Source organism: Syngnathoides biaculeatus, chromosome 20 (genome assembly GCF_019802595.1).
Source record: "Syngnathoides biaculeatus isolate LvHL_M chromosome 20, ASM1980259v1, whole genome shotgun sequence".
In the NCBI taxonomy this organism is placed as follows: Eukaryota; Metazoa; Chordata; class Actinopteri; order Syngnathiformes; family Syngnathidae; genus Syngnathoides; species Syngnathoides biaculeatus.
Window position 1 is genome coordinate 12723534 of NC_084659.1, and position 431164 is coordinate 13154697.

General features: G+C 44.0%; 24 protein-coding genes, 1 long non-coding RNA gene, 2 other non-coding genes and 1 pseudogene across 70 annotated transcripts; 12 read left to right on the forward strand and 16 right to left on the reverse strand.

Moving 5' to 3' along the window:
* Nucleotides 1-1531: 1531 nt before the first annotated feature.
* Nucleotides 1532-21282, reverse strand: LOC133493856 (protein bicaudal D homolog 1-like). Of its 2 annotated transcripts, none has more exons than XM_061807765.1 (11): nt 21058-21282; nt 16130-16342; nt 14085-14237; nt 13179-13483; nt 11700-11874; nt 9893-10387; nt 8234-8412; nt 7410-7803; nt 7088-7282; nt 5597-5748; nt 1532-3579 (listed from the first exon to the last, which is right to left on the reverse strand). In XM_061807765.1, exons 1-11 carry the CDS (start codon nt 21280-21282, stop codon nt 2679-2681), a joined length of 3387 nt encoding a protein of 1128 aa, XP_061663749.1. In that variant the 3' UTR covers nt 1532-2678. The 2 variants fall into 2 exon arrangements, with proteins under 2 accessions (XP_061663749.1, XP_061663748.1); XM_061807764.1 differs by having other exon boundaries at nt 14085-14240.
* Nucleotides 21283-23278: 1996 nt separating this feature from the next.
* On the forward strand, nt 23279-32365 carry strap (serine/threonine kinase receptor associated protein). Its single transcript, XM_061807767.1, has 9 exons — nt 23279-23744; nt 23917-24052; nt 25312-25393; nt 25478-25550; nt 25803-25902; nt 26389-26526; nt 27579-27715; nt 29575-29724; nt 31588-32365. Exons 1-9 carry the CDS (start codon nt 23633-23635, stop codon nt 31647-31649), a joined length of 990 nt encoding a protein of 329 aa, XP_061663751.1. The 5' UTR covers nt 23279-23632; the 3' UTR covers nt 31650-32365.
* Nucleotides 32366-33889: 1524 nt separating this feature from the next.
* On the forward strand, nt 33890-37599 carry spx (spexin hormone). The gene is made up of 5 exons (XM_061806707.1): nt 33890-34406; nt 34500-34557; nt 34630-34692; nt 36624-36710; nt 37399-37599. Exons 2-5 carry the CDS (start codon nt 34536-34538, stop codon nt 37461-37463), a joined length of 237 nt encoding a protein of 78 aa, XP_061662691.1. The 5' UTR covers nt 33890-34406; nt 34500-34535; the 3' UTR covers nt 37464-37599.
* Nucleotides 37471-52281, reverse strand: gys2 (glycogen synthase 2). Its single transcript, XM_061806705.1, has 17 exons — nt 52143-52281; nt 51260-51441; nt 50827-51018; nt 49355-49540; nt 48570-48714; nt 46349-46466; nt 44568-44688; nt 44372-44478; nt 43186-43245; nt 43023-43101; nt 42244-42357; nt 41438-41564; nt 41120-41215; nt 40860-41023; nt 40543-40623; nt 39874-40119; nt 37471-37502 (listed from the first exon to the last, which is right to left on the reverse strand). Exons 1-16 carry the CDS (start codon nt 52264-52266, stop codon nt 39901-39903), a joined length of 2115 nt encoding a protein of 704 aa, XP_061662689.1. The 5' UTR covers nt 52267-52281; the 3' UTR covers nt 37471-37502; nt 39874-39900.
* Nucleotides 52282-54149: 1868 nt separating this feature from the next.
* Nucleotides 54150-56621, forward strand: kiss2 (kisspeptin 2). The gene is made up of 2 exons (XM_061806706.1): nt 54150-54261; nt 56362-56621. The coding sequence occupies exons 1-2, from the start codon at nt 54150-54152 to the stop codon at nt 56619-56621; spliced, it is 372 nt and encodes a 123-aa protein (XP_061662690.1).
* A 1095-nt stretch (nt 56622-57716) lies between these two features.
* Nucleotides 57717-71406, reverse strand: ldhba (lactate dehydrogenase Ba). 7 transcript variants are annotated; one of them, XM_061807138.1, is made up of 9 exons: nt 71273-71406; nt 70077-70233; nt 67258-67393; nt 65754-65871; nt 65515-65688; nt 63036-63209; nt 62508-62625; nt 60535-60658; nt 57717-58866 (listed from the first exon to the last, which is right to left on the reverse strand). In XM_061807138.1, the coding sequence occupies exons 3-9, from the start codon at nt 67384-67386 to the stop codon at nt 58699-58701; spliced, it is 1005 nt and encodes a 334-aa protein (XP_061663122.1). In that variant the 5' UTR covers nt 67387-67393; nt 70077-70233; nt 71273-71406; the 3' UTR covers nt 57717-58698. The 7 variants fall into 7 exon arrangements, with proteins under 7 accessions (XP_061663122.1, XP_061663123.1, XP_061663121.1 ...); XM_061807139.1 differs by lacking the exon at nt 71273-71406 and adding an exon at nt 70885-70987; XM_061807137.1 differs by lacking the exon at nt 71273-71406 and adding an exon at nt 70795-70886.
* A 5070-nt stretch (nt 71407-76476) lies between these two features.
* Nucleotides 76477-87672, reverse strand: slc25a3a (solute carrier family 25 member 3a). 2 transcript variants are annotated; one of them, XM_061806650.1, is made up of 8 exons: nt 87539-87672; nt 86991-87169; nt 84543-84667; nt 81427-81606; nt 81166-81347; nt 80692-80864; nt 78380-78490; nt 76477-77168 (listed from the first exon to the last, which is right to left on the reverse strand). In XM_061806650.1, the coding sequence occupies exons 2-8, from the start codon at nt 87130-87132 to the stop codon at nt 77011-77013; spliced, it is 1071 nt and encodes a 356-aa protein (XP_061662634.1). In that variant the 5' UTR covers nt 87133-87169; nt 87539-87672; the 3' UTR covers nt 76477-77010. The 2 variants fall into 2 exon arrangements, with proteins under 2 accessions (XP_061662634.1, XP_061662635.1); XM_061806651.1 differs by having other exon boundaries at nt 86991-87166; nt 87539-87668.
* Nucleotides 78143-78347, reverse strand: LOC133494031 (small nucleolar RNA SNORA53). The gene has a single exon (XR_009793258.1). It is a non-coding gene; the product is annotated as a small nucleolar RNA SNORA53 (small nucleolar RNA).
* LOC133494030 (small nucleolar RNA SNORA53) lies at nt 80928-81132 on the reverse strand. The gene has a single exon (XR_009793257.1). It is a non-coding gene; the product is annotated as a small nucleolar RNA SNORA53 (small nucleolar RNA).
* A 182-nt stretch (nt 87673-87854) lies between the features above and the next one.
* tmpoa (thymopoietin a) lies at nt 87855-107281 on the reverse strand. 3 transcript variants are annotated; one of them, XM_061806646.1, is made up of 9 exons: nt 107122-107281; nt 106680-106964; nt 97881-97998; nt 97546-97695; nt 95980-96119; nt 94300-94353; nt 92096-92230; nt 91736-91836; nt 87855-88738 (listed from the first exon to the last, which is right to left on the reverse strand). In XM_061806646.1, the coding sequence occupies exons 2-9, from the start codon at nt 106920-106922 to the stop codon at nt 88333-88335; spliced, it is 1347 nt and encodes a 448-aa protein (XP_061662630.1). In that variant the 5' UTR covers nt 106923-106964; nt 107122-107281; the 3' UTR covers nt 87855-88332. The 3 variants fall into 3 exon arrangements, with proteins under 3 accessions (XP_061662630.1, XP_061662631.1, XP_061662632.1); XM_061806647.1 differs by lacking the exon at nt 92096-92230; XM_061806648.1 differs by lacking the exons at nt 92096-92230; nt 94300-94353.
* Nucleotides 107282-109227: 1946 nt separating this feature from the next.
* golt1ba (golgi transport 1Ba) lies at nt 109228-117643 on the reverse strand. The gene is made up of 5 exons (XM_061806723.1): nt 117477-117643; nt 116049-116140; nt 115730-115908; nt 114530-114611; nt 109228-111575 (listed from the first exon to the last, which is right to left on the reverse strand). The coding sequence occupies exons 1-5, from the start codon at nt 117499-117501 to the stop codon at nt 111537-111539; spliced, it is 417 nt and encodes a 138-aa protein (XP_061662707.1). The 5' UTR covers nt 117502-117643; the 3' UTR covers nt 109228-111536.
* Nucleotide 117644: 1 nt separating this feature from the next.
* recql (RecQ helicase-like) lies at nt 117645-139427 on the forward strand. 7 transcript variants are annotated; one of them, XR_009792973.1, is made up of 17 exons: nt 117861-118131; nt 118523-118586; nt 119128-119343; nt 120733-120912; nt 121003-121109; nt 121919-122002; nt 123372-123570; nt 123640-123806; nt 124962-125040; nt 125115-125263; nt 127811-127928; nt 129650-129788; nt 129867-129958; nt 130398-130614; nt 133152-133272; nt 136251-136405; nt 136771-136909. XR_009792973.1 is itself a non-coding variant. In XM_061806719.1 (16 exons), exons 2-16 carry the CDS (start codon nt 118562-118564, stop codon nt 137365-137367), a joined length of 2490 nt encoding a protein of 829 aa, XP_061662703.1. In that variant the 5' UTR covers nt 117645-117753; nt 118523-118561; the 3' UTR covers nt 137368-139427. The 7 variants fall into 7 exon arrangements, 6 of the variants coding, with proteins under 6 accessions (XP_061662703.1, XP_061662700.1, XP_061662706.1 ...); XM_061806719.1 differs by lacking the exons at nt 117861-118131; nt 136251-136405 and adding an exon at nt 117645-117753 and having other exon boundaries at nt 136771-139427; XM_061806716.1 differs by lacking the exon at nt 136251-136405 and having other exon boundaries at nt 117855-118131; nt 136771-139426.
* Nucleotides 139428-141416: 1989 nt separating this feature from the next.
* On the reverse strand, nt 141417-151532 carry tm7sf3 (transmembrane 7 superfamily member 3). Its single transcript, XM_061806767.1, has 12 exons — nt 151282-151532; nt 148847-149001; nt 146736-146886; nt 146345-146465; nt 144490-144661; nt 144239-144416; nt 144077-144163; nt 142986-143066; nt 142753-142905; nt 141981-142081; nt 141744-141906; nt 141417-141670 (listed from the first exon to the last, which is right to left on the reverse strand). Exons 1-12 carry the CDS (start codon nt 151349-151351, stop codon nt 141417-141419), a joined length of 1686 nt encoding a protein of 561 aa, XP_061662751.1. The 5' UTR covers nt 151352-151532.
* A 725-nt stretch (nt 151533-152257) lies between these two features.
* fgfr1op2 (FGFR1 oncogene partner 2) lies at nt 152258-158012 on the reverse strand. Of its 4 annotated transcripts, none has more exons than XM_061806769.1 (6): nt 157676-158012; nt 155677-155813; nt 155481-155598; nt 155272-155414; nt 153703-153816; nt 152258-153635 (listed from the first exon to the last, which is right to left on the reverse strand). In XM_061806769.1, exons 1-6 carry the CDS (start codon nt 157752-157754, stop codon nt 153498-153500), a joined length of 729 nt encoding a protein of 242 aa, XP_061662753.1. In that variant the 5' UTR covers nt 157755-158012; the 3' UTR covers nt 152258-153497. The 4 variants fall into 4 exon arrangements, with proteins under 4 accessions (XP_061662753.1, XP_061662754.1, XP_061662755.1 ...); XM_061806770.1 differs by lacking the exon at nt 157676-158012 and adding an exon at nt 156862-156996; XM_061806771.1 differs by lacking the exon at nt 157676-158012 and adding an exon at nt 156615-156746.
* On the forward strand, nt 155307-159068 carry med21 (mediator complex subunit 21). Of its 2 annotated transcripts, none has more exons than XM_061806773.1 (5): nt 155307-155435; nt 156823-156928; nt 157006-157120; nt 158040-158140; nt 158556-159068. In XM_061806773.1, the coding sequence occupies exons 2-5, from the start codon at nt 156887-156889 to the stop codon at nt 158733-158735; spliced, it is 438 nt and encodes a 145-aa protein (XP_061662757.1). In that variant the 5' UTR covers nt 155307-155435; nt 156823-156886; the 3' UTR covers nt 158736-159068. The 2 variants fall into 2 exon arrangements, with proteins under 2 accessions (XP_061662757.1, XP_061662756.1); XM_061806772.1 differs by lacking the exon at nt 155307-155435 and adding an exon at nt 155446-155576.
* Nucleotides 159069-161001: 1933 nt separating this feature from the next.
* Nucleotides 161002-172484, forward strand: LOC133493709 (serine/threonine-protein kinase 38-like). The gene is made up of 14 exons (XM_061807395.1): nt 161002-161370; nt 163127-163270; nt 164299-164346; nt 164661-164783; nt 164873-164956; nt 165018-165141; nt 165763-165917; nt 166057-166159; nt 166276-166337; nt 166974-167091; nt 167154-167277; nt 167367-167462; nt 167554-167645; nt 169337-172484. The coding sequence occupies exons 2-14, from the start codon at nt 163133-163135 to the stop codon at nt 169459-169461; spliced, it is 1392 nt and encodes a 463-aa protein (XP_061663379.1). The 5' UTR covers nt 161002-161370; nt 163127-163132; the 3' UTR covers nt 169462-172484.
* A 1668-nt stretch (nt 172485-174152) lies between these two features.
* On the forward strand, nt 174153-193223 carry LOC133493597 (basic helix-loop-helix ARNT-like protein 2). 4 transcript variants are annotated; one of them, XM_061807119.1, is made up of 17 exons: nt 174153-175806; nt 180371-180482; nt 180566-180604; nt 181615-181653; nt 182740-182897; nt 182996-183078; nt 183187-183279; nt 183738-183855; nt 183948-184097; nt 186611-186845; nt 187291-187397; nt 188658-188808; nt 188880-188935; nt 189034-189145; nt 189792-189876; nt 189960-190038; nt 191592-193223. In XM_061807119.1, exons 1-17 carry the CDS (start codon nt 175764-175766, stop codon nt 191750-191752), a joined length of 1821 nt encoding a protein of 606 aa, XP_061663103.1. In that variant the 5' UTR covers nt 174153-175763; the 3' UTR covers nt 191753-193223. The 4 variants fall into 4 exon arrangements, with proteins under 4 accessions (XP_061663103.1, XP_061663104.1, XP_061663101.1 ...); XM_061807120.1 differs by having other exon boundaries at nt 186611-186820; nt 187291-187392; nt 188877-188935; XM_061807117.1 differs by having other exon boundaries at nt 174155-175806; nt 188877-188935.
* A 667-nt stretch (nt 193224-193890) lies between these two features.
* Nucleotides 193891-244721, forward strand: slc13a4 (solute carrier family 13 member 4). 12 transcript variants are annotated; one of them, XM_061806536.1, is made up of 22 exons: nt 193891-194181; nt 194838-194993; nt 199197-199295; nt 200697-200863; nt 218246-218344; nt 230161-230270; nt 230571-230741; nt 235698-235826; nt 236450-236586; nt 236710-236870; nt 236995-237049; nt 238279-238318; nt 238386-238472; nt 238550-238734; nt 238826-238945; nt 239014-239115; nt 239206-239307; nt 239386-239495; nt 241630-241739; nt 241812-241973; nt 242088-242225; nt 244099-244721. In XM_061806536.1, coding segments are annotated over exons 5-22 (2058 nt in total). In that variant the 5' UTR covers nt 193891-194181; nt 194838-194993; nt 199197-199295; nt 200697-200863; nt 218246-218343; the 3' UTR covers nt 244237-244721. The 12 variants fall into 12 exon arrangements, with proteins under 12 accessions (XP_061662520.1, XP_061662521.1, XP_061662524.1 ...); XM_061806537.1 differs by lacking the exon at nt 199197-199295; XM_061806540.1 differs by lacking the exons at nt 193891-194181; nt 194838-194993 and adding an exon at nt 198604-199043 and having other exon boundaries at nt 230350-230741.
* zgc:162331 (uncharacterized protein LOC793007 homolog) lies at nt 204806-208428 on the reverse strand. Its single transcript, XM_061807994.1, has 6 exons — nt 208392-208428; nt 208021-208212; nt 207807-207949; nt 207247-207269; nt 206486-206665; nt 204806-205139 (listed from the first exon to the last, which is right to left on the reverse strand). The coding sequence occupies exons 1-6, from the start codon at nt 208426-208428 to the stop codon at nt 204806-204808; spliced, it is 909 nt and encodes a 302-aa protein (XP_061663978.1).
* A 145-nt stretch (nt 244722-244866) lies between the features above and the next one.
* On the reverse strand, nt 244867-245917 carry LOC133493303 (cytochrome c oxidase assembly factor 6 homolog). Of its 2 annotated transcripts, none has more exons than XM_061806547.1 (3): nt 245762-245917; nt 245429-245598; nt 244867-245315 (listed from the first exon to the last, which is right to left on the reverse strand). In XM_061806547.1, the coding sequence occupies exons 2-3, from the start codon at nt 245570-245572 to the stop codon at nt 245217-245219; spliced, it is 243 nt and encodes an 80-aa protein (XP_061662531.1). In that variant the 5' UTR covers nt 245573-245598; nt 245762-245917; the 3' UTR covers nt 244867-245216. The 2 variants fall into 2 exon arrangements, with proteins under 2 accessions (XP_061662531.1, XP_061662532.1); XM_061806548.1 differs by having other exon boundaries at nt 245668-245912.
* A 123-nt stretch (nt 245918-246040) lies between these two features.
* On the forward strand, nt 246041-295807 carry ptprz1b (protein tyrosine phosphatase receptor type Z1b). Of its 3 annotated transcripts, XM_061806531.1 has the most exons (33): nt 246041-246156; nt 247743-247885; nt 267605-267675; nt 278815-278994; nt 281302-281453; nt 281531-281626; nt 282775-282841; nt 282913-283070; nt 283853-284000; nt 285202-285386; nt 285461-285587; nt 285658-285707; nt 285770-286243; nt 286342-286510; nt 286601-286795; nt 286939-287083; nt 287177-287268; nt 287351-287436; nt 288081-288101; nt 289222-289318; nt 289401-289483; nt 290539-290673; nt 290769-290900; nt 290986-291143; nt 291237-291372; nt 291756-291902; nt 291987-292080; nt 292188-292261; nt 292363-292491; nt 293517-293669; nt 293778-293920; nt 294026-294161; nt 294310-295807. In XM_061806531.1, the coding sequence occupies exons 2-33, from the start codon at nt 247776-247778 to the stop codon at nt 294451-294453; spliced, it is 4287 nt and encodes a 1428-aa protein (XP_061662515.1). In that variant the 5' UTR covers nt 246041-246156; nt 247743-247775; the 3' UTR covers nt 294454-295807. The 3 variants fall into 3 exon arrangements, with proteins under 3 accessions (XP_061662515.1, XP_061662517.1, XP_061662516.1); XM_061806533.1 differs by lacking the exon at nt 246041-246156 and having other exon boundaries at nt 247754-247891; nt 267607-267675; XM_061806532.1 differs by lacking the exons at nt 246041-246156; nt 247743-247885 and adding an exon at nt 253401-253473 and having other exon boundaries at nt 267607-267675.
* Nucleotides 295808-295944: 137 nt separating this feature from the next.
* On the reverse strand, nt 295945-302409 carry LOC133493473 (HMG box-containing protein 1-like). 2 transcript variants are annotated; one of them, XM_061806843.1, is made up of 13 exons: nt 302046-302409; nt 301246-301343; nt 299951-300028; nt 299698-299887; nt 299516-299603; nt 299324-299435; nt 298958-299052; nt 298707-298863; nt 297739-297883; nt 297552-297670; nt 297278-297458; nt 297037-297178; nt 295945-296956 (listed from the first exon to the last, which is right to left on the reverse strand). In XM_061806843.1, exons 1-13 carry the CDS (start codon nt 302105-302107, stop codon nt 296936-296938), a joined length of 1488 nt encoding a protein of 495 aa, XP_061662827.1. In that variant the 5' UTR covers nt 302108-302409; the 3' UTR covers nt 295945-296935. The 2 variants fall into 2 exon arrangements, with proteins under 2 accessions (XP_061662827.1, XP_061662828.1); XM_061806844.1 differs by having other exon boundaries at nt 301860-302409.
* Nucleotides 302410-302564: 155 nt separating this feature from the next.
* On the forward strand, nt 302565-312470 carry pik3cg (phosphatidylinositol-4,5-bisphosphate 3-kinase, catalytic subunit gamma). Of its 2 annotated transcripts, none has more exons than XM_061806841.1 (24): nt 302565-302722; nt 303344-303563; nt 303639-303810; nt 304788-305050; nt 305486-305572; nt 305655-305755; nt 305827-305996; nt 306062-306249; nt 306358-306465; nt 306620-306704; nt 306778-307210; nt 307318-307416; nt 307490-307625; nt 307776-307841; nt 307967-308110; nt 308182-308263; nt 308792-308895; nt 308983-309129; nt 309332-309422; nt 309495-309625; nt 309910-310021; nt 310097-310254; nt 310335-310416; nt 311666-312470. In XM_061806841.1, the coding sequence occupies exons 2-24, from the start codon at nt 303351-303353 to the stop codon at nt 311863-311865; spliced, it is 3372 nt and encodes a 1123-aa protein (XP_061662825.1). In that variant the 5' UTR covers nt 302565-302722; nt 303344-303350; the 3' UTR covers nt 311866-312470. The 2 variants fall into 2 exon arrangements, with proteins under 2 accessions (XP_061662825.1, XP_061662826.1); XM_061806842.1 differs by lacking the exon at nt 302565-302722 and adding an exon at nt 302803-302881.
* Nucleotides 312471-314162: 1692 nt separating this feature from the next.
* Nucleotides 314163-355914, forward strand: ano2b (anoctamin 2b). 4 transcript variants are annotated; one of them, XM_061807392.1, is made up of 27 exons: nt 314163-314573; nt 315966-316202; nt 319051-319232; nt 322818-323183; nt 331264-331362; nt 331478-331629; nt 332211-332265; nt 332335-332386; nt 333078-333133; nt 333204-333251; nt 333448-333512; nt 334818-334952; nt 335042-335202; nt 336037-336119; nt 336186-336272; nt 337804-337887; nt 340759-340833; nt 340928-341129; nt 342427-342538; nt 342615-342672; nt 342747-342847; nt 342966-343108; nt 344024-344176; nt 347132-347184; nt 348320-348498; nt 351876-351981; nt 354325-355914. In XM_061807392.1, the coding sequence occupies exons 2-27, from the start codon at nt 316166-316168 to the stop codon at nt 354706-354708; spliced, it is 3228 nt and encodes a 1075-aa protein (XP_061663376.1). In that variant the 5' UTR covers nt 314163-314573; nt 315966-316165; the 3' UTR covers nt 354709-355914. The 4 variants fall into 4 exon arrangements, with proteins under 4 accessions (XP_061663376.1, XP_061663374.1, XP_061663378.1 ...); XM_061807390.1 differs by lacking the exon at nt 314163-314573 and having other exon boundaries at nt 315584-316202; XM_061807394.1 differs by lacking the exons at nt 314163-314573; nt 344024-344176 and having other exon boundaries at nt 315584-316202.
* On the reverse strand, nt 328315-328433 carry LOC133494034 (5S ribosomal RNA; annotated as a pseudogene).
* A 651-nt stretch (nt 355915-356565) lies between the features above and the next one.
* LOC133493612 (uncharacterized) lies at nt 356566-425563 on the forward strand. The gene is made up of 8 exons (XR_009793060.1): nt 356566-356681; nt 357610-357670; nt 363182-363223; nt 378554-378643; nt 424767-424885; nt 424952-425170; nt 425267-425360; nt 425462-425563. It is a non-coding gene; the product is annotated as an uncharacterized LOC133493612 (long non-coding RNA).
* ntf3 (neurotrophin 3) lies at nt 370624-390026 on the reverse strand. Its single transcript, XM_061807149.1, has 2 exons — nt 389892-390026; nt 370624-372384 (listed from the first exon to the last, which is right to left on the reverse strand). Exons 1-2 carry the CDS (start codon nt 389907-389909, stop codon nt 371497-371499), a joined length of 906 nt encoding a protein of 301 aa, XP_061663133.1. The 5' UTR covers nt 389910-390026; the 3' UTR covers nt 370624-371496.
* Nucleotides 422250-429840, reverse strand: pfkfb3 (6-phosphofructo-2-kinase/fructose-2,6-biphosphatase 3). Of its 2 annotated transcripts, XM_061807147.1 has the most exons (15): nt 429481-429840; nt 427979-428107; nt 427799-427895; nt 427645-427711; nt 427487-427561; nt 427350-427406; nt 427151-427275; nt 426709-426916; nt 426485-426631; nt 426306-426410; nt 425446-425575; nt 425247-425374; nt 424980-425168; nt 424786-424808; nt 422250-423366 (listed from the first exon to the last, which is right to left on the reverse strand). In XM_061807147.1, exons 1-15 carry the CDS (start codon nt 429557-429559, stop codon nt 423360-423362), a joined length of 1566 nt encoding a protein of 521 aa, XP_061663131.1. In that variant the 5' UTR covers nt 429560-429840; the 3' UTR covers nt 422250-423359. The 2 variants fall into 2 exon arrangements, with proteins under 2 accessions (XP_061663131.1, XP_061663132.1); XM_061807148.1 differs by lacking the exon at nt 424786-424808 and having other exon boundaries at nt 429481-429790.
* Between the last annotated feature and the right edge of the window lie 1324 nt (nt 429841-431164).

Sequence of the window (431164 nt, forward strand, 5' to 3'; positions counted from 1 at the left end):
GTACTGTGCTACCGTGTTGCTACTGTGTAGCTGCCACGGCTGTTTTTTTTTTTTTTTTTTTTTTTTTATTACCGGTAGGTTTTCTTTTAACCCGCCCTGTTAGCATTGTGCTGGCTTTACCGCTTTGCTAGTGTGTAGCTGGGGTGTTAAGGCCGTGTCTCTGTGATTTTTACCGGTATGTTTTTTTTAACCGCCCCTGTTAGCGCCGTGCTAGCTTTAGCACCGCACTAGCATGTTTCTCATTAGGTGTGTTTTTTTTTTTTTTAACCGACTCTTTTAGTGCTGTGCTACCGTGTTGCTACTGTGTAGCTGCCACGGCTGTTTTATTTCTTTTTTTTTTTTACCAGTATGTTTTCTTTTAACCAGCCCTGTTAGCGCCGCCCTAGTGTTACTGCTCTGCTAGGGTGTAGCTGCTGTGTTAATACCGTGTCCCCGTGATTTTTACCGGTATGTTTTTTTTAACCGCCCCTGTTAGCGCCGCGCTAGCATTAGCATTTCTGCTGTGTTACTGCTACATCTCAGTGATTTAGATATGTTTTGTTTTTTTTTAACCGGCACTGTTAGTGCTACCGTGTTGTTGCTATGTTAAGCTAAGCTAAGGCACCAAAACTATGAAAACTCTTTCTGTGTACCCTCTTTCTTTGCAAATATCTCATGTTTCAATGTGGGCACATGCGGCTTTTACACAAGTGCGGCTTATGTAGGTACTAAATGGTATTTCCTTTACAAATGTACCGGGTGAGGTTTATAATCCGGTGCGCTCTGGAGGCCGGAAATTACGGTAATTTGATTTTTATCCACATCCGCTCAAGTCTTGATTCCGATCCACGACATAGTATAGAAGCTGGGTCACATAAACCATTTAATGGAGATTCAACTCAATTTTAAAAAAGCATTTTTTTTTTTTTACTGCCATTATCGAACAGTTTTCAAGTGTGCGCAGTGGCTTGTTTTAAAAACCCCCACCATATTTGAAAAATTGCATTTTGAAAAAAAAGACACATTCACCAGAAGCCACATTCAAGTGTGTTTTTCAAACGCGGACACAAGCGGCATATTTCGCTCGTCCATCGGCAAAATATGGTCGGATTGACCGACTGTGAGTCATTTACAGCACACTCGGTACGTCAAAGTGTAAAAAAGAAGAAAGCAGTGCGTGTTGCTATAGAATGTGAGCCTCAAAACCACATCAAATTCAGTGGATGATCCGCTAAGTAAAAAGTCTGACTATCAAGTCTACGTCACGTGTCTTGCGAACACCGGAATGTTCTTTGTTTTTTTAGCAAATCTTGCACGTGAGGTGAAAACACAAAATGCTAAAAACGGGCACGAAAAAAACGTCATCTTCTGAACTAGTCAGCCATCACAGAATAAACGGAAGGCGGGGCCGTTTGTGCTCCTGGTATCAGCTCCCTGAGAATGGTCACCAAAGACTTAAAATCCATTGGCCAAAGCGTAGGCACAGGAAGATTAAAAAAAAAAAAAAAAAAAAAAAAAGGGAGGGGGATGGGGTTGGAGCTGGGGGGGGACACCGTCCTCCTCTCTGTGAACTCGCACTCTCAGGTAACTGAAAGGGAGAACTTGTACCTGGATCAGACTACAAGACAAACGTGGTCCCTTACGGTGCCGCTATGCCATTACGCCGCACACGGCGCAATACTGCAGAAGGTGTCAAACTCAAGGCTCGGGGGCCAAATCCGGCCCGCCCCATGATGTTATGTGGCCCGCGAAGGCAAATCACGTGTGTGAACTTTCACGATTCTTCCTGAAATCTGTACTCAAAATTTCAAATTATGAGATCATAAATGAGGCGGCACGGTGGAAAAGCTGGAAGGCGATGGCCTCACAACAGCAACATTGATTGGACACTCTAAATTGCCCCTAGGTGTGATCGTGAGTGCGGCTGTTTGTCTCCATGTGCCCTGCGATTGGCTGGCAACCAGTTTAGGGTGTACCCCAGCTCCTGCCCGTTGACAGCTGCGATCGCCTCCAGCACGCCCGCGACCCTTGTGAGGATAAGCGGCTAAGAAAATCGGCCCTCTGAGGTAGACCATAACTACAATCTGGCCCACGACAAAAATGAGTTTGACAACCCTGGTGTACTGGATTAGAAAATCATGGGATCACGTCTTTGAAGACGATTGGCCTAATTTTTTTTAAACCAAGCTGTCAAGGGAGGCAGAACCAGAATATAACCTTACACTACCAGATAAAACCGGATCAGCAACAACAACACGAGATTTGATTGTGGCAATGTTTCGGCTGTTCTGGAGGGAATGGTTTGGGTTTTCCATTCTTCAAGGAGTTCTTGAGGTCATCCGCACACACTTTTAATACCGCTGGCAAGCTAGCTAGGACTTTGACGAACATTTGTACGTTGACATTGCGCTGGTAGTCCGAGACGCAATTCTATTGATCGATGTAAATCTGCTGAGTCAGAGGGTTCTCGGTTACATGTCATATGACATCAAAGGGATCTAAAAACCAAACATAGACTTTTCATATTGCTGTGGTAGAACTATCATAGTGTCAAATTGTTATTATCTCACTCTACAAGGCGCCCGATCTGGAAAATCGTTCGTGATAGCAAATTAAGCCAACAATGGGGCTAAATCTAGTAATCTGATCCAGGCGTTAAACAGATTTTAGTCTAGAGAAAGAGCAAGGAAAGTTTGGAGTCAGTGTCGGGGTCGGTAGGAACTGTAGTATCTGGGGTACAGAGGTGTGTAGTGGCTGGAGTGGCTGTATGATGTCGTGCCAGAAGGGCTGTAGTAGGTCGGTGAATAACTGTGGGAGGGGGGCGACGAGTGGGACGAAGAGTAGTGAGAGGACTGGGAGGGAATGTGATGTACGGAGGTTCCGGTCAGCCTGGACAAGGGACGAGTTCGGGGTGAGGGGCTCCACAAAGAGCGCTTGAGCCCCAGCAATGGGGATCGATAAGGAGAGGAACCTGTTTGACTAGGTCTAGTTGTTGTCACAGTAGTGGTTTGAGTATCTGGGGGGACGTGTCTTGTAGTAGCCGAGCTACGGGAAAAAGGAGACGTTATTCTGAAACTATGGGAGTCGACGACAAAGGTTCGCATCCCGATGGTCCACCGGGACTGAGCCGGCCTCTGAGGCGTTGACACCTCCAGGGATGGAGGTCTTTCTACCGCCAGAGATTCAGGCGGCAAAGCAATCTCCGGTGACGACGGACTGCGATTGGGTACGTGCGACACGGGCGACACCAGAGCCGCGGAGAGGTCCGTAGCAGCAGAAACAACCGGCGTCGGACTACTAAGGCGGGAAGGGGAGGAACAACTGGGGACCAAAGCCGCACCGGAGCCTTGTGCCAGGTCCGAGGCCGAAGCTGAGGTTGGGAGACTTACTTTGGGAGTGCTGGTCTTCCTGCGGGTCAGCCGGCTCCCACGGTTCCGGTGTGTTTGCTCTTGATCGAATGCCAAGTCCTCGAGGCGCTGGGTGAGGGCCAGTTTCTGTTGAATGGCCATTCGCAGGAGGGAGTTCAGCGTCTTCTTTTCATCCTCGGCCGCGGCCAACTGTCTTTGCATCTCATCCAACTGGGTCACATACTCATCGCACCTGAATTGAGAAAAGGTACCAGATCCAACTATGTAATTCCCAAGAAACGGGACACAATTGACTTAAATCCAAAATGTCACATAGATTATGCACAGACCGATGCGTCAAAATGTGCCCCCTATCCAGTTCTGTTCAGTTCCCCTAACTGTTACATTTTCTAAGAACTTTATTATAATTTTACTGAATTAACACCAGTGACTCTCACTTCCTAAATTCTGTCAAATTAAAAAAATTTACATTTTCTTCACAGAAAATTTACAGATCACGTGTCGAACTCAAGGCCCGGGGGGCCAGATCCGGCCCGCCGCACGATTTTACGTGGCCCGCGAAGCGCAAATCACCTTCCATGATTTTTGTTAATCTGGACCAAAATTACAAATTGTCATATCATAAATAACGTTGAGATATTGCAAGCATTTTTTTGTGTTCGCCAAACATCAATAATACTTGAAAAAAAAACATTAGCCTTGATTTCTGATTCCAAAACTCGTTCGTAAATTTCATGTGAAAATATAATGATCAGTGTCAGGGCGGAACAACAAGGCTATATGTTTCTAGCAAGTTGTGAACTTATAAATCTTAAAGGTCCACTGTCATGAAACGCATAATTTTTAGTATGTTATTAATGGAAAAACGGCAGCCGACATGGACCCATGCGTTTTTTTTCACCACAAAACATGATTTTGACGTGTTCAGCTTTTTGTAACTCCCGCCAAGAAAATCCTCTCGAGGGATTTGTTTTCGAGAAGAAGCAGGAATTGACGTGCATGGGGGGACCGCCCTCAAGTGGACATGTTTGTTTCTATTATTTTTACCTCCGGGAACGTAGCTCGTTGTTCCTTCGCGTTAGCCAAAATGCCGGCTCGTTGCATTGCTGGATATTGTCCGAACACTCGGGAGGATGGATTTACCCTTCATAAGTTTGCAAGAGACCCGGTTCGTCGTGAAAAATGGATTGCACGGGTGCAGAGGACGAGAGGTTCGCTTGTTCCAAATGACAGGTAGGTGTGTATACAGCTACTAAAAAAAAATAACAGTTTGGGGCGGACCACGTAATCGGTCTCTCGTAACGTAACAAAAGATCCGCTTATGTATGACAGGCGTGCTAAATGTGTCGATGTGCGCATCGGACGGCGTCGGGCTCGCCAGCGAAGGAAGAACGCTGCCGACAAGGCCACACCCAGCTGCGTGCGACGACAACGCCGTAAAGCGCCCTGGCTCGATGGTGTTGTTCATCACGTACGGCGGCGGCTTAGAACAACGCCCTAAAGCAGCCCGACTCGGCTCAATGATAAGCCACCTCTCCGCCGAAAATGAGCCACACCGGCCGAGGCGCCCCGTCCACCGGTCACGGCTCCGGCGAAGGCAGCGCGTCGGGCTCGCAGACGGCGGCGGCTCTGAAGAACGCTGCCAACAATGGCGCACTCGGCTGCGTGCGACGACAACGCCGTAAAGCGCCCAGCTCGACAGTGTTGTTCATCGCGGACGGCGGCGGCTTAGAACAACGCCCTTAAGCAGGCCGGCTCGGCTCCGAAAATGAGCCATACCGGCCAGCTGCGATGAGCCCCGATGACTCATGTCCGCCGCGGAAATGGATCGGACGGGGAGGCGGTTTGGCCGTGATCGCATATCATCTGAATATGGATCGAAACAATAGTATAATATTGCCCCGGTAACTTCACTGGGTTGTATTCGAAAAGAGCTTCCGTGTCAGAGGGGGTGTGTAGGGTCCACTGCGTGTTTTCATTGGCGAATGTCCGGGGTGATGTCACGGACAGATGATGCAGCCAATATGGCGACCACTTGGATGTCGTCAAATGATACTTCTGCAAATTTGCGCATGGATGACACACTCTCTGTTTATTTTTCGTATAGACATTGAAGTGAATAATGTTATATATGTATTTTTCATGAAAATATCGATTTTAGAATGTTGACACTTGACCTTTGAATCACGATCAGAAGAGATCAGTTTTGTAAAACGAAAAATAAATCCAGCTCGGATCTGCTCACTGACCTGGTGGCGAACATCGCCCGCACAGACGAGAACGTGGCCGCGTCCTCTTTTACGGCCTTCAGCTCGTTCCTGAGCTTCGTCATTGTGTCAGTCACCATCGACTTCTCGGCTTCGTACTTGCCTTTCAGGTTGGTGAGAGCCACCTCTGCCGTCTGGGAGAAGACACAAGACGCCTTTTACATCGCCTGAAACATCAGCAAGTCTTGAAAAGTCTTCTGATTGTATTTCCCACACATGGACTCCAAGGGATTTTCGGGTTTGGTCCATGAATTAAGCGATTCATTTTCACAGGCGTCCACTTCTCTAAGCTCAGAAGATCCTGATTCCGGACTCGCACTGGCGAGGTACTCGTCGAGCAATTGTTTGGTGCCGTCTTGGGATCAGGACTGCTTGGACACCAATTCTAGTTGGACCAGGAAATGCATTGTCAATGTTTTGGTCGATTCCCGAATCAAACACCTGTTGTGAATTTGCCACTCAGGTCTTTGTTCGAGAAGAACAAGTTTTGCAAAAAATTGTGTAACATTATATCATGGGTGCCAAACTCAAGGCTAGTCGCCCAGATCCGGGCCGTCACATGATTTTATGTGGCCCGCGAAAAGCAAATCTTGTGTCTACTTCCATGATTATTGAGGGAATCTGTACCAAAATTTCAAGTTGTCTCGCTGGTGTTCTGGAGAACCACCCTTATCATCCAACTGGCAACCAAGGCTGTTTATTCAGGAGAACCAAACCAGCCGGACCAACAAGCCACCTGACAGCGGACAGCTGGGCAGTGCACGACACTGGAAGCTGCTGGTAGACCTGGACAAGAAGCTCTGCTTTTCATCTGGGATTGCAACGACCACCCTACGACCAGATCTGGTGCTTTGGTCTGCCTCTCTCAAGCTCGCCTATATTATCAAGCTCACAGTGCCAGGTAAGGGGGCAAATTCCATGATTACTGTGGGAATCTGTACCAAAATTTCAAGTTGTCTCGCTGGTGTTCTGGAGAGCCAGCGAATGAGGGTGAACCCCCTTCCACCCTTGTCAGCCAACTGGCAACCAAGGCTGTTTGTCCGGGAGAGGGAGAATCAAACCAGCCACACCAACAAGCCACCAGACACCGGACAGCTGGGCGGTGCACAAGACTGGAAGCTGCTGGTAGACCTGGACAAGAAGCTCTGCTTTCCATCTGATATTGCAACTACCACCTTACGACCAGATCTGGTCCTTTGGTCTGCCTCTCTCAACCTCGTCTACATTATCAAGTGCCCGGGGAGGGCGACTAGATGTATTGTGGTGGACTAGATTCCAGTAAATGGTCAATTTGAGTCAATAGTTGGAAATGTACAGTTGAAGGTTTGGAGAATGTCAATTTAAGTTAATTATGACAGCAAATTTTGATTTTTTTTTTTTTTTTGGAACGAAAACATATTTTTCTTCTGACCCACTGGAGGAAAATCGATGGGGGGATATGAACATTAGCGGCCAATAATTCTGCCATCCCACCTGTTTGTTCGCTTTGAGCACCAGCCGGAGGGTGGCTATCTGCTCTCTCTTGGTGCTGAGCAGGGACTTGAGCTTCAGGATTTCCTCCAAGCAGCGTTCCTTGTCCCTGTCAAGCAAAGGAGCCAGTTCCCTGGCTGCAGCTCTCTGCCTGGACAGCTGGAGAGCCCTGTCCACCGCCCTCTGCAGGTGCTTCACCTGAGAATCGGGAGTGGAATTTTCCAAGGTACCATTTTGTAAACAAATCAAAATTGAAGACTGGGAAAGGAAAACGTGCGATGCAGCAGAGATGAAATTGAAAAAGTGCAAGAGATTATGAGTCTACCTGGTCTCTGATGATGGCGTTGAGGTTGTAGATGTTCATAGGTTCTCTGCGTAGCTCACCGGCCGGCTCCAGGGCGGGCGATGAAGACGACGAGGATGAAGATGAGGCACTGATGCTGGGCGATCCGGTCGGAGGACTGCGAGGGGTCTCGCTTTGCTCGGACTGACTCCGCGAGAGCTCCTCGTCCCCCTCCTTGCTGTCTCTCCCTCTACCGCCGCCAGATAGAGGCTCTTTGGACGGAGACTCAGAGGGGCTCCGTGACTCCCCGGACGTTGAGGTTGTGGAGGCGGCGGTGGCCAGTCTCCTGGCAAGGCGCGGCGTGAGGAGAACTTTACTGCTGTCGGCAGACATGGCTTTGAGACTGGCGCAAAGGCCCCTGAGCCCCCTGCCCTGTCTAGAAAGGAAAACAATAAAGATACTCAGAACTGCCAAGTGGATTTTCTTTAGATTCTTTACTCGGTATGCTTCACTTAGTCCCGTCTTTGTATGAAGTGGTTGTCTCCTAAGTACCTCACCAGAGGATCTTTTCAGAGCAGTTCAGATTCTGTCTGTCACGTTTGAATTCACCTAGGACGAAAACTACAAAGCTCTCTCATTTTTTTTTGAAGTGGAACAACTTCGACAATCTTTGCCCGTCCAAAAAACTCGTACATTCGTTTCCTGTCTTGTGGCTTGCGTTTCTGTTTTAAATCTCGCCGCTCCCACCCAACTTGAATGACAACAATTTCTCATCTGTTTGTTGAAGCGTACACTACAACGCCGACGCCGGGTACAATTTTTAAGACAAGTCTTGCGAAATCCTTGGAAATAAATGACAGTCAGACCTGTAATACTCCAGCATGACCCGGTTGGGCGTCTCATTGTTGCAGAGACAGACGTGATGGTAGAGCTGGGCAAGCTCCTCGCTCAGCATCACCAGTTCATCCTGAGCGGCGTTCAAAGCCCCCTGGCTCTCCCCGGTGGCAGACTGAGCTGCCTGCAGCTCGGCCTCCAAACTAGAAATCTAAAAAAAAAAAATCATAAAATTGTGCCCAGCTGATGATGATTTCCTCCCCTTCAAGACATGCTGCATAAAACACAAAAGACAGTGTACACATTGAGTATTTCTGCAGTCCCTTTGTTCCAGTCTCCTTCCATAGGACTCTGGCAGAATGCGGCAGGATCGCCCTCCGGCGGACGCGTTTGTTTCTATTAGTTTTACCTGCAGGAAGCTAGCTCGTTGTTCCTTCGTGTTAGCCAAAATGCCGGCTTGTTGCATTGCTGTATATTGCTCGAACACACGGGAGGATGGCTTTACCCTTCATAAGTTTGCAAGAGACCCGATTTGTCCTGAAAAATGGATTGCACGGGTGCAAAGGACGAGAGCTTTGTGGGTTCCAAATGACAGGCAGGTGTATACACCTGCTAAAAAAAAATAATAGTTTGGGGCGGACCACGTAGTCGGTCTCTCATAACGTAACAAAAGATCCGCGTACGTATGACAGGCGTGCTAAATGTGTCGATGTGCGCGTCGGACGGCTTCGTGTCGGGCTTGCCGGCGAAGGCTGCCGCGTTGGCTCGCGGACGGCAGCGGCTATGAACAAGGCTCCCAACAATGGCGCACTCAGCCGCGTGCGACGACAACGCCGTAAAACAGCCCGGCTCGGCTCTGTGATAATCCACCTCGGCGCCGAAAATGAGCCACCCCGGCCGAGGCGCCGCGTCCGCAGGTCACGGCTTCGGCGAAGGCTGCCCCGTTTGGCTCGCGGACGGTGGCGGATCTGAGCAATGCTGTCGACAATGGCGCACTCAGCTGCGTGCGATAACAACGCCGTACAGCGCCCCGACTCGGCGGTGTTGTTCATCATGGACGGCGGTGGCTATGAACAACGCTAGAAAACGTCCCGGCTCGGCGCCATGATAAGCCACCTCAGCACCAAAAATGACCCACCCCAGCTGACAAGGCCGGCGGCTGGCTTGGCCTTCCCAGCCTTGTCGACAAGGCCGAGCCGGCTGAGTACCGGGCAGCCTTGCCGGCCGGGGTGACTCATCTCCGTCGCGGAAATGGATCGGACAGGGATGCGGTTTGGCCGTGATTGCATCCCATCTAAATATGGCTCGAAACAATCGGGTAATATTGCCCCGGTAACTTCACTCGGTTGTTTTCGAAAAGAGCTTCCGTGTCAGAAGGGGCGTGTTCGTCTCCCGTAGTAGGGTGCACAGCGTGTTTTCATTGGCTTGGTGACGTCACGGGCAGGAGGTGCAGCCAATATGGCGACCGCTTGGATGTCGTCGAATGACACTTTCGCAACTTTGCGCATGGATGACGCCCTCTCCGCTCATATTTATTTTTTCATAGACATTGAAGTGAATGATGTTATATGTATTTTTCATTACAAGATCTATTTCAGAATGTTTATAGGGATGACACTTGACCTTTAACCTTCTGTTAAATGCCATGGCCATTCAAAATGAGCGAGTATCAGAGAAGGTCAAACAATTACCTTCTCTTTGCCCTCCTGGCAGCTCTTTTCCAACGAGGTCACCTTCCTCTCTAATCTCTGTTGCAGAGTGTGTCCGCTCGGTTTTTCGTGTGCTACGCCGTCCCCACGCCGGGCCAACCTGTCCCGCAGGGCTTTCACTTCCGACTTGAGCTCCACCACCTCGGTCACGGCCACCTGATATTTGCACTGCAGGATCTCCAAACCCGGCGACTGGTAAGGCAATATCGGACTTGTGTTGGTCGCGCCGTGCTTATCGTCCTCGATTCCGTCGTTATCTCCGGTCTCCTTGTCTGCGTCAAGTCCCTTGAGATCTTCGGGGTGGAGGAGGGAGTCGGAAGGGGTGCGGGACCCTTGCCGCCCGCGGCGCAGGGCGGTGACCTTTTGGCTAAGGCGGAGGGTCTTCTCGTGCTGTTCGGACAAAGCCCCCTGGGTATGCTGCAGCTGGGTCTGGGATTCCTGCAAACTGGTCATCAGTGCTACTTTCTCGCGTTCCACCTGAACGGGGCAGAAACGACACAGTATACATGAAAAGTAATACACTACCTAATTGTCCATCCATCCATTTTCTAAGCCGCTTATCCTCACGAGGGTCGTGGGAGTACCGGAGCCTATCCCAGCTGTCAACGGGCAGGAGGCGGGGTACACCCTGAACTGGTTTCCAGCCAATCGCAGACTACTTAATCATGTATCTGTAAACCTGGAAAGTACACGTCATTGAGTTTTTATATGATACATCAGAGCTGAACCACTCAACGGTAAATAAGAAAAACGAGGATGTGTCCAACTCAAGGCCCGGGGGCCCGATCCGGCCCGCCACGTGATTTTATGCGGCCCGCAAAGGCAAATCCTGCGTGTCAACTTCCAGGATTCCTGTGAAAATCTGTACTAAAATAAAGCACAATTTCTAGGAATGTCTGTGATGAAAACAACAAATCAATATATACTAAATAATATAATAATAATTAATAATAATAATAATATTGTAACCCTAACATCTGGGGATTACTAGACAGTAAATCGCAGTATATTTGAAGGATTTTTGAGGCATCACTAGCATAATATTTGATCTATGCGCTTCCATTGTGCAGATTATAAAAAAATTAAAAATTAAAACGCCATTCACTGTTACTGGTGTGATGGCAATTATGGAGCTAACCCCCACCCCCACCCCACCAAAAAAATCCACTGGGTGTAAAGAAAGAGAAATCCAATTAAATATGATTTAAAAAAAATAAAAAAATAAAACGCAATTCACTGTTACTGGTATGACGTCAATAAGGGAACGCCCCCCCCCCAAAAAAAATCTGCTGGGTGTAAAAAAAGAGAAATCCAATTAAATATATATAAATATATATATATATTTTTAAATAAAAAAATAAAACACGCTTCACTGTTGCGTCTGCGTGGGTTTTCTCTGGGTACTCCAGTTTCCTCCCACATTCCAAAAACATAAAACATTAATTGGACTCTCTAAATTGCCCCTAGGTGTGATTGTGAGTGCGACTGCTGTGTGTCTCTATGTGCCCTCCGATTGGTTGGCAACCAGTTCCCGCTGGGATATGCTCCAGCTTTCCCGTGACCCTTGTGAGGATGAGCAGCTTGGATAACAAATAAAAAATAAAGTTTTGAAAACTGAACTAAAATCAAAAATGTTTTCAACTCGATACTTATATTTCTGGAATCCAACCAGTTCAGGGTATAATCCGCCTTTCACCTGAAGTTAGCTGGGATAGCCTCCAGGACTCCCCCGTCCCTCGTGAGGATAAGCAGCTAAGAAGATGGAATTTCGGGTTTTCGGGAAACTCACGGTCAACAGTTGCTGCTTCAGCTTCTGCACCTCCGTCAGGTTCATCTCGCTGAAGAGGTCCGACGCGGCCGCGCCTTCGTTTTTCCGACCCGGGCCTCGGCATTCTCCGTTAACGGCGGCCACCGACGCCGAAGCCGTCGCCGTTCGCGTCGCAGCTTGGGCGTGGCCGTTACACCTTGTTATCCCAAACAAAACAAAACAAAAAAAAAAAAAACGAAACACATTTTTAATTTCACGAATATACATCATAAGGAGACTTTTTAAAAATAGTTTTTTCTTGCTTCAGAAAATTTTCCAAAACTTGAAAAATGTGAACGAGCGACGAGCCGTTGAACATGTCGACAAAAACATGTTGCAGACTTTTCAAAATAATACAAATCTAGATGCCAAAACAGTTTTTTAGATCTACATTTTCTGATGTTATTAATGTTACTTCTTGGAAAAAGTGATTGGCAGTATATTGCCTTTAAGACATGAATTAAATGACTCTAATTTTTAATCAATTAAATTAAATTACTAGAGTAATTTAAACCCTGCTCCTAAACTTCGAGCCTTACTACCTTTCCACCTGCTCTCTTGGATGCACAGAATATCAACCTTTCTCCGAATCATCATGTCAACCAACTCCTGAGCTTTTCCCGTCATAGTCCCAACATTCAAAGTCCCTACACTCAGCTGTAGGCTCTGCGCATTCCTCTTTTTCTCTGACGAATCCGGTTTCCTCCTCTTCTTTGTCTTCAACCCGCAGTAGCTGAATTTCCACCGACGCCCTGCAGGTTTACCGGTGCCGGGGGCGGGCGTTAACCCGGACCACAACCGACCCGGTATGAGATTCTTAAGATGAACGCTCATATTGGTTTGGTACTCTTTTTACGCCGGACGCCCTTCCTGACGCAACCCTCTGCATTTATCCGGCCTTGGGACCGGCCTACAGATTGCACTGGTTTGTGCTAGCTAAATATACATACCCCAGATTTGCTAATGAAGTATTTGTACTTGGTTACTTGACACCTGTGCTGTTTATTTCTCTTTCTCTGTTCGAAAAATACTAGCGCGGTAAGAAAAGTCACTAAATATAGCAACCAAACCTCTAATTTGGCGACAAGATTGTGCTTTTATAAACTGGATCCTCTTTGTTGGTAGCCTGAAGTCGTACAATAATATTTCAAATAAAATGTGATAGTAATAATTGCCATTGAATATCCGAATAACAGAACTTCTGTTTAATTGGTGTTAGAATTATGATGTTCACAGTTTTTCCACTGATAGTGGTCCCTTGACCCAAAAACATTTGAGAACCCAAAGGTTGAGATAATAAGTGAGGACCTTTATGCTTTATACATGTAATTCCATCTTTGTGACACTCTTTTTAACTCCAGGTTGTAGAAAAACAACCTGAACGTTGCTCTTTACTTGTATTTGTTCCACATTGCTGTGGAGTGTCTGCGTGGGCTCAGTTGGTTTTTATGAATGTTCTACCTCATTTGGTCTTCTGCGGTCGGCGAGAGCAAAGTCGTCGGAGTAGCCGCGCCGCTGGGGGGGGCGGACGTGAAGGTCAGGTGGGCGCTGCCGGTGTACGCCACGTCGCACATTCTCAGGTGGTCAACCAGCTCCCTGCGCAAGTGATTCTTCTGCTCGCGCTCGTTCTTCAGAGACTCCAGGGCCTCCTCCAGCTGGGAGTCCGAGATGTCCTTCAAACGCAGCGCGTCCCGCAGCTGCCCGTCCAGAACCTCGGTCTCCTCTTCCAAAACCTTAATTTCATGCTTCAAGCCTTCATATTCCACCTGAAACCAGAGACACGTACAGTTTGTCGCCGAGGTGGACGCGACACGACTTGGAGACGTAGCGTGTCACGATGTCACAGTCCTCAAAATCCTTACTAACCAGAAACATTTCCCATAATTTTTAAAAATGTCTAATTTTCCATTTCCAAGCAAAAATGGATTGTGGTGTCAAACCAAAGGCCCCGGGGGCCAGATCCGGCCCACCACATGCCATTATGTGGCCATGATTTTTGTTCAAATCTGCACCAAAATTTCAAATCGTCACATCATAAATGATTTTGTGTTACCACACCCATTTGTGATTCCAAAATTAGTCCATAAATTTCTAAAAGATTAAAAGATTTTTATGGTTTCACACTCATAACGGCCTTCTGACCGAAACCGTAACTACAATTTTGACACCCCTGAGTTTGAAGAAGAAAAGTGGAGTTTAAAGAAAAATAAAGCCATTTCAAAATGATCAGTGTCGCCATTTTTTCTTTATGAACTCAAAAACACATAGATTTTGCTTTCCTAGACTTGAGAAAATTCAACCAGGTGTGAATTAGGAGTTGAACCAACGTGTTCCACTTTGAGCCACTTTTACCCGAAGAATCCATACCTGATTCTGTTTGAGAGTCGAAACCAGTTTCTGCAGAGAGATGTTCTCCTCTTCCAGCTCCGTGTAGTCCTGAATCAGCCGTGACTCTCGAAACTTGTACTCCCCGATCTCTTCCCGCATGCGGCCACGCTGCAGCTCCAACATCTCATTACTCTGCTGAGACGCAGGTGTGGTGAAAAACAAAACAAAACATTGAAATCCTACAATCCGAATCTAAAATTCTTTTTGTCCCGATTTGAGTCAATCCCATTTATTTCTGTTAGTTTATGAACCTGTCATGAGCAAGGCTTGGAATAAACCACATTAAACATTATGCCCCTGCCTCGAAGTCCTGCATTTGGGTCCCGGTTCGTGACAGAAGTATTTTCTTGAACCGGCAAAGAGTTTTTCATATTAGATACTGTCAACTTCCTTGCAGACTTTTTTCAATTCAGCAACACTTTGGAGCATCAATGGTTCTTTTAAGTTCATGGATTCAAGTCCAGACTTGGACCAGGACATGCCCAAACGTTCATTTTTCATTCAGAAGTCGACATGGTGGTGTGTTTTAAATCATTTGTCCTGCTACAGAACCCAAGTCCCCTTCATCTTGGGTTCACGAATGATCAATCCATCCAATTTCTTTGCCGCTTATCCTCACAAGGGTCGCGGGGAGCGCTGGAGCCTATCCCAGCTTTCAACAGCCAGGACCCTGAACTGGTTGCCAGCCAATCGCAGGGCATATGGAGACAAACAGCCGCACTCACGATCACACCTAGGGGCAATTTAGAGTGTCCAATCAATGTTGCATGTTTTTTTAGGATGTGGGCTGGGATTGAACCCGGGTCCTCACAACTGTGAGGCCATCGCCTTCCAGCTTTTCCACCGTGCCGCCTCATTTATGATCTCATAATTTGAAATTTTGAGTACAGATTTCAGGAAGAATCATGAAAGTTGACACACGTGATTTGCCTTCGCGGGCCACATAACATCATGGGGCGGGCCGGATCTGGCCCCCGAGCCTTGAGTTTGACACCTTCTGCAGTATTGCGCCGTGTGCGGCGTAATGGCATAGCGGCACCGTAAGGGACCACGTTTGTCTTGTAGTCTGATCCAGGTACAAGTTCTCCCTTTCAGTTACCTGAGAGTGCGAGTTCACAGAGAGGAGGACGGTGTCCCCCCCCCCAGCTCCAACCCCATCTATTTTTTTTTTTTAATCTTCCTGTGCCTTCGCTTTGGCCAATGGATTTTAAGTCTTTGGTGACCATTCTCAGGGAGCTGATACCAGGAGCACAAACGGCCCCGCCTTCCGTTTATTCTGTGATGGCTGACTAGTTCAGAAGATGACGTTTTTTTCGTGCCCGTTTTTAGCATTTTGTGTTTTCACCTCACGTGCAAGATTTGCTAAAAAACAAAGAACATTCCGGTGTTCGCAAGACACGTCTCTTCATTTAATGTTAGTTTTTTTCTGAAATGCTGTAATACATTTCATTGAACATTATGCGCCTGCCTCAAAGTCCTGCATTTGGTTTGTGGCAGAACCTCAGGTTATGCTATTGATAATTTGCCAATTGTTCAATTAATACACACATTTTTGTGCATTCTTACATAACTGTGGGTCTCAAATAAATGTCCTGACTACATTAAGGACCGGATAAACGGTTGCGTACGTTTTGGGTCAAGAGAGCAGTTCTTGGCTGATGACATAAGCGGATGATTTATACTGTACATTTCGGCACTTTAGGTTGAGATAAACTGGTTGGAGCGTTGGCCTCACAGTTCTGACATCCGGGATTCACCTGTGTGTTGTTTGTATGTTCTCCCCGTGCCGGTGTCGGTTTTCTCCTGGCAGTCCGGTTTCGTCCCACATCCCCAAAACATTGAAGACTCTAAATTCCACTTAGCTGTGATTATGAGTGTGAATGGTTGTGAGTGCGACTCTATGTGCCCTGCGATTGGCTGGAAACTAGTTCAGGGCGTGAAGATAGCTGGGATTGGCTCCAAGCACTCCCGCGTCCCTTGTGAGGATAAGCGGCTCAGCAAACGGACGGATTTCTGCACTATACCTCCCGCAGCTCCTGCAGCAGGCAGCTCAGGTGGTCGTTGTCGGCCTGCGCGTTGGCCGCCGTGGCCCTGCTGTGCTTGACCTCGGCCTGGAGCTCCAGGAGCCGGCCCACGTAGTAGGCTTCCTTGGTGGCCGACTCCTGCAGCAGAGTCTCCTCGTTGGTCTCGCCGTCCTCGGCCACCTTGCGCTGGGTGGAGTAGGCCTGGCCAAACGCCTGGATGGGGCAAGCGAGTACAAAGCAATCCCAAAAAATCTCAAGCTTACGTCGCCGTTCATATAGCACACAGGTGTCAAACTCGAGGCCCGGGGGCCAGATACGGCCCGCCACGTTAATTTTAGTGGCCCGCCAAGGCAAATCATGTGCCAACTTCCATGATTTTTGTTCAAATCTGTACCAAAATTTCAAATTGTCACATCATAAATGATCATGTTGAGCTATTGGAAGCATTTTTTGTGTTACCAAACGTCAGGAACACTTTAAAAACACATTTCAGATTGCAAAACTAGTCCGTAGAGTTCATGTGTAATTATGATGAGGCAATTCAAGATTTTGATGGTTTCACAGTCATAAAGGCTCTGTGAGGGAAGTGTGGCCTGCAGCAAAAATGAGTTTGACACCCGTGTTATAACATGATTATAACATGATTCAATTACATCATTTGTTAAATACTGTATGACAACGTGCGAAGCTAAGACAGAACACTAAATACTGAATGGAAAAATCAAAGACCACCGAGCTAGAGACAAATGAAACCAGGAGAAGACAAAGGGCATCCGGGGAAATACAGTTTATTGATCCGGGATCATAAAACTCGAGATCTGCAGACCACCATCTGCAACGGAGCCGTTTCATCTAGATGCCACAAGCATAGAATTCATATCGACAGTTTGGTTCATAATTTGCTATTATTCGAATTCTCGTCCCAATCACAAACTCGGTATTCCTCACACGCGTATAGGAGGCAAAATGAAAATATGTAACACGTTTAACGTTTATAATTTATGTTTTTTGAGCAGATATGATTTTTGTGGAGGATCGGCTAAATTAATCTTAACACAGCGCATGACAGGCTAATCGGTCATAGATTTTTTTTTTTTTTTTTTTTAGAGCTATCGGGAAAAATTGGGCCTTTGCTGACTCACTGGATGACACAGCATTTTCTCCCTTATCTCAAACGAAAAAAGGAAATTGCGTCCATCCATTTTCTTTGCCGCTTATCCTCACTAGGATCGCGGGGCGTGCTGGAGCCTATCCCAGCTGTCAACGGGCAGGAGGCGGAGCACACGCTGAACTGGTTGCCAGCCAATCGCAGGACACATGGAGACAAACAGCCGCACTCACAATCACACCTACGGGCAATTTAGAGTGTCCAATTAATGTCGTATGTTTTTGGGATGTGGTAGGAAACCGGAGTACCCGGAGAAAACCCACACAGGCACAGGGGGAACATCCAAACTCCACACAGGCAGGTCCGGGATCGAACCAGGGACCTCAGAACTATGAATCCAACGCTTTCCAGCTGCTCCACCGTGCCGCCCAGGAAACTCCACAGTACTTTTAATTTTTTTAATGATTTTATTTATACTTGTTAGCCAGCACAGTGGCCCCCCCAAAAAATGCTGCAATGTCAAAGTACAGTTGTTAAGAATTAAAATTATTAATTAAACTAAAATTAAATTAAAAGGTTCCCGATTTTGGCACAAAAAGACACGATAATGTCAGCATTTCTTAATTTATACCACACGACACCACTTGAGTCACACTCAACGGTAGGGCGGCGATGAATTCACACCTGAAATAATAACTATCGTCAAATTGCTCGCACATAACGTCAAACAATAACCCAGTCGCCCATAGCACTTCCTGTGCCGGCTCTTATTTTGAAACGCAACATGCACAGCTTCCTGCTGCACATTTCTAATCAAATGCTAATGGCTTAAGCGAACAAGCCACGCATGTAATTGAACAAAAAAATGGAGTCACCGCACGCACAATTTTTACTTTAAAAATTGTTTCACTTCTTCTTACACTTGACACGACTCCAAAGTCGCACAGCTGACAACTTCCTGCTTCCTTCCCTTCCTATCAAGGTATTGAAAAGGGAAATAAGAGCGATGGTGGCGACGTCATGGAAAAGATGGATAAAACGAGGAGGGATAATCAGATTTCAAAATACTTCATTCCGCTCCCCTCGTCCTTTGTTGTCCTGTCCTCGTCCGGTCGTCAGCTCGACCCCAGACCCGCTTTGGCTGACAGTTTCCTTTCAAGACTCAAAAAAAAAAAAGGGAAAATACCGGTCGCGGCCGGCCGTTTCTTGATTCGTACCATCCGGGTGTCAAACTCGAGGCCCGGGGGCCAGATCCGGCCCGCCGCAGGATGTTTTGTGGAGGCAAATCACGTGTGTCAACTTGCATGATTGTTGTTGAAATATCTAAAAAAAAAATAATCGAATTCTTATATCATAAATGATAACATTGAGAGATTGAAAGGATTTTTGTGTTGTCAAACATCAACAGTAGTTGGGAAAACTTACTTGATTTCTGATTTCAAAATTAGTTCATAAATTTCATGTGTAATGATCATGAGCCAATTAAAGATTTTTATGTTTTCAGTAATAACGGCCCTCTGAGCGAAACTATAACCACAATGTGGACCACGACAAAATTGAGTTTGAATCCTCTGATGTAAAGTTAGCGGTACGGTGGATCAGCTGGTAAAGCGTTGGCCTCACAGTTCTGAGGTCCCAGGTTCAATCCCGGACCTGGCTGTGTGGACTTTGCATGTTCTCCACGTGCCTGTGTGGGTTTTCTCTGGGTGGGCACTCCGGTTTCCTCCCACATTTCAAAAACATGCAACATGAATTGGACACTCTAAATTGCCCGTAGGTGTGATTGTGAGTCCGATTGGTTGTTCGTTTTCTACGTGCCCTGCGATTGGCTGGCAACCAGTTCAGGGTGTACCCCGCCTCCTGCCCTGTTGACAGCTGGGATCGGCTCCAGCATTCCCGTGGACCTCGTGAGGATAAGCGGAAGAGAAAATGGATGGATGGATGATATAAGTACACCTCCAGGAACCGGAGGCATTCTACCACATCCGCACCCGACAACAATTCTGACGATACCTCTGATACGCCTTCGTTTAAAATGCCCCCTCCCACATCGTTTAAACGACGACACTGGATGCCGTCATGACCTCACCGCCGTCAATTATTCACGACGCCACTTCCGCTCTACGTGCGCATCTGTGTTTGCGTGTGGGTCCTGATCCACATGTGCATTTTTCAGACAGCTCGTCTGCTCTTGAGAGCTTCTGGTCTGCGGTCCTGCGTTATTCATAAGCGAGACGGGTAGAGACCAGGAAGCTACTACTTCCAAAAAATTAAAAAAAAATTAAAAAAAATAAAAAACAAGGCAAATGATGCCAGAGCTATTGTTCCCGTACTGATCGACGGTATCCGATTACAACATAGTGACATCACAAAATCGCATCACGAGCCAAGTGCCACTAATCTGTTTTTAGCAAATGACTAAGTACAAATACGACACAAAATAGGGAGAAGAAAAAAACACTTCAAGCCCCCTTTCATCGCGTTCTCCCTGTAATGGGACACCTTCAAGATCGAGTTGACTGAAGAGCTGCAAAACAAAACACTCGTTACATTGCAACAGTCAGACCCTCTATCGACTAGGCCCTAAATCCTCCTTTGTGCCTGCTTGTGCTTCCAGAAGTGCATCCGACAACAGCACTTTTACATATCCTCTAATTAATTTAGCAGTACTCATACGAATGATATTGCTACTCATGGTCGAATTTGTAATAGCAGGATATATCAGCTATTTATTTTAGATTTTATATTATACAGTAGTAACAATGTAGTTACTATGTAGTTACTATGTATTATTAGATTAGATTAGATTTAGAATTTATACTATATAGTATTAATTAATTATTAGTTACGATGTAGTTACTAAGTAGTTTTATTTTATTTTCTTTTATTTTGTTTTATTTGGCCTGCTTTCTTGTCATTTGCAATCAGCATGATCATATTTGTTGTCTGGTATTTTCAGCTAGTAGGGCAAATTAAACTTGTACCTCGTCCGAATAGTAGTTGGTTAAAATTACAAGTTTTACATATGCTTTAATTAATTTAGTCAAATTTGTAATAGCAGGATATAACATCAATTTATTGTATATTTAGATATTATATTATATATATTATATTATATTATATTATATTATATTATATTATATTATATATATTATATTATATTATATTATATTAAGATTTATTTGGCTTGCTTTCTTGTAATTTGGAATAAGCATGATCCTATTTGTAGTCTGGTATTTTCAGTTAGTGAGGCAAATAAACTTTTACCTACTGCAAAATGTAGTTGATTAAAATTCTAAGTGGCCGTGTTGAAAATGTAGTAGTAGTGTAACTATTTCAAGTACTTCCTCAAAGTACTTTGGATTACAATCTGGTCACTTTTCTTGACTAGATGCATAAACTGTTCAAACGTCAATGTTCTTTTTTTTTTTTAGTTTAAAAGTGGAACTACAAAACCAACTTCTTCAAAACATCAGACGAATAAATTCCATATTTGTGAAAACATGTCACGTTTAAGACAACGCAAAATGGCACATGGCCAGAGAGAGCCAATCACAAGCGAGGGTTTTGGAGGGTGGACGTGAGATGAAAAAAAAAAAATCATATTTTGTAATGCATAACTAAAAATGTAAACTACGACAGACATTTGGTGATTAAATTATGGAGTAAAGTTACATGTACTGCATCACCAACACTGAAAAATATTTCATCAAATTTAGTAACTGCATTCTGAGCAGCATGACATCTCAAAACAAGACACAACTACTGTAGTACTTTTTGTTTTCGCCAAGTAACAAAGCCATACCGCTGCCGAGCCCACCTCCTGCAGCTGTTCCAGCTCCGCCCTCAGAGCCTCCTGCTCGGCCTCCAGCTCGGCGTACTGCTGCTTCAAGCTCTGGTTCTCCTCCAGCACCGCAAGCCCGCACTCCGCCGCCCGGATCTTCTCCCGGTTGGCCTCCGCCAGCTCCCGGGACAGACGCTCCACCTCCGCCCGGCACTGCTCCACCGTGTCCCCGCATCCTCCCGCCGCTCCCCCGGCGGCCATCGCCCCTCGGTCTCCTCCCTCCCTCCCCGCCCGCCGCGTCGGACGAGCGCGACTACGCGCCCGCAGGAGGGAGAAACGGCAGACTGCAAATCCACACCGCCGCGCTCCGTGGACTCGATCCGCTTCAAATCGCAAACAAAAACGCAACAAACACCCGCAAATACCCACGAAGCACCCCCCCACATTGAGTCATCTTCACCCGCATGACGCCTATAAGTGCCGCAGCTCCTCATGCGAGCATCCTCTGTTTTTTGCTTATTCACCAGCTTCAAGCCGCCATCTGTGCCCGCAGCCCAGAAGCAAGGCACACCCCACCCACCTCCCGCGTGCCTTTGTGTGGGATCCAGCTGCACACGTATTTTAAAGGACTACAGCACAGCCTAGTGACACACTCCATAACGACGCATCCGCGCATAATACTACATTATTATATACTGTATTATACTGTAGTATTAATTGTGTGGATTATGTACTAGTAATAATAGTAGTAACTATTTTTATTTCATTGAAAAAAAATACACACTAAAAAGTTACCCCGCCCTCTTAAAAAAACAAACAAACAAATGAAAACAAATATATATATTTTTTATTGTAAGCCCTCAAACTTATGGCCTGCGGGCCAAAACCGGCCCCTCTGTCGAATACAATTGTGACAATGATATAATGTAGCCCAGAATTTTGAAAGTTAATAGAAAAAAGATAATTGTGAAAATTATTATGATCCGGCATGAGATGGAATGGTGTTCATTCCAATTGTTGAGTCAATTATTAAAATGAATGCTATATTTTACAGTTGCAAATACCTGTGACTTGAAGTTTGGTGCCTTGTTTTTATGTTTTTAATCGATGACAAATTGAAATAAAATATTCCCCAGAAATTCGGAGGGGTTTTTTTTCACGATTTTAGATTTCTTCACCGCTTATCCTCACAGGGGTCGCAGGAGCCTAACTCAGCTGTCAACGGGCAGGACACGCTGAACTGGTTGCCAGCCAGCCACGGGGAGAACATGCAAACTCCAAACAGGTGGGCCCAGGTTTGAACCCGGGACCTGAGAACTGCGAGGCCAACGCTTTACCAGCTGATTTTATATTTAATTTCTTGAAATATAAAGATTTGACTAATGTATTTGATTTGTTTTGGCATTCATTCATCTTATAATTTGTTATTATCTTGGCCCATTTGATATCAAATTGGGCTTTATGTGACGCTCCCGATCACGTGTTGTATGATCATTATGGTGTCCTGCAGGGGTCAGAATACACCAATCGATAGAGTGGGAGCGCACTCGTTCTCTCGCATCAGCGCCTTCAAAATAAAAACAACTCTCTTGGCTGTTGAAATACCGCTATGTTGAATTCAAATATATCTATCCATCCATTTTGTTTGCCGCTTATCCTCACCAGGGTCGCGGGGAGTGCTGGAGCCTATCCCAGCTGTCAGCGGGCAGGAAACGGTGTACACCCTGAAGTGGTTGCCAGCCAATCGCAGGGCACATAGACAACAGTCGCATTTACAATCACACCGAGGGGCAATTTAGAGTGTCCAATTAATGTTGCATATTTTTTGATGTGGGAGGAAACCGGAGTGCCCGGAGAAAACCCACGCAAGAACATGCAAACTCCACACTGGAGGGTCCGGGATTGAACCGGGTACCTCAGAACTGTGAGGCCAACGCTTTACCAGCGGATCCACCGTGCCGCCTCAAATATATCCATATTAGAAAAAAGAACACACACAAAACATTAAATTGTGCTCCAGGATTCTAATAAATGTATTGTAATTTCAATATTTGTTGCGATTTTTTGGGGGGAAGTTAGTATACAAAACATCCCAAAATACTTGACTTTTTAATAATAATAACTTTTGTTGAGGCGGTAGGATCGTAATTGAGAAGATCCACAACGCTCACTGTGCTAAAATGTCACTATTCCCAACAAACAGATCATTTTATTTTGAAAATGTTTCCCCGGAAGTGTAATCCTAGCTGCGGCTAGCGGCACGCCGGTATATCAACGCCGCAATCATTCCAACGCATTGCAAGTTGCTAGTTAGTTGCTATGTTGTAGCTATTAGCACGCTAGCCATTCCTTCGCTGGGTGGGAGGCCCGCCGTTTAAGTTGGGATAAAAGACGAATTTCCATTTATTTATAATACCTAAAACAGCACCGAATTGTTACTCAACGGATATCTCATTGGAAAGTTGGAGGGTTTTTCCCCATTTCCCACCCTCTTTATCCATTAGCTTCGCCAGCTAGCTAGCTAGCTAGTTAGCAGCTAACGCCCTAGCCTTCGGTTCTTGCCCCCACCGCCCTCTCAGCGCGAACCGTCAACCTGCCCGGCTGGAGCGCCATGGCCATGAGACAGACTCCCCTCACCTGTTCTGGTCATACCCGACCTGTGGTGGACTTGGCCTTCAGCGGGATCACTCCCTATGGCTACTTTCTCATAAGCGCCTGCAAAGGTGAGACTGGAATAGCATTTAAAAAAAATATATTTTTATTGTTGTTGATACCATCTGTCGACCCAACCCCCCAAAAACAAAATTCTCACTTCTTCCTACTTGCTTAGTTAATTTTCTGGTATCATTTGAAATATGAATTCCTTATGAAATCATTTTACATCTTGTGTTTTAGATGGCAAGCCCATGTTGCGCCAGGGGGACACAGGAGACTGGATCGGAACGTTTCTGGGTCACAAAGGTGCTGTCTGGGGAGCCACTCTGAACACCGATGCCACCAAGGCGGCCACTGCCGCGGCGGACTTCACGGCGTGAGTGGACGCACGGACTGGTTTCGAAATGTCAACCAGTTCTTTGGGGCCTTCGGAAACCAAAAGTCAAGAAATTTTGCCAAAATTGTGTTTGCTGAACCAATGATGAGTATGCAAGGCTTGGTTCTCGAACGTCCTCGTTTTCGAATGAAAATTATTATTTTTTAATTTTTTTTTTTGCTTCTGTTACCGAATGAAAATCAGTACTCGAACGCCCCCAACAAAATCCGAAATAACATATTGCGCACGGCCAGACCAGCTGACCCACGGCACTATGTTGTGAATTCTCACGCCGCTGAAAAAAAAAAACGGACATAACATAATGCGCTTGGCGCAAGCAGTTGACCCTCATACCATGCATTTTGTTATAAATATATTTCTTAAATTATTTTATTATAATAATAATGTAATCTATACATGTATTTCTACTATGCAGTTTATTGGCAGCAAATGCTAAAAAAAATGCTTTAAAAAGCCTTTTTTTTTTTAGGCTTGGAACGCATTACTTCTTTTTCCATTCATTGTAATGGGAAACATTAATTCGGTTTTCGAACAAACCACTTCTTGAATCGTTTTCTGGAACGTATTGTGGTCGAGAACCGAGGCATCACTGTTTATGTATGTATATTTTTATGAGCAATTTTCCTAATCGGTGACTATCTGTGGGGCACCTTTTTTTTTTTTTTTTAAAGGACAATTTTTTTGCACTTTAATTATAATGCTATACTCGCTGACCACCTATAAGGTGATTATAATAAGTTTTGGACACTTAAAGAGGAAACAAATATTTATTTTTACTTCAACTCAACCCTGTTTGTGTACGTCAGTGCTCGCTCGGTTTCACTATTTTCCATATTTTTTTTAATATTACATTTTCTTTCCTATTTATCATTGCCATTCCCACACATGTGTAAGCGCGTTACGCCACATTAACGCTCGTCCAGCCCAGTGAAACTTTTATGTACAGTCCCCGTGGTTCAGTTATCAAGAAAAAAAAATCTATTATTCATAGTTTTATTTATATATATATATATATATATATATTTTTTTTTTTTTTTTTCTTAAACATAAAATGTGAATTTTGGTATTCCAGGAAAGTGACTTTTACAAACAAAGCATAGCATATGCGTGAGAACAATAAAATCATCATCCGATTTAAATCGTCTGGCCATTTAATTGCTTGGGCCTGACTGTTAATAACTTGTAATAATAAATCATTGTCTTATGTTTTGTTATGACTATATAATGTGTTTTTCCAGAAAAGTGTGGGACGCAGTGAGTGGCGACGAAGTCCTCACGTTGGCGCACAAACATATTGTCAAGACTGTCACCTTTACTCAGGTGGGAGTTTTTATCCATCATTTCTCCTCTTTTATCATTTTTAGTCAATATTTATGTAACTACATCATATTTCTGCCATTTTAGGACAGTAACTGTTTATTGACTGGGGGAAATGATAAGCTTCTGCGCATCTATGATCTCAGTAGCCCAGATGCAGGTGAGTACTTAAGAGCAAGTGAAATTACATTATTCTTCCTTTTTTGTTACCCGCTTATCCTCACGGGGGTCGCGGGAGTGCTGGAGCCTATCCCAGCTGTCAACGTTTTTTATAGTTCTCAATCCTTGCGGTAGACCACTGCCCCCTGCTGGAGATGTATTTTTACAGCTTGTATTGACTGATATTTTTCCATTTTGTCCATCTGTCAAATGCATATTTTGCATCTATATTTTATTTCATTAATATTTGCAGCACCACAGGAGATCGCCGGTCATACCTCACCCATCAAGAAGGCCCTGTGGTGTAATGACGACAAGCAGATTCTGTCGGCAGCAGAGGATAAAACCATAAGGTCCGTGAAATAGACTGCTCATGACTTGCCGTTAGAATCCATCGATCTATCTGTTTTCTGAGCCGCTTATCCTCACGAGGGTCGCGGGAGTGGTGGAGCCTATCCCAGCTGTCATGAGGCAGGAGGCGGCTTACACCCCGAACTGGTTGCCAGCCAATCGCAGGGGACATCCAGACAAACAGCCGCGCTCACAATCACACCTATGGGCAATTTAGAGTCTCCAATTAATGTTGCATGTTTTTGGGATGTGGCATTAATAACACATATGTAACATTGAATAGCTCTTAGTTGACATGGCCTCATTCTGTTCCCCCATTGATTTAAATGTGGGGGACCTCCACATTACTGTGGCATCTATAATTACGTATTTAACACAGCTGTAATGTACCATATTTAGCGCATACTAAATTACCCACGGTTTCGCTGCAATTGAGATTTTATGAATTCGGTGTATGTTTTTTTTTTTTTTTTTTAATACTTCAACAGATTGTGGGATAGGACCTCCATGGAGGTGGTGAAGACACTGACTTTTGACACGTCAGTGAGCAGCATGGAATATGTGCCTGACGGGGAAATTCTCGTGATCACCTACGGAAAGACGGTCGCGTTCTACAACGCTCTGAGGTACGTACGGCACCGCGATGGGCACGGGGTCGATTACAGATTCTTCAATGTCATATGGGAGAATTAAAAATAAAGAAAAATTAAAGCATTAGCAATCAAGACAGCAGTGTCTCAAGCATGATACAATCAACCCCCGCAATAAATGAGATCTGTGAAGTAGCGGGCAATTATATTATTATATAAATGTATAAGTTACGGGGCGGCACGGTGGAGCAGCTGGTAAAGCGTTGGCCTCACAGTTCCGAGGTCCCGGTTTCAATCCCGGACCCGCCTGTGTGGAGTTTGCGTGTTCTCCCCGTGCTTGCGTGGGTTTTCTCCGGGCACTCCGGTTTCCTCCCACGTCCCAAAAACATGCGATATTAATTGGACACTCTAAATTGCCCCTAGGGGTGATTGTGAGTGTGGCTGTTTGTCTCCATGTGCCCTGCGATTGGCTGGCGACCAGTTCAGGGTGTACCCCGCGTCCTGCCTGTTGACAGCAGGGATAGGCTCCAGCACACCCACGACCCCCATGAGGATAAGCGGCTAAGAAAATGGATGGATATACAGTATACAATAAAGAGTATCAGCAATCAAGACAGAGCAGTGTCTTAAGCATGGTCCAGTAAACCCCCGCAATAAATGAGATCTATCAATTAGTGACCAATTATGTTATGATATAAATGTATAAATTTCACATGTGCCACTATTTGATACTTTGGATTAGAGATATGTAAATATTTAATTTGGCCACTTGAGGTCACCGTCCACACACTTTATGTAAGTGCGCCGCATTTCATGGCACCCATTTGGAAACCACTGGCCTCAGGTTGGATTCTGCGACTGGGACGACCTTGGTTTTGGCGGCAGTCAGGAGGACTTGTGATCATAGTCCTTGGACAGGTTAAATAAACAACTGCGTAGGGGACAGTACCCGATTTAAGTAAAGCAACTAGAGGTAGATTAGCAATGGTGGTATGTTTGTTGTCCTTATTTAAAACCGCAAAACTTAAATATTCAACCTAAAGATGTAAAATAACAACAATCTATAAGATGGCATTTATTTATTTCAGCCTGGACCCGATCAAGTCTGTGGATGCCCCAGCGACCATCAACTCGGCATCCCTCCACCCAGAAAAGGATTTCTTTGTTGCTGGCGGAGAGGACTTCAAGCTCTATAAATTCGACTACAGCACCAAGGAAGAGCTTGGTAAGAAGTTTAGCCATAATTGACAGCGTATGTTAAAAAATAATAATTTTACACGCTAATGTTATCCCATAATCCGGCAGTCCCCAACCATTTGACCTAAAGCAGGGGGTGTCCAACACATTTTTGTCGCGGGCCACATTGTAGCTACGGTTTTACTCAGACGGCCGCTATGACTGAAACCATAAAGATCTTTAATTGCCTCATCATATTTAAAAACAATTTATGAACTACAGAGAGGAAAATAAGTATTTGAACACCCTGCTATATTGCAAGTTCTCCCAATTAGAAATCATGGAGGGGTCAGAAATTTTCATCGCAGGTGCATGTCCACTGTGAGGGAGATCATCTAAAAAGAAAAATCTAGAAATCACAATATATGATTTTTTTTTTTATGATTTATTTGTGTGATACAGCTGCAAATAAGTATTTGAACACCTGTCTGTCAGATAAATCCTGACCTTCAAAGACCTGTTACGGGAGAAATTTTTGTGGTCAGATGAGACCAAAATTGAACTTTTTGGTCATAATTCCACAAACCGTGTTCAGAGGAAGACTAATGATGAGTTCCATCCCGAGAACACCATCCCTACTGTGAAGCATGGGGGTGGTAGCAACATGCTTTGGGGGTGTTTTTCCTGTACATGGGACAGGACGACTGCACCATATTAAGAAGAGGATGACCGCGGCCATGTATTGTGAGATTTTGGGGAACAACCTCTTTCCCTCGGTCAGCGCATTGAAGATGAGTCGTGGCCGGGTCTTTCGACATGACAATGACCCGAATCACACAGCCAGGAAAACCAAGGAGTGGTTCCGTAAGAAGCATATCAAGGTTCTGGCGTGGCCTAGTCAGTCTCCAGACCTAAACCCAATGGAAAATCTTTGGAGGGAGCTGAAACTCTGTGCTAAACCTCTCTGATCTAGAGAATATCTGTGTGGAGGAGTGGGCCAAAATCCCTCCTGCAGTGTGTGCAAACCTGGTGAACAACTACAGGAAACGTTTGACCTCTAATTGCAAACAAAAGCTACTATACCAAATATTGTAAAAGGTCTTTTAGGGTCAGAATTCCAGCTGATAGGTGTTCAAATACTTATTTGCAGCGGGGTGGACAGGTGTCTTTATGCCGCTAACGACCCAACACAGGTGCATCAAATTTAGGATCATACATAGAGTGGAGGTGGACTTTTAAAACAGGTTTCTGAGGGTCAGAATTCTTGCTGATAGACAGGTGTTCAAATACTTATTTTCAGCTGTATCAAACAAATCATGAAAAAAATCATATATTGTGATTTCTGTATTTATTTTTTTTTTAGATGATCTCTCTCACAATGGAGATGCACCTCCGATAAAAATTTCAGACCCCTCCATGATTTCTAATTGGGAGGACTTGCAATATAGCAGGGTGTTTAAATACTTATTTTCTTCACTGTAGTTTTGCAATCAAAAGTCAGGGGTGATGTGTTTTTCAACTGTTGTTCATGTTTGGAAATCCAAAAATGATTGTAATATCTCAACGTTATAATTTATGTTATAACAATTTCAAGTTTGAGTCCAGATTTTCACAAGAATCGTGGAAGTTGATTTGCCTTCGCGGGCCACGTAAAATCATGCGACGGGGCGGATCTGGCCCACGGGCCTTAAGTTTGACACCTCTGACTCGAAACAAATTATGAAAAGTGCTACTCGGTGTGCCCCGGAACCAAATGTCCCACCCTGAATCGGGACCCGTGGCATACACGACCTCAGGGGCTTTGCTGAGCCTGCGCAATATTTGTGTAACCGTATGAAATTGCAGTTGTCCAAATTCTGAACATTTTGTCCCTATGACAAACGCCATTTTTGTCTCGTCTCTCAACAGAATCCTATAAAGGTCATTTTGGCCCCGTCCACTGTGTCCGCTTCAGTCCGGATGGCGAGCTGTACGCTAGCGGTTCCGAGGATGGCACACTTCGTCTGTGGCAGACGGCAGTGGGGAAAACCTATGGCCTCTGGAAATGTGTTCTTCCCGGTAACCTTTGTGCTTCAGTGCCTTTGATGAATATGAATCAATGCAGATCATGTACAGGGATATGATATAATGCTTAGTTTAATCCGGTAGTCGTTAAAATCTGTCTTGCCTCAAATACGTTAGGTAAATATTAATTAAGGTACAACTCAGACCGGGCCGGTTGGCCCTACTATGTGAAGCAGATCTGAGGAATCGGCGCAGGAAACGCCATACTACAGTGCTGCTCAAAGGTTTTTGATCCCTCCTTGACATGGTCACTCTTTTTGTGGAAAAACAAACATCCTCACAAGGGTCGCGAAAGTGCTGGACCTTATCCCAGCTGTCATCGGGAAGGAGGCAAGGTACACCCTGAACTGGTTCCCAGACAATCGCAGGGCACAAAGAGACGGAGACAACAATCGCACCTCGGGGCAATTTAGAGTGTTCATTGCATGTTTTTGGGATGTGGGAGGAAACCGGAGTGCCCGGAGAAAACCCACGCAGGCACGGGGAGAACATGCAAACTCCACACAGCGAAGGTCGGGATTGAACCCGGGTCCTCAGAACTCTGAGGCCAACGCTTTGTAGCTGAGTCACCGTGCCTCCCTGTTTGAAGTCCATTCCCTGAATTATTTGATCACCCTCAAAACCACTGGTTGGAGAAAAGCCAGCACGTCACATGAAGTACAGAACCTTCTCCCAACCAAGAACCACGGTGGTGGAAATGCGACCGTCTGGGGCTGCCTTTTCGCTTCAGGACCCGGACAACTCCATTGTATCTAATGAGTTTAAATACAGATCCTACTCCCATTGTATCTTAAGAGCTGAAATACAGAACCTTCTCCCGCTTATTCGCTTCAGGACCTGGACAACTCCATTGTATCTTAAAAGTCAAAATACAGAACCTTCTCCCAAGGAAGAACCACGGTGGTGGAAATGTGACTGTCTGGGGCTGCTTATTCACTTCAGGACCTGGACAAGTCCGTTGAATCTTAAGAGCCGAAATACAGAACCTTCTCCCAACGAAGAACCACGGTGATGAAAATGTGACTGTCTGGGGGTGCTTTTTCGCATCAGGACCTGGACATCTCCATTGTATCTTAAAAGCCGAAATACAGAACCTTCTCACATGGAAGAACCATGGTGGTGAGAATGTGACTGACTGGGGCTGCTTAATCGCTTCAGGACCTGGACAACTCCATTGTATCTTATGAGCTTAAATACAGAGCCTACTCCCGACAAAGAACCACAGTGGTGAAAATGTGACTGACTGGGGCTGCTTAATCGCTTCAGGACCTGGACAACTCCATTGTATCTTACGAGCTTAAATACAGAGCCTACTCCCGACGAAGAACCACAGTGGTGAAAATGTGACTGTCTGGGGCTGCTTATTCGCATCAGGACCTGGAGAACTACAATGTATCTTAAGAGCTGAAATACAGAACCTTCTCCCGCTTATTCGCTTCAGGACCTGGACAACTCCATTGTATCTTAAAAGCCAAAATACAGAACCTTCTCCCAAGGAAGATCCACGGTGGTGGAAATGTGACTGTCTGGGGCTGCTTATTCACTTCAGGACCTGGACAAGTCCGTTGTATCTTAAGAGCCGAAATACAGAACCTTCTCCCAAGGAAGAACCACGGTGGTGGAAATGTGACTGTCTGGGGCTGCTTTTTCGCTTCAGGACCTGGACAACTTCATTGTAGCTTAAGAAGGGTTTACAAAACCTCAAGCAGCACTAAAAATACTCACCTGATACCTTTTCACCATACAGCGGTCTCAAACTGATCCCCTTGTAGTCGGTCCCAGTGCTGGATCGTCTTGTGTTCCTTCCCGTCATGAACGTGTCGTCATTTAATTTTTTTGTTTTCTGTAACTCTTCAGAGGACCTCGCGGCGGACAACTCGGAGCAGATCTACACTTCGCCTCCTGAAATAAAAGCCTAACCGAGAGAAGCCGGCTGCCGATTGTGGGGGCGGGAAACGAGACGCAAGGGAGGTCGGCTCACACGGCGGTCCAGGTTTTAGCGCTATCAGGCACCACCCCAGCAAGGAACAGAGTCAAGAGCGTCTCCAGCCGTCAAGAACCGATGCGGACGACACGGCCGAGTTATCCGTCATAAAAACATACTCATATTCACACAAAAACACGGGTTTATGCAGCCATGTAGATAATAAGGGCTACAGAAAAAAGCAGTAGAGCTACGATTCGTTAGCTGCCTGCTTTCTCTTGTCCTGTGTCTGCTTAAACATTTAACGCGCGACGCGTCGCTTAAGTTGGCTTTTGGTTGTATTTCATGAGCTGGACCCTGCCTTTCGTTTTCAGTTCGGTCCCGGTACCGAACCCTGTTGTGCTAAGTTGAAGAGCTTTCGTTTCATCGCCGCTGTTGAACTAGTTAAGAAAAGGAAGAAAAGATGAATTGTGGATGTCAGATGAGTTTTTTTTTTTGGTTGTTTTTTTTTTTTTTGGGGACAAGTTGAAAGGGAAGAAATGTCACCTTTTTCCTTTTTTTTCGGTTGTTTGTCATCATTATTCAGTGGTTGAATAAAGAAATGTGTTGCTTATTTTATTTCAATAATCCACACAAAGCCAGTTAGGACTCGAGTTAACAGGGGTACGGAAAGTAGTTGGATCCTCATAAACTTTTCACTCGTTACAGTGAGTGAAAATGTACAAAGCCACACCATATTGACAGAAAAGAAAATGGAATTTTTGGGTTAAATATCAAACTAGCACAAGTGTTCACACCCTTTGGTCAGTATTTAGTATTTCAGCCTAATGCAGTCATGAGTCGTTTTTGAAATGATGCAATATTTTTCACACCTGGATTTGGGAATGGCGGCACAGTGGTTCAGCTGGTAGAGTGTTGGGCTCACAGTTCTGAGGACCTGGGTTCGATCCCGGCCCCGCCTGCGTGGAAGTTTCTAGGCACTCTGGTTTCCTCCCACATCCCAAAAACATGCGACGTGAATTGGACACTCTAAAGTGCCACTAGGTGTGATAGTGAGTGTGAATGGTTGTTTGTCTCAATGTGCCCTGCAATTGGCTGGCAACCAGTTCAGGGTGTAACCCCGCCTCCTGCCCCTTGACAGCTGGGATAGGCTCCAGCACTCCCCGCGACCCTCGTGAGGATAAGCGGCTAAGAAAATGGATGGATGGAAGTAAAAGTACTGTTGCCAGGCAGTCACAGAATATCCAACTTTGCAAAAATAGTTACTAAATACAGAAAATGGGGATGAATTTTTAATGATGTACAGGTGCTCCACTATGAATTCAAATATTTATGAAAGCAATCAGTGCAGTTAAAAAAGTAAAATATGAAATTCCAGCATGACCATTCAGTTAAAGCTCCACTGTCATGCCAATAAGCATTCTAAAACAGATATTGTAATGAAAAATACATCTAACATTTTTCATTTCAATGTCTATAGGAAAAAATAAATATGAGCGGAGAGCGCGTCATGCGCGCAACTTGCTATGGAACACGGAAGCTCTTTTCGAAGTCGAATCGAGCGAAATGACCTGGGCAATGTTACCCTATCGTTTCAAGCCATGTTTTGATGATACGCGGATCACTACTTCTAACTAACACCGGACTCCCCGACAGTATGTAGCATACTGAGGAGGACCCATCCTAAAAATCATCCATTTCATGACAGTGGACCTTTAAGTGTTTGTTCAGGTAATTGTAACTTGAAATAACAGTGTTCTGGAAAGTATATTTTTCTGGGCAGTAGTATGTACTTGTTTGGACGTCCTTTTGTAGTATGACAATAACTGAACTGTAATGTACTATGAGAAAATATGGTATCTGAATCACTACTTTCTGAAAAAATACAATCACCAAAGTGTACTAGATACTGCAATACAAACCAATAAGTCCAAACCCAAACATGAGCTGCTACATTTTCACACACCCCCAAGCCTACAATATCATCATTTTGAAAAATTACCCTCTCGGCGGCGCCACAACCGCTTACAGCAGCATTTTTAATTCAGAAATATTTACAGCGTACTGCACCCAGTCAATGAAAACGTTGAATTGACGGCGGTCTCCATTCATTAACGCTCACATGCCCGCCCCTCGTATATCAAACCCGCCGTGACCTATTGGTGCTGGCATCGTGAGGATGGGGGGCCTTACTGGCGGGTGGGGGGGGCTTTCCCGTCTTGAGGATATAAATACAAGAAGGGGGAAGAGCCGCAAAAGTGATCCAGGACCTTTTCACCCTCCTCCGCTTGGCTTCACCAAATCGGCGCGATCGCTCTCACCATGAAAGTAAGTCGGCTCAGATTTACTTCCAATTTTTCATTTTCAAACATATCATGTCAAAATAATATTTTGTTGTCACTCACATCTCCAGTGTGTATTTTTTTTTTCTTAATCGTGACTTTCCAGTGGTCTTATCGGATCACCGAGAGCTGTTTTTAATATTTTTGAGTCTCATTACACGGAACACTATTGAGAAACTATATTCTCTTAAGAGTGATTGTTCAAGTAATTGTAACTTGAAATAACAGTGGTCTGGATGTTATGTTATGTTGTATTGTTCCTCCCAAAAAAATACATGTAATACTATAATTTGAGTACTAAAAATGGTTTTACTTCTCTTCAACTCCCACAGGGTTTGAAGACCATCACTTTGACTTATATTTGTCTCTTTCTGGCTGCGTTTGTCACGCAAACCTGGAGTGCACCGAAAGTGAGTTTTTTTTAATATACTGCATTTTATTTATAATACATTTAAATATCAAATTTCATAAAAACACACAGTATTATATTTCTCACTTTAAAGGGCTCTTTCCAACGGAGAAACTGGTCACCGCAGGCTATGCTGTATCTTAAAGGCACTCGTACGTACAACTCACATACTCGATACCTCATAAGTTTTATTTCGAGTTTGACGGTTCTGTGCAATTTCTCAGAAGGACGCAGGTTCATCTCAGAGGACCGGAAAGAGGGAGATGTGTACGACACTTTACACTTAGGTACGACTATGTTATTACATGGTTGTAACACTTCACAAATTGAAATGTTTTTTTATCATTCCAAAAACATACATATTCGCTTAACCAATTGGTTCCAATTACCAAGAAGTGTAATAAATGAAATATTGTCTATATATATTTTTAAATACTTTTACAACTGGGCAATTAATGTATTAAATTTAGATTTTGATTCAATTTTGAGGGCATTCTATGAGATTGTTTTACTAAGAAAAAAAAAACCCAAAAAATAAAAATGGACCAGAAAGAGCGAGATGTGTACAACACTTTAAACTTAGGTACGACTATGTTATTACGTGATTATAACACTTCGCAAATCGAAATATTTTTGCTCATTCCAAAAATATATAATCGCCTAATCGACTCTAAATCGTTCCCTGGTCTGAAGGGTTGTTTTGTGTGTACACTGAATTATTGATTTAATATGAACGTGTACATCAATTGCATAGTTAAATTGTGTTTAAATATTTTGGATCATTTGCAAATTACATCAATTTACCACATTTTAATCATGCCCAACAACCGAAACTGAAAACTTTTTTTTTTTTTTTGACTGGTGAACCCAATTGGCTCCAATTACCAAGAAATATATTAGATGAAATATTGTGTGTATGTATATTTATATTTCTAAATACATTAATTTCCCAGTTGTAAAAGTATTAAATTTAGATTTGATTCAATTTTGAGGGCATTCAATGAGATAGTTTTGTAAAAAAAAAAAACACAAAAAAACAAATAAAATATACAAAAATTTGGACCGGAAAGAGGGAGGTGTGTAGGACACTTTACACTTAGGTACGACTATGGTATTACATGATTATAACACTTCACAAATTGAAATATTTTTGCTCATTCCAAAAACTCACTTCATTAATTAATTAGAGTCGATCTAAATTGTTCCCTGGTGTGAACGATTTTGTGTGTACAATGAATTATTGATTTAATATGATCATGTAGCATGTTTTAAATGTGTTCAACTCACAAATATTTTTGGGATAATTTGCAAATGATGTCAATTTACCACATTTTAATCATACCTAACAACCGAAAATGAAAAATTTATTTTTTTGACTGGTGAACCCAATTGGCTCCAATTACCGAGAAGTGTAGTAGATGAAATATTGTGTGTGTGTAAATATTATATCATTAATTGCCTAGTTGTGAAAGTATTAAATTTAGATTTTGATTCAATTTTGAGGGCATTCAATGAGATAGTTTTTGATAAAAAATAAAAAAATACAAATAAAATACACAAAAATATGGACCGGAAAGAGGGAGACGTGTACGCCACTTTACACTAGGTACAACTATGTTATTACATGATTATAACATAAATACAATATATATAATATTGTATGTGTGTTTGTGTATGAATATATATATATTAATTAATTTTGACGGCATTCAATCAGATTGTTTTGTAAAATAGAAAAACATATATATATATATATAAGATCCCAAAAAATTGACCTTAGGAATTTTCCACTCAAGTAATTACATTTTTTAATCATATTTTTTTATAAACAAGTGTATTGTGTTATAGGGGAGGAGTGAAAGGATGACTTTTTTTGCTGTAAACTAAAAAAAAAAAGGCAAACATTTATGAATGAGAATACTTTTGATATGGTACAAGTAGCCATCATCATCAGTTAATAAAACATTACAATAAAAAATATTGGTTACAATTATTTTTTCATGAGTACTTCTAATGTGAGTTATGATAAGTGTAATGAAAACAAATTTAAGTGATCCACAAGCATTCATTATTCATACACACCTAGCAACTAATATTGTGTATCCACATTTATTTTTCGCATTTTCCTACATTTGTGGGCCAAGTTCTATTTGACTTTTTACACCACAGTGCAATGTCGACGGTTTTAAGGGTCCTTGCGGTTTATTTTTCCGACCAGAGACCCGCAGTCAGAACACCGAGAAGCTGAGTGTGGACCAGGCTGCCACCATTTTGCTCAACTTTTTGCAGCAAGCCAGGGACGGCGGTGAGGAAATCAAATATCAAATCCTTTATCTACTCTACACGTTCATCATAATCATTATTTAAAATGATCTGCGTGCTTGCAAAACGCTCAGAACACCAATAAATTGTATTTTTTCCCCCATATTTATTATAAGGGGTCGGGGGGGGGGGGGGTTACAGATAGTTACGACTATATTATTACATGATTATAACACTTTGCAAATTGAAATATTTTTGCTCATTCCAAATTTTTAATGTGCCAGTCAGGGTGTATTACAAATACAAATTTGCAGTCGTAAAAAGAAAACTGAAACGCAGGTCTCTTAAAAAATGTCCTGTAGAAGAAAATTCGTTTTTTGCCGCCGGATACAAAACGCCACAACAGAACTAAACTAACTTAAAAAAATAATAATAAAAATTAAGCTGTGGGGTGTTGATGGCCATTTTCTTGTCATTTGATCCATGACAAATAAAAACATGGCCAACTGAATTTCATAATTTTAATAATTAATTTTACCGTCACGCCCAATTTGAAATCCTCAAGGACCTTTTTGCAAACACGACTGTTGCAGCGAGGCAGATATCGAAATAGCTAAAAAACAAAAAAAAAAATTAAAACTAAAATACGAATATGAACCAAATATGAAAATAACCGCTCCAATTGAAATGTGATCGCCTCGGTGTCTTTTTTTTTTTTTTCTTCCTCGTAGCTGATGAAAACCCAGATGAAGTGTACTTCCAGGAGATCCCGGTCTGGAAGAGGGAATACTTCTGAAAGCGGTCCTCGTTCCCGATGGATGCCCGTCGCCCGTTTCTGCGCGGCGGGGGAGCAGAAGAGATATTTTGTACGACGACGTTAGCAGCACATCTGAAGATTGCATATTTGAAATGTGATTGTTTTAATAAACTGGATTCGGACTGACCGCACGATCTGAAGTTGCATTACTGAGTTGAAATGAACGTTGTAGCGTCGCAATACAGCTCAAGAATTTGATTTACTTGCATTCTGAGAAATATTTTACTCGTGTAAAAAGTAACCAAAACTACAAATATATAATACTGGTATTTACAGTGAAGAAAATAAGTATTTGAACACTCTGCTATATTGCAAGTTCTCCCACTTAGAAATCATGGAAGGGTCTGAAATTTTTATCGTAGGTGCATGTCCACTCTGAGAGAGAGAATCTAAAAAGAAAAATCCAGAAATCACAATGTATGATTTGCAAATAAGTATTTGAACACCTGTCTATCGGCTAGAATTCTGAATCTCAAAGACCTGTTAGTCCGCTTCTAAAAGTCCACCTCCGCTCCGTGTATTATCCTGAATCAGATGCACTTGTGTGAGGTCGTCAGCTGCATAAAGACACCTGTCCACCCCATACAAACAGTAAGACTCGAACTTGTAACATGGCCAAGAACAAAGAGCTGTCCAAAGACACCAGCGACAAAATTGTACAACTCCACAGGGAGAAATTGCCAAGAAGCCTGGTGAAAAAAGGTCCACCGTTGGAGCAATCATTAGAAAATGGAAGAAGCTAAACATGATGGTCAATGACAATGGGAGTGGAGCCCCATGCAAGATATCACCTCGTGGGGTCTCAATGATCCTTAGAAAGTTGAGGAAGCAGCCCAGGACTACACGACAGGACTTGGTCAATGACCTGGAATGAGCTGGGACCACCGGTTCCAAGGTGACAGTTGGTAATACACCAAGACGTCATGGTTTGAAGTCACGCATGGCACGGAAGGTTCCTTCCCCTGCTTAAACCAGAACATGTCAAGGCCCATCTTAAGTTTGCCAATGATCATTTGGATGATACAGAGGAGTCATAGGAGAAAGTTTTGTGGTCAGATAAGACCAAAATGGAACTTTTTGGTCATAATTTCACTATCTGTGTTTGGAGGAAGACGAATGACGAGTTCCATCCCAAGAACACCATCCCTACTGTGAAGCACGGGGGTGGTAGCAACATACTTTGGGGGTGTTTTTCTGCAGATGGGACTGGACGACTGCACTGTATTGAGGGGAGGCTGACCACGGCCATGCCGAGCATTGAAGATGGGTCGTGGCTGGGTCTTTCGACATGACGATGACCCAAAGCACATAGCCAGGAAGACCAAGGAGTGGCTCCGTAAGAAGCATATCACGGTTCTAGTGTGGCCTAGCCAGTCTCCAGACCTAAACCAAATTGAAAATCTTTGAAGGGAGCTGAAATCCGGTGTTTCGCAGCGACAGCCCAGAAATCTGTCTAACCTAGAGAAGATCTGTGTGGAGGAGTGGGCCAAAATCCCTCCTGCAGTGTGTGCAAACCTGGTGAACAACTACAGGAAACGTTTGACCTCTGTAATTGCAAACAAACGCTACTGTACCAAATATTGACATTGCTTTTCTCAGATGTTGAAATACTTCTTTGCAGCTGTATCACGCAAGTAAATCGTTAAAAAAAAAATCATACATTGTGATTTCTGGATTTTTCTTTTTCAGATGATCTCTCTCACAGTGGACATGCACCTACGATGAAAATTTCAGACCCCTCCATGATTTCTCTGTGGGAGACCTTGCAATATAGCAGGGTGTTCAAATACTTATTTTCTTTCCTGTAGTTCATAAATTTCATTTGTAAATATGATGAGGCGATTAAAGATTTTTAACTTTTGACTTGATTTTGACTTATTGAAACTTATATGAATTTAAATTTAATTTGGTGTAGTATATAGTGCACAGGTGTCAAACTCAAGGTCCGGGGGCCAGATCTGGCCCGCCGAAGCCACATCTAGTGTCAATTTCCATGATTCTTGTAAAAATCTGGACACAAAATTTCAAATTGTCATGTAACAGAAATGATAAAGTTGAGATATTACAAGTATGTTTGTGTCACCAAACGTGAAAAGTTGAACAACACATGACCCTTGACCCCATAACTAGTTTATAAATTGATGACATAAATATGATGAAATGATTAAATATTTTTTGTTCCAGAGTCATAACGGCCCTCTGAGGGAAACCGGAACAACAATGTGACCCGCGAGAAAAATGAGTTTGACACCCCTGATGTCGTGTAAACAGATTTCGCCTATTGCGGTGATCAACGAGGGATTCATGTACACGTAAACAATTTACTGCTTATCCTCAGACTTTTTCAATCATCCCCAGCCGACCGTTAAAAGATGAAATTCGATCTCACGCGCTTCGGTTTTCCCCCGGTGAGGTTTCAGTTCCCCGACTCCCCCGGCTGCTTCTTTTTGCCCTCTCTCGCGGCACCGAGGACGAAGGGGGCCTTGATGTTCCGGCGGTCCTTTTCGGCCTCCTCGTCTTCATCGTACGGCTCGTCGTCGTCGTCCTCAACGTCACTGTGGTGCGGGGTGGAGTGGACCGACACCGAGGGGGACGGGGGCACGGAGTACGGTCGGGGATAGCGGAAACCCTCCGTCTTTGGGAAGGAAAGACTGATTACGCATGGGTTCATTTCACGATCACCTCCTGGAGGATTCAACGAGCTCTAAAATTGTCCAAATACGAACAGGATTGGTATTATTTTTTTACTGTATCTCTGGAAACGGATCAAAATCAAGTCCTGTTGTGTACTGATTCTGTTGTCTAGTGATGCAACGTAACAACTCCCAACGTGATGGCTTGTCAATCACCCAAATGCTAAGATGCCAATTAAGAACTGGAAAAATGTGGTCCGGGTACACCCCCACCCACCTGTGGTTCAGGTACCCCCCATCCCCGCCTCCCCTCTAAGAATTAATTGGTGACTTAGTCCTTTTCTCACAAAATCTGTACAGCGATGCTAATGCTAACCAGCACACAAGACCGTTAAACGTTTTTCATTCGGGGTTTTGGTTCTGACCTTCAGCGGCGCCATGGGGTCCACTTTAAATTTGTCAGGGAACGCTCTGCTGAGCGCAAGGAGGCGTGTGTGAATGTAGAACTGCCAACGAGAAGTCCAGAAAAAAAATGTGATCAGCGTCAAATTTTACAGTTTGCCGGCACTGAAAATTCTTGAGCATCATTAGACGACTTTCACGTCTACTAATCAGTCAAACTAAATAATTGCGGAGCTCAGAGAAGATTGAAACTATACTATTTGGTGTCATCGAGACCGCCGCCGCCGAAATTCCAATTCGCGCTTCTCGTCGTCGTTAAATCGGATTCGGACTGACAAACCCGTCCTAGGTATCTCCAGTCCAACAGGTCGGACAACCTCTCGGCTCTGTTGCGCTGGATGATGCGCTGACGCCGCGACTGTTGGCAGAAATTGAACATGAACTGAGTCAGCTGGTTACAGGACTCGTCGGCAGAACGGAACCGCCGGTCCACGATGTAAATACCTGAAAGGAGAGCGAGGGGAAAGGATGTCAGTTTATTTTTCTGGATCTATGGTTCTATTTTTTTTTTGGGGGGGGGGGGTGGATGTCTGTACACACCATAGGCGGCAGGGTCCGACACGTGATCCTCCATGAAGCACCCAAAACCAGAAAGATTAGTCGTCACACTGGGAATGCCCATTACAGTGCATTCACCTGAAGAATCAGAGGAAAAACCGAAAAGACTCGTGAAATACTGACGAGGCTTTCAGGAGAATGATTCACCCTGCCCAACTCAGTCCCAATCCATGTGGACTGGAACAGCATACCGCTGAAACCACTTGGACCTTTATTCAGTGTGTTGCAAACACGGAACTGGTAGACACACTTCCAAAAGATCCATTGATCAGGAAAATCTCCAAGGCAGGACTGCAGTACCTGGTGTGTACCCCCACGGCTCATAGTACGAAGGGAATACTCCGAGGTTACAGCCACGGACAAAGTCCTCGTAGTCCATTGGCAGGAGAGGACTTGTTGAGGATAGGAATTCAGGATGGAATATTACCTGGGAAGGGAACGGTAACCAGTAGATCAAAACTGGAGTACAGTTAAGGTCTGAATTGATGCAAAGACCAAGAGATGACTTTTTGAGTATTTTATACCGATAAGAAGACGCAGTGGACCATACTTAAGACTGACTGCTTCCTTTGCGTTTGACAGTAGTTCATTTAGTTTTTAGACGTGTCTACAGGAGAGAACGCAGACCACAGGTCTCCAGAGTCGTAGCGGCCCTCCGGGGAAAGTCCTAACTTCACTGTGGGCCGTGACTGTCATGCGCAAGTCTGGACCACGCCCAAGAACGGCGTGGCCTGGCCACCGCTCCGAAGGGTTTCATCTATTCGACCCGGTCTCAGTTGTTTCTCACGAGTGATTAGACCGTGTATTTAAGTTGTTTTGTCTCTCCCACATCCAGATTTACTCCGCCACTGCGCCATTCCAGTCCAATCACGCTTTTGTTTCGCTCTTTAGTTGACTCATAGTTTTTGGACATTGTTTCTTGTGTTCTGGATCCTGCCTTCTCGGACTGTGTTGTCGTGCACAACTTTAGTTTATAATAAAACCCATCGAACATCATGTCCTCGTCTTGGAGTCCTGCATTTGGGTCCGCCCCCCGCAACCGTTGCTTCGTGACTAACGAAAAAATGAGTTTGACACCCCTGAATTGTAGACAATGATGATTGTACCTTAACGCGGTCATTCCTGGAATTGAAGAGCCCGATCCGCCGGATGTTGGCGAGGATGGGATCTGTTGTGTCATCGAGCATGTTGTGGGTCGTCACTGGAGGGAGGGTGTGTCTCTGTAAACAAAAACCACAAAAAAGTATGTTATGGGGGGGGGGGCCATTCTGGACATGCTAAAGTCTATTTCCACAGAATCCCCGCCCCCCCTTCCCCCAGCACACCAATTTGGACAAATTCAATGCAAGTTTTTACCCAGCGGTCTACAAATTGTACTCTCCCAAACAGCCATTTTGACACATATTGATTAGCGCGCACGGAATTAACGGTGATCTAACTGGTTTTATTGCAAAGAGCGTGTGTGAGGGCAGGAGACGAGAAACCACAAACCACAACGAGTCCGGTGAGGGTACCCAGTCCATCATCACCGCTGGACTTTTTGTCGTGAATCCCATTTGCGCTCCATTCCGCGTCTCGGAAATATTGACAACGGCGTAAATTCATTTCATCGAGGAAGACCTTTTAACGCGCTTCCAACATAGATCACGCGGACACAACTAGTCTATTAAACCGCAGTCGGGGGTTGGGGAGCGGGGGTGGGGTGTAATTAAGTCTCAGTCTGCTTCGTTACTGCAAGGACTTTCATTCCGAGTTCACCACGAGATTCACTTTATAGCGCTTTCAATAATTAATTAGCAACGGGGCGCCATCACTCTCGTTGATTAGCACTTGGGGTACAAAAGTGGTGAGCAGAAAAATTCCGGAGACAGTCCAGACCAGTTACCTGAGTGGCGTAGATGGCCCGCTTCATAATAGTGAAGTCGTCTCGGTCCAGGATGGAGTTCATATCGGGGATCTTGCCGCTGATTGCGACAAACACCCAAGATTTATTGATGCGTTTTCTTCATTCACGCCCGTGTGTAATAACACATTAATTAAGCGCTTACGTCAACAGCGCGTCATACAGCCGTTTGCCAAACTTCTCCTTCACGGTGTGAGCGGTATCCCTGCGGAGTAGAAACCGCATTTACAAAATTTCTTAAAATTACTTTTTTGGAATATTGGAAGAAAAAGTTACGTGACAGGTGTCAAACTCAAGGCCCCGGGGCCAGATGCGGGCCCCCGCACGATTTTATGTGGCCCGCGAAGGAAAATCATGTGTATCGAATTCCGGGATTTTTGTTCTAATGTGTAACGACATTTCAAATTGTCATATCATAAATGATAACGTTGAGATATTTTTTGTTGTTGTTACTAAACATCAACAATAGTTGAAAAACCCATTCTATTACGTTCATAAATTTTATGTGTGAATATGATGAGGCGGCGGCACGGTGAGTTCTGAGGACCCGGGTTCGATCCCGGCCCCCGCCTGTGTGGAGTTTCCATGTTCTCCCTGTCCCTGTGTGGGTTTTCTCCGGGTACTCCGGTTTCCTCCCACATCCCAAAAACATGCAACATTGATTGGACACTAAATTGCCCGTAGGTGTGATCGTGAGTGCGGTTGTTTGTCTCCATGTGCCCTCTGATTGGCTGGCAATCAGTTCAGCGTTTACCACGCCTCCTGCCCATTGACAGCTGGGATAGGCTCCAGCACTCCCCGCGACCCTAGTGAGGATAAGCGGCAAAGAAAATAGATGGATGGATTTGAGGAGGCCAAAGATTTTCCTGGTTTCGGGGTCATAATGCCCCTCTGGGTGAAACTGTAACTACAAAGTGGCCTGTGACAAAAATAGGTTTTCCATCCTTGATCTAGATTTGGAATCAGAAATCCAGGGTAATCGGTTTGTCAACTATTGTTGACATTTGGTAATACAAAAATACTTTCAATCTCTCGTCATCGTTTATGACATGACAATTGAAGAGTTTGGTACAGATTTGAACAAAAATCACAGAATTCGATACACGTGATTTGCCTCGGCGGGCCACATAAAATCGTGCGGCGGGCCACCGGATCTGGCCCCCGGGCCTGGAGTTTGACACCCACGACCTAGATGGTCAAATTTTCCTCATGACATCTGGTCTGAGTATTGCTTTGTGATTAGAAGGGCAATTTGAACTGAAAACTGCATTTCAAAAGTAACATGGACTACTGAGTTCTGCGGTTCTGGAGCTGTAATCCCACCCGCCTACCATAGCTGTTTGCGTACAGCTTGGCCCTTTAAGGACTCCACGTTGAAGTTGTTGGTTTTCGCGGGCATGATGAAGAAAACGACCACTGTCACGTCATTTCTGTGGACCTGCAGAGGGGATCAAGGAACAAAACTGGTTTAGCAGGGAGCAGACTGGTCCGAACGGTCCGTTTGGACTTGGATGGAGGAGGACTCACTCTGAGGAGGTAGTTCAGCCGGGACAGTGACTCGAGGAAAATATCCGCTCCCTTGTTGGAGAACTCATAGCGCCCAGCTATGAAGAAGAATAGGGTTTTATCAAGGTTGAAGTCCAGATGTCTGTTAAAACGAATGAATGGATTATTTCAGTTGCAGTCACTCCAAACCAGAACCCCTCAACCCGGTCCACGATGTCCTTATGAGTTTTTGGTACCGTATTTTCTCACTTTTTATGATATTCTTTCCCAGTAATTTTGTCGTTCATATCTTTTGAGTTCCCCACCGTGCTTTTGAACTTTGAACTTTGTTTCTTGTAGTGCGAATCTAGTCGGATAACACAAATCAACATAAAATTCAATTTTTAATTGGAATTTTTTTTGTTCTTGTCGAGGAAAAAAATATATATATTCAAAGTAAACTGGCCCTGTATGACAAATGTTATGGCCCCCTAAACCTAAAAACTGGTTGGGCCACCCTCAACAGCAACAACTGAAATGAAGCGTCATGAGCGCAAGGTTTGGCCACTGCTTTTGTTTGATCCTGTCCCGCTGAGTTCTTAGTTTGCCCTACAGTCATCGAACCCTTGCCGCATGTCTTTTGGATCCCGACTTGCCTAGCGTTTATGTACCTCTGCCTAGTCGGACTGTTACACCGTTTATGACCCAGTTTTCAGAATAAACTACATTGAACATTATGCCTCTGCCTCAAAGTCCTGCATTTGGGTCCGCCCCCGTACCGGAGGTTCGTGACGGAAGTATTTTCTTGAACCAGCAAAGAGTTTTTCATATTAGATACCGTATGCATAGATCCTGTATTTTGTCCGACTCTTCCTTGCAGAGGTTTTTCCACTTCAGCAACACTGGAGGGTTTTGGAGGATCAATAGCTTTTTAATCTCATGGATTCAAGTCCAGACTCGGACTAGGACCATTTCAACAAGGTCGGCAGTTGGTTGGCCACAAAGGGCCAGGTAGCATGAATCTCCTCCCCCACTTCTCCTGTTCTGGTCATGACACTCTGAGTAAACAAAATCATTCCATTTTCCTAGCGCCTTATCCTCACAAGGGTCGCGGGAGTGCTGTGGAGCCTATCTCAGCTGTCAAGGGGCAGGAGGCGGGGTACACCCTGAACTGGTTGCCAGACAATCTCAGGGCACATGGACACAGACAACAGTCACAATCACACCTAGGGGCAATTGAGAGTGTTCAATTAATGTTTCATGTTTTTTGAGATGTGGGAGGTGCCCGGAGAAAACCCACTCAAGCATGGGGAAAACATGAAAACACCACACAGGCAGAAGTGGGATTTGAACCCTGGTCCTCCAAACTGTGAGCTTTCATCAGTCTTAAACTGTGCCACCCTGATATACATTCCACAACATGAATAATAATGGACTAGGGATTGATCCCTGGGGAACTCCACATTTGGGTCTTATTTGGGGTCACTGATGGCACCACAGTGCCGCCAGTCAGGAAAATCACAATTTTAAAGAACTGTGTACACATGAGGTATCTTTGCCTAATATTTAATTTATTTGATGATCTTTAAAAAAAGTGGGGAAACTGCCAAAATATACGAGAAAATGGGTCCGAAACTTTTTCACGACACTTATGAGCTCCTGTTAGTTATCAATTTTTGGTTCTTGGGCTGTCCCACAAAAAAAATACAAAAAAGGTCAAAGACAAAGCGAAACACTTGTCGAGGTCATCCTGTAGATTATCATTGCTTTATTACACAATTAGTACCATTACTCAAGAATATATATCAATAAAAGTCACTTACCCGTAGAAATGTCCTCTCACAAACTCCTGAATGCGAGCCTTGTTGATGGAGTGCAGGTTTTGAAACTCGTGCATGGCTGAGAACTTTTTCACATTCAGCCCATTCGGAGTCACCACATCTGTTCCACGAACACATGAAAACAAGAGAAGAGTTTCCTGAGATCGGGGCAAAATCCCGAAATTCCTCACAGTTCTACGTTCAGGAAAATTGTTCAACTGTTGGACTATTTTCTCAGTCACTTGTCAAAACCGTCCCCGCTTTTGTGATCTGGGTGAGCAAACCTTCCCCCCATCCTTGCTTCAGATTAAAAATGAGAAACATTTGAACATTAAATACAGTGAAGAAAATAAGTATTTGAACACCTCTCTATCAGCTAGAATTCAGACCCTCAAAAACCTGTTAGTCCACCTTTAAAAGTCCAACTTCATTCCATGTATTATCCTGAATCAGATGCACCTGCGTGAGGTCGTTAGCTGCATAAAGACACTTGTCTGTCACGACCCATCGGAACAAAGGTAGGACCCAAATGCAGGAGTACACGGGAGACGCAGATGTAAATCGGGAAAAACGTTTATTAATCCAAGGTCGGGTATCGGGCAGGCAGTCAGGTGCAGCGGCGGTAGTTGGGACGTCGGGCGAAGAGAGCAGGTGAGCGGGCAGGCAGGAGTCGGTACACGGGAGAACGATCAAGGAAGGCAGAAGTGTCAAAGGAGTCAGGCTTACGGGGTCGGTCGGAGAACAGGCGGAGGTCGGTACACACGGGTTGGCGATCAGGGATACGGGAGTGCTCGAGCGGGGCATGAAGCTCAACGATCTGGCGGCGGACCAGTCGTCACCGGGTCCTATAAGTACTGTGCATAATCAGCTGAAACAAGGTGCGGGGGTGTGCCGACTAATTGGCTGGCCACGCCCAGCCTGGGCAGGATGCCAGGAGCATGACACTTTCCACCCCATACAATCAGTAAGACTCAAAATTGTAACATGGCCAAGACCAAAGAGATGTCCAAAGGCACCAGAGACAAAATTGTCACCTCGTGGGGTCTCAATGATCCTTAGAAGGGTGACGAATCACCCCAGGACTACACCACAGGACTTGGTCAATGACCTGAAAAGGGCTGGCACCACCGTTTCCAAGGTGACATTTGGTAATACACTAAGACATCAAGGGTTGAAATCATGCGTGGCATGGAAGGTTCCCTTGCGAAAACCAGCATATGTCAAGACCCATTTTAAGTTTGCCAATGACCACGTGGATGATACAGAGGACTCATGGGAGGAGGTTTTGTGGTCAGATGAGACCAAAATAGAACTTTTTTGTCATAATTCCACTATCTGTGTTTGGAGGAAGACGAATGACGAGTTCCATCCCAAGAACACCATCCCTGCTGTGAAGCATGGGGGTGGTAGCATCATGCTTTGAGGGTGTTTTTCCGCACCCGGGACAGGACGACTGCACTGTATTCAGGAGAGAATGACCGCGGCCATGTATTGTGAGATTTTGGGGAACAACCTCTTTCCCTCACTCAGAGCATTGAAGTTGGGTCATAAACGGGGACAATGACCCGAAGCACGCAGCCAAGGAAAACCAACCTGTCTCCGTAAGAAGCATACCAAGGTTCTGGCGTGGCCTTGCCAGTCTCCAGACCTAAACCCAATAATAGAAAATCTCTGGAGGGAGCTGAAACTCTGTGTTTTTCAGCGACAGCCCAGAAACCCTATCTGATATCAAGAAGATCTGTGTGGAGGAGTGGGCCAAAATCCCTCCTGCAGTGTGTGCAAACCTGGTGAACAACTACAGGAAACGTTTGACCTCTGTAATTGCAAACAAAGGCTTCTGTATCAGTTTTCTTAGGTGTTCAAATACTTATTTTCAGCTGTATCACACAAATAAATTGTTAAAAAGATCATACATTGTGATTTCTGGATTTTCTTTCTAGATTATCTCTCTCAAGGTGGACACGCGCCTCCGATGAAAATTTCAGACCCGTCCATGTTTCCTAAGTGGGAGCACTTGCAATATAGCAGGGTGTTCAAATACTTATTTTCTTCACCGTATCTTGTCTTTGTCCTTGTTGGTTTATTTGTTCTGAATGTCGTACCAGTTGCATTTGTATTGTGTTCTTTACAGTTTTGCAAAGCATCTCAACTTCGCCGGAACTCCGGTTTGTACACATGCTAAGGTTTTCCCGTTCCGGTCGAGTTAAGCTAGGTAAATGTCCACCTGGCTTTCTGTGCAGAATGTGGTTCGCCTCCACCGCCGTGATCTGCGAGACGGTCGTGAAGACGTGAGCGCAGTGAACGGCGGCTCTCTCCAAGCAGTACCGATGGTAGATCTGACGTTCGCCGGCCTCCTTGTCTATGTTGAACTAGAATGCGTAGACGTGGGGACAAAAAAAGGTGACAAATGCCTCAAGCTGTTCAAAATAAGCAAGGGGGACAACGGATCATGAAGTGTAAACGGTTCCATCCGTAAAACTGACGAACAAAATATGGATTTTACTCTTCGGGTCGAACTGTGTTTGTTTGTTGTCAATTATCTACCGAGCCGGCGAGTGGCCTTTAGCTCCGCGTTGACCTTTCCGACGAGCCAATTACAAACTCCGTCTCTGACCCGTTTAAACGCGTTTCAACATCTTTAATGATATTCTAAGTGTTTGTAAAGGTCCGCCGTCTCTGTGAGGGTGCGTTACCCCGTAATGGCCGTTTCGAACAATTTGTTAACGGTAGCATCTATCAGTTTTATGCGCGGAGTGAAATAACGGCACAATCGATGATATTCTATTCATCACGCCGTTGTATTTACATTTACGGCTCGAGTCGATTTCATAAATCGCGTTTATGCCGCAGAAAATAGCCAAAATGAAGTAGCACAATTCCCATTAGGTACTTCCTGAATGCCTGCCACGAGTTTTGCTGCACGGTCGATAAATGACCTGAAAACTCGTATTGGATCCGTACAGTTCACCAAAAGTACTCTACTGGGATCTGGTCGGTATTTGCGACTACCTTATCTAAGTTGTTGTAAAAGTCGACGTTCCCCGCGCAGAGGTACCGTCCCAGAAGAGTTGCGTGGGTAGTGAAGACTGTTGCCATGGGGATCTTCCGAGACCGACAGAGGATGAGCCCCGGACCCGCTTGCCACTCGTGGAAATGAGCGATGAGGTTGGGCTTGTCTCCGAGCTGGTCTGTTAACTGGTGGTGGGGGGAGTACAAAATCAGTTTATTTACACGGAGGGGATTCAGATCCGTCGACCAAGATCTAAATGTACGTCTGTAAGAGGGAGAAACTTTCACCGGGACTGTAGTCGCTACCCAAAATTGAGACCTGGAACCAAAATCAAAAGGTTTGGATTGATCAAATCGCCCCACCAATCTGTTTTCGGGAGTACTTGAAGGCACGTTCTAATCTTGAAACCCAAAGGCCACGGTCAACCCGTTTCCAAGTGACGCTTCAAATTTTAAACTCCTTGGTTCTCATTCCGGCAGCCAACGACTGAAAAGTCATAGATCCGCCATGAAACCATCTGGACCAGGACACTAGCCCGGAGCTAAGGTGATATTCTACTTTTGATGTCTTGGTTGTCCCTGAAAAAAATCACTCCATGAAGACAATGAACCGCAGAGTTCTGACCTGAGTTAACAAAACACGTGGACTGGACTTTCTCAGTCAAGTCAGTCAAGTCTATTATCAACTATGCTGAAGCTACAGTAAGAAAGCCCCCCAAGTGCACCTCCAAAAGACTCCCTGAAACAAACCCCAGTAAGAACCTATTCAAGAACTGGTCTGGAAGACGCAGTGTGTCTGTTTTCAGCCCGGCGGCATGGTGGGCTCAGCTGGTAAAGCGTTTGCCTCACAGTTCTGAGGTCCCCGGTTCAATCCCAGACCTGCCTGTGTGGAGTTTGCGTGTTCTCGCCGTGCCTGCAGGTACACCGGTTTCCTCCCACATCCCTAAAACATGCAACATTAATTGGACACTCTAAATTGCCTCTAGGTGTGATTGTGAGTGCGGCTGTTTGTCTCCGTGCACCCTGCGATTTGCTGGCAACCAGTTCAGGATGTACCCTGCCCTCTGCCCAATGACAGCTGGGATAGGCTCCAGCATTCCGACGACCCTTGTGAGGATAAGCGGCTAACAAAATGGTTGGATTAATGGATTATGTCCCTGCCAACTAGAGGTTATGAGAATGGTGTCCACGTTCATTCCAATCTGCCACCGCCACCTAGTTTATGAAAAAGGTGTAGCCTACATTTTCATTCCAAAATGGCAGGGGTACTCTAAATTGCCCCAAGGTGTGATTGTGAGTGCGGCTGTTTGTCTCCATGCACCCTGCGATTGGCTGGCAACCAGTTCAGGGTGTACCCCGCCCTCTGCCCGTTGACAGCTGGGATAGGCTCCAGTACTCTCCCCGCGACCCTCGAGAGGATAAGCAACAAAGAAAACGGATGGATGGATGGATGGATGGATGGATGGATGGACCTCTTTGAAGAACCAGGCGATGAGGGATCCTATGATGAGGGAGTCGTTCGCTTCCCGGTCTTGGTACGGCAGGCCAACGTTGCAGGTGTCCCACAGGTCTCCCTTCCAGCGGTCCAGGTTCCAGGCGGCAGAACCAATGTCAAAAAGGATCACGTAAGGATTACCCTCGATTAGCCAGCGACCAAAATAAACCTGCGGGGAAAAAAGAACAACAAACAGTCTCGTAAAGCGTTTTAAAAGTCTTCTTTTATGATTTATGGACTATATAAACAACTATTTTAGCATAATATCTCTTTAATCCTCATATCCGTTCAGTGGTCCGTGGTGTACGATTGCCATCTAGTGGTTAAATGTGTCAGCTCATGTATAAAAAAAAATGGATTTACATTTCATATCAAAGCAGGCACATCCGCGTCTCCGTAATGTCTCCCACCTGGCAGCCATTTTGGATCAGAGCATCCATGGCCTTCCTGATGGTCGGCAGAGGCGGCTCGCAGGCCTCCACCTGCGTCTTAAAGTTGGCCTCCAAGTACGGCCCCAGCATGAAGTAGTTCTCCCCCCACTCGTCCACGGTGATCTTGGCCTTGGTCTGGATCACCGTGTAGATTCCGCCGACTGCGCCGGCGTAAACCAAGACCAATAAATACATCCGACCATTTCTTTCCAGTAATTACTTATTTACTTAATTACTAGTTAATTACTAGGTAATTACACATGGCTCATCAGTTTCATATAGTGATCTTACTGTGATTGATCAAATTATATGAAAACCTTTTCAAAAATGTGTCACCTTGACTTATTCTGTGACACTCTTGGTTTGATTTTTTTTTTAAATATATTGTGCATTAAATGCATATTACCCAACAGAGTATGAGTTAACTATTAATGTTAGTGGTGGTGGGGTTGTGCAACATATTCTAACGGAAGTGCCCCCCCAACAACATGACGATTTCGGAAAAAGAAACAACAACTTACATGTAACAGACTGAAAATACCCCCCCCCCATATTTTAATGTGTTAATAACACGGTAATTAAGGCCGCAAAATGGGACCATTTATCTCGTTTAATGTGTAACTGTTCAAAGGCGGCTTCTCTGGTTTTCAATATTTACTCTGCGAGGAGCGCCGTCGCCAAACATTTTCGTTCTTCCCCAAAAAATATTTCAATGCGTTTGCTTGTTTTGATGTAATTCCACACCGCCACCTCCACCTGGAGGAAATGTAAAGCCCTGAAATGTAATTATGCGGTCCGATGGAATGGATTATTCCAAATCTGCGCCACATAAAATAAAATAAAATAAAATAAAATATCAAACCTTTATTGGTGACTTCCCAGGCTACCTCGAAGAGGAGCAGGTCTTCCACGGGCAACTCATCCTCCTCCCAAGCTGGCAGAACGCCACTTAAAGATGTCATCGACAAAGACCGCGACAGTGGCATCTTCAAATCTTTCCACTTGATCCAAAATATTAAATGAAATTAAAAAAAAAGATACTAATAGTTGACGATAAAGCAAAGTGTAGGTGGAATATCTTCGAAACAGGTCTGCACCTGTTAGGAGACAGCAGGACAAGATAGATCTGGTCTAATGGGGGTAAAGAACTCCCACCACTCCCCCTGTTGCCAACCTTTAGCCCACATACGCGCGCGCATGCAAACACACGCGAGCGCAACGTGACGCTGAATTTGGTCCGAGTGACGTCGTTCGCAAAGTGCCCGATTGCGAAATATACACAACGGACGTCAAATGGAGGCAGAATGTTTACTTTCGAAGCGGAAATATGAAGCTGTTGTGAGATATGACGAGTTTGCTTCTGAATCTGCAAATGCCCATGCTAACCGCTAGCGTGTCCGTGGAGTTCGGCGGTTGTTTGTTAGCATTAAGGCAACCGGCAAAGATATAGGGTTGCTTTCAAATGCACGTAAGTGTAATTCTTTGTTTTACAGTGAAGAAAATAAGTATTTGAACACCCTGCTGCGTTGCAAGTTCTCCCGCTTAGAAATCATGGAGAGGTCTGAAATTGTCCACTGTGAGAGAGATCATATAAACAGACAAATCCAGAAAACGATGTACTGTATAATTTTCAAATGATTTATTTGTGTGATACAGCTGCAAATAAATATTTGAACACCTGTCTATCAGCTAGAATCTGACCCTCAAAGACTTGTTAGTCTCCCTTTAAAAGTCCACCCCGGCTCCATGTATTATCCTCAATCAGATGCACCTGTGTGAGGTCGTTAGCTAAATAAGGACACCTGTCCACCTCATTAAAATCAGTAACACTCAAAGTTGAAACACGGCCAAGACCAAAAAGCTGTCCAAAATCCCACCTGCAGTGTGTGCAAACCTGGTGAAAAACTACAGGAAACGTTTGGCCTCTGTAATTGCAAACAAAGGCTACTGTACCAAATATTAAAGCTGGGTTTTCTCAGGTGTTCAAATACTTATTTGCAGCTGTATCACGCTAATAAATCATTTTAAAAAATCATACATCTCTCGCACAGTGGACATGCACCTACGATGAAAATTTCAGCTCCATGATTTCTAAGTGGGAGAAATTGCAATATAGCAGGGTGTTCAAATACTTATTTTCTTCACTCTATGTTTAATTTGGACACTAAACCTCAACTGCGAATGCCGCTGACTGCCATTGACGGCTTTAGACGTCAAATATCCACGTTAACTGGGAAAGGCTGGCGGTGAAAACCTGAAGCGTCTTCATTATCTGCGCCGCTTATCCTCACGAGGGTCGCGGGAGTGCTGGAGCCGATCCCGGCTATCTTTGGGCAGGAGGCTGGGTAGACCCTGAACTGGTCACCAGCCAATCGCAGGGCACGTCGAGACAATCACACCTCAGGGCAATTGAGAGAAACTTGATTATTTAATATTTCCAAAACTGCGGATTATTGCGAAACAAATTGTGGTCGAAGTATGATATAAATTCTCGATCCTTGGGTCGTTTTGACTTTTTAAGTATTCTTCTGGGTTTAAAATCCGGTTTCTTGCTTTGTACGTCAATGTGGAAACCAGATCCGGAAAGACTTTACGTGGGGCTTTGAATCACTGCTCCCCTACGCAAAACCGCGTCGCGAGTATTTCTGAGAAAAACTTATGAATGATGCATTTCTGCGCCGCAATTTACGGCCCCCGGGGCGTCGAGGCGCACGATTGGCCGTCAGATGCCGGGGGGGGGGGCACGAGGTCGCCTATCCGAGTGAGATATAAAACGCGGCGGAATGGATGACGGTCGTCATAGCGCTTGAGAAAGCAAAGTATCAACAAAATACTTTTGGAACACAATAGAGGAACGTGTTGTCCAAAAATGAAGCTCACGGTTGTCGTTATGTTGTGCGGATTGGTCGTCGGTCCGAATCCCGGGTGTCTGGGCGCATCTCTGTCGGGATTTCTACCTGAGCAGGAGTTGCAGGGGACGGGTAAGACGCTGGAACCATTTAAGTAGAAAGTAGAACCAACTTTATTCATAGATATGTAATGCATAGTTCTTTAGTTAATTACTTTTCATTCATTTTGGTACAACCAACCATTTTGCCACAATTAGTGTACTACTTACTTTAACGACTCCTCCGTTAGCGAATGTAAATTGAGGGAATATGGAATCAAAAATAATGTGTGGACACATAAAATAAGGTTATGGTCAATGTTTTATTTTTCCCTATTGCAATTGAAACATAGACATTATTTATTTATGATTCAATTTTCATAAAATTAGCAGTCACCATTTATTTTATTCTTTTAGTTTTCTAAGAAAAACATAAAGATATATATGGAAATAAAATGAATGCACACAAATTATGTAAATGACGCTAATCCTACACAATTGTAGTAATCATGTAAGGACTATGTCGTAAACTGTGTATTACAACATAGCAGGGAAGTTAAAATAAATATTATGTAGCAATTATATATTTAGACATGACAACAAAAGCAACAATATTAATATTATTATTATTAACAGTAATAATAATAATAATCATCATCATAATATGATTCTGGAAATGTAATATTATTTGTTTGAATTTATAGGCTACGATTGTAATGTTCAGTTTTCTAAGAAACGAGGATAAATATATACAATATCTGGAAATAAAATGAATGCACATAACTAATGTGAATGACGATAATCCAACACAGTTGTAGTAATCATGTAAGGACTATGTAGTAAACTGTATATTACATCACAACAGGGAAGCTAAAATAGATATTATGGAGCAATTATATGTCATTAGACGTGACAACAAAAGCAACAATCTTATTAATAATATAATATGATTCTGATAATGCAATACTATATTTGTTTGAATTTATAGGCTATGATTGTAATGTCAAGTTTTCTAAGAAACACAGACAAATATATACAATATCTGGAAATAAAATGAATGCACGTAAGTAACGTAAATGACGATAATCCTACACAGTTATGGTAATCATGTAAGGACTATGTAGTAAACTGTGTATTACATCACAGCAGGGAAGTCAAAATAGATATTACGTAGCAATTATATGTCATTAGACATGACAACAAAAGCAACAATGTTAATACTAATAATAATAGTAATAATATGATTCTGATAATGTAATACTATATTTGTTTGAATTTATAGGCTATGATTGTAATGTCCAATTTTCTAAGAAACATGGATACATATATACAATATCTGGAAAAAAATGAATACACATAAGTAATGTAAATGACAATAATCCTACACAGTTGTAGTAACCATGTAAGGATTAAGTAGTAAACTGTGTATGACGTCACAGCCGGGAAGTAAGAGTAATAATCAGATTCTGATAATGTAATACTGTATTTCTTTGAATTTATAGGCTCTGACTTATAGGCTATAGGCTATGACTGTATTGTCCATTTTTCTAAGAAACATATATACATATATATATAGTATCTGGAAATGACTCCATATAGATGTAAATGACGATAATCTACACAGTTGGAGTAACCATGTAATGACTATGTAGTAAATTGTGTATGACATCGCCACAGGGAAGTTAAAATAACTACTACCTAGCAATTATGTCATGACGCATGACAATAAAAGCAACAATATCAATAATAATAATAGTAATAATGTGATTCTGATAATGTAATACTATATTCATTTGAACTTGTAGGCTATGACTGCAATGTCCAGTTAAACTACTGTCACTAGTACATGACTTTGATAGGATTATCATATTATTCTATCACACTATTACAACCACATTAAGGTGTCAAACTCAAGGCTTGGGGGCTAGATCGGGCCCGCCACATGATTTTACGTGGCCTGCGAATGCAAATGACGTGCGTCAACTTCCATGATTCTTGTTCAAAATCTGTACCAAAATTTCAGACCATCATTTCATAAATGAAAATATGGAGAAATTGTGAACATTTTTGTGTGTTGATCCAATGTAGCCCACGACGAAAATATGTTTGACACCCCGGATCCAACACATAGACATACACTGTCGCGTTTTGCCATTTTCCACTTTTGAGCTTGATTCTCTTGCGGTCCCATCAGGTTCCATCGGTCCGCGGAGAAGCACGGCGGGCGACTTTCCGGAGGACCCCGACCTGTGTTTCTCCCTGAGAGAAAACGACACCCAGCGCCAGCTCCTGTGCAACGAGCGCACCGACAAGTTCAACATCAACCCGTTCGGCCTCCGCTTCGGGAAGCGCTACAATCGCGGCTACGTCTACAGGCGGGCCGTTCAGAGGGCCACGACGAGCAGATTTTCGCCTCCGACGCTCTTTCGGCGACGACTGGAGGCGCTGACCTGAAGCGGGTGCGGTACTTGCGGGTCCCCATGTCGGACTACAAATATTAAATAATAAACTCTGTAATTGCTGAACACTCGAGTAAGAGCAATGTAAAACTATTAAAAAGCTTTACTAAACTCTGCCACTGTAATTTCTGGAGCGACTTGAGTTTGACACTAGGTGGCAGTAAAATATTTGCCAAAGTCTTCTTTTTTTTTTTTTTAAATCTTGTACTGCAGTTTTTGGTTTGTTGTGGTTATTTATTTTGCAGGCAAATCGGATTGTGTTAATTCGACATTAATATTTACATTTAAAATCATAAATAAGTTCAATGAAATGATTTCAGATAACATTTCAAAGCTTAACCAAGAAGCACTTCGATAAGCGATTTCAATTTCATTCATAGTGATTTATTTACACCTTGTACGGTGAGGAAATGACCGTCATAAAATTAGACCAATTAGCTGAGAAAAGTTGTGATAACGATATCATTGATCTAGTTTTCTATTTTCTATACAACACAAATGTCATATATGTAAATAAAATTAAATGTATGGATATAAGTGATGTAAAAGACGGTACAGTTGTAATAACCATGTAATGACAATGTAATAATCATACATGGCTGGAAAATGGCTGACGATATACACAAATGTTCAGGAAAAAAAATACAACTCTGCTTTTTGAATGTGTACAGCTGGATTGGTTTACTAGTGGTTATTTTAAATCTCACATCTGATACAGAATAACCAAAAAGAAATACACCAAAAGCTCACTGTCCAGTGTTTGAATGCGAGAAAAGTCGTGAAACAATAATATTAGTTTTCTATTTTCTAGCAAAACACAAATGTCATATATGTAAATAAAATAAAATGTATGGATATAAGTGATGTAAAAGACGGTACAGCTGTAATAACCATGGAATGACTATGTAATGACCATGTAATGACTATGTAATAATCCCATACGGCTAGAAAATGCCTGACGGTATACACTAATGTTAAGAAAAAAATACAACTCTGCTTTTTGAACACCTACAGCTGGATTGGTTTACTCATGGTTATTTTAAATCTCACATCTGATACAGAATTACTAAAAAAGAAATACACCAGAAGCTCATTGTCTAATGTTTCAATGCATTTATTCAGAACACTTGAGTGCTTCAAAGAAAATGTGGTTAAGGCCTTTCCGTGTGTTTTGTAATCATCTAAATGCGCTAAAGCATTCCTGCCGAATAACACCGAAAGACGAAAACTCCTTGTGGGGTTTCGGGCTCAGAACTGGACATCAAGTTCCGCGTCTTCGACAAGTGGGGAAGAGGAACAGAATTGTAACCCGGTTTGGTTGTGCTTCACGTACACGAATTCACTGCACATCAATCTACAACAATACTCGTGTTTACTAGTAGTTCGGGTGAAAATGTGCTTGTGTGGATTTTTTTTTTTTTTTTTAAAGGAAAGCACCAGCCTCTCCAAAAACCCGGACATTGTGCTTCAAAAGAACGGTAAGGTCGGACCGAGAGGAATGGAGCAAAATGGCGTTGTGCGCGATGACGGGCTTCTCTGGATGTCGGTGGTCTAGCTCAGCAGTCGGCAACCCGCGGCTCCGGAGCCTCATGCGGCTCTTTCATCCTTATAATGCGGCTCTGATTGGCTTGGGAAAATAAATTACTAAAAAAAAATTTTTTTGTATTTAATTGAAGTGTGTTTTATTTGTGTTAGTTTTTATATTATTTTAGTTCTAAATTTGAAGATTATTGTGATCTTGAAATATTAAAATATTAATTAAATTATTTGATATTATTTTTTTCGTCGCTCAAAATAGACGTCACACTGCGGAAGCGGGTATACCCGCTGAAACGCCGTCTATTTTGAGCGACTTTCAAGCCCGGGAAAGCCAATGGAGAAATGTAAGAAAAGAAAAATATCTCAAGAAAATAGATTCTATTTTGTATTATTTTTTATTCTATAGTTTTGTTTTGTTTTTTTTTTTTTCATTTTAGATGTGCGGCTCCCAGTGTTTTCTTTTCCGTGGCAACCGGGTTCAAATGGCTCTTTCGGTGTCAAAGGTTGCCGACCGCTGGTCTAGCTAAACGGATTTAAAGATCCTTGAGGTCCTTCTGGGTTCCCCAGAGAGTGTCGGCGCTCTTCCTCAGCTGAGCCACTTCGCCGTCCATCAGGGTCATATTGACCACGCTGCTCACGCCGCTGCTGTTCAGAACGCAGGGCAGGGACAGGAAGACCTCTTCTCCGATGCCGTACATGCCCTAAAGAGACGTACGGAGTTAGCGCTTTGGACTAGTCGACGGATTTCTTTGCGCCTTTACGCTGTGCTCATGATCAGATTCTTTTACACTATTTCACGCAAGACCCAAAAACACTACCCCGGCGAATCCCCTGGTTCAGCCGTAGCGCTTTTGTTTCCCTGTCCCTGCGGCTCTCGGGGATCCCGCTACGAAGACGGCAAAGTCAGCATCGCCCCGTCGTGCTTTCTGGGAATTGTATCTCGAAATAACAGTTTGCGGATTACGGAGCATTGCATGCACCACTTAACTTCTTAACAACTTTTTAGTCGCAGTCTCCCCAGGTGCGTAAAATGCTTTCGGCACGGTGGAGTGGGGATACACGTCGGAGGTCTGAATCGACGCATCCATCTATTTTCTGAGCGAGTTATCCTCACGAGGGTCGTGAGCGTGCCGGAGCCTATCTCAGCTGTCATCGGGCAGGAAGCAAGGCACACCCTGAACTGATTGCCAGACAATCGCAGGGCAGGGGTCCAAATCTCTATCCTGGATGTCAGTTTTGTTTTCTTCGACCGAAAGCAAATGCAAGCACCCATTGCAATTTTTTTTTCATAGTTGATAGAGGATCCCGATTAAGAAATTTTCAAACTCAAAAAAATCATCTCCCCACCCATGCTAATTGCCTCTTCCTTCCTCCCGACCCAGATGTACAGTATCTCTCTTTAAGACCTTTTTTTTTTTTTTTTTTTGCTAGTTTTATGTATTTATTTACAAAATTCAACCGGCCAAAAATCTCACTTGATTTTCAGCGTTCCAAAATTCCTAATTTTGTGACGTCAAACTATATTCATCTTTTCAGAACATCCCGCCAAAGTCACTACTGGACTCAATTTAACCCTCCATCCGTCTATGATCCAAGCCGCTTATCCTCACAAGGGTCACGGGAGAGCCGGAGCCTATCCCAGCTAGCTTCGGGCGAATGGCGGACGACACCCCTGAACTGGTCGCCGGTCAGTCGCGGGGGCAGATATCGACACCATCACGGAGCGGGAATCGATCCCACGCTGCTTGCAGCAAAGTCAGACGTGTGTCCCGCTACACCGTCGGTGACCTCTTAATTTCCCAATGTTAGCAATATAGCCATCCATTTTCTTTCACCGCTTATCCTCACGAGGGTCGCGGGGGAGCGCTGGAGCCTATCGCAGATGTCAACATGGCAGGAGGCGGGGTTACACCCTGAACTGGTTGCCGGCCAATCGCAGGGCACATTGAGACCAACAGTCTCACAATCACACCTAGGGACAATTTCCAGCGTCCGATTATTGCTGAATGTTTTTGGGATGTGGGAGGAAACCGGAGTGCCCGGAGGAAACCCACACAGACGGGTCCGGGATTGAACCCGGGACCTCAGAACTGTATTTAAGAACAACAAAACAAGTTATAGACCGCATAATACAGATAGTACTACTAATAATAGTAACGTGAATGTCATACCAAGGCGCCACCGACTACCCGAGACAAATTCCTTGTGTGTTGTTACGTACTTGGCCATTAAATCGGATTCTGAATCTGATTCTGATCCCTCTGCTGCAGATATGTGGAATATGTAGTCGCCAGCAGGCATGACTAGCCAACCAACATCAAATATGTATATGTATACAAATATCATGTGCATTTATGCATACATCTCACCTTGACCATGGTGGAAACCGGGTGGACGCGGCTCATGTTCTTGACGATACTCTCGGTCAGGTCGGCCACGCTCAAGCCGATGGCCCAGTTGGTGTAACCCTTCAGCTTGATCACCTCGTAGGCGCTGGCACACAAAAGGTCATGTTGCCGTGACAACCCCGAATCGTTCCCCGTTAGCTGTTTAGTCTATTTCCAATCGAAGCATGAAATAAAATGGCGCTGTTACCAGTGTCCGTAATTGCTTAAGTTGAGTGTAAAATGGCCAGCCCTTAATAGCCTGAGTACCGCGAGCCAGATTGCATTAAGTCCTCCACGGAACAATCCCACGAGGCCATTTGGACTAAATCCCGCCGTCACCGCTAGGCCTCAAATTACAGACGCACTCTTTATTTTGTCCGCAGACACCATAGACACAGTAGAAAAAAAAAACAAAAAAAACCAACAACAATCGATTGATGTTTTGACCCTTTTTAAGTATCAGAATCAACATGAAAGATTCACATAAATATCAATATATATATATATATATCTGGTCTTGTGTTGCATATGCAGTGAAGGAAATAAGTATTTGAACACCCTGCTATATTGCAAGTTCTCCCACTTGGAAATAATGGAGGGGGTTTGAAATTGTCCACTGTGAGAGAGATAATCAAAAAAGAAAAATCCAGAAATGACAATGTATGATTTTTTAAACAATTTATTTGCATGATACAGCTGCAAATAAGTATTTGAACACCTCTCTATCAACTACAATTCTGACCCACAAAGACCTGTTAGTCCGCCTTTAAAAGTCCACCCCGGGCTCCATGTATTATCCCGAATCGGATGCACCTGTGTGAGGTCGTTAGCTGCATAAAGACACCTGTCCGCCCCATCCAATCAGTCAGACTCAAACTTGTAACACGGCCAAGAACAAAGAGCTGTCCAAAGACATTAGAGACTAAATTGTAAAACTCCACACGACTCGAAAGGGCTACAGAGAAATTGACAAGCATCTTGGTGGAAAAAGTTCCACTGTTCCATCCCAAGAACACCATCCCTACTGTGAAGCGTGAGATTTTGGGGAACAACCTCTTTCCCCTCAGTCAGAGCATTGAAGATGGGTCGTGGCCGGGTCTTTGGGTCAGGAAAACCAAGGAGTGGCTCCGTAAGAAGCAGATCAAGGTTCTGGCGTGGCCTAGCCAGTCTCCAGACCTAAACCCAATAGAAAATCTTTGGAGGGAGCCGAAACTCTGTGTTTCTCAGCGACAGCCCAGAGACTTGTCTGATCTAGAGAAGATCTGTGTAGAGAAGTGGGCCAAAATCCCTCCTGGACAGTGCGCAAACCTGGTGAACAACTACAGGAAACGTTTGACCTCTGTAATTGCCAACAAAGGCTACTCTACCGAATATTAACATTGGTTTTCTCAGGTGTTCAAATACTTATTTACAGCAAAACATCACACTTTGTGATTTCTGGATTTTACTTTTTAGATCTCTCTCTCCCTCACAGTGGACATGCACCTACGATGAAAATTTCTGACCCCTCCATGATTTCTAATTGGGAGAGCTTGAAATATAGCAAAGTGTTCAAATACTTATTTTCTTGACTGTAAATGTTCATAGATACATTTTTCATCAGTATGTAGAAGTCATATGATCCTAATCTTTTGGCGCAGTAAACGTTAAGTGTCTCATGCATGTACAGTACGATGATATTAATAATCATCTACCGCTACAACTATATATGGAGGGATTTTGCCTGTTGTTGGTACAACACTGGCCGGTGACTCATTGGCAAACGAGAGAGAGAAGTAAAAATCTAAACTTGAATGTGTGACCATCACACAAGATGCCTTGCAACTGACTGTGGACCAGTTCACAGGGTGTAGTCTCCCTCACGAGGGTTGCGGGACTGTTTAGATTTACTCCGCAGTACGTTGGGAGTACTTGGCTAGCAAATGGGTCTCACGGTCTGAGGTTCTGCGGTTTACCTGTCCACCACGGCCTTATGCGTGGCCTTCCAGTGTTCCTTATCGCCGTCGGTGCCGATCTCGGGATTCAACTTCTGCAAGTTGACGCCGGCGACATTTGCGCCACTCCACACAGGGACTGGAACAGACGAAGCACAGGAGTTACTAAACCCCGAAGGTCCAGAAAGGCCAGTGCGGATTCTCGACTGCACAAGAGCGCAAAGATCCCGAATGCGGGTTTTCCCACATGTATTTTGCAACCTTTAGACAATTTTTTTGTGGCGGTGAGCCCTTCAAAAACAATAAATTATATCACAAGGAACAGTACACGTTAAAAAAAGACTGTGGATATTTTGACGTCTATACCCGTCAATGGCAGTGAATGTGTTTCAAGCAAGTTTTTAGACCACAAACTTTGAAAATGTCAGGAACATTTTTCGGTTAGCAGTTCCATTTAACACTCGTTGTACCTTTCATACTTGAAAACCGAGGCAAGGCTTGCGAAATAATCCTAAAACTGTTGAGCGGGGTTCACCGCGGGGCACTCACCGCTGGTGTCTCCGTGCTCGCCCAGCACCCAGCCGTTGAAGGAACTGGCGTGGATGCCGAGGCGTTCGGCCATCATGAAGCGAAAGCGGGCCGAGTCCAGGTTGGTGCCGCTGCCGATGACGCGGTGCTTGGGCAGCCCGCTCAGTTTCCAGGTCACGTAGGTGAGTATGTCCACTGCCGAGTTGCGAGTTCCGATCAAATAACGACAACGGCAATCACATTACATGCTAATATTATTCCAGACACGTCTTTCATAAATCCTAGAACAAACCTAGACGATATCGCAACGTTGAACAACGACAAATTTCAACCCACAATAATGTGATGAAAGTTTAGTCCAGGGGTATCAAAAAGTTTTTTGTCACGGGCCACATTGTAGTTACGGTTTCCCTCAGTGGGCTGTGAAACCATAAAAATATTCATAATCAGCTTTTCATATTACACAAGAAATTTATGTGCGAGTTTTGCAATCAGAAATCAAGGGTAATGGGTTTTGAACTATCCACGTTTGGTAGCACGAAAATGCTTGTAATATCTCAACGTTATCATTCTGGATAGATAACAATTTGAAATTTTGATACAAATTTTTACAACCATCATGGAAGGTGACAAGCTAGATTTGCCTTCGCGGGCCGCATAAAATCATGTGGCGGGCCAGCACTAACCCTCGGACCTTAAGTTTGACACCTGCGGTCTAATCGATGTCGACTAGTCATTGATGATGTTAAAGATATTTTTTTTCATACAAAACCTTTTTACACCTCCCCCACCACAAAAAAATCAATTAGCGATTAGTCGACGTCACATAAAATCATGTGGCGGGCCAGCGCTGGCCCTTGGACCTTAGATTTGACACCTGTGGTCTAGTCGATGCCCGACTAGTCATTTACGATGTTAAAGATATTTTTTTCATACGCAACATTTTTACCCCAGCCACCCCAAAAAATAAAAAAATGAGCGACTAGTCGACGTCACATAAAATAATGTGGCGGGCCACCTCTGGCCCTCAGGCCTTAAGTTTGACACCTGTGGTTGAATCAATGTCGACGAGTCATTGTTGATGTTAAAGATAGTTTATTTTTCATATGAAACATTTTCAATAAAAGTAAATGAGCGACTAGTCGACGTCACATAAATTAAATTTGACATCTGTGGTCTAGTCGATGCCCGACTAGTCATTGACGATGTTAAAGATATTTTTTTCATACGCAACATTTTTACCCCCCACCTATCAAAAACATAAATAAATGACCGACTCGTCAACGTCACATAAAATCATGTGGCGGGCCAGCGCTGGCCCTCGGGCCTTAAGTTTGACACCTGTGGTCTAGTCGATGCCCGACTCGATATTTTTTTCATACGCAACATTTTTACCTGTGGTTGATGATTTTAAAGACATTTTTTTCCGTATGAACTCTAGTGAATACTTGGTTCTCAAATATCCCCGTTCTCGAACAAATCAGTTTCCAAACAAACATTTCGAGATGTTTTTTTTGCTTGTTTTTGAATGAAAATTAGTCATATTTTTGTATGTTACTTTTGTAAAAATGAAAAACATATATCTTTTTTTTCCCCTCATTATTGTTGTTTAAAATTATTCTACACGTTTGTTAAAAATAAAAGTTCACATGGCTGGGGGGGCCCAGTTGCTACAGATACGGAAATGCACTCCCTGCCCAACCTACTCTACTGCTAAACTTTAGTAACTAAAGCATACATTTTAAGCAAAAAATGAATATATTTTAAAATTATTTTGTTATATAAAGTATTTAAACCATACATGTATTTCTACTATGTAGTTTATTATCAGGAAAAGCTAAAAAAACACTTTAAAAAGTCGATTTTTTAAAGGTTTGGAACGCATTACTTCTTTTTCCCATTAATTGTAATGGGAAATATTGATTCAGTTTTCAAACAAATCACTTCTCGAACCGTTTCCTAGAACAGATTATGCTCGAGAACCGAAGTTTTTTTGCTTGTGTTTTTGAACGAAAATCGGTACTTAATGTTTTTGCATGTTACTTTTTGTAAAAATGAAAAAAAAATTGGTTTTTTTTCCCCTCATTATTGTTGTTTAAAGTTATTGTACACTTTTGTTAATAAAAAAAAAAGTTCACATGGCTGGGGAGGGAGTCACTACAGATACAGAAATGCACTCCCAGCCCAACCTACTCTACCGCTAAACTTTAGTAATTAAAGCGGACATTTTAAGCAAAAAATAATTATATTTATTACATTATTTTATTATATAAATTATTTAAATTATTCATGTATTTCTACTATGTCGTTTATTATCAGGAAAAGCTAAAGAAAATGCTTTAAAAAGCCCGCTTTTTAAAAGGCTTGGAACGCATTACTTCTTTTTCTATTAACTGTAATGGGAAATGTCGATTTAGTTTTTGAACAAATCACTATTCGAAGCGCCTTCTGGATTTTTTTTTTTTTTTTTTTTTAATATTTGACTGCAACAAACGTTTACCAGGGTTGGAGACGACGATGAGCGTGCACTGCGGGCTGTGCTTCATGATCTGCGGGACGATGGACTTGAAGACGTTGACGTTCCTCTGCACCAGGTTGAGTCGGCTCTCGCCCTCCTGCTGGCGGACTCCGGCGGTCACCACCACCAAGCGAGAGTCGGCAGTCACTGCGTAGTCTGCGGAAAGGAGAATTGAGAGCTAGCGTAGCGGTCGGGACAAAAGTAGCGCCGGCGTGGCCCACCTTTGTCCGCGACGATCTTGGAGGTCTTGAGGAAAAGGCTCCCGTGCTGCAGGTCCATCGCCTCGCCCTTCAGCCGATCCTCCATCACGTCCACCAGAGCCAGCTCGTCACACAGATCCTTGCAAAAATCAACACAGGAATCATCTCCCGCATGCAAAATTACAACCAAAAAAAAGTGTCATGCAGACTCAAATGCCATTTTTTTTCAATCATAACTCATATAGCGTATTAAAATGCTTCAAATTTATGATCTAAACGAGCTGTGCTTGAAGATAATAATAGAGGATGGGGACTGTCCAAATTAAAAAAAAAAAATTAAAACGTTTCTTTTGGCTTGTCCCGTTAGGGGTCACCATAGCATATTTTAAAATAAAAATTTAACAAAAAACAGAGGAAAAAATAAAAAAAATAACCTTCGAATAGCTGAATCTGAGAGTGCTGAAAACTATATGGTGGTTTGCTGTCATAACAATAATATGCTAATTTCCATTCTGTTGCATGTTAACTTTTTCTTTATATTTATCATGAAATTAGTTTATATTTTTATATTTTATTTTTTTTAATATTTATTATATTTTGTATTTTTTACGTTTTGGATTTATGTTTATATTTATTATATTTTAGATTTTTTATATTTTGTATTTTTTATAATTTATATTCATGTTTATTCTATTTTATATTTTATTTTTATATTTTATACTTTTTATATTTCATATTTACGTTTTAATTGTTTTATTTTTATTTTTTTATACTTTATTTTTAATATATATTTTTGAAATATTTTTATTTTTTTATATTTTTGTTTTATGTATCCGTTTTACTGCAAGGGAGTAAAAAATAAACACCGTGCCGATACTTTGCGACTTATTCAGACAACCGCGCAATATTCATTTCTTCATTTCTTCAAAGTGATGTTATATGATTGTATCCCATTGGTTGAGGGAAAAAAAATAATTACAACACATTATGAAGAATAAAATGTACATGTAGTGTACATTAATACTTTGCATTATTGTATATTTAAGAGTTTAGAAGGTGTTTAAGAGTATAGAATGTGTTTATACGCGTATGGTAGGACGGTAATAGTCAAAATGACACTCAATTATTACAATTATTGATAATTGTAATAGCCAAATTCAAACAATATGGAGTTCCCCAGGGATCAATCCCTAGTCCATTATTTATTTATTATAATAATTATTATATATATTATAATTATCAATAATTACACTCATTATTACACTCAAAAGTGTAATAAGATTCTGGTTGGATTCATGCAGCTTTCAAACATGTATAAATATGAAAAAAAAATATATATATATATCATGGGTGGGTGTGAGGTTCACTGTACATACAATAATTCTTCATAAAAAAAAGAGAAAACTGTTGTAGCTGTAAAGGGGAGTCGAGATTCATATTTTCCGACATCTGAATCAGATTCAGAATCAGAATCGGATTGAATGGCCAAATATGTAACGGCTCACAAGGAGCAAAAGGGTCTTACTCGCAGTAGGATGCTGATGGCGCAGGCCATGCCCACTTGGCCCACCCCGACCACCGTCACTTTGTTCCTGGGGGGCTCTGCGGCGCTCCCGGGCACGGGGCTGATGAGTTTCTGGAGCACCGACGACATGGTGGGGCTGCAAAGGAGTGGGGTGGGGGTGAGGGGTCAAAGGGCACAACAGCGGTTGTCTTCTGCCATCTTGTCAACTTTGGCTGAAAATATTCCGTTTTGTATTAATTTACCAGTGTTAAAATTGTGATTTTTTTTTTTGCTGTTTGTTGGATCCACAGTACTATATACTTATCAAGTATTTTTTTAAAGAACTATTTTTGATTACCCATATTTCCATGATCAGATAGATAGCAGATAGAAAACAACGTTTGCAGTTAAATGAATCCGTCCATCCATTTTCCAAGCTGCTCATCCTCACAAGGGTCGCAAGAGTGCTGGAGCCTATCCCATCTTACTTCAGGCAAAACCCTGTGAACTGGTCTACAGTCAATTGCAGGGCACTATAGACGCGGTCACTGAGTGGGGAACTGAACCCCAGCTGACTACAGTCTTGCAAGTGTATCACTGCACCATCAGCGACTCCGCATCAGAGCCAAATTCAAACAATGTGGAGTTCCCCAGGGATCAATCCCTAGCCCATTATTATTTATGTTGGATACAAATAATGTATATCTCACAGGTCTGTGGACTGGGGCTCGAATCCTGGCCCTCCCTGTGTAGCGTTTGCATGTTCTCCCCGTGCCTGCGTGGGTTTTTCTCCGGGCACTCCGGTTTCCCCCCCCACATCCCAAAAACATGCGACATTAATCGGACACTCTAAATTGCCCCTAGGTGTGATTGAGAGTGCGGCTGTTTGTCTCCATGTACCCTGCGATTGGCCGGCGACCAGTTCAGGGCGTACCCCGCCACCTGCTAGTTAACATCCGGGATAGTCTCCAGCCCTCCCGTGACCCTCGTGGGGATAAACGGTGAAGAAAATGAAATTTAAGTATGTGCCTATTTATGGATGTGTCCCCCCCCCCAAAAAAAAAAAAATTACATGAAACAAACCACCGAATGATATCAAGGACAACTGCATGTGCTGGTGACAAAATGGGGACACCGTGTACATCTCAAACGGGTTTCGAAGTACCGGTGCACATATTTGCAGATACAATCCCCACTACACTGCAGTGTCCCTCTCGCAAGTTAATATTAATAATAACAAATAAATAAATGTTAGTTAACTACATTTTTCATTTTTTTTTCACAACAAAGGCAGCACGATGCCTCATTTTAGCCCCCAAACCCTGAAAAAATGGAATCAAATGTGATTTTAATCATCTCACCAAGTACACTGTACACACAATACACCCGGTCAGCACATATTGTGGGATTTTCATATTCCATATCAAATCTCTTGATTATTTTACACTAGCGTTGATTATGTAATTGCTGCGTGCGGCCATGATGCAGGCGGAATTTCAAAATAAGTGCTCCACGGTTCTAACCCCCCCCCCCCCCCGCGCCTAATTACAGGAGGGTTAAGTACGCCTCACACACTCTCGATTTTACTTCAAATGTTCTCAATCCGAATTACAATATGCTATTAATAACCAGCAAACTGCGTATTGTTGAATACATAAATTACTCTTTAGGTACCTTTTGCACACAAGGCGACGATTAAGCGACACAAACGCCTCGCCACACACGAAATTTCCCCCCCCCGGCCCCCCATCCGCACCACAGACGACCGCGATGAACATTCCGATATATATAATGAGCAGATGACTTACATTTTCCTGCGTTTTTTTTTTTTTTTTTTTGGGAATAAAGAAATATCCGGTGTTCGAACCTCGTCGGGAGCAGGTGGCGAGTCTGAGAGGCGAGGATCTTACAGCGCGGGAGGGGGGTGGGGAGGAAGAGGAGGAGGAGGAGGAGGAGGGTGGATGGACGTGAGGATTACGTGACGGCATCCAGCCAATCCCCCCCCCCTCCCCCCCAGTCCCTCCATGGCGGCATTCTCCCTCCATTTGCTGGATTCAGACCATTTCATCACCTTTAAAAAAATGCGCTTACATACTTAAAGCCGGTTCTGAATCTCATTCTGATTATAATTAGGCACACGTCCCACAATGCACCACAGCAGCTGGCCGAACAACAGTGAAATCATAAAATCACTGTCAACCTAATATGGGGACGGTAACTATGGCAACAAATTCATTTAGTAAACAAAGAAATCACGCGTGACTACCGATTTTTTCATTCTAAAAAAAAATATAAAAAATAAAATGACGGTTTTCCAATTTATTTATTTAACTTAGTTGAACTGAAGTGCAAATACCAAAATGGAAAAATTATTTCTTTCACAGTCGTTTGGTTATTCTCAATTTTCATGTTAATAACGACATACTTAAAGCTGGTTCTGAATCTGAATCTGATTCGAACTAGGTGGCGTCCCACAATGCACCACAGCAGCTGGCCGAACAACAGTGAAGTCATAAAATCAGTCAACGTAATATGGGGACGGTAACTATGGCAACAAATTCATTTAGTAAACAAGGAAATCCCGCGTCACTCCGATTTTGTCATTCTAGAAAAAAAAAATCAAATGTTTTCGACTTTATTTTCAAATGTTACTGAAATTTAACTTACTTAAAATAAAATCAAAATAACACAATATTGTAAATATTTTTTTACAGTCCCTTGGTTATTGTCAACTTTCATGTTAATAACCATGTCGTAAATCACGTGCAAAGATTTCATAGATTGAAAAATCTCATTTTAACTGGGATTGTATTTTCTGTGTCACTGATACACACGCCTACCTTTGTGTGCGTAAGGTGGGATCGATTCCCGCTCAGTGATGGCGTCGATGTCTGCCTTGCGGCTGACTGGCGACCAGTTCAGGGTGTAGTCCGCCTTTTGCCTGACGCTAGCCGGGATAGGCTCCAGCTTTCCTGTGGCCTTTGTGAGGATTAGCGGCTTGGATAATAGATGGATGGATATTTTCAGTGGTTTACATGTAGCGTAATGGTATTATTGTGACAAAAGTCAGCTTTTTAAACCTGTAATAATACATCTATTACCGTCTTACGTTACTATGCTAAATGATAATGTTTATACTTTCCCAGAAACATTAGCAAAAAATCATGGATAAAAAAAAAAGCCTCATACTTGTAGTTTTACACACTTCCACCCAAATATTTTTCTTTTACTGCGATTGGCTGGCAACCAGTTCAGGGTGTACCCGGCCTCCTGCCTGTCGACAGCTGGGATAGGCTCCACCACTCCCCGCGACCCTCGTGAGGATAAGCGACAATGAGTATTTCTTTCAGTTGTAAATTATTTAAATAAATAATTTAAGATGAACTGCGACAGGTTCACGCAACGCTAGCATGAAGATTCTTTCATTTCACAGCTAAGCGGGTCAGGCTTTGAAGATGGTGATGCTGTTTTGTATCAAAGTGATGCAATGCTACGTAACCCACAGAAATCGCTAAATACTTCGGATTTCGCTGTTTGGAGAAACGGGGCGACTCCCACCTTGCTGACCTGGTAGCAGAATCCTTCACAAGGGGGGCGGGGGGGCGGGGGTTGGCAGGAACCGGCAATACGTGATACCGCGGAACTCACCGCGTCGCGTCGTCGGGTGTCTCGCGGAACGTTCTGACACTGACCGCATCGTCTACAAGGGCTGCTATGTGATTGGCTGTCATAATGGCCGTCGAGTGGAACGTGACTGGCTGACAGTTGCAACAATTGAAGACGTACGACCCAAACAACACCCGTGGAAATACCCACTGCTAAATCAAAAAATGTGATGAGAAAATCTTGTTTTTTTTTTTTTTTTTTGTACAAAAATCGGATATTTTGCCTTTGCTTCTCCGTGTTTCCGGACTAACTACATTTTATATTTTTACCGGAACATTCTTGCGCAGGTTTTCCCGAGAAAGACGGCAGCTGCTTGACTCGGATTTATTTCGGTCTACGTTCTGACAGTTTGCATGAGATCACGTCGTACCCTCGAACCGGTGCCGACGCTGCGCACGTCATGCCGCGATGACGGCGGCGGTAGGGGCTGGCGCCCAATAGGACGCGGCGCTCGCGCGTCGCTCCCCCCGTCCAATGGAATTAGAGGGAGCTCATCTCTTAACGCCACCAAGATGAGCTTTTGTGTGGATGTTTGAGCCGTGAAGAGAGTGTGGGGTGGAGGTGGGGGGATTAGACTTGGAAGGAGGCGGGGCTGTCGTGCGATTACATAACACAAAAACCCAGCATGGGAGGCGTCACGCAAACATTTCATCCTCCAGCTTCAACTGACCTCTACATCGACATACGTTTTTTGGCGGGGAAAAACAGCCATCACTTGCATTGCCCAGACGAATACAGTCTCAAAATATGTTTTTGGACTAAATAGCCTGAAAGTTAGCTGCGAGCGGCATCCAGAACTCACGTGACCCTTGTGAGGATAAGCAGCTTCGGAAATGGATGGATGTTTGTAATACGAGACACCAACAGGTGATTTTTACTCCTCTTGTTCGACGCAGAGGCCCAAGTATCAATATTTTTTTTAAAAAAATAGTTGGGTACACATTATCGTATCGATTATCATATTTCTCAAAATAATGATCTCACCCTGCGAGCTGCGTTGAATAATTTTTGTTTCCTTCTCCTCAATCGAATGTTTACTATTTCTAAATGCAAATGCACCCCAAGTGACATGACTATTACTCCGCACGGGACCTTTTAACGACTGCAATCGGTTAATTCTGAGCGCAGCCACATCCCAGTCGTATGAGGGTGTGCCCACTTATGCAACCACGCTTAGTTCAAGTCTACATTGTGAAATTGTAATTGTAAAAGCTTGTCAACGTGATTTCTCACTTCTCTATGTATTCCTGTCTACATTTTCTGACCCCAGCCCCCCCCCCCCCACAATGCCCCTGCCCTTCACTCCCACAGAAAGGCCTCATGGTCATGTGACCTGGAACAAAATCAAGTCCGCTCGAAAGCCTCGTGGCATCCGGCTTCAAAGTCAATGAATGGACGCATGATTGCATGTGCCACTGTTGTCTTTCGGTGCCTTTTGTTCATGCTAACCCCTAACCCCAAATTTTGTGTCATGCCCCCATTGGAATTGTTTAACATCAGAATATGAAATTTCATGGTTCCAACGTACAATTTACATCCAATGAATACGTAAGTATGAATCTTGAGCCCAAATGGCCTCCTGCCTGATGACAGCCGGGATTAGCTTCTGCGACCCTCGTGGGGATAAGCGGCTAAGTAAATGGATGTACCCATAAATACATTAAATCTAAACCTCCATTAGTGGTGTGGTGACTAGTACAATGAAGAAAATAAATATTTGAACACCCTGCTATTTTGGAACTTTTTGGTCATAATTCCACCAACCGTGTTTGGAGGAAGACGAATGACGAGTTCCATCCCAAGAACACCATCCCTACTGTGAAGCATGGAGGTGGTAGCATCACGCTTTGGGGGTGTTTTTCTGCACATGGGACAGTGGAACAACTGCTTTCCCTCAGATGGGTCGTGGCTGGGTCTTTCAACATGACAATGACCCGAAGCACACAGCCAGGAAAACCAAGGACTGGCTCCGTAAGAAGCAGATCAAGGTTCTGGCGTGGCCTAGCCAGTCCCCAGATTTAAACCCAAAAGAAAATCGTTAGAGAGAGCTGAAACTGTCAAAAACCTGTCTGATCTCGAGAAGATCTGTGTGGAGGAGTGGGCCAAAATCCCTCCTGCAGTGTCTGCAAACCTGGTGAACAACTACAGGAAACATTTAACCTCTGTAATTGCAAACAAAGGCTACTGTACCGAATAAAAACATTGGTTTTCTCATATGTTCAAATACTTATTTGCAGCTGTATCACACAAATAAATCTGGATTTTTCATTTTAGATGATCTGTCCCAGTGGACATGCACCTATGATGAATATTTCAGACCCCTCCATGATTTGTAACTGGGAGAACTTGCAATATAGCAGGGTGTTCAAATACTTATTTTCTTCACCGTGTATATATAACAACACTGAAAACACGATTACGCGGACAGCGGAAAACATTTTCGAGCTTTGCTATTTCCTTCAACGGCATAGCGGCGACACTGCGGCCCCACACAAATGGGCTCCATTTGCCGTGACCCCGCCCCCTCGCCCCCCCCCGGCTCCAATAGCTAGTTGCGTCCTCTTTCCCTGCCACAGTCAGGAACAGCATACAAAATGGCTACTTTACAAGCAACCAAATGGATTCTGATGACGGTCGCGTGCGTCTTGCGCTGACCCGGGGGCCAGACGCCCGAGCATTAGATGACGATAACACCCCGAATCGCGCGAGCGTCTTTTCCACGTGTGGCGCATTAGGCTTCACGCCATCAGCCAAATGGGGGGCCTGCGGGTGGATGATATTTTTCCGGAAATTTCGCAAACATTCACACTTAGGACGATACAGGCGTGCGTCCCGATGTACCGGAAAACGCAAATCGCGCACAGCGACGCGTTTGTTTGACGTAGCAGGGATCGTAGGGCCGTTCTAGGATCGGAGGTTCAGGGGGTGTCGAAGGGAATCGTGGGGCCGTTCGAGGATCGGAGGATTCAGGGGGTGTCGACGGGGATCGTGGGGCCGTTCTAGGATCGGAGGTTCAGGGGGTGTCGACGGGAATCGTGGGGCCGTTCCAGGACCGGAGGTTCAGGGGATGTCGACGGGGATCGTGGGGCCGTTCTAGGATCGGATGTTCAGGGGGTGTCGACGGGGATCGTGGGGCCGGTTTAGGATCGGAGGCTCAGGGGGTGTCGACAGAGACCGCGGGGCCGTTCCAGGACCGGAGGTTCAGGGGGTGTCGACAGGGATCGCGGGGCCGTTCTAGGATCGGAGGTTCAGGGGGTGTCGACAGGGATCTCAGGGCCGTTCTAGGATCGGAGGTTCAGGGGGTGTCAAAGGGAATCGTGGGGCCGTTCGAGGATCGGAGGATTCAGGGGGTGTCGACGGGGATCCTGGGGCCGTTCTAGGATCCGAGGTTCAGGGGGTGTCGACGGGAATCGTGGGGCCGTTGTAGGACCGGAGGTTCAGGGGGTGTCGACGGGGATCGTGGGGCCGTTCTAGGATCGGATGTTCAGGGGGTGTCGACGGGGATCGTGGGGCCGGTTTAGGATCGGAGGCTCAGGGGGTGTCGACAGAGACCGCGGGGCCGTTCTAGGACCGGAGGTTCAGGGGGTGTCGACAGGGATCGCGGGGCCGTTCTAGGATCGGAGGTTCAGGGGGTGTCGACAGGGATCTCAGGGCCGTTCTAGGATCGGAGGTTCAGGGGGTGTCGACATGGATCTGAGGCCGTTCTAGGATCAGAGGTTCATGGGGTGCCGAGTTCCCAACCAGGCAACCGCATCCCTGAAAGAAAATCCCGACACTTTCGGCGAAAGTCTGTGACTGAACTATCAGATCCGATAAATGATATTTTCAAACCCCAATTCCAGATCACATTCTAAAAAACATCGTGTACCCTGAACAGCTTTTGACTGGAACATTTCGTAGTGGAATTGCTTAAATCGGAAAGAAGTGAAGTGGCAGGATGGGCGGGCGACTGGTCAGCACCGTCAGGTCCTGGGTTCAAATCTGCCCTCTTCTTGTGCCCGAGTGGTTTTTCTCTACTCTGGTTTCAACCCTCATCACCAAAACACGCTTGGTAGGTTGAATCTGTGTCCGATTGGCTGCCGACCGGTTAAAGGTATATCTTGCCTGGGATTGGCTCCAGCACACCCACCCACCCGAGTGAGGATATGGGGAGAACATGGATGGAAAAAGGTCATTAATGGGTATGCATAAAAGGGGCAGCCCCGAAAGGCTCAGTTGTCCGCAAGGATGGGGAGAGGCATAAAACTTCGTGACCGACATGAGCAAATCACCTCGTTAGGAACATTTCTTCACACACAATTGTAATTAATGTCTTATTAGCTTATCCAATAAGATTGATCATATGTCTGATGTGTTAATCGTGGATTTGCCCGGATTTCAGACAATCCTATAGAATGTTTTCGATGTTTACGATTTGAGTCTTCACGTGGTGGGTGAGAGCACTTTTCCAAAGTCATGACGTTGAACAGACTATAGTAAAATCCAGGAGGCAAAAACCATAAAAACAATCACGGTCCTGTTGGAAAAGGGTGGCGTGCCCTCCCCAGGTCGGGGATGAGATCCTTCCCCAAGTGGAGTTTAAGTATCTTGGGGTCTTGTTCACGACTGAGGGAAGATCAACAGACTGATCGATGCGGCATCTGCAGTGATGTGGACTTTGCATCGGTCCGTTGTGGTAAAGTGGGAGTCGAAAGGCAAAGCTCTCAATTTACCAGTCGATCTATGTTCCTATCTTCACCTATAGGGATGAGCTGTGTGTTGTGACCAAAAGAACAAGATCCTGGATTTTGAGCTTCCTCCGCTGGGTGTCTGGACTCTCCTTTAGAGATAGGGTGAGAAGTTCGGTCATCAGGGAGGGGCTCAGTGTCGAGGCGCTGCTCCACTGCATTGAGAGGAGCCAGATGAGGTGGCTGCGGCATCTGATCCGGATCCCTCCCTGGTGAGGTGTTCGGGGCATGTCTCACTGGAAAGAGACCCTGACGACGAACCAGGACACGCTGGAGAGACTATGTCTCTCGGCTGGCTTGGGAACGCCTCGGGAACCCTCGGGAAGATCTGAAAGAAGTTGGCGGGGAAAGGGAAGTCTGGGTATCCCTGCTGAAGCTACTTCCCCTGCGATCTGAGCCAGAAAAGCGGGAGATAATGGATGGATGTCTTATTGTACCTTTTTTTTGTCTAAAAGTGGGTTCCCCAGAAATCTCGATATTCCAATGCAAGTTGTTTTTTGATGCTTTTATAAGCCCCCCCCCCCAGCTGTGGAACATTGGCACATACCCGGAAGTGTTGGTTTAGTGAGATCACATGTGATCGCACGAGATTGAGATTAGCGGCGGAACAACGTTTTCTGAGTTGAGCTTATCGGAGAACACCGAACATAATAGAACCGTTAAGTAGAGTCTGCCAGATTTGGAGCGGGGGGGGGGGGGGGGGGGGGAGAATCCTTACGTATCAGGCCTAACCCAGTTCACATCTACAAATGCAGATTAAAACTCTACTATGTAATGCAAAAACCACCAACTTCTCTTTGAAGACGAACTACCTCGTCTTTTCCGTGGCGTATTAAATAGGTTGAAAAGCATTTCAAAGTTCATTTTTATTTACATTTTACACATCCCAACCTCATCGGAATTGGGGCTTGCCATCATTCCGTTATTATATTTCATAATTCAACGAGCAATATTCTACATAACATGACCGCAACTGCAATCTACAAACTAACACCTGCACCCAAGCACATTATGGGCATAACGTAATAGTTGACATTTCCGGTCGGCAAAATTTGTCCCGTTACATTTCTATAGACGTGGATGAATTTAAAAATGAGAAACTTTCCCGAGGAACTGTCTTTAATTTCCATTTTTCAAATCACAGGAACAGAAGAAAAATCAGAAGTGCTGCACACCGAGGAAATATTCTTTGCTCAGCTCGTTTATCACATGACTTTGAGTGTTGAATACATACGAGTACTTATAGCCCCCGCTCGTTGAAACAGCTGGACTGAGGCCATAAATATAGAAAAACTGATGAAAGGAATTTGGGGAAAAATAAAAATTGGATGTCACGTGATGGTTGCCACCTAGTGGGAAGGGAGTGGTGGTGATGGTGGTCTTACTCCAGACCAAGCTTCTTCTTCAGGGACTCGGGCATCTCAGGGGGAGGTGGGCGGGGCAGACGGAAGTAGACCTTCACCGAATCGTAGATGAACCACTGCAGGGCCGTCAAGGTACCGATCATGATTATACGGGCGATCAAGCCCTTCCACACACCTGCACAGACATATTTAAAATAAATAAATAAATTAAAAAAAATACTGTAGTAACGAATTAATATGCAGAAATCAAAGGTAGCATACTTTACTTAATTTCAGAGTACAAATTTGTGTCCAAATGCTGACACCCCCCCCCCAATATGACTAAAACTTGTTCTCTTTGCAAATAAAGACCGACAGCAACTAGATTAATTTCAGAAAAATATGAACACGCGGAAAACAAAGGTAGCATATTTTAATTTTCAGGAATTTACTTAATTTCAGAGTGCAAATTTGTGTCCAAATGCTGACCCCTCCCCCCAAATGTGACTAAAACTTGTTCTCTTTATAAAGACCGACAGCAACTAGATTAATTTCAGAAAAATATGAAGTTTGTTTCTAACAAGCAGGTGACTAAGACTGTCTCTTTTATATAAAAGCACAGCATCATAAAAAGGCATGAAAGCCTTAATACATATTTTTTTTTTTACTTTTCATAAACACTATACTTAACATTACATTTTAACTAAATAGCGTACAAGGAATTATGATTACATTTTTTAAAAAAGTTTCGACCACAAAACATTTTCAAAAAGAACAGAACTTAATTTTTAGGGAACAATGTAGTTTTCAAAAGATGTCGTACAGTACCTAAAATTAAACAGTCAAAAATATTACGGCCGACTCGTTCTCAAAATTAAATACTTTTGATACTCGAGTCATTTTATCAGCATCGCATCAAAAAAAGAAAATGATGGGTATGGATCAATAGCAGACAAAACGCGCCACAATTCTCATTTCAGGAATCCATAGCGGCATTTGGTCTGGAACTTTAAACTCCGCCCACAACTTCAGCTGTACAGATGCCGCGTCTGTCACAGTCAAGACGCAGGTGGTCACAGTTAAGGCAACCATCACGACCAAGTCGACCCCGTGTTTTTACATGAAAAAAAAAAAAAAAAAAAAAAAATGGTATAACCAAAGTCCTGAATAACTGTCCGTCCACCTGGCTAGCAACACTAGGTGATCCCAGTCTGTAGAGGACTGGGTTGCTAGTGCTGCGTTAAAGCCGGCAAGCAGGTAGACTGCTCTCACACGCCAATGACTCAAGTACCTCCAACGGAACAGCCAGAAAGCTGTGAGGGGGCTCCTGCTCAAGAGCACAGCACCCTCTAGAGGTGGATCTAAGGAGCGTGTACATTCAACAAAAACGCAATCCTTGATACTGACCTTTGGGTCCTAGCCTCTTGAGGACCTGGACAGCGGTGCTTCCCTTCTCCTTGTTCAGCACGGACACCACAGAATCAGCAGGGTGGGACACGATGGCGCAAAACACACCAGCTGGACACAAAAAAAGGAAACACAACCCACTTGATTAGTACAATCAAATTTGGGCAGGGGAAAAAAAAATATATATATTATATTGTAGCTTCTAAACTGACAGTTGCTGAAGGCCATAACGGCAAACTAACTACCGTGATTTCTGGCCTACAGAGCGTACCTGATTATAAGCCTCACCCAGCACATTTGTAAAGGAAATACCATTTAGTACATACACACAAGCCGCACCTGTGTAAAAGCCGCAAGGTCCCACATTGAAAAATGGGATATTTACAAAGAAAAACGGTATACAGAAAGAGTTTTCAAAGTTTTAATAGCTTAGCTTAACAAAGCAATAACAAGGTAGCACAAAAAAAAAAACAAACAAACAAAAAAAAAAAAAAATGGTAGCATAGCACTAACAGGGCCAGTTTCAAAAAACATACCTAAAATCACTGAGACGCGGCCGTAACACGCTAGCGCAGCTAATGCAGTGCTAACAGGGCCGGCCAAAAAAAAAAAAAAAAAAAAAAAGTCAAGAATCACTGAGACACGGCAGTAACAGCATCAACGCGCTAGCGGAGCGCTAACAGGGCTGTTTATTGGAAAAAAAAAAAAAAAAAAAAAAACCCCAAAAACTAAGTCACTTCCTCGGCACATATTCCACTGGTCTCACTCTAACCTTTTCTGCTTGAGTGCCCCTTGTGGCGGCTAGAAAAAATGCACAAATTAGCTGCATCACCGCATAAGCCGCAGGGTTGAAAGCGTGTGAAAAACGTCACAGCTTGTAGGCTGGAAATTACGAGATTCGCAAAAATCTTTGGTCCCAGTGGCTGACTCTCTCATCCAATCACAAGAGAATGCTAAACAAGATGGCGGCACCCTTGTCTTACAATAGTTTTGGAAACCAAAGGCTTAGTGAAACGCTGCTAATCCTAACCCAGACCGCCAGTTTCTGGGTCACTGTGCGGATCCAGTGGTTCTGGTTCAGTCAACACTGACGCCCACCCATTCTCGATTAGTTCTAATTAAGTGAGATAGAGCTGCATTTGGTCATCTATGCTAGTGATGTATAGTGACCGGCACACCAATTAAACACTCTTCCATTAGATTGGAAAAGGTACACTAAAACCATGTAGGGATGTTACAGTACACCTTTTCCCAAACCCAGTACTTGCTGGGGTATTGCATGAGGTCCCGAATATTTTGGCTTTTAAAGAACATCTTATGACATTCTTGCAATTGAACGAGTTAAATCTTTTGGGATGCGAGCAAGTAAAAACTGAAAATTCGCTTTTCACAGTTTCAGGCCTCCGGATAACGGGGCACCACTCTGTTCAATTACAGCGCAACCTCAGTTCTCGACCACAATCCGTTCTAGAAAGCGGTTCAAGAAGTTGATTTGTTCGAAAACCAAATCGCTATTTCCCATTACAATTAAAGGTTAACAGAAATAATGCGTTCCTAGCCCAAAAAATTTGGCTTTTCAAAACCATTTAAGCTTTTCCTGATAAACTAGAAATACATGTTAAGTTTAAATACTTTAAATAATATATATTTTGCTTAAAATGTATGCTTTCGTTGTAGAGTAGGCTTGGCTGGGAGCGCATTTTCGTAATTGTAGTGGCTCGGCCCTCAGCCTTGCAAACTTTTTTTTTTAAAAAACAAAAGTGCAGAATAACTTTAAACAAGCAGTAATGAGGGGATGGGGAAGGGGGTCATTTTTTTCCCATTTTTACAAAAAGTAACATACAAAAACTAATTTGTAACTCGAGTAAACGAAATCTTTGAAACAAAACAAAAATGGTAATGGGATAGAGCATTATTAAAGTTAATCAGGAAAAAAAGCAATGCAAAACTATCAACTACTATATCTGATCTCTTTGGCGGGTTGGGGGGTTGGCTCGCTCCCTGGAAGTTCTTTTTCCCAAAGAACTTACTGGAGCCATGGTGGGGGTTAATAGTCCTCAATAGGAAGAAAAAACAGTAAATGGAGCAATAAAATATGTCGTAGGTCAGCTGGTTGGGCGGCGTGTGCTATGTTATTTTCGGGCTTTGTAGGGGGCGTTTGAGTACTGATTTTCGTTTGAAAACAGAAGCAAAAAAAATCTTGAAAATTTAGTTTGAAAACTGATTTGTTCGAGAACGGGGATGTTCGAGAACTGAGTATTCACTGTATAGACTAAATCCTATTATTGATGGGGAGTGGGGGGGTTACTTACCAATATAACCAGCCACAAAGGTGACCACCAGCTGCTCAGATTTGCTGCACTCGCTGCGGGGCTTGGGGACCACATACTTGTAGAGCATCTCCACCGTGCGCTCAAAGCAGGCAAATTTCATCATGGTATAAGGAATCTGCCTCATCCACAGAGGTACCACACCCTTGTAAAATCTAAGGTCAGAGATAAAACATCAGATCGAACGGTACTTTTGTTGCAGTACCAAGCGATTAGAAAATGTCCGTTCCCCTGGCTAGCAACACTGGGCGACTTCCTGCTCGTAGAGAACCGGATTGTCAGTGTCGCAAGTAAGCCGGGAAAACAGGTAGACTGCTTTAACACGCCAATGACTCAAGCACCTCCAACTGTACAGCCAGAAAGCTGCTGAGGGCTTCTGCTCAGAGCAGAGCGCCCCCCAGAGGTGGATCTAAGGAACGTGTTACCAACCCAAAACAAATCCTGTGATTCACTTACGCCCAGAGACCTTCCTCGGCGTACATCTTGGGGACACACTCCCGAAGGGTGTTGGCGTAGCCGGGCTGGGTCTGGATGCGCACTTTGACAGCCTCCATAGGAGCCAGAGCGATGTCGGCGAAGAACTCGGCGCTGGCGGAGGCGGCAAGGTATAGCGATGTTCTCCACATGTAGGAGTTTTCCTGTTTGACAAAAAAAAATTAAGTGCTTTCCAGACAAATTTTATTTTATCTCCAATAGACATGGCGGCGTTGCACTGACCTCTCCAAGTAGGTCACTGTAAAAGATCTTAAACACTTCATAGAAGCCAAACTTGCAGAGTCCCTGCATGGAGTAGCCGATGAAGGTGGGGGCCCAGCCCTTCGCCAAGCCTCTGACCCCATCCTCCCTCACAGTCACAGAAAACCCGTTGCCGATGCTCTTGTACTTGTCTGGGTTAACCTACGAAAAAGAAAAAAAAAAATACCACAGTAAGGACCGTGTCATTGCATTTTATAGTCAACCCTTTAAGGCGCTTTCTACATATTTCTATATTTACAGAAACTACATTTGTCTTAAAGTTTGATCCAGCACAGTGAAGAAAAGTATTTGAACACCCTGCTATATTGCAAGTTCTCCCGCTTAAAAGGGGGTCTGAAATTTTAATCGCAGGTCCATGTCCACTCAGAGAAAATCTAAAGAAAAAAAACAGATTTATTTGTGTGATACAGCTGCAAATAAGTATTTGAACACCTCTCTATCAGCTAGAATTGACCCCTCCATACAGGGCACTTAACCACGCCTCTTGAAGTGACGTCACGCCACGTGCGCTGACGTCAGACAAACAATTAGGAAAAATATCGGCGCAGCAAGAAAGGAATAGAGCGAAACTGTCCGATTTACTGGCTGATTTCTCACTCGCATTCTTAGCGAAATATCGTTGAAAAGCAGACAGCAGGGCTTCAAGTATTTCAGCGAGGGGTATTTCAATGGTATTTACATGCATATCGACGGAGAAACCATTGATATTAGCGCGAGATCTTTACAGAGTCAGAGGAAGACCGAGAAGCCACATAATATAATATATTATAACCCAAAGACTAATTCGTCATTAACAGTTTCCTATTTTCGTGTTACATATACTTGTGTGCAGAATCTGTATAGCCGTTTGTGAACCGCCGTATGAAGGAAAAGAAGGCGAGGCTTGATTTACGAGTTGTTTCTTACGTTTTCTTTGCGTAACGTCATGCGCTCCCCTCAATAATTATTCTTGAATTAGTGCCGAACCTACGTAAGTCCCGACCGAGTACGACAATCACTACTTTAATGTCGTCAAACATCCTTCCTTCTGTCTTGGTGTCTCGGTACATGCCGAAGGCTTTTAGGACTGCTAGTCCGGTTTAGCTTAGCTAATTAGGAAAAGTTTGTGCAGTCAGATCATCGCAAAATATTGCTAAACACAGATCAAGTGTGACAATCATTCACACGTAGCTATATTATGCAAGCGAAGAACTGCTAATTCATTTATATGAGACATGTATTGAAAATCAAATATAGGGTTTACCTTTGTGCAAACATATCTGTTCCGGTTGATGGATTCAGTTGATCATGCGGTCTTCCTCAAAGTTTGATCCATCGAAGACATTTTTCGTACTGGGTCTTCGGTTTTGGAAAGGGTACGAATTGAACTCCACCAACTAGCCTTTCAGGATACCTGTCGTCACTATTACAAAGTCCGTGACTACACCTCTTAACCATATTTTTTGTTAAATAACCCAAATACGCGATAAAACCGCCAACAGAAGCTATACTGGACCATCCAGCCAGCGTTGTCTGAGATTTGAGTCCGAGATTATGCAGATCTCTGGCCTCTGATTGGTCAGTGACGCGGATTGCGCAACATCCACGGATGGGTCAATTCTGACCCTCAAAGAACTGTTAGTCCGCCTTTAAAAGGCCACCTCCACTCCCTATATAATCCTGAATCAGACGCACCTGTGTGAGGTCGTTAGCGGCATAAAGACACCTGTCCACCCCATTACAATCAGTCAGACTCAAACCTGTAACATGGACCAAAGACCAAGACCAAAGAGCCGCCCAAAGACAGAGACAAAATTGTACAACTCCACACAGCTGGAAAGGGCTATGGAGAAATTGCCACGCAGCTTGATGAAAAAAGGTCCACCGTTGGAGCAATCATTAGAAAATGGAAGAAGCTAAACATGACTGTCAATCTCAATCGGAGTGGAGCCCCGTGCAAGATATCACCTTGTGGGGTCTCAATGATCCTTAGAAACGTGAGGAATCAGCCCAGGACTACATGACAGGACTTGGTCAATGACCTGAAAAGAGCTGGGACCACCTTTTCCGAGGTGACTGTTTGTAATACACTCAGACGTCATGGTTTGAAATCAAACATGGCACGGAAGGTTCCCCTACTTAAACCAGCACAAGGCCCGTCTTAAGTTTTCCAATGACAATTTGGATAATACAGAGGAGTCATGGGAGAAGGTTTTGTGCTCAGGTGAGACCAAAATTGAACTTTTTGGTCATAATTCCACAAACCGTGTTCGGAGGAAGACTAATGATGAGTTCCATCCCGAGAACACCATCCCTACTGTGAATCATGGGGGTCGTAGCATCATGCTTCGAGGGTGTTTTACTGGACATAGGACAGGACAACTACACTCTATTAAGGAGAGGTTGACCACGGCCATGTATTATGAGATTTTGGGGAACAACCTCTTTCCCTCAGTCAGAGCATTGAAGATGGGTCGTGGCCGGGTCTTTCAACATGACAATGACCCGAAGCACACAGCCAGGAAAACCGAGGAGTGGTTCTGTAAGAAGCATATCAAGGTTCTGGCGTGGCCAGGCCAGTTTCCAGTCCTAAACCCAAAAGAAAATCTTTGGAGGGAGCGGAAACTCCGTGTTTCTCAGCGACAGCCCAGAAACCTGTCTGATCTAGAGAAGATCTGTTTGGAGGAGTGGGCCAAAATCCCTCCTGCAGTGTATGCAATCCTGGTGAACAACTACAGGAAACGTTTGACCTCTGTGATTGCAAACAAAGGCTACTGTACCAAATATTAACATTGGTTTTCAATACTTATTTGCAGCTGTATCACACAAATAAATCGTGAAAATCTATTATTACCTCTGTCACAATGGACATGCACCTACGATGAAAATTTCAGACCCCTCCATGATTTCTAAGTGGGAGAACTTGCCCTACAGCAAGGTGCTCAAATACTTCTTTTCTTCACTGTACGCGACTAAAACAAAATTTTTAATGCGCCTTGAATCTGGTGCACCACTATTCCTAATTATCACGGGAGCAGGATTGTGGAGTTGCTCCCGGACAATCACCGCCGATACCAAATAGAGATCTCCGTACAAACCTGCAGACGACACTTGACAAGATCGAGGGGTACTACTGCCGTGTGTGTCAGGCCGCAGCTCAGGATACCCCCAAAGCCACAGAGGGCATAGTACTTTGAGGAGCCAAACTCGCAGCTAAATTCGTCTGTGGTAGAAAGGGAGGGGGGACAACAAACATGCAACATGCAAGAGGGTCACATGCGACAAGAAAAATCAAAACGAATTCAGAGGCACATAATGGAAGAGTTCTCAATATCCGAGATCCCAAATTCTTAATACTTGATTGGCGCTTTTCCACCGCCCCAATTTATGATAGCTTTCCAATTGAAACTACAAAAATGTAACAAATCAGCTGGATGAAGAAGTGAATGGAGAGAAAAACGTGGGTGTTATTTAAGCAATACCCAATTTTTGGATTCATTCAGAGGTTGAGGGCGTGGCCTAACAAGTGCCGCTCGCAAAATTCAAAGGCTCAAAACTAAATGTGTCAAGGTTTTACGGTTCGGGTACAATTGCTACCAGACAGTGGAAAAGAAAATAGTTTCAATTCATCTTTAAAAAAAAATTACTCTTCGATTACATATGGCTGCCTCAAACATGCCACCATTATTGGAACACCCCAAAATTATGATGTACATTCACTTCAAATGGACCACAATGATGTTTTGGAGGTCGACAAGTGTATACAGACACCTCGAACCACAATTTAAGATGAATTAATTAATGCCATAAACCGCAGCATTTTTAGTGATCAGTTAATTGATTACTATGCCCTTAGATAGTTATGAATATGTACAAAACACCAGTGTGGTCCAAGGTTTGTTTTACAGATGACCAACAAAATCAACATATTATAACGATGCAGTATAATGTTCATTCATCTTCTACCGCTTATCTGAGGTCAGGAGCTTTAACAGGGACTTCCAGACTTCCCTTTCCCCAGCCCAGGGGATGGGGGGTTCCAAGGTCTTCCCAGGCCAGCTGAGAGACAGCCTGGGTCGTCCCCAGGGTCTCTTTCCGGTGGGACGTGCTCTGAACACCTCACCAAGGAGGTGCCCGGGAGGCACCCTAAACAGATGCCCCAGCCACCCCATCTGGCTCCTCTCGATGCGGAGGAGCAGCGTCTCGATCTGGAGCCCCTCCCGGATGACCGAGCTTCTCACCCTCTCGCAGTATAATGTAAACATAGTATTTAGCCACTGTACTTTTGCCTTTCAAATCAGTCTTACGCAACTGGGCAGAGGCGACGTCAACAAAACCACAAGTCAGCATCACCCTTGTGCAAATCTCATTAAAATTGATCTAGAAAATAAATTGGTAATGAACTGGCTAGTCAGTGTTGATGACTAATCCCTCACAGTCTAGTCTCCTTGACCTCTTTCTCTCTCTCCCTCCTCGGCTAGCTTAAGGATGTAAAAGGTCAAATGACATCACGGGTGCGCGGCGGGTTCAGGGAATCTATGAGGTTGGACTCATGCAGTCATGTGGTGATCGCTCCAACGTGCATGCCGGTGCGGAGGGGTGGGGACCTCACGACTGGATTATATGCAGTTTTTCCCCATGCAAAATCGAAATTAAAAAAAAAAAAAAGAATTAAAAAAAAAAAAAAAGGGGGGGGGGGGTCACGGTTAGGGTGCAATAACACAGAGCCGAAAAGACAGACCTGCATTCTGCATTTGACCAGATCGAGGGGAACAACGGCTGTGTGTGTGGTGCCACAGCTCAGAATCCCACCAAAGCCACACAGGACGAAATACTTCTGAGAGCCAAACTCACAACTGTCTCCCTCTGAAGGAACATGTTCAGATTTTAGGGAGGAAAAAAAAAAAAAATAAAAGTCCATAAATATGGAACATTAAACTACTGTCAAAAAGAAACAAGAAGTCAAGATGTTGGGCTGACAAACTTTAGTGTTCAAAATAATATAATTACAAATTAATGGTTTGGCATTTAAACGAGACCTACCAAAGCAAAGTGAAAAAAAAAAATAACTGCTGATGCTGACCACTCCAATAAATGAAAATTATAGCTGTTGCTATCAACCTCCATGCAGCATTGTCTTGATCAAATGTGGGATGCTGCAGCCTGGCCTATAAATCCAAATACCCTGACATTTTTGTCCTACAATAACCACAGTAGTCGCAAGTCTCAAGATAACCGCTACTGTGTGATTATTAAATCTAGGTTATATTTACTATTAAGCGTCCCACGCCCATTGCAGTTTGACACTGCATGAAAGGTAGATGCCCTTCCTTGTCCTACATTAGCGGCTTAGCTTTAGCAAAGGCCTGACTATAGTCTTTATTTAACTAAAAAAAAATAGTGACTGTTATGTTGATTTTCTAACTACATACAAGTAAAAAAAATGTATATGCACTATGACATCGTAGACTAAGAACGGTGCGGCAAAACGGGTTGCTAGCAGGAGTCCACGAAAGAGGCCTGCGGTACAAGGAGGGATAAATTACCGTCTGCCGTGGCGGCTGCTGCCAGTCTGCGTGTCCTCTGCCCGTGAAGACTCTGCTGTGGTTCCTCCACTTTCTGGAGCGTGAACAGGGGGGCGCTGAACGGATTGGCCCGGGCAAGCTGCGTCAAAGTCGAGGGATACATGGCGGTGGTGGGTCCTGTGTGCGTCCGCGGAGCTCTGCTGCAATGAGCGAAAACGTTAGCTAGGAAACCCGACACTAGCTAAACCGATAAATGGAATGAAAGCTTTCATTTTCCCAATTAACTCTGGGGTAAAAAAACAGAACCAGCGAGACAAGTTATATATAAGTGGTTCAAAGAGCAACACGAAATAAATAAAGCGACCTGTCCCATAAACATCCATGACGTGTTAGCTTTTATGCTAACTTGACCGCTACAAGGTGGAATAGTTGCCCTGCCCGAGAAGCACACTAAACTATAAGAGAGAAAAGATTTTCTTTAACGACGTGGACATGCATTAGGATTTCAACCGAAACGGTTATCTCATAGTTATTATTTGCTTTTTAGTTAACCGAACAATTGAACTTACTTTCCGTGCGTCTTAAGATGGCGCCTCCGCTTAGCTGCAAACCGGCCGCTCCGAGGAAGAGAGAGAGCGAACGACCTCCCGGTAGCGGTTTTGTCCTTTCGGCTTCTTCTACGGTCACATTCAGTCAACCAGCTCCCGACTCCACCCATCGGTAGGCTTAAATCATGACAGGAGTACTCATTCTATGAGTTAACTGAAACTTACATTTCAAAATAAATGTGATTCTTTTTTTTTTCTATGCATCAACAGGATCCTTGCACGTTCTCTAAAAAGGTTCCGGCAGCCTTCCACAATACTAAACGCACACGCAACAGAATGACATATCTATAGTTTATTGAGTAAATTCAATACTGTATTGCAATAATTGTGACATGAACACATCATGAGATAGAATGCAACATTATAAAGAGTTTAAGAAAACTAGAAGGTTTACATTTTATTTGGATAAGCCTTGAAAGCTGGCTCGAGTAAAAAAAAAAAATAAACAAACCCACCCATCTATTATCTACTGTGACAAGCAATGTCTCAACCACAGTAAAATTCAATCACGCCATGCAAGTTAAAAAATAAAAATAAAAAGAGATATTAGTGAGTCCATATTAGTTACAATATTTGGGGTTTTCTATAAGTGGCTGGCTTTGTTGTGCTCTCACATAATGGGCCAACATCGATTTGAGGAAACTGGTGAACAATGATCATTTCAGACCAACTATGAAAAAAAAAAAAAAAAAAAGATTCAATTCACAGATTGATTTAAATGTTATGAGCATAACAGTCCACTCCCACCGCATTCTCTACGCCCGGCCGCCACTGGCCACCTCCGAGTGATCCGTTGAAAACGGGTTGAGGGTGTTGGTTTCCATGGCTTGGTAAATAAAGAACAGGAAAGCCACCACGATCGCCAGCAAGAGCACCTTTTTCCACAGAGACATCCCCGGGGACGCCGCTTTCATCGCACCAGTAGGGGGCGGTGAAGACAGGAGTAAGGGTGTGCTGGACAAAGGTTTGGAGGAGGAAGACGAGGAGTTTGGCAAGCTGTTGACTCGGTTGATGACGCGACTCTCCGTGTACGAGGAAGAGCTGGAGTTGCTGATGGTTTTTGTAGCTTTGGGAGAGAAGTACGAGTTTTCGTCGTTCCAGAGATCGCTGGAGCGCACTGGGCGCCCGGCGGCTCCCCGGATTGGTCGTCTGCAAGTCGCTCTTAAAAAAAAAAAAAAAAAAAAAAAAGGAAAGATTTCTTGTTTATGATGTGGAGAATGTGTAAACAAGCAATGCCGTAAAGCACAGGTGTCAAACACAAGGAACGGGGGCCAGATCCGGTACGCCGCATAATTTCATGTGGCCCGCAGAGGCAAATCACATGTATCAACTTCAATGATTTTTGTTAAAATCTGTGCCAAAATTTAAAATTGTAAACGTTGAGCTATTACAAGCTTCGATTCTCGACTACAATCGGTTCTAGAAGCCGGTTCGAAAACCAATTTGTTTAAAAACCGAATAAACCACTGTGCGTGTTATGTTATTTCCGGGTTTATTTGGGGGGTTCGTTCGAATTGACAATTTCAAAGCGCGTCGTGGGTGGGTCAGCTCCTGGGTCCGCACGTGTTCTGTTATTTCCGGTTTTTTTTTTGGCGGGGTGGGAATTCACAAAGCGTGTTGTGGGTCAGCTGGTCTGGGTGCGCGCGGTCTGTTATTTCAGGGTTTTGTTTTGGGCGTTCGAGTACCGATTTCCGTTTGAAAACAGAAGCAAAAAAAATCTCAAAACTTTTGTTCGAAAACTGATTTGTTCAAGAACGAGGCTGTACTGTAGTTGGAAAACCCAATACTCTTGATGTCTGATTCCAAAACTATTTCATAAATTTCATGTGTCAATATGATGAGGCAGTTAAACATTTTTATGGTTTCACAGTCAAAATAGCCCTCTGACGGAAACCCTAAGTAATATGTGGCCCGTGAAAAAAATGTTTGACACCCCTGCTGGAAAGGCATTTAAATAGTGATGCCTTGGTTCTCGACCACAATCCGTTCAAGAAAAGGGTTCGAGAAGTGATTTCTCCGAAAACCGAATTGATGTTTCCCATCACAATGAATGGAAAAGGATATAATGTGTTCCAAGCCTAAAAAAAGTGGGTTTTTTTTTTTAAAGCTTGTTTTTTTTTTTTAGCTTTTCCTGATAAACTAGAAATACATGTATAGTTTCAATACTTTATATAATAAAATTTAAATATATTAATTTTTTTCTTAAAATGTATGCTTTAGTAGTAGAGTACGCTAGGCCTGGAGTGCATTGCTGTATCTGTAGCGACTCGGCCCCCAGTCTTGTAAACTTTTTTTTTTAATTAACAAAGAGTTATGTAATTTCAGTTTTTTTTTTTTTTGGGGGGGGGCAATCAAACAGACAATAACAAAACGCGTCATGGGTGGGTCAGCTGGTTTGGCCACACGCAATGTTATTTACCAAGTTTTGTCAGGGGCGTTTGAGTACCGATTTTCATTCGAAAACAGAAGCCAAAAAAAAAAAAAAAAAAAAAATCATTTGAAAACGGGGGTGTTCGAGAACCGAGATCTTACTGTATTGTGCTAATAGGACAGTTCAAATGTAATTGACAAACCAAACTTTTCAGATTTTTCCAGCTAAATTTTAGCCATAATTAATTTCTTGAAAACTGGATCAACTCGTGAACATTGTGCTACATTATCTGTGGTTTAACAGCTTTTTAGTAACAATATGATTCGTATCATGATTCATGTTGCTGATTTGATGCAAGTTCCTTTCGAAAGATGGGATCAAACGATTCAGTAGCTGGAAATCAATTCAATTACTTTCTTGCCATAAATTAAAGTACTTACAAAAAACAACACACATGCAAGTTGTGATGCCTCGTCAAACCACTAGGGGCACTACAAACAGTAGTGACAAGATGTGGGGCTTAGAAAAGGAAATTCAGAAAAATAGCGAAGAATGTGTGCGGTATGGACCCATCCATTTTTTTCCCCACCACAAACATGATTTTGACGTATATGGCTTTTTCTAACTCCCGCCATGAAAATCCTCTCGAGGGATTTGTTTTGGACAAGAACCAGGAAGTGACGTACAGGGCAGTAGCGCACTCAAGCGGACTCGTTTGTTTCTATTAGTTTTACCTACGGGAAGGTAATTCGTTGTTCCTTCGTGTTAGCCAAAATGTCTGCTCATTGTATTGCTGGATAGTGCTCGAACACACGGGAGGATGGCTTTACCCTTCATAAGTTTCCAAGAGACCTGGTTCGTTGTGAAAAATGGATTGCACAGGTGGAAAGGACGAGAGCTTCAGGTAGGTGTATATACAGCTACTAAAAAAAAATAATAGTTTGGGGCGGACCACGTAATCGGTCTCTCATAACGTAACAAAAGATCTGCGTACGTATGACAGGGGTGGTAAATGTGTCGACGTGTCTGTTGGCGCTGTGTTCGCTGATGCTGAGCGGAGGTAGTCTGGCAGTGATCCGTATATCATCTAAATATGGCTCGAAGCAATAGGGTAATATTGCCCTGGACACTTCACTCGATTGCGAGATATTTTCTTCGTTGAAAAGAGCTTCCGTGTCCCATAGTAGGCGGGCGGATGAGCCGGGGTGGCTCATACATACTTTCTGGGAGTCTGTTAATTTGAAGTGATCCGGATATCATCTAAATATGTCTCGAGACAAATCGGGTAATATTGCCCCGGTAACTTCACTAGGTTGTGAGATGTTCTTCGAAAAGAGCATCCGTGTCTGAGGGGGCGTGTCCCATAGTAGGGTCCACCGCGTGTTTTCAATGGCGAATCTCCGGGGTGACGTGACTGGCGACCACTTGGATGTCGACTGAGAGTTCCGCAACTTTGCGCATGGATGACGCGCTCTCCGCTCATATTTATTTTTTCGTGTAGACATTGAAGTGAAAAATATTATATGTATTTCTCATTTCAATATCTATAGGGATGACACTTGACCTTTAATGATTAACATTACAATGTATTTAAATGTATGTACATTTATGTTTCCTAATTTTGCATCATATGCACAGGGAAAGCCGCTTCACAGCAGATGGCTACAATAATGAGTTATGAATAACCATGAACCAAAATAACCAGTTTTCTGACAGCTAGGTAAGACACCTGAGATACATTTGTGGTATATAAAACACAACTGAGTACTTTGGACTCAAGTACTTACACGATCCCTGTTGGACTATTCACGTCATTGGAGAACAGCTCTTTCAGAACATCCTTCTCAACAACTTTGTGGGTTTGGTCACCAGCTGCTATCTTCTCCACCTACAGAGACACAGTCATTCATTTATGTTTGAAAAAAATGGCGGATACATCGACGAGATACATTTTTGAAATTGAATTAAAAAAAAAAAAAAAAAAAAAAAAGTGCACGTGTTATATTTGCCTGCTTAAATTCACAAATCACAAGGAAGTGAATGACTTAGTTAGAAGATGAACCCTCCCACACGCCCAAAATGATCGAATCCCTCACCGGGTGACCGCTTGGTGCTTTACAGTTACAGTAAAACGCTTATCGGCACACCTGCGACACATTGTTCTCCTTGAACGGCGACGACGTGCTCCTGCGCGCCTTCGCGGGGCTGCATTTGGACAGGAAGTTTGGGATTGTCAGTTGCCTCCTTTTAATTGGCCGGTCGGTTAGAGGTCCGAACTCTTCCTGCCGGAAAAAAATAGTGCGCGCGATTGCGAGCTTTAGCCTCCCAAGCTGTCACACAACTGCGGTTACAGAAACTCATCAACTGTATCCATAAGCATAAATTTATGTATCGCTATAACCCGGCCATATGCCATGAGAGGGTGGTTTCCCCGCCCAAAGAGACCTTTTTAGTTTTTGGTGATGTGCGGAGGAAATACTCTGGGTCCGTTCACGTTTGGTCATACAAAAATGCTTATATTGCCAAGTTCTCATTTATGATTACCGTAATTTCCGGCCTATAAGATGCAAGTTTTTTCACACGCTTTCAACCCTGTGGTTTATGCGGTGATGCGGCTTATTTGTGCATTTTTTGTTACGGCCGCAAGGGGGCACTCGAGGGGAAATGCTCAGAGTGAGACCGGTGGAATATATGTGCCGAGGAAGTGACTTTTACTGGTCCGGCCCTGTTAGCGCTGCGCTAGCGTTGTTACTGCGGTGTCTCAGTGATTTTTACCGATATGTTTTTTTTTAAGCGGCCCTGTCAGGGTGGCGCTAGTGTTAGCATAGTAGCGTTAGCGTTAAACTCTCTGTGTACCGTCTTTCTTTGTAAATATCTCGTGTTTCAATGTGGGCACATGTTGCTTCTCCACGGCTTCGGCCTATGTATGTACCAAATGGTATTTCCTTTACAAATGTACTGGGTGAGGCTTATAACCAGGTGTGCTCTGTAGGCCGGGAATTACAGTATATGACAACTTGACATTTTAGTACAGATTTTGACAAGATGTAAGGAAATTGACACACATGATTTGCCTTCGTGGGCCACGTAAGAATCATGTGGTGGGCTGGATCTGGGACCCTGGGCCTTGCGTTTGACACCTGTGATATAGAGAGACGTAACGGTGCCACCACAGTTGCCAAATTTAAAATGCACCCCTGAATTCCCAGCGCCGGCCTCGGATCCAAACGGTGACCAATGCGAGTCCTCATTCTTAACAGTTGAAATATAGCATGTAGAACTAAAAATAACGTCAATTTTTATTGAGCAAAACCTGGGGGTACGGTGGAGGAAGTGGGAAGCGTTGACCTCACAGTTCTGAGGACCCAGGTTCAATCCCGGCCCTCCCTGTGTGGAGTTTCCGTGTTTTCCCCGAGCCTGCGTGGGTTTTCTGAACCCAAGCTGGCCCCACCAAAGTCTTCCAAGTGTATCACTGAACCACAGAGCCAAATTCAAACAATGTGGAGTTCCCCAGGGATTAATCCCTAGTCCATTATTATTTATGTTTTATACAAATAATGTAGGTTGAACTGTGGTGCAGCTGGTAAAACGTTGGCCTCACAGTTCTGAGGACCCGGGTTCGATCCCGGCCCCGCATGTGTGGAGTTTGCATATTCTCCCCGTGCCTGTGTGGGTTTTCTCCGGGCACTCTGGTTTCCTCCCACACCCGAAAAACATGTAACATTATTTGGACACTCTAAATTGCCCCAAGGTGTTATTGTGAGTGTGGCTGTTTGTTTCGATGTGCCCTGCGATTGCCTGGCAACCAGTTCAGGGTGTACCCCGCCTCCTGCCCGATGATAGCTGGGATAGGCTCCAGCATTCCCGCAACCCTTGTGAGGATAAGCGGCTAAGAAAATGGATGGATGAAAAACCAAGGGGAGAGAGGCCTGGATTGTTTGGCAGAGGTCTCTGACCCTTCGGCTGGCTCTATTAAAGCACAAAACAAAATGGAAGCGCTAAAACCTGAAAAAAAAAAAAAGTACTACACCATGTGCAGAAAAGAAAAACAGTAGTATTTCCCATTGCATAATACAACCTCTTGATAGAAAAGTGGGACAGTGTGCCATGAATGAGTCAGCTGGCGTTCTACTCTGAGCTCTCGCCAAATCTGTTACGGGGAAAGTCACTACGAAGTAACTGTAGGCTCCCTATCATGGCATACAATTAAAAATGGATTTGTGGGGAGCACTGTGTTGACGAATTGGATTTTGTGCAGTGCTCAACTTATCTGTAGAGAGGAGAAATGAACTTGGGTGAATACTGAAATGTATTCCTACCAAAATAAATTATATACAAAGACAAAGCTGACCTCGAGCAGAGCTGTGTTGAGAAGAGCCTCTGTTGCCACTTGTTTATGATGGAGCTAAATGGGTTTCAAACAGAGGGTGATTGAACAAAAATGTTTTATGCTTTACATACTTTACATTATTTACTTTACTGTACATTCTTTCGTACAATGTCATTCTTAAAGTGGAACTAAACCCAAGATTTCCAATCTTTGCGTTGCACATTAAATGGGCAGCTTTATCAGCTGCTGTTTGAAAAAAAAAAAAAAACAACAACATAAGTAATAATAATAATGAATACTCTAGTACATAGTACAGTTAGACTAAGTGTCAATATACATCTGCGCTCTACTCATCAGTTTTAAATATTGAATCCATTAGAAACTGTCCAAACTATTAATCACGAAGGGGAAAAAAAACCCAAAAAACAAACATATACTAGTTTTCACATTATTTGCAGATTTTTTCATAACCCAATTTAACATTGCAGGGATATTAATAAAAAAAATTATATATATATATATATATATATATATATATATATGCACAATAGTGTCCCCAAAATTGTGTACACCCCTAAAAAAAAAGTAAATTCTTTTACATGTTAAAAATTATTCAAAATATAATAAACATCAAGTTCACAATTATTAAAATTTCAAAAAAATATGTAAACGTATTTGCTCACTTATTTGTCCATTTATTTATTTGTTCATTTATTCATAATTTTTTTCTGCCCATTTATTTATTTATTCATTAACAATATTGGGCACCCCTGGCAAGTTAAAAAGGATTAGGAAAAACAATTCAGCAAAACTGGAGTTGGTTGGTGTCGATGGAAAAAAAATTTATGAAAAAAAATGATTGAAAAAAAAAATATTCACATTATTGCTTGAATAGGTAAAACATGTTCATCTAAACAGCAGGAGGAGCTGCTCAGCCAAAACCAGTAACGCATGCAAGCAGGCAGGCCCACAAATCACACAGCAGGGTAATGTTTCTTTGCTGAAAAGAATAAAAACTAAGTGAGGAGAACGTTAAAGCAACAAAATAAAAGGCCTTTCTGCATGTTGAAATGTGGACAACAACAAAAATGGAGAGCAAACATCACGGAAATGCAGCCACCAAAAGAATGCCATGCCGTGGAAACGGGTAATCCGCATCATGTGCTCCGAGTCTGACATCCAGCATAGCTCAAAAGGAGATTTGAGACACAAAACCGCAGGCTCACTATAAACTGGGAGTGACTGCGCTATACTCATGTTGAAAAAAAAAAAAAAAAAACCAAACATGCACTTCCTTTGCAATTTGAGGACAAACCATAAAACCCAGATGTGTCCTATCCTGCCCGGACCAACGTCTATGACTTAATACTGAAAAACCCAACGTGATAATAGTGAACATCAAACCCTTTTATTAGGGATGTTGTGTTACTCTTTCAAATCAGCATGTATCATGCATATTTTGAGAATAGCAGGGCAGGCAAGCAAGTACAATAAGTAATCTTTCAATCACCATTTACAATTAAAATCTAACTCGAATCTCAAGTTTTTAGGAGAGGAACCATCGGGAATTTTATGTAGAATAAGTCAAAAAGTAACAGTACACGAGAACCTTTCCAAGTATTGACTAGAAAACAATACAAGCTGAAATGTGTTAGTTTGATGAAATAAATAAAACAATAATGCAGTTGTGGAGGTACTTACAGTCTTGTGCCCACTGCTGTGAGTGCGGGTCGTGACTGGGGTCTTCCCTCTGCTCCGAATCGGCCTGTCCACCACTGGAACTGGTTCAGGCTCAGGCTCAGGCTCAGCCACTGGCTCGGGATCCGGTTCTGCTATAACATCTAAAATAAATAAATAAATAAAAAATAAGTAATTACTGTAATTTCCGGCCTATAAACCGCGACTTTTTGCACACGCTTTCAGCCCTGCGGCTTATGCGGCAAATTTGTGCATTTTTTTCTAACGGCCAGAAGGGGGCAACCAGTGTAATATATGTGCCGAGAAAGTGGCTTTTACCGGTATGTTTTTTTTTTTTTTTTTTTTTAAACCGGCCTTATTCGTGCTACCATGTTGTTGCTATATTAAGCTAAACTAAGGTATTAAATCTTTGAAAACTCTTTCCGTCTTTCTTTGTAAATATCTTGTCTTTCAATGTGGGTTTCAATGGGACACTGGCGGCTTTTAAACTAGTCCGGCTTATGTATGTACCAAATGGTATTTCCTTTACAAATGTACTAGGTGAGGTCTATAATCCAGTGCGCTCTGTAGGCCGGAAATTACAGTACAAATAAATATTTAACCATTTTGCCACGTGAGATATCTCTATCTATCAAATAAAGCTCTAAGTACCACGCAACATCAAGAAAGGCGATTGCATTAAATTCTACAACACAGCTACAACTCTACTCTGCCTGTCAGAGCGAGCTGGCGAGTTATTATCTATCTCGCATAGCTTGCTAACCAGTTATCTATCTAGCATAGTGAGGTAGTTATTGTCGGTCTGTCATAGCTAGCTGGCTAGTTATCTATCTCGCATAGCTTGGTAACTAGTGAATATCTATCTTGCATAGCTATCTAGCTAGCTATGCTAGATATTGTCGGTCTGTCTGTCTGTTTGTCATAGCTAGCTGGCTAGTTATTCTCTATCTCACATAGCTTGCTCGCTAGTTCTATTTATCTATCCATCTATCTGTCAGCTATTAGTTCACTAATTATAATAATCTTAATAATATATTATATAATATATATAATGATAATAATCTTATTAGCTGTTAGCTATCTGTCTATCATAGCTAGCTAACTAGTTATCTGTCTAGCATATCTATCTAGCTATCCATTAGTTCGCTAATTATAATAATCTTATTCGATATATATATTATATAATAATCTTATTAGCTGTTATCTGTATGTCTGTCTATCATAGCTCGCTAACTAGTTATCTGTTTAGCATAGCTAGCTATTATCTATGAAATGCGGCTTTAAGTACCACCCAACATCAAGAAAGGCTATTGCATTAAATTCTACAACTCTACTACAATTTAGGGGTGAGCAATATGAACATAAAATAAAACAGATGGCTGATCATCAGCTTGAGTATTTGTACGCACGAAAATTTCTCTGTGCCTGCCTCAACAGCCCCCTGCATGCCACATGTGCAGCAGATTGTGTGACATATCAATAGTCTGGTTTCTACAAATCCCCTTTTGCATCAAAATTTGGTTTCAACCAATAAATGTCAGATCATACATCACGTAGTCATGTGCTTACCGTCCTCCTTGTCGCTATAGAGGTCAGATTCAGAGTTGCCATTTTGGTTCACTTGGATCTCTGTGACCACTATCTTTGTTATTGTTGCCTGTGCAGGACCGTCATCGAGTAGCTTCTTCAATTTCTTCTCGTACAGTTTGCGAGTTGATGCTGGAAAGATGAAGTGGGATGAAAAAACAAACAAATGAAAGCAAATAATAAATCAAAAAATTTGTAAACAAAAATATTCTACCAGGGTATATCAACTTATGAGCACAATTGTACACAACTGCAGTGATATAGTGGTGAAAGTCACTTTTATTACAGTTAATAATTTCCTGGAAATCTGGACTCACCCACAATTGGCCCAGCATCGACTCCATGCTTGAGCAGCTCATCCCTCAGGTATTCATCAGTCAGCGCCGCCACATCCAGCTCTTCTGTCTGAATCTTGTCAGTTTTCCTGGGTGCTTTCTGCAAAGAATATGGTAGCTTAGTTTCGCATTATTTGTATAGGACAGGGAAGATTAATCGCATTTGCAATAGCATCGTGATAGACTAAAACATGTTCTGCTAATAGCAAGGGGTGTGATTTGACAGGTTTATCGATTCAATCAATCAATTAAAAAAAACTGTGGTTGCTGAGGGTCAATGCAACCTTGTTTTATGAAACTCATGGAAGAGTGGAAATAATTGACGCACTTTATTTACATGACAAAGTGAAGGATGAAGACAGCCCATCACAAAAGGTCACAAAGCGCTGGCCTCACAGTTCTGAGGGCCTGGGTTCAATCCCAGCCCTCCCTGTGTGGAGTTTGGATGTTCTCCCGTGCCTGTGTGGGTTGTCTTCGGGCATTCCGGTTTCCTCCCACATCCCAAAAACGTGAAAAATTAATTGGACACTCTAAATTGGCCCTAGGTGTGATTGTGAGTGCAACAGTTTGTCTCTATGTGGCCTGGGATTGGCTGGCAACCAGTTTCAGCGTGTACCCAGCCTCCTGCCCGTTGACAGCAGAAACAGGCTCCGGCACCCCCTGTGACCCTTTTGAGGATAAGCGGCTAAGAAAATGTATGGATGGATAGCCGTCACTAACAAATCTCTCAATTATCCTATCAACTATTGCACAGAATATAATTGCCAAGCCCCCCAAAATTATAATTTTTAAAATGGGAAAAAAACAACCTAATAATTAATTAAAAATTATGCCTAATGAGGGATGCACGTTATAAATTCGGTGTAAAGAATTTTAAATTAAATTAGCCGCTGCTAAATAGTTAGCATTCGCGATTAGCATTAGCGCTTGTGCTTTTGGGATTAAAAAAAAAAAGAAAAGATAAAGTTTAGCCAACTAAAATGTTACGTTATATGTGAATTACACGAACAAAGTCTTAAAAATCATACATGCTAAAAACTTAAGTTTTAATCTTTGGCCTTTTCAAAAAGTTTTACACCTAGAAGATAACATCAAAACATTCACACAGAGTTGGAACAACACATGCCTTGACAGTTGTCGTCGAAAGGAATTTGACAACTACTTATTATTATACTATAATTATAGTTTTTAAAATACCCTGTTCAAGTATTCAAAAATATCATCATTGTTGTTTAAGTTCACTTTGAGACTTTTCAAGCTGCCCAAAACCTTTTGCACAAATAACACACCCAGCGTGGTTCGAGTTTGCAAGTCAAGCTGAGGAATGTCAAGTTTGCGATTCATTTCCTTAAGAATGTTGCCTCACATTTCCATTAAGTTACAGTCCTTGAACCCTTCCATTCATAATCCATTTCCAATGTTGACAAATGAGTGAAAATTTTGCTCTTACTCTTATATATATATATATATATATATATATATATATATATATAAAGACCTTAAGCCGCTTTCAAACAGTCTTCGTGGCAAATCGGTGGACAGAAGCATTACATAAGAAACATTTATTGACCTGCCCTTTCCAGCCAACTCTCGAACGGTGCACGGACAAACAGCTGTCACGCTTTTTTGCATTCCAGTAATTAGATTAGATCGGCGGCGCGTCTCGGGTGTTAAACTTTATACTCTACGGTGGCGTTCCACCGCTTGATACTATGCCAGAAATTTACAGTATAAGGCTCAACTTCAACCCGCCCACTCTACATCTGTACTTTATACACAAAGGAGGAAGCTGGGGATAAAAAAAAAATTGAGAACAAACAAACTAATGAATGAATCCAATTATCGTAATTTCCGACTTTTTTCCCCACACGCTTTCGACACTGTCATTAATGCAGTGATGCGGCTAATTTGTGCATTTTTTCCTAACGGCAGGAAGACGGCACTCGAGCGGAAAAGGTAAAAGTGAGACCGGTGGAATATATGTGCTGAAGAAGTGACTTTGATCGGTCCGCCCGGTTAGCGCTGCGCTAACGTGTTACTGACGTGTCTCTGTGATTTTTACTGGCTTTTTTTTTTTTTTTTAAACCCGTCCTGTTTGCGCAGCAGCACTATCGTTAGCGCGGCGCCGCTAACATTAGCGTGGCGGTGCTAGCGTTAAACTCTCTGTGAACAGTCTTTTCTGTTTCTTATAAATACCGTAATTTCCGGCTTACAAACCGCGACTTTTTTCCACACGCTTTCAACCCTGCTGTATATGCAGTGATGCGGCTAATTTGTGCATTTTTTCTAACGGCAGCAAGGGGGCACTCGAGCAGAAAAAGTACGAGTGAGACCAGTGGAATATATGTGGCGAGGAAGTGACTTTTACCGGCCCTGTTAGCGCTGGGCAAGCTGGCGTATCTCAGTGATATTTACCGGTAAGTTTTATCTTGACCGGCCCTGTTAGTGTTAGTGCTAGCATGGCGCTAGCCTTAGCACAGTGCTAGCATTAAACTCTTTCTGTGTAGCATCTTTCTTCGTAAATATTTTGGTAAGTTGTTTTTTTTAACCAGTCCTGTCAGCGCTGCGCTCGCATTAGTGTTATCGCTGCGCTAGCGTTAAACTCTGTGTACCCTTTTTCTTTGTAAATATCTTGTGTTTCAATGTGGGCACTTGCGGCTTTTACAAAGCTGCGGCGTATGTATGTACCAAATGGTATTTCCTTTACAAATGTACTGTGTGAGGCTTATAACCAGGTGCGCTCTGTAGGCCAAGAATTACGGTAATTGGACACTCTAAATTGCCCCTAGGTGTGATTGTGAGTGCAGTTCTTTGTCTTTATGTGCCCTGCGATTGGCAGGGTGTCCCCCGCCTCCTGGCCGTTGTCAGGTGGGATATCCTCCAGTACTTCTTGCGACCCTTGTGAGGACAAGCGGCTAAGAAAATGGATGGATGAATCCAATTTATGTGCAGATAGAGTGAATAATTGGAAGCAATTTAGGAACAGCCACAATGGTCAGGCCAACAAAAAGTGACTAATACAATTATAGTACATAACCGCAATAATGATATCACATTACAAAGAACAACATGGCTGAGATTTGCAAATTTCTGGGCAAGGTGCTCTTTCCACGAAACAGCAGTTTACATGAAAACCTTTTTTGTCATTCCGCTTAAGATAATTTTGATTGAATATATCTGGTCAACTGATTACGCGACGTGATCTATTTCGATTTGGTGTCTGAATATACGAAATTAACTTGGGCGCACTTTTTCGGGAATGTCACATCATTATCAAGATGGAGGTCCGTTGTCTATTTAGCTTAGCAGATTTTTTTTAAATGTTAATCTGAAAAACAAAAAGTGATAAAAACAACTTGATGAAAATGTACTTCTGGTCGGTTTAGCAAAAAGAATATTCCACCACAGTGAAAGTGAACTACAGAAATTTCCAGCCTACGAGCTGCGACTTTTGTCCACACGCTTTCAACCCTGCGGTTCATGCGGTGATGCGGCTAATTTGTGCATTTTTTTTCTAACGGTTGCAAGGGGGAACTCGAGCGGAAAAGGTAAGAATGAGACTGGTGTAATATATGTCCCGAGGAAGTGACTTTTACCGGGTCTGTTAGCGCTGTGCTAGCGTGTTGCTGCTGTGTTACTGGCGTCTCTCAGTGATATTTACCACTAAGTTTTATTTTAACCGGCCCTGTTAGCGTTAGTGCTCGGTTAGGGGTAGCATTACGCAGCGCTAGCGTTAGCGCTAGCCTTAAACTCTGTGCACCGTGTTTGTAATATGTTGTGTTTCAATGTGGGCAATTGCAACTTTTACACACCTGCACCGTATGCATGTACCAAATGGTATTTCCTTTAAAAATGCACTCGGTGAGGCTTGTAACTAGGTGCGCGCTGTAGGCCGGGAATCACGGTAAATGCCATTTCAGATTCGGCCTGTTTATTCGAATTGAGGTGTTTATTATTTGGAGCATTGGAATCGAAGGCTCCAAGTAAGTATTTAAACAAGTTCACATTTACCATGACAATTCACTTTAGAGCAGGTTGGGACACAGATGACAACAAAGCCTGTTATGATGGAGTCTGCAGGTCACTCGTGCGATGCTTGACGCCATTAACGTGCAATCTATATTAAAGTTACAAAGTTTCATGGTGGCGCAGCTGGAAGGCGTTGGCCTCACAGTTTTGAGGACCCGGGGTTCAATCTCAGCTCTCCCTGTGTGGAGTGTGCATGTTCTACCCGTACCTCGGTGGGTTTCCTCCCACATCCCAAAAATATGCGACATTAATTGGACACTCTAAATTGCCCCTAGGTGGGATTGTGAGTGCGACTGTTGTCTGTCTCTATGTGTCCTGCGATTGGCTGGCAACCAGGTCAGGGTGTGCCCCACCTTCTGGGATAGGCTCCAGCACTCCCGTGACCTCTGTGAGGATAAGCAGCTAAGAAAATGGATGGATGGAAGTTTCACGGTAGAGATACAAAACCACTAACAACTGTTATATTGCAGACCACAGTGAAAGTCAAGGCCCGGGGGGCCGTATCCGACCCGCCACATGATTTTATGTGGCCCACGAAGGGAAATCACGTGTGTCAACTTCTATGAGTCTTGTGAAAATCTGTACCAAAATTTCAATTTGTCATATGATAAATTATAATATTGAGATATTATAAGCATTTTTGTGTTACCAAACATGAACAATGGTTGAAAAAAAAAAAAACATTGCCCTTGACTTCTGATTCCAAAATTAATAATAAGATGCGGTGATAAATGATTATGGTTTCATTCATAACGGCCTTCTGAGGAAAACCAGAACTACAATGTGGCCCGCGACAAAAAATTAGTCTGACACCCCTGCTGCAGACTGAAGCAATCCACATCATGTAATTAACGTGGGAGCCACGCTTCAAAACGTTGTCTTACAATATTTCAGGCATTTACTCAGACAAAAACTTGGAGCTCCAAGTTTTTCGTAATCACAACGGTCTGTCTGAAGAGAGTGGGGAAAAGTGGAAGGCAGAAACCCGCCATGTTCCCTCCCCACTAAACCACACCCGAGGCTTTGAAACTTGCATAACTGAACGCTGATGTCATCGCTGGACATCAGCCCGCAAAGTCTATGGACTAAAAGTCTTTACAGTCCATCAGATTTTCCTCATTCCAACCTGGATGAGGTAACGAAGAGAAACAAATACCCAGCGTACAGTAATGTACATTTGAATTTTGTTTGAAATTGAACGCTTTGTTCAAAATTTGAATTGGGTACATATAGCATATGGCACAAGCTCAATGTTTTCATTCCTTAGCAAGTCTGCGTGGTTGGAGTTCAATTTCCCAAAACTACATTTCATAGTGTTCTCCATTGCCTGCAGTTTTCCTTCCAAAGGCAGCAATGTGCTAAATACATAAATGACATGAAACAGACATTCAGAACTGCCAGATTTTGTTCTATAGCCATTAAAAATCTCATTTTCATGATAGCTTTTCTCATTAGGTTAATGAACAGTAATAAAACATTTTTGCTATTATTCTTAATCAATGGAATCAATTAAATTAATTAATTAAAAATATTCTATCGTTAAATCACTGTAATAAACAATAGTGTAAGCATGGTTGACCCTTTTGATGTTACTATGCGTGGCTGTTATGTCTGCTAACCCCCCCAACCCCCACATGTGATGCATATGTATCAGATTTTTTTTATCATGTCTATATGAAAAGGATGATCCAGATTTTTTTCCTAAATCTGAACCAGGCCTCTTTTGTGCGCGGATATAAATCAGATATGTATCCATTGAGACTGCAGTCTGGATGCTCACGACGGGCTCATCTGACCCATGCGCCGTTAGAATGTGACAAAGGTCCCAATTAGATAAAGGACCATGCATCCATTTTCTGAGCTGCTTATCCACACTACACCTTTTTCATAAACTCTAGGTGGCTGTGGGATAATCCATCGATCCATCCATTCTCTTAGCCGCTTGTCCTCACAAGTGTCGCGGGAGTGCTGGATTTCAATCCCGACTGCCAACGGAAAGGAGGCAGGGTACGCCCTGAAATCACACTCACAATCACACCTTGGGGCAATTTAGAGTGTCCAATTAATGTTGCATGTTTTGGGGATTTGGGAGGAAACCGGAGTGCCCGGAGAAAACCCACGCAGGCACAGGGAGAACATGCAAACTCCACATTGGGAGGGCCAGGATTGAACCCTGAACTGTGAAGCCAACGTTTTACAGCTGCTCCTCCGTGCCGCCTGTCACAAGACCAATTTAAAAAAAAAAAAAAAAAGTTAGGCATGTCGCGATTTGCGGCACCGGGGTAAAAACAAAAACTAGATTTACAATGGGGGACAACTTGGAGAAGACAAGATGCTTTAGAAGTGCTAAATTTCCCAGAAACTTGACTGAGACCTACACAGTCATTACACTAAAAACAGGGGTGAGGATTAAGGACCGGGTCGGGCGCAAATAAAGAAACAAGATTCAAACAATCTTCCGAGATAAAGACTCGCCTTCTACAGCTCAACTCCACAGGTGTCTTTACGAGAGGATAAAAATCCATCACGCGACAATTCATACGTTTATATTCAGCCTTGCAGTCGGTATGTGAAAAACGTGAGGAATTCATTTTTGTGCAAAACATGCAACCCCAACGTCACAGATACCCGTGCGGCCTACAATCACACAAACGTGTGTACTAGTTGGCATAGCTAACGCCGTAAAACATCTGCAAAGGGCTTAATTATGGAGAAGCTCCACCACACAGTACTTAATTACACACATTTGGTGCAATGTGAGTATTTTATTGGACCTAAAAGACTTCCTCAATAAATCACCCATCAATTTGACATATCCTCACAAGTGTCACAGTCTGCTGGCGCCTACTTGAGCTGACTTCAAGCGAGACGGGGGACACGCCCTGAACTTGTCGGGGCACAAGTACAGAAATAAAGCATTCACGGTCAGAATGAATTTGGAGTTTTTGGGAAAGTGGATTTGTACGACTTTAAGTTAAACTGTCTCACTAAATCACAGGTGTCAAACTCAAGGCCCGGGGGCCAGATCTGGCCCGCCGCATGATACTATGTGGCCCGGGAAGGCAAATCATGTGTACCAACATTGATTTTTGCTCAAATCTGTAACAACATTTCAAATTGTCAAACAAATGCTAAAAAGTTCCCATATCGCAAGCATTTTTTGCTCCCAAACATCAATAATAGTTGAAAAACTCATCACGCTTGATTTCTGATTCCAAAACTAGGTCATAAATTTCATGAGTAAATGTGATGAAGTGAAAGCTTTTCACGGTTTCAGTCATAACGGCCCTCTGAGGGAAACAGGAACTACACATGTGGCCCGCGACAAAAATACGTTTTCCACCCCTGCTCGAAATGATTACTACCAAAATAGTTGCCCATTCATTTGATAATTAGATATTGATTCATTGATCAAATGTTGCACCTCTACTTGATTTTTTTTTTTTGATAAAAGTGACAAGAACAGTGGGGCAATTTTTCATTTACCCGATATGAAAGGAAGAGCTTCGACAAGAATGTTAAAACTGAAAAAAGGAATACACAGTTCAATAGTGTCATGTCATTATCCAAGCCGCCTATCCTCACAAGGGTTACAGGAAACCTGGAGCCTATCGGCTAGCTACGGGGGAAAGGTGGACCACACCCTGAACTGGTCGCCAGTCAGTCGCAGGGCAGATATCGACACAGTCACTGAGCGGGAATTGATCCCGCGCTGCCCGCACCAAAGGCAGGCGTACAACTACATCGTCAGTGACTCCCCGGTACAATTGGTAAATAATTTTTTACACCTTTAACGTTGACTTTTAAACCCGGGAACAAATTATCAAATTATTGTAATTAGCATTCATCTCCACGGGATTTCTTTTTTTTTCCCCTGACCAATTTGTGATTGTCTGTTTAGTTGATTTGGATTATGATTATTAAACATGTTCCCGGGTCCTCAGAACCCCCGCCTGTGTGGAGTTTGCATGTTCTTCCCGTCCCTGCGTGGGTTTTCAGGCACTCCGGTTTCCTCCCACATCCCAAAAACATGCAACATTAATCGGACACTCTAAACTGCCCCTAGGTGTGATTGTGGGCGCGGCTGTTTGTCTCTACGTGCCCTGCGATTGGCTGGCAACCAGTTCAGGGTGACCAAGCCTCCTGCCCGTTGACAGCTGGGATAGGCTCCAGCACTCTCGCGACCCTCGTGAGGATAAGCGGCTAAGAAAATGGATGGACGGATAAACATGGATTTAATAAAATCAGGTGGATGGGGGGGAGCCTCATGTGATCTAATCCGGTTTTTGGAGGTGCACTCAGTCGGCTTTAGAAGTCACACAAGTCTTTGCTTCTAGTTGTTGACTGAGGGGGATTATTACGGAGGAACGTCGACAATTTCGACTCAACACGAAATCGTGCACCGCATTTCACAAAAATCAATTTCTTGGAATGTTTTTTAACGACTATATGTCATGTCCGATATTTCGAATGAGTTAATGCATAGGTGTGAATTTTGCAAAGCGTTATCAAACCCGCACAGTGTGCAATCAAAGGAGGAGAACAGTTTAGCAGATGTGGAAATCATCAGATCAGGGCGAACACAGCTGACACGAAACTTAAGCAGATTAACAAATGGGGGCCATTTTTAGGGTAAAGTAAATTTTCATGGCAAAAAAAAATAATAATAATCTACAATTAACCAAAAAAGTCAAATGTACAGCTTGTTTGGAGTTACGAAAAATATATTTTCCCGAGAGGCTGGTAACTCACTCTCCCGGAAGAGCGACTCCTGCTGGACACCACAGGCGGCGGCAGCTCCTCGTCGCTGGAGAAGGCGTCCAAAGTCGCGGCGGCGGAGCGCTTCTTGTTCTGCGCGGTCAAGTTTTCCAGATAAAGCTGAACGTACACGTCCTTGTTGTGGTTGCCGCTCGGGAGCTCCACGTTGTGGGCCAGCAACTCGCTCTTAAGCTTGTCCTTAGTGAGCTGCGACGGGTCGTCCATGTATTCCGGCATGACGGCGGGTCGCGGCAACCGGCGTGAACTGGCTAGCTTACTCTTGAGCGGGGAAGAAGGGAAGATGGGGGGGGGGGGAAAGCAGGAGCTGCTGGTGAAAACAGAACAGCTAACTGGCGCCTCTTACTGGAATTATTCCGCAGAGCTTGTAAAACGTTCACAATGCGTCACTGGGTGATTAAAAACCGCAACTACTTACAGTTAGTCGCTTCCTTTCCAGTACTGCCCTTAAGCACGTTTTTCACCGAGTTGACCAGGTGCTTGTCGAAAAAAGTAGGAGGAGCCTGTCAGCCTGGGGCGTGACTTCCTGTCTGTGATTGGCTTCTAGGTGGACACGTGTGGCGAGAGTAGCGTTCTTATTGGTCCGTAGCAAAACAAAAAAGGGGAAATGAGCGATACATGACATGACGTCACTATACACTTTCAAAATGACTTGAACAGAACAGTATTTTCTATCATTTTACTTTATTGTACATGTCACCTGTCACACATTATTTTTTGCTATCATTTGTAAAACATACGTAAAAACAATACAAATAATGTAATTCCAAGTTAAATACAGGTATTAAGTCAGTGCTCCAACTTTTATCAATCTTTTTTTGTCAATTATTTAATTAATTTTTAACAGTTATAGAAGTTGTTCAAAACGTTGCCAAAGTACTTTTGAGTAAATGAGTAATCTTTTTTTGTCAATTATTTAATTAATTTTTAACAGTTATAGAAGTTGTTCAAAACGTTGCCAAAGTACTTTTGAGTAAATGAGTAAGTACTGGAAGTAAGTAACAGGCCATCCACTGCTTGTATATTTAGAAGAACATCATGTACTGTTCACTGCAAATGAAGCAGTCTTTAAACTTTAAGACAACCAGCAGTTTTTTATTATAATATATATATATATAATATTATAATAAAAATGTTTTATGATGGCGAGAGTTTTACCGTGGGTCAGATTAGTTCAGTTAATTCCGATCAAAATATTTGTTTTGAAATAAAGTACGTTGTGGGCTAGCTACATGGCCGTTCATTTAGTTCATTTTCATGATTCAGAACCTGCAGAACCTGTCTGAGAAAATGAAGTCGGCCAAAAGATCTCAAATCTGCAACAAAATGCCAAGATTGAGGAATAAAATGACATCTGTCAGTCTGGACAGGATTATGAAGCTATTTCCATATCTTTAGGATTCCAGTGAACCACGGTGAGAGCCATTATCTACAAACAGCCTCCAGAAGATTACCCCAAGAGCACAGGGACGAATCATATTACTCTTGCAATTAAAAATAATAGTAGTAATAATAAATTAAATTACATTTGGAATGACTTTTTGGAAGCATTCCAGAAGAATAATATCTTACCAACAGTCATACATGTTCCTCTCGCATGTCATGAACAGGTGCTTAGGTCAGTTGCTGAGATCCTAGCATTAGCCAGTAACATCAGCACCCCCCCCTCCCCCGCCCCCTCCCAGAAAAAGCTGTCGCATGTGTTTTAAAGCCGGACTGAAACACAGCGCGCAGTCAAAACCAACAACAGACGTCCTGACCGAAGCCACTGACCGCCAGCTGCAGACTAACCTGGGAAAACAGCTGAAGTTCTGAAGCGTCAAAGCACTACTAGTATCTCGCTGAAAAAATTGTGACATTGGAAGTTTGGATAAGTTTTCTGTCCTTTCACCATAACAAATTATGGCACTTTGTTTCAGTTTTTCTTAATTGACTTACCTGCTTGTGTACTAAATAAATGGACACTAAAATGATTAAACTCTTCCAATTACAGGTGAATACAGTTATGATCTACTTCCATAAATAATAAAACACATTGCTTCATTTTTTTTTTTTTTGCCATATACAAAAATCTGCCCGAAACAGCTAGTAGCTACTAATTTATTTTAACATCATTTTAAGTAAAAAAGGTTTCCTTTTTCTGTAAAACCTAAAACCCGGAACTTTTGTTTAAATAACCAAATAAAATATTTTTTGGGAATGATCATTCATCTTTTGGACATTGCATTTCTGTGGACCCGAAAGTGGAACCCCCCCGCCCAAATTTTTTTTTCCCGGAAAAATCTGCCTTAATAGTCAAATAATAGTTGGAGGTGTGACGACACCGAAGAATATTTTACTTTTTTTATGAGCTTCGTTGACAGTTTTCATTTTCATTATTTGCATTTCACAAAACACTGTAAATGAAATGTTCTAATAGAACCCATATCAGATCATTCCAGCAGTTTCTAAAAACGCCACTAGATGGCAGTATGACTCCATTAATCTTTATCAGTACCAGCGCATGGAAAAACTATTCAAACCCTTGGAACGGTTTCATTTTGCCACCTTAAAAGCCACAAATTCAATTTTTTAAATTTTTTTATTTACATTTCTATGTGATTAAATGAAAGCACAAATTATTGTAAAATTGCAAAGTGGAACATAAATGACTTCATAATTTGCAAAACTTTTATTTTTTATACATCCCCTCTATGCCAATTTGTAGTTTTCGGTCTGTTCAGGTTATCTTCTAGGATTTCCATGCGACAATATTGCTGGCTAAAAAAATACAATAAAAAAATACCTGTACAGGTAATAAAAGATGACTATGCTGACTTTATATTGGGTGTATGAAATCTATGAAAAGTAAAAAAAAAAAAGCATCATAGGATTATTTTATTTTGGAGGTTCCACTCCACCACTAAATAAAGACAACTGACAAATGTCAAATTCTTAAGTTTGCCTGTTATGCTTAAGATAAAAATTCCATCAAAAAGACATTTTATTCCCCTCCTTTAGTGACAAATATTTATACAAAATACTGTAAACACAATTTGTACAGCTCATTAATGGGGAAACATTGTACTAACAATGTAATTAGCGTGACCTTCTGTTTTAGCCACTGATACGAATGGAAGTACGTTGCCAAACATGAACACAAATGGAAAATTAAGCTTTACAATAAATGTTATTTAACCGCAAAACATGTTCCTTCTCTGGCTTCTGGCAAGTCTTGTTACTTTTAATATCCGGTGAGGAGTTAAAATGCTAAAGCGAGACAAAAGTGAGCTCTTAAAGGCATCTTTTATGGATGTGCTTAAATCTTAACTATATATATATAAAAAAACTTATGAAATCAACTGTCATGTCCAGCATTTAAATAGCCAACACGTCAAGATATATGCGACTTAAATGGACTTTACAGTAATCTAAACAGCCTAATGCAGGGGTGTCAAACTCATTTTTGTCGCGGGGCACATCGTTGTTACACTTTCCCTCAGAGGGCCGTTATGAGTGTGAAACCATGAAAATATTTACCGTAATTTCCGCCCTACAAGACTTTTTTTTCCCCCACACGGTTTCAACCCTGCAGTTTATGCGGCTAATTTGTGCATTTTTTTTCTCACGGCCGCAAGGGGGGCACTCGAGCGGAAAAGGTAAGAGTGATCGGGAATTTACGTGCCGAGGAAGTGACTTTTACCGTCCATGTTAGTGCTACGCTAGTGTTAGCGCTGCGCTAGCATGTTGATGCTGTGTTACTGAGGTGTCTCTACCGATAAATTATTTTTTTTTAACCGGTCCTGTCAGTGCTGCGCTAGCATTAGCGCCGCGCTATCATTAGTGCCTCACTAGCGTTAGTGCCGCACTAGCGTTAAACTCTTTCTGTGTACTATCTTTCTTTGTAAATATCTCGTCTTTCAATGTGGATTTCAATGTGGGTACTTGCGGCTTTTACACAGCTGCAGCTTATGTATGTACCAAATGGTATTTCCTTTACAAATGTACTGGGTGAGGCTTATAACCAGGGGCACTCTGTAGGGTGGTAATTACGGTAATACTATTGTTATATTACACACGAAATTTATTAGCTAGTGTTAGATTCGGAAATTGAGGGGAATGCGTTTTTCATCTATTCATGTTACTGCTTGTAATATCTCAAAGTTATCATTTATGATAAATGAGTTTCACAAGACTCCTGGAAGTTGACACTAGAATTGCTTCTGCGGGCAACATAAAACAACGTGGCGGGCCGGATCTGGCCCCCGGGCCTTGAGTTTGACACCCGTGCCCTAATGCATCGCCTCATGAATCTTCACCACTTAACTACACATTCCAGAGCGTAGCCAGATGTTTGATATCGCCAGGATTCGATGTACTAGCTAGTACTTGTGATAGCTCTGAGACGAAAACAAAAGTGTCTCTTAATAACAGCACAAACACGACGCTGCATTTAAAAAGCTTTTAAGAATTTAAAGCAGAGGCACAAAAAAAGGACAATCCGGCAAAAAAAAAAAAAAAAAAAATGTCCACGAATCATTCTTGCAGAAGTCATCTTGGATGTTTCGGGGATCCGTTCGATTCCCCACTTTCATATGAGATTTCATCAACTGGAAGGAAATATACTGTAGTATTGTAACTGTTTTTGAGTAACAGACTGATGACGTATTTTTGACGGGTGCTGACGACCGGTATAGCGGGCAAACGGGCAGTCTTTCGTCGTCTTCTGCCAGCAGGTGGGCGTTGTTACCCGAAAGTACACCTTAGCAACTTTGAATCATTTCAAGCGGCAGATTACCTTGTTAAACCCGCTATATTCAAACAAATCCTTCTTTGCAAAACAGGATGTCAGCGTTATACCATGGTGTTGCTCTCGCCCGCTTTGTCCACATACTGAAAACAGAAAAAAAAAAAAAAAAACAAGCATGTTGACTTTTATTTTCCACCCCAACAAGATCTTATAATATAGCTTAAAACAACAACAACAATGACAAAATTAGGCAACACACCACAGGACAAACACAATTGACACAAATGCAATTAACTCTAGATATTCAAATTTTAACTACAAATTTTTCATTTATGCACTCGAGGTAGCACAACGCTAAAATGTGGGCGTTCCCTGTCAAATCCAGTCATGGGTGCAACCACTGATCTAGAAAAAAATAGAAGACTGGATGGCTCGTTGCCCACCGAAACTGGAGTCACCATCCGCCATCTTGATACTCCCAAAACAAGCATGCCAACCTGTGCAGCGATAGCGATTCACTTAAATCGCCAGTTTCGTAGCTGTGAGAAAACATTCCACAGGTAAGTTAGAAAGATTTACTTTGACACTGTTAAAGTTCGTTTGTAAAGGTTTTTTTGTTTTTTTTTAATTTTCTGATGATCTTAATTCACTTGAACAAAGTTTTGTTTACAGTTGTTGTTGTTCACTATTCAGTCTCTGCTTCCCCTTTATAGGCCGACGGTTTATCGCGAAAAAGCGATGTCAATATTTCCCCAAACTTCATCAGTGGATGAGCAAGAAAACACGTTTTCATAATACAGAACTCTGCAAATTGAATTAGATTTTCAAATGCGAGGAAATAAATTGAAATGGGACGTCGCAGAGACAACAAATGAACGTGTTTAGCATGTATTTTCCCGTTGCGAGTCCTTTTTTCCAAAAATATATCTGATTGACTTAAAATTTTATGTTTTTATGTTATTATGATAACTCTTCACAGCGTATTTTGGGAAAAGTTAACATGTCACAAAAATCAGGCCCTAATATGCAAGATTTCTTGGTAGTCTTTCCTTGGCATTTAGCACTTTTTTGGCTTACCAAGTCAAATTAAAAATGCTTCATGTTACCAGAACTGAAAAATGTCAAGCTCACACGACCAATTTTAATTCTACAGGTCAAACTTTGAGAGAGAAAAAAAACCCGCCATAATCCAACCTGTAAACCATGTCCTCCACACGTTTTGGGAGTACCAAGATGGCGGCCAACTGGCTTCAACCAATCGACATACTGCTCGATGTGTATGCGCTATCCAGTCTTTTTTTTTTATTTATTTTTTAGATCAGTGGGTGCAACATGTGTGCAATTTACCACGGACTGAAGCACTTTTCCTTCTTCCGCACTCCGGGAGCTGTTCAAACTCTAGCGCCCCGCCAAGGTGAAACAATGCATTGCACATTTTCATACAGTTAACTCGGGGTGTACAGTATGCGACACACCGGTCCCATATCGTAATTTTATTTGAAAGTTATACTCACAATCGCAATAACTAGTCTCTGTAACGGTGCAATGATAAGAAACAGTTTGAATCTTTTTTTCTTAATGTGATCAATGTTGGCGGTAAAATACGTTTAAGTGACACGGCTCCCGTCATTTGATTTATTTCATACAGGTGCCCTGGTCAGCGGTGCTCACGTTTCGGTGCTGATAATTAATTTCCGTATCTGCTACGAAAGCTAATTTCAGATTTAAAGTGTGCTCCATTTTCTAAATATGTTTCTCTGGCGTGCAAGTCTCGGGAAAACCTCACACGCCATAATTTACAGCCTTGCGTACTAACGGGAGAATATAGCCATGACTCCGGCAACACGATATGTCGGATCTCGTTGTACTAGTTACTCTTAACACAAAATGTGTCACTGTTTTACAATTTTAACTTATTTTTACACTTGAGTTTCAAGTTATTTCAGATTTTTCCATTACTTCCACCTCAAAGACTTTACAAATGTACTCAGGGAGGCTTGTAACCAGGTGTGCTCTGTAGGCCGGGAATCACGGTAGTTGTCCTGGGGCGACTTGATTTGATGATTTGAGGTAAAGGTAACCTCCACATATTCGGCGTAAAAACCGCGCCAAACAAATATGAGCGTTGATCTGCGATGTCACGCTGTGGCGACCCCTAACGTGACAAGCCGCAAGAAACTTACTTACTTTTATTTTGCTCAGTGATCGGCATTTAAATTATGCTTTTCATGTGGCTTGTTTAGGTTTATTTGGGCATACGTGGGTGTGTCTTGTCAAATCAGCAGATATCGATATTGTGACATCAGGGGTCACCCGAGTGAGACCCTCGCATGATATAACTGCTAATAGATTTACACCGGATGCCCTTCCTGACGCAACCAACCGCCGTTGGGAATTGGCCGGGAATCGAACCCGCCCGTCTACATGCAAGGCAGCACTGAGAATGTACTACAACACCACCAGCACAAAATATACCCAAAGTGCCTCCTCATACGCCAAACGGGAAATTTGCCATAGTTTTTCTCTGAGAGCCACCAATATGCCAGACTTGTGGAAAACTTAAAAAATGCAAACATCCAAGCCATCTTAAATTTTGAAAGATTTCCGAAACGATGAATAAAAAACCTGGCATTTTAACAAAGGGTGTGCTTTCCATCAACTTCTTATTATCATTATTATTGCATTACATGCAACCAAGGAAAATTGGCAGTGACTGACCACGACCGCTGATTATCCTACGAAGGCTTTGAAAAACAAAAGAACAGAAACAGTCAAAACTGATTTCCCGACACCCCCCGCCCCCACCTCACACACCAATCCTGGGGCATCTTCATTAAATTGAGCTACATATAGCATATGCTAAAATCACACAGAGAATAAAGCATCTTATATATTTTAATGACCACAGACGAAGGCACACATTTACCCGGTTGTTGTTTCTGGTAATAAGCTTTTTTTTCATTTTTGATATATTCCTATTTACAGTCCAGTTAAAAATCATTGCTCCAAGTGTTTAACCTGGTTGATTAATCACCGAGAAGCCATAATAAATAATCATAACAGGACACCAGGATTGACGCATTTGGATAATACTCACGGCACTGATGAAGGGAAGGTTTAAGATGGAGCCGAGGACAGGTATCCTCCTGATGAAGCCTATTACGACAGGAAAGAAGCCTCTGGAGCAGTGACAGAAGAGGAAAAATTAAACACAGGGTCACGAGTGTTTGAATATGTATAATTTCAAATTTACTTCAAGTAGCATTGTGGCGAAAACGATCAACGTGTGAGAACCTGTAACATATAAACCCTAACTGAAAGGAAGTTGGGCCGCTGTGTAAAATGGTTCCGATTTTACAAATATTCTCATATTTCTCGATTACACTCTGGACAATTTATTATTATATATATATTTTTAATAATTTCATCACAGAATGGTACCGATGAGGTCATATGATCATGGTTAAAAACTGAACACCCTATTGCGACGTAGCTGGAGCCCTAGTATGAAAGTCACAATATCCATCCATCCATCCATCCATTTTCTCAGCCGCTTATCCTCACAAGGGTCACGGGAGTGCTGGAGCTTATCCCAGCTATCGACGGGGAGGAGGCAGGGTACATACATTCCGTAATTTCCGGCCTACAAGCCCCGACTTTTTTCCCCACACGCTTTCAACCCTGCAGTTTATGCGCTGATGTGGCTAATTTGTGCATTTTTTTCTAACGGCTGCAAGGGGGCACTCGAGGGGAAAAGGTAAGAATGAGACCGATGGAATGTATGTGCCGAGGAAGTGCCTTTTCCCAGACCTGTTAGCGATGCCCTAGCGTTTGAAAACTGTGCGAGCCTGTTGCTGCTGCGTTACTGGGGTGTCTCTGTGATATTTTCCGGTAAGTTTTATTTTAACCAGCCCTGTTAGCGTTCGCGCTAGCACTAGCGTTAGTGCCGCGCTAGCGTTAAACTCTTTCTGTGTACCATCTTTCTTTGTAAATATCTCGTGTTTCAATGTGGGTACTTGCGCTTGCTCTTGGATACAGCTGTGGCGTATGTATGTACCAAATGGTATTTCCTTTACAAATGTACTTGGTGAGGCTTGTAACCAGGTGCGCTCTGTAAGCCGGGAACTATGGTAAATATTTGCATAACACTACATTACAACATAGCATGATGAACACAAAGCTCCTGATAGGCTACAAAAAAGGTTCAGCAGCCCACACTAACTTAAATATTGCCACACATGAGGTGAGTTTTACTGTTTTTTTATAAAGCGTTCAAGTCAAATAGTTTACTTCTTACCTGAACAAGAGGAAAAATCCATATACTTCCAGCACAACACCGATTATAGGCCAGCCGATGAGCACCACAAACACGCCTCCTAGGAAGAAACTGGTGGCTTTCATTTTGTGCTTTTGGAAGAAGAAGCGGAAAGTCCTTTCGAGGCCAATCACAAAGGCGAGTCCGGCGACAAACAGGATCTAGTGGATGGGAGGAAAATATAAATAAGACATGGTGCAGTATGAGAAGGTGAAACAAAATTAAAATGATCTTATCATTCCTTAGTATCCACTGAAAGTAAAATGTCAAATTATGTATAGTACACACACGCAACACTCACATTCCCAATCGCCAGGAGGGCTTTGTCAAAGAACAGGATCATCCCGAAGAAAAGGAAAAACACGCCAAAGCCTGTTAATCCCATTCCAATTTCTGTTGGACAGACAGAAACACATACACACCTGTTAAGTTTTCTTGACAGAAAAAAATTAATAACTTTCATTCAATGAGGAAGTGCACAGTACTCAGCAGAAAATATCGTAACACAATATCGTATAATATTTCTTGACATGTTATACAGTAATCCCTCATTTATCACTGGGGTCAAGTTTCAGACCACCGCGGCAAAAGGTGAAATCCACGATGTATAGACCAAATATTTATTCATACATATTTTATAGCTGTGTGACCCTCCCCATACTCTTATTATTTCCCACAGACCTATTAACCTCTATTATACTCTTACATCTTTCAAATGACATGTATTTTAAGACTTAAAATGTTTTCATTTTTTTAACAATGTTTTAGGCTAGGATGTGTTTACTTTACTCCTTTTTTTTTAAAAGCATACACTCAAAATCCCGCAGTATAGCAAACATTGCGGGATGTGAATATGAAAACAACAACAACAACAAAAAACAATAGATGAGTTGAAATGTTTATGATAAACGAGAAATCCCCCAAAAAATATTCAAGGTGACCAATTATTTATCTCAGCCAAAACACTTAAGACAGCCATTTCTGGCATTTGAAATATTTGACTTATTTTGTTTTTGCAATGATACACACAAAGCAAAACAAAATTTTTACACTGCTAACAATAGTGCATATTTTCATGCCGTTTCACATGATTTACATGCAATTGAATTTATCAAGGAATTGCAGTTGGAATACGACCAAGCACACGCAGACTAAACTGGAACTCCAGCTTACTCCACTGGTACAACATTTTATAAACGTTGAAAGAATACTTAAAAAATCAAAACCTAGAAGACACAATTCTACTGTCAAATATGTAATACTTTTATGGTTGCGACGATAACATAATTTACGTATTAAGGATACAAATAGTTTGATACCCTTTTGAGATGAAGTGATGTAAAACTAATGACAAATTGCCACCTAGAAACAACAACCTAGAAAACAAATACACGTTAGGCAATTATTAAATATTACAATGAAATAGTTTGCTCTGGCTGGTGTAATTTCACATATTTGCAGAACCGCCACAACTACATTTTTTTTCTGTGCAACTGTAATTCAGTGTATGTGCAGATGCATACATATTAAAAATCTATTTCCCCGATGTTATTTTTTAAAAAAAGTAAACAAAATTCAGAAATAAAACCGTTAGTACGCAAAACAAAGTCAGGGAAGTGGAACGTCGGCATGGCTTCAAATAAATGAAAGCTAGCAGAGCGGATGCTAACAACTCAAGAAACCGGGTTCCTATACACAAAAAAAAAGCATGAGAATTGATGAGGCTTACTTTGCGAGTCCGTTAAGGAAATCATCTTGGCACTACCTTGACCAACGAGTTCAAATAAAAAAATGAAAAAATAAAAAAACTAAACGATAGCCGAGTTCATTCAACAATCATAAGGTTGACAGCTGCCACTGCAGCAACAGCCACGTCTTCCGGAAACACAACCTCGCTCGATGACAACGTCCGGAATAACCTCACGTTGCATTCAAAGAAGCAAAGTAACACTTCCTGCGTGCTTTGAAATTCAACCAAATATGAATGGGCATTTAATTACGATATGGTATTGAAGATTAAATGTATTTTAAGGAATAAAAACATGAATTGTTTTGTATTTCATGATGTTTTAACATGCTTCTTAACGTGTTTCTTGAATGTGCCGCTTCCACCCCCAAATGTGTGTCAGACAAATTTCACGTTACAAATACAATTCATATTAAGAGTACTTTATTTTATTACTATTTTTTAAGAGACACACATTTTACATCTACATTTTATCTCTAGTGTGAAGTGATATTTTCTCTGAAAACGAATGCAACCTCTGATTGGTAACCTGGGAGACAAAAACCCAGGAGAGACGTCCAAAATATGTTTAGTAGAACCATAGTAACCGTGAAGTGTTTTCAGCACCAAGGAAAACGTTCTAAACGGTGTTTGAATGGTCAGTAAAGTATTTAGTTAAGTATTCCTTAACTCGTTTCCACCATTAATCTTCTACTTTTTAGCCTAACTAGTTGCGTTCGATAAGGAGCTTTACTTCTTGTTAACGTGATGGCACCGTAGCTAGCTAGCTAGCTAGCATGTGTACGGTCTCGTGGACTTTGCGTTAGTTAGCATGATTCGATTCAACATGTAGAAAAGTACGTAAAATAATTTTTATTTTTCCACATTTGCATATGGCCTCACCGTGAAGCTCTTTTTTTTGGTATTTGTCTTCATTGATATTCAACCAACGTGATGTTGATTTGCAAGTATTTCAGAAATTATAATCGATTATATGTAAAGAATTAATAATTCCACACTGCTGAAATTTAACGTTCTTCTTTTCGCAGGTATTTTGTTTAATATTTTGACAGATAATTAGTCAAAACATGGACGGCCACGGTCAGGCAAATGGTGAGTCGACTCCAAAGTGTGTTTCTTTGCGTGGTGTTTGAAAATTTGAGGGTGACGAGAGAAATAAGTATTAAATATATTAAATTAAGAATTTTAGCACATGTACAGGCCCCAAACCACGTTGATTATTGTTAACCATGTTTAGTTAACCATAGTTGTCAAACATTTTACCCCAAGTACGACTCAAAAATTACTTGGGTCTTCAAGTACTGCACCAGCACAAAGTACAGTAGCGTAGTAGGCCTAAGTGTTCCCGAAAAAAAAAATAGTGGAAGTTACATTATGTGCTTTGAAGATCAACATAGTGGTTAAATATTGGACAATACAAAACTGTACTTAAATATTACTTTCGCTCAGATTCACAAAAATGCATGCCTTGTAAGTTGCTAAATTAATAAACGATGTATTGAGTCTTTTTTTGGAACTTTTGCGAGGTACTATAAATGTAATGAAGTGAACTTTAAACTTAGTAGGTGTATTTTCTCAAAATACTGTGCTCTATCTCCAAATGATACCACTTTTTTGTCAAATACCGTAACAGACGTCCAGGCCGAGCTGGACTCCGTGGAGGCGGAGCTGGAGCTGGTGGAGCTCCAGATCGAAGACCTCCTCGAAAAGAAAACCCAGCTGACGTCCCGCAAGGATGCGCTGCTGCGCTCACTGGAAGACGCCTGTGATGCCGCGTCGTCGTCAAGTCAGCCTTCTGGAATGGCTTCAGAAATGAGCAAAGAGGAAATGGTGCGCTATGACTGCAAAGGTACCTTCCACATTACTGCGTTTCTTCATTTTAAATATTTTTGGGGGGTTTTGATTGTGTAGTTCAGACTCCTGATGATATACAACCGTTTCAAACCAAAATGTTAGACTGCTTTTGTCGGTCTACTCAATTTTGGACAGGCATGACATTTTGGAACCTCGAGGATCATGATTACATGTGTTGTAAAGAACATGTACTGTAATTTCTCGAAAATAATGCGCAAAAATTATATTACTGCTACATGACCACGTGCGCAATGATTGAAAAAACAATACAAGTACAAATGTGACAAAATATAAATACAGATCATTCCTAATATTCTGAGCATATGGGTGGCGGGAAATTGGTGGTACGCATTGTACATAGGGAGAAGTGTTTTCCAAATTTTTGGGTCAACTTTGGGGGTGCGCATTATACATCAGGACACATTATACTAGAGGAATTACCATAGTTTTTAGTCCAACTTTAAGCAAATGAGGGTATAAATCATCTTCTTTGTTCACTAGTGATACTTTTTACATTTTTTCCACAAAACAAAACAAAACAAACAAAAAAAAAACTATTTACTTTAAGGTACTCCATACTATTGAAGTCAGTTTTTGTCAAATTGAACCAATTGAAAGGAGCTTCTGATGTAGTTCCGGACTTGGCCGCACGGGGGCAGCATAAGACAAACAGTCAGGCAGATATACTGTTCATTGAGGTCTTCCATCCATCCATTTTCTTCGCCACTTATCCTCACAAGGGTCGCAGGAGTGCTGGAGCCTATCCCGGCTGTTAACGGGCAGGAGGCAGGGTGCACCCTGAACTGGTCGCCAGCCAATCGCATGGCACATAGACAACAGTCGCACTCACAATCACACCTAGGTGCAATTTTGAGTGTCCAATTCACGTTGCATGTTTTTGGGATGTGGTGGAAACCGGAGTGCTCGGAGGAAACCCACCTAAGCACGGGGAGAACATGCAAACTCCACATAGGCAGGGCCGGGATAGAACCTTGGACCCCAGAACTTTACAGGTGCGCCACCATGCCAGCCCCATTGAGGAATGGGGGGAGAAACTGCAATTTATTTGAAGGGATTTTAGGGCGACTAAGACTTTAAAACACCCCCCCCCCAAAAAAAAAAAAAAAAAGTACCAAATAATTTTGGTGGGGCTGTAAAATCTTTTTAAGACGTGCCACAGGCCCCCCTAAAATGGTTTTAGCAATGCAATTGGTGATTTGTACTGTTGTATAACAAATGTACATGTTTTGCTGCACCATTTGTTTTCAGTCCTTTGTTTAAAGTTAGAATGGTTATTATTATTATTTTTTTTTGTTAATGCTTGCGTGACAAAGATATTAAACCTGCTCATTCTTACATAGTCTCCAATCTTTCACCTTGTCAGACTTTGCCTGGTCCGAGGACGTGACGCGGCGCCTGAAGGATTCGTTTCACCTTTCCAAGTTCCGACCCCTGCAGCTGAGGGCCATCAATCTGACGCTGTCGGGGAAAGATCTATTTTTGGTGATGCCCACCGGAAGAGGGAAAAGCCTCTGCTATCAGCTACCCGCCATCTGTTCCGAGGGTATGACCGCACCCGAGCGGCGCAGAACGTATCTCAAGTCGCCCGCGATTGACGGAATGCATATCTGCGCGTGTTGTGCGTGCGTGGTAGGTTTTACACTGGTCGTGACTCCGCTTGTATCACTGATGGAGGATCAGCTCATGTACCTCAAGTCCATCAACGTGCCTGCAGTAATGCTCAATGCCTCCAGTGGCAAGGTAATAATAACTTGGGAACATATTTTAATAATGATCATTTTGGGGTGGCACGGTGAGTCAGCTGGAAAGCGTTGGCCTCAAGGTTCTGAGGACCCGGGTTCAATCCCGGCCCCGCCTGTGTGGAGTTTGCATGTTCTCCCCGTGGCTACGTGGGTTTTCTCTGGGTACTCCGGTTTCCTCCCACATCCCAAAAACGTGCAACATTAACTGGACACTCTAAATTGTCCATAGGTGTGATTGTGAGTGCGACTGTCTTGATGTGTCCTGCGATTGGCTGGCAACCAGTTCAGGGTGTACCCCGCCTCCTGCCCGTTGACAGCTGGGACAGGCTCCAGCACTCCCAGGACCCTCGTGAGGATATATGTGTCTCACAAAAAAATGGATTAAGATAATAAAATGTCCAAATTTAACCTATTGTTACCGAAGTTAAAGGAGAAATCCAGTGCTTTGCATGAACGGTGTATCCAGTAGGTCATGTAATATGTACCCTATTTTGACAATGTGACGTTAAATCCTCTCTCAATTAAGTGTTTTGAGAAGATTTTTATCGACAATTACAGATTTTCAGGGATGCTGCCATTTCCGCAAGTCACATGATGCGGATGCGAAGTTTACCGTGCCGTAACAAAGGCTTGATTACACGGGACATCATTTATGCCCAGTGCCGATTTCTCTGATTTATCCTCATCTGATGAAGAAATAGCAATAGCAGTAGCAGTAGCGGTTGATCGGGGAGCGACACCGCAAGCCGGCTTGGGGGTGTCTGTCCCCCGCGTAACACGTGTCACTCACGCCTTTTTCCTCCGCAGCTGCTGCCGCCGCGCTGGGTCCTGGTTAATTCCGTTAACGGACGAGACTCCGGCATGCTGACTAGCGGCACCGCTCACGGCTGTGTATGGAAGTATTCCTCCGTCTTCCCGATCAACCGCTGCTGCTATTTCTTCATCAGACGAGGATAAATCCGAGAAATCGGCGCTGGGCATAAAGTGTGTCCCGTGTAATCGAGCCTTTGTTGCGGCACGGTACACGTCACATCCGCGTACGGAGGTCAAGTGACTCCCGAAAATGGCAGCGCCCCTGAAAATTCGTAATTGTCGATAAAAATCTTCTCAAAACACTTTTAAATGAGAGAGAATTTAAAGATCACATTGTCAAAACAGAGTACATATTACATGACCTATTTGATACACTGTTAATGCAAACCAGTGGATTTCCCCTTTAAGAACGACTGATTTAAACCAATAATAAGCTTCAGGTTCCAGTAAACTAAATATGTAAGACCTGGACTGAAATCACAAGAAAATTGCTGTATGGATAATCAAGTACCGTAATTCCCGGCCTGCAGTGCGCACCGGGTTACAACCCTCACTGAGTACAGTTGTAAAGGAAATATCATTTGGTACATAAATACGCCGCAACTATGTAATAGCTGCAAGTGCCCACATTGAAACACGAGATATTTACAAAGAAAGATGGTACACCGAAAGAGTTTAACGCTAATGTGGTGCTAACGCTAGCGCCGCGCTAACAGGGCCAGTTAAAAAAAAAAAAAAAAAAACATACCGGTAAATATCACTGAGACACGCCAGTAACACAGCAGCAACACGCTAGCACAGCGCTACGCTAGACGAATGAAAATACTGAGTCTGGGGTCTCAGCAATGAGCTGTCCAATCTTTGGAGTTGATCAAGTTGAGATTCTAGAGGAGCAGTGGACCAGTTCTACAACCAAAGAGGAGGTTTGGGGGTCGGCTCAACAACGAAACAGAATTTACAATCCCAGCGCAGAATCGACACAATACTAGGTTTACTGTAATTCCCGGCCTACATAGCGCACCTGGATATAAGCCTCACCCAGTACATTTGTAAAGGAAATACCATTTGGTACATACATACGCCGCAGCTGTGTAAAAGCCACAAGAGTTGAAACACAAGATATTTACAAAGAAAGACGATACACAGAGAGTTTAACGCTAGCACCGCTGCGCTAACGCTAGCGCCATGCTAATACTAATGCTAGCAAAGCGCTAACGCTAGCGCCAGCGCCGCGCTAACAGGGCCGGTTTAAAAAAAAAAAGTATACCGGTAAAAATCACTGAGATGCGGCAGTAACACGCTAGCGCAGCGCTTAACGGGGACGTACCGGTAAAAGTCACTTCCTTGGCACTTATATTCCACCAGTCTCACTCTTACCTTATCCGCTCGAGTCCCTCCTTGCGGCCGTTAGAGGGTTTCCTTGCCTGTTTTTTTCTTGTAATCACAGGAACACGCTAAGACGGTTTTAGCTGGCATGATTGACAAGAACGCCCCATTTAAGCTACTTTACGTGACTCCCGAGAAAATTGCGAAGAGCAAAATGTTCATGTCCCGTCTGGAGAAAGCCAACAACGCGAATCTCCTGAGTCGCATCGCCGTCGACGAGGTGCACTGCTGCAGCCAGTGGGGGCACGACTTCAGACCAGGTAATGACTTCATAATCGCAGATTTTGAAGATTGCAGCTTGTGGTACGCGATTGTATTGCCTTGCGCAGATTATAAACTGTTGGGGATCTTGAAGAGACAGTTTCCCAAGGTCCCGGTGATTGGGCTCACAGCCACAGCGACCAGCAACATCCTCAAGGACTGTGGAAAGATCCTTTGTGTTCAGCAGCCAATCACGCTCACAGCCCCGTTCAACCGAACCAATCTCTATTATGAGGTACGGAACCCTCGACAGTCACACATGTTCACGTGCAAAAACCGCAAACTAAAGCTTTTGTTTCAAAATCATCTGAAGTGAAAAAAGTGTTGTTTATTGAAATATTAAAGAAAAAAAGAAAGGGATTGGAGTAAAATGGATCACAATCATATCTGTAATTTATTGCGCATTGTACATTGTTACAGCATAAAATAGGAAAAAGCGTTTATTTTCTAATCGTATGCCGCCATCTAGAAGTTATGACGAAGTGGTATATTTTGATTTTGTTTTGCCACTGCCACCTAGATCTCATGAAAATGTGTTAACTTTTCATTCCAACGTGCCACCGCCACCGAGAGTTTATGAAAAATGTGTTAGCCACCAATTTCATTCCAATATGATAGGGGTTCATACTGTGTTTATGTACAATTTTGCTCGTACGTTTACATACATACCATATACCATTTTTTTTTTAAACAACTGATGACTGAAAAACAACATTATTTTATTTATGGTTATATTCTGTTTCACGATAATGCTCTTCTGAAATGGTGTTTTGTTGAATTTAAATTCTATTAAAATAAAATTAAATGCATTTTCCGTACCCATTCATGTTTACTTTTGTACACATCTGCTAAATTTTGCCTGGGTAATCAAATATTTGACAAAAACTGTGTGTTGTGGGGGTGCAAATAATACATGGGTGCAATTGGGGAAAATTACGGTACATATGTTTGCCGAGCGGCACGGTAGCTCAGCTGGAAAGCGTTAGCCACACAGTTCTGAGGTCCTGGGTTCGATCCCGGACCCGCCTGTGTGGAGTTTGCGTGTTCTCCCTGTGCCTGCGTGTTAAGGGCCACTATATGGAAACGGTAACAGGTGTGTGGTGACATTATTCACATTTAACATGTGCTTGAATGTGTATACCAATAATACGAGCGTAACGATCATATTTTTTTCAATTTATTTTTACTTCCCCTCTCAAAGATCCAAATGAAAAGATCATTTGAAACGTTCACTGCCATTGGCGGATTTATCAGTCAATTAACCATGTTGACTAGGAGGTGTGCCAGTGAAAGTTTGAAGTTGTACTTTTAGATATTTTTTATTAACTACTGCTAAAAAAAGTCTTACTCCTAATCTCTAAATGAACCACTGAACATCTTTGTCTCTTAGGTCCGTGCTAAAATGTCTGATGATGCAATAATAAATGACATCACCTCACTGATTAAGAACCGATACAAGGACCAGTCAGGTGACAGAGTGAACGAGACTAGTCCTAACTAAAAATGACTGTTTTAAAAATATGTTTTTCCTTTTGTACTACAGGGATCATATATGTGTTCTCTCAGAAGGACGCAGAGACCGTGTCCTTTGAACTCCAAAAGAGGGACATCTTGGCCAGCCCCTACCACGCGAACCTGCCCCCTGACGATAAGTCTCGCACTCATCGCAAGTGGGCTGATGGCAAAATCCAGGTATTCGGGATTCAAGACCTTCTTCCGTCATGTCAGTTTTAACACGAAGCGTAGGGACCGACAAACCCACCCCAGTGGAACCTCTTACGGTGAAGAAAACAAGTATTTGAACACCCTGCTATATTGCAAGTTCTCCCACTTAGAAATCATGGAGGTGTCTGAAATTTTCAACGTAGGTCCATGTCCACTGTGTGTCCTAATGCATTATTTTTTCATGATTTATTTGTGTGATACAGTTGCAAATATGTAGTTGAACACTTGAGAAAACCAATGTTAATATTTGGTAAAGGAGCCTTTGTTTGCAATTACAGAGGTCAAACATTTCCTGTATTGGTTCACCAGGTTTGCACGCACTGCAGGAGGGATTTTGGCCCACTCCTCCACACAGATCTTCTCTAGATCAGACAGGTTTGTGGACTTCGCTGAGAAACACGGAGTTTGAGCTCCCTCCAAAAATTTTATCTTGGGTTTAGATCTGGAGACTGGCTAAGCCACGCCAGAATATGCTTCTTACGGAGCCACTCCTTGGTTTTCCTGGCTGTGTGCTTTGGGTCATTGTCATGTCGAAAGACCTTCAATGCTCTAACTGAGGGAAAGAGCTTGTTCCCCAAAATCTCACAATACATGGCCGCTGTCATCCTCTCCTTAATACAGTGCAGTCGTCCTGTCCCGGGTGCGGAAAAACACCCTCAAAGCATGATGCTACCACCCCATGCTTCACAGTAGGGATGGTGTTCTTGGGATGGAACTCGTCATTCGTCTTCCTCCAAACACAGATTATGACCAAAAAGTTCCATTTGGGTCTTATCTGACCACAAAACGTTCTCCCATGACTCCTCTGTATCATCCAAATGGTCATTGGCAAACTTAAGATGGGCCTTGACATGTTCTGGTTTAAGCCGGGGAAGGAACCTTCCGTGCCATGCGTGATTTCAAACCATGACGTCTTGGTGTATGACCAACAGTGACCTTGGAAAAACGGTGGTCCCAGCTCTTTTCAGGTCATTGACCAAGTCCTGTCGTGTAGTCCTGGGCTGCTTCCTCACCTTTCTAAGGATCATTGAGACCCCACGAGGTGATATCTTGCATGGGGCTCCACTCCCATTGAGATTGACCATCATGTTTATTTTCTTCCATTTTCTAACGATTGCTCCAACAGTGGACCTTTTTTCACCAAGCTGCTTGGCAATTTCTCCGTTGCCCTTTCCAGCCACGTGGAGTTGTACAATTTTGTCTTTGGACAGCTCTTTGGTCTTGGTCTTTGGTCCATGTTACAAGTTTGAGTCTCACTGATTGTATGGAGTGGACAGGTGTCTTTATGCAGCTAATGACCTCACACAGGTGCATCTGATTGAGGATAATACATGGAGTGGAGGTGGACTTTTAAAGGCGGACTAACAGGTCTTTGGGGTCAGAATTCTAGCTGATAGACAGGTGTTCAAATACTTATTTGCAAATTATACATTGTGATTTCTGGATTTTTCTTTTTAGATTCTCTCTCTCAGAGTAGACATGCACCTACGATAAAAATTTCAGACCCTTCCATGATTTCTAAGTGGGAGAACTTGCAATATAGCAGGGTGTTCAAATACTTATTTTCTTCACTGTAAGTCGAAAGACCTCTGGCTTTGACATTCCACAGGCTGCATGCCACATACTGAAATACTGATGTTGTAAAGATGTTCTGTCAATTTTTTTTTTTTTTAACTCATCTTATCTGCAGTGCTGGTCTGACATTTTTTGGAGGGACCGGGGGTACATTTAGTAGTTCTGCAATCTCGAACACTTGGCCGTTGATGTGTTCAAAATAATTAGTGTGTTTAAAAATGTGAGTAGAGCTCAATAGTTTTAATTTCCGTGCACTGGGAAGACTGCACATGATGATCTCTATCATAACAAAGAAAAAAAATGTCATAACCAGAGTGAGGATAAGAGGTGTGGATAATTGCCTTTGTCACAAAATCCTCTATGGTATTAAGGTGAATTGGCTTGATTGCGCCATAAATTAAAATTTTCTTCATTTGGAATCAAGATGCTGCTTGCTAAATCTTACCTCCAAAAATGAATTCAGTCATAAGTGTTTTCTGATTGAATTACCGTGATTGGATTTATTTCATACAGAATTTAAAAAACTCGCTATCCTTCAAAGTGAAAACATCTTTTCAAATTTCAAGTCTTATGTTTCCGTTGATTACATTCACAAGTCTTGGTAAGACTCCATTGATGTAACCCCATGAGCAATTTTTTTTTCAATAATTCTCCACCAATCATCAGCCAGCCCTTCTCTCACCCAGACATGCATCCGGTGCCTTCAGGTATCCCTGGAATTTAGGAACACGCGACACCTCAATGAAATAACAGAACATTCAATTTAACTCCGAACAACTAATGTAAACATCAATCCAGCCCACTCCGTTCCAAGTATTGTTCTTAGTTTTACTGCTGAATATTCTCATAAATAAATTGGATGTTTGTCATTATCCACTGTATAAAGAAGTAACACTGGCAAAACTGCGGGTAAAGCGATTTAAGTCTATTTGTCGATAGGTGGTGGTAGCCACGGTGGCATTTGGAATGGGAATAGACAAGCCTGATGTTCGGTTTGTCATCCATCACACCATCAGCAAGTCAGTGGAAAACTACTACCAGGAGAGTGGACGGGCAGGTACAGTACAGTAATACAAAAGTACAGTGGTACCTCTACTTACAAACCTCTCTAGTAACGAAAAGTTCAGGTTATGAAACACCTCCTCGGAAAAATATGGTCTCTAGTTGAGGAAATTCAGGATAAAAATAGGCGCTGGATTCTCCAAATTCCACCAAACGCACATCCTGTAGCTTGGTGTATGTAGCGTGATTGAGCTGCTCTCCCATTGACTCTTGCCGCAGCATCTTCCTGGCATCCCATTGGCTCGGCGGGACGTCACTCTTTACCCATGATGCACTTCCTGTATCTTGGTTTGTGTGGCGCGATAGAGCTGCTCTCCCATTGGCTATCGTGGTAGCATCTTCCTGGCATCCCATTGGCTAGTAGGGACGTCAATTTTTAACTATGATGTACTTCCTGTATCTTGGTATGTCTGGCGCGATAGAGCTGCTCTCTCATTGGCTATCGCCAGAGGAGCATCTTCCTGGTTTCCCATTGGCTATAAGTGACATTAATCTTTACCCATGATGCACTTCCTGTATCTTGGTTTGAACATGGTGGGATAGAGCTGCTCTCCCACTGGCTATCGCTTTAGCATCTTCCTGGCATCCCATTGGCTAGTAGGGACGTCAATTTTTAACTATGATGTACTTCCTGTATCTTGGTATGTCTGGCGCGATAGAGCTGCTCTCTCATTGGCTATCGCCGCAGCATCTTCCTGGCATCCCATTGGCTCGGAGGGACGTCACTCTTTACCCATGATGCACTTCCTGTATCTTGGTTTGAACGTGGTGGGATACAGCTGCTCTCCCATTGGCTATCACCGCAGCATCTTTTTGGCGTACCATTGGCTAGGAAGGACGTCAATCTTTACCCATGAGCCACTTCCTGTATTTTGGTATGTCTGGCGCGATAGAGCTGCTTTCCCAATGGCTACCGCAATAGCATCTTCCTGGTTTCCCATTGGCTATGAGGGAAGTCAATCTTTACCCATGATGCACTTCCTGCATCTTGGTTTGTGTGGTGCGAGAGAGCTGTCTCCCATTGGCTACTGCCAGAGGAGCATCTTCCTGGTTTCCCATTGGCTATAAGCGACATTAATCTTTACCCATGATGCACTTCCTGTATCTTGGTTTGAACATGGTGGGATAGAGCTGCTCTCCCACTGGCTATCGCTTAAGCATCTTCCTGGCATCCCATTGGCTAGGAGGAACGTTAATCTTTACCCATGATGCACTTCCTGCATCCTGGTTTGTGTGGCCCGAGAGAGCTTCTCTCCTATTGGCTATCACCGTAGCATCTTCCGAGCATCCCATTGGCTATGAGGGATGTCAATCTTTACCCATGACGCTTGTCGATTCCATTATACACTCGACTGTCACCAAAGCACGCTAGCGCTGTCACAAGCTAATGCACATTGGAAAAGTACAACTTTTTTGGGTTTTATGCAAGTTTATTGTTTGTCACGCACCCTTCTCTTTGCATAATCTCCCAACGCCAAATGTAGATGAACATAATTTTTTTGGAGACTTCTTTACATTATTTACCTTGAATGTTTATTTTGGCGGGGACCGCTTGGAACGGATTACACTATTTACATGTAAAATGCGCTTCTACTCAAAAAATTCACGTTACGAAACGACTTCCGGAACGTATGAATTTCACAAGTAGAGGTACCACTGTATATCTAGTGGTGATAATCTACTTTTTACTCACGCGATATTTCTTTGGGTTTCCAGGCCGAGACGATCTTCCGGCCGACTGCATCGTCTACTTCGGCTTTTCCGACATCTTCCGCCTCAGCACGATGGTCGTGATGGAGAATGTCGGTCAACAGAAGCTGAACCAGATGGTGACTTACTGCCAGAGCGTCGACAGGTAAGACCTCCACGGCTTCCTAGTCCCTGACAGACCAGTTTTATCGAGACTCACGTGATCTCTCTTTGCTGCTGACAGGTGTCGCCGTGCACTCTTGGCGCTTTATTTTGACGAAGTGTGGGATGACAAACAGTGCAACCAGATGTGCGACACGTGCCGCAACGGAAAAGGTTTGCGCCTGCGCCATATTAGCATTGAGTCATCGCGTATTATTTTTTTTAATAGCGGGATAATAATGTAGAATCCGGCCCTACAGTAGGATTCCGCCGCGTATCTCCGTAAGATTTGCAACGTCTTCCTGAAATCACATCAAAGCGCTTTATCCTTAGCGGCGGTCTTCTTTAATCTTTTTTTCAAGGGATTCCCCACGTGCTCTTAGTTTGCGAATAAAATTTGCATTAAAAAGACCTGCAGGTGACATCGGTAGAAAAGAAAAAACACATTTTGGGGGTAAGATTAATATATGTACATGAATGTGCAGTTAATGTGCTGTATTATAAATCACAAGAAATCAGCCAACCAATGTGATTAAAGATTTTTTTTAAGTCTTATAACTTCAAACTATATTGCGTGTGTAAACAGTCCTGACCCTGATCCCTCCGTCTTCAGATGTCATCGTCACGGACATCACCCAACACGCCAGGCAGGTGGTTCAGATCTTAGAGCAGGCGGCGTCCATGGACGAAAGGCTGACCCCGCTCAAGCTGGTGGAGGCCTGGATGGGGAGGGGCCCCGCCAAGCACAGGAAGCTCATAGAGACCACCAGACTTTCTCGGCCACAGGCTGAGGATGTGATCGTCCACCTGCTGCTCCAAGGCTACCTCAGGTTGTTTTTTTTTTTTAGATTGCGGATTTGAAATGACTTCCATTTTTAATCATTAATTTCGCGAATACAATTGTAATCAGAGTAGTGTGTTTTCAAATTTTGGGGCGGGGTTTAGTTCTCATCTAACTATAAAGGCAAGGGTGTCAAACTCATTTTTCTCCCGGGCCACGTTGTAGTTTCGTCTTCCCTCAGAAGGCCATTATGACGACTGTAATTTCCGGCCTACGAGCCGCGACTTTTTTCACACGCTTTCGACCCTGCGGTTTATGCGGTGATGCGGCTAATTTGTGGATTTTTTTCTCACGGCTACAAAGGGGCACTCGAACGGAAAGGGTAAGAGTGAGACCGGAATATACAGAAGAAGAAAATAAGTATTTGAACACCTTGCTATATTGCAAGTTCTACCACTTAGAGATCATGGAGGGGTCTGAAATTTTCATTGTAGGTGCAGATCTACTGTGAGAGAGAGAGATCTAAAAAGTAAAATCCAGAAATCACAATGTATGCTTTTTTTGACCATTTATTTGTGTGATAAAGCGGCAAATAAGTATTTGAACACCTGTCTATAAGCTAGAATTCTGACCCTCAAAGACCCGTTAGTCCGCCTTTAAAAGTCCACCTCCGCTCCGTGTATTATCCTGAATCGGATGCACCTGTGTGAGGTCGTTAGCTGCATAAAGACACCTGTCCGCCCCATGCAATCAGTAAGACTCAAACTTGTAACATGGCCAAGACCAAAGAGCTGTCCAAAGACACCAGAGACAAAATTGTACAACTCCACATGCCTGGAAAGGGCAACGGAGAAATTGCCAAGCAGCCTGGTAAAAAAAAAGATCCACTGTTGGAGCAATCGTTAGAAAATGGAAGAAGCTAAACATGACTGTCAATCTCAATCGGAGTGGAGCCCCGTGCAAGATATCACCTTGTGGGGTCTCAATGATCCTTAGAAACGTGAGGAATCAACCCAGGACTACACCACAGGACTTGGTCAATGACCTGAAAAGAGCTGGGACCACCTTTTCCGAAGTGACTGTTGGTAATACACTCGCCCGTCTTAAGTTTTCCAATGACAATTTGGATAATACAGAGGAGTCATGGGAGAAGGTTTTGTGGTCAGGTGAGACCAAAATTGAACTTTTTGGTCATAATTCCACAAACCGTGTTCGGAGGAAGACTAATGATGAGTTGCATCCCGAGAACACCATCAATACTGTGAATCATGGGGGTCGTAGCATCATGCTTCGGGGGTGTTTTACTGGACATAGGACAGGACAACTACACTCTATTAAGGAGAGGTTGACCACGGCCATGTATTATGAGATTTTGGGGAACAACCTCTTTCCCTCAGTCAGAGCATTGAAGATGGGTCGTGGCCGGGTCTTTCAACATGACAATGACCCGAAGCACACAGCCAGGAAAACCGAGGAGTGGTTCCGTAAGAAGCATATCAAGGTTCTGGCGTGGCCAGGCCAGTTTCCAGCCCTAAACCCAAAAGAAAATCTTTGGAGGGAGCGGAAACTCCGTGTTTCTCAGCGACAGTCCAGAAACCTGTCTGATCTAGAGAAGATCTGTGTGGAGGAGTGGGCCAAAATCCCTCCTGCTGTGTGTGGAAACCTGGTGAACAACTACAGGAAACGTTTGACCTCTGTAATTGCAAACAAAGGCTACTGTACTAAATATTAACATTGATTTTCTCAGGTGTTCAAATACTTATTTGCTGCTGTATCACACAAATAAATCGTTAAAAAATCAGACATTGTGATTTCTGGATTTTTCTTTGTAGATGATCTCTCTCACAGTGGACATGCACCTACGATGAAAACTTAAGACCCCTCCATGATTTCTAAGTGGGAGAATTTACAGTATAACATGGTGTTCAAATACTTTTCTTCTTCACTGTATGTGCCGAGGAAGTGACTTTTACTGGCCATGTTTGTGCTGCGCTAGCGTTAGCACTATGCTAGCGTGTTGCTGCTGTATTACGGGCGTGTCTCAGTGATTTTTACTCGTAATTTTTTTTGGTTTTTGTTTTTTTTACCGGCCCAGTCAGTGTCGCGCTAGCGTTTAGCGCCGCACTAGCGTTAAACTGTGTACCGTCTTTCTTTGTAAATATCTCGTGTTTCAATGTTGGTTTCAATGTGGGCACATGCGGCTTTTACACAGCTGCGGCGTATGTATGTACCACATGGTATTTCCTTTACAAATGTACTGGGTGAGGCTTATAACCTTGTGCGCTCTGTCAGCCGTGAATTACCGTACATAGATGAATTATCACTTCATAAAATTACATGGACACAGCAAATTGATAGATAACTTGTTTTGAAATCAGAAAAGGGGGATTGGTTACAAAAAATACTTGCAAGTTCTTACAAGTGAAGACAATTTAGTATTTTCACATGAAACATGAAGTTCGCCGACATGATTTGCTTCCGCGGGCCGCATGAAATGATGCGGTGGGCCAGATCTGGCCCCCGGGCCACGGGTTTGAGACCCACATACTGATGATGTACTTTCCTTATTTTCCGTGTGTTCTCCAGGGAAGATTTCAGTTTCACTCCATACACCACTTACTTTTACCTCATACTTGGCCGCAAAGCTCCCCTGCTGAAGAGCCAAACTCACACGCTGAGCATGAAGATGCACACGACATTTTCATTGGTAAGTTGAAGTCTTAGTATTAAATATACATGTTAATTTTTTTTTTTTTTTTTGCAAATTCAGTCCTAGATACTCACAATATTACTTGATTGAAAACGGAATATGGCAAAACAATAAATGCAAGGTACTTTGGATTATAAAAGTATAGAGCGAATACTCTGTTCTCGAACGTCTCTGTTCTTGAGCAAATCGATTTTCAAATGAAAATTTTGAGATTTTTTTTTTTTTGCTTCTGTTTCCGGACAAAAATCAGTACTCGAATGCCTGCGAAAAAATCCGGAAATAACATGACACGCGCGACCCGACCAGCTGACCCAGGACGCGCTTTGTTCCTGTAAATTCGAACGCACCGCGAAAATATCTGGAAATAACATAACGCACGCGACTCGATCAACTGACCCGCGTGGTGTTATTGTGAATTCGAACGCACCGCGCAAAAACCCGTAAATATCATTACGCTGCGCGCGTATACGCCAACCAGCTGATGCTCAACGCGCGTTGTTATTGTGTGTATGCAGACATGGGAAATATCGATTCAGTTCTCGAACCGCCTTCTGGAACAGATTGTGGTCGAGAACCGAGGTTGTACTGTATGTATGTGTGTGTTTTAATATAAATATGTATATATATTATATATACACACACACACACACACAACCGTCACACTGGCTCGCGATCGACGCAATGAACACCCCCAGTGTAACTGAATTTCCTTTGACATGGCTCGTGACTTTCGACGTAAATGCGCTCGCAGTACGTGAAGCAGCTCTGAACATGCGCTTTCAGCCTAATTTCCGCGCATGGTCAGTACGGTTCACTTGCGTTTCCTGTTTCCGGGTGAATACTAATTGTTTTGGAGCAGGCTTGTTCACGTTTATTAAATAAACACCTAAATTAATGTCAAGACTACACAAAATAAGCGACGTCTTTCAATATGTATTTTTTCTACTCATAACAAATTTTACATGTGTGATTTTTTTTTTTCGTGCTCGACTGTGCAGAATTGCGAGCACATTTCTCACTCGTCAAATATGAGTGACTGCATAACCATGACAAAATGATCTCTAATTTTTGTCGTTTTACCTGACGTAATCAAAATCTTTAAGAGCACCCAAAAATGATGATAATATAGATTTTGTTTACCAACATCGCAGTACAGTAATTACTCATTTCATATCGTGTTAACTACACAAAATCAGTGTATACACTTTATACACTTACTATCAGGCTCTTATTTTCATGCTACTTTTTTTGTGATTATAAGTTTGTGACATTTCGTGGCTTTTTGTGCAATTTCTCTAACCACTATCTTTTTATTTTTCATGTGTATGTATGTCTTTAATCAATGTCACTTAAAAACATATTTTTTTTGCCTAAATCCAGGTAAATCACCATTCCATCCAATGCTACGTTTATGTAGTTTTTGCATGAACAAAATGTGACGTGCATCTTTTCTTTGTTCTTTAACCAGATTAATCGTACATGAGACCGTTCACGTAGATAACTATTAATCACCACGCTCTATGATTTGTTTTCTTGGTTTCATACGGCGCTCTACCAGGGGCTCATAATTATAATACTGAATTTATCAAAATGTGGGCCGCTGTGGCAAGAGATTGCTAAACTGAGCTAAGTTATTAAACAGGATTTGATAATTCTATGTAGCAATGTTTGCTTATAGCACGGGTGTCAAACTCATTTTTGTCACGGGCCACAATGTAGTTCTGGTTTTCCCTCAGAGGGCCGTTACGACAGGGGAAACCATCAAAACTTTTAATTGCCTCATCATATTCATAAAAAGACATTTCAAGGTTATCTTTTATGATATAGGACAGTTTGAAATTTTGGTACAGATTTTGCCAAGAATCATGGTGGTTGATGAAGATGATTTGCCTGTGCGGGCCACATGAAATAATTTGGCAGGCCGGATCTGGCCCCCGAGCCTTGAGTTTGACACCTGTTGCTTACATTTTATTATTTTTTTAATGATTTCTTGAACGCTAACGGTTCAAAAAAAGGTTTAAAAAAAACTAAGATATTTCTTAAGATCACCAGTTCTAAGAATTTTACCAAAGTGCTGAACCCATCCATCCATTTTTCCAAGCAGCTTATCCTCATAAGGCCGTCATCCTCAAATGGAAAGGAAATTGGTAGGTCAGATCAGCCGGCACGGTGGGTCAGCTGGTAAAGCGTTGGCCTCACAAGTTCTGAGGTCCCGGGTTCAATCCCGGACCAGTCTGTGTGGAGTTTGCATGTTCCCCCCGTGCCTGCGTGGGTTTTCCCCGGCCACTCCGGTTTGCTCCCACATCCCAAAAACATGCAACATTGATTGGACACTAAATTGCCCCGAGGTGTGATTGTGAGTGCGACTGTTGTCTTTCTCCATGTGCCCTGCGATTGGCTGGCGACCAGTTCAGGGTGCACACCGCCTCCTGGCCGTTGACAGCTGGGATTGGCTCCAGCACTCCCCGCGCCCCTCGTGAGGATAAGCATCAAAGAAAATGGATGGACGGAGGAGTCATTGTATTCTCAAATCAAGCAGCCACCGATGGTGTAGAGGCACACACGGCTGAGTTTGGTGCGGGCAGGGCGGGACCGATTCGCGCTCGGCGACGGTGTCGATATGTGCCCTGCGACAGACTCAGGTCAGGGTGTATTCTGCCTTTTGGACGAACTTAGCTGGGTTAGCTTCCGCCACTGCCCCTTGCGAGGATAAGTGGCGTTGAAAAAAAGATGGCTGGCAGACCCTCAAATGCCTCAAATGATCCTAAACACTCACTTTTTGACCTTTTGAATCACATCCTACAACCTTTTGACATTTACAATCCGTATGCTCAGTTTAGCAATTCTCCGTATATGCGAGTTACTTTGTTTTCCTTCGGGCTCGTGCTGTTGTCCACCCCCCCCTACCCCCCACTCCCCTGGGGGGGGACTTTAATCCTTCACGGGTGAAATCTGTCGTCGTTAATGGCCAACAGGTAAAAGCGCTGCGGGACCGGGGGAAAGCCAAAGTGGTAGCGGGATCCGATCAGCGTGATGAAGACGCTCCCGTGTTCAAGAAATGCAAGGAAGAACCCACATAGTGCCCCCCCCCCAATCCCCTCAACCCTTCATCCCACCCAGAGGAGACTAAGTACATACAGTCCATTATTCTTTATTTCTTGCTCATCGCATGGGAATCTCCACACACTGGAATGATTCCAATTGAACTAATAAATGACTAATCAGCAGCAAGACCGACACCCCTCCAGGCCCCCAAAGTCATCTTCCTGCTTCAGAATCCCACATGTTAACATCACTAACATTCCACTAATCACAATGGCTCTGCTTGATGGTTTTTGGTTTTCGCTAAATCGGGAATTATTGTGCCCACCGAGCTTTACACCTTGTTGCGTTTTATTTAAAAATCCGACAACATTCGAGTCCCATTTGTGTCTTTTTACTGCTGCCGTAAAATGTTGGGATCAACGATTTCTAAAGCGATTTTCATTGTAACAGGATGTGCCAGCTCCCAGTGAGGAGATCATTGATAAGGTCTTAGACTCTTTTGTAAAGGAAAACCGCTCCCCCCCCGAATCGAAGCAGAAACAATTTAAAGCACGCAAGGACCTGTCGAGAAAACCGAACCCAAACCCGAGCGGCGGGATGGACAGAATTGCCGCCGGAGGGGACAACAAGCGGCATCACGTCGTTGAGGTGAATGTCGAAATTAAGACACCGGCTAAGTCTTGCTCGAAACGGAAGTCCACCACCCCACAAAGAGCAAGGAAGAAACCCCACGCCAGAGCAACCCCGGCAGTCATTCCAACGCCGTTCCCAGTTCCCGACCCGCCGAGTTCTCCGTCCCATTCCTCCTTCATTTCCGAAACTGCGGCCGAGGAGCTGTGCGACCTGCGGGACTACTACAGGAATCAGCTCCGGAGAATAAACCGCATTTCCCACGAGCGTCTGGGGCAGCCCGACGAGTCGGGGATTCTGGCTTGCATCCGGGGACCCTTGAAGTCCCTGCGACTGCCCCGCAGGACAAGCATCGCCCGGTCGGCCCGCAACTTGTGGACTCGTGTCAGCGGTCGGCGGAAGCTGCTCCGGCGGTGACCTTGTCCTCACAAAACAACAAAAGATGCCTTCAGAACTAGCGGTTTGTCGCTATTCCACAGGTATAACACTTTCAGTTCAGGTTTAAATGGACTTTTTTGTTTTTGTTTTTTTTTTGGTGCTTCATCAGTACTTATCATGTCTTTACTCTGTAATTAAGCTTTGCAAATTCACATTTTGATTTTCTTTTGAACCGATCTTCTGTTATATGTTGTAGTAACGGTGCCGAAACTACGTTGAAGTAAGTTGAGGACCTTCATGTCGATAACTGTCTCCACTATCTTCCAAAATCGCGTTGGAAATTTATTTTGCACGTTTCCACTGTTAACACCTTTTGATGCCGTGGAAGCTCTCAGCCCACGACTTGTGCTGTAAGATGTGATGACTAAAAATGTCAGGAAAAGCCGACTGCAGCATCTGAACTTGATTTGGGTTTAATCACAGCCAATTAACATCATGGCAGTTTTAAAAGCAGTGTCACGAACCAACGGTGCGAGGGCGGACCCAAATGCAGGACTCCAAGACGAGGACATGATGTTAGATGTGGTTTTATTTCGAAAGCTGGTCGACACCAAAAATCAGTTCAAAAACAAGGCAGAGGCACAAAACCGCTAGGCTAGGCAGGATCCAAAAAGACATTCAGCAAGGTCCGATGACTATGGGGCAAACTAACAATCTTAACCTGACGGGATTAACCAAAGGGCACAGAATCGCTGTGACGAGGATAGGTCAACACTACACTTACTCTCAGTGGGGGAGAATCCAACTGGCAGTGAACGCAACACACTGACACAAGGCAACAAACTGGCAACGGCAGTGACAAAAATCCAAACTTAAAGCCCAACTGTCATGCCTATAGATATTGTAATGAAAAGTACATATAACATTAATCACTTCAATGTCTATACGAAAGAATAAAGCGCGTCGTCCATGCGCAAAGTTGCGGAAGTCTCATTCGACATTCAAGTGGTAGCCATATTGGCTGCATCTTCTGTCCGTGACGTCACCCCGGACATTCGCCATTGAAAACACGCTGTGGCCCCTACTATGGGAGACGAACACTCCCCTTCTGACACGGAAGTTGTTTTCGAAGAACATCTCGCAACCGAGTGAAGTGACCGGGGCAATATTACCCTATTGTCTCGAGCCATATTTAGATGATATGCGGATCACGGCCAAACCGCCTCCCCGTCCGATCCACCTCCGCGGCGAGAATAAAAACAATGCCCCCCGCGAGCGAGCGACTACGACAATGGCGCGACCAAACCACCTTCTCATCCGATCACCTCTGCGGCGGTGATAACGTTGCCTGGTGCCGTGATGAGGCACCGCGTCCGCGGATCACAGTTTCGGCCAGGGTAGCACTTCAACACATTTTGCACCCCTGATTTACAGATTACGTCCCCCTCTCCAACTACAGCGATGCCTCAGTTCTCGACCACAGTCCGTTCCAGAAAACGGTTCAAAAAGTGAATTGTTTGAAAACCGAATCGATTTTTAGTAGCTGTATACACACCTACCTGTCATTTGGAGCCCACGAAGCTCTCGTCCTCTGCACCCGTGCAATCCATTTTTCAAGACAAAACCGGGTCTCTTGAGAACTTATGAAGGGTAAATCCATCCTCCCGTGTGTTCGAACAATATCCAGCAATGCAACGAGCCGGGATTTGGCTAACACGAAGGAACAACCAGCTACCTTCCCGCAGGTAAAACTAATAGAAACAAACGAGTCCACTTGAGGGTGGTCCTGCCATGTACGTCACTTCCTGCTTCTTCTCGAAAACAAATCCCTCGAGAGGATCTTCATGGCGGGAGTTACAAAAAGTTGAACACGTCAAAATCATTTTTTTTTGCCTTGCTCATGACAAGGGGTGTCAAACTCATTTTTGTCGCCGGCCACAGTTAGTTGCGGTTCCCCTCAGACAGGCATCCAAGTCTTTAATTGCCTCTTCACATTCCCAAAAAAAATCATTTATAACTGCGGGACCTTGAGTTGGGTTTCCGCACGGACTGTTTTTGTTGTTGCTTTTCCGGAGTGGGCATTTCACGGAGTTCCCGCCGTTCTGCGAGTCGTGTTTTGATGTCTGCCAATAAAACAAGTTTTGTTCCTGTGTCCGACACTCCGCCTCCGACTCCTTTTCTCCGGCGCTACAATGGGACTGATCTACGATTGTGTGCATTTTTATTCTTCGTTTAATTTAAGTCTAATTCATACAAACTTCTCATACCTGCAATATGAAGTTCAATATAAAATAAAATTCACGTTTATTTTTTTTGGTTCATTTTCAAGTACTTTTCGCCATCTAGTGGCAGAAAGGCAGCATTGTCGGGGTTTTGATGATAAGGGGGCTGTACTTGAGGGGGGGGGTGATTGGTCGAATTGATGCCACGCCCTTACTTTTACACCAATCAGGAGAGCGGTGTGATGCAGCTGGGAGGAGTTCGAGTGGAACATAACAAGGTAAATGGAGACAGGTGCGATGGTATTTATTTTTGTCCGTTAAAAAAATGGCATTTATGAAACCGTGAAAATGTCAGTATAATCATTTTAATAACCTGTGGAACTTTTTTTTGTCGACAGCTGAAGGCACATCATACCCATCCTCATCAAGGTGAGCATATACTGTACTAATGAATGTTTATTCTTTTTCCCATGCTTCAAAAATAATATTTGATTCTCTCCAGTTCTTCCCAGTACCATCATTAAAATCCAGTAGTGTTCTTTTCAGTTAAATGAAAATCTATTGCAGATAAGTTACATCAAAAAAAATAATAATCTTCACCCATTCATGGGCGTGGTGGCAATTTTTTGCGGTATTGTCTCCTAACATGCCACAATCAAGGAAATAACACTTCTTTTTTGTTTATGGTCAAATTATAGGATAACTTTACTAATTTATGATCTCGTCCCAAAAATCTAACTGCTAACTTTGACCGATGAGTTATCCTCTCCTGATCCCAAATTATGGCTTCAGATTAAAACACTTAGTTTGATATACTGAAGGATATAATGCGTGAAAATCATGATGTCCCAAAAATGGGACGCTGTCCACAAATGGGTTAACCTAAATCTTTGAAAATGAACAGCTCGAAAAGATGAAAATCAAATTCAGTGAGTATCAATCACCACTAGAGGGAGCCCACGTAGTAGCAGTCGTACTACTTCCGTACGAGTAACCCAGTGAAATCAAATATTACAACTAATCGTGGGACAAAAAAATGACTGGACACATTTTGACAATTTATTAACATGAGAACAATTAGAATGAAAAAATAATATAATTTTTGAACATCATGGTACCTGGTCAATAAGGTCAGTACAAGCCAGAGGGCCCATCAGTTGTTTTCAGCGGCTCAAAAGTCTTGAAACTGACAAAAATGATGGCACAACAGTGCATAGACTATTAAGTGCTGTAATCACAACATTTTTTTAATATATAATTTCCATTCTCATATGAAGAATGAAAAATTCTGTGAGTTCAAAGGACAAACTGCTTTGGAGTGAAATTCATTTTCCCAAAGGATTTCAAGTCAAGGCACTTGAAGTCATGATGTTGCATTAGTGGAAGAGTATTTAATAATTCTGCCTGCCACTATTATAAAATAACTATCTGTAAAATAAATCATTTTTGGAGCAATTAACTAAAACTGGGAATCACTTTCTTTGGGAACAAGCGAAGACGCCAGTCAAAATAAGCTGCGGGTTCAACGTATAAAAAGAGTCTTTATTGACCATCCGTTGTCAGTTTTGTGTTCTTCACTGACCTTAATAGTGGGAGCTGAATATTAAAAACAATAATAATCTCTGGGGCATCATCACAGTTTTTAAATAGTTCAGCCAGTTTGGAAACCTTGCAAAGACTGCTGCTGGAAAACGTGTGCCATTGTGGTTTAGTGCAAACTGGAAAGTGCAGTGACAAAAGCATAAAAAGTTAACCGTCGTTATTATTAATTATAAAAAAAAATGAACTAAACAATCTCGTGTCAAGTTTCTTTCAGTTCTTGTTGGATTATTACGAGGTGGGGGGTGGGAACCAGTCCGCCGGGCTCTACAGCAGCAGCGGCGTGTGCTCTCCGGCCGGCTCCATCCGCCTGGTGAGCTGCCGGGCTCGGGCCAGGAGGCGGTTGGGCAGCGGCGGGAAGTGGTGGCTCGGGTCAAGGACGTTGGTCTTGCGCCGTTCGCGCTCCTGCAGCCACATGAGGTACGGGCTGGGCGGGAAGAAGGGCCGCGATCGCTCCCGGTACAGCTGCAGGACGATGCCCGCGGCTCCCAGCACCACCCACACTGTAATCATGACGTAGTCTGGACCGGAGACCGGGTACGGTTAAAAACCGGACGGCGGGCCTTTCGGTTTCTCTGAGATCTGTGAGCTCACCGATGGTTTGGAACGGGACGTCGGTGAAGGCGGCGTTGAAGTTGTTGTTCAGGAAGCGCTTGAGGACGTTGAGGGCGATGTAGGAAAGGCTGGTGTAGACGTAGCCGTTCACCGCCAGGACGACGGCGTACCCGCCGATGACGCCGCAGGTTGCGATGTTGCCCTGACGGGAGGACACAGAAAGCTAAGTCGCTCGAACCCCGCGGTTGGGGGGTGACGGCATCGCCGCCGAGTCACCTCTCTGGGCCAACGCATGAAGAAGATCGGGACGATGATCATGATGCTGCAGAACGTCACCCAGAAGACGGCGTCGGACCGCCTGAACACGTCCAGGTCACCTGGCGGACGACCAAACGTTGGATTCAGAAGGAAAAACCCTGAGATGATGATTTTTTTTTTCTGCTTTGACTTGCGAGCAAAATACCTCACGCACCTGGATATGAGCCTCACTCATTACATTTGTAAAGGAAATACCATTTGGTACAGACATACGCCGCAGCTGTGTAAAAGCCACAAGTGTCCAGATTGAAACAAGATATTTACAAAGAAAAACAGTACACAGAGAATTTAACGATAGCGATTTCTAACGGCCACGAGGGGGCACTCGAGCGGGACCGGTGGAATATATGTGCCGAGGAAGTGACTTTTTACCGGCCCTGTTAGCGTTGTGCTAGCGTGTTGCTGCTGTGTTACTGGCATGTCTCGGGGACATTTACTGGTAGGTTTTATTTTTACCGGCCCTGTTAGCGCTAACGTTAAATTCTTTGTGTACCGTCTTTCTTTGGGCACTTGTGGCTTTTACACAGCTGCAGCTTATGTATGTATCAAATCATATTTCCTTTACAAATGCACTTGGTTCACTGTAGGCCGGGTATTAGGGTATACATCTTTATCTTTTGCAAAGTACAACTATTATGACTGCAGCTTATGAAGAATAACTTGGGACTATCTTTTACTGTATGTTTGTATAAAGCATGAATGGTGAATATAAAAACAAAAAATTGCTCACCAAGCGGCGTAAAAAGGACCGTGGAGGCGACGAGGAAGCCGAGCATCAGGCCGACCACCACTACGCACGCCATGATCGAGCCGGAGCGCCACCAGCTCATCACCACGAGGACTCCGCCCACCACGCCGATCACCGTCGACACGGCCAGACGGACTTGGAAAAGCGGCAGGTCCGAATGTTGGCAATATGTCGACGAGAGTTTTGAAGTTTGGAAGAAGACTGAAAGGACTCACTGTCATAATCCAGTCCCGTGGTCCTGGTGACGAGCACGAAGAAGAAGAAGGCGGAAAAACTGAAGCCCATGCAAAACAACTCTGAAAGAAAAACACAAAGTCCCGAGTTGAGATCGGCGATATCCCGCGACGGACTTTTCGAAAAAGTCACACTCGAGACAAGTGGATGGATCGTCACGGGTTCGATTTGGATGCGATTCTGCATCACATGCAGCGGACCGCATGAGAGACTAACGATATTACACAGAGGAAACGACGGCGAGTCATCACCGCTTCCTGCACGTGTGGGGGAAATCACTTATCAACAAACGGCGATGGCGGTTGAAGCGGTTACCATGGTGATGCTACCACGCTGACTTGTTAAATTCCGGTGTATGTACCAGATGGAAGGCATTTTCAACAGTTGTGGCTTTATGAGTTCTTTACCGTTCATTTTTGGGGATCCGACTGGAATTTATGCAAACTGTGAGCGTGAGTGCAAACGCTATTTGTTGTGTCGGGATTATGTATCAATCCAATGTACCACCATAACCATAATAAATCCGTTTCCGACTGGGTGAAGAGTTAAGTATTTGGCGCGCGTGAAAACCTCAAGACCGCTGTGTGTATTTTGTGGGAAACGGATGTTAACTGCAGCTAATCACAGTGGAGAGGAACGCGTACAATTGTTTTTTTTTTTTTTGTGTGTCTGGGGGGGGGGGGGGTGTCATTGTAGCACGGTGGATAATCAGGTAAAGCATTGGCCTCACAGTTCTGAGGACCCGGGTTCGATCCTGGACCTGCCTGTGTGGAGTTTGCATGTTCTCCCCGTGCCTGCGTGGGTTTCCTCCGGCCGCTCCGGTTTCCTCCCACATCCCAAAAACATGCAACATTTATTTGGACGCTCTAAATTGCCCCTAGGTGTGATTGTGAATCCGACTGTGTGCCCTGCGATTGGCTGGCGACCAGTTTAGGGTGTACCCCGCCTCCTGCCCGTTGACAGCCGGGATAGGCTCCAGCACTCCCCGCGACCCTCGTGAGGATAAGCGGCGAAGAAAATGGATCGACGGCTGGGTCATTGTATTCTCAAATCAAGCAGTGAGTGTGCTCACCACATTTGAAGAATCGGTGCCCAAAGAAGCAGACGAACAGACCTGCCAAGCCGCCGATAGTGAAAAAAACCTGTGTGGTTATCTTTCCTGAAAAGACAGAAAAAAAATGTATCGTATATTTAAAAAAACCACACAAGTGGCAAAAAGGTTTTTAACTCTCACCCAGCGTTTGACAGCGGTCCAGCTTCGAGGTGAAGCTGCAGCTGTACGTGTGGACCGGGACGTAAGAGGCCGACGTGTTGAGGACGGGGTCCCGCACGATGACGGAGTAGACGACGCCCTGGCCGGGGATGGAACTGAACATCACCGTGCTCATTTCCATCGAGGACAGCGTCATAATCTGCAGCCGACAAAAAGTGGAGTTCCATATCTGCTTTTTTTTTTTTTTCCCCATTGAGCGTTGGGTTTCGCACCAGTTTGCCGTTCTCCGTCATGCCCTCGACGTCAGCCACTTCCTGGACACCCCGGAAGAGGCTGCGCTCTGATAGGTCGTTCTCAGGCAGGAAGTACTGGTAGATGTCGTACTGAAGCCGCCAGCGCGTGTCGCTCCCCGTGGACGTGTCGCAGGACGGAGGACTGCTGCCCCTGGTGGACAAGTAGGAGGTGATCTTTGAGTACTGTCATGAAATGCAAGATTTTTAGTATGTTATTAATGAAAAAAACGGCAGCTTGGTAGGCACCCATCCGTTTTTCGCCACAAAACATGATTTTGATGTATATGGCTTTTTGTAAATACCGGCATGAAAATCCTCTCAAGGGATTTGTTTTAGATTAGAAGCAGGAAGTGACGTTAGTAGCAGACGCCCACTCAGGCAGTCTCGTGTGTTGATACTAGTTTTACCACAGGGAAGGTAGCTCGTTGTTCCTTCGTGTTAGCCAAAATGCCGGCTCGTATTGCTCGAACGCTCGGGAGGATGGATTCGCTCTTCACGCTTCTCTAAAAGATCCGGTTCGTCGTGAAAAATGGATTGCATGGGTGCAAGGGACGAGAGTTTTGGGTTCCAAATGACAGGTAGGTGTGTATACAGCTACTAAAAAACACAATAGTTTGGGGGGGACGTAATCTGTAAATCAGGGGTGCTAAATGTGCCGATGTGCGCACCGGAAGGCTTCCGTGCAGCAGCCGCAGGCCTTGTGGATCACCGCCGACCTTGTCGACAAAGCCGAGTTGGCCTTGTGGATCGCTACCGGCCTTGTCAACACGTCTTTGGCCGGGGTGGCTTGTCGTGGCGTCGGGCCGCGGTGGCTCATCTCCACCGCAGAGGTGGATCGTATGGGGAGGCGGTTTGGCCGCATGCAGTATGGCCGTGATCCGCATATCATCAAAGTATGGCTCGAAACGATCGGGTAATATTGCCCCGGTCATTTCACTCGCTTGTGAGATATTCTCTTCTTTGAAAAGAGCTTCCGTGTCTGAAGGGGCGTGTCCCAAAGTAGGGGCCACAGCGTGTTTTCAATGGCAAATGTTCGGGGTGATGTCACAGGCAGTAGTTGCAGCCAATATGGCGACCACTTGGATGTTGAATGAGACTTCCGCAACTTTGCGCATGGATGACGTGCTCTCCGCTCATATTTTTTTGCATAGACATTGAAGTGAATAATATTGTAATTTTCATTACAATATCTATTTTAGAATGTTTGTCGGCATGACATATGGGCTTTAACCTCGGCGTTGGGCGCAATCGTCATAAGTCCTCACAAGTTCCAATACTTTTGACAAGTACGCGTCGGCTTAAGAGTGATAAAACGGACAAGTGTTGACAAAAGCGTATCACTAATCTTTAAAAATGCTCATCATGTGAAGAGCGTCTTGTTTTTCTTGATTATCGCCACATTTAACGTCACGTTATCGGTCCCGAGTCACGGTCGGTGACGAGCCGAAACCGCCATTTGTCGCGCGTGCTTTCTGCCATTAAAACGGCATCAGGGCGCGATGGCCGAGGAGAGAATAATTGCGAGTATTGACAGTGCGACAGAACAACCCGGCATTGTGCTCCTTGCGCCCCCGCGAGCAGCGCGCAAGCCAACGGGAGGGCGAGGAGGAAACGATTTCATAAGAGAATCAGTCGACCGTGTCTACTTGGTGACAGTTAACAGAGATTCCTGAGAAAGCGGAGCGAGTACTACCGGCTGAATCAGTTAAGGCGCTAGAGGAGGGAGGGAAGGGAGCGACTGAGCACGAGACCATTAGAGGGGGGAAAAAAATGGCATAACTGCATAACATGACGCACACGGCTGAGCCTGCTGGACAGGAAACGGCTCGTGTACCTCTCATAGCCAAGGTTGGCCGGCGCAAACTGGATGGTGGTCTCGAAGAGGTTGTAGCGCAGGTAGACGTTGGGGTCCACGTTCAGGTTGAACTCTGTGTTGCAACCGCCGGGCACCGGGTCTGAAGAGGGATTCGCACGTCAGGATGACTTGCACCAAGGGAGGCGGGCGCGTGATCGCCAAACACCCGTCGGACAACGTTTGGAGCTTCCTCCTCTCAAATAATAAAAAAAAATAAATAAATGACACATTTTGTTGACGAAAGCTCTTCGGCCTTGATTCCGCAGAAACACCAACATGCAACTTCCTCACGTCTTATGCAACTCAACTATTTATTTATTTTTTTTTAGTTTCCCGACACGACAGTGAAAAAAGAAAGTTGACGACGTACCCGTGCTGGAGAAAGGGAGGATGACTCCCGTGGCCGTGACGGCGCTTCCGTCGGCGGAGAACAGGAACAGAGTGAAGGACGTCTGTCCCGGCAGGAGAGGTAATAGGAGGCCCGGGTCCGATGCCGTCGAGGAGAGCCCGAACGCCGGGGTCTAAAAATAAAGAACACTGGATATTAGTTGGCGGCACAGCAGCCGATGTGATGTGACATCATAATTTTTTGATATTAATGCGCAATTACAGAGGGGGGAAAAAATTAAACTGTAAACAAAACAAGGTAAATGAGTTATACAAAAGGACAAAAATAACAGCACCACATCAAAGGAGTATTAATTTGTTCCATCAGAATCAGGATTTTGTGCATCCCTGCTGACAATCCAGTCATCTGATTTAAAAAAAAAAAAAAGAATGGAATATGCCACCCTATTTTTTTCTGCCCTCGCTAGAATTTTTTCACTGTTAGCTAAATCAGAGTCATGCGCCGATTGTCAAATTTGTCGGAAACGCATGTGCGGTGCATTGATCTTCTGTAATATATACATAATCTAATTACGTGAATAATCGCACTGAAGGCTTCCGCAAATGACGTGAGCCTTTTTGTCCAAGTTAACTCACCATAGCGTGAATTTTGTATAATACAAGACGAAATGTTTCACATTTTTACAATTTGCACAGAAATGTCGCCCCAAAAAAGTGCTGCTCCACCACTATCTGCACCAAAATAATCCGAATGTATAAAAAAAAGAAAAATAGGTTACCATAATTCCCGGCCTACAGAGCGCACCTGGTTACAAGCCTCACCGAGCAAATTTGTTAAGGAAATAGCATTTGTGCAGCTGTGTAAAAGCCGCAAGGGCCCACATTAAACCCCACATTGAAAAATGAGACATTTAAAAAGAAAGACGGTACAAAGAGTTTGTTAGCGTGGCGCTAACGCTAGCGAAGCACTAACGCTAGTACCACGCTAGCGCTAACAGGGCTGTTGAAAATAAAACATACCGGTAAATATCACAGAGACACGCCAGTAACACAGCAGCAACACACGCTAACGCGAGTGCAGCACTAACAGGGCCGGTAAAAATCACTTCCTCAGCACATATATTCCACCTTTTCCGCTCTAGTGCCCCTTGCGCCCGTTAGAAAAAAAATTACAAATTAGCCGCATCACCGCAGAAACCGCAGGGTTGAAAGCGTGTGAGAAAAGGAAAATTAAAATATAATATATTGTCCAAGATAAAGTGCGCTGACTGCGACTTTATGCGGCCAGCCTGGGGGCGCTTCGCTCGCCCACAATCTCGTCTTTGTGCGGATGCTGTCTTTGTTTGGGCAGCGCCGCAATGGCCGGGAAATGCCCATTCGATCCGGTTTTCGCTGAAGGTATCCGACGCGCCGCAGACGTGCTGAGTGGTTAGAAGTCACAAGAGGGGAGAAGGGAAAAAAAAAAAAAAAAAAAGTCCCGAGTGGTGTTTATTTATTTATTTATTTTTTTTAACTCTGACCAGAATTTAAATTAGTGTGGCACATAAAGAAAACAGTTGATCTTATTTAATATTAATTTGAAATAAGAATCACGGAATATATTTTAAGGAAAACGTCTTTCTTTTTGAGGTCCTTCGCGCAACCCCGACCTTCATGTGCGTCAACGCGCCCCCCCACCCCCACCCCCCGTGGCAAATTCTCATACATTTTGTTTTCCTTCTGCCTCCTAAATAAATGGGAGCAGTTCTGGGATTGACACGGGCCAGTACCCTTTCGGACCCTCCTCACGACCCCCTGCACTGTTCATCATCTGCGAGAGGATGGAAGAGTCGTGCCCAGTCATTTTTCGACGCTACAAAAATAGCCATGAACGTTGATGTGCGTTCCCACTGCTGGTTACGTAGACAGATTATGGATTATGAAAATCATACCCAGGACCCAAAGAGAGAAATGTGACATCGTAAAGAAAGGACAACAATGGAGGAAGACATGCAGCGCAGTTCTTTCTTTTTTCTCAGCATGTGAACGTTTGTTACGAGAAGAAGACGGCCTTTGTTTGACAAAAAGCCCATGTGCTCTCACAGTGGACCCAGCCGGGAGGGGAAAAACGCAAGAACCCGGTCGGCGCCTTACGGTGCTGTAGGAGAGCGTGACGTTATGCTGCTGCGTGTGGAACTGCACAGTGGCGAACGCGACCTCCGCGGGGATCCTGGTGGCCACGGCCTGCACAGTCTCATTCCCCGACACGCTGATGTTCTGGAAGGCTCCCGAGAGGAAAACCACACGGTCTGTCACAAGGGAGACGGTCCGACTCATTAGCACAAAAAATAACATTGTCCACCGTGCGCGGGTTATCCAACGACGGGCATTTTCAGAGGAACCAACATGAAGGCTTATGACTTGTAGCTGTGAGAAATGAGACTACAAAGTGTCAGTCTAGACGTGACGGTGGTAAAATAAAGGCTGCGAACGTCATGTGTCCCTGCAAGGCCAGATGACCCAAATGAGCCGATTTGTGCAGCCGGTCGTTTGGTTGACTCCACGTCTTACAATGAGTTGTTTTCACTGACGTCACAATTTATTGCTGCATTACGCATACACCACTGCGTGCCACCATTTAACCTCTCTACCTAACACCTATGAGTGTGGAAGTCTCCGGAATGCTCTCGTTACTGTTTTTGTATTCCACGGCATCTCGGGACTCGAGTACACACTTGTCGCCAATTAGCAAAAGCTTTTTCCAGAGTTGCTCATCGCTAGCTTTTCAAAGCCTCGCGATCCGGTACACAAGTCCGGCTGCGTGAGCGGGGACCTCGTCTGACGCTTCCGACAAAAGACTTTGGACGTTCTGCGGCCCTGTGCTTCACCGAGACTTAGCTTTGTGGACGACTGCCCGACGCTGCTATCACGTTGCCCGGTCTCAACCTCCATCGTGCTGATGTCGCCGAGCTAAGCTCACAAGCTTAATCGATACTCTTTTCAGAAGGCCAACATTACAGTTAAGATCCTTTTTTGTTAGTCGCTTGAAAGATTTGAGAATTTTGTGAAATACTGGATTTGTTTATTCATTTGTCTTTCTGCCATTGTCATGAAATCTTAAACAAATAAAGATTTTGCTTTGCTTGTGGTGAAATAATATACAGGTTTTACTTTTTGGGGAAAAAAAAAAAAAGTTTGCCTCTATTAAAAAAAATCTTTCGTTTTCCACGTTAGCAAGTGCTCCTCCTTCGTGATTTCTGTCACATAGAGTAAAAGATTAAGGGCACAATAGTGCGTCTTTTTGATGCAGTCCTGAGTCCCGTGATGTGTGTATGCCAGGTAGCCTAGTTGTCACTCTGGGCTTGATGTGCTGCCGGTCGCGTCATCAATAAATGCGGTTAGAAACATCATGTCGTCCACCTTGCACATGCATGAGTAACGGGAGCTCAGGGATGGAAAATAGCGGGTGACGTCACGTGAAAACAACTCATAACGTGAGAAGAAACGAGTTCCTTTGGGGTTGAATGAGGTAGAGATTGCGGTCGGCACAGTAAAATACGCCGTTAATTCCCTGTAATCACATCTCATTACATTTGCAGTTATTCTAAGGCCAGTGAGCCAGCAAAACTAAGGGAAAAGCTTTTTAATTTAGTATACACAGCAGACTTTGCTGATCACTTGAGCAGAATTGCGTCTGTTTCATCCATGTCAATTATAACCGAGCAGTAACTGTCCTTCGACCTGATCACCCCACGGCTAAACTCTGAGTTGAGTCGGTGTCAAAGTTTACGAACTTGTTTATTTGACTTGATTCTTTGACAATGACTCGAACTGTATTTTTGTTTTTGCTAGAAGTGAAAAGTAACCTTGCAAAACGATCCAAATATATGAATGTGACAGATCAAACTCTCTCTCTGCTCAACTACATTTTCCCCCCTTTTCATTGAAGTAGAAGCACGTGAGTCATAAGAGTTTGTTTGCTGGGGGGGGGGGGACCATTAACCTACATGTACACCTGTTTATACCAAGATAGGAAAACAAGTTACTGTTCAAAAGTTTGAGGTCACTTTGAACTGTTTTCAATGAAGATCATGATCACTCAATCAAAATAATTGCCAGTCGCGACGCATTTTTAAAGTTACTTTTTTTTTTCTTTCAAAAACAAGGACATGTCTAAGTGACTTTCAAACCTTTTGAACTGGAGTAAATATTTATTATTTTTTGTATGGTGACTGACTGTTAAACTTTGTGCGTGTATATACAATATATATGAACATAGATCCCAATATTTGATTATATTTACTAGCTCTTTGATGTTAACGTTCATTCCTTGTTTGCATTATTCCCGAGAGAACTGTGCATGTTCACGTATTATTATTATTATTTTAGTGACTGTAGACATTAAGAAAATCCCATTTGTTATCCATTGTAATAAGCTAAGGTTACATGCTGATACGTTTTAAGGAAGTTGCATTTCGGTTTATTGACCGCTATTAGACCGAGACCATAATATTTAATGTTTAATAGCATAAATAGCTGAAAGCTATATAATAGCTGAGTACACTTTAGTTACTGTACTGTGTACTTACTTTCCTCCTGAGCTTGAACTTCGCATATTGTTGAACCCAGCATCAACAACCAGTAGATCCACCGAGACATTTTCTCCTTTAATCTAACTATAAAGCAAACATTTGACTAATAAGTCATTTGTAACCTCGACCTCGCCTATGTTTTGCTCGCGAAAACCCCCGCGGGAGAAGAAACAACATCCTTCTCCGACACTGTCTCTTCTATTCTCTTTTGATGGCTCTCTACGTCTTCGACCGCGCGGTCTGTGAACGCACCCCCACCCATGCGCGAGATTTACGAGGTCGCGCGATACCTCGCTCAGAAACGGCCACGACTTAGGTAACAAAACGAAAAGATGGTGAAAATATTTTACGTACTTCAATATTTACGGTAATTTTGCTGCGCTATGTATCGTTAATGTGAAATAATACATTGGGCATTCACATTTAAAGTACAAATCCTAAATACTTTTTTTTGATCGTCAAAATTAATCACGTGACTTTTGTTTACCTCGCCATATTGCCGGTCTAGCACAGCATTATTCAATGCTAAGTCAGTTGGAGATGACACGAAAATATGTCTTATAGCACGACACCCAGAGTCTTATCAGATACTGTTAGACATTTAGAAGGTGAAAATAAACAAAGGTACGTGGAAAAATTAGATAAACTCTGCATAGAGGACCCGTATTTAATGCCAAAGTCGATGTTTACGCCAAGAAGGAATTGGACTGTTAATTTGCTTTCATTTCGATTTAAACCTTTTTTCCCTTCAAATTCTTTACTATCCATCTATACATTTTCCGAGGCACTTATCCTCGCAAGGGGCAAAGGAGTGCTGGAGGCAAACCCAGCAATCTCCGGGCAGGAGGTGTGGTACAGCCTGAACCAGTTGCCAGACAATCACGGCGCACATATAAACCAACAACCATTCACACCTCAGGGCAATTTAAGAGTCTAAAATTAACCTACCCTCACAGGCATGGGAAAAATATGCAAACTCCAAAACAGCGAATGCTTTATTCGATAGTCATGTATTTATTCGAACTCACATTTTCCTTGATCACACACACTTTCAAGTTATTGCAAGTGCTGCAGGCTTTGCTCGCCACACTGGCAAACATAAAAGAAGCACCCCCCAAAAACAAAAAAAAAAACAAAAAAGAGAAAATCGATTGTTCAAATGCAATTCTCGAGGAAGGTTATACAGTATCTCAGGGGTCGGGAACCTTTTTGATTAGATATATTTTAATATTTTAAAGTAAATTTCAAAAGAGCCTTACAATATTTTCAAAACTAAATCCAGGTGTATTTGCGCATTTATGTAAGACCAACACTTTTAGAGTACAGTAAGTCTCTGAATTCTTGTAAATAACATTACTTATTGTTGCTAATCAATTTTGACAAAAGTACTTCTTACTATTAATGCAACTTCTTTGCTGATGACTTTATAATCTGTTTTGTACATCATTTAGCTTCATGCACGCGTTGAGCATTCCATCCGTTAATCGTGAATGTAATTCAATTTGACATGTCTTTTATTCGTATGATTATTTTGTCTTTATGCGAACTTGTCGAAATATTTATTGGCAGCATCAAGTATGTTCCTCACCATTGCTAAATTCCATTCACCTTGTTGGCTCCAAACAAGGATTAGCCGCTGACTATCTTGGACTCTTGAAAGCAGCTCTCGACGCGCTCTCTTCCTGCTGCCCCCGCGGGATATTTTGACGCAAACGTCGTATGGCGCGTGACAAAGTGGCGCTTTTATATTCGAGTATTTCACGGTTGCAATTTTGTCATTATAATTTAGACACGCCGCGGAACCTTTTCTCTCTCCACCAAGGCAAATTCCTTTGCCCATTCTTTCCAAAAACTGCAGTACTCATCTTTTTTTCTTTGAGCGATCTTTGTCAAAAGTGTTTCCACCATTTGTTCCACCTGCTAACGTAAACTGCCATATTGGACGGGAAACTACGGCTACCCTACTAGGACAAACTGTCACTGCCGCATTTGCGTTGCCTACGCAACAGAAATGACATGTACGGTATGTTGTTATGAGGGTTCCGCGAGCTTTATGCAACCATCATAAGAGCCAGATCCGGGTTGTGGGTCATAGGTTCCCGACCCCTGCAGTAGATGCACTGGCAGTTCAGGGGGGGTGAGTCCATGGAGGAAAAACTGGTGCATCCACAACACAATGTAGCGGACGCATAATGGTCAGTCCTGTCTCTACTCTAGCTGTTTTGTAGATTGTGTTCAGTGTTGGTCAACGGCGGCGAGAGCGACGTGTTCTCCGACGCGTCCTCTCTGTTCAGGATCAGGAATGCTTCGCGGCTGATTCCGAGCAGCTCTCTCAGTCCATTGTTCTCCAGCTGCCGCACAGAAACGTGACGACAGTGCGATTTTGGCTTCAGGAATAAACGGGTCAGTGGCTTTTACCTCCAGCCGTTTAATCCTCTCCTCATCTTCACACAGGCGCCCCTCGTCCACCTCTATCGCTTTCCTCATCACCGAGGCCATCTCGTTGATCTTGTCGGCGTGCGCTTGGAGTTCCTGTGAAGTGGAAATGAGACATGAGGGCGGTGGGTTGATTTCAGCATTTCAGTGACTCGAAGTGTGGTACGAGGGTTCCTTCTGGTGGTTGTCAAAAAAATGACTGCTTAAGTACTGTTTTGTTGTAACTCTTAGACAGCCACTGTCATGAAATGCATGATTTTTAATATGTTATTAATGAAAAAACGGAGGCCTTCATAGACCCATGCGTTTTTCACCACAAAATATGATTTTGACGTGTATAGCTTTTTGTAACTCCCGCCATAAAAATCCTCTTGAGGGATTTTTTTTTTCGAGAAGAAGCAGGAAGTGAGGTACAGGGCAGTAGCGCACTCAAGCGGACTCTTTTGTTTCTTAGTTTTACCTGTGGGAAGGTAGCTCTTTTTTCCTTCGTGTTCGCAAAAATGCCGGCGTGTTGCATTGCTGGATATTGCTCCAACACTCGGGAGGATGGATTTACCCTTCATAAGTTTCCAAGCGACCCGGTTTGTCGTAAAAAATAGATTGCACGGGTGCAAAGGATGAGAGCTTCGTGGGTTCCAAATGACTGTGTGTATACAGTTACTAAAAAAAAAAACAATAGTTGGGGGGGGGGGGGGACGGAATCCTTTCAGAACGTAACAAAACAGCCGCGTCTGTAAGTCAGAGGTGCTAAATGTGTTGATGTGTCCGTGTGCGCCGATCACGGCTTCGGCCGGGGTGGCTCATCTACGCCGCGTGCAGGTGAATCGGACGGGGAGGTGGTTTGGCCGTGATCCGCATATCATCTAAATATGGCTTGAAACAATAGGGTAATATTACCCCGTTCATTTCACTCGATTGTGAGATGTTCTCTCCGTGTCCCATAATAGGTGGGCGGACGTGCACGGCTTCGGCCGGGCTAGCTCATACAAACTGTTTGGGAGTCTGTTGTTAGTTCGAAGTGATCCGCATATCATCTAAATGTGCCTCGAAACGATAGGGTAATATTGCCCCGTTCATTTCACTCGGTTGTGAGATGTTCTCTTCTTCGAAAAGAGCTTCCGTGTCAGAAGGGGAGTGTTCGTCTCCCATAAGTAGAGTGCACCGCGTGTTTTCATTGGCGAATGTCCGGGTGACGTCACGGACGGAGGATGCAGCCAATATGGCGACCACTTGGATGTCCAATGACACTTCCGCAACTTTGCGCATGGAGGACGTGCTCTCCGTTCATATTTATTTTTTTGTGTAGACATTGAAGTGAACAATGTTATGTATTTTTCATTTCAATATCTATTTTAGAATGTTTATAGGGATGACGTGAGCTTTAAATTGAAGACATTTCCAGTTAATCTTTTTCAAACATCGATGCAGATGCATTTTTTTTTTTTTATTTGTGCTGTACATTTAAATGTATCTACAGTATTAATGTTCAAAAGTGTGTATGTCTTAACCTGTATGTACTGGTGCCAATTCCAGCCTCAAGATTTTACTGACCGTCGTGTGCTGCTCCTTCAGCTGGGTCACAATGTTGGGGTCATCCCTCTTCCTGGCCATGAGCAGTCGAAACATCTGCTCCTTGTATTTGTTCATTATGAGCCCCAGCGCAGACTGGTGTTCCTCCAGCGACGTCCGGAGCTCTGCCAAACGACGACCACGGGGTTAGTCAATTACCAGTGCGGCTTTACATTTTTACTCGCGAAAACCTTTGTTTTCCATCTGGAGAGCTCGAATTTGGCGATTTTCCTGTTGGATGCCCAGGATCAGACTGGATCGAGGCCGATGACGTGCGACCTGGTTTAGTGAGTCAATCTCTACTTGATACTGGTTAAAAAAAAAAAAAAAAAAGATGATGGCTCAACCTCTTAATGGACACATGATGTCCTCACCAAAACACCGTACCTGCTTCATGGAGTCCACTCGCTTATTCAGAAATGTTGTCTGCTCGATTAACATCTCTGCTGCCCGGTCATGGTTGCGGAGCCTTTCGACCAACGATTTTGCATCGGTCAGGACTTTCTCCAAAGTACAATTCATGTCTAAAGAGATATGTCATACCATTAGGAACCATGTATGACCTTTTATTAGATTTCAAGTCATCTACTGTATATCCCATTTAAACAGTCTATGTAGCCTCAATTATCGATCAGTACAGATTGTAATGAAACTAGCAACCTTTAAACAGCCTCTTAGAAAACCACCGCCATTGTTTATTCATAACAAAATAATTTTAACGCTTAAAACTTTTGTTGCACATTCATGCGATCTTCCTTTTTCTAAAAAATAAGGGTTAAAAATTAATGTTCACTTCACAAAAAAAAAAAAAAACCTCTCAGTGGGTAAAACTTTGTGGCTGTTTTGCACAATTGGGACACAATTTCAATATTTACTTTTGTAAATATGTGACGTTATTAAAAAAAATGTTTTCAACGTATATTTTCCATGCGTTTTCTTCATTGTTCATAATAATTAAAAAAAACACAAAAGGGTCGCGAGTGCCAGTGTGACTGCAGTACACCGTCAAGATAACCTAGGAAGACCGATGTATTAACGATAATCTACTACTAGACCAAGTAGAATCCAACACTTTATAGCTAATAAACAAGGTCGACATTACCTGGAGAGCTCAAAGAGCAAGACATTAGACCTTTAGCTTGGCTGCTACTTCCTGTTGATGTTTGGTAGCTAGCATTCGCAATAGCCATAGGCTAGTCCAGATAAATGAGAAAATGTGGCTCCCCGTTTTATTACAAATCGCTGCGTTCAAAATTCAGTCTCGTAGCTGGGCCGTAATATTGATGACAGGATTTATAAAGGATAATAGTCTATCACAACTCTACCGTGGAATCTTTTTCAGACTTAAATGGCAGCACGAAGATCTCGTGAAATCTCGCGTGGTTACAAATAAGACTCACAAAGCGAGAAGTTGATGACGAAATCTAAAATTAGGCAAAATATTTCTACGGTGTTTAAAACTTTACTTTTTAAGTAATTAGTATAATAAAGTTCATTATATTTAATTTTCTTGTTGCAATATCTGAACCACAGGGTGGCACCACTGACTCGAACACGTTTTGTTTTGCTCACCATTTAATGAAGAAGAGAGGAGAAAATGGCGGATAGGCTAACACAGCTGCAAGATGCTGTCAATTCGGTATGCTATTGCTGAGGATCAAAACATTATATTGATACATAAGTCAGTTTGAAATTGTCTAATCTGTTTTTTTATAGCTTGCAGATCAGTTTTGTAACGCCATCGGGGTCCTTCAACAGTGTGCTCCGCCTGCTTCCTTCAGTAACATTCACACGTCGATTAACAGCGATCAGCCGGCAAACCAAACTGAAGGTGCTCTATTTATGATTTCTAAAAGGTCTTCTTCTATTCATAATCTCTGCATTTGTAAGTATGGGGATAACAGTGACTAACTTAAAACAACAACAACTAAAAAAGATTTAGTGCTTGTAGTGGAATTTATCACAGTGACAGGTTTCTTTGCAGGTATCAGAAGGCATTATGAACAGATGAGGGTAAACAAAAAAAAAAACTGTGGTGAAAATAAAAGTATTAAATCAACTCATTAATTGAAACATACACCAGTCCATTAATTAAAAAACGGTAAGACTTAATAATGTTAATAACCCGTTTTGATAAATTGGCAAAATTGACACATTGGAGAGAAAAAATGCACACTATCTCTAAAATCTCCATCAACTTTCATAGTGTTCGTACTGAGATTTAAAAATAAACTGCAAAACTTGTGAAATGACTAACACCAACAAAACAGCTAAATTAGCCCATAATAAACAAATTATGCGTTCATCGAAGATGACACGCTGTGGCGACCCCCCACCCCCTCCAAAGGAGAAGAAGAAGTAGAAGAATTGAAAAAATACACCTTACCTTTTTTTTTCTTCAAATTAGACAGAAATGAAGAAAAAAAACAATGCTGGTTGATTTTAGGTTGGCAGAACACATTCATGTTGCTGCCCTTTTTTCCCCATTGTCAAAAGATGTACACGGTGTTTGAAGTGGAAAAAGTACTCTTTTAAACTTAGAGATACTCTTAAAGTATCTCATTTCAAACGGAGGGAGTAGTAGAAAATACTTAGTAACAAAGTATGTCTAATTTACTTCCCACCACTGACGGTTATAAATAATGAAGTTTACTGTACTATAATGCCAGCTAGTTAATTTTAGATGTTATCTCGTTGCGTTTCCAAGTTAACGTGAATTAAACAAATCATTGTCATATTATACTTTTTAGAATACGCTCAGCTGTTTGCAGCCCTGATTGCCAGGACAGCCAAAGATGTGGATGTGCTAATCGACTCTTTGCCGAGCGAGGAGTCCACGGCAGCTCTGCAGGTCGGAGTTAATCCTTTAGTTTACCATGTGACATCACCTCATCATAAAAAGTTCCAAGGCCCTTTGTTTAAGAAGAAGGCCGTCTATAAATAGACTATCTTACATGGTAAATTTCCAACATAGAAAATTCACATTTTCACAAGCTTAGGACTAGACGTCATGTAAAATGAAGTAACTTAAATCAATGTCCGAACCCATCACATGTTCAGAGATCTGATCATTTCATGCTTAACTGAGGTTTTTTTTTTTTCTTTTTTCTTTTTTTAAATGTACTTCCTGCAATCCTCACACATGACCTCATGTTTTACTTTCTGCTCACGTTAAATTTGCCCATTTTTGCGGCACACACCCAAATCCCTGTGCACACAAACCGCCCGGAAGATTGCGACACTATTGTGCTCCTCCTCCTCATCAGGCGGCCAGCCTGCGGCAGCTGGAGGAGGAGAACCACGAGGCCGCGGCCCGTCTGAAGGAGGTGGTCACCCGCGGCGACATGCTGCTGGAGAAGATCCAGAGCGCCCTGGCCGACATTGCCCAGTCTCAGCTTCGCACCCGCAACGGTGCCGCCAGCCAGCCTTCACCCGCTGAATCCTGACCTGCCCTAAACAGCCCCGTTTCATATCATTGCTGATCTTTTTTTTTTTTTTATTTATAACACTCAGCTGTCAGCCTCGAAACCCACGCTGGATCTGTCTGTCGGGTGAACGAAAGCCATATTTTGAACCACTTCACACTGGTAGATGAACTCAAATGTTTACTTGGGGAAAACAGTATTGCCTGGCTGCAGTCCTTTTTTGTATATTTTGTATGTTGATTTTGTAAATATTTACGACCAGAGCACTGATTTATAAATAAGCTTGGTCTAATTCAATGCTCAAATGGGCGTTTTTGTCAAATACAGATTGAATAAACAATTTTGTTTACCCACAAACAATGGCAGGATATTTATTGTTGGAAGTGTGTGCTCACAGGCAATGCAAAAATAGGAAGTTAGTGGCATTTATTTAAGCACATTTCCCAATTTTTTAATGTTTCTTAAAGGGAAAATCCAGTGCTTTGCATGAATATATACAATAGGTAATGTAGTATGTACTCTATTTTGACAATGTGATGTTAAATCCTCTCTCATTTAATAGTGTTTTGAGATGATTTTTATCTACAATTACGAATTTTCAGGGGTGCTGCCATTTTCACGAGTCACATGACTTACGTGCGCGGATGTGACTTGTACCGTGCGGCAACAAAGGCTCGATTACATTGTGCCCAGTGCTGATTTCTTGGATTTATCCTCATCTGATGGAAGAAATAGCAGTATAGGTTGATCGGGAAGACGGAGGAATACTTCCATACATATTTGAACCTGTGGATGTAAATAATGTTGAATATTCAGATGGTTCTTCGGGCGGAATGACGCCGAAGTCTGACTACTTCGAGGCCTACAAGCGGGACGTAAGTGCGTAAACAAAGGCCCCGGAGCTCCATGACTGGGAGACGCCGATGGTTCTTTGGTCGTGAATGACCCAGAGTCTGACGAGCGAGCTCCGGCAGCGGGCCACGAGCCCTGCTTCGGCGGCAGCCTTTAGCCGGGCTTCAGATGCCGAAGCTCGTCAGACTTCACGTTATTCCCGTCCGAAGAACAATCCGCGTCTTTGTTTACGCACTTATGTCCCGCGTGCAGGCTTCCGGGTAGTCAGACTCGCCCGAAGAACCATCTGAATATTCAACATTAATTCCAGCCACAGGTTCATATCTGTATGGAAGTATTCCTCCGTCTTCTCGATCAACCGGTACTGCTATTTCTTCATCAGATGGGGATAAATCTGAGAAATCAGCGCTGGGCATAAATGGTGTCCCATGTAATCGAGCCTTTGTTGCTGCACGGTACATGTCACAACTGCACATGTAGGTCATGTGACTCGCGAAAATGGCAGCGCCCCTGAAAATTTGTAATTGTTGATAAAAATCTTCTCAAAACGCTATTAAATGAGGGAGGATTTAACATCACATTGTCAAAATAGGCTCCATATTACATGACCTATTGGATACATTGTTCATGCAAACCAGTGGATTTCCCCTTTAAGCAGTGCATAAATAGCACATGTCAAGATGGAAACCAGACGAGTGATGCAGATCATGTTTGGGGCACCTCAACTCCAAGGCCACCGAGTTTATTGGTCCCAAAAAAAAAAAACCCCTAAAAATAGAAACCACGTCACAGCCCAGTGGGCAATGTTGATGTGAGACTCATTTGAGGGGGAAAAAATAAAACCCTTGTGTTGAGCACCGCACCCATAAAAAAAAAAAAAAAGTGTTCAGACGTCACACCCACATCTACACTCTCAGACATGATGACTCTTTTATTAAAAAAGGAATGAAGTTGACCATATATGGAGACTTTCACAAAACTTTTCATAACTTCTCCCCAGCTACGTCAGTTGCACATTTGCCCTTTGAAGTCGTGGTAAATCTCTAAATGACCTTTTATTATCCTTAATTGACTTTTAAAAAAAACGTTTTATGTGGACCTTAAAATGTGACTATATGTAAAATAATGTAATTCAATTATGGAGTAACAAAAATTAACTACTAAAAAGTAGAAGCAGTGATTTTTTTTTTATTATCGCAAAGGGTTGTCAGTCAGAATGAAGCGGCGTCCAAGCCCACTGAACAAAGGGGCGTATCCAGCCCTCCCTGTTGGCTGACGCGCATGTCATCCTCGGAAATCCTCCTGCTCTGATTGGTCACTTATCCTTGGCGCATCATTGATTGGTCCGAGTTGTCCGTCACTCGAAAGCTACGCCATTGCGTAAGTGCGCGTCTGATGAGCCTGACGGTCTCGGGAAACAGAAGCCTCCTTTTTCATATATCTATATATTTTTTTTCACCATTTAAGACTGAACGACCGACACGCTTCAGACAGCAGAGGGGGACAAATGAAGGCCGTTGATTTTTTTTTAAAAAATATTATAATTTAATATTGCCCTTCTGTTAGCACCATGTTTTGTTTTTGATATCGGCTGTTTACTGTGTAGCTGAATAGAGGTCCCCCCCCACCCCACCCGCCCCCTCCCAGTTAAGGGTGCCGGTTAGCTAAATAACTGGAGCCTCCAACCTTTTCTGCCTACATTTTTGGGGGCAGAAAAGACGCTCGAAGTCCAAATATTCTCGTTTCCCTTGGGGTCGTGGGGCTGGCGCCTAGCCAACATTTGACTCTGGAGCCGGACACGGAGGTAGGTTGAGCCCATCATGGTATTTTAAAAAAAGTACAGCCTATTTTTACACCGCTAATGGAACCTGTTCGACTGGCGCGAGCACGAGATGGAACCTTTTAAAGAATGACTTATCTGTAAAAAATAAAATAACGGCGGCTGAGACGAAAGTAGACATGCACTTTAAAATGTTTACATTTTCTGACACGTTGTTCTCCTGAAATGTTTACCTTCCTTCAGTAATTTTTATGATTGCATCATTCCCTTGCTCAATCCTGCTTTCCTTGCTTTCTTCCTTCTTTTATTCAGACATGCATTTTCTTGGCATCTTTTCCTTCCTCACCTCCATCACTCCATCCTTCCTTTTCTTTAATCCCCTTTACCTACCTATTTTTTTTCCATTGACGCATCCTTCCTTCAAGCTCTTCCTTATATCCCGCCTTCCTTCCATCACACTTGTTTTATTTTCATGTCCCTACATCCATCCTTCCTTCACTTAAACTTTCTCTCATACCAATTTATTTTCCTTCCTTACTTCCTGTCTTTCTTCCCACAGGCCCGCTTTTTTATTCTTGTTTAAACCTTCTCTCCTTCCTTCATTCTTTCCTGCCTTCCTTCTTTCTCGGCCTTCCTTACTTTACAAAGCTGATATGCTAAATCTGAAATTAACTGCTTAGTATATTTTGGTCCCCTTTATGGACTTTAAGTGTAATAATCAAAACATTAAAAAAATGCAAACTACTTTAATAATAATAGAAAAAATATTTTTTAGGGGTCAATATTTAAATCCAAACAATCATATCATATATTATTGTGCAACTGTGATGGTGATTTGGTACCAATTTCTTGCATTGTAGTATTTTTTTTTTTTTGGTAATGATTGCCATTTTTAAAGGGGCAAGAATGATGATGTCCGTTCCTCATCCTGCTTTGTTGTTGTTAGTCATGTGCGTCTCGCCCATTCCTCTCCTTACGGTCATGACTGGACTCTTTCATTCCGGGATGGAAAGTTTCCTGGCAGGTCTCTTTACAGTCCTTTTAAGGGCGGCGCGTGTGCACGAGTCCGCCTCTCTGTCTGTACTATGTACGGTATGGATACTTGACACCAAATGGAATGCAAAACTTCTACAGGGAATGCGTAGTAATTTAGAAGCGTTTCTTCAGGTAACGCTGTACTCTAGTTTCCTTCTTCTTTTCCACTTTTTACGAACTTCCCTATTTTCTGATTTTTTTTTTTTTTTTCTTTCTCCAAAGCAAATCAGGAAGTTTCTTGTTTTTGGGAAATTGTTGTGGACAGCACTAGACATAACACAGCCTCCTATCTCTGGCCCGCAGAGCCCTTTTTTTCTTTTTCTTTTTTTTATCTTGATGATCTCATCAAGACCACACAAACATTTCTCTTGGCATCCTGTCAAAAGGTTTTGATGACGCTCCGTAAAGGCACGCGTCCATCCGCTTCCCCTTTTGCCGCCTTTTCTGTTCTTGTTAGAATGTCGTCGCTAAGGAAATAATGGGAAAAGAAATTGTGTGTTCCACCATAAACACACAGGACAAATTAAGCCCGAACAGAAATCACAATGTATGATTTTTTTTTTTTAACGATTTATCTGTGTGATACAGCTGCAAATAAGTATTAGCTAGAATTCTGACCCTCAAAGACCTGTTAGTCCGCCTTTAAAAGTCCACCTCCACTCTATGTATTCGGGTTAGGGTTGTTTTCTTCACTGTTTTGTATTCCAATTTTTGACACCTCGCCCCCTTCGTGTGTTTTCAACAGGATAGCATGGCCGTGACAGGAGGGACTGCAACCGCCCTCCCGATGAGCAACCACACCCGAGAGAGGGTGACGGTGGCCAAGCTGACGCTGGAGAACTTCTACAGCACGCTCCTCACCCAGCACGAGGAGCGCGAGATGAGGCGAGTCCGACCCTCCCGTCCCTCCGGTTCGCGACGCGCTCTCGGCTCATCACTTGCAATACCTCCCCTCCCGACGCCGTGCATGCAAAATATATCGCCGTTGTTTAAACCGTTGGAGTGTCATGCTGCCAGCCACTTGTTCGGGAGTTTGGTTTCAAACAAAGGGCGATCATGTTACCTCGGAGCTGATCTCGTGTACAAACACCACGCCAAAGTTCTTTTTTTTTTTTTTTGTTAGGATCTATTATGACTAAAAGCATAAAAATCATCATATTTACACATGATATTTATGAACTAGTTTTGGAATCAGAAATCAAGGGTAATAGGTTTTTCAACTGTTGCTAACGTCTGGAAACACAAAAATGCTTGCAATCTCTCATCATCATTTATGACATGACAATTGGAGATTTTGATACCGATTTTAACAAAAGTTCATACACATGATTTGCCTTCGCGTGCCACATAAAATCATGCGGTGGGCTGGATCTGGCCCCTGGACTTTGAGTTTGCCACCTATGCTCGAAGGTTAAAATGACGTCTTCTATCTTTTTCCCACAAATAGAATTCTGACTATGCGTCATCATATTTACACATGAAATTTATGAACTCGGTTTGGAATCAGAAATCAAGGGTGATGGGTTTTTCAACTGTTGTTGACATCTGGAAACACAAAAATGCTTGCAATCTCTCATAAGCATTTATGATATGACAATTGGAGATTTTGATACAGATTTTAACAAAAAAAAATCATGGAAGTTGATAAACATGATTTGCCTTCGCGGGCCACATGAAATCATCTGGTGGGATCCGGATCTGGCCCCCGGACCTTGAGTTTGACGCCTTTGCGTCTATCCTTTTTCCACATATATAATTCTGACTTAATCTCTCAAAATTGCATTTTTTTCTTACAATATTACAGCTGTACTCATGAAAAAGATATTCTTTCTTTTTCCCCAAGTAAAACTGACTCTATTGACAAAATCAAGATATTTTCTCTGGCGTGTTACTTTTTTTTCTTCTGTTGCCAGGCAGAAGAAGTTGGAGAAGGCCATGGATGATGAGGGTTTACCAGATGAGGAGGTACGGTTTCCAGTCCACTTCCCTCCATTAAACCAGATCACCGTGACCCGGAGAATCTCCATAAACATTATGCAGAAGCACGATCTTTATCTTTTTTTTTTTTTTTTTAATTCATAATGTGACTAAATAGAAAATGGCGGGGAAATATGCTAATGCTAAGAATTTGTGAACGTTGCTCCACACTTTATGCGTTAATGTACGTTAACATACTCGAAGTACTTCTTAAAATAGTTACCATCTACACACAAGTAGGAAGTCTTTTTTTGTTGTTAATCATTTTCCGTTAATGTATCCTCATTTTTTTTTTTGGGCAGAAAGTCATGCGACGTTCACAGCACGCTCGGAAGGAGACCGAGTTTTTGAGGTTGAAGAGGACGCGGCTCGGCTTGGACGACTTTGAGTCCCTTAAAGTCATCGGACGCGGTGCTTTTGGAGAAGTACTCTGAATAATTATCATCGTTGTATTACTTTTTTGTATTCTATTGGGAGTGTCTTTCATCCATGCTGCTCGTGCTTCTCCCGGCAGGTGCGTTTGGTGCAAAAAAAGGACACAGGCCACATTTACGCCATGAAGATTTTACGAAAAGCCGACATGCTGGAGAAAGAGCAGGTGAAGGATTTGAAACTGCGACTCCGTTTGAGTTATGGCTCATTTTTCCACTTCTGCGCAGGTCGCTCACATCCGGGCGGAGAGGGATATTCTCGTCGAGGCAGACGGCGCATGGGTGGTGAAGATGTTTTACAGTTTCCAGGACAAGAGGAACCTTTACCTCATCATGGAATTTCTGCCTGGAGGTGCGTACTTGCACTGACATGATTGAAAATCTAAAAATTTTATCTCCAAAAAGCGGAGCTGCAAAAAAAAACAAATTAGGAACCACCGTCTTAAAGCAACCATGCTATTTAGTAGCCAGTCTATGACATTTCTCATTATGTTTGTGGATAAAGCTAGTGTGACTTTAAATCCATCCATCCGTTTTCTTTGCCACTTATCCTCATGAGGGTCGCGGGGAGTGCTAGAGCCTATCCTAGCTGTCAATGGGCAGGAGGCGGGGTACACCCTGAACTGGTTGCCGGCCAGTCGCAAGCTGCATGGAGACAGACAACAGTCACACTAACAAGCACACCTAGGGGCAATTTTAGAGTGTGGAATTAATATTGCATGTTTTTGGGATGTGGGAGGAAACCGGAGCGGCCGGAGGAAACGCACGCACGCAGGCACGGGGAGAACATGCAAACTCCACACAGGCGGGGTCGGGATTTAACCGGGGTTCTCAGAACTGTGAGGGCAACGCTTTACCAGCTGAGCCACCGAGTTGCCTCGACATTAAATGTAAAGTGTAAAAATCTCAAAAAACCTCATCAGTCGGGTCACTTGTATCTCAAGGCGACGCTCGACTGTGACCTTGTTGCTAGGCGACATGATGACGCTCCTGATGAAGAAGGACACCCTGTCCGAAGAGGCCACCCAGTTCTACATCGCTGAGACGGTCCTGGCCATCGATTCCATCCACCAGCTGGGCTTCATCCACAGAGATATCAAACCGGACAACCTGCTGCTCGACTCCAGGGTGAGACAAACGTGTGCACGTTATCTTCTTCGTCTTATCTGAGATGTAAACGCAATGTCGTTCCACAAGTATTTTGCACTCAAGGACGTCACCAAAATGTTTTTTTTTTTTTTTTTTTTTTTTTTCTTCCTCCGAACAGGGACACGTGAAGCTGTCCGATTTTGGCTTGTGTACCGGACTGAAAAAAGCCCACCGCACGGAATTTTACAGAAACCTGACGCACAACCCACCCAGCGACTTTTGTCAGTATCTCACATTCCCCTCTGACGTAATATTGAACATTGATATCGAGGTGGAAGCTTTTGTGAATGGCACTTTATGGCCTTTTTTCCCCCCCCTCTTCCTTGTGTTTACGCAGCCTTTCAAAACATGAACTCCAAGCGGAAAGCAGAAACATGGAAGAAGAACCGGAGACAGCTGGTGTGGCTTCGAGTTTTTCACGATACACCCTATATTGCAGGTTTCAAACTCAAGGCCCGGGGACCAGATCTGGCCCGCCGCATGATTTTATGTGGCTCGCGTAGGGAAATCTTATGTATCAACTTCTGTGTGTGTGTTTTATTTTTTTTTGTTAGAATCTCGACCAAAACTTCAATTTGTCGTATCATAAATGATGACCTTGAGATATACTCTTGATATCTGATTCTAAAGTTAGTTCATTAATATCATGTGCAAATATGATAAGTCTTTGAAAGATTTTTATGGTTTCCCCGTCGTAACGGCCCTCTGAGGAAAACTGTGAGTACAATGTGGCCCGCGACAAAAATGAGTTTGACACCCCTGCCCTATATACACACACAACTAATAATTTGGTAATTAGGTGTTTTGGAGACTTAATTATGTACATATTTTACAGTTGCACACTGTATGTTTGAGTGCATGTGGAGACCATGAAAATGAACGAAATGGACACTTGAGTATGTTGTCTGATACTAGAGTGCCCCCTGCAGGTCACTAGTAATAGCCCAGAGGTGTCCAAACCCCTTTTTCCAAGGGCCGTTGCATACAGAAATATTCCCGTTTTCACTCTATTTTCATTTTCTGTGTGACATTCAGGCTTATTCCACGGTGGGAACGCCAGACTACATCGCCCCCGAAGTCTTCATGCAGACAGGCTACAACAAGCTGTGCGACTGGTGGTCTTTAGGGGTCATCATGTATGAGATGCTGATCGGTAAGCACGGGCAAGATGCGGAACGTGGCGAGTGTAGACTGACCGGGGCCTCCTTTTTTCAGGCTATCCGCCGTTTTGCTCCGAGACGCCGCAGGAAACGTACAGGAAAGTGATGAACTGGAAGGAGACCCTCGTGTTCCCCCCCGAAGTCCCGATCTCAGAGAGAGCCAAGGACTTGATACTGCGGTATGCGCTGTGTTTAAATTGTTAAAATTCAGGCCGAAAACAGGAGTAGCTGGAACTGTTTTTTTTTTTTTTTTTTTTTTGCGCTCCAGGTATTGCACTGATGCTGAGAACAGAGTTGGGGCCGGCAGCGTGGAGGAGATCAAAAGCCATCAGTTTTTTGAGTCTGTGGACTGGGAGCACATCAGGTACATTTTCATTGTATTTCTATTACCCCCCCCCCTCTCCCCCCCCCACCTAAATACTCCTTTTCTTAATAATAATGGGCCTCTCTTACAGAGAGCGTCCTGCGGCCATCTCCATCGAGATAAAAAGCATCGACGACACCTCCAATTTTGATGACTTCCCGGAATCCGACATACTCCAGCCAGGTACGAAACTCTTTCCGCATTTCGAATGAGAGTGCCGCCTGGAGGTACGACCTAAATTTGTTCCGAGACCAGACTCAAAACTGAAAACGCTCTCATCTCTCCGCGTTTAAATGAATGAAAATCACATTAATGTGTTCCAGCCTCCCCTCAAAAAGCAATTTTCCAAACTGCTGTTTGTTGTGAAGTGAGCTGGGTTAATTTGATTGCCCCAAAGCAGCACTTGCATATCAAATTTTTCCTGGCAAGACAAAGCAATAAAAACCAAACAACTCCAGAGAAGCTCAACTCCAGTCATTTGTATTTCAAGACGCCATTATCGGACACTCTAAATTGCCCCGAGGTGTGATTGTGAGTGCGGCTGTTTGTCTCAATGCGCCCTGTGATTGGCTGGCGACCAGTTCAGGGTGTACCCTGCCTCCTGCCCGTTGACAGCTGGGATAGACTCCAGAACTCCCTGCGACCCTCGTGGGGATAAGCGGCAGAGAAACTGGATGGATGAGATATATATATATATATAATGAGATAGCCCACGCTAGTTCTCAATACATAAGGTGGGGCAAAATTAAGCATTTTCGTATTTAAACTTACTGTGTTTACTACAATTACACAAATGCATTAAACTTACAATCTTGTGACTTTCCATCCATCTGTCCTTCCTTCTTTCTTTCTTTCCTCCCTTCCTACCTTCTTTCATTCCTCCCGACGGGAAATTGAAATGTTTTGATCCATTTACGGATCAAACACCTGTTGGGAATTTTGCCCGTTCCCACACCTTTTTGTGAAAAGTATATTTACAGTACACAAATACTTTTTTTTTTTTTTCATGCATCAATCTGGTTCGCTGTGGAGTTTGCATGTTCTCCCCATGCCTGTGTGGGTTATCTCTGGGCACTCAAATTTTCTTCCACATCCCAAAAACATGCAACATCAATTGGACACTCGAAATTGCCCCGAGGTGTGATTGTGTGTGCAGCTGTTTGTCATGATGTGCCCAGTGATTGGCTGGCAACCAGTTCAGGGTGAACCCCCCCCCCCCAAGAAGACAGCTGGGATAGGCTCCAGCTCTCCCCGCAATCCTTGTGAGGATAAGTGGCAAAAAAGAAAATGGATACCTCAAATTTTGATCTTAAAGGGGAAGTCCAGTGCCTTGCATTAACAATGTATCCAATAGGTCATGTAATATGTACTCTATTTTGACAATGTAATGTAAAATCATTTAATAGTGTTTGAGAAGATTTTTATCGACAATTATGAATTTTCAGGGGCGCTGGCATTTTTTTCCATACAGAGCCGTGAGCGGCACAGCTGTTGATGGAAGTTTTCCTCAGTCTTCCCGATCAACCGATGCTGCTATTTCTTCGTCAGATGAGGATAAATCCGAGTAATCATCGCTGGGCATAATGGTGTCCCACGTAATCGAGCCTTTGGAACCCCACGTAACACGTCACATCCGCGCACGGGGGTCACGTGACTCGCAAAAATGGCAGCGCCCCTGAAAATTCACAATTGTGGATAAAAATTTGATCAAAACACTGTTAAATGAGAGAAGATTTACCGTCACATTGTCAAAATAGTGTAGATAATACATGACCTATTGGATACATTGTTTATGCAAACCAGTGTAATTCCCCTTTAAATTCATACTTTGCCGCTGCTAATGACCTCTCCGCCTTCTTCTTTTTCCGTTGCAGCAAATGCAACGGAACCCGACTTCAAGTCCAAGGATTGGGTGTTCCTCAACTACACTTACAAACGCTTCGAGGGCCTGACTCAACGAGGGACCATCCCCACGTACATGAAGCCAGGGAAGGCGTGACGGGCTCACACAGGGAGTACAAAAAACAAAACAAAACAAAAGACATTCACGGACGTAACAGGGTCGGGGCCCCTCGTCGGCCCTCGCTGGCGCTGAAGGCCGAGCCGCCTCTCAGTCTACTTGTAAACCGCCCTCGCGCCACCAAGTTATTAAGCTCTGCTCTGCCGCCGGCAAAGAAGTTTTCACGTCACCTGTGGTCGGTTTACGTGCTATACAGTACGTGAGCCACGTGCAGCCCGCAGCTCTCAGGCCAGCTCAAGTCAACAAACCACACGCGCAGGCAGGCGTCACCTCGGAAACGGCCGCGTGCCAATCACTGCTTTGTCGCGTTAGTCGTTTGAACGTTGGTCATTTTAAACTAGCTCATATGTAAAAACAAGTACCGGCTACTGAACATAAACTGCAGTCGCACTCTGGAAGGTTTCAGCATGATTGGCAATGTTTTGCACTTCCCCGTCGGATGCTGCGCGTTTCCTCAGATTATGTTTTTCGCTTTAATCGACATGAGTCATCCCCTTGAAAATATATTTTTTTAAAAAAGTGCCCCACCTGAAGTATATGATGATCTCACGAATAAAAACAAAAGTAGTTGAATGCAGATCAAAAGTTTTTTTGGGGGGACCTATCCTCCATTTTTTTTTTTTTTCAGTTTATTCAACAGATGGCGGCACGGTGGATCAGCTGGTAAAACGTTGGCCTCACAGTTCTGAGGTCCCGTGTTCGATCCCGGCCCCGCCTGCGTGGGTTTTCCTTTTCTCCGGGCACTCCAAAAACATGTAACATTAATTGGACACTCTAAATTGCCCCAAGGTGTGATTGTGAGTGCGACTGTTGTCTGTCTCCATGTGCCCTGCAATTAGCTGGCGACCAGTTCAGGGTCTACCCCCACCTCTTGCCTGTCATCAGATAGGCTCCAGCCCTCCCCGCGACCCATTGTGAGGATAAGCGGCAAAAGAAAATGGATGGATGGATTAATTGGACACTCTAAATTGCCGCTAGGTGTGATTGTGAGTGCGACTGTTGTCTGTTTCGCTCTGCGTGCCCTGCGATTGGCTAGCAACCAGTTCACGGTGTACCCCCGCCTCCTGCCCGTCGACAGCTGGGATAGGCTCCAGCGCTTCCCGCGACCCATTGTGAGGATAAGCGGCTAAGAAAATGGATGGAGGAAAAACTGTGACTACAAAGTGGTGCTTTGCCACTATTTTGTGGCATCAGTAAATGCATCAAGGTGCTAAGCGCATCAATTACTTGTGCATTTTCACTGTTATTACTGTTTTATTATGCTTTATTGTGGTTAGTTAATGCTAACAGGTGGATACAATGGTTTGATTGTACCTTACGCCATCTAGTGGAACTGCATGTAATTGTAAGTTTTACTGGCTCACTAAAAATTCATTTTTAGACCAATTAAGTGGAATTAGACAATTATTCTGACACGTCTGACGACCTCACGTCGCACACTGGTTGCTAATAAATGTCTGCAGTTGTGCAACTAAACAACCTCGGTCACTTTTTGAGGAAATAGGGTATTTCTCACACTTGTTGAAAGTATCTCAGGAAAAAAAAAAGTGTAGTTTTTCTGTCTTTTTTTTTCTCATTTAAAATGCAACACAATCCGACTAATATGTGGTTGTCGTGTTGTTTATATGAGTTGGTGTGTTAGTTGCCTCCATGTGTAAAAAAACAAAAAAAAAAAGGGTGGATTGTAGTTGGTATTACAGGGTAAATAAAATATGGTAGCTTTCAGGAAACAGGGATGTTAAATATAGAGTGTAATTTTGACATTTCATATGCAGGTAAAGGTTTAGTTTCACCAAAAAGCAGAACAAATCATGCTGAAATCTTCCTCGTGCTCCTTCGGATGAAAGTATCGCGTGTCACTTGACGTTCACACGTTTATGATCGTTCTTAACAATATTTCTGCCCCTTGGTTTATGAATTTGAATCAAATGAGGCCTAAACACTTCCTTCTAAGAAGTGCCTTTGCGTACAGCTGGTAATTAATACTGTATCAATGTTATTCGCGATTAATCAAATGGCCTTTTTAAAAAAAAAAAAAAAAAAAGGGAAAAGTCGATTTAAAATGGTTGCGGGGGGGAAAAAAAGTGAAGAGATTTTTAGGTCAGCTTCACACACAAAACCGCTCATAAGAGTTAAAAAAGACGAGCAATAAAGTTGACGAGATGCACTGATAAGAAAGGAAGCTCATAAAATGATGTGCGGCAAAGCAAACAATAGACAAAAAAAAAAGACTATGAATCAAGATGTAGCTGATGCTTGATGCACTTAACCTCAAACTACCTTGAAGTATTAATATAATCCTACACGTGTCCAAATAGTGTTACAATTCTTGTTTAAAAAAACAAACGAAAAAAACTTCAAGACAGGAGAAAAACATTGCTGATGTTGTTCCCGTTTTGACCACACGATGGCACCATTGCCCCAGAAGGAATTGAGGCAAATATTGCCAACTCAGTCCAGTAGAAGCAAAGGATTGATTATGATGTTTATATTTTAGCGTTATTTATTATATGTACGTCTCTGAATCAAGTCTTTATTCTCCTATTTTTACCACCTTGGAATATATATTAATTTTATATTTGAACCCAGTTACATATGATTTCGTAAATACAAAATAGATCATAAAATATGGGATTTAATTTATGAGATAACACTGAAGAAATGACACTTTGCTACAATTTAAGTAATCAAAGTACAGTTTGTGTAGACGTTTTTATCTCATGAAATGATGATAATATAATTCTGAAAATGTGAGGGGAGATGAGTTGTTACTATAGAAAGTAAAGGACCAAACTAATTTATTTTTATGTGTTAGCGTCATAAAAAAAAAAAATCATCGCAATAAAGAGTCAGGACAATGTTGTTGGATTTATTTGTGCGATGACGTGTTCGTATGTCTATTGTAGCGCGGTTAAAAAGAGGTCACAGGGGAAATGCTAGTAATATATTCACATGGTAACTTTTTATGTTATGACAAAATTAAAAAAAAAAAGTCAATCACATTTTTTTGAGTGTATTGAGTTTATATCTTATCTTCAGTTCTCATCGGAAAACACACACAAAAAAAGAGCGCACGTCTCTGAGACGAAAGAGGACGTGACCCATTAAAGCAGAAAGTATGGTGGCATAAAAAAAAGAATAAAATAAAATGTGTTTGTTCTCCCCGTGCCCACGTTGGTTTTCTCAGACGTGCCCAAAACATGCGTGGAAGGTTGTTTAAATTCTCTCAATTGCCCCTAGGTGTGGTTGTGATTGCAAACGCTTGTTTGTTTACATGTACTTTGCGATTGGGTAGCAACCAGCTCAGGGTGTGCCCCGCCTCTTGCCCGGTGATAGCTGGGAGAGGCTCGAGCTCTCCCGCGACCCTTGTGAGGATAAGTGGCTCAGTATATTAATGAACAAATAGACGTATTAGTATATTGATTGGGGTACTGAGGCTCCCTCTGATGATATGGTACGCTACATGATCTATCCATCCATTTTCTTAGCCGCTTATCCTCACAAAGGTCGCGAGGATTGCTGGAGGCTATCCCAGCTGTCAACGGGCAGGAGGCGGTGTACACCCTGAACTGGTCGCCAGCCAGTCGCAGCGCACATAGCGACCAAACAGTTGAACTCACAATCACACCTAGGGGCAATTTAGAATTTTCAATTAATGTTGCATGTTTTTGGGATCTGGGTAGAAACCGGAGTGCCCGGAGGAAACGCACACAGTCAGAGGAAGAACATGTAAACTCCACACAGGCGGATCCAGGATTTGAACCCGGGACCTCAAAACTGTGAGGCCAACCTCCCTACATTTATACATTTATATTAACATTTAACATTTATATTAATGTTGAAACAGTACATGATGTTACAGTGGATTACAATAGAAAACAAGTCTCGTTTTTGAGATTAACACACGCCTGTATTTTAATGTTTGTCATTCTTGTGATATTTGGAGAGCTACGTTTTTTTTTTTTTTTTTTTTTTTAAATAAGATACTTCTCAAAAGCTTGTGAGCCACTATATTTACAATAGATATGTTGGAGCGGCACGGTGGTTCAGCTGGTAAAGTGTCGGCCACACAGTTCTGGGGTACCGGGTTCAATCCCGGACCCGCCTGTGTGGAGTTTACATGTTCACCCCGTGCCTGCATAGTTTTTCTCCATGCATCTGGTTTCCTCCCACATCCCCAAAACATGCAACATTAATTGGACACTCTAAATTGCCCCTAGGTGTGATTGTGAGTGCCTACTACACACCTGTATTTTAATGTTTGAGATTATTGTTGTATTTGGAGAGCTACGTTGTTTTTTTTTAATGAGGTACTTCTCAAAAGTTTGTGAGCCACTATGTTAACAATAGATAGGTTGGTGTGGTTGTATTTACAGTATGTACTAAAATAGGTATCTAAAATATGAAAAATACAATGCACATTCCTAAATGAAATCCTATGCGACATTGTCATTCAAAACTGATCTGTTTTTCTTTCCTGCTCTTGCACAGGATGATTAGTGTACTGGATTTTGCGTCCGGTAAATGCATGAACATGAGAGTATTTGCGTCATATGTTCCTTGGAAAGCCTTGAATTGAGCCCCCCCCCCCCCCAAAAAAAAAAAAATCATAAATCGGACTTTTTGGCGATAAAGTGACATTCTTCCGTGGTGAGTCATGGCAAAAGTATTGTTTTATTGTGTACGTTTCCGTCAGAGGGTACATCAAATCAAATTCTGCAGCGTGACCTACATCGAGGTGAACGTCACCCCACTTGCTCGACTTGCACCCCCTGCGAAACTCCATCGCAACATTTCTTTAGGAAGCTTCTCGTCAGCCACACGGGACTAAAAAACGAGAACGTGATAATGAACGGATGCGCTTTCCAATGGCGAGCGGAGCGCTGCCGTACTTTCTCCAGACGTCCTTCCCTTTAAATGGGTTAACGAGTCAAAGTTATACAAGTTATATAATATATAGGTCAACACGTGTGAGCCTGGCACGTGCAGCCCGCGATCTTATGTAAAGTCTCGTGCAAAGGTCTCAAATTACACTATGTAGGTGAGGGGCCGAGATCGTCTATACGGCACGCGACATTCGCTCTGTTATATTTATGTTTTGTTTTTTTTTTTCCTGCCTCGGCCCCTCGCCGGTTTCAAACATAAACACGATCACATGAGATATTTCGCGTCTTCCTATTTTACCTCCTGTTTATCATAATAAGTTGATCAAGCACGTTTTTATTATCATCCTGGATAAACGCGTAAATTCACATACAGTATGCATGAGGTACATTTTACTTTGTGGTTTATGTTTACAGTATAGTGACAATTATTTGATAGAAGGTAGGTCAGTAGGAGATGTAGATTTTGTAAATTAAATTTAAAGTACGACGGAATTCATGGGGGAGAGAACAAGGCTTAAATTAAAAAAGAAGGGAAGAAGGATGGGGGATGTGGTGTAAGGTGTAAGGAAGGTTCAAAAGGAAAAGGGTGGAAAGGGGTATGAATGAAGTAAAGAAGAGAAGAGGAAGGATAGAATGAAGGTAGGAAAATTGCTAGAAAGGGAAACAAGGATGATACGAAACATGATTTTTGACTGCAAACAAGGGCAAAGTGAGACCTCTTTCCGGACGCCAGGCTGATTTCTATGACGAGCTGGAGGCACGTAAACAAAGATTCGTGGCGTGTCAGGTCACACAAATGAATTTGGATAACTAAATAAACTTTATGAAACTTGGGTTATTATCATTTTCGCAAAGGGACCGGTTTGGTAAAAAACAAAAATATAAACAAAAAAAAACAGCAACAACGAAAATACGTGTATTTTTATATTTGAATTAAATACATCGAACGTTAAAAAAATACAGGAATAATGTCAACTTGGGAACAGACTATAAAACCAATTAATAAATTTAAAAGTGTTAGCATGTCAAATCGTGCTCGATGCGTGATATGGATGGTCGGTTCGTGACGTCATCACAAAGGCGGAAATAAGATGGAGAGGAAAAAAATAATAAAATGGACGCCTTGCTCGTTTCCAGGGCTGTCCCGTCACTCACGTTTCTGGCTCCGTCGACCTCACCCCACACCCACTCCGCCTCCTTTGTTCAAAAAAAAAAAAAAACAAAAAAAAAAAAAACACGCACACACGAGAGGCAGTGGGAGGGGAAGACAAAAATGAAGTCAATTATACAAGTCGCCGGCTTTTCGAGGCTCCCTCCTCTCTCGCCGGGCTCCTGCACATGCGCCGCGGTGCGCCGTAAAACCTTCACCCGGACGTCGGCTCCTCTCGCTCGGCCATGTCGGACCGAGCCTCCGGGGGGACCGCGGATTGCTTGGCAGGTAAGTGTCAACCCCCCCCCCCCCCTCAAAAAAAATATACAACTATGTATGTAACTATGCGAGCCATGATTAGCTACGAGTAATCTATAACTATCTCTATCGTCATGACTCCTTTTTAAAAAAAAAACACTTTTGATATCGGTAAGTACTCAGATTTAATACTTTTTTTTCGAATAATGTTTTGGTTATTTTGTGGAGCAATAAACTTTTAATAGTGTCCAAAGTCACGGATAACAACATCATTTTAAAATCATTAAAATAAATGTTACTTTTAGTTGCATACCGTTTTGGTAAGATGCTAAAAATAATAATAATAATATCACTAAAACCGTCTCTAAACTGCAGGTAAACTCGCCCATTCATTTTCCGTACTACGAGCTCGTCCTCGTGTAACATTCCATACGGCTCGGACGTCTGAAAACTCATCAGGATAAGCGCGTTCAGGACTGCGATTTGGGGTACACCCGCTTCCCCCGACGTCCCCGGAGATAAACACATACGACACATTTCGAATATGTACAAAATATAAATATATACATAATATAACCCCCGATTGCGTAAAATAAAGCAATAGTAAGCAATGCTAGCGATAAAAAAGATGGCGTCTTATGTACGATTCGCGTTACACGTATCAGGTGGTTAATACTGTAATTGGCGCGTTCTCTCAGTAAAACTACCAAGGACGTAGTTTTTGGAAGCTGTAATGTGGAATTTTCCGACTTCACAGCAGTCACGGAACGCACCATCAAGTTGGGAGGGGTGGCCTTGCTTGTGCGACAAACCTCTCGTCGGCACGTGAGTGTAACCATGACGACATATCGGCCTTAAAAGCTTTCTCAGTCAGATACATCTAACATTGGCTTGTATTTTGAGGGCTGTCGCACTTTTTAAAAATGTATGCATATATATATATTTTTTACTTTGATTTAACCTTTAACACGGGCTTAAGTTGGTCACGTGCGGCCACAGGAAAAGTGGGTCAGTAGATCAGTGGAGCAGCAATTGCGACTTTTGGCCAGCAGAGGTCGACAAAATAAAGAAACTTGATAACATACACTCTTAACGTTGTTTGGCTTTCAATAAAAGTATGTATCAAAACAGAATTGTGCACATGACTAATATGATATTTCCCCATCTTTATGCTCATTCCTATAAATCTCCCAGAGAAAGCCGAAATATATAATCGAAAAATGTAGATTGTAAATGGTGGTTACAATGTTGAGAACAGCACTGCGACATAATTTAATTTTCAAGCATTTAGAGCACCTGTGTGATCCAAGATGTATTTGACAGCAAAGTCCTTAAACTGTGTGATTCATCACGTACGTCATTATGTTTTTCCAAGTTTTCAAAATGCTTTACAAGGGCACTATTTACCCAATCACACAGTGTTGAACATACTCTTAAGTGATAAAAAAAAAAAAAATAGCATGACATTTGTAACATGTAGGAAGGCTTTGCCGGAGGTCGTGTCAACCAGAAATAACCTAGTACATGCTGTGCTTTGTGTGTGTCCGTGTAGGGGCTGAAAGCTGCCTTGAGTACAAGCACACGCACACACACTCACACGGTTCTATTCCTGAAAGTTAATAATGGCTGTGAGCACTGGGCGGCAATAACACGTTGAAATTAGATTGTAATTCCCTTCTAGTAATACCAGATGGCAACATTTTGATGTGCTAAAATGTGTTAGTGGTTGTGATCAGATGCAGTGGGGTGTGCGTCATGTTCCTGTGACACTGCATGTTGGGATTACTTCTTTTGGAACGTTAGAAATAATACACACAACCCTACAGAGAAAGTACAAATAAATACAACTTTCAATTATTCTGTCGTCTTATTATATATTTGTCACTTATTTCCCTTTTGGAAAACATTGTATGAAAACAAATTTTGCATACCACTGTATTTTACTGTATTATATTGTTATCATCATCTAAAGCAATGCGTCGATCGTGAGGCAGTCTTGGTCGATTGTGGGACCACATGCCAAAAAAACCAAAAAACCCCAAAACAAAACGTCAGCCAGTGTTCCCTCTAAACTGCACCGCTCTTACCAGGTATTCTGCGTTGCACGCACAGTCTCTTTTTCCTACTTTACCTTACACCCGCCCCATTTTCCCCGCTCTTAAAGATGTAGACTCATAATTACAAACGTTATAGTACTTGTGCAGCCCATCAATGTGTTTTATAACGACAGCGTCCACCACCGCTGCTTTAGTTAGCGACACAGTCTGGGCAACGGAGAACAAAGACGAGTTAAGACGTGCTGCTTATGTTTACTTTCGGTATTAATGGAGAAAGTTAAAAAAAAAATGCTTTTGTTTTAAGATTCCAATGACTGTCGAAGTATGTGAATAATTGAAAAAAAAAAAAAAAGTGGCTAAACTGGACAAGATTTTCTCTTTTCCTACTGGGAAAGGTCTGGTCTGAAGCCAAAGTATAAAGTGCAGGAAGAGATGGTGTGTAATTTTAAAACTTAATTTTGGCACAGCCTGATCCAGGATGAAAGCACAGACAATCCAGTGCACAAAAAGATACTTCTGTATCCCCCGGAGTAGCTCGCGAGAGGCTGGCTGCTTGGAAAGTAGATCTTGGGGTAAAAAAAAGTCTAGGCACCCCTGATCTAAAGTATATAAAATGGGTTATCTGGTGAAAACACTTTTTTTTTTTTTTTAATCAACCTATTCATGGAGCGACTCAAATATAATCGGGGAATATTTCCAACGCAAGCCCCATCACTGTTTTTCCTGCAAGCAAGTTGGGCGTCCATGTGAGATTTCACGTTTTGCCATCGCTAGGATTTATGTCGTTTGTGCAGTCAACAGGTCGATAGGTTTCCGCGGTCTGTGTGCAACCACGTTAGGAACATAATTCACGGTATCCTCTCACGTAACTGCTAAAAAAAATTCTCCTCACAACTGGATGTGATAGAGATGTGTTTTGCATTAGCATTAGCACCTGCCCCCAGAATGCCCATGCTTGTATGATAGCGTTGCTTCACTCCCAACACCAAATACCTTGTACTTCTTCATGTTGGGATGAGGGAATCACTTGTTCGGGAAGGTACAGCACGGCATTTAGGTCATGCTCCCGTCTAGTTTGGGCTCGGCGCTGTAATATTTGGGTCTGCACGGTGCTTTCCTCCCGCCTTGTTACAATTGCAGCACGGTGACTCACAGTATGGCAGCTCGTCCCAGTCGCACGTTCGAGCTTGGCCCGCGTGGCCTTCTCGGCTAAACGATGATGCAGCGCGAGAGAAAAAGCCGTCGCCAGAACGAACGTGCGACGTCAGCGGCGGAGGAGTGAGCGGAAAAGAGATCGCCAGCGAGCTCCCACGTTCCTCTCTTTGCGTCACTGATGACCCACTAAACTTTCCCCGGCGGGGATTAATGAGAATCATGTCAACAGTCGTGGTGAAATATGAAGGCACATTTTTGTTGCAAATATTCATCTGGGCGCAAGATGTCGAAGTTGTCATCAGAATTAATCAGTGAATATGGGTCAGTCAAGGTCAACATTTCCATCACTTGTCGGCGGTTCTTTGCCGAAAAGTACAAGAGAGAAGTAGGTCAGTGTTACAGCGTTATATCAGTTTTAGGTAAGATGATAGCTCAAAACCAATTTACCTTCACGTGCCTTCTGGATTGTTGAGGCCCGGCAAACCCTTGGCAAGTGTTCGGTAGCTTACACCTCTCCAAACACATGACAGCTGTGATGAGCTCAGCCGTGTGTGTGTGTGTGTGAGTGTGTGTCTTACTTTATTATTTTTAGATAGATTTTTTTTTTTTTTGCACCATAATGATTCACCACTTTATTTAATTTTAGGGATGCAATCCCTCTTGATAATTTTTTGATTATCGAAATCAATTTGTAGCTTTTAAATCTATTGTAATCCTGACACTTTCAAAGTGTGTACTGTATTGCCCGGAAAACACGACTTTGATATCAGTTGAACCAAGAATTTTAGAAGGAATGCAGACTTTTATAAAACATTAGATGAATATCAATTATTATGTTACTTGTCTAATTTATATTGGCTACTGGTGAGATTTTCAAAGTGTGGTATGTGGGCTCCCTCGGATGGTACATTAAAGAATCACTGCTTAAGTAAATTTTTTTTCTTTTACTTTTAAGTTGAATACATTTGCATGAATTCCTTAACAACGGTTTGTTTTTCAACATTAATTTGATGCAATTTTTTTCACATTTATGCACATAAAAACGGCTTTTCCCCCTCTCTATTTAAGCACATTGTTTCGTTTCAAACTGTGCATAATGTGACAGTGGGTTTCGATAATATTTAATATTCTGTAGGTTTTAGGACTCAAACTTGTTTGGAATGAACATTTGCTATGTTTTTATTGCACAAGTCCAGAGAATCACGGAAATATCAGCCTGGTAACAATATTTCCAATCCTGGTCATGTTGCTGGTTTTCCACCAGTTCCCATTCACCACTTTTTGCTTTCTCGCTTCCATTTGCACGTCAAAAATGCTGCGTGTTATTAATAGATGCGAGAGGTTGCCCACACGGACTCAAGGTTGGTGTGGGTGTTTTCCAGGTGCCAACGCGGAGGAGGAAGGGCTGAGCCAAGCGGGCGCTTCGCTGCCTGGCGCCGAGCTGCCAAAGAAGCGCAAGGGCGATGTGGAGGATACGATGGACGCCCCCGTGGAGTAAGACGAGACAAACACAAACGCTGTAAATAATCACAAATGTTTGGAATCCTAAAATATTGATATGATGTCTGATCAAACAGGCAGGGGCTTGACTTCCTAATGGACGAGGACCTCAGCAGGTATACTTTGATTTATTTGTGGGTCATTCCAGAATTGGACATTTTAGGCACCAACAATTTAGGAAGAAAAATATATATATATATATATATTTTTTAAATGTTTTTGGATTTAATGTATCCAGCTCAGTCATCAACGATTCAGTTTTAATCACAGATTTAATTTTTCATATTGGATATTTTGCTGTTTTGGTGCAACACTAGCAGATACTCAGGCACTTGAAAAATACACATTTCATAAATATTGCTGAATAAAGTTGTTGTAATTCAGTGAATAGTTACATTTGTTCTAAATGTTAATTTAATTGTGGTTGCAAATCAATATTAATAATCAGGGTTTTGCTCAAGCATACATGCTAGCTGTGTTAGCTTCTATACTAACAAATCTAGCTAGCTAAAAAAATAAAATAAAACATTTTTGTTGCTCTTTTTCTGATATGAGTTAAATTCAGTGACACACTGCATTATGACTGAAAAGATTGGAAAAAATATGAAAAGCTTGAAGATGTCATTTCTGTTGGGTTGTGCTATTCACTTTTGTTTCTTCATAGAGTTGCTAAGAAGGAAATCTTCAGAGAATAATTACAATTTAAAATATGTCTTTGATAATGCAGAAGTGTTTTAAGAATTCCAAAGAAAGCAAATCAAGAAAATGAAACGAAAGAAAACATTTGATGTCTTGTGGTTGTTATGAATGTTGGTCATGGGACAAGAGAAAAAATGTTTTTCGTGGTTTGCTCAAGAGCTACTTGGTATTTTAAATAATATCTAGGAGTCACTTTTACTATAGCTAGAGTTACATTTTGTCTCGGGACAACTCTCATTAGCACAAAAAAAGTTAAATTTTATCTCATGACAACTATCGTGAGCAAAAAAAAAAAAAAGTATAGTTTTTATGATTTCTACATGCATTAGAAAGCGTCCTCCAATTCTGCAATGATTCTAGTAGACACACCTCATCCTCATATTGTGATGAAGCCATTATAATTAGATTTTTTTGTTTTGTGTTCCAGATCAGAAGATGATCAGCAAGCCAAAATGAAATGCTTCAGGTATTTTTAACTTTCAATTTCCCACTCTTATGAACATCGCTTACTGTTATCTAAGCAGCACATACAATAAGCTAGATGCAAGGATAATATGCTCCCGAGGACTGTGCTACCAAAACTTTATCGAGAAAAATCTCAGGGCACCATCCAAAAATGTAAAATGTTCACAACAAGCAGCAGTTTGGTGGCTCTTGAATCAAAGAAGAGTCTTCCAGCTGCTTATTGTCACTCCCAGTTGAAGTTTACTCATTAAACATTTAAACATTAAACAGAGTGACACTTTGTGGATTTGAAACAACTCCCAGCTTTGCCTTAACAAAGTATGATTCGTTTAATGAAATAAAAAAAAAAAAAAACTGACAGAGACGGGCACACATAGGGCATCAGTGTTCCTCGAAGAAATGGCTATATGAACAGAAATGGTGTTGCAATACATGTAGACTGACAAATAAAACATCTGCTTATATACAGTATTAGGGTTAAAAAAAAAAGTTAAGGTTAATACTGCACTGCAATGGCCTACAGATGCCACAAGATGGTGACAAGACCATTTTTGTCACTCGTTGAGACTCCACGTCATTCCCGTCCGAAGAACCATCCGAAAATTCTACATTTACAGCCACAGGTTGAAATTTGTATGGACGTATTCCTTCGTCTTCCTGATCAACCGATACTGCTATTTCTTCTTCAGATGAGGATAAATCCGAGAAGTCAGTGCGGGGAATAATGGTGTCCCATCTAATCGAGCGTTTGGAACGGCACGTAACACGTCGCATCTCGCGAAAATGGCAGCGCCCCTGAAAATTCATAATTGTCGATTAAAAATATCTTCTCAAAACACCTTTAAATTAGTGGATTAACATCACATTTTCAAGATATAGTACATATTACATGACCTATTGGATATATTGTTAATCCAAACCACTGCAATTGTCCTTGAATGAAGCTTGTCACCAATTCCTTGGTGCACTTGTGTGTAAAAAGAACAAAGAAAGACGACTTATTTTGTAATATCAAAGCAAAATAAATCACACCCAAGGGTTACGTTGTCCTACGTCCGGAGCCGGAGTCAAAGCGTCTGCGTTGCAGGCAGCCTCACCGGCAGATTGAGAAGCGGCGGCGAGACAAAATGAACAACCTCATCGACGAGTTGGCCGCCATGATCCCCGCCTGTCAGCCCATGGCCCGGAAACTGGACAAACTCACCGTGCTGCGAAAAGCCGTGCAGCACCTAAAGGCCCTGAAGGGTAACGCGACTTCTCAGCCACGTTCGAGTCCCATTTCCTGGGAATTGACCTGCGGCCCTTTTTTTTTTTCTTTATTTTTTTTTTTCTCCCCCCACCAGCCGGCTCGGGCAGCGCTTTCGCCGCCGCCGCCCGGAAGCCTTCCATCCTGCCTCATGATGACCTCAAACACCTTTTGCTCAGGGTACGTACCTCAATTTAGAGTCGTCGTCTTTTTATTAGGAAAAAAAAAATCCTCGTCTCATCTCGATTTCATGTCTTTGTCAATCTTCACCTTTGTGCCCCTTTTCAGGTTGCGGACGGGTTCCTGTTAGTTGTGAGTTGCGACCGAGCAAAAATTTTGTTTATCTCCGAGTCTGTCTCCAAGATCCTCAGCTTTAGCAGGGTCTGTGCACATTTTTCCAACACTTGATAGCATTCAAGAGGGCTGAATGTTATTATTATTATTTTTTTTAAATATTGAAAAAAAAATCACAACATCCTTTAAGATATTAGGAATGCAGTAAAACATTTTCTTGAGATACGGCTAATCCTTACATAATTTGTATGCTGGCGAAATCTTCGTAGTAAACGCATATATTGCATATTTACAGTGTTGTAATTTTTATTCTTAATATTTATTTATTCGCAATATTTTGACAATCTCAAAGAAGCAAAAATGCTTGATAGATATATAAAATTCATTTTCTAATTTTATGTTTTTGGGGGATTTTTATTCACTGTGTTTTTGGAAAAAAATATTTAGATTCTATGAATTAATTCATAGTTGTTGTTGTGGTTTTTTTTTTTTTTTTTGTCCAATCAAAATGACAATAATAAATACATTTTTGTGTGTGGGGACAGGTGGAGCTGACGGGCCAAAGTCTGTTCGACTTCATCCACCCCAAAGACATCAGCAAGGTGAAGGAGCAGCTGTCGGCGTCAGAGCTGAACAACCACCAACGCCTCATCGACGCCGCCAGTGAGTCTGTCGCCACGACGACTCGTCGAGGGGGTCCACTGCGGGAGCCGCCGTGTGGAACTTTTGCGCGTGTTTGTTTGCGTTGTGCGCAGCGGGCGTCCCCGTTCAAGCGGAGCCCCCCGTCACGACGTCGCACTTGTCCACCGGAGCCCGCCGCTCCTTCTTCTGCCGCATGAAGCACAGTCGAGTGGAGGGAAAGCACAAGGACAAGCGCACGCTGCCCACTGCTTCCGTTAAGAAAGGTGCGTATCCGTACTGTAGATGGTGAAATTAAATTATAGAATACTACAGTCCCGTAGGGACATTTGAAAGATGACAGTCTGTACATGTACAGCACTGTAAGTTGCACTTCCCCTAACAACCCAGGCTAAACTTAGCTCCTTCATCAGGTACGATGAATAACTTCAACAGTTTTTCCTTCTCAACAATTTGTACTTCTTCTACATCTTGTGGCAATTTAGGGGGTTGCAGAAAGAGCACAAAACTACACGGATAGGTCAGCCCCTGCTCAATAGAGCTCGTGCACCCACGTCATAAAATCATGTGACTTTTGTTTACGTCGCCATATTGCCGGTCAAGCTAACCCAAGTCGGTTGGACACAACACGGGAAATATGTCTTGGAGCACGACGCCCAGAGTCTTGTCCGATACAGTCAGACATTTAGAAGGTGAAAATAAACAACTGTATGTGGAAAAATTAGATGAAGTTGGCATAGAGGACCTGTATTTAATGCTGAAATTGATGTTTTCGTCGATAAGAAATTGGACTGTTAATTCGCTTCCGCTTGTCTGTTCTTATCAGGAATAAATCCCACACGGTGACGGTTTTGACGGGTCGTGAACGCGGAAGTGTATTCGGCGACACATTAATCTTTGCCGGAATCCGTTGATCTTTTCCCCTAGTATTCAATACAAATACCGTTATTTAAATAAATGACCCCTGGTTTTACACAAACTCGCCTTCATTAACTATGATTCGAGGACGGAACGTACACGGAAGCGATTGCGGCCACACTTAACCTCCGTAAACCTCTCCGAGAGACAGTTTGTTTTTTTTTTTTTTTTAAATATGCATTGTTCTCAAATGAGGCAACTTGGCATTATAAATACTTTTTGGTAATATGAAATTGAGAGGAATAATTCCTACCTGAAATGAAGCGATCGCTACACAGGCGTGTGTGTATTTTGGTCGGGCAGCATCCATCACGTGTAATTGCCGAAATCCATCGATATTTTCCGTTCTTTTCAGCTGATATTCCATATAATGATCTATTAGAATATCTGTCTCGTATGTTGTGACAACCAACAGCACAACAGATTTCGGGTATTGTAAATACTCTCCACCGGTTGAACGTCTCCCACAATGTCGAGCAGCTCTCTTTGACCGGCAGTACGGCGCCGTGAAAATGGTGACGTCACATGCACGAGATCTGTCGACATATTTGGTCAGATAGGCATAGAAACGATGAAATGAAAATAAAAACATGCTTCTTTGCAGAATGGTATGAACAATTTTATTCTGTAAATGTTTTCTGAAGTGGTTTTTTTTTTTTTTTTTTTTTTTTTTTGCTGTACTGTCAAGATAACTCTTCACCCCCCCCACCCACCCCCCCCCCCCCCACACACACACACACAATTGACTAGTGCAGCCACTCACACATGAAAGTGGACTCGCCGGGAATGACGTTTCCTTTTTGCCGACTTCATACAGTGTGGGGCCTCTTTGAATGACTGGAGGGAGAAACACAGGAAGTAGGTCAGTGTTATAGCCGTTGTATAACCACAACGTGATGCTGAGAAAGAAGGCAGCTCACTAAAAGACAGCAAGGACGCAATACTGTACAACTTATCATCATGTACAAAGAGAGCCAGCGACGCTTAGTGGAAGAATGGGGATACTACAGCGAATGGTAAAAAAGGGTTATTACCCAAATCTTTCTCATTATCCATCCATCCGTCCATTTTTGTTTGCCGCTTATCCTCACAAGGGTCGCAGGGAGTCCCAGAGCCTATCCCAGCTGTCATCGGGCAGGAGGCGGGGCAGACCCTGAACTGGTCGCCAGCCAATAACACGGCACATCGAGACTGACAACAGCCGCACTCACGATCACACCTAGGGGCAATTTAGAGTGTCCGGTTAATGTTGCATGTTTTTGGGATGTGGGAGGAAACCGGAGTGCCTTGAGAAAACCCACGCAGCCAACGGGGAGAACATGCAAAACCCACACACCCGAACCCGGGTCCTCAGAACTGTGAGGCCAACGCTTTACCAGCTTGATCCACCGTGCCGCCCTTTATCATTATGTCTTGAAATATGTTTTTAAATGATTAAATAAATCCATATATTTGGGCAATCATGGATGACAAAGTGGAGATCTTATGATTTTTTTTTTTTTTTAAACCTATTAAAATAATGTTGAAAATATTTTAAAACAGCATTAAAATGCAACAATACAATAATAATGACATAAACAAACCATAATACACATTTACATTTTTTTTAAACCACCTAAATCTTCTAAAATTTAATAAATTTTCTTTTTACAGTCAAAGAATACTTGCAAGTAATTTTATTATGTACAGTTCAACACGATGTCACATCATTCTGATGCTGTGATTCTCTAAAGTGTGGTACAAGTACCACAAATGGTGCACACGCTCTTTTTAGTGGGACATGAAAGAATTTCTGAATATGATAATAGGGTATGTACTGTAATTAGAATTGACAAACTCGTGGAATGTGCGCCCCAATCAGACTCAAGCAGATACTGCACCCTCCACTGCACCGGATACATGCGCAGCTGGCCCAGGAGCGACCCGGACTCGGAAGCCGACGCCGAGAAGGACGCCTCGGGCCTCACCTGCCTGGTGACCATGTGCCGCGTGCAGGCCCACGCGTCCCACCAGCCCCCCAAAGACGTCAAAACCAAGCCCACCGAGTTTGTGACTCGCTGTGCCATCGACGGCAAGTTCACTTTTGTTGAGCAACAGTGAGTTTCCCCTCCGTTCGCTACTCAAATTCCGCCCGGCGGCCTGTTTTTTTTTTTTTTTTTTTTTAGCCTTTTGTTGTCGTTGTCGGGGGACCTGAGGTGAGAATTCCACTGAGAATGCGATGGCAGAGAGTGTCAAGTCGCTACCAGAGAAAAATAATACCTGTGTGTGTGTCTTTACCGTTGTTTCTCAGAGGGAGCATCCTGACGGCATCCCCATGAAAATATCCTCTATTCTTGGGATGTAATTTCAGCGCCCGAGTAGAGCGAATTGGCACCCCCCCCCCCACAAGCGTGACTGACGACATGTCGGATGCTAAATCAATCCATGCTCGCCCCCAAAATAGCAAACTTTTAGAGCCGAACTACCCGTTGTTGTTTTTTTCTTCTTCTTTAATTCCTCCTTTTTATTTTATTTTATTATTATTATTTTTTTTTTTTGCAGAGCGACGACCGTCATCGGTTATCTCCCGCAAGAAATTTTGGGCACGTCTTGTTACGAGTACTTCCACCAGGACGACCTGCAGCACCTGGCAGAAAAACACAGGCAAGGTGATGGAGCATGTCGTGCTACAATTTGAAGTCGCATCCAAAGTTTTGTCAGTTTGCTGCCTTGATGAAATGGAAACTAATATTTCACCGCCTTCAAATTGGACCCGCTTTTATCAACATTGTGCGTGAAGATAAACCCGCAACATTTTACTGCAGCCGAAAAGCAAATAATCGAGTTAGTTTGCGCGTTTCCAGTCGCTCATTTAGAGATTGAGAAAATGTGCATTTTTGCGTTTGTTTTAGCAGCAACAGTGTAACCCAAGTCTTGATTGAGCCAAGGGAGTGATTTTACATAAAAAAAAATCTCATGACTGGATGAAACATCCATCCATCCGTTTTCTGTGCTGCTTATCCTCACGAGGGTCGCGGGAGTGCTAGATCCTATCCCGGCCATCATCGGGCAAGAGGCGGGCTCCACCCTGAACTAATTGTCAGCCAATCGCAATGGATAAAACATCCAACCATCCATTTTCATTGCCGCTCATCCTCACGAGGGTCGCAAATATTAGCAAAATACTATTTTTTTTTTTTAATCTATATCCCAAAATACCGGTGAATGGAGAGTTACAGCTGACTTGGCTATACATAATCCCTCCATCCATTTTCTTTGCCGCTTATCCTCACGAGGGTCACGGGGAGTGCTGAAGCCTATCCCAGCTGTCAACGGGCAGGAGACGGGGTACACCCTGAACTGGTCGCCAGCCAATCACAGGGCACAGAGAGACAAACAGTCACACTCGCAATCACACCTAGGGGCAATTTAGAGAGTCCAATTATTGTTGCATGTTTTTGGGATGTGGGATGAAACCGGAGTGCCCACCCGGCGAAAACCCACGCAGGCATGGGGAGAACATGCAAACTCCACACAGGCGGGGCCGGGATTGAACCCGGGTCCTCAGAACTGTGAGGCTAACGCTTTACCAGTTTGATCCACCGTGCCACCATGTGCAGTACATTTGAATTAAATTATTTGAGTAGATTTTTTTTTAAAATGCTTTCAATTATTATGAAACATACGCTTTAGGAATTAAACTTCTATCTTGTTTTTCATGAACACTTGGGCCTGCTAGGCTACTGTATTTTTATATTTGTTATGATGTTGGTATTTGGAGTATTTTTATAGGTTGTACTTGGTGTAAAAAGTGTGATAAACGCAAAACTAACAAATGCATTACCTCCCAAAAGTACATTTAAATCCTTTGAATTGTCAGTATTTACCGGCTTGTGCACGTTTCTTTCCGCCCGCTGTTGCTTTTGCAGTTCTGCGCAGTAAAGAGAAGCTGGAAACAAAGTGTTACAAGTTCAAAACAAAATTCGGCCCGTACGTGTCACTCCAAAGTCAGTGGTTTAGTTTCACAAACCCGTGGACCAAAGAAGCCGAGTTCATCGTGTCGTCAAACCGAGTCGTATCGTAAGTATCGCAATTTATTTGTTTATTTTTAATTGCAGTGCGCAATTAGAATTTGCTCGTTTCATCAGCAGGGGGCCCAGTCACGCGAAAGACGACGAAGCTGCAGGCAGCTCCAGAGGTCCCCAGGGTAACGCAGAAATAACCTGCAATTCAAATATGAGCTTTCCATCTTTCCTTCTCTTCCTTTTTTTTTTTTTTAGTATTTTTTGAAATCTTTTTCCACAGAGGAATCCAAACAATTGCACATTATTCCAGGCCTCACAAGCGGTGTGGGCAAAATGATGTACGCGGGCAGCCTCGGGACCCAAATTGCAAATGAACTCATCGATTCCTACAGGTGCGCTTTGACGAAATAAAATTGCTCCTCTTCTTCTTTTCCTTTCGGCTTGTCCCGGATTAGGGGTCACCGCAGCGTGTCATCTTTCTCCATCCAAGCCTATCTCGTGCATTTTCCTCTCGAACCCCAACTGCCCTCATGTCTTCCCTCACCGCATCCATCAACCTTTTCTTTGGTCTTCACTTTGCTCTTTCGCCTGGCAGCTCCATCCTCAGCACCCTTCTACCAATATACTCACTCTCTCGCCTCTGAACATGTCCAAATCATGGAAGTCTGCTCTCTCTAACCTTGTCTCCAAAATATCCAAATTTGGCCGTCCTTCCAATGAGCTCATTTCTAATCCTATCCAACCTGCTCACTCCGAGCGAGAACCCCAACATCTTCATTTCTCCCACCTCAAATTCTGCTTCCTGTTGTTTCTTCAGTGCCACCGTCTCTAATCCGTACATCACGGCCGGACCTCACCACTGTTTTATAAACTTTGCCCTTCGTCCTAGCGGCGATTCTTCTGTCACATAGAACACCAGAAACGGACACAAAAAAGAAAAGAGTCAAAATTATTTCACTCGTAAAGGTTATTGTGCTTTGTAGGTTAATCTGGAGGTTTTAGAAAATACTGATACTGTTTTTACATATGTGCGAGTAGGGCAAACTCATCTCCGTCGAGTGGTGTGTCCAGCCCGTTTGGAGCGGCCCAGAGTGCACTAGAATCCCCGCAGGCCAGCAGAAGTGTGAGTGATTAATTATTCGCACGTGCCTAAAGTACAAATAGAAGCACTTCATTGTGAAAGTGTATTTAAATATTGTGTTGCAGCTGTCTCAACAAGAAGAGGAAACGGGAAGTTTGTCGGAGTCGAAGACGGAGGCGGTCCCCAGCATTTCGGAAAATGCAGGTATCCATCCATCCATCCATCCATTATCTACCGCTTTTCCGGGTCAGGTCGCGAGGGAAGTAGCTTCACCAGGGATACCCAGACTTCCCTTTCCCCAGTCACTTCTTCCAACTCTTCCGGAGGGATCCGAGGCGTTCCCAAGCCAGCCGAGAGACGTAGTCTCTCCAGCGTGTCCTGGGTCGTCCTTGGGGTCTCTTTCCCGTGGGACGTTCCCGGAAGACCTCACCAGGGTGGCGTCCAGGAGGCATCCGAACCAGATGCCCCAGCCACCTCATCTGGCTCCTCTCAGTGCGGAGAAGTAGCGGCTCGACACTGAGCCCCTGCCTGATGACCGACCTTCTCACCCTATCTCTTAAGGGAAAGCCCGGACACCCTGCGGAGGAAACTCATTTCGGCCGCTCGTATCCGGGACGTTGTTGTTTTGGTCACGATCCACAGCTCATGCCCATAAGTGGGGGTAGGAACGTAGATTGGTAAATTGAGAGCTTCACCTTTCAACTGAGCTCCATCTTCACCAAAACGGACCGATACAAAGTCCGCATCACTGCAGACGCTGCACCGATCCGTCTGCCGATCTCCCGCTTCATTCTTCCCTCACTCGCGAACAAGACCCCCAAGATACTTGAACTCCTCCACTCGGGGCAGGATCTCATCCTCGACCCGGAAAGTGCATGTACCGTGTAATAAAACGGGAAAATTTTAGCTAATGGGAAGTCAATTGAACTGGAAAAAGCAAGAATGACTCAAGCGGAAGGGAAATAAATCATAATATGCAAATAAATAAACAAGAATGCACTATAATAGGATGAGAGTGCAAATAATGATCAAACTTTTCGTCAGAGTAATTGAAAACGTATTGACGTAACATCAAACAAATCCGAATCATACTGGATTATTTTCGTGCAAAATGTGGTTGGATCATAACATGCAATGATAAATGGGGAAATTTGGGGTGGGGGGAGTCACGTCACATAAGATTGTTAATCAAGGATACATACTATATGGGGGGCACGGTGGATCAGCTGGTAAAGTGTTGGCCTCACAGTTCTGAGGTCCCGGGTTCAATCCCGGACCCGCCCGTGTGGAATTTGCATGTTCTCCCCGCGCCTCCTTCGGTTTTCTCCGGGCTCCGGTTTCCTCCCACATCCTAAAAACATCCAACAAAAATTGGAACCTCCAAATTGCCCCAAGGTGTGATTGTGAGTGCGACTGTTTGTCTTGATTTGCCCTGCGATTGGCTGTACCCTGCCTCCTGGCCATTGACAGCTGGGATAGGCTCCGGCACTCCCAGTGACCCTTGTGAGGATAAGCGGTTAGGAAAATGGATGGATGGACATACGATATGTTATTTTTTTTAATTTTTTTATCTTACTTAATTTTACGTTGCTGTGACTTGATGATCTAAAAATTTAAGGGAAATGCTACTTGGATCTCTGGAAGATTTTAAGTTTGTTTCCATTGTTTCTTCTGGCGACAGTTCAAGACAAATCTGGGGGGTACATCGTACACATGCAACACTAATCCAGACGGGTGTGTATTTTTCCGCGTCCCACCAGGCGAGCCGTCCCAGCAGGACTTGGACAGCATGCTGGTGCCGGGCCTGAGCAGCTTTAGCAGCGACGAGGCGGCCATGGCGGTCATCATGAGTTTACTGGAGACGGACGTCAACATGGGTCAGGCGGGGGACCTCGACGACTTACACTGGCCCTTCTGAGGCTCCCCCTCTCGCCTCGCTCCTCAAACCACCGCAAGGCCTCAAACACGTAGGGTTGGAGAAAAAAAATATCACGACTGTTTGACTTTTTCCTGAGGAGACGGAACTTGAAGTGAATGTGTCTTCCGGTGGGATTGAAAGACACAAAATCATTTTTTTTTTCCCCCTTTCTCTACCCTGACTTGACCATGAGACGAAATGGTGACTGATGACCCGCAGTGCTGCTAGACAAGAAACTTATGTTTAAAAAAAAAAAAAAAAAAAATATCACCAAAACATGGACTTTAAATTATTTTTGCATTCTTTGGTCGAACCGTTTGGCATCATGCAAAGATGGACTTGATGCCACAGGCCTTAATTTCTCGCCCCCACACCATCACCACCACTCTCCCCGTTAACTGCAAGTCCATATCCAATCCCGATGAATTAAAATGATGATTAGGGGAAAAAAAAAAATAATTGAAACTTTGACTGAACCTGGGGTCGCGTCAGGTTGCTATTGTCATTTCGGTTATTTCTCATTCTAACCCAAGCTAATAATTGTCATATCACCCCGTTACGGTATAGACTTTGGAGAACAAATGGGGGCCATGATAGTTAAAAAAAAAAAAGAAAAAAGATGTTCGGGATATGACTTGAATGCCCAATCTGTATTTTGGAAAAGACTATGTTTACTTTTTGCCACAGAAGTTGCGCAGAACCGCAGTTTGAAAGGCACGTTTACGATGCCTTCTGTGTTCCGGATACTACTTTCCACGTATTTAATACTGTCTTGTCTGTATGTTGCCGAATGTCCCAATACCACGACGGCCTTTTGTGAACGACAACGTCAGCCTATCTCAATATTGCTACTGAGAATATGCAACATGGTTCCGTGCACGGTTATTTTTTAGAAGAGGTCACTTGAAAACCCGCTGCAAGTCGAGAAAAGTCCAATCCAGTTCAAATCAAGTTGCGTGGAGCACGTTGTGAGACGAAAAGACATTTGGAGGGTGGGGAAGAAAAAAAAATCAACAGGGGAGATGAAAAAAAAAAATTATGTGAAATCCTCGGCCTTCTTCTCGCGCGGGTTCGATCACTGGGTCCTTTAATCTTGAGAAACATAATGTGATTGTGTTGCCTTTGTGTTTTTGAATGTGTCAAATCAACGAGGCTCTCTGTTTTTCAAATCCGTCTTGAAAAGCCGCCGTCGGCTCCGAAGCCTCGACCACAAGAGAGCGCGTCTCGTTCGTTTGTACGTGCTGATCGCTGTCGATGTGTCTGCTGCCAGGAGCGGAGGTTCAATTTGGAAGTAAAGTTCTTTCTTTTTTTGGAGGATCTGACGTCTACAGGTGCTGCTTTATTTTGTGAGGTTGCAAGTTCCCACATGGCTACCAAAAAAATGCCTCTAACACTTAATACTGATATCTAAAGTCAAGACGCGCAGTAAGGCAAGTGAAGTTTTCTCATTTTAGCCAACGCAAAACAGCAGATTTGCCCCCCCCCCACAAATAGCGTAAAATGCAAAATTAAATTAAATTAAAAAACGAGTAATTGTAAAAAGCTTGGAAATTCATCCACAAACAAAACTCCTTGATTGCCTTTCCCAAATCAGGTGCAGTTGGGATCCAATCCAAAAGCTGCAACCCCCCCCCCACAAAAAAAAACTAACAAAAAAAATATTTATTTACGTGTAATGTAATTTCCTTGAATTCCAGTCAACTGTGAATGTTTGGGGGGTGGGGGTGGGGGTAGCAAGGGGAGCATCAAGCAAACTGGCGTGTAGGTAATCACTGAAAAAAAATCAAAGCAAGCAGGAAAAAAAATTCTACATGTGAAACTGGAAAGTTGAGGGAAATATGAAAATGACTTCTTTAAATTGGGAATGCTGGAATATTCAGAACGCAATCAGTAAGTTGAAAATGTCCTTTGGTTTGGGAATTGTATGTACTGATGAGATGAATACTTTGTACAGTAGTTGGAATAGTTTGAGTCGGTCAAGAAATGTGGATGAACAAAAAAAAAAGTGAATATTTTTAATTGGTGTTAATACTCCACACCAGGAGAGGGCGCTGTTTCACTGCCTCAACCGTCCCAAGAATGGATGAGGCCAACGTAGGTGACTTGCAGGTGACGCAACATCCGTTTTGAATTTTTTCTGGCCGCCATATTGGGAGGTCTCATTTCGCTGGATACATTAGATTGCATAAGACGCTTTTTGACTTCTGGGACGATGGTGCACACGTGTTGTGTTTTTGGCTGCTATAACAAGTTCAGCAAAGAAGGGAACAGACGTTTTTTCCGATTTCCGAAAATAATTACGCACCAAGGACCCCAAACAGAAGAAATGTCGAGCAAACGGCAAGCGAAGTGGCTCAGTAATATCTCGCGTGCAGATCTCACTCGTCCCAGAGTTTCAAGTCGTGTGTGCAGCGATCACTTCATAAGTGGTAAGTATTGCACTTTGACCATATACTCCTACCGCTATTTTTACATGTATGTGTTTGCTGTGTTTTATATTACAAGTCTAACGGTGTTTGATCGGTCTACATGTACATGCGCATCGAAATCGGCCGCCAGTGAAAGGCTTTTCATCTACAGTTTAGGATACAAACGTATGAATGTGTGTTGTGCGTTTGCTGTCTGTAAACGTCAAATTATTTTTAAGAAGGAAATATACCGTATATATATTAAAAACAACACAAGTATGCATGTAGCACCTACCCACATAATAATCACGTTTTGTAGAACTGAGAACAATGGACTTTTGGGGAAATGCACTGTGCAGATTATTATGCGTAAATAGTCCGACCAAAACTGTCCGAGCCAGCCCATAAAATACTTTTTTTTTTTTTTGTTATTTTGACATTTGTTTGGTATACTCAGCTAATGTCAAAATGATAAATTAGGTATTTAGGCTTAAGGCTAGTATTTCTGTCATACTCCCTGTTGGACTACCTACCAGGGTGATATTTTAGGTACCGGTACCTTAAAATGGCAAATGTGACAAAGTAAATAGATATACTTGTGATGTAATGAAGTCGAGGCCTGAATCTGGAATATAACCCTATTCTATATATATATTTATATACTTTTTCTTTGATAGGTCAGCCTGCTCCACTGTTCCCACCTGAACACCCAGACTGGGCGCCTACATTGAAGCTTGGTCATACTAAACTCACCGTCTCAGCGGAGACTGCAACTTCAAGACATCGCCGGGTCGTTGAAAGACGGAAGCAAAAAAGGCGACAGGAAGTACATGGTACCTTTACATACTAGACAGGATCTCAAAACTGAATGAAACAACCGACTCCACTTATTTTTCTCCTCTGTACATGCACTGGGTCCATTCAGTTCAGCACCTGCTTCAAGGTAAAACGGCACAGCTCCAACATGAGAACAGCTTTCACTTAATCTGTAAAATAACATTGACACATTCGCATTTTATATTCTCACGCAATATCAATAGTCAAAATGTACCTGGAGAGAACCAAAGGCCTATGCCGAGCACTTCGGACTCTCCCACAAATGACATACATTCAATTTCACGCAATGAGAAAAAAAAAAAAGGAAATGCGCCAAGCAAGTAGGCGAATAATCTAGACAACGTGATTAGGTCGAGCCCTGCGTATGCACGCCCACCAGTGCCATCAACCACTTGACTACAAAGACCCCAGAAACAGAGCGAAAGATTCATGCACAATCTGCAAAGGAAGCTGAACTTGATCCAGAGCTTCTTAGGTCCGAACAGCTGAATGACGAGTGCCTTAAACCGCTACGCTACACGCCACACAATATTTAAAGTACATTTGTCTACATGTGTACACAATGTATGGCCTAATTCAACAAACTACAATTTCCTTCTTGTCTGCTGTTTAATCTTCCTTATTACCGTGTAGTTCATTTATTTAAAGAATGCCACAAGAAACAGCGTGTAACAGATCATAATGAAAAAACAAAAACAGAAAACTACCTTCCTGAGTGTTGATAATAATGAATGCTGGAATTCTCATTAAGTAAATGATTCATAGTTGCAAGCTGAGACAGTAATCAAGTTTTACGAGGACCCAGGCGGTCAATGGCGTGGCAGACATCCTCTGAGAATGATTAAACTGTGAACAAGATGTTGACAGGCCATCATTAACGCTAGCCCGAATTCAACAGTAGCGGCTGACATTTGAGTAAGGCAAATGTGAACAAATGGAAAGCCGCTACTGTTGTATTCGGGCGAGTATTACTATTAGGGCTACATTCAGACATTCACGCTATAGTTTGTTAGTACTTAGTCATTTACACCTTGTACCTTTTAATTATTGTCACATTACTTAATGCTCCTTCAAATAAGTTTAAAAGATGGTGTAATATTTATTTGTCATAGATCTTTTTCCCTAATCGGTCCGATTTGTCGGACCTGAAAAGGCCATAATGGCTAAGCAGAAACAACAACAACAACAACAACAGTGAGTTACGCACTCTGTTCCGGGTGATTACAAGTTACTTAGTCGGGCAACGATTAAAACCTTTTCTTCAGACAACGTTTTGCAGAGGACACTATGAATCCACCCGCTTACAAAGTAATTGTAAGCCTCCACGGACTTGTAGGCCTTCAATCTGTGGGTGACTCAGGCTGTTGGTTGTAAGCACCAAGTAGTTCACAATGTCGGGGGTATTCCACTCTCGGCCAACATTTTTCAGTCGCAAAATCAGCCTTCGATCGACTATACGGGTCCAGATCCTCACATAAACTGATTTTCTGCCTGTAGTAGGGTTTCAGATCAGCCGACAGATCCTCGAAATACTTGGAAAACGCCATAGAAAGTGCAGATACAATGAACGCGATGCTGGTATGTAGACAAACTTTAAGAACTGTTTACAACCTCCCAACATGGCTGACACACAAACATTTCTTACCCACAATGCACTTGCTCTGAAGTTGTGCAAGTTTTTTATAGGGAGACGTCCGCGACAGTGTGGTTCGTGCAGACGGAGGCTCGATTCGCCCTCCACGGGATCTTATGGAAGCGTATTACTGCCCCCCCCCCCCCAAAAAAAAAAAATGTCGCGTTTCACAGAAATATGTGAAACGTTACCCCAAAAGAGTTCCGGGTCGAGCGGGTGGAGACCTTTTACACTCTATGTATCTACCCAGATCTTCAATAGATATAGAGTATATAGAATATCAGCTTTAATTTTTTTTTATTGTGAAGTATTTTACTGGATACATGTAGAAATTTCAGAAAAAGCTTTTGTTTCAAATAAAAAAATGTGGGGGATGAGAAACAAAACTTTAGACCACATGTATATTATAATGAAAGTTTCAATGCATAATTTGTTGAAGGAGTTTTATCCTGCTGGCAGTCCGCGTAACGACGCCGGCCGCAAAGTGACGTCCTCCCCATTCAAAATGCGTTTTTCGTTGTTATGAACCAATGACGTGAAATAAAAGGTAGCCTATCAACAAGTCAAGACTTTTTAACACCCATAATTGCTGAGGGCTGTCCTTTTTTTTAATTTATGTATTTATTTACTAAACAAGAGGATGGCACAGCTGTACACTGTACAAATGGGTGAAGAACACGGGGCCGCGTCTATTTATATCCTGGCCCGCAGATGCTTTTCTGGACGGCAATAATCGAGCGCAAACAAGTTATGGCCGCCGCTCTGCCTAGTCATGCAAGAATGATGGTGGGGGGAAAAAAATGTAAATACTCATTCATTTGAATTTTTGGGAGCAGATGGGATTGGTTTAGTGGACGGGCGGCGATGTGAAAGGAGATGGGGAGCTTTCAAAAAAAAATATTCCTCTCTGGCCCACGAATCCGTTCGGGATGACGGTATGCAGATATTATCGGTCGTAACTTTTTAATTTATAACCGTTGATGTAAATGCGAGTGTGTGGGAGATCGGTGGTCCTCTGCGAAAAATAGAATAATTAAATAATAAAAAACGAATAATTAGTGGCACTGGCAATATCCATTTAATCACGTGTACTTTTTACCAAAAGTTTCACAAAGAGTTGCATGGTACAATAATAATAATATATTGTTATGATGATTATTATTACCAATGTTCTGTTTTTTACGCATGTTTACACAAACTATAATTCGAATACTTTACAATTTACATCCTGAAATGTTGCTTTTTTTTTGTCTGCTGTCGTCGTCGAGTCTAATTTGCGGAAACAGTATACTGCGCATGCGTCAAACTAAGCGGATGTCACAGGAAACGTCAATATTTGACATATCAAGATGGTACATTGAAAGACACTAGTTGTGTATCCATCCATCCAGCCATGAAAAAAATGGATGGAGTGTATATATATATATATATATATATATACATACATACATACATACACACATACACAAACACACATCTAAATGATTATTATTATTTAGTATCGTTCTCGTCAACTTCCGTCATTTCCTTAAACAAAGCCTTCTGCGCATGCGTCACTTTGAATCGGTGGCGGGGACCACAGATGACAGCTTCCTAAAGTATCAGTATTTGCGGGCAATATTGTAGGTGTTTTATTATAGCAACAATTTTTACGTGACGTCACGAGTCACATGACTTGTTTCCGAACCCATCCTGGACGCCAAAACTCCAACTCGCGTTCTTCGGTGTTATTTTTTTGTGATTAGTGACTTGTTTATAATCGCGTTAGGGCCTTTTCGTCATGGTATTTCATTGTGTGGCTTATGGTTGTAAGAACAGACAGAAAAAGGGGTCCGGAATACACTTTTATCACTTCCCAGCCAACAAAGAAAGGTGCGACAGATGGGTATCTGCCTTGAAGAGGGACAACTGGGCGCCCACCGTGTACTCTCGACTGTGCAGCAAGCATTTCATTTCTGGTAGGTGCATATTTATGGTGGTGGTGGTGGTGAGGGGACGAGCAGCCGAGGTCGGGGTAGCCGCTGGCACCGAATAGTTTTCTAAACCGGAAGCGATGTGACGTCAGACGAGCACTGTCCGTGCACTATTTTCGTCCGACGTCACACAACCTCCGGTTTGGAAACCGGTCTCCATTTTGGATGGGTCGATTCGAGTGGACGAAGCAGAAATAAGTTCAGAAAGCAGAAAGGCGTACGAATGGGGGTGCACTGCTACGTGACCGGTTGCCCGAGCGAAAGTGGGCGTTGCAAAGCGTCTTTCTTTCGACTGCCAGCCGTGCTCAAGCACCAGTGCGAGAAAACCGAGCACTTATCAAGCAGAAGGCGACAACTGTGGCTGTCTCGTATCAACAGAGCCGATCTCAAAGCCAAGTCGTTCCCTTATGTCAGGGTTTGCTCGGAGCATTTTGTTCTTGGTACGTATTGGATACCTTTTTAGAATTTCACACCTTCTTAGCAATAACAAATAACATAATGCAGGTCTCTAGGCTTTAACGATCACAAATAGAATAAATATATATCGTCATTGACGACAATGACATCCTTACTTTCTCTTTAAATTTTTACAGGTAAACCGTCCGCCTTGTTCAGAGAAGACAGCATTGATTGGGCGCCATCCTTGAAACTGACACGTACAAAAAAAGTGTCGGGCGAGGGGAAGGGAGCAGGTGTTGTAATTTAATTTATTGTAATAAGTTTGCAAAAAAAAAAAAAAAAACTACACCTCTTTCGTTGGTATAATGAAAATAATTGAACTCAATGTTGACTGTAATCACGCAAATGAGTACTTTCGACAGCATTCACTCAGAAATTAAGTAAGCCTCAGCCGACATATTTAAATTGCATTGTGCTGTACATCAACCTTAGCAGTGTGGAGGCACGGGTTGCTTAAAATGGATACCGCTGCATCACAAACCCATTGATGAAGTTGTTGTAGGCCTCCAGACCTTTGTAATTCTTTAGTTGGTCCACGGTACGAGCGATTGTCGAGAAGAGGAAATAGTTGACGATGTCTGGATAGGTTAGAGCTCATCCGCCTACGTCATAATATCACTTGATTTTTGTTTACGTTGCCATATTGCCGGTAAACGAAGGTACGTGGAAAATTGAGAGACTTGGCAAAGAGGACCCATATTTAATGCCGAAGTCGATGTTTTCGCCGATGAGAAATTTGACTGTTAATTGGCGTCCGCTTGTCTCTTAACAACTGGATCTACACACGGATCTGGTGAGTAAGTCGTTCAGATTTACACGGGAAAATTTGAAAGCGTAGAAAAGTCTGGGTGCATACAAATATGGCATTTCTGGATCTGTTCTCAATCAAGAATAAATCCCAAATTGTGATTGACCCACTCAGATTTATTTTCAATACAAATATCAATATTTCAAGAAATGACCCGTGGTTTTAGACAAACTCTCATTCATTAATTATGATTGGCAAAAAAAAAAGTAGCCTCCCTACACTGAAGCGTTTGCTGCCGCACACTTACCTCCGTAAACTTCGCTGTGACAGATGGTTTATTTTTTATTTTTTTTAAATATCCATTGTTCTAAAATGAGCCTACTTGGCATTATAAATACTTCTTGGTAATTTGAGATTGAGAAGAATAATTTTGAAATGATCAGCGTGTGTATTTCATCGGGGACTATCCATCCTGTTTAATTGCCGTCGATCTTTTCATTTTTTTTTTTTTCAAATGGTATTCTAGAGAATGATCTATTTACAGAATTGTCTCGGGCAATTTGAAAAACCTGCTCCGGTTTAGCGACGCCCGCACTGCCGAGCAGCTTGGTTTGACTGGCAATGTGGCGCCGTGTGAACTGCAGTGGCATGTGCACGAGCTCTATAGAAAACCATCCATTTTTTTTGCTGCTTATCCTCACAAGGGATGCAGGGAGTGCCGGAGCCTATCCCAGCTGTCAACAGGCAGGAGTCAGGGTACACCCTGAACTGGTTGCCAACCAATCGCAGGGCACATCAAGACAATTTTATTTCATATATATATTTTCATTTCATTTGATGAACAATGTTGTTTTCAAACTTATGTGTGTTTATTTTCACTTCACAGGGTCAAAAAGTAACCAGCCCTTGTCACCGGACTTCATCCCAAGCGTTTTCAAACACACGAAAAGTCCTCAGAAAAGAAAAGCGCCGCCAGCCTCGAAACCTTCCCAGAGGAGGAGGACAACGAAGGAGCGGCGCGCAGGGCAAGATGGCGCCGCTTCGCTTCCGAACGTGAGTGGCGGCGTCGCCGCCGGGCGCAATCCGTTCCGTGTTCCCGGCGGCAAAGAGACAGGAACTCAGACGCAGACCGATTTAACCTCTCCGTCTATCGACGCGTTGATCAGAGAACGTCAGCAGCTACAAGCTGCGAACGCTGAACTGAAATCTGCTCAACGGAAGTATTTGTTTGACGTCGAGTCTTTGAAAGGCAGCGATAAAAAAGTCAAGCAGTGTACCGGGATGTCGTCTTACGCGGTCTTAATGGAGGTCTTCAAAATAACGGAACCGTTTTTGCAAGACCGAAGCTTATCGAGGTCTCAGCAGTTCATGATGACTCTCTTGAGGTTGCGATTCAACGTCAGCTACGTTATTTTGAGCTACATCTATGGATTGCACGCGTCGAGTCTCTCCAGAATATTCCTGGACGTGATCCACGTGATGAACTGCAAGTTAGTCCCGGCGCTCGTTTTCTGGCCGGACAAAGATCAGGTTCGTTTATCGATGCCGGCGTGTTTCCGACTGGGCGATTACTCGAAGTGCGTTTCGATAATTGATTGTTTCGAGGTGTTCCTCGAAACGCCCAGCGACCTGAAAGCGAGAGCCCAGACCTACTCCAATTCGAAATCTCGTATTACGGTGAAATATTTCGTCAGTGTCGCCCCGCAGGGGTTCATCTCTTTTGTGAGTAAGGGCTGGGGTGGGAGGACACCGGACAAATACGTAACGGAACAAAGTGGGTTTCTGGATTTTCTCCTCCCCGGGGACGTCGTCCTCGCAGACCGGGGCCTCGATATCAAGGATTCCTTGGCTGTCTACGGCGCTACGCTTGAGGTTCCGCCATCCGCCAGCGGCGAAGCCCTCCTTGACCCCTCGGAAGTAGAAAAAAGCAAGGAAGCCGCCAAGGTGCGAAAACACGCCGAGCGTGTCGTCGGGATGCTGAGACGGAACTATTCCATTTTGAAATCGACCATACCCACGGAATACATGAAAAAATATGGATGTTACACAACGCTGGATCGGATAGTTCGAGTAGCGAGTGCTCTTTCTAATGTTTCGACACCCGTTGTACCAGCAGATTGAGATTTCACAATTATGAGTCAATAAAGTGCTACGAGTGTAATCACCAGCAACATTTTGTCACTGCATTATTTGACCAAGTATGAATTAAGATGAAATATTAATACAGATACTGGTTATGTGATCGGTAGGGTGAATCAGTTCGGAGGTCGCGGGTTCGATCGCGGACCGGCCTGTGTGGAGTTTGCGTGTTCTCCCCGTGCCTGGGTGGGTTTTCTCCAGGTGGGCACTCCGGTTTTCCTCCCAGATCCCAAAAACATGCAACATTAATTGGACCCTCGAAATTGCCCATAGGTGTGGTTGTGAGTGCAGCTGTTTGGCCTGTGATCGGCTGGCGACCAGTTCAGGGTGCACCCCGCCTCCTGCCCGTTGACAGCTGGGATAGGCTCCAGCACTCCCTGCGACCCTCGTGAGGATAGGCGGCGAAGAAAATGATTTCAAGAAGAGTAAGTCCGCTTATTTCTTTTCTTTCGACTGACCGGTTGTGTCAATTGCCCTCATTCGTCAGCGTCGCCCTGCACGCAAATGAAGTCGGGTCACTTCTTTCAAAAAAATAGTCCAACAAGTTCAACTTTGTGTGTATTTCCTGTTAAATACACACCACAAGAAAACTCTCTCCACTTTTATTGCACACTCACACACTATCATAAAGATGTTAAAATGAATCACTTTTAGTCCATAACAGTGCCCTGCGATTGGCTGGCGACGGGTTCAGGGTGTACCCCGCCTCCTGCCCGTTGACAGCTGGGATCGGCTCCAGCACTCCCCGCGACCCTTCTGAGGATAAGCGGCAAAGAAAATGGATGGAGGGATAGTCCATAACATCAACAGCGCCCCCCAAAAGTGCAAATTTGATCATGTGATCACTTTCGTGCTATGATTAAAAAAAAAAAAAAATCATAAATCCCCACAGTTAAAAAGACTAAATCATCACGAGCTTTTTCTTTTCATAAAATCTATGCTACAAGGACAGAAATCATGAAATAAACAAAAGGAATAAATGAAATAAACACCCATGCCTGCTTTATATCTCGTCTTCGGTGCAATTCCCGGTGCGTTCAGGAACGAGCGTCACATTTCCAGTCCGCCGTCTCAAAGCAAGTTCATCGGTTTTTACACTTTGTACATGTTCACGAAATCGCTCCTCCTCGGTTAACCCGTCACAGACGTTCTGATCTCATCATTGTGGCGTGCGGTCCAAGTAAAGCGTCAAAACACGTTTTTTTTTATTTAGAAAAAAAATAACGTAAGTATCTTATTATGTGTAGAAGCAAACAGTGTTTGAATGTCAATGTCATTAAATCCGCTCCTGCTTGCGCAGAAGATTAGCAGTTTGATTATTGAATTTCTTGTAGTAGTTATGAAGTAAAACAAATCCATATTTGGAGAATTGGTGCACTTCATTTCAGTCTCTATTGTTTCAAGATCTGATGACCTAATCCCGCAATTTGTGGCGACATCCTTAATCAACAGGGGATACAGTGAAGAAAATAAGTATTTGAACACCCTGCTAAATTGGACAATATCCCACTTAAAAATCATGGAGGAGTCTGAAATTTTCATCGTAGGTGCATCGTCCACTGTGAGAGAGATCATCTAAAAAGAAAAATCCAGAACCCACAATGTGTTTTTAAACAATTTATTTGTCTGATACAGCCGCAAATAAGTATTTGAACACCTGAGAAAATCATTGTTAATATTTGGTGCAGTAGCCTTTATTTGCAATTCCAGAGGTCAAACGTTTCCTGTAGTTATTCACCAGGTTTGCACACACTGCAGGAAGGATTTTGGCCCACTCCTCTACACAGATCTTCTCTAGATCCAACAGCTTTCTGGGCTGTCGGTGAGAAACTGAGAAATTTCAGCTCCCTCCAAAGATGAAGAACCATGATGTCACCTTGGAAACGGTGGTCTCATCTCTTCTCAGGTTATTGACCAAGACCTGTCATGTAGTCCTGGGCTGATTCCTCACCTTGCTAAGGATCACTGAGACCCCACGAGGTGATATTTTGCATCGGGCTCCACTCTGATTGAGATTGACCGTCACGTTTAGCTTCTTCCATTTTCTAACGATTGATCCAACAGTGGACCTTTTTTCAACAAGCTGCTTGGGAATTTGTCCGTAGCCCTTTCCAGCCATGTGGACTTGTACAATTTTGTCTCTGGTGTCTTTGGACAGCTCTTTGGTCTTGGCCATGTTACAAGTTTGAGTCTTACTGATTGCATGGGGCGGACAGGTGTCTTTCTGCAGCTCACTACGTCACATAGGGGGCATCTGATTCAGGATAATACGGTGGACTTTTAAGGGCGGACTAACACTTCTTTGAGGGTCAGAATTCTAGCTGATAGGCAGGTGTTCAAATACTTATTTGCAGCTGGATCACACAAATAAATCGCAAAAAAAAAGAATCTGACATAGTGGTTTCTGGATTTTTCTTCTGAGATTAATTCTCTCACAGTGGACGATGCACCTACGATGAAAATTTCAGACCCCTCCATGATTTCTAAGTGGGAGAACCTGCAATATAGCAGGGTGTTCAAATACTTATTTTCTTCACTGTATACTTGTACGTAAAGCAGGGTTAAATATCAAAACATTTCCACAGGAAGTTGCACATGAACAAATGGGAAAAAAAAATCCATGCTCCTCGGTGGAGGTTGGAAGAAACTTGAGCTGCCTACAAACTGAAGTCTGCAGTCTTGGTCCTTTTGCTTCGGGGGAACAAAACCCTGCCTGGCTTCCTGTGTCCAGCTTGCATGCACTAAAAGGAGAACTTGGGGTGTCCGCATCGGCCGTCGCTACTCGTCTGCTCACGCGTGGGGCGTTTTTTTTTTCCCCTCCTTCGACCCGGTTGACCTCGGCCTCGAGGAGCGAGCTCACTGCCAAGGCTGCTGCGGCCTCGGGTTGGGGTTGGGGTAGATGGGCGCCGGGACGGGTCGGTGGAACGGCGGCACCGACGTGTTCGGATTGGGCGGGTACGTAGGCGTGGGGTACTGCCCCATGAGGTGCGCCTGTGAGTGGGCGGTCGCGTGGGCCGGCGTGGAAGAAGAGGACGAGGTGGGGAGGTGCAGGTAGAGCGGGGCCGAGGGTGCGGATGGCGCCGAGGGGGCAGTCGGGGGCAGGACCCTCTGGAGGACCACTTGCGGGTAGAGCTGGGACTCGGAGCGGTAGAGACCAGGAGGGCCGGCCTTTAGAAGACTTTCCTGACTCCTGTGTGGGGAAGAGATGTGGAGACAGAATTTTTAAAAAAATAACTTAATATTTGCCTTTGATTAGCGTATGAAAGGTTTTGCTCAGGTGGTCAACAGGCTGTCTCTAAACCTAGCAGGAATGACACTTTAAAAGAAGGGGAAACTTAAAAATAAATAAATAGATAAAAATTATATATATATATATATATATATATAATAGTACAGGGTGCCGAAAAACCTTTTTCAATTTAAATATATATAATAGATTTTTGATCAGATTTGTATGAAGTGCTTAACAAAATTTTTCATCACCTGAAACCGTTGTTGAAATCGATGCACTTCCAGAGACTTAATGGATACTCTGTATTTATCGTCATAAAAAAAATCATTTGTAATCTTTACTGAGTCTCTGTAGGTGCCTTGGCTATGAAGGAATCTGAGAAAATTAGGAGAAACATGCTAAGTTTCATGAATAACGGAATATTAAGAGATTTTTTTTCTATAATGTCTTAAATTAGTGTGTCCAGAAAAATAATATTTTTAATAGAAAGTTTATTTTTTTAGAATAATGGCACCCTCGTATTGTAATAAAACTGACAATTTCTGTCAACACTGAAGCCATAATAAAAAATAAATGAAGAGAAAAATTTAGTTTTACACTACAGTAGTAAAATGACAAAAACAGGGAAAAAAGAAGCTATATTATATATTTTAAGTTCATAATATTTTTTTTCTAGAATAAAGTTACAATATTTTGGTAAAAATGCCTAGGAGAAAAGTTGGAAAATTACAAGAATCAAGCGGTAATATGGAAAAATTTAAAGTAATATATTTTACTTTTACACTAAAGTAGTAAAATGACAAAAACAGGGAAAGAAGAAGCTATATTATATATTTTAAGTGCATAAGATTTTTTTTTTCTCGAATAAAGTTAAAATATTGTGGTAAAAATGGCATGAAGAAAATAGTAATTGTACTTTTATATAACCCATGGAATATATTTCGGTGGTGGTATTTTGTAAAGTCTTAAACTGAAAGGTGAGGTGGCTGGGCGAGGAGTTTGACTTCATCCCTTGAGGGAAAATTGCCAAGCAATCACGCGATTATGAGTTTTGAATGGGATGGGAAAATCGTTCTGAATATTCTGAATTGAGTTGTGGATGGAAAGTTTGACCTGGGTCGCGACCTTCTTTCGACAGCAAACTAATTGCGAGTAAATCAAGCCAATTGGCGTGCTGCATTTTTCTCAGTTGTTTCAAAGCATGACCAATCAATTCCACTGATTGGAACAAATCCTCCCCCGGTTAGGTGATCGTTTCGTTCGTTCCGATCGGACCTGGTACTTTACCGTCGGGCTTTGGCTACCTCTGATATCCTCGGTTCTCGTATCCGCCGAGGCCTCCGGTCAGGTAGAGCGGGCTGTCCGGTGCCAGTCGGGGGTTCATCCTCTGGGACAGGTGGAAGATCTTGGGAGGGGGGAAGCCCTCCCACTCCCCGTCTTCTCTGTCCAACCATCGCTCGCTGCGACGGGCTGATCGCTTTCCTCTGCGTCTGCCAACGAAGAACGTTTCGACCAGATCTGTGAGCTGCTTTTACTTAGCGCGGAGCTAGAAACATTTCCACATTTTTATAGCACAAGCGAATATGGTTGGATAGAAAATAATACACATTTTATTTCCTTCTTGTTCTTTTTCTCCATCCGGCTGGTATGAACTCCACTGCCCAGTCGAGAGGCCCTCTGGGCGGATATGTGAAAGCGAGGCATGACCCCTGCCGGCTGGATGATTATTTTTATTCTTCCTCTTCCTCCTCCTCCTCTTCTTCCCCTGCATCCAGCTGTCTGAACTACTCTGGGCAACCGAGAGCCCCGCCGGGCGGGCATGGGAGAGACCGTGGTGTGACCCCAACCAGCAGGTTGATTTGATATCCCCCCCCCCCCCCCCGCTGTCATTTGTTGCCTGTTACGAACGTCTCGTGTACGGCCAGAGAACAGCGGGATGGAAGGGGCGGGGCGGTAACATCTAGTCGGCTTCGCTCGCACACGCCTGCCCAGAGGGGTTCTCGGTTGCCAAGTCAAGCCCGTGACAGCGGTATAGAGGGGGGGAAAAATGCCCTACCCGGGTGACTCTCTCATCCTCACCCACCCCTCCTCGTTCCTGCTGTTCTATGCCCTGGCCAAGATGCACCCTGAGCGGGCACTTGAAAGCGAGGCATGACCCCACGCCGGCTGGATGACCCCCTCCCCTTCCTGCTCTGATGAACTTCACTGGCCGGAAGAGACCCCCCCCTGGGGTGGCGTGGGGGGGGGGGAGCGCGGTATGACCACCCCCCTGCCGACTGGTTGATTAAATTTCTTTTTTTTTTTTTCATCATTTTTGGTCTGGTATGAAAGTCTCTCGGACAGCGGGATGACAGGGGCCGGGTGGGGGAGCACTTTCATCCCGTCTCGGGGCTATGATGAGAGGGGATGGCCTGGGGGATTCATATTACGCTGCGAGAGGTAAAATTCTTGGACCGGGGCAAGACGGGCAAGACCGAAAGCCTTTGCCAAGAATGTTTTCATTAAAGTTTTGGCTTTCCACGAAGCTAGTACTGCATTGTACTTCTTCCAGCATCAGAAGTCTCATTGACTCCTAGTCTGGGAAATGAGATGATTTCTTTTCGGTTCCACGCACCTGGTCCGAACTTCTTTTTTGGCTTTTTTCTTGCTGGATTGTTCCTGCAGGCAGCAGACCAGGAAGGAGAGCGACATGGCGAGGATGACAACGCCGCTCACCACCGACGCCAACACGGCCACTCTCAACCCGCGGTCCTCCGGCCTGGGGATTGCTGGAAGAGAGAACATTTCCCAATGCGCGAGCGCTCTTCCGTGTACTTGCGCCCTTGACGTGGTGCCTTACCCTCACAAACGGGCAGGTAGTTGCTCCACTGCGCTTTCCCGTTGCGGACGTTGCAGTCGATTTTGTCATTGCCCACCAGCTGGTAGCCTCCGCGGCACCAGAAGGCCAAGACGCTGCCCACTGACACCCCGGTGCCGCTCTCCACGTAGAAGGAGCCGCGACGTGGGGGCAGAACGGGCGTACAGGACAAACCTGAAGAAACAGGGAGGTCATGTCGGAGGATCAGTTTCGTTTTTTTAGGTGTTTCCGAACCTTTGTCAAGCCAAGGCACATATTTCAAAAAAAATCTCACAGAACACCACCAAACAAATCTCAAATCGTCTTTACCCATTGAAATGAATAGAAATACCATTAATCCGTTCCAGCCTGACTTTGAACATCAACTAAAGCTCTGTAAGCTGCGGTCATGGGTAATATTGATGCTTGCTTGTTTGCCCATTTATGGCATTTAGTATTCAGCCATAGGGCTTTCCCAGGTTGTATGGTTTGGTTAAATACGCTATGTAGAATTTTTTTTGTTTTATATTTACCGTTGAACTGGGGGTGGCTACGCAGCTATAACCTGGCCACCTTTTTGAAGAGCTGGTCGCTATTTGCTGCTGCTTCTTGCGAAGTGGGGTACCACCGTCTAGTACTCGTTCTGTAACTCATAGATTTGCTCGCAGCTCGAGACAAAATCGTCCGAGCGCTTGGAAGTCTTAGTGCCACTGAATGCCACAAATTAGTTTAAGTTGACCATTATTTGGGTTGTTGTATGGACCTTTTTTTTCTATCCTAGACTTGAACTATTGAATGATCATTGGAGTTTCCATTTTAAATATTAAATACAGAATATAGTTTCCTCAGAGGAATTAATTGGCATCAATAAAGACTGATAAAAAATTGTATTTGGCAAAATTTTTTATCCTCGTAAGGCAGCTAACAATGTGCATCAGTCAGTCAGGAAATTAGCAAATCGTTTTTCTTTTCATTCGCTTTTATTCTTTTTGTTTATTCATCCATTTCACCACCCCCCATTCTCTTTCTACCTGTCTTTTCATCTCATGTTCTATTTTCTGCGATTCCGTGTTGCGACTAGAGATTAGAGTGTCTGTTTTCTGCTCGGGCCTTGGCACTTACATGGTAGACACGGCGATAGTGTACACGGAGGGAGCGAAAGGTCCATTTATATCTTCTTGATGCTGCAATACACAAATACTGCACTTAGGGCTCATGATACGGCCGCTATTGTTAGACTCTCCCCGGGCCTTGCATGCATAGCCAAGGTGATGCAGTTCGACATTATTGATCAGTGTTGAGTTCCAGCTTTTGCACATGAAATTGTTCTTCTAAGGTTGCATAAATAGTGAAGAAAATAAGTATTTGAACACCCTGCTATATTGCAAGTTCTCCCACTTAGAAATCACAGAGGGGTCTGAAATTTTCATCGTAGGTGCATCGTCCACTGTGAGAGAATTAATCTCAAAAGAAAAATGCAGAAAACACGATTTATTTGTGTGATACAGCTGCAAATAAGTATTTGAACACCTGAGGAAAACCAATGTTAGTATTTGGTACAGGAGACTTTGTTTGCAATTACGGAGGTCAAACTTTTCCTGTAGTTGTTCACCAGGTTTGCACACACTGTAGGAGGGATTTTGGGCCACTCCTCCACACAGATCTTCTCTAGATCAGACTGATTTGTGGGCTGTCACTGAGAAATACGGAGTTTCCGCTCCCTCCAAAGATTTTCTTTTGGGTTTAGGTCTAGAAACTGGCTAGGTCACGCCAGAACCTTGATATGCTTCTTACGGAACCACTCCTTGGTTTTCCTGGCTGTGTGCTTCGGGTCATTGTCATGTCGAAAGACCCGGCCACGGCCCATCTTCAATGCTCTGATTGAGGGATAGAGCTTGTTCCCTGAAATCTCACTATACATGGCTGCAGTCATCCTCTCCTTAATACAGTGCAGTCGTCCTGTCCCATGTGCAGAAAAACACCCCCAAAGTATGATGCTACCACCCCCGTGCTTCACAGTAGGGATGGTGTTCTTGGGATGGAACTCATCATTCGTCTTCAAGCTTCTTGGCAATTTCTCCATAGCCCTTTCCAGCCGTGTGGAGTTGTACAATTTTGTCTCTGCTGTCTTTGGACGGCTCTTTGGTCTTGGCCACGTTACAAGTTTGAGTCATACTGATTGCACGAGGTGAACAGGTGTCTTTATGCAGCTCACAACTTCACACATTTGCATCTGATTCAGGATAATACATGGAGTGGAGATGGACCAGATTAACGGGTCTTTGAGGGCCAGAATTATAGCTGATAGACAGGTGTTCAAATACTTATTTGCAGCTGCCACACACAAATAAATCGTTAAAAAAAATCATACATTGTGATTTCTGGATTTTTCTTTTTAGATTATCTCCCTCACAGTGGACTTGCACCTACGATGACAATTTCAGAACCCACCATGATTTCTAAGTGGGAGAACTTGCAACATAGCAGGGTGTTCAAATACTTATTTTCCTCACTGTATATGTTGAGCAAAGCATTCCCGTCTTCCGACTGGAAGATTATCAACCATATCAACACACCTAATGATCGAGAGAGGTGGCAACTATGCGACGTTATTAGGCTAATGATAGAATATCGTATCTATTTCTGCAGCTCCTGAAACAGTAATCAGGACACTGTGTGCGTGTGTTTGATTCTCTTGACGGAAATGTTTGCCCCCGGAGTGGCTCCACTTCGCACGCAACGTTAGCGCAACCCCGCTCGCTTTGCGCATCGTGAACCGACGCCAATTAGCGCGGCGAGCGTTCGTTCAAACGCGCCGTCGACTGCGCTCATTCTGCCTCTAATGAGTAACAGCCAGCGGGGGTTGTGTGACGCTGCGGATCGCTCCGTCGGTATTAGAGTAATCCGTGTACTGCGTCTGTGCGCGTGAGCCGACGTGTTTGTAAGACCCTCTGAACGTGCGAGCCGCTCTCTGCTGATTGAGAAGGACAAATGGGAGAATTTCTGCAGCCAGAGAGATGCTGAGAGAGGGTCCCGTCATCCTGTGTGAGGATAACGGGACGTCCCCTCCCTCTTTTTCCTCTCTCTTTCTCTCTCTCGCACTCGCACACAAACACGTATGAAGTCACTCACATCTGACACGTGCAGCATGGATGGTACATTACGTAGCAACAAGGACGAGCTGGCTCAGTGTTTAGAGGACAAAACTCAGGCCCGTGTCCAAAAGAGCAGATGAAACTGGAAGTTAGATGCTGTTAAAACTGCTCATTACACAGTTCTATGTTTTTTTTTTCTAGATATGAGCCTTTCTGTCGGAGAAGATTTTCAGTTAAGCGCGTTAGCGATAGTGGCGGGGAAAGCCATGAAAAGAAAGTTTGGCAGATGATGAGCAATTCTTCGACGTTTACTGTCGTATCAGTTAAAAAGAATTCCACGTTATGTATTTAATCATATCACGTTAACTTCATCTTAAAAAAGTCCATTAGCTTAATGCTAATACACAATGCAAACCACAACAGAATAGCTGAGGAAACTACCATATTTTCTGCACTATAATGCACACCTTCAATGACTGGCCTGTTTCAAAACTTTTTTTCATATATAAGGCCTACCTGATTACAAGGCGCACCGTCACCTTTTGAGAAAATTAAAGACTCTTAGGTGCGCCTTATAGTGCGGAAAATACGGTACTATCAATGTCTATGATATTATAAACCATTAAATACAGAGTTGCACACAAGCAGGCGTACCACAGTGTATACAACAATATGAACAGGAAAATATTCTTTCCCCTCTGCAAAAAAATTACTTTCTTGAGAGGGTCTACTGAATGTGTTTTTGTCATCAAATATACGCTACGTATGTCTTATACTACCCTCTTGTGGCCATGAATAAGTCGCGCAATTGTCACCCATTGAATCATCATCATGAACAAACTATTTTTAAAGAAGTACAAAACAATTATATGATCAATACATAATAATATAAAAATGCACGAAAGAGATTCTGAATAATCAAGACGTTCTTGGCTTTGTGTACGGCACATGTAGAGAATGGCGGCGGTTGAACGCCCCATGAGCATTTTTCTTTTTTGTCTCACACACGTACACACTTGAGTTCCACCGCTGTAACGCCGCATTCATTATTAAAAGTATTACGTGACAGTGTGTGTTTTAAGACTCTGTTGCTACGCCGTCGCGGGTAAACTCATTTGCGCTCCTGTCAGCGGAGGCCGCGCGGGGTGAACGGAAAGGGGGAATTAATGCCGGAAAGATTGAAAACCTATTGGAACTGGGAAACTTTTTGTCGGGATGTTTTTGTGTTTTCCCACATTACTCGTCGACTGAATTCAATGTAAAACCTGGCAACCTCACGCCAACAGCCAAAAAATGTGCTTTACTCGCTTTGCAGACACCCAATGTCTGTTTCCCAACCTTTATTGAACCAAGGCACATACCGTATTTGAAATTGGAGTAATCTAATGGCATGATACCAAAACAAAACTGTCTTGAAAAATATTTATCGGTACAATGCTGCTGAAAGCCCCACTGACTTCCCTATGAACATTATTAACATTATTCACTTCAATGTCTATACGAAAAAATAAATCTGAGCGGAGAGCGTGTCATCCTTGCGCAAAATTGCGGAAGTCTCATTCGACATCCAAGTGGTAGCCATATTGCCTGCTTCCTTTGTTCATTACGCCAAAACCGCGACATTCGCCATTGAAAACACGTAGTGGCCGCTGCTATGGGACACGGAAGCTCTTTTCGAAGAAGAGAACATCTCACAATCGAGTGAAGTGACCGGGGCGATATTACCCTATCATTTTAAGCCATATTTAGATGATATGCGGATCACTTCTAACTAACAACAAACTGTCCGACAGTATGTATGAGCCACCCCGGCCGAAGCCGACGGGCACATCGACACAATTTGTACCCCTGACTTACATACGTGGATCTTTTGTTACGTTCTAAGAATATTACGTCCCCTTCACCCAACTATTGTTTTTTTTTTTTTTTTTTTTTTTTTTTTTAGTAGCTGTATACACACCTACCTGTCATTGGAACCCAAAGCTCTCGTCCTTTGCACCCGTGCAATCCATTTTTCACGATGAACCGTATGAAGAGTAAATCCATCCTCCCGAGTATTCGAACAATATCCAGCAATACAATGAGCAGACATTTTGGCTAACACGAAGGAACAACGAGTAACCTTCCCGGAGTTAAAACTAGTATCAACAAACGAGACCGCCTGAGTGGGCGTCTGCAAATAACATCACTTCCTGCTTCTTCTCGAAAACAAATCCCTCAAGAGGATTTTCAGGGCGGGAGTTACAAAAAGCCACTACCATCAAAATCATATTGTGTGGTGAAAAAACCGATGGGTCCATTCCGGCTGCCTTTTTTTTTAAAAAATTGAAAAACATACTAAAAATCATGCTTTTCGCATCAGTGGGGCTTTAAGGTACGAATAACCTGACTTCCTAAAATTGAGATCCGACCACGGTATAGGCAGTGAGCTCAACAAGACCGATAAAACACAAATAATAATAAAAAATGTTCAATTCGTTGCAATCTATTTGTCATTAGTGTATGATTTTCTGAAGTACAGTGTTATTCTATTTTCGCTTGTTAAAAAAAAATCCAATCCAGAATGTTTTTGTTTTTTATGGATTTACTGGAACGGATTAATGACATTGCATTAGAGATAGGATTTGAGATACGAATGAAATAGTTACAAGCGTGGCCATTTCAAGGCACCAATATACGAGTAGTTCATTGTAGCTCTTGTGCTGAAGCTTGTTAGATTGTGCGGTACCGAATGAACCGTTTTGCCGGATCACTTTTCCCTTGTTAATGGTTAAAAATAAACAGAGTCGGGCTTTAATGCCGAGAGTCAAAGTTGACGTAGATGGGAGGTGGCGTTCTTCGCTAGCACGAGGCTCCACATCACTTTTGTGTTCTGCCGTCCTCCTAAGTGATGTTTTTTGTTTTTTTTTTTCTCGGTCTCTTTGCTCCAGCTGAATTCTGATATAAGTTTTCCTCAGCATCACTGGCCGTGTCCGTTTTTTGACGTGCTGTATCGCCACCGGTGATCAAATCGAGCTCGCGTGTGCACGTGAACGCGTCAGCCTCCGCAATTCAGCGTTGGTTCACTTCGTTTGTAAATGCGCACGCTCTTGAGCTGCTTTTGGGTCAAATAATACAGATTTGCCGGATGCCGGTTCCGTCCCGTCTTGTGGGTGTCAGGTGTTTGATGGGAAACAGAGCGTGAATGAGAGGAAAAAGGCTTAAACACGCAAGTGTGTTTCGCAGGGAAGCGGCTTGTATTCAAAGTTAGCTGCGAAATGGGCCAGCTTGGGTTTTGAACATCCCGACTCACAGTCCAGAAACTTCGCTTTGCTTAACTTTAGTTCGATATGATAGCTGTTGAGGATGGGATTCTCAAACGTTTTGAAAGGGAAGCATTTTTCCTTCATTATCTTCACTCTAATTCAAAATAAATACCTGAAAAACTGTAATAATATGAGAATATTTTTTCCCCCAGCAAAATGTCTTGACAAGAGCAGAGACATATTTTGTAAAAAGTAAAAAGTCAAAGTCTGAGGCAATAAAATCCAATTTTAACAAGTGAATTTTACACTTTTTATTCTGGAAAAGACAGTTTTACTCTTAAAAGAAAAAAGGCCACACTTTAATATATATATATATATATATATATATATATATATATATATATATATATTTTTTTTTAGCTTTTGAAGTACATCAGTTTTAAGAAAAGTTCACTTTTATTCAATGTCTAATGCAATGCGGTTGAATTTAATCTTCAGCTTGTTTGAAACATGTTTCGATACACTTATTTTTGTACAATACATTTAAACACCATGTTAAAGTTCAAACTGGATAATGTAACAGTGGCTGACAATAATAAATACATCCATCCATCTTCTATGCTGCTTATCCTCACGAGGGTCACAGGGAGTGCTGGAGCCTATCCCAGCTGTCAACGGGCAGGAGGCGGGGTACACCCTGAACTGGTTGCCGGCCAATTGCAGGGCACACGAAGACAAACAGCCGCACTCACAATCACACCTAGGGGCAATTTAGAGTGTCCAACTAATGTTTCACGTTTTTGGGATGTGGGAGGAAACCGGAGTACCCGGAGAAAACTCGTGCAGGTACGGGGAGAACATGCAAACTCCACACAGGCGGGTCCGGGATTGAACCCAGTACCTCAGAACTGCGAGGCCAACGCTTTTACCAGCTTGATCCACCGTGCCGCCTAATAAATAGACTTTTTAGGAATAAAACCTCTGCTAAAGCTCCGACGCTCGTTGGTCGCGATGGTGAATCCACATAGTAATTGCCAAATATTTTGGGAGCGCAATCTGAAAACCACTGCTCTCGAGTCTAATGTGCTGCCATCCAAGCAGAAAATATAATTACTGACGCTGGGGGTAGAAAGCCCTCATCAAAGTTACATGACAAAGAGACAAGCAATCTTAAATTGCACTTTCTTCACCAATTTGTTCATGTCGGGATCTGGAAAAAGTCAAATGCATCCGGACAAGTAAGATAATCAAGGATGGAGGAAAAATGACAATTCTTCTGTATATTGCATGAATTGTAGTTCATTTCCAAGGTATTTAATGGGCTTGTGTGGCAATACGTTCTGCCCATATAGTAACGGAGGGTGGGGGATGACCTCCACACCCATCAGGGAAGATGGCGGCTTTATTTCTTCCCTTTTCTCCACGTAACCAACCCTGTATAATCTTTGGGTAGCGTTCGTAAATTGAGAAAAAGTCATTATTTCAGTGTCGAGTAGTCACGACCAGAACACGGGGTTGGACCCAAATGCACGACTCGGGAGACGTAGAGGCAGTTCGGAAAACGTATTTATTCAGTCCAGTGTTGGGAGCAGCGGTAACAAGGACGTCAGGCGTAAGAGGCACGTCAGGGAGATCAGGAACGGAATCCCATGAGTGCAGGACCGAGGCGCGAGAGGCACAACAACGCTAGGCTATAAGCAAAATCCAACTACGTTGGCACAGAATCGCTGTGACGAGGGTAGCTCACGCTACACTTTCGGTGATGGAGATTCCTGCCGGCAGTGAACGCAACTCACTAACTCAAGGCAACGAACTGGCAAAACCCCAACTTAAAGGTCTGATCACAGTTCCTCATGCGAGACAGTTGCGACCGTTGACAAGTGTCAAAGATGAGACCGCCCCAAGCGGTGGCCAGGCCACGCCCCCTTGGCCATGGTATTTTCATTAACGAGTATAATTGGTTGCGTGAAAGTAATTTCTCACGCAGCGCGTGTGCCTCGACTCAATCAACGACAGGGAAACACTGTAAGAATAAACGCTCAGAAGGGGTCTAATCAGCTAAATGGCATCCCCGGAGGGGATAAAAGTGGCAGCTAAGGTCACGGGTTGAGCTGTAACCAAAGCAACAAAAGAGATTAACGTTTGTAATGTTCCGGTAGTCTTAATGTGAACCTGTTTGTTTTCATTAAAAAAAAAAAAGATGGATGCTTGCTGGTTTAGACCGGTCAGCCAGTTTCCAGTCCCATTCATTTCCCGCCACTTATCCTGACCAGTCAATCTGTTAACCGCTTGGCTCAAGATGGCCGCCGCTCCCAGGTGGCGAAGACACATGGCGGCAGATTACGCGAGGGCGTCCTCGGAACGCAAATTGGGTAATTGGCTTCAGAACTACAACTCGCCAACGGCGGGCATGTCCGTGCGGGCACGGTGGCGCCGCGTGTCACCGGGCCATTAACAGGATTCCCCACGTCGGAAATAGCCCGGGATAGACAAAGGTAATTAGCTTGGGGGATAATCACGACGGAGCCACTGAAACATTTCACGGCGACGCTTGGCCGCCCGATTTATTTTATCAGCGGAGGATAAGCAGCTTAGCGTCACCGTGAGGTGGATTCTGTGCATCGGTTTGGATTCTGCCAATGCTGGAAAGTAACCAGGTGAATATACTTTATGGCTTAAGTTGATTCTGATGACTTGGTAGCTTCTATACTGCCTATATTGCATCACGCAAAGTTTACAGTCACCAACTTTTGACAGTACCGTCATTTTCGGCCTATATGCCGCGACTTTTTTCAAACCCTGCGGATTATGCGCCGATGCGGGTAATTTGTGCATTTTTTTTCTAACGGCTGCAAGGGGCCACTCGAGTGGAAACGGGAAGAGTGAGACCGGTGGAATGTATGTGCAGAGGAAGTGACTTTTACCGGTCTGGCCCTGTTAACGCTGCGCTAGCATGTTACTGCCGTGTCTCAGTGATTTTTACCGTTTTTTTTTTTTTTTTTTTTTAACCGGCCCTGTTAGCGCGGCGCTAGTGTTAGCATTAGCGTGGCGGTGCTAGGTTAAACTCTTTGTACGGTCTTTCTTTGTAAATATTTCGTGTTTCAATGTGGGCGCTTGGGGCTTTTACACAGCTGCGGCGTTTGTATGTACCAAATGGCATCCATCCATCTATCCATTTTCTTCTGCCGCTTATCCTCACGAGGGTCGGAGAGACAAACAGCTGCACTCCCAATCACACCCAGGGGCAATTTAGAGTTTCCAATTAATGTTGCGTGTTTTTGAGATGTGGGAGGAAATCGGAGTGCCCGGAGAAAAACCACGCAGGCACGGGGAGAATGTGCGAACTCCACGCGGGCGGGGCCGGGACCGAATCCGGGTCCTCAGAACTGTGAGGCCGACGTTTTACCATCTGAGCCATTGCGCCGCCCCCAAATGGTATTTCCTTTTGTAAATGTACTGGGTAAGGCTTATAACCAGGTGCGCTCTGTCGGCCAGGAATTACGGTAATTATTGTTATTTTTTTCTTGTGGGTTCATATCCCACTGGGGCCTCCACTCCCTGAGAAGGGTTGCGTCAGGAAGGGCATCCGGCGTAAAAAAAAAATTGTGCCAAACGTATATATGCGTTCATCTGAGATGACACGCTGTGGCGACCCCCGAAAGGGACAAGCCGAAAGAAACACACATTGTTATTTTTTTCTTTAACGAGACATGCCGAAAGTCACAGTACTTAAGTGTACGTTTCAAGGTTTGCACTTTTTTTTGCTTTTACTATCAGGAGTACTTTCACTTGTACTCAAGTATTTTTACACAACTGTGTGTCCTTCTTAAGTACTGACTGCGCTCCCCCCCCCCCCTTCTTTTCTTCTCCCCCCCTCAAACAACACAGATAAAAGAGAATCAGCGTAAAGCCGTGCTTGACCAGATTAGCAAGACGAACGTCTGCTAAGTAAGCGATAGAGGCCCCACTGAAGGATTTACACGAACAGTGAGTGTCTCACACACACACGCACACACGTAAGCTGGTGAGGTTAATGGGAGGTGCTACCCCGTTGATGTGAAGGCTTTTGCAGCTTCTCCAACCGCTGAAGTAAGCCTGGCTCAGCTGCAGTTTTTTTTGGTGACCTTAGCATTTGTGACTGTTTTGTATGGAAGACAAAAAGGGGCGAGAACGATTCTCTGGAGAGTGCAGACCTCCAACCAAGGCACAATAGCAAGTTGGAGCCATTCAATAAAATAATAAAGTAGGCGAAATGTGTGTGTGTGTGTCTGTGTGTGTGTGTGATGGGGGGGGGGGGGGCTTAATATTTTATGGAGGCTTCAGCCCACCTTAAGTAGCCCTAGCGACACCACTGTCTTACAACAAATATGGGAAAAAATAGATGCATACTGTATACTTTGTGGATCTGTTTCAATGCTAAAAAGTTGACATTTGATTTGAAATTAAAAAAAAAAAAATTGGACTGACTTTAACCGGGCATACAGTGAAGAAAATAAGTATTTGAACACCTTGCTATATTGTAATTTCTCCCACTTAGAAATCATGGGCATGACAGCCGGGATAGGCTCCAGCACTCCCGGCGACCCTTGTGAGGATAAGTGGCTAAGAAAATGGATACATGGATGGATGGATTTATTTGTGAAATTTCAGATCTCTCCCCTGATTTCTAAGTGGGAGAACTTGCAATACGGCAGGGTGTTCAAATGCTTATTTTCTTCACCGTATTTGATTCTATATGATAACGGCATCCTCTTCATAATTCCGCATACAACATCTATCTTTGCATTTCCACACAACTATTTAGTCAGTACCCGAATAACAAGTGAGACCGTTTTGCCGCTGCGGGCGGAACCCGAAGAGACGAATCCAATTGGCTTAAAATAAGATGGAAGATGGAAGGGGAGGGGGACGGGGAAAAAAAAGTCAACAAAATATGCACAGATGCTTAATTCTTATGGGAATTATGCTGCCGTGTGCGCACACACTCACACCGCAGCGTTTATCACACCTCCAGGATTTGGGACATTTTGAACGGTGAACCGGGCTTTGCCGTGGTAATTCATGCGTGTGGCAACGCCAGCTGATAACTTGTGTGTGTTATTAAAGCATAAAGTGCTTACTGTGCGAGACACAGAGCCGCCGCCGCCGCCATTATGAAACAAGCAACTGTGTTTATTCTCTAAACCTTTAAGAAGATTGGTGTTGTTTCAGTGCGTCCATTTGTAATGTGTGTGTGTGAGGCACGTGAGGTTTGCATTTTGTCTTCCGCTGACGGCGATTTTGCGTCCACGTGAGCTGAGGCTCGGCGACCGGCAGGGGAGAAACGAGTGGATGAGGAGACAAGAGGGGACAGGGGAAAAAGAGGTGAAAAAATAGGAAAGAGGCAAGACAGATGTTGGAGAAAAGGACTGAAGGGAGGGATGAAGAGTGGTGGAGGGGAGAAAGGGAGCGCTCGTGGTCCAGCAGAAGTTGAAGTCATGCTCTACTTTGGACGACGGTCTTTAAATGCATCATCTGCTTTCGACACACACCTCTTTAGTTCTGGAAGACACAAGATGTGCGGCCGTCCGGCCCTCCAGCCTAAGCACTTTCCTTATCTTCGGGAGAAAGCATGAAAAATAAATGTTTCACCTCTGTTTCAACCCCTTATCCAAAAGCACAACGCGGTGATTCAAACAAGACTTAAATCTTTGCCCCCCCCCGGGGAGGGAAGGACCATGTCAAGGAAGCTTCTCCTAATCGTCTCTCAGTAGTGAGACACCTATCAGCCTTGGCAGGGTTGGGGGTGGGGGGGGGGGGAGTAGACTTTGGTGTACTATTTTGTACTGCGAAGAAATACAGTCAGGGATCCAAAGTTCCTCCAAAAACCGGTCCCACAAAGTTGCAAATGTAGAATTTTGTACTGCAGATTAATTATGTACAAGGGCATATGAACACACATTGATGCATGCACCTCAATATCACTCAGTTGGTTCCCCCAATCGCTGCAAAAAAATGTAAAAAAAATCTAAGCCTGCGACATATAGTGACATTCATATTTTTATACTTATTGGTAATCGAATGAGTGAGGAAATCCAAATAAGTGTAAAAAGCAATTCAAGAAGTATTCGATGAGTAATTTGGTTTTAATTCAAGCGCGTTCCCTTGGTGGAAACGTGGCTGTAAATTGAGACGGGATTATTATTTCAGTACTTTTTGTGACGGTTTAGGGCCAAAACAAAAGATTGTTTTACTTGAAATGCATATCGTTCTCAAACAACCGGCGGCATGGTGGATCAAGCTGGTAATGCGTTGGCCTCACAGTTTTGAGGACCCGGGTTCGATCCCTGCCCCCACTGTGTGGAGTTTGCATGTTTTCCCCGTGCCTGGGTGGGTTTCCTCCCACATCCCCAAAAACATGCAACATTAATTGGACACTCTAAATTGTCCCTCGGTGTGATTGTGGGTGCGGCTGTTTGTCCCTGGCGACCAAAGAAAATGGATGGAAATCTTTATTAAATAAGTCTCGTGAATGATGGTCTAAATTTTTGTTATTGACAACCCCCCCCCCCCCCCCCCCGGTGTAGTGTTAAGGGTTAAATCCTGTAAAATGTTTGGGGTTGGCGGGGGTGGGTGGGGTAGGAAGTAAATATTTTTGTGAAAAATTCACAATGTTACCATGTAAACATTTATATAAACAGTATATATATTTTAGAGGTTAAAAAAAGTCATTTTTTTCAAGATAAAGTTTCCATATGATCTTAGACAAAGTTATTTTGACTCGTAAATTTATTCTCATATTATTGTTTTTTTTTTCCTGAAAACATTAATAATAATAAATGTTTCCAAACATTAGGACTATTTTCTATTGTTGTATTATATCGGGTGATATCCCCCACTCCCTTCCACACTTCTATTTGTTCTTGAAGAAATATGAAAAGTGAAAAAAATCCCAATCATATGGGCTCTTTTGGTCCAAAGCTAAATACAGTCAGGAGGAGTCATTGGTTTGCTCCAGTTACTGTACTGTACTGCGTACGAGGACCACTAGTGGTACATCAGCGCCCTCTAGTGTCACGCAAAAGAATCACCTAATTACTTTTAAAACATCCAATACAATGAAACATTGGAATAAAAGCTTGCATATAAAGTTTGAATATTAAAAAAAAAATAGAGAACCGTGCAGTCTTTAAATGCGATTCAGTTGCATTAACTTTAAAGTACAATACAATACATTTTGAATACATACTTATATACATACATATTGAAGGAGAATTTTTATTTCTCGTGCAGTACATCATTTAAATTCCTTACCTATTTTTAAGCACAGTATTAATGTTTGAGGTGGAAAATATTGGAGAAACACTTGTTTAATATATTTTGTTAGCTTTAAGTACATGCTTTATTGAAATGATCTGATCTAATCGTTTATTGTTAAGTAATTTGTGGCCCACCAAGTTACGGCTCGCAGCCCCCAGCGAGGAAAACTTGACCCGGCAGCGGACTGACCTGAGTAGTTCCTGGTTGGAGTTTGCGTCTCCAACTCCGTCTGCACCTCCACTGTTGTCGCCCGGCCCTCCGTCTGCAGGTCGGGCCGCGGGCGGAGCGTGGTGCCGGTCCACTCGTCCGGGGGCGGCGGCGTGGTCACGGCGGAGGTGGCGTTCCGCGAGTCCTCCGGGCTCAGCGCCGAGCCTGGCGTCAGAACCAGCGCGCATAGCAAAGGCTTCAGCAGCACCCAGACGCGAGGGCTTCGCCAAGCGGGTCCGGCGTTTGAAACCATGGAGACGAGTGATGAATGCGAGGGGGATGAGCGGAGGAGTTCACGGGGCCAAGGTCACATGTGTTGACTCCATCGCTTCGTGGGTCCTTTTGGACTTCAGAAAATCCCATTCATGATGCCGTCTGTAGAGCGGAGAAAGAAAGTCAGCGTTTGCCTCCCGTGACGTTCGCTACTCCCTCTTTTTCTCGCTCTCCCCAACTTGTTCTCTGATCTCCAGCTGGGCCGACTGAGCTCTTGCGTAACAGTCGCTCGCCGGCTGAGCTGCGCTGAGCTCTCACTCGTGCGGTGGCCGCCTGCATGCGAGTTCCCGCCACTGTGACCCTCTCACGTGCACCCCTGCCGCCGCTGTTGTGGCGTTGGGGGCGGTGATGGGGGGGGGGGGGGGGGCTTTCGCTGTAATCGAGGTGTCAGGGATCGGCGTGCCGGAGTTGGCGCTACTGATGTACTCTCTGCTCTTCCCATGTTATATCTCACTTCATCGTTTAAGCGATTTTTTTTTTCGTGTACTCAACAGGATGCACTGCGACCTTAACTTACAACTTGAATTCCGTCGTTCAATCATCTCCAATCGCGCATTGTAATGAATGCACGGTAAAGCCTCAGTTCTCGAACGTCCCCGTTTTCGAACGAAAATCGGGACTCGAACGCCCCCGACGAAACCCGGAAATAACATATTGCGCGCGGTCAGACCAGTTGTGTTCATAAAAAAAAGTTTACAAAGCTGGGGGCCGAGTTGCTACAGATACGTCAATGCGCTCCCAGCCTAACGTACTCTGCTGCTAAAGCTTGCATTTTAAGCAAAAAATAAATATATTTCTTAAACTATTTCATTCTATAAAATATTCAAACTAGGCATGTATTTCTACTATGCAGTTTATTATCAGGAAAAGCTTAAATGTTTTTAATAGCTCAATTTTTTTTCGGCTTGGAACGCATTATTTCTTTTTCCATTCAATCTAATAGGAAACATTGTTTCGGTTTTTGAACAAATCACTTCTCGAACCGTTTTCTGAAAGAGATTGTGGTCGAGAACCGAGGCGTCAGTGTCCCTTTAATCCAGTTCGTAGCCTTGTGTTGAATTCGCTGCATTAGGTAGAACATCGATGTCAAAAACCATTTCAGCGAAAAATATCACTATGGGGGATCTCCCCTGACCTAAACCCCATTGCGAACCTAGAAATCAATGGGTGCAAAAACGTTGTAGCTGTTGTCAAAACGGGGTTTTGTTGAAATGTAAGTTTGATTTTAAGTGGGGGGGGGGGATTAGAATAGTTTTGAATTTCAGACAGTCGGATTCTTTTGCCTCTAAAAAGGGTGTCACAGTCAGCGGTGGGAGGGGGAGCACAGAACGTTTTTTCTCACTGGAATTTGTTTACATACATGGAACTAAGTCCCACTCAGATTTGCATTCCAATTTTGCGCCACATGTGGCATGCGTGTATTAGTATTCCAGGTATAAATACTCAGGTGTACTATGAACGTGATCGCTCTTGTTGATGCGTCTCCAGACAGAACATCCGAGCGGACGCGTGAATCATTGATGCGCGTGGGACCAAAAACAGGAAGAGGCTAAAAAAGGGGTGGGGAAAAAAATAAATTGTGATCGGAAGAGTGATTAAAGTGTGAGATTGTGAGGGAGTGAGTGATGACACGAGAGTAGCGAGAGAGAGAGAGAGAGAGAGAGAGAGAGAGAGAGGAGAGATGCCTCCCGTCTGGTTGAGTGTTGATGGTTTTCTCCACGGGTTAGCATCGCGATCAGAGCTTTGTACGGTGATGATCCACCAATGTGGTGATGCACACTAATGTGACCTTCGCTGATTTGACAGCGCGCATAAAGTTGCATCTATTATTGAAAAGCCGCATTTGCGAAGAAGCCATTATTTACGGTCGATGTCGTACTGTAGCTGCGAAAAGCCCGCCGCGTCCGAAGAGGAATTTCACCCGTCACTTTGCAAACGGGCAAGGCCGTACTGAGCGATTTCTCCTTTTAAACACTAAGGAAGAATTTGCTACGGTCCAGTTGAAACCAAGGTTTTAACTTCTTGGCTGTAATTCCAAAAGCGATGTTTGACGCAAAGAAGGTGTCAAATTTTGAGGCCCAAAACTGGTCTCAGAGAGAAGGAAGAGGGTGTGCACACTTGTGCAACCCACATTATTCCAGTTATTTTCACTCGTCATCTTGAAAGATTAAAAAAAAAAAAAAAAAAAAGTACGTTGAGTTGCACAGGTCGTAGTCACGTTTGTTATAAAAGTTTAGAAATGAACTTGGTGTCATTTTTAGAATCGCAAATAAGTGCAAGTATGAACACGGGTGTGTAGACTTTTTAATCCAATAGAAATGTGACATAGCTGCCTGAAAAATGTATATACAGTGGTGCCTCGGTTCTCAAATGCAATCTGTTCCAGAAGGTCGGTTGAAAACCAAAGTGCGTTTTCCCATTACAATGAGTGGAAAATGAAATAATGCGTTCCAAGCCTAAAAAAATTGGCTTTTTAAAGCATTTTTCAAGCTTTTCCTAATAATAAATTGCATAGTAGAAATACATGTACAGCTTAAATACTTTATATAATAAAATAATTGGAGAAATATATTTATTTTTTGCTTAAAATGTGTGCTTTAGTAGTAGAGTACGACAAAATTACGTACGATTTGTCAGAGATGTTCAAAACCGAGGTGCCACTGTATTTTTGACGTGTTATTACGGTGATTTATTTTTTGAGAATATAGTCACATTTATTTCACTCCATTATGCAGTCTTCTGAAAATATGACTTTATTCTCATATGATTGCGGCTTTCCAACCCAGCAAAATAATTGAATTTAATAAACAAGCATTGAGGGTTACATATTGTGAAATGTAATTGGCTAGAGGATTATGGGGTGGGGTGCAGGTGGGTTTTTTCTTGAAAATTAAAATCTTCACTGTAAGTCACAGGTGTCACACTCAAGGCCCGGGGGCCAGATCTGGCCCGCTGCATGATTTTATGTGGGCCGCGAAGGCAAATCATGTCGATCAACTTCCATGATTTTCGTGATAACCGGCGTCGAACGCGCGCGTAGACGTTTAGAAAGTGAGCAAATCTTTAGTATGACCCGAATTCCTGATGCGGCCATCTTGGAACACATCAAACAGGGTTATGCAACGCAAAACGTACCACACACACACACACACACACACCACACACACACACACACATTCAGACCCGAATCCATTCTTTTTTGTTTGTGTGAGTGTGTTCATAAGCCGTCTGAGTCCGTCTCATCTCCTCTTGGCTCACACACATTGGAATACCCGTAAAAGTGTCTACGTACTTTCTCAAATCCACATCAGCTATTCTGCAGAGAAAAACAGACTTTCAGAGGTCACCGGACTTTTGGTCTTCCTACCGCTGCGTGGATCAAAAGTTGACTCGGGTCTTGAACTTGAGCCTTGTGAGCGTCACGCGGGGTGACAATTGCGTCTTTTACTCCACGCGGCACGGGCTGGATTTGAAGGGCAAAGAGGTCTGATCGAGCCCGGGCGGGGTGGGGGTTAGGGGGGGCTCTGGGGAGGTAATAATCCTCCAGAAGGCGTCCACTGCCTTGACCGCTTGCTGAATTGTACCGAGATCAGTGTTTGAAAACAAAAAAAGGTTTCAGACTTTGCATTGTTCTTTGTTAAATTCAGCATAACTGTATTCAATAAAATAAAAAACATGTTTTTTACAGTCTGAACATTTGATTCAGTGATCTCCTACGGCTAGAGCACAGGTGTCAAACTCGAGGCCCGGGGGCCAGATCTGGCCCGCCACATGATTTTCTGTGGCCCGCGATGCCACATCTAGAGTGTCAAGTTCCACGATTCTTGTAAAAATCTGTACCAAAATTTCAAATTGTCATAGATTAATGATAAAGTTGAGATATTAAAGGATTTTTGTGTTACCAAATGTGAAGAGTTGAAAAACACATCACCCTTGATTTCTGTTTCCAAAAACTAGTACACAAATTGATGTAAATATGATGAGATGATTAAATATTTTTGTTGCACAGTCATAGCGGCCCTCTGAGGGAAACTGGAACGACAATGCGGCCCACAAGAAAAAATAGTTTGACACCCCTGCACTAGAGGGAGCCCACGCCCCACACTTTGATAATCACTGCTCGAACTCATCGATTAGGTCTGTCAAACTAATTTTTGGCGCGTGCCACATTGTACTCAACAGTTTTCCTCAGAGGGCCGTTACGACTGTGAAACTATAAAAATCTTTAATTGACGTATCATATTTACACATGATATTAATGAACAAGTTTTGGAATCAAATCAAGGGTAATTGTTTTTTTTTAACGATTGTCGATGACTGGTGAAGAAAAAAATGCTTGCAGTATCTCAAGGTCATCATTTATGATATGACAAGTGGGAGTTTTGGTTGAGATTTTACCCCCCCCCCAAAAAAAACATAGAAGTTGATACGCAAAATTTGCCTACGTGGGCCGCATAAAAATCACACGGCGGTCCAGATCCGGCCCCCCGGGCCTCGAGTTTGACACCACCGTCATGGATCATGACCAAATGATCCCAGTCGGCATGTTTTTGGAGATGTTTGCGAATCATCCCTCTGGATTTGGGTGAGGATTGGAGCGTCAGCCAAATCCCAAATCAGCTTTGATGTTAAATTACAGCAGCCGATTTAAAAAGTCAAGACGGACGCGACCATTTGCGCTCCCCCGCAGCTCTGCTGAGCTCATGTTGGGGTGCGCACGGCGGGACCGGGACGCGCGTCATTGAGAAATTTATGTAAATGTGTTTACGTGACCTCTAATCTGAGGCCTGTTTTGCCACAAGTGTATTGATTTACAATTCGGGTCTTTCGGTCAACTCTTAATTCTGACGGGAAAACTCTTTGCGTTGGTCTAATCCTAAATGAACTGAAATGCAAATTGGAGGGGAAAATAGTAAAATGGGCCAAATAAAACTGTCCCCTCCCCCCCAAATAAAAAAATTTTAAAAAGTTGATGCTGTTTTTCAATCCCAGTGAAATATAACTACAGCTCACAGTGATGACTGAGACATGTGCACACCGCCACCTAGTGGCTGTTTGTTACTATTACAGCTATTTCTGACTTTATCCGACATCTTTCAGTGGTGGCCAAAGAGCAAAGGGTAGCGTGGTTGAGGGTTCAAGGATTCTCTGTGTGGTACAGTTCAGTTGTATTTAGCTCAAGCACATCCATTCATCCATGTATTTGCCGATTATCCTCACAAGGGTCGCGGAGCATGCTGGCGCCTATCCCAGCTGTCAACTTGCAGGAGGCGGGGTACAACCTGGACTGGTTGCCAGCCAATCGCAGGGAAAACCGAGGCAAACAGTCGCACTCACAATCACACCTATGAGCAATTTAGAGTGTCCAGTTAATTGTCACGGGCAAGGCGGGACCACTGCCAAGAGGGGCGTGGCCTGGCCACCGCTCCGAGCGGTTTCATCTCTGACGCCTGTCGCCGGTCACAGCTGTATCACGTGAGGCACTGTGATTAGACAATGTATTTAAGTTGGAGTTTTGTCACAGGTTTTTGCCAGTTTTTACTCCGCCAATGCGGCATTATATTCCAGTCACGCTTTTGATTATGCTCTTTAGTTGACTCATAGTTTTTGGACATTGTTTCTTGTGTGTTGGATCCTGCCTTCTTCGACTGTGTTGTCGTGCACAACTTTTGTTTATTATAAGACCCACTGAACATCATGTCCCCGTCTTGGAGTCCTGCATTTGGGTCCGCCCGTGCAACGTTGGTTTGTGACATTAATGTTGCATGTTTTTGGGATGTAGAAGAACTTAAGTACACTGTACCCCATTTGTATTTCATCTTTAAGAACTGAGAACTTTAAGAACTTTTTTTTTAACTTTTCAAATGTGTTTGTACGTAGACTTTAAGGATACGTTTGTATACGGTACTTCAGTCTGTCTTGGGAGGTCTTCGGGAATCTGTTGCATTGTGATTGCGAATCTGGTTTTACTTCCTTTTTTTTTCTTGTTAGACTTTGACAACCTTTCAGCTCGGAGGGATTTAGGAGATTTGTGGTTTGGGATAAATGTAGACAAACTTTTTTTGTTGGAGTTGGGGGGGCAATTTTAACCCAAGCTTCAGAATCTAAAAGGTTGTGTCATCTGGACATTCTACGTTCTGTTTTCTGAGCATGCAAGTAATCCCAAAGTTATTGGCAAGCTAAAATCCATCCATCCATCAATTTTCTTAGCCGCTTATCCTCATGAGGGTAGCAGGAGTGCTGGAGCCTATCCCAGCTGTCAACGGGCGGAAGGCGGGGTACACCCTGAACTGGTCGCCAGCCAATCGCAGGGGCACGTAGAGACAAACAGCAGCACTCACAATCTCACCTCGGGGCAATTTAGAGTGTCCAATTAATGGCAAGCTAAAATATTTGACATAAAAGTTAGTTTGGCACACAAATTTTGGGCCCTTTCGTGATTTGGCTTGCATGTACACCTACACATTAAAAAATAATAATAAAAAAAAATTATACAGTGTAAGGTTATACACAGTAGATGCACATATAAAATCCTCCTCTAGAGGGCGATGTAGGATAATTGCACGGCATGTTGGGTTGGATTACAGTATTATAGTACAGTACTGTGTATGTACGCAGTTGACCCCTCCGTGGATATTGCGCAATCCGCGTCACTGACCAATCAGAGGCCAGATATCTGCATAAACCAAAGCCCGTTTTTTTGCTCCCGCCATTTTCTCAGACAACATTGCATGGTCCAGTATAGGTTTAGTTAGCGTTTTATCGCGTATTTGGGTTATTAATAAAAAAATATGGTTAAGAGGTGTAGTCACGGACTTTGTAATAGTGACGACAGGTATCCTGAAAGGCTAGTTGGTGGAGTTCGATTCGTACCCTTCCAAAACCGAAGACCCAGTACGAAAAATGCCTTTGATGGATCAAACTTTGTGGAAGACCGCATCATCAACTAAATCCATCTAATATCAACCGGAACAGATATGTTTGCACGAAGGTATGCCCTATATTTGATTTTCAATACATGTCTCGTATAAATGAATTGAAGTTCTTCGCTAGCATGAACAGCTACGTGTGAACGATTGCACACACTTATTCTTTGTTGAGCGATATTTAGCGATGATCGGACTGCACAAACGTATTGATTTCTTGCTGGCTCGCGGCCGAAGCTTAACCAGACTGTGTTTGCACGAAGATATGCCCTAAATTAGATTTTTAATACACGTCTCGTATAAATGAATGAGACGTTCTGCGCTAGCATAACATTGCTACGTGTGAATGATTGAATGAAATCAGAAGCATGGCGTCTCTCTCAGTTAAGAATGTATTGTATTTAGAATCTATAATATATCGTTGATTTGAATGAAATCAGAAGCATAAAGTCTGTCTCAGTTCAGAATGTATTGTATTGTATTTGCCATTTTTACTGTTTGTCTTCCGTGAGCGCAAGTGGCGTGACGTCACTTCAGGGGGCGTGGTTAAGTGCCCTGTACGGAGGGGTCAATTGCACTGTTTTATAATTTTATTTTAAGAACAGTTAACATGAAACATGATTAAAATGTCCTCAGGAGTTATTTAAAAAAACATGTACTGTATGCGGAACCCCATAATATTCCATCCATCCATTTTCTTTACCGCTTATCCTCACAAAGGGTCGTGGGGAGTGCTGGAGCCTATCCCGGCTGTCATCGGGCATGAGTCGGGGCACACCCTGAACTGGTCGCTAACCAATCGCAGGGCACATGGAGACAAACAGCCGCATTCACAATCACACCTAGGGGCAATTTTAGAGTGTCTAATTAATTTTGCACGTTTTTTGGGATGTGGGAGGAAACCGGGGTGCCCGGAGAAAAGCCACGCAGGCACGGGGAAGAACATGAAAATTCCACACAGGCGGGGTCGAGATCGAACCCGGGTCCTCAGAACTGTGAGGCCAACGCTCTACCAGGTGATCCACAGTGCCGCGCTACTCTATAATATTCATTCATCAAATAATTCTATTGCCATATGCTATTCTTCCATCTTTTCAGTGTTTCGGGGGTATTTTCCACGAGCAACATCCCTTGCGGTCCCCCCCGTGGTCACGCCCACGGCCTTATGCAAACACTTCAAGTCTGATTGGCTGAGTCACAAAAAAGAGGTTGGTACAGAACAATGCTTGTTTAGCATACCTAAGCGGACCAATAAATGAGCCCCCGGGGCCTCACCTGACGCTGCAGACCAAAGCCAGGACCGGGGGGGGGGGAGCGAGACGGCGGTGTTCCGAAGCGGCTCGGACCAAACTCACCGCACCAAGTCCGCTCACGCGTAAAAGCGCACAGCCAGGCAAACTTCACGCGTCGGAAACAGAGCGGCCCCCCTTCACCGTCGCTCCCGGACCGGTTTTGTCGTGCTGCCCCTGCCTGTGGTGACCGGACACTCTCCCACCCCCACCCCTCAGCTGACATTCACGGTCGGTTCTGTCGAGTCCAGAGTTCCGGGGTCACCCATGAGGCTGGAGGCCGCGGCCAGGATGGATCTGTTCCGGAGGCTGTGGAGGGCGAGGAATCTGATCGTGGTGGTTTTCATCCCGCTCTCCCTGCTGCCGCTTCCTCTCATCCACCCCACCAGCGTAAGTCCAACGATTTCAATACTTTAACGAAAGCAAGAACGCAGATAATTGGAAATATGGCAGAAAATTCAATTCAATTAAAATAAAATTAAAATGAAATTCAATTGTGTGTCTATTTCAGAAGAGAACTTGACAAATACATTATTTTACGAAGAGCGATGCATTCAAGTCAGTAAAATACACAGTTGAAATTGTTGAATTGAAAAATGAGCAGAGGTGACAAAAGTATTTACACTCTTTATTAAAGTAGAATTATACATTAAAAGTAAATAATGGAAAATACCAGTCAGTGTTGTTGACGCTCCTTTTTCTGACCGCTGCAGTCGACTGATGGGATTTTGTCGCCCGTGAATCAATCAAAAAAGGGGGCCCATTGTCCAGATCGTCAGGCCGTCCGTGTCTGCGCGGAGACGTCGCGTCACGTTGGGGGCGCGGGTGGGGTGGGGGGGGATCAAAAGGGGTTCAAAGGCTCATAAACGTCCCATTCAGAAGAGAAGAAGCAAATCTCAGTCATGTAAAAAATTCTCCGAGGGACAAGGGGATTATCGCCGGCTCAAAATCGTTGTGCTGGGGGGGGGGGGTTGCGACTTGGCTATGAAAGTCAAAGTAAAGACTTGGGTTAAGTTATAAAACATATCAAAATGTACCAATTTGGTTCAGATTTAATTAAATTCTGGATCTTTTTCTGGTTGAGGAACTAGAAAAAGTCAAAGTGGCAACTGGTAAGAAGGGAATCCCAGTAATTAGCCAGAGAGCATAGTCACGTGTCTTTTTTTTTTAATTATTATTTTTTTTATCGGAAAATTTGAAAAAACGGAGTCACTGATGGTGTTTGTAACCATGCCCCCCCCCCACTATCGTTTTATTGAGCATCGACTGTACAGTAAAGTACAGAAACATATAAAAAACAATGCTCACATTTAGAAATTTTTACAGTGCCTTTTTGAAGAACCCGCCCCCTTTTTACCTGTTACAGCACAAAATGTGAAGGAAAAAAAAAAATCAATCACATTTTATAAATAAATAATAATAAATTGGACGCCAGAAACATGTGACTCTGGCAGTACGAGAGTGATAAGTAACTTCAATTAAATTATTATTTAAACGGAGGGAGTCACTGATGGTGTAGATGTACACACGCCCGCCTTTGGTGCAGGCAGCGTGGGGATCGATTCCCGCTCAGTGGTGGTGTCGATACCTTCCCTCCGACTGACCGGTGACCAGTCCCCAGAGCCTTTTGCCCAGAGCTCGCTTTGATGGGCTCCAGCTTTCACGCGACCCTTGTGAGGATAAGCGGCTTGGATAATGACAACAATCACAACGAAGTCCGTTTTCATCAATTCATCATTTGTGGACTATCACGGCATGATTTGGATTCTAAACAAACAGAAAATTTTGTTCAGCAATTTACCTTCAAAATGTCATGTCACGTCATTATCTGATTCGCTTATCCTCACAAGGGTTGCGAGAAGGCTAGAGCCTATCCCAGCTAGCTTTGGGTGAAAGGCGGACTGCACCCTGAGCCAGTCGCCAGTCAGTCGCAGGACAGGTATCGACACCATCCCTGAGCGAAAATCGATCCCCGCGCTGCCTGCACCAAAGGCGGGCGTGTGTACCACTACATCACAGGTGTCAAACTCAAGGCCCGGGGGCCAGATCCGGCCCGCCGCATGATTTTATGTGGCCCGCGGAGGCAAATCATACACATCAACTTCCATGATTTTTTTTTTTTTTTGCGCAAAAATTTGCCTTGCGAGTGACCCGCAGTGACAACACGAGCCAGCGAGTGCGCCCTGAGATGAAAAATATGATTTAATTAAATCTTGAAAGCATAGAAAAACACAAGGTTGCGCTTTTTAGTCGACTGGCTGATGCAATACGAATTTACTTTAGGCTTTTAAATAATTTCTAACTTGCTGAAAATGATGGACGAGGAGGAATATATAACTGTGGAAAAGAAAGTAGTCAAAAATCATCATCATGTATCAAATTGAACTCAAAAGTCAAACTGTATTGTGACGCTATTATTGTAAGTGTAATGTGGTTTTCATTGAAAGCAGTGTTCTGGTGCCTCCGAGTGCCCCCCCCCCCCCCCCACACACACACACACACCCCACCGGCCCAATCGCCGCTCTCCTTGCTGTTATGTCAGCGGCGACGCATGTTTGGCACCGTTCGCAAGCTGACCCGGGATGAGGCCGAGCCAGGGCCCGAGTGCCGGAACGTCAACACAAAGAAAGAAAGAACAAAAAAAAAAAAAAATAAAATAATCCGAGTAATGAAGTTACATAATCAATGTACCGCCACGGAGAGCACGCGGGGTCGGGCGTCCCCCCCGCCGGGTTCTTACGACACCGGGGACCACAGGCTGTTTCAGGAATGGGACGGCTGCAGTCCAACAGAACATGCAGCCAAACACTGGCCTCATTATTCCCACGTTTTCCGTGTTTGTTTGCCCGCTAGTGAGCAAAATGACACCCAAAATTAATTCCCAGTCATGGATGACATTTGGCTGTGGAGCCAGTGTTTGTCATCCATCCATCCATCCGTCCGTTTCCGTCGCCGCTCATCCTCACAAGGGTCGACGACTGAATAAAAAAAACGTGCAATGACAAAGGAAGGAGAAATGAATTAGTAGTAGTGTGAAATAATGTGCCAGCTTTTAATGGTTAATTTAGCCTCTTGCTGATTGGCTCATTTATTCCACAACGTGACCCGATTGGCCTTTCAAGTTTCTTCGTCTAAATGCCACTCATCATCATTTCCCGAGCCCACCGCTGATAACAGGAAGCCGATCAGCCGATCAATTGGCCCGGGACGAGGTGGAGATGAGGCCTGCATAAATTAAGATGGTGAAATTAATGCTTGACCAAAGTAATTATGTTGAGAGTCGAGAGACGTTGCACTCATTTAATTTTGAATATGTGCTGATGCCGAGTTAAAATTGGAAAGTCATATATATATATATATATATATATATGTATTGGTATTTAAAAAAACAAACAAAACAAAACACATGATCCCCTTTTTTTTAGTGGCTCTAAGTAAATGAGATGTGACTCATTATTGCGTCAGCAGCCGTCGCTTACTTTGCACTTTAGCTTTGACTTGCAAAAGGAGACCAACAAAGAAATCAGCAAAGGTCTCGCTGATAAACAGTCGCCAATAATCAATAATCAGTGAGTGCTGAATCAGGCCATCTTTTCTTCTATCTCCCGTTCTCGTGTTTACACATTTTATCTTTGCATGTATCCCCCTCATCGTCCCCCCCTCCAGGACCTTCCCGCCCCTGTGCATTGCTTCAACCCCTCTATCAGTCCGACGTTTCCCACCTCCATGCATGTGAATTTTCGGCGCTGATTCAGCAGGGTCCAAGCTGTTCATAAGTCAACAGGACTTGGAACTGAAACTAGACTAAAGACTACTAGACTACTAGACTTAAACTAAAAAAACAAGATTGAACAATTCAGAATTTTTTTTTTTTTGGTTAGTTGGAGCTTCAGGTTGTCATTAAAACTTTTTTTTAATGACTTATTTAAAAAAATATATATATAAATATATATATATATATATATTTTTTATACTTTTTTATAAATATAAATATAAATAAAAAATATATATATAATTGTAAAAAAATACATTATTTCTGTCCAACTATTCATGAGACACTAAAATGAAAATTGAAGAAAGTGTAGGTAGTACAGTAATCCAAGTACTATGTTTTTTTTGTAGCATAATATTACACTTTATATTTTTACATTTTTCACTATATATTTAAGTCGTCGATTTAAGTGCGATGACCATTAGACTTTGACAGTGGGTCTAACCTTGATTGATCAGTTCAAATCAATCCACTTCGACGCGTTGGAGTGCCCCAGGGATATATGTTAGGAACCCTACCTTTTGCACAATTTGATATCGCGGCCACTGTGAACATTGCACCAATGATATGTCATCCATCCATCCATTCATCGGACATTAAAATGAAAATTGAAGAAAATTTAGGCAGTACAGTAATTAAAGTACTATATATTTTTTGTCGCATAATATTACACTTTTTATTTTCCCATCATTATTGTTTTTGATCGCAACTAAAGAGAAAGTTGACCGTTGTGGATCCTTGTCCACGTTTCATTTTCAAGCGCAACTAAAATACGATTTTGCCTTATACGTGAAAATGGAGTCGTCGTCTCGCCAAATGAAATCAATACAAAGGGAAGACAGTTCACTGATTTAAACTGCGATGACCCTTAGACTTTGACAGTGGGTCTAACCTTGGTTGATCAGTTCAAATCAATCCACTTCGACGCGTTGGAGTGCCCCAGGGATATATGTTCGGAACCCTACCTTTTGCACAATTTGATATCGCCGCCACTGTGAACATTGCACCAATGGTATGACATCCATCCATCCATCCATCCATCCATCCATCCATCCATCCATCCACTTTGACGCATTGGAGTACCCCAGGGATATATGTTAGGAACCCTAGCTTTTGCACAATTTGCTATCCCGGCCTCTGTAAACATTGCACAAATGATATTCCATCCATCCACCCTCTCCCGCTTTTCCGGATCGGGTCGCGGGGGAAGTAGCTTCAGCAGGGATACCCAGACCTCCCTTTCCCAAGCCACTTCTTCCAGCTCTTCCGGAAGGATCCCGAGGCGTTGCCAAGCAAGCCGAGAGACACAGTCTCTCCAGCATCGTCCTGGGCCATCCCCGGGGTCTCTTTCCGGTGGGACATGCCCGGAACACCTCACCTGGGAGGCATCTGGATCAGATGCCCCAGCCACCTCATCTAGCTCCTCTCAATGCGGAGATACTGAGCCCTTCCCGGATGACCGAGCTTCTCCAATCCAATGATATGCAATCTCTCAAATTTAACTGTTTGATTGAAAATAAAATCATTATAATGTATGCATTCATGCTATGTTCTGTGTGTTTTCCCGTTCGCAGGAGGCATGTTGCGCATATGTGCTAATCGTGACGGCCGTCTACTGGGTCTCAGAGGCCGTCCCCTTGGGTGCTGCCGCCCTCGTCCCTGCCTTCCTCTACCCACTCTTTGGGGTACTAAAGTCAAGCGAGGTGAGTTTTTTTTTGTTTTTTTTTTAGATTATACTTTAGTATTTGGGATTAGACAAGCCGTCACATGTGACCGTAAACCTCCACTTGGGTTCGCCAAAGGAAGCTGGACACACCGCTAGCAGGTAAAGCCTGTCATACCGCAAATAAGTCACCAAGCTCGCTTTTTCTTTATTTTTCTGATCACACCATTACATAAAAAGATTGCCATGTGACCAAATTGCAAAGCTGCCTCATAACCAAACTCTAAGCCTCTTGTGATGGTGGTCCATCAGGCTTTTAGCTTTTCTCCAACATTTCCTCTCCGTTACAACGCTTTCTTCCCGGACTCCATCCGATATAGCTGCGACGGCGACGTCGAACTGAGAAAGTCGCGCCGGCTGTGGAATTGATTTGATCGTTTTGTACGAAATATGGCAAACAGCCCAGCAGGACAAAGTCCAGCAGGCGTTGGGGTGAGAGGTGACGAGACATTTGGCTTATGCAACGGCCAGATTGAAAAGAAAGAATGGAAAGTGTTGATCCGAACGGGGGAGGGGGTGAAATTGGGAAAGCGAGCGGAGGAGGGGAAAAAGCCCGCGTTCGGCCGTCACGTCACGTGAGGCCCGTTCGTGATGTGTGATCAGGTGGCGGCCGAGTACTCGAAGGACACAACGCTGCTGCTGATGGGAGTCATCTGTCTGGCGGCGTCCATAGAAAAGTGGAACCTGCACAAGCGCATCGCCCTGCGCATGGTGATGATTGCGGGGGCCAAGCCTGGCATGTGAGTCTGCGAGAGTTTATTCACACCATAACCAGAGAAAACTTTAAAAGTCCCTGAAAAATAAAAGTACTGATCGTCGGACAAACGTATCTGACAATCTTTCTCCGTGTCCTCTCGCGCCAGGTTGGTGCTGGGCTTCATGTGCTGCACAGTTTTTCTGTCCATGTGGCTCAGCAACACGTCCACTACGGCGATGGTGATGCCCATCGCCGAGGCCGTCCTGCAGCAACTCATCTGCACCGGCGTGGCCGACAACCTCGAGCCCGCCGCCGAGGACGACAGCGGTACGAGCAAACTTTGAATACGCCCGGGGCCCGTGTCAGATCCAAGATGAGGCGTCTGTCTGTCGCGTTATATTAATATACAGTCTGAAATGTACCTCGCCGAATGTTTCTTTTGACCTTTCAGACAAAGAAGAAAACTTAGACAAGAACCAGCTAGCACTGCTCTACCGTAATGACAGGTATTGTTGTTATTTTAATGTAATTTGTGACCAAATTTTTTTTCTTGGATGCGCCTCATCATTTTGTAACCCCCCCCAATACATTTTACTGAGCGTCGACTGTACAGTACAGTACAGAAACGTGAAAAACAATGCTCACATTTTGAAATTTTGACAACGCCCAAAGCTAAGCTCGATAGGCTCCAGCTTTCCCGCAACCCTTGTTAGGATAAGCGGCTTGGATAATGACATGGAATTTAAATGAAGAATTTTGAATAAATGCTGTATTTTAGTAACGTTGCTCAATTTCGGGCGGCACGGTGGGTATGGGTAATATGGAGCGATTGGTCACTTCAAGGGCTATCAAAAGTCTACACGTGCCTGTTCAAATGTGAAGTTTTTGCAATATTAAAAAAATGAAACCAAGATCAATTATTTTTTAAAAACCTTTTCCACCATAAGTGTGAACTGTAACCTTTACAACTCTAATGAAATGTATTTTTTTTTTAAAAGGCTGTTTGATTCTGGAAATGATGATGCAATTGAAATTATATGGTTGCACAATTGTGCACACCTCCTAATAACTGGGATGCAGCTTTGTTGCATGGGAGTTAGTCAACACACGCCTGCCATAATTTAACATTATTATTATTATTATTTTAGGGCAGCACTGTGGGTCAGCTGGTAAAGCGTTGGCCTCACAGTTCTGAGAACCCGGGTTCGATCCCAGCCCCGCCTATGTGGAGTGTGCATGTCCTCCCCGGGCCTGTGTTGGTTTTCTCTGGGCACTCCGATTTCCTCCCACATCTCAAAAAACATGCAACATTAATTGGACACTCTAAAATTGCCCGTAGGTGTGATTGTGAGAGTGACTGTTGTCTGTCTCCATGTGTCCTGTGATTGGCTGGCAACCAGTTCAGGGTGTACCTTGCCTCCTGCTCATTGACAGCTGGGATAGGCTCCAGCACTCCCCACGACCCTTGTGAGGATAAGCAGAAAAATGGATGGATGCTCAATTTCAACATACATTTTTTTTTAAATGTACAGTACTGCATTCCAAGGTTGACATTTTGAATACTTAAATGACAGTCTATTCAAAATAATATAATTTCTCACTCTTCTGGCACCTCTGACTTCCTTCAATTGTCTCCAAAAACATCCAAGTTTGGATTCGGAGATTAGTTTTAAAGCAATTATTTAGCAATTATTTCGATTCATGTAATTGTTGTCATTCTCTTCTCATCCTCCAGCAAAGCTTGCAATAAACATGAACTCTCCACGCTGAGTGAGGTAAGACTTGACGATGATTAAAAAAAACAAGACCAAAAAATGAAATAATTCTCTTTGAACTCTTCAGGAAGCGACGGGAGGAGCCAATGGGGTGCGTGCGAATCCAAACGCCAACCCAGAATGCATCACACATACAAACGGACACTTGCCACAGGTGAGAAACTACCGACTCCCACCCAACGTTGACGAGAAAAACTTTCGCTACTCGCGTTTTTGTTCATTGTGACGCAGGTGGCCGTGGAAATCCCAAATGTGAAGCGCGTCAAGGCCAGGCGGGACTCCCAGTACCCCACCAAGCGCGACCACATGATCTGCAAATGTCTGACGCTCAGCATCACCTACGCGGCCACCATCGGTGGTCTCATCACCATCACCGGCACCTCGACCAACCTAATATTCGCCGAGCAGTTTAACGCGTGCGTACGTCGTCTGTCAAGATGTGACCAGATCGAGCGCAAAAAGGGCAAAAAGGTAAAAATTGCAAAGGTCCATTGTTTCCGTTTCCAGGCGCTATCCAGATGCCAAGGTGATCAACTTTGGCACGTGGTTCATCTTCAGTTTCCCCATCGCCATCATCATGCTGGTCCTGACCTGGCTGTGGCTGCACTTCCTCTTCCTGGGCTGCAAGTGAGTGCCGCGCGCGGCGCTTTGTGCGCGGCGAGTGGACGAATTGCGCTTCACGATGTCATCTCCAGCTTCAGGGAAACCTGCTCCTTGAGTAAGAAGCGCAAGTCCAAAAGGGAAATGATGTCAGAGAAGAGAATCCACGAGGAGTATGAAAAACTGGGACCCATCAGGTATGAGTCGCTCCCATCAGAGTAGGACGTTAAAATTAGATTTGAATTCTATATTCCGACATTTTGCTCCTGTTTTTGTGTGTGTTGTAGCTACCCGGAGGTTGTCACTGGTGTTTTCTTCATCTTGATGACTCTCCTGTGGTTCACGAGAGAACCTGGTTTTGTGCCCGGCTGGACCTCCCTTTTTGAGAAGTACCCCCAATACCCCGCTAACTGTCAAACACACACACAAATACAATGAAATGATAATTTATGCTCTTCCTCCTTTAGAAAAGGTTATCGGACCGACGCTACTGTGTCCGTCCTCCTGGGTTTCCTGCTCTTCCTCATTCCTGCCAGGCGACCTTTCTCTTCACCCTCTTCGAGCTACAGCGACTCAGGTAGAACCTACACCGGCTTCACGGTGACAGAAAAGAAATGTCACAGGACACCAAAAATGCCGCATAAGAGATACATAATATACATATATACAGTTCCATAGCACGGAGATTCCAAAAAAATGGCAGCAAAGCACTACTTTTGTCCAATTGAAGCTGCTCAACTCACCTGAAAATAGTTCCAGAGCACAGAAATGCCAAACATGGCAGCAAAGCACAACTTTTGTCCAATTGAAGCTGCTCAACTCACTTCAATGTAGCTCCATAGCACAGAGATGCTAAAAGATCGCAGCAAAGCACTACGTTAGTCAAAATGAAGCTACTCAACTCTCTTCAAAATAGCTCCATAGCACAGAGATGCTAAAAGATGGCAGCAAAGAACTACTTTTGTCCAATTGAAGCTGCTCAACTCACTTCAATATAGCTCCATAGCACAGAGATGCTAAAAGATGGCAGCAAAGCACAACGTTTGTCAAAATGAACCTGCTCAACTCACTTCAAAATAGTTCCATTGTACAGAGATGCTAAAAGATGGCAGCAAAGCACTACTTTTATCTAATTGAAGCTGCTCAACTCACTTGAAAATAGTTCCATAGCACAGAGATGCCTAAAGATGGCAGCAAAGCACTACGTTAGTCAAAATGAAGCTGCTCAACTCTCTTCAAAATAGCTCCATAGCACAGAGATGCTAAAAGATGGCAGCAAAGCACTACTTTTGTCCAATTGAAGCTGCTCAACTCACTTCAATATAGCTCCATAGCACAGAGATGCTAAAAGATCGCAGCAAAGCACTACGTTAGTCAAAATGAAGCTACTCAACTCTCTTCAAAATAGCTCCATACACAGAGATGCTAAAAGATGGCAGCAAAGAACTACTTTTGTCCAATTGAAGCTGCTCAACTCACTTCAAATAGCTCCATAGCACAGAGATGCTAAAAGATGGCAGCAAAGCCATACTTTTGTCCAATGAAGCTGCTCAACTCACTTCAATATAGCTCCATAGCACAGAGATGCTAAAAGATGGCAGCAAAGCACTACTTTTGTCCAAACAAAGCACTACTTTTCTCCAATTAAAGCTTCTCAACTCACTTCAAAATAGTTCCATTGTACAGAGATGCTAAAAGATGGCAGCAAAGCACTACTTTTATCTAATTGAAGCAGCTCAACTCACTTGAAAATAGTTCCATAGCACAGAGATGCCAAAAGATGGCAGCAAAGCACTACTTTTGTCCAATTGAAGCTGCTCAACTCACTTCAAAATAGCTCCATAGCACAGAGATGCTAAAAGATGGCAGCAAAGCACTACTTTTGTCCAATTGAAGCTGCTCAACTCACTTCAATATAGCTCCATAGCACAGAGATGCTAAAAGATCGCAGCAAAGCACTACGTTAGTCAAAATGAAGCTACTCAACTCTCTTCAAAATAGCTCCATAGCACAGAGATGCTAAAAGATGGCAGCAAAGAACTACTTTTGTCCAATTGAAGCTGCTCAACTCACTTCAATATAGCTCCATAGCACAGAGATGCTAAAAGATGGCAGCAAAGCACAACGTTTGTCAAAATGAACCTGCTCAACACTCACTGCTCACTCACTAAAATAGTTCCATTGTACAGAGATGCTAAAAGATGGCAGCAAAGCACTACTTTTATCTAATTGAAGCTGCTCAACTCACTTGAAAATAGTTCCATAGCACAGAGATGCCTAAAGATGGCAGCAAAGCACTACGTTAGTCAAAATGAAGCTGCTCAACTCTCTTCAAAATAGCTCCATAGCACAGAGATGCTAAAAGATGGCAGCAAAGCACTACTTTTGTCCAATTGAAGCTGCTCAACTCACTTCAATATAGCTCCATAGCACAGAGATGCTAAAATATGGCAGCAAAGCACAACGTTTGTCAAAATGAAGCCGCTCAACTCACTTCAAAATAGTTGCATAGCACAGAGATGTCAAAAGATGGCAGGAAAGCACTACTTTTGCCCAATTGAAGCTGCTCAACTCACTTCAATACAGTGCCATAGCACAGAGATGCCAATGCAATACATTTTTTTTTAATAGCTTTTACAACAAAACAAAAGCATATCGGAGGATAGATGAATCGTCAGGTCACAAGATTCCTTGGCAATTTGTATTTGCAGCATCGGACCCGCTGGCTCCCATGATCACTTGGAAGGACTTCCAGCGGCTCATGCCGTGGGAGATCGTCATCCTGGTGGGCGGCGGCTACGCGCTGGCAGCCGGCTGCAAGGTACAACACAGATCAGAGAATCATCACGTTGAAGAAGAAGTGAACATCACATTGACCGATTTGGGCGCGCAGGTGTCAGGCTTGTCCGTGTGGATCGGCCGCCAGCTGGAGCCGATGAGCGGACTCCCGCCCTGGGCCGTCACCCTTCTCGCCTGCCTGCTGGTGTCGGCGGTCACCGAGTTCGCCTCCAACCCGGCGACGCTGACCGTCTTCCTGCCCATCCTCTCCGCGCTGGTAAATCACAGTTCGGTCAAAAAATGATGTATTGCAATGTGACTTGATGGAATATATACTTTTGTTTTTTCATGACCTCCACTTCCTCTTCCCGCATCCACCCCTCCCTCGTAGTCCGAGACCTTGCACATCAACCCCCTCCACACTTTAATCCCCTCCACTATGTGCGTGTCATTCGGGGTCATGCTTCCAGTGGGGAACCCCCCCAACGCCATCGTCTTCAGCTACGGACACCTGCAGATCAGCGACATGGTACGACACACACACACACACGTGTACGCTTCCCCGAATCACATGCTCGCTTGCACCTGCAGTATCAAAAAAGCTTTTGTGATTGTTTTATGTAATCGGACGGATGAAAAGTTGTATTTTGTAACTCTTGGCAAAGGCTTCACATTTTTATTGATTTAAACTCTGCTCTGGGTTGTGATCATACGTACACGATTCCCTACTCCACTTAATTAGCTCAAAAATTAATCAAGACAGATATGTATTAGGGCGGCACGGTGGATAAAGCTGGTAAAGCGTAGGCCTCACAGTTCTGAGGACCCGGGTTCGATCACGGACCCGCCTGGCACCAGGAAAAAAAAAAAGCACTACGCTAGAGAAAATATCTTGATTTTGTCAATAAAGTCAGTTTTACTTGGGGAAAAAAAAAGTTCATTAAAAAAAAATAGCATTTTTATGAGTGCAGCTGTACAAAAAAAAAATTCAATTTTGTGAGAATTAAGTCAGAATTCTATTTGTGGGAAAAAGATCAAATTTTTACCTTAGAGCACGGGTGTCAAACTCAAGGTCTGGGGGGCCAGATCCGGCCCACTGCATGATTTTATGTGGCCCGCGAAGGCAAATCATGTGTATGAACTTCCATGATTTTTTTTTTGTTAAAATCCGTATACAAATCTCCAATTGTCAGATCATAAATGATGATGAGAGATTGCAAGCATTTTTGTGTTTCCAGACGTCAACAATAGTTGAAAAACTTATTACCCTTAATTTCTGATTCCAAAACGAGTTCATGAATTTCACATGTAAATATGATGATGCATATTCAGAATTCTATTTGTGGCAAAAAGATCGAAGACGTCATTTTAACCTTAGAGCACGTGTGTCAAACTCAAGGTCCGGGGGCCAGTTTCAGCCCACTGCATGATTTTATGTGGCCCGCGAAAGCAAATCATGTGTATGAACATCCATAATTTTTTTTCTATAATTTGTTTCAAAATCTCCAATTGCCATATCATAAATGATTATGAGAGATTGCAAGCATTTTTGTGTTTCCAGACATCAACAATAGTTGAAAAACTTATTACCCTTGATTTCTGATTCCAAAACGAGTTCATGAATTTCACATGTAAATATGATGATGCATATTCAGAATTCCATTTGTGGCAAAAAGATCGAAGACGTCATTTTAACCTTAGAGCACGTGTGTCAAACTCAAGGTCCGGGGGCCAGTTTCAGCCCACTGCATGATTTTATGTGGCCTGCGAAAGCAAATCATGTGTATGAACATCCATAATTTTTTTTTCTAAAATTTGTTTCAAAATCTCCAATTTCCATATCATAAATGATTATGAGAGATTGCAAGCATTTTTGTGTTTCCAGACGTCAACAATAGTTGAAAAACCCATTACCCTTGATTTCTGATTCCAAAACGAGTTCATAAATTTCATGTGTAAATATGATGATGCATCAGTGGCACAGAGGATCAGCTGGTGAAGCGTTGGCCTCACAGTTCTGAGGACCCGGGTTTGATCCCGGACCCGCCTGTGTGGAGTTCTCATGTTTCCTCCCACACCCCAAAAAACATGCAACAATAATTGGACACTCTAAATCGTCCCGAGGTGTGATTGTGAGGACGGCTGTTTGTCTCGATGTGCCCTGCGATTGACTGGCGACCAGTTCAAGGTGTAGCCCGCCTCCTGCCCGTTGGCAGCTCGGATAGGCTCCAGCACTCCCCGCGACGCTCGTGAGGATAAGCTGCAAATGAAATTAGATGGATATGTATTTGTTCAGTGAGAGAGATGGGCAGAACAATTAAATGTTCTTCCACTAGATGGGTAAACATGCATAATTAACCTGTGTTATGACATTTTTGTCATGTTTTGTTTTTTTTTTCCAGGTGAAAGCAGGTTTCGGCGTGAACCTGATCGGCGTGGCGGTGGTGATGTTGGCCATCACCACGTGGGGGGTCCCCCTCTTTAATTTATCTGATTTCCCGGCCTGGGCAGTGGCGGCAAACGTCACCAGCAGCTTATAGCCAGCCGGGGCGGGCTGGGTCGGGGTGTTCTAGACTGGACTTATGGGAACGAGGTGGACAGAGGGAAGGAGAAGCTGCTTGAGGGATGCAATTCACAATGAAAGCTGTTAAAAAAATGTATTTTATAACCTTAAATGTAGGTAATTATTCACTTGCTGTGTCACATGACATTTAAAAGTTGACTGCCTTCTACTGTACAGTATTTAGGAAAACATCTTTTATACTGCTTTTAAATCAGCATGCAGTTCTTTTACTCAAGAGTAAAAGTACATCACGGAACCCTTCAGGAGTTTTATTTCACTTCGAGGGCTTCTGTCATCACCGTGTTGCCATAAATGAAGCGCATCGTGGAAAAAAAAAAGAAAAATCGTAAAAATGTTTTAGTTGAAAAATAAGCTGCTAAAGGATCATTTGCTGCCTTGAAAATGTGAAAAGTAATTTTTTGAACAGTAAAGGTTTAAAGGGTGTGAGCGTCTATATTTCCATTTTATGATAATCGATGTTCAATCAAATCTGGTGGTAGAAGAGAATATTAACATGTACTGTGCAAAAAAAAAACTGTAAATTGTGTTTGTTTTTACACAATGTGTGGCTTTTATCAGTTCTCAACCAATTATCGTATCACAGGCGCAATCTTTTCTATAATTTATTCAAGTTGTCATGTTGAATGTAACTCAGTGGGGTTGATGTCAAGGCCTTGATGGCAATCTTTGTAAATACATATTGTAACATAAAGAACTGGCTCCATTCCACGAGATGAGACGAGAGTTAAGGAGACAAAAACAGTGTACAAGAATAAAACCCATTCAACCAACATGTGATGTATTTTTTTTCATACAAATTTTTGCACGACCACACAATTCCATTACACAAAACTTAAAGGTTTTAAAGTTTAAAAATCAACCAGAGGAATAAAGGGATGCAAGTCCTCCAGACCTAAATGTGGCAAAATTAAAAAAAAAAAGTCAGTTTTGTGAGTTTTAGGAGGGCTGCTGGGGGCCTTCGGCGGGTGTGAACCCCTCTGTCTGCATCTTCTCTTTGTATTTCAAATAGTCTCTCCTTTTGTTGAAATACTTGACCTGCAAGCAAAGACAAAAATAGGAAAAAAAAAAACCCATATTTAAAATCTGCTTTATTAAGAGCTGCGAATGAGAATAGAAAAAAAAAAAACAATAAAAAGAGTAGAGTTTACCCACTGAGCGGGGCATTTGGTCTCAAACTCCTTTTGGAAGCTCTGGCAGGATGCAACCTTGTCATCGTTGTCATCCAAACATTTCCACAATAAGTCTCTGGCGTCCCAGCAAGCTTTTCTTTCAGCTGAGGTTGGAGCTGCCATATCCGATTGACTGTGGAGGGATGCAACTAAAAAAAGGTAAAAGTTCTAGTCAACGCATTTCTAGATTATTGTAAATAGAAATGATACGACTGCACCTTATGCTACTTGTTTTGATTGGAAAAACAAGACGTTCAGCACGATGACGCCAACAAAAATCGGATAGTGGTTTGCTCGCTACTGAATACTCACTCAATCAAATTTCGGAGGATGTTTGACCAGCTCAACCTGCTGCTTCCATTACCCACCCCCCAAAAAAATACACAATATACATTAACAACACGTACGAGGTTACAAAATAAGCATAGTGAAGGGCAATTTTCCCCGTCGCCTATTGATGACGTCGTATGTTATGCATTGCTGAAGGGGGGCGAAAACTTCTCGCTGTATAAATAAATGCTAAATGCAAATAAAAATTTTTTTTTTGTTGTTGAATTTGTTACTTTTGAATTGTTTTTACTCTCAAACGTTAGCGTGTGGGAGTTCTATGTGAAGCTTTTCGATGAAGCGTCGATGCTCAAAGTTAACAGAAGATGTCGCTGTTTTCCCAACAATCTTGATGAGCTCGACAGCACACAACACAGCAGGTATAGTACTTTTTATTTTTTTTAATTGCTAAGCGATTAGTTTGAACAATTATTAAACGGTACAGTGAGTAAAATAATCCCAAGAGTCTTGTATATTTGTGTAAAGGGTCTCCATAACCCCCTAAAACGACAACAACGTGAATACTGTTTGGACAAAATGCAACAGGTGAAAGTAAGCTAATCTAATTAATGTAATGTTTCAATTATATTTTCTTAACTGCGCAAACGGCGAATTTTAGCAACATATTATAGACTTTAGTTTTATTATCTGACGCATCCTGTGACAAATCTTACACACCCAGAAGGAAATTTAACCAGAAAAAGACAAAAATAATAATAATTAAAAAAAAAAAACAGTTGCTTCTGGAGTTATGGATATTACACGGAGGAAATAGTTATGTGTTTATATACAGTCGATATATATGAATATGTTTGAAGGAAAGTTCTCAGAGCCTTGCTCAAGTGCACCTTGGCAATACCCAAGAAGCAAACTGTTGTGGTTCAGTGCTTGTTTTCCTTCTAATGAAACTCTACAAACCCTCTTCAAGGATGTTTCGTGATACCAAAAAAAATATATATATATATTCCTTGATAAACTTTCTGTAAATGTGATCTGCACAAGTCAACTAAAAAGAAATATAGCTTTGCGAAGCGGACTAAAATGTGAAAAAAATCTGAGATAGTATGCTTGGGAATGCAGTGGACTGCACTAAAGAAATCAAAGTATTTTTTTTTTTTTTTTTATTATTTCTTACGTAGTTCCAAACTTTATGTGTGGGCAGCATCCTGCTTTTGTCAGCTCAAACTGTGGCCTTAGTCAAAGTGTATCAAATTATGAACAGTTCAAAATAGCAATCAAAGCCTTCAGAGAAGCAAATGTCAGGGAAAGCCAACTGTAAAATCAGATTTTTGATATTTATGTTTATGGTTATGAGAGACACTTCATACGGTGGGAGGTGTGTGCTAATGGCTTCTTTAACATGAGTTTGAATGTGATTGGTTGATTGTGAACACAGATGGAACCAAGTTATAGGAGAGTGTGCACACTTGTGCAACCACATGACCTCATTTGAACTTTTTTTTTTTCAATTGAGTTGTACCGACTGGCCACCAGTTCGGGGGGTAGTCTGCCTTTCCCCTGAAAATAGCCGGGATAGCCTCCAGCACTTCCCGAGACCCCTGTGAGGATAAGCGGGTTGGAAAATTGGATAGCAGTATCCAATAATTAATGATGGCAAAAGTTTCGAAATTGTTTTTTTTACCTTGGTCTTTTTTCTTTTCTTTTTTTTTTTTGTTTTAATTTTACTAAACCCTGGAAGAGGGGTGTGTAGACTTTTTATAACTGGTCTATATTTTGAAGCCAGGACATTTGTACACATCCTCTCCAACTAGCTTGGCCTCATTCAAACAAAGGTATTTTCCCATGCGGACTGTTTTTGTCACCGGGCTATTTGGATGCACAATAGCGCGTGTGAAAGCTTTGCGGCGAGTAAAGGCATAATTAATGCGCGGTGTTGATTAACTCCCTCCTTCTTTTCTGTCCCCCCCCCCACCCCTCTCTCGTTCCTTGCCTTTCCTCGCTCAAGCCACAGTGATGAAGAAAAGCCCCAGAGGTTGCCATGGTGCCCAGCAGCAATCCATCTCCGTTTTCTGCGCTCGCGTGGACCGAGCGGGAATGGAAAAACAAGCAAACCTCTGAGGAGGATGCGGCGGCGGCGGCACTACTTTTAGGAAAGTAAGCGTTTGCTGCCTTGTACGTCCTTACAGACAATCCCGAATGTACACATGTTGAGCGCCTCCCACTTCAAGTTTCTCCCCTCCCTCTTTGCTGTTTTAGTTTTCGTTGGGGTTCTCTTTCTGAGAGCATCAAAAAACACTTCCATCTTTAATTGTGTGCGTTGCCCTGGTGTCAGACAGGCGTGCACATCTAAAGAATTCGCCGCGCGACAGTGTCAACGCATCATCTCTGTTTTCAAAAAATATTCTCTTTCCCAAATGAGCTGATACGCACCGATTACCAACGAAAAACTTCCCACTCGGGTAAATCGGGGCGAACGGAGGAGGCCACAAGACAGATTTCATTCTCTTTAATCTCGTGACCTACTTAATACAGTAAGCTAGCGCCCGCCTACATGCCGCCGTTACATAATGGAGGGAGTCATTGTGATGTCGGATAAATCATTTGACCAATTTTGCTCTTGAGAATTGATGTAGGATCGCATTTTACCAGGAGGGGCTCCAAGGATGATGACTTGAAAACCCGGCGGTGGGTCGCAGCAGCAGAATGTTGCTCACCGCGGAGGGATCAATAAGAAGATCACGGCCTCGTTGTGAAAGCTAAACGTCTTGCTGTTGATCTATTCTATGACGAGGTATGCCAGGGATGAACCGAGCAATTGCGCACGTCTGGCCGGCCGTCCACGTTCATATAGAGCTCGTGCACCTGCGTCATAAAATAACGTGACATTTGTTTGCGTCGCCATATTGGCGGTCAAGCTAAACACTGCTCAATGCTAAGTCGGTTGGAGACGATACAGGAATATGTCTTGCAGCACGATGCCCAGAGTCTTGTCCGACACATCAGACATTTAGAAGGTGAAAATAAACGACGGTACTTGGAAAAATGAGATAAACTCGGCACAGAACACCCGTATTTAATGCCGAAGTCGACATTTTGGGCGATAAGAAATTGGACTGTTAACCAGCTTCTGGTTGTCTTGGACAACTGGATCTGGATCCGGTGAGTAAGTCGGCGAGATTTACACGGAAAAGTTTGAAAGCGTATAAACATCTGGACGCATATGAATACTTTGTTGTTGGATCTGTTCTCATCTGGAGTAAATCCCACACAGTAACAGTTTTGACGGCTCGTGAACACGGAAGCGTGTTCGGCCACACATTAACCTTTGCCGGAATCCGTCGATCTTTTCAGCTAGCATTCAATACAAATCCCGATATTTAAATAAAGGACCCCTGGTTTTACACAAACTCGCATTCATTAACTATGATTGAAAAAAAGACGACGGTTTACGGCTCGTGAACGCGGATTTGTGTTCGGCGACACGTTGACCTTTGCCGGAATCGATCTTTTCCGCTAGTATTCAATACAAATACCAAGATGACGGAGTCATATCTATGGAACGTACACGGAAGCGATTGCGGCCACACATAACCTCTGTTAACCTCGGCGACAGTTTTAACACGCATCGTTCTCAAATCAGCCAACTTGGCATTATAAATACTTTTTGGTAATTTGAGAGTGAGAAAAATAATTCCTACCTGAAATGAAGTGATGGTATTTTGGTCGGGCAGCATCCATCACGTTTAATTGCCGAAATCCATCGATATTTTCTGCTCTTTTCAGCTGGTATTCCAAAGAATGATCTCTTTTGAATGTCTGTCTGGTCTGTCGTGACAACCAACAGCACAACAGGTCTCGGGTATTGTAACTATTCTCCTCCGGTTCAATGCCGAGCAGCTCTGCAATATGGCGCCGTGAAAATGGTGACGTCACATGCACGAGATGTACACGGTAAATACAACCTCATTCGCAAATGACCTCAGACCACGCCATTTTTTTTTTCCCCTCCCTTTCTCCAGCTCAGGGCAATAACACCCCACTTTTGGTTACTTCCTGGCTGCCACGGGAATATTTACTGACCTAAGAGTTACAAATGCATTACTTTAAATCTCCCTTTCATCCCCCCCGCCCCCCAAAAAGAGGTTATCCGGAGGGCCAATTTCAGACATTTTCTCCTCCTCCGTCTTCTCAGACGGCGGTAATGCCCGCCTAGCGTCGGATCAGTTAGTTCAGCACAAATTCACGCTGCCGCATTACCTTGTTAAAAGAACCCCATTAAAGCCTCAGCAAGGTTTATTGACCGAGCGCCGGCGCGCTTTCACAAAGCACGTTTTGTGAAGATTCTCTCGACCTGCGCCGGCCCAGTAGAATTCACCCTCGGACCAAATTGCTTCATTTCTCTCATTTGTTGTTTACGCGGCAAATCCTACGTACAGTACTGTACAGTGAAGAAAATAAATATTTGAACAACCTGCTGTATTGGAAGTTCTCCCACTTCGAAATCATGGAGGGGTCTGAAATTTTCATCGTAGGTGCATGTCCACATGCAAATACATATTTGTAGCTGTTTCACACAAATAAATCGTTAAAAAAATCATACATTGTGATTTCTGAATTTTTCTTTTTAGATCATCTCTCTCACAGTACTCGTGCACCGACGATGAAAGTTTCAGACCCCTCCATGATTTCCAAGTGGGAGAACTCGCAATATAGCAGGGTGTTCAAATACTTATTTTCTTCACTGTAAAACAAATTGCATGCTATGACGTGGACGCTCAGTGAGATCAAGCCACATTAATTTCCACAAAACATCCCACTGGCCATATTTACACTGCATTTCAGACACCGATTGAAACTGACGCACCAGCGCTGGTCTTCACTAGATTACGTCAGATTACATTGAAGCATCTTGATCATTTCCCGGTCCGTCGTCAGGCGTGCTCCCGTGTGATCGTGAAAAAGTGCATGATGGGATGCTTTTGTTTCAGTCATTGGAGCAACGCATTTATTGCGTCACTGTGCTGAATAATGTCAACACGGCAATGGCGTTGTTTAATCTCGAGAGACGTGACTTTAATCAGAGTCCAAACCGTTTCCAAGGCAGCTCATGCGCTGCCGAGTACTACAATAATGATGATTTTTTTTTTTTTTTTTTTTTTTTTTACTACGCTTCCTGGCATTATGAATCACACTTGATATCTGCCTTGAGAAACACTTATTATATTACAATTTAGGATTTATGAAGTTCAACTGAGCATGAGCCATCATCGCATTGTAGTTTTTCCACACATTAATACTGTACAGTAATCCCTCGTTTTTCACGGTAAATTGGTAACGGACCCACCTGCAAAAAGTGAAAAACCGCGAAGTAGGGGTAAATGGTGTTTTTTGTTTTTTGTTTCTTTTGCATCATAGGTCCATATCATCGCGCTGGGGATGGTGCATAAGTATGTTTTTATTGGGGGGGGGGGGGGAATCCGCAATGCACTGAATAGGTGATCCACAAAGTAGAGAGGGATTACTGTATTACCTTAAACTTTCCATCTCTATAAAAACTATCTCTTTCCATTCTTTGATTTTTTTGTTTTTTTGCATTTTAATTTGTGACAGGCGGCACGGTGTCTCAACTGGTAAAGCGTTAGCCTCACAGTTCTGAGGACCTGGGTTCGATTCCGGCCTCGCCTGTATGGAGTTTGCATGTTCTCCCCGTGCCTGCGTGGGTTTTCTCCAGGCACTCCGGTTTCCTCCCACATCCCAAAAAACATGCAACATTAATTGGATGCTCTAAATTGCCCCTAGGTGTGATTGTGAGTTAAACTGTTGTCTGTTTCTATGTGCCCTGTGATTGGCTGGCAACCAGTTCAGGGTGTACCTGTTACCCGTGACCCTCGTGGGGATAAGGGGCAAAGAAAACAATGTGTGACATTTTCCTGAATTTTACACATGGTGAAAGTATGCGTTTATGTATTTCACGCTCACAGGCCAACCACTGCGACTCCAATATACCCCCCCCCCCCCACGGAGATGTAATAAAAGTGTGAGAGATGAGTCACGTGACTCGGAGCTCTACGGCGAAACCTTTAATGATCTCGGAAGGTAAATGTCAGATCACAGACGGACGTGCTCGTGAAACTGCCTGAAACGCGCACAGAGATCGAGTTTTCGAAGTCGCCTGGCAAATGTTAAATGGCAGAGACCTCCAACATGTCGCCATCTCGCAAGTGCACGCGGAGAGCTGCCGAGAGGCTATTGTAGCAAACGTTGGATCGTATACGTCGGGCCTACAAGTGGGACAAAAAAAAAAAAGACTCTCCTGGCAGAATTAAAGGAGGATTACGGGACTTAATTTATGCTAATGAATGCACAGGGAGTAGCGAGTGTTCTTGTGAGACTCGCATCCTCGCACACAAACACTTAAAAGCTTGCCCCTCCGCTGTGTTTTTGAACCATTGAAGCCTGTTGCATGTGAACCCCACTCCCAACTCAATTCTTGTTCCCAGAACACACACTGGGCGCTGTTCAGCCGGGTCCTTCGGGCCGCTGTTGTTCTCCGACCTCTGCCTAATCTCTTTTTACATTAAGACGCACTTTATTTCCGCCGTGGGAGAGTTTTGTCGTCGCCGGGGTCTGGTTCCGCTGCGCGGGGCTGCTCCGGTTCGGCGGACCCCGGGCCTTTCTTTTTTTAACACTAATTATTCATCAAGGCGTGCTGCGATCAGCGGGGGTCTCGGTGATTCTGCTGAATCCCGAGTTCCTCGGACGCACCCGCTGATGAAAAGCCCACCAAAAAAAAAAAAAAAAAAGACTTGAATAAATGTCTTTCTTGAGCACTTAGTAAGGACTTCATAGTCATCGGTGGGTACGGCAACCATGTTGCTATTAAGTGCTCCATAATTGTCTTTGTTGTTTTAGTCGGATCCAAAATCAGATGCTTGGATTGGAGCTAAATTTAGTCTGTGGCGGTTTCTGGCGTGTGCAATGATATGCGGCTACTTAAGTCATTTTCTACTGGCATGTAAAATCAAAGGCGTTTCTATGGAGAATCTGGGGGGAGGGGGGGGGGTGTTCGAGCGAGGACCGCCACTGTTTAGCACGCTGCAGTGCAGTTGGATAAACACAACAGTAAACACGCGAGAAATATTTCTTTGCCAAAGCTGCATGATATTGCCGACGCGCATCATTTTCACGCCACAAATGTCATTTTACTGTCAATAGCTTCACGTGCAGTTCGTGTCATGTCATGTAATGCATGCAACAGGGGAGAAAAGACACGGATTGGATGTCAAGTCCACGCACGCACGCACGCACGCACGCACACACACAGACAGAAATCCCCGTAGTCCGATCGCCAAGACGCCCCTCATTCATTTCCATTAAGGCGGTGGGTGGCGCTCACTTCAAGCCTGTGCGGGATTCGCGATCGCGCGTCCACATTCATCCGGCCAGACAGACAGACAGACAGACAGCGCGCGCGACTCACACCGGACCCGAGCCGAACCGCCCGCCGAATCTGAACGTCGACTGTCGAGCGCGATGACCCGCTAGCGCATCATTTTTTAAAATTTTATTATTATTATTTTTTTTTTTACGCGCGCTACACGCGTTTCGCCCCGCTCCACTCGAAGCGACGTTGTGCTTCTTTTGCGTGTCTTTTTTTTTTTTTTTCTCGCGGGGGACCATGGAGGCGGTCAAGGTCCGTGAAGTCTTCTCCCGGCTTCTGCTCCTCAGCCTCACCGGTGAGAAAACCGCGAATTTATTCTGGCCACGCGCGTCAATATTTCTATTATGATGCATGTGTGTACAAATGCATGAAACTTTTTTTGGGGGGTGGGGGCGTGCATCTCCTACATGACAACATTGCACATTTATACAAAACCTTGCTGTGCGTTGTTTAAGCTTGTGTTCGCAGACACATGTCTACTGTTCATATTTAGCATTGAACTGGTGGCTGCAATATGAATCACATCATTTGCATGCCACCATCTCGTTTGCGCTACCTTCCAGTTGGACGCATCTGCACTGGCCATCTTTTACGCTAATTATTTTTTCCTTTAATTTGCCACTCATTTGGAAACGGGACGCTAGGCTGTGCCGCGGACGACCGCTGGTTAACGATCCATTGGCATAACTTTATTTATCCCGAAGGATTCAAGCGCGTGGAGACCTTTCACCCCAAATGAGTTTGGGGAGAGGTTACGTCTCCCCACAAACCTGGAAAATGGATGAATGGGTATAGATTCAGTTTTCTTTTACATGGATGGCATCTATCAGTATTCACCTGTGGAATTAGTCAGTTTGGGATTCAAAAGGTGTGTAGACGAGTACGTCTTGAATGTTAAAATTTGATAAGGAGTAGTTGGAAGCGTCCTTCCCCGACTGCGCCGTTGTCCAACCATCTGTCTCACAGTATGCCAACTCGGCACTAGACACAGTTTCCGGTTGGACTCGCGCAACAAACGCGCACGCAGTCAAATCTGCGCGATCCGACGGATGCGCTTGTTGCGACCTAATCTGTTACCCGGTTTTGCCTCGCCTTCGGGGAGTTTTGTTGTTGTCCGGTCATCCAAAAGAGCATTTGGGAGGACTCGGAGTTCATTGATGTCGGGCGACATATTGATGGAGTTTTGCCCATAATCATGGCTTCACCACATTGGCCACTGAGATGTGACACTGAATATGTTTTTTAGGGTTTCTGTGAATTGGCAAAATAGTGAATGACTGGATTTGACTGACCTGTGGTTGACAGGTCTTCCCCCCCCCCCCCCCCAAAAAAAAAAGCCAGCTGCTCCTGAACAGGATAAGCCAGTGATTCTTAAAGGTCAAGCGTCATCCCTATAAACAATCTAAAATGGATATTGAAATGAAAAATACATATAACTTCAATGTCCATATGAAAAAATAAATATGAGCGGAGAGCGCGACATCCGTGCGCAAAGTTGCGGAAGTGTCATTCAACATCCACATTGGCTGTATCTTCTGTCCGTGATGTCACCCCGGACATTCGCCATTGAAAACACGCCGTGGCCCCTCCTATGGGACACGCCCCTTCAGACTTTTGTTTTCAAAGAAGAGAACATCTCACAATCGAGTGAAGTAACCGGAGCAGTATTACCGTATCGTTTCGAGCCATATTTAGATGATATCCGGATCACTTCTAACTAACAACAGACAGTACGTATGAGCCAGCCCGGGCGAAGCCGGCGTCCGCGAGGCTTGATGCGGCAGCCTTTGCCGTCGAGCCCGACACGGAAGCCGTCCGACGCGCACGTCAACACATTTAGCACCCCTGTCATATGTACGTGGATCTTTTGTTACGTTAGAGACGCTGAGAAGATATTGTAGCAAAGGTTGGATCTCTAGTCCTTTGCACCCGTGCAATCCATTTTTCACCACGAACCAGGTCTCTTGGAAACTGATGAAGGGTAAATCCATCCTCCCGAACATTCGAGCAATATCCAACAATGCAACAAGCCGGCATTTAGGCGAACACAAAGGAACAACGGGCGATCTTCCCGCAGGTAAAACAAATTGAAACAGACAAGTCCGCTTGAGCGCGCTACTGCCTCCAACATCACTTCCTGCTTCTTGTCGAAAACAAATCCCTCGAGAGGATTTTCATGGCGGCAGTTACAAAAAGCCATATACGTCAAAATCATGTTTTGTGGTGCTAAAATGGATGGGTCCATACTGGCTGCCGTTTTTTGATATATAACATACTAAAAAAATCATCCATTTCATGACACTTGACCTTTAAAATGTGTAGTGGTCGTAGATTGTCACAGGACTTTCCCACGACACGTATCACTTGGCCCTATTTGAGCCACTACCCCCCATAAATCAGTTTTACTCGAGTAGAGCGTTTGAATAGAACTTTGCTAAGCAGCGGAAAATGTTTTTGTTTAGTGACCTTATTGCTTCAAAAGAAACTTAACATAAAACCTTTCATGCTCGAACGATCCCTCCTGATTACGCCTGCCGATTGACTAGCGTAGCTCTCTCGCGCCGCCATATGCTTCGGAACCACACGTTCCCTCACACCTGCTGCGAGGAATTCCGTATGCGGGAGAAACTGAGCGCGTTTGGCTCAGATGACCAAATCGCTCTTATTCCGAACCGACATCCTTGGATTACAAATCAACCCATTACAGCGTCGTCCAGTTTATTGTAGTTCTCGCGTTTCCGGAGTTTGGCGGTTTCACCCTTTGACAGTGAATTACAGCATCGCGGTATTGATGTCCTCGTCAGAGCGTGACAATCGGCGCGATGGACTCGCACGAAAACAGCCAGCGTGTTATTGATCATTTCACAGCTCGCAAAAGTGGGGGAGGGCCTCTCTGCCAGCCGCCGCGCCGGCGGTTGGCACCTCCTGGTCGTGTCCAGACGAGATGTAAACAAATATCTAATCACGTTTATGGGAACATGCCGCCACGCTAAGTCGCCATGTTAATATAAACTCTGTGATCATATGTTGTCCCTGTGAGGTACCATCTGGCCTGCGTGCCTCCGACTGTGCGAGGCATCCGGCGGAGTCATACGACGCCTATTGGTATAATCGTAATTGCCGTCACAAAAAACTGGCACACTGACTAAGTAAAAGCATAAATAATATACAGAGCGGCGATGACGCACTCTGGATCATGAATTATCGTATGGATGAAATCACACGTGGAATTTGTGCTTTTATTTCCGCTCCACCCGTCGCACCCGATGCGATCCACGCACGGACGAAACGATCCGCCGCCGGCGGTTAATCCCGGATGATTGATCCGAGTATTGACGAATTCCCAGACAAGGTGGGGGGTGGGGTATCTGTTTCAGGTGATGTCATCTTTTGATCGAACTCGAACGCAAGGAAGATCAAGTAAAACGCATCAATAATAGATCGATTCTCACTTCACAAAGATTTCTAAGTTCTCAGCAAATCAAAAGCCGACTTTTTTTTGGCTACGGCTCGTTTTGAGATATGATTGTAATTTGCTCTCCGTCTACCTTTTAGCTCCCCGCTAAAAAGGAGATTATGGCTGCACTAACTTTTATCCCCCCCCCCCACACACACACACATCCCTCCACTGACGGAGTCGAGCTCTGCAAAACCAACTCAATTAAAAACCTTCCGCGAGGGGAAATAAATCTTGTTAGAAAGATTTCTCAAAGCCTTCTTAGCTGTCTTTTTTTTTTTTTTTTTTAGCGATTTTTGATAATTTCCTTATAACGTCGTTTCAGTCCTCCGAATGGAACGCGAGATAAGATTTTGGCGGCAGAAGTGGGTTACACTTTTATAGTAGCCAAAGATTTGGCACGGAGACAAACCGCAGATGTTATCGTGAATAATTGATTTTACTTTCTGCGGGGTTATTTTGCCTTCCCTCCTTTTTGTCCCTTCATTTTGTCGTCCCCAACATTTCATTTTATTGGAGCATTTCTTTAACCCACTTGGCGGCAGCCTCTTCTTACCCTGGCAGTGTACCGTGAGTTTATTTAAAAAAAAAAAAAAACAAGTCTGTGGCATGAGGACAGCTGCTCGTTCGTCTCTTTGATGGCGAACAGCCCGGACAGGAAACGGTTCAGGCGGCGCGCTCCAAAAGTTTTCTCAGGAGTGATGCCGGGAGTGACATTTTACTGGGAGGGGGGGTAAACGAGGCGTGATTTAAGAGGGAAAAACAATCAATGCTCCTCCTGCGGGTCAAATAAGGCATCAGAGGAGGCCGCTTTTAATTTGTTCGGCACTGCGAGATGGTAAAACGCACATTTTTACGGCAATATTTAACAGATGTCTGTGATTGGCTGGCAACCAGTTGGGGGGGTGCCCCGCCTCCTGCCCGTTGACAGCTGGGATAGGCTCCAGCGCTCCCCGCGACCCTCGTGAGGATAAGCGGCAAAAGAAAATGGATGGATGGATTTTGCAGATGTCCCAATGTGCTGTACTCGTTTTATTAGTGTTTTAAAAATTGCTCTTCTTATACAAGAGATATGTTTTCACATTTCATATTTTTTCAAGATCAAATAGAGGCGTGGGTTTTTTTGGAGGGGGTGAGGGGAGTGGGGGATATCATCCTATATAATACAACAATAGAAAACGGTCCAAAATTTTGGAAGAATTAAGATGTTTTGTTTTCAGAAAATAAATTAAAAAAAATATTATGAGAATAAATTCACAAGTCAAAATAATGACTTTGCTCCTTTGTCAAACTTTGACATTAAGATCATCATATGGAAACTTTGTCTTGAAAAATTGTGACTTTTTTAAAAAAACTTTTCTCTAAAATATACACACTATATAATTTTGACATGGTAACATTATGAATTTTTCACAAAAATATCTACTTCCCCCACAAACACCAAACATTTTACAGGATTTAACCCTAAACGCTACACCAGGGCAGTTGACAACAAAAATTTAGACCATCATTCATGATACTTGTTTAATAAAGATTTCCACCCATCCATCCATTTTCTTTGCTGCTTATGCTCACAAGGGTCACGGGGAGTACTAGAGCCTATCCCAACTGTCAACGGGAAGGAGGTGCGGTACACCCTGAACTGGTCGCCAACCAATCGCAGGGCACATGGAGACAAACAGCTGCATTTGCAATCACGCCGAGGGGCAATTTAGACTGTCCAATTAATGTCGCATAATTTTGGGACGTGGGAGGAAACCCACGCAAGCACGGGAAAAACATGCAAACTCCACACAGGCGGGGCCAGGATCGAACCCGGGTCCTCAGAACTGTCAGGCCAACGCTTTATCAGTTGATCCACCGCATTCTTCTTATACATATTTTTCAAAATTAGTCTTTTTCAGAATGGTTGTCAAAACTATTTTTCCATTCAGTTTTCCAATTCGATATTTTAAAGCTCGGGTGTCAGACCAATTTTTCTCGCGAGCCACATTGTTGTTCCGGTTTCCCTCAGAGAGCTGTTATGACTGTGGAACAAAAATATTGAATCATCTCATCATATTTACCTAATCAATTTACGAATTAGTTTTGGAATCACAAATCAAGGGGCACGTTTTTTTTTCAACTATTCACATTTGGTGACACAAAAATCTCAATGTTATCATATGTGATGTATGACAATTTGAAGTTTTGGTCCAGATTTTTTACATCATGGAAATTGACACTGCAGATTTGACTTCGCGGGCCACATCAAAATCATGTGGCGGGCCAAATCTGGGCCGCGGGCCTTGAGTTTGACACCCCTGGTTTTAAAGCATGTTAGTGTTGCCCAACAGCACTCACGCTGTCCAACTTTTGCAATTTGTTTTCCCCAAAGTTGGCCGCCATCTTGGGTTGTGCTTAAATTTGACTTTGCAAACGCTGTCGGTGAATAATTTGGCATTTACTGAGTGAATCCAAGCTAAAATGCCGTCAAAGTGAGGCGTACGTCTTCCTCCGAGAATCTTTGAAAGTTGAGCTTCACGCGCACGGTTTGACTCCTTCCTACGAGGGTTTTTGACACAATCGCAGCGTTTCTTGCGAGGGGAAACAGAAGGCCTCATTGTTTTATTTTTCAAAGTTAAGTGCAACCCAAAACCGGTGAAAGGGAAATGGCGTGTTTTGTATGGCTTCTGTTCGCGGGGAGGGTCATCTGGGAACTGTGTAAGTTGATTAACGCTCAAGCCGTCCAAGTGAAAAACACGCTTACGTTCCGATAGAACTCAGTCAGCGGCGGTCTTGGCCCATTTCCAGTCCCCTCCCCTTGGCCCCGCTCCGAGCCGTGGAGCGGCCTCGACCGGGTGGTGGCCCTTCGGTGGCAAAACAGCGAGGGGTGCATCGTTTTTACCCAGAAGCGATGCGTCTCCCGCCAACGCGACCCGACGTCGCAGGACTCCGCCGCGCTGTGCGCGGCTGTGACCCATCACGGTTCTGTAAGGCGATCCGTTTTTATCAAGGCCGAGCGCGTCGAATCGGGGACAACGTCCGTCCGCTCTATTTTGGGTTTTCGGGGGCAAACGAGTGAGGAATTGGAGGGCGCGACCCTCCGCGGGGGGAGAGTGTCGCGTCGCCATGGCGATGGACAGAGCCGGATCAGGAAGCCCGACAGGAAGTCGGTGGTGTTCCACGCGCCATCGGGGGCTCTTTCGTTGTCATGAACTGTTGTCGTGGAAACTCCCCTCATTCAGACTGAATGTTGATGGGAAAACATGTTGATGTGATTCGTCAATGAACATGTGATTTCTCAATATCAAAAAACAACAAAAAAAATGTTTTCAATGTCATATCTTCTACAGATTGCACCACTATTGGACTTTATATCCAACCTCCATAATAGAGCATGCGTCGTTTTCTGATGGCACAAAAATCAGAGAGAATTATTTTTTTCATTTTTTTTTTCCCCCATTGCCAAAGGCCCAAAGTATTAGGATGCAGGAACGCTCCACTGAACGGATGCAGGATTACTAATCGCACGCACGCACACGCGCAGCATTTTCTCAGTTTGTGCCAAGCAGATGGGATTGGTGCATCTCACCGCTCGGACTAGGGAGGCAGATTAATGCGCCGCACAAGCGAGGTTGAACACGTGCGCTCATGGGTGAACCGAAACGCACAAGAAAGCGCACGTCTATGTATGCGTCGCAACATAAAGTGAAGAAAATAATAATCACAATGTATGATTTTTCTTAACGATTTATTTGTGCGATACAGCTGCAAATAAGTATTTGAACACCTGAGAAAACCAATGTTAATATTTGGTCCTGTAGCCTTTGTTTGCAATTACAGAGGTTGAACGTTTCCTGTAGTTGTTCACCAGGTTTGCGCACACTGCAGGAGGGATTTTGGCCCGCTCCTCCACACAGATCTTCTCTAGATCAGAGAGGTTGCTGGGCTGTCGCTGAGAAACACAGAGTTTCGACTCCCTCCAAATATTTTCTATTGGGTTTAGGTCTGGAGACTGACTAGGCCACGCCAGAACCTTGATATGCTTCTTACGGAACCACTCCTTGGTTTTCCTGGCTGTGTTCTTCGGGTCATTGTCATGTTGGAAAGACTCTGCCACAACCCATCTTCAATGTTCTTCCCCAAAATCTCACAATTCATGGCCACGATCATCCTCTCCTTAATACAGTGCAGTCATCCTGTCCCATGTGCAGAAAAACACCCCCAAAGCATGATGCTACCATTCCCACGCTTCACAGCACGGATGGTGTTCTTGGGATGGAACTCATCATTCATTTTCCTCCAAACACGGTTAGTGGAATGATGACCAAAACGTTCCATTTTGGACTCATTTGACCACAAAACCTTCTCCAATGACTCCTTTGTATCATCCAAATGGTCATTGGCAAAGTTAAGATGGTCCTTGGCATGTGCTGGTTTAAGCAGGGGAACCTTCCGTGCCATGTTTCAAACCATGACGTCTTAGTGTATTAGCAACAGCTCTTTGGTCTTGGCCAAGTTACAAGTTTGAGTCTGACTGATTGTATGGGGCGCACAGGTGTCTTTATGCCGCAAACGACTTCACATAGGTGCGTCTGATTCAGGATAATCTATGGAGCGGAGGTGGACTTTTAAAAGCGGACTAACAGGTCTTTGAGGGTCAGAATTTTAGCTGATGGACAGGTGTTCAAATACTTATTTGCAGCTGCCACACACAAATAAATCGTTGAAAAAAATGATACGTTGTGATTTCTATATTTTTCTTTTGAGATGATCTCTCTCACAGTGGACATGCACCTACGATGAAAATTTCAGACCCCTCCATGATTTCAAAGTGGGAGAACTTGCAATAAAGCAGGGTGTTCAAATACTTATTTTCTTCACTGTATGCTATTATTTGGGTGATCAGATACAAACTATTCTATCCTCTTGAAGATGCGCGCTGCTCGCCCGGTTTGATTCGTAACTTGAAGATGCAATTTGTGACCAGTCAGGAAAACGGCACAGCTTCACTCCGCACTTTACAAGCCATCAAAAAAATCGCTTCGCTGCAGGGTGGAATGCGGGAAGTCGGCTTATTCATCCTTTTACACCTGACTTGAACAGCAGCCCGAGGTGAAAGGGTGTAATGCGAAATGGTTTGTGGGAAAACTCCCGTACGTTTATTTCTCTCGGCCTTTTGATGCGACTGAAAGATATTTTTTATCGAAGATTTAATTTGACCTTGTCTTGTCAGGGGAAGATTATTCAGAGATTAGTCAAGTGACATGAGATGTCAATAAAAATGTCATCGGCGCAACGATATGGATATGAGGTCCAAATTTGAGAATGCAGGGTGGAAAATGGGCCGAATATGGAGCGATTGGCCATTTAAAGGGCTATCAAAACTTGACACGCGCCTGTTCAAATGTGACGTTGTTGCGATATTAAAAAATGAAACCAAGATAGATTATTTCAAAACCTTTTACTTATGGTGGAACAACTCAAATGAAACATATATATTTTTAAAAGTCTGTTTGATTGTGGAAATGATCGGTAATTGAAATAATGTGGTTGCATAATTGTACACACCCCCTCATAACTGTGATGCTTTGTTGCATGGAAGTGAGTCCCCACACACCTGCCTTCATTTAACATGCTTGTGACTAAGACAAAATAAAGTTCAGATTTTCTAGTGGGGGGGGGGGGTCAGTGGATCAGCTTGTAAAGCGTTGGCCTCAGAGCTCTGAGTACCCGGGTTCGATCCCGGCCCCGCCTTTGTGGAGTTTGCATGTTTTCCCTGTGCCTGCGTAGGTTTTCTCCGGGCACTCCGGTTTCCTCCCACATCCCAAAAAAACATGCGACATTAATCGGACACTCTAAATCGCCCCTAGGTGTGATGGCGAGTACGCCTGCTTGTCTCTATGTGCCCTGCGATTGGCTGGCGACCAGTTCAGGGTGTAACCCGCCTCCTGCTCGTTGACAGCTGGTATAGGCTCCAGTGTTCCCTGTGACCCTTGTGAGGATAAGCAGCAAAGAAAATGCATGGATGGATTATTTTTTTTTTCCACTTTTGAGTAGAAAGCCTCAAAGCTTTTGAGCTAGCATTGACGTCCTTTCAAGGCTAATCATTTGTTTTGCATAGCTGCCTTTAATATAATTTCAGAAGGTTATTTTTTTTTGTAGTTATGTCTCGTCGTTGTCCTATTTGGCTGCAAATTCAAAGGATTAACCGCCAAATTGGTGTCGAAACAAGTGTGCCGTAAAATTGGAATATTTGTTGAATATTTCTTTGCAAGCAATGGAATGCGTGTCAATGTTCGTGTATTTCTCGAGCAGCTCCCTCTTTTTTTTTAATTCATTTTTTTTTTATTATCCCCAGCATGCAGAAAGGGCTGAACTTTAAAAGCAGCACTCACAGCGCTTCAAAAAGATGAAATTGTAGGGAAAATGTCGGCTTTCATCATGTGTCGTGTCAGGCTGTCAGCGAATTTGTTCACGTTACCCCTGCCTTTTATTAATCCCGCCGTAGAGAGTGCGCTATTGATTTTTCTCCATTCTTAGTAAGTCAAAATTACAAACAATCAACATGCCACGATTCGGGGTTCACTGTTGCGGCGTACGTATTACAGCAACAACTCCACAAGTATATTCCATGCAGGGGTGGAATATGCGTGTGTGTGGTAAAGCCATGTAAAGGTAAACGGTGAAAAAGGTTTTGGTTGGAAGGGCGACTCGTGGCACCCCAAATGTCTGCAAGTAGCGGGTGTTGCATTACACTTGGTGCCTTTGGATGTATACGAGGGTGCACACATGTACAGCTGTCCAACTGTATTACCGCCTCACGCAGGGGCCCCCAAAACTCTCACGGTGAGATCACACACACAGACACAGAGATGCCAATTATAGGCTCATTTTATCGGGGTTTAAATAGCAGCTTTTAATGCTGCCCAACATTTGTGGAACAATGCGCGGATTGTTTAAAACCTCCACTGTCCTCCACTTAACATCAAGCCTGATCCCATTAACTGGTTCCTTCTGCTGCTGGACTTGAGCACGAGAGAGAGAGAGAGAGAGAGAGAGAGAGAGAGAGACGAACAGTAAATGTCTCCAGCCGCTCCGTCAGCGGGCCGCAAATGGACCGCAGCCGTGTCCGATCCGGTTTTGTGGCTGTCCGTCGAAACACACGTGAAGTCTTCAGAGGTGCGCTGGCATTCTGAGGCAGAGAATTGTCACAGCTAGGCAGACTCGCAGGATTTCAGTACGTTTCTCGTACACCTTTGCGTTCTTTTTGTTTACATCATTCTTATTATTATGACGGTGGCATACATTCAAGCAACTGTCATGCAGCACAGCTGAATGTCTTTCAAGTTTTAGCCCCCCCCCCCCACAGAGACATGTAGACCTTGGATTAGTGTGTGAGACCCTCTGGTGAGAGGGCGTCATATGATACACGGAAGTACGGTCTTCATCTACGTTTTGTCTCTGAATGCCACTCGGTATGCGTCAATAGCCGTGGATATGTGCTAGCATACGCCAAAAACTCGTGACGAACGAAAAAACACATTTATGTATACTTCAATACCGATGAGGTACAAGTTCATTTGAGCCGTTTTATATTTATATGATGTACTTTTGTCCGTGAGGGCGACATACGGTTCATTTACGTCCCAGGTGTCAAACTCAAGGCCCGGGGGCCAAATCTGGCCCACCGCATGATTGTATGTGGCCCGTGAAGGAAAAGTATGAGAATCAATTTTCATGAAAAAAAAAAAAATCAATACTAAAATTTCAAATCGTCATACCATAAATGATAACATTTAGACATGGCATTACCCTTGATTTGTGATGACAAAACTAGCTCATAAATTTCATCTGTAAATATGATGAGGTGAAAGATTTCCATGGTTTCACATTCGTAACGGGCCTCTGAGGGAAACTGTGACTACAATGTGCCCGGCGACAAAAACGAGTTCGACACCCTTGATTTGGATGATAAGGCTCTTGGAAAACTAAATTGGATGACTTGGTATTTGGGTTTCTTTTTAATGGGACGACACTAAATCAGTTTTGCGCTGCTATAAAGGAAGCCGACGGACGGTTCCGTCGTCGGAGGGATTTGGGCTAAATCGGCCCCCAGGAGTCGGCTAATCCAGCACTGTTCTATTGGTCGGATTTCTGCTGAGACAGGCTCGATTACCCACCAAAATAATCAACGTTCCTCCTTGCGGCATCTTCGCACATCCTGGGAATCCAGTCGGATTTTTGTACAAAAAAAAAAAAAAAAAAAAATACTGCACGGCAATTAGAGGAAAGCGGGCTGATATTATTCGATTTTTATGAATTACTGCATTTATGAATTAGTTTTCAATGAAGCCCGTCCATGGAAAACGGTCAAAGATCTCAACTTCCAGCGTAATTGAACATTCAATTCACGTTTGGCTTCCCACCACTTCGTCGCAAATGACGTCATCCACAAACGACATTCTGCCACGTGCACGTATCGTCCGGGGTGTGAATTTGTCAATTCCGAGCTTTGAGGTCCACAAACTGCAGGGGGGCGACTAAGCCCCAATCTCCAATTGATTGCCAGGCCTCCATCTGTTCAGCGGTAACCTATGCACTACTTTTCCGGCTCATCCTCAAGAAAACAAAACAATCACTTTGTTATCTGCGCACTTCAGCGTTTAGTCAGCGTCAACTCTGCGATATCGGCAAATTTATTTGAAAGAAAAGGTTACCAGGGAAACATGATCCGGGCCCCGCCAGTGGAGTGTGAAACATAAAGAATGAAACATAACACCGATATATTTAAAAAATCACCAACCTAAACAGAGGGACTGGCCTTTCCTACGCGTCGTTTGAGATAACATTAAAAAAAAAAAAAATGTAGCTATTGTTTTCTCATTTCAACCATAAAACTTGGGCCGTTCAGACTTTAATGAGGAGGAATAACGGGGAGATAAGTGAATGAGGGCACAATAAAAAAGAAGAAAAGAAGTGGCTGCGGGCTTGTAGCATCAGTAATTGCCTCATTAACATCCCACAGCCGTGTTTTCATATCATGCCGCGCACACGCCGATGAGGCCAATTATTACCTGTTGGATCAGGTTTTAACCGCTAATATTTCAAGCAATAAATTAATATTGCATGATTTACTATAAATAAAATGTTCTACCTTCAATGCACACAAATGTGTTGTGTGCACGTCGTGACAACGAGGCGCTCTAAAGTGGTCACAGTACCCCAAATACCTGGTCCATATGTTGTCTATCGAGTCAAAATTTTCACGTTTTTATCTATTTTCACCCCTCTCCTGGTTCTTCTGCCTTTCTCGCCGTGACGTGCACGCACCCACCGCCAACAACGAGGCACTCCAAAGTAGGCATATCTTCATAATTGAGTCGTACATATTTCTTTACTGTTTGCATGCAGGGTGGGTGGCTTTTTAAAAACTACTAATAAGCACCTCAGAAGGGTTTTTTTGTGTCATACTGTAAGTGCACGTTGTTTATGCTATTTTCTTTCTCTCTCGCTGCGGTAAACAAGGGGATTACGCTGACTTCGTGCTGAGGATATGATGGTAGTTGCCTCTGACCTAAATTTGACTCTGCTGAGGGCTTGGAAGTCGGAAGGCAGGACTGCATCCAGTAAAAGAAAAAAAAAAGGACGTTGTTTTGTTCACCTTATTTCAGATTTCTCCGGGTTTATGCGGCACCCCGCTGCATAATTCAGCCGTCAGTTATCCGTATGCTATTCTGCTATTCTCATGATGTTGACCCCTCCCCCCCCTCCTCCATCATTTTCATGCCGCGACTTAACTAATTTGTCGACTTCCTCATGCTCTTCCCTGCAATGACATAATGAAATGGCCCCAAGTATCAAAGCGGATGTAGCAGGGGTGCATCTATTGAATTCAAAATGGAGCTCAAACATATTTTGTCTGATTATGTATGCCGCCTGCATGATGGTCTGTCTCTGACGGAAGAATATAGTAGTACCTTTGTTTTAATACCTTAGTGGCATTCTGACTAATAAAAATAAAAAGTCTTTACATTTTCTAGTTTTGTAGATACCGTAATTTCCGGCCTACATGCCGCAACTTTTTTCACACGCTTTCAACCCTGCGGTTTATGCGGTGACGTAGCTAATTTGTGCATTTTTTTTCTAATGGCCGCAACGTGGCACTCGAGCGGAAAAGGTAAGAGTAAGACCGGTGGAATACAGTGGTACCTTGCTTTTCATACAGCTCTGTTTTTGAATGAAAAGTTCGAGATTTTTTTTGCTTTGGTTTTCGAACGACAAATGGTATTCGAACACCCCGACCAGCTGACCCACGACGATTTGTTTTTGAGTTTTCCAACGCACCCCCGAAAAAGCTAGGCTAAAGCATACATTTTAAGCAAATGATTTTAATTATATTAAGAATTTAAACTATACATGTATTTCTACTATGCAGTTTATCAGGAAAAGCTAAAAAAAAATCACTTAAAGTATTTTTTAGGCTTGGAACATATTATTTCATTTTCCATTCATTGTTATGGGAAAACGGGCTTCGGTTTTCGAACGTTTTGGTTTTTAACCAGCCTTCTGGAACGGATTGTGTTGGAAAACCAAGGCACCACTGTATATGTGCCGAGGAAGTGACTTTTACCGATCTGGTCCTGTTAGCGCTGCGCAAGCATGTTACTGCCGTGTCTCAGTGATTTTTACCGGTATGTGTTTTTAACTGGACCTGTTAGAGCCGCGTTAGCGTTACCGCGGCGGCACTAGCGTTAAACTCTGTGTACCGTCTTTCTTTGTAAATATCTCGTGTTTCAATGTGTGCACTTGCGGCTTTTACACAGCTGCGGCGTATGTATGTACCAAATGGTATTTCCTTTACAGATGTACTGGGTGAGGCTTATAACCAGGTGCGCTCTGTAGGCTGGGAATTACGGTATTTGTGTGAAAGTAATGGGATGTTGGAAAAAAAACAAAAAACAACCGTCTTCTTTCTTTCTTCTGCAGTGGGAACAGCGGAACCTTTGGTCCGAAGCTTGAAGAAACTCCACGAAGATATTGACTGGTCGTACACGGGTATGTAAATAGATTGCGGGCCTTTCGTCAATAATGTCGCAGGCTTTTTTCCGCGTGAGTCGGCACCTTTGAAAACAGGTTGCGTGCCACCTTGTCCAAATTGTCAGCGTCCGCACCCTTCCTGACGTGCGAATAAACGCGTGGTGGCATTTAAGTTCGGGGGGGGGGGAAAAAATCCCTTGATCTGCTCCAACGTTTGAATACATCCAACAGTGACAAACCCGGCGTATGTCAGTCTCAGATCAGTTGATCTGCGGGAATTACCGTGTGTGTCAACCTCTCCCGTAGGAGAGCCTTGATCTGCCTCGGGCCATATGCTCAGATGACTGCAGCTAACTCAGCACGGAGCCCTGCTGCGTTAAGACGGCCAGAAACAAGAGTGGTCAGAGGCAGACCGATAATAGTGCTGGTCTCGGTGGGGGGAAGATTATGGCCTCTTATTGGTAAAGGAGAATCGGGGGGGGTTGGAGTGATCAGTCTGGAGGGGTCACCACTGGGCTAATGGAGGGCTATTAAATGTATTAACCCCTGGTGGATTTCTAGCCATGACTGCCACGTTACATGGCTGCATTCGCTTACGAAGAACACGCAATATTACACACTTTGCTTGACTTGCAATGCAAAGATAACATTTTAAAAGTGCAATATAATCCCTTCCTGAGCTGAAACTATTTTTATCCCTCCATACCCCCACACGCACACTGAATGCATATTACAGCGCTTAGAGATCAACTGATTATTATTTAGTGGTCAAAAGGTCAGTACAGCTCAATAACATACAGACTGTTTTAGGCGTACGGAAGCGTACTGCTGCCACACCCCCCAAAAAATTATTATAACGTGATATTTTTCACGTTATAATGTGGATGTTTCATCTTATAACATGATGTGTTTCACGTTATAATGTGGTTCATTTCACGTTATAACATGAAACGTTTCATGTTATAACGTGAAATGAACTACATTATAACATGTCATTTATCACGTTATAACATGAGATATATCACAGTAAAACCTAATGAGTTCTACGTTATGACCTGAAAAGTTGGCGTCAACCTGTTGCGACCCTGTAGTCACTCACATCCTTCCAAGGTGGCATGCAGGAAGACACACCGTTTCAAAGCAAGAATTTCCGGTTCCGGTCCCTGGCAGAGCCAAATCGGTGAAGCCGATAAACGTGCATCTTCTTTTTCAGTCTTAAATCATTTATTAGTACAAATGAAGGACTGTTGTAGAATATCTAGGTAGATATACAGGAATGCATATGTTTGATTATATAACTAAAAAAAACTCCACCCACCCCAACCAGAAGTAATTGCCTTTTGGGGGGTCGGGGTGAAATGTATTTATTTATTATTTTCTACGTTATAACATAGAACGGATCTGTGTTATAACATGAAACGAATCACATTATAACACAGAGCATATCGTGTTAAAACATGAAAGTTTCACATTATAACATGAAACTTTTCAGGTTATAACAGGAAATGATTCACATTATAACGTGTAATTAATCACCTTATAACGTCAAACACATCATGTTATAACATGAAAACGCCACATTATACCGTGAACCATATTACCTTATAACGTGATAGTGACATTTTTTGGGGGTGTGTGTGGCAGCAATACGCTTCCGTAGAAATGTCCTTTAAAATATAGACTCGTTTTTTGTCACGTTGACTATAAAAAAATGGATAAAAATCTCTCGTCATTCAACTTCTACTTCCCGGAAGTGATATCAGGAGAATCAAAACAAACCCAAAAGCATATACTTGACGCATGAAGTTGTTGAGATTCCCGCATGTAAATGCGGTTGATTTTCGTTGCTTGTTAGCGATCTCTTCCGCCAGACTTGTTTTCCCTCATTTTCCAGATTGTTTTCTTCCCTCCGTCAAATCTTCCCAATCAGCTCTCAGGCACACGCGGTCCATTTGTCAAGCAGCGGCAATGTTTTTGTTCCGCGGTGTGCCTTCTCTTCCTCGCTTAGTTCACTTTGTAGTCTTATTAATTTTTTTATTTATTATTATTATTATTTTTTTTTTTTTTTTGCGCTTGCTTGTTTATCACACTGCACCCGTCATTCTGTCTCACCTCCGATGTTTCATCATCACACGGGGAAGGCGGGCTGGTGCCGGTTAGTGTAGCTTCACTGAAACCGGAGACTGGAGCCGTTCCTGCCATATGCATGAGTGTTTGTGTTCCGGCCACAATCGGGTCTTTTCTGAGCAGCTCTGTTCCCCTTACCCTGCGCTGTTCACTGACCCGTGAGTAAGAACATTAACATGTGAAAGAAGCGCACTTCATTGTGAGGCAGCGCTCACTTCTGTTTTGGGAAAGGGTAGGAGGGAGGCTCATGATAAAATAAAACAAAATATTTGGAAATGGATCCAAGGGAATACTTGACAGACATGTCATGTCAAGTAGTACAGTAATTGGTCCAAGGAACTATGTTGAAGTCATCCAATCTTCATATCAGAATCCTTGTATGCTGGGGAGGATCTAAGTTTAACCAGGGTTATTGTGGAGAGTCTTTGCTGGATGTGGATATAGCCATCCATCCATCCATTATCTACCGCTTTTCCGGCTCAGGTCATGGGGGAAGTAGCTTCAGCAGGGATACGCAGACTTCCCTTTCCCCAGCCACTTCTTCCAGCTCTTCCGAAGGGATCCCGAGGCGTTCCCAAGCCAGCCGAGAGACATAGTCTCCCCAGCATCGTCCCGGGTCGTCCTCGGCGTCTCTTTCCGGTGGGACGTTCCCGGAACACCTCACCAGGGAGGCGTCCGGGAGGCATCCCAATCAAATGCCCCAGCCACCTCACCTGGCTCCTCTTTGGTATATCAGGATTAGAAGAAAAAAACAACAACCTGGAGGATTCCCAGAGGAATACGTTGTAGTCTACAAGGATTCACGGTTGTTGTGCACAGCAATGTTGTCCTTCTCATCGCTCCTTATATGACTGTTAATTAAACTTGCCTGCAAGCCGTGGAACACGACTTTTTGAGCAAACTTTCTCTTCCTTCATGTCGTACTCATCGCCGTCCCCGGTGGCCCTGGGATCCTTCCGCCTGGAGGATACCCCCGGGGGTCCCATCTGTTCTGTATGCATGCAAGTGTGCGTTCTGGTTATCCACAGCAAGGCAATGGCACACATTTTTTTTTTTTTTCGACCAAACCTCTCAAATAACAAAACTACAACTGCCCCTTCTATTTCCCCCTTTGTCATTTTTATTTCATCGACAGCCAATGAATTATAAAAGCTCTGGAAAACAAGTTGTATTGGTTTGAATCTTGATACCGAACGGCTTCAAAAAGCCCGTTTCTTTGGCTCCTCTTTCTGCTGCCGTCTCTTCTCTCGCGACGAAAGATTCATCGCCACTGGCAGCGCGAGCTTCAAATCTCCGCTCGCGCTTGATCTCGTGATCACATGGAAATGCGCGCAGATTTTGGACGCGGCTATTTCGGCGAGTTCTTGAGAGCGTTCGGGAGGAAAAAGCGGACTGCGGCAGGCGGGGTACCGCCACGGGGATCGTTCGCATATGATCGCGTTTAAAGTTGACTCGCGTTCTCTGCCGAACTGCGCTGAAGCTTTCAAGAAAACATCCTGCAGTTGCACATTTTACTAACAAGAAGCTCGAAGGGAGAAATCCCTTTTTAGATGACTAAAATGAGCTGGATGACTGGGAAGATGTCATCCATAAAATGACCATAGTAACTTATATTTTGTGGTCATATACTTTGAAGGTTCAGCAGTAGGCACCAGCAGACTTTCGAGCCAAATTATTGTGATGAAACTCTGTGCAGGGCTGCGGCACGGGCCGAGGAGGCAGCAAGCCAATTTGGGTCAGATCTGTTTAACGTAGTGAAAACAGTTTTTTTTTTTTTTCCTCCCTCCAACATCGGTCGGCGTGTGGGAGTGCTGATGTGATGTGATGTACTGACCTCAGACCAGCGTTCACAGCTGGAGCCTGCAGCGCTCCACTTTGCTCTGTTAATTTCTTTCCGAGTACAAGCTGCCGAAGCTGTTTGGAAGCCGTTCGTCTGCGTTGGCTTCAGCTCGGATGCTCTTTGAAATCGACGGACGGAGCGTCGACGCGGTGCGAGGCTCTCGTTGTGCTCGCATAAATGGGACCAATCTGTCAAATTCGTTTGACCGGAATTCGTACTGAGGCAAAGATCATTTGAAATGAATGCAAACAGTCCAAAGTCCCGTGATTTTATTCCACTGTCAGGTTCCAGTTTGAACTGAAACGATTAATCGAATGACTCGTTTAATTAATTCAGTTACAAAAACAAATCAAGGCAAAATCTCTGCCTGGAAGCTCGACACTGGTCATTTTCCCGCAATGTCCAAAGTTTGGGATCATGTCACACTTAAAGCCCAAGTGACATGCCTATCAACATTCTAAAATAGATATTGAAATGAAAAATACACATAACATTATTCACTTCAATGTCTATACGAAAAATAAAAATACGAGCGGAGAGCATCTCAGAGTTGTGGAAGTCTCACTCGACATCCCAGTGGCGGCCATATTGCCTGCAACGTCATCAACAGACACATAGCGGCACTTGCTGTGGGAGGCGAACCACAGAGATTTTCGGATTTTTCCGACGCCCCTTCTGACACGGAAGCTCTTTTCGAGTGAAGTGACCGGGGCAATATTACCCTATCGTTTCGAGCCATATTTAGATGATATGCGGATCACTTCTAACTAACAACACACTCCCCGACAGTTTGTATGACAGTATGTAATGTACTCAGCCGCAAGCGACGACAACATCGAAAGCGGCCTGGCTCGGTGCTACGATGAGCCACTCCGGCCAAAGCCGTGATTGGCGGACGCAGCGCAGACGCACACATCGATACAGTTGGCAACCCTGACTTACGTACGTGGCTCTTTTGTTACATTCTGAGAGGATTACGACCCCTCCCCCCATTATTATTTTCTTTTTAGTCGCAGTATACACACCTACCTGTCATTTTGAACCCACAAAGCTATCGTCCTTTGCACTTGTGTAATCCATTTTTCACAACGAACCGGGTCTTTTGGATATGAAGAACAAATCCATCCATCATCCCGAGTGTTCGAATCATTTCCAGCAATATAACGAGCCGGCATTTTGGCGAACACAAAAGAACAAAGAGCTACCTTCCCGCAGGTACAACCGGTATAAACACACGAGCCCGCCCGAGTGGGCGTCTGATAATAACGTCACTTCCTGATTCTTCTCCAAAACAAATCCCTCAAGAGGATTTTCATGGCGGTAGTTACAAAAAGCCATATACGTCAAAATCATGTTGTATGCTGAACAAAAACAGATGGGTCACCACCGGAAAGAGACCCCGAGAACGACCCAGGACACGCTGGAGAGACGATGTCTCTCGGCTGGCTTGGGAACGCCTCGGGATCCCTCCGGAAGAGTGGCTGGAGAAAGGGATGTCTGGCTATCCTTGCTAAAGCGACTTCTCCCGCGACCCGACCCGGAAAAGCGGTAGATTGTGGATGGATGGATGGATGGATGGATGGACGGACTAAAAATCATGCTGCATAGCAGTGGAGCTTTAAGAATGATGATAATAATAAGAACAAAATAACAAATCCAAAAGTTAGAACGCATTGCAGCGCCTTCATAAGACAGTCACAACCGCCCGTGGACTTTCAATCGTCCCGTTGATCAAACTGTGAGGAAAATAAACGCGTCATAAGCGCATTAATACGCAAGCTGCCGTGGCCAGAACCAACGCCCAAGCACCCAACACTTAGCCGGTAGAGACTAATTGATTCCCAAAATATTTGATCGGCGCACGATGAGGATTACATCCATGAAATGACTGCGCCCCCCCAATCCAATGATTGAATTTGAGAGGCGCCGCAAGGAGAGCAAGGCAAAACTGCCCAACGCTCATCATTGCTGCGCAGACTGAAAAAGCCGCGAGGCTGCAATTGCAGACGAGGTATCGCAACAAAGTATTTAGCAAAGGCTGTGAATGCCTACTTACTTTGTAGGTATGTACATGTAATCTTTCAGTGGAAAAAAAAAAACAAAAACGTAGACTCAAAGAACAATCTCCGAATGGTTTGTTATTGTTGTTTTTCTTTCCAACCCATGCAGCCTAAAAAAAACCCCTCATGTTTCTTTCCTTTTTTTCAATCAACTGGCTGATTAAAAACACACAGTAGCTTGTGCGCCGTGATTAGTCGGGAGGGAATCGAACCGATTGAAATTTGCAGCCCCGCTCAGCCCGAGAATTGTTCCGACAGAACTTATTTTGCTTATTCGGCGCTGCATTGTCACGTCATCGCCGTTTCCCCTTCTGCTGCAGTTTTTAAGGGCTTTCCTGTCTGGCGTTCGTCATGGATCCCACCGTGAATATTTTAACCAAGAAAGCCCGCGAGCTGGTTTTGGACGGCGCGTCCTCTCCCCGCCTCTGTTTGCCCGCACGCACACATGTTCACGACTCTCGGGCCGCTTTCCCAGTCACCAAATACTCGAGGCCGGCCTTCCTTCTGCTCCAGTTGTTCAGCGCCCATGTGAGGCTGCTCCTGGAGCCTTTATTATTTTTTTCCAGACGTGGGTTAATGATGGTGAGGTGTGCACATGCATGCGCCGCTTCATCCTTCTTACATCCTTCTTTTGTGCAAAGAAACGTCTCTGATCAGACTATAAGTTTTGGTGGTTCTTTTTTGCCCTCTTGAGACTTTAAAATGTGTTCATGTGGCGACAAAGCAGAGGAGAAGCACTTCCTATAGATTATCACATTGCGTCTGCGTGGGCGTGGGTCGCGACGATCTTGTCTGCTTTGGGCTCGCTCTTTTATGTCAAACAATGCGATTGTGTGTATGTCGCCCCATGCAGACAGACTTGCATTTATTTTCACGTCTAAAAAGGGTTGGAAACAGACAACGAAGCACTATCTCAAAAACATGACCCCGTGGCCACACCAAGACTAGCCTTAATTCTAAATCCTAAAATATGCTAAACATTTTCCTTCAGATTTGAAAGTCAAAAGTTGTCTTCTCTTGGATGAACCTATTCAAATTCGACATGCTTCGTTATTTCAAGGCGGCAGCGGCTAACTCGAAAAGGAAACCTGCCAGCTTGAAAAAGAGGGTAAACGTCGAAATGCTGTTCCTCCGTGAGATGACGATTCAAATTCAGAAGTTTAGCGTGGGGTTCCAGCGCTCCGAGAACGACGTTCCGGCTTTTAATATTTGATAAGTGTACGACTATTTTTTGCCGGCGCTGAAGTAAACTGAAGCAGACAGTACCCCCCCCCCCCCCCCCCCACGCCACCCCGAAAAAATTCGAGCCCTACATTATTTAACTCAATCATCTCGCGTGTATTTCTGAATTGGCTCAGCAGGGCAGAACCTTTACAAAGAGGCTGAAATGAGCACTTTTGCATACCATCCGAAGGAGCCCAATTGATTCAAGTGTGGGCACGAAGCGAGAGACGACATTTGAGTCCACGCGGTTCATTCTCCAACATTAAGTAGAAAAACACTTCGGTATGAAATGTGTACATGCAGTCATTACTGTTCTTGTTGTAGCCAAGTACTACGGTCTTTATTCCGTATCAAGGTCCAGGAAGTGGGCCACATCAGCCGGGGCACTCCAGAGGTGTTCGACCGTCAGCGTGGTCTGTTTTTGAGCGCTGCTGAACAGATGACGCGTATCGTGGGGGGGGGGGACGTCACACAATGGGCATTTATCGCCGATGTTGTTGTCGAGTCGATGCTGATAGTTGTTGAGCTTGTGACACCAGCCCGAACGGAGTTGCGATAGCGTTGATAGTGCCTTTCGGATTCGGCTACTGGACGCGGGTAGACGCCCAACACGATGTTGGGTTTGTAGCCGGCGATTCCGTCGGCTGCGGTGGATCGATTGATCGCAGAGAGGCCGCGCCTGTCGTCCTCTGCATCGACGGCCGATGAATCTACCGCTCGATCGATGGCTCGATATCTCAGACGGTTTTGCGCAATGCTCTACTGCACTCTTCTTGCCTTTATCATCTCGTGATTCGGATGTCCGGTTAGCTAGCACTGAAGCGCGTATTGTTTTGTGAGAATAACGTTGCTTGCATACTGGAAGGAGTTTTGACTCGGTGTGTTCGTGATCGATGGAAGCCCTTTTGTTGCAGCGCATGGCGGTTCGAAGGGTAGTGTTTGAGGTGCCTGGAGGGAGTCCCAGTGAGTTGGCTTCAGGTTGTTAGTCCATACTGGTGCTACGTAGCTCAGGATCGATCTTCCGATGGCCTTATACGTCGTGAAGATGATCTCCTTGGTGTGAGCCCACGTGGTGTCGGCTAGGCACTTCAAAACGTTGATTCTTTTATTGAGTTTGGAGCGCACAATTTTCACGTGTTCATGGAACGTCAGCGTATTTACTATAGATACTACTAATGTGTTTTGCTCCAAGTTGTCTTAAAGAAACCAAATAAACTGAGCTTTTGCTTCCTATTATCCAATCATAGACCAAATTCCATTCCTATGGTCCGTTGAGATACGACTGACCTGACGCACGTGTAAAACGATATTTTGCTTTGACTTGTGAACAAAAATTTGAGATAAAAATAGTTTAAGATGGCAGTGAACGCATTTCACTTCCCAACAACCAGCAGTTTGACAGATAGAATTACACATGTATTTTAAAAAAGCATATGGCAACAGATCATTGGCGTTTCCATTCTTTTCAATGGGGAAAGATGATTTGGGATGTGTACGTGTTTTGAGCTAAAAGTGGGGTCACGGAATAAATTACACTCTTGTCTCAAGGCAGCACTGTACTACATTGAAAGCAAATTGCAAAGCTGTCAAAAGCCAGAGCCTGATTGATTTTGAAAGATGACGCTAAATGGCTCGGTTCGCCGAGGTCAAAACAGAACGGCGCTCAAACGGGTTGCATTCCAACTCGCGGCTCGTCAAACTTGTAGTTATTAGTGCTGGCACAGCGACAGCAATATTGATACTGACTGATAAATCCATTATGGTTTCAAGGTCATTTTGGTTTGCACGTGTTTTCCTCACAAATCCCAGTTCGAGCTTTAATTGTGCAGGGACTGCACAGAGTCTTGCGCCACAGTCCTCCCCGTTCCTTTCTTCCCTTTCTGCTCCACGGAGCCTCATCCTCTTTTATCGTCATTTCTCCGCTCACTACAGCGGAGTGAGCAGAATGATGAGTGGGGGGCACCGGAAGGTGGGGACGGTTTCAGTCTTGACCACTTAAACTGCACGGGAGGAATCGGCCTTTCCAGTGTTATCATTTCTCAAGCCCCTGCGGATACGTCTTGCGAAAATAGACGTCGGGGTTATTGAATGTAAATTGCTTTGTCATTCATTTTAATTTCACTACCTGACCATGAGGACAATCTCAGTGCACTCTGTATTTCCTTTTTCTCATACCTAAGCTTGCCGTGCTTATTATTATTTGTTCCTTAAAGGTCCACTGTAATGAAATGCATGATTTTTAGTATGTTATGAATGAAAAAAAAAAATGGCAGCCAGTATGGACCCATCCGTTTTTTCACTACAAAACATGATTTTGACGTATGTGGGTTTTTGTAACTCCCGCCGTGAAAATCCTCCCGAGGGATTTGTTTTCGAGAAGAAGCAAGAAGTGACGTACAGGGCAGTAGTGCACTCAACCGGTCTTGTATGTTTATACTCGTTTTACCTGCTGGAAGGTAGCTCGTTGTTCCTTTGTGTTAGCCAAAATGCCGGCTCGTTGTATTGCTGGATATTGCTCAAACCCTTGGGAGGATGGATTCGCTCTTCATACTTTCCCAAAAGACCTGGTTTGTCGTGAAAAATGGATTGCACAGGTGCAAAGGACAAGAGCTTTGTGGGTTCCAAATGACAGATAGGTGTGTATACAGCTACTAAAAAGAATAGTAGTTGGGGGGGGGGGGGCGTAATCCGTAAATCAGGGGTGCTAAATTTTTTGATGTGCCACCCCGGCATGAAGCCGCGATCGGCGGACGTGGCGCCGTTGGGGTGGCTCGTCACGGCGCCGGACCGCGGTGGCGAGGTGGATCGGACGACGAGGCGGTTCGGCCGCGTCATCGTCGTCTCTTGTGGGTGGCTTTGTTTTTATCACCCCCGCGGAGGTGGATCGGATGGGGTGGCGGTTTGGCCGGTCATATTTATTTTTTCGACTAGACATTGAAGTGAATGATGTTATAATGTATTTTTCATGACAATATCTATTTTACAATGTTTATAGGGATGACACTTAGGCTTTAAACCATCATTTTTGACTTCATTTATCCAGCGGTCCACACTAGTGTGAAGCGTTTTCTAGTTCATAACCTGTCACATCAATAATAAATAAACATTGAATATATCCCAAATAGCTGGTGCTATGTGCCCCACGCGTTAAAACAGCGGGTCCACGTTAACCCGGAGTACTCCTTCAGTCATCCACTCTAGAGCGCCGTATTCCCCGCTGGGGTTCTGATGCAAGCTTTCTGAGATATTACTTTACCTCCCACACTGCTGCTTTTATTAGTCTTTGACTGACAGGAGTTCAATGTGAAGTTTGAATCTGATGTGATGTTTTATTCAGTTTTTTTGGGGAGAGTGACGTAATTTACATCACATGCATGATCACCTTACGCTCTTAAAGGTTAAACCCACAGCGAATGGATTTATGGCGAGTTTCTTTTATCTCCATTTTCTATGTGAAATGACGCGTCGTATGCATTCGACGCACGCCAGCCAGCGTAAAGGCAGATGTTTTATGAATTGATTTTCCATGAATAAATGACGTACAGTTGTGCGCTCTGAGCTTGGCTGAAATTCGCTTGTGCCCGCGTTGTTCGTTGTGTTCCGTTATTCATGAGGAAACACGTGCAACGTATCTATGATTAAATAGAATTCGTACTGTGCGCTTCAAAAGAAAAAAAAAAAAGACAATTACTTATCTGCATTTGTAGAACATGGATGTATGTCGACGGCGAACGAAACGCCTGCCGTCATGAATAAGCGATGCTGCTGCCCACGCGCATCCAAAACATAGATTAGATGCAGACTGAGGCCAAATCAGCCAAATTCAAAACCGACATTGCACGTTGGCACTCATTTAGTGGTCATCTGGGTTTTAATATTCCTCCGCCACTCCAAATGTGTACGCAGGTGCCCTGAACCAGCGTAACTGGGGTAGGAAGTACCCGTCGTGTAACAGCGCCAGGCAGTCCCCCGTGGACATCGACGAGACCTTCACGCAGGTTCGACTTCAGTACCAGAATCTGCAGCTGGAGGGCTGGGACAGGCCCATGGCAGAGGCCACGACCATCCACAACAATGGGAAAACGGGTATGAAGATGATCTACAGATATGTTGCAGCGAAATTACACGACTTCACTTCATTTGTCTGAAAATTATTATTTTTGAATTTCCTACTGTTTTTCCTACTTTGCTACTATTGATGTGGCGGCCCGGTGTATCACCTGGAAAGCGTCGGGCTCACAATTCTGAGCACCCGGGTTCAATCCCGGCCCCGCCTGTGTGGAGTTTGCATGTTCTCCCCGTGGCTACGTGGGTTTTCTCTGGGTACTCCGGTTTCCTCCTACATCCTAAAAACATGCAACATTAATTGGACACTCTAAATTGCCCCTAGGTGGGATTGTGAGGGCGGCTGTTTGTCTCCATGTGCTCTGCGATTGGCTGGCGACCAGTTCAGGGTGTCCCCCGCCTACTGCCCGTTGACAGTTGGGATAGGCTCCAGCACTCCCACGACCCTCGTGAGGATAGGTGGCAAAGAAAATGGATGGATGGATGACCTAGCCAGTGCCAATTAGATGCACTTCCCTTAGATCACAGGTGTCAAACTCAAGGCTCGGGGGCCAGATCCGGCCCGCCGCATGATTTTATGTGGCCCACGAAGGCATATCACGTGTGTCAACTTCCACGATTCTTGCTAAAATCTGTACAAAATTTCAAATTCTTATATTATAAATGATAACATTGAGATATTGCAAGCATTTTTTTCGTTACCATACATCAACAGTAGTTGAAGACCCCATTGCCCTTTGATTTCTGATTCCGAAACTAATTCATAAATTTCACGTGTAAAGATGATGAGGCGATTAAACAATTTTATGGTTTCATAACGGCCCCCTGAGAGAAACCATAACTATATTCGAAAATGAGTTTGACACCCCTGCTGTTGATGGGGAAAAGTCACACTTAACCTGTGATCCCACCTGTTGCCATTCATACGACAGATTAATAACTTTATGCTCCACTATCATCTATAAAATTCAAATCAAGTACATTTTTAAGTAAACAGAGACATCATCAATACTTCATTATCTATATTTGTGACGTTTTTGTTTCTTTGTTGCTATTTATACAACAGAATAACAACTTTATGCTCCACTAAACGGGCATAAAATTCAAATCAAGAACATTTTTAAGTAAACTGAGACATCTTTTTTTCATTGTCTATATTTGGGATATTTTTGTGTCTTTTTGTGGCGTGAGATTTTTCTTATGTAAAATATGTGCTCAATAAAACTTGGAACAGGCTACATACTTTTTTACTTTGCAAAGATCTTACCCCGAAGTTCTTTTTGCTTTTCCACTGAAAAAAGGAGTAAGTTTGATGTTCAGTTCAATCAATAGAAATGAATCTGGTATGATTCTGTTGCTGTAAAACACAACATCTTAATCCCTGGATGAGGAAAGAAGCTTAACTTTCGAGATTCAGCAAAAATATTAAAAAAAAAGGAGGCTTCACAACACGGGGGTTAACGAAGAAGAGGAGGCACGAGGAATTAAAGGAACCGAGAGAGCCAGAGAGTCATTGAAGAAGAAGCAGCCAGAGGCACAACACTACAGAGTGAGTGTGTGGAGAAGGGCAAAAAAAAAAAAAAAAACAACATAAATGTCAAGAGGCAGGGATGAAACTGAGCAAAAGAAAAGAGTCAATAAAGGAGCCGGAGGCCAGAATGTATAGGCGAGAAGCAGCGCTCGTAAAGAAACGGGGAAAGACGCGGAACGGGTGATATCTTACCTGAGAAAGACACCGATCACGTCTGCGCGAGCAAAACAATCAAGGTCCTCGGAACTAATCTCTTTCTTTTCCTCGCCTGTCTTTAAAGTCGGAGAGGGAATTGGATATCAGGGCCAGGTGTCGCGATGCAGAGCTGCCGTGATGTGATGAGGAATAATGTATGAGCTGTACAAGTCGCACTTAACTCGATTTCATATCCTGTTAGGGCTTCTTATCCTCGTGGAGCTACTTGGAATTTATGAGGCACATGTGCGCAATATAATACAAGAGGAGGTGGGGGGTAGGGGGGGGGGAGTGCAGCTATACAACCACAATTACGTGAATTAATACTTTTTTTGACACAGTGCTTTTGATACAGCGCTTGCATGTGGATCTCTTATTGTGGCGAGTATATTCAGAATCTCATAAAAGTGAATACAATGTAAAGTAGTGTACAGCAGTGTATTTTGACGGTACCCTGAAAATAATTCAAAATGCAACTATTAATGTCTCATCTGTTGGCAACCAAAGTGAGTGCAGTACGGCCCTCAGTGACTTGTTACCAGGTCTCGAGCAGGAGTTTGAAATGTGCTCCAACCTGTAAAGTACATGCGCGTGTCGTTTAGTGGCGATCAATGTGGACGGCGACTTCTGCATCAGCGGAGGTGGACTGAGCTCCAGGTTCCGCGTCGACAGCGTGGCCTTCCATTGGGGGCGCTGCAACGCGACTTCAGACGGCTCTGAGCACAGCCTCAACGGGATGAAATACCCTCTCGAGGTACTCAAAACAAACCTCCGACTGGTTTGTTTATCTTTGCCGTTGCTTTCGGCTAACTTGCCTCCCATTTATTTCAGATGCAAATCTACTCGTATGACCCAGATGCCTTCCGAAGTCTGGAGGAGGCCGTCAGGGAGGGAGGCAGGATTGCGGCATTAGCTGTGCTCTTTGAGGTAAGTCAACATGGCGACGTCTGCCTCGGTATCAGCAGCAGCAGTGAGGTTTTTCCTCCTTAAAGGGGAAATCCAGTGCTTTGCATGCACAGTTTATCCAATAGGTTATGTAATATGTACCAAATCTTGACAGTGTGACGTTAAATCCTCCCTCGTTTAACAGCATTTTGAGACGACTTTATGACAATTCTGAATTTTCAGGGGGGGCTGCCATTTTCCCGAGTCACGTGACCTACGTGCGCAGATGTGACGTGTACCGTGCCGCAACAAAGGCTCGATTTCATGGGACACTATTGATGCCCAGCGCCGATTTCTCGTATTTATCCTCATCTGATGAAGAAATAGCAGTATCGGTTGATCAGGAAGACGGAGTAATACTTCCATACAGACTTGAACCTGTGGATGTAAATACTGTTGAATATTCGGATGGTTCTTCGGGTGGAATGACGCGGAGTCTGACTACTCGGGACATACGTGCGTAAACAAAGGCCCCCCGGAGCTCTGGGCCGGCAGCCGCGGATGGTTCTTCGAACGAGAATGACGCGCAGTCTGACGAGCGAGCTCCGGTGGCGGGCCGCGAGCCGAGCTTCAGGGCGGCGGAGTCCGTTAGCCGAGCTTCGGTGACAGCAGAGGCCTTTAGCCTAGCGTCGGCGTCCGGCCTTGAGCTCCGGGGGCCTCAGTTTACGCACTTACATCCCGCGCATAGGCCTACGAGTAGCCAGACTCCGCTTCATTCCGCCTTAAGAACCATCCGAATATTCAACATTTACAGCCACAGGTTCAAATCTGTATGAAAGAATTCCTCCGACTTCCCGATTAACCCATACTGCTTTTTCTTCATCAGATGAGGATAAATTCAAGAAATCACCGCTGGTCATCATGTAATTGAGCGTTTGGAGCGACACGTAACACGTCACATCCGCGCACGTTGGTCATGTGACTTGCGAAAATGGCAGCGCCCCTGAAAATTCATAATTGTCGAGAAAAAATCTTCTCAAAACACCATTAAATGAGAGGATTTAAGATCACATTGTCAAAATAGGGTACATATGACGTGACCTATTGGATACACTGTTAATGCAAAGCACTGGATTTCCCCTTTAAGTAGAACGAATCAGTCATTTTACTAAAGGAGCGCATGTCTGCAGATCAGCTCGGACGACAACGAGAATCTCAATCCTCTCATCGACGCCGTCGACACTGTTAGTCGGTTTGGTGAGCCACCTTCAAAATAGCTTTTTTTTGGGGCGCGGTTGCGTTTCCTGCCATTTTGTGTCGTTCGGCAGGTAAGAGTGGATCAATGGAAGCCTTGGCCTTGCAGTCCTTGCTGCCAAATAACACCGCCAAATACTTCATCTACAACGGCTCGCTGACATCTCCTCCCTGCACGGAGACGGTCGAGTGGGTGGTCTTTAAAAACACGGCGGCCATATCGGAAACGCAGGCGAGTAGACGCAAACTGAGGTACAATTACATAGAATAATTCCCGGCCTACAGAGCACACCTGGTTATAAGCCTCGGTACACAGAAAGAGTCTAACGTTAGCGCGGGGCCAGCGTTAGCACGGCGCCAGCGTTACACTCTTTAAACTTTTTCTGTATACCGCCGCTTATAACCAGGTGCGCTAATGCTAGCACCGCATCACCTCATAAACTGCGAAGTTGAAAGCGTGTGACAAAAGTCGCGGCTTGTAGGCCGGAAATTACAGTAATTTAACGATGCTAAGAAATCCTGACAAGCACGCTCAGATTCGTGACGCAAGGCGATGGCTGTTTTTGGATTGGTTATTGTTCACCACTGTGCACAAAAAAAAAAAAAACAAACTGATACAACGTGACAGCTTTAGTCCAGTTTTTGAGTGGGCATTTGGCCTTGCCGTGATTCCGCATTCTGGAACTCGGCTTCGGAAGCTCTTCTGCTAATTGTCTCGATCTGATGAATATCGAAAGACACGGAGGTCATCTTCAGCGCTTGTTTGTTTACAGTACAAGCCATATTTGTCCGCATGTGTTAGCGTGGATTTGCATGACAAAAATGAGAGCGACGAGGCATGACACGGGCACATAGGCGCCGGCTAAAAATAGAGCGGCGCTCGCTATTGGCCCGGCACTAACACAAGCCTCTTACACGTCGTGTTCGCTTCGGCGTTGGCATCAAAACAAGACTGATCCGTCATTGTTTTTTTGCGGTGTTCACCGTTGCTCCCGCCCGCGCTTCTGCCAGCAGCTGGAGGTCTTCTGCGAGGTGATGACCATGGAGCAGGCGGGCTACGTGATGCTGACCGATTACCTGCAGAATAACTTCAGAGAGCAGCAGCAGTTCATGGGGCAGGTCTTCGCCTCGTATACGGGAGTTGAGGACGTGCCCACGCCGAGTACGTCAGCCTTCACCCCGAACACCTTCCAGAGGCTTTTTCTGTGACGCCGTATTATATATTCTAAAGTTGAAAAGCAGTTTAAATCATAAATTAGAATTGCATTTGTGTGTAAATTGCATTATATATTCAATTACATTTTGCCAGTTAAACATTTTGTCAATGAAATAGATACAAAAAGTGTTAAACGTTGTTTTTCAAAAGCAACAAATTCTAAAAAAAAAAAAATTAAAAATGAAGAAAGTATAGTTTCATCAAATATTCTAGTAAATGTTTTCATGTTATTATGGATGTTAAATTATTACATTTCTTGACAATAAACTAACCAAATATATAAAAGTCTATTAAAATATCAAATGCGCTGAATATGTTTTACTCATTTCTGTATTTTTAATTGCAATAAATTCATCAATCCCTCATTTTAGGTAAACGAATACAAAATAAAATGCAAATAATCCTAAATGCATTTTAGTGAACCCATTTTAGTTAAAATCACCGAAATTAATGCGACCAATATTACAGAACTCTTGATCCTTGGTGGGCCAGAAAAAGCCATAATTTGCCCAATTGTGCTTGAGCAAGATGTTCAGAACTTTTCATTCCATTCAGCCAACCAAACTCATCAGTCAGGTTTTTTTTTTTTTTTTTTTTGCGTGGGTGGACAATAAAAAATGCTCGTTTTGCGGAGGCCGCGCAGGCGGCACGAGGCAAAGGGAGCGCGGATCCCGTCGCGCTCGCAGCGCCTCCGTCCCGCTTCCTGCATTATGCTGTCTGTCCTCCAAGGTCAGTTTGCAGTCGCAGTCATCAAAAGCTACAATTCCACAATCCTCTCCATCTGCATAAATTCATACTCGGAAATATAAAGTAGGTCTTTTAGGTCGCCGGGGATCTCGACTTTGCAGCTCAGGACCCCCTTTACCCAACCCTCTCAATTTATTCCGCAGCTCTTTTTGAAATTGAAATAAAGTATTCAGTTTTTCCGAAAAGGGCCCTTCTGCCTGGAACAAATGTATGCGACGCGCACACGTCACCCACTTACTGCCGAGCGCTTTCCCATCTGTCTGTTCTTTGGAAATAAATGCAATCAACATATATTAGGATTGAACAGTCAAGCACATGTTTACTATTTTTGTTTTTTCTGTATTTTCATCTTGTTGTTTTCCGCGTTCTCACACAATCGACATGCTCTCCGCGACTCCAGCCTGCAGTTCGCCGCCAGAAAACGTCCAAGCCGACCCGCAGAACGAAACGACCATCGTCGTGACGTGGGAGCGTCCTCGCGTGGTGTATGACACCACCATCGACTGGTACACGGTCACCTATGAGAGGCTGCAAGGCCAAAACCAGAGAAAGCGGGAGTACAGGACTGATGGGGATCAGGACGTGGTACGTGTATGTTTGGGTGGAAGTCCGTCCTCGACTACTGTACAGTACTTGAATTGGTTTTGGGGTTTTTATAGGGAGCCATCATCTCCGGCCTGCTGGCCAACAGCAGCTACGTGATTCAGGTGGTGGCTGTTTGCGCCAACAGCCTCAGAGGAAGATGGAGCGATCAGATTATAGTGGACATGCCGTTAGAGGATCCTGGTACCGGCATCCGTAGAGCACAAATATGAATTTGCTCCTGCGCAATTCTATATTCATGTTTCTTTTCTAGAGAGCGATACCTTTCCCGATGTCTCCAAAGACTTTAAAAGCAGCAAAGAGGTAGGTGGCCATCTTTAAATGTTCACGACCTTTATTTAAATAAATGGCGCTCTCATTCTTAGCCGTCGCCACACGTCAGATGGCAGAAGCCGGGGAATGCCAACCCCGTAGATTTGATTCCAGTAGATCATAGTCCAGTGGAGGAGATCCCTGCAGAGCGGACCAGAGTTTACCAGAACCAACCCACACACCGCCCCCGGTTGCAATCAACCCGGGGCCCCCCAGGCCGGGTCACCGCTCAGTCCACCCCAGAGCCCCCTCCTACCAAGCCGCCCGTCCAGAAAACACAGCTCAATCCCGATGAGGAAAAGAAACCCAGCAAGTCTAAAAGTGACGATGTGAGCAAAAACCAGATCGACGACGGGAGGAGAACTCGAACGCAGCGGGTATTTACCCATGGTGGCTCGGATGGGAACGGTGCAATCTGGGTCACTGGGATAACCGATCAGCCGGGCTTCCTGTTTCCCGTTTCTGCCCCTAATACTCTGCCTACCGTCCGCCGCCAAATCACAGAAGAAGCCTCCCTGCCGCACCAGGTCGTACCGATAACAGCTGACCAAACTACTCAGAACCAGATGTTTTAGACCATTCGACTGCTGTGCTGACGATCTCTTTACGGTTTTTGCCATTGCAGACAGAAGATCTCAATCCAACAGATGCAAGCGAAAGTGAGCTCCCTTCTCCTGAGTCGGATCTCTACTCCTTCTCTGCGGATGATATCCAAGTCACAGATGTCTTCTACGAAGACGCAGTCAACAACTCCTCCACTTCCCCCTCAATGGGATCCACCGTCACACTGCCAGGTCAGCTAAGTGATTTCACACTTTAACCTGAACTCTACCGCTCTAAAAATTACATCTGCTGCTCTCTTCATCTACATTCCGTCGCAATAGGTACTGAGGTGACCCTGCAGCCCACTCAAGACAACGATTCACCTGTGAACAAACCTCCGGAAACCAGCACCTCGCTCTGGATCCCCGACGGGACAGCGACCGGCAGGAGCACCCTCGCCGATAGCGTTTACACGTCTTTCACCTCCTCGTCTCTCCTCAGGGTCCTCATGCACACCACCCAGCCAATGTTTAACGGTAATACCCGAGGACCACCCTCTCTCAGTACTGCTGGGGTTCTAACAGCGGGCTCGGACTGTGTTCTCATACTCATGCTTACCCTGGACAGTGTGTGTGTCTCAATATACAGTTTTTGACCTGACCTAATCTTTTTACATCAGATGGAAGGAACAGCAGTCACGAATCTCACGTGGGGCTGGTCAGCGTAGCGGAGAGGGAGAAGAGGACTGTCATTCCTCTGGCTGTCGTCTCCACTCTCACCATCCTGTGTTTGCTGGTGCTGGTGGGCATTCTGGTCTACTGGAGGTACACAAATGACGAAAAAAAATTGGTATCGCAATGAACAACATCACTTTTGTTCATCCCAGTTTTTTTTTTTTTAACTTGCCTGTGTCACAGAAACTGTTTCCAGACGGCTAACTTCTACCCCGAGGACACCGCGTCGCCTAAAGTCATCTCGGCTCCGTCCACGCCGCTGCTGCTCGCCACAGGTAGTCTTCGCGCGAGGCCCCCGTGACATCGCCGCTAATATCGCAAATGGGACTTCCATTCCATTGGGCCCTTGTGTGTCAGATGGTCACGAGCCACTCACGGTGAAGCAGTTTGTGAAGAACGTCATGGAGCTCCACAACACCAACACGTTCTCCAAGGAGTTCGAGGTGTGTGCGACGTCGGTGACCTTACTGTATTTTTTTATTTTTGTGTGTCTGTGGTGGAGTTATTAGAGGCAGACGTTGCACTAGCTGACAGTACCTCATCTGTCACAGCTTTTTAATAATGCACTTCCATTTTTTTTGCTAACATCATGCTCTATAGGAGAAGCTTTTAGCAATGCGTTAGTACGCGCAAGGATGATTCCCCCAAAGTTACCGGTCAGCACTAGTAAGAGTCGGTCTGAAGATGAGTTAGGATTCGTTGGATTGGTGTCAAACGGGTGCATCTGCATGGCATCAGTCCCCCTTGTGTTTCCTAGCATGAACCTTCAGTGGAACACACAGACAGGAAATTCAATAAATACTTCCATCGAGTAACGGCTATTGTCTTCCGGCCCTTTTATGACAGATAAGGAATCAAATTTGCATCTTTAAGTGAGAAAACCACAGTCGGAATGTTACATAAACGATAGACGTGAAACCATTGCTTCTGACCTCTCTGTGTGTATATGAACCCCGTGTTTCTGTACCTGCACTGACCCACTGTCTGCCTGTGTGTCACCCCCCCCCCGCTCCCCCACACCCCCTGATTCTCCTTTCACCACCGCCATCGTTGTGCTTTCTGCATCCTCACTTCCACCCTCCATTAGATTGTCAAAGAATCCTACGAGGTAAGACGCTCGCCATCCCTTTCGAGTCAACTTTTTTTTTCTTCTTATGACTGACACGGTGTAATGTGTGTGTATTGGACAAGCCCACATTTTTTTGACACATTTTTAATTTTTGGGGAATAGATACAGCCAATTTCAATGTGACTTTTTACAAAAGGAACATGAAAGAAGAGGCATTGTGACCACGCGCACTTGCCAAAATGTGTTAACATTGACTGGTGGAGGAGCTGTAAAGTGTTGACCTCAGAGTTCTAAGGTCCAGGGTTGGATCCTGGCCCCGCCTGTGTGGAGTTTGCATGTTCTCCTGGTGCCTGTGTGGGTTTTCTCCGGGTGGGCACTCCGGTTTCCTCCCACGTCCCAAAAACATGCAACATTAATTGGACGCTCTAAATTGCCCATAGGTGTGATTGTGAGTGTGGTTGTTTGGTCTCTATGCGCCTCCTGCCCTTCGACAGCTGGGATAGGCTCCAACGCTCTCCGTGACCCTTGTGAGGATAAGCGGCAAAGAAAATGTGGGCTCTTCCTGATTATTATTATTATTATTATTATTGCTTTATTTTTTGCCACTTTCAAGCAGAAAGCCTCAAAAGCTTTTGAGCTCGCACTGACGTCCTTTAGAGGCTAATGATTTTTCTGCATAGCTGCCTTTAATATGATTTCTTTTTTTATGTTATGTCGAGTCGTTGTCGTATTTGGCTGCAAATTCAAAGGATTAATCGCCAAATTGGTGTCGAAACAAGTGTGGCGTAAAACTGGTGGATTTTGTTGAATATTTTCTTTGCAAGCAAAGGAATGTGTGCCAATGCAACATAATTGGACACTTTAAATTGCCCCTAGGTGTGATTGTGAGTGCGGCTGTTTGTCTCAATGTGCCCTGCGATTGGCTGGCCACCAGTTCGCGTCGCAGCCCGCCTCCTGCGCGTTTACAGCCGGGATAGCCTCCGGAACTCCCGCGACCCTCGTGAGGATAAGCGGCTAAGAAAATGGCCGGGAGGATGGATTTATTGGTTACCTGAACTGCTATGAGAAGTGCAAATACCGTCCATCACGATTGCAGATGCAGGTACATCGACTTTGCTGATGATTTAAAAGGTGTGTGTATTTTGTGTTTGTTTTGTAGGAGGTGCAAGTGTGCACAGTGGACATGGGCATCACCGCAGACAGTTCAAGTCAACCCGAGAACAAATCAAAAAACAGATACATCAACATCCTGGCCTGTACGTCTCGACGCAACAGCGCTCTCGCGGTTTTGCTCAAACCAAACGCGGCGTAACTATGACCCGTTCCCACCCCCACCAGATGATCACAGTCGAGTGAAGCTCACCAACAGTTTGGACAGAGACGGGAAATGCGAGGACTACATAAACGCCAACTTTGTGGATGTGAGTGCGGTTTGTGCTCAGCCAATTCAAACTGAGGTTATTTCAAGGAATGCTTTGTGTAAAAGTAGGCTGCTTATACAGCGGTGCCTTGAGATATGAGTTTAATTCGTTCGGTGTCCACACTCGTAACCCATGACAATTGTATCTCAAATCACCTTTCCCCACTGAAACGAATGGAAACGCCCTTAATCCATTCCAGCATCGCTCTTCCAAATAAACAAAACCTTTTTTTGCAATGTGTTTTTAATGAGAAAAATAGCACTTTGTAATATTGTAAATGATCAAAAAACAGCAACAAATATATGCCTGTAAGTACTGTATTTGTCCACTGTTTGCGTTGATCCATTTGTGTTCAAATATTCTTTGCTTAAAACATTTAAACACCACCACATACATTTTGGATTTTTGCTAGCATTATGTTATATGGTTGTATTTAATACACATGTAATTCTCTTGCTTTGATGTTTAGTTTGACAATAAGCTTCAACTGCGACTGGCAATAAACAGCTTCAAACTTATTTTTCGAGGAACGCTTCATTATTTTCCAAACTTCTTCTGAAGTGAATTGAGTCAAAGCATCATAGTAAGAGAACGATACGTGTATTAAAAACAACCACATAAGGTAATGCTAGCAAACAATGCAAAATATATGTTGTGGTATTTAGATGTTTTGAGCAAAGGATGTTTGAGCACAAATGTTGGGTCAACACAAACATATTTGTTGTTGTTTTTTAATCACTTACAATATTACAAAGTGCTATTATCCTTGTTGAAAACACATTGCAAAAAAAGGTTTTGTTTGTTTATTTGGAAGAGCGATGCTGGAATGGATTAAGGGCATTTCCATTCATTTCAGTGGGGAAAGGTGATTTGAGATACAATTGTCACGGGTTACGAGTGCGGACACTGAACGAATTAAACTCATATCTCGAGGCACCACTGTATTCGTATGAAGAGGCCCAGCAGAGTTCTCGCTTTGTCATGAAATGCAGGATGAACGTGCGTAAGGCAGCTTTTGTAAATGTTTCCTGACCAAGTAATTTTTTCCTCCGTAGGGTTATGAGCGCACCCGGGCCTACATTGCAGCCCAGGGTCCTCTCAGAGCAGGCAGGGAAGACTTCTGGAGAATGATCTGGCAGCAGAACATCGGTGTCATCGTCATGATCACCAACCTGAAGGAGAAAGGACGAGTGAGAGCGCACGCCGCTATGCGACTAGTACTTTTCCTGATGCTGTTATTGCCCCAAATCTACATATTGAGTCATTTGTGGGTTTCACGTAACAGACCAAGTGCGATCAGTACTGGCCTGAGGATGGGCAGGAGGAATACGGTTCATACCAGGTGACCCTAAAGAGCAGCAAGACCCTCGCTTACTACACAATGCGGACATTCATCGTCAGAGATACTACGAATAAGGTCAACACAGTCGTTTGCAGCGCACTCTCCTGCTCTTTCTGAACCTGAAAACACAAAGACCACAAACACCTCTCTGGTCCTCCAGGTCTCCCAGAGGAAAGTCGAACACACCGTCCAGCATTACCACTACACCCAGTGGCCAGACATGGGAGTCCCAGAGTACACTCTCCCGGTCCTGTCCTTCATCAGAACTTCCTCTCGGGCCAGAACGCAGGAGATGGGGCCCGTCTTGGTTCATTGCAGGTGGCCCGTTCGTACTGTATGCGTGGGTTTGCACTGCTCATGGGCAGAGTGAATGATTATGCTCATTTTTTTTTTTTGGTGTTTGCGTCACAGCGCTGGTGTCGGGAGAACGGGGACCTACATCGTCATCGACAGCATGCTGCACCAGATCGAGGATCAAGGGACGGTGAACGTCCTCGGTTTCCTGAAACACGTCCGCACTCAGAGGAACTTCCTAGTTCAGACAGAGGTAAAAAAAAACAAAACCCACAACCGCTACATATTTAGTCAGTGATTCCCAACCGCTTTGCGGGAAAATTACAATTGCACTTAATTTCTGTAGCTTGAACATTATTTATTTATTATAAATCTTTACCGATTTAGTAGCGTGATGGACTTCATGATTGCCATGATGACAAGCAGGAGTTTGGCACACATGGACAAAAAAAGGCTTGAAGCTGTTTATTTTCATCCCTGTTGAAGTTTACTGTCAAACTAAACATCAAACTATAGCAGTTACATGTCCAGTATTTAAAGCAACTGCATAACTTTGTCTGAAAACCCACGAGAGCCCACTTGGTCTCGTAACCGTGATCTCAAGCTTCCGATGTCGCGGTTGTTCTTGCCTTCAAGGAGCAGTACATATTCATCCACGACGTCTTAGTGGAGGCCATCTTGAGCCGCCACACCTCCGTCGCCTGCGACCACCTCCACTCGTACGTGTCCGGCTTGTTGACGCCCGGAGCGTCGGGCCGGACGCGCATGGACAAGCAGTTCAAGGTGAATGTCGTACACCCGATCGCCGTGTATTACACAGATTATTGGTTTATTAGTATAAAAAAATGATGACGTTGGATTCCTCAGTTGATCAGTCAACGGCAAGCAAAACACGCCGACTACAGCACCGCACTCCGAGATGGCAACGCGATGAGGAACAGAGCCAGAGCGCTGATGCCTGGTGAGCCTCAACTTCACATCTACCTGCAAAACCACATAATCTACCACAAGATATGATACAATACGCTACTACACCTGTTTTGTATCCTCGTGTGTCTGCGGTTGCAGTGGAGAGATCGAGAGTTTGCCTGACTGCCACCGCAGCAAACTCCTCAGGCTACATCAACGCCTCCTACGTGCTGGTAAAACCAAACCCAAACGCATCGCCCTTAAATGAAGAAAACTGTCACAGATTCGAGTCATGTAAGCGTGAGCCCGCTGGGGTTTTGGTTTTTAATCACAGGGCCATCACCACAGTAAGGAGTTCATCGTGAGTCAGACGCCGCTCAGCAGCACCGTGGAGGATTTCTGGCGAATGATCTGGGAGCACAACACGCACACCGTCGTCCATCTGCCCGACTCGCATTGTCAGGTCAGCGCGTTATTTATGAGCTTTTTCGTTTACAACTTAAAGCCCACGTGTCATCCCTGTAAACATGCTAAAATAGATATATGAGCGGAGAGCTCGTCATCCATGCGCAAAGATGCGGAAGTCTCATTCGACGTCCAAGTGGTCGCCATATTGGCTGCATCTACTGCCCGTGACGTCACTCCGGACATTCGGCATTAAAAACACGCTGTGGCCCCGACTACGGGACACGTCCCTTCAGACACGGAAGCTCTTTTCGAAGAAGAGAACATCTCACAATCGAGTGAAGTGACCGGGGCAATATTACCCTATCGTTTTGAGCCATATTTAGATGATATGCGGATCACGGCCAAACCGCATGCGGCCAAACCACGTCCCCGTCCGATCCTCCTCCACTCGGTGTAGATGAGCCACCCCGGGCGAAGACGTGATCAGCAGACACAGGGCCGACGGGCACATCGACACATTTAGCGCCTCTGACTTATGGACGCGGATTTTTTGTTACGTTCCGAAAGGATAACGTCCTCCCCCCAACTGTTGTTTTCTTTTTTTTTTTTTTTTTTTAGTCCCTCTATACACACCTAGCTGTCATTTGGAACCCATGAAGCTCTCGTCCTTTGCACCCGTGCAATCCAATTTTCACAACAAACCAGGTCTCTTGGTAAATCCATCCTGCCGGGCGTTCGAGCAATATCCAGCAATGCGACGAGCCGACATTTTGGTTAACACGAAGGAACAACGAGCTACCTTCCCGCAGGTAAAACTAATAGAAACAAACGCGTCCGCTTGAGTGCGCTACTGCCCTGTACGTCACTTCCTGCTTCTTCTCGAAAACAAATCCCTCGGGAGGATTTTCATGGCGGGAGTTCCAAAAAAACCATACACGTCAAAGTCACGTTTTGTGGTGGGGAAAAAAAAGGACGGGTCCATACTGGCTGCCGTTTTTTTTTTCATGAATAACATGCTAAAAATCATGCATTTCATGACGGTGGCCTTTTGAAATCACCTCTTTTTGTCTCTTTTTGCAGAGCGACGACTGGGACCTGTGTGTTTATTGGCCTTCTGAAGAGCAGCTGATGAACTTTGAGGGATTCACCGTGTCGCATTCGGGGGAGAGACACGTGTGCCTGTCCAATGACGACAAAGTGCTTGTGCAAGACATCACGTTAGAATCCACGCAGGTACTTATGCGTTCAAATACATTTACAATATGTTTTAATAGGTTCAAATGTGTGAAGAGCACATTTAATAGCTAAGAGCAACTAATATAACGGCATCATCTTTTCTAGAACAATTTTGTGCTCGAGGTGCGTCTATACAGCGTCCCCTGCTGGCCGAACCCCGACAGCCCCATCAGGAATTGTTTTGACCTGATCAACGTCGTCAGCGAGCACAGCCGACGCACACACGGACCGACAGTGGTACACGACCCGTGAGTACCGAGGGAAAGAGTTCACTCGATGAAGTGCAAGTTTACATTTTATTTCTAATTTCACATTTGTCACGTTCTACTTTTGAACTTTTTGTGTGTATGTAGGCTGGGAGGGGTCACGTCGGGTCTTTTCTGCGCCCTCACGACTTTGTCCAATCAGCTGCAAGATGGGGGGCACGTCGACGTCTACCAGGTGGCACGGATGACCAATCTCATGAGGCCGGGGGTGTTTAATGACGTAGTAAGTACTCACACACACACACACACACACACACACCACACACACACACACACACAACACACACACACACACACACACACACACACATTCGCCGCTCTCAGTAATCCACGATAATTTAGAGAGCGCCCCCTACCTCCACCCCTTTTAGGAGCAGTACCAGTATCTGTACCGGGCTGTGCTGAGTCTGGTGAGCAGCCAGGAAGACCAGCGAGCACTCCAGAGTCCAGAAACCAATGGATCAGTACTGCTGGGCAAGACTAACATTACTGAAAGCCTTGAATCGCTCATGTAAATGACACGCACACACGCACACGTGCACTCATGCACAGATAATAACAGTCTTGTACTGCCCCCCCCCTGCAAAAATCCAAGAGCTGTGAGTACTTTTTATACGCTTCAAAGCAAAATGTGATCCATGATGAAATGCCAAATTCTTTGATCGCTCAGAATGCGACAAAATGTAAAAGATGCTGTAAGTGTGCTAAGTCGAGCATCCGTCCAGCAGACTAAAATGAGGGACACGGCTTAGTTTAAAATTGTAATATAAAACTCAGTCATTTTAATCTATTATACATTCATTACCCTGATATTGGTGATTTCCAACATCGAACGTTTTCCAATTTTAGTTGCATTCAAATTTGCTTCCTAAATCGGAATTTCAAGATTTTAGGAAGTACAAGTGAGTTTTTCAGATGCAGTCATGGGGAAAGTAGTTCCGCGAAGGCTGTCTCTGCCATTGGGTGTGTATGGAAGTACATGAGTGCCAGCAGGATTTGAATTTGAAATGACACATAAAACAGGATTTGAATTTGAAATGTAAAGTGATCACATTTTCAGTAGTTGTGTTTCAGTGTAACTTTTCAATGTTAACAATTCAACCGGCTACAATTCGCTGTCCGAAATTCACCATTTGTCCCACCAGGCAGGGTTACTTCAGGTCAGAACCGAGCAGCCGGCCAATCCAGTTACGCTTTCTTAGTGTGTGACGTCACGTGACTAAGAAAGCGTAACTGCGATTGGCTGGCTGTTCTGCCTGGTGGCACAGACCCTGAATTTACACCGCGAATTGTAGCAACTATTGATAATTTATATTTCAAATTCAAATCCTGGTGGCACTAATTTACTTCCATACTCTGTGGCCTTGTACTCCGAAATCTTTTTTTGCTCCTGCGACTGTTTGACTAAACCAAAATAACGATCTGTCTTTGTCTTCTTCATTTTTATCTTATTTTTTAATTAAACGTGGCTATTGTCTTGTTTGCACTTGTTCAGTCAAATATGAAACGTTACACATGCCATCCAAATTCTGCTGTGCGTGTTGAAAATTTTTGTCAGCATTTTGTCTTGGTCCCCTATCAGACACAATCGATTAATCAATCAATCAATCAATCAATCCATCAGCTTTCTTCGACAGCAACTGTATTACGGAACACTTTTTTTGTTGTGTGTAAATATCCCTTAAATACCAAAAGGCCAAATTGCTGTATGTTTTTACTCTATATTTTCTATGACATTTTTCTAGCCATTTACACATACTGTACAACTGTGTGAATTTTATTTGATAACTTCGCATACAGATCATAGATTTAACTCATTAACTTTTTTTTTTTTTTTTAAATCATTCCGGTAATTGTAGCAAGTTAACATGTCTGCAGCCACAAACGTGTGCAGTATGTAAATAGCAACAGATTGAATAAAAACTTGAATATGATTTATTGGGGAAAATGCAAGTCTCTTATTATCCACAAACGAGTGACAAAAACGCTTCCCGTTTCGAGTTTGATCATATTTTAAGTTTTATTTTCCTTGTCAACAAACAGACCAGTGAATAATTCACAAACACAAAAAAAAAGTTATGAAAATATTTGTTACTATCGCATTGCAGTCACATATGATAAAGTGTATATAGTGCTCCATAAATAAACCTTGAAAATAATACAGGCTGTATGTAAAGCATGCAATATTTCTTTGACGCCACACCTTTTAACCTCTTTTATACTATTATACAAATGTTTGATTGAGGAATTATTTACAACACGTCGCAATAGACATAAAATCCCATTTTTTTATGCTCGCTATCACCAACTAACAATACCTCAAAACGACTGAAAAACCATAATACATTAGAAATATTTCACTATGGCACATACAGTAGATTGAAAATCCTTAAAAACTTATGTGTATTGACTTTATGGGATGTTTTACTACAATAACAAATTGTAAATGAATGGGCAATTATTTTAAAAAGGCTTAAAAGGTTTACGTAACGTATATACGACGTGAAATATTAAAACATGCATATGTAGTTATCTATACTTTCTGGAAAAAAACGGGGGTGGGAAAGCGTCTGTTTTAAGCATATTTCAAGAATCTAGAATTACTGATGCAGATAAACCTGACCCCCTCCCCGTAAAAAAACAAAAAAAGTCTTGAATACAGTACATATGCACTTGGCGTTGTTGAAAAATGAGATTTTTAAAAACACTTAAGAGATTACATGTAGCACCGATTCAAAGCATAAACTGGAAAAGTGAATATTTAATAGCGAGGGTGGGCAAACGTTTGTGCTTAAGAGCCTCGCTTGATTGGAAAGATGAGGGGAAAAAATGTTTGAAGATATTCAAAATACTTTATCTGAAGAATAAAACAATTCAGTTGTGTTTAATTGTGTTATTTATGCGTCAAGTTTGTTTTAATCGCCCTTAATCACAAAAGAATGTGAATGTGTACTTTTGTGAATTATGAACGTGCACGTAGTCTGCCATTGGTTGCCTTTACTTGTCGCCTTGAAAACACTGTTGGCAAAAATAGTAATAATAATTTATTACAGTGATGTTAAATTAAAGTAACTGTAAAGATGTGTGTGTGTCCTCACATAGTCGGCGCGTTTGCGTTTCCAACAGTCTGGGTCGAGCCTCTTCCGTTCGTCGGCGAGCGCTTTGGCCTGCAAGGTAAACACACGGCGCTCCTCGCTTCGCATTTTCTTCCAGCGCTCGCCGAGGAGCACGCTGATCGCCCTGCGTGCGACAAATGCACACGTTTTACACGCGCGTGGCAAACACAGACGCAGACGCAGACGCGCCCCGCCGCCGTTGGAGGTGAAGGCGCGCACCGACCTGTTGTCCTTGCCCGGGTGCATCTGCGTGTACTGCACCCTGAACTTCTTGGCAAAAAGCATGAACGCGTTCATTGGACGCTTGCACTTGGGTGCGGTGTGGTTACTTCCTGGTTGGCTGACACTCTGGCTTTTGATTGGCTTGCGGTAAGGGCCGCGGGAGTGGCCGGGCGTGGGAGCGTCTGTCGGTTTTAGACAAGTTCAAACTGCGGTTTTTATCAATTTAACAACAACACGTCCGGGGCTCCGTAAATGTCAACGAAGGGAGATCAAACCTTGTAATAATTCTCTGTCTGGAGAAACAGTGCCCCCGCTGGACTGGGAGGCGTATCGCCGTCGGGCCATACTGCTCAGCAGGTAAACCGCGGAAGAGTCCAATGGCGTGAAATCGTAACTGAGAAAGCAAGTACACTTGTAATTATGTCAATCATACACGCGCAACGTTATGTACTTTTCCGGTACCTTTTAAACGTGTCAAAGACGAGCGAGTCGTCTGTATGTTCGGCATCTCTGTGACCTGGCGGCAGGCACACGTCGCCCAGCTCCATTTCGTACCCCGCTATCCCGTAATGCACCACAGTCAAGCTCGGGTAGAATGATGACCAACCTGAGAAAAAGGACAAATACAGGTACATGCCAAAATATTTCAATTACCGTAATTTCCGACCTCACCCGGAACATTTGTAAAGGAAATATCATTTGGTACATACATACGCCGCACCCGTGTAAAAGCCACAAGAGCCACACGAGATATTTACAAAAAAAGTTGGTACACAGAAAGCATTTTCAAAGTTTTAATACCTTATCTTAGCTTAATATTGCAACAACATGGTAGCACGAACAGGGCTGGTTAAAAAAAAAAAAAAAACATACCGGTAAAAATCACGGAGACACGGCAGTTACACAGCAGCAACACGCTAGCGCGGCGCTAACAGGGCCGGTTAAAAAAAAAAAAAACGGTAAAAATCATGGAGACACGGCAGTAACACAAGAGCAACACGCGAGCGTGGCGCTAACAGGGCTGGTTAAAAAAAAAATACCAGTACAAATCACAGAGAGACGGCAGTAACGCAGCACCAACACGCTAGCACAGCGCTAACGCTAGTGCAGCGCTAACAGGGCCCGTAAAAAAACCCCAAAAAACATACTGGTAAAAGTCACTTCCTCGGCACATATATTCCACCGGTCTCACTCATATCTTTTCCGCTTGAATGGCCCCTTTGCAGCCGTTAGAAAAAATGCACAAATTAGCCGCATCACCACATAAAAATTGAAGGGTTGAAAGCGTGTGAAAAAAAGTCGCGGCTTATAGGCCGAAAGTTATGGTATTTCAGTATTTTATTATTTAATATTCTACTGTGACATGAGCCACTTGGTGGGTCTCAGAGGAAGGTGCGACACATCCGGACGGAATGCATCCGCTCGCTCACCTTTGTTTTTGACGTAGAACGGGTGGTCCAGTTGGCAGCGCGCCGTTAACAGGCCTTGGCCAAAGGCGCCGGGGTCAAAGGTCAGCTGCAAGACGGCCTGACCGGACAGCACGTTTTCCGAATGCGCCACCAGCTGCAAACCCTCAGAGCCGTAACCCTGCAAAATCACGATGAAGCCCACCCAACAAATGATCGCACCTGAGTTGTCAAAGGATTTTTTTAAAAAATTCAATTAAATATATTTAACGTACCTTCAAAGCTTTTGACTGTTCCTTGTTGCCAGACTGAAGGTCCTCAATATTTTGCCACTGCCCGCCGGCGCCGCTATGGAAACGCAGGTGAGTACCTGCACACACACACATCAGCTACTCTGAAACTACCCTGGAACCGACAATTAATTTATTAATTGCATTTTTTTATCATTTATTATCATGTTATTACACTGACATGTCTTCATGTCGTTCTGTGAGAAGGTTTTCATTCATAAAAATGTGAAACATTTCAGGCCCTTGAAAGTTTTGTTCTACAATTGATGGGTTTTTAATTCCTGAGAGTGCTCCCCCCAAAAAAAAAAAAAATGGATGCATTCATATTCTCCTTTGGACTCGCTTGCGTACCTTTGAGAAAACAGTGCCAGGCGGTGGCGGGCCAGGAGACGCTCCAGGCCGTGTCCTCGTCATCGGACGGTGAGGATCTGGCGGACGCCTCGGCGCTACGTTCGCTGCTCGTCTGTGGGAACGCAAAGCGAACGTCAGGCGAGGGAGGGACTCCGAACCGGGTCGGCCGCTCCCAGATGAGTTTTGCCGTACCCTGCCTCTGCGGGGCGACGGCTTGCTGCCGGGGTTAGCGGGGGGAGGCCGGGCGTAGGAATGGAGGTCGCTTTGGGCGGAAGAGCAACTGAAAACGGGAAACCAAGACGGATGCTTAGTCAGAATCGACGTTGGGGTAGTCGATCACGTGATGAACAGTTAACTGGTACGCGTGATTGGACCTGCTGCGCGGAGGCTCCTGTAGGAGTGGGCTTTGAGGCCCGGTGGCAATGTGGGCCAGCTGCGTCAGCCAACGGGTGTCCCCTAGCTGCACGCGGCGCCCCCGAACGGACTCGGCCAGGCCCACCTCCACTTGATAAACCGCCGTCATCTCTTTCTCCTCCGGGACCTCCTCCAGGTTTGGAAGATCAGCTGAGGAAGAGCAATTTTGAGTCTTTACGAGCCCGATTTCTCACGACAGACGCTGGAATTTACCGTATTCCATTAAGGTATCGCTGCTCGTGCCGTGTGAGGGTTCACGCGATTGGTCCTGATCCACTTCGGCAATCTCATCTGTGGGTGCAAACCAGGGGTGTCAAACTCATTTTTGTCACGGGCCACGTATTACTTGGGGTTGTCCCCTCAGGGGGCTGTTATGACTGTGAAACCATCAAAATCTTCCACTGCCTCGTATTTACGCATGGAATTTATGAACTAGGTGGCACGGTGGGATCAGCTGGTCAAAGGTTAACCTCACAGTTCTGAGGACCCACGTTCGATCCCGGCCCCGCCTGTGTGGAGTTTGCATGCTCTCCCCGTGCCTGCGTGGGTTTCCTCCCACACCCCAAAAAACATGCAACAATAATTGGACACTCTAAATTGTCCCGAGGTGTGATTGTTTGTGTGACTGTTTGTCTCTGTGTGCCCTGCGATTGGCTGGCAACCAGTTGAGGGAGTACCTCGCCTCCTGCCCGTTGACAGCTGGGATAGGCTCCAGCACTCCCCGCTACCCTCGTGAGGATAAGCGGCAAAGAAAATGGATGGATGGATTTATGAACTACCGAACTACCGAACAACCTTGGTTCCCGACCACAATCTGTTCCAGAAGACGGTTCGAGAGCCGATTTATTCGAAAACCGAATCGATATTTCCCACGTCTGCGTACAAAGGCTGCTTTATACACCATAACAACGCGCGTCGTGGGTCAGCTGGTCGGGCCGCGCGCGTTATTTTATTTTCGGGTTTTGTCGTAGGCGTTCGAGTACCGGTTTTCATTTGAAAACAGGAGCAAAAAAATAATAATCTTGAAATTTTCGTTCGAAAACCGATTTGTTTGAGAATGGAGACTTTCAAGAACCGGGTATTCGCTGTGGTTTTGGGATCAGAAATCAAGGGTAATGGGTTTTTCAACTATTGTTGTTTGTTGACACAAAAATGCTCGTGATAGTTCAACGTTATCATTTATGATATCGCAATTTGAAATTTTGGGACAGCTTTTAGGAAAAATCATGGAGTTTATACACACGGTTTGCCTCGACGGGCCACATAAAATCGTGCGGCGGGCCGGATCTGGCCGCCCCCCCTGGCCTTGACTTTGACACCTGTGGGTGTAAACACAAATCAAGACATTTTCCGTTTGGGAGTGCCTCTTAAAGCTACGTTTACACGGCGTTGCCATGAATAAAAAGGAGACGGTTCTGCGGTTTGGAGACTGTCAGACTGCGAGGGATGGGCGTAGACGTATAGCCGAGTGGAAGAGAGAGATGCCCGACTGATGCCATGCGGAATACCTGTGCGTTCGCGACCGGGCTCGGGGTCCTTGTGCTGTTTGGGGTCACCACCGGAAAGACCTTTTGGGATCACCATCTCCCACATCATGATGCCCGAACTGAAACATTAGCATGGAATTAAAAATAGAACAAAAAAGTTCACTTTTATTTTCATGAAATAGTCCATTTTACCCCCCCCACCCTCACACTCCCTGAAAAAAAATGTTTCCTCCCCTTGTTGCACAACATGTTCATCATGTGACAGCTTCTTGTTTATAAACTTCCAGAGACTCCGCGCATGCGCGTAGGGCCCCCCATTCATTCAACGTTGTGAAAGACGGCAACAAATAAACGAGTCGCAATTCATAAAAGTAGACATAAATCAGTTATTCGGGAAATGTAATCAAAGCGTCGCGGTTAACGGACATGAGCACAGGAAGTGGCCGTTTGATCTGTCACCACATGAAAGTGCTTTAAAAATGGGGATTTCCGTCGACGAATACAAGAATTTTACATGACTAATATCTGCTCGTCATTCGGGGGAAAAAACGAATAGGTTGAGTAAAACGTAAATAAGTGTAATAAATGCGTCGAATGGGTTTGGGGAAAAGGCCGTTTCAACAAAAACAACTCACGTCAACAATGAAGCTTGAAGAGCGGAGCGGTGGAGCTCGTAATTTTGACAAGAGCAGCCGTCGTCATCTCAATATCGTCCCGTATTTTCCATCTTTAGATCATATTCGTTTCGTTGGTGCGCTCGCTCGTCGAGTTCGACGCTTTAAAACGCGAAAAAGTTTTAATGAACTTTTTTTTTTACTCACCTAAACGGTGGCCTTGTACGGGGAAAGGAGGTTGGCATAAACATCATGTTCGCCGATCCCATTGGTCGAAAGTCACGTCAATCAAAAACTACTCTCAACCTCATTGGTCGGATGTTTTTAACGTCTCTGCTTATCAGGGTTAATTCAAAACGATACCGAAACATGACATTGTATTTTATTATTTATTGTGTTTTGTGGTATTGCTACTGTATTTCGAGATTTTGTATTCATTGGAGCGCTTATACTGTAATTTGAGTACTTTTTCGATACGTTATCAATTTAACAAGTGTTACGTTTATTTCACAAAAATATCCATCCTGTATACGTTCAGTTCAATATCATTTATTCACTGCAATTTTTTTTCTCATTTTGAAAAATTAACACGCAGGTGGTTCTTTTAGCCGCTAGAGGGCAGCAAAACACGAAAGCTGAACAAGCTTCAGACCAGCTGCGGTTATAGTTCCGAGTGACACTTTTATTTTGAAGGCATCACCGGATTCTGCTCAACTGTTCAGACAAAGTTAGAAGGGCTGTTTGTCATCCGGCCAGGGAGTCAACGTTGTTGAATCCTTTTCAACGTTTTTTTTTTTTTTTTTTTACATATCCTCTCTTCGTCTCGCTTTAATGCCGAAATTCGGGTCGTTTGTTCCGGGTGTTACTGCCCTACGCGTCCGTTGGTAAGTTTTACGCTGGAGACTTTCTGGCTCGTGTACCGTTATAAGTGAGCCTTCTTGTGTGCCACTTCCGCAAAAGTTGTGATGTCCATGCTCATTCTTATCTGAATGAGTTATTTCGTGACATATTTTTTGGCGTATTAGTCGAAAAAAAATGTCAAAGTATGTATTTAACAGAAGCGGGTCAAAACAGAGCCATTTTGTGTCGTGTTTCATTTGCCCGCGTGTGCTTCCTGTTTTCGGGAAAAAAAATCGCAACAAAAAACAAAAACAACGCCAGTCATCACATCCTTTCTATAGAAATAATCATAAAATGGCAACAGATCCTCGTTGAAGTTGATATATTTCTGTACAATTTCATTTTAAGAGACTTTTTTTTGGTTGTTTTTTTTTTGTTTTTTTTTACTATTGTTGGTGCACTTTTGTGTTTGTTTTAATGGGAACGTGCTCTAAATATTTCAGATTGTGTGTGAAATCCCCATCAGGGCATCAGCCACTGGCTTTAGATTTGGATTTAGGTCTGGGCTCTGGCCACGCCTTTACGCTCTTTGACTCCTTGACAGGAAACAATGTGAAACTGATTCTCCTGAGAACCCAATATGCCCCCTTGTTTCGCTCCTGAAGCTAGGCGATGGACGAGCAGCCGATTCAGGTGAGCGACGAAGAGCTAGTGGTTTTGCGAGAAGATAGCTGGAGGCGGAGACGCAGGAAGGCCATCACGTCGTCGTCCTGCGCCTCCATGGATCACGTCATCGTGGAGTTCGTTCTCCCCACATCGTCGGGGGGCGACGACTGCCCTGACTCGCTGCAATTAGAGGTCGCGGGAAACTGGACGGTGGAGCAGGTTGCTTATTTATTTTTTTATCCAATTGTATACCCAGATCTCGCTTTGGCTGACTTTAAACATCTGTGCCTCCAGGTGAAGGCTCAGGTGTGGCTCAGCGCGGTGACGTCCAACCTCTGCCCGGAATTCTACAAGCGGTTTTCTCCTGACCACTGCATCTTGCTCTACCAGAAGAAAGGCAACACGTGCGAGATCTACGACAAGCACCAAGTCTTCCAGACGCTGGACTGCGTACACTATTGGAGAGGTTTGTTGGGGAAGGGGTTGTGATTCCCAATCTTGATTGCACCAAGGCACATATTAGACATTTCATGAATTTCTACAGTGAAGAAAATAAGTATTTCAACACCCTGCTATATTGCAAGTTCTCCCACTTAGAAATCGTGAAGGGATCTGAAATTTTCATGGTTGGTGCATGTCCACTGTGAGAGAGAATCTAAAAAGAAAAATCAAGAAATCGCAATGTATGATTTTTTTTAATGATTTATTTGTGTGATACAGCTGCAAACAAGTATTTGAACAACTATCAGCTAGAATTCTGACCCTCAAGGACCCGTTAGTCCGCCTTTAAAAGTCCACCTCCACTCCATGTATTATCCTGAATCAGATGCAACTGAGTGAGGTCCTTAGCTGCATAAAGACACCTGTCCACCCCATACAATCAGTAAGACTCAAACTTGTAACATGCCTAAGACCACAGAACTGACCAAAGACACCTCAGACAAAATTGTACAACTCCACACGACGGTCAGTCTCATTCGGAGGGGAGCCCCATGCAAGATATCACCTCGTGGGGTCTCAATGATCCTTAGATAGGTGAGGAATCAGCCCAGGACTACACGACAGGACTTGGTCAATGACCTGAAAAGAATTGGGACCAGCAGGAAAACCAAGGAGTGGCTCCGTCAGAAGCACATCAAGGTTCTGGCGTGGCCTAGCCAGTCTCCAGACCTAAACCCAATAAAAAAATCTTTGGAGGGAGCTGAAACTCCGTGTTTCTCAGCAACAGCCCAGAAAGCTGTCTGATCAAGAGAAAATTTTTCTTTTTAGATTATCTCTCTCACAGTGGACATACACCTACCATGAAAATTTCCGACCCCTCCATGATTTCTAAATGTGAGAACTTGCAATGTAGCAAGGTGTTCAAATACTCATTTTCTTCACTGTAGCTGGGATTTTTGCGATTGACACATACCGAAAGTGCTTTTTATTATTTTTTTAAAGCGCTGAAGAAGGACGTGGGGCAGATTAAGCTAGTGCCTCGTCCGCAGCCGTCGGACGAGACCCTCCGGTACCAGCGGTTCCTCAACTACCTGATCGGCTACGACGTCACGGACGTCAGTAACGTGCACGACGACGAGCTGGAGTTCACGCGCCGGAAGCTGCTGACGCCCCGGCGCATCGAGCTGTCCGATCGCGACGCAAAGTTCTACTCCATGGACCCCTGGGTGACGCGCAAGCCGCTGCCTGAGCACCTCCAGGGAAAGGTTAGATTCCGGGAGTCAGATTTGTGTTCAGGTTGAAGCCGCACAGCACACGTAATTGATAATAAAACACCATCCGTCCGCGTTCTGTAGCATTTTTCCTCATCGGTGTGAGGTGTAGTAAGAAACTAGATACCAAATGTGAGACTGTGGAAATAAATCTCAAAGTGAGATTTAAATATTTCAACAGAGGTTACCTCTGTAATTTCTGCAGGTGGGGCATTCCGAAATACTGGAGCCCAAAGACTGAATAGTCAAGAACCATTTGACTTCTTTATGACGACTTGATGAGTCTAGTGGTCACATCTCATGAGGAAGTTTGAGCTTCTGGTTTCCCTTAAAGATGATTCCTATCTTATCATGTCTGTTCAGATGCTCTAGTTCCATTTAAGATATTGAACTTTTTAATATACGTCATGCTGTTGTTCGTTCTCCCAGGTCAGTAACGGCCACGTCCTGGTGGTGATCCACATCAGCATAACAAGTCAAACCATCAAGGTGTCCATTGACGACACACCAGCGCAGGTACAAGAAAAGTGTTCCGCTTCAAGTTCTCGATCTGCTTTTTTTTTTTTTGATAGCTCACGTTTTTAACCATCCCGTTCAGGTTTTGTCCAGCTTCTTCTCCAAAACTGCAAATAAGAGAGGGTTACTGGGCATCCCCGACGAGACGTGCGAGGCAGACTTTGTACTGCGCGTGTGTGGCAGGTTTGTCGAAATCGAGTCAGCGGATTGAATTCCCGAGATCGTCGGAATTAGTTTGATTCATATTTCGACAGGGAGGAGTTTCTGTACGGGGATAAACCGCTGCGCAACTTCAACTGGATCCGTCAGTGTCTGAAAAACGGCGAGGAGATCCACTTGGCTCTGGAGACGATGCCGGATCCCGAACTGGATCTGGTCCACGAGGAGGACTGGGCCCAAGTCGACGATTGCACCGGTGTGGCAGGTAATAGACGACTCGATTTTCTGGTGACGAGCGTTCATTTGACGTTTTTGTCCTTTTTATCCCAGGGACGCATGAGCAGCTGACAATCGACGGGAAGGACCACGAGCGTGTGTTCACCATCTCCATGTGGGACTGCAACAGAAAGTTCCGGGTGAAGGTGCTGGGGATCGACATCCCGACTCTCCCCAAAATCTCAGACTTTGTCGTGTTCATCGAGGCCAGCATCTTCCACAGTCAGCAGCTCCTTGCCCAGGTAGACAAATCGTCACGATCCGTAAACGACAGATGGAGTTTATTGTTCGTTTTTGGTTTTTTTTGAGACACAAATAAAATCCGTTTTAATCCCGCTTTTGGATTTAAGGAACGGACGACCCCCAAAGCCTTCAACGAGGAGGTTTTGTGGAACTGCTGGTTGGAGTTTAACATTAAAATCAAAGACCTGCCTAAAGGCTCTCGACTCAACCTGCAGGTATTTTTTTTTTCTCATCATTTTTTGATATATTTAGCCTGGTGAACTATTGGGGTCGCCCATCTGACTGACAGTTCTTATGTCTAGACTGCATCCCCGGCAATAAACCGTGATGAATTTGTGGATACATGACAGGCTCCCATTTCCTTCCCAGGTAGTGTGCAGAAAACAGCCCCAGACTCCAAACTCCAAAGCATCCTCCTACCAGGATAACGCGTCGGGAGGCGGAAGTCACGACGGTAAGGCCGCCCGACATTGGGCCGAAGCTTCCGCAAAGCGAGCCTCACCTCGTCCGCTTCCGTTTTTACCAAGGCAAGACGAAGAACCGCCTCTTGTACTACGTCAATCTGCTGCTGATCGACCACCGCTCGCTGCTGCGCCAGGGGGAGTTCGTCCTGCACATGTGGAAAATGCCCGAGAAGAGCGAGGAGAGCAGCAGCAGCAGCATCAACGCCGACAAGCTGACGTCTGCTACGAACCCGGACAAGGCTTCGTCCATGGCCGTCGCCATCTTGCTGGATAAGTACTGCTACCCCGTGGTGCTTCCCAAGAGCCGCGACCTGAGCCGGGACGCCGGGCCCGCCGCCGAGGATGGCGACGGACGCGAGCGGGGTCAAAGGGAGATGCCAAACCACCTGAGGAAACAGTTTGGGGCCATCGTGGCCACTGACCCGCTACATCCGTTAAGTCCTGAGGACAAAGAGCTGCTCTGGCATTTCCGACACGAGTGTATGCGTGACCCCAGGTGCTTAGACATTTCAAAATCTATTGATTGATTGATTGTTGTTTTGAAATATTTGATTTCGGTGTGTACTTGCACTGTGCTTGAACATCACGAGGTCTTCCTCTCAGGGCCTACCCGAAGCTGCTGTCTTCGGTCAGGTGGGGCAAACAGGAAGACGCCCTCGCCACCCACCGGCTGTTGGAACGCTGCACCGCGTGGGACAGCAGGTAAGAACATTTCGTCTGCGATTGTTTTGCGAATGATTCTCCACTTTTTCCTGTCCCTATCGTCGCGGTTCAGCGTTTTGGACGTCGGCTTGGCCATGCAGCTGCTGGACTGCCACTACTCTGACGCCCAGGTCCGGTCCATGGCCGTGCGGAAGCTGGAGACGCTGGAGGACGACGACGTGCTGCGATATCTTCTGCAGCTTGTCCAGGTCTCTTTCGCGCCAGTAAAATTCAATCAGCCTTTTATCGTTCACCTCTTCGACCTGGCTCTCAAAAAACATTTTATAATATCTAAACAGGACCCCTTTTTTCTATATTGCCTTAAAATCATATCTTACCGCTGCATTTGTGTTTTACAGGCGGTCAAGTTTGAGCCCTACCATGACAGCGCTTTGGTCAGGTTCTTGCTCAAGAGAGCTCTGAGGGTAAGCAACAGGAAAACCTACAACACACGACCGCACTCAGTAGCTACCCCAAGCACAGATAAGAAAGAAATAATGCACCAAAGCATTTTATATTGTCTCTCTCTTTTTTTTTTTTTTAAATCCAGAGTAAGCGTATCGGCCATTTCCTCTTCTGGTTCCTGCGCAGCGAGATTGCCCAGTCCAAGCATTACCAGCAGAGGTACGCGGTCCTGCTGGAGGCCTACTTGCGGGGGTGCGGCGAGGCCATGCTGCAGGATTTTGGGAAACAGGTGAAATAATATTTTTGCACCATTCTTTAACATCATATCACTAATTAATCCCATCGACTGGTGTATTGTAGGTGGAGGTGACCGAGGCGCTGCAGAAAGTCACCCGAGAGATCAAGACTATGTCTCCAGACAAGGATGATGTCACACCACAAGGTGAGCATGGACTTTTATTGATATAAACGTATTATTACACCGTAATTCCCGGCCTATACAGAGCGCACCTGGTTATAAGCCTCACCCAGTACATTTGTAAAGGAAATACCATTTGGTACATACATACCCTGCAGCTGTGTAAAACCTGCAAGTGCCCACAAGATATTTACAAAGAAAGACTGTACACAGAGAGTTAGTGCGGCGCTAGCGTTAGCATTAGCGTTAGCGCAGCGCTAACAAGGCCGGACCAGTAAAAGTCACTTCCTCGGCCCATATATTCCACCGGTCTCACTCTTACCTATTCCGCTCGAGTGCCCCTTTGCGGCCGTTATATAAAAAAAAAATGCATAAATCAGCCGCATCACCGCATAAACCGCAGGGTTGAAAGCGTGTGGGGAAAAAAAGTTGCGTCTTATAGGCCGGAAGTAGTAGTAATTACAGTAAGTAATTATACATTTAATAACCAATTAAGATGAATCACTTTGTTGGCAAGTGTCGTAAATGAAAGCGAACACGTCTGCTTTTCAGTGGTGTGCCAGATGCGTCAGAAGCTGGACACGCTCCAGTCGTCCGGTCTTCCGGAAGGTTTCAGGGTCCCCTATGATCCCGGACTAAGAGCTGGAGCCCTGCTGGTAATGGAGGCACACGCATTCGTTACGTCCACACTGTGCGTGCGCGATTCCTTACCGAAACGCTGCCGTGTTCATTTCGGGGCTCAGATCGAGCAATGCAAAGTGATGGCGTCCAAGAAGAAGCCACTGTGGCTGCAGTTTAAAAGGGCCGACCCCACCACTCTGTCCAAGGACCCCATTGGCATCATCTTCAAGCACGGCGACGACCTCCGACAGGACATGCTCATCCTGCAGGTGGCTCACCGTCTCACGTCTTTGTCACGCTACCATTTCATACGGACTTACTGGATTGCGGGCTTACACGGGACAAGTCCAAGTCTGACTCACAGTTTTCGACCAAAATTGATTTTTATACGGCATCGGCAAATCGTGGGAATCAGTTTTTAACTCAACACGTGTCGTCTCACGATGTTTTGTTGTTCTCATTTCACATCAGATTCTGCTGATCATGCAGTCCATCTGGGAAACTGAATCTCTGGACCTGTGCCTGCTGCCTTACGGCTGCATCTCCACCGGAAACAGGATAGGTCCGTCGCCCCCACCCCTCAAAGAACTAAATATTATTTCTCGCACGTCTTTCATCTTTTTGTCGACCGCAGGTATGATCGAGATCGTGAAGGACGCCACCACCATCGCCAACATCCAGCAGAGCGTCGTCGGAAGCACCGGAGCCTTCAAAGACGAAATCCTCCATCAGTGGCTGCGGGATAAGTGCGTCAGCGAAGACAAGGTAGTCCAGGATTTGAAAATCGCTACGCCTCTACAGTGAAGTGTTTTTGTCTTCCTCTCTGTGTTAAAAGGGAGTAGCAAAAACGGCAGACAGGAAAAGGAAGTGGCATGTTTTGGTTTCCTGTCTCACACAATGCTCGTTTGCTATTTTGAGACTTGTTATTTGCGCCCACACATGCATTGACGTTTTCTGTACGTAAACGTGTTTTATGAAACTGAATTAAGATCTAAAGAGAGCGTGAGCAGCACATTAGCGGAAGCGGTTCAACGCTTGTGTCATTCCAGTTTCAGCACGCCGTAGAGAGATTTTTGTATTCGTGCGGCGGCTACTGCGTGGCCACCTACGTCCTCGGCATCGGCGATCGCCACAACGACAACATCATGATCACGGAATCGGGTAACCGCGCGCGTGCCTCGCTTCCACGCTCACAGTTTGCACCTGGTGGTGAAAAAAAGTATCCCCCCGCGCTAGGGAATCTCTTCCACATCGACTTCGGTCACATCTTGGGGAACTACAAGAGCTTCATGGGAATCAGTAAGGAGTGGGTTCCGTTTGTGCTCACGCCAGACTTTTTGTACGTCATGGGAACGTCGGGAAAGAAAAGCAGCCCGCACTTCCAGAAATTCCAGGTGCTTCAAACAGAATCAATACTTCATTTAACATATATACAGTATTCTTGCTACATACTCTTTGTGATCTCCGTTGTCAGGATGTGTGCGTGAAAGCTTACCTCGCCCTTCGCCACCACACCAACCTCCTCATCATCCTCTTCTCCATGATGCTGATGACCGGTACGCTGTTTTTCCAAACACTGCAATACGCTGAAGCGAATCTGTTTGTAAATCTATCCCCGCTGGTCCCTGAAAGGGCCACTGTCATGAAATGCATGATTTTCAGTATGTTATCAATGAAAAAACAGCAACCGGTACGAACCCAGATGTTTTTTTTTCACCACAAAACATGGTTTTGACGGACATGGCTTTTTGTAACTCCCGCCCTGAAAATCCTCTCAAGGGATTTGTTTTTGAGAAGAAGCAGGAAGTGACGTACAGGGCAGTAGCACACTCAGGCGGTCTCATCTGTTTAATTTTACCTGCTGGAAGGTAGCTCGTTGTTCCTTCGTGTATGCCAAAATGCCGGCTCGTTGCGTTGCTCGAACACTCGGGAGGGTGGATTCGCTTTTCATATTTTTCCAAAAGATCCGGTTTGTCGTGAAAAATGGAAAATGAATTGCACACGTGCAAAAGACGAGAGCTTCGTGGGTTCCAAATGGCAGCTACTAAAAATCCTTATCCAGCCTTATCCAAAAGTAGGGCTGCTAAATGTGTCGACGTGCGCACCGAAAGCCTTCCGTGCAGCAACTGCTGAAGGACGGCGTCCGCAGGCCTTGTGAATCGCCACCGGCCTTGTCGACAAGACTTCGGACGGGGTAGCACGTCGTGGCACCTGGCGGTGGCTCATCTCCGCCGCGGAAGTGGATTGGACGGGGAGGTGGTTTGGCTGCGCCGTCGTCGTTTTTATCACTGCCACGCAGAGGTGGATCGGGCAGAGAGGTGGTTTACCCGTAATCCGCATATCATCTAAATATGGCTCGAAACGATAGGGTAATATTGCCCCGGTAACTTCACCCGGTTGTGAGAGTTAGTGAGTTCTCTTCTTCGAAAGGAGCTTCCGTGTCAGAAGGGGCGTGTCCCATAGTAGGGGCCACAGCGTATTTCGAATGGCGAATGTTCGAGGTGACATCACGGGCAGGGGATGCAGCCAATATGGCGACCACTTGGATGTCGAATGACACTTCCGCAGCTTTGCGCATGGATGACGCGCTCTCTGCTCATATTTATTTTTTTGTATAGACATTGACGTGAATAATGTTATATGTATTTTTCCTTACAATATCTATTTGAGAATGTTTATACGGATGACACTTGGGCTTTTAATTATAAGTTTAATTTGCAATCCTAAACACATTTAGGGACGTCATTTACATATATTACATTGCTATATTTGTTATGGTTAAATGTAGTTCTTGGCTCGTACTAGGCATGCCCCAGCTGACCAGCAAGGAGGACATCGAGTACATCCGGGAGGCCCTCACTGTGGGCCACAGCGAGGACGAGGCGCAGCGCCACCTCTTGGACCAAATCGAGATCTGCCGCGAGAAAGGCTGGATGGTGCAGATCAACTGGTTCGTTCACCTGGTGCTCGGGATCAAGCAGGCGGTGGACAAACGGTCCACGTGAGCGTTGGTGATGTTTCAATCCCATGACTGCTTTGACCAAGTCAGTTGTAAAGTATTTTATGTCCCGGTACCCGCAAGTCTTAATATTTCACCCACCCCACAATGTAGAATTCCTTATTAGCGACTTTTCTTGTTGTATGACCTTTTTTGGACTTTTTTGGTCCACTGTACGGCACTTCACCGACCGCAGCTTCCCTATGTTGCAGATTATTTTTTTTTTTTAAGCATATCTACTGTGCATAAACCTCCACTGTATAAAACACATCTGTTTATAATAATTGAATTTTAGGGGATTTTACAGTTTTTTTACGTCATATCTTCATTTTCATTCGCTCTCAACCTAACAACCAGTTCTGGGATACATTCGGCATTACTGCCATTTAGCGGTATTCACTTATAATTGTACAGTTTTTTTTTTTTATTGTTCAAATTTGTTTATAATGTTTTAATAAGTATACATTTTTAAAGCATGTGGGAGAGGTAAAACCACTTTTTTTTTGGTAGTTTTCTCTTTATACCTCTCTTGATTAGGTCAGGCTGAGCCTCACCTGCATTGCGAAGACTTCAAAAATAAAGAAATGATTGACATATACATTTTTCTTCATTTTCGCTGGCTCCTTAACCCATCCAAACGCATCGTTTATCGTGCCCGCTCCCCGTTCCTTCCCGTGCAATGGACGACTCTGACTCTCTCTGCACGACCGTTTCCGACATTTCCACCACAGGGGGCGCAATGTGACTTAAAACAGGCCCGTTGAGCCTCCTATTTTGGTTTGGCCTCATCTTCTCTCCCCACCCCGTCATCATTCCTCCCATCTCTTCCCGTCTTAATCATTGACATTATTGTCTCGGCAGATGAGTGGGTGCAGGTGGACAATGCCGACTCCGTTTCTTGTTTTTGTTTCTCTGCGGCTTTGAACTGCAAATGGATTTGTCAGAACAGGAAAAAAAAATAGCCCCTTCGTTTCTCAGCTCTTTATGGCTCCTTAAAGCCTTTTAGTACGCCTTTGTGAATCATGTGGAGGCTGAAGTGATTCATCGAACGCACAGAAATGTGAATGGAAATATAGGGGGGGGGGGGGGGGAACAAGCTTTGTTGTTCTTCGGGATTTGTGCTCGGAGAAACGTGTCTGCTTCTATGCGTTTCACGGGAGCACCGCAAATCAGAGACTAAAATCAAATATCTTCATCTGCTCATTCGTCATAACGTTGAGTACAACTGTACATGCATTATAGCTTCAAAAATTGCCTTTTGTAGTGTTGCACTGCTTCATGTTGAATAGCAATTTTGAACCTTAATGTTTTTAATGTTTAGCCCCTTGAGTGAGCCAAAATATCCCAAACCCATTTCGGTGTAATGCAGTGCAGTTTTACTACTTAAATGGGAAATCCAGTGCTTTGCATGAACGGTGTATCCAGTAGGTCATGTAATATGTACCCTATTTTGACAATGTGATGTTCAATCCTCTCTTATTTAATCATGTTTTCAGAAGATTTTTATTGACAATTACGAATTTTCAGGGGCGCTGCCAATTTCGCCAGTCACATGACCGACATGCAGGGATGTGGCGTGTACCGTGCCGCAACAAAGGCTCGTTTACATGGGACACCATTCATGCCCGGCGGCGATTTCTCGTATTTATCCTCATCTGATGAAGAAATAGCAGTATCGGTTGATCAGGAAGACGGAAGAATACTTCCATACAGATTTGAACCTGTGGCTGTAATTAATGTTGAATATTCGGATGGTTCTTTGGGCGGAATGACGCCGAGTCTGACTACTCTGAGGCCTACGCGTGACATAAGTGTGTAAACAAAGACCCCCGGGAACTCTGGACCGGCAGCCGTGGATGGTTCTTCGGAGGGGAATAACGCGGAGTCTGACGAACGAACTCCAGCGACGTGCCGCGAGCCCAGCTTCCGGGCGACGGAGGCCGCTAGCCCCGGACACTGAAGCTAGGCTAAAGGCTTCCGCGTCTGCCGACGGTGGGCCGCGAGCCACAGGTTCAAATCTGTATGGAAGTATTCCTCCGTCTTCCCGATCAACCGATACTGCTATTTCTTCATCAGATGAGGATAAATCCGAGAAATCATCGCTGGGCATAAATGGTGTCCCATGTAATTGAGCCTTTGTCGTGGCACGGTACACCTCACATGCGCGCACGTCGGTCATGTGACTCGCCAAAATGGCAGCGCCCCTAAAAATTTGTAATTGTCGACAAAAATCTTCTCAAAACATTATTAAATGAGAGAGGATTTAACTTCACATTGTCAAAAGGGTAGATATTACCTGACCAATTGGATAAACTTCAGGCAAAGCACTGGATTACCCCAACCTGCTTTAGTTAAAAGTCGGAATAAATTTGAATAACTTTGCTGAGGTATCGCATTGAAATATGAACATGTCCAGTGGTCTTTGTGATGGATTATGGTGGACTTTCCCCCTTTTTTTTTGTGATGATGTAGTTTGACGCGAAACTCAAACACAAATCTGGCGCTACCTTTTGTGAGTTACTGCCACTTCGTGCTGTGGTTGTCAACGGCAACAACTTCGACGTCCTCATTTGCATGTATCAAAGGCTGCCGCGTAATCTTAAATTATTGACTCATTTCTCAGTTCGATCCCCTTTTAAGTGCGACACGCCTTTGAATCCCATATTCATAATCAGCTTCCCACATGAGCGATTGGTCTTCTCTCATTCTCCCAAAGTGAGAAATGTTTTTTTTCCCCAGATTATTTTGACAGAAGTAGGGGGGCTTTCCTGCTTTATGTTGCCTTGGCAACTGTCAGTCAAATCTAATTAAAACACACCCACACACTTGTCATCTAGCAGAGTTAGCCAAAAGATGTTCTTTTTTAAAAAACATTTTGGAACCATGACTTGATTGTGCTATAAATAAAACACTTGTGATCCTTTGCCAACCATATTTTGGGCAATATGTGCCATACATTCATATTTAATGTCTTGGATAATATTTGGAGAAAACGGTCCAATCTTGACCTTTTGAGAGGTGCCCTCAATTACAACATATGTATAATACTTAAAATTTAATGCCCTGAACATATCTGCAGCTGTAATTGGATACTGCACATGGAGGGCTGTGTGTGTGTGCTGGTCACAGTACTACATCAGATACCCTTACTGACAGAATGTCAAAGCGCATGCAGGTGTACCCGTGTGTACATTGGATGGTCAAAAAAAAAAACTAGGTTGGGATGAAGTGGTAAGTAAGTATTGAGCAATATAACAAGGTACCTTGAGTCACAGTTTTAGAAATAGCAATGACTGCAATTGGTATCCCCCAAGGCTCAATTCTTGATCCCTTACTTATTTCTACATATGCCTTTGGTTCAAATTGTTTTATTTAGTAGTTTCATCTCTTCTCCTATTAACTGCTCAAAGGTTTTTGCCACACAGTTTTGACCAGGGGTCATCAACCTTTTTGAGTCTGAGGGCTATTTCGTGAGAACTGCTTGTACGAAGGGCTACACGACTTGTTTGCAGCAAACCTCAGTCATAGTTCATTATACATACATAAAATATTTTCGGTTTAATTTTTTGTATTAAAAATTTAAATAACATCAGCAAGTCAGATTCAGTTTAAGTTTCTATTTGGCCTTGTCTAGTGCCGGAAGAATCTATTTTGGGGCTGACTTGGTTAATAGCTATTGACTTGTTTCTGTATTACTATTATTTATTTCTGTGTTTCAGGGCCCCCCATAGCTCACTGGTTAGAGCATTGGTTTGGTAAACCAGGGGTCATGAGTTTGTTTCCCTCTGGAGGGCGGGGGGGTCCACTCCCCAAGAGGGGTTGCGTCAGGAAGGGGGACCGGCGTAGAAATGTGTCAAACAAATATGAGCGTTAATCTGAGATGTCACGCTGTGGCGACCCCGAATGGGACAAGCCGAATGAAAGTTGTTGACTTGTTTATAGCATGTATGTATGTATGAATTTACACAGGAACACAATCTCTTCAGTCGTAATCCTTATTTAAGAAGCCCACTCAGTGGTTTTGGGCATCAACAGAAGGCCATGTAATTAAAACTTATTAGCGGGGCCAATAATTTTTGCTTGTTTCTGCATGGTTGTGATTCCAAGCACCCAATCAGCCTGGCGGTTGTCCCTCATCCCGTTCGTCCCTCAGTCCAACCACCAGGCCGGTCGGAGTCTAATCCCAGCAGAGCTAATCTTCCGCTGAGCAGGGGATTGCGCGACCGAATTGGTGGCGTTCCTCACACCCGCCGGCCGCAACATGCTCGACTGACTGGGTAGTGGAAGTCGGTCGGTGTCGACGGAAGATGGCTTTCCGCCGATCGGCGTCCTCGACGTGGAGAGGTGAGTGTCACACTAACATGTTGGCGACGTCAGGCAGGGCCTCTGTGGGGAAACAATCTGTGTGTGGGGGGGCAGCCCCCACCAGGGAAGTCTTAGCGTAAGGCTACTTTGATATCCAGACACGCGTTAAGACTCGAGTAGACGTTAGCGTGCCCTATCAGTAAGCCTAATCTGTGCAGTGTGTACTGTACCGTCAATGAGCAAAGGAAACCACTCGGGGTCAAAACCAATTTGTTTAACAACATTGGTCACAGAACCAAAAGTGAGTCCTTGGTCACTTTTTTTGATGTGGCTGACTTGGCAGAGCAAAATTGTTGTCATTTGTCAGGCAGGCAACATTTTGATCTCATCGTGTCTTATTTTGCACTCCGTGATCCGAGTAAAAGACCGGACAACTTGTGTGTACTGTGTCAAGTCACTGATGGTGTAGTGCTACACACGCCTGCCTTGTGATGGATTTCCACATCTGTGATGGTGTCGATATCTACCCTGCGACTGACTGGCGACCCAGTTCAGCGTGTAGTCTGCCTTTCGCCCGAAGCTAGCTGGGTTAGGCTCCAGCTTTCCTGCAACCCTTGTGAGGATAAGCGGCTTGGATAATGACATGACATGACAGTTCTTGATGTTCCCCAGTATTTTTTTTCCATTATCACATTTGTTTACCCTTTTTGTACAGTTTATGTTGATTTTGGCAAGTTTTGGAACACAAATTTGGCGAAACCCTTGTTTAGTGCACATGGACTAATAATACAACTATATTTATGTTCTTTAAATAATGGACCAAACCATCCAATAGTCAAATCTGATTACATAAAAGCCATAAGCATTGCATCACGCGCCTCTTTGCATAAATCTGGCTCTTGACACATATCTTGAGTCCTAAACATATGCACGAGGGATTTTCTCTCAGCCTCTCCTGCGGTATTTCAAACTGGCGACCCTCCAGTTGCCAGACCTCCTTCTGGAGTATCACCCCAGGCGACTTGCCAGTGCCAAAACGAGCCAAACACCGACTGCTGCCATGAAATGAAACAAAAAAAGAAAATGTCGACTTGACCTCCTCATTTGCATTCGTTGTACATCGAGTTCAGGAAAGGAAGGCGAAAGTGACTCGAGCTGTCCGTGGTACTGAAATGAAAACACAGTATGAAGCCTGGATTGTTACTATGACTACTGATGTTTGCATCCCTAAATAACCACACTTTGTAACCTTATTATTAAAAGAAAGGCTGTAGCAGGCCTTGACTTCAAGTATGTCAACAACTTTTTCATGCTTTGAAGTGATTTTTGGCAATGCAACAAGTCGATGTCGTCAGAATCGCTAGAGACCGTCAGTCTGCCTTTTGTGGGAGCAAAAATACATTGATGTTGCTTCTTAAATTGTCAAAATTGTGTAGTCCTCAAACGAAATAGAAATGAAATACGGCCTGTCTGTGACACAGGTTCCAAGAGAGAGAGGTTGCACTTTCGTTGGGGTTAAGAAGAAGGAACTTAAATGGTGGCAGTTGCGTATGGACTCCCATGTGATTTCGGAACACGGCCACTCCCTAAGTTATAAGAGGGGTGTGCCCACTTATGCAACCTCATCATCCCAGTTGTTTAGTTTTTTTTGCCCCCCCCCTCCCCAATTTTATTTTTCCTCTTTACCTTGGTCTCTCTCTTTTTTTTCATCACAGAAACCTCTTTTTTTTAACAGGGGTGCATAGACTTTTTGTATCCACTGCACATGTGCTAAACAAAAGTAAAACAATTGCATAAAAACTGGAGATGTGGCTGCACATTTAATACATAAATGCAAGCACAGACTTACAACTTTCCACGTACCTTTGATTAAATCATATAAAGCTCGGATGTTCTATAAGGCTTTTTATGACATTTTACATTGTTTACACGATTTGTTAAGTTGTTACTTTTACTCCCTAAAAAGTATAAACTGTATATATATATATATATATATATATATATATATTGTGCTGATTACAGGTTCATATCAATAGTGGATTTATTTATTTAAATATTTTTTAATTTTGGTCTCATTTTTTAATGTCACAAAACCTGCCATTTGAACAGGGGTGTGTGGAGTTTTCAAATTCACTTTATATTTTTCTGTCTACTGTATGGACAATATGATGCGATGATCACGTTCCGCGTATTGTCAAAATAGAAAAGCTTCATTGCCTGCTGTATATCCCAAATATCCATCCATCCATTTTCCTAGCCACCTATCCTCATAAGGGTCACGGGGAGTGCTTGGAGCCTAACCCAACTGTCAACGTGCAGGAGGCGGGGTACACCCGGAACTGGTTGCCGGCCAATCGCAGGGCACATCGAGACAAACAGCCGCGCCCACAATCACACCTAGGGGCAATTTAGAATGTCCAATTAATGTTGGATGTTTTTGGGATGTGGGAGGAAACCAGAGTACCCGGAGAAAACCCACACATGCACGGAGAGAACATGCAAACTCCACACAGGCGGGGCCGGGATCGAACCTAGGACCTCAGAACTGTACCAGCTTGATCCACCGTGCTGCCTATCCCAAATATGCTACATGAAATTAAACTGAGAATGTATTATGTAACGAGCATCCATACTGTTATTTGGCATTTCCAGGATGAAAAAGGAAAATTCTTGAGACTATCGCATACATTTGAATCGATATGGCTGAGTCATCCAAGATGCTTCGCTCTCAGTTCAGTCTTTTGTCCCAAGTGGGAAGTATTTTCAGAGTAAACGTTGTACATTGTGCACATACTGTAGACGCTGAAAACAGTACCGTAGTATTGCTGGGTGTTGCATTAGAACAATCAAGTAGTCTTCACTTCCTTGAAAATCAATGCATTTGCAGAGTCACGGGGGAACGGACGGGGCTTCAACCCGGTGGCCACGGCGCTCAGCGAGTCCTCGTCCATCCACAGCGACGCCCTGTACCACCTGACCAGGGACGCGGAGCCCCCGTCCTACAGCATCCCAGAAGCAGAATCCGACAGAGGGGATGATTGGAATCAGGAGGCTCAAAGTCTTCTCAAGGTGAGAAAAGGTGGGGTGGGGGTGGAGAAGTGGCAGTAAAACAGGTCAAAATCCAGGTGAGGGTGTAGAAACAAGTCTTATGTTGAGATTTACACATTAGGCGCTCTAATTTCTGCTGCTCGGGCATTCCGGAGTGCTGGAGGTCTAATAAAGAGAATCTGCTGACTTATTTTTACCTCTTTTTGCGACTGCCTCTAAAAATAGTCACGGGTCACTTCATTAGGTATGCCTTTCATTGCGATACTAAATATTCCCTCGATCCCGTTTTGACATCTTTCGGGTTGCGGCTTTCTCTTGGACCGGTTTGTGTTGAGTGTTGATCGAATCGGTCAACATGGGTTGTTTTCCTGAAATGGAAATTCCATTTCGAGGCCCGAAAACACACACTTTACAGATGGCCGCTTTCATTTTTTTTTTTTTTTTTTTATTTCCCTCTCTCTCGACAGCGTGGCGCGCGCACCGTGCCAAACGCGGCGGCGGCGGTGGCGCGCACGCGCGCACGCTCCCTCAGACGCTCATCACACACTCGCAGCGTGAAAGCGAGATGGACGGCTCCCCCTGCGTGCGGATCACGCCGCCGCTGCGCTCTTCCCGTTAGATCCGGCCCGAACCTCGCTTAAGGTCCGCGCGATGAAACCTGTTGCGTCGGCGCCGCGGGCGAAGCGGCCTGACCTGTAGTGTCATCTGGGGAGGTGATGGAGGAGGCGGCGGCGGAGATGAATTCCGCTGCCTTTTTGCCAACTTTTACTCATCATCTCACTCGACTTGTTTGATTGTGTTGCAAGGGTCACAGCATGCAGACTGATGACAAGATCCCAGTAAGTACTCATTTTTTTATCATTTGCAGAACTGCTCCTAGGATTTTAGTATTCCTTATTGAGTGTACTAGTAACTTGCATTTTCATGATAGCAAATGTCATTGGAAACACTGCGCATCACCCATGTAGTACAATAAGAATACACGGTGGTACTTTAAGCTACGAGTGACCCGATTTCCAGGTTTTTGGGAGATTCGAGTCCATATTTCGCTTTGATTTGTGAGCAAAATTTCGAGGCCGTGAACTGAACTCACTTCACCACAAGCTGCAATTTGGCACAGCGGACACATTTTTATGTTTTTAAAACTGGAAGGAAGGGATATTTGAACACCAATGGTAGAGCATGTCATGTAGACAGGGACTGAAACAAAGTTTACTGGCATATATTGTGAATCCTCTGAAAAATGGCTCATACTACTGTAGATTGAGTTACAACAAATATCTTCCTATTGTGAAACAAAAATCTCCACTTTAATGGCTATTTTTATAAAACATAAGAATTGTACTCATGGAAATTTCCAAATTCAGTTGCAATTGAATTATGCAAGTTCTCCCATAGGTGGCCTTTTGGATCAAGGTGGAAAGCGTTGGCCTCACCAGTTCTGAGGTCTGGGGTTGATCCTGGACCCCGCCTGTGTGGAGGTTGCATGTTCTCCCTGTGCCTGTGTGGGTTTCCTCCAGGCACTCCGGTTTCCTCCCGCATCCCCAAAACATGCAACTTTAATTGGACACTCGAAATTGCCCCTAGGTGAGATTGAGATAGTGTGGCTGTTTGCCTCCATCCACCCTGCGATTGGCTGGCGACCAATTCAGGGTGTACCTCGCCTCCTGCCCGTTGACAGCTGGGATTGGCTCCAGCACTCCCCGCGGCCCTTGTGAGGATAAGCGGCTGAGAAAATGGATGGATGGATGTTCTCCCATGAATGTTGTAATGACACCATTATCTTGTTACATGTTATTATTTCATCTGTAATATGATTCTCTACAATAGTACTTTCACAATATTTGATCAAGGCACTGATACTGCTATTTGTAGTAAACTGCAAACTTGGACTCTGCAACTATCAAAGTGTAAATTTAATATGTTTGCGTCAATATTCATTCAAAGAGGAAGGGTAGCGGGAGTTTGAAAGGTGTGGGACGACTTCGGCTTTCGAGATTATCTGTTTTAGTAGTAGACCCTTACGTGCACTCCAGTAGTTCGCCCCCCCCACCCAAAAAAAAAAAACAGTTACCTTGTCGTTCAGAGTTGACTTCGATAGTGAAGATTTCAACTCATAGAAATTGACCTAGTACCCTGATTTTTTTTTTTTCTTCAAAGTTCCTTTCTTAGTAAATCTTTACAGTTTCTTGACTTGGCTTTTTGTCTTTGTCTACACCCCATATGGACACGTAACCCTTTGATGCACCAAACTGCAAACTGCAATATTCGGAATTTCGATTGCTGATTTTCGACACCGTTGAAGGTTTTTCTCCCGTCCTAGTGGCCAGAAAGTACGGGCAGATATTTGCAAGGGTTTTGCAGCACTGCAGCAAATCCAGCAGGGAACCAAACACAGCACGTGACTGCATTTTGGTTGGTGGGGGGGGTCTTGGGGTACTAAATAATCCCTAAAAGGTTCCCCCATTCTTTTGGACATGTAACGGACATTAGCAAAAAAGGTGCATACCTCACTCGTACTTTAGAGCAGCTGCCTTGTGCAGGGAGTCTTTTTATTATTAATATTATTATTATTATTTTATTTTTTTTAATTGCCTTTCCGGTTCTCACCGTGGCCGTCGATGCGTTCCCGTCGGCCGCAGTTGTTTGTTTTTACTCTTCTGGCCACCTGGCGACTAAATCCAGCAAATATCCGCGGGGTGTGTTTTGCGTTCCCTTCTCCTCCTCCTCCTCCTCCTCCTTCTCCGAGCGTTGAAATTCGTGCGATCGCGTAGACTGCGGATGCTTTTTCATTTTAGTGCGCGGGCACAAAGGGAATACAAAAACATTTAGCATTAATTGAACGGCGATGCATAACACCAAAATCTGTGCTGTGGATTCCTTTTATTCGATAAACCGTATTTCAATGATCTTTCGATAAATAGTACTTCATCCCTGTAATATCCCCTTTGTTCATCTTTATTCACGAGCGGACGAGAGATTTATGCAATGTGTCTCAATCGTATAAGAACTTTTTAATTTGTAACTGGCTCATTATGTGCGTTGTTATTGTTGCCATGTGTATCTCTCTTCGCCTTCCATTTCTCCCATGGCAACGAGAGAAACGCAAACATTTTCGTGACGGAATCGGCGTTCGAATCTCCCAGAGAATGCCCCGGCACCCCCCGCCCCTCCTTCCCCCTCTCGCGTCCTCAATTGTTCCGTCTCCTTCCAAAGCGTCCGTCTAAATAAAGAATGAAAAGCGGTAAAGGTGAGACGCGACTGCCCACTCTCCCGCGAAAAAGGTTCTCACTTCAGTGTTTTTGAGAACCTGCCAATAGCCACTTTGTGTTCTTGTGCGCGCCGACGTAGCCCGGGCCGTGCTCAAGTCCATTCAACGCGTTACGTAAGCCCGCCGCCTTTGCTTTCCGTCCCACTTCGAAATGGGCTGTTGAAATTTTTTACCGTTGGTTGATGCAAACAAATCACTCGAGGTTTATTAATAGTGTGAAGTATTTGAATTTGTCCAACTTGACTGGTGGACCAGTCCGGGTGTGCTCCTCCTCCATTGAAACTCACGTTTTGGCGCGCTAAATAGTGACGTTGGTATTCTTTTGACTTCTCCAGGTTGTCAGTCCTTCGTCCAGCCCCCACGACCGCAACGAAGGCCTCCGCTTCTCCGACGCCCGACGGAAAGTCGACTATGTCCTGGTCTTCCACCAGCGAAGGCACGCCTCCGTCCGGACCCCCGCCAGCACGTCGGTTTCCCACGACCGGCTGTCCATCGTTTCCAACGGCAACTTCCCCCCGTCCCGGGGCTCGGACGGCAAAGGGGGAGGGGAGGCCGCCAGCATCGGCGAGGTGTTCGTGGAGCTCGACAGCGCGGGGGGGAACGACGCGGCGGAGCCCGCCGACCACGAGATGCAGCTCATCCGACAGGAGTTCGAGGCCAACCTGCTGGAGGCCGGTCTGGAGATAGAAAGAGACAGAGAGGTCAGTGTCGTGTCAACAAAACCGGCAACGAGATTTTGGAAATACTTCTTCTTCTTCTTCTAAATACAACACAGAAATACAGTATATAAAATTTATTTAGGTATTTCTTTGTGGCATTTACAAGAAAGAAAATGGCGTCACGTACTGTAATTTCCATTATAAGCCGCGACTTTATTCACATGCTTTCATCCCTGCGGTTTAAGCGGTGATGCGGCTAATTTGTGCATTTTTTGCTAACGGCCGCAAGGGGGTACTCGAGTGGAAAAGGTAAGAAAGAGACCGGTGGAATATATGTGCCGAGGAAAAGAGTTTTACCCGTCCGGCCCAGTTAGCGCTGCACTAGCGTGTTACTGACGTGTCTCAGTGATTTTTACCAGTATGTTATTTTAACCGGCCCTGTTAGTGCAGCGTAGCACTATTTTAGTGCGGTGGCACTAGCTTTGGTTTTAGCACGGCGGCGCTAGCTTTATTGTTAGCACGGCGGCACTAGCGTTACACTCTCTGTGTACCGTCTTTCTTTGCAAATATCTTGTGTCTGAATGTGGGTTTCAATGTGGGTACTTGCGGCTTTTACACAGCTGCGGCATATGTATGTACCAAATGGTATTTCCTTTACAAATGTACTCGGTGAGGCTTGTAACCAGGTGCCTGCACTCCGGTTTCCTCCCACATCCCAAAAACATGCAACATTAATTGCCCCTAGGTGTGATTGCGAGTGTGACTGTTTGTCTCCATGTGCCCTGCGATTGCCTGGCGACCAGTCCAGGGTGTACCCCGCCTCCTGCCCGTTGACAGCTGGGATAGGCTCCAGCACTCCCCCTGACCATCGTGAGGATAAGCGGCAAAGAAAATGGATGGATGGATGGAATACTTGAGGATACATGTGTACACGTTTACGAGTTTCAAACTTGTTTAGAATTTAGTACAGTATTTAATTCAGAATGTTATTATTATTTATGTGGCTTCTCTATTGATATGAAATTTTCAAAACTTATTCGCATGAAAATGAATGCTTCGATTTTGGTGGCCATCCATTTTTAAGCGGCAACGGTGAAGGGGAAATTCCTCTCTCGCTGGGAAAATGCTCGGCTGACTGGATGGCAAGAGGGAGAGTGGTTCTGTCATCCCACCCCCTCATCAGAGGGATGAGGGGGTGGGTGCGTATCATAACACTAGTAGTATGATATGCAAGAATAAGCGCTGTGAATGATGACTTCAGCCGAGGAAGGAGAGGCATCTACTATCGGGGAGAAAATCCAGACATTCCAGATGGAGGGAGGAGCCTGCACGGTGGGAAAATACCCCAGCAGCGGAGGCCCATGAGTGGGAGTCAGGACAAGCCTGATTCAGCCTTGGCAACAGGATTCATCCAAAAAAAAAAGCAAATCTGTTCTTTAGATATGATTTAACACCATCCTCAAAAATTGGATTGTACTTTCCATCGATCTGAAATGAAATTTGACCCTACTTAGAAAAAGCTGTCCCTCGCATTCGCCGCCCCCAACGCCAGCCGCCGTGACCTTTTTGCACGTCATTTGTCCGATTTAATCCGGGAAAGGGCGTTGCGACATTCGCGCATCTTTCCGCCGTGGAGGGCTCGTGTGCGCGGCGGCGGCGTGCGTAGTAGGCGCTTGGCAGAACGCCCACTCGCTGTTGTTGTTGTAGCAGGCCCGTGGGCTCCGCTCCTACAAATGTGCTTGTTGTGAAGTTCTGTCACACTTTGCCCGCTAACGCCAAAACGCAACCATTTTGGCACCTACCACGAGTGATATTTGGAAGAAAGTCGCATTGCTGGAGCCGGGCAGGAATATTTCCAGGAGGAATCGATGGAATTTGAATGCGAGTCTCCATTATCCATCCATCCATCCATTACCTACCACTTTTCCGGGTCAGGTCGCAGGGGAAGTAGCTTCAGCAGGGATACCCAGATTCCTTTTCCCCATCCACTTCCTCCAGCTCTTCCGGAGGGATCCGAGGCGCTCCCAAGCCAGCCGAGAGACGTAGTCTCTCCGGCGTGTCCTGGGTCGTCCTTGGGGTGTCCTTCCGGTGCGATGTGCCTGGAACACCTCACGAGGGTGGCGTCCAGGAGGCATCCGAACCAGATGCCCCAGCCACCTTATCTGGCTCCTCTCAATGCGGAGGAGCAGGGGCTCGACACTTGAGCCCCTCCCGAATGACCGAGCTTCTCACCTTATCTCTAAGGGGGAGCCCGGACACCCTTCGGAGGAAACTCCTTTCGGCCGCTTGTATTCGGGATCTTGTTCTTTCGGCCACGACCCACAGCTCATGCCCATAAGTGAGGGCGAGAACGTCGATCGACTGATAATTTGAGAGCTCCGCCTTTTGACTTAGCTCCCTCTTCGCCACAACGAACCGACACAAAGTCTGCATCACTGCAGACCCTGCACTAATCCATCTGTCGATCTCGCGCTCCATTCTTCCCTTGCTCCTGAACAAGACCCCAAGATACTTGAACTCCCCCACTTGGGGAAGGATCTCATCCCCGACCTGGAATGCGAGTCTCCATTATGTTTTTTGAATATTTTTTTTTATATGCACGTCCATATATACTACCTCACAAATGTGATTACATTTTGGAAATATATTTGCTTCGAAGAAGTCTCTTCATATTCGCTCAACCGCTGGCAACAAAAGTGATTTATTTCGAGCAGAGAGAAAATTAACACCGACATCCGAGCTTTACGCTAATTATTTAACACTGCAGGCAAGTGTCATTTCTTAAGTGGTGTCGCAGGAAAAGATTTAAAAACTATATATATTTAAAAAAATTGGGGGATGTTTGTCTGCAGGACTTCAATCCAGTCTGCGATTATCTCCCCGATAACGGCTCATTTTATCTCACGGATTGACGTGTTGAGATACTCGACAGATGAGAGCAGCGAAAATATGGAGATTTCCATTCCTTCGTTTGACGATATAGTACAGTGTGACTCACAAACAAAATTGCACTCCTTCATTTGAATATCGTGGTGGTAGCGGTGGTGGGGAGGGTGAGATTCTTACAGAATGACTGACAAAAAACATAATTACACCCCCTCAGGTCCAGATGAAGTTTCAGTAGGTGCTGCTACGTCGAATGAGCGATCGTCGAAATAGCACGAGTTCTTAATGCGCTGTCCTGTCCTCGTGAGCTCTAAAGGGCCGCGAACCTTTTGAAAGGGTTCAGATCGACCACAAATCTTCTTTTCCTTTCGGCTTGTCCCGATTAGGGGTCGCCACAGCATGTCATCTTTTTCTATCTAAGCCTATCTCCTGCATCTTCCTTCATGTCCTCCCTCACCACATCCATCAACCTTTTCTTTGGTCTTCCTCTCGCTCTTTTGCCTGCCAGCTCCATCCTCAGCACCCTTCCACCAATATACTCACTCTGTCGCCTCTGAACATGTCCAAACCATCCAAGTCTGCTCTCTCGAATCTTGTCTCCAAAACATCCAACTTTGGCTGTCCCTCTAATGAGCTCGTTTCTAATCCTATCCAACCTGCTCACTCCGAGCGAGAAGCTCAACATCTTCATTTCTGCCACCTCCACTTCTGCTTCCTGTTGTTTCTTCAGTGCCACGGTCTCTAATCCGTCCATCATGGCCGGCCTCACCACTGTTTTATAAACTTTGTCGTTCATCGTAGTGGAGATTCTTCTGTCACATAGAACACCAGACACCTTCCGCCAACTCTTCCACCCCGCTTGGACTCATTTCTTCACTTCCTTACCACACTCACCACTGCTCTAGATTATTAACCCCAACTATTTGAAGTCGTCCACCCTCGCCATTTCTTTTCCCTGGAGCTTCACTCTTCATCCTCTGCCTCTCTCATTCACGCCCATATATTCTCTTTTACTTCGGCGAATCTTCATTCCTCTCCTTTCCAGTGCGTGCCTCCATCTTTCTAATTGTTCCTCCGCCTGCTTCCTGCTTTTACTGCATATCATGATATTATCTGCGAACATCATACATGTCCTGTACTATTCTAACATATTTCTCCGCCACACCTGACTTGCGCGTGCAGTACCACAGTTCCTCTCTTGGTACTTGGCTTTCTCTAGGTCTACAAAGACACAATGTACGAGCTTGTAGCATCCCCAAGGCAGATAATGGATCTTTGGTCCTCTTTCTAGGCATGAAACCATAGATCAACCACAAATGAAACTTAGAAACTTAATATTTAGTTACAAGGTAGTGTGTCCTGTACCGAAGACTTCTGTCAGTGTGATTTTCAATTTTTTTTGTTTTTTATAGCAGCAGTCAATTTGTTGCGCTCGTTCTAAGTTATCCGCTTTCCGTGACGCGTTCGGTTCCTCACACCCACTTTCTATCAGTCATTTTCACCGTCGACGTTTCCTTGACTCCCGCCTCTCGCTTAGCGACATGCTGTCACCCAAACGATTAGTCTCACCTATGTATGCGCATCCCCCCTCCCCACCAAGCCCACCCCTTCTCGACGACACCCGTCCGCCCCCCCTGCCAGCTGCGTCCTAGTTACCCCCCTACTGAGATAAAGAGCTAATTGGAAATCCCTCTACTAATTAACCTTCTCTCGACTCAAATATATTTATATCCACCACTTTTTGACACAGCCATGTGGGAGGGAGAGAAAGAGGGCAGGAGAAGGTGAATGTGATGATCGTGGGATCATCAAATTAGTTATTATTAGTTTATACTTCTGTTTGTATCGAGAGGATTTGCACTGCCGCACATTTGAACGTATGTTGTTCCGTACTGCACGAGTACAAATGCCCAAACACTTATGTGACACTTATTGTTTGTACTTTTAGTCTCAACGACAACAAATCCAGTGAAAAATAGAATACTGTATTTTCCGCACTATTAGGCGCACCGCATTATAAGGCACACCTTAATTGAATGGCCTATTTTAAATATTTTTTTTTCATATATAAGGCACACCACATTATAAGGCACATAGAATAGACGCCACAGTTATGTTACGTTATGCATCCATTAGATGGCGCTGTACCTTCTTCTTTTCTTTTCGGCTTGTCCCGTTTAGGGGTTGCCACAGCGTGTTATCTTAGATGAACGCATATTTGTTGAGCACACTTTTACGCCGGATGCCCCTTCCTGACGCCACCCCTCTGCATTTAGCCGGGGAGAGAAGCTTACAGCACTTGGTATTCCCACGCGGCCTCCCATCCAAGTACTAACCAGGGCCAAACCCGCTTAGCTTCCGATATCTGACGAGGTCGGGCGTTCTCAGGGTAGCATGGCCGTAAGCTCGATGGAGCTGCACCAAAGGCTCAATATATCCATATATAAGGCGCACCGGATTATAAGGCGCACCATTGGCTTTTGAGAAAATGAAAGGCTTTTAGGTGCGCCTTATAGTGCGGAAAATACGGTATTTCATTATTGTGACTAAGTCGTCCGTCCATCCCTTTTCTTTTGCCGCTTATCCTCACGAGGCTTGCGGGGAGTGCCGGAGCCTATCCCAGCTGTCAATGGGCAGGAGGCAGGGTACACCCCGAACTGGTTGCAAGCCAATCGCAGGGCACATGGAGACAAACAGCCGCACTCACAATCGCACCTTGGGGCAATTTAGAGTGTCCAATAAATGTTGCGTGTTTTTGGGATGTGGGAGGAAACCGGAGTGCCCGGAGAAAACCCACGCAGGCACGGGGAGAACATGCAAACTCCACACAGGCGAGTCCGGGATTGAACCCGGGACCTCAGAACTGTGAGGTCAACGCTTTACCAGCTTGATCCACTGTGCCGGCATGACTTAGTATTGATGTAAATTAATTGAGATGTTTGAAGAATCAAGTTTGGACACAAATATTGTACTGTGTCTTGTTTTGTGGAGCTGGCATTTTTTTTTTCAATTGAGACAAAACGCCCATTTCCTTCAAATATTTCTCACAAATCTTGTCGAAATCCAAGTCAGTGAGCATTTCTCCTTTGCCGAGATAATCCAGCCGCCTCGAGTGCGGCAAAACCGCACCGTCAGCATGATTATTGCGCAGGTGTGCCTTTGGCTGCCCACAATAAAAGCTGCTGAAATGTTTCGAGTGGGTCAAATGAACGCTCACAGCAAGGCTGCAATGCATTTTGGGCTCATCCCGAGATTGAGCGTCTTTCGAGTAGCGTATAATGAACGTTGGTGAAGTAGCAGTTGGCTTTGAAATATAGCAGCAGCGAGGAACCCGCTGATGTGACGGGAGAGGAGATAATGAAACACAAGGACGGTGAGAGTGGCACTTCAATGAGGCGGCCTGTCAATCAAGCCGGTGAAAGCGTCGTCTGCCAGGTGCGGGAGGTACGGTCATATAGACGAGGGGTGAGCTGACGGGCGGGGGGTGTACTATCCCAGGAGCGTCGGAGTCCAAAAAGGGAATCGGGTTTCCGCCGTCGCCCCCTTTCCTCTCCATCCCCTTACAGGGTCCGACAAGTGTAACGTTACCTGCCGCGTGCTCGCTATCCATCCCTCGTTGCGCTCTCGCTGCAAACAATGTCGCCTACTTTGATATTCACAAATCGCTCACGCAGGCCGTCCTAATGCACGAAAGGTCTGCAAAAATGCTCCATAATCGCAGCGCGAGACGATGATTCATCGTCGGCGGAGCGGGACGTTATTTAGCGTACAGTATTTTCCTAGGAGGCGATGAGGATGTGCTGTCGAACAAAGCGGCGCAGCGGCGTGCCAGGAACAGGCTGCACCGTGCGAGTGGCGGAAAAGTGTTGAAAGCAGTCGCGGGCGTCGCTTCAGCACCACGCAAATTCGAGCTCGTTCGGGCCAAACTGAGAGTGTTACAATGGACATTTGAAATGGCTGAGATAAGTCACAGAAGCTTTTGAAGTGTGACACGCGGTGGTGAGCATTGCTCCCCCCCAAAAAAAAAACAAAAAAAAACTTGTAACATGGCCAAGACCAAAGAGCTGTCCAAAGACACCCGAGACAAAATTGTAAAACTCCACACGGCTGGAAAGGGCTACCAAGCAGCTTGGTGAAATAAAGGTCCACTGTTGGAGGAATCATTGGAAAATGGAAGAAACTAAACGTGACGGTCACTCTCAATCGGAGTGGAGCCCCATGCAAGATATCACATCGTGGGGTCTCAATGATGGTTAGAAAGGTGAGGAATCAGCCCGGAACTACACGACAGGACTTGGTCAATGACCTGAAAAGAGCTGGGACCATGCATGACATGGAAGGTCCCCCTGCTTAAACCAGCACATGTCAAGGGCCGTCTTAAGTTTGCCAATGACCATTTGGATGATACAGAGGAGTCATGGGAGAAAGTTTTGTGGTCAGATGAGACCAAAATGGAACTTTTTGGTCATAATTCCACTAATCGTGTTTGGAGGAAGATGAATAATGACTTCCATCCCAAGAACACCATCCCTACTGTGAAGCATGGGGAGGTAGCATCATGCTTTGGGGGTGTTTTTCTGCACATGGGACAGGACGACTGCACTGTATTAAGGAGAGGATGACCGCGGCCATGTATTGTGAGATTTTGGGGAACAACCTCCTTCCCTCAGTCAGAGCATTCAAGATGGGTCGTGGCTGGGTCTTTCGACATGACAATGACCCGAAGCAAAGCAAAGCAGGAAAACCAAGGAGTGGTTCCGTAAGAAGCATATCAAGGTTCTGGCGCGACCTAGCCAGTCTCCAGACCTAACCCAATAAAAAAATCTTTGATGGGAGTGGAAACTCCTTCTCAGCGACAGTCCAGAAACCTGTCTGATCTAGAGAAGATCTGTGTGGAGGAGTGGGCCAAAATCCCTCCTGCAATGTGTGCAAACCTGGTGAACAACGACAGGTAACGTTTGACCCCTGTAATTGCAAACAAAGGCTACTGTAGCAAATATTAACAACCGTTAAAAAAATCATACATTGTGATTTCTGGATTGTTGTTTTTAGATGATCTCTCTCACAGTGGACACGCACCTACGATGAAAATTTCAGACCCTTCCATAATTTCTTAAGTGGGAGAACTTGCAATATAGTGGGGTGTTCAAATACTCGTTTTCTTCACTGTGTTAACGTAGAAATGTGTAAGTGTAATATTCTATAATAAGAAAAAAATTTTGTGTTCTGTTTTTAGGTGAAGGCCCACGGTCTGAGCTTCACCCGCCTCCATGCACCCTGGCCGGTGCTGTGCCGGGAGGCGGAGTTTCTCAAAATCAAAGTCCCAACCAAGACCGTGAGACCTCTTTTCATCAAAATAAATTGCCAGTCACTGTTAACTGAGTTCTCTGTACCCTGTACTTCCTCATATGTAATTGTTTTCTGTCATCCGTGGTCTGATGTTCCCACAGCGCTATGAAATCAAAGAGGAAAGCGCGTTCAGTAGCAGCATGAGCGGCGTGTGGAGGAAGCTGAAGCAGCCCTTCCAGCCCAAAGTGTGCCCTCAGGACCACGGACCCACCAAGTTCCTCACACACTGCTTCTCTCGGGAAAAGCTCCACCTGTGAGACTGGAAACGCACGCTCGCAAATATACTTGCCGTAATTCCCAGCCTAGAGAGCGCACCTGGTTATAAACCTCACCCAGTACATTTGTAAAGGAAATACCATTTGGTATATACTTACGCTGCAGCTGTGTAAAAGCCGCAAGTGCCTACATTGAGATATTCACAAAGAAAGACGGTACACAGAGCGTTTGACGCTAGCGCTAGCGCCACGCTAACGTTAACGGCAGTGCTGCGCTAACATGGCCGGTTAAAAAAAACGTACTGGTAAAAATCCCTGAGACACGGCAGTAACACACTAGCGCAACGCTAACAAGGCCAGACCGGTAAGAGTCACTTCCTCGGCACATATATTCCACCGTTCTCACTCTTACCTTTTCTGCTTGCGGCCGTGAGGAAAAAAAATGCACAAATTAGCCGCATCACCGCCTAAACCGCAGTGTTGAAAGCGTGTGAAAAAAGTCGTGGCTTACAGGCCGGAAAGTGTGGTAATTGGAAGATTATTAAAATGACATAGACATGGACAAAGATTAAAAAATGTTTTCACTGGCTCATACGATTATCTGCGTCATGTCTCTCAGGTACAACATCACTTCGAAGGACACGTTTTTTGACAACGCCACGAGAGGCCGCATCGTAAGTGTTCCGCCGCAACACGTTTGCGCTGAGACTTTCCAGCGTGACGGTTGTCCGTGTTGTGTCCAGGTCTACGAGATCTTGAGGAGGACCGTTTGTGCACGGACCTGCCAGACCATCGGTGAGAACGCGACGCCATCCCTGCGCTGCACTAATGAGGCCCGGATTGCGTAGTAGTAACTGGCGTGTGCGGTTGGCTCGCCCGTCCGCAGCAGAAGGTGTCAGCCGGAGGGAAGGGCCCGAGATCTGGGAGGGGGGGCGAGAGTGGGGGGGCATTGGCAGAGAATAGAATTGCATCTCTTTAACCTAAATTTCCTCTTTTCCACTTTGTTCCCGCTCAAGACATTTTGTCACATAAATACACAGAGTTCCTCCGCCCCCCCCCACCCCCCCCTCTTCTCCGTTCGCCTCCCTCGCTACCTTGTTGCTCGGCTTCTACAAGTGGGTCATACGTCCACAGGGCGAGCTGAGCTCGAAGCCCCGCGAGTGCGTACGAGCCTGTGAGGTTCATTAATAGCCCGGCGGTCCTTTTTCGAGCCACTCCGTTGACTTTGATGAAAGAGCCTCACCCGCCCGTCCGTCCGTCCTCCGATTTGCCGCCGTCCGGAGCGGGCATCCGCGGGTCGGGTCATTTCCCCCCCCCCCTCTGGGACGAGACTAAATGCGGCGCTCCCAGTTTGCCTGACACTAAAAAGCCCGGCAAAAGTGGCGCAGGGTGGCCGCGGGCGTTCAGACGGCGGATGCCAAGCGTGAAAAGTGTCCTCGCGGAAAATGAATTCAAAGGGACGTGGATTTGTCCTCCTGTCCCACAGGCGTCACCACGTTGATCGCAAAAGGTGTCTACGACGCCGCCTTCCCGCTTCACGACGTAAGTTTTTCAAGGCCTTGTCCCTCACGACGGCAAAAAGCAGTTTGCGATGATTTTTGTTCTCCCTCAGGGGGATTACAATGCCACCGGTCACCCCGAGGAGAGGAATGACCGACAGGTAGCAACTTTCTTCCACATATCCTACCATTTACTCCTACTCTCTTTTCTTGTTTCAAAGCCTCTCTCTCTTCAAGCATATCTTTTGGTGTTTGCCCAATTTTTTGGAAGAGACTGTTTTTTATTTCATGATCATTTTTGTTTTCATAATGATAATTTCTGCCTGTGAGAATTTACGCTGACTGCTGTCTTTTTAGGTGCTACACGAAGAGTGGGCCAGATACTCGGCCTTCTACAAGTACCAGCCTGTCGATTTGGTCAGGTAATCTGATCTAACCAATCTCCATCCATCCATTTTATTTGCCGCTTATCCTCACCAGGGTCGCGGGGAGTGCTGGAGCCTATCCCAGGTGTCAACGGGCAGGAGGCGGGGTACACCCTGAACTGGCTGCCAGCCAATCACAGGGCACATAGAGACAGTCGCACTCACAATCACACCTACGGGCAATTCAGAGTGTCCAATTAATGTTGCATGTTTTGGGGATGTGGGAGGAAACTGGAGTGCCCAGAGGAAACCCACACAGGCATGGGGAGAACATAAAAACTCCACATAGGTGGCTCCGGGATTGAATACGGAACCTCAGAACTGTGAGGCTAATGCTTTACCAGCTGGCCAACCGTGCCGGCATGTCCAATCTCAAGAAAGTTCATTTTATTTTTTTATTTGAATCAATTGCATAAAAAAAAGACATTACAAGTGGATTTATACATTGTGTTAAATTGCTTACACTCCTCATGTTTATGATAGCTATTCAAAAAATGGTTACATAGTATAAATGTAATATTATTGTAGTTAACAGACATATGGAGATTGTATTGTATGTTTACTAGAAGACTTTTTATACACACTGCTTCTTGTTTTATCAGCACAAGCAATTCATATTTACCATAATTTCCGGCCTACAAGCTGCGACTTTTTTCAGACGCTTTCAACCCTCCGGTTTATGAAGTGATGCAGCGAATTTGTGTTTTTTTTTTCTAACGGCCACAAGGGGGGGGGGGGCACTCGAGCGGATAAAGTAAGAATGAGACCGGTGGAATGTATGTGCCGAGGAAGTGACTTTTTACCGGCCCTGTTAGTGCTACGCTAGCGTGTTGCTGCTGTGTTACTGGCGTGTCTCAGTAATATTTACCGGTAAGTTTTATTTTAACAGGCCCTGTTAGCGTTAGCATTAGCCCGGCGTCAGTGTTAGCGCGGCGCTAGCATTAAACTCTTTCTGTGTGTCGTCTTTCTTTGTAGATATTTTACATTTGAATGTGAGCTTCAATGTAGGCAGTTGTTGTTTTCACACAGCTGCTGCGTATGGATGTACCAAATGGTATTTCCTTTACAAATGTACTCGGTGAGGCTTATAACCAGGTGTACTCTGTAGGCCAGGAATTACAGTATTTATTTTTTCCCATTATACACAAAACCCCAAACTTTTGAATGCTCGCGTAATTGTTTACATTTTGAATGCTTTGTTTTGGCTGAGCGTTATTGTTATTAACATTTTAATATAAAGCAAGTGCAGGACTCGTGCCTTGCCCTCTATGGTATCTTTAATTTTCCTTCCTGTCCAAACAGGAAGTACTTCGGAGAGAAGATCGGCCTGTATTTTGCGTGGCTCGGCGTTTACACTCAGCTACTAGTTCCCGCCTCCATCGTGGGAATAATCGTGTTTGGCTACGGGGTCGCGACAGTGGACACAAACATACCCAGGTAAAAAAATGAATGAATATATTTTCCTTGGTAATGATGCCGATTCTAGTATTTGCTCTCTTGTCCCCTCCATCCCACCCCCCCAAAAGCCTGGAGATGTGTGACGAGCGTCTCAATTTCACCATGTGTCCTCTATGTGACGGAGCCTGCGACTTCTGGCAGCTGAGCACGGCCTGCGGCACGGCCAGAGCCTCGCACCTGTTCGACAACCCCGCCACCGTCTTCTTCGCCATCTTCATGTCCCTTTGGGGTGAGCGCGTGCTCGTGTTCAACATCTGGACTCGGCTATCCTGTCACCTTCAACGCAAAGACAAAGTTCTTTCTGGGAGAAAAATACTGAAACCTGACATACCGGAATTTCCGGCCTATAAGCCGCCACTTTTTTCACACGCTTTCAACCTTGCGGTTTATGCGGTGATGCGGCTAATTTGTGCATTTTTCTCACGGCCGCAAGGGGGTTCTCTAGCGGAAAAGTTAAGAGTGAGACCGGTGGAATATATGTGCCGAGGAAGTGACTTTTACCCGTCCGGCCCAGTTAGCGCTGCACTAGCGTGTTACTGATGTGTCTCAGTGATTTTTACCGGTATGTTTTTTTACCAATCGGCCCTGTTAGCACGGCGGCGTTAGCGTTAGCATTAGCACAGCGGCACTAGCGTTAGCGTTCAGCTCTCTGTGGACTGTTTTTCTTTGTAAATATCTTGTGTGGGCACTTGCGGCTTTTACACACCTGCGGCGTATGTACTGTATGTACCAAATGGTATTTCCTTTACAAATGTACTGGGTGAGGCTTATAACCAGATGCGCTCTGTCGGCCGGGAATTGCGGTACTTTCATTTTTTCCAATCCTTCCCATTTTTTAATGTCCTGTACACTTGCAAAATGGGATAGATAATTGTAAACAATAATCGGTTTGATCGGGACCAAATAGCTTCCTTAGAAGTAGCCTATAATTATTATTATTATATTCATAGATCATAGAGTAACAAGCAATGCAAAATTTGAATTCATGAAAGCAGTTGAGACATGCAAATTATTTCATAAATATGTATAATTCTATCACCTATTTGTGTCTCTGTGGGTGTAGCGGTGTTGTTCCTGGAGCACTGGAAGCGTCGCCAAATCAGTTTAAGCTTCAGTTGGGATTTGACCGGCATCGAGGACGACGAGGTAGACGGCGACGCACATTCGAATGCGCCTCCCGAGATGACACCGTAAACGTTGCTTTCCCTGTAGGAACACCCGAGACCAAAATACGAAACCATCCTTCTCCAGAAGAGACAGCGGAAGCAGAAAAACAAGAAGAAGAAGAAAAAGGATCCGGTAGGAAAGTGTGATTGATGAGCCAACCTTGAAGACAATCAAGTCTTTGTTTTCCTCGAGCGTTGTGATTTCTTAAGCCCCCACTGTCATGCCTATAAAAATTCTAAAATAGATGTTGTAATGAAAAATACATATAACATTATTCACTTCAATGTCTATATGAAAAAATAAATATGAGCGGAGAACGCGTCATCCATGCGCAAAATTGGGGAAGTCTCATTCGACATCCAAGTGGTGCCATATTGCCTACAACGTCATCAGCAGATGTTACACTGGGACATCCGCCCTTGAAAACACATCTTTTCGAAGAAGAGAACATCGCACAATTGAGAGAAGTGACCAGGGCAATAGTACCCTTTCGTTTCGAATCGTATTTAGATGATATGCGGATCACTCCCAGACAGTATGTATGAGCCACCCTGGCTGAAGCCGTCCGTGGTGGATAAGGTGCCGCCGCGGATGGGCAAATCAACACATTTAGCACTCCTGACTTACGTACGTGGATCTTTTGTTACCTTCTGAGAGGATTATGTCCCCCCAACTATTGTTTTTTTTTTTTTTTTTTTTTTTTTAGTAACTGTATACACACCTACCTGTCATTTGGAACCCATGAAGCTCTCGTCCTTTCCACCTGTGCAATCCATTTTTCACAACGAACCAGGTCTCTTGGAAACTTATGAAGGGTAAAGCCATCCTCCCGAGCGTACAAACAATATCCAGCAATACAAGGAGCCGGCATTTTAGCTAACACGAAGGAACAAAGATCTACCTTCCCGCAGGTAAAACTAATGGAAACAAACGAGTCCGCTTGAGTGCGCTACTGGCCTTAACGTTACTTCCTCCTTCTTCTCGAAAACAAATCCCTCAAGAGGATTTTCATGGCGGGAGTTACAAAAATCCATGTATGTCAAAATCACGTTTTGTGGTGAAAAACAGATGGATCCATTCCGGCTGCCTTTTTTTCATGAATAACATACGAAAAATCACGCATTTCATGACAGTGGGGCTTTAAAAATCAAATTTGACGGAGCCAGAAACCGCTGATTTTTTTTTTTTTTCTTCCCCCTGTTGTACTAATTTCAGGTCCCACTGACAGTTTTAACAAATATGACAAGACGTGACGGATGATTGCGATCCCCTCTTTAAATATTGCTACCCGCCTTTTATACTGGATCTCATTCTACTGTACAGATGTCACGTGGTTGCCACATTGCGTATCTGTACGCAAAGAACAACGAGGCTGAATTAACCTGGAGTTCCCTTATTTCCTCCAATCTTTCTGCTCATCTTACTAATATGATGGAATGATCTAGATTTTCTCTGAATTGGGTCAATCGCTCCCTTGCTGGCCCACATACGGCACACTGTATGTATGTCCCCCTGTCGCAGCAGCAGTGCAGACACGTGAAATTAATGTCTATGCTAATGGCCCGCCCGACACGCCAGCCCCAAAACTGGAATGGTCGCGGCCAAATAGATTCCGAGGCCGCCTGTTTATGCTTGTGTGCGTAAGCTGTCGTCTGTCCTGCAGCCGGTGAAGCGGGAGGATGGGACAGTGACAGAGAAGAACAGACGGATGAGAAAACTACTTTTGGCCATGGCTGCAGGAACACCGGTAAAACTCCCCAATCCCTCCATCCCCTTCTACCTTTCCCTTTCATTTCCTGCACACCGAGGCCTATCTGTTCTTCTCTTCCTGTTCCATCTTCTGGCTGCTGCTCTCTCAGGTATTTACGTGAGCAATTTGCATGTTCTGCCTATCCTCTCTTGTGGTGTAACACTCTCACATTAAGTTTATAGTCGCTGTATAAATGATCACGAATCGATTTTTTTTTTTCAGCAGTAATAGAGGAGCCGAAAATCAAAATGTTGCCTGGGCGCAGGGTTGGTTGTGTGCATGACAGCGTGAATGGTTGTCTTTTTGTCTCCTGTTGACTTGCATGACTTCCCCAATGGTGAACTCAACGGTGTCTTCGAGGTCCGCGCACTAATAAAAGCAAATAGAGCGTCCGCTTTATATAACGTGACCCAGTTGTGTCACTTTTCATCCGAGACGTTTTCGGATGTCATTCCAGCTGGCCGCTGGGATCTGGGGAATCACTCGAGCCCTTTACATTCCCTTTGTTGACAGTCAGATGCGATGCCGGAAGTCGCTGTCGTCTTGGTTTAACGTGGAAGTCCTCCGGCGACGTTCCGCTCAAACCGACGCCTAACGAAGGTTTTGTCCGCGAGAGCCGGTTAAGATGACATAAATCAGCAATTACGATGAAGAGAGGCAGCGGCCGTGTGTGTAAAATAAAAACCCATCAAATTCCCCAATCCAAACAAGTCCGTATTAAGCTCAAGGCCAATATGTCCAAAAAGTGTCAAATAACCACTGGCGAGGAAAACACTAAGCAAAGCAGAGCAAAGCAAATTTATTTGAATCCCGGATTTCATACACAAGGTAACTCGGTGTGCTTTACATGATTAAAGCCATTTGAAAATAAAGAGATAAAACATTTAAAATGGGATAAAAACAATAAAAATGATAAACACTATTTAAAAAAAAGACAATTAAAACCGCATACGGTGCAAGTAACATGATCAAAAAGTGGATATATTCTAAAAAGCATGAGAAAAAAGAAGTTTTCAACCTGGATTTAAAAACATTCACACTTGGGGCTGCCAACTTCTTCCATTTGTGTGCAGCATATTAGCTAAATGCTTCTTCACCATGTTTGCTTTGGACTCTGCGCTCCACTATTTGACCTGAGAAAGTCCATCTCAAAGCTCTACTGGGGTTGTATTCCATAAGCATTTCTTTCATGTGTTCAGGACCTAAATCATTTAGTGATTTGTAGACCAGTAGCAGAACTTTCAAATCTATTCTAAAGATGACTGGAAGCCAGTGCAATGACTTTAGGATTGGTGTTATATGCTCTGACCGCTTTGTTTTGGTCAGAACGCGAGCTGCAGCATTCTGAACGAGCTGCAGCTGTTTAATACTCTTTTTGGGGCGTCCAGTCAGAAGACCATTACAGTAGTCAAGTCTACCTGAGATAAAAGCATGGATGAGCTTTTCCTGGTCTGCTTGACACATACAAGACTTGACTCTCGATATGTTTTTCGGTTGGTAGAAAGCAGTTTTTGCGATTGTTTTGATATGATTGTTTAAAGTCAGGTCGGAATGAATCTGGATAGTAGTACCCAGTGCCAGAAGTGGCAAAAATACTCATACCCTTGACTTAAGAAGTGCAGATTCTTGTGTAAAGAATACTCTGGTAAAAATACAAATTACAGACTCTGAAATTGAGTTACAGTGGATAGAAAAAGTCTACACACCCTTGTTCAGATAAATCAGAAAATCAAAAAGCTTTCAAAACTTTTTTTCCATCTACAACCAACTCAACTCATAACAAATATTGTCGAGACGATAAGTAAAGATGAATAACTGGGATAACAACTGGGAAAAAAGTCACATATTATGGCAATAAATAATGCTGCTTCCATGTGATTGTTAGCCACGTTTCCTCCAGCAAGAAATTTTGCATTTTTTAAAAACCTTTCTTGCACTGAATCTCCAGGAGACTTTAGATAAAAGTAGAGCTTATGGTGCAGGCAAATTATTTGACCAAAGAATGGAAAAAATTCTGCTGTATGCCGCAGTTGGGATTCTGATGTCTACAATTTGGCAGTCATCTAAGTCATAAACATAACGTTATGTAACTATCACACAGTAATCAACCTCTGTTCCCCCCCCCCCCCAAAAAAAAAACAAACATAAAAAACAAATCATGACTGGATATTGTATAACACATACACACACACACAAAGAAAGAAAATAAGACAAAGAGAAAGATTCAAGTTTTTTAAAAAGACAGAGTCGAGGGATGGTGTGAAACAGAGGGAGGGCGGCTGAGTGGGAGTGATGCATGCTGGGCAGGAAGCCAGAGGTAAGATTAGTGACCATCACTATGGCGACACACGCACACACACACTTGATTCATTACTTGGGGTTATTAAATGTGCAGTTGGATGCCAAATAGGTGTGTTTGACCTTTGACTTCCATCAGTTTGTGTTATATTAGAATCAATTCAGAATAGAATAAATTGACCTTTTTATATCTCTTTTATCCTTTATCTGCTGTTTCATGTAAGTAGCAGACGGGAGATGTTTGTGATTCAAACTGCATTGATCCAGTTTGTCCACTAGAGAGAGCAGATGTGCTTCCAGTGACGAAAAGGAGAAGCCTTGAAACGCTTGTCCCGTCCTCGGTACTGTACCTTAGCGAATACTGTACGTGAAATTCCGCTGCGCTTATGTCTGAGCTTGTCCAAATTGAGAATGTGGTTTTAAGCGCATAGTGATGATCCTTAACATGAAAAGAGTCACATAGCAACAAGACGGGAAGGCAGTAATTATCCATTTGTTGGTATGTGACACAAGTACATCTTTTATTTTTTGGGCCTTTCCCGAAGTAATACTAGTTATCATTCTCATCAGGTTGCTATTGAGAAGTTAACTTGGAAAGACCGCCTTCCCGGATACTGCATCAATGTTTCCTCCATTCTTTTTATGGTGAGTACAACGCGGCCGGTAATTTGGATTAGTTAGTATGTGAACTCCATACGTAGTTGATAAAGTACTAACAGGTTTCAATCTTGGCCCGTAGTTCGGTCTGACCTTCTCGGCCGTTTTCGGCGTCATCGTCTACCGCATCACGGTGTCCGCGCTGATGGCCATGAGCCCCGACCCGGAGACGAAGTCCAACGTGCGTGTGACTGTGACGGCCACGGCGGTCATCATCAACCTGGTGGTTATTCTCATCCTGGACGAGATCTATGGCGCCGTGGCGGTGTGGCTGACCGAACTAGGTGCCGGTTTACAACATACGTAACGTTGCAAGAAAAGAAAATGTGAACCTTCTGGAATGAGCTGGATTTATTTATACATTTGTTGTAAAAAGGTGTTCTGATTCTTATCCATGTCACAATAGACCAAATTCTTTTGGACGAATACCACAGAATTTTTGGTTTTTACTGATCACACTGTGTAAAAACTTCCAGTACATGTTGGAAAATTAAAATTTAGTCAGTATTCACCCAACCTTGTTTCTTCAACGGATAGGGATGGGAAGGATGTGCAGCAGGTAAGGGTGATTAAGGCTAGAGAGTGGAAATTCGTAGACTGGTGCCGGTAGTGTACTGAATAGATGGAAAGAGTACTTTGAGAAGTTCATGAATGAAGAAAATGAGAGAGAAGGAAGAGTAGAAGAGGCAAGTGTGAACGACCAGGAAGTGGCAATGATTAGTAAGGGGGAAGTTCGAAAGGCACTACAAAGGATGAAAACTGGAAAGATAGTTGGTCCTGATGACATACCGGTAGCGGTATGGAAGCAATTTGGAGAGGTGGCTGTGGAGTTTTTGACAACCTATTCAACAGAATACTAGCGAGCGAGATGATGCCTGAAGAAGGGAGGAAAACTGTGCTAGTTCCCATTTTTAAGAACAAAGATGATCTTCAGAGCTGTCGGAATTATAGAGGAATAAAGTTAAGTTATGGGAAAGAGTAGACTGAGGACAGAAGTATCTGCAACAGTATGGTTTCATGCCTAGAAAGAGTACCACAGATGCATTATTTGCCTTGAGGATGCTAATTGAAAAGTACAGAGAAGGTCAGAAGGAGCTACATTCTGTCATAGTGCATCCAGAGATTTTTTTTGGACTAATACCACAGAAATGTTTGTTTTTACTAATCACAGTGTGTAAAAACATAGAGTACATGTTGGAAAACAAAAATTTAGTCAGTATTCACCCAACCTTGAGAATGGGTGTTTTTTCAAGCTGCACTACCGTCTGAAAACAAAAAGTAAAACTTTAAACAAGAATATAACGTATGTCACGAGGTGACGCCACAGATGAAGCCACAAGTGTCTACTAAAAAAATAAAACCATTGCTTCAGGTTTGAAATTCACAAAATAAGCAAGTATGATGGAGGGGGTATCAAGGTTTGGGTGTGCTTCGCTACATCAGGGCCTGGACGACTACCTATCATTGACAGGACAATGAATTTGCAAGTTTATTAAATAGAAATTAAGTCTACGTACGGTGTTCTACGGTTTTAACCCTTTCTTCCTATAATAGTAGGTTGTCTAATTTGCTGTTTTCCAGAGATTCCTAAAACGGAGACCAACTTTGAGGAGCGTCTCATCCTCAAAGCGTTTTTGCTCAAGTTCATGAACGCGTACGCGCCCATTTTTTACGTGGCTTTCTTCAAGGGACGGTATGTCGTGCGTTTTTTGGAATCCGCCACATCAACCCGCAATTCAATGAACTCCCCGTCCGCTTGTGCTGTTTAGGTTTGCAGGTCGACCGGGAAGTTACGTGTATGTCTTTAATGACTATCGAATGGAAGAGGTGAGCGTGCGTTGTTTGGAAAATCGGGCACAGCGTCGCCGGATGAAAAATACCGTTGCGTGTGTTTCCTTCAGTGTGCGCCAGGAGGCTGCCTCATTGAGCTGTGCATCCAGCTCAGCATCATCATGCTCGGCAAGCAGCTCATCCAGAACAACATCTTTGAGATCGGCATCCCGTAAGTAGGATGCGATCCTCGGGGACGTGCCCGGGAATTTTTCTCCCTTCGATCCGTCGGCTGCCCGTTCGCCGCTAGTCGGGTCGGGTGTTGTGACGCGCAGTGTCCATCCCGACAGGAAGTTGAAGAAACTGGTCCGCACGCTGAAGGATAAAGGAGGCGCCGAGAAGAAGGAGGAGGAGGAGCGACCTCCGCAGCAGTGGAACCTGGACTATGCCCTCGCTCCCTTCGAAGGCCTCACACCCGAATACATGGAAATGAGTGAGACCACTTGACACGAACAAAATATTCTTGTACTTTTACCGAGGGGCTATGTGCGACCCTCGCTGGAAAATAATACATTTGTGTGTGCAACTCACACAAACTCCCATTTCCTTTTTCCTTCCACATCATTTCCTGTTGACAAAAGTGGAGTCTTAGGATTAAACTTTTGAAAATGTTTTGGTTTAAATCAGCAAACTCGACCACCGTCACTCAGGTGGACTCGTTGGTTGATAGGCGCGTCCTGCGGGGCTCGCCTCTCCTTTGTCGCATCTCTCCGTCCCGTCGCGGGGAGTCCCGAGAAGGCAACGCGCTGGAAATCCACTTTCTCACGCGTCTTCGGTTTCACCACACAGACCAGCGTGTCTTGTCTTCGCGAGGTCATTGATAGATCATTTGCTAAAAAAAAAACAAAAAAAAAAACACTTCAGGTTCTTGGTGTGATTATGTTACTACATTCTGGGCTGAAAATGCCGCAAAATACGAGTTCAGGACGAGCGCGCCGGCGAAACCATCACAGCCCGTCGTAGAAATCCCCAAATGAGCCTCAAATAGGAGCAGTGAAGAGCAAACGGATATCGCGGCAATCTGATCGCATGCTTTTTGATCTTCAGCCAATGCTGTGACGTCGTTGCACGAGATTTCTTGTGCAGATTGCATGCGTATTTTCCCCAACCAAATTGCCTTTCTAATAATAATAATAAAAACAAAACAACAAAATGAATGAACGATTGTGTGAAGCGATAAGATAAGAGACTCTTGACCTGATGTGGTGTTTGCTTTCGTGTCACGGTGTCAGTCATGTAAGGAGTGTTACAAGACATCATAAAGAACATTCTGGTGGGCGTACAGCTAACTAAAACGTTTTTGTTTAGTTTTTTTCATGACGGGGTTCTTGCTGCCTTTATTCTGCAGTTATCCAGTTTGGATTCGTCTCGCTGTTCGTGGCCTCCTTCCCCCTCGCTCCGCTTTTCGCCCTCCTGAACAACGTGATCGAGATCCGTCTGGACGCCAAGAAGTTTGTCACCGAGCTCCGCCGGCCGGTCGCTGCCCGCGCCAAAGACATCGGTAAATCTGGAATACCGTTCAAGTGTCTTATGTTATGTTATTAGCTCAAAATTCAGAGAAAGGAGTTCATTCTGTTGTTTCTTTGTGGAGATTCTGTCAGTACGACAACCATATTACACGTGAAGTGTGACTAAGTCGCCTTGTCCCGTTTGGGGTCACCACAGCGTGTCATCTTTTTCCATTGAAGCCTATCTTGGGCATCTTCCTCTCCACTGTCACACCCACAACCACTGTCCTCATGTCTTCCCTCACAACATCCACCAACCTTTTCTTTGGTCTTCACTTTGCTCTTTTGCCTGGCAGCTCCATCCTCAGCACCCGTCTACCAATAAACTCACCCTCTCGCCTCTGGACTTGTCCAACCCATCAGAGTCTGCTCTCTCTAACCTCGTCTCCAAAACATCCCACTGTGGCTGTCCCTCGAATCAGCTCATTCCTAATCCTATCCAACCTGCTCACTCCGAGCCAGAACCTCAACATCTTCATTTCTGCTACCTCCAGTTCTGCTTCCTGTTGTCTCTTCAGTGCCACAGTCTCTAGTCCGTACAGCGTGGCCGGCCTCACCACTGTTTTAGAAACTTTGCTCTTCATCCTAGCGGAGACTCTTCTGTCACATAGAACAGCAGACACCTTCCACCAACTGTTCCAACCTTCTTGGACCCGTTTCTTCACTACCACACTCACCATTGCTCTGTATTGTTGACCCCAAGTATTTGAAGTCATCCACCCTCGCTATCTCTTCTCCCTGTAGCCTCACTCTTCCCCCTCCACTTTTCTCATTCACGCACATATATTCTGTTGTACTTCAGCTAATCTTCATTCCTCTCCTTTCCAGTGCGTGCCTCCATCTTTCTATTTCTTCCTCCGCCTGCTCCCTGCTTTCACTGCATATCACAATGTCATCTGCGACCTTCATGGTCCAAGGGGTTTCCAGTCTAACCTCGTCTGTCAGCCTATCCATTACTCCCGTAAACAGGAAGGGGCTCAGCGTGGAACCCTGATGGAGTCCCACCTCCACCTTAAATTCTTCTGACACACCTGCGGCACATCTCACCACTGTTCTGCTGCCCTCATACATGTCCAGTACTATTCTAACATATTTCTATATTTCTCCACCACACCAGACTTACACATGCAGTCCCACAGTTCCTCTCTTGGTACTCTGTCATGGGCTTTCTCTTGATCCACAAAGACACAATGTAGCTCCTTCTGACCTTCAATTAGCATCCTCAAGGCAAATAATGCATCTGTGGTACTCTTTCTAGGAATGAAACCGTACTGTTGCTCGTAGATACTGACTTCTTGAAGTGCGACTAAGCCATTGCATCAAAAGTGAATGAGTCAGAAATCAGAGTTTTGTAACTCATCCGTCAATCTGAATAAAACCTCCCAAATTGCAATTCTGCAAAATCCCCCTTTATTTTTAGTATTAGATAATATTGTCATGCGGCGCCATAAACTTGAGCAATTGAAAAATCTTTCATGTTTCGCCACGGCTCGAGGCAGGGTGTCTTTCGGGAGGAGGTCACTTTTCACACATTGGACGCCCGCGACTGCTGCTGTATTTGGTCGAAAGCCCTGCAGCTCCTTCCTCGTCCTCACTGTAACTCTATTTTGGTTCCCGCTTGACCTGAGTCCAATCCACGTTTGATCCACGGGCTTTTGAAAGGCTTTCCTTTCTTTATCTTTCTTTGACTTGATCTGAAAGTCAGCGGCAGGGTAGCATGTTCTTGTATGGCTTTTACGCGCCTTTCCAAACATGCGTTGAACCCCCACAAAAACAATGGAAATCAAGTACTCCACTGTAAATTAAAAAAGGGGGGTGGGGGGGTGGGAAACCCACCTCCTGCTGGATCAGTGCGCCTCAATTTCTCTACACCAGAAACCACCTAAAAAAAATTTTTGCTCTCGAAAACAAGACAGAGGTTTTGTTCTTACTTAATTATTAGATATCCACTGCCATGAAATGCATGATTTTTAGTATGTTATGAATGGAAAAAAGCGGCAGCCGGTATGGACCCATCCGTTTTTTCACCACAATACATGATTTTGACATGGCTTTTTGTAACTCTTGAGGGATTTGTTTTGGAGAAGAAGCAGGAAGTGACTTTCAGGGCAGTAGCGCACTCAAGCGGTCTCGTCTGTTGATACTAGTTTTAGCCAAAATCCCGGCTTCATACTTTTCCAAAAGATCCGGTTTGTCGTGAAAAATTGATTACACATGACAGGTGGGTGTGTATACAGCTACTCAAAAAAAAACAATAGTTGGGGGCGGTGCAATCTGCAAGTCAGGATTGCTAAATGTGTCCATCTGTGCATCAGTAGGCTTCCGTGCAGCAGTCGCTGAAGGGCGACCTCCGCAGGCCTTGTGGCTCGCCACCGGCCTCGTCAACACGGCTTCGGCTGCGGTGGCTCAAACGAGGAGGCGGTTTGGCCGCGGAGTCGTCGTCGTCGCTCGCGGGGCGGCGTTGTTTTTATCACGGCCATGCGGAGGTGGATCGGGCAGGGAGGTCGTTTGGTTGTGATCCGCATATCATCTAAATATGGCTCGAAACGACAGGGTAATATTTCCCAGGTCACTTCACTCGGTTGTGAGATGTTCTCTTCTTCGAAAAGAGCTTCCGTATCAGAAGGGGCGTCTCCCATAGTAGGGGCCACAGCGCGTTTTCAATGGCGAATGTCTGGGGTGACGTCACGGGGAGTAGATGCCGCCAATATGGCGACCACTTGGATGTCGAATGAGACTTCCGCAACTTTGCGCATTGATGGCTCGCTCTCCACTCATATTTATTTTTTTGTATTGACATTGAAGTGAATAATGTTCTATTTATTTTTCATGACAATATCTATTTTAGAATGTTTATAGGGTTGAAGTGCACATATATGTCTGTTTTGGGGGGTCCTTTTGTTGTTTGTTGATTTTAGTTTTACTTTATTTTTTTTTTTCTTTCGCAGGTATATGGTACAACATACTGAGTGGCATGGGCAAATTCTCAGTCATCATAAATGTAAGTAAAGCCACCTCTGAAGGCAACAATATGTATGATTTAACAATGCGTTCCGTATCATTTTCATAGAATGCCGTGAGCACAGGGACCTCAGACAGACCTATTCATTTCTTAGTTCTGCTTTAATATGTCATTTATTGATATTGCTGTCTACAGTATTTTTATCTGTTATGATATTGTCCAGACTAATAAATCAAAGTAGGAAAAGAAAAAAAAAGAAAAGACAAACAAATTGTATGTCATGCTTGGATAGAGGATAATGAGTGAATTGTATGAGAGCACAGGATTTATTATTGGCGGACAAACTGAAAGCTGCCGTGTTTTCTTTCATCCAAAGCAGATTTTTTTTTTTTTTAATTCCGGAGCGCAGGGAAAGAAAGCTGCGAGTGTTGTTGCTTATGTAGGACTGCGGGGAAACCGCAGCGTAAGCCACGCTGTGAGGATTTTGGCAAAGACAACACAGGAGCAGCGTTTCTCCCCCAACCCCCCCCCCCCCCCAACCCCCTCCCAGGCCCAAAGACAGTAGTTTGAGAAGGAGAAAAGATAAGCCCACACAAAGAGACCACGCACCGGTCAAGCCTCGAGCCGGCCCGGGGAGCGAGCTGCCACCTGATCAATGGTGATGTGAATTCCCCCATCACGAGTGGCTACCAAATCGCGGAAATCGATTCTCCTCATTCTAAATATGCCTTCCAATATTAGTGGTGCCAGAAGAAAATTGGCATTGAAACAATCAACGTGAAAGATTGTTCTTGTTTTTTTTCTATTCTAGTGCAGAAACAAAACATCCCCAATAATTGTAGCCTGTACTTATTTTTGCAACCTATTATCTGATAAAGAGCTTCAATTAGTCCCGTGCAATTTGCGGGAACACCACAAACTACATCCAGCGTAACTAACTAACGATGGTTACAAAGTTTAACTCTTGTACCTTCTGCCATTTAGCAGAAGAGCAATTTTTCTGCCTTTGGCTTTAAGTGGTTACATATTCAGAGCAAGTATTTCATCATTTTCAGACCAATCGTTTGAAATCACCGGATTGGAGTCGGGAAGTTTGCTTTGGATTGTGGATTGTAGAAGTTATTAGTTACATATTAGTGATTCCTCACTCTATTCGCTGTCCTTCTTCCCCGAGGCCTTTGTGATCTCCTTCACGTCGGATTTCATCCCTCGCCTCGTCTACCAGTACATGTACAGCCAGTCGGGGACCATGCACGGCTTCATCGACCACACGCTCTCCTACTTCAACGTCTCCAACTTCAAACCGGGCACAGCGCCGCAGAATTCCCACCATGCGGATGTCGCCGTTTGCAGGTCATTCATGAAGGTTTTTGCATTGCTTTGCTGTGTACGTGAGCGACGGGCTAAGGTAAAAAAAACGTACCCGGCGCTCTCGCAAAACAAGACTTTGGCGAAAGTAGAAAATTTCAAAATGTGCATTCACTTTATTCCCTTTTTGATAACTTAAATTAGCCTTTCCACACACAACAGTGGGCGGCACGGTGTATCAGCTGGAAAGCATTGGCCTTACAGTTCTGAGGTCCTGGGTTCAATCCCAGACCTGCCTGTGTGTAGTTTGCATGTTCTCCCCGTCCCTGGGTGGGTTTTCTCCGGGCACTTCATTTTCCTCCCACATCCCAAAAACATCCATCCATCCATCCATCCATCCATCCATCCATCCATCCATCCATCCATTTTCTTTGCCACTTATCCTCACGAGGGTCGCAGGGAGCGCCAGAACCTATCCCAGTCGTCAAAGGGGCAGGAAGCAGGGTAGAGCCTGAACTGGTTGCCAGCGAATCGCAGGGCACATTGAGACAAACAGCCACACTCACAATCACACCTAGGGGCAATTTAGAGTTTCCAATTAATGTTGCTTGTTTTTGAGATGTGGGAGGAAACCAGCGTGCCAGGAGGAAACCCACGCAGGCACGGAGAGAACATGCAAACTCCACACAGGCAAGGCTGGGATCGAACCCAGGTCCTCAGAACAGAGGCCAATGCTTTACCAGCTTGATCCACCGTGCCACCCCCAAAAACATGCAACATTAATTGCCCCTCTAAATTAAATTAAACTCTAACTCTAAATTGCCCCTAGGTGTGATTGTGAGCGCGGTTGTTTGTCTCTATGTGCCCTACGATTGGTTGGCAACCAGTTCAGACACTCCTGGCCGTTGACAGCTGGGATAGGCTCCAGCACTCCCCGGGGTCCTCGTGAGGATAAGCCGCTAAGAAGAAGAAAAAGACACATAACATTTTCCCTCTCGTTGCCTTGTTTCGTGCTCATATTGAGAAGAACATGAGAAGAATTTAGCTTGCGCGCCAAATTCCGACTTGATGACCGGGTCTGAATTGACAGCAGATCCTGCATGAGCCAAACCAAATAACAAGGCCGCGAAGACCACGGAATAGAAATATGTTGCTAATGTGAACATTGTTATTAAGCCGGGCGGCACGGTGGCTCAGCTGGTAAAGCGTCAGCCTCACAGTTCTGAGGACCCGGGTTGGATCCCGGCCCCGCCTGTCTGGAGTTTGCATGTTCTCCTCGTGCCTGCGTGGGCTTTCTCCAGGCACTTCGGTTTCCTCCCACATCCCAAAAACATGCAACATTTATTGGACACTAAATTGCTCCTAGGTGTGATTGTGAGAGCGGCTGTTTGTCTTGATGTGCCCTGCGATTGGCCGGCAACCAGTTCCGGGTGTACCCCGCTTCCTGCCTCTTTGACGACTGGGATAGGCTCCGGCGCTCCCTGCGACCCTCGTGAGGATAAGTGGCAAAGAAAATGGATGACTAAGGCACTGTGCGGCCTCACAAAAACGTCATGAACTTTTTTATAATCCCCCTCCAAAGCGAAAGGGCACGAATGCAAGTGACGACTGACCGCTGACTCTGACCTAGACTTGCATAAGATACCAAGTCGCGCGAGTACGAGAATGCCAGTCTTTGTGCCAGTGCATGTCTCAGCCATGATGTACGCCGCGAATACTTACGACCGTGAAATCGAATGTTAGGGGCTCCAATAAGGGTCCGAGTGTGAGCGGCCGTGTTGTCAGCGCCGCCTCAAGGCTCAAGGCAAACGATTCAACCCTTTGCCCCTCGATATCAAACGGCCGAGATACACTCGCTGCCTTTGTCCCGTCCGCTCGGGGGCACGGTGGACCATCCGTGGATGTTTGCGGGAAGGAAGAAACTGGGGTGTCGAAAAAATAAAATAAAATAACGTTTCGAACGCTGGTCTTGTGGATGTGAGTCGGATTTGCTGAATAGACAAAACATACAAGTGTGCAAGTTGACAGGGTCGCTACCGGAAGAAATCAAAGTTGCACGAGGATGCGACTTGCGTGAAATTAAGTGTGGTCCAACGTCGTCATGCTAAAACCGACGTCGGCAATGTTGGTGTACGACACGCAAAGCAGGAATTTTTTTTTTGTGAGTGTGTGTGTAACCGCGAGAAAAATGCACCTGCGCGGAATTTCGTTCAAAGTTTTTCTCAATATTGCAGTTTTCAACCTGTCATTGTCAAGGCAATGTATTTTTTGTTTGGTTTTTTTTGTGCTTATTTTAAGGGCAGCAAGCGATGCTATAATCTGAAACGTGTTCTTTCACGTCCCGTAAGGCGCTGGCACACGCGCGGGTCTCGGCTCCCTCGCCGTAAACGCTCAGCGGTGTCTTCTGAAATAATATTGACGCTCCAGTTTCTGCAGACCTTATCGCCAAACATGGACACGCAAAACCTTTCGCGGGGTCTGTTCCGAGGGGGGAGTGCGTGAATGTGCAAAACCGCGTTTCCCGTCAGGTTGCCTACATTCGTTTTTGGTGATAGTTGTCAGCTTTTAGTGCGTCACTAAATATTTTGTTTCATACATAAGCCTAAGGCACGATGGATCAAGCTGGTTAAGCGCTGGCCTCACAGTTCTGAGGCCCTGGGTTCGATCCCGGCCCCCCCTGTGTGGAGTTTGCATGTTCTCTCCGTGCATGTGTGGGTTTTCTCCGGGCACTCCGGTTTCCTCCCACATCCCCAAAACATGCAACATTAATTGGACACTCTAAATTGCCCCAAGGTGTGATTTTGAGTGCGGCTGTTTGTCTCCATGTGCCCTGCGATTAGCTGGCAACCAGTTCAAGGTGTACCCCGCCTCCTGCCCATTGACAACTGGGATAGGCTCCAGCACTCCCTGCGACCCTTGTGAGGATAAGCGTCAAAGAAACGTTGTAGTTTGTGAGATGCTTTTCTTCCCATGGACATTTTTTCTTTTTAATAGCGACTAATGCTAACATCAAGCTGTGTGTGTGTGTTGTCTAAAATTCCAGGATTCTTCACCTTGCTTAAACATTTTTCCAGTCATTATCAAACAGAGCAGCGCCGAATTGAACACATGTCCTCACAACATTTTTCACCCCAAAGTCAATTGTACTGACAATCTGCCTCTTCCTTAATTGTGGGTTTTGTATTTTTCCACAAGGGATGTGTTCGCCATTAGCCACACATGTGGTTGGATGTTTTGGTTTTGACCGGGTGTTGATTAAAAAGTAAGAAATGCGAAGGCATCCTCATAAAACGCATCACCTGCCAAGCCGAGCGGGGGACCGTGACGCTTTAAAGAACCGGGTCGGGGCCCAACGGAGGCAAACGGGAATCCGTTTTAATCGACCCGTCAATCAGACGACGACGGATGTGTTGTCCCGCCAGGTATAAAGACTACCGAGAACCACCCTGGTCTCCAGATGCGTACCACTTCTCCAAGCAGTACTGGTGCGTCCTCGCAGCAAGACTGGCCTTCGTCATACTCTTTCAGGTATGAGCGCTTCTCTCTTTTTTTTTTTTTTTTTTTTTTTTTTTAATGGGGTGAACGTGATGTTGATCAGCTGGTGTTTTTGCACTTCTACAAGCATTAAATGTCAAGTGATAACCACAGAGAAAACTCAAAATAAACAACCAGCGAGTTATAAATAGTCAGTCGTTCAGCAGCTGCAAAGACGCGGTGGCCGCAAGACTGGTGTGAATTTTTGCACAAATGGGTTCCTTCTTCAAATAAGTGTGCATGGAAATGTTCGGATTCTTTTCGATATTAAGATTATTGTTAATTTTTTTTAACATAACAAACATAAAAGGTAGAACACAGCACGTCCTGATCAATATTAAAATAGCAATGCAGGCTACGGCGTACAATTGACCTTGTAATTGGGAAAGAATTACACAAATCCTCCAAATGTCCTTCCACGTTTAAGTTTTTTATGATGTAAATTTAACATATCCTTAGTCCGTGCAATGGATCTCATTGCAGCGTACAGGTGTACCTCATAAAGTCCAGTACGTGTGTGTGTGTGTGTGTGTGTGAGTCAGTCGTTGCTAATTTGTTGCGTCACGGAGCATCTCGTGATTGGAAGCATTACAGATGCCCGAGTCCGTTAGGAGGAAGTTAATTTGAGAATGAGATCCTTTCCTGTCTGCGGCTGCATACCTTTGGGACACGTGCGGACCAAATGTGACGTCTGATCCGACACTGCCGCGCCCGACGATGCCACTGTTTTTTTTTTTTCAAATGTATTTTTTGTTAATATTATAACAAAAAATGGAAAGACAGTTGGACCCAACCTTGTTTCTTCAAGGGATAGGGATGGGAAGGATGTACAGCAGGTAAGGGTGATTAAGGATATGGATGGAAACGTGTTGACTAGTGCCAGTCGTGTGCTGAATACTTTGAAAAATTGATGAATGAAGAAAATGAGAGGGAAGGAAGAGTTGAAGAGGCAAGTGTGAACGACCAGGAAGTGGCAATGATTAGTAAGGGGGAAGTTCGAAAACCACTACAAAGGATGAAAAATGGAAAGGCAGTTGATCCTGATGACATACCAGTGGAAGTATGGAAGCAATTGGGTGAGCTGGCTGTGGAGTTTTTGACCAAATTTTTCAATAAAATACTAGCGGGAGAGAAGATGCCAGAAGAACGGAGGAAAAGTGCGCCAGTCCCCATTTTTAAGAACAAAGGTGACGTTCAGAACTGTGGAAACTACAGAGGAATAAAGATGATGAGCCACACAATGAAGTTATGGGAAAGAGTAGTGGAGGCTGGACTCAGGACGGAAGTATGTATCTGCCAGCAACAGTATGGTTTCATGCCTAGAAAGAGTACCACAGATACATTATTTGCCTTGAGGATGCTTGTGGAAAAGTACAGTGAAGGTCAGAAGGAGCTACATTGTGTCTTTGTGGATCTAAAGAAAGCCCATGACAGGATACCAAGAGAGGAACTGTGGTACTGCATGCGCAAGTCTGGTGTGGTGTAGAAATATGTTAGAACAGTACAGGACATGTATGAGGGCAGCAGAACAGCGGTGAGATGTGCCGTAGGTGTGTCAGAAGAATTTAAGGTGGAGGTGGGACTGCATCAGGATTCCGCGCTGAGCCCCTTCCTGTTTGAAGTAGTAATGGATAGGCTGACAGACGAGATTGGACTGGAATCCCCTTGGACCATGATGTCCACAGATGATATTGTGATATACAGTGAAAGCAGGGAAGAGGCGGAGGAACTTTTATTAAATACTGGAGGTCAACAATCCAGAGCAATGGTGAGTGTGGTAAGGAAGTGAAGAAACGGGTCCAGTCGTGGTGGAACAGTTGGCGGAATGTGTCTGGTGTTCTATGTGACAGAAGAGTCTCCGCCGGGATGAAGGGCAAAGTTTATAAAGCAGTGGTGAGCCTGGCCATGATGTACGGATAAGAGACGGTGGCACTGAAGAAACAACAGGAAGCAGAACTGGAGATGGGAGAAAAGAAGATGTTGGGGTTCTCGCTCGGAGTGAGCAGGTTGGATAGGATTAGAAATGAGCTCAGCCCAAGTTGGATGTTTTGGCGACAAGGTTCGAGAGAGTAGACTTGGATGGTTTGGACATGTTCAGAGAGCGAGAGAGTGAGTATATTGTTAGAAAGGTGCTGAGGATGGAGCTGCCAGGCAAAAGAGCGAGAGAGGAAGATCAAAGAAAAGGTTGATGGATGTGGTGAGGGAGGACATGAGGACAGTTGGGTGTTAGAGAGGACGATGCACGAGATGGGCTTCAATGGAAAAAGATGACACACTGTGGCGACCCCGTAACGAAAGAAATGTTATTAATATTACCTTTTCTTCATCATTCTGTAGAACCTGGTGATGTTCCTCAGCCTGGTGGTCGCCTGGGTGATACCGGACATTCCCAAAACCATCGTGGAGCAGCTGAAGCGGGAGAAGAAGCTGCTGGTGGACCTTTTCCTACGGGAGGAGAAGGACAAATTTCAGCTCATCCAGAGCCTCTTCGCCAAGGACGCCCCGGTGCCCCCGGGCAGCCACGTCCTGCACCCGGGTCAGGGCTTCCCCCTCCCGGGCCGCTACAGCACGCTGCCCCAGTGTCCGAACCGGGCGGCGACCGGAGACGACCGAGGAGGAGGGCCGCCCGGGGCGAGGTGCAGGGCTGCCAGTTTCAGCCTGTACACGAGAAAAGTTCCGCCGTCACCCAGAAATGAAAATTCCCGACACACAGCTGTGTGACATGTGACGCATCCCCCGGGGTGCGTGGGCCTCTCCGAGGGAACATCTCTTCCTCAAACTGCCATTTTGATGTGCCGGCGTGAAAGAGGTGTGCCGAAATGGATTCGCTCACGGACGGCTTCACTTCAAATGTGTCTTTGATGTTCCTGCTTGCGCTGACTGTTCTCCTGACCGAGTGTTTTTACTTCGAAGCGGAGCTAATGGCTTCTTTGCGTAGACAAGCAATAATACTGTGTTAGGCTGAAGAGTATTTTAAAAAAAGTTTGTAGATTAAAAAAAAAATCTTGATAGATTCAGTACTGAACACTTCAAAACTTTTAATATATGGACATTTAGTGGTACAGAATTATGTTCAAATGTATTCTTTTTGGACCCTTGGGGGCTTTACAGTCGGTACCTTTTAGTTTGACTCTTTTTGGAATGTAATACTCTTTTTTTTTTGGGGGGGGGAGCGATCAATCAATGAATGAATGGATTTTGTGTGTCAGACTTGTGCAACTTTTGGAATGTTTCTGCTTCATGTGCTTAATTATGACTGAACTCGTAGCAAACAACACAACGACCAATTCCGGTGGACCTGCGAGTGTTGTTAGTGAATGCACTTAAAAGCTTCATGGAAGTGCAAATTGTTTCCACGGCAATCTGTGTTTACATTGACTCATCTCAAGTGATGGTTTCCTTTATTTCTTTGCCACTCATTGTTTTTCCGGCCCTCTATTTTTTTTTTTTTTTTTTACATTATCCGATACATGCCCGTTTGCTAGAGTGACGTACTCAAAACTTCCCGTTTTAGAGGACAACTGATGTGTGAATATTTGTTGCAGCACTGAAATTGAGCACGGGGGACTCATTTTTAATCTTTTGCAGATCCATTGAGAAATACTCATCGTCGGTGCATTAGACTGTTTTCATAATTTCAAGTAACTGAGGTTCTTCACTGTTTTGTTCCAATGTGAAGTCATAACTGCTCTCATGATGACATGCCGCAAAATGCAATTTGTGTTTCAGAGGCCTTGTACTTGCTCTTATTTTGCCCTGACGATACACAGTATCTGTGCTCACGAGCAGCAACAGACTCTTCAATTTTTTAAAAGTATTTTAGGTTGATTTAGAACAAGCAAATTGTGACCGTGGTACATATTTAAGACGATGTAGACATACATGATTACATCATTGTTCATGTTTTACAAGATAATCTGAACATTCTTGTGTCTCCTGTTTGCTTTTTTTTTTTAATCTTATATTCTTTTTCTTTTCTGCCCTTCTTGAGTGAAAAATCCCCCACACTGTCCAGAAGAAAATCCAGAAGGATTTTTAAATGGAGGAAGATTTTAAATCGAGACAATTCAGGTGATACAAGGATGCGTGTATACTGTTATGATTAGTTGACACTTTTTTATATTAAGCTTAACTTCTCCAAAAAGAAGGTAATGCATTATTTTCCTTTCCCTCTCTTGTTCAAGACCTAATCATAAATCATCCGTCTGCATTTTGCAACCATGTGTAGATTAATATGACGTTCCAGTGATGATGACAACATGTCCACTGTAAAAGAAACCCATTAATAGGTTTAATTTTGACAAGCCCGCTTTTTATAAATATCTTCTGAAAAAAATGCAATCATCTAAATATGAAATGAAATAAGGCGCTGACAGTGTAGTGTCAGCTGAGATGTGTCAAAAAAAAATATGCAGTAGATGCGAAGTCTGGTAGTTACTGTGAGCGCAACACTGACATCACTTCCTGTTTCGCTCAGGTGACCTCTTTGAGTGGTCGCACCTGTGTACGTAATCGACTCTTACCCCCCCCCCCCCAGCTGGTACGTGACAAATCTTTTCTCTTTATTGGTAATATTACAGCGTTTTGACCCATAAAAATACTTTATTTTTTTAATCACACTCCTCGTATTTGCTGTCCTTATCACCACTTCACCAGCAGCGGGGTGTGTGTGTGTCACTTTCCTGTGAGAAATAGTAAGAACGTTATGACTATTAAAAACGGGTGAAAATGCATATTTAGACAACGTCTTCATTTTAAAAAGGGTGTGTGTGTGAGAGTTTATTTTTTACGACCTTTTTTCCCCGTTTCGTTGAGTTTCAACAAGTTTCACTTGGTGTCGATGAAAAGTTTGCAAATTACAGAAACCTACAAGATACTCAAAATATGGATAAGGTTTCCAATGACGCAATCTTGTGTGTGACAGAGGTCAGAGAACGCAGGTGATAGGTGAAGAGTGAAGTTCTTTTTCTATCGTTAATTTATCCGATTGGTCTAAGGGTGGTGGTGATGTCATTGGAAACCTATCCATAACAGAAACAAAGTATCCATTAGATTGTGTGACATGTTTTTGAAAAACCTGGTTAGTCTTGCTCCCAAACCCCCAAAAATCAAGGAAATTCGGGAAAGTTCCCTTCAACTGGTGGCAGTTGTGTGCTCGCTCCAGTTTTACACAAGTTTAAATATGATTGGTTAATTCTAAACACAGCCACATCCTCAGTTATGGGGGTGTGTACACTTGTGCTGCTTTTTTACTTCCCCTCTTTTTGGAAAAATTCAATCGATAGGTTTCCGATGACGTCACCACACTCCCAAGCATCCCCTTTTCTACGACGTCTTAACTCTTACGCCAATGGGATAAATTAATGATAGAAAAACAAAAACATCACGCTTCACCTTTCACCCGTGTTCTCTGACCTCTATGACACACAAGATGGTGGCCGTCGCAAGCCTTGACGGATAATTTTAAACCTATCAATTGATCCTAATTCAATTTTCCAATTCAATGTGTATCAATTATTATTTGTGAAATAAAATATTGGTTATCTAGGTTGCATGTGAGAAAAATGTATGGATAAGTGACTTTTTTTTCCCCTTTTTTAAAAATTTGATGCTTTCACACAGGGCGTCATGACGCAAACTTTGGACACCCAGAATTTCAACGATGTGGAAACGGACGAATCAGGTAACCTCCACTGAAACTGTTTTTTTTTTGTCACCACTAAAAGGGGAAAAATAAAGCGTGAGGGTTCCACGCCATTCAAAAAAGCCGCTGGAGCATTAATTCTGCGTGAATGCGGCGACTGTGTGCGTGGTGCCTTGAAAGGTTCGGAGAGAACACAATACGTTATTGAGAGGCCTGAAGCGCAACAAGCCGAGACAGGACGGGACAATGGTGGACTGTGGCGATCCATTTGTAGGAGCTAATGTTACAATTACCTCCTGCAATGGAAAGGAATTGGCAGGGAGACGACGAGAAAAACAAGAGGAAGTGCAAAAAGATCCCTGGGGAGTTGCGCCGAAGCCAAGTACTTGGGACGAGTTAAATTATGTGGCAGGAAAAAGACCTTTGAGTCGACTATACATGCAAATGCTTGTCCTCAATGTCGAACTGTTTCCTCAATTTCACGCCTCCATTGTTCTGCTTCTGAAATAGTTCTGTTTCTCGCACCATTGTTCGTCTATTCCCACCTTCACTTTTCTGCTTTAAGTAGGGATCAGTGCAGTGCCAACGTGTTTACCATATAAAAAAAAAAACAGTCCAGTATACAGTAATCGCAGAGTTAAAGAAAATTCATGCGTTATGATTATGTAGAGCTCGTGCACGTGATGTCACCATTTTCACCGCGCCATATTGAAAAGAGCTGCTCGAAAGTGTGGGGGACATTGAACCACCGCAGAATATTGACAATGCCTGAGACTTGTTGGGCTGTTGGTTGTTAGAACAGACAAGACGGGTATTCAAAGAGGTCATTCTATAGAATACCAGCTGAAAACACCAGAAAATATCAATAGATTTCGGCAATTAAACGCGATGGGTGGTGCTCAACCTAATACACGTGACTGTGTAGCGATCACTTCATTTCAGGGAGGAATTATTCTCCCCAATCTCAAATTACCAACAAGTATTTATAATTCCAAATTGGCTCATTTGAGAACAATGTTTTTTTTTTTTTTTTTAAAAAAAAAAAAAGGACTACAGGGAATCGTCTCCAACGTACACGGAAGCGTGTTGCAGTGACACGTTAAACTTCGGTAAACCTCTCCCCGATAGATTTTTTTTTTTTTTTTAATATGCATTGTTCTCAAATGAGTCTAATGCGTATTTACAAAAAGAAAATAAACCTTCGGTCACACAGAGGTTTACGTAGGTTACGGAGGAGCTGACACGCTGTCTTTTATCTTCTTCCAATCATAGTTAATGTATGTGAGTTTGTGTAAAACCAGGCGACCGGTCACAACAAAACTATTCATTCTTTGCAGAGGACAAAGAATATAGAACTGCTCGTTATGAAATTAGCTGTCATCATCACGAGCCCTACGAACGCAAATTTTTGCACGTGATTTTAGACCAGGGCTCAGCAACCTTTTTGAGGCTGAGGGCTACTTCGTGAGCAACGATCGTATAAAGGCCGACGTGACCCGTTTGCGGGAAATTTCACACTCAATTCATGACACGTATGTAAAATATTTTCGTTTGAATTTATTGTAGTAAATGACATTACAGGTATTTTCAAATTTTAATTCACGTAAGCAAGTCAGATTCAGAATTTAAAGCACAAATAATAAATAGTAACAATTTGTGGCCTATGGTATTTTTAGAACATACCTCGCAGGTGCCTTATATGGTCCTCGCGGGCTACCATTCACCCGCAGGCACCGCGTTGGTGACCCGTTTTAGACTTTAAAAAAAAAAAAAAAAAAAGCTTGTTTACTTAGTTTGAAACACAGGGAGTTAATTTAACAAATCTGAGATATTTGAAAAATGTGAGCACAGATGTGATCAGGACAGACTTCCATACCTCCTCGTGTGACTAAATAATCGTAATAATTGTTGTCAGCCCTATAAAAGGCCATCCAGAGTTGGGTCACACTGACTTTGTGTTTTGTGCACGTCGGGAGACCGTTGAAGTCCGGAAGGAAGAGTGAGAAGCAGCCAGTACAGTAAAATATACAGTAAAAGTCATGTAGAGAATATTTGTAGACACGCTGCAGCGGGCTTATGCAACTGTCTAGTTCCTGGCTTCCCGTTTGAGTGTAGAAGGTTAATTGTACGTAGAACGACAGTCTATCCCTGACCTCAAATTGGACCCATTAGGCCGTCGGATCCAGTTTCCTACTGTTTATGTCTGTTTCCCGGACTTTTTACACACAAATGTAGGGAAAGTGAAGGATTTTAAAGAGGGGCTTACATGGCTGATGATTGAGGCAAGCTGCCTGTTATCAATTTAGCCGGTATGTTTCACGCTGCGTTACGTGCGAGTCGGAAATCTGCGGTGATGAGTGGCGGTAATTTGATGGAGGCGATGCCGCGTGTCAGTCAGTTGAAAGAGGAAGGCGCGTCGGAGCCGGCATTGAAAGCTCGTTTGACGGCCATCACCCCGAAATGACACGCGCAGACGCTTCCACGTGAACAGTCAGGTCACTGTTTCCTAAATAGCCGTGATTGGAAAACGAGTGTTACGCCGCTGGTTCCGTTCCCTTTTGCCCACACGCGTTTGTTTTCCTTTTAAGGGCATGCTGGGGGGGGGGGGGGGTGATGAATAAAAAGATATTCAGAGACGCCACCAAGACAATCGAGTGTGCTGAAAACAATATGCAAACTGTTTCTGATCCAAAGTTAGTCAGTTTTTTTTTTTTTTTACACAATCAGTTCATCAGCTAACAATGAAAACAATATTAGATGCTTAGTTTTCCATCCTTTTTGCATGTGTGATGTCATATTGGCAGAAATAATTGATATCCTGGTCATTTACTCAACTATTTTCTGAAGAGACGAGGAAAACAAAGTCTTGGCAAGTTTGGGTTCAAACCATCACCCATAGTTATGCCAATTACGGCGAAATACACAGGAGGTTCACTCGTATCTTTTTCCAGATTCGGTCACATAACGGTCCACATATAAAATGTTTGTTTCATATTGTAAAATTATTTTAATATATTCATAAAAATACCATCACAATAAACCAAAAGGCAACATTTTTATCGTCTCTTTTGTGGTTGTTTACAAATGTCATCTATTTTCTATTTGTTAAAGGTTGGGATCATCCATCCATCCATTTTCTTAGCCGCTTATCCTCACGAGGGTCGCGGGGGAGTGCTGGAGCCTATCCCAGCTGTCAATGGGCTGGAAGCGGGGTACATCTTGAACGAGTTCCCAGCCAATCGCAGGGCACATCAAGACAAACAGTCGGACTCACGATGGGCAATTTAGAGTGTCCAATTAATGTTGCATGTTTTTTGGGATATGGGAGGAAACCGGAGTGCCTGGAGAAAACCCACGCAGGCACGGGGAGAACATGGAAAGTCCACACAGGCAGGTCCGGGATGGAACCCGGGACCTCAGAACTGTGAGGCCAATGCTTTCCAGCTGACACACCGTGCCGCCCGGAAACGTGGTCATTTTAAATTAATAAATTCCAAGGTTAAATGAGAACAGTCGGTATTATAAACATGGAACAGGAAGAAAAAAAAAAAATTAACAAACAGTATTAAGAGACATTTTTGTACTACTATACAGGACATCGTCAGGATTGGTGACGGAGCAAAAATTTTACGACCCTCCAACCCAAGTTTGCTGCTCAAGCCTTGGAGGGTTAAATGAGGTTCTAGTGCAAGACCTTCAACCAAAACCGCTGACATCTCAGAACCATTTCAGGCGCCACAATTTCATAAAGCGCATGTTTGGGGGTTGAGCCAAAAGTACCGGTCCGTCCCACGCCGAGGTGTGCGACGTGTGATTGACTCTGTGAATGGTGTGTGTGTGTGTGTGTGTGTGTGTGTGTGTGCGTGCATGTGTCCGTGTGCGTGTGTGCGCGCGCGTAAAACTTGACAACAACAGCTCACGTCCCTTGTTGACCTCACGCACTCTTATGAGGAATGTGGCCGGGAGCCAAGGAACCCACAGCTGTTCGGTGAGCGCTGCGTGCATTCCATGTGCATGAGGATGTCCATCTGCTATATCGGACTCCATCTTTGCTCGGAACGCGCGACATGAGTTTTCGTGTTCCTCGCGGACGTCATGAATGTTGGATTGAAGAGAGTGATTTTGTTTGATTTTTTTTTTTTTTAACCCCTGTGAGCGATGAAGAGAATTTTTAAAATTAACCTCATTGATCCAACATGGGGCAGCATGGTGGATCAGCTGGAAAGCGTTGGTCTCACAGTTCTGAGGTCCCGTTGTTCGATGCCGGACCCGCCTGTGTGGAGTTTGGATGTTCCCCCTGTGCCTGTGTGGGTTTTCTCCAGGCACTCCGGTTCCCTCCCACATCCCAAAAAACATGCAACATTAATTGGATGCTCTAAATTGCCCCTAGGTGTGATTGTGACTGCGGCTGTTTGTCTCGATGTGCCCTGCGATTGGCTGGCAACCAGTTCAGGATGTACCCTGCCTTTTGCCCGTTGACGGCTGGAATTGGCTCCAGGACTCCCCCTCGACCCTCGTGAGGATAAGCGGCAAAGAAAATGGATGCATGAATAGAAGTCAGCTGGGAAAGGCTATCGCTTTGTGGTTCTCGAAATTTTTAAACCAAGTACAACCTAATAACAAGATCAGCAAGTATCACCACATTAAATCACCGTGTAATGGGAGTGTTCATCAAAAACAAATTATAAAGTCGATAAAGCACATTTTATTGATGATCATTTGTATAGAATTTTATTTAAAAATAATGAAAAATAACTAAAAAGCAAACAAATGCCAATAACTAGTGGAGACAATAGCAAAATTAGTAGGGGAAATTCTGAACCTTTTTCTGGCTTCCCTGCTATGCTGCTCGGGTTCGTGTTGCAGCGTGTTTTGCGCGCTTGGCGAGTGAGCAGATGAGTCTTGCGTCAGCACGAGAGACTAAATGGAAGCTTGGCTGGGAGCTTCCGCCGAAACCAGCATCAAATTAGAAGTAGAGTCACAAAGGCGAATTTTAACATTTAAAGTGGGCGTGCAGGTAAAGTAACAGCTCGTGTCAACGGTGGGGGATTGTCAGTTTTCCCACGCTGCCCTCATCCTTCGTGCAAATGTAAAATGCGACACTATTATCACCACAATACGTATATAAACTGGTCTTAGCTGCATTTGCACCGGGTTGGCTCGAGAAGCCTGAATCTCGCCTGCTGTGTTTCCCTCATCGTGACTTCCATCCACAAATGTGCAGTATTGACAGCTAAAGCCTCGTGCAGCTGCGTTGCGCCTACCGGATCGATAAAGCTCGTTGCATCCTTTTTACGCTGATTAATGGCACTTTCAGGAGGCCTGGAGTGGAACGAATAGCGAGTACAGACGGTTAAAGATGCTTTGTGAGCAGTTCGGTGAACACTTTCATCGGGGTTAATATTCAGATTCTGACCCCCAATGAGATTTGTCTCCAAATAAAGTCTGGTGTCGACTGTTTCCTTTAAACGTGTGCGTCCATAAAATGATTGTTTGCCCCATTCAGGTGGTTGCCAATTCAGTAATTCACATTTTTGTTTTTCCATGCAGGGTGACTTTCACAGAAAGGACCGCGGTGGCTCCCGCTTGGAGGTACGTGCTGACTTCCTTCCCCTCGTTTTCTTCCCCTGACTCTCTTAGCCTCGACCCTTTTGTAAGGAGGGAAAAAGCCCAAACCCAAACGCTCGTCCGCGCGGCCCACAAGCGCATTTCGAAATGAGCACCATCGGGGTGACCTTTGGGTCCCGAAATCTCAAAGCGCTGACATCATTCATCATCCGGCTGAGCGCAGGGAAACAAGTGACCTCCGAGTGCTTTCCTCTACGAGCCGCGTAAAATAACACGGATCATATAATATTAATGTGTGAAATAGTTTGACTGTTGGTTTGCAACTAACTGTGCATGGGGATGAAATATGTGTTCACTCTATATGAAGAAGCCTCCCAGTTTGGAAAATTACTTTTTGATAAAAACAGTTTCATTGAGTTTCTTGTGCATATTCAATCAGCCACTTGACATTATTTGACAGGGAAATAAATATCTGTACCATAGATCAGGTTCAAAAGGGGTCCTAAGCCCTCTTGAGCCAAGTGTTTCGTGACATAGTCCGCACCCCGTCTGCTTGGTTTTATTGATTCTTTGCCATTCGACATGTAATTCCTTGGCCGAATGTTTAAGCTGAGGGTTCCGTGATGATCTGAACTAACACGGGCCATATCTGTCATCGACGTATCGTGTCCCCGTGCCCGACCCCTCCAAACGTCACCGTCGTATTCGGTCGCGAGAGGTTTATAACCGCAGGGAGTCGTGTTCGTATGTTTGACACTAATTCTCTTCTCAGTGTGTTATTTTGGGGTTGAGGCGTCAGTCAATCCTTGTTGTTGTAGGGGTCTTGAGTCGACCTTTTTACATTTTTGCAAATGAAAAGAAGCCCTTTTGGAACCCCTGAGTAAAAATCCCTTCAAGCTGCTATGTTGCACTTGTTTGTTTCTCAAGCTTTTAAGTTTGCTCCCTCCTTCATTAACTGAGATCATAAAAACGTGACTTTTGAAAATATTTGCAGAACTGCAGCTTCTCACATTGAACTAAATGGGATGATTTTTTTTTTTTTTGGTGCAAATGTATCGCACTGTTGAAATACGAAAAAGACAAATGTACTATGTAGTAAACAATCATTGTTCATAATTTGTAAGCATTAAGGGACTGAAAAAAAAGTTTATATTTATCCATCCATCTATCCATTTTCTTAGCCGCTTATCCTCACCAGGGTCGCGGGAGTGCTGGAGCCTATCCCAGCTGTCAACGGGGCAGGAGGCAGGGTACACCCTGAACTGGTTGCCAGCCAATCGCAGGGCACATGGAGACAGACTTCAGTCGCACTCACAATCACACCTCGGGGCAATTTAAAGTGTCCAATTAATGTTGTTTTGGGGGATGTGGGAGGAAACCGGAGTGCCCGGAGAAAACCCACGCAGGCAAGGGGAGAAGGTGCAAACTCCACACAGGCGGGGTGCACGATTGAACTCGGGACCTCAGAACTGCCGCCTATGGGAGAACATGCATGATTCAATTGCAAATGGTTTTGGAAATTTCCATGAATACAATTTTTATGTTTAAAAAAATAGCCATTAAAGTGCAGATTTGTGTTTTACGATAAGTCAACTATTGTAACACAATCTACCGTAATAATGGGCATTTTCCAAAGAGGATTAACAATATATCCCAGTAAACTTTGTTCAGGATTGAACCCGGGACCTCAGACCTGTGAGGCCAATTCCTTTCCAGCTTGATCCACCAGGCCGCCTTATAATTGTCGTTTTTACATAAACTGGGTGACTGATCAGTTATCATTATTTTATCCTGACAAATATCAGAATTAGCACGCCTCAAAAAATCCATATCACTGGAGCACTACTTACAACTATGCATTTAAAATTGGTGTCATTCAGAAAACTGAATAAACAAGGACAGACAAAAAAAAAAACTGCTTCATGATCAAGAAAATAATGTTTCGTGTAAACCAGAGAAGTTCATATTTCTCCGAGCAATCCATCTCCACGAAAGACTGTTGGCATTTTGTTTCTTGGAAGGGGTAAAGATGGCCAAATCTGGGTTGCCCAACTTGTGAGAAACTCACATGAGGTATTATTTAAACTGAGTGGGTTATGACTCCACTTCAACAAGGACAAAAATAATATTGTGATGGGAACAGTGGCAATGCAATTGCAAAGCTCTTCATATGCCCGTGTGCTGTAAATTAAAAAAAAAAATTTGACTAATACAAATGAAATGTCACCAGAGGGTGAAAAATCTCGTAAACTTAAAATATGTAGGAAAGGGCCTTGTAAAAACATACACAGAATGTTATGGGATTCCCAAGGCCGCCGCGAATAGAGACGATGAAAACAACCGTCGGAGCCAAAAGAATTTACAAAGCTCCTAAAGGTAAAAAAATTAATAAGAATAAATTACAGGCACAAGTAATTATTTTGTGATTCTGCCCTGTAGTTCTGCAAAAACATCTATTTCCTTATCTTCCTCTATTTTTCAAGTCATCCCTGGGGATTTAACATAGCGCCACAATTAAATAATAATAATAATAAATTAATAAATAAATTGCGCCACAAATGGATATGATCTGAGACTGGTCACTTTTCATGCAGGAAATATGGAAATGAGAGAAAAGGATACATTTTTGCACTGATATGCAAAGCTGAACTATTTGGGAATAGTACTTATTTTGTACCTTTTCAGGAAATATTGAAATTTCGCACTCCAGTATATCCTCTTTCAAAGTGATCAGAACTATTGCAAGTGACAGAAATCGAGCACATTTGGAAATGGGAACCCTTGCGAGTGTCAAACTCTAAATGGCGATAAACCGCACGCTTCCATCCAGTTGACTTAAATCCAACCAATTGGGCCGCCTCTAATTGCACTGCTGTCCGTTTGCTTGTTTTCCAAAGCGGAAGGTCGCCAAGTGTGCGGTCGGCGGCGGTAGAATAACACGGGCATGGTGACGAGATGGGGAAGAAGATTGGGGGAGTTAAAAAAAAAGCTCCTTTATTGGATTTCAAACACAGAGACCTAAACAACCAGATGAATGCATCTGCTGTTCGTGCGCCCACAAGCCGACAAATCAGCTTAATGTTGCTGTTCCGCATTATGAGCAAAATGCAGGAAAAGCCCCAAAAGTGAATAGTCACCCGTGTTGGCATTACTTTTGAACACGCGTGTTCTCTCCTCGCGCATACATCGCGAGACCCGGTGGGTGGCCAGCGGCGCGTCCAGCTGCAGATGTTCACGGCGGCCTCACATCTGCAAGTCATCTCTGCGAAAAAGCACCTTCTCGTTTCCGTCTTTTCCTGCTCTTCCCCGCAAACCACCCACCCCCGACGTGTCTGTGCGGGCGCCAGGACGGTCTCGCCCTCCGCCGGCTGCACAGGCTTTCCATTGTCGCCCAATTAAACGTGGGCCAGCATCACTTCACCGCGGCCAATGTCAATAATAAAAGCACCCCGCGCCGACCATTCCCCACCCTGAGGCCGTCAAGTATTTTTGCAATGTTTGCGGTCGAGGACTTTTGGGACACATACCCGTGTGTACGCGTTGTACTGCTTCAGATAGGTGCACATTTTGGGTGGGAGGCTATCGCTCAGATTTTGGTACAGACTTGCGAGAAAAGAATTCAAGAAAAGTCTATATGTCAACCCCGCTCTTGTATTCCTGGCCTGAATTCTTGAACCCCCCCCCCCCCCCCACCCTCACTTGCATTATAACATCTGACTTGCAGGCCAGCATACATCCGAAGGATTCTGTGTGAAACTGTCTATTTTTGGCGAAAAACTGACGGTTGGCCTCCCCGAGGACCATATTAGGACTTTTATTCTGAAATAGTGAGGGTTTTAAAACGATGGTATTTCGAGGCTCCTTCAAAGCTGACACGCGGAATGTCTGATGCTGAATGAGGCACTCGCTCGTGGGTTTTCTAAAGCGCTTTGTAAATCCACTCAAAGTCTCAAGCATGCGAGGCGGAGCAGATCGTAGGTTTGATGTTTGATGTAATCGAGACAAAATAACATGACATTCATAAACTCGCCATTTTACCTTGGCTGGGATGTTTAGAACTTCTGGCGTTGGAAAAACTGCAGTAAATTAGTTATCTGTAGTCCTATCACTGTTTAGGTAGTTATATATTCATGCTATCGATTTTCCGGGTGGGATCGCGGGGAAAGTAGCTACAGCAGGGATAGCCAGACTTCCCTTTCCCCAGCCACTTCTTCCAGCTCTTCCGGAGAGATCCCAAGGAGTTCCCAAGCCAGCCGAGAGACGTAGTCTCTCCAGCGTGTCCTGGGTCGTCCTCGGGTTCTCTTTCCCGTGGGACGTTGCCGTAAGACCTCACCAGGGAGGCGTCCGGGAGGTATCCAAATCAGATGCCCCAACCACCTCATCTGGCTTCTCTCAATGCGGAGGAGCACCGGCTCGACACTTGAGCCCCTCCCGGATGACCGAGCTTCTCACCCTCTCTCTAAGGGAGACCCCGGACACCCTGCGGGGGAAACTCATTTCGGCCGCTTGTATCCGGGATCTTGTTCTTTCGGCCACGACCCGCAGCTCATGCCCATAAGTGAGGGTAGGAATGTAGATTGACTGGTAAATTGAGAGCTTTGCCTTTTGATTTGGCTTCCTCTACCACAACGGACTGATACAAAGTCCGCAATGTTTGAATATCAATATAATGGCTTTTAAGGTCGATTTTGATTTTAATTGCTTTCACATTAGCTACCAATGTGGCAAAAACAAAAAAAAATGTTCCTGTTTCCAGCAGTGTTGCACGTGTATATTAATTCATTTTATTTATTATTGGGGTTGTTGTTAGCGGTGGTAACAAACTACATTCAATCACAGTTGGGATATTTCAAGATACTTTGGAAAATCCCCTAATCTTACAGCCACCGCATCCATACCCTAATCTAATCTTTTTATTTTCAAGCTAAAAAACAGCAGCTAAACACGACTTTACACTGTGGGGATAATATTTGGATGTTAATTGATTTTGGTGGAACACCTTCAACTATGTTATTAATGTGCTCCATGTGTAAACACATGCGCTCCAGGCTTTCATCAAGCTTCGGGACAACGTGACCCCCCCCCCCCCCCTACTTCTCTTGTCCAAAATACACAAACTCCCTCTTCACCTTCTGTAGATCTCAACATTTGAACGCAAAAACCTTTGTAAGACCTTTTTTAACTCACGTCCGTCAGAGCGCGGCCATTCAACGCTGAAACAAAAAAAAAAAAAAAAAGAAAATCATGTAAAGCTTGCGAGGGTGTAATTTAAGACCCTTGAGACCCGGCCCACTTCATCTGGGTGTGCAAGGGTTTATTTGTCTGCTTGTAGGTTTATTTGAACGGGTTATGGGAACATTCAAAACGTGTTTGCAAAAGCGTGATGGGTCAGACCTCAGCGGAAGATTCGAGTCGGCTGAACGTTGGCGTTTTCACCCTTGCGTGTAATTGATCTGCACGCTTCAAGACATACTTCTGACAAGCAATGCAGAATCTAAGTCGAAACACGATGCTGTGATACTTCGCTCTGGCGTACTGCAACCACAATAATAACACATTTTTGAAGATTGGGCCAAGGGAAGAAAACAATGGATTTTGCAATCGTTCGTCATTCAGTCATCGACTGCGATCCACGAAAGACGACAGACGTGACTGAGACATACTCGACGGCTCACCATTGGAATCATTTTTACGGTGTAGCGTCGCACATCCCTAATATTAGATCTCATAAAGATCAGACAAGTGTACAGAGGTAGCGACTAACTAACATTGTGGACTGAAATTTTTATAATGAGCTGCATTTTTCGAATTAGGTTTGATATTGTTATTTCAAGGTTTTTTTTTTGGTTTCGAAGAAATGTGGCTTTTGTTCCGTTACGTTGAGTTAAATTCCACTCTCTACCAGTTAGTCAAGCATCTTAAAAGAAAAAGGTCTATTACGGAAGTAAATATGTGCCACCGGGTTTTGAATTTGAAATGCCACAGAAAATGGAATTTGAATTCGAAATTTAAAGTGATAAATTTTTCAATGATTGTATCTCAGTGTAACTTTTCAATGTTAACAATTCAACTGGCTAAAATTCACTGTCTGAAATTCACTGTCTGTGCCACCAGGCAGGGTTACTTCAGGTCAGAACCGAAGACCAAGCTAATCGCAGTTACGCTTTCCTAGTCACATGACGTCACATACTAAGAAAGCGGAACTGGATTGACTGGATGTTTGGTTCTGACCTGAAGTAACCCTGCCTGGTGGCACAGACGGTGAATTTCAGGCAGCGAATTGTAGCATGTTGAATTTCAGACAGCGAACTGTAGCCAGTTGAATTGTTAACATTGAAAAATTACACTGAAATACAAGTATTGAAAATGTGATCAATTTACATTTAAAGTTCAAATCCTGGTGGCACATATTTACTTCCATAGTCTTTTTCCACATTCATGCACTGATGGGGAAAAAAAAAATCAATCGGTACTTGAGTGCACAAAGTACTGCATCTTTGTGGAGTAACTTTTCGCGGGACTACATTTTACTTGAGTCATATTATTTTCAAGTAACAGCACTTTTACTTGAGTACAAATTTTGGGTCCTCTGCCCAAAACTAGCATCTACATTGGACCATTACGCTTTGTCCGTATGCAGTTAGGGGGCCAGTTGGTACATTTTTTGTGGACACTGCGTATGCTGAAAAACACGACCCGTCCGGATCATGTCCCATCCAGGAACAGTGAAAAGATACCAAAAACACATTCTTAATAAGGTTACTTTAACTCGGCGCAGGCGTTTTGGGCAGTACATCGTAGGCGTCGCTGAGCTCCTCTTTTCTTAAGCCCGGCAAATGATAAGATCCTCTTAGAAAAGCAGATTACAGACTTCAATCCCAGCTCGGCATGTATGCCCATCTCCTTAAATCAGATTTGCCCCGTTGTAAGACCTCCAGTTATTAGGGATGGCAAGTTCTGCTTTGGCCTTTTGTGACTCCCGAGACCTCTGTCAGAAAAATCCCAATGTCCAAAACACCTTCTTACAGTTGGAGGCGATTAAATAAAATGAAACTAGATATTTTTTTTTTACAGTTTAAAAAGCCTTTGAATCATTATCTGACACTCTGTGCTTGTATCTGATAAGATAATCAAAGCATAAATCTTCTGATGGGAGAACAGAATGAGTGGAACTTGAGTGGACTTGTGTATTGCCTGCACTGCTCGACTTTTTTAGTGATCGGGTGCAGCGGTCAGTGGTACTTTCCCTCCGGGCCTGTATCGGTCTCTCGGAACTCCATGCGTGCAAATTTTCGACATTTTTATTTCATGAACACAATCTAAACTGAAGAAATCCATTTATTTTATTTTTATTTTTTTGGAACCCAATGGGTTTTCTAGGAACTGGTGGTGAAGAAATCGAATACAGTACATGCTCACTCCAGTCTGTGGTAAACCAAGATACAACATCATGGCATTTCTCGTGGAATATTTCCAAACATTGCTTTTTTTTTTTTTTAAATATATTTTATTTAAAGGAAAAACATATATTGCATGTGACACCAGTTTTGTGAGAAAGGGTCATCAGTGTAGACAAAAGAACAACTTTGTGTTTTGTTTTTTTGTAACCATCACTGACAGCAATTTCTGGATTTGGTTTGTGTCAAGCTTCACAGAATGAAGTGTTTGTAAATGCGACTTGGCCAATTTTTAATATCTCGAATGTGTGCCCAATCAAGTGTCTAAAAAAATTTTCTGAAGGTTTTGCAACTTTTTCCCCATCTGTTTTGTGTGTGAATGTCCCACTTTGCTTTGCTTGCACACTGGTCAAGGCACATTGTAAGTCTCAGTGTGAAGCACCATTGCAGCCCGGCTCGGTCTTGTAGTCGTGACATAAGTCCATTGTCATATTTTTTTGTTGTTGTTTTTTTTTTTTTTTTTTGGTACACATTTTCATTTCTTTGGAAGCAGACTTCTTTCAATAAATAACACAAATATATTCTTCCATTTGTATTTCGACAAACATGTATGAGCTACATGCGTTTTGTATAATTTAAATAATTTATATATACAGTTCCCCCTTCGCACCCTGGCTCAGAGGAGTTCTTCCGAAACGGCGACACCGCGCCACGGAATTTGAATTTTGAAATTGCAGCATGTGATTCACTGAAATGGACCCACATTTTCTTCAATAGATGTCATTTGATATCGCCACGACACAGTGCATATTCCTGTGCTGGAGAGCACCGTGAACTGGAAAAACGGAATGTAGAATTCTGGGTTTGGGGTTTGCGCGGAGAGGGCTTAGGGGTAGGGGTTTACGTCCTGTGACGTTTCCGGGACAGCGCGCAAACACAGGAGGTATCGATGCGTATCCACCTCCATCCTACCGAATTGCGAACTTGCGTTAGCGCTCGCACGTAAGTCTGTGTCGTCTTGCATTGCGAGTTCCAGTTCTTGTCGTCAATACCCCTGCACCCCCCCTTGAAGGGCCGCGGGGTCCGGCAGCGTGTCTCGTAAAAATATTGCTTAATATCCTGTGTGGCGCTGGTTTTGATTTTGTCCAAAACCGTGACGGGGGTTCCCCTGGTGTCCACGGCTTGAGTTTTATCAGTCACCCACTGGCTCTCACTGTCGCACACGGAGTATTCCCCGCGATAACTCTTGTGTTCAGTGTAGCGCTTCTTCCGGGTCTTGTTTCCGGAAGTTTGGCCCTCCGGTCCGCCGCTTAGAAAGTCGTCCGCCATGTACATCGGCGGCGGTTGCAGCGGTGCCCGATCGCTCAGCAGCACCCGGGGGGAATTAAAGCGCTTGTGCTGGCTCAGTAGGTCCGAGCTCAAAATTGTCACCTGCCCCTCGTTCACACTGGCGTTCCTTTCGCTGCGGCCCGCCTCGCCCCACCGCTCTGTGTCCCCCCGTTCGTCCGGAACCAGGTTAGCACTGTGGAGAGGCGGCAGCGCTTCCCGTTGGTCCGTGTTCCTGCTTTTCCCCTGCTGGGTCTGGTTCCCCCTTGTCTTGCCTCTGGTCAGGTCAGCTTGGAGCAGTTGGATGATGAGGGAGTTTAGAGGGTCCGGACTGGGCTGCTGCTGCTCCTGCTGCTGTTGCCCCTGGCGACTGTTCTCCATGGTGGTTGCCTGGATACCATAGAGGTACACGAGGACCATCACATAGAGCAGGATGGACATCACTAGATTCACCTGTAAGATCTGTAAAGACAAACAGACACAGGACATTGGAGACTGCTATCTTTGAGAAACGCTGCAGAGGATGAAGTTCGCTATATGGCTGGTAGCAATGTTTGTCTTGGCCCAGGAACACATGGGAACTCTCATGCGGCTTCATACCATGGCCTGCCATAAATCTATAAATACAGCACCATGATTTTGTTGTGCTTCTTGTCAAACATTTCTCTTTGAAAGCGAAGGGAATCTTAGCGGCCTCCCAAGGTTCATGACCGATAACTGTTTTGGTTGAATTTTGAGTGTTTCTTGGGATGACTGTTTGCATCAGCAGATGCACAATTTACACAGTTCCACAAGATATCACACAGGCACTATTTTTTTCAGTAACATGCTTTTTTCTGTCATGAATTAGTCATGGAAGTAAAAACCTCTGTGCAGAACCGTCCCCACTTTTTCCTGAAAGAAACCATTTTTCCCTCTCCAAAAGCGCTTTCCTTGAGAAATAAAATTGTGCTAGATCAGTGTTGCCCGGACTTTTTTACCCCAAGATCTACTTTTCAAGCAGCCAGTCTCTCTCGAGCTACCGACGACCGGGGGGGGTCGCTAATGATGATGACGATGCTCCCAAACCGTTTTAAAGTTAATGTTATGTTGCCTCCAATAATTAAAAGACAGAATTAGCTTTTTGTGCACTGTATTGTCTGTGCTTTCATACTGGATTAGGCTGTGCCAAGGTGAAATTTTTAAATGACACACGATCTCATCCCGCACTTTCTAATTTGGGTTCAGACCAGACTTTTCCCACTCGGAAAGGAGGAAAAACTCATCCAGTTTAACTATTTTTTTTCATTGCATCTTAAAACAACACCATTTTTTTTTTAACTGTCTTCATTAATATCGAAAATAAACACAAGCAGCATGTCTAGCTCATCTTTGCTCTACGTTGCCCAGACTGTGTCGCTAAATAAAGCAGCGGTGGTGGACGCTGTCATTATAAAACACATTGATGGGCTGCATAAGTACTGTAACGTCTGTAATTATGAGTGGAGGGGTGTAGGTGTAAGGTAAAGTAGGGAAAAAGAGTGTGCGTGCGTAATGCAGAATATCTGCGAAGAGACACAATTGCGCACCTATGAAATTTAGAGGGAAAATTGGCTGACATCTTTTTTTTTTTCTTGCGACCAAAACTGCCTCGCGATCGACTAGCATTGAGCACCCTTGTGCTAGATTGTTGATAACAGTGCATATGGCATCAGTTAACAGTCAACATCATGTCTCTTGGCAAATATGCTAAATATTGTATTTAAATGCAAGAAAAAAGTAGCACTGAACGTAAGAGCAAAACACGCATGCGTGTAATCAGGGATTTGAGACCACATGAAAAGAAACGCGCCTTTTGGACTTCAATGCTGCAAACTGAGAGTAGTCTGTCCCCTCCCGGTCCCCCCTGACATTCGCCCCTGCTCGCAGACTGTTCCCAGTCAGTCATATCATATTCTTCCTGCAACGCGGACCGTTTCCGTCAACGTGAGAGCGGTTGCAGATCAGGGCAAGCGAAGTGAGCCAAGCTCAGTTGTTCTGCCTTGCTTCTTTCCCGCTGGACGACAGTTTCCATTCCTCCGTTAAGTTCATTGCCCCTGACTCGTCTCATCTTTATGCTTACCCATTGGCCTCATTTTCTTAAGGCGCTACAGCTGTTTTAGCTCAAGCCTATGAGTTCCCTTCACTTCACGTGTAAATGTTCTATTTTTTTTTTTATGTATTTTGTCATGATGTTGATGTCCTTATTTCCTGGACGATGACGTGGTGTCGTCATGACATACTGTACATTTATCTTAAAACTGACAAGCTCCTCACCTCATCCTTTCGCCTGAAACAACGTCCGTCTTAATCCTGCGTGATCCTTTTTAATGCATTTATGGCTCATTTTGACGATTAACAGTGTCGCAGTGAGTGTTTATTATTTTTCTCCCCTGTTTTGGTTTGCACTGGTGATGAGTTTAACTAATAGGTGTAACCAAAACGCTTGTGGCACAATCCCATCCCATCTGCTGAAGCTGAGGTCAGCGTTGTTGTTTGCATAAAGAACCAAACAAATATTGGGTAAATGAAAGACCAAGTCTATTTATAACACGTCATATTCAAAGCTAAACTGTTCCTCAGCTACATTTTATATGATTAATTTTCATTCTGTATGAAGGCATCCTTTATAACAACCGTATTTACAACATGCTTGATTTCAGGCAGCCTCCGACAAATCTTATTTTAGCTCGTCTTTTTTTTTTTTTTTTTTCCCACGTGTTACAAATTTTCTTTCCCGATAACTCACAACCCCAGCTGAGATTCTAGCTGAAAAATACTTATAGGTCTCGCTGAAAAGATACTGTACATACTCCTGATGTAGCATTCCGTGAGGGCAAATGCATTGTGTACATACGGTAAATGACTTCAGTGGCAGGTCGGGGCAAGAAGAAGCATCTGAGGCCTCGGGGGAGTCAAAAGAGAATTCCTCACATTCACAAGAGGTCAGAGTTTTGAATGTGGTATATACTCCCAGGCCTTTATAGGAAAAGAAAAACGCTTTGTGTTTTATTATGAAGCCTCATAAATACTACGGCTACTTGTCTTTGTTGACAACCTGTCTGCGATTCACAGCAATGAATAACAGTCGTCCTGGCTGACAGTACACAAAAATAGTACGATACCGTGACGACGACATACTGTAGCTGCTATCGTCTGCATTGCTCTAAAATGCCGCTCGCGTACATGTCAAAATCGTTCGGCACCTTGGAAACGCTGTGCCCAAAGTGTCAAAAGTAGGAAATAGCGTGACGTGTATTTACAAGAAAATCGTCGAGCGTCTGTGAGACTCGCTCAAGGACAATTCATTTTTCATGTGACATTCACAAGGTTTTGTGGTCAAAATAAAACGGAGCCTATCTGGAATTCGGGCTTTGTCTTGCACCACCACAACGCTCCATGTGTGGTGGTCCTGTTTTGTTTTTTTTGTAATTACACTATCAATTTGTATGGGCTGAATGTTCTTCCGGGACCATTCTCTTGCCAGGGATCCAGGCCGTTTTATCATTTGTGACAATTCCAAGTCCGTCGTGCAGATGTCTTCCTAAAGGCTAAATGAAGAGGCTCCGGCAAGCAGATAACAGTCAAATGGCTCCAGTCAGATGACACACTGAGCTTGTGCAAAGTGGATTGAGGTTATGCCCCCAACAAAGTGACAATAAATAAATAAATAAAGGCGTGCAATTGTATTGTTTAAGCCAATTTGTGAAAGCGTACAGTGAAGAAAACAAGTATTTGAACACCCTGCTATATTGCAAGTTCTCCCACTTAGAAATCATGGAGGCGTCTGACATTTTCATCGTAGGTGCATGTCCACTGTGAGAGAGATCATCTAAAAAGGAAAATCCAGAAACCACAATGTGTTTTTTCACAATTTATTTGTGTTATACAGCTGCAAATAAGTATTTGAACACATCAGCTAGAATTCTGGCCCTCAAAGACCTGTTAGACTGCCTTTAAGAGTCCACCTCCACTCCATGTATTATCCTGAGTCAGAAGCACCTGGGTGAGGTCGTTAGCTGTATAAAGACACCTGTCCACCCCATACAATCAGTAAGACTCAAACTTGTAACATGGCCAAGACCAAAGAGCTGTCCGAAGACACCAAAGAGAAAATTGTACAACTCCACACGGCTGGAAAGGGCTACGGAGAAATTGCCAAATAGCTTGGTGGGGGAAAAAAAAAGTCCACTGTTGGAACAATCGTTAGAAAACGAAAGAAGCTAAACATGACGGTCAATCTCAATTGGAGCGGAGCCCCATGCAAGATATCACCTCGTGGGGTCTCAATGATCCTTAGACAGGTGAGGAATCAGCCCAGGACTACATGATAGGACGTGGTCAATGACCTGAAAAGAGCTGGGACCACCGTTTCCAAGGTGACGGTTGGTAATACACTAAGACGTCATGGTTTGAAATCATACATGGCACGGAAGGTTCCCCTGCTTAAACCAGCACTTGTCAAGGCCCGTCTGAAGTTTGCTAATGACCATTTGGATGATACAAAGGAGTCATTGGCGAAGGTTTTGTGGTCAAATGAGTCCAAAATGGAACGTTTTGGTCATCATTCCACTAACCGTGTTTGGAGGGAGTTCCATCCCAAGAACACCATCCCTCCTGTGAAGCATGGGGGTGGTAGCATCATGCTTTGGGGTTTTTTTTCTGCACATGGGACAGGACGACTGCACTGTATTAAGGAGAGGATGAGCGCGGGCATGTATTGTGAGATTTTGGGGAAGAACCTCTTTCCCTCAGTCAGAGCATTGAAGATGGGTCGTGGCTGGGTCTTTCAACATGACACTGACCCGAAGCACACAGCCGGGAAAACCAAGGAGTGGCTCTGTCAGAAGCATATCAAGGTTCTGGCGTGGCCTACCCTGTCTCCAGACATAAACCCTATAGAAAGTCTTTGGAGGGATCTGAAACTCCGTGTTTCTCAGCGACAGCCCAGAAACCTGTCTGATCTAGAGAAGATCTGTGCGGAGGAGATGGCCAAAATCCCTCCTGCAGTGTGTGCAAACCTGGTGAGCAACTATAGGAAACGTTTGACCTCTGTAAGTGCAAATAAAGGCTACTTGTTTTCTTCACTGTAAATATAATGGAAATATTCTAAATGAATGGCACTCACTAGAGATGAATGAGACGGCAAAAGAATTGTACTGCAGTTTGTGAAAGGGACCAGACTTACTCATGTTGAATTACTCATGCCAACAGAACACATTTGTATCACAAATCAAAATATATGAAGATTAAAAACTTTCAGGTACATCTGCAATGATCTGTAGTGAAGTTTTACACCAACGCAAATGACAATATTAGAAGCACGGAAGAATTTTAAGTTTATTGGCTCCCTTTTCCCTGTTTGTTTGTTTATTTTCCCTCCACCTTTCATTGTCACCACTAACATGCAAAGCAGACGTTTGGGGCAGGCCAGGGCTTGACGAGGCACTTGTTAGGTGTCTGCTTTAACTGCACAACGCACCTTTTTATATTCCACTGTTGAGGCCTTATCGCCGTTTCACATCAAACTTCGTAAGATGTTTTGGGTTTGTTTTGGAGCCCAGGCGAGAAAGAGGAAAAAGATCATGTGGAATGTTTTCTCAACATAATAATCAGTAACGTTGAAGTGGATCTGTGATCTAGATGTTGATAACCTGCGGTAGATACATCGACTCTTTTGGGCTGTACAGATGACTGACTGACGGAATCTTTTGAGTTGTCAAGTGGGCGCCCTCCTTCTTAAGTGGCTTTGTTCATTGGTAACAGATTTATATACAACGTTTCTTAATGGCGTGTAGCGCTTGCAAGTCGATGATGGATGACTTTGACGCTTCATCTCAATATGCCAAAAAGTCAAACAGGATGCAAACTGTCAATGACAAAGTAACATATTCAAACAAGTCAAGTCTGTGTCCTTTCTACATGCTTTGTGTCGGGTTTGTGAGGTCGTAAATATGCTTTAATCACATGACTCCACTGTAAACAATCTTTTAGGTGTTCGTTCCAATTATGCTTTCTTGTGAAAAACGACTGCTGTGGGAAAACGGGGAGTAGAATAGCATCAGCGTTGTGGCGTTATCATAATTATCCATCCATCCATACATTGTCTGAGGCGCTTATCCTCACGAGGGTCGCGGCAGCACTGGAGGCTATCCCAGCTGTCATCGGGCAGGAGGCGGGGTGCACTCTGAATTGGTTGCCAGCCAATCACAGGTCACATGGAGACAAATAAGCATTCACGATCGCACCCAAGGGCAATTTAGAGTCTAGAATTAAAATGTGGAGCAACAGTTAGATCACATTGTAAGGTTAGTGACAGAACTCACGGGCATGTATTCTATATCCTATGTGAATGACAGACAAATTAAAATGTTTGTTTGGTTGTTGTTTTTTTTGGGGTGGCTGAAACTGATTAACAGAATTTCAAAGAAGGGGAAAATGATTTGAGATCTGAATTTGATAAAACAAATCAAACTTATGCCTAAAGGCACCGGTGTATTTTATCTATTTACCCAATTTCAAGACTGATGAACGATTATTTTAGCATGCAGATGTCAAGTAGCAGAATTTAAAAATACTGTGATTTATTTGTTTGTTTGCTTTTATTTTGCAGGTTCTGATGTAAGTGTCCAGCGTGTGATTTAGGATCAGCTTTTCTGAGAAACTGCGCTTGGATAACCATCGCCTTTGGTCCAAAGACAAGGTAAGATTGTCTTTTGAACGTGTTGCAACAAAATAAGCTCACAACGTCTTGGATTTCCTCAGATGTGAGCGCTGTGTGTGTGTGTGTGTGTGTTTTAAAATAAAATGGAATCATTGACGCGGGAGCTCCAGTGATTCTTTCTAAATTGTGTTGTTCATAGCCGGAGTTGTTTCAGAAACTTAATTCCACCCGAGTGTGATCGGCAGCTTCAAAGAATAAAAAAAAAAAAAAAATACGAAGACTGCGGCCACTTCATATATCTCTTCTGAACATTTTAGACTTATTATATCCACGTCAGGTTCCTCCTCACGATGCAATACCTTGTAACGGAATCTTTTACCTTCATTTGCCCTCTCAAAACTCGATTGGCTCCCGTTTATCCTCCCGGTTCAGCCTTTTCTGATCATCCCCTGACATGTCAGTCGGGTAACTTGCCAAATTCCTCACGTCACCTGCTCTACGATCTCACCCGCGGTTTGCCGCTTTTTGCTTCGAGCGGCCGCGCTCTCAAACGCGGCATGCGCCGCTGCCAAACAAATGGCGCTCTATCGTATATCTCTATGTTTGAACTCTGTGTTTGGGTGCAATGTGGGATTCTTAGAAATGTGAGATGGATGGAAGGATGGAAGGATGGAGGGATGAATGGATGCTTTGACGGAGGGAAAGACAGCGATATAGAACAGTAGCCTCAGGTACTGAATGTTCATGACGTGATCTCCCAGGTGTACTCTTGTATGGAACAAGTTTTTTTTTTTTTTTTTTTTGTAAACGCAAGATTTTTGTCCCTCGGATTGAAACCGAAATGTAGATTTGCCCTCTTGCCAGCAATTGTGTGTGTGCGTGTGTGTCTGCGTGTAAAACGATGGCGCGCATCATCCCACCATGGCAGGCATTCGGGCTTCCATAATCACAGGACTAACCACTTTAATATGGCAGTTGTCCGCACTATCTCGGAGCAACGAGTCATATGAGAAACTGCATTTTATTTTGCCGTGATGTATTTATTTATAAAAGCACTCTTATCGACTTTGCCGCCGGCACTCAGCGACGGATCATTCCCTGTGAAAGTTCTGTCCTAATTAAATGCCTCAAACTGTTTGTAACGCGCATGCACACGCGCGCGCGCGCACACACACACACACGCATGCAGGTCTACAAGCACCCGTCTTTTTTTTAATTCTACACTTCATAAACTGTGCGGTTTTGGTAAAAATGTACGACTACAATGCATTGCAGTTAAACGTTTTGACCGATCGCTCTTTCAACAAATCTATCTGGAAGGCAAATATTGTTACTGCAGCACTTAACCTCTCGCAGCTTTGCTTGGGTTAACGCGCGAGCGTGCGGATAAGGCCGACGCTGCGCTGAGCCAACGGCGAGGGCAAAGTGATTTAACTTCCGTTTTGGCAACCGGGCTGTGAAGGTAAGGCGCTGTAAACTAATTAGTGATTAACAGTTGCATGCAGCAGGAGGAGAGGAGCAGCGTAAGCATGCACTCAGCCGCAGACTCGTGTTTATTTCAGCACTTCCTGTGAATGACTGTGTCATGATTGTAGATTATCAATACAATTTGATTTTTACCAATCTTAAGGGGGGGGGGGCTGCTCAGTTTACGAGTGACTGTGGTGAGTGTCGCAGTTAACATGGAGACCCCCAGTGATAATGCAGACAGGGGCGCTTAGTGTCGGAGCTTTAGAGGACAGTGTGCCAAAGCAGCAAATCCTCCCCGGGATTTTCACCCGGCGTCTGAGTTCAAATACTGACCGGTTGACTCCAGATGTTTGCGCATGGAGGGAAAAACGTGAGGAGCAAGGTCAGATCTGTGGCTCATTTTCCAACCAAGTTTTTATCCTCCAGATGAAAAGGGTTGATCGATCGCCATAGAATAATCAATCGCGCCCGTATCAGTGGTGATTTGTGCGAATTAAACAGTGGCGATTTATGCGAATTAAACAGACTGTTATTTTTAAAGTTTGAATTTGACACAGATTATGCAAGTGAGTGTCTTGAGATATCCTCCAGGCGACACCTAAGTTTTTTTCAGCCCTGAGGGTACCAAGATTTTGTGAAAGCTAAGGGAAGGGCAAAATTCCAATCATAACAGGGAATTTTATTGACTGTTTTGTGGCCTTAAAGGCAGGTGAGTCATCATGTCATTACACCGTGACAAAACGAGATGGAGAGGCACTGTTTGCCAATTATGAGCATGTATGAATGCCCTCTCTCGTCTACGTGATGGGAAGTTGACATCAGGGTTGGTTTGTGGTGGCAACAGCTGACATGAGATTATTAGCAGGCACCTTTTTTTTTCGCGAGTAAATTAGACAGTCGGTCGAGTACATCTCCCGCTAAATATACAACACTTGAAAAATATGTGTACCAGTATATACTGTTTATTGAAGTGCAATTTGTCGCTCTTGTGGTCTTGATTTTTCTATTGTGAGAGAATAATTTACAGTGATTGAATAAGTGAGGGTTGACTGGTTGTTAAATCCAATGGCACAATTCACATACGTACAGTAAAAAAATTAAAAAAAGAAGTCACTGGTTAGGCAGCACACGGAATTTTCTCTCGCAACGACCGCTGGTCCGCCAAACTTTCTTTTTCCTAGTTTACCTTAGACCCCCCTCCCCCCGTTCTTCAATACGTACAATCAATTACAAATGTTACAGCACTTCCGCAGCCCATCAATGTGTTTTATAATGACAGCATCCACCACTGTTGCCTTAGTTAGCAACACAATCGGAGCAATGTAGAGCAAAGACGAGCTAGAGATGCTGCTCATGTTTACTTTCGATATTAATGGAGAAAGTTAAAAAAGAAATGCTGTTGTTTTAAGATGATATGACTGTCGGCGTATGTGACTATTCGAAGAAAAAGTGGTTCAACTGGATGACATTTTCTCTTTTTAATTATGTATTTTAAATATAGGAGGCAACATAATCTTAAAATGGTTTGGGAGCATCATCGTCATCCCCCTCCCCGTCATCGGTAGCTCGCGAGAGGCTGGCTGCTTGAAAATTAGATCTTGGGGTAAAAAAGTCTGGCCACCCCTGAAATTGAGGATTTCATACATTGGAACTCTGTCTTGAAATAATTTTACAATTCAAAATCCTGCACTTACGATTCAGAGCTGGATTTTGGCCATCTGTTGGCTCGTGACTCATGTGTATGCCCAAGAGCCCCCCCCCCCCATTTATGTATTTATTTGTACAAGATTGCAAGATAGCTAGTTAAAAGCGGCCCCATATTACACCCTTCACAATTTATTTATACTCCATATAAAGACAATAATGGTATCAAAGCGACTGAGGAGAGGTCATATTTCCGCCCGCTGGTGTTATTATAACACGAAATGATAGTTCTATCTGACTGAGCGCATGAGTGGAAGGAGCCATGATGCAAGACTCGCTTTGAATCCACAATACAATCTACCCCCACGTGTTTAGTTTAGTGTGACAATGACACACGTGGCTAACGTTCCCTTACGTAATTGACCAAACCCACATAACAGGACTGCACACACATGCAATTTCTACTGTATGGTGAAAGAATTTGAAACATTTTGCGAGTTGTAAACACTGTTTTGTGTCGAATATACAAATGACCCTATTTATAAGGCTCATGTGAATGTGCAGAACGAATAGTTGAATTTCCAATTGAGGAATTCATCGGATGATGCTGAATATGATTTATTGCTATTTCCATTGAAAGCCTTTTTCCGTGATAAGGCCCAATGCCGGCGGCGCGGTAGACGAACGATTGGCACATCTGCCTCACGGACCAGGTTCAAGTGCAGCCTCGCCTTTGGGGAGTGTGGTTACTCCAGGTTCATCCCAAAAGATGCAGAGTGGGGATAATTGCAGATTCTAAATTGCACATAAATGTGAATTTGAGCACAAATAGTTGTTTGGTTATACGTGCACTGCGATTGGCTGATGACCAGTTTGGGGTGTAGCCCATATCCCGCCCGAAGATAGCTGGAATCGGCTCCAGCAGGACTAGTGCCTTGTCAGTGAAATCTTTGTATAGCCCGAAAACTGTTCTGTATTTTTTTATGTTTTTACCATGAACCATTTGGCTGGCAAGCGTTTATCAAATTATTATTTTTCCGATCATAAAAAGTCGTTGTTGTAGATTTAGATAATGATCAAATAAGATAAGAGGGAGTCCCATGAGTCATCTTAAATTAAGAGGCAGAATTTTCACGACAAAATTGATTCCGGTCCACTTGAGTTTGGCGTGCTACATTTCCTTGCGTTTCAGTTGTCAAAACGTTTGTGCGCCAGTCCGTGTCATCGGGGTACTAAATATAGGTGTTTGATACCGAAAGGGTTGAGATGTGTATCCAGTGGGTTTAGAAATGGAATTGGGTTCATTGTGCAAGTGAAATTGTTGAATACTGAATGTTTTCAGTTCTCTGGCTGTCATGCTTTTCTTTATTTAATCTTTAACAGCCCCAAAAACTTTCACAACCCCCCAAAAAAGCCCTCTTGCTCATTCATCTCCCATCACCTTCCCTTCAATCTACAACTTCTCCAATCTCGCTGAGCTAACGGACCCGTCTGCACTCTCGGAAAGAGCTTGTTGGACTCTGAACATGCTGTGTGGATAAATCAGAGAGCGTACAGTTGATTTAGTATTATTACCAAATCACTCTCGAAGATCAGGGGAAGTTAATCCAGCGTCAAGCCTAATGGAATCACTAACACAAGAATAGACTTGTAAGGCTCTACAGTGGCTGACCTTCCTTCCTCTGATGTGTGTGTGTTGGTAGTAGTTTATACTCCGCAGGCACGTGTTCATCAGCACTCCTATTCCGAGGATCCAAATGGGTTTTGGTGGGAATCAAACTAGTCCCCAAATACCCCCACTCCGTCAAAGATTGTGTTTTGCTGAGGAAAAACATCCATCGAGGCGTAGAAATCTCCGCTAGCACCCCCTTTTTGACCGGCGGTTTTGGGGTCTGAAAAGCTCGCATTAACACTCACCTGACTCCTGTTGACGATCAGTTTGCAGGGGACATCACCGCCGCGTTCTGTGCCCCGGGCGTCAACGCACCTTTGCACGCTACTGGCGCGGCGGTGTTAGCTTTAACGCAGTTAATTCGCGAGAAATCCTCCAATATTAGTCGAGCTGTTCTTCTGCAGCGGCGATCTGAAGGAATCATCACTCATTCTCGCAAACACTTGAATTTAGTTTTTTGCTGCCCGGGGTGGGGCAACTAGTGATTATTTTCTGGGCTTTTATTCCACAGAGACAGGTTTGGATGTGATTTTCTTAAAAAAAATTAACATCGTTCTCTTTGTGATATATTAAAATTGAATCTGATATGGGACAAACACTTTTTCGCAGCGCATGTATTTTGTGATGTCACATCCTGCTGCTCTAGAAAGTCCCGAGGCTCCCTAACTCTTGGAACAGTAACAATTTATGAGGCCCGCAACAAAAAATAAAAATTAAAAATACAAAAGACTACAATTATCAGTTGTTTATTCTGGCTCTCAGATCACAATCAAAAGATTTACAAGCAAATCATATTTCACTGCGTGCACATGATTCACCTCAAAATAAAGAAAACAGAAGATAACGGCCAAGTTTCCACTTTAAGAGCGCCTCAAGATTTGAGCTGCTCTTCCATTGTCCCCCCCCCGCACTTGCTATTGTCTACGTGATGCCTGAATCAGATATCAACTGCCTTTACTGCGTGCACTGTAGATATCGGATGGCAAAGCCAACTCGTGACTAAATTTTTGGGTTTAAACGAACTGAGATGAGGACATTTGAGGCTATCGTGTTTTAATTTGGGAGCAAATTCCCAGAAGCACAGTTTTCTGACTTGTTGAGATTTTGTCACAATAATACAAACGTAAGACATGAACTGAGGACCAAGATAGATGGGATAGGCTTCATCCCCTGTGAAGATAGGTTATGGGTAGATGGATGGCTGGCTGGCTGGCTGCATAATATATCACAAAACAGCATTTATATATACTATGTAGACTCATACATAAATCACTTTACTTGGATATTTGACTTCTGTAGTTGTCAAGGGCAATGAATGTGTGCGCTTTATGGACTGTGACCAGATGTCATATTTAACCATTGTAAAGCACAAGGTCATTTGATGGCATTAACCCATTCATGGGCAGGGTGGCAATTTTTTGCCTTATTGAGATAAAAGTCTCCTAACAGCCCGCAATCAAGTAAATGACACTTCTTTTTTTTTTTTTTTGTTTATGGTTAAGTTATGTGATAACAATTACTAATTTATAATCTAGTCCCAAAAATGGGACGCTGCCTGCGAGAAGGTACTTGGCTTTTCTTAGTAGATCGTCCCAAAAAACAGAATCAGAATCAGATTAAAACACTTGAATATTTTGATATACTGAAGGATATATTGCATGAAAATCATGATGTCCCAAAAATGGGACGCTGCCCATGAATGGGTTAACTTTGTCTGTTGGGTTGGAGCAGCACTAAGTTAGAAATAGAGAAAGGGAGCAGTACTCATCCCCAGTACAAAGCAGCATCAGCACCATGTCTGAGCAGTGCACTGCAACCCTCCTTGCAATACAAAGCCAAACCCATATGGGGCTTCCCGTTGGGATCCCCATCTCAGTTGAAACACAACGGGACTGTAGTGCACATAATTTAATGGGCCCCTGACAGAATCTTAAATGTGAAACAAAAGAAATCTGATTAGTCACACATGTCCGTCCATTTCTGATCCCACACTCCACCGGGACCAAACAAGGCTGACTTTCACTTTGTTCTCGCATTGACTGACAAAAAAAACAGATGTGTGGGCAGTTCCACTTTAGGGTGGATCTGCATGTCTGCGCGGACCGAGTTGTATTCATTCCAGGATGCGAACTGCCAAAATGACGATATAACTGTAAACGGAAACTGACCAGAATCGTGGCACGTCCATCCTCGCTATTGTAACCCAATGAATGGCTTTAAACTACTGCACCTAGAAATGCATAGACATAGATGACAATAATGCAATCCATTGGACATCCACCAATTCTTTATGGTACATGTACGAGAAAAGTTGTTCACCACCTCAATAACCTCTGATCTCCAGAATCAGTTTTCTCAGAGAAGAGCCCTTAAACCATTTTTTTTAAGAAATCCTGTCTGAGAGTAGATCTTGTTCACCTTTGCTTTGCAGTCAGCAAGCAATAACATTACTTTCATCAGTGATTAGACCAAGGGTTGTGAGTTCAGATCTCACTGGGGCCTCTACTCCCCAAGTGGGGTTGCGTCAGGAATGGCATCCGGCGTAAAAACTGTGCCAAACAAAGATGAGCGTTCATCTGAGATGTCACATTGTGGCAACTCCTAACGGGACAAGCCGAAAGAAACTTACTTTACACCCATTCAAAATACTCATTTCATTTTGCTATCACACAACAGTGCATGAATGCGCCACACATGTTGCAATTTAATAGCAAAACAGCATCGTTTAGAGTTCCAAACCGGCGAGTCAGACAGAGAGGGAACTGGGCTCTGACTTCTATAAGAGTCACATTTAGGCTTCAATATTTAGCTTCAGTGTAGAGATTAAAGTTAGGATTAGTTTTATTTTAAGGTTAGGGTTAAAACCAAATGGCAGGACAAGCTAGGATTAAGTGTGTGTGGGGCGGTGTGGTGTGGGTGGGTGGTTGTGAGTAGGCCGTGTGTGGTTGACACACTGGGCAGAGAGTTCTACCCGCCGGCCATTGCAACATCTGTCTGTTCAAATATCAAAGCGGCCATGAACAAGACTCACATGTCGCCACAGATCACCTCCGGGCATCTGATGTCACCGCAGTACATCGGCACCATGCTGGCAACCGATTAACCAGACGCGCACACTTTTAGACGCTCGTCACAATCTCACAATCGTGTGCGTGGTGTCATCCAACTTTGGCAAAAAGTCTGCTGGGATAGGTTGCAGCTGCCTACAACTCTGAATGCGGTAAACCTTCCCTGTTTAGTGTTGTGGGCAGAGGTAAAGGATGAGCGGGTCAGAAAGAGCTGTCGTGTGCACGTCGGAAAGAATTCGGAAAGGGGGTTGATTTGCGCGATCACATCTCTCGGCGTCAATCCACAAGTCTCTCCTGTTATCAGCAAATCAGAGTCCACTTTTGAAAGTGGAAAAGAAACAGACGAGTGAGCAGATTGAAAGATGGAGAGGAGGTCGTAAAAAGGAGGGGAAAATGAGACTCATAAAGATCCGGACGGGGAAAGTCAGGGAGATAAAGTAAATTGTTCCAGACTGAGAAGCAGATTAGTGGGTCAAAATGAACAGAAAGAGGAGGGACGAGCGGTCATCTGACTGAAGTCCCGAGAATGTGGAACCTCACCTCGGAGCCACTGGATTCCGATCTGCTTTTCTTGTCTGTCAAGATCAATGGGACAGAGAAGGTGCGCCGTCGAAGTTCCTCTTCACTGATCTCGAATGGTATTGATGAGCGTAAAACAATCACACTTTTTTTGTGCATCATGCTGTGTGACAAGAAGAGGAAGTTGTACATACGTCGTGTCCTTAATGAAACTTCTCGTGTTTTCTTCACTTGTACAAACCATAAGCCTGTGCAGCATCCAAACGCCCTGCTCAAAGGATAAACTAACATGAAGTCGGCAGGGCTCTAAAATTGCAACCACATAAAAAAAACAGAGCTCGACTTTGTCCGAGCACAACCGCATGTCCATCATTGGAATGCTGACAACTTCCAACAACCGATTGCCACGGAACTAAGGGACTGTGGACTTTTTCACTAGTAGGGTGTACAGTTTCGGCTTAGCAATGAATGTAATTCTGATTTTGCGCATTTTGGGACTAAAGTAAGGTCCAAAGGGGCATGCTTGAATGAATTTGGTGTGGAAGAACACCATCTAGGTCAACGATATTGACTCTTATCATTCTGGAGCAACATCAAATCTGGACTCGTCAGACCCCATGATTTTGTTTCTGCCATTGGTTCAGATTTCTCTCTTTTTGTCTCAGTAAGAACTGAACCTGAGAGCAAGGCACTCTCATTGTCAACTCAGACTCTTCTTTCACTGATTAAATCCGTTTGAATCCAAAACCGTCCGTGAAACCGATATATGGACAAAACTCGTCAACCTACATGAATTGGAGTTGACTTCAGTTGTGCTTTTCTAATTGTTCCATCTATGCATTTATAGTCTGCGCTGTGCAAACAAACAAGACCGTTTCCCAAATGTTTCACACAAAAGTGGGAATGTGCAGGACTGCCATCATGAAGCACTTAGACTCTCCGTTTAGGTCAACATAGCGCTAATGAAGTCCTGAAGAGCGCAATCCGACATATTTGGCCAATTTGTCAGTCGGTCTCAATGCCGGCGCCACAGATCGACGTGGTGGAATTCAAATATCTTATCCACAATGTGCCCGGTTGTATTTGTGCAACATCATCAATGACAAACATAGCAAAAGTGCTTCCAAACGGGGCTTATATTTAACACTTTTAGGGAACGGGATAAATGTTTGGTCTTCCAACCAAAATGAAGCCATTAAGACTCTTGTGAAGATGGGACGGCTCCTTCCAAAGTAAACAGTGAATCATTTAATGGAGATAAAGTCTATAAAAATAACCCTTCAGCCATGACGTGATTTTACATGAACTGTTGGCGGTCAGGCTCCCTCACGGATTTTTCATTTTTTTTTAATGGCTGTATCATCTTTGCTTCTATTATACTCAAATGTGGGTCAAGTACACGATGAAAAATGTTAAACCAACAATAACGGCAGGATGTCCTTGCGCCCCACTGACATGCAAAAGCCCAGACCCGTGGCGGTAAGGTGCCATCAGGCCACATCGAGCGGCCTTCTTCTGGGCTTATAAAGTAGACATAGCAGCGGCCCGTCGCTCGTCCCTTTCTCTGCGTCCTAATTCCTCAGCCTGCTGTGTGTCTGCACGGCGCGGGCGGGAGGGCGTCCAAGCCGCCGCTGCAACAGCTGTTCGGCGGCCTCCGTGCACGCGGACACCCAGTGACTCTCAAGTTGACTGACAGCGGCGGGGAAAACCTGCTGCGACACTTTCACATTCACGCCTGCTTCACGTGGACGCGTTGGCCACTTAGACGAAGTCGTTCTTTTGTGTTCTTTCACTGTACGCTTACTCCGCATAAGGTTAACACACACAATGAGCTCACGGGATGCGGAAAACCAGATGAATTTTGGCATTGATTTGCTGTTGCTTTGGAAACATTATGATTAAGACCTGCGCTGATAGCGACGCCGTGGGGCAGTGCGCACGCCAGGTCGGGAATACAACCGCACGCAAAAAACGACTGTTTTGCTAACCAAACAACATAGGACAGTATCACAATACTCACTGCACTGCATTCTTCTACTTGCACAAAAGCTTACCGTATACATAAACCTGCCTTTAAGGCATGGAATCATGCTCAATCAACCACTTGACCTGCACGTCAATAGGACATAGAAATACTTTCCAAATCTAGACCTACAGACTTTGATTTTACCTAGACAAAACCGAGTATACTAAAAAAGGTAAATTTGCACTGTCAATGATATGCCAAGTTCACTTTGCCATACTTTTGTTTACTAATACTTCTAAGTTGTGTAATAAACTTTTGTGAAAGTGTGCGGACGAATACAAAATTCCATAATGGGCCGAATATGTAACTCAAATATGTCCAATATACTCAAAATTGAAAGTATGCTTCCAGATATTATGACTATCGTGTTTTGTGTGTGTGTGTGTGACATGAGTATATGAACAACTTGAATTGGCTTCATATTTCTAAAAATACAAGCTGAACCACATCACGCAGTTCCACTCCCTAGAACACGTCCACACGCCTTCCCACACAGCTCCAGGGGACTCTCACAACATTTATGCAGAACTTAAAGAAACCCAACCCTCTACCTGCACAAAGGCACGGCGAATCTCTCCTCCGTGCCTGGTCTCGTTTGTGCTGCGCGGCTTTGTGTCAAAGGAAGCCAGCTTTTTAAATACATCACGTAACCGGTGTGTATACAAAAGGTAAATGTTTACTCTTCGGCCCTTCAGAGCTTTCGATCCCGCCTATGGTGCCGAGTTCAGTTCATTCAGAAGTTTTCCGAAAATGCGCCGTGTGGCAACTTCAAGGCGACCAAATGCTACACTTCTGCTTTTCTTGGGCTTTTAGTTTAGTCGTCTGTCACCATTCAAGTCATTAAAAGCTCCACAGCGAAAGGCCGACAAAAGTTATTAATCTCCCTACCGTAATAAAGGTAACCATAGCATCGGCCGGTTCGTATCCAACAGAGTCGACATGAAGGTGTTTTAATTCTTGGACAGAATCCCCCTGGTGAAAACTTCTCTCCCACTGAGGAGGGCTGCGGACTGCCTGTGCACCACCAACCGCCACACTAGATCTGGAAGGAAGGAGACGATCAGGCTGTGCGTAATTCTCTCTCTCTCTCTCTCTCTCTCTCCCCTGCTCTCCTCCCCCTTTTCTCACCCCTTCCAACATAATCTACACAAACTCTCTGATGCAGGACAGATGGCTCTCGGTGCAAAGAGCGTGCGGGCGCCGGTCCGCCGCGCAGCAAATGACAGCACGTCCTGAATTAGTACTTCCAATTCGGAAGCCGGTCACATCGCGCACACGTTTGGGGTCGAACAACCAAATAATTTTCGGAAGTCGACTATCGTGTGACGGAAGTTGAGTCGGAGTCGATGAATCGATGATGTCAGTGATATTTTTTCAGCAGAGTTAACGATGGTCCCCAAAGCTTTTTTCCTCCGCAGACCAGTTTCATGTAATGACATATTTCAACGTACAGGCATTTTTTTTTTTTTTTTTTTAAAGACTTGCTTTTGTTTGAGGATAGTTGCTTGTTTTAGGTGAAGTCCTTCCAAACTCTTGGAGCATCCGTTAAAAACTAAAGTCGCCGTCGTAAAGCTTCACAGGGGTGGTAATCACATCACGTTTTGGTGACTAGGATGTCATTCTTCCAAGCCGGCAATCCCGAGGTAGCACTAATAAAAATCTTTTAAGACTTCCAGCGAATGGAACGCTGACGGGTGATGACTGGGAAGGCTGTGTCATCTGCGGACATTTCACTGTTCCATGGAGGATTGTAGTCCGGCCTCTGTAAATTAGCCTACGGGTCGATAAGACGCCAGAGACCTGATTGGCAGCTAGTCCACTTTGTGTTCAAGGGAAATTCCGGTGGTTCGGATTAACACTCTATCCAATAGGTCATGTTATATCTACTGTACCTTGAAAATGTGATGTTAATCCTCTCCCATTTAATCTTTCTTTTGAGATTTTTATCGGCAATTACGAATTCTAATGGGCGCCGCCATTTTGACGAGTCACATGATCTACGTGTGCGGATGTGACGCAATAGGCGCAACAACAAAGGCTCGTTTGAGATGGGAAACAATCACAAGAGCAGTATCAGTTGATCGGGAAGACGCAAAAATACGTCTATACAGATTTGAACCTGTGGCTGTAAATAATGTTGAATAATCGGATGGTTCTTCGGACGGGAATGAGGCGGAGTCTGACGAGCGAGCTCCAGCGGTGGGGCTGCTCACCGGAGCTTGCGATCGGCCCTGCGGCTCGCTGGAGCTCGGTCGTCAGACCCCCGCGTCATTGCCGTCCGAAGAACCACCCGAATATTCAACATTATTTACAGCCACAGGTTCAAATCTGTACGGATGTATTCTTCCGTCTTCCCGATCAACCGATACTGCTATTTCTTCATCAGATGAGGATAAATCAGAGAAATCAGCGCTGGCCACAATTGTTTCCCCAACGTAAGCGAGCCTTTGTTGCCGCGCCTATTACGTCACATCCGCGCATGCAGGTCATGTGGCTGGCTAAAATGGCAATGCCCATGAAAATTCATAGCTGCTGATAAAGATCTTCTCAAAACACTATTAAATGAGAAAGGATTAACATCACATTTTCAAGGTACAGTACACATGACATGACCTATTGGATGCATTGTTAATCCAAACCACCGGAATTTCCCTTTAAACATCAATGTGGAGTAGTCATGGTAACTGTAGAATAATCATTTTCGAAAGTTGTGGTACGTTTGACCATAGAATGGAAATAATTCTGTTCTGAGATACATAAAAGGTGTTGCATGGTAGAAACGTAGCTCAACTGCTGGAGCATGTTGTTCCACTCAAAATTTACTGAGTTTTGAGTTGCTGCAATGAATGAGTTTAATTTAATAGAAGCATCTTCATTGCCGATTGGCTTGATTATCCGCATGCCGCAAGAGCAACTGCTGGTTTGATGTGATGGCGTGGCCTTGTGTTTTCAGCTCATGTATTTATTGGCACGCGCTCCTCCGCATATTGTGTGTCAAAAGACGTCAAAATCGACTTGGCAAAGTCGCAAAAGTTTTGCCGCGCGTCTGGTCTTTCCTCTCAGTCGCCCATTTGTGTCGACAGCAACATGCGATGGATGTTTTTTCTTCTCCAAAGACGAGACATGATGTGACCTGTCTAATAATGATTAGGGTGCTGATGGATGCATGGATGTTGTTAAACATTTTTTGGGGCACTACAAGGGGTACACAAAGTTCTCCCCCCCCCAAAAAAAAAACATCCTACAAAAGGGTTAGTGCTCTTAAGATTTGAACTCAATCAATGGTGGAGTTGAAATCAGGAGCTAAATTTGCGTGCTGTGAGCAGTCGTGTGGTACTTTGAAGTAACGTATTTAATGTAAACATGCTTTGCATGCACATCCAACAGCAAATGTATGTTCTTCTTTGAAAATAGAAAGCCGTACTTACATGTATGGGTTTTTTTTTCTCGTCCATGACAAAGCATTTACCATCCATGACGAGGGCTCCCTGTTTCAGAATTCCTTTTTTTATTTAAGTCATCACTGTAGCGTGTGTTTTGCATTTTTAATGTCCACAATGGCAACGCTTTATTTCCACTTGGCCCCACGGGGCTCCCGCATGACGCCTAGCTGAGTAATTATTTTCCTGGACCAAAGTGAAATCATCAAATATGTAAGCAGTAAGGATGGATGAAGTCGGAGAGGACAAGAAAAGACTCGTCAGCTGAGAGATTCGACTGTGACTCAGAGTGGATGAACAGTGGGGCAAGAGCGGAGGCAGTGGAGACCTTAATGCGATGTTAGAAGACCGAGCGATTTTGCATCGCATATACAATTTCATAAAGCATTTTAAATTGACTAATTTTTTATTACTTTAAATGGAAAATCTGATCGCGTCGTCGAACAACCTTCCCCGGCAGGATACAATGCGAGTCAACTATGTCCGTGCATTTCTTGGACTTGACTTGGATTTCTTGTTGTCACTGTCAATTAACAGAGCCAGTTCATTTGAATCCCTTTGAAGCTGAAATACATTTCGATTCATCAATCAAGGTGATGATTTCAATTTTAGATCCTGTTCTGTCCTGCTGTTTCATACGCGCTCACAGATTTTCCCTGACATGTGGCGTTGGCCTCATAGTTCTGAGGTCCCGGGTTCGATCCCGGCCCCGCCTGTGTGGAGTTTGCATGTTCTCCCCGTGCCTGCGTGGGTTTCCCCCGGGCACTCCGGTTTCCTCCCACATTCCAAAAACATGCAACATTAATTGGACAGTCTAAATTGCCCCTAGGTGTGATCATGAGTGCAGCTGTTTGTCTCCTTGTGTCCCTGCGATTGGCTGGCAACCAGTTCAGGGTGTACCCCCGCCTCCTGCCATAGACTCCAGCACTCCCGCGACCCTCGTGAGGATAAGCGGCTAAGAAAATGGATGGATGGATGGATGGATGGATGTGGCGTGGGCCTCAAAATCGTTCCTTACCAGAAAGAAGAGTAAACCTGATCACAACCAGATGCATCCAAATTTATGGTGTTCACACTTAATTTCGGACATCCTAAATACTGAGTCAAATTTCCAATACGAAGGTCATCCTCCATCTTTATTCTCCACTGTTATACAGCGCATTCCGACAACCGAACACATAAACGTCTGTCTGACAATAAAACCTATCAAGGAACAGTTCGTCTGACAAGAACTGTCAACTATAAAGTATCCAACTTTAGGCGGCCTCACTAAAAGGAATGCGTCATCATTGGGTCTTTTGTACGGTACTACTGTACACACTATTAAAATACCACTCCAACTAGGGCTACTTTTAGTAATACATTTCTTTTACATGGATACCTCAGATGACCTTAAACGGGGAGAGCAAGCTGTTCCTGAAACCTGAGGAGAATGCAGGGAAGAACCGCAATCACGCAAACCAGGTTAAAATTCCTCATCTCACGCGCGAAACTAAAACGCGTACGTCTTTGTTTGCACTGCGTTGAGAACGATACCAGCTGCAAGCGGCAAACACGGTTCCTATTGAAGCCATAAACCAAACTAATCGAACGGGACATTGTGAACATCGCCACATCCTGTAAAGCGTGCCTCGGATAATTAAAGACCCACATGAATACGGCGCGTGTGACCGCGCTGCAGAACAGGACGACAAATGCAAACACGTATTGAACCAATAAAGCTGATTCTGATTATGATTAATGGGATCATGTTTGTAATATACACAAGGGAGTGAGCAGAGGCTAGCGAATTTAGTGAGTTTGTTTTGGGCGCTTGGGTCATTTTTTTTTTCTCCACTTCACTGCTGCAGTGAGTAATCACAAAGCAGTGCAAAAATTAATAATTCATTTAGATTTGAGGTTGAATTCCGACTGTATTTTTTTCCCAGTTAGGTATAAAGTTTTTTTTTTTTTTTAAGGTTGAATTACCTTCTCTCATTGCATTTGAAGCGCACGTCTGAAAGAATAAAAGCGCAGAGCAGAAAACTTCGGAGGAAAGGAGTTGATGATTATCAGAGCAGAACGCTGCATTATTTATTTCTCATTCTACCCGGGAAAAAGAAGTATGAACAGTGAACTCGCGGATGGAACCGAGGTGATGGAGGGTTATTCCAATCGTGACGTCTGCACCAGCAGTACTGTACTGTATCTAAAATACTGTGACAGTTTCTTTCGACTCAACCATATTTGACTTTTTACTCGTATCCCAGCTTTGCGGAATTCCCTTTCAATAGTCCGCACTTTTCCGAAGTCACCGAGTCGCCAGGTCGCCTTCATCTGCCCATTTTGCGCCAGTGCCTTCAGAGGAAGTCAGAAACGGGTTTCGGAACTCCCCAGAGTCACCGCTGACGCTTTTTAGATGAGAAAAAGGTGTTGACGAAATATAGGACAGTACGCCACGTGTTAGCACAGGAATGATGGAAAGTGAGAGTGTGTCACAATGAGTTATCGTTATTAATGGTGATGAAACGTGACTAGAATGCTACCACGCCCTAATTTGGAGTCTTTTTTTTTCTACGCCGATCTGAACCCATCCATTTCCCGACAAGCCAGCTTTCAACCAACCTCAAAATTTGCATTTAACATTGGCTTGTCTTACTCGTGAGCGATCACAATGACAGTTGAAGTGAGAATGGAAAAGCATCACGGACAACAAATGCGATGACGGCAAAATGGTGATTCGCGGTCTGACGGTACTTGAACTGCACGTGGCGCAAGTCTTTTAAGTTCCCAGCTACTGAAAGGATAAAAAAAGCAGCAACATGGGTTCGATAAACTGATGGTAGCAATCATTACATTTATTGATGTACAGCCAAACAATAGTGATGGAATCTACTTGGTTATTTAGGTGTTTTCAGGCAATGCAATGCGATATATTTGTCATAATATTGTGCAAATACACACTCACACAACTCTACTTCAGTGACTTTTTATTTTTATTTTTTATAACGACAAGTAATTCCAATGTTGACGCATCAATCTTAATGGGCTTACAAGCAGAGCGCCGGCTGAATGCTGCCTCCTGCACGGACCCCGCCGCCTGTGTGCAAAAGTGCTCCGGTGCGTTATGAATTAGTCAAGGTTAATAAAGCCTTTTGAATTTTTCAAGTCGGAGTTAAGTGCTTTGAGTCCATCAAAAACCAAGCAATCATTTTGTGCGGGTCGGGATGGATTTTCTCAACAGTGTGTGTCCACTAGAGATTTAAAAAAAAAAAAAAATTCAAAAGACTTTTTTGGGACACATTTAGGTCACAGATAACATTTTTTTATGGTTATTTCCTAACCAATTGTAGAATCGCACGATATGTTTCGCTACACTTCTGCAATAGGACTAAAATTCACTGACTTCACTGAATTGTGTCACTTTTTTTTATGACTCAGCACACAGGAATAACCTTTACGGTGTTTCCCGGCAAATCGTGCACACGTTCGTGTGAATGCAAAACGGGTTTTTGAACATTGCTGCTCAGCAAACCTACCCTGAGTAAATTAAGGTCAATTTAGATGAAAAGAAAGATGTCGCCCGGACAAACGGAGCGTAGTTTGCTGTCTGCAATCCTCTTGGGGGATGATACGTCCTAACAGTGTGTACACACGACGTGCATTATACATATTTCACATGGATTATTCAAGAAAAATTAAATGGCTGCTTTCTGCATGAAAAATGCATGGTTGTGCAACTTTAAAACAGTTATCCTGGCAAAGGTGTTTCCCTGCCTTTGACCCACTTCCTGCTGGTTACTAACAGGCAAAGTAGGGTGGATCCCGTTTCTGTCAGTAATCTTTCACACTCAAAATATGAACGTTTTTTTTTTTTTTCTTCCCCCGATTGAAACCAAATCACAGATGTTGAATATGTAGAGCAAGGGTTCAGGAGTGAACAATTACAATCTACTGTTTTCCAATCTATCGTTGTCCAAAGTGACAAATTAAGTATTCTCTGGACTTAAACCCGAAAGAGTATGCATTTCACCTGCTAAAGAGAGGAAAGACGGAAGTAACACCCTAAAACAAACTGAAGTAGACCTCAGTGACCAAGGGGTGAAAGTAAAGGAAAGAGAAATGAGGAGGACTTTTCCAGTCCTCCTCCACCTCTCTTGGTTTTGCCAGACTACATGGTTACTGACAACAAGTAGCTACAGGTAGTAGACAATCAGTACATGCAGTAAATTTGCAGCCTTTGAGCATTGTTGTCATAGCACTGCCGAGGAGGAGGACTACATCCTTCTTGAGTCTTGAAAATATGTTCTGTGGTCAGAGTGTAGTTCACCCTTGTTTTCCTTACTTTCATTATTCACATTAATTCTATGGACATATATCACCCAGCACCCTTTCTGCTATTTAGTTTGCCATTTATTTTCTGGACTGGTGATTTTTGGCTCACATTCACATCTACAGGACACCGGGCCTCGTTCGTCAAATGATGTTAGTTTTTCCAAGCCGTGAACATTAAATGCCCTCCAGTGGCCTATATATGGACATGGAATGTCTACCAGCTAGCCATACGATGGCATTGGACATTATTGACTCTCTAAAAAAAGAAAAATATGCCTGAAAATTAAAAGTGCTCCGGACAAAAACATTTCATGATTGAGGATCACTGCCATCTATACCAAATGTATCAAGTTTTTGTCTAAAGTTACTCAAACTCCGGTTTCAGTCCGAGACAACGATCCTTTGCCTGCAGCCGAATGGGACGGGGAAATAGGTAGGAGAGGTATGCGTGGGAGAATACAAGGAGGAGATGATCCAACTGGACTGGATGGAGTAGAGATGTTACAGAGTACAGCTAAGGAAAGGAGGAGGGAGTTGAAAGTTAGTGTTGGGATGGGGGAAGGTTAGGGGGGTGGGACCAGGACTGAGGTAGGAAGATAGCTTTTATTGGTTTCTGGGTCGAATTCACAGTTTTCATGGATCAGCGCTTTGCACTGACACGCAAAACCGTCATCTCGTTCACATACTGGTCCGATGTGAAACAAGAGTCTGAAAAACCACACACGAGCAGATCATTTACAAAAAAAAAAAAAAGACTCAATGACAGTCAACATGCTTTCAAAAATTAGGAGAGGAGAGAAAGTTGATTTGTAGATTTTGGATAGGAAGGGAGGAAGTGGATGGCATAAAAGGTGGAGGAGAGAAGAGGAGGGTAAATTCAAGGCCACAGATTTGGTTTGCTTGTCGTGGCAAACAGGCAGACAAAGAGAAGAGAAGAGCGTTTTTGTGTGTGTGAGAGAGACAGAGAAAAAGGTGTGTAAAAGAGAGTTTCTGGGTTAGATTGCACAGTCCGATAAGTCCGTGCACAGTTCTCGGATTCTGGAAGGAATGTAACACTAGAGTAAGTGCTCTAATAAATAAAAGTCTTTCTACAAAAAGAAAGAGGGAACTGTAAAAGCGGGGTTGAGCTGCGTGAAGAAGCAGCGACCAGTAAAAAAACTTGTAACGACTAAGCCCAAATATTGCACGAGGATGCCGAGGAAGCGTTTTCCTTTGTGTCGCACGTCTCCTTATAAGAGAGACTGGTCGTTAAAATTCATTCGGATTTGATGGGGAAAATGCGGCATCTGATCCCAAACATCTGCATTGACTTTCCGTCCACCGTGTGATGTAATCAAATTTGAAAGGAGTACGGCAGCCATGCTACCACTCGGCAACAGCAATAATTACGCGCTTATTGTTGTGACCTCGCAGAAGTAGGCCGAATTTAGGAGTAAGCGGTAATGAGAAAAGGAACAATGGCATAGGAAATGGGTGTCGACCGCGGAGAATAATGCGGCAATACAACGGGCAATTAAAAGTCCAATATCGTGCAGAGGCGAAGGGAGGATGTTGACAAAGACAAAAGAGCGATTATGTCAGCGATCGCTATCTCAAAGGGAAACCTGGACGCTGAGGTCGGTGGCAAGTCTGTTCTTGGCGTTACGGTGCAGGTGTCACGAAGTGGGCTTTCAGCGTCCCTCCGCTCTAAATTCTGACCTGTTGAAGAAGCCGTTAAGGGCAACACAAAACAACAGCTGATATTTCGAAAAACCCTTATGTGGGGTCAATCATATGTCGAGGAACCATTGTACTGTAGTTTGTAGTGTAACGTATGAGACATCTTCTTCTTTTCCTTTCGGCTTGTCCTGTAAGGGGTCGCCACATTGTGTCATCTTCCTCCATCTAAGCCTATCTCCTGCATCTTCCTCTGTAACACCCACAGTCTTCTTGTCCTCCCTCACAACATCCATCAACCTTTTCTTTGGTCTTCCTCTCGCTTTTTTGTCTGGCAGCTCCATCCTCAGCACGCTTCTGCCAATATACTCACTCTCTCACCTCTGGACATGTCCAAACCATCGAAGTCTGCTCTCTCGAACCTTGTGTCTGAAACATCTAAATTTAGTAACGTAACATATGAGACTACTTTTTATTTACACACAGGACTAGTAGACTGTGTCCTCAACTATGTCGTGGTTCATTGTTCTCACCGACGATATGACCAAAGTTGTCAAGAAGGTTGTCATTGTCATTTCCTGGAAGTCCATCTGAAATAAAGTACAAGGAATTAAAAAGTACTCAAACTTTCCAACACTGAGTATAATGCCAGGCTCATAAGGAAATAATAATCGAAACAAAGGTCTTTTCTGGTGCCCCAAAGTGAGTCTTTTTTGGGGAAAAATGACCAGAGTGGATGACATAGGACAGGACACAATGGATGACAAAGGGGATGACAAAGCGCAGGTGATAATACCTTTACAAGTTTGGAGTAAGTCGATCCAGACAAGAAAGTTCAATCTGGGGAGGGGGGGAAAGGAATGCGGAGGCTTTTATTGTCGACTCGACTTTCCATCTCTTGTTCTCACGACAGTGCTGCAGTGGTTTCAACTGCTGGAGGGTCTTCTATAAAGTAGAGGAGAGGGTTAAAGGGTTGCATTATGTTATTGCCGCGTTGCTCGAATTGTGTTTCACTTCTAACGTGGAGCTTGTATTCCTTGGACACTTTTGTGCCATCTCGGTAACCAATCAAACATTTGCCCACATTCTTTTTGGATCCAGAAGACGGAAACTTTGAGATGATGGCGTGCGTGACCTGCGCGCTTTGATGTTGGGCAAGTCCAGGCACTGCGCTCAAATTAGACGTAATTGACATCTTTGTATCGGTGTGTATCGCGCGCCTCAGACCGATGAACCTGAAGAGGAACTTGCTTGTGTAGGCGGCCCCAGAACGGCTCTTTCTCAACGTTTACTCTTTACGTGATGCACTGGCACCAGCGGTCCATGGTCAAATTGGGATCTGATCTCATTGCAAAAACAAAGAAAAACCGATCTGGTACGAAGAGAAATATCTTGGCAGTTTTTGCTTTGTACAGGTTTCTAGTCATGTGTGATTATTGAAATCCGCAATGTAAGAGAAATTCCTCTGGAGCGCAATACACCAGGTGACTAATACTACAAATACTTTCTTTGTGCTTTTATGGCGCTCCAGTGTTTTCCTTGTGGCTCATTAACTGTCAAGTTGGGCCGTCTGCGCTGTTTGCTTAAACGCGATCTCTCATGTGTTTAAAAAAAAAAAAAACACTTTTGCAAAGTTTATTTTCTTTGCATCATTCTCCCACGCGAGGTATTCCCTTCTTTCGTTTCTCGGCCCGCAGCTGCCGAAAAAAAGCAAAGCGGGCTGAAATGCTGTCGCATTCGACACGTCTTTTCAAGCTATATTTGCAGATTGAAAGTTTTTTTCGGCATCGCTTGCATCTCGTGGAGCGACCCCCCCCCCCCCCCGTCAAAAAAAATGGGAGTGCTGCATGATGTAAAGCAAAGCCGCAAATAAATACAAAGACATGCAATACTATAGCCGTGTGTGTTTGGTTGTTATAATGCAGGAGAGGAGCCTTTGTAGGGTGTAAATTTTATCACCACATATTTCATTACTAAATCAATAAAAACAAAAACACTGTTGTTTTTTTTGCCCCCTATTCGCTCCTATTTTGTAGTTGGAGAGAAGCCATCGTGCAATTTGCTTTCGAGTTGTTAGAAAGTAAAATGGTGCGTTTGTCGTTTCGCTTGAACAGATGAATAATTTTTATATGAGATCGTTGGAGCACAGTCATTCCGTGATGTAATACAATAACTTCATAGCAAATGTGTTTGTAAATGCACTCTTGTTGACAAAAAAACGGGAACAAATTCATTGTCATGTGGTTGCGTCAACCCGTCTCATGCCGGGGTAAGAATCCCAGATGATACGTTTCCACTTTGACCTCTGTGATTGCTTTTTCTGTCAGTTAAGATTTCTGTCTTGCTTTTTTCTCACTCCCACTATACTTCACGCACACAAACGCACACACACACACACACGTACTAATCATACAGGACCACCACCAAGTCCGTGCTAGCTAACCCTAACCACTGACCCAAAAGGCTTTTTTTTTTTTTTTTTCTCCTACGAGAATAGGTCATCCTTTTCCCAAGCGCCGCTCCGTATATCACAATTATGTCTGTGAAAGTCGACCAAGTCATGAATAATCCATGACGACATGTCGTTCCCTTTTAATAGCTGACACCGAACTGCCAAAGTGACGGGAATGTTCACGGCAATCAAATCTTTCTTACTTCACTGAAACTTGGCAAAAGATAAGGATCGTTACTTGGATTGAGATTTTCGGTTCAGGTGTCAAACCTGGTGAGCACCACCCCGGGGAACCAACTGACCTGGGACCGTCCCTTTGCCCTGGCGGGCCGCAACAACTCGTCATGCCCCGAGCTCATATTTCGTCTTTGTAATCATCTGCATGTGAGTGTTTTGTGACCCTGAACTTCACTTGTCACTCAAAGATTTAGTAACAGGAAAAAAACAATATAATATAAATATCTATAATAATATAATATGTACCTTTTTCATTGTCATTTTGACTGATGAAATATTATATTAAATCAACCCACCCTCCTAGCAGAGTTATCATGGCACCACCCATCTGGTCATAATCTGTAGCAGACAAACCAGAAGTGGTAACTAATGAATCATGCCTTTTGCCTATTTTTAATTGTTTTGGTTTTTTTTTTTTTTTTTTTTTGTAAATTCACCCTGACGGGGATATGTGGTCTACCAATTGACATTAAAATTATTCTACACATTACATTATTGCTGAAACATCAAATCCAATGGTGGACAAAGACTTAGACGGTACTGTATAAAAAATACATTCTTTCTATAACGTTTAAATTGCATGGGTTTTTTTTTTCTCTTGAACTGCAAGCCCGTCCTTTACAAGCTTCGCCTTCGAAATTCCTTTCTATGATTCCTCCACGGGGCGACCCTTGCGGTGCCGTCCCAGAACAGTCGTAACAAGGTGGGACGTAGTCTAACTCTCTCAAGTGTGTGTGTGTGGTGTGTGTGTGTGTGTGTGTGTGTGTGTGTGTGTGTGTGTGCGTGTGTGTGTGTGTGTTAGAGGAGACCCTGGAAGATTCAATTGTCAAATTCGCATCCCAGCCTGGAGCGTCAGGAATAGAATGAGAGATTTTCTTGTGATCACTCTTTCTTCCTTTCCGTAATTGTAATCCCCATCTCCATTATTCGTCTTTCATTGCTTCCAATTATTCAAAGTTCTCTGACAGATTTAAATCATTTTGTGGCGGAAAGGCCTGTGGATATGCGTTGTGCAATACGGGCGAGTAGACGTCGCGAGAAAACACCGCACCATAAATAGACAAAAAAAATGATTGGATGGAAGTTGATTTACATGCGACAAAAAATAGATAAATAAAATTAAAAAACTGATTATTCTCAGAATCATTTTCAAACTGACATCTGGGAACTCTCAGGATTCCCAGAGGAGCTCTTGGAAGCTGCCGGCAGACTGGATTTGGCATCACGACCCAGTGAAAACCAGAAGTGCGCGAGTGCTCGTGCTTGTGCGTGTCTGGCAGATTTACAGCAAAAACTCCACTGTGATTGCAGCAAGAAGCATTAATGAGGGTCCAGAGTGCATCATCTGCTATCTTCACGTAGACAGAAGTACTTGAAATGAGCAGCAAAACAAGTGTATTTGTTTGTTGTTCTAGTACTGATGACACGATCGCAGAAGCGCTAGTGCTAAGGAGAGATGGCAAAAGTACTCACACTCAGTCAATCGATCAATCAATCGATCAGAATCTCCACTGCGGTTGACAGTTAAGATTAGAAAGCACATAGATATAAGTAATAGTATTAAAAATCTAAAATGTTTTATTTTTTCAAATTTGTATAAAAGATCAAGCAGAATGGAGAATCTGCATCCCCTTTACGCCGGGACAGTTTTACTGTGTCACAGGGGAGTTTTTGACCTCCCTCTGTGATTTTTTTTTTTTTTTTTTTTTAATATATTTTAATTGAAGTTTTATGGAGGATCAGAGTGGATCGGTCGTACAAAGCAAAATTTCTCGAAGGGTGTGGGGGGGAAGACAAAGACAAAGCACTAACTCTAAACAGAATGAGGAAGTAAATCAACTAAGTTTACTTTTTGTGCTCTTTGACGTCCGCCCACTTCTGCTAACCCAGTAGGTGATCCAGAATCACATTGGCTGTCGTGGGCATGGTCTGGCCACTGCTGTGGGTGGCGCTTCTTGTGAGGGGCATTGCCAGGCCACTGCTCTGGTCGGTGCCACCTCAGACAGCTGTCGCAGCTGTGTCACATTTGGGACACGAATGAACAAAGTACTTAAGTACCACTTAATGTGTCATCGGCATTTGCCAGTTTGTTGCACATGCTTCACTGCAGTCTGGGATACTCCGCTACTGTGCGTAAGTTAGTGTAGAGCAAACCTTCGTGCCTTTGTGCCATTTTAGTTTGAGCACGTCTTCTTGCTTTGCCTCATAGTCATCGGATCTTGTTTCACGTTTTTTGGGGGATCTTGCCTATCCTTGCGTTTCGGTGCCTCTGCCTTGTTTTGGACTGCCTTTTGGTATTGACCTGTTTTGTGAATAAAACCACTGAACATTATGCCTTTGCCTGGAGGTCCTGCATTTGGGTCCCCCCCTGTGCCGCTGGTCTATGACATTTGCTGCCGAAGTGATGCTCCAATTTATCTCAAAATTTTTCTCCTACAGAGCAGAAAAAAGAAATGGAAAAAAGAAAAGAAAAGCCTACTTGAACAGCTGGACTTTATTTGTGGTTAGTCATAGGCATTTTAAATGATGGCAGTTGTGCGCTGACTTCCATTTAACAAAACTTTGAATGTGTTAATTCTGAATGCAAACACATGTCCGGTTGTGCAACCACAATATTTTACTCGTTTATTTTGACTTCCCCTTTCAAAAGATTTCTTTTTTATTCAGTTGAATTTGAAGACATTGGAGGTCGAAGTAATGATGGATAGCGGTTTGAAATGATAATTATTGGTCTAATAGCACAAAAACGGCATTTGAAAAGGTTTTTTTTATTATATTTTATTATTATTATAGTAAAATGACATCCTCCTGCCTTAACGAATTTCATTTAAATACGAGCGCCTACCCACTTGATGTCCTTGGTAATTTCACTGCTCTTTACTGAGGCGTAATTCGTTATGCCGTGCGTTACATCGGTGGTGTCAATCAAAGCCGTCAGTCTCCTCAGAAGTAGGGACTTCCTCGGTTGAACAGTGATCGTATCGGCGATAGCAGGAGGATTGCGAGCACGCAAGCACACGCAACGTTCCCGCTCAGAGTCCGTTGAAAGGAAGTTGGTGAGGCAGCAAACGGGCCAGGTTTTGACAAGTCCCTCACACGCTCCTCTCGGTCTACGCAGCGTTTACGCAGCCCATCTGCTGGCATCCCCTCCTCTATTTTCACATGCATCTCTCGTTCCCCCCTCTGGCCGACCTCCCAAACGCGTCGTAAGCGTTGTTGCACAAAATCCTCCGTTTCTGCGCTCGAGACCAAGCTGTCTCTGGGAAAAATAAATGGAGTGAATCGCGATCCTTGTGAGTCGTTTGTAGTCATCAAAGGAAAGGAAATGGCTGTTTATAAGATGAAAGTTGAGCCGGGACGAGCAAAGCTACTTCATGTACTAATACAAACCGCAAAAAAAACCACATGATCGCAAAATTAAAGTGCCAATGTTAAAACAAGCGAGGCGCCTGTAAGTTCAGGCACAAGTTCTAAATAAAAAATCTCGGAGGCACACCAAACAAAAATCTCACGAATAGGCGTAAAAAGTTTCAAAACATGTAGTTTTTACTGTGAAAAATACAACAAGTTTATTCAGTCACCAATGACCTTGAAGTATAATCGTGATTACAAGGTTCTAAAATTCTGACTTTGATAATATACCTGCATAAAGTACCTCAATAAATCACATGCCATATTTTCTCCCATATTTCCAGACTAAATTGTAATTGATATTCATCATGTATGCACAGCCGTCACTTATTAATCATGTATTAATTGCTATCACAGTGCTCCCATCACAATTATTTGTCGTCATCGTTACGGGGCAAGATTCATTGACTGCTTGTTTGCGTCACTCATCCAGCCCGAGTCCATCATCCGCCTGTCCGGCTGTCAGCTCCACCATCTGCTCCTCCTCGGGTCCCCTTTAAGCCCCTTTTACATCATCACATCCGGGTTCAACTCCAACGTCCACGGAAAAGTAGAACAGCGCCGACCAATAGACTGTTTGAAATGAACACGGCAGAGCAATTAATGTACTGCGGCCAATTTTCAATTTTCAGCTCCTGCGCTGGAAGCTACGAGCGTCTTTTGGGTTGCGTGTGTAACTCGGTAGCCCGCTGAACATGAAAAATGTTTTTTCTCCCCGGAGAGACATATTGGATCAGATTTAAAGGCTGTGCAAAAAAAAAAAAAAAAAAGTCGTCTGGAATCCACATTTTGATAGTATCTCCATGTTCAACAGAATAATATCTCCGTTGATTGAAACTGTGCAGTTTTTCGCGTTTAAATTTAAAATAAAAAAAAAAAACGTTGACGTTTTCTGGTTTGCGGAATCTAAGAATAAAACAAGTGCTTTTGGGACTAGCGCCCGCATTTATTGTTATTTACAAGAAGGACATTTTTTGCTACATTTGGACATTGATGCATTTATTTGGTAGTCTTAAAATGGTTTTGAAAAAACAGTCAAATTTAGCATTATATAGTTAGTGTTAAATGATAATAATAGCAGGAATTTGTCCCCCCTGCCCCCGAAAAAATAAAAATCCCCGCCTCAATGTACTGTATTATCAAGCAAAGCATCTTGAAAATATTTTGGCATTCTGACGTAATGCTACCACATCATGAATCGCAAATTATATTCACCCACAGCGCTCGTGTTTCTAAGGAGTTCTGTGTTACTTTTGTGCACTGTCAAAATAAGTTACACGTTCGTTTGATGATCCCCAAACGCATCGTTGTTTTCAGTCTTGGGATTCAAAGAGACGATTTAGATCATGTTTTCAAGTGACTCGGAGCCTTAAGTCTGGTTTTATGTAATCTGTTTGTTTTACAATAACGACCTACTGTTTTTTTTCATGTGTGGAGGAAAAATAGGACCGAGTTGTGTAAGGTGAAGCAAGGCGTGTTTTGTTTCACGGTATTGGAGGCGACGCTCGTGGTGCCGTCGTGGGTTTTTTTCCGATGGCTGATTTTGAAGGTCATGCAAATGAATTCGCATTATTTATTATTTTTTTTTTTTTTAATAGTTGGGCCAATATCGCCTCATCGGCAAAATGCAGCAGGATAATGAATTGAGTTGTTATTATTATAACCATCTGAACATTTGCTCGCATATTCTCCGCAAGTTATTTGGTAAAACGAGTTATTTGGATCACGCTTATTCTATTTTCATGATCATACGTAATTGTGGGAACTCTGAAATGTACTGAATCACGTTGTTACGTGAAGATCCACCACATGCTCATTAAATGATAACATTTGCCAAAAATGTCCACCCTGAGCAATCTTATATTTTGCTCTCGGCTTGCAGTTCATTGATGACACAGAGCGGGAGCTTGGCCAATGTACCGTAATTGTCAGCCTACAGAGCGCACCTAGTTATAACCCTCACCCAGTACATTTGTAAAGGAAATACCATTTGCTACATACATACGCCAGAGCTGTGTAAAAGCCGCAAGTACCCACATTGGAACGCACATTGAAACACAGGATATTTATAAAGAAAAATGGTACACAGAGAGTCTAACGCTAACGCTAATGCTAATGCTCTTGCCACGCTAATAGGGCTGGTTAAAAAAAAAAAAAAAAAAACATACCAGTAAAAATCACTGAGACACGGCAGTAACACGCTAGCGTAGCGCTAACAGGGCCGGACCAGTAAAAGTCAGATCCTCAGCACATATATTCCACCAGTCTCACTCTTACCTTTTCCGCTCGAGTGCCCCCTTGCGGCCGTTAAAAATGGAAAAAAATGCACAAATTATCTGCATCACCGCATAAACCGCAGGGTTGAAAGCGTGTGGAAAAAAGTCGCGGCTTATGGGTAAATTTCCAATGACGTCACGACCCCCCTTAGACCAATCGGATAATTTCACGATAGAAAAAGAATTCACGCTTCGCCTATCACCTGTGTTCTCTGACCTCTATGGGACGCAAGATGGCGTCATTGGAAACCTATCCATACGCCAGAAATTACGGTACATTTCTAACATTTACTTAATACAACGAATATGAAGTTCAAAGAAAAATATGTGGAAGTTTCAAAGGCCGCTTAAGGTGATAATGACTGTAATATATCAGAGGATATCTTGTCTAGCCCTCAATACTGAATAAATAAGCCCTGGGTGACTTTTAATGTTGTAAGGGATGCTATCAGAGCATGATGTTGTCCTCTTTGTCAGCACCGGGAGCGAAGCACCTTTTCTTTTTATCTCCATTATTGATTGTTTTGGTGAATATGTTCAGTGTTTCAGTTGAGAGAAGCGATCACTCGTCCCAGCAGAAAAAGTCGCGTATTTTGTGACCTTAGGAGTTCTCATCTGATGCCAGATAGCGAGGCTATTATCCGAGGCAACATCATCACAACGGGATGCTCTCTTCCGACATTCATCATCGTAGTGAACATTTTTCATTCAAAAGGCCAGAATAGATGCTATCGAGATGATTTACAATTAAAGTTGAGAGGAGGCAAAAACTCTCTTCTCAAGGAGCTGAGGAGGTGTTCCATCGTTGATCAAAACAGGCTCGCAATGGTCTGGTTAAGCATTCCAAGACGGAGCGTACGTGTGATTGACTTGAGTCCATTTTGGTGGGAGTGGTGATGTTGGGAAGCCTTCGTCGAGTAGGGTTACATAATCTGAGAGGCGGAGGGGAAAAAAAAAAAAAAAGAGCCCCTTTCATGACCATTTTGCAAGCCGCAATCTTGCCCGCGGCCTGTTCTTCCACCAAAGAGCAATAAGGGCAAAATCGCAACACTAGCTTTTATTTTTCTTGAAAATAAGAGCAGATATGGCTCAATTGATCAGGAATAAACATTTGTCAAAATAGTGCTTCTCAGTTGAGCAAATTGCTTCTTCAGTGCACTGAAAAGTTTTAATTTTACACTTCCAATTGAAGTCAACTGTCTGCTTTTCTTGAAAAAAAAAAAAAAAGGCCATCCGGTTTTTGAATGTTGCGTCCGCTATCCGTGTCGAGCAAAAATGTAAAACCTCCAACCAAGCTGGCCAGACTCGTAATTATTTAGCAACGTGACAATTATCGGGTGAAAGGTCTCGGCCTGTCAGTCGGGCACGACGTGGACGGCAAGGCGGGGAATGTAACGGGGAGAGTGGGTGTTACGTGGTCACCATCCCCGCAGCGGGTCACATTCCCTCCGCGCTGCGGTCACGCTATGCTCATAATAATCCGTCAGGAAGTGGAGATGAGTGTGAATCACTGCTCATCTGACTACACGCAAAGATTACACACTCGCTTGTTTTATGCGCACATGGAGCAGATGAAGAGTACATCCAATTGCAACTATTGCAACTTCAAAAATAAATGCGTTTCTCAACAACCGTCATTTAAAGCTCTAATCCAGAGGACCTGTGTTTTATTTGTCTATCATGCAAATGTAGCTAAAATTTCATTTTAAAAAATTTAATTCTCAACACAACAGAAATGAAATAAATTAGGGTCAAAGTCAGTCTCAAGATTTTGTTCGAAATGTCACTTAGATTGGGCAAGTTCCATAACTCTGTGATGTCACATCCAGACAAAATGTATCCAGGGGAGTGAAAAAGCTAGCAAAGATGGTGAGGGAGTGTGTTGAATACGGCTGTTCTGCATCAAACGCATGAATGGATAGGCAGGTTATGGACCAGATTTGTGAAGACAAACCGGGCGCAACAGACGTACAAATCAAAGTGGACAGTGATATGTTCCAAGCATTTCACGGAGGATTGCTGTGAAAACCCGGTACAACGTTCAATTGGCTTCGGTAGCAAGTATGTACCTGTTCAAATGTTTAGTACTGACAAGGATCTACCTCATTTTAAATGTAAGTACAATACAAATGATACAGATATATATGTCACCTAATACCCGTATCCATATGACGTTTAGGAGGTGACGAAATTTGGACACTGTATAAAGTTAGTGTACTGTTGACGCTGAGGTCTTGCTGAAATTCGTCTATGGCGGTGTGTGCTCTCAAGTGTTAAGTGTCTTGTTTAAAATACGGGCTAAATCTTTAAACGCAGAACGATACTGAAAGTTCCGATTTTTGTTTTACGTCTCGCCTATCCAGTCTCAAGTACAACAACAACAAACAACAAACGACTCACATTATGTGCAAGCAGCGTCAGACGTTTAAACGTGTTTGAATCATATTATTTCATTTACAAGGTGTATGTAGATTTCTTGAGGCACCCACCAGTCTGTGTTTTTGGGTGTGAAGTTGCACGTGAACTTAGTTCAGGTCTTGCCGAATCCCGTCCTTGTGTTGCATTCGTCAACTCGGGTTTCGTACATATAGGCTTGAATTACACCTGCGTGGGATGTTTTTCAAACACGGGAAGAATTAGAAAAATTCCTTTTCTTCAGTTCCCATCTCTTCCACAGAACATTCCATGAAAACCTTTTCATCAATGCCGTCTATCTCCTCGAGGTCCCAGTCGCCGCGTGTATGGTCGTCTGTATTGTCATTACTGAGGTTGTCTAGGTGTGACGTCACACGGAAGCAGCTTCAACGGAGCCTCGGTTTGAAACAACCATCGGAGGTATCCGGATTACAAAAAAACACTTGCACTTTGGAGCTAATTTATTTCTTAGCTGTTGTGTTGAGAATTTTTTAAATATTTTCTGAATGAAAAATTAGCTACGCTTGTGTGATACAAAAATAAAATGCATACATACGCCTCAGCTGTGTAAAAAGGGCAAGTGCCCACATTGAAACAAAGATATTTACAAAGAAAGACGGTGCGCAAAGAGTCTAAAGCTAGCGCTGTGCTAATGCTAACTGGGATGTATGTATGTACCTCTGGATTAGATCTTTAAAAACTACTCTTGGTTACGTAGTAGCGATGAGATTGAGATGCATTGTGGGACACGTAGTCTACTGTACAGGGAGAAGCAGATCATATACAGCGGACGTGAGGGCTAAATTCACCACGTGCACACAAAGTTTTGCACGTGCGGTTTAAGGGCTACACAACTCAAAAGCACCCCGATCAAATGTCTGTAATTGTATAGTGAGCCCCTTAGCTTGTTGTTCATACCATGCATTTACGTCCCATGAGAAGCGACTTCCCTCGAGTCATGCGAGTAGAATTAAAAATCAAAAGCACAGAGTCCGAAAAACGCTTTCCAAGTATAGCTGGATCGGGTCTTTGTCAGGGTTCTGAGCGAGGTTGCTATTCCTGATGTCGTTTGTTTACGCCATTATAACGTTCCAGGCCCAATTATGGAGAAGCGGCCCGCCGTGAGAAAAATGAAAATATCCTATGGGTTCTTTCCCATTTGCGTGTGTCTCTTTGGAACTGTCGCGCGCAGACGAGAGGAAGGATCGCCCTTCAGCTCCCCCCGCCCCCCCAAAAAAAGTATTTTCAAGTGGATTAAATGGGCCAAAGGGAACCAATATGCCAGTGCATATTTGTCCACAAATTCAATAAATGAACATCCAATTAAATAACTTCTGGAAGCTCACACATGTTTTTCCATATTGACTTTTTCGTTATGTTTCAATGGAACGGGCACAGTTCCCAAGGAAATGTCCAATAAAATTCAGTACCGATGGGGAATTTTTTTATTTTACTTTTTTTTTTTTTTTTTTTTACACTTCAGAGGGAAGATTTATGATTTAGCAACAAACCCCCCCCCACCCACAAAATCCACATGTTCAGATGAAAACCACCAGACATTTAGATTTAGTGTCTCTGTGTGAATTATGATTGTTAATGAGTTCAGCAAAATCAATAGTAGACATTGAGGGGCACTTTATTACAGATACACATTTAAATGTAGAGCGTATGTTGTTAAAGTCGATATGTATAATTATTTACATTGAATATAAACAAATATAAAAAACAAAGATTAGTAAATAGAGTAAAAATAAAAGGTCTAACCCATATAACTTCAATTTGTTATAACAAGCTATTATATGTTATTATTATTGTTATATTTTATGTCATATCTTTTATATCACAAAAACAATGCATTTTTTAATCCATTTAATATATTCTGATGTATCAATGATAATTGTAGAGGTTTTTGGGGTGAGAGAGAACAAAATATTTGCCAAACTTTCCAGTCGCTTCTCAGGGTGTTCATTGCCTGACATTATGTGCAAACGTTTTGCCACCTAGCGGCTTATCGGAACACTGCAAGTATCCATCCTTCCGAGCGATGAAATTGCAAGAATCAAACGATTCAGCATTCTGATAAAAAAAAAAAAAAATTATTAAATAAAAAAATATTTCCCGTCTATCTTTTTATTGCAATTTTCAGACACGGAAATTTCAGTGTCATTGAAATACACAACCGTGTTCCAAGTTCTTGTTTTTGATTTTAAATGGGCTAACCCTTTGTTGTTGGTTTAATGACTGCATGCATGCATATCGTAAAACTTGAGGAATTACTCAAGAGGAGGAGATTTATTTTTAGGTATTGTATCTTTTTTTGTTGTTGTTGTTGTTGTATCTTTCACCATATCTCCAAAAGAGGGCGCAATTTCCTTTCATATTAAAAGGGGGCAACAAAGTGGAAGTGGAACACAGGAGTTTCCTTCCCATCACATGAATCTGACTCATTCCCGCCGTTGGTACAGTAAGTGTTTGGAGTAAAAGTGAGTCATGCGAAGAAGTATTTAAAAGTGAGTATTCTTCTCACCTAAAACTACGACGAGATCTACTCGATATGTACACAACGGGAGGCTTTTGAATAAGATTTCGGGCACGACGAGCTCAACGCAGACTGCCCACGACGTCCAGACGGATAGATTAAACCGGACGGCGGACTATAGACTGACACGCAGACACAACCGCTGGGTCACGGCTACCGTGCACTTCTTGACCTCTGCGGCGCTCACAATGTGGAGGTCGGTGGGTCATTCAATGGTGGCAGATGTGACACACTACATCCAGCTCTGCATTCGCTATCATCATAATTCAACATCATTTTGATGCACGTCTTATTTTGCTATTCATCTTTAGTACGGGTGGCAAGGAGGATCATCTGATAAAGCGTAGGCCTCACAGTTCCGAGGTACCTGGTTCAATCCTGGACTCGCCTGTGTGGAGTTTGCATGTTCTCCCCGTGCCTACGTGGGTTTTCTCCGGGCACTCCGGTTTCCTCCCACATTCCAAAAACATGCAACATTAATTGGACACTCTAAATTGCCCCTAAATATGATTGTGAGTGTGGTTGTATGTCTCGATGTGCCCAGCGATTGCCTGGCGACCAGTTCAGGGTGTACCCCCACCTACTGCCCGTTGACAGCTGGGATAGGCTCCAGCACTCCCCGGGCCCCTTGTGAGGATAGGCGGCAAAGATAATGGACAGATGGATCTTTAGTACGGATCGTACCAAATAAAGGTGACTAAAGGCTGAGGCACATGACGGTACCATATGTTGGGACTCCATTTGCAACTGAGCGATGACACGCTGAAAGTAAATGTTTGCCTCCTCAGCTCACTCACAGCAGGTCAACAATGGCTTTGTTGCCCGAATTTGCATGGACTCGCTCAGTGGCCGACGGAGAGAATGATGCAAATATGATGCACATTGTGAATGAGCAGTCGGCAACTATATCTGCAAGTATTTGCCTACTGCGTACTTTGTAAATTTCTCGGAAGGTAAATTTCCTCCCTTCTGATTGAACTACTTTTTCCTGTTGACCTTAAAATGCAGATTAGTTTCCAGTCAACTCTAATTAAAGACGGGGCAGACTAATGAGAAATCATGGTGTCTAGTTTCACAGGAACAAACAGGTGTCATATCAAGAAGTACACTATCGTGTAATCTGAGATGTTTACAGGCAACACCAGGAACATTTTCTCCATTGCCGTTTCAGAACGCGGCGTGTCATCACATAAAAATTCACCGTCGCTCAGGAAGTGACAGCGCTTTTGTGAAGTAATCGCGTTTATTTGTTCCCTAGATGTGGCCGCCGCGTGGAAGTTGCGGAGGTCAAGTCCGGTGTCGCGCATTGTCGTGCCGAAACGTGACCGATGGCCATCCTACAAATCACTGAACGCTTTAAACAAGGCGCCGCAACAGGAAGCCGTTTGGGACTGTCATCCTGACGCAGCGGTTTTCAGTGCACCCCCCACCTCCTCCCCATGAACCTCAACTGTAAAGTTCATAGTTTGTCGCAGGATTTTTACTGGATAAAACTCTTTGCATATAACACTTTGACTGCTATGATTTGGGAATACTCAGAGTCCAAAATACCTTCCGAAAGATACATATGGGTCTTTTTTTTTAGGGGGGGGAGAAGGAGAAGCTATGCAAGTGTTGCAAGTAGTGCTGATATCAAACAAGCAAACAAATGATTCCTTGAAATCAAATAACTGGCAGCCAGTTCTCAGGGGAAAAAAAAAAACGATCTTGATTTCCTTCCCCTTGATACCAGTCCTATTATGGATTGACCACCATTTTTTTTTAAATGTACTCGCTCTACTGATATTATGTACCTGCTACTAAGAAGAAAGAATATTAGCCGAAGTAAAACAAAGTTTATGTGCGTGAATGAGAGGGGCGGAGGAGGAAGAGTGAAGCTCCAGTGAGAAGAGATAGTGAGGAAAGACGATGTCAAATACTTGGGGTCAACAAGACAGAGCAATGGTGAGGAAGTGAAGAAACGGGTCCAAATGAGGTGGAACAGTTGGCGGAAGGTGTCTGGTGTGTTATGTGGGAGAAGAGTCTCTGCTAGGACGAAGGGCAAAGTTTACAAAACAGTGGTGAGGCCAACCATGATGGACGGATTAGAGACTGTGGCACTGATGGAACAACAGGACGCAGAACTGTAGGTGGAAGAAGTGAAGATGTTGAGGTTCTCGCTCGGAGTGAGCAGGTTGGATAGGATTAGAAATGAGCTCATTAAAGGGACGGCCAAAGTTGGGTGTTTTGGAGACAAGGTTTGAGAGAGCAGACTTTGATGGTTTGGACATGTCCAGAGGCGAGAGAGTGAGTATATTGGTTGAACGGTGCTGCGAGTAGACTTTAGTTGGGGACCTTCTCTTCTTCTTCTCTTCTAGTCGACGTCAGTGTGACAACACTGTAGCTTCTCGCCTCTAAATTCAGAACCACAATATATCAGGAGGGTGTGGGGGGGGCGGCTCCTAATTCCCCAAATTGTCGGGAAAGCTGGAGCCTATCCCAGCAAACTTCGGGCGAAAGGCCGACTACACCCTGAACTGGTCGCCGGTCAGTCGCAGGGCAGGTATCGACACCATCACTGAGCGGGAATCAATCCCACCAAAGCCAAGCATGTGTACCACTACACTATCAGTATCCCCAAATTGTGTTAACTTCGAATTCTTCTGTCCCGCTCACTGAAGAAGTAAATTCTCGTCCCCGTTTCCACCTGCTGGGCCAAGAGACCGAATTTCCCTGATCCTGTTTTTCCGCAAAGGAGCAAGCCGAATATCCCAATCGAGCCTGCCGGTTAAGACGCTGGCAGCGGGACTGCGTGTTCTGGAGGGGTTGCGTAAGCTCATTAGTGGACAGGCGGCAGAGTAAACAGCCAGCCACTGTTTGTACACAGAGCGACCAGGTGACACAATTGGCCCCCCGCGCTTGATTTGGACCTCTGACATAAGCACCGCTCCCCTGCCAACCCGACTCACCCCCCCCCCCCCTCGATTCGTCACAGGGTGCTCCTTACCCTGCCTTGTGTTTATAGGACGGGTTGGCGGGTAATGTCGAATATTGCTGTACAGGGCTTTAAATGATCCTCTTGCAATAAACAAATTGATGAGGCCGACCCATTTAGATCAGCGCCAAAACTGATAGCAACTTAAATGTAAGCACCTTTTCGTTTATGCTAAAATGTTGTCAATTAGTCTGCACGTTCACCAGACCAAAACACGGAAAAATGTCGAAACGAGTACAGTGGAAAGTGTTTTGTTTCCTCTTGACTCTCCAAAGTTGAGTGGGAGTGAAGTTTTTGTGCAATGCGGCTTTTGCGTGCACACTTGCAAAACACTGACCGGCACACAATGGCAGCACAATGGGTGAACTTTGGGTGGCCCGAGGAAACATCAGCTTGTCTCTCTGCCTCCACAATGGAGCCAAATTCACGTCATTCCGGTATTTTTCCCCTCTCCTTCGGCGTGTCCTGTCCAAACTACAACCCCTTGTTTGTTTTTGGAGCAACTTTGACTCACAGGTTTTACTGCTACTGCTGATCCCTTGCTGGAAGGAGTTGATGCAACTTTGCATTATTCCTCTTCCCGTGATTTAGACGGGACCGTGTTAACCATTGTTTATAATGGCATCCAAGGAATGTAGCAACCGGGGGTAATGAGTAAGTGTTCTTGCATCAACAAGGAAACTCCTTATGAGGACTGTTCAAAGTTAAGCGCTGCGTTCCAGGACAATTTTTGTGAAAATTTTCCAATGCACGTGGAGAGCATACTTGACAGAGTACACAAATACTACCTTGTGCTGTTGTTTGGATTGTAATATTGTTTCTCCATCCATCCATCCATCCACCCATCCATCCATTATCTACCGCTTTTCCGGGTCGGGTCGCGGGGGAAGTAGCTTCAGAAGGGATACCCAGACTTCCCTTTCCCCGGGCACGTCTTCCAGCTCTTTCCGGAGTGATCCCGAGGCGCTCCCAGGCCATCTGAGAGACATAGTCTCTCCAGCGTGTCCTCGGTCGTCCTCGGGGTCTCTTTCCGGTGGGACATCTGGATCAGATGCCCCAGCCACGTCATCTGGTTCCTCTCAATGCGGAGGAGCAGCGGCTCGACACTGACCTCCTCCCGGATGACCGAGCTTCTCACCTTATCTCTAAGAGAGAGCCCGGACTCCCTGCGGAGGAAATTCATTTCGTCCGCTTGTATCCGGGATCTTGTTCTATCGGTCACGACTCACAGCTCGTGCCCATAGGTGAGGGTAGGAACCTAGATCGATTGGTAAATTGAGAGCTTTGCATTGTGACCTAGCTCCCTGTTTACCACAACGAACCGATACAAACTCCGCATCACTGCAGACGCTGCACCGAGCCGTCTGTCGAGAATGACTGAATTTGTTCTCTCCAAAATCCCACCCAATTCTCAGCCCTTTGATGGCTCATTCACAAGGGAAAGCGAACACCCTTTCGTGAGCACTTGCTACATTTACGCCAGGAAGGAAACGAGCGCGGGACTTTGTTTCCCGTGGTAAAGGATGTGTCACCGCGCCGCTGCAGAAACGTCTTGAGCACACTGGGCCTTTCCCTTTGGTCGCTCTCACTTGTTCCAATACTCTGTCTCGCTTGTATTTGTCATTTTAAGGATACGTGTGCTTCCGCGCATCCGTCTCTGAGGTTAGTTATTCACGGCGAGGGATTGGGAACGAGGTGAAGTGAGGGGAGGATGGAGGTCAAGGTGTATGAGCGGCCGCCTTTGGACCAGCATCTCCGCTGTTTCTCTCTCTCTTGCTTCTTACTTCATCCTTCTCTGTGCCTCCCCGCGCCGATGTTAGCGTGTCCACAGCAGTGACCTATCCTATAAGTCCATTAAGTTTGTGAGGCTTTAGAAAGAGTCAGGACAGCGATATAACTGGAATTAAGCTGCTGTTGTCTAATAATGTTAAGGGAGCTCTAATGGACTTCGACACCTTCCTCATTCTTGTTTTTTTTTTTGTGTGTTTGTTTGTTTAATTCCAATCACCGGATTGACTGCCGGGTGTCCCTCAGCAAGGTCATTGGACAGTTGCAGCAGCGCGGAGCGCATTCCTTTACGGCTGCAGCATTTGCATTTTCCCTAAATATATAGTATGTAAACACAAAAGTCGGGAGAATGCAAACTTGCCACGCAACAATAAAGATGACTCAACGTGTAACGGGTGACTCATCAAGACGGGCTTTTGTGCCTTTTGTGTCGGCGGCATAACTGCGCAGAGGAATGCCATAAAAGGGTCTTTTATTTCAGAGCCAGTGTAATCGGGGATGTTTAATCTGCTCCACTCCATTCATCAAAGACTTATCCTCGCCATTCACACGGAAATCTCTCCATCAATAGCCTGCGCGCACAAAGCAAGAGCAATTTCGCCCCTTTGCACGAATAGCGGACGTAATGGCTTTGCAAAAACTGGACGTATACAAACACTACACGCACACTTCGTAAGCATACTCTATAGATAGGTAGAAACACTTCACACTCACTCAAATTTTTTTGCCAAGCCTGCAAGTATTTAAAAAAAATAAAAAGCATTGGGAGAAGAGGAGCTGTATTATTTGAATTTTTAAATTTGTTTTCGTATTGAAGATCAGACATTCCTTCTTGATTTAAATTCAATTACTATGCAACAATAGTGTCCAGTATATTAGCATATTTTTAGAAATATTGATGTTGCTCCCTGGCGTCACGGTGGATCAGCAGGAAAGCGTTGACCTCACAGTTCTGAGGTCCCGGGTTCGATCCCGGCCCCGCCTGTGTGGAGTTTGCATGTTCTCCCCGTGCCTGCGTGGGTTTTCTCCGGGTACTCCGGTTTCCTCCCACATCCCAAAAACATGCAACATTAATTGGATGCTCTGAATTGCCCCTAGGTGTGATTATGAGTGCGGCTGTTTGTCTCCATGTGCCTTGCGATTGGCTGACGACCACTTCACCACTTCAGGCTGTACCCCACATCCTGCCCGTGGACAGTTGGGATAGGCTCGAGCAGTCCCATGACCCTCATGAGGATAAGCGGCTAAGAAAATGGATGGATGGATGTCCCTACCCTCACTTACGATCCTGACCGAAAGAACAAGATTGTGCATCCAAGCGGCCGAAATGAGTTTTCTCCGCAGAGTCTTGTTGATGCTCCTCCGCATCGAAGCTCTTGTTAGAATGCCACCTGGACGCCTCGCTGGGGCCCGTGTTCCAGGCATGGCATGGGAACTTCTAGGGTTCCCCCCACTCCCCTCAAAGAGAGGGAAGTCTGAGCTTCCTTGCTTAAGCCCAACCCGGCTAAATGGAAGAAAAGGGATGGGAAAAATATATTAAAACTATATTTATGTGTAAGTGCTTCTTGATTGGAAGTCAAATAGAGTGCCTTTCAACATTAATCTTTCTATTCAACATTGTATTTGCTCCTCAATTAAATTTGAGTGATTCAAATCATTAATTACTTGTTTTTTCAAACTAGTTCGACCTATTTGGAGTACACGAGACGTTGCTATATCTCGTGTGGCCTTGAACCTGGAAACTTCCACAAGCGCGTACACATCCATATAATGCCATAAAATTGGACAACTCGCACATACTGAGTGACGTTGCTGAATGAAATGCAGTCAGGTGTGGCTCAGTTTGCTCATGTGACTCGATGTACAGTGAAGAAAATGAGTATTTGAACACCTTGCTATGTTCTCCCACTTAAAAATCAGGAGGAGTCTGAAATTTTTAGCGTAGGTGCATGTCCACTGTGAGAGAGATAATCCAAATGGAAAAATCCAGAGTGGAGCCCCATGCAAGATATCACCTCTTGGGATCTCAATGATCATTAAAAAGGTGAGAAATCAGCCCAGGACTACATGACGGGACTTGGTCAATGACCTGAAAAGAACTGGAACCACTGTTTCCAAGGTGACGGTTGGTAATACACTAAGACGTCATGGTTTGAAATCATACATGGCACGGAAGGTTCCCCTGCTTAAACCAGCACTTGTCAAGGCCCGTCTGAAGTTTGCCAATGACCTTTTGGATAATACAGAGGAGTCATGGGAGAAAGTTTTGTGGTCAGATGAGACCAAAATTGAACTTTTTAGTCATCATTCCACTAACTGTGTTTGGAGGAAGACGAATGATGAGTTCCATCCCAAGAACACCATCCCTACTATGAAGCATGGGGGTGGTAGCATCATGCTTTGGGGTGTTTTTTACTGCACGTGGGACAGAACGACTGCACTGTATTAAGGAGAGGATGACCACGGCCATGTATTGTGAGATTTTGGGGAACAACCTCTTTCCCTGAGTCATAGCATTGAAGATAGGTCGCGGCTGGGCCTTTCAACATGACAATGACCCGAAGCACACAGCCAGGAAGACCAAGGAGTGGCTCCGTAAGAAGCATATTAAGGTTCTGGTGTGGCCTAGCCAGTCTCCAGACCTAAACCCAATAGAAAATGTTTGGAGGGAGCTTTCTCAGCAACAGCCCAGAACCCCGTTTGATCTAGAGAAGATCTGTCTGGAGGAGTGGGCCAATATCCGTCCTACAGTGTGTGCAAACCTGTTGAACAACTACAGGAAACGTTTGACCTCTGTAATTGCAAACAAACGCTACTGTACCAAATATTAACATTGGTTTTCTCAAGTGTTCAAATACTTATTTGCAGCTGTATCACACAAATAAATTAAAAAAATCATACATTGTGATTTCTGGATTTTTCTTTTTATATTATCTCTCTCACAGTGGACATGCACTTTAGATGAAAATTTCAGACCCCTCCATGATTTCTAAGTGGGAGAACGTGCAATATACCAGGGTGTTCAAATACTTATTTTCTTTACTGTATGTTTTTGAAATGGGTCAAAAGAGTTCATTCGTATGTGCACTTATATGCAAGTGAACGAGATTACTTCAGGCTCAAATGGGACGCTTGGGTCACATGCACGGCTAATAAGGAAGAGGTAACGAGATAAAAGGGGCCAAGCGGCTGAGTCATGATAAATGGACCGAGTCAATGTCATCATGTGCTCAAAACAAGTTTGCAGTTTTGGTATAGTGGAGATGGAGGACATTTTAGATGTGAAACCCTGCTGGACACCTCAAAGCTTCTAACCCTGAAAGAGATTGAGAACACATATAACGGGTCTGGCCCCTTCGTTAGCGCGGCATTAAGGCTGCTATTTGTGGCGCGACTGGCTTAGCGCCGCATGCTAACGCCGGCTCCGCATTTGAACATTCAAACGCCTGACACAGCAGCTCCTCTGTGCTCGCGCACCAGCGTCGACAGCAATACATGCAGCCGTGCCGCAAAACACACGCAGTGCTAGTGCACATCCAGGAGTACGGCTGTGGGGAAAAATTTCAATAGGCGCACACACTTAAGAATTGATGACTAAAAGTAGTCTGCATCATTGTAATGGAGTAAGCATTGATCCTTCTTCACATAGATACTCAAAAGTAAAAAATAAGGGGCATTTAAAGTACTCTGAGTACAGTTGTTTGAAAACATTCCTTGAGTAAATATAATGGACTACCACTCCCCTCTGTACTGTACACATAATCAACAAAATCTAATAAACGAATAGTTTAACAAAGCTGTAAATGTAATTTTTTTTTTTTTTATATGAGGTGGTAGAAAATAAGATACAGGCCTATTTACTGTGACATTGTGTGTGTAATAGCAATACAGAAAAACCAAATAGTTATCACAAAAGGACACCAGAAATTAAAAAAAATTCAGGCTTGCAGTTATTTATTCAAACCTATATATAGTAAAGGTATTTTTTTTCCAGTTCCACAGAGGCAGAAGCAATTATTGCATTATTCTGTTAATTCCACAAGAATCAATAAACTGTTTTTTTGTTTGTTTGTTTGTTTTTTTTACATTTCCGAAGTAGTAAAAATCACGTGAAATTCTGGAAGGAACAGAAAAACAAAATAGTTATAACAAAAGGACACAATAAATTTTAAAAATATATTTTTTTTTAAAAATTCAGGCTTGCAGTTATATATTCAAACCTATAAATAGTAAAGGTATTTTTTTCCAGTTCCACACAGGCAGAAGCATATGAAATTATTGCATTATTCTCTTAATTCCACAAGAATCAATAAACCTTTTTTTTTTTTTTTTTTACATTTCCAAATTAGTCAAAAGCACTTGTGAAATTCTGGAAGTTGCAGAAATGCCGTCATGTGGCGAGAAATGAACCACACGAACGATGTCGTCAGTGCCGAAGCGTACTTGTGTGGATGTGCGTTTGTGTGTGTGTGATGGAGGGAGCCGGGCTGCGAGGGGGGAAGTGGAACCTGACGGCAGTCACATAGCCACCCGGACGCTGACTGGCTGTTGCCGTGATTCACAGGGGGATCACGTATTTGTCTGCGTCCCTTTAAGTGTCGAGTGGGTGGGCGAGAGACGGAAATAGGAGCGGGGCACATTTTTCGGCTCATCTCAGAGCCAAGGTATATTTATATCCGGTTAGCATGGATATCAACCCAATTGCATGCGGTGGGAGTATAAAGCAGTCATTCCCAACCGGTGTGTTTTGCCGTGGGAAATGATCACATTTTGACTTAAATTGCTAAAAAAAATATTCATTTCCTTATTCATCTATTTATGCCAGTGAGGCTATTCTGTTAGATCCCAGGAAGTACATGCGGTGATTAATGTGTCCACGTTTTATGAAATTTACATTTGCTGGCCTGGCATGGGATTTTTTTTTTCAATTGAGATATGCACCATGGCTCCATAAAGATTAGAAATCATTGATGGTGAGGGTGGTCGCAAAGACATCAAAAGTGGGCATCAAAGCGTGAAATCCTGAGTCACATATACTTTACTTTCAATTTGAGTATTACTGTTTTTATGTACAATAATGTGGAGTGATATTTAACACATTACAAAAGCAAATTGCTGGTGTCTTGTGAGGCTGGAACGGATTAATGACATTTCTGTTCATTTCAATGGGTAGAGAAGATTTGAGATGAATTGATTTACAAGTGTGTCAAGGGATGAGTTAAACCCGTCATTCCAGCCACCATTGTAGTTTTATAGTTATTTGAAAACTATATATGGTATGATACTGGATTTTTTTTATTTTTTGTTTTCTGATTTCATGACCTTTAAGGGGGCAATATATTACAAACACGGCAATTTATTGTCCCATCGAGCATATTTTTCCACTTTGATTTCAATTTGATAGTTCCGCAAGCGCCGTGTGCAATCGACATTGCAGCAGCAGTTCAATAGTAAACAGCTCACCGAGACTTCTTCTTCCTAAGAGTTATGGATAATGCGCACTTCAAATTGTAATGGGCTCAATTGTAAATTTTTTTCAGAATCCACTCTGGTGTAATTTGACTGCAACATCCTGAATTGCGCCACTTTATCAGCGGAAGTGGCCAAAGGCGGGTGACTCACAAAAGCGCATGAATCTGTGCGATAGTGAACATTATGCGGGCACTTATGAGAAAGGTGCCATAAAAGCAATAAACAATCCAGTGGAAAATACACACAGCAATACACACTGTACACTTTGCGTAGTTTTATTGGTCCAGCAGATGCAAAATCAAGTAGAACATACTGTAACCTGCATAGTAACCCCTCTCATTGTGTCAAAAACCTACACACAAATAAATAAAGAACATAATAAACAGTTACAAAAAAAAAAAATCATACTTCAAGTATATCAAACTGACATGGCGACAAAAGTTGTGAGAAGCATTTTCTTTCTATAAACAAACCCTGCTTGCTTTTTGAGTCCCCACGCCACATTGGTACAAAAACACACACAAATACACATTTTCATCCAAGACTCGTTTTAAGAAAGTTTGTCGTCTTCTGTCCATCTCCGCGTTCGCCGTACATACACTCGTATTTACAGGTTCTATTATTAACAGCACGCTTTGTCATAAGAAAAATAGAGGTGCTTACGTTTGTGCGCAGCCGACGGCGACAGCAAAGAAAATAAAAAACCAACACTGTTTAATTCTGCGTGTTTAGTAGCAACCCAGCCAATTAAACACTGAGAAATATTACTCATCTGAATGATATGTGATGTCACTCGGGTGCCATGTGAAAACATAATGGGACAAAATAGGCTTGCAAAACAAGCGCTACAGGCACTCTACGGCAAGAACGCCCTCCGTTAAAGTCAAGCAGCTTGTCATGAAGCACATTCAAAGACACTGACACAAATTATTACGATTCAAACGCTTCTCAAACGTGCGAAATCATAGTCAATTAAATCATTTGGCTCCACCTCGACACACAACGTGGAAAAAAAACAAAAAAAAAACATCCAGTGTAAAATAAATACATTTCTGTGGAAGTCCCCATTGTGAACTTAAGTAATAATAAACGTTTAAATAACAAATTCATTCGTCCAAGTAGAAATATTTGAAGGAAGGCATGAAAGTGAAGATGATTTTTGCTCGGAAATGACATCTTTGGATTGAAAACGGGGGGGGGAATAGAAATGAAAATAAGCCCTCCTCACGTTTTGGAATATTTAAGGTACACCAATATGAGAGGGATTTAAAAAAAAAAAATCATTCTTTTAATTTGAAAAGGCTTTTTGTCGAAGAACTTTCATTGTGTCCCCGATGCGGCGTCTTTGCTGCAGTCTGACTGGATCGGTCACGAGTGCCGTCTCAGGTTCTGCCAACAAACACACAAAAATGCTCAAGTTCGCCCTCGACATAATGTCCGCAACGAGACGGCTACGAGACAAACCAACGCCTCGCTACGCACAATACCGTCGCCGCGTGTTGCGCTGCGCCTACAAGTGACAAGTTACGTCACCGTCTGGTATTTTTGGAAGGTGCAAAAGCGACACTTTGAATGAGCGAGCCGACAGTCTCGTAATCTTCGGGCAATTGTGAATGGCGCAGATTTACACACCCTAACGGCAGTCTCGCAATTTAGCCGCTATAAACTAAGCGGCTCTTTTCTAGGTTTTGCTGATCTGAGCCTAGTAGACAAAAGTGGGGAAGATACAAGACGCTTTAGAATGGGGGGAAAAAAAAATGTGGTGTCAGAAAAAATTAGCCAGCGTGTGACTTTAAGAAGCGTGTTGCAAAAGTAGAAACAGTGACAAGCACTCGAACACATCTAAACTTTCACTGCCAGTAAGCAGCTAGCCTTCCCACCGCTTGCCAGTGAAAGCAAAAGTGCGTACTAAATACACAAGTTTGGCAAGTACACCTTACGCAAGAGATGTAAACACAGGAGGTGGAAGTAAGTTTCGAGTTTTCACCTTCGAGTTTCAAGCAAGTCTCAGGGTACGGTGCCCAAAATAAAGTCGAGTACACACTCAAGAGTCAAGTTAAGTCGTAATCTCCATCCATCCATTTTCTTTGCCGCTCATCCTCATGAGGGTCGCGGGGGAGTGCCGGAGCCTATCCCAGCTGTCAACGGGCAGGGGGCGGGGTACACCCTGAACTGATTGGCAGCCAATCGCAGGGCCCATACAAACAGTCGCACTCACAATCACACCTAGGGGCAATTTTAGAGTGTCCGATTGATGTTGCGTGTTTTTGGGAGGTGGGAGGAAACCGGAGTTGCCGGAAAAAAACCCACGCAGGCACAGGGAGAACGTGCAAACTCCACCCAGGCGGGGCAGGGATCGAACCCGGGTCCTCAGAACCGTGAGGCCAAAGCTTTACCAGCTTGATCCACTGTGCCACTTAAGTAAAAGTTGATTGCGTGCTAAATACACGACTTTGGCAAGTAAATCTGACGCAAGGGATGTAAAACACAGCAAGTATCGAGTTACGCTGGCCAAAATAAAGCAAGTCAAGTCAAGTACATAAGTACATAATATCAAGTTATAAAATCTTGCTCAGTCACAACAAATATTTTAACACATTCCCAGATTTGTTACTGGTCCAAAACCAGTCTCCGTGTTGCCCATGTCTTCTCAAATACATGACTGACATGGTCAAAAATTGTAAATCCAGTAAGTCACATGACTCGAGTCCTCCATCTCCGTGTATACATGATGCTGTACTTGCCCATCAAGGTTTTGCTTGGTTTTCTTTTCTCCCAATCCCACTTAGGAGCTGTCTGAATACTTACAGGCAAACTTTGCCCAGCCAGTGCTGCGAGTTGCAGAGCAGGAGAAGGCAGCGCAGGAAAAGAGGACGGGCAAGAAATGAGAAAACATGCAATCTAAGAGGTGACAATCTAGAAATCCTACAATCTTGATTTGACATTTAAAAACTGATTGTGTGACTCTTGACAGGTTTCTGCGCGTTCGTGCCGGGACCCACCTGGCCGGCCAGCGTCAGTGGGAGGTGCGACGGGCTGCAGAGGGCCAACGAAGCCACCGAGCGCGGCAGCTCCTGGATGGGAGCCTCGTCCAGATCGTCGATGCGAGGTTTCTTGATGTTTGTCTCGGGGCTGGTCAGAGGAGTCACGCTGTTCCTCCGGATCAAGCTGCCGGGACCCCTCTTCACCTCCTGTACGAGATCAGAGTGAAACGTGCTCAGCGGTGAAGAAATGCGGGGGAAATGCGTGCAAGTTGAATGAAGTCCTACCTCTGGTCTGTCTCTGTGAGTGTTCACCGCGTCCACGTTCAAAGAGATGGACTCGACCTTGCATCCGTAGGCAACGGGGGTGAGCTTCAGCACGGTGTGGAGGGGACACTTCAGGTAGGGCATCTCGTCTGCAACGGCAACGAAAACGGCGTGATGTGAGTCCACCGACGGAGACGACCGCGCGCCTTTCTGTACCCACCTGCGCTTTTATCCAGGAAGTACGCCAGGAGGCAGCGCATGACGGCCTGGTGGCAGATGACCAGCACATTCTCCTGCCTCTCCAGCTCCATGATGACCGGCTCCACCCTCTGGACCAGGTCCTGGTAGGACTATAATCAACACGATGTTTATTATATTGGATGTCATCTGTTAAACAAGCAGTTGGCGTGAATATACCGCATAATGTAATCTATATTACTAGTCAAGGTTTTTTGCGCTCTTTCTAAAAAGCCATGTCGAAATAGGAGTTGGTGTCAAGGAAGTACATAATGTTGAAATCAAACGTTTCAAGCGAGAGACAAGCTTTATGTATATATTATTGTCAATGTAGTGTATACAGTGAAGAAAATAAGCACGGTTCGCGGAATTATGACTAAAAAGTTCAATTTTGGTCTCATCTGACCACAGAACCTTCTCCCATGACTCCTCTGTATCATCTAAATGGTCATTTAACTTAGGACGGGCCTTGACATGTGCTAGTTCAAGCAGGGGAACCTTCCGTGCCATGCATAATTTCAAAACATGACGTCTTAGTGTATGACCAACAGTCACCTTGGAAACGGTGGTCGCAGCGGACTAAAGGGTCAGAATTCTAGCTAATAGGCAGGTGTTCAAATACTTATTTGCAGCTGTATCACACAATAAATCGTTAAAAAAAGATCATACATTGTGATTTCTGGATTTTTCTTTTTATATTATCTCTCTCACAGTGGACATGCACCTATGATGAAAATTTCAGACCCCTCCATGACTTCTAAGTGGGAGAACTTGCAGTATAGCCGGGTGTTCAAATAATTATTTTCTTCACTGTATGATGATGATTTGAATGTAGGGGTTTACCTCTCCAGCGGGGTAGCGGTAGTAGTATTTGTCCTCATCCCTCAGTGCGAACTCCTCAGGGAATTTCTCTTTAATCTCGTCGTACGTCATCTCCTCACACACGCCCTGAAGCAACACGAAAAGTTAGAAGGAAAATATTTGCGCAGGGAGAGAGAATCGCGCAAGCGAGCGACACCCACTGCGTCGATTTCGTTGAGGGCCTTCCACTGCTCGTACGGGACCCCTAAGTGCTCGGCTGTTTCGATGCTGCAGCACAACTGGCTGGTCCAGACCTTCAGATCCTTCAGCTGTTGCTCCCCTACAAATCCAGCCAAAGCGGTGGAAAACTACAAACGGAGAGTGAACAACAATCAGCCTCTAGCATCCGTTAATGTGGCACGCGGTCTTCGGAGCGGTCCCGTACCTGCCTGCCCCTCGGCGAGAGGCCGGCGTCGCCCCCCAGCCGCCCCTCCAGGTTGTCTGTACTCTCTCCGTGTCGACACAGGTAGATAGTGCGCGGCTGGACGTGGATGTTCATCAGGTAGTAGACGATCTTGCTCTGCGTGTGATCCTGGATGCGGTTGACCAGGAAGCGCCGGCCCACGTCTATCACCTTGATGAAGGACAGGTCCCTGCAGATAGGGAACAAAAACATTAACAATGGACCTTTTCATCAGGTTTGGGGAAAAGAATGTGCGCCGAGATGCTACCAGGTGGCAGAAAAATCACCATTAAAGCAATTGGCCCTCTTTTCTCAATAGTTCTGTCTTGGCCAAATGTCATGTATGAGTTTACTCGAGGTGCAATCCGAGGTTCTGCCACCCAGAAGTACGTCAATTCGACCGAGTCGACGTCCCGAAGCTTGCCTGTCGTGCTGATCGGGGTCCAGAGGTTGGTAGCTGGCTTTGTAACATTCGATCCGCCTTTGGAAATCCAGCATGGCGTCCGTTTTGTTGCAGTCTTTGTAATCTGGACAGGACACCTTCACTTCCTGGAAGAAGGTCGGAAATGAGAACAGCGGCAAATTCATGGGCCGACGCGCGTATTTGAACCGTGCGACCTCACCATGATATTTGACGCAATGACGCTCGGGTCGTCACAGACTGACTCGATGAAAAAGGTCTGGATAGAAAAAGAGGAACCTTCGGTTGGACGGATGCCCAGGCCCGGACGTGAACGCGGTCGCTGTAGTAACCACATACCCTGAAGCTGTTCTCGCGGCCAAACTGGAGGATCAGCTCGCGTCTGTCCCTAGTTGTGTTCGTCGCGTCGAAGACCTGGCGTAGACGTGCCATCTTGAGTTTGTTTCTCGCCCTTGCGGGGTTGGCAAAGAGCCACTGGTGCATGATGGGAAACTTACCGCTACTTGGCCTCCCTCGTCCTGTAAGTACAACTTGACATCCCTCAAGGCTGCTAAGGCACATTGTCTGACGGGCAAAAAACGGGTGTTAGTTATTTTTGTCATTCCAAAAAAAAAAAAAAAAAAAAACAATTATGTACATATACAGACTTACTCCCTGATTTTGACAGCACACTCATTATCAGACTTGAAGAAATCATAGGAGCTGTAGTTCTTGACCGCCTCCCTGCGGTACTCCCCCACGTTGAAGACTGCACGCGACAAACGTGATTGTGAGCAGACGGGTAAATAAATAAAAGTCGTCCTCGCGTCTCAGCTCAGTGCCGTTCCGTACCTTTGGTGGGCATCCCAATCCAGTTGAGGTAGCGCGTGAGTTTTCTGGACATGTACGTCTTGCCCCGAGCCGGCAGGCCCACCATCACGATGACGGTGGGGGGGTTGGCGATGTGGGGCGTGCCGCCCGCTGCAGGGACCGCAGTCAAGATTTATAGAACATGTGATGACATTGAATTGTGTGTCTCGAATCGGGTTCACATTTGTGCCGTTGACCCACTTTTGCACGCAACGCCCAGCCATGAAACGTGTCCAACTGCCCACCCAGCCACATCCAATTTGTCACCGCAGCTTTTAGCATATTCTGCGGCTCACCCTTACTCAGCATTTCTTTATTTCGCATCAAGCTAAGTGCTCTCGTCACCGCACTAAACATCGGCAGCGCCAACTCACTAATCTTGTTCCCATAACACTGGAACCACATGAACGGAAAAAAGAGATTAAGCTAATTGCCAGTCAGACAGCGCCAGCGGCTCGAGCTCACCTTATACAGGAAAACACTCACACTGATGTAGCTATGCATATAAAAACATCTCTAATTATTGATATTTATTAGGGCTGGGCTCTATGGCCTTTCAAATCCAATTAAAATCAAATAATTCCTCTTTCAAAAACTATCTTACCGCATTAACTTGCATCAACTTGCACAGAGATTTTTTTAAAAATTGAAATGTTCAACCATTTAAACACCGTTCATTTCTCACGTATAGTTACCGAGGGCAAATATGGCGACATCTGCAAAATATTTGCAGCTTGGAAACACACATGCCGCGGGTTCAAAAGTGATCAACATGCCGACAAAGCGTTGCTTTTGTCATGGAGAAACGGGCAAATTCAGCAATGAGGGACACCACAATCGCCTTCCAAGAGGCTCCTTGCTTGTCATGTGGAAAAAAATGTGAAATTGAATTTGCCTCTAAAGTTGTTGTTTTTTTCACTAAAAGCCTTGTAAAAGTTGCAAAAAAAAATTCGTTGGCATCACTTTTATAAAATAAGCTCCTCACTGCAAGCAAGTTGCAGGGAGATAATTGGCCTTTGGAAGATGCTCAAAAAAATAGATACAATTTATTAATGGCTCAATCCAAATTGTTTTAGTTGGTTAAGAATTAGATTTTTCTTTTCTTTCTGCAAACTGTCTACCCCTTCATCTGTGTCGCGCCATGCACACGCGTTGCCCAGCGACTAATAAAATGACGAGTTTTCTTTTTTTTTGCAGCAGCAGCAGCATCCCGCACCAGGTTGCGGCGCTGTGCGGTTACCATGGCGACCCGTGCCGAGTCACGCACCGGTCGAGGCGTGCCTCGCATGCCGTTGTAGGACGTATGCAAACAACGTATCCACGGTCACATTTGCACACAGGAATATGGCACACAAGGATAAAATAAAAAGACGAACTAAAACTCATTGGTGGGCAGTGATGCCGCTTCCTCACATCATAGAGGTCATTCGCATTAACTCGTCACAAAATATGTATAACTGCAGTCATTTTTTTTTTTTTTTTACCTCGACGGGGTGCCGGCTTATCATCCTTGGTAGGAACCCAGATCTTTTGGATCCTGTTCTGGGTCAGCTCTCTGGGCATTCCTTGAGGACTTGGAAAAGCCGCACGGGATAAGTGGGAAGCGCGACGATTACAATACACCCCGCAAAAAAGAAAAAGGAAGGAAAAAAAAATAGCACACAACCGGTTTGCCTGAAAATCAAAATGATATTAATAAAGACAAAAAAAGATCCGGCGGCAACGAGCAAGGTCGGGCGTCTAATGAGGAGCGTTGAGTCGGGCTAATCTGCCGTGTGAGGCGCACATCTGCTATTTAACCCCGCCTGGCGCAGCGGCAACGTGACCGCGATGACGAAACAAAAGACACATCGACGTCATTAGGAGGACACCCCAGCGGCGTCACCTCGCGGCCACTGTGATAACTGCTGCAACAATTAATTTCCCATTTGGTGACCTCACGGCCGCCCGCATGCACTTAAAAGTTCACAAATTACCATAACAGTATATACTTTATTTATATATGTGTACTTTACAGTACATACACGCATTGGTTAAGTTTATATTCGAGAATTGCGTCTTTTTGAGTGGTTGTTAAGCTATTTAGGAGAAGTGCAAAACAAACATCAGGTTAGTGAGAGTGTTTCGCAGCATAATGATGTAATTGTGCCCTTCTCTATTTTTAGTTGTTCCTCCGCACCTTCGACATCACGGTCGAAACGTGCCGATTGTCACTCGTCCTGCTCAGGCTTGTTGCTCCACTGAGTCATCCTCGGATGCAATTATGAACGCCAGTTCACGCCGGCTCAAACTGAAATATTCAGCACTCCGTGCAATAAGAAGTAATCACGTGCATTCCTTTAGGCCTTTGTCAGAGTGGTAAGGAATAATTTTGAAAGACAAATAAATCTGTAGTTGGTCTTATTCAAATGGTTGGATTGTTGTATGGAGACGGATTTTTAGGCCGTCCTTCACTACACAAAATAAAGTTGTCAATTTAATAAATAAGATTAGCAACTACAGATAAAGTGGTTAGAACAATTTGTTTGGCGGTAAAATGGCTTAAAAACAAATTTGCCCTCAACCGATGATCTTTCCTCGTGACAATCTCAAGTCAAAGTTTGGAAATTCTTGGTTTCGTATCCACTGTTTGTTCTCTTTTCAAACTCTGTCCTGGACATTTTTTTTTTCTTTTTTTGGGGTGATAAGATTGCCACCCTTTTATTGTGATATCTGCCTTATTATTATGACTTGACAACATTGTATTGATTCAAAACACGAGTTGCTCATCAACACGTTTCGAGTTGTTGGCTGTTTTAACCCATTCATGAGGAGGGTGGCAATTATTATTATTATTTTTTTTTTACCTTATTGCGATAAAAATCTCCTAACAGGCCACAATCAAGGAAATACTTCTTTTTCGTTTATGGTTAAGTTATATGATAACTTTACTAGATCGTCCCAAAAAACAATCAGAATCAGATTAAAACACTTAAATATTTTGATATACTGAAGGATACAATGCGTGAAAATCATGATGTCCCAAAAATGGGACGCTGCCCACAAATGGGTTATTAAACGCATTTTTACATCAAAAGTGAAGTAATGTGGCTTCATTTATTTACCAGTAACGTGTTTTTTTTTTTTTATCTTTTCAGACGAGTTCAGATGTCCTCAACAGAAAGATGT

Excerpts from the sequence above, each read along its gene's own strand:
- LOC133493856 (XM_061807764.1), bottom strand. The coding sequence starts at position 21,282 with ATGGCCGCCGGGGGAGCGGCGGGAGGATGCGGGGACACGGTGGAGCAG. Across the intron at positions 8,413-9,892 it reads GCCAGGAGGGCAAAGAGAAG|ATTTCTAGTTTGGAGGCCGA; the intron begins GTAATTGTTTGA and ends TTTTTTTTTTAG. Across the intron at positions 7,283-7,409 it reads ACGCCATCATCAGAGACCAG|GTGAAGCACCTGCAGAGGGC; the intron begins GTAGACTCATAA and ends CCCGATTCTCAG.
- strap (XM_061807767.1), top strand. The coding sequence starts at position 23,633 with ATGGCCATGAGACAGACTCCCCTCACCTGTTCTGGTCATACCCGACCT. Across the intron at positions 25,551-25,802 it reads TCTCAGTAGCCCAGATGCAG|CACCACAGGAGATCGCCGGT; the intron begins GTGAGTACTTAA and ends TAATATTTGCAG. Across the intron at positions 27,716-29,574 it reads CAGCACCAAGGAAGAGCTTG|AATCCTATAAAGGTCATTTT; the intron begins GTAAGAAGTTTA and ends GTCTCTCAACAG.
- spx (XM_061806707.1), top strand. The coding sequence starts at position 34,536 with ATGCTGTATCTTAAAGGCACTC. Across the intron at positions 34,558-34,629 it reads GCTGTATCTTAAAGGCACTC|AAGGACGCAGGTTCATCTCA; the intron begins GTACGTACAACT and ends GCAATTTCTCAG. Across the intron at positions 36,711-37,398 it reads GCAGCAAGCCAGGGACGGCG|CTGATGAAAACCCAGATGAA; the intron begins GTGAGGAAATCA and ends TCTTCCTCGTAG.
- gys2 (XM_061806705.1), bottom strand. The coding sequence starts at position 52,266 with ATGCCACTGTCGCGGTCTTTGTCGATGACATCTTTAAGTGGCGTTCTG. Across the intron at positions 40,624-40,859 it reads ACTGGAGATACCTAGGACGG|TTCTACATTCACACACGCCT; the intron begins GTTTGTCAGTCC and ends TCTCGTTGGCAG. Across the intron at positions 40,120-40,542 it reads ACCCCATGGCGCCGCTGAAG|ACGGAGGGTTTCCGCTATCC; the intron begins GTCAGAACCAAA and ends TCCTTCCCAAAG.
- kiss2 (XM_061806706.1), top strand. The coding sequence starts at position 54,150 with ATGAAGCTCACGGTTGTCGTTATGTTGTGCGGATTGGTCGTCGGTCCG. Across the intron at positions 54,262-56,361 it reads GCAGGAGTTGCAGGGGACGG|GTTCCATCGGTCCGCGGAGA; the intron begins GTAAGACGCTGG and ends CGGTCCCATCAG.
- ldhba (XM_061807138.1), bottom strand. The coding sequence starts at position 67,386 with ATGTCGTCGGTGCTCCAGAAACTCATCAGCCCCGTGCCCGGGAGCGCC. Across the intron at positions 65,872-67,257 it reads CCATCAGCATCCTACTGCGA|GATCTGTGTGACGAGCTGGC; the intron begins GTAAGACCCTTT and ends GATTTTTGCAAG. Across the intron at positions 62,626-63,035 it reads CGAGCACGGAGACACCAGCG|TCCCTGTGTGGAGTGGCGCA; the intron begins GTGAGTGCCCCG and ends CGTCTGTTCCAG.
- slc25a3a (XM_061806650.1), bottom strand. The coding sequence starts at position 87,132 with ATGTATCCCTCGACTTTGACGCAGCTTGCCCGGGCCAATCCGTTCAGC. Across the intron at positions 84,668-86,990 it reads AGCAGCCGCCACGGCAGACG|ACGAATTTAGCTGCGAGTTT; the intron begins GTAATTTATCCC and ends TTTCTACCACAG. Across the intron at positions 81,607-84,542 it reads TTGTCAAGTGTCGTCTGCAG|GTTAACCCAGACAAGTACAA; the intron begins GTTTGTACGGAG and ends TCTTTTTCGTAG.
- tmpoa (XM_061806646.1), bottom strand. The coding sequence starts at position 106,922 with ATGCCGGAATACATGGACGACCCGTCGCAGCTCACTAAGGACAAGCTT. Across the intron at positions 97,999-106,679 it reads GGAGTCGCTCTTCCGGGAGA|AAAGCACCCAGGAAAACTGA; the intron begins GTGAGTTACCAG and ends TATTCTTTGCAG. Across the intron at positions 97,696-97,880 it reads CGATGCTGGGCCAATTGTGG|CATCAACTCGCAAACTGTAC; the intron begins GTGAGTCCAGAT and ends TCATCTTTCCAG.
- golt1ba (XM_061806723.1), bottom strand. The coding sequence starts at position 117,501 with ATGATTTCCTTAACGGACTCGCAAA. Across the intron at positions 116,141-117,476 it reads TTCCTTAACGGACTCGCAAA|AAATTGGAATGGGATTAACA; the intron begins GTAAGCCTCATC and ends TCTGTCCAACAG. Across the intron at positions 111,576-114,529 it reads ACCTTCCCTTCATCAGTGCC|TATGTGGACAAAGCGGGCGA; the intron begins GTGAGTATTATC and ends TTCTGTTTTCAG.
- recql (XM_061806719.1), top strand. The coding sequence starts at position 118,562 with ATGGACGGCCACGGTCAGGCAAATG. Across the intron at positions 125,041-125,114 it reads CCGATACAAGGACCAGTCAG|GGATCATATATGTGTTCTCT; the intron begins GTGACAGAGTGA and ends TTTGTACTACAG. Across the intron at positions 127,929-129,649 it reads CCAGGAGAGTGGACGGGCAG|GCCGAGACGATCTTCCGGCC; the intron begins GTACAGTACAGT and ends TTGGGTTTCCAG.
- tm7sf3 (XM_061806767.1), bottom strand. The coding sequence starts at position 151,351 with ATGTCTCGGTGGATCTACTGGTTGTTGATGCTGGGTTCAACAATATGC. Across the intron at positions 144,662-146,344 it reads GCCAACCTTGGCTATGAGAG|GGGCAGCAGTCCTCCGTCCT; the intron begins GTACACGAGCCG and ends CTTGTCCACCAG. Across the intron at positions 144,164-144,238 it reads GGACCGCTGTCAAACGCTGG|GAAAGATAACCACACAGGTT; the intron begins GTGAGAGTTAAA and ends CTGTCTTTTCAG.
- fgfr1op2 (XM_061806768.1), bottom strand. The coding sequence starts at position 156,479 with ATGGCTATTGCGAATGCTAGCTACCAAACATCAACAGGAAGTAGCAGC. Across the intron at positions 155,814-156,391 it reads TTGCTCTTTGAGCTCTCCAG|ACATGAATTGTACTTTGGAG; the intron begins GTAATGTCGACC and ends ATATCTCTTTAG. Across the intron at positions 155,415-155,480 it reads TCTCCAGATGGAAAACAAAG|AGCTCCGGACGTCGCTGGAG; the intron begins GTTTTCGCGAGT and ends GTCGTTTGGCAG.
- med21 (XM_061806773.1), top strand. The coding sequence starts at position 156,887 with ATGGCGGATAGGCTAACACAGCTGCAAGATGCTGTCAATTCG. Across the intron at positions 156,929-157,005 it reads TGCAAGATGCTGTCAATTCG|CTTGCAGATCAGTTTTGTAA; the intron begins GTATGCTATTGC and ends GTTTTTTTATAG. Across the intron at positions 158,141-158,555 it reads AGTCCACGGCAGCTCTGCAG|GCGGCCAGCCTGCGGCAGCT; the intron begins GTCGGAGTTAAT and ends CCTCCTCATCAG.
- LOC133493709 (XM_061807395.1), top strand. The coding sequence starts at position 163,133 with ATGGCCGTGACAGGAGGGACTGCAACCGCCCTCCCGATGAGCAACCAC. Across the intron at positions 164,957-165,017 it reads ACATGCTGGAGAAAGAGCAG|GTCGCTCACATCCGGGCGGA; the intron begins GTGAAGGATTTG and ends ACTTCTGCGCAG. Across the intron at positions 166,338-166,973 it reads AGAAGAACCGGAGACAGCTG|GCTTATTCCACGGTGGGAAC; the intron begins GTGTGGCTTCGA and ends TGTGACATTCAG.
- LOC133493597 (XM_061807117.1), top strand. The coding sequence starts at position 175,764 with ATGTCGGACCGAGCCTCCGGGGGGACCGCGGATTGCTTGGCAG. Across the intron at positions 186,846-187,290 it reads TTCACTTTTGTTGAGCAACA|AGCGACGACCGTCATCGGTT; the intron begins GTGAGTTTCCCC and ends TTTTTTTTGCAG. Across the intron at positions 188,809-188,876 it reads TCGTCAAACCGAGTCGTATC|CAGGGGGCCCAGTCACGCGA; the intron begins GTAAGTATCGCA and ends TCGTTTCATCAG.
- zgc:162331 (XM_061807994.1), bottom strand. The coding sequence starts at position 208,428 with ATGACCGCAGCTTACAGAGCTTTAGTTGATGTTCAAA. Across the intron at positions 207,950-208,020 it reads CTACCTGCCCGTTTGTGAGG|CAATCCCCAGGCCGGAGGAC; the intron begins GTAAGGCACCAC and ends TCTCTCTTCCAG. Across the intron at positions 206,666-207,246 it reads GGGTGGGTGAGGATGAGAGA|AGGAAAGCGATCAGCCCGTC; the intron begins GTCACCCGGGTA and ends TGGCAGACGCAG.
- slc13a4 (XM_061806534.1), top strand. The coding sequence starts at position 227,834 with ATGTCCCCGTCTTGGAGTCCTGCATTTGGGTCCGCCCGTGCAACGTTG. Across the intron at positions 230,079-230,160 it reads TGAGGCCAACGCTCTACCAG|TGTTTCGGGGGTATTTTCCA; the intron begins GTGATCCACAGT and ends CCATCTTTTCAG. Across the intron at positions 239,116-239,205 it reads GAAAAACTGGGACCCATCAG|CTACCCGGAGGTTGTCACTG; the intron begins GTATGAGTCGCT and ends TGTGTGTTGTAG.
- LOC133493303 (XM_061806547.1), bottom strand. The coding sequence starts at position 245,572 with ATGGCAGCTCCAACCTCAGCTGAAAGAAAAGCTTGCTGGGACGCCAGA. Across the intron at positions 245,316-245,428 it reads CCAAATGCCCCGCTCAGTGG|GTCAAGTATTTCAACAAAAG; the intron begins GTAAACTCTACT and ends CTTTGCTTGCAG.
- ptprz1b (XM_061806531.1), top strand. The coding sequence starts at position 247,776 with ATGGTGCCCAGCAGCAATCCATCTCCGTTTTCTGCGCTCGCGTGGACC. Across the intron at positions 267,676-278,814 it reads TATTGACTGGTCGTACACGG|GTGCCCTGAACCAGCGTAAC; the intron begins GTATGTAAATAG and ends ATGTGTACGCAG. Across the intron at positions 290,674-290,768 it reads ACCTGAAGGAGAAAGGACGA|ACCAAGTGCGATCAGTACTG; the intron begins GTGAGAGCGCAC and ends TTCACGTAACAG.
- LOC133493473 (XM_061806843.1), bottom strand. The coding sequence starts at position 302,107 with ATGGGATCGGCGAACATGATGTTTATGCCAACCTCCTTTCCCCGTACA. Across the intron at positions 299,053-299,323 it reads CTGGCACTGTTTTCTCAAAG|GTACTCACCTGCGTTTCCAT; the intron begins GTACGCAAGCGA and ends GTGTGTGTGCAG. Across the intron at positions 298,864-298,957 it reads AACAGTCAAAAGCTTTGAAG|GGTTACGGCTCTGAGGGTTT; the intron begins GTACGTTAAATA and ends GTGATTTTGCAG.
- pik3cg (XM_061806841.1), top strand. The coding sequence starts at position 303,351 with ATGGACGAGCAGCCGATTCAGGTGAGCGACGAAGAGCTAGTGGTTTTG. Across the intron at positions 305,051-305,485 it reads CTGAGCACCTCCAGGGAAAG|GTCAGTAACGGCCACGTCCT; the intron begins GTTAGATTCCGG and ends TCGTTCTCCCAG. Across the intron at positions 310,022-310,096 it reads CATCATGATCACGGAATCGG|GGAATCTCTTCCACATCGAC; the intron begins GTAACCGCGCGC and ends CCCCCGCGCTAG.
- ano2b (XM_061807392.1), top strand. The coding sequence starts at position 316,166 with ATGGCTTTCCGCCGATCGGCGTCCTCGACGTGGAGAG. Across the intron at positions 332,266-332,334 it reads ACGCCACGAGAGGCCGCATC|GTCTACGAGATCTTGAGGAG; the intron begins GTAAGTGTTCCG and ends TGTTGTGTCCAG. Across the intron at positions 348,499-351,875 it reads GCGGATGTCGCCGTTTGCAG|GTATAAAGACTACCGAGAAC; the intron begins GTCATTCATGAA and ends TTGTCCCGCCAG.
- pfkfb3 (XM_061807147.1), bottom strand. The coding sequence starts at position 429,559 with ATGCCCAGAGAGCTGACCCAGAACAGGATCCAAAAGATCTGGGTTCCT. Across the intron at positions 427,712-427,798 it reads TGTGCTGTCAAAATCAGGGA|ACAATGTGCCTTAGCAGCCT; the intron begins GTAAGTCTGTAT and ends TTTGCCCGTCAG. Across the intron at positions 427,407-427,486 it reads GCCGCGAGAACAGCTTCAGG|ACCTTTTTCATCGAGTCAGT; the intron begins GTATGTGGTTAC and ends TTTTCTATCCAG.